This window comes from Pimephales promelas, chromosome 5 (genome assembly GCF_988280905.1).
Source record: "Pimephales promelas chromosome 5, fPimPro1.hap1.1, whole genome shotgun sequence".
NCBI classification, from domain to species: domain Eukaryota; kingdom Metazoa; phylum Chordata; class Actinopteri; order Cypriniformes; family Leuciscidae; genus Pimephales; species Pimephales promelas.
Genome location: NC_142773.1, coordinates 19682317 through 20259032, shown reverse-complemented (window position 1 = coordinate 20259032; position 576716 = coordinate 19682317). Strand labels below are relative to the sequence as shown.

At 37.8% G+C, this 576716-nt stretch overlaps 24 protein-coding genes, 4 long non-coding RNA genes and 3 other non-coding genes across 53 annotated transcripts; 14 read left to right on the top strand and 17 right to left on the bottom strand.

The window, feature by feature from the left end:
* Window positions 1-64782: 64782 nt before the first annotated feature.
* Window positions 64783-113623, bottom strand: kirrel1b (kirre like nephrin family adhesion molecule 1b). Of its 4 annotated transcripts, none has more exons than XM_039694837.2 (15): window positions 113352-113623; window positions 87731-87883; window positions 85640-85789; window positions 84312-84469; window positions 83890-84040; window positions 83689-83794; window positions 82486-82634; window positions 81947-82074; window positions 81672-81798; window positions 81351-81451; window positions 78793-79009; window positions 70573-70680; window positions 69340-69464; window positions 67710-67826; window positions 64783-67195 (listed from the first exon to the last, which is right to left on the bottom strand). In XM_039694837.2, exons 1-15 carry the CDS (start codon window positions 113407-113409, stop codon window positions 66650-66652), a joined length of 2394 nt encoding a protein of 797 aa, XP_039550771.2. In that variant the 5' UTR covers window positions 113410-113623; the 3' UTR covers window positions 64783-66649. The 4 variants fall into 4 exon arrangements, with proteins under 4 accessions (XP_039550771.2, XP_039550774.2, XP_039550772.2 ...); XM_039694840.2 differs by having other exon boundaries at window positions 67710-67790; XM_039694838.2 differs by having other exon boundaries at window positions 69358-69464.
* Window positions 113624-115112: 1489 nt separating this feature from the next.
* Window positions 115113-181049, bottom strand: cadm3 (cell adhesion molecule 3). Of its 4 annotated transcripts, XM_089131094.1 has the most exons (12): window positions 180837-181049; window positions 179389-179585; window positions 143411-143560; window positions 139623-139775; window positions 138201-138338; window positions 137912-138082; window positions 136402-136492; window positions 133926-134098; window positions 133308-133667; window positions 130020-130040; window positions 125368-125493; window positions 115113-118242 (listed from the first exon to the last, which is right to left on the bottom strand). In XM_089131094.1, exons 2-12 carry the CDS (start codon window positions 179507-179509, stop codon window positions 118124-118126), a joined length of 1623 nt encoding a protein of 540 aa, XP_088987220.1. In that variant the 5' UTR covers window positions 179510-179585; window positions 180837-181049; the 3' UTR covers window positions 115113-118123. The 4 variants fall into 4 exon arrangements, with proteins under 4 accessions (XP_088987220.1, XP_088987217.1, XP_088987218.1 ...); XM_089131091.1 differs by lacking the exon at window positions 133308-133667 and having other exon boundaries at window positions 180837-181044; XM_089131092.1 differs by lacking the exons at window positions 133308-133667; window positions 180837-181049 and adding an exon at window positions 179669-179871.
* A 2823-nt stretch (window positions 181050-183872) lies between these two features.
* Window positions 183873-183946, bottom strand: trnar-ucu (transfer RNA arginine (anticodon UCU)). The gene has a single exon. It is a non-coding gene; the product is annotated as a tRNA-Arg (tRNA).
* Window positions 183947-186019: 2073 nt separating this feature from the next.
* sdhc (succinate dehydrogenase complex, subunit C, integral membrane protein) lies at window positions 186020-191117 on the bottom strand. The gene is made up of 6 exons (XM_039695058.2): window positions 190993-191117; window positions 189577-189636; window positions 188821-188922; window positions 188607-188668; window positions 187069-187232; window positions 186020-186260 (listed from the first exon to the last, which is right to left on the bottom strand). Exons 1-6 carry the CDS (start codon window positions 191082-191084, stop codon window positions 186156-186158), a joined length of 585 nt encoding a protein of 194 aa, XP_039550992.2. The 5' UTR covers window positions 191085-191117; the 3' UTR covers window positions 186020-186155.
* A 2015-nt stretch (window positions 191118-193132) lies between these two features.
* Window positions 193133-212156, bottom strand: atp1a2a (ATPase Na+/K+ transporting subunit alpha 2a). The gene is made up of 23 exons (XM_039694727.2): window positions 212051-212156; window positions 211831-211890; window positions 209810-210013; window positions 208584-208697; window positions 206165-206299; window positions 205913-206030; window positions 205555-205823; window positions 204278-204476; window positions 203009-203118; window positions 202718-202852; window positions 202356-202435; window positions 200452-200561; window positions 200084-200259; window positions 199866-200002; window positions 199557-199707; window positions 197562-197730; window positions 197277-197431; window positions 196990-197113; window positions 195989-196134; window positions 194733-194863; window positions 194534-194635; window positions 194325-194416; window positions 193133-193999 (listed from the first exon to the last, which is right to left on the bottom strand). The coding sequence occupies exons 1-23, from the start codon at window positions 212093-212095 to the stop codon at window positions 193971-193973; spliced, it is 2991 nt and encodes a 996-aa protein (XP_039550661.2). The 5' UTR covers window positions 212096-212156; the 3' UTR covers window positions 193133-193970.
* Window positions 212157-218885: 6729 nt separating this feature from the next.
* mpz (myelin protein zero) lies at window positions 218886-231229 on the bottom strand. 4 transcript variants are annotated; one of them, XM_039694731.2, is made up of 6 exons: window positions 231044-231227; window positions 230150-230313; window positions 229168-229381; window positions 228390-228519; window positions 227924-227972; window positions 218886-220545 (listed from the first exon to the last, which is right to left on the bottom strand). In XM_039694731.2, exons 1-6 carry the CDS (start codon window positions 231087-231089, stop codon window positions 220537-220539), a joined length of 612 nt encoding a protein of 203 aa, XP_039550665.2. In that variant the 5' UTR covers window positions 231090-231227; the 3' UTR covers window positions 218886-220536. The 4 variants fall into 4 exon arrangements, with proteins under 4 accessions (XP_039550665.2, XP_039550664.2, XP_039550662.2 ...); XM_039694730.2 differs by having other exon boundaries at window positions 218886-220439; window positions 231044-231226; XM_039694728.2 differs by lacking the exon at window positions 218886-220545 and adding an exon at window positions 220757-221848 and having other exon boundaries at window positions 231044-231229.
* A 230-nt stretch (window positions 231230-231459) lies between these two features.
* LOC148981421 (uncharacterized) lies at window positions 231460-233631 on the bottom strand. Its single transcript, XR_016168521.1, has 3 exons — window positions 233415-233631; window positions 233224-233295; window positions 231460-231659 (listed from the first exon to the last, which is right to left on the bottom strand). It is a non-coding gene; the product is annotated as an uncharacterized LOC148981421 (long non-coding RNA).
* Window positions 233632-239794: 6163 nt separating this feature from the next.
* On the bottom strand, window positions 239795-261517 carry lig1 (ligase I, DNA, ATP-dependent). Its single transcript, XM_039694815.2, has 27 exons — window positions 261362-261517; window positions 261099-261161; window positions 260742-260913; window positions 259363-259534; window positions 258296-258439; window positions 255760-256116; window positions 255485-255590; window positions 255284-255379; window positions 254459-254515; window positions 254277-254335; window positions 253957-254070; window positions 253707-253873; window positions 252876-252952; window positions 252538-252629; window positions 252236-252335; window positions 251206-251291; window positions 251000-251115; window positions 250772-250867; window positions 248117-248227; window positions 247727-247798; window positions 244545-244689; window positions 244185-244267; window positions 241937-242089; window positions 241337-241390; window positions 241111-241254; window positions 240860-240952; window positions 239795-240064 (listed from the first exon to the last, which is right to left on the bottom strand). The coding sequence occupies exons 1-27, from the start codon at window positions 261376-261378 to the stop codon at window positions 239990-239992; spliced, it is 3021 nt and encodes a 1006-aa protein (XP_039550749.2). The 5' UTR covers window positions 261379-261517; the 3' UTR covers window positions 239795-239989.
* A 2381-nt stretch (window positions 261518-263898) lies between these two features.
* On the top strand, window positions 263899-268455 carry LOC120495319 (prolyl 4-hydroxylase subunit alpha-2-like). Its single transcript, XM_039694820.2, has 14 exons — window positions 263899-263990; window positions 264408-264504; window positions 264744-264901; window positions 265054-265173; window positions 265258-265479; window positions 265566-265711; window positions 265799-265975; window positions 266127-266179; window positions 266339-266432; window positions 266777-266827; window positions 267349-267390; window positions 267515-267583; window positions 267660-267756; window positions 267891-268455. Exons 1-14 carry the CDS (start codon window positions 263909-263911, stop codon window positions 267950-267952), a joined length of 1470 nt encoding a protein of 489 aa, XP_039550754.2. The 5' UTR covers window positions 263899-263908; the 3' UTR covers window positions 267953-268455.
* Window positions 268456-269714: 1259 nt separating this feature from the next.
* On the top strand, window positions 269715-275926 carry LOC120495318 (prolyl 4-hydroxylase subunit alpha-1-like). Of its 2 annotated transcripts, none has more exons than XM_089131089.1 (13): window positions 269715-269857; window positions 270209-270299; window positions 270402-270670; window positions 270766-270969; window positions 271085-271215; window positions 271312-271488; window positions 272233-272288; window positions 272448-272541; window positions 274300-274350; window positions 274587-274625; window positions 274750-274818; window positions 274908-275004; window positions 275393-275926. In XM_089131089.1, exons 1-13 carry the CDS (start codon window positions 269779-269781, stop codon window positions 275461-275463), a joined length of 1428 nt encoding a protein of 475 aa, XP_088987215.1. In that variant the 5' UTR covers window positions 269715-269778; the 3' UTR covers window positions 275464-275926. The 2 variants fall into 2 exon arrangements, with proteins under 2 accessions (XP_088987215.1, XP_039550752.1); XM_039694818.2 differs by having other exon boundaries at window positions 270748-270969; window positions 275393-275923.
* A 2765-nt stretch (window positions 275927-278691) lies between these two features.
* Window positions 278692-283620, top strand: LOC120495317 (prolyl 4-hydroxylase subunit alpha-1). Its single transcript, XM_039694816.2, has 13 exons — window positions 278692-278841; window positions 279199-279289; window positions 279487-279758; window positions 279842-280063; window positions 280179-280309; window positions 280406-280582; window positions 280863-280927; window positions 281046-281139; window positions 281321-281371; window positions 282332-282370; window positions 282493-282561; window positions 282658-282754; window positions 282888-283620. Exons 1-13 carry the CDS (start codon window positions 278757-278759, stop codon window positions 282956-282958), a joined length of 1464 nt encoding a protein of 487 aa, XP_039550750.2. The 5' UTR covers window positions 278692-278756; the 3' UTR covers window positions 282959-283620.
* A 245-nt stretch (window positions 283621-283865) lies between these two features.
* LOC120495501 (ETS translocation variant 3) lies at window positions 283866-287109 on the bottom strand. The gene is made up of 5 exons (XM_039695124.2): window positions 287003-287109; window positions 285584-285815; window positions 285017-285131; window positions 284856-284925; window positions 283866-284719 (listed from the first exon to the last, which is right to left on the bottom strand). The coding sequence occupies exons 1-5, from the start codon at window positions 287073-287075 to the stop codon at window positions 284406-284408; spliced, it is 804 nt and encodes a 267-aa protein (XP_039551058.2). The 5' UTR covers window positions 287076-287109; the 3' UTR covers window positions 283866-284405.
* Window positions 287110-292124: 5015 nt separating this feature from the next.
* Window positions 292125-299992, bottom strand: pip4p1a (phosphatidylinositol-4,5-bisphosphate 4-phosphatase 1a). Its single transcript, XM_039694977.2, has 7 exons — window positions 299766-299992; window positions 298178-298371; window positions 296495-296601; window positions 296267-296372; window positions 296024-296076; window positions 295466-295556; window positions 292125-293689 (listed from the first exon to the last, which is right to left on the bottom strand). Exons 1-7 carry the CDS (start codon window positions 299881-299883, stop codon window positions 293546-293548), a joined length of 813 nt encoding a protein of 270 aa, XP_039550911.1. The 5' UTR covers window positions 299884-299992; the 3' UTR covers window positions 292125-293545.
* Window positions 299993-301094: 1102 nt separating this feature from the next.
* Window positions 301095-304878, bottom strand: dnaaf6 (dynein axonemal assembly factor 6). The gene is made up of 6 exons (XM_039695110.2): window positions 304656-304878; window positions 304498-304576; window positions 303394-303499; window positions 303217-303313; window positions 301531-301616; window positions 301095-301446 (listed from the first exon to the last, which is right to left on the bottom strand). Exons 1-6 carry the CDS (start codon window positions 304740-304742, stop codon window positions 301317-301319), a joined length of 585 nt encoding a protein of 194 aa, XP_039551044.2. The 5' UTR covers window positions 304743-304878; the 3' UTR covers window positions 301095-301316.
* Window positions 304879-307274: 2396 nt separating this feature from the next.
* kcnab1b (potassium voltage-gated channel subfamily A regulatory beta subunit 1b) lies at window positions 307275-358286 on the top strand. 2 transcript variants are annotated; one of them, XM_039695107.2, is made up of 14 exons: window positions 307275-307543; window positions 325422-325465; window positions 331438-331475; window positions 334901-334980; window positions 335858-335902; window positions 336028-336072; window positions 336304-336347; window positions 339006-339092; window positions 352857-352942; window positions 354491-354611; window positions 354696-354790; window positions 355222-355342; window positions 356230-356318; window positions 357201-358286. In XM_039695107.2, the coding sequence occupies exons 1-14, from the start codon at window positions 307290-307292 to the stop codon at window positions 357288-357290; spliced, it is 1239 nt and encodes a 412-aa protein (XP_039551041.2). In that variant the 5' UTR covers window positions 307275-307289; the 3' UTR covers window positions 357291-358286. The 2 variants fall into 2 exon arrangements, with proteins under 2 accessions (XP_039551041.2, XP_039551040.1); XM_039695106.2 differs by lacking the exon at window positions 307275-307543 and adding an exon at window positions 314097-315097 and having other exon boundaries at window positions 357201-358285.
* On the top strand, window positions 343308-348183 carry LOC148981420 (uncharacterized). Of its 2 annotated transcripts, none has more exons than XR_016168519.1 (5): window positions 343308-343579; window positions 346808-346926; window positions 347034-347189; window positions 347537-347636; window positions 347820-348183. It is a non-coding gene; the product is annotated as an uncharacterized LOC148981420 (long non-coding RNA). The 2 variants fall into 2 exon arrangements; XR_016168520.1 differs by lacking the exon at window positions 343308-343579 and adding an exon at window positions 346420-346497.
* A 317-nt stretch (window positions 358287-358603) lies between the features above and the next one.
* Window positions 358604-374865, top strand: pask (PAS domain containing serine/threonine kinase). 4 transcript variants are annotated; one of them, XM_039695103.2, is made up of 20 exons: window positions 358604-358854; window positions 358981-359168; window positions 359672-359796; window positions 359966-360133; window positions 362325-362459; window positions 363118-363252; window positions 363717-363897; window positions 364276-364460; window positions 365379-365490; window positions 365578-365646; window positions 367303-367477; window positions 368323-369263; window positions 370930-371105; window positions 371185-371340; window positions 371573-371698; window positions 372263-372397; window positions 372525-372724; window positions 373564-373697; window positions 373784-373927; window positions 374055-374865. In XM_039695103.2, the coding sequence occupies exons 2-20, from the start codon at window positions 358991-358993 to the stop codon at window positions 374237-374239; spliced, it is 3660 nt and encodes a 1219-aa protein (XP_039551037.2). In that variant the 5' UTR covers window positions 358604-358854; window positions 358981-358990; the 3' UTR covers window positions 374240-374865. The 4 variants fall into 4 exon arrangements, with proteins under 4 accessions (XP_039551037.2, XP_088987213.1, XP_039551036.2 ...); XM_089131087.1 differs by having other exon boundaries at window positions 358935-359168; window positions 359579-359796; XM_039695101.2 differs by having other exon boundaries at window positions 358605-358854; window positions 359579-359796.
* A 26-nt stretch (window positions 374866-374891) lies between these two features.
* Window positions 374892-378198, top strand: mterf4 (mitochondrial transcription termination factor 4). The gene is made up of 4 exons (XM_039695108.2): window positions 374892-374976; window positions 375687-376065; window positions 376589-376773; window positions 376926-378198. Exons 1-4 carry the CDS (start codon window positions 374950-374952, stop codon window positions 377325-377327), a joined length of 993 nt encoding a protein of 330 aa, XP_039551042.2. The 5' UTR covers window positions 374892-374949; the 3' UTR covers window positions 377328-378198.
* LOC120495488 (putative G protein-coupled receptor 148) lies at window positions 376653-382721 on the top strand. 2 transcript variants are annotated; one of them, XM_089131086.1, is made up of 2 exons: window positions 376653-376773; window positions 379772-382721. In XM_089131086.1, exon 2 carries the CDS (start codon window positions 379870-379872, stop codon window positions 380818-380820), a length of 951 nt encoding a protein of 316 aa, XP_088987212.1. In that variant the 5' UTR covers window positions 376653-376773; window positions 379772-379869; the 3' UTR covers window positions 380821-382721. The 2 variants fall into 2 exon arrangements, with proteins under 2 accessions (XP_088987212.1, XP_039551043.1); XM_039695109.2 differs by lacking the exon at window positions 376653-376773 and adding an exon at window positions 377720-377855 and having other exon boundaries at window positions 379772-381234.
* A 15-nt stretch (window positions 382722-382736) lies between these two features.
* Window positions 382737-384121, top strand: LOC148981419 (putative G protein-coupled receptor 148). The gene has a single exon (XM_089131085.1). It carries the CDS (start codon window positions 382744-382746, stop codon window positions 383854-383856), a length of 1113 nt encoding a protein of 370 aa, XP_088987211.1. The 5' UTR covers window positions 382737-382743; the 3' UTR covers window positions 383857-384121.
* Window positions 384122-385407: 1286 nt separating this feature from the next.
* klhl24a (kelch-like family member 24a) lies at window positions 385408-412024 on the top strand. The gene is made up of 8 exons (XM_039695104.2): window positions 385408-385635; window positions 390166-391015; window positions 391933-392048; window positions 393880-394064; window positions 401947-402065; window positions 406823-407011; window positions 409600-409788; window positions 409887-412024. The coding sequence occupies exons 2-8, from the start codon at window positions 390215-390217 to the stop codon at window positions 410085-410087; spliced, it is 1800 nt and encodes a 599-aa protein (XP_039551038.1). The 5' UTR covers window positions 385408-385635; window positions 390166-390214; the 3' UTR covers window positions 410088-412024.
* Window positions 412025-412633: 609 nt separating this feature from the next.
* Window positions 412634-458507, top strand: yeats2 (YEATS domain containing 2). Of its 5 annotated transcripts, none has more exons than XM_089131083.1 (32): window positions 412634-412792; window positions 412983-413118; window positions 417420-417537; window positions 417639-417736; window positions 418472-418564; window positions 420210-420437; window positions 421557-421669; window positions 423151-423312; window positions 423684-423795; window positions 424300-424344; window positions 425235-425436; window positions 425732-425956; window positions 426955-427116; window positions 430192-430286; window positions 431949-432134; window positions 433644-433884; window positions 435254-435415; window positions 435589-435707; window positions 435904-436041; window positions 438394-438576; window positions 438780-439116; window positions 439780-439914; window positions 442453-442536; window positions 442665-442836; window positions 443329-443405; window positions 443872-443951; window positions 444045-444246; window positions 446418-446656; window positions 446743-446817; window positions 447022-447095; window positions 447658-447735; window positions 448091-449372. In XM_089131083.1, exons 3-32 carry the CDS (start codon window positions 417438-417440, stop codon window positions 448131-448133), a joined length of 4260 nt encoding a protein of 1419 aa, XP_088987209.1. In that variant the 5' UTR covers window positions 412634-412792; window positions 412983-413118; window positions 417420-417437; the 3' UTR covers window positions 448134-449372. The 5 variants fall into 5 exon arrangements, with proteins under 5 accessions (XP_088987209.1, XP_039550857.2, XP_039550855.2 ...); XM_039694923.2 differs by lacking the exons at window positions 412634-412792; window positions 412983-413118 and adding exons at window positions 416864-416996; window positions 456190-458507 and having other exon boundaries at window positions 448091-448168; XM_039694921.2 differs by lacking the exons at window positions 412634-412792; window positions 412983-413118 and adding an exon at window positions 416864-416996.
* map6d1 (MAP6 domain containing 1) lies at window positions 450126-459034 on the bottom strand. The gene is made up of 3 exons (XM_039694931.2): window positions 458321-459034; window positions 456139-456361; window positions 450126-450844 (listed from the first exon to the last, which is right to left on the bottom strand). The coding sequence occupies exons 1-3, from the start codon at window positions 458785-458787 to the stop codon at window positions 450773-450775; spliced, it is 762 nt and encodes a 253-aa protein (XP_039550865.1). The 5' UTR covers window positions 458788-459034; the 3' UTR covers window positions 450126-450772.
* A 1968-nt stretch (window positions 459035-461002) lies between these two features.
* acsm3 (acyl-CoA synthetase medium chain family member 3) lies at window positions 461003-469209 on the bottom strand. The gene is made up of 13 exons (XM_039694927.2): window positions 468978-469209; window positions 465767-465977; window positions 465136-465343; window positions 464834-464977; window positions 463790-463946; window positions 463217-463296; window positions 462829-462952; window positions 462567-462647; window positions 461931-462032; window positions 461721-461848; window positions 461542-461641; window positions 461216-461335; window positions 461003-461104 (listed from the first exon to the last, which is right to left on the bottom strand). Exons 1-13 carry the CDS (start codon window positions 469203-469205, stop codon window positions 461009-461011), a joined length of 1779 nt encoding a protein of 592 aa, XP_039550861.2. The 5' UTR covers window positions 469206-469209; the 3' UTR covers window positions 461003-461008.
* Window positions 461624-465873, top strand: LOC120495385 (uncharacterized). The gene is made up of 7 exons (XR_005626041.2): window positions 461624-461764; window positions 462348-462404; window positions 462537-462707; window positions 462857-463051; window positions 464782-465000; window positions 465144-465360; window positions 465751-465873. It is a non-coding gene; the product is annotated as an uncharacterized LOC120495385 (long non-coding RNA).
* On the top strand, window positions 466264-477635 carry LOC148981418 (uncharacterized). The gene is made up of 3 exons (XR_016168518.1): window positions 466264-467405; window positions 467664-473332; window positions 473726-477635. It is a non-coding gene; the product is annotated as an uncharacterized LOC148981418 (long non-coding RNA).
* ncapd2 (non-SMC condensin I complex, subunit D2) lies at window positions 469226-481324 on the bottom strand. Of its 2 annotated transcripts, none has more exons than XM_039694924.2 (32): window positions 481206-481324; window positions 480716-480844; window positions 480536-480611; window positions 479769-479827; window positions 479497-479672; window positions 478833-478978; window positions 478608-478735; window positions 478380-478503; window positions 478019-478166; window positions 477307-477504; window positions 477083-477217; window positions 476702-476789; window positions 476393-476600; window positions 476192-476310; window positions 475819-476025; window positions 475477-475651; window positions 475305-475389; window positions 475081-475217; window positions 474497-474629; window positions 474147-474222; window positions 473714-473917; window positions 473124-473278; window positions 472909-473017; window positions 472650-472773; window positions 472249-472404; window positions 471253-471430; window positions 471063-471157; window positions 470901-470981; window positions 470601-470784; window positions 470341-470497; window positions 470006-470110; window positions 469226-469916 (listed from the first exon to the last, which is right to left on the bottom strand). In XM_039694924.2, the coding sequence occupies exons 2-32, from the start codon at window positions 480831-480833 to the stop codon at window positions 469837-469839; spliced, it is 4164 nt and encodes a 1387-aa protein (XP_039550858.2). In that variant the 5' UTR covers window positions 480834-480844; window positions 481206-481324; the 3' UTR covers window positions 469226-469836. The 2 variants fall into 2 exon arrangements, with proteins under 2 accessions (XP_039550858.2, XP_039550859.2); XM_039694925.2 differs by having other exon boundaries at window positions 481257-481275.
* Window positions 474716-475010, bottom strand: LOC120495502 (small nucleolar RNA U85). The gene has a single exon (XR_005626063.2). It is a non-coding gene; the product is annotated as a small nucleolar RNA U85 (small nucleolar RNA).
* Window positions 477671-477969, bottom strand: LOC120495503 (small nucleolar RNA U85). Its single transcript, XR_005626064.1, has one exon. It is a non-coding gene; the product is annotated as a small nucleolar RNA U85 (small nucleolar RNA).
* Window positions 481325-482166: 842 nt separating the features above from the next.
* On the top strand, window positions 482167-554442 carry ece2a (endothelin converting enzyme 2a). Of its 2 annotated transcripts, XM_039695067.2 has the most exons (4): window positions 482168-482300; window positions 482542-482705; window positions 508130-508413; window positions 553575-554442. In XM_039695067.2, exons 2-4 carry the CDS (start codon window positions 482546-482548, stop codon window positions 553860-553862), a joined length of 732 nt encoding a protein of 243 aa, XP_039551001.1. In that variant the 5' UTR covers window positions 482168-482300; window positions 482542-482545; the 3' UTR covers window positions 553863-554442. The 2 variants fall into 2 exon arrangements, with proteins under 2 accessions (XP_039551000.1, XP_039551001.1); XM_039695066.2 differs by having other exon boundaries at window positions 482167-482705; window positions 553575-554441.
* A 9685-nt stretch (window positions 554443-564127) lies between these two features.
* On the bottom strand, window positions 564128-565382 carry camk2n2a (calcium/calmodulin dependent protein kinase II inhibitor 2a). The gene is made up of 2 exons (XM_039695073.2): window positions 564898-565382; window positions 564128-564359 (listed from the first exon to the last, which is right to left on the bottom strand). Exons 1-2 carry the CDS (start codon window positions 565064-565066, stop codon window positions 564289-564291), a joined length of 240 nt encoding a protein of 79 aa, XP_039551007.2. The 5' UTR covers window positions 565067-565382; the 3' UTR covers window positions 564128-564288.
* Window positions 565383-576716: the final 11334 nt, after the last annotated feature.

The window sequence follows — 576716 nt, the reverse complement described above, 5'->3', positions numbered from 1 at the left end:
TTTTTTTGGGCGAAAAATTAAGTTTCTCCAATCTTCCCAAAACTCTGGTTTCTGATAGAGGGCCATGAGACTTAGACCTGAGTGCAAAAATGGAGGCTCTAGCCCCTTCCATAGCTGAGATATCGAAACTCAAAAATTCGGCCCGAAAAAAAAACGACAGTGGTACCCCTTATGTTTTTTTTTGGGGGCGAAAAATTAAGTTTCTCCAATCTTCCCAAAACTATGGATTCTGATAGAGGGCCATGAGACTTAGACCTGAGTGCAAAAATGGAGGCTCTAGCTCCTTCCAGAGCTGAGATATCGAAACTCAAAAATTCGGCCCAAAAAAAAAACGACAGTGATACCCCTTATGTTTTTTTTTTTTGGGCGAAAAATTAAGTTTCTCCAATCTTCCCAAAACTCTGTATTCTGATAGAGGGCCATGAGACTTAGACCTGAGTGCAAAAATGGAGGCTCTAGCCCCTTCCAGAGCTGAGATATCGAAACTCAAAAATTCGGCCCAAAAAAAAAAAAAACGACAGTGGTACCCCTTATGTTTTTTTTTTTTGGGCGAAAAATTAAGTTTCTCCAATCTTCTCAAAACTCTGGATTCTTTTAGAGGGCCATGAGACTTAGACCTGAGTGCAAAAATGGAGGCTCTAGCTCCTTCCAGAGCTGAGATATCGAAACTCAAAAATTCGGCCCGAAAAAAAAAACGACAGTGATACCCCTTACGTTTTTTTTTTTGGGCGAAAAATTAAGTTTTTGCAATCTTCCCAAAACTCTGGATTCTGATAGAGGGCCATGAGACTTAGACCTGAGTGCAAAAATGGAGGCTCTAGCCCCTTCCAGAGCTGAGATATCGAAACTCAAAAATTCGGCCCGAAAAAAAAACGACAGTGGTACCCCTTATGTTTTTTTTTTTTGGGCGAAAAATTAAGTTTCTCCAATCTTCCCAAAACTCTGGATTCTGATAGAGGGCCATGAGACTTAGACCTGAGTGCAAAAATGGAGGCTCTAGCCCCTTCCAGAGCTGAGATATCGAAACTCAAAAATTCGGCCCGAAAAAAAAACGACAGTGGTACCCCTTATGTTTTTTTTTTTTGGGCGAAAAATTAAGTTTCTCCAATCTTCCCAAAACTCTGGTTTCTGATAGAGGGCCATGAGACTTAGACCTGAGTGCAAAAATGGAGGCTCTAGCCCCTTCCATAGCTGAGATATCGAAACTCAAAAATTCGGCCCGAAAAAAAAACGACAGTGGTACCCCTTATGTTTTTTTTTTGGGGCGAAAAATTAAGTTTCTCCAATCTTCCCAAAACTCTGGATTCTGATAGAGGGCCATGAGACTTAGACCTGAGTGCAAAAATGGAGGCTCTAGCTCCTTCCAGAGCTGAGATATCGAAACTCAAAAATTCGGCCCAAAAAAAAAACGACAGTGATACCCCTTATGTTTTTTTTTTTTGGGCGAAAAATTAAGTTTCTCCAATCTTCTCAAAACTCTGGATTCTTATAGAGGGCCATGAGACTTAGACCTGAGTGCAAAAATGGAGGCTCTAGTTCCTTCCAGAGCTGAGATATCGAAACTCAAAAATTCGGCCCGAAAAAAAAACGACAGTGGTACCCCTTACGTTTTTTTTTTTGGGCGAAAAATTAAGTTTCTGCAATCTTCCCAAAACTCTGGATTCTGATAGAGGGCCATGAGACTTAGACCTGAGTGCAAAAATGGAGGCTCTAGCCCCTTCCAGAGCTGAGATATCGAAACTCAAAAATTCGGCCCGAAAAAAAAAACGACAGTGGTACCCCTTATGTTTTTTTTTTTGGGCGAAAAATTAAGTTTCTCCAATCTTCCCAAAACTCTGGATTCTGATAGAGGGCCATGAGACTTAGACCTGAGTGCAAAAATGGAAGCTCTAGCCCCTTCCAGAGCTGAGATATCGAAACTCAAAAATTCGGCCCGAAAAAAAAAAACGACAGTGGTACCCCTTATGTTTTTTTTTTTTGGGCGAAAAATTAAGTTTCTCCAATCTTCCCAAAACTCTGGATTCTGATAGAGGGCCATGAGACTTAGACCTGAGTGCAAAAATGGAGGCTGTAGCCCCTTCCAGAGATGAGATATCGAAACTCAAAAATTCGGCCCGAAAAAAAAAACGACAGTGGTACCCCTTATGTTTTTTTTTTTTGGGCGAAAAATTAAGTTTCTCCAATCTTCCCAAAACTCTGTATTCTGATAGAGGGCCATGAGACTTAGACCTGAGTGCAAAAATGGAGGCTCTAGCCCCTTCCATAGTTGAGATATCGAAACTCAAAAATTCGGCCCGAAAAAAAAAACGACAGTGGTACCCCTTATGTTTTTTTTTGGGGCGAAAAATTAAGTTTCTCCAATCTTCCCAAAACTCTGTATTCTGATAGAGGGCCATGAGACTTAGACCTGAGTGCAAAAATGGAGGCTCTAGCCCCTTCCAGAGCTGAGATATCGAAACTCAAAAATTCGGCCCAAAAAAAAAAAAACGACAGTGGTACCCCTTATGTTTTTTTTTTTTGGGCGAAAAATTAAGTTTCTCCAATCTTCTCAAAACTCTGGATTCTTATAGAGGGCCATGAGACTTAGACCTGAGTGCAAAAATGGAGGCTCTAGCTCCTTCCAGAGCTGAGATATCGAAACTCAAAAATTCGGCCCGAAAAAAAAACGACAGTGGTACCCCTTACGTTTTTTTTTTTTGGGCGAAAAATTAAGTTTTTGCAATCTTCCCAAAACTCTGGATTCTGATAGAGGGCCATGAGACTTAGACCTGAGTGCAAAAATGGAGGCTCTTGCCCCTTCCAGAGCTGAGATATCGAAACTCAAAAATTCGGCCCGAAAAAAAAAACGACAGTGGTACCCCTTATGTTTTTTTTTTTTTGGGCGAAAAATTAAGTTTCTCCAATCTTCCCAAAACTCTGGATTCTGATAGAGGGCCATGAGACTTAGACCTGAGTGCAAAAATGGAGGCTCTAGCCCCTTCCAGAGCTGAGATATCGAAACTCAAAAATTCGGCCCGAAAAAAAAAACGACAGTGGTACCCCTTATGTTTTTTTTTTTTGGGCGAAAAATTAAGTTTCTCCAATCTTCCCAAAACTCTGGATTCTGATAGAGGGCCATGAGACTTAGACCTGAGTGCAAAAATGGAGGCTGTAGCCCCTTCCAGAGATGAGATATCGAAACTCAAAAATTCGGCCCGAAAAAAAAAAACGACAGTGGTACCCCTTAGGTTTTTTTTTTTGGGCAAAAATTTAAGTTTATCCAATCTTCCCAAAACTCTGGATTCTGATAGAGGGCCATGAGACTTAGACCTGAGTGCAAAAATGGAGGCTCTAGCCCCTTCCAGAGCTGAAATATCGAAACTCAAAAATTCGGCCCGAAAAAAAAAAAACGACAGTGGTACCCCTTATGTTTTTTTTTTTTGGGCGAAAAATTAAGTTTCTCCAATCTTCCCAAAACTCTGTATTCTGATAGAGGGCCATGAGACTTAGACCTGAGTGCAAAAATGGAGGCTCTAGCCCCTTCCATAGCTGAGATATCGAAACTCAAAAATTCGGCCCGAAAAAAAAAACGACAGTGGTACCCCTTATGTTTTTTTTTTGGGGCGAAAAATTAAGTTTCTCCAATCTTCCCAAAACTCTGGATTCTGATAGAGGGCCATGAGACTTAGACCTGAGTGCAAAAATGGAGGCTCTAGCTCCTTCCAGAGCTGAGATATCGAAACTCAAAAATTCGGCCCAAAAAAAAAACGACAGTGATATCCCTTATGTTTTTTTTTTTTTGGGCGAAAAATTAAGTTTCTCCAATCTTCTCAAAACTCTGGATTCTTATAGAGGGCCATGAGACTTAGACCTGAGTGCAAAAATGGAGGCTCTAGCTCCTTCCAGAGCTGAGATATCGAAACTCAAAAATTCGGCCCGAAAAAAAAAACGACAGTGGTACCCCTTACGTTTTTTTTTTTGGGCGAAAAATTAAGTTTCTGCAATCTTCCCAAAACTCTGGATTCTGATAGAGGGCCATGAGACTTAGACCTGAGTGCAAAAATGGAGGCTCTAGCCCCTTCCAGAGCTGAGATATCGAAACTCAAAAATTCGGCCCGAAAAAAAAAACGACAGTGGTACCCCTTATGTTTTTTTTTTTGGGCGAAAAATTAAGTTTCTCCAATCTTCCCAAAACTCTGGATTCTGATAGAGGGCCATGAGACTTAGACCTGAGTGCAAAAATGGAGGCTCCAGCCCCTTCCAGAGCTGAGATATCGAAACTCAAAAATTCGGCCCGAAAAAAAAAAACGACAGTGGTACCCCTTATGTTTTGTTTTTTTGGGCGAAAAATTAAGTTTCTCCAATTTTCCCAAAACTCTGGATTCTGATAGAGGGCCATGAGACTTAGACCTGAGTGCAAAAATGGAGGCTGTAGCCCCTTCCAGAGATGAGATATCGAAACTCAAAAATTCGGCCCGAAAAAAAAAAACGACAGTGGTACCCCTTAGGTTTTTTTTTTTGGGCGAAAATTTAAGTTTATCCAATCTTCCCAAAACTCTGGATTCTGATAGAGGGCCATGAGACTTAGACCTGAGTGCAAAAATGGAGGCTCTAGCCCCTTCCAGAGCTGAGATATCGAAACTCAAAAATTCGGCCCGAAAAAAAAAACGACAGTGGTACCCCTTATGTTTTTTTTTTTTGGGCGAAAAATTAAGTTTCTCCAATCTTCCCAAAACTCTGTATTCTGACAGAGGGCCATGAGACTTAGACCTGAGTGCAAAAATGGAGGCTCTAGCCCCTTCCATAGCTGAGATATCGAAACTCAAAAATTCGGCCCGAAAAAAAAACGACAGTGGTACCCCTTATGTTTTTTTTTTGGGGCGAAAAATTAAGCTTCTCCAATCTTCCCAAAACTCTGGATTCTGATAGAGGGCCATGAGACTTAGACCTGAGTGCAAAAATGGAGGCTCTAGCTCCTTCCAGAGCTGAGATATCGAAACTCAAAAATTCGGCCCAAAAAAAAAACGACAGTGATACCCCTTATGTTTTTTTTTTTTTGGCCGAAAAATTTAGTTTCTCCAATCTTCTCAAAACTCTGGATTCTTATAGAGGGCCATGAGACTTAGACCTGAGTGCAAAAATGGAGGCTCTAGCTCCTTCCAGAGCTGAGATATCGAAACTCAAAAATTCGGCCCGAAAAAAAAACGACAGTGGTACCCCTTACGTTTTTTTTTTTTGGGCGAAAAATTAAGTTTCTGCAATCTTCCCAAAACTCTGGATTCTGATAGAGGGCCATGAGACTTAGACCTGAGTGCAAAAATGGAGGCTCTAGCCCCTTCCAGAGCTGAGATATCGAAACTCAAAAATTCGGCCCGAAAAAAAAAACGACAGTCGTACCCCTTATGTTTTTTTTTTTTGGGCGAAAAATTAAGTTTCTCCAATCTTCCCAAAACTCTGGATTCTGATAGAGGGCCATGAGACTTAGACCTGAGTGCAAAAATGGAGGCTCTAGCCCCTTCCAGAGCTGAGATATCGAAACTCAAAAATTCGGCCCGAAAAAAAAAAACGACAGTGGTACCCCTTATGTTTTTTTTTTGGGCGAAAAATTAAGTTTCTCCAATCTTCCCAAAACTCTGGATTCTGATAGAGGGCCATGAGACTTAGACCTGAGTGCAAAAATGGAGGCTGTAGCCCCTTCCAGAGCTGAGATATCGAAACTCAAAAATTCGGCCCGAAAAAAAAAACGACAGTGGTACCCCTTACGTTTTTTTTTTGGGCGAAAATTTAAGTTTCTCCAATCTTCCCAAAACTCTGGATTCTGATAGAGGGCCATGAGACTTAGACCTGAGTGCAAAAATGGAGGCTCTAGCCCCTTTCAGAGCTGAGATATCGAAACTCAAAAATTCGGCCTAAAAAAAAAACCACAGTGGTACCCCTTATGTTTTTTTTTTGGGCGAAAAATTAAGTTTCTCCAATCTTCCCAAAACTCTGGATTCTGATAGAGGGCCATGAGACTTAGACCTGAGTGCAAAAATGGAGGCTCTAGCCCCTTCCAGAGATGAGATATCGAACCATGGCAATAACTTAAGAATTAAATTCTCAGATGGTACATTAATGGAGAATGTTGAGGAATTGAAATACTTGGGCCTCTGGCTTGACTCCAGCCTCTCCTTTAGGCCTCATATCGATTCTATAGTGAAAAGAGTAAATTATAATTTAAGATTATTATATCGTTCAATTAATTGCTTTACACAATTGATTAGATTAAGAATTGTAACTCAGCTTTTATTTCCTATTATTGATTATGCTGACTTTGTCTATATGAGTACAACAGAATCACACCTTAAACCCATAAATATTGTTTATAACAGTCTCTGTCGATTTGTGTTGAGATGTCCGTTTCAAACCCATCATTGTCATATGTACCAACAATTGAATCTTTTATCACCAAAGGCTAGACGTCAGCTACACTGGTTTCAATTTGTTTATAAATGTATATTTTTTAATTATCCTTTTTATTTGAAGCAACATTTAGTTCTATATAGGTCAACTTATGGTCTGAGACACCTTGATCATCTCTTTTTTTCTGTCCCAAATATATCTAAAGAAATTGGAAGACGTTCTTTCAAATTCAAAGCCCCCTCTGATTGGAACAGCTTACCTTGTTCCTTAAGGTCCATCTCTTCCTTTCCACTCTTTAAGTCAGCCCTTTTAACTTACTTGCAATCTTGTGACCAATGTATATGTTTTCCTAGTATATGAGTTGTGTTTTAATTTGCTTTATTTATTTATTTATTTATTTATTTTGTTTGTTTTTTGTTTTTTCCTTCACTAATGTGAAGAAAAGAGCATGTGTGCGGGGATGTGTACATGTGTATGTATGTATGTGGTATGTATGTAGGCAGTGCATGCATGCATGCATGTTTGTGTGCATATGTGTATATAGGTATGTATTTTTGTATTTGTATGTATATGTAGGTTATATTTGTTTGTTTTTGTGGTTTCGTCAATTATGGTTTTCTCCTGTAATATAGGCTATCCTAATGTCATAGTATATTGTTTATGTGATATGCTTTGGACAGAGTTGGGACAGTTTGGGGTGTTGGTTGTGTGGAAGAGCTTTAGTATGTCTGTAAGTGTTTGGTGTTATCTTGAGGACCCCCTCGAAAATGAGATGTTCCATCTCAAGGGGTTATCCTTCTCCAATAAAATGAAATAAAAAAAAAAAAAAAAAAAAAATGAAACTCAAAAATTCGGCCCGAAAAAAAAAACGACAGTGGTACCCCTTATGTTTTTTTTTTTGGGCGAAAAATTAAGTTTCTCCAATCTTCCCAAAACTCTGGATTCTGATAGAGGGCCATGAGACTTAGACCTGAGTGCAAAAATGGAGGCTGTAGCCCCTTCCAGAGATGAGATATCGAAACTCAAAAATTCGGCCCGAAAAAAAAAACGACAGTGGTACCCCTTACGTTTTTTTTTTTTGGCGGAAAATTTAAGTTTCTCCAATCTTCCCAAAAGTCTGGATTCTGATAGAGGGCCATGAGACTTAGACCTGAGTGCAAAAATGGAGGCTCTAGCCCCTTCCAGAGCTGAGATATCGAAACTCAAAAATTCGGCCCGAAAAAAAAACGACAGTGGTACCCCTTATGTTTTTTTTTTTTGGGCGAAAAATTAAGTTTCTCCAATCTTCCCAAAACTCTGGTTTCTGATAGAGGGCCATGAGACTTAGACCTGAGTGCAAAAATGGAGGCTCTAGCCCCTTCCATAGCTGAGATATCGAAACTCAAAAATTCGGCCCGAAAAAAAAACGACAGTGGTACCCCTTATGTTTTTTTTTTGGGGCGAAAAATTAAGTTTCTCCAATCTTCCCAAAACTCTGGATTCTGATAGAGGGCCATGAGACTTAGACCTGAGTGCAAAAATGGAGGCTCTAGCTCCTTCCAGAGCTGAGATATCGAAACTCAAAAATTCGGCCCAAAAAAAAAACGACAGTGATACCCCTTATGTTTTTTTTTTTTGGGCGAAAAATTAAGTTTCTCCAATCTTCCCAAAACTCTGTATTCTGATAGAGGGCCATGAGACTTAGACCTGAGTGCAAAAATGGAGGCTCTAGCCCCTTCCAGAGCTGAGATATCGAAACTCAAAAATTCGGCCCAAAAAAAAAAAAAACGACAGTGGTACCCCTTATGTTTTTTTTTTTTGGGCGAAAAATTAAGTTTCTCCAATCTTCTCAAAACTCTGGATTCTTATAGAGGGCCATGAGACTTAGACCTGAGTGCAAAAATGGAGGCTCTAGCTCCTTCCAGAGCTGAGATATCGAAACTCAAAAATTCGGCCCGAAAAAAAAAACGACAGTGATACCCCTTACGTTTTTTTTTTTGGGCGAAAAATTAAGTTTTTGCAATCTTCCCAAAACTCTGGATTCTGATAGAGGGCCATGAGACTTAGACCTGAGTGCAAAAATGGAGGCTCTAGCCCCTTCCAGAGCTGAGATATCGAAACTCAAAAATTCGGCCCGAAAAAAAAACGACAGTGGTACCCCTTATGTTTTTTTTTTTTGGGCGAAAAATTAAGTTTCTCCAATCTTCCCAAAACTCTGGATTCTGATAGAGGGCCATGAGACTTAGACCTGAGTGCAAAAATGGAGGCTCTAGCCCCTTCCAGAGCTGAGATATCGAAACTCAAAAATTCGGCCCGAAAAAAAAAACGACAGTGGTACCCCTTATGTTTTTTTTTTTTGGGCGAAAAATTAAGTTTCTCCAATCTTCCCAAAACTCTGGTTTCTGATAGAGGGCCATGAGACTTAGACCTGAGTGCAAAAATGGAGGCTCTAGCCCCTTCCATAGCTGAGATATCGAAACTCAAAAATTCGGCCCGAAAAAAAAACGACAGTGGTACCCCTTATGTTTTTTTTTTGGGGCGAAAAATTAAGTTTCTCCAATCTTCCCAAAACTCTGGATTCTGATAGAGGGCCATGAGACTTAGACCTGAGTGCAAAAATGGAGGCTCTAGCTCCTTCCAGAGCTGAGATATCGAAACTCAAAAATTCGGCCCAAAAAAAAAACGACAGTGATACCCCTTATGTTTTTTTTTTTTGGGCGAAAAATTAAGTTTCTCCAATCTTCTCAAAACTCTGGATTCTTATAGAGGGCCATGAGACTTAGACCTGAGTGCAAAAATGGAGGCTCTAGCTCCTTCCAGAGCTGAGATATCGAAACTCAAAAATTCGGCCCGAAAAAAAAACGACAGTGGTACCCCTTACGTTTTTTTTTTTGGGCGAAAAATTAAGTTTCTGCAATCTTCCCAAAACTCTGGATTCTGATAGAGGGCCATGAGACTTAGACCTGAGTGCAAAAATGGAGGCTCTAGCCCCTTCCAGAGCTGAGATATCGAAACTCAAAAATTCGGCCCGAAAAAAAAAACGACAGTGGTACCCCTTATGTTTTTTTTTTTGGGCGAAAAATTAAGTTTCTCCAATCTTCCCAAAACTCTGGATTCTGATAGAGGGCCATGAGACTTAGACCTGAGTGCAAAAATGGAGGCTCTAGCCCCTTCCAGAGCTGAGATATCGAAACTCAAAAATTCGGCCCGAAAAAAAAAAACGACAGTGGTACCCCTTATGTTTTTTTTTTTTTGGGCGAAAAATTAAGTTTCTCCAATCTTCCCAAAACTCTGGATTCTGATAGAGGGCCATGAGACTTAGACCTGAGTGCAAAAATGGAGGCTGTAGCCCCTTCCAGAGATGAGATATCGAAACTCAAAAATTCGGCCCGAAAAAAAAAAACGACAGTGGTACCCCTTAGGTTTTTTTTTTTGGGCGAAAATTTAAGTTTATCCAATCTTCCCAAAACTCTGGATTCTGATAGAGGGCCATGAGACTTAGACCTGAGTGCAAAAATGGAGGCTCTAGCCCCTTCCAGAGCTGAGATATCGAAACTCAAAAATTCGGCCCGAAAAAAAAAAACGACAGTGGTACCCCTTATGTTTTTTTTTTTTGGGCGAAAAATTAAGTTTCTCCAATCTTCCCAAAACTCTGTATTCTGATAGAGGGCCATGAGACTTAGACCTGAGTGCAAAAATGGAGGCTCTAGCCCCTTCCATAGCTGAGATATCGAAACTCAAAAATTCGGCCCGAAAAAAAAAACGACATTGGTACCCCTTATGTTTTTTTTTTGGGGCGAAAAATTAAGTTTCTCCAATCTTCCCAAAACTCTGGATTCTGATAGAGGGCCATGAGACTTAGACCTGAGTGCAAAAATGGAGGCTCTAGCTCCTTCCAGAGCTGAGATATCGAAACTCAAAAATTCGGCCCAAAAAAAAAACGACAGTGATACCCCTTATGTTTTTTTTTTTTTGGGCGAAAAATTAAGTTTCTCCAATCTTCTCAAAACTCTGGATTCTTATAGAGGGCCATGAGACTTAGACCTGAGTGCAAAAATGGAGGCTCTAGCTCCTTCCAGAGCTGAGATATCGAAACTCAAAAATTCGGCCCGAAAAAAAAACGACAGTGGTACCCCTTACGTTTTTTTTTTTTGGGCGAAAAATTAAGTTTCTGCAATCTTCCCAAAACTCTGGATTCTGATAGAGGGCCATGAGACTTAGACCTGAGTGCAAAAATGGAGGCTCTAGCCCCTTTCAGAGCTGAGATATCGAAACTCAAAAATTCGGCCCGAAAAAAAAAACGACAGTGGTACCCCTTATGTTTTTTTTTTTGGGCGAAAAATTAAGTTTCTCCAATCTTCCCAAAACTCTGGATTCTGATAGAGGGCCATGAGACTTAGACCTGAGTGCAAAAATGGAGGCTGTAGCCCCTTCCAGAGATGAGATATCGAAACTCAAAAATTCGGCCCGAAAAAAAAAAACGACAGTGGTACCCCTTACGTTTTTTTTTTTGGCGGAAAATTTAAGTTTCTCCAATCTTCCCAAAACTCTGGATTCTGATAGAGGGCCATGAGACTTAGACCTGAGTGCAAAAATGGAGGCTCTAGCTCCTTCCAGAGCTGAAAAATCGAAACTCAAAAATTCGGCCCGAAAAAAAAAACGACAGTGGTACCCCTTACATTTTTTTTTTTGGGGCGAAAAATTACGTTTCTCCAATCTTCCCAAAACTCTGGAATCTAATAGAGGGCCACAAAACTTAGACCTGAGTGCAAAAATGGAGGCTCTAGCCCCTTCCAGAGCTGAGATATCGAAACTCAAAAATTCGGCCCAAAAAAAAAAAACGACAGTGGTACCCCTTATGTTTTTTTTTTTGGGGCGAAAAATTAAGTTTCTCCAATCTTCCCAAAACTCTGGATTCTGATAGAGGGCCATGAGACTTAGACCTGAGTGCAAAAATGGAGGCTGTAGCCCCTTCCAGAGATGAGATATCGAAACTCAAAAATTCGGCCCGAAAAAAAAAAACGACAGTGGTACCCCTTATGTTTTTTTTTTTTGGGCGAAAAATTACGTTTCTCCAATCTTCCCAAAACTCTGTATTCTGATAGAGGGCCATGAGACTTAGACCTGAGTGCAAAAATGGAGGCTCTAGCCCCTTCCATAGTTGAGATATCGAAACTCAAAAATTCGGCCCGAAAAAAAAAACGACAGTGGTACCCCTTATGTTTTTTTTTGGGGCGAAAAATTAAGTTTCTCCAATCTTCCCAAAACTCTGTATTCTGATAGAGGGCCATGAGACTTAGACCTGAGTGCAAAAATGGAGGCTCTAGCCCCTTCCAGAGCTGAGATATCGAAACTCAAAAATTCGGCCCAAAAAAAAAAAACGACAGTGGTACCCCTTATGTTTTTTTTTTTTGGGCGAAAAATTAAGTTTCTCCAATCTTCTCAAAACTCTGGATTCTTATAGAGGGCCAGGAGACTTAGACCTGAGTGCAAAAATGGAGGCTCTAGCTCCTTCCAGAGCTGAGATATCGAAACTCAAAAATTCGGCCCGAAAAAAAAACGACAGTGGTACCCCTTACGTTTTTTTTTTTTTGGGCGAAAAATTAAGTTTTTGCAATCTTCCCAAAACTCTGGATTCTGATAGAGGGCCATGAGACTTAGACCTGAGTGCAAAAATGGAGGCTCTAGCCCCTTCCAGAGCTGAGATATCGAAACTCAAAAATTCGGCCCGAAAAAAAAAACGACAGTGGTACCCCTTATGTTTTTTTTTTTTTGGGCGAAAAATTAAGTTTCTCCAATCTTCCCAAAACTCTGGATTCTGATAGAGGGCCATGAGACTTAGACCTGAGTGCAAAAATGGAGGCTCTAGCCCCTTCCAGAGCTGAGATATCGAAACTCAAAAATTCGGCCCGAAAAAAAAAACGACAGTGGTACCCCTTATGTTTTTTTTTTGGGGCGAAAAATTAAGTTTCTCCAATCTTCCCAAAACTCTGGATTCTGATAGAGGGCCATGAGACTTAGACCTGAGTGCAAAAATGGAGGCTGTAGCCCCTTCCAGAGATGAGATATCGAAACTCAAAAATTCGGCCCGAAAAAAAAAAACGACAGTGGTACCCCTTAGGTTTTTTTTTTTGGGCGAAAATTTAAGTTTATCCAATCTTCCCAAAACTCTGGATTCTGATAGAGGGCCATGAGACTTAGACCTGAGTGCAAAAATGGAGGCTCTAGCCCCTTCCAGAGCTGAGATATCGAAACTCAAAAATTCGGCCCGAAAAAAAAAAACGACAGTGGTACCCCTTATGTTTTTTTTTTTTGGGCGAAAAATTAAGTTTCTCCAATCTTCCCAAAACTCTGTATTCTGATAGAGGGCCATGAGACTTAGACCTGAGTGCAAAAATGGAGGCTCTAGCTCCTTCCAGAGCTGAGATATCGAAACTCAAAAATTCGGCCCAAAAAAAAAACGACAGTGATATCCCTTATGTTTTTTTTTTTTTGGGCGAAAAATTAAGTTTCTCCAATCTTCTCAAAACTCTGGATTCTTATAGAGGGCCATGAGACTTAGACCTGAGTGCAAAAATGGAGGCTCTAGCTCCTTCCAGAGCTGAGATATCGAAACTCAAAAATTCGGCCCGAAAAAAAAAACGACAGTGGTACCCCTTACGTTTTTTTTTTTGGGCGAAAAATTAAGTTTCTGCAATCTTCCCAAAACTCTGGATTCTGATAGAGGGCCATGAGACTTAGACCTGAGTGCAAAAATGGAGGCTCTAGCCCCTTCCAGAGCTGAGATATCGAAACTCAAAAATTCGGCCCGAAAAAAAAACGACAGTGGTACCCCTTATGTTTTTTTTTTTGGGCGAAAAATTAAGTTTCTCCAATCTTCCCAAAACTCTGGATTCTGATAGAGGGCCATGAGACTTAGACCTGAGTGCAAAAATGGAGGCTGTAGCCCCTTCCAGAGATGAGATATCGAAACTCAAAAATTCGGCCCGAAAAAAAAAAACGACAGTGGTACCCCTTACGTTTTTTTTTTTGGCGGAAAATTTAAGTTTCTCCAATCTTCCCAAAACTCTGGATTCTGATAGAGGGCCATGAGACTTAGACCTGAGTGCAAAAATGGAGGCTCTAGCTCCTTCCAGAGCTGAAAAATCGAAACTCAAAAATTCGGCCCGAAAAAAAAAACGACAGTGGTACCCCTTACATTTTTTTTTTTGGGGCGAAAAATTACGTTTCTCCAATCTTCCCAAAACTCTGGAATCTAATAGAGGGCCACAAAACTTAGACCTGAGTGCAAAAATGGAGGCTCTAGCCCCTTCCAGAGCTGAGATATCGAAACTCAAAAATTCGGCCCAAAAAAAAAAAACGACAGTGGTACCCCTTATGTTTTTTTTTTTGGGGCGAAAAATTAAGTTTCTCCAATCTTCCCAAAACTCTGGATTCTGATAGAGGGCCATGAGACTTAGACCTGAGTGCAAAAATGGAGGCTGTAGCCCCTTCCAGAGATGAGATATCGAAACTCAAAAATTCGGCCCGAAAAAAAAAAACGACAGTGGTACCCCTTATGTTTTTTTTTTTTGGGCGAAAAATTACGTTTCTCCAATCTTCCCAAAACTCTGTATTCTGATAGAGGGCCATGAGACTTAGACCTGAGTGCAAAAATGGAGGCTCTAGCCCCTTCCATAGTTGAGATATCGAAACTCAAAAATTCGGCCCGAAAAAAAAAACGACAGTGGTACCCCTTATGTTTTTTTTTGGGGCGAAAAATTAAGTTTCTCCAATCTTCCCAAAACTCTGTATTCTGATAGAGGGCCATGAGACTTAGACCTGAGTGCAAAAATGGAGGCTCTAGCCCCTTCCAGAGCTGAGATATCGAAACTCAAAAATTCGGCCCAAAAAAAAAAAACGACAGTGGTACCCCTTATGTTTTTTTTTTTTGGGCGAAAAATTAAGTTTCTCCAATCTTCTCAAAACTCTGGATTCTTATAGAGGGCCAGGAGACTTAGACCTGAGTGCAAAAATGGAGGCTCTAGCTCCTTCCAGAGCTGAGATATCGAAACTCAAAAATTCGGCCCGAAAAAAAAACGACAGTGGTACCCCTTACGTTTTTTTTTTTTTGGGCGAAAAATTAAGTTTTTGCAATCTTCCCAAAACTCTGGATTCTGATAGAGGGCCATGAGACTTAGACCTGAGTGCAAAAATGGAGGCTCTAGCCCCTTCCAGAGCTGAGATATCGAAACTCAAAAATTCGGCCCGAAAAAAAAAACGACAGTGGTACCCCTTATGTTTTTTTTTTTTTGGGCGAAAAATTAAGTTTCTCCAATCTTCCCAAAACTCTGGATTCTGATAGAGGGCCATGAGACTTAGACCTGAGTGCAAAAATGGAGGCTCTAGCCCCTTCCAGAGCTGAGATATCGAAACTCAAAAATTCGGCCCGAAAAAAAAAACGACAGTGGTACCCCTTATGTTTTTTTTTTGGGGCGAAAAATTAAGTTTCTCCAATCTTCCCAAAACTCTGGATTCTGATAGAGGGCCATGAGACTTAGACCTGAGTGCAAAAATGGAGGCTGTAGCCCCTTCCAGAGATGAGATATCGAAACTCAAAAATTCGGCCCGAAAAAAAAAAACGACAGTGGTACCCCTTAGGTTTTTTTTTTTGGGCGAAAATTTAAGTTTATCCAATCTTCCCAAAACTCTGGATTCTGATAGAGGGCCATGAGACTTAGACCTGAGTGCAAAAATGGAGGCTCTAGCCCCTTCCAGAGCTGAGATATCGAAACTCAAAAATTCGGCCCGAAAAAAAAAAACGACAGTGGTACCCCTTATGTTTTTTTTTTTTGGGCGAAAAATTAAGTTTCTCCAATCTTCCCAAAACTCTGTATTCTGATAGAGGGCCATGAGACTTAGACCTGAGTGCAAAAATGGAGGCTCTAGCTCCTTCCAGAGCTGAGATATCGAAACTCAAAAATTCGGCCCAAAAAAAAAACGACAGTGATATCCCTTATGTTTTTTTTTTTTTGGGCGAAAAATTAAGTTTCTCCAATCTTCTCAAAACTCTGGATTCTTATAGAGGGCCATGAGACTTAGACCTGAGTGCAAAAATGGAGGCTCTAGCTCCTTCCAGAGCTGAGATATCGAAACTCAAAAATTCGGCCCGAAAAAAAAAACGACAGTGGTACCCCTTACGTTTTTTTTTTTGGGCGAAAAATTAAGTTTCTGCAATCTTCCCAAAACTCTGGATTCTGATAGAGGGCCATGAGACTTAGACCTGAGTGCAAAAATGGAGGCTCTAGCCCCTTCCAGAGCTGAGATATCGAAACTCAAAAATTCGGCCCGAAAAAAAAACGACAGTGGTACCCCTTATGTTTTTTTTTTTGGGCGAAAAATTAAGTTTCTCCAATCTTCCCAAAACTCTGGATTCTGATAGAGGGCCATGAGACTTAGACCTGAGTGCAAAAATGGAGGCTCCAGCCCCTTCCAGAGCTGAGATATCGAAACTCAAAAATTCGGCCCGAAAAAAAAAAACGACAGTGGTACCCCTTATGTTTTTTTTTTTTGGGCGAAAAATTAAGTTTCTCCAATTTTCCCAAAACTCTGGATTCTGATAGAGGGCCATGAGACTTAGACCTGAGTGCAAAAATGGAGGCTCTAGCCCCTTCCAGAGCTGAGATATCGATACTCAAAAATTCGGCCCGAAAAAAAAACGACAGTGGTACCCCTTATGTTTTTTTTTTTGGGCGAAAAATTAAGTTTCTCCAATCTTCCCAAAACTCTGGATTCTGATAGAGGGCCATGAGACTTAGACCTGAGTGCAAAAATGGAGGCTCCAGCCCCTTCCAGAGCTGAGATATCGAAACTCAAAAATTCGGCCCGAAAAAAAAAAACGACAGTGGTACCCCTTATGTTTTTTTTTTTGGGCGAAAAATTAAGTTTCTCCAATTTTCCCAAAACTCTGGATTCTGATAGAGGGCCATGAGACTTAGACCTGAGTGCAAAAATGGAGGCTGTAGCCCCTTCCAGAGATGAGATATCGAAACTCAAAAATTCAGCCCGAAAAAAAAAAACGACAGTGGTACCCCTTAGGTTTTTTTTTTTGGGCGAAAATTTAAGTTTATCCAATCTTCCCAAAACTCTGGATTCTGATAGAGGGCCATGAGACTTAGACCTGAGTGCAAAAATGGAGGCTCTAGCCCCTTCCAGAGCTGAGATATCGAAACTCAAAAATTCGGCCCGAAAAAAAAAAACGACAGTGGTACCCCTTATGTTTTTTTTTTTGGGCGAAAAATTAAGTTTCTCCAATCTTCCCAAAACTCTGTATTCTGACAGAGGGCCATGAGACTTAGACCTGAGTGCAAAAATGGAGGCTCTAGCCCCTTCCATAGCTGAGATATCGAAACTCAAAAATTCGGCCCGAAAAAAAAACGACAGTGGTACCCCTTATGTTTTTTTTTTGGGGCGAAAAATTAAGTTTCTCCAATCTTCCCAAAACTCTGGATTCTGATAGAGGGCCATGAGACTTAGACCTGAGTGCAAAAATGGAGGCTCTAGCTCCTTCCAGAGCTGAGATATCGAAACTCAAAAATTCGGCCCAAAAAAAAAACGACAGTGATACCCCTTATGTTTTTTTTTTTTGGGCGAAAAATTAAGTTTCTCCAATCTTCTCAAAACTCTGGATTCTTATAGAGGGCCATGAGACTTAGACCTGAGTGCAAAAATGGAGGCTCTAGCTCCTTCCAGAGCTGAGATATCGAAACTCAAAAATTCGGCCCGAAAAAAAAACGACAGTGGTACCCCTTACGTTTTTTTTTTTTGGGCGAAAAATTAAGTTTCTGCAATCTTCCCAAAACTCTGGATTCTGATAGAGGGCCATGAGACTTAGGCCTGAGTGCAAAAATGGAGGCTCTAGCCCCTTCCAGAGCTGAGATATCGAAACTCAAAAATTCGTCCCGAAAAAAAAAAACGACAGTGGTACCCCTTATGTTTTTTTTTTTTTTGGGCGAAAAATTAAGTTTCTCCAATCTTCCCAAAACTCTGGATTCTGATAGAGGGCCATGAGACTTAGACCTGAGTGCAAAAATGGAGGCTCTAGCCCCTTCCAGAGCTGAGATATCGAAACTCAAAAATTCGGCCCGAAAAAAAAACGACAGTGGTACCCCTTATGTTTTTTTTTTGGGCGAAAAATTAAGTTTCTCCAATCTTCCCAAAACTCTGGATTCTGATAGAGGGCCATGAGACTTAGACCTGAGTGCAAAAATGGAGGCTGTAGCCCCTTCCAGAGCTGAGATATCGAAACTCAAACATTCGGCCCGAAAAAAAAAAACGACAGTGGTACCCCTTACGTTTTTTTTTTTGGGCGAAAATTTAAGTTTCTCCAATCTTCCCAAAACTCTGGATTCTGATAGAGGGCCATGAGACTTAGACCTGAGTGCAAAAATGGAGGCTCTAGCCCCTTTCAGAGCTGAGATATCAAAACTCAAAAATTCGGCCCGAAAAAAAAACGACAGTGGTACCCCTTATGTTTTTTTTTTTGGGCGAAAAATTAAGTTTCTCCAATCTTCCCAAAACTCTGGATTCTGATAGAGGGCCATGAGACTTAGACCTGAGTGCAAAAATGGAGGCTCTAGCCCCTTCCAGAGCTGAGATATCGAAACTCAAAAATTCGGCCCGAAAAAAAAAACGACAGTGGTACCCCTTATGTTTTTTTTTTTTGGGCGAAAAATTAAGTTTCTCCAATCTTCCCAAAACTCTGGATTCTGATAGAGGGCCATGAGACTTAGACCTGAGTGCAAAAATGGAGGCTGTAGCCCCTTCCAGAGATGAGATATCAAAACTCAAAAATTCGGCCCGAAAAAAAAAACGACAGTGGTACCCCTTATGTTTTTTTTTTTTGGGCGAAAAATTAAGTTTCTCCAATCTTCCCAAAACTCTGTATTCTGATAGAGGGCCATGAGACTTAGACCTGAGTGCAAAAATGGAGGCTCTAGCCCCTTCCATAGTTGAGATATCGAAACTCAAAAATTCGGCCCGAAAAAAAAAACGACAGTGGTACCCCTTATGTTTTTTTTTTTGGGCGAAAAATTAAGTTTCTCCAATCTTCCCAAAACTCTGTATTCTGATAGAGGGCCATGAGACTTAGACCTGAGTGCAAAAATGGAGGCTCTAGCCCCTTCCAGAGCTGAGATATCGAAACTCAAAAATTCGGCCCAAAAAAAAAAAAACGACAGTGGTACCCCTTATGTTTTTTTTTTTTGGGCGAAAAATTAAGTTTCTCCAATCTTCTCAAAACTCTGGATTCTTATAGAGGGCCATGAGACTTAGACCTGAGTGCAAAAATGGAGGCTCTAGCTCCTTCCAGAGCTGAGATATCGAAACTCAAAAATTCGGCCCGAAAAAAAAAACGACAGTGATACCCCTTACGTTTTTTTTTTTGGGCGAAAAATTAAGTTTTTGCAATCTTCCCAAAACTCTGGATTCTGATAGAGGGCCATGAGACTTAGACCTGAGTGCAAAAATGGAGGCTCTAGCCCCTTCCAGAGCTGAGATATCGAAACTCAAAAATTCGGCCCGAAAAAAAAACGACAGTGGTACCCCTTATGTTTTTTTTTTTTGGGCGAAAAATTAAGTTTCTCCAATCTTCCCAAAACTCTGGATTCTGATAGAGGGCCATGAGACTTAGACCTGAGTGCAAAAATGGAGGCTCTAGCCCCTTCCAGAGCTGAGATATCGAAACTCAAAAATTCGGCCCGAAAAAAAAACGACAGTGGTACCCCTTATGTTTTTTTTTTTTGGGCGAAAAATTAAGTTTCTCCAATCTTCCCAAAACTCTGGTTTCTGATAGAGGGCCATGAGACTTAGACCTGAGTGCAAAAATGGAGGCTCTAGCCCCTTCCATAGCTGAGATATCGAAACTCAAAAATTCGGCCCGAAAAAAAAACGACAGTGGTACCCCTTATGTTTTTTTTTTGGGGCGAAAAATTAAGTTTCTCCAATCTTCCCAAAACTCTGGATTCTGATAGAGGGCCATGAGACTTAGACCTGAGTGCAAAAATGGAGGCTCTAGCTCCTTCCAGAGCTGAGATATCGAAACTCAAAAATTCGGCCCAAAAAAAAAACGACAGTGATACCCCTTATGTTTTTTTTTTTTGGGCGAAAAATTAAGTTTCTCCAATCTTCCCAAAACTCTGTATTCTGATAGAGGGCCATGAGACTTAGACCTGAGTGCAAAAATGGAGGCTCTAGCCCCTTCCAGAGCTGAGATATCGAAACTCAAAAATTCGGCCCAAAAAAAAAAAAAACGACAGTGGTACCCCTTATGTTTTTTTTTTTTGGGCGAAAAATTAAGTTTCTCCAATCTTCTCAAAACTCTGGATTCTTTTAGAGGGCCATGAGACTTAGACCTGAGTGCAAAAATGGAGGCTCTAGCTCCTTCCAGAGCTGAGATATCGAAACTCAAAAATTCGGCCCGAAAAAAAAAACGACAGTGATACCCCTTACGTTTTTTTTTTTGGGCGAAAAATTAAGTTTTTGCAATCTTCCCAAAACTCTGGATTCTGATAGAGGGCCATGAGACTTAGACCTGAGTGCAAAAATGGAGGCTCTAGCCCCTTCCAGAGCTGAGATATCGAAACTCAAAAATTCGGCCCGAAAAAAAAACGACAGTGGTACCCCTTATGTTTTTTTTTTTTGGGCGAAAAATTAAGTTTCTCCAATCTTCCCAAAACTCTGGATTCTGATAGAGGGCCATGAGACTTAGACCTGAGTGCAAAAATGGAGGCTCTAGCCCCTTCCAGAGCTGAGATATCGAAACTCAAAAATTCGGCCCGAAAAAAAAACGACAGTGGTACCCCTTATGTTTTTTTTTTTTGGGCGAAAAATTAAGTTTCTCCAATCTTCCCAAAACTCTGGTTTCTGATAGAGGGCCATGAGACTTAGACCTGAGTGCAAAAATGGAGGCTCTAGCCCCTTCCATAGCTGAGATATCGAAACTCAAAAATTCGGCCCGAAAAAAAAACGACAGTGGTACCCCTTATGTTTTTTTTTTGGGGCGAAAAATTAAGTTTCTCCAATCTTCCCAAAACTCTGGATTCTGATAGAGGGCCATGAGACTTAGACCTGAGTGCAAAAATGGAGGCTCTAGCTCCTTCCAGAGCTGAGATATCGAAACTCAAAAATTCGGCCCAAAAAAAAAACGACAGTGATACCCCTTATGTTTTTTTTTTTTGGGCGAAAAATTAAGTTTCTCCAATCTTCTCAAAACTCTGGATTCTTATAGAGGGCCATGAGACTTAGACCTGAGTGCAAAAATGGAGGCTCTAGCTCCTTCCAGAGCTGAGATATCGAAACTCAAAAATTCGGCCCGAAAAAAAAACGACAGTGGTACCCCTTACGTTTTTTTTTTTGGGCGAAAAATTAAGTTTCTGCAATCTTCCCAAAACTCTGGATTCTGATAGAGGGCCATGAGACTTAGACCTGAGTGCAAAAATGGAGGCTCTAGCCCCTTCCAGAGCTGAGATATCGAAACTCAAAAATTCGGCCCGAAAAAAAAAACGACAGTGGTACCCCTTATGTTTTTTTTTTTGGGCGAAAAATTAAGTTTCTCCAATCTTCCCAAAACTCTGGATTCTGATAGAGGGCCATGAGACTTAGACCTGAGTGCAAAAATGGAGGCTCTAGCCCCTTCCAGAGCTGAGATATCGAAACTCAAAAATTCGGCCCGAAAAAAAAAAACGACAGTGGTACCCCTTATGTTTTTTTTTTTTTGGGCGAAAAATTAAGTTTCTCCAATCTTCCCAAAACTCTGGATTCTGATAGAGGGCCATGAGACTTAGACCTGAGTGCAAAAATGGAGGCTGTAGCCCCTTCCAGAGATGAGATATCGAAACTCAAAAATTCGGCCCGAAAAAAAAAAACGACAGTGGTACCCCTTAGGTTTTTTTTTTTGGGCGAAAATTTAAGTTTATCCAATCTTCCCAAAACTCTGGATTCTGATAGAGGGCCATGAGACTTAGACCTGAGTGCAAAAATGGAGGCTCTAGCCCCTTCCAGAGCTGAGATATCGAAACTCAAAAATTCGGCCCGAAAAAAAAAAACGACAGTGGTACCCCTTATGTTTTTTTTTTTTGGGCGAAAAATTAAGTTTCTCCAATCTTCCCAAAACTCTGTATTCTGATAGAGGGCCATGAGACTTAGACCTGAGTGCAAAAATGGAGGCTCTAGCCCCTTCCATAGCTGAGATATCGAAACTCAAAAATTCGGCCCGAAAAAAAAAACGACATTGGTACCCCTTATGTTTTTTTTTTGGGGCGAAAAATTAAGTTTCTCCAATCTTCCCAAAACTCTGGATTCTGATAGAGGGCCATGAGACTTAGACCTGAGTGCAAAAATGGAGGCTCTAGCTCCTTCCAGAGCTGAGATATCGAAACTCAAAAATTCGGCCCAAAAAAAAAACGACAGTGATACCCCTTATGTTTTTTTTTTTTGGGCGAAAAATTAAGTTTCTCCAATCTTCTCAAAACTCTGGATTCTTATAGAGGGCCATGAGACTTAGACCTGAGTGCAAAAATGGAGGCTCTAGCTCCTTCCAGAGCTGAGATATCGAAACTCAAAAATTCGGCCCGAAAAAAAAACGACAGTGGTACCCCTTACGTTTTTTTTTTTTGGGCGAAAAATTAAGTTTCTGCAATCTTCCCAAAACTCTGGATTCTGATAGAGGGCCATGAGACTTAGACCTGAGTGCAAAAATGGAGGCTCTAGCCCCTTTCAGAGCTGAGATATCGAAACTCAAAAATTCGGCCCGAAAAAAAAAACGACAGTGGTACCCCTTATGTTTTTTTTTTTGGGCGAAAAATTAAGTTTCTCCAATCTTCCCAAAACTCTGGATTCTGATAGAGGGCCATGAGACTTAGACCTGAGTGCAAAAATGGAGGCTGTAGCCCCTTCCAGAGATGAGATATCGAAACTCAAAAATTCGGCCCGAAAAAAAAAAACGACAGTGGTACCCCTTACGTTTTTTTTTTTGGCGGAAAATTTAAGTTTCTCCAATCTTCCCAAAACTCTGGATTCTGATAGAGGGCCATGAGACTTAGACCTGAGTGCAAAAATGGAGGCTCTAGCTCCTTCCAGAGCTGAAAAATCGAAACTCAAAAATTCGGCCCGAAAAAAAAAACGACAGTGGTACCCCTTACGTTTTTTTTTTTTGGGCGAAAAATTAAGTTTCTCCAATCTTCCCAAAACTCTGGATTCTGATAGAGGGCCATGAGACTTATACCTGAGTGCAAAAATGGAGGCTCTAGCTCCTTCCAGAGCTGAGATATCGAAACTCAAAAATTCGGCCCGAAAAAAAAAACGACAGTGGTACCCCTTACATTTTTTTTTTTGGGGCGAAAAATTACGTTTCTCCAATCTTCCCAAAACTCTGGAATCTAATAGAGGGCCACAAAACTTAGACCTGAGTGCAAAAATGGAGGCTCTAGCCCCTTCCAGAGCTGAGATATCGAAACTCAAAAATTCGGCCCAAAAAAAAAAAACGACAGTGGTACCCCTTATGTTTTTTTTTTTGGGGCGAAAAATTAAGTTTCTCCAATCTTCCCAAAACTCTGGATTCTGATAGAGGGCCATGAGACTTAGACCTGAGTGCAAAAATGGAGGCTGTAGCCCCTTCCAGAGATGAGATATCGAAACTCAAAAATTCGGCCCGAAAAAAAAAACGACAGTGGTACCCCTTATGTTTTTTTTTTTGGGCGAAAAATTACGTTTCTCCAATCTTCCCAAAACTCTGTATTCTGATAGAGGGCCATGAGACTTAGACCTGAGTGCAAAAATGGAGGCTCTAGCCCCTTCCATAGTTGAGATATCGAAACTCAAAAATTCGGCCCGAAAAAAAAAACGACAGTGGTACCCCTTATGTTTTTTTTTTTTGGGCGAAAAATTAAGTTTCTCCAATCTTCTCAAAACTCTGGATTCTTATAGAGGGCCAGGAGACTTAGACCTGAGTGCAAAAATGGAGGCTCTAGCCCCTTCCAGAGCTGAGATATCGAAACTCAAAAATTCGGCCCAAAAAAAAAAAACGACAGTGGTACCCCTTATGTTTTTTTTTTTTGGGCGAAAAATTAAGTTTCTCCAATCTTCTCAAAACTCTGGATTCTTATAGAGGGCCAGGAGACTTAGACCTGAGTGCAAAAATGGAGGCTCTAGCTCCTTCCAGAGCTGAGATATCGAAACTCAAAAATTCGGCCCGAAAAAAAAACGACAGTGGTACCCCTTACGTTTTTTTTTTTTGGGCGAAAAATTAAGTTTTTGCAATCTTCCCAAAACTCTGGATTCTGATAGAGGGCCATGAGACTTAGACCTGAGTGCAAAAATGGAGGCTCTAGCCCCTTCCAGAGCTGAGATATCGAAACTCAAAAATTCGGCCCGAAAAAAAAAACGACAGTGGTACCCCTTATGTTTTTTTTTTTTTGGGCGAAAAATTAAGTTTCTCCAATCTTCCCAAAACTCTGGATTCTGATAGAGGGCCATGAGACTTAGACCTGAGTGCAAAAATGGAGGCTCTAGCCCCTTCCAGAGCTGAGATATCGAAACTCAAAAATTCGGCCCGAAAAAAAAAACGACAGTGGTACCCCTTATGTTTTTTTTTTGGGGCGAAAAATTAAGTTTCTCCAATCTTCCCAAAACTCTGGATTCTGATAGAGGGCCATGAGACTTAGACCTGAGTGCAAAAATGGAGGCTGTAGCCCCTTCCAGAGATGAGATATCGAAACTCAAAAATTCGGCCCGAAAAAAAAAAACGACAGTGGTACCCCTTAGGTTTTTTTTTTTGGGCGAAAATTTAAGTTTATCCAATCTTCCCAAAACTCTGGATTCTGATAGAGGGCCATGAGACTTAGACCTGAGTGCAAAAATGGAGGCTCTAGCCCCTTCCAGAGCTGAGATATCGAAACTCAAAAATTCGGCCCGAAAAAAAAAAACGACAGTGGTACCCCTTATGTTTTTTTTTTTTGGGCGAAAAATTAAGTTTCTCCAATCTTCCCAAAACTCTGTATTCTGATAGAGGGCCATGAGACTTAGACCTGAGTGCAAAAATGGAGGCTCTAGCTCCTTCCAGAGCTGAGATATCGAAACTCAAAAATTCGGCCCAAAAAAAAAACGACAGTGATATCCCTTATGTTTTTTTTTTTTTGGGCGAAAAATTAAGTTTCTCCAATCTTCTCAAAACTCTGGATTCTTATAGAGGGCCATGAGACTTAGACCTGAGTGCAAAAATGGAGGCTCTAGCTCCTTCCAGAGCTGAGATATCGAAACTCAAAAATTCGGCCCGAAAAAAAAAACGACAGTGGTACCCCTTACGTTTTTTTTTTTGGGCGAAAAATTAAGTTTCTGCAATCTTCCCAAAACTCTGGATTCTGATAGAGGGCCATGAGACTTAGACCTGAGTGCAAAAATGGAGGCTCTAGCCCCTTCCAGAGCTGAGATATCGAAACTCAAAAATTCGGCCCGAAAAAAAAACGACAGTGGTACCCCTTATGTTTTTTTTTTTGGGCGAAAAATTAAGTTTCTCCAATCTTCCCAAAACTCTGGATTCTGATAGAGGGCCATGAGACTTAGACCTGAGTGCAAAAATGGAGGCTCCAGCCCCTTCCAGAGCTGAGATATCGAAACTCAAAAATTCGGCCCGAAAAAAAAAAACGACAGTGGTACCCCTTATGTTTTTTTTTTTTGGGCGAAAAATTAAGTTTCTCCAATTTTCCCAAAACTCTGGATTCTGATAGAGGGCCATGAGACTTAGACCTGAGTGCAAAAATGGAGGCTCAGCCCCTTCCAGAGCTGAGATATCGATACTCAAAAATTCGGCCCGAAAAAAAAACGACAGTGGTACCCCTTATGTTTTTTTTTTTGGGCGAAAAATTAAGTTTCTCCAATCTTCCCAAAACTCTGGATTCTGATAGAGGGCCATGAGACTTAGACCTGAGTGCAAAAATGGAGGCTCCAGCCCCTTCCAGAGCTGAGATATCGAAACTCAAAAATTCGGCCCGAAAAAAAAAAACGACAGTGGTACCCCTTATGTTTTTTTTTTTGGGCGAAAAATTAAGTTTCTCCAATTTTCCCAAAACTCTGGATTCTGATAGAGGGCCATGAGACTTAGACCTGAGTGCAAAAATGGAGGCTGTAGCCCCTTCCAGAGATGAGATATCGAAACTCAAAAATTCGGCCCGAAAAAAAAAAACGACAGTGGTACCCCTTAGGTTTTTTTTTTTGGGCGAAAATTTAAGTTTATCCAATCTTCCCAAAACTCTGGATTCTGATAGAGGGCCATGAGACTTAGACCTGAGTGCAAAAATGGAGGCTCTAGCCCCTTCCAGAGCTGAGATATCGAAACTCAAAAATTCGGCCCGAAAAAAAAAAACGACAGTGGTACCCCTTATGTTTTTTTTTTTGGGCGAAAAATTAAGTTTCTCCAATCTTCCCAAAACTCTGTATTCTGACAGAGGGCCATGAGACTTAGACCTGAGTGCAAAAATGGAGGCTCTAGCCCCTTCCATAGCTGAGATATCGAAACTCAAAAATTCGGCCCGAAAAAAAAACGACAGTGGTACCCCTTATGTTTTTTTTTTGGGGCGAAAAATTAAGTTTCTCCAATCTTCCCAAAACTCTGGATTCTGATAGAGGGCCATGAGACTTAGACCTGAGTGCAAAAATGGAGGCTCTAGCTCCTTCCAGAGCTGAGATATCGAAACTCAAAAATTCGGCCCAAAAAAAAAACGACAGTGATACCCCTTATGTTTTTTTTTTTTGGGCGAAAAATTAAGTTTCTCCAATCTTCTCAAAACTCTGGATTCTTATAGAGGGCCATGAGACTTAGACCTGAGTGCAAAAATGGAGGCTCTAGTTCCTTCCAGAGCTGAGATATCGAAACTCAAAAATTCGGCCCGAAAAAAAAACGACAGTGGTACCCCTTACGTTTTTTTTTTTGGGCGAAAAATTAAGTTTCTGCAATCTTCCCAAAACTCTGGATTCTGATAGAGGGCCATGAGACTTAGACCTGAGTGCAAAAATGGAGGCTCTAGCCCCTTCCAGAGCTGAGATATCGAAACTCAAAAATTCGGCCCGAAAAAAAAAACGACAGTGGTACCCCTTATGTTTTTTTTTTTGGGCGAAAAATTAAGTTTCTCCAATCTTCCCAAAACTCTGGATTCTGATAGAGGGCCATGAGACTTAGACCTGAGTGCAAAAATGGAAGCTCTAGCCCCTTCCAGAGCTGAGATATCGAAACTCAAAAATTCGGCCCGAAAAAAAAAAACGACAGTGGTACCCCTTATGTTTTTTTTTTTTGGGCGAAAAATTAAGTTTCTCCAATCTTCCCAAAACTCTGGATTCTGATAGAGGGCCATGAGACTTAGACCTGAGTGCAAAAATGGAGGCTGTAGCCCCTTCCAGAGATGAGATATCGAAACTCAAAAATTCGGCCCGAAAAAAAAAACGACAGTGGTACCCCTTATGTTTTTTTTTTTTGGGCGAAAAATTAAGTTTCTCCAATCTTCCCAAAACTCTGTATTCTGATAGAGGGCCATGAGACTTAGACCTGAGTGCAAAAATGGAGGCTCTAGCCCCTTCCATAGTTGAGATATCGAAACTCAAAAATTCGGCCCGAAAAAAAAACGACAGTGGTACCCCTTACGTTTTTTTTTTTTGGGCGAAAAATTAAGTTTTTGCAATCTTCCCAAAACTCTGGATTCTGATAGAGGGCCATGAGACTTAGACCTGAGTGCAAAAATGGAGGCTCTTGCCCCTTCCAGAGCTGAGATATCGAAACTCAAAAATTCGGCCCGAAAAAAAAAACGACAGTGGTACCCCTTATGTTTTTTTTTTTTTGGGCGAAAAATTAAGTTTCTCCAATCTTCCCAAAACTCTGGATTCTGATAGAGGGCCATGAGACTTAGACCTGAGTGCAAAAATGGAGGCTCTAGCCCCTTCCAGAGCTGAGATATCGAAACTCAAAAATTCGGCCCGAAAAAAAAAACGACAGTGGTACCCCTTATGTTTTTTTTTTTTGGGCGAAAAATTAAGTTTCTCCAATCTTCCCAAAACTCTGGATTCTGATAGAGGGCCATGAGACTTAGACCTGAGTGCAAAAATGGAGGCTGTAGCCCCTTCCAGAGATGAGATATCGAAACTCAAAAATTCGGCCCGAAAAAAAAAAACGACAGTGGTACCCCTTAGGTTTTTTTTTTTGGGCAAAAATTTAAGTTTATCCAATCTTCCCAAAACTCTGGATTCTGATAGAGGGCCATGAGACTTAGACCTGAGTGCAAAAATGGAGGCTCTAGCCCCTTCCAGAGCTGAAATATCGAAACTCAAAAATTCGGCCCGAAAAAAAAAAAACGACAGTGGTACCCCTTATGTTTTTTTTTTTTTGGGCGAAAAATTAAGTTTCTCCAATCTTCCCAAAACTCTGTATTCTGATAGAGGGCCATGAGACTTAGACCTGAGTGCAAAAATGGAGGCTCTAGCCCCTTCCATAGCTGAGATATCGAAACTCAAAAATTCGGCCCGAAAAAAAAAACGACAGTGGTACCCCTTATGTTTTTTTTTTGGGGCGAAAAATTAAGTTTCTCCAATCTTCCCAAAACTCTGGATTCTGATAGAGGGCCATGAGACTTAGACCTGAGTGCAAAAATGGAGGCTCTAGCTCCTTCCAGAGCTGAGATATCGAAACTCAAAAATTCGGCCCAAAAAAAAAAACGACAGTGATATCCCTTATGTTTTTTTTTTTTTGGGCGAAAAATTAAGTTTCTCCAATCTTCTCAAAACTCTGGATTCTTATAGAGGGCCATGAGACTTAGACCTGAGTGCAAAAATGGAGGCTCTAGCTCCTTCCAGAGCTGAGATATCGAAACTCAAAAATTCGGCCCGAAAAAAAAAACGACAGTGGTACCCCTTACGTTTTTTTTTTTGGGCGAAAAATTAAGTTTCTGCAATCTTCCCAAAACTCTGGATTCTGATAGAGGGCCATGAGACTTAGACCTGAGTGCAAAAATGGAGGCTCTAGCCCCTTCCAGAGCTGAGATATCGAAACTCAAAAATTCGGCCCGAAAAAAAAAACGACAGTGGTACCCCTTATGTTTTTTTTTTTGGGCGAAAAATTAAGTTTCTCCAATCTTCCCAAAACTCTGGATTCTGATAGAGGGCCATGAGACTTAGACCTGAGTGCAAAAATGGAGGCTCCAGCCCCTTCCAGAGCTGAGATATCGAAACTCAAAAATTCGGCCCGAAAAAAAAAAACGACAGTGGTACCCCTTATGTTTTGTTTTTTTGGGCGAAAAATTAAGTTTCTCCAATTTTCCCAAAACTCTGGATTCTGATAGAGGGCCATGAGACTTAGACCTGAGTGCAAAAATGGAGGCTGTAGCCCCTTCCAGAGATGAGATATCGAAACTCAAAAATTCGGCCCGAAAAAAAAAAACGACAGTGGTACCCCTTAGGTTTTTTTTTTTGGGCGAAAATTTAAGTTTATCCAATCTTCCCAAAACTCTGGATTCTGATAGAGGGCCATGAGACTTAGACCTGAGTGCAAAAATGGAGGCTCTAGCCCCTTCCAGAGCTGAGATATCGAAACTCAAAAATTCGGCCCGAAAAAAAAAACGACAGTGGTACCCCTTATGTTTTTTTTTTTTGGGCGAAAAATTAAGTTTCTCCAATCTTCCCAAAACTCTGTATTCTGACAGAGGGCCATGAGACTTAGACCTGAGTGCAAAAATGGAGGCTCTAGCCCCTTCCATAGCTGAGATATCGAAACTCAAAAATTCGGCCCGAAAAAAAAACGACAGTGGTACCCCTTATGTTTTTTTTTTGGGGCGAAAAATTAAGCTTCTCCAATCTTCCCAAAACTCTGGATTCTGATAGAGGGCCATGAGACTTAGACCTGAGTGCAAAAATGGAGGCTCTAGCTCCTTCCAGAGCTGAGATATCGAAACTCAAAAATTCGGCCCAAAAAAAAAACGACAGTGATACCCCTTATGTTTTTTTTTTTTTGGCCGAAAAATTTAGTTTCTCCAATCTTCTCAAAACTCTGGATTCTTATAGAGGGCCATGAGACTTAGACCTGAGTGCAAAAATGGAGGCTCTAGCTCCTTCCAGAGCTGAGATATCGAAACTCAAAAATTCGGCCCGAAAAAAAAACGACAGTGGTACCCCTTACGTTTTTTTTTTTTGGGCGAAAAATTAAGTTTCTGCAATCTTCCCAAAACTCTGGATTCTGATAGAGGGCCATGAGACTTAGACCTGAGTGCAAAAATGGAGGCTCTAGCCCCTTCCAGAGCTGAGATATCGAAACTCAAAAATTCGGCCCGAAAAAAAAAACGACAGTCGTACCCCTTATGTTTTTTTTTTTTGGGCGAAAAATTAAGTTTCTCCAATCTTCCCAAAACTCTGGATTCTGATAGAGGGCCATGAGACTTAGACCTGAGTGCAAAAATGGAGGCTCTAGCCCCTTCCAGAGCTGAGATATCGAAACTCAAAAATTCGGCCCGAAAAAAAAAAACGACAGTGGTACCCCTTATGTTTTTTTTTTGGGCGAAAAATTAAGTTTCTCCAATCTTCCCAAAACTCTGGATTCTGATAGAGGGCCATGAGACTTAGACCTGAGTGCAAAAATGGAGGCTGTAGCCCCTTCCAGAGCTGAGATATCGAAACTCAAAAATTCGGCCCGAAAAAAAAAACGACAGTGGTACCCCTTACGTTTTTTTTTTGGGCGAAAATTTAAGTTTCTCCAATCTTCCCAAAACTCTGGATTCTGATAGAGGGCCATGAGACTTAGACCTGAGTGCAAAAATGGAGGCTCTAGCCCCTTTCAGAGCTGAGATATCGAAACTCAAAAATTCGGCCTAAAAAAAAAACCACAGTGGTACCCCTTATGTTTTTTTTTTGGGCGAAAAATTAAGTTTCTCCAATCTTCCCAAAACTCTGGATTCTGATAGAGGGCCATGAGACTTAGACCTGAGTGCAAAAATGGAGGCTCTAGCCCCTTCCAGAGATGAGATATCGAACCATGGCAATAACTTAAGAATTAAATTCTCAGATGGTACATTAATGGAGAATGTTGAGGAATTGAAATACTTGGGCCTCTGGCTTGACTCCAGCCTCTCCTTTAGGCCTCATATCGATTCTATAGTGAAAAGAGTAAATTATAATTTAAGATTATTATATCGTTCAATTAATTGCTTTACACAATTGATTAGATTAAGAATTGTAACTCAGCTTTTATTTCCTATTATTGATTATGCTGACTTTGTCTATATGAGTACAACAGAATCACACCTTAAACCCATAAATATTGTTTATAACAGTCTCTGTCGATTTGTGTTGAGATGTCCGTTTCAAACCCATCATTGTCATATGTACCAACAATTGAATCTTTTATCACCAAAGGCTAGACGTCAGCTACACTGGTTTCAATTTGTTTATAAATGTATATTTTTTAATTATCCTTTTTATTTGAAGCAACATTTAGTTCTATATAGGTCAACTTATGGTCTGAGACACCTTGATCATCTCTTTTTTTCTGTCCCAAATATATCTAAAGAAATTGGAAGACGTTCTTTCAAATTCAAAGCCCCCTCTGATTGGAACAGCTTACCTTGTTCCTTAAGGTCCATCTCTTCCTTTCCACTCTTTAAGTCAGCCCTTTTAACTTACTTGCAATCTTGTGACCAATGTATATGTTTTCCTAGTATATGAGTTGTGTTTTAATTTGCTTTATTTATTTATTTATTTATTTATTTTGTTTGTTTTTTGTTTTTTCCTTCACTAATGTGAAGAAAAGAGCATGTGTGCGGGGATGTGTACATGTGTATGTATGTATGTGGTATGTATGTAGGCAGTGCATGCATGCATGCATGTTTGTGTGCATATGTGTATATAGGTATGTATTTTTGTATTTGTATGTATATGTAGGTTATATTTGTTTGTTTTTGTGGTTTCGTCAATTATGGTTTTCTCCTGTAATATAGGCTATCCTAATGTCATAGTATATTGTTTATGTGATATGCTTTGGACAGAGTTGGGACAGTTTGGGGTGTTGGTTGTGTGGAAGAGCTTTAGTATGTCTGTAAGTGTTTGGTGTTATCTTGAGGACCCCCTCGAAAATGAGATGTTCCATCTCAAGGGGTTATCCTTCTCCAATAAAATGAAAAAAAAAAAAAAAAAAAAAAAATGAAACTCAAAAATTCGGCCCGAAAAAAAAAACGACAGTGGTACCCCTTATGTTTTTTTTTTTGGGCGAAAAATTAAGTTTCTCCAATCTTCCCAAAACTCTGGATTCTGATAGAGGGCCATGAGACTTAGACCTGAGTGCAAAAATGGAGGCTGTAGCCCCTTCCAGAGATGAGATATCGAAACTCAAAAATTCGGCCCGAAAAAAAAAACGACAGTGGTACCCCTTACGTTTTTTTTTTTTGGCGGAAAATTTAAGTTTCTCCAATCTTCCCAAAAGTCTGGATTCTGATAGAGGGCCATGAGACTTAGACCTGAGTGCAAAAATGGAGGCTGTAGCCCCTTCCAGAGATGAGATATCGAAACTCAAAAATTCGGCCCGAAAATAGAGGGCCATGAGACTTAGACCTGAGTGCAAAAATGGAGGCTCTAGCCCCTTTCAGAGCTGAGATATCGAAACTCAAAAATTCGGCCCAAAAAAAAAACGACAGTGGTACCCCTTACGTTTTTTTTTTTTTGGGCGAAAAATTAAGTTTCTGCAATCTTCCCAAAACTCTGGATTCTGATAGAGGGCCATGAGACTTAGACCTGAGTGCAAAAATGGAGGCTCTAGCCCCTTCCAGAGCTGAGATATCGAAACTCAAAAATTCGGCCCGAAAAAAAACGACAGTGGTACCCCTTATGTTTTTTTTTTTTTGGGCGAAAAATTAAGTTTCTCCAATCTTCGCAAAACTCTGGATTCTGATAGAGGGCCATGAGACTTAGACCTGAGTGCAAAAATGGAGGCTCTAGCCCCTTCCAGAGCTGAGATATCGAAACTCAAAAATTCGGCCCGAAAAAAAAAACGACAGTGGTACCCCTTATGTTTTTTTTTTTGGGCGAAAATTTAAGTTTCTCCAATCTTCCCAAAACTCTGGATTCTGATAGAGGGCCATGAGACTTAGACCTGAGTGCAAAAATGGAGGCTCTAGCCCCTTCCAGAGCTGAGATATCGAAACTCAAAAATTCGGCCCGAAAAAAAAACGACAGTGGTACCCCTTATGTTTTTTTTTTTTGGGCGAAAAATTAAGTTTCTCCAATCTTCCCAAAACTCTGGATTCTGATAGAGGGCCATGAGACTTAGACCTGAGTGCAAAAATGGAGGCTCTAGCCCCTTCCAGAGCTGAGATATCGAAACTCAAAAATTCGGCCCAAAAAAAAAACGACAGTGGTACCCCTTACGGTTTTTTTTTTTTGGGCGAAAAATTAAGTTTCTGCAATCTTCCCAAAACTCTGGATTCTGATAGAGAGCCATGAGACTTAGACCTGAGTGCAAAAATGGAGGCTCTAGCCCCTTCCAGAGCTGAGATATCGAAACTCAAAAATTCGGCCCGAAAAAAAAAAACGACAGTGGTACCCCTTATGTTTTTTTTTTGGGCGAAAATTTAAGTTTCTCCAATCTTCCCAAAACTCTGGATTCTGATAGAGGGCCATGAGACTTAGACCTGAGTGCAAAAATGGAGGCTCTAGCCCCTTCCAGAGCTGAGATATCGAAACTCAAAAATTCGGCCCGAAAAAAAAACGACAGTGGTACCCCTTATGTTTTTTTTTTTTGGGCGAAAAATTAAGTTTCTCCAATCTTCCCAAAACTCTGGATTCTGATAGAGGGCCATGAGACTTAGACCTGAGTGCAAAAATGGAGGCTCTAGCCCCTTCCAGAGCTGAGATATCGAAACTCAAAAATTCGGCCCGAAAAAAAACGACAGTGGTACCCCTTATGTTTTTTTTTTTGGGCGAAAAATTAAGTTTCTCCAATCTTCCCAAAACTCTGGATTCTGATAGAGGGCCATGAGACTTAGACCTGAGTGCAAAAATGGAGGCTGTAGCCCCTTCCAGAGATGAGATATCGAAACTCAAAAATTCGGCCCGAAAAAAAAAACGACAGTGGTACCCCTTATGTTTTTTTTTTTTTGGGCGAAAAATTAAGTTTCTCCAATCTTCCCAAAACTCTGTATTCTGATAGAGGGCCATGAGACTTAGACCTGAGTGCAAAAATGGAGGCTCTAGCTCCTTCCAGAGCTGAAAAATCGAAACTCAAAAATTCGGCCCGAAAAAAAAAACGACTGTGGTACCCCTTACGTTTTTTTTTTTTGGGCGAAAAATTAAGTTTCTCCAATCTTCCCAAAACTCTGGATAATGATACAGGGCCATGAGACTTAGACCTGAGTGCAAAAATGGAGGCTCTAGCACCTTCCAGAGCTGAGATATCGAAACTCAAAAATTCGGCCCGAAAAAAAAAACGACAGTGGTACCCCTTACGTTTTTTTTTTGGGCGAAAATTTAAGTTTCTCCAATCTTCCCAAAACTCTGGATTCTGATAGAGGGCCATGAGACTTAGACCTGAGTGCAAAAATTGATGCTCTAGACCCTTCCAGAGATGAGATATCGAAAATCAAAAATTCGGCCCGAAAAAAAAAACGACAGTGGTACCCCTTTCGTTTTTTTTTTGGGGCGAAAATTTCAGTTTCTCCAATCTTCCCAAAACTCTGGATTCTGATAGAGGGCAATGAGACTTAGACCTGAGTGCAAAAATGGAGGCTCTAGCCCCTTCCAGAGCTGAGATATCGAAACGCAAAAATTCGGCCCAAAAAAAAAAAAAAACGACAGTGGTACCCCTTACGTTTTTTTTTTTTGGGCGAAAAATTAAGTTTCTCCAATCTTCCCAAAACTCTGGATTCTGATAGAGGGCCATGAGACTTAGACCTGAGTGCAAAAATGGAGGCTCTAGCCCCTCCCAGAGCTGAGATATCGAAACTCAAAAATTTGGGCCGAAAAAAAAAAAACGACAGTGGTACCCCTTATGTTTTTTTTTTTTTTTTTGGGCGAAAAATTTAGTTTTTCCAATATTCTCAAAACTCTGGATTCTGATACAGGGCCATGAGACTTAGACCTGAGTGCAAAAATGGAGGCTCTAGCCCCTCCCAGAGCTGAGATATCGAAACTCAAAAATTTGGCCCGAAAAAAAAAAAAAACGACAGTGGTACCCCTTACGTTTTTTTTTTTTTGGGCGAAAAATTAAGTTTCTCCAATCTTCCCAAAACTCTGGATTCTGATAGAGGGCCATGAGACTTAGACCTGAGTGCAAAAATGGAGGCTCTAGCCCCTCCCAGAGCTGAGATATCGAAACTCAAAAATTTGGCCCGAAAAAAAAAAAACGACAGTGGTACCCCTTATGTTTTTGTTTTTTTTTTGGGCGAAAAATTAAGTTTTTCCAATATTCTCAAAACTCTGGATTCTGATACAGGGCCATGAGACTTAGACCTGAGTGCAAAAATGGAGGCTCTAGCTCCTTCCAGAGCTGAGATATCGAAACTCAAAAATTCGGCCCGAAAAAAAAAACGACAGTGGTACCCCTTACATTTTTTTTTTTGGGGCGAAAAATTACGTTTCTCCAATCTTCCCAAAACTCTGGAATCTAATAGAGGGCCACAAAACTTAGACCTGAGTGCAAAAATGGAGGCTCTAGCCCCTTCCAGAGCTGAGATATCGAAACTCAAAAATTCGGCCCAAAAAAAAAAAACGACAGTGGTACCCCTTATGTTTTTTTTTTTGGGGCGAAAAATTAAGTTTCTCCAATCTTCCCAAAACTCTGGATTCTGATAGAGGGCCATGAGACTTAGACCTGAGTGCAAAAATGGAGGCTGTAGCCCCTTCCAGAGATGAGATATCGAAACTCAAAAATTCGGCCCGAAAAAAAAAACGACAGTGGTACCCCTTATGTTTTTTTTTTTTGGGCGAAAAATTACGTTTCTCCAATCTTCCCAAAACTCTGTATTCTGATAGAGGGCCATGAGACTTAGACCTGAGTGCAAAAATGGAGGCTCTAGCCCCTTCCATAGTTGAGATATCGAAACTCAAAAATTCGGCCCGAAAAAAAAAACGACAGTGGTACCCCTTATGTTTTTTTTTGGGGCGAAAAATTAAGTTTCTCCAATCTTCCCAAAACTCTGTATTCTGATAGAGGGCCATGAGACTTAGACCTGAGTGCAAAAATGGAGGCTCTAGCCCCTTCCAGAGCTGAGATATCGAAACTCAAAAATTCGGCCCAAAAAAAAAAAACGACAGTGGTACCCCTTATGTTTTTTTTTTTTGGGCGAAAAATTAAGTTTCTCCAATCTTCTCAAAACTCTGGATTCTTATAGAGGGCCAGGAGACTTAGACCTGAGTGCAAAAATGGAGGCTCTAGCTCCTTCCAGAGCTGAGATATCGAAACTCAAAAATTCGGCCCGAAAAAAAAAACGACAGTGGTACCCCTTACGTTTTTTTTTTTGGGCGAAAAATTAAGTTTCTGCAATCTTCCCAAAACTCTGGATTCTGATAGAGGGCCATGAGACTTAGACCTGAGTGCAAAAATGGAGGCTCTAGCCCCTTCCAGAGCTGAGATATCGAAACTCAAAAATTCGGCCCGAAAAAAAAAACGACAGTGGTACCCCTTATGTTTTTTTTTTTGGGCGAAAAATTAAGTTTCTCCAATCTTCCCAAAACTCTGGATTCTGATAGAGGGCCATGAGACTTAGACCTGAGTGCAAAAATGGAGGCTCCAGCCCCTTCCAGAGCTGAGATATCGAAACTCAAAAATTCGGCCCGAAAAAAAAAAACGACAGTGGTACCCCTTATGTTTTTTTTTTTTGGGCGAAAAATTAAGTTTCTCCAATTTTCCCAAAACTCTGGATTCTGATAGAGGGCCATGAGACTTAGACCTGAGTGCAAAAATGGAGGCTGTAGCCCCTTCCAGAGATGAGATATCGAAACTCAAAAATTCGGCCCGAAAAAAAAAAACGACAGTGGTACCCCTTAGGTTTTTTTTTTTGGGCGAAAATTTAAGTTTATCCAATCTTCCCAAAACTCTGGATTCTGATAGAGGGCCATGAGACTTAGACCTGAGTGCAAAAATGGAGGCTCTAGCCCCTTCCAGAGCTGAGATATCGAAACTCAAAAATTCGGCCCGAAAAAAAAAACGACAGTGGTACCCCTTATGTTTTTTTTTTTTGGGCGAAAAATTAAGTTTCTCCAATCTTCCCAAAACTCTGTATTCTGACAGAGGGCCATGAGACTTAGACCTGAGTGCAAAAATGGAGGCTCTAGCCCCTTCCATAGCTGAGATATCGAAACTCAAAAATTCGGCCCGAAAAAAAAAACGACAGTGGTACCCCTTATGTTTTTTTTTTGGGGCGAAAAATTAAGCTTCTCCAATCTTCCCAAAACTCTGGATTCTGATAGAGGGCCATGAGACTTAGACCTGAGTGCAAAAATGGAGGCTCTAGCTCCTTCCAGAGCTGAGATATCGAAACTCAAAAATTCGGCCCAAAAAAAAAACGACAGTGATACCCCTTATGTTTTTTTTTTTTTGGCCGAAAAATTAAGTTTCTCCAATCTTCTCAAAACTCTGGATTCTTATCGAGGGCCATGAGACTTAGACCTGAGTGCAAAAATGGAGGCTCTAGCTCCTTCCAGAGCTGAGATATCGAAACTCAAAAATTCGGCCCGAAAAAAAAAACGACAGTGGTACCCCTTACGTTTTTTTTTTTTGGGCGAAAAATTAAGTTTCTGCAATCTTCCCAAAACTCTGGATTCTGATAGAGGGCCATGAGACTTAGACCTGAGTGCAAAAATGGAGGCTCTAGCCCCTTCCAGAGCTGAGATATCGAAACTCAAAAATTCGGCCCGAAAAAAAAAACGACAGTCGTACCCCTTATGTTTTTTTTTTTGGGGCGAAAAATTAAGTTTCTCCAATCTTCCCAAAACTCTGGATTCTGATAGAGGGCCATGAGACTTAGACCTGAGTGCAAAAATGGAGGCTCTAGCCCCTTCCAGAGCTGAGATATCGAAACTCAAAAATTCGGCCCGAAAAAAAAAAACGACAGTGGTACCCCTTATGTTTTTTTTTTGGGCGAAAAATTAAGTTTCTCCAATCTTCCCAAAACTCTGGATTCTGATAGAGGGCCATGAGACTTAGACCTGAGTGCAAAAATGGAGGCTGTAGCCCCTTCCAGAGCTGAGATATCGAAACTCAAAAATTCGGCCCGAAAAAAAAAACGACAGTGGTACCCCTTACGTTTTTTTTTTGGGCGAAAATTTAAGTTTCTCCAATCTTCCCAAAACTCTGGATTCTGATAGAGGGCCATGAGACTTAGACCTGAGTGCAAAAATGGAGGCTCTAGCCCCTTTCAGAGCTGAGATATCGAAACTCAAAAATTCGGCCTAAAAAAAAAACCACAGTGGTACCCCTTATGTTTTTTTTTGGGGCGAAAAATTAAGTTTCTCCAATCTTCCCAAAACTCTGGATTCTGATAGAGGGCCATGAGACTTAGACCTGAGTGCAAAAATGGAGGCTCTAGCCCCTTCCAGAGATGAGATATCGAACCATGGCAATAACTTAAGAATTAAATTCTCAGATGGTACATTAATGGAGAATGTTGAGGAATTGAAATACTTGGGCCTCTGGCTTGACTCCAGCCTCTCCTTTAGGCCTCATATCGATTCTATAGTGAAAAGAGTAAATTATAATTTAAGATTATTATATCGTTCAATTAATTGCTTTACACAATTGATTAGATTAAGAATTGTAACTCAGCTTTTATTTCCTATTATTGATTATGCTGACTTTGTCTATATGAGTACAACAGAATCACACCTTAAACCCATAAATATTGTTTATAACAGTCTCTGTCGATTTGTGTTGAGATGTCCGTTTCAAACCCATCATTGTCATATGTACCAACAATTGAATCTTTTATCACCAAAGGCTAGACGTCAGCTACACTGGTTTCAATTTGTTTATAAATGTATATTTTTTAATTATCCTTTTTATTTGAAGCAACATTTAGTTCTATATAGGTCAACTTATGGTCTGAGACACCTTGATCATCTCTTTTTTTCTGTCCCAAATATATCTAAAGAAATTGGAAGACGTTCTTTCAAATTCAAAGCCCCCTCTGATTGGAACAGCTTACCTTGTTCCTTAAGGTCCATCTCTTCCTTTCCACTCTTTAAGTCAGCCCTTTTAACTTACTTGCAATCTTGTGACCAATGTATATGTTTTCCTAGTATATGAGTTGTGTTTTAATTTGCTTTATTTATTTATTTATTTATTTTGTTTGTTTTTTGTTTTTTCCTTCACTAATGTGAAGAAAAGAGCATGTGTGCGGGGATGTGTACATGTGTATGTATGTATGTGGTATGTATGTAGGCAGTGCATGCATGCATGCATGTTTGTGTGCATATGTGTATATGGGTATGTATTTTTGTATTTGTATGTATATGTAGGTTATATTTGTTTGTTTTTGTGGTTTCGTCAATTATGGTTTTCTCCTGTAATATAGGCTATCCTAATGTCATAGTATATTGTTTATGTGATATGCTTTGGACAGAGTTGGGACAGTTTGGGGTGTTGGTTGTGTGGAAGAGCTTTAGTATGTCTGTAAGTGTTTGGTGTTATCTTGAGGACCCCCTCGAAAATGAGATGTTCCATCTCAAGGGGTTATCCTTCTCCAATAAAATGAAATAAAAAAAAAAAAAAAAAAAAAATGAAACTCAAAAATTCGGCCCGAAAAAAAAAACGACAGTGGTACCCCTTATGTTTTTTTTTTTGGGCGAAAAATTAAGTTTCTCCAATCTTCCCAAAACTCTGGATTCTGATAGAGGGCCATGAGACTTAGACCTGAGTGCAAAAATGGAGGCTGTAGCCCCTTCCAGAGATGAGATATCGAAACTCAAAAATTCGGCCCGAAAAAAAAAACGACAGTGGTACCCCTTACGTTTTTTTTTTTTGGCGGAAAATTTAAGTTTCTCCAATCTTCCCAAAAGTCTGGATTCTGATAGAGGGCCATGAGACTTAGACCTGAGTGCAAAAATGGAGGCTGTAGCCCCTTCCAGAGATGAGATATCGAAACTCAAAAATTCGGCCCGAAAATAGAGGGCCATGAGACTTAGACCTGAGTGCAAAAATGGAGGCTCTAGCCCCTTTCAGAGCTGAGATATCGAAACTCAAAAATTCGGCCCAAAAAAAAAACGACAGTGGTACCCCTTACGTTTTTTTTTTTTGGGCGAAAAATTAAGTTTCTGCAATCTTCCCAAAACTCTGGATTCTGATAGAGGGCCATGAGACTTAGACCTGAGTGCAAAAATGGAGGCTCTAGCCCCTTCCAGAGCTGAGATATCGAAACTCAAAAATTCGGCCCGAAAAAAAACGACAGTGGTACCCCTTATGTTTTTTTTTTTTTGGGCGAAAAATTAAGTTTCTCCAATCTTCGCAAAACTCTGGATTCTGATAGAGGGCCATGAGACTTAGACCTGAGTGCAAAAATGGAGGCTCTAGCCCCTTCCAGAGCTGAGATATCGAAACTCAAAAATTCGGCCCGAAAAAAAAAACGACAGTGGTACCCCTTATGTTTTTTTTTTTGGGCGAAAATTTAAGTTTCTCCAATCTTCCCAAAACTCTGGATTCTGATAGAGGGCCATGAGACTTAGACCTGAGTGCAAAAATGGAGGCTCTAGCCCCTTCCAGAGCTGAGATATCGAAACTCAAAAATTCGGCCCGAAAAAAAAACGACAGTGGTACCCCTTATGTTTTTTTTTTTTGGGCGAAAAATTAAGTTTCTCCAATCTTCCCAAAACTCTGGATTCTGATAGAGGGCCATGAGACTTAGACCTGAGTGCAAAAATGGAGGCTCTAGCCCCTTCCAGAGCTGAGATATCGAAACTCAAAAATTCGGCCCAAAAAAAAAACGACAGTGGTACCCCTTACGGTTTTTTTTTTTTGGGCGAAAAATTAAGTTTCTGCAATCTTCCCAAAACTCTGGATTCTGATAGAGAGCCATGAGACTTAGACCTGAGTGCAAAAATGGAGGCTCTAGCCCCTTCCAGAGCTGAGATATCGAAACTCAAAAATTCGGCCCGAAAAAAAAAACGACAGTGGTACCCCTTATGTTTTTTTTTTGGGCGAAAATTTAAGTTTCTCCAATCTTCCCAAAACTCTGGATTCTGATAGAGGGCCATGAGACTTAGACCTGAGTGCAAAAATGGAGGCTCTAGCCCCTTCCAGAGCTGAGATATCGAAACTCAAAAATTCGGCCCGAAAAAAAAACGACAGTGGTACCCCTTATGTTTTTTTTTTTTGGGCGAAAAATTAAGTTTCTCCAATCTTCCCAAAACTCTGGATTCTGATAGAGGGCCATGAGACTTAGACCTGAGTGCAAAAATGGAGGCTCTAGCCCCTTCCAGAGCTGAGATATCGAAACTCAAAAATTCGGCCCGAAAAAAAACGACAGTGGTACCCCTTATGTTTTTTTTTTTGGGCGAAAAATTAAGTTTCTCCAATCTTCCCAAAACTCTGGATTCTGATAGAGGGCCATGAGACTTAGACCTGAGTGCAAAAATGGAGGCTGTAGCCCCTTCCAGAGATGAGATATCGAAACTCAAAAATTCGGCCCGAAAAAAAAAACGACAGTGGTACCCCTTATGTTTTTTTTTTTTTTTGGGCGAAAAATTAAGTTTCTCCAATCTTCCCAAAACTCTGTATTCTGATAGAGGGCCATGAGACTTAGACCTGAGTGCAAAAATGGAGGCTCTAGCTCCTTCCAGAGCTGAAAAATCGAAACTCAAAAATTCGGCCCGAAAAAAAAAACGACTGTGGTACCCCTTACGTTTTTTTTTTTTGGGCGAAAAATTAAGTTTCTCCAATCTTCCCAAAACTCTGGATAATGATACAGGGCCATGAGACTTAGACCTGAGTGCAAAAATGGAGGCTCTAGCACCTTCCAGAGCTGAGATATCGAAACTCAAAAATTCGGCCCGAAAAAAAAAACGACAGTGGTACCCCTTACGTTTTTTTTTTGGGCGAAAATTTAAGTTTCTCCAATCTTCCCAAAACTCTGGATTCTGATAGAGGGCCATGAGACTTAGACCTGAGTGCAAAAATTGATGCTCTAGACCCTTCCAGAGATGAGATATCGAAAATCAAAAATTCGGCCCGAAAAAAAAAACGACAGTGGTACCCCTTTCGTTTTTTTTTTGGGGCGAAAATTTCAGTTTCTCCAATCTTCCCAAAACTCTGGATTCTGATAGAGGGCCATGAGACTTAGACCTGAGTGCAAAAATGGAGGCTCTAGCCCCTTCCAGAGCTGAGATATCGAAACGCAAAAATTCGGCCCAAAAAAAAAAAAAAACGACAGTGGTACCCCTTACGTTTTTTTTTTTTGGGCGAAAAATTAAGTTTCTCCAATCTTCCCAAAACTCTGGATTCTGATAGAGGGCCATGAGACTTAGACCTGAGTGCAAAAATGGAGGCTCTAGCCCCTCCCAGAGCTGAGATATCGAAACTCAAAAATTTGGGCCGAAAAAAAAAAAACGACAGTGGTACCCCTTATGTTTTTTTTTTTTTTTTTGGGCGAAAAATTTAGTTTTTCCAATATTCTCAAAACTCTGGATTCTGATACAGGGCCATGAGACTTAGACCTGAGTGCAAAAATGGAGGCTCTAGCCCCTCCCAGAGCTGAGATATCGAAACTCAAAAATTTGGCCCGAAAAAAAAAAAACGACAGTGGTACCCCTTACGTTTTTTTTTTTTGGGCGAAAAATTAAGTTTCTCCAATCTTCCCAAAACTCTGGATTCTGATAGAGGGCCATGAGACTTAGACCTGAGTGCAAAAATGGAGGCTCTAGCCCCTCCCAGAGCTGAGATATCGAAACTCAAAAATTTGGCCCGAAAAAAAAAAAACGACAGTGGTACCCCTTATGTTTTTGTTTTTTTTTTGGGCGAAAAATTAAGTTTTTCCAATATTCTCAAAACTCTGGATTCTGATACAGGGCCATGAGACTTAGACCTGAGTGCAAAAATGGAGGCTCTAGCCAATTCCAGGGCTGAGATATCGAAACTCAAAAATTCGGCCCGAAAAAAAAAACGACAGTGGTACCCCTTACGTTTTTTTTTTTGGGGCGAAAATTTAAGTTTCTCCAATGTCCCCAAAACTCTGGATTCTGATAGAGGGCCATGAGACTTAGACCTGAGTGCAAAAATGGAGGCTCTAGCCCCTTCCAGAGCTGAGATATCGAAACTCAAAAATTCGGCCCGAAAAAAAAAAACGACAGTGGTACCCCTTATGTTTTTTTTTTTGGGCGAAAAATTAAGTTTCTCCAATCTTCCCAAAACTCTGTATTCTGATAGAGGGCCATGAGACTTAGACCTGAGTGCAAAAATGGAGGCTCTAGCCCCTTCCATAGCTGAGATATCGAAACTCAAAAATTCGGCCCGAAAAAAAAAACGACAGTGGTACCCCTTATGTTTTTTTTTTGGGGCGAAAAATTAAGTTTCTCCAATCTTCCCAAAACTCTGGATTCTGATAGAGGGCCATGAGACTTAGACCTGAGTGCAAAAATGGAGGCTCTAGCTCCTTCCAGAGCTGAGATATCGAAACTCAAAAATTCGGCCCAAAAAAAAAACGACAGTGATATCCCTTATGTTTTTTTTTTTTGGGCGAAAAATTAAGTTTCTCCAATCTTCTCAAAACTCTGGATTCTTATAGAGGGCCATGAGACTTAGACCTGAGTGCAAAAATGGAGGCTCTAGCTCCTTCCAGAGCTGAGATATCGAAACTCAAAAATTCGGCCCGAAAAAAAAAACGACAGTGGTACCCCTTACGTTTTTTTTTTTTGGGCGAAAAATTAAGTTTCTGCAATCTTCCCAAAACTCTGGATTCTGATAGAGGGCCATGAGACTTAGACCTGAGTGCAAAAATGGAGGCTCTAGCCCCTTCCAGAGCTGAGATATCGAAACTCAAAAATTCGGCCCGAAAAAAAAAACGACAGTGGTACCCCTTATGTTTTTTTTTTTGGGCGAAAAATTAAGTTTCTCCAATCTTCCCAAAACTCTGGATTCTGATAGAGGGCCATGAGACTTAGACCTGAGTGCAAAAATGGAGGCTCCAGCCCCTTCCAGAGCTGAGATATCGAAACTCAAAAATTCGGCCCGAAAAAAAAAAACGACAGTGGTACCCCTTATGTTTTTTTTTTTTGGGCGAAAAATTAAGTTTCTCCAATTTTCCCAAAACTCTGGATTCTGATAGAGGGCCATGAGACTTAGACCTGAGTGCAAAAATGGAGGCTGTAGCCCCTTCCAGAGATGAGATATCGAAACTCAAAAATTCGGCCCGAAAAAAAAAAACGACAGTGGTACCCCTTAGGTTTTTTTTTTTGGGCGAAAATTTAAGTTTATCCAATCTTCCCAAAACTCTGGATTCTGATAGAGGGCCATGAGACTTAGACCTGAGTGCAAAAATGGAGGCTCTAGCCCCTTCCAGAGCTGAGATATCGAAACTCAAAAATTCGGCCCGAAAAAAAAAACGACAGTGGTACCCCTTATGTTTTTTTTTTTTGGGCGAAAAATTAAGTTTCTCCAATCTTCCCAAAACTCTGTATTCTGACAGAGGGCCATGAGACTTAGACCTGAGTGCAAAAATGGAGGCTCTAGCCCCTTCCATAGCTGAGATATCGAAACTCAAAAATTCGGCCCGAAAAAAAAACGACAGTGGTACCCCTTATGTTTTTTTTTTGGGGCGAAAAATTAAGTTTCTCCAATCTTCCCAAAACTCTGGATTCTGATAGAGGGCCATGAGACTTAGACCTGAGTGCAAAAATGGAGGCTCTAGCTCCTTCCAGAGCTGAGATATCGAAACTCAAAAATTCGGCCCAAAAAAAAAACGACAGTGATACCCCTTATGTTTTTTTTTTTTGGCCGAAAAATTAAGTTTCTCCAATCTTCTCAAAACTCTGGATTCTTATAGAGGGCCATGAGACTTAGACCTGAGTGCAAAAATGGAGGCTCTAGCTCCTTCCAGAGCTGAGATATCGAAACTCAAAAATTCGGCCCGAAAAAAAAACGACAGTGGTACCCCTTACGTTTTTTTTTTTGGGCGAAAAATTAAGTTTCTGCAATCTTCCCAAAACTCTGGATTCTGATAGAGGGCCATGAGACTTAGACCTGAGTGCAAAAATGGAGGCTCTAGCCCCTTCCAGAGCTGAGATATCGAAACTCAAAAATTCGGCCCGAAAAAAAAAACGACAGTCGTACCCCTTATGTTTTTTTTTTTTGGGCGAAAAATTAAGTTTCTCCAATCTTCCCAAAACTCTGGATTCTGATAGAGGGCCATGAGACTTAGACCTGAGTGCAAAAATGGAGGCTCTAGCCCCTTCCAGAGCTGAGATATCGAAACTCAAAAATTCGGCCCGAAAAAAAAAACGACAGTGGTACCCCTTATGTTTTTTTTTTGGGCGAAAAATTAAGTTTCTCCAATCTTCCCAAAACTCTGGATTCTGATAGAGGGCCATGAGACTTAGACCTGAGTGCAAAAATGGAGGCTGTAGCCCCTTCCAGAGCTGAGATATCGAAACTCAAAAATTCGGCCCGAAAAAAAAAACGACAGTGGTACCCCTTACGTTTTTTTTTTGGGCGAAAATTTAAGTTTCTCCAATCTTCCCAAAACTCTGGATTCTGATAGAGGGCCATGAGACTTAGACCTGAGTGCAAAAATGGAGGCTCTAGCCCCTTTCAGAGCTGAGATATCGAAACTCAAAAATTCGGCCTAAAAAAAAAACCACAGTGGTACCCCTTATGTTTTTTTTTTGGGCGAAAAATTAAGTTTCTCCAATCTTCCCAAAACTCTGGATTCTGATAGAGGGCCATGAGACTTAGACCTGAGTGCAAAAATGGAGGCTCTAGCCCCTTCCAGAGATGAGATATCGAAACTCAAAAATTCGGCCCGAAAAAAAAAACGACAGTGGTACCCCTTATGTTTTTTTTTTTGGGCGAAAAATTAAGTTTCTCCAATCTTCCCAAAACTCTGGATTCTGATAGAGGGCCATGAGACTTAGACCTGAGTGCAAAAATGGAGGCTGTAGCCCCTTCCAGAGATGAGATATCGAAACTCAAAAATTCGGCCCGAAAAAAAAAAACGACAGTGGTACCCCTTATGTTTTTTTTTTTTGGCGGAAAATTTAAGTTTCTCCAATCTTCCCAAAAGTCTGGATTCTGATAGAGGGCCATGAGACTTAGACCTGAGTGCAAAAATGGAGGCTGTAGCCCCTTCCAGAGATGAGATATCGAAACTCAAAAATTCGGCCCGAAAAAAACGACAGTGGTACCCCTTAGGTTTTTTTTTTTGGGCGAAAATTTAAGTTTCTCCAATCTTCCCCAAACTCTGGATTCTGATAGAGGGCCATGAGACTTAGACCTGAGTGCAAAAATGGAGGCTCTAGCCCCTTCCAGAGTTGAGATATCGAAACTCAAAAATTCGGCCCGAAAAAAAAAACGACAGTGGTACCCCTTATGTTTTTTTTTTTTTGGGCGAAAAATTAAGTTTCTCCAATCTTCCCAAAACTCTGTATTCTGATAGAGGGCCATGAGACTTAGACCTGAGTGCAAAAATGGAGGCTCTAGCCCCTTCCATAGCTGAGATATCGAAACTAAAAAATTCGGCCCGAAAAAAAAACGACAGTGGTACCCCTTATGTTTTTTTTTTTGGGCGAAAAATTAAGTTTCTCCAATCTTTCCAAAACTCTGGATTCTGATAGAGGGCCATGAGACTTAGACCTGAGTGCAAAAATGGAGGCTCTAGCCCCTTCCAGAGCTGAGATATCGAAACTCAAAAATTCGGCCCAAAAAAAAAACGACAGTGGTACCCCTTACGTTTTTTTTTTTTGGGCGAAAAATTAAGTTTCTGCAATCTTCCCAAAACTCTGGATTCTGATAGAGGGCCATGAGACTTAGACCTGAGTGCAAAAATGGAGGCTCTAGCCCCTTCCAGAGCTGAGATATCGAAACTCAAAAATTCGGCCCGAAAAAAAACGACAGTGGTACCCCTTATGTTTTTTTTTTTTTGGGCGAAAAATTAAGTTTCTCCAATCTTCGCAAAACTCTGGATTCTGATAGAGGGCCATGAGACTTAGACCTGAGTGCAAAAATGGAGGCTCTAGCCCCTTCCAGAGCTGAGATATCGAAACTCAAAAATTCGGCCCGAAAAAAAAAACGACAGTGGTACCCCTTATGTTTTTTTTTTTGGGCGAAAATTTAAGTTTCTCCAATCTTCCCAAAACTCTGGATTCTGATAGAGGGCCATGAGACTTAGACCTGAGTGCAAAAATGGAGGCTCTAGCCCCTTCCAGAGCTGAGATATCGAAACTCAAAAATTCGGCCCGAAAAAAAAACGACAGTGGTACCCCTTATGTTTTTTTTTTTTGGGCGAAAAATTAAGTTTCTCCAATCTTCCCAAAACTCTGGATTCTGATAGAGGGCCATGAGACTTAGACCTGAGTGCAAAAATGGAGGCTCTAGCCCCTTCCAGAGCTGAGATATCGAAACTCAAAAATTCGGCCCAAAAAAAAAACGACAGTGGTACCCCTTACGGTTTTTTTTTTTTGGGCGAAAAATTAAGTTTGTGCAATCTTCCCAAAACTCTGGATTCTGATAGAGAGCCATGAGACTTAGACCTGAGTGCAAAAATGGAGGCTCTAGCCCCTTCCAGAGCTGAGATATCGAAACTCAAAAATTCGGCCCGAAAAAAAAAACGACAGTGGTACCCCTTATGTTTTTTTTTTGGGCGAAAATTTAAGTTTCTCCAATCTTCCCAAAACTCTGGATTCTGATAGAGGGCCATGAGACTTAGACCTGAGTGCAAAAATGGAGGCTCTAGCCCCTTCCAGAGCTGAGATATCGAAACTCAAAAATTCGGCCCGAAAAAAAAACGACAGTGGTACCCCTTATGTTTTTTTTTTTTGGGCGAAAAATTAAGTTTCTCCAATCTTCCCAAAACTCTGGATTCTGATAGAGGGCCATGAGACTTAGACCTGAGTGCAAAAATGGAGGCTCTAGCCCCTTCCAGAGCTGAGATATCGAAACTCAAAAATTCGGCCCGAAAAAAAACGACAGTGGTACCCCTTATGTTTTTTTTTTGGGCGAAAAATTAAGTTTCTCCAATCTTCCCAAAACTCTGGATTCTGATAGAGGGCCATGAGACTTAGACCTGAGTGCAAAAATGGAGGCTGTAGCCCCTTCCAGAGATGAGATATCGAAACTCAAAAATTCGGCCCGAAAAAAAAAACGACAGTGGTACCCCTTATGTTTTTTTTTTTTTGGGCGAAAAATTAAGTTTCTCCAATCTTCCCAAAACTCTGTATTCTGATAGAGGGCCATGAGACTTAGACCTGAGTGCAAAAATGGAGGCTCTAGCTCCTTCCAGAGCTGAAAAATCGAAACTCAAAAATTCGGCCCGAAAAAAAAAACGACTGTGGTACCCCTTACGTTTTTTTTTTTTGGGCGAAAAATTAAGTTTCTCCAATCTTCCCAAAACTCTGGATAATGATACAGGGCCATGAGACTTAGACCTGAGTGCAAAAATGGAGGCTCTAGCACCTTCCAGAGCTGAGATATCGAAACTCAAAAATTCGGCCCGAAAAAAAAAACGACAGTGGTACCCCTTACGTTTTTTTTTTGGGCGAAAATTTAAGTTTCTCCAATCTTCCCAAAACTCTGGATTCTGATAGAGGGCCATGAGACTTAGACCTGAGTGCAAAAATTGATGCTCTAGACCCTTCCAGAGATGAGATATCGAAAATCAAAAATTCGGCCCGAAAAAAAAAACGACAGTGGTACCCCTTTCGTTTTTTTTTGGGGGCGAAAATTTCAGTTTCTCCAATCTTCCCAAAACTCTGGATTCTGATAGAGGGCCATGAGACTTAGACCTGAGTGCAAAAATGGAGGCTCTAGCCCCTTCCAGAGCTGAGATATCGAAACGCAAAAATTCGGCCCAAAAAAAAAAAAAAACGACAGTGGTACCCCTTACGTTTTTTTTTTTTGGGCGAAAAATTAAGTTTCTCCAATCTTCCCAAAACTCTGGATTCTGATAGAGGGCCATGAGACTTAGACCTGAGTGCAAAAATGGAGGCTCTAGCCCCTCCCAGAGCTGAGATATCGAAACTCAAAAATTTGGGCCGAAAAAAAAAAACGACAGTGGTACCCCTTATGTTTTTTTTTTTTTTTTTGGGCGAAAAATTTAGTTTTTCCAATATTCTCAAAACTCTGGATTCTGATACAGGGCCATGAGACTTAGACCTGAGTGCAAAAATGGAGGCTCTAGCCCCTCCCAGAGCTGAGATATCGAAACTCAAAAATTTGGCCCGAAAAAAAAAAAACGACAGTGGTACCCCTTACGTTTTTTTTTTTTGGGCGAAAAATTAAGTTTCTCCAATCTTCCCAAAACTCTGGATTCTGATAGAGGGCCATGAGACTTAGACCTGAGTGCAAAAATGGAGGCTCTAGCCCCTCCCAGAGCTGAGATATCGAAACTCAAAAATTTGGCCCGAAAAAAAAAAAAACGACAGTGGTACCCCTTATGTTTTTGTTTTTTTTTTGGGCGAAAAATTAAGTTTTTCCAATATTCTCAAAACTCTGGATTCTGATACAGGGCCATGAGACTTAGACCTGAGTGCAAAAATGGAGGCTCTAGCCAATTCCAGGGCTGAGATATCGAAACTCAAAAATTCGGCCCGAAAAAAAAAACGACAGTGGTACCCCTTACGTTTTTTTTTTTGGGGCGAAAATTTAAGTTTCTCCAATGTCCCCAAAACTCTGGATTCTGATAGAGGGCCATGAGACTTAGACCTGAGTGCAAAAATGGAGGCTCTAGCACCTTCCAGAGCTGAGATATCGAAACTCAAAAATTCGGCCCGAAAAAAAAAACGACAGTGGTACCCCTTATGTTTTTTTTTTTTGGGCGAAAAATTAAGTTTCTCCAATCTTCCCAAAACTCTGTATTCTGATAGAGGGCCATGAGACTTAGACCTGAGTGCAAAAATGGAGGCTCTAGCTCCTTCCAGAGCTGAAAAATCGAAACTCAAAAATTCGGCCCGAAAAAAAAAACGACTGTGGTACCCCTTACGTTTTTTTTTTTGGGCGAAAAATTAAGTTTCTCCAATCTTCCCAAAACTCTGGATAATGATACAGGGCCATGAGACTTAGACCTGAGTGCAAAAATGGAGGCTCTAGCACCTTCCAGAGCTGAGATATCGAAACTCAAAAATTCGGCCCGAAAAAAAAAACGACAGTGGTACCCCTTACGTTTTTTTTTTGGGCGAAAATTTAAGTTTCTCCAATCTTCCCAAAACTCTGGATTCTGATAGAGGGCCATGAGACTTAGACCTGAGTGCAAAAATTGATGCTCTAGACCCTTCCAGAGATGAGATATCGAAAATCAAAAATTCGGCCCGAAAAAAAAAACGACAGTGGTACCCCTTTCGTTTTTTTTTTGGGGCGAAAATTTCAGTTTCTCCAATCTTCCCAAAACTCTGGATTCTGATAGAGGGCCATGAGACTTAGACCTGAGTGCAAAAATGGAGGCTCTAGCCCCTTCCAGAGCTGAGATATCGAAACGCAAAAATTCGGCCCAAAAAAAAAAAAAAAACGACAGTGGTACCCCTTACGTTTTTTTTTTTTGGGCGAAAAATTAAGTTTCTCCAATCTTCCCAAAACTCTGGATTCTGATAGAGGGCCATGAGACTTAGACCTGAGTGCAAAAATGGAGGCTCTAGCCCCTCCCAGAGCTGAGATATCGAAACTCAAAAATTTGGGCCGGAAAAAAAAAAACGACAGTGGTACCCCTTATGTTTTTTTTTTTTTTTTTTGGGCGAAAAATTAAGTTTTTCCAATATTCTCAAAACTCTGGATTCTGATACAGGGCCATGAGACTTAGACCTGAGTGCAAAAATGGAGGCTCTAGCCCCTCCCAGAGCTGAGATATCGAAACTCAAAAATTTGGCCCGAAAAAAAAAAAACGACAGTGGTACCCCTTACGTTTTTTTTTTTTGGGCGAAAAATTAAGTTTCTCCAATCTTCCCAAAACTCTGGATTCTGATAGAGGGCCATGAGACTTAGACCTGAGTGCAAAAATGGAGGCTCTAGCCCCTCCCAGAGCTGAGATATCGAAACTCAAAAATTTGGCCCGAAAAAAAAAAAACGACAGTGGTACCCCTTATGTTTTTGTTTTTTTTTTGGGCGAAAAATTAAGTTTTTCCAATATTCTCAAAACTCTGGATTCTGATACAGGGCCATGAGACTTAGACCTGAGTGCAAAAATGGAGGCTCTAGCCAATTCCAGGGCTGAGATATCGAAACTCAAAAATTCGGCCCGAAAAAAAAAACGACAGTGGTACCCCTTACGTTTTTTTTTTTGGGGCGAAAATTTAAGTTTCTCCAATGTCCCCAAAACTCTGGATTCTGATAGAGGGCCATGAGACTTAGACCTGAGTGCAAAAATGGAGGCTCTAGCACCTTCCAGAGCTGAGATATCGAAACTCAAAAATTCGGCCCGAAAAAAAAACGACAGTGGTACCCCTCACGTTTTTTTTTTTTGGGCGAAAATTTAAGTTTCTCCAATCTTCCCAAAACTCTGGATTCTGATACAGGGCCATGAGACTTAGACCTGAGTGCAAAAATGGAGGCTCTAGCCCCTTCCAGAGCTGAGATATCGAAACTCAAAAATTCGGCCCGAAAAAAAAACGACAGTGGTACCCCTTATGTTTTTTTTTTTGGGGCGAAAAATTAAGTTTCTCCAATCTTCCCAAAACTCTGGATTCTGATAGAGGGCCATGAGACTTAGACCTGAGTGCAAAAATTGATGCTCTAGACCCTTCCAGAGATGAGATATCGAAAATCAAAAATTCGGCCCGAAAAAAAAAACGACAGTGGTACCCCTTTCGTTTTTTTTGGGGGGCGAAAATTTCAGTTTCTCCAATCTTCCCAAAACTCTGGATTCTGATAGAGGGCCATGAGACTTAGACCTGAGTGCAAAAATGGAGGCTCTAGCCCCTTCCAGAGCTGAGATATCGAAACTCAAAAATTCGGCCCAAAAAAAAAAAACGACAGTGGTACCCCTTACGTTTTTTTTTTTTTGGGCGAAAAATTAAGTTTCTCCAATCTTCCCAAAACTCTGGATTCTGATAGAGGGCCATGAGACTTAGACCTGAGTGCAAAAATGGAGGCTCTAGCCCCTCCCAGAGCTGAGATATCGAAACTCAAAAATTCGGCCCAAAAAAAAAACGACAGTGGTACCCCTTACGGTTTTTTTTTTTTGGGCGAAAAATTAAGTTTGTGCAATCTTCCCAAAACTCTGGATTCTGATAGAGAGCCATGAGACTTAGACCTGAGTGCAAAAATGGAGGCTCTAGCCCCTTCCAGAGCTGAGATATCGAAACTCAAAAATTCGGCCCGAAAAAAAAAACGACAGTGGTACCCCTTATGTTTTTTTTTTGGGCGAAAATTTAAGTTTCTCCAATCTTCCCAAAACTCTGGATTCTGATAGAGGGCCATGAGACTTAGACCTGAGTGCAAAAATGGAGGCTCTAGCCCCTTCCAGAGCTGAGATATCGAAACTCAAAAATTCGGCCCGAAAAAAAAACGACAGTGGTACCCCTTATGTTTTTTTTTTTTGGGCGAAAAATTAAGTTTCTCCAATCTTCCCAAAACTCTGGATTCTGATAGAGGGCCATGAGACTTAGACCTGAGTGCAAAAATGGAGGCTCTAGCCCCTTCCAGAGCTGAGATATCGAAACTCAAAAATTCGGCCCGAAAAAAAACGACAGTGGTACCCCTTATGTTTTTTTTTTGGGCGAAAAATTAAGTTTCTCCAATCTTCCCAAAACTCTGGATTCTGATAGAGGGCCATGAGACTTAGACCTGAGTGCAAAAATGGAGGCTGTAGCCCCTTCCAGAGATGAGATATCGAAACTCAAAAATTCGGCCCGAAAAAAAAAACGACAGTGGTACCCCTTATGTTTTTTTTTTTTTGGGCGAAAAATTAAGTTTCTCCAATCTTCCCAAAACTCTGTATTCTGATAGAGGGCCATGAGACTTAGACCTGAGTGCAAAAATGGAGGCTCTAGCTCCTTCCAGAGCTGAAAAATCGAAACTCAAAAATTCGGCCCGAAAAAAAAAACGACTGTGGTACCCCTTACGTTTTTTTTTTTTGGGCGAAAAATTAAGTTTCTCCAATCTTCCCAAAACTCTGGATAATGATACAGGGCCATGAGACTTAGACCTGAGTGCAAAAATGGAGGCTCTAGCACCTTCCAGAGCTGAGATATCGAAACTCAAAAATTCGGCCCGAAAAAAAAAACGACAGTGGTACCCCTTACGTTTTTTTTTTGGGCGAAAATTTAAGTTTCTCCAATCTTCCCAAAACTCTGGATTCTGATAGAGGGCCATGAGACTTAGACCTGAGTGCAAAAATTGATGCTCTAGACCCTTCCAGAGATGAGATATCGAAAATCAAAAATTCGGCCCGAAAAAAAAAACGACAGTGGTACCCCTTTCGTTTTTTTTTTGGGGCGAAAATTTCAGTTTCTCCAATCTTCCCAAAACTCTGGATTCTGATAGAGGGCCATGAGACTTAGACCTGAGTGCAAAAATGGAGGCTCTAGCCCCTTCCAGAGCTGAGATATCGAAACGCAAAAATTCGGCCCAAAAAAAAAAAAAAAACGACAGTGGTACCCCTTACGTTTTTTTTTTTTGGGCGAAAAATTAAGTTTCTCCAATCTTCCCAAAACTCTGGATTCTGATAGAGGGCCATGAGACTTAGACCTGAGTGCAAAAATGGAGGCTCTAGCCCCTCCCAGAGCTGAGATATCGAAACTCAAAAATTTGGGCCGAAAAAAAAAAACGACAGTGGTACCCCTTATGTTTTTTTTTTTTTTTTTGGGCGAAAAATTTAGTTTTTCCAATATTCTCAAAACTCTGGATTCTGATACAGGGCCATGAGACTTAGACCTGAGTGCAAAAATGGAGGCTCTAGCCCCTCCCAGAGCTGAGATATCGAAACTCAAAAATTTGGCCCGAAAAAAAAAAAACGACAGTGGTACCCCTTACGTTTTTTTTTTTTGGGCGAAAAATTAAGTTTCTCCAATCTTCCCAAAACTCTGGATTCTGATAGAGGGCCATGAGACTTAGACCTGAGTGCAAAAATGGAGGCTCTAGCCCCTCCCAGAGCTGAGATATCGAAACTCAAAAATTTGGCCCGAAAAAAAAAAAACGACAGTGGTACCCCTTATGTTTTTGTTTTTTTTTTGGGCGAAAAATTAAGTTTTTCCAATATTCTCAAAACTCTGGATTCTGATACAGGGCCATGAGACTTAGACCTGAGTGCAAAAATGGAGGCTCTAGCCAATTCCAGGGCTGAGATATCGAAACTCAAAAATTCGGCCCGAAAAAAAAAACGACAGTGGTACCCCTTACGTTTTTTTTTTTGGGGCGAAAATTTAAGTTTCTCCAATGTCCCCAAAACTCTGGATTCTGATAGAGGGCCATGAGACTTAGACCTGAGTGCAAAAATGGAGGCTCTAGCACCTTCCAGAGCTGAGATATCGAAACTCAAAAATTCGGCCCGAAAAAAAAAACGACAGTGGTACCCCTTATGTTTTTTTTTTTTTGGGCGAAAAATTAAGTTTCTCCAATCTTCCCAAAACTCTGTATTCTGATAGAGGGCCATGAGACTTAGACCTGAGTGCAAAAATGGAGGCTCTAGCTCCTTCCAGAGCTGAAAAATCGAAACTCAAAAATTCGGCCCGAAAAAAAAAACGACTGTGGTACCCCTTACGTTTTTTTTTTTTGGGCGAAAAATTAAGTTTCTCCAATCTTCCCAAAACTCTGGATAATGATACAGGGCCATGAGACTTAGACCTGAGTGCAAAAATGGAGGCTCTAGCACCTTCCAGAGCTGAGATATCGAAACTCAAAAATTCGGCCCGAAAAAAAAAACGACAGTGGTACCCCTTACGTTTTTTTTTTGGGCGAAAATTTAAGTTTCTCCAATCTTCCCAAAACTCTGGATTCTGATAGAGGGCCATGAGACTTAGACCTGAGTGCAAAAATTGATGCTCTAGACCCTTCCAGAGATGAGATATCGAAAATCAAAAATTCGGCCCGAAAAAAAAAACGACAGTGGTACCCCTTTCGTTTTTTTTTTGGGGCGAAAATTTCAGTTTCTCCAATCTTCCCAAAACTCTGGATTCTGATAGAGGGCCATGAGACTTAGACCTGAGTGCAAAAATGGAGGCTCTAGCCCCTTCCAGAGCTGAGATATCGAAACGCAAAAATTCGGCCCAAAAAAAAAAAAAAACGACAGTGGTACCCCTTACGTTTTTTTTTTTTGGGCGAAAAATTAAGTTTCTCCAATCTTCCCAAAACTCTGGATTCTGATAGAGGGCCATGAGACTTAGACCTGAGTGCAAAAATGGAGGCTCTAGCCCCTCCCAGAGCTGAGATATCGAAACTCAAAAATTTGGGCCGAAAAAAAAAAACGACAGTGGTACCCCTTATGTTTTTTTTTTTTTTTTTTGGGCGAAAAATTAAGTTTTTCCAATATTCTCAAAACTCTGGATTCTGATACAGGGCCATGAGACTTAGACCTGAGTGCAAAAATGGAGGCTCTAGCCCCTCCCAGAGCTGAGATATCGAAACTCAAAAATTTGGCCCGAAAAAAAAAAAACGACAGTGGTACCCCTTACGTTTTTTTTTTTTGGGCGAAAAATTAAGTTTCTCCAATCTTCCCAAAACTCTGGATTCTGATAGAGGGCCATGAGACTTAGACCTGAGTGCAAAAATGGAGGCTCTAGCCCCTCCCAGAGCTGAGATATCGAAACTCAAAAATTTGGCCCGAAAAAAAAAAAACGACAGTGGTACCCCTTATGTTTTTGTTTTTTTTTTGGGCGAAAAATTAAGTTTTTCCAATATTCTCAAAACTCTGGATTCTGATACAGGGCCATGAGACTTAGACCTGAGTGCAAAAATGGAGGCTCTAGCCAATTCCAGGGCTGAGATATCGAAACTCAAAAATTCGGCCCGAAAAAAAAAACGACAGTGGTACCCCTTACGTTTTTTTTTTTGGGGCGAAAATTTAAGTTTCTCCAATGTCCCCAAAACTCTGGATTCTGATAGAGGGCCATGAGACTTAGACCTGAGTGCAAAAATGGAGGCTCTAGCACCTTCCAGAGCTGAGATATCGAAACTCAAAAATTCGGCCCGAAAAAAAAACGACAGTGGTACCCCTCACGTTTTTTTTTTTGGGCGAAAATTTAAGTTTCTCCAATCTTCCCAAAACTCTGGATTCTGATACAGGGCCATGAGACTTAGACCTGAGTGCAAAAATGGAGGCTCTAGCCCCTTCCAGAGCTGAGATATCGAAACTCAAAAATTCGGCCCGAAAAAAAAACGACAGTGGTACCCCTTATGTTTTTTTTTTTGGGGCGAAAAATTAAGTTTCTCCAATCTTCCCAAAACTCTGGATTCTGATAGAGGGCCATGAGACTTAGACCTGAGTGCAAAAATTGATGCTCTAGACCCTTCCAGAGATGAGATATCGAAAATCAAAAATTCGGCCCGAAAAAAAAAACGACAGTGGTACCCCTTTCGTTTTTTTTGGGGGGCGAAAATTTCAGTTTCTCCAATCTTCCCAAAACTCTGGATTCTGATAGAGGGCCATGAGACTTAGACCTGAGTGCAAAAATGGAGGCTCTAGCCCCTTCCAGAGCTGAGATATCGAAACTCAAAAATTCGGCCCAAAAAAAAAAAACGACAGTGGTACCCCTTACGTTTTTTTTTTTTTGGGCGAAAAATTAAGTTTCTCCAATCTTCCCAAAACTCTGGATTCTGATAGAGGGCCATGAGACTTAGACCTGAGTGCAAAAATGGAGGCTCTAGCCCCTCCCAGAGCTGAGATATCGAAACTCAAAAATTTGGCCCGAAAAAAAAAAAAACGACAGTGGTACCCCTTATGTTTTTTTTTTTTTGGGCGAAAAATTAAGTTTTTCCAATATTCTCAAAACTCTGGATTCTGATACAGGGCCATGAGACTTAGACCTGAGTGCAAAAATGGAGGCTCTAGCCCCTTCCAGAGCTGAGATATCGAAACTCAAAAATTCGGCCCGAAAAAAAAACGACAGTGGTACCCCTTACGTTTTTTTTTTTGGGCGAAAATTTAAGTTTCTCCAATCTTCCCAAAACTCTGGATTCTGATACAGGGCCATGAGACTTAGACCTGAGTGCAAAAATGGAGGCTCTAGCCCCTTCCAGAGCTGAGATATCGAAACTCAAAAATTCGGCCCGAAAAAAAAAACGACAGTGGTACCCCTTATGTTTTTTTTTTTGGGCGAAAAATTAAGTTTCTCCAATCTTCCCAAAACTCTGGATTCTGATAGAGGGCCATGAGACTTAGACCTGAGTGCAAAAAATGATGCTCTAGACCCTTCCAGAGCTGAGATATCGAAAATCAAAAATTCGGCCCGAAAAAAAAAACGACAGTGGTACCCCTTTCGGTTTTTTTTTTGGGCGAAAATTTAAGTTTCTCCAATCTTCCCAAAACTCTGGATTCTGATAGAGGGCCATGAGACTTAGACCTGAGTGCAAAAATGGAGGCTGTAGCCCCTTCCACAGCTGAGATATCGAAACTCAAAAATTCGGCCCGAAAAAAAAAACGACAGAGGTACCCCTTATGTTTTTTTTTTGTGGGCGAAAAATTAAGTTTCTCCAATCTTCCCAAAACTCTGGATTCTGATAGAGGGCCTTGAGACTTAGACCTGAGTGCAAAAATTTATGCTCTAGACCCTTCCAGAGCTGAGATATCGAAACTCAAAAATTTGACCCAAAAAAAAAACGACAGTGGTACCCCTTACTTTTTTTTTTTTTTTGGGCGAAAAATTAAGTTTCTCCAATCTCCCCAAAACTCTGGATTCTGATAGAGGGCCATGAGACTTAGACCTGAGTGCAAAAATGAAGGCTCTAGCCCCTTCCAGAGCTGAGATATCGAAACTCAAAAATTCGACCCCCCCAAAAAAACGACAGTGGTACCCCTTTCGTTTTTTTTTTTCGAGCGAAAAATTAAGTTTCTCCAATCTTCTCAAAACTCTGGATTCTGATAGAGGGCCATGAGACTTAGACCTGAGTGCAAAACTGGAGGCTCTAGCCCCTCCCAGAGCTGAGATATCGAAACTCAAAAATTTGGCCCGAAAAAAAAAAACGACAGTGGTACCCCTTATGTTTTTTTGTTTTTTTTTGGCCGAAAAATTAAGTTTTTCCAATATTCTCAAAACTCTGGATTCTGATACAGGGCCATGAGACTTAGACCTGAGTGCAAAAATGGAGGCTCTAGCCCCTCCCAGAGCTGAGATATCGAAACTCAAAAATTTGGCCCGAAAAAAAAAAAAAAACGACAGTGGTACCCCTTACGTTTTTTTTTTTTTGGGCGAAAAATTAAGTTTCTCCAATCTTCCCAAAACTCTGGATTCTGATAGAGGGCCATGAGACTTAGACCTGAGTGCAAAAATGGAGGCTCTAGCCCCTCCCAGAGCTGAGATATCGAAACTCAAAAATTTGGCCCGAAAAAAAAAAACGACAGTGGTACCCCTTATGTTTTTTTTTTTTTTTGGGCGAAAAATTAAGTTTTTCCAATATTCTCAAAACTCTGGATTCTGATACAGGGCCATGAGACTTAGACCTGAGTGCAAAAATGGAGGCTCTAGCCCCTTCCAGGGCTGAGATATCGAAACTCAAAAATTCGGCCCGAAAAAAAAAAACGACAGTGGTACCCCTTACGTTTTTTTTGGGGGGGCGAAAATTTAAGTTTCTCCAATGTCCCCAAAACTCTGGATTCTGATACAGGGCCATGAGACTTAGACCTGAGTGCAAAAATGGAGGCTCTAGCCCCTTCCAGAGCTGAGATATCGAAACTCAAAAATTCGGCCCGAAAAAAAAAACGACAGTGGTACCCCTTATGTTTTTTTTTTTGGGCGAAAAATTAAGTTTCTCCAATCTTCCCAAAACTCTGGATTCTGATAGAGGGCCATGAGACTTAGACCTGAGTGCAAAAATTGATGCTCTAGACCCTTCCAGAGCTGAGATATCGAAAATCAAAAATTCGGCCCGAAAAAAAAAACGACAGTGGTACCCCTTTCGGTTTTTTTTTTGGGCGAAAATTTAAGTTTCTCCAATCTTCCCAAAACTCTGGATTCTGATAGAGGGTCATGAGACTTAGACCTGAGTGCAAAAATGGAGGCTGTAGCCCCTTCCACAGCTGAGATATCGAAACTCAAAAATTCGGCCCGAAAAAAAAAACGACAGAGGTACCCCTTATGTTTTTTTTTGTGGGCGAAAAATTAAGTTTCTCCAATCTTCCCAAAACTCTGGATTCTGATAGAGGGCCTTGAGACTTAGACCTGAGTGCAAAAATTTATGCTCTAGACCCTTCCAGAGCTGAGATATCGAAACTCAAAAATTTGACCCAAAAAAAAAACGACAGTGGTACCCCTTACTTTTTTTTTTTTTTTTGGGCGAAAAATTAAGTTTCTCCAATCTCCCCAAAACTCTGGATTCTGATAGAGGGCCATGAGACTTAGACCTGAGTGCAAAAATGAAGGCTCTAGCCCCTTCCAGAGCTGAGATATCGAAACTCAAAAATTCGACCCCCCCAAAAAAACGACAGTGGTACCCCTTTCGTTTTTTTTTTCGAGCGAAAAATTAAGTTTCTCCAATCTTCTCAAAACTCTGGATTCTGATAGAGGGCCATGAGACTTAGACCTGAGTGCAAAACTGGAGGCTCTAGCCCCTCCCAGAGCTGAGATATCGAAACTCAAAAATTTGGCCCGAAAAAAAAAAAACGACAGTGGTACCCCTTATGTTTTTTTTTTTTTTTGGGCGAAAAATTAAGTTTTTCCAATATTCTCAAAACTCTGGATTCTGATACAGGGCCATGAGACTTAGACCTGAGTGCAAAAATGGAGGCTCTAGCCCCTCCCAGAGCTGAGATATCGAAACTCAAAAATTTGGCCCGAAAAAAAAAAAAACGACAGTGGTACCCCTTACGTTTTGTTTTTTTGGGCGAAAAATTAAGTTTCTCCAATCTTCCCAAAACTCTGGATTCTGATAGAGGGCCATGAGACTTAGACCTGAGTGCAAAAATGGAGGCTCTAGCCCCTCCCAGAGCTGAGATATCGAAACTCAAAAATTTGGCCCGAAAAAAAAAAAACGACAGTGGTACCCCTTATGTTTTTTTTTTTTTTTTTTGGGCGAAAAATTAAGTTTTTCCAATATTCTCAAAACTCTGGATTCTGATACAGGGCCATGAGACTTAGACCTGAGTGCAAAAATGGAGGCTCTAGCCCCTTCCAGGGCTGAGATATCGAAACTCAAAAATTCGGCCCGAAAAAAAAAAACGACAGTGGTACCCCTTACGTTTTTTTTTTTGGGGGCGAAAATTTAAGTTTCTCCAATGTCCCCAAAACTCTGGATTCTGATAGAGGGCCATGAGACTTAGACCTGAGTGCAAAAATGGAGGCTCTAGCACCTTCCAGAGCTGAGATATCGAAACTCAAAAATTCGGCCCGAAAAAAAAAACGACAGTGGTACCCCTTACGTTTTTTTTTTTGGGCGAAAATTTAAGTTTCTCCAATCTTCCCAAAACTCTGGATTCTGATACAGGGCCATGAGACTTAGACCTGAGTGCAAAAATGGAGGCTCTAGCCCCTTCCAGAGCTGAGATATCGAAACTCAAAAATTCGGCCCGAAAAAAAACCGACAGTGGTACCCCTTATGTTTTTTTTTTTGGGGCGAAAAATTAAGTTTCTCCAATCTTCCCAAAACTCTGGATTCTGATAGAGGGCCATGAGACTTAGACCTGAGTGCAAAAATTGATGCTCTAGACCCTTCCAGAGATGAGATATCGAAAATCAAAAATTCGGCCCGAAAAAAAAAACGACAGTGGTACCCCTTTCGTTTTTTTTGGGGGCGAAAATTTCAGTTTCTCCAATCTTCCCAAAACTCTGGATTCTGATAGAGGGCCATGAGACTTAGACCTGAGTGCAAAAATGGAGGCTCTAGCCCCTTCCAGAGCTGAGATATCGAAACTCAAAAATTTGGCCCGAAAAAAAAAAAACGACAGTGGTACCCCTTATGTTTTTTTTTTTTTTTGGGCGAAAAATTAAGTTTTTCCAATATTCTCAAAACTCTGGATTCTGATACAGGGCCATGAGACTTAGACCTGAGTGCAAAAATGGAGGCTCTAGCCCCTTCCAGGGCTGAGATATCGAAACTCAAAAATTCGGCCCGAAAAAAAAAACGACAGTGGTACCCCTTACGTTTTTTTTTTTGGGGCGAAAATTTAAGTTTCTCCAATGTCCCCAAAACTCTGGATTCTGATAGAGGGCCATGAGACTTAGACCTGAGTGCAAAAATGGAGGCTCTAGCACCTTCCAGAGCTGAGATATCGAAACTCAAAAATTCGGCCCGAAAAAAAAAACGACAGTGGTACCCCTTACGTTTTTTTTTTTTGGGCGAAAATTTAAGTTTCTCCAATCTTCCCAAAACTCTGGATTCTGATACAGGGCCATGAGACTTAGACCTGAGTGCAAAAATGGAGGCTCTAGCCCCTTCCAGAGCTGAGATATCGAAACTCAAAAATTCGGCCCGAAAAAAAAACGACAGTGGTACCCCTTATGTTTTTTTTTTGGGGCGAAAAATTAAGTTTCTCCAATCTTCCCAAAACTCTGGATTCTGATAGAGGGCCATGAGACTTAGACCTGAGTGCAAAAATTGATGCTCTAGACCCTTCCAGAGATGAGATATCGAAAATCAAAAATTCGGCCCGAAAAAAAAAAACGACAGTGGTACCCCTTTCGTTTTTTTTTGGGGCGAAAATTTCAGTTTCTCCAATCTTCCCAAAACTCTGGATTCTGATAGAGGGCCATGAGACTTAGACCTGAGTGCAAAAATGGAGGCTCTAGCCCCTTCCAGAGCTGAGATATCGAAACTCAAAAATTCGGCCCAAAAAAAAAAAACGACAGTGGTACCCCTTACGTTTTTTTTTTTTTGGGCGAAAAATTAAGTTTCTCCAATCTTCCCAAAACTCTGGATTCTGATAGAGGGCCATGAGACTTAGACCTGAGTGCAAAAATGGAGGCTCTAGCCCCTCCCAGAGCTGAGATATCGAAACTCAAAAATTTGGCCCGAAAAAAAAAAAACGACAGTGGTACCCCTTATGTTTTTTTTTTTTTGGGCGAAAAATTAAGTTTTTCCGATATTCTCAAAACTCTGGATTCTGATACAGGGCCATGAGACTTAGACCTGAGTGCAAAAATGGAGGCTCTAGCCCCTTCCAGAGCTGAGATATCGAAACTCAAAAATTCGGCCCGAAAAAAAAAACAACAGTGGTACCCCTTACGTTTTTTTTTTTGGGCGAAAATTTAAGTTTCTCCAATCTTCCCAAAACTCTGGATTCTGATACAGGGCCATGAGACTTAGACCTGAGTGCAAAAATGGAGGCTCTAGCCCCTTCCAGAGCTGAGATATCGAAACTCAAAAATTCGGCCCGAAAAAAAAACGACAGTGGTACCCCTTATGTTTTTTTTTTTGGGCGAAAAATTAAGTTTCTCCAATCTTCCCAAAACTCTGGATTCTGATAGAGGGCCATGAGACTTAGACCTGAGTGCAAAAATTGATGCTCTAGACCCTTCCAGAGCTGAGATATCGAAAATCAAAAATTCGGCCCGAAAAAAAAAACGACAGTGGTACCCCTTTCGTTTTTTTTTTTGGGCGAAAATTTAAGTTTCTCCAATCTTCCCAAAACTCTGGATTCTGATAGAGGGCCATGAGACTTAGACCTGAGTGCAAAAATGGAGGCTGTAGCCCCTTCCACAGCTGAGATATCGAAACTCAAAAATTCGGCCCGACAAAAAAAACGACAGAGGTACCCCTTATGTTTTTTTTTTGTGGGCGAAAAATTAAGTTTCTCCAATCTTCCCAAAACTCTGGATTCTGATAGAGGGCCATGAGACTTAGACCTGAGTGCAAAAATTTATGCTCTAGACCCTTCCAGAGCTGAGATATCGAAACTCAAAAATTTGACCCAAAAAAAAAACGACAGTGGTACCCCTTACGTTTTTTTTTTTTTTGGGCGAAAATTTAAGTTTCTCCAATGTCCCCAAAACTCTGGATTCTGATAGAGGGCCATGAGACTTAGACCTGAGTGCAAAAATGAAGGCTCTAGCCCCTTCCAGAGCTAAGATATCGAAACTCAAAAATTCGACCCCCCCAAAAAAACGACAGTGGTACCCCTTTCGTTTTTTTTTTTCGAGCGAAAAATTAAGTTTCTCCAATCTTCTCAAAACTCTGGATTCTGATAGAGGGCCATGAGACTTAGACCTGAGTGCAAAACTGGAGGCTCTAGACCCTTCCAGAGCTGAGATATCGAAACTCAAAAATTCGACCCAAAAAAAAACGACCCCTTTCGTTTTTTTTTCGGGCGAAAAATTAAGTTTCTCCAATGTTCTCAAAACTCTGGGCCATGAGACTTAAACCTGAGTGCAAAAATTGAGGCTCCTAGATAGATCAACACGGTCACACTAAATGCGTCTCGCATGCAGTGCGTTTATAGTGCAATTTATATGCGAAAATTAGTTTGTACATGCATTGGAAACACACCGTGTGTAATATACGTTTGTTTAGGATTATGGCAAGCCAAGAGGTTCAGAATTACACCATAAATTAATCGCGTTTACTGCCATAGTTATTAACATATAAGGATTAGCGTGATGTGTATATTGCCTAATTGCAAGCTTGTTTCAGAAATGGTGACATTTTTTTTCCATCATTATTGAACATCATTATAGGAGTATTAGGTTGAATGAGTTAGAATTAAATGTTTTATTAATCATTATACCATGGTCTGGGTGAATACTCGATTCTGATTGGCTGCAGGGTGTCCGTTAAAAAGTGATAGAGGACACCTAGTAAAGTAGTTCTGGTGAAACTGCCTGTTTACCATTCGAAATGAATAAATAAATGCGCTGCCCACAACGGCTGTGAGTAACCATAGCAACAGGCAGTCACATGCTCTAGCTCTATCATCTAACGTTAGATATTATAGCCTAATACAACAATGAGCGACTTCGTGCTATTTCTTTTAACATTTATGGAGAATATGGCAACTTTGACGACTGGTATGCTGCTGAAGAAAGAAAAAATGTAAATAAAACGGAGGAAATTACACCGCTGCTGCGCTGCTCCATTGAACTCTATTGGTAAAGACGTAACTTGCGACCATAGTTGGATAACGATGCTTTCGGGAAACGCACCCCTGAATGAGACCCTGTGGGAGTTTTACGCAGCTGTCCAGACAACCAAGGCAGGAGAAGGCTGAACGTTACAGCGTTTCAAGCCTAAGGAGCCTGAGGCAAATGACCCTCTCTTTGATCTGATTAATTTATTGCCCTCTATAACGTTAAGCGCAAATCGCTGGAGCTCAGAGCTAATTGTTTTTTTATTGTTGTTTGATTAATTGTTTTATGTGTAATAAAAAAAAAACTATGCCTACCTTTTGTGTTTCATGAAAAAAAAAATACATTTGTGAACCTGAAGGGATACGAGCTAAGCGGACTATAAATATCTCCGGTTGCTAAATAAACAGTCAGGCAAGGCAAGTTATTATTTGTAAAAACTAGATTTAGCCTAATTAAAATATAAACTAATGTTTTAAAAATGTTTTATTTGGCAAGTGACCATGGTATAAGCGGGTTAATGCCCTCCGAGGTGTCCATTGTCAGGTTTTAATGGACTTCGGCGGAGGCAACCGTCCTCCGCTGCGCGTCGGCCGGTTTACGCCTCGCCGTCGTCCATTAAAACCTGACAATGGACACCTCGTCGGGCATTAACCCTTACTTAGAAAATAGACATTAAGAAAATAAATTATGCAAGTACTTTTACTTTTAATACTTAAAGTACATTTAAAATCAGGTACTCTTTACTTTTTACTTAAGTATGGTTGTCATTGTGTTACTTCTACTTTTACTAAAGTAAATATTTATCTGGTTATTTGTACTGGTCATGTTGTAACATTTTCTGTTGCTCAAATTTTAAACTCTATCCAGATTGAAATTAGATTGTAATGCCCTTTTTTTTCCTCCACTGCATTTATGCATGTTGATTGTGTTGATGTAATACACTTGTTTTACTTTACTTTACTTATCATTTTGAGCTATGTTTGATGCCGTTACTGTATGACAACATGTTACTACGAAATGTGTTTTTTATTTAATATTACTGTGGAAAAATAACCACATTCAATCATAAAAAACATTGTGTAAAAGATGCTGTGGGAAACGTATGGGTCATATTTTTTATTTTACATTTTAAAAGATGAATAAAACAAAAATGAAAAATAGTTAATAAACAATATGAAGTACAGTTTTTTTTTTTACAGGAGTGTGAGGAAATGGATCTCAAGAGTCACACTAAAACATGCTCTCACATTCACACACTTTAAACAGTATTGCACATTCATTCCCTTTCCATCATCAATTTGAACCTCAAATTCATCATCTCCTCATACAGAAAGGTGCCAAAAAAGTCTCAAAATAACCAAGAGACCTAACATGGTTAATGTAAACCCATTTCATAACTGTGTTCACTGTAAAATTTATACTTTATTTCTGTCAAAACTGATTAGTTTCTAATTTGTTGAACAAAACTGTATTGATCATTGCATATTTTGAACGTTAAAGTTTTTTGTTTTTTTTCATACAGACCAAGGGTCAAGTCCTGTAAATTTCATTAGAGTAAGCCTAAATCAAGCCAGATTTAAACTCAACAGCAGAAACACATTCTGGACAATCAGCCTTTCTGCAGAGCAAAGGTTGCCAAGGTTTTTGAGCTCACACAACAAAAGCCCTTTATTTTGCATAAAAGAGATTTTACAGAAACTCAGGATTTGAATGACAAAATTTCTTTTAATTTTAGTATTTCAACTTTGCTCTGATGATCTGATTCAACATCCCTTTCCAGAATTTAGACAAATATACAAATCATGATCATAATTATTTCTAAACAATTTTCTCCTTTACATTGCTCTGACCCCTTGCCACCACCTTAAAAAATACTATAAAAGCGCTTTCAAATGCAATTTAGTTCAGATACAAATATGAAAAAGCACTCTACTCTACTTTGAAAGTGTGAAGGACAAATACACAGACACTTCTTAGAAAGAGATTCATCACATTCAGTTTTTCCTTCTCATCACACGAGCAAACACTCTCTCTCACACACATAGAAACACAAAGCGTCAAACACTCGTGAGGTTTTCTTGGAAGGAGGCAGAGCGTGTGTTCAGAGAAGAGTCTGTAAGCTCACTTTGACACTCTGTGAGTAGCATCCATTTGTTTAAAAAATCCTAAAATGTTACATAAACTCCAGCTTTCAGAGTTAAAAGCACTGGTGGCGTTTACCCAGATACTCACGTCTCCGTCCAATCAGAAGAGTTCAAACTGGCAGCGGACAGCTATTCCTACGAGGAGCTCGGGCAGTGTGAGCAGTGGTGAGTTTTTACACAAGCGATTGTCGACACCTGCGGAATTCTTTAACTGAGTGACTTGTTCTGCGATATCACATTGTGGATTTTACAATCAGTCAATCCCATAATTTATTTCACATCATATTTTATTAAGTTGAGTGATGGGACAGATCAAAACGGGTCTAGTGTCAACTACAATGCATAGCGATCAGGCTTTCACTGGGCTTTACACCCAATAGTTGATGGCTTCTGGGGCCCTCCAGCCTTTTATTGGCTATTCTTTTTTTTAAAAAAAAAACAGCCTTCAACTAATTCACATGGAAAAAAACGTCCAGTAGCTGCTTCGCAGTGTCTGAGATTTTAAAGGTTTGGTTTTGCCACATAAACCCCTCTTGTTCAAAGAAATTTTGGAAAGAAGAGGGAAAGATGATATAGTTGCTTTCTCTCCGCTCAATACTGTGATCTCTTGTGTGTTCCTCTTATACTGCAGTCATTTTGGCACTTTTTTCTCTCCATCATGTTGTTGTAAAGGTAGAAAACGCAGTGTGTGTGTGTGTGTGTGTGTTTGCATATAGTTATACTGGAGAGAGGGTTTTGGACTGTAATACTGCGTAAAAATGAAAGTGTGTACCATGTATTTGCGTCAAAGGAAGTGTTTTTTTGTAGGGAAAAGCGTGTTTGTTTCACACATGAGTCTGCATTCTTTGCGTGTGTCTCTGAGAGTATTCTGTGGGCGGGGTTGAATGTGGAAATTGGGCGGAGCTGGGGTATTTTCCCATGTTAGCGTCTTGGCTTGTCCCTGCCCCCGGTCCCGTAGGATACATTTCATAGGCTGGTCCTCCCTCCAAAGGCGGAGCAAAGCCTAACCTGTATTGAGGTGTCGTAGAATAAGCGTAGCTGTCAAAAGCCAGCGGATTGGTTGATTCCAGCAGGCCACGGTCTCCAGAATAGTCTGTGGTCTTGGAGACTAAGTTGGGCGGGGCTTGGATTTGTGACGCCCTGGCGATGGTGTTAAAATGGACGTATGTGTTGTGAGCCATTCGGGAAGCAGGGCGGGGCTCGTAACGGCCAGGGGGCGCGGGGTGAATGTTGGCCACTGGGCCGGCGGCTGCTGCCGAAACTGAAGCGGGATTCGGTGGCCGGAATTCCTGGTACAGCAGGGAACGGGTAGAGGAACGGACCTCATCATGTGTTGTGGCTCGAACATTGTAATAGCCATTAGTGGGATCCTGAAATGACAAACATATAATATTTCACTGTGATGCACTATGTGTCTGGTTTATATCTTATTAACACCAAACCTTTGAGCAGTAGTGTATCCCTTTGGAATATAATACTTAAAATGACAAGAAAAACAAATGAAAACTGACTAACTGCAATGCGTTTCAATGGACGTGGAAGCAGAGAATGTCCGAGTGTATTGGATTAGCTGCGCACTGTGATTGGCTCATCGTGTTTGAGGGCGTGGCTTAGCCATAGGTCAATTGGGAAAATAACGACACCTTTCAAGAAAACTCACCTCATTTGCTATTGGACAGGCAAAAAGATAGCCCTGCCTTAATCTCACAGTATTGGTTGAGCCAATGTTGCTGTGTTGGGCTGCTTTGAGAGCTTTGATAGCGCCACAGTATTTACCATTTTCACATTTTCTTTGCATATTAAACAATAAACTGGAATTAAAAAAATATATTGCACACTTCAAGTGTAGCATTTTTGTCCATATGCACCTGCTCTGTTTCTTACCTTGGGTTCATACTCCTCCACCTTGGCTTCCTGCGTGTCACTCTGGAGGTCTTGCTTCAGGTCCATGTCATCTTTGAAGGGCTGGGTGGAGGGAGAGAGGGAGACAGAGGGAAGAAACTAAACCATCAAACGACAAAACACACACACGGAGAGAGGGAGGAAGAGAAGGACAGAGAGAGGGAGGAAAACAAGATATCAGCTTTATCAGAGTTGGTGAAGAACAGATGTTCTTTAGTTTGTGATGGCAAGAAAGTCTTTTACCATCAGTCATTTTCTCTTTTACAGTTGTGGATACCGGACACTTTACAAAACTTTAAAAGTGGCTTTCGTTACTCTATGGGATTTCCCTATAGCGCTTCCTAAACTCGCTAGTACATTTATATGCACTTTAATAGTTGGATTTCAGTCGGACTGAAAGGTCATCTAAAAAATTGTACCAGACCAGTTTTTGCCACAGCCTGGCTAAAACATTTGATTGTAGAGATTTTGTAGTGACAGTTACACCATATTCTAATAAACACTGGAAGCTTCCAGTAACTGTAATTTTTACACAGGTAAGTCCACACTGAAAGCAAAAATGCTGCATGAAGGAATATAATCATAAAAATAGCAACATATTTCATATGCTGCTACCATTCAAAAGTTTGAGGTCAGTATGATTTTTTTATTGAATAAAAATTAAGCAAAAAGCAAAAATGCATTAAATTGATACATTTATAGATTTATTATAAAACACTTAAGATTTATATTTCAAATACATGCTGTTCTTTTGATAAACGTTCTATTAATCAAAGAATTCCTGACTAAATGTATCAGTTTCCAGAAAAATATTAAGCCACTCAACCATTTTCAACATTAATAATAATAATACATTTTGAGTCAGCATATTAGAATGATTTCTGAAGGATCATGTGACACTGAAGACTGGATTAATGATGCTGGAAATGTAGCTTTGGCATCACAGGAATAAATTACGTCCTAAAATATATATTCAAATAGAATACGGTTCATTTAAATTGTAAAAAAACTAGGGCTGTGCAAAGATTAATTGCGATTAATCGCATTCAAAATAAAAGTTTGTGTTTACATAATATATGTGTGTGTTCTGTATAATTATTTTGCATATATAAATACATATGCATGCATGTATATATTTAAGAATTATTTGTATGTAAATACTGTATATATATATATATATATATATATATATATATATATACATAATCTATATTATATATAAATATTTTATATAGGAATAAAACATTTTCTTGAATATATACATGCATGTGAGTGTATTTAGAAATACAAAATAATTATACACAACACATATATTATGTAAACATAAACTTTTATTTTAGATGCGATTAATCGCAATTAATCTTTGCATAGCCCTAAAAAAAAAAAAAAAAAAACACACACACACACAAACTTTTTTACCATAACGCCCTCAATTTCTTTTCGCCCTCAAAGTCTTTATTTGATTATATTTTATAGTCAGTAGTCACACAATAGTACGAGACTTTGGTATCTAATAGTAGACTAATAGTATACTCTAGACTAATAGTATCTAGTCTAAACGATGTTAAATCAGACAGCCTGATCTACTCTAGTTTATGCTATAGATACTCACAGAATACATAGCCTTTACCATTCGAGTGGCTGTGGAAGCGCTGGCGGCCTCTTCCTCAAGACTGTGCGTCTCCTTGTTGACCGTTTCCACCTTAATGTCTGGCTTCAGCGTGACTCCACGACGACCTGGAAACATACAGTAACAGATCACTGACACATGCTTCACATGTTTTATCAATGCACTTCCATTAAATCACAGCAGTTAATAGGCATTGGTCTGAAAGCAAGATTATTATCTGTCATTTTATTGTTACCTCAAACTGAACCTACTGCAACCTTTGTGTTAGCAGGCTGTTCTATAAAAGGTAGGGCACATAAATCTTTATCACGTCTCATTAAAAAAAATATTTTGTAAATAATCATTTATTGAAGGAGTTTCACCGCACTCACGCAAAAAATAAATAAACTGTTTGCACATTTAAAACCTTAAAGCAAATTTAATCACCAAGCTTTCGGTCAAAAGACCATCCCCCTTGATGCCCTGAGGATGGTCCTTTGACCGAAAGCTTGGTGATTAAATTTGCTTTAAGGATTTAAGTGTGCGGACAGTTTATTTATTTTTTGGTATATCACAATTTATTAAAAAAAACAAAATGCATAAACCATTTTTAAATATATGATGAATCTATTTAAGCCTGTCAAAAAGTTTCACTTTTATCAGTCAATACTGAAATGTAGATAAATGTCTAGATGTTTGACTTTTAAGTTTATGATTCTCATTGATGATGTTAAAAGAAGTTTATCAACTATGTTCATAAATATAAATGCATACGAATATAAATACTTCCCACATCAAATATCTCACTTTATCTCATTGCATACAACTGTGAGGGAAGTGAGGGAAGCATTATTTAATTGTCATGGCAATAGTTTATAATAAAAATAAATAAAAAATACTTATTTTTGAAAATTATAAATAAATTTAACGTATATATTACTATATTATTTAAATATATAATGTATCATATTTTCCTCTTGATTTCAGGATGAAATATCATGTTCTTGACTGGCTTGGCTTTATTCTTTTTCTGTCTTCTAGCCACACGGGGCGTCAAACTATAATCAAGCGTCATCCACTGAATTGAATTACAGAGCATTGCCTTTAAATGCATAAGTAGATTTATTTTCTTGAAATCTGAAGCCCAGTGATATATTAGACAACTTCATCACAAACAAATGAACAAGAAACACAGATGCACACACAGAGCCACATACATATACACAGTGTACTCACTGCCTTTGCGTTGTCGATACAGATAGAATATCAGAGCAAACAGGAGGAGCAGAAGCAAAATGGAAGATCCAACAGATCCACCTGCTATCACACCTACAGGCACTATATCTGAGAGAGAGAGAGACGGGTATAAACATACAGACACTATACATGAGAGATACATGAGACAGGTATTAAAAACGGACACTTATATAGATACTATACAGATGCAAAGACAGATATTATATCTACTGCCACTGTTTCTGTGAGAGAGAGACAGGAATTATACAACAGATGATATACAATTGAGAAAGAGGGGCGTAATACCTACAGGCACTATGTCTGAGAAAAAGACCAAAAGATGTTGTGAGAGAAAGACTGGAAAATACCCATGAGAAAGAGACAGACATACTATTTCCCTACACTGCCCTGCAGAGTTTCTATCAAACCTGCTTTAGTCTGTGATTTTCAAGTGATCCTGAAGAGCTTGACTAGCTGGTTGACTAGCTGACTCTGCAGGACAGTGGGCCTCCAGCAGTGTTGAAGTCCTATGCTCTACGTGATATGCAGTGATGGAGGAAGTACTGAATCTCAGTACTTAAGTAAAAGTACAAATAACCAGATAAATATTTACTTTAGTAAAAGTAGAAGTAACACAATGACAACCATACTTAAGTAAAAAGTAAAAAGTACCTGATTTTAAATGTACTTTAAGTATTAAAAGTAAAAGTACTTGCATAATTTATTTTCTTAATGTCTATTTTCTAATGATTAATAAAACATTTAATTCTAACTCATTCAACCTAATACTCCTATAATGATGTTCAATAATGATGGAAAAAAAAGTCACCATTTCTGAAACAAGCTTGCAATTAGGCAAAATACACATCATGCTTATCCTTACTATATGTTAATAACTATGGCAGTAAACGCGATTAATTTATGGTGTAATTCTGAACCTCTTGACTTGCCATAATCCTAACCAAACGTATATTACACACGGTGCATTTCCTATGCACGTAAAAACTAATTTTCGCGTATAAATTGCACTATAAACGCACTGCGTGCGAGACGCATTTGGTGTGACCGGGTTGATATACCTAGAGCCTCCATTTTTGCACTCAGGTTTAAGTCTCATGGCCCTCTATCAGAATCCAGAGTTTCAAGAAGATCAGAGAAACTCAAAATTTCGACCCCCTCCCTCAAAAAAAAAAAAAGACAGTGTTACCCCTGTTGTTGTTGTTTTTGTTTTTTTTTTGTGCGAAAAAATATGTTTCTCCAATCTTCTTGAAACTCTGGATTCTGATAGAGGGCCATGAGACTTTTATAATGAGATATTTATAATGGCATAAATGCTACGTGGTATCTCAATATCTCAGCTCTGGAAGGGTCTAGAGCCTCCATTTTTGCATTTAGGTCTAAGTCTCATGGCCCTCTATCAGAATCCAGAGTTTCAAGAAGATTGGAGAAACTCGACCCCCCCCCCCCAAAAAAAAAAAACGACAGTGTTACAGGTGTTGTATATCCGAGAGAGAGAGGTATTGTATCTACAGGTGTTATATATCTGAAAGAGAGACAGGTATTATATCTGCAGGTCTATATCTATATCTCCGAGAGAGACAGGTATTATATCTACAGGTCTATATCTATATCTCAGAGAGAGACAGGTATTGTATCTACAGGTGTTGTATATCTGAGAGAGAGACAGGTATTGTATCTATGTTCTTTTATATCTATTGTATCTATGGTATTGTTCAGGTCTTGGAGCTAGTGTAGTTGACTGCGCCATCACTGACATGGACCCATCCTCCTTCAATGCATTCACTGTCAAACAGCAAACTCCGCTTTCTGACCATAACCAAACTAACATTTATATCAAAACGCGTCACACACCAGAACAAAACAGACTGGAAACCTGCCGAATGTATCAGGTCCAGCAGAGATACAAATGGGCTCTAGACAGCGCAGACAAGTTTGTCCAAGCCCTCAGTTCTGAAGAACTAAAAAAAAAAAATCAAATAAATACATTTATTACTAAGAAATTTGAAACAACTAAAGATGGTCTTAATTCGGCTACAAATGAAATCAATAACATATTTAATAAAGCAGCACAGAAAATTGAATTGAAAAAGAAAGGCAAAAAATACACAAAAAATACTCCAAAAGATGAAAAATGGTTTGACTCAGACTGCAAAACATTGAAAAAAACAACTTAGAAAGTTATCAAATCTGAAACATAAAGAACTGAATACTTTTTAAAACTAAAAATATATAAAGACACAATTAGAGTGAAGAAGCAACACCATCTGACTAAAAGTATAGAAGAACTAGAACACTCAATAAATCAGAATCAGTTCTGGGATATGTGGAATAATCTGAGCACCGCTAAACCACAAGACCTACCAATACAAGATGGAGAAATTTGGACAAATCATTTTGAAAACTTATACAAAGAAATCCCATCAAAACAACTAAATGACAATTATAATCGGATCACACAAAATCTACAAACTGATGAAGAGACAATTAAAAATAATCAAAATCCACTTGACTTCCCAATTACACATGAAGAATTGGCAAACAAACTCAAAAGCCTAAAAGGAAATAAATCTTGTGGTCCTGACAGCATTCTAGGTGTGATGCTGAAACACAGCACACCGGAGCTGCAGGTGGCGCTGCTCAAACTGTTCAACATCGTACTCCGTTCAGGCTGTTTTCCTGACATCTGGAGCCAAGGACTTATTACCCCAATTCACAAGAGTGGAAATAAATTAGACCCTAATAATTTCAGAGGCATTTGTGTGAGCAGTAATCTGGGGAAGTTATTTAGCAGTATTTTAAACAATAGAATTGTAAACTTCCTGAATGTCCTGAGCTCGAGTCAGATTGGCTTCATTCCAAAACACAGAACTACTGACCACATTTACACCCTACACACCCTAATCAATAAACACGTAAAACAGACCAAAAACGGAAAAAATATTTTTCAAAAAAGCATTTGATTCTATTTGGCACAACGGATTATATTACAAACTTTTACAAAGTGGTGTAGGGAGTCAAGTCTATGACATTATAAAATCAATGTATTCGAACAACAAATGTGCAATACGAATTGGCAACAAACATACAAAATTCTTTACCCAAAAGAGAGGAGTGCGGCAGGGCTGTAACCTGAGTCCAACGCTGTTCAACATCTACATTAATGAACTAGCGGTGCAGTTGGAGCAGTCTACAGGCCCTGGACTCACCCTACAGGACAGGAGCATTAAGCTCTTGCTGTACGTAGACGACCTGGTGCTGCTGTCACCCAGTGCACAGGGACTACAGCAGCACCTGGACCTGCTGCACAACTACTGCTAGAACTGGGCCCTGGCAGTCAACCTCACAAAGACCAACATTATGGTCTTTCAGAAGAAGCCCAGATGTCAGGAACACAGATACCAGTTCAGTCTAGGCAGCACCGGCCTAGAGCACACGATGCAGTACACTTACCTCGGCCTGGTCAACACTGCATCGGGGAGTTTCAGTCTGGCAGTGAATGCTCTTAAAGATAAAGCTCGCAGAGCTCTATACGCCATTAAGAAGAAATTCCAAAACTCTGAATTACCGATTCCAATCTGGTGTAAAATCTTTGATAGTGTGATTCAGCCCATTGCGCTGTATGGAAGTGAGGTGTGGGGTCCACTCAGTGATCAGAGCTACACTAGATGGGACAGACATCCAACAGAAGCCCTACACACAGAATTCTGCAAAATGATACTAAAACTGCAAAGGAAAACACCCAATAATGCGTGTAGGGCAGAATTAGGCCGATTCCCATTGATTATTAATATGCAAAAAAGATCCCTCAAATTCTGGATGCATCTAATATCAAGTCCCACAGAATCGCTACATTTTAAAGCACTACAGACCCAAGAACTGAACCCCGAAAAGAGTCTCCTCAGTCAGCTGGTCCTGAGACTCACTAACCCGACTAACCCTACTAACACTCACCAGTCTCAGACCAGCACTGCTCCTCACACACACACACACACACACACATCAGAATAAACCAAATTACTAAACAGTCTAAAAATACATATCTGGAACATTGGGATCAGGAAACCAAAACACAAAGTAAACTACAATTCTATCGAAATCTGAAATCAAATTATGAAATGGAGGAATATCTCCAGAGTGTGCGAGACACAAAGCAGAGACAGATCCTGAGCAAGTACAGGCTGAGTGAACACAGTCTAGCCATCGAGACCGGCAGACACAGAAAGAGCTGGGTACCCCGAGAGCAAAGGGTGTGTGTTCAGTGTAGGACAGGAGAGATCGAGAGAGAGACACACTTCCTCCTCCACTGCCACAAATACAGCTCGATCAGAGACCTCTACTTCAATAAACTTAATAACTTAATACACAACTTTACAACCATGACTGAAGTAGAGCAGATAAAGATAATACTAGGAGAGGGACAGACCGCAGCACTGACTGCCAGATACGTGTGTGCGAGCCACAGCCTGAGAGACAGTAGGTGAATGTGTGTGTGTGTGACCTCAGTGTGTTTCCCTAATGTCCATCACAGTGACCCTTAGTAATGTGTCTATGCGTGTATATATATATATATATATATATATATATATATATATATATATATATATATATATATATATATATATATGTTAAAACACTGTGGTATCAAACGTTCATAGAATTTATAATCTGTTACACAGTTATTTTTTGCAATTAATTTAATTTGTACATTTCTATTTAAGTTGTTAAAATACTTTGTTTTTATTGATGTCTTCACTATACTATGTGTTACAAGCTTTGGCAATATTGTAATATGTACAGTCATGCCAATAAAGCAATTTGAATTGAATTGAATTGAGAAAGAGACAGGTATTGTATCTACAGGTGTTATATATCTCAGAGAGAGACAGGTATTATATCTACAGGTGTTATATATCTCAGAGAGAGACACGGTAGATACGTGAAGTCCTGTCACGAAGAAAGAGCCTCCAGCAGGATAGAGACTACAAACTACACACCTAGAGACACTGTGTAAATATTAGTAGATTGAACTTTTTATTGCAATGTTTATCTCCACGAAGAAAAAAAAAAAAAAACTTTACTTTATTTTTATTATTTTTTATTTAACTATTTACTTATTTATATTCTATAGTGTTCTGAATGCTTTGGCAATGTAAAGATTTCTTTAACCATGCCAATAAAGCTATTTGAATCTTGAATCTTGAATCTTGAGAGACAGGTATTATATCTACAGGTGTTGTATATCTGAGAGAGAGACAGGTATTATATCTACAGGTGTTATATATCTGAGAGATAGACAGGTATTATATCTACAGGTGTTATATATCTGAGAGAGAGACAGGTATTATATCTACAGGTGTTATATATCTGAGAGATAGACAGGTATTATATCCACAGGTGTTATATATCTGAGAGATAGACAGGTATTATATCTACAGGTGTTATATATCTGAGAGAGAGACAGGTATTATATCTACAGGTGTTATATATCTGAGAGAGAGACAGGTATTATATCTACAGGTGTTATATATCTGAGAGAGAGACAGGTATTATATCTACAGATGTTGTATATCTGAGAGAGAGAGAGAGACAGGTATTGTATCTACAGGTGTTATATATCTGAGAGAGAGACAGGTTTTAAATCTACAGGTGTTGTATATCTGAGAGAGAGAGAGAGAGAGAGAGAGAGAGAGAGAGAGAGAGAGAGAGAGAGAGAGAGAGAGAGAGAGAGAGAGAGAAGCAGCTGTCTAGGCAAATTATTCTGCAGCATTCTCAATAAAAGAATGCTAGATTTCATTGAGGAACACTCCATCTTAAGTAAAAGCCAGATTGGTTTCCTCCCAAAACACTGCACCACTGATCATATACAGTATATACACCTTACACACATTAATTAATAAACATGTACACCAAACTAAAAATGGTAAAATATTCTCGTGTTCCATTGATTTCAGAAAAGCTTTTGATTCTATTTGGCATGAAGGTCTCTTTTACAGACTTCTACAATGTGGTATAGGGGGCAAAATTTATGATCTAGTTAAATCTATGTATTTAGAAAATATGTGTGCTGTTAAAATTGGCAACGAACAAACTGATTTCTTCACCCAAAGACGAGGTGTTCGGCAGGGTTGCAATTTAAGTCCAACATTATTTAATATATACATCAATGAGCTTGCTGTTGAGTTAGATCAATGTGCTGCTCCTGGCCTCTCCCTTCTAGATCGAGAGGTGAAGTCCCTGTTTTATGCTGACGATCTTGTTCTACTGTCTCCTACTAAACAAGGATTACAGCAACAGCTAGACATCGTAGAAAAGTACTGTCAGAACTGGGCTTTGGCTGTAAATATGAAGAAAACCAATAACATGATCTTCCAAAAACGCCCAAAATGTCAGGAGAACAAACATCAATTCACCATCAATAATGATGTCATTGAACACAGCATGAGCTATACCTACCTTGGTATAACCATATCAGCATCAGGGAGTTTCAACATGGCAGTGAATGAACTAAAAGAAAAAGCTCGAAGAGCTATACATGCAATTAAGAGAAAATTCTATAACTTCCAAATTCCAATTAAAATCTGGCTTAAAATATTTGACAGTGTCATCCAGCCCATTGCGCTATATGGTAGTGAAATAAGGGGTCCACTCAGTCATCAGAGCTATACCCGTTGGGACAAACACCCAACAGAATCTCTTCATGCAGAATTTTGCAGATACATTCTACACGTACACAGAAACACACCAACAAATGCATGCAGAGCAGAATTAGGCAGATACCCCCTGATAATTAACATCCAAAAGAGATCACTCAACTTTTTTAACCACCTGAAATCCAGCCCCCAAAACACACTTCACTCCAAGGCCCTCCGAACCCAGGAGCTGAGCCCAGAAAAGAGTCCCCTATGTCAACTGGTACTAAGACACACTGACCCACATCAGAGACAGTCTGAGCAGCCTCAGAACAACACTGCCTTCCACACACCAATCAGAGTCAAGCAAATTATAGCACAATGCAAAGAAACCTATCTGGAACATTGGAAAGAAGAAACTAAAAGCCAAAGTAGACTAGAATGTTATCTGACCCTAAAAAAAGAATGTAAATTAGCAGAATATCTCTCCACTGTCAGAGATAGAAAGCAGAGACAGATCCTAACCAGCTACAGGCTCAGTGATCACAAACTGGCAATTGAAACAGGAAGACACAAAAAATTGTGGCAACCAAAAGAAAATAGAACGTGTGATCACTGTTTGACAGGTGAGGTTGAGACGGAGATGCACTTTCTCCTAAAATGTGAAGCGTTCAAAGACACAAGGAACCTTTACTTTAACAAATTTAACTATATAATCCCAAATTTCAAAGACCTGGGTGACATTTCTAAATTAATCTTTCTCCTAACAAAACTTATCTTGCTGCCCAATATATACAAACATGCCACAACCTGAGGGGCAGTGAGTGAGTGATCGACACACACACAGATATATCCAGATATTGTGTTAAATGTTTGTGTATATGTGTGTGTGTGTATGTATGTGTGTATATATATATATATGTATATATGTGTATGTATATATATGTATATACTGTATATATATATATATATATATATATATATATATATAGTATTTATACATTTTGTATATGCTTTGGCAACATTGTTTGAAAAACTTTCATGCCAATAAAGCCCCTTTGAATTTGAATTTGAGAGAGAGAGAGAGAGAGAGAGAGAGAGAGAGAGAGAGACAGGTATTGTATCTACAGGTGTTATATATCTGAGAGAGAGACAGGTATTGTAAATACAGGTGTTACACTCTATATCTGAAATACACCTACACACACTATGTCTTAGAGAGAGAAACAGGTAATATGTCTACTAGACCATATACTCTATATCTGAGAGAAAGACACTTACAGTGACTTTATCTGACAAAAACAGGTATTATATCTACAACCGTTCTGTATTTGAGAGAAAGACCCCTTTCAGACACTAGATCTAAAAAAAGTGACCGGTATTATATGACTTGTATAACTGAAAGAAAGATACCAACAGACTATATATATCTCCTTGCTTGTGTGTGGATGCTAGAGATAGAAAGATAGATAGATATTATACCTACAGACAATGTATCTGACACAGAAAGAGAATGACACAGGTCAGTAACATTAGACTGCATCAGTGTTTTTTTTTTCTTTTCTCTGACCTGTCTCCTCCAAGGTGATGATCATGGTTCCTGGTCCAAAGGCGTTCCATGCCGTGCAGTTGTAAGTGGACTGAAAGTCGGACTCCATGACATTATTGATGGTGAGCGTGGACAGAACGGCGCCCCCTTGTGATGCAGGTCTGCTCTGCTCCACTGTGTACCTCTCCAACAGCGTCCCTCTCTCTTTTTCCCACACATTCTCCTTCCAGGCCCAAACCTGCAGAAAAAACATTAATGCATTAACACACACATATACACTTTAGTAAACAGCGACATGGGAATGTCATACAATTTTTTAAAATGCATTAAAAAAATGCATACACAGGCAGGTGTTTACATCTTTTAGTATTTTGCTCTGAACTGTGGGAGAGCAGATAGTTCATACAAAATGAACAACACTCCATAAAATATTCACAGCGCTAATGTCCCTCTCAAACTGACAGCAGAGGGAGCGAGATCGGGGGGAGCAAAAGGAAGGACGAGAAGATGAGGAACAAAAGCATATGGCCTGCTCGCCTTTCCTCTCCTCGCACCTTCTTTCCTCATTCATTCCATTATTCATTATTTCATAAGTACAGTCTTCACATTAAGGCCAGTCCTGGTGTGTCATGTCTCATTTTCCAGAGAGCGTTCAGAGAGCGTACACAGAGAGAGAGAGAGATGACTGAAGTCATTAAACTTAAGCACAGCAGAACTCTTATGGGCAAATATATTTTTCATTTCATTGTTATCTCCTTTAATAGCTTGCTTGACTTTTGTTTCATTTTATTTTATTTGTCATACTTATAAACCATCCCTTGTTTATTTTTTTAATACTTGAATTTGTTTCCCCTATTTTCACTTTATTTTACTTTTTTGGCAAAATAAAACATTTAAGTTGTATTATTTGTTAATATTTGTTTTTATTTATTTACTTTTTTTTTTTTTTTTTACTTTTTCTTATCTTTATTTAAAAAAAAATATATATATATATATATATATATACATACTTTTTTAAATATTTTTTTTGATTTGCTAATTCTACTTGTTTACTGCTTTTACACTATTTGGCACACACAGCAGTATTTATTGTACCAACAAAGCATGTTAAAATAGAGAAAGGAAAAAGAGTGACTCGAAAATTAAAAAGAGGAGGAGGGCAACTAGAGGACAGGTGGAAGGCAAAGAGAGAGAGAAAGAGAGCGAGAGAGAGAGAGAAGGAAAGAGGAAAAGAGGCAGAGCGCTGAGTAAAGTGCTGAGATTGTTAAAAGCTCACTCATTTGTCTGTCATGTCGCGTCGCCTTCCGGTGATAATCGACACTGAAAGGTACAGGACTTTGTTCAGCGCCGTCACTCTTTTTCTTCCCCTTCCCCGTCAGCTCACCTCATCTTTCATGTCTCAGTTGATATCTTCTTGACCTCTATTTTGTACGCTTCCTTTGTTATTGCTCTCTTTCTCTCTCCAGTATTCAAGTATGGTGTAAAGATGATAAAAGAAGGATGACTAAAACAAGTACAGTAAGAGACACATTAAGAGGGACAGTATATATACTTAAAGCTACTGTATGTCCTCTCTGTGCCATTAGTGCCAAGAAACAACATTGAAAGCCCAGAGAAATTATTTCAGTGATGCATAACCAGAATTTCCTACACCTAACAAAGGAAGAATTAGCCCCACATCAACTTTAAAGCTCCTTTAAGAAAAATGTTATTATTTTATTTCACATGCATTTTTGCAGTGTCTGATGGATGCATGAAATTGTCTGCTGTAAATCAAAGCATGCCTCGTGTGCTCTCTTTAGACAGTCAGGAATTTGTTGGATCTGCATGCTAGCACAGGTTAAAATCACACGCTTTAATAAACATGATAAAAAAGGCTGTGTGACTATGAGGAATGATTACCAGAAACTGAAATGTTGCGGCCGACTAGTCTACTAGTACACTGACAACTATACATATTCTCTTCATTAGGATGTGGATATAGCAACTGTTCAAGTGTCAAGTAATTTTCATTCATAATGTTTCTCCTTAAACCCGATATAAAATGTCATACTGTAATGTATTGGCGCTCATAACCGGTAGTGTATAACACTTAAGCAAGCTTAAGTGTTAAATACCCGTTTGGCATGACATAGAAGAAAGCGGAAAGCTTTGTGTAACGATAGGCTTTTAAAATACTCCCTAACCTTGCTCATCTTTCTCTGAACCCGCCGCAAGCACCACAGAGAAAACCAACACGAGCCAAAATCTGATGTAAAACTAAACGTTAATATACATTTTTTTTATTATTATTTTTAAATAATTATTTTAAATTATAATTATTTTTAATGTTGCACACATTAAATATGCAAAAAATGTAGACCTAAACGACTAGTATTTCCAAGTCGACTAGCAGCAGCAGTTTTGTTTTATCGACTAGTCGAATAGTCTCGCAAATCCCTACCGTACGCAAGTTTGAGGGACTTTTTTTATTTTTAATTAAATTCTCTTTAGCTCTTGTTGATTATCCCTCTGCATGCCGACCCCTGCTGTAATAAAAGCTGTGAGGATGTACAGTATAGAGTGGGATTTCAACTCACGATTTTGTCCGGCGGAGGGGTGCTTGCTATGTAGCACTTTATTTCCCCCTTCTCTCCTCTTACGGCATACTGGACTGGCTCACTCGAGATGATTGGAGGACCTGAACAGCCAATCACATCACAGGAGAGTCATCTCATGATTTTAGCACTCTTGTGCAAGCATAGTTTTAAAAATGATGTCATCTTGTATAATAAACAAAGTCAATAAGACTTGCGTTATGTGAGTAGATGATGATGCACTTTTCAACTGTGGAAAAGTTTTTGAATTGCAGGTTCACTCATGTGAATTTTTGCAATGAAGTACTTTTGTGTGTTACTGACCATTGACTGTAAGAGTGACCTCTGTCTCGCCGACGCCGATTCTGGGGACGATGGCTTTACACACATACTGTCCTGCATCTGTTTGACTCACAGACTTCAGAAATAACTGATTACTATTGCTGAGAACCTAAACAACAATGGAATAAAGAAAAATAGACAATGTTAAAAGTGGTCCATGCAACACTTTTGTACTTGTGTAACAGACAGTGTATGTTAAGCCCCCACAATTTTTTTTTAAAGGTGAGTGCACCCGGTAGAACCCTGTGTGGACTAACCATACTGGAGCCCTTCTTGGTCCATGTGAGGGTGAGTGGGGGATTTCCTGACCATTTACAGTTGAGTGAGACATCAGAGTCGACGTCCACTGCTATAGGCCTTGGCTCCACCACCAAAATTGGACCAACTACAGGAGAGAAAATGTTGTTAACAACAACAATTCAGAAGATGATTTTAAGTTAAAATAACTATATATTTATGGACCACTAAAACAGACAAAAAAAATCTAACTTGAACTGAAAAACAAAACCATGAAATAAAAGTTGCTAAAATTTAATTGAAATTTTGCACAATGGCATCAGAATAAGTTCAATCTGCTTTTTAAGAAACACATTTACCGATGTGTGGATGTGGAAATGGTGTTTTATATATAGATATGTCAAATCAGAGCACACTGAAAAATACGACTTTATTTTTTTTTTAAATCATATTGAAATAAAAACATAATTTGCACAGTTACACTGCTACAGTAAGCACTGGCAAACACATACAGTCTAACATAAACCCATAAATAGACATGTGGTGGATAGATACTCACAGTGAACGTCCACCAATATACTGACGTTAGTGCTGCCCACTGCATTAAAGACCAGGCAGGACACGGGCTCGGTGAAGAACGAGTGATCAGCTGTCGTCTCAAACACACTTTCTCTTGCTCCGTCCAAAATCACGCCCCCTTTAGCCCACCTACAACACACCAGGGTTATTATAGTTAACTAAACCTAAAATGTAAAATGTAAATTTGAATTATTTGAAATAAATTCAATATTTAAAAAAAAATTAAAAAAATTTAAATATTGCAAATACTAATATAAAAATAACAAACACACAACAAAATTACTAAAACATTACAGTAACTACAATTAAACTAAACCTGAAAATATCTTTTTTATTTTTTTTATAAAAAAATCATTAATAAAATATTCTCTTAACATTCTTAGCCTAAAATTAACTTTTTGCTACATGATTTATTATATTTATATAAATATTTTTTTTTTACCAGAAATAAAACTGTTTATGCAAAAACAGGTATGACACCAAAGTTAAAGATACCAGTGAAAATTCACAATTACAAAGTAATCAAATGTAAAATAGCAACTGCATAGTCTTCACTGTATAAATGAAATAAAAAAATTATATTCAGCCAAGAGCAGTGAGTGATTTTTCTTTCTTTTATTGTTTGATTAACATTAAGGACACTTACAGCAGCAGGTATATATTAGGCTGTGACTTTAAAAGCTACACAGATCAAATATACTGATACACATGCATTTTCTTTACATTTACATTTATTCATTTAGCTGACACTTTTATCCAAAGCGACTTACAATTGCTATATGTCAGAGGTTGCACGCCTCAATTTTCTTTATTTTCTTTATCAACTGTTTACTTAAGACATAACTGACTACGTTTACGAGGAGACTCTGCAATAAGCGCATTTTCAAGCGCAAGCAGACTGAGTTTCCTTTCACATCTTCTTGCGCTCTAATATTTCAACTGTCCAGAGCGTCGTTCACGTTCGTTCATGTTCATCTTTTCTTACAGTAACATTGCATTGCCAGATGTCATAAAAATATTACCGGCCAACTGGCGATTAACACCGCTTTATATACTCACCAACACAGATTTTCGCATTTGGTGCTCGGTGAGTGTCAATTTAAGGCCTTGACTCCATCACACATATAAACAAGTAGAGCACATCACTGAGATCAGCACACACACCCACACTACACACACTAACCTATAGCCCATAATGGGAGGGTTGGCAGTGGCCTGGCAGGTAAATGTAACTCGCTCTCCTTCTAGAACCGATCGAGGCTCTATTGACAGAATGACTGTAGGAGGATCTGGAGAGAGAGAGTGAGAGGTCATCAGGGTTCTTTCTGTGGATATACACTATGCTAGTACAGCCATATAGATATATGCAAGCACAAACACTTACGGTGGACATTGAGAGTGATAGTGGCTCTCTTCCCCAGGGGGGCGGCAAGATTTGAGGCCACACAGGTGAAATTTCGTCCTGTGTCTGTGTCCACTGGCTGGATCTCCAGATAACTCTTTGTGGTCACCCTCTTCCTGTCAGATAACACCTCCTGATAGATAGATAGATAGATAGAGATAGATAGATAGATAGATAGATAGATAGATAGATAGATAGATAGATAGATAGATAGATAGATAGATAGATAGATAGATAGATAGATAGATAGATAGATAGATAGATAGATAGATAGATAGATAGATAGATAGATAGATAGATAGATAGATAGATAGATAGATAGATAGATAGATAGATAGATAGATAGATGACTATGTTCTCATGCATCTGATCATCGTGCCATATTTGCTTGTGTCTTCACTCACAGTGCTGGTATGGGCTCCCTCCACTATGATCCCATCTTTGAACCATTCTATCGTTGACAGTGGCTTTGCTCCTCGAGACACACAGGTGAGGTTATATGAGCTTCCTGCCGTCAGCAGGATCTCTGGAGAGCCCTCGATAACAGGACCTTCAGGGGGGACTACACAGACACACAGATAATATACTGAAAGTGACACACTGAGCACACAGATAACATTTATAAATACTGATGTATATAATATTCCAATTGGATAAAATGTATTTTGTTCTCTGCGAATAATGTGTTTTATACACTGCCATCCAAAGGTTTGGGGATCAATATAATTTATTTTATATGTACTTTTATTCAGAAAGGATGCATTAAATTGAACAAAAGTGATAGTATAAATAAATAAATGCTGTTCTTTTGAACTTTCGATTCATCAAAGAATCCTAAAAAAATTATCACAATTAAGCAGCATATTATAATATTTTACATTTTTATATTTTGCATATTATTTTTATTAAACATTTTATTCATAAACATCAAAAGAAACTTCCTTCAAAAATATTTAAAAATCTTACCGGCCCCAAACCTTTGAATGGAGGTGAATGTGTGGAACGTTTAAGTACTGCATTGTTTCACTCGTGTTGGTAGTAATGTAACTAAAGTGATTAGATTTTTCAATAATGTCTGTGTAATGGCAATGTACACCTATTGTATATCATGGCAGAAAAGCTTCACATGAATAAAAAGAGACATAGAGAGAGGGAGAAAGTAGATAATTAAATTGCTCCGAGGCAATAGAGCAGCATCTCTTGAGCTGCTATTAGTGTCTCTACAAAAGCTAAATAAAGAAAACCGAATGCATTCTTTAGAAAGAGACTTCCTGTATCGGTGGCTCGGACTGGAATACTAGTGTATAATTCACTGTGCATTCATGCATACTTTTTTAAAATGAAAAATTACATGTATGTAACAATGAAGAATTTAAACAGTAGAACAGTAAACAGTATTACAAAGTTGTCACATGACCTCATTAAATTTCTGCAGAAATCTCATAAATAAAAATGACTTTGACTTTTGCATACAATTTTGTATAAAAGCGCAATTCGACCAAATAATGCTTGACAAAAGAGATTTAGGTTTATTCATCAAACTGAAAATGGAAAGTCATGTTGGATGCATTGCATTGTGGGGTAGAGTATTCCACACAGTGTGTTGGTGTATACTGAAATGCACAGGAATTTCAAATAAAGAAAGGTGCATACATCTCATATTATATACATTGTAAAAAAAGAAGCTAAAAATGTTAGTATGCTATTCTGAACATATTCCATGTGTACTCACTCAGAACAGTGAGTTTAGCTCTTCTGGACCTCAGAGCGGCTTCAGTGGCCTGACACTCGTACAGCGAGTCATCGGTCAGGTCTGCTGACGTGATCTCCAGATTATACTGCCCAACATCCAGGATGCGTAAAACACGGTACCGCGGCCATGCTGAAAAACACACCATTACACTTTAACACAATAAACTGCCAAATATTTGTTTTATACATTTATCATTTTAGATGCAGATGTAACTGTGCTGCAAATGTCCCAGCATAGTTTATACAATCCGATATGGGTATATTTATATACGGTCTGTATGTCTTGAGAGCATGAATGTCCCTATTTCATGTATTTCCCCCCATAATAATTATTAATCTCAAACAACTCTACATATTCTTTGTAAATACATTAAAAGAATTTGAATTTTAAAACAAATATTATAAAGTCAGACCAGTTTAGCCAATCGATGTGATTATATGTTGGCTTGTAGGACGTGTGTTTGTCACCAGAGGGCAGCACTCCAACACATTGGCATTCTAACTGCACACTCTCTCTGGCACACACATTATGACATCATCGATCTGGATACCAGGAGGACAAAAGTATTGGCAACGATTACATCATCCTTTAGCTCAACCAATCAGCAAGCAGACACTTAACCTGTGCGCGTGTTTGCACATCTATATGTGTATGTGTCTGTGATTAGAGCGCGGACAAAAGATCAACATGTCCAAAAAAAAGGGAAAGGGAGCAAGGCGAGACAGAGGACAAAGAAACAAAATGGCAATGTCTGGACAATAAAAGAAAAAATATGTCTCTTGCTTTTATGCAATACTTGTGTGGTCCTGTATGTTGCAAATATGTTGTATGGACAGGGGTTAGTGTCAGAACTGAAGCATGTCCATTCAAAGAGCGGGGAACATGCCTTGTCAAGTGGATTTTAAATGCAATTTCCAAAAAAAAAAAAAAATTATCTTTGAAGATTAGGGTTGCACAATTCATGTAGGCAAAAAGGGTGTTTGTCTGAAACACTGCAGCCGAAATGTGGCGGCTTGTCAGAGGAGGCACAGCCTACCCAAAATTATGAGGTGGAAACGATTTAATGTTAATACAATTCTCAGTTATTTATTTCATGTCTGAGAATGTGAATTTATTCTTGATGGTAATTTCACCATTGTAACAGCATAGAATATCACTGAAGTCAGAACAATCGCTGCTCTTCCCCGAATCTATCGGAAAACTGTGCTAAGGCGAGTCTGAGGGGATAGAGAAGGGAGGGGGAGGCAAATCCATAGAAAGAGACTTTTGTCATCCATTGGTAAAAAAAAATTGAGAATTTGACTTTCATCAATCAATCATCGCAGAGATATAAATTATGTGAGTTTGAACTGCTCCCACTGATAATATAGCAACTACCTTAATAATGGATAGATATATTGAATACTTGATCAACAAAGTAACAACAAATTTACCAAGGTACCATTTGAGAGCAGCAGCTACAAATTTAAAATGAAGCAAGACCCCACACAGAAGTTATATAGGTTTCAGCCTCACTAAACAGCCAAACATGCTCTTTTAACACAGACATTTAAAAGGACAGAAGAATGGATTTTTGTCACGTGTCATTTTCTTTTATGTTTAAAAGTAACCCCAACATTTTCTTAAAGCAGTAAAAAGACTGCTATATAATTAGTGTGCCTCCTCTATTTTAAAATCCACAAGCTGCCATTGGCATTCACGTCTAATTTTGATCAGTCATTTGCTTTATATTGAAAATCTTGTCATCGCTTGTGTCGCTCCAAACAAGTATGACCTTTTTTTGTGGAACCTCTTTTACATACAACTAAAATGAATAGCGATCAATAGCTGTCAGATAGCTTGGTTTATTAATCTGAACCCATTGCCCCTTGCTCAACCAAAACTGTATCACTAAACTATCCCGTCTTACACTAAAAGTACCTTTTTACTGCCATTCGGTCTCATCTTATCTCACCTAGAGCTCATACTGCTACTCATTCCCCTTCAAAAAAAAAAAAAGATGCATGATGGCTTTGGTTAGAGTAATCTGGTGTGTGTATGTGTGTGTGTGTGTATGTAGTATGTTTTCACCCCTCAGATCTTCTCCGATGCCAAGAGCGAGCCCGTCTTTTGTCCACTGTACAATGCCGGTGTAGTTAAACACCACGCAGGAGAGAACCACTCTCTCCCCGACCACCACAGACTGATCCGCCGGCTCCTGAGAAAACCGCGGGCCGCTGAACACTGACAGACAAAGAGAGACACAGAAATTAGTTTCTATGTTACTGAATATATATTGCATCGTCAGAAAGAAAGAAAAAAATAAGGGGCACTGTATATATATATATAATTTTGGAATGCCATACATTGTTGAATAACCAATACTAAACCAAGCCTAGACATTTACAAATTTGATTTTTTCAGTTTTTTTTTTTCAGGATTCTTTGGTGAATAGAAAATTCAAAAGAACAGCATTTATTTAAAATAGAAATACTTGCTGTCTCTTTTAAACTAAATTAATCTTTCTTGCAACAAAAACGAATAAACTTACAGACCCCAAACTTTTGAAAAGTAGTGTACATTAAAATGATGACAGATTAAAACAATTTGAGGAGTTTTCAAGACAAGAGCATTTCCCCATGCATTTTAAATATCAGGAACATTTTTGCCGCAAACCCTGATGAATTTCTGACTCTGATAAATTGCATTAATGAATGTCTTTTTGTAATATTTCAAAGTGCAACTTGATTAAAATATTTTTTTTACAAACATAATCCCAAAAATTCCCATCGCAAAGAAATAATTCTCCAAAATTCCATCACTCTCTTTCTTCCTGCCTCTTTTTCTCCTCAGGTGCACGCCACTCCTCCAGGATTATTGGTAACAGTCCAATTTGCTAATTAAGGCAAACCTCGTTAATAAGGGGGGGGGGGGGGGGATGCACCTCCAGAGGATTACAATTACAGCCGTAAAACAAAACTCTTCATCACACATAAAGACATAGGTCACACCAAAATGGATATTCTGTCATCATTTCCTCATCCTGATGTTGCTCAAAACCTGACTGACTTTTTTCTGTGGAACACAATAGGACAAATACCCAGACATAATGTCGGCCCACATCTGGTACGTGTGGAATCCATGTACGGTGTACCAGATGTGGGCCGTATCTGGGCTGACATTATGTTGCTGTCTGGGTAATGAAGAATGTAGTGGTTGCTCTTTTTTTTATTCAATTGACTTTGGTGAAAAAAAAAGTACTATGGAAAGTCAAGGTCTCTGGATGTCGAGTTTCTGTCATAAAGCCAGCCTTCCCTCTTGGTAACTGTCTGTGCATTGTGATTGGACAGCAGGAGACATGACGTCATGTCTTTGCGGCACAGCTGCTTATGACATCGCTTAATGATACTGGCCTGTGTATCAGAACCCTGAAAGCAGCTTCACTGGGTTAACTAGTCATTAGTGATGCAAAATTGCCCTCAGAACAAAGACACAACATCTGATCTCTGATTCATAGACTGATTCGTCACTCTCTCTCTCTCTCTCTCTGTGTGTGTGTGTGTATCTTTGAAAACTCTGAAGTATTTCCAGATGCTACCGTATGAGAAAAACATCCCTGAAGTGGTGCTGCCAAATTTTAAGCATTTACAAAAGCAGCAGAGCCAAATACAAAATGTCATAGAGAGAGAGAGAGAGAGAGAGAGAGAGAGAGAGAGAGAGAGAGAGAGAGAGAGATAAACAGAGAATGACAATAATGTACCCTGTAGCTCTCACACAGAAACAGCCTTTTAATTATGTGCTGAGAGAGGTAAGCAAGAATACATGACTTTTAGTCAAATGGTCAGAGTCTTCATTCATCTGTCCACATCTTTCCTCGGGGCTTGCTCTAATTTTACAGACAAATAAAAACTGTATTTTGTGTGGGTGTGTGTATAGTGTCATGTCCATGAGCATTTGTGTGTGAGGACTAATGTCTAGGTCGGACTCAGGTACCACAACATTTACATCATTCACTCTTAGGAATAGTTACTTCAAAATGAAAATCTGTCATCATTTACTCGCCCTCAAGTTGTTTCAAACCTGTATGAATTTCTTTCTTCTGCTGAACACAAAAGAAGATATTTTGAAGAACGCCGGTAACCAGACAGTTAATGGACCCCATTGACTTCCATAGCCTAGTATTTTTTTCCTACTACGGAAGCTTAGACTGTATAGAATCAATCAACTGTCTGGTTACTGACATTCTTCAAAATATCTTTCTTTGTGTTCAGCAGAAGAAAGAAATTTATAGAGGTCCGAAACAACTTGAGGGCGAGTAAATGAAGTCGACTTTGACTTCAAAACTGAATTCCAGACATTTTAAGTCAGCATACCACAAGATCTTAAACAGTGTAAACTATAAATTACACTTTTTATATTGACAATCTAACCTTTCCTGTTTTCTTTAATACATACAAGTAAATATGCATTGTAAGTCACTATACATAAGCACACACAACTTATCTTCAAAGTCACTGCGTTGCCTGCCAACTGAGGCGGAAGCGTAATAAAGTTTGTTTTTGTTTTTTAATGAATGATAAACTGACTTCAACTCCTTCATTTCCGTTAATTGTGCTCTTGTGTTACCTCTTCAGTCAAAGACAAGAGTTCGCCCCCTGGATCTCATGTACTGCAATGAGGTTCTACTGCTCTTCTGTTAGTGGAAACATTTTGAGGTTAAGTTTTGGAGTTGACTTCAAGTTGAAAAATTGACCAACTTTGGAGTTGAAAATGGATTCCCACTCTAAATTTTCTGTAATCAGTTTCTTTACCCTCTTCCCCACAGATAAAAACAGCCTGACTTTGTTTGCTGCCTGAAGATCAGTGTTTTTATAGGCCCATTCTCGATGATGTGGTGTCCCTCTACTTTGCAGCAACAAAAATAAACTTTACTAAGAAATCATATTGTTGATTTTTGACAAGTGTTTGCATTTGTATGTAGGATGAAAACAATCTGTAAATTGTTAAAAGTTAAACCTTTGTATAAAATACACATACTGACAATATATATCCTGGAATGCACTTGAAACAATACAACACAATATAACAAATAAAGTGGTTATATTGTGAATAAATATGTTCCTTAACATGCACACTTCATGTATTTAAAAAAATGTTCTGTTATTTAATATGTGTACTTTAATTATTTATTACAAAAAAAAACAAGTTTCATTATAAAAAAGAAGAAGAAGAAGAAGAAAAAGGTTTATTTGTCCCATGATCTTGAAACTATCATTACGGCATTTTAGAAAAGTGTGGATTTGTGCTAATTTGTCTGGTGTTACGGTCTTTCTTGGCAGTAAAAGCCTATGGTAACACTACAGTAACACAGTAACACCTCATAAGCATAAGCACTAGTATTTGACTAAAATTAATTAAAACCATAAACTGCTCTATATATGAAACTTAAATATTCAATAAAATTAATTAAAAAAAATTGTTCCCATTTTATCTCAGTATTAGGCATATTTCATTTCCTGGTATGTTTGTTTGTTGTTTTTTAATCTCTTTAGGAAACAAGTGAATAAAGGTCTCCAATTTTCCTTTATCCCAATTTATCTCTATCCAATTTCCTGAGGGAAATTTAAGTGGAACAAATGAGAGAAGCAAACAGATGAAACAAGATACATTTGAGTTTTTCCACCTATTTTCAATCCTTCTCACCTTCTGATTTCATCCCACTCAAATATCATATTTTTTTCACCTGACTCCTCTTTTGCTCGTCCTTCCTTTTCTTGCTTTGCATTTATTTGGATTATTCCTCCTCTATCTCCATCATTCACTTTTATATGTTTTTCCTTAAATCCCAGTCTACATTTCATACACTCTAAAAAATGCTGGGTTGTTTTAACCCAACTTTGGGTCAAATATGGACTAACCCAGCCGTTGGGTTAAATTTTTACATTACATTTTTAACCCAACATTTCGGGTTTGTCCATATTTGACCCAAAATTGGGTTAAAACAACCCAGCATTTTTTAGAGTGTAGTCATCCGTCTTCCCCAATCTCTATTTTTCCACCATATGCAGCCAGCATTCTCTTTTTTTTTTTGAAGTGGAAGAATAATTTTAATGTATAGGTCTACTTAAATAGTTCTACACATATTTGGTTAATTAATTTGCAGTGGTGGAAAGAGTACTGAAAAAAACATACTCAAGTAAAAGTACCATTACATTCCAAAAAATGTAGTGTGAGTAGAGTAAAAAGTACTTGTCCAAAAAACTACTTGAGTAAGAGTAAAAAGTAGCTTATTTAAGAGTACTCATGAGTAGTGAGTAGTGAGTACTGAGGTGCGGATTCTACCCCTTATAAAAAACATTGTGCACTACAATTTATAAATTAAAAAAAAAATTGCACATACTGCAATTCACATTATATTTTATTCTTTGTAAGAAAGATTGAAGAATATCTATCATCCATCTTTTTAAAATGCATCAAATCAGCACACTCACATTAAATCATATTATTTGGGGGGGGGGGGGGAAGCATTTAAAATTAGGCGAAAAGCCACATGCTATTGTTGCACATAACATATCAATATTCATAAGTGTGCAAAGAATTCAAAAACCTTTAGAAACTCATATGATAGTTCAGCATCACACACCAAGAGATGGGTTAAATAGAGAGATTAAAAATACCCAATTTCTCTCCAAAACGGTACCAATGTTAGTGTTTTGATAAATGATAATCTAATATTATCAGATTACCTCAAATAATGCACTGAAAAAGGCTAAGATAGTGAGCTAACAATTACACACTTTAATTCCATGCTATTAAATATGTTACAACTTACAATTTAAACGTAAATGCACATTGATCTTAGCCTGGCTGCGCCCTCCTACGCACTTCCGCTCAATTTCATGAAATGAAATGAACTAGTCTGGTTGAACCAGGCTACATTGTTCTAGAAGGGTGGCATCATCCCTTACATTTTACACGGCTACATTTACTCACATTGTGCAGATAATATAATTTGAAAGGAAAATTGTGCAGGGATGTTATATCCAGGAAACTTTTACAAAAGAAACAAACAAACACACTTTGTCTCTTTGTCTTTGAAGTCTCGGCGAAGCTGTTTTATCAGCAGCATCCACAAACAAAAAAACAAAAGTTCAACAAGAAAAATGTTTTTGCGCAAGTGCACTTGCCAAATGAAGACGGATCGTATAATGGATCAATCAAAAAACGCTGTTTATTAACAAGCTGTGCTAATTTCTTATTAAGAAATGCAGTTCAAGTAAACGACATGATGCACTGATTCTGAATCTGGCGGCATTTTGAGCGCGAGACGCGGCAGTGCACAGATCGTGACGCGCGACTCTCTATATTGTGATTGTGAAGTAAATGGGAGCGGGAATTCACCGCATTGTGAACTCGTCACGCAATACCCCCAACCTCAGACCAAATGTTAGGCCCTGTAGACAGGCCAGCCTATATAAATATCATATTAAGCAGAAATGTGAAATGTACCGTAGCATATTACGTAGAGGAAGACGCTGCATCTGGATTGAATTGATGCGTGATGAATGCACTTCCACAGCAGTCACGAGTAACAGCAGGAATAGGCGGTTAAAGTTTTCTATGCTTAATTTGATTTGATGACAGTCACGAGACCGATTACTTGATCCAATCACGTTGGATAAAAATAAAATAGGATTAAAACAAGCATGTAACGAGTAACGACCACAAACAGAAGGAAAATTACCAATACACCAATACGGAGAAAAAGTAGGCTACCAATACATCACTTAAAATCCTACTCAAGTAGAAGTAAATTACACAATTTTAAACTTACTCAAAAAAGTACAATTTCTGGAGAAAAAAAAACTTAATTACAGTAACGTGAGTATTTGTAATTCGTTACACCCCTTTGTACTCTGGATATTTCGCAGATTTCTGCTGGTTCGTTTCGCCAGTAGGTGGCGACAAGTGACTGTGTTTATGAATGAGTCATTTGCTGCAAATATTCATTCAGGAACGAAAGATACTTGCTGCGTACCAATTTATACTAACCGTCCCAAATAGTAGGTTATTAGAAAATAGAATTAGTGTGATATTAAAGGTAGTGCTCTTTGCACTATACTGTACCAAATAATGAAAAATCTGAACTGAAATCCAACCAAAAACAACCATCCCCAGTACACAAACACACTCCACAAAATGTTCTTCTGTAAACAGCAGCATGTTGAGTAGAGGGGTAACATGCTTCGGGACATTCAGCAAAACCACTCAAATGTCACTCAGTGTACTACGGGGCCTCAGGGGGATCTGGTGACCCTCGACATTAGCAGTGGCACAGAAACAGGACGGCGTAAAAGATTCGCCAAACGCCCTTCATTTCATTAATATTTCATTTCACACATCCCTCCCGTCCCAAGAATCTCAAGTAAACTGATGCTCAGAGGAGCGGATGAGAGAGAGATTTAACCCCAGAGAAATGCTGCTGAAACATCTACATCTCCACTCAGATATGTGTGTACATACCACTAATGAAGGCAGACATTTAAAAACTAAAATTATGATGAAATTATGCTGTTACTCCACTTTGAGCTGTTGCAGTGCAGAAGAGCGAGTGCGAGGAGTATAATGAGGGCTGAGAAGCAACAGAGAAGTGAGAGAGTATGGTAAGAACGTCATAATGCATTTCCGTCAGGACCCCTATCGTCAAAAAACGATTGACAGTTAGCATTTATTTTGGATTGGCGGCATGGTTCTGTTCTGGGCGAGAAATCCCTGAGCATCCATGCAGCCTAACATGGGTCAACGCATTCTCACCCCAAGGCGTCACCTTTGACCATGCTTCAATATTTGACGTTTTAGGCGCGCGATCCTACGGCGTCATCTAACTGACGCTAAAGGAAAGCGTCAGTTAGAGGACGCGGTTAGGTTTAGGTGTGGGGTGGGGGTAGGGTACACGCGATCCTAGGGCGTCATCTAACTGACGCTAAAGGCCGCCTGAAGCGTCAGATATTGAAGCATGTCCAAATTCTTCCCAAGGCGTCAGTTAGGTGACGCCTTGGGAGTGAGAATGGGCTGCATGGGTAAGAGCAACGATAACCCCTCCTTAGGGTGAACAGAACAGAACCAACATGAATGTATTGCAGATTTCAGAAGAATTTATTCTGATTTAAGGGAAATCAGAATACCAAACCCTGACTGGGCGAGAGGAGGAGCTGGGGATGGAGGAGGGCAGTCAGCTCCTGAGGAACGCGATACTGCTGATAATACTGAAGGAGCTTATATATCTATACACTATACAGTGATATATTCCTATAGGTAGATGTGGTTGAGTCACTGATGCGAGCTTGACTAACGTGACCTGCCAGAACTGACGCTATACGCTTGATGTTTGTTTAGTTTCTTGAGGCCTCGACATACTGACCTCTTTGTGTCAACAGGCTGTTCGAAAGGTCAAAGTTCATCTCCATAGGGTGCAGGATACATGAGCGCACCCCATCTATCATATTTACTTTTCGTTCTTTTCCTTCCCTGCATGGTTCCTCTGCTCCTATTTTCCACAGGCATCTTTCTTTCTGGTACTGTGTGAACTTTCTTCCTTTTTTTATCTCTCCTCTCAGTTTCCAGCTCATCCAAACTGTCCATTTCCTTTTTCCATTCGATCATCTCACTCAGACACACACTTTCTCTTTCTCGGCACTGAAAGAATGTGAAGCATTTCCTTTACCGCCCCTCTCTCTCTTCTCTTTCTCAGTTTCCATCTCACCTCGTGCCTCTCAACTCATTCTCCTCCCCTCTTTTTTGGGTTAAAAATAAAATGTTCTTAATTAATAATGTGAGAAAATCAGTATCAGTCACCTAGGTGCAACGAAAACATTAAAAGGGAATAATTTATGCACTGTATACTGTCATGCCATTTCTCATTTAGACTACTTCTCTCACTCATTTTTTTTTTCGGCCTCACATTCTCAGATTTGATCAAGTTGAAAGGGAATCTTTGCTGTTTCACCTTAAGGTTTGATGGTGAAAATGATAATAACTGATATTGCATCCAAAATGACACACTTCACTTATAGTAAGCAAAAAACTGAATGTGACAAAAAGAAGTATGACTGAATTCACAGTAAAAGAGTAGACAAAAAGTACGGACGATCTACTTCTTCTGGTGAGATTCTTTACTATTCCATGAGGCCACGGGAGAGGATTTATGAATGGCAGTCATAGACATATACACTAGACCTCACCTGGGGGTTCTAAGCATGCGTCAAAACCGCCGCCATCTTGGAACAGGGGTCTTGTCATAGGAAGTAGCTAGGTAAAGCTGCTATCTCTGCCTTTACTTCAAATTCATTGATGGTGGCGGACTTTTGTGCAGCGTATGATGTTCACGGATTAAATCTGATCTAGGAAGAATGTTTAAAAAAAAAAAAAAAATTCTTTCTGGAATTAATGATAAATACATGTCTGACCGTTGGAGCAAACCAAAAATACAAGAAAAATCGCATTCATGATGATTTATGGTGATTTTATTTGCGCTAGACCTGTGTCTAGCGCAAATATGCTGATGCATTAAAGTGGAGGGGCTCCCCTGTTTCAAGATGGCGGCTCTATTGACGCATTCGTTCCAATGAACTGCCGTATCCAAGGTGAGGTCTATGTCTATGAATGGCAGTGAAGCGATGTAACTTCACTGTAATTTCTCTGGCATTGTATTACACCCTATATCTGTTATAATATCACCGCTATGTACAGTAAGATTGCCAGATCGGGTCACGTATAGTTCTAATGAGACATAAGAAAACTACAAATTTGACTTGCTTTACGTCAAGTGTTACAATCGTCATTATATTATTTTTCTTCATTTCTGATGTTGCAATAGGCTACATCATGCTATCATGAAAGTATGCAACATACTCTACCTTGTATGTGGACGATTCATTCCTAAACTGGATTATCAACGAGTGTGTGTGTGACAGTAGGTAAAATTATTTATGACAGCAGTAAATTCTGCTTCCAACCTGTAAGGCGTCCGCAGAGGAAAAGTTACTTGGCGTTGCTTTAAAGTTTTGATTGTGCCAGGGGGGTTCAACTACACCTTTAGGGGAGATTAACCCATGAACTGCATACAAATAGCAGTCAATGAATAATAAACTGGGTTAAGAGAATCTATTTTATGATTTAAAAAAAAAATCTTACATATTTCACCTGAGAACTGTGCTTATACTCATTACACTCTAAAAAATGCTGGGTTGATTTAACCCAATTTTGGGAAAAATATGGACAAACCCAGCCATTGGGTTACATTTTTAAATTACATTTTTTAACCCAATGGCTGGGTATGTCCATATTTTACCCAAAATTGGGTTAAAACAACCCAGCATTTTTTAGAGTGTAAAGACTTATAAACTAAAACAAATAAAGTAATAAAATACATATAACTATAAATAAGGAGGCCATATTGAACAGAATAGAGCAGAGATTCACAAACTTTGTAGTCAACTGAACCTCCTAAACCTAAAATATTTACTTGAAGTTAATATATAAGTTAATATACAACACATCCACAGTGCTGTAATATAAGTTAATGGCCATGTGGCATGCAGGTAAACAAATAAAATATTAGCATTAACATAAAATATACATAAAAAATAACATAAAAAGGTGTTTTATTTTAATTGTTTTAATTTAAAAAAATATTATGTATTTTTTTATGTACATTCGGTTTAAAAAAATAACAACTCACAAACCCCAATTTGGGGATGTTCTTTTTTTACTTGGACCAGTAAGTAACCATAGCATCTTAAAAAAACACCCAAAACACCTTAGCAAATAGAGAGCAACACCCTGGCAACCACCCTATCACCACGGCGGCTTATCCAGTACATGCAATGACCACTAATATTTAAAACTTTAGTGTTTTTTTGGACACACTCAAGATTATTTTCCCCCTCCCCCAACAAATTTAAATTCAAATGGACATATTCAGATGACAAAGAGAGCATCTGCAGTGTAACATATTCGGTTCGCCAGCGCACCTCCGAAAAACTAGAACATGCAGAGGGTCGTCTCCCGAAAATCCAGCACGCCCTCCTCTCTCTCTCTCTCCATACATCCAGTTATCTCTTACACTGTTTCCAACCATTCTCCCACATTCTTCCCTCTACCGCTTCCATCCAAATCCTAAAGTTCTGTCGCCATAGCAACAACTATCGTCTGCAAAAATTACCCCCAAAAATGCTCTCTTTATATGCGTGCTGGTTGCTGCCCACCCTCTGCAGACTGTCTCCAGTGATGGTGTTTAAAGAGAATCAGCGATGTTGAGAGTCAGGAAATTAATTCAAAGAGACACACGAATGACAAACCATTAAAAGTAAAGCAACACACAGATGGATGGATGCATCCTCTCAGAATAAAGCAGAAAATACAAAGAGATTCTGAAAGCAAAGAAAGAATGAACAGGTATCATTATGGGGAGAGCCATCGCCATGGTAACAGAGAAACGAGTGAGCGCGAAAGCGGGGTAAGGAGGTAGACAGACAGAAGTGGGGGGGGGGGGGAGCATGCCGTCACCATGGTAACTAAAGAAGAGGGTATCCTGAGAGAGACAGACAGGCTAAAAAACACAAAAGACACATTAAGGAAGAGGGAAATCACATCTCTCGTTATCTTCTCTCTCTTTCTCCCGTTCCCTTCCTCTCGGTTCTCCACTACACCCACTCATTCAAGCAGAGCTGCTTCCATTTGCAAATCTAATGTGTGTGTATGTGTATGTGTGTGCATAAGAAAGAGCAAGTGATTGAGTGCATGTGCATGTGTGTGTGCTGCATGTGAACTTGTGAAACTGCAGAGGGACAGAACATGTGTGTGTGTGTGTATCTGAACAAAAAGGAATTTATCAAAAATCTATTTCTGCTGATTAGATAAAATCAAATTTCATCCCTAGTAAAAAATAAAATATACCAAAATGTATTTGAAATACGTTAATTTTATACTAGTTATACCACAAAATACATTTACATATTTATGTACTTAACATAAATATACCCTGCAATTGTACTTTTGGTATACTAAATTGATATACTTTTTATACAATTTTGTACTTAAAGGGATAGTTCACCCACGTTTGAGCTTCTGCAGGAACCAATGAGATTAATTCTCATGCGTCAAGCACGCACAGTAGAACTTCTGTTTATGATCGAAATTTGGACTAACCACTCAATTCAAGTGGATACGTTTTACAAACTCTTTATGAACTTTTTGAAGCATCAAATTGGTAGTTGCTTAGACTGTCAATAGAGGGACATAAATATCTCAGATTTCTTTAAAAATACCTTCATTTGTGTTCCGAAGAAGAAGGAAATTATTACAGGTTTAGAACGACACAAGGGTGAGTAATTAATGAAAGAATTGTCATTTTTAATGTGAACTACTGCTTTAAAACACTTTAGCGCTTTTTAGCACTGAGGTCCAACTAAAATATATATTTACATATAAATTGGGACTATTGCAAGAATACTTTTGGTACACTTTAAATATTTAGCATTAAAAGACATATAGAGATATTATACAGTGTTCATGCTATCCTTACTGATATTAAATAATTTTAGTCTTAAAGTGCCCCTATTATGCTATTTTTAAGTTTCCTGGTGTTGTTTTGGAGTTTCCTCCAACATGTTTACATGCATCAAAGGTAAAAAAAAAAAAAAAAAAAAAACTGTTTCATTTTCTCATAATATACATTTTCACATCACCACATTTAAACGATTCGTCAGATGAATCAATCTCTCAAAATCCCTCATTTCCGCAAACTACTCTGCTCTGATTGGCCTATGCATTTTCCCCATAGACTTTTGGGAAATCGTAAAAAATAAGATCTTTGTTTAACTAAGAGTTGTGACGCTTACACGTTTTGTCTAGGAAGATAATCTTTACAAGTTAATCCAAAATTTATACATTTTGAAGCCTATACAAAGTTTTTTAAAAACACAAGCAGACACAATAAAGTTTAAAAAAACCACAAGCAGGTTACAACCTCTGTGTTCTATATCATAGATCAAAGTGTGAAAATGAAGAGTTCAGATGCAAAAGCCTCTAAGTGCCATTTGAAATTATCTTCTAAAATGACCATTTTTATCAAGCTTGTATATTTAAGTTCAGTAATTTCACTTAAATGGCAATGAAGATTACCTATTAATTGTCATTTAAGTGAAATTACTGAACTTAAATATACAAGCTTGATAAAAATGGTCATTTTAGAAGAAAATTTCAAATGGCATTTAGAGGCTTTTGCATCTGAACTCTTCAAATATTTATAGGCTTTGTTCACCACAGACCTTATTTCAGGCGATTTAGCCAAAACCCATTCAAAAATCCCATAGAATTTAGAGCGAGGGAACCGGTAGTGCTAAAAAGCTAACTCACTTCACTATTGCCTTTACAGTCAGCTCTGCTTGTCCTGAGGGTCATACACCATAAACTACACACAGTAATGAACAATGATGTCCATTTTACCATATCAATTTGTTCGCGAATCCGATGATGAAACACTGGAAGAACCCGAACCTCCATCGCAAGGCCGACGTTTCTCGACGTTTCCGAGAAACTCCTACTCAGTTTGAGGTAGGAGATGTTGCAACTGTAATTCCTCATGTCCATAAAAAGGAGTTTTTTTTTGTAATTTATTGCGATGAACATGTGGAAACTGTACCAATAACAGTGCATACATTAGCCGAGCTCTAGTGTGAATGACTGATGTAAAATAAACATTGGTAAAACAAATCTTGCTCCATGCTTAATCTTTACTTAAAGTAGCGAGAACGACAGAAAATCTGCATTAATAGACACAGTTTTAGGTAATAGTGCCCCACAACTGATTATTTCACCAAGACAGTGATAACATAAGTTAGCAGGAGACCTACACAATATAAAACTCAATCTCAAAGGTTTTTGAAACCCATCTTTCAAGAGCAAGCGGTTGGCGAATCCAACACTATCTCACGACCAATTCGTACGAATTCGACGCATGATTAAAAATTGGCTAATTCGTACTAATTCGTACGACCTCACTCGTACTAATTCGTACGATTTGTCTAAACCCACGTGATGGTTAAGTTTAGGGGCGGGGTAAGGGGTAGGTCATTCGTACGAATTCATACGAATTGGCCAATTCGTAAAATATGTACGATTTAGCAAAATCGTATTAATTCGTACGAGTGAGGTCGTATGAATTGTTACGAATTAGCCACTTTTTAATCATTCGTCGAATTTGTACGACTTGGTCGTGAGATCGGGTTGGGGAATCCTATACTAAACTCCGATATTTGAGAAGAAGTCGTCAGTAAAATAAAGGGTCACAGCAAAAGTTTAGGATTATAGCCTACTGCTGTGATATCATGGTAAGGATGAATTTTAACCACTGATTCTTCACATGCTCGTCCTTGGGCAGTGAAAAAAACTGGCTTTACCCTCACATTATAGAGCACAGCTTCTTCTCGACATGATTCTGTTCAGCATCCACAGGAATCAGCTGCCAGGGGGGGTTCAAGTTTTCCCTGTCTGCGCGCAATAAGTGGGCGGGCAATATGCTAATGTTTCGCCTTGACGTCACAACGTATGACTCTTACTTTTGAAAGACATTAACTGTATACAGTACGGTGCACTCTCAGATTTAAAACTTTGCAGGATGTCATTCTTTTAGAGCTACTGTATGTTACTTACGCACTACATGAAAGGTCATTTTCAAAAAGCCATGATAGGGGCACTCTAATATTAAGAAATGTGCAATAAAGATGTACTCCAAATAAAGTCTAAAGATGTTAATAGATTTGCACTATATTTAGTATGAAGTGTAGGTTTAATTTATAATAATAATAATAATAATAATAAAAATGCAAACACCATATAAAAGTGAATTTTGCAACCAATGACCCCTTTAAGAACATTTAGCATCCATGGAACCGTTCCATTCCACAAAAGTATCTTTATAGTGGAAAAAGGTTCTTTCGGTTTTTTTAGAAATGTTCTTCACACTAATAAAGAAATGGTCATTTTAAGAACCATTCAGTGTGAAAGGTTCTTTGGGGAACCAAAAATAGCTCTTCTATGGCATTGATGAACCCCCCCTTTTGGAACCTAACAAAATCTATAAAACATGTTTAATAATATAAATGTTACAATATTTAAATAAAGGGTAACGATGTAAATTGTCCGAGACTGGACATCACTTTTGGCCACTACTATATAAAAGTGATAAAAGTGTCTGCCAAACAAATATACATTTACTAACAATGCCAGTTATTAAAAGAACAGTGGAGGAGATTTCGGCACCATCAGAAATCACTCCCAAAACCAAATTGTTGACTTCGTAAGCACAAAACCCTTGTCTTCCCATAATTGCGCAGCTGTTGTGAAAACAATGGACTGATTTTATAACTTTAGCCTGTGTATTCATTCTCTGTCATTTGAAGAATTCTGAGAATCCTTCAGCCTAATGCCAATGGATCTGGACCTCTGCCCTAAAGGTGGCAAGTTCAGTTACAAATAGAGATCACCCAAACACTGAGACATGATTACAGTAATTAATCCTGCTCTATCAATTCTGCCCTTGAGATACACACTTAACTCCGAGCTGCTGTGGGAGGAACTGTCCCTGCAATATATTTTCTGCAAATTACTTTAGATGACTAACTAACCAATAGACTGTCTTCTAGATGCAAAAATAAATGCCATCCAATGCTGACATCTCAAACCAATTGGATATAATGAATTGGATATAATTTGGGAATAAAAAATAATAAAAGAACATTGTTTATTACACAGTTACACAATTAGAAGACAACTCTTTTATATTATAAATATGTAAACAAATATTAAACTTATTCAAGCAAACCTCTGTATTCTTGCTCAGATTGAGTAATGAAATTTAAAGGGGTTGTGTAATCCCCTTTTCACAAGATCTAAAATAAGTCTTTGATGTCCCCAGTGTGTGTGTGTGTGTGTGTGTGTGTGTGAAGTTTTAGCTCAAAATACCACACATATATTTTAATACAGCAAGTTAAAATTGCCACTTTGAGGGTGAGCAAAAAAAAAAAAAAAAACACAAAAAAAAAAAAACGCACCGTTTTGTGTCTGTTCCTTTAAATGCAAATGAGCTGCTGCTCCCGCACAGGGGGTGGAGCTTCAAGAGCTTGTACTGGCACAGACATGCACTGAAAATTTCAACAAGTTTTAGCCTTTTATGTTCAAACCGGAGTCAGACAATGATGGAGAGACTCAAGAAGAAATGACAACATGTAGAAGCAACAGGAAATTTTTGAATGGTTAGCTGATGAATTTATGTAGCTAATGTGTAGTTATCTTCTAGTTATTGATTAGCATATTCTGTCTTGATAATCTATAAATTGTGTTCCCGAGGGTGAGGTTTATGTAAATTGTAGGGTTGGTGATGTCCCTAACCCGGGAGAAATGTCATCCCTACTAGCCGTTTGTTGTAGTCCTTAAAAACCAATTTTTGTTTATATCTCCCTTTGCTTGAACTTTGAGCGTTGTAACTTTGCAGATGTTGTTTATGCAAAAACAAAAACATTACACACTAACGTGAAATCATAACCACCCCTTTAAAGAATTTATGCATCTGCTTTATACATCAAGCAATGTGTGAAAGGATTAATGTGTTAAAGGATATATTTCAGACTCTGTGATGCCAATGTCTCACGTAAAGGCCCTGAACCGCAATGTAAAAAAAAAAAAAAGTCGAAACATTTCGAGAGTACGAGAATACAGTCTTCCGTAGAAGTTGCGTGTGTGCTTGCCATTGTTTCACATTGCCGCACACACACAAGTGTTTCACACTGTGAAGTAAATTCAACAGGTGCCAATCTACCCACATTAGGCTACCGTTATAGGATGTAATAAAGTATACTGCGCCGGAATAGACAGGAAAACCAACCCGGAAAACACTTTTCAGACTGGATGAAGATGAATGAATGATTGTATGAGGCATTTGTATAGCGCTTTCATATGTCTAGGTCTACACTCATAGCGCTTTACACAATCATATCAGAGAATCTCTCCTCAACCACCATTAGTGGATATTAAATCCAAATCAGCCAAATGATTGATACAGAATGATGCACTTAAAATGTATCCGGAACGTATTTACGGTGAAGAGGGAGACAGAACGGATACTGTTGTGTTCTTGACCCAGATAGTGTTGCCTAGTAGATGCCTACTCCTGCGGAGTCTGTGCGCTCGTCTATAGGCAACGCCATGGTAATTCTTGTTGGTAGATTAGCAACTGTGTAGAATTTAGTTGAAAGCAGATAAAAGTAAAAAGCTACTATTTTGTGTTGATCCATGGCAGTTCAAGTTCACAAGTGCATTTCTTTACACACACACACACACGCACACACACACTCTGAGCCAGTGGACACGCACTGTTATGAATTCACACACTTCTATGGAAGACTGTACTATCATAATGTTTTGACTTTATTCTCAAAATGTTTCGACTTTAATCTCGAAATTTTTCGACTTTAAACTCGAAATGCTAGATTTTTTATTTTATTTTTTATAGATTTTTTTTTTTAACGTTGCAGTTTTAGGGCTTCCGTACTTAGCAGCTAGATAAAAAAAAAGTTATATATATATATATATATATATATACATATATTTAGATAACCGTAGAGCCACAAAATAAAGTGAGAATATCGTTTCGATAAAGTGACAATCACTTTGTTTGTCTTTCAAACAGAGATCAAACAGAGATCGCGATTCTCCCACGATTATGAACAGACAACTAAAATAAAATAACGTAATTTGCTAAAGGTTCTGAAAAAATGTTAATTGCTGCAGTCTATTTAAAATGTTTCATTTGATTGCTATGGTTTAAATGTTTTTTAATTGATTTAAAATATAAATGAATGATTCAATGACTCACTCATTTAATTACTGGATGAACCAGTGTTTTTCAAAAAATATCATGAATGAAAGATTCAATGACAAAAACATGTTTTAACAATCACTTCTCCACCTACTGTAATGTAATCGATACAATTGTAATTTGAAGCGTCATGTTTGTTTGGATCGCTTCCATAGACAGTGTTCATATCCAAACTATAAACCTTTATCCCAGTACTACTGTGATAATATGAATATTTGTAACACAGAAATAACTGTGTGTGGTTGAAAAGAATGTTTGTGAAGCTGTTTCTACACAACTGCTCTCTATGGCGGTGTGATTTTGCGAGACAGGCGAATCATTGTCATTTAGAATGGGTGTTTGAACCCACATCCCAGATTTTTATGTTTAATTGTGCAGCTCTAGATAACAGTGTAAAACTAAATTAGTGAAAATAAAGAATGATTGTTTTACAGGGTTGTTTTACGAAGGCCTACATTTGTCCTCAGCATGGTCCACATTATCATACATTTAAAAGAACAATGAGCAGAACTAGAACAAAGGAAGCACATGTTGGCTTGATATTTCATGTAGAACTGGATTGACAGGACCCATTTAAACATGTCAATGTCAAATGCATGAAACCACGTCAAGGATCACCTTAGGGCGAGCAGTAAACCTACTGCAAGCAAAACCTAAAAACGGCTGTTTTATAAACACTATATAAGTTTTGTCCGAGCATAAAAATATATTTCATTTATTTCTTCCCTCATTGCCTTATGTCTAATAATTGAATATTTGTGTTAAGTTAAAGCATGTGCATGTGAAGTGAGCACATTTATACTGCTTCTTATTACTACTTCATTCATTTTTGGTGAGCATTGCTGTTTCTGCAAAATCCTATGTACATTCATTCTCTGTGTGTCATGTTTTACTACGGTCCGCAGTCTTGTGCATGAAAGGTGCTTTGTGTTCCAGCGGCTCTCTGATTGGGCAATGGTGACGAGGGTGAGTCTCTGATTGGCTGAGGTACTTTGTTCCGTCCATTTAGCTCTTGTCCCTCCCTGAGATCGTTCTCACCTCGTTTGCTCTCTTTTTTCTCTTCCTCTCCTTCCCAACCTATAACATCTCATATATTTCTGTAAGTTTCTGCCATTCCCTTTGTGAGTTGCTATGGTTACCAGGTCTCTCGCACTCCCCCAGTTCACCCCTTCTCCCTCCCTCTCTGCCTCTGCTTCTAGGGTTGCTATAGTAACAGATTTACTTAAAAAAGAGACAGCGCAAAAAAAATAATTCCCCCTTCATGCCTCCCGCTCTTCCTCGCTGATAACTGCAGTGCTCTCGCACATACATTCACATTTACTAACAATGCATCAGTAATGACATCATCAGTATATTACACAGAGCACACCAGACAAAGTAATACAATGAATATTCATAGAAACCAATGAATACTCAGTCCATCTCTCAGATCTAGCACAAACATTGTTTGCATTCTCATTCAGTTAAGTTTATGCACATCTATAATATCAATTAAGACCAATTAGCTGTTAAGGCCGAGACACACCAAGCTGACGGGCCATTTATGATTGTCGGTCGTCTTAGTTTTTGGCTCTAGTCGGACGCCATCATGGTTTTTTGGGCCGATTTAGTATGTTAAATTGCCATCGGGCCTTCAGTGTGAGAGAGAACTCTGATTGGCTGATATTTTCGTAATAATATGAGCCGACTGGATCAGCATGGTTGATTGATAAGCAAGTGTTTCATTGTTTGTATATCTGTAGTCCAGTCCTAGGTTCAGTTTCCATTTTTGAGTGACGAAACCAGACTATTGATACTGCTGATATGGACAGTTATTTACTTACACGCTGGCACAGAACGCACATGCTAGTTGACAGCCTCCTGTAGTCCCTTTGGTGTGTTCAAGCACAGATTTTTGTTAGAAAAAAAAAACGCTGTTATAAAAAAAAACAGTGATAATACCATGGATAATCCCGACGCTACCTCGCTTGTCCATTGACAGACCGACAGTTTCTGTGCTTTCTATGTCAACAATATGGCCGCCGCAAACATTGATGGCGCAGATCGAATAAGGTCTGTATGACGCCTTGGGATGAGAATGCGTTGCAACATAGGCTTGGTGTTGGTGTGTCCCGGGCTTTAGAGGCCACTGTTGGGATTCTGGATCATGAAGGCACCAACACAGTCTCATCCCAAAAAGTCATATAACAGACGTTTTGGGACGTCTTTTGACCATACGTCAATATCCGCCTTTTTAGGGCCCCCTTAAACGTCGGTAGATGGCGATCCCGGGCCGTCATACAACTGACGCTTTACCTTTAACGTCAGTTAGGTGACGGGTTAGGTTTAGGGTTAGGTTTAGGTCTGGGGTAGGATCCCATAACCTCATCTACCAACGTTTAAGGGGGCCCTAAAAAGGCGAATATTGACGTATGGTCAAAAGACGTCCCAAAATGTCAGTTATATGACGTCTTGGGATAAGGCCGGGTTGAAGGCACACACTGAGAGCAGAGCACATGCTCTCAAAATCAATCTCAAAGTTACAGAATCTTTCGCTTTTATTGAAGTATTTTTTTATACAAGAGAAACCAGGGCAAGCTGTCACTCTTTCTACTCAGTGAATATTTATTAAATTAATTTGGTTTTGAAAGTCTCACATTTACCCTTTTGTGACCCATGTTTTCAAAATGGGAACCAATTTGTATTTAAAATGTATCTAATGGTTTTACAGCAATAATGTAAGCCATTAAACAATTATGAATAAAAATAAAATTATATTCATGAAACTGCATGAATAGAATATCAAAATTGATCAATATACTGTATTACACATTATGTTGTACTACCAAAATTAAACCACACTTATTTTAGTATTGTTACAATATTACATAGGCCTAGTTTTTATTCTATTATATTCTATTATATTAATTATATTATTATAGTTTTAAAAATAATTTAATTAGTTTGACTTTTTTTCTTTTTATATAAATTTCATGAAAAAATGATATTTTTTTGTAATTTCTATTAGTTATTATTTTTATCAATTTTATTCATCTTTATCTTAGTACATCAAGTGAAATTAAAATAAGAAAAAAACCTAAATAAATCGAAATCATTTTTATTTTATTAAGTTCTTATTTTTCAGTTAATGTGTATTTTATTTCAAATCAAGTGTTTATTTTTTCAAGGGTTAGATCACCTAAAAATGAAAAATCTGTCAGTACTCGCCCTCATTTTGTTCCAAACCTGTAAGACTTCGTTCATCTTTGGAACACAAAAGGTCTTTTTAATGAACGACAGCACCACGACGTATGCGTGTTCACATAATTTCCCACTTACTTTACAAAATATTAATCATTGACGCGTGGGTTAAATATCCCTTTAACTATCCCTACTACAGCAATAGCCAAGCTTTAAGGTGTAAACCTTATAGTTCCTTGTGACAACTCGCTCTAGTCTTTATAAATACAATTCTTTGAAGCTATCACTGTGTATCACAAAACCCCTTAGAATAATACCACTAGATGTTCACATGGTTACAGTTTAAAAATAGCTGGACAAATGTGTGTTCATGTGTGCCTTTGAGTATGTATGCATGTACACCTGTATTCACAGTCTCCTCCTGTATCCACAAAATCTCATTCTTGTCCAAACGTGCACGTATGTCTTCACACCTGTGCCCCAGTTATTCATCTAACAAAATTACTGCTGCCTACCAGTAACCCACTGGAGAGATCTCCAGCCCAGACAGATCTGGGACTGATATTTCTACACAAGCATTTAAATGAGATGTTTCCTGATGATCATCTCTGCACTGAAATTAACGACTGCCTGGTCTTGTATTAGACACATATACTGTATACTGTACCAGTCCCTGCACAAATGACTATATATAAACAACTATTGCAAGTGTGTCAAGCAACATGGTGCACACTAATAATAATATACTATGCAAAGCAATCAGCTCTTTATAAATAGTATTCCAGGCATTTGGAGACGACATTCCATCAGTGTAGTTGTTATTAAACATTGCTTGGTCCACCTGCCAACTAAATGCAATGCTCACTAGTTTCGCAAGTAATTAAATAGACTTGCTAAAAATATCAACTGCAATGCATCAATGTTTCTCTTTCTGTCTCACATTGGTGTAAGTGTCATCTAAAACAAATGTTCATCTATGGCTTTATTAATAATTGCATGGAAACATTCACACACTGGAATACCACTGGTGCATGAATAAAAAAAAAACTGTACATGTACAAGGTATGATGAAATAACCAGTAAATAACTTCTACAGCAAATGTTAAAAACCTTTATCATATTGTTTGAAAATTTACATCAGTCATATTAAACATTTATGTCTCAGCACAATTCACACAGTGCATACAAGAGCAAGGTAACATTGGTGCTGCTGTTTCCACCTGGTATTAGATGCGTTTTTGCCAATCTGATCCGAAGGAAGCTTGCGGTTTTGGACATTTTTTATACTACAAGGTATTCTGTGTTCTATACATTTCCACTCTCCACTTTCCAACAGGTTTTATTGTAGTTTTTGTACCAAGTCAAGTGCTATCACAGAAACCTAAAATTCTCGGGACAGGAGCATTTGTCCAAATTTCAATCTTCATTTTATTTAATCAGAAATCATCTTAAAACAAGGCTTTAGTGTAAAATACCGAACTAACCCTTTAAGCACTGCAATTTAAAATGGATAAATAAAACAACTCATTTAAAATGTTGATTACATGAAAACAATATATTTATTTATTTATTTATTTATTTTTTGCAAAATATGCATATATATTCAAATATTTAAGTATTTGGAGAGCTTGATTTGCAGGGCGGAGCTAACGAGATCTTTTGGCCCATAGTCTGGTGGAATTTTCTGTACAGCATCATGGGTAATGTCGTTTTTTTAATGTTGGGCCTGATAAACCCTAAATTATGGGGATTATTGGTTCGCCACAAAGATGCCAATATCCAAAATCCCTTACGATTGGTCGCCAATTATTTGGTCATTTTCCAGTAGCACTTCATTGCAGTACATTACATTAAGGGGGCGGAGTTGGATCTAGATCTAAGGGGTGGAGATGGGTTGGGTTTGGGATCAGGGGGTGGAGATGGGTAGGATTAGGGGTGGGGTTAGGGATCAGGGGGTGGAGATGGGTTGGATTAGGGGGTTGGGTTTGGGATCAGGGGGTGGAGATGGGTCGGATTAGGGGTGGGGTTAGGGATCAGGGGGTGGAGATGGGTCGGATTAGGTGGTGGGGTTAGGGATCAGGGGGTGGAGATGGGTCGGATTAGGTGGTGGGGTTAGGGATCAGGGGGTGGAGATGGGTCGGATTAGGGGTGGGGTTAGGGATCAGGGGGCGGAGATGGGTTGGATTAGGGGGTTGGGTTTGGGATCAGGGGGTGGAGATGGGTCGGGTTAGGTGGTGGGGTTAGGGATCAGGGGGTGGAGATGGGTCGGATTAGGTGGTGGGGTTAGGGATCAGGGGGTGGAGATGGGTCGGGTTAGGTGGTGGGGTTAGGGATCAGGGGGTGGAGATGGGTCGGATTAGGGGTGGGGTTAGGGATCAGGGGGCGGAGATGGGTTGGATTAGGGGGTTGGGTTTGGGATCAGGGGGTGGAGATGGGTCGGGTTAGGTGGTGGGGTTAGGGATCAGGGGGTGGAGATGGGTCGGATTAGGTGGTGGGGTTAGGGATCAGGGGGTGGAGATGGGTCGGGTTAGGTGGTGGGGTTAGGGATCAGGGGGTGGAGATGGGTCGGATTAGGGGTGGGGTTAGGGATCAGGGGGCGGATATGGGTTGGATTAGGGGTGGGGTTAGGGATCAGGGGGCGGAGATGGGTCGGATTAGGGGTGGGGTTAGGGATCAAGGGGGCAGAGATGGGTAGGTTTAGGGGTGGGGTTAGGAATCAGGGGGCAGAGATGGGTCGGAATAGGGGTGGGGTTAGGGATCAGGGGGCAGAGATGGGTCGGATTAGGTGGTGGGGTTAGGGATCAGGGGGTGGAGATGGGTAGGTTTAGGGGTGGGGTTAGGGATCAGGGGGTGGAGATGGGTCGGAATAGGGGTGGGGTTAGGGATCAGGGGGCAGAGATGGGTTGGATTAGGGGTGGGGTTAGGGATCAGGGGGCGGCGATGGGTAGGTTTAGGGGTGGGGTTAGGGATCAGTGGGCGGAGAATATACAGTTTGTACCGTATACAAATCATTATGTCTATGGAAAGTTTAATAATAAAACATGAAAACCCATCATGATCATTCTTATGGAATTTTTTTTTTTTACATTAAATTCAAAGGGACAGTGTATGAAAAAAAATGTATTCACAAGCAAACATAGGCACGACCTATGTACGATCGCTTCCAGGTTTGTCTCCCTCACTTCCGGTGTGTAATATAATATAATACTTAAATTATAAATCACTGTGTGAATGTTATTAAAGTTTTGCCGCTAGTATACTTCTTCATATAAAACGCTCTATGTGGAAGTAAAGACGCTGGCTGAGATTACCGGAAATACATCAGCAGCATTTGTGCTGTCTATTCATTCTGCTCTTATTTCTGGATTGTTTTGAAAATAAGGAAAGCTGGAAAGAAGATCAAAACCAACAATAATGTCAAAGATCTAAAAAGGTCAGCATTTTTCTTCTGTACAGTCTGGTCACATGATCACAGTACGTTTACACAAGGGCTTTTGAGATCACACCAGGAATGTTAAACGATAATGCTGCAGACTAATTAAAGAATAACATAATTTTCCTCTTCTGTCCTCCCTCCGACTTTTCTTTCCCTCCCTTTGCATTCCTTTCCTTGACAGATTGAGTCGGGCCTGTCTCCTTATCTCTCCATCACGCTATCCCTCCATCACAACATGTCTGTGTCACTTGGTGCTCTCACTCGAAATCAATCCATCACTCTCTCTCTCTCTCTTTCTCTCTTCTGAATCCCTCCATCAGAGAAAGTTGCTGACACTTCCTGCAAACAGGTCTCACCTCCCTCAATCTCTTTCTTTCATCACCTCTCTGTCTCTTTCTATACCACCATCTTCACATGAAAATCTGCTAACAAGTAGAGATCTGAGAGAACACACTCTCTGATCTTCACCTACACACCTACAAATATTTGCAGACACACCGGTTGAAAGAACAAGCACAGAATGGCTGTGTTATAATGTTCTGTTGAGGTTGAATCTGCTGTCTTATCATTTGGAGGTCATGGGACCCCAATGATGTGAGTCTAATAGCAGTTTCCCTTCAGTTCTTCTATTCTTCTGATAATATATATATTTTTTAATAATAATAAATAATGGTAACACTTTGCAATAAGGTTTCTTTTGTTAACATCAACTTTATTAGAGTGAATGTGAACTATCAATGAAATATAGTTCTGAAGAATTTATAGTAATTTAAGGTGATAGTTACACGTTACTATGTACTTACTATAGTAATAACAGTTAATTATGCATAAACCAAACCCTAACCATAACTCTATGGTAAGTACATTAGGCCTACAATGTAACTACGTCACCTTAAAATAAAGTGTAACTGAATTTATTAATTTGACCAAATTCTAACATTTACTAATACAATATCAAAGTCAAAAGTTGTATCTGGTAATATTATTGGTCCTCAGCTAAACTGAACTTATAATAAAAAGTTGTATTTTTATTATCCTTAACAAAGATGTAACAAATGTATTGTTCAATGTTAGTTAATAATGCATTAACTAACGTTAACAAATATTTTTTATTAGACTATTATTACTTTTTAAATAAAATCAAAACAAAAGTGCTCATTGAGGGAATTTCGGGACTGCCCCTTTCTCCATAAACTATTAAACAATTATTTTTATTTATTTTTTACTAAAAAATATTATAAAAATAATTAATAATAGTTTACTGAAGAAACACTAAATATTTTAAGGTAGCCTAGTTCATAATATTTTTTTATTATTTCTAATACCACGTTTTTAAAAATGTTGTTATTAGATGCATATCTTACATTATGTCTTACATATTTGGATGCATGTAATACATCGCATTATTTTAAGATATAGCCTAACTTACAGTAAACCAATAAATTGATATTAATATATATATAATATATAAGCAATTATATATAGCTATACAGGCTATATATTTTTTTTTCTTTTTTTTTTCTTTGTCCATTCATTCTTGGTTCAAAGCTAAGCCCATTTTTTTAATTCTCATTGACTTTACTTCACACAGTCACTGCTACACTTTACACTACAGTCACGTTCGTCCGCGGACCTCATCTATATAGCCACTGAAATTCGCGCACACTCCGTGTTTTCTTCCCAGTGAAATATCCCGTCAGCGGTGATGCGTCCCACGGTTTTCTACTGCACAGTCACGCGCACGCGAGCAAGACGGGAGGCACGAGACCCTGCACTAGCTACTGTAGCGCGAGATGCACGGCAGAGGTGTTACAAACATGATCCTGCAAGGCAAGCTATCATTAACACGCAATAAAAAAGGAAATATGACTACTGAGCCTATAAAATTGAGATTTCTCTTAAAAACACAACTGTGCTCATTCAAAATTGAAATAATTTTACACACACAGAAGGTCACCGGTGGGTGATACCGTTTAAAATCTATTCAAAAGCCTTGACACGAGACCATACAACAAAGCGCTATTTAACCTACAGTGTTACCATAGTAACAAAGTTAAAACACCTTCAGCAGCGCGCGAGCGTGTGACAGAGCAAGAGAGATGGATACATTGAATGGAATTTGAGTTATTTGGTCCCTTGTAAAGGTACTCGTGTCTTACCTCTGTGAACACTGATGGCCAAAGTTAAAATCCAGAGGCAAGTCATGCTGAAGCCCATCTGCGCCTCTGTCACTCAGAAAACACACCATCAATTCATCTTCTTCACACCGGACTCTGAAATCTCGCGAAGCGCTGCTGACAATGTCATTCGCGTGCAGACGGTCTGCGTTCATTCAACGCGCGTCTCTTTCCTCCTCAGCAGAAGCGAGTGAGATGTGTGGATGAGTCCACTGGAAAATCTCTTTCTTTCAGCAAATCTCAGTTTTTGATTGTTAAGGCTCGGTACTGCTCTCTCTCTCTCTCTCTCTCTCTCTCTCTCTCTCTCTCTCTCTCTCTCTCTCTCTCTCTCTCTCTCTCTCTCTCTCTCTCTCTCTCTCTCTCTCTCTCTCTCTCTCTCTCTCTCTCTCATTGCGTTTGTCGTCCTACACGCTGCTCAATGTCACAGCTCGACAGATCATATCCTACCATGCGGATATAAACTTTCATATTTTTATATTTATTACCTTTTAAGATCTGCCAGCTGTTCTATCTGACGACCAAGGTTATTCAGTAAGGAGCAATTTGACTCAGGATGAGACTGAACAGCCCCTGTCTTCCTAAATATACAGCGTGGGGATAGACCGGGGCTAGTTGTCACATGGGGCAACTTGTCACTATGGCTATGTCGTCCAATTGCAAAAGTATTTGATTTCTCAAGCATAAATAAAAAAAAGACATGGTTCACAGCTTTCATTAATTCAGATTTTTGTGTGAATTTTCTTCTCGGAATTAAAATGATTAATTCCATGCTAGCAATTGGGTTAACAAAGGAAAAATAATACCATATTATGGAAGTACATTTTACTAATATAGGCGAACTGTGCTCTCAACACATCAAATCATTTTTTCACAGTGGTTTCACTTAAATGGCAATGAAGATTACCTATTAATTGTCATTTAAGTGAAATTACTCAACTTAAATATACAAGCTTGATAAAAATGGTCATTTTAGAAGAAAATTGCATTTAGAGGTTTTTGCATCTGAACTCTTCATATATATATATATATATATACATATATATATATATATATATATATATATATATATATATATATATATATATATATATATATATATAATAGATCTAATATTTCAGCCATCAAACAACAACATAGGCTTACCCCATGGTGTGACAACAATAGTAACAATGAAAATATTTTTTAGAGCTTTTTTAGACTTTTAAATATAGGTTACCAATTATATACTGATACAAAAATTTACTTAAAAAAAAGTTAAATTTGTCCTTTGAAATAGTTAAAATTTTGTCATCATTTACATTGTTTCAAACCTGTATACATTTATTTTTTTCTATTGAACACAAAAGAATAAAGTTGATTGGACCCCATTGACTTCCATTGTAGGGAAAAAATACTATGGAAGTCAGTGGGGTCCATCAACTGTCTCAGTACCGATATTCGTCAAAATATCTTATTTTGTGTTCAACAGAAGAAAGAAATTCATACAGGGTTGAAACAATTTGAGGGTGAGTAAATGATGACAGAATTTTCATTTTTAAGTCAACTATTCCTTTAAGGGTGCTGCACCAATGACAAGCTGCTGTACCTATAAAGGTACAAATGTTGCATGTTTTTTGATATAGAAACCCTAACAGTTGCACATATCCACGTTTAAATAATATGAACTAATAACAATAGCATTATTTTTTAATCATTCTTGAGTGATAAAATATATTTAAATAATAATAATAATAGGCACTGAAATAGGTTAACCCAAATGTATTTATTTTGAAGTTAACAAGGGATCTCTTTTGTAACAAAAAGCAAATACTGTCTAAACAGACATCAAACAAACGGAACCCACAATGATGATGACCTCAGAGTTTAGTCCCGTTCAGATGACATCATCGGCCATAATACAAATCAACATACATGACAGAATAGCTCCACATGATATGATAATTATTCAAAAGGAAGACTTATCATTAAAAACCAAAAAGAATCTAACAGAATACTGTAATAATACTTTTAGTGTTTCCTGCATTTTTTGGTGGTCCAGTGTGAAAATCTCCCACGCACATAAACACAGACACATATCTGTGCTCACTTGAGTGTGTGTAGACTGTTCAAGGCAACACTAATCACATGAAATCATAAAAACATGGCAGATTATCAAACAAAACAAAAGTCATGAAACTATCTACACCTTCCAGTCTAAGACATTTAGTTGTCATAAAAAATGATAAAAAATGGAACATAAAATTACAAACAACAATATGCACATCTACAGCAGAATAAAAGTAAACAACATAATTTAAAAATTAAGCACTGAGCTGATTGATCACTAACTGGAAGTTCTACTGCTTGTACAGGACAGAGAGAGAGAGAGAGAGAGAGAGAGAGGGAGCGAGATAAAGACGTGTGGGGGAACGAAATACATTGTCGCCATCTTGCGGCGGTCGAGTGTAATTGCTCATCTCAGAAACTCACTTATGAGGTATGTGAGGGAGTATGAAGGTGTAGCATGGGTTTTGTTGGTAATTGGTCAGTTGCCACTTAGTTGTGACCTACATGTCCGTTAAACAAATGACTCTGTCATCCCACACAAACAAAAACATGCATAAACGTCAGAACTTTCATATACTGTATGTGGCAGATTAGAGTGATTTAATCTAAGTTTCCCTGTTCATTTGCGCCAATTTACATCATATCATTAAAACGTGCATTTTCCGTAAAGCTCCATTCAAATGATCTGAAAAGTACTATACAAATAAAGGTGAGTTGAAAATGAAACAAGCATGTTTTATTCTGAAATGTGATGGTTTTCCCCCTTCCAGTAAATTACCACACCCGCCTCTTGGTCCCATTTTCTCAAGTTTAAAGAGAAATTTGTGTTCTTAGCCTAAAGATTATTTTATTTTAGACCATTTGCCATGTTCAGGACAACAAATGTTGGGAAGAGTTCAGGGGAATGGAATTAAAAAATGCTCAACTCCCAAGTCACAGTTAAATAACTATTGAAAAGAAATAGGCCTCGCGGACACCGAAATTACAAATCCGTTACCAGATCAGAACCGTTTTGGGAAAAATTAGCTGGATACATAGTCATTCACAAATTTAAGCACGATACACTTAAAAGCACAGTGTGTAATTTCTGCGCCACTAAACTGAATCAGACTGCACGCCATTGGTTGAGCCAAAGTTATATGTCTCCGGTCGGGATGCTCAAACAAACAGAGCAATGTTTTGCATCACAGTGAATCAACCTATGATTGGCTTACTTGCAGTCTATTCATATTAAGATTAGATAGAATTAAGGATTCGACATGCAGAATAATCACCTATAATTAGCCAGATTTTAATTAAACAATTAAACAGTTTTTATTTTTTATTATTAAATAGAAATGCCTCCGTTTATTGCATGATGTAACTGACTAAAACCCCAAACTCCCTCCAAAAGTCACTCATAGTTCGCGGTTGACTATGATGGAATAAGTCTATATATAATCCAGATCTATGACAGTAAATGGAAGGGAAGACAAAGGCCAGAACAGACAACAACAACAACAAAAAGGGTTGTGGATAGGAAGAGAGTGGGAATGTGATGATTCAGAGAGAAAGAGATAGAGAAAGAGAGCAGTAGTTTGTTACCCTGCTTTTTCTGAAGAACAGATGAGATTGATTCCTGAAGGTGGCGTGAGTGAGCTAATCACTGGGCCTGAATCACACAATGACACATCAGTGCACAAATAATAACCTCATAATAATAATAATAATGATAATAATAATCTTCCCAGGTTGTTGAAATGACACTAGACTGTTGCAACAACAGTAAACACCAGAAATCAAACTTGAAGAGAACGTAATTCATACAAATATTACTGAAGTTTCATAACACCATGGGTTTTTTTTCTATAGTCCAGATATTTTTTATCAACTCTGCATTTCCACGCATGTAAGAAAACCAGGCAGGCTCAGAGAGTATATACTGCAATATCAGACAGTGAGGTGAGAGAGAGAGAGAGAGAAAGAAAGAAAGAGAGAGAGAGAGAGAGAGAGGGGATATATTTACAGCACACTGCGAGTAAAAATGATGCTATATAATCATATATATATGTATTTATAAATTGATATCAGGGGTCCCATACAATGATTGCATGGGCTGCTGTTTTTGCCTGGTTATTCTGCCTGTGTGTGTGTGTGTGATGTAGGGTGATGAATATCATTGTGTGTGTCTGTCAGTGATATTGCAGTGTTTCTTGGTTTGTTAAAATTTTGTCTTTAGTTTATAACCTTTTTGTTTGATGTGTATTTGCATGCGTGCCGGTTACCAGTCTGTGTCTTTCAATGGTTTTGGGAGCAGACCGTGTGTCCTGGAAGTTCATGCATGCACATGTCACTGTGCAACATATCTGGACCGTTTGAAAGGAATCATGGGAGACGAGGGAAGTGTGGTCACTGTCATATTGCCTTTGTGCATCTCTTTTTATCGTTTACGTCTCACTATGTGTGTTTGCTCATGTGTCATTATGGTAATGAAGATACTGAAGTGTGTGTGTGTGTGTGTGGAAATGAGCACACGCGCCAGTGCATAACTCTCACTTTCCTGTCCTGTGTGTCGAAGCTTATTTGAGGTCCTTCAGTTCCAACAAGTCAACACCTTTTGTTTTGTTTTTTTTTTCTTCACATAATTCCTATCTCTTCTGCCATCGCCCATTTTTCCCATCAGGCTGAGTGAACTGAAGCGTGTGAAGGAAGAGGGTATGGATGGATCTCTAGATGAAGTACTCTTTCTTGTCATCCACCCCAGAGTGGCCCCCCTCAGCGTTAATGATGGCCGTGTCTGCATCAGGAGCATCGTCAGAACCTTTCGCCTCATGAGTCAGGTACGTTCCTGAGACACAGAGAGAGGGAGACAGCAATTGCAACTGCAACTGTTTTCTTTGTTTTTTGCCATTTGTATATCAACATTAATAGTATTTCTTCAATAATTAGTTTATTTCATTTTACTGTTTTTTTTTTCATTGTTTCATTATATAATATTATATGTAAAAAATGTTGACAGTTTTTTGTGTAAATTGATAGTTGAATATGAACATACACTACTATTGAAAGGTTTGTGGCTCAGTAATAAATAAATAAAATACATGTATTCAGCGAGAAACATGCATTAAGTTGCTCAAAAATCAAGTGTAGCATCAGTTCTGGCAGGTCAAAAACAAATGAACCCTTTTCTTTTCTTCATAACTTCCAAAGGATAGCTGATGCATGACTGCACGATCTCACTAATCCAGCAATACATGAACATCCGACAGTTTCTATCACCCCGACTGCTGCAGAATAACCCAAGCAATATAGCCCTTTGACTCCTGTCTACCTCTGCTTTCAAAGATGCATAGTCTATATATTTCTCAGGCCTGTGAAGCAAGTAGGCTACATTATACGCCGAGTTTCGGTTCACTGATGAGACCAGAGTCAAGGTTGCGCGCCGGTGTTGTGCCGAATTTCGACTCCCTGCCAAATGATTACCCCCCCCTAAGTGAAGTCAGTACCTGATTGCCTAATCCCAACTCCACCCCTAATCCTAACCCCTCCCCCACAACTAATCCTAAACCTACCAATAATAGTAATAATTTGGCGGGGGTCAGAATTCAGCACAACACCGGCGCCTGAGTCATGATGATCTATTTTCTACTATTTTTACTTCTTATTTATTAAACCTAGGACATTGGTTGATGAAACATTGATTGAAATTAAGATAAAAAAACGAAATTCACTTTAAAGAAAGGCTTTGTGGTTTCGCTTTAAGATCCCTGCGAAAGTTTTAAAGTCGCTTTCAGAGCGGTCATGTCCGTAATGGGGAACTCCATAACATTGTTTTTTTTTTTCTCATAAATGCGGAAGAATATTTTATGTTCTGTGGAGGCCGACCCTGCGCAGTGTAATTCATAGAATTACTAAAAACTATTTTGCCACCTAAAAGTTAAAGATTTGTTGTGTTAAGCCCAGAACACACCGGTCCGACGCCGACGAACTAGCGCTGAGGAAAGCCGACTGTGTTGTCGCCTTGCGTTGCGCCTGCATGTAATTAGCCAACTGTCTATTTCTGCAGATATATTAGTCTATATTCGTCATTCAAAAAGGAAAACCGACGCTGCTGGCTGCAGATAGACACTGTAAACAAAGCAGCGCGTGCTTACCGTTTTAAATATCAATCCTGCTGAACGCTTTCTTTATTTCACTCCGCTCATGTTAATATTGAAATATTCGCCAAGGAACACTCAGGTAAGAGGACGTAACATAAGAACAGCCTTCTATCTTTACCGTTTTGACTTCTTTGCTCGCTGTTTTGCTTTTATTCTCGTGCACTGACTCTTTCACTAAGCTGACAGCCCATTCTCACCCTTAAGGCGTCACTTAACTGACGCCTTGGGAAGCATTTGGACATGCTTCAATATCTGACGCTTTAGGCGCCCTTTAGCGTCAGCAAGATGACGCCCTAGGATCGCGTGTACCCTACCCCCACCCCACACCTAAACCTAACCGCGTCCTCTAACAGACGCTTTCCTTTAGCGTCAGTTAGATGACGCCGTAGGATCGCGTCATGTAAGTGACGCTAAAGGGCGCCTAAAACGTCAAATATTGAAGCATGGTCAAAGGTGACGCCTTGGGGTGAGAATGTGTTGAAGCTGAACAGCCAATCAGATTTCTCTCTTTCCCAGACGGCCTGACGCCGAATCAACACGTCGAATCGAGCGAAACAAAGCCGACGAGGACTATTTTTAGCCGACGGCACTGAACTGTGCGTATCACACCGAGGAAACTTAGTTTGCCGATGCACAAAAACTGCCCGACGGCCGACCGTCAGCTTGGTGTGTTCCGGGCTTTATGTGTATTTCGCTCATATTAAATATAAAACGCATGTGTAGACTGATGTTTTCTAATGTCTGGAATACAGTGCTAGCATTCTATGAAAACAAATCCTTCAACTGGAAGTAGAAAACCGTTTTAACGACAGTGGTCCCGACAGAAATGACAGTAAAGCATGTTCTCATCTGCATATATGTTCCCAAAATGTACCCATGTAGGCGGTCAATATTTTGAGATTAAAGTCGAAATATTTTGAGATTAAAGTCAAAACATTTCGAGATTTAAGTTGAAACATTTCGAGAGTTCGAGAATACAGTCTTCCGTAGAAGTTGTGTGTGTGCTTGCCATTGTTTCACATTGCCGCAAAGACAGGCCTTCATAATGGTACATAGCGAGTGTTTCACACTGTGAAGTAAATTCAACAAGTGCCAATCTACCCGCATTAGGCTACCATTATAGGATGTTATAAAATATACTGCGCCGGAATAGACTTTAGCCTATAGGAAAACCAACCCGGAAAACACTTTTCAGACTGGATGGAGCTTTAAGAATGAATAAATTATTGAATGGGGCATTTATATAGCGCTTTCATATGTCTATAGGCCTACACTCAAAGCGCTTTACAATCATATCAGAAAAACTCTCCTCCACCATTAGTGGTTATTAAATCTGAGGAAATCACGGGATCCGGCAAAATGATTTGATACAGAATGATGCACTTTAAATGTTTCCAGAACATATTTACGATAAAAAGGGAGACAGAGCGTTTACTGTTGTGTTCTCGCCCATATAGTGTTGCCTAGACAAGCATGAAAAAACCTCAAAAACACTGCCACATAAAGCTTGCCTTGGACCAGATTGTGATGCCTACTGCAGCGGAGTCTGTGCGATCGTCTATAGGCAACGCCATGGTAATTCTTGTTGGTAGATTAGCAACTGTGTAGAATTTAGTTGAAAGCCAAGATAAAAGTTAAAAAAAACTACTACTACTATTTTGTGTTGATCCATGGCAGTTCAAGTTTACAAGTGCATTTCTGTACACACACACACACACGCCCTGAGTCAGTGGACACGCACTGTTATGAATGGAAGACTGTATTATCATAATGTTTTGACTTTATTCTCGGAACGTTTCAACTTTAATCTCGAAACTTTTCTAATTTAATCTCAAAACGTTTCGACTTTAATCACGAAACGTTTTGACTTTAATCTCGAAACGTTTCCACTTTAATCTTGAATTATTTCGACTTTAATCTCAAAACGTTTTGACTTTAATCTCGAAACGTTTCCACTTTAATCTTGAATTATTTCGACTTTAGTCTCGAAACGTTTTGACTTTAATCTCGAAACGTTTCCACTTTAATCTTGAATTATTTCGACTTTAATGTCGAAACTTTTAGACTTAAATCTCAAAACTTTTCGACTTTAATCTTAAAACGTTTCCACTTTAATCTTGAATTATTTCGACTTTAATCTCGAAACATTTCGACTTTAATCTCAAAACTTTTCGACTTTAATCTTAAAACGTTTCGACTTTAATCTCGAAACGTTTTGACTTTAATCTCGAAACGTTTCCACTTTAATCTTGAATTATTTCGACTTTAATCTCGAAACATTTCGACTTTAATCTCGAAACATTTCGACTTTAATCTCGAAACATTTCGACTTTAATCTCGAAATGCTAGATTTTTTTTTTTTTTTACGTTGCAGTTCAGGACTTCCGTAGTTTTGTTCTCCCCTAATATTTAATATATTTAAAACACATAAAATATTTCCCTTATATTTTGATGGTTTAATCGAACTTGTAGGGTCAACAAATATCCCCTCTGGACATCTTTCAGCCACTATTGTATATACTGTAAGTGATTTCTTAGTCTCATCTGTTTACATTCACTTAAGACACAACCAAATGTTCCTACATTAACACCTCACCCAAGTGTACATATGATCTTTCAATGCACGGCTGCATTTAATCCTTGTTCAGCATTTTTTTCTTGGCTCTGAAACAAGGCTGTTTTCCCCAGATGTATAGTTTGACAGCTTTTCTAGATATACAGAGGGAAAGCAGCAGCACAGCTGTGCTGATCTGTTTACAGTGTCTCTCTGTGCACACACACTCACACAGTCTGTCAGCCTTTGTCAGTTGCTTCTTGCACTCTGCAAAATAGCTGTTTCTAAGAAGACAAGACAGAACAGAATTTTTCTTGCTATTTTGAAATAAAAGAAACCAACGTACTATGCAGACACCGAACTATCAGGACTCTTTCCCCAGCACCTTAAACACTAGACTATAAAAATAGTGAATCTATCAGTTTTAAATGCCAGAGCTACCAGAGTTAAGCCTTGTTCACACTACCAGCAACACGCAGCGACAAAGCCACACAATCCCATTCATTTCAAAGCAGAGCTGGCAATTTCCAGACACAGGATGTAGGCATGCCTGGCGCCATAAAAAAGTTGAGATATGTTTCGAGAGCGACAATCAATTGGAGTGAAGTACGTGATCAGCTGCTATATTTTTAAAATTAAATTAATGCATTCAACTTTGTTGTTACAATGAAAACCAACACCTCTCTTGTTTTTTTTTTGTTTTTTTGTAGACTGGGAACAAGAATAAACATAAAAGGTGACATTTTGTCAACAATGTAATATTTTAACATGCAATACTTGTATACTGCTGTATTCAATTCCTGTGTTCAATTTTCAATGCAGAAGTACCTACAGTAATGTGTTACTTTTAAAAGTAACATTCTTCAACACTTTATCAGCACATTAAAATACTTACACCTACACAGACCTAAAGGTCATTAAAATAAAGGTCAAATACAATTTGACCAGAGAGAGGAAAACGATTAAGTAATAGCGTCAAGAAACCTCAAACCTTGACTATAATAAATAATACTTTATATGAACATTATGTAACTTTTATTATTCAAAATTTTAATGTAAATAAGTAAATACATCATCGATCTTTCTTGCAAAATGTGTTTTTTTTTCTTACGCTGATTCATTATGGTAAGTCTATTTTAATTGTTTATATTTTAGATCTTTGACGAATTAGCGACATACGTCACTTGATATGGCAAGCCCTTTTAACTTTCATTCATTTCCAGGATATGAATTCTTGATACCAACAATTCAATTGTTGATATCAACAATTACATTTTTTGATATCAAGAATTGAATTGTTGATATCAAGAATTTAATTCGGTAACGCTTCCTTTTACAGTACTTACAGTGTACTTACCTAGAAAGTACTGGCTAATATAAGGTAAGTACATGGAACTGGGGTAGGTTTAGGGGTAGGTTCAGGGTTAGTACTAGTTATTACCCAGTAATTGTAGTTACTAAAATAAGTACATAGTATTTACATGGGTAAATGGACTGTAAAAGGAAGCGTCACCTTTAATTTTTGATATAAAAAAAATGTAATTGTTGGTATCAACAATTTAATTGCTGATATCTTGTATTTTCACTAGTGAAATGTCACCATAGGCTGCCATTCAAAATCAATTGTTGATATCAAGAATTGTTTTTTAGTAGTAGAAATATCATTTTTTATATCAATAATTACATAATTGCTAGTAAAAATGTGAATTCCTGATTTCAAGAATTAAATTGTTACTAGTTGAAATGTCTATTCTTGATATCAACAATTCAATTGCTACTAGTTGAAATGTCTATTCTTGATATCAACAATTCAATTGCTACTAGTAACAATGTTAATTTTTGATTTCAAAAATATTTTTTTTACTAGTGACAATGTTAATTTCTGATATCATGAATGTGATTGTTACTAGTAAATAAGCTAGTTTAGATATCTGAAATAATATTGATATCAGAAATACATTTTCAGATATCAAAAATGAACAATGTTACTAGTAGCAATTCAATTGAATTGAATTGTTTACTAGTTGCAATTGAATCAAGAATAGACATTTCAACTAGTGACAATTTAATTATTGATATCAGGAATTCAAAATTTTACTCAATGTAATTATTGATATCAAAAATGATATTACTACTAGTAAATCTCAATTCTTGATATCAACAATAGATTTTGAATGGCAGCCTATGGTGACATTTCACTAGTGAAAATACAATTACAGATATCAGCAATTCAATTCTTGATATCAACAATTCAATTGATATTTGTTGATATCAAGAATTTATATCTTGTAAATGAATAAAAGTTAAAACGGCTTGCCATACACTCGCTCGTGTGTGTGTGTCTCGCTCTCAGAGAAAAGTTGTCCCGGCTACTTTGACGTGTGTATGGTGTGGGAGTGGCAGAGGTTAATTGTCACAATGAGTGAGAAAGGTTGACATGGAGAGCACAAAATCGCAAACCTCCGGGGAATCACCTGTTTTTAAAAAACACTGAAAAGAGGAGCGTCTGCTGGCAAAAAGAGAACTAAATTGCCATTTGTAGCTCTCTGATAGAGTTCTTTGTAAAGCATTATCTGTTGTGAGGGAAGGGTCTTTTTTAATCCAGTCACACAGACCCGAAGCACAACCAAATCAATGATCTCCCACAAAATACATGCAGTTTTATTTTTTTTTTCTAAGCTTTTATTTTTTAGTTTTTAGAGGACTAAAAGATACATAGTGTACCATTAAGAAAAAAAAATACAAAACAGTAGTGTCATGATCTCTTGAATATAAAAAATATATTTGAATTGCGGCTAAATATTGATATTGAATATACATTGAACAATTTATATGCATTTATAATAGCAAGCACATGCAACCAAGTATGTGCCCATACTTTGTTAGCTTATTCTAAAACCATACACTCAGAAGCTGTTAAATTAATTTTCATTTTTTTTTCTAGGTGCGCCATTGCAGTGAGACATTTGGTTCATTTACAAGTATAATATCCCAGTTAACAATGAGATCTTGGGTCAAGTGTCTAGATGCTTAAATTCAAGACAAAATCTATAAAAAAAGCTGCTGATGGGGCAGGACGCTGCAAAGCCCTCCGTCAGGGATTTGACCACAGTTCCTGAAGGTTATAATCCCTTCAGACGCTCTAGGTGTGTGTGTGTGTGCGTGCGATCTCTTTGTGTCTGATTAGATCTGTGCATGTGTGTGAAAGAGAGCGAGGGATTTCTTTGTCTGATTAGGTAGGTGTGTGAGTGTGCAGTACCTTTGTGTCTGATGAGGTATCTGCCGAGGACGATGAGGAGACAAAGCATGATGAAGACAATGACAGCAACCACTCCACCAATCACAGCGTGGTCTACTCCTGAAGAGGTGGACATCGCTGTGGGGTCTGAGATACGAACAGAGACAAGTAGTTAGTCAAACCCGTGCAGAGAGGACAATCAGAATGACATCAGATGTCTTAATAGTAATACAGACCAGGCGAAATCAGAGAAGAGTTTGTGAGAGACTCAACAGACTGAGAACACACTTACTCTACACACTTACATTTGATTCAGTCACAATGCGATTACAAAACGGTCCTCTAAGCAATGGCATAAAGCTGCACATATTTTGAAATATAACAAAAAGCCAAATGATTCTCTTCATCGTTTTTTGAAGTACAGAGGCTGTACAATGGATGAAAATATGCAATATGAATTCGAAAGGTTATGTTCTTAGAATACTTTAATTTAAATGCAACAAAAAGACTCGAATTACTGGTGGAAATTTGTGCTAAAACTATTCATGTTGATGCAAATTTTCATCTGGTTTTGAGAAAAGTTTGCATATTTGAAAGTGAAGCCAGATTATTCACGACAACCCCACTGTCAAAAATACAACCCCTCAGATAATACAGCACATCATTTTTGAAATGATATTACTATATATTTAAAACATTTTTTTTCAACTGCAGATTTTCTCTGAGAAAGAGTCAAAATGCGTCTGTGAATTTTTTTCTACCAGCTCTAATAACATTTATCTTAGAGAAACGATTTCAAGCAATTTTTCCTCTTTAGTAGAGCCCTTGACATTTTCAAGCAATCTGAACTTAAATATGGTCCGAAATGAAAAATACTGCATTACTATTTTAATATACTTTAAAACGTAAAACGTATTCCTGTGATGACAAAGCTGCTGATTTGCTGCTCAATTAATTATTATAACCAATGTTGAAACAGTTGTGCTGCTTCATATTTTAGTGGAAAGTGTGATCATTTTTTTCAGGATTCATTCAATTCATTAAAAAAATTATTTGAAATGTATTTTTTTTTTTTGTTACTTTTGATCAATTTAATGCCCTTGTTGAATAGCATTTCTTTTAAAAAAAATGACTGATCCCTAACTTTTAAATGATAATTTATGAAAAAATGTGCGATATAATCTGTAGAGTATAATGGGCTGTCAAGTTACAACAGTGTTATTTTCCATCTAACGTGAAGCCCCACGAGTCACTGACCTCTGTTTGAAAGGAAACACATGAATAATCAAAAGCAAGATTTCAGTAAAGAGTCTATCATAAGCTTCAGTGATTTTGCCTGGACTCAGAGAGCGTGAACGACATCCATCACTCGCACCCACGGCACGATCTCTGTCTCCTTCTCAAACAATACTCCATCAAAACAAGACAAGTTAACAGTCACCCTGACGCTTCCACGCTTTAGGTAAAGAAAAAAAGCAGGACGATAGATGAGAGCAGAGAGGATGGAGGACGAACTGAGTGAGTACTGAGTGACACAAAAAGAAGCCCTGAGAGCGAAAGAGAGAGAAAAAAGAAACAGATAGAAACCAAAGAGGAAGAGAGAAAGAGAAAATAGGGGGGAAAACACAGAAAACACTGAAGAGATAATGTCTTTTATCGAGGTCATCCCTGGAGTTAAATAGTTGTGCTTAATATTATGAATTAGGGATGCACTGATTATATGAAAATACTATTAAGATATACATTATATACATTAAAATAATTAAAAATAACACATTAAAAACTAAAATCAATCATTTTCGATGCTACAAGTGAATTTAGGCATCACAATATTAAAATGTGCAGTATAAAAATGGATATTCATTTGGAAATTTGGTCAAGATTACATTTACCAGATTGCAGAGGTAATCTAAATGTAAATATACAGGACATAAAATCAGTACACGGTGGCTTAAATTTGTGCATCCAAACACACTGACAAACATCGCAAGTCACGTCTTTTTAAACGTTTTTCAGGTCTTTATAGCTATTTAAAGGCATTTTCATATTAGAGCTTTTGGTGAGGAGGATCACCACCATCAGAGTTCAGTTAATTTCATTAGTGTTTTTCTGAACTCGAGTGTACGCCAAACAATCAAGGCTCTTTGAAATGGGGGTCCAGATACGGTTCACTGATCTGCTGTTGATGATGATTTGCTTCTTAGTTGTTATACTTATTTCTGTTTATCTGAGTAAAAAAAACTGACTTCAACGAGCATCTAGCATTCTTTGCATCTTTTGCGAAACTCGAATTCTAATTTAGACAGTAATGTTTATTAAAAATTGGGTAACACTTTATTTCGACGGTTCATTTTAGATGTTCTTCGAACTATAAGTAACTTTGCAACTGCATGTCAGCTAACTAGCTCATTAGACTATTAGTGAACATCTGCTTAATATCTGCAAATACTTCATTGTGATGATCCCCCAACAGACATTCTACTGACTATAAGTAACTTTGTTCGCAACTACATGTCTTCTTATTACCCAAACACCTTATCTTAACCGAAGGCTCTACTACTGTCTACAAATTCTCTAATGGGACATAGTAGTTGCAAAGTTACGTGGACCATCGAAATAAAGTGTAACCAAAAACAATATGTGGCGCCTTCTCGTCCCAAGTCGTTATCTAGCTATAATGCTGTTGCTAATGCTGTTAACCTCTTATGGCACTTTCCACTGCATAGTACATCTTTACAGCTTGACTCGCCTTTCCACTGCAGTTTAGTACCGCTTACACTCTAAAAAATGCTGGGTTGTTTTAACCCAATTTTGGGTAAAATATGGACAAACCCAGCCATTGGGTTAAAAATGTAATTTAAAAATGTAACACAATGGCTGGGTTTGTCCATATTTTACCCAAAATTGGGTTAAAACAACCCAGCATTTTTTAGAGTGTAAAAGTGGGTGGGATTATAGACTGATCGTTATAGTAGCTCCGCCTCTACTGCCGTGACATCATTGTAAAAAAACAAACTCTCAACACAGGAACAACGGAGCGCATCGATGGAATTGATGTTCTTGATTCTCGGCATCGGAAAGTGGATATTTTTCACTGCAAGACGAAGAAGTGTTTGTATTTGTATTTTCCCATTTTTGTATTGGTACGGCTCGCTTTGAACCTCAACCGAGGTGGTACTAAATAAAGTACCAGGTACTAGGTACCGTACACATTGGAAAACCCCCAAAAGTGAGCCGTACCGAGCCGTACCAGGCAGTGGAAAAGCTACATTAGTCTGGGGTAAAAAAAGTCAATTTGGATCATATCCATCTTGTAAGTTAATCATGATGGGGGTATTTTAAGTTGGCAAAATTAATATATAATGCTTCAAATGAAACCCCTTTTTTCATGGCAAACTCCAAATATAGCTTTTTGCTAACTCTAATGGCCAACATGTTGAAGATTAGCAGCAAGGCAATCAATTTATTATGTGATAAACAGTTTGATTCGACACAAAAATAGCTTATTCAGGGCATTAAGGCATCTCCTTTGATATCCATACAAATAGATCAGTCTCTGGCCCCCCGTTGGGTTCCCACGGTGTTGCACATTTTTCAATAGAGATTGTAGTTCCCCCCTGGAGGAGGGTCTCTGCGTGATGCAATGATGTGGATGATGCAAATGTACTACGGTTTAAATTAGCTCAAAGTGGGGCGGAATTGAACTTGCAGCATGCAAATTGACATAAATCTGCATTCCTTATCAGTCAGGGTCTGAAAATGTCCAGATTGATGACATGGGAAGATGCATGCAGGTTCAACTGATTTACTGCTTATGCTTTAAAGTCCCCGTGAAATCAAAATTGAACCTATTTACTTTGTTAGCGCATATTACTAGTCTTGTGGTGAACAATTAATCCGTGCAAGTAAAAATATATTTAAAAAATGTTTTACCTTGGTAATCTTTAATCAAAATCTGAAAAGTTACTTCCGGTCTGGAACGGTTTCTTTTTCTGATGACGTAGGTTTCACGGTTTGGGTGGGGAAACGCTTAACCACTCCCCTCAAACCGTTAGTTTGCTATAAACGAGAGATGGAGAGGAGGAGCGCTAGAGTAAAACCCTGCCCTCTGTTCAATATTCCGTTTCACTTGGAAATACGTCACAGCACTGGAGAAAAATCGTTTGTAACTTCCGGTTCACGGGGACTTTAACTTCATTTGGCTTCTTCCACCCAGGTACATATGGCTGGAACTCCCTGTAGCAAAAACTGAATTGCATCAATAATAAATCTCATTCATTTTTCTAGGCGAGATTGTTTTCAAATTGGCTGAAAATGCAGTTTTTAGCATCAACCTAATTCAGTATTAAGCTTTCAATGAACCAACAAATTTGCACTGATATTAATAGTTTTCCATGTAATATCAAATGTTTTGCTTTCATGAACAACGTTCCTGCTCCATTAACTATGTTCATAATGACAGAGCAATTCAACAGAGAGTTGTAGCTAAAAAAACACCCAAATCCATCATAAATTGAGACAGGCTGATGAAAGAGAGATAGAGGAGAAAAATAGGAACACAGAGATTCACTCAAAGATAAAAAAAAATAAATAAATAGACAGGACAATATTGAAAGAAAAAAAAGAGGGAAATGAAGAAAAAGACAGAAAGTTAGAGAGAGAGGTGACAATACCTGCAGCGTTTACTCCAGCTTCTTCTCAAGAGGGTGAAGGGATGAATGGATGGGTGGATGGATGAGTGGATGATGGATGGATGGATGGATGGATGAGGACCACATGTGTGGAGGCACGAGATGTGATGCAAGAGAAGGAACAAAGAGAAACGATCAAGAAAAACTGTGTGAGCGTGCGTGCGTGTGCGTCTGTGTGAGCTCACTGAACACTATCAAAAAAATAAGTATCTCGGAAGAGAATTAAAGGGGATTTCACGTAGCGAAATAATAAAATAATTGTAGCAAATGTTTGCTAGAGGGAAGGTATGGTGTCAGATTGTGTTTCTGGATAATCAGAGGCTTTGCCGTGAGATGTGCCTGGTTAAATCTGCATTACAGTCAAAGCTGACAGCAGATGCTGCTCAACATGCTTCTGTGATACTGCACTGGAGATCTCAGTATACATCTCTTTCTTTTTCACACGCACAAACACAACCTGCTCGATTATAAAGTGACACATTCAAGCTGTTCCACCCATACACCCGGGCATTTTTGGTCATTTTGTCTACACATGTACGTGAAAGATGAATCAAGCGTGGACTGTGAATCAAGTGTTTGTGTCCGGGGGGTTGCTTCTTTTTTTTTTATTTTTTTTATTGTTAATCCATAAACATGTACATGCATTAGAAGGAACAGTTCACCTATAATGGAAATTCTGTCATAATTTTCTCATCCTCAGGTTGTTCTAAACCTGTATGATTTTCTTCTGTGGAACAATAAAACGTACACAAATAATATTTTGAAGAATACATTTTAAAGGATATCCTATATGTAAATGAGAACTGGGGCTGTCAAGCTTTGAAAAACACACACACAAAAAAAGCATTATAAAAGTCGATCGATATGTCTTTCAAAAGTCATTCAAAAGTTGTATGTGTGGAACAGACCTACTAAATAGCTTCCATTAAATCCAGAGTCAGAACTTGAGAACCGAATAACTCTATATTATAAACCAATCTTTTAGAAAACTTTTGTAAACTAACTCAAATTAAATTTAAATTAAAAAAAAAAGTCAAAAGAATTTGAGTAGATTGACTAGATGAGTAAATCATCTAAATCAAAAGAATGATTCATTCACAAATTGAAAGTTATCTCGCATGAAAAAATGTTACATTGTATTTTTGATGATTAATCTATGACACACTTTTATGCTACTCTCATGATGTTTTTTGTCATTAATGAAGCTTGACAGCCAGAGTTCTCATTAACATTAATTATATTCACTTATAAAAACATTTACCTTTTGTTCCATGCATGAAAGAAATATGTCATATGGGTTTGAATCAACATGAGCATGAGTAAATGAAAAAAATAAATACATTTTTGGTGGACTACAACTTTCAGTGGACACACTCAATCATTTTCCTTAACTTTCCTTAAGTGATAACCATTTTATATACAATGTTGGCAAAAAAAAAAAAAAAGTGGGTCGAAAAATTTCTTACAGTTGTACTGCTTAATATTTTTGTGGAACGCCGAACGCGTGATCCATTAAATTCAGGATTGTTTTGGTGAATAGACAATGAAAAGGTAAAAGTCTTTTACCAATTTATTGTGGACTTGCTGATTAAAAGTATTCGTTTATTATTTACAGACCCCAAACTGAAAAATAAAGTATGCAAAAATTACGTTAAATATTATTATTAATATATGAATTAATATATAATTATATATATACAGTATATATATACAGTATACACTCCCCGGCCACTTTATTAGGTACACCTGTCCAACTGCTCGTTAACACTTAATTTCTAAGCAGCCAATCACATGGCGGCAACTCAGTGCATTTAGGCATGTAGACATGGTCAAGACAATCTCCTGCAGTTCAAACCGAGCATCAGTATGGGGAAGAAAGGTGATTTGAGTGACTTTGAACGTGGCATGATTGTTGGTGCCAGAAGGGCTGGTCTGAGTATTTCAGAAACTGCTAATCGACTGGGTTTTTCACGCACAACCATCTCTAGGGTTTACAGAGAATGGTCCGAAAAAGAAAAAACATCCAGTGAGCGGCAGTTCTGTGGGCGGAAATGCCTTGTTGATGCCAGAGGTCAGAGGAGAATGGCCAGACTGGTTCGAGCTGATAGAAGGGCAACAGTGACTCAAATAACCACCCGTTACAACCAAGGTGGGCAGAAGAGCATCTCTGAACGCACAGTACGTCGAACTTTGAGGCAGATGGGCTACAACAGCAGAAGACCACACCGGGTGCCACTCCTTTCAGCTAAGAACAGGAAACTGAGGCTACAATTTGCACAAGCTCATCGAAATTGGACAATAGAAGATTGGAAAAACGTTGCCTGGTCTGATGAGTCTCGATTTCTGCTGCGACATTCGGATGGTAGGGTCAGAATTTGGCGTCTACAACATGAAAGCATGGTCCATCCTGCCTTGTATCAACGGTTCAGGCTGGTGGTGGTGGTGTCATGGTGTGGGGAATATTTTCTTGGCACTCTTTGGGCCCCTTGGTACCAATTGAGCATCGTTGCAACGCCACAGCCTACCTGAGTATTGTTGCTGACCATGTCCATCCCTTTATGACCACAATGTACCCAACTTCTGATGGCTACTTTCAGCAGGATAATGCGCCATGTCATAAAGCTGGAATCATCTTAGACTGGTTTCTTGAACATGACAATGAGTTCGCTGTACTCAAATGGCCTCCACAGTCACCAGATCTCAATCCAATAGAGCATCTTTGGGATGTGGTGGAACGGGAGATTCGCATCATGGATGTGCAGCCGACAAATCTGCGGCAACTGTGTGATGCCATTATGTCAATATGGACCAAACTCCCTGAGGAATGCTTCCAGCACCTTGTTGAATCTATGCCACGAAGAATTGAGGCAGTTCTGAAGGCAAAAGGGGGTCCAACCCGTTACTAGCATGGGGTACCTAATAAAGTGGCCGGTGAGTGTATATATATATATATATATATATATATATATATATATATATATATATATTAATAATAATTATTATTAATATATTAGGTATATTGGGTAAAATAAAAATAAATAAGCCCCTTTTAGCACACATGTGGATAGATTTTGACTGGTGTAAAATGTTTTGATCGATCATTGCTGTCTCTTCTCAGTTCACTCAGGTAATCATGCCTGTCCCAATCCGCTCCCTCCCACACACACACACACACACACACACAGATAGAGAAACTGGCAACTGTGATCAGTGGCACTGCAGAGGAATGTTAAAATGTGGTTAGGTTTGAGTGTGTGTACACTGGATTACCTGTAAAGGTGTGCACTCCATTCAGCCGAGAAACAGATGATGGAGTGGCAGGAGGGGAGGAGGAGGGGGAGGGAGGGGTACGAGTAGATGGAAGAGTGAGATCTGGGAAGAGAGCATTGGAAAGAGAGGTGGTGGGAACTTCAGGAGAGGGAGGGAGGGTGGGAGGAGCAGAAGGAGGGCGAGTGGAGGAGATTGGAAGAGTGGATGTTGGGACGGTAGTGGAAGACGACGAAGAGGAGGGAGGAGGAAGAGTTTCGCCTTCAGTACGGGGTGAAAGGGAAGTTTGAGGAGGAGATGTGGGAGAAACAGAGGATGAAAGGAGAGTAAAGGTGGGAATAAGGAAGTCTGAATCTCCCTGGTCTTGGAAGATGAAGGAAAATAAGAAAAAAAATGACAACAGAAAACAATGGATGGAGAAAGGGATGGTGGATGAGAGGGAAAATGGAAGAGGAAATAAAAGAGTGTGTCATACAAAAAGAGAAACAAAAGAAAGGAAAGTAAATTCAGAAAAAAAGAGACGTGAACGTAAATGTAAAACAGCAGAAAAAATAAATGATGACGAAAACCACTCTCCTTTCCATTCCTCCCTTCTCGTCGTTCGTCTCTCTCATTAATTACCTTGCACCAGGAGAGTGTGCGATACGTCCCCCATGCCGATCCCGTTATCAGCCTGGCACTCATAAATGCCATTATCCGTTTTGTTGAGTGATTCGAAGCGCAGGAACGCACCATCCACCTTCGCCAGCGGGGGGAGCTCTCCATCTTTCCTCCGCCACACAAATGCAGTCGGCCTGAGAGAGAGAGAGAGGGGGAGAGAGAGAGAGATTACATTACAAAACAGACCACATAAACAGTGTTTTGAAATTTCACATCAAAAGAAAAGCAGAAAGAGTCGTTTAATTGAGCAGATTGAAGGGTTTTGCAATTTGGCACACTATCAAACGAGCTGAGGAGCAAAGAGGGATGCTCTGGAAAGAGTCCCGAACACAGCGAAGCGCAGTCACATGTCAAGTGAAATGAACCAGTTAATCAGAGGGGAAAGAAAACCATGGGTGCTTCTGCATCCTCGTGTTTTAGCTCCACCCCTTTAGGCTGCAAGGGTTAGGGTTGTTTCCACTCCCAGAAACAGCTGCTATCGTTTAACTCAGTCAGGATTATAAGTGAATTTATGAGTGGGATTTGGGACAGGGCCAATGTTTGTGTTCAAATAAATCTCCTGAATACTCTCCCTGTCTGTCTTCAATTGGTTAACCAAACAGATAGCCCCACCCCAGTAGTTGAGCCAAGTAGTTGCTGTGTTGTGCTGGTCTGGTTGGTACTCAAAAGAACCGAGAAATGTTTTGAATGCGCCACACAGCCACATTGTTCACACTTCCTGGGGAAGTCAACTTACTGCTGGGATAAAAGAAAGAATTTTAGCATCAAAAAATTACACGCTTCACCTCTAAAATCCCCTCATATGCCAAACCAACTGTGGCTTTTTTTTTCTGAGAGTCCAAATAAGCGTGACTGTGTGTGTTACAGGGATTTAGAGAATTAAGATGAGGACACGGGCACAACATTATTTGAGCGCATGAATAAATCAAATAATATCATTTTGATTGATGTTGATATGGTGCTGTAATGACTAAACGAATACATTAGTCTACTCTTTCTCTAGCTCTGTCATGAGATGTATTACTTGCAATAGAGTAAGACAACAAAACAAGCAAGGATATGTTAGGCTATATCAGAGAAAGTGTTTCACAGAAACTGGATAATATATGATAGTGAGTGACATAAGCACTACTGTTTAAAAGTTTAGGGTCAGTTCTGCTCACCAAGGATTGATAAAAAAATAAAATAAACAGTATTATTGTGAAATTTCATTACAATTTAAAAGTTAACTGAAGTGAAGGCCAAGTATGGCAAGCTATGCTTGGAATGTCTTTACTGTCTCTTTTGAAAAATGTAATACATCCTTGCTGAATAAAAGCATTCATTTATTTTTAAAACTTCTTACTGACCCCAAATGTCTGTGTAGTGTGTACACAGTACATACTGTACGTCTGTGTGTGTTTTCCTGGTAAACCCAAGGCTTCTGTGATGGGTAGGTTCAGGGTATCGGATAGAATATACAAAACAGTTTGTACAGTATAAAAATAATTTTGTCAATAGAGAGTCCCCATAAAACACGGAAATCCAACATATGTGTGTGTGTGTTCAGCAAAAAGATCATTACAGACCCTGTAAGTGCCACCTCTGACACTACAGTCTCTTCTTCAGATACAACCCCCTATTTGTGCTCCCATTCCAGTAAGGAAGAGATAGAGGGTAAAAGCAAATGGGAAAATGCGACAGAAAAACACTATGGGATGTCTAAATGTGGTTGAATAGCTCTCAGTGTGGTACTAATGGATGTCAGAAGCCATAATGATATGTAATGCGATCCTGTACCAGTAGAGGGTGATCTTCAATTACATTAACTTCAATTTCCAGGGAGAAATATTTATTTGATATAACCAGGTTTAAGTAGCTAAAAATGTAATAAATATATCTGAAATAATAATGTTTCATCCGTTAGCTCACAAAAGGGAGTAGTTGAACTGACTGAGATCTTCATCTTCATCTGCATTTAAAACTACCCTACACTCTTAGAAGAAATGGTTCTATTTAGAACCAGAAATGGTTCCATCCCCCGCTTCATATATGGAACTCCAAAATGGTTCTATATAGAACCATTGTTTTGGTAAAAGGTTCTATTGGCCAAGTACGGAACCCCAGGGTTCTATATAGAACCCAGAGGAACCATTTTTTAAAAGTGTATAGAACCTTTTAGGGGTTCCAAATACGTAGCGCTGATAGAACCAGAACCTTTTCTTCTAAGAGTGTACCGTATGTAAGGATCTCTCTGATCCCCTTTTCTGTCTTCTATCTTTATCTGATATAACATCAAGGAAAATATCTCTGTAATACTGTCAAACAGAACTCTGTGTGTTTGTGTGAGTGTTAGAGAGAAAGAAGATCAATAGGCTGACCATTTTTAGCTTCATACATAAAACATGAATGTCAAGGATGGAAATGAGAGAGTGCATTGTGTGTGTGTGTGTCTTACTCTGGATTTCCGTTCGCCACGCACTGCAGGTAAAACTTCTCTCCTTCTCTGGGCAGGTCACTCTCAGGCTGAATTGACACGCTGGGAGAAACTGAGAAAAAGCACAAACACATTTCTGAATAATGAGCCAGACAACAACACCAAAACAGCTGTTTCAGATTTTTTTTAGCAGATTTAATTTTTTTTTAAAATTTATTGAAGAAATATAATAAAAAAGTGATATATTATAACACGTTTCTGAGGCTCAAACAAGTAGATGATGCCAGCAATGCCAAGGTCATGTGGGTTTGATCACAGGGAATGCATGAACTGATCAAATGAATGCAATGTCAGTATACACTCGGGTTGTACATAAAGGGTTCTATCGGGCGCTTCAGATTTGGAACTCCTAAAAGGTAACATATAGAACCCTTTTAAAGGCTTCAATCAAAAGAAACATTAAGGGTTCTTTGTAGCCAGGAAAAGGATCTATATAGAAATAAGTAATGGTGAAAAACAGTTGTGATGTGTGAACGCACATCGGTTTATTTTTATTACAAAGCCGGCCCGAAGTCTGGCATTCTGGCACTCTATTTTATTGTTATTTCATCTGACTCCATAAATGAAAAGGTTGTTAATGATATGTGCATCATTAAATATAAGCGAATGTTTGAATATTCCTTTAACTCAGTTAAAATAATCAAAATGTAAGAATTTATCATGTCAGGTCAACTTATCATTCCAATTTCATAATCAGTTCAAAGATAATCAATACAAAACATCAAATGCTCTGAAATAAAGAGAAGAAATGCAAACCCGACAAATAAGAAATACATGAAGCTGAGAGACTCTCATCTGAAGTACAGAAAAGCGCCCAGAGCTTCCTGCTACATTTCATTATATAGACAGACCCCATTTATGTAAACATAAATTCACAGCCGAAATTCATCTTAATCACGATCCCAGACTTACTGGGGGCAGAAGTTGATTTACATCGAACCATTTGCTAACAGTGAGAATTTGCACTTTGTCAACATCCTCCTTTGTGTATGTTATCTCTAAACTCTTAAAAAATGTATGCATCATATCATAAATTCTCCAATTAAAATCAAACAGTCTATGCTGAAAGCACCTGTCTGATATGTATATATCATCTGCGATATAAACTTTATTAGCAGAACTTCTGCTGACTGACATTTCTACAATCACACATTAGTATAGCGTCATACCATTCAGCTCTACACAACATCTACATTTTTAGAAGAAAAGGTTCTATATAGAAACTTAAAAGGTTCTATCAGCGCCACGTACACTATTTGGAACCCCTAAAAGGTTCTATACACTCTTAAAAAAAGGGTTCCTCTGGGTTCTATATAGAACCCTGGGGTTCCATACTTGGCCAATAGAACCTTTTACCAAAAAAATGGTTCTATATAGAACCATTTTGGAATTCCATATAGGGAACCATTTCTGGTTCTAAATAGAACCATTTCTTCTAAGAAGCCTTCTGGCTTTTGTATGTGTGTCTTACACAAGACGCTGAGGGGTTGTTCTGTCTTCTTGTCTCCATTGGCAATGGACGCGTGATCCACCTCACAGGCGACCAGAGCGTTGTTATCATTCCTTGTGACAGTGAAGATGAGCTCGCTGGTTACTGTGTAGGTTGGTTCTTCGGGGTTGGACTCCACAACATCAGGACGCCCTACACATACACAAACACAAATTAAACACTGTAATTACTGAACTACAACCGTTTGAGTTCAAAGTGGATTTTTGACCTGACTGTGTGTGTGTGTGTGTGTGTGTGTGTGTGTGTTTACCCGGTTTCTCCTCTTGATTAAGGTACCAGCGTAGTTTAGCAGGAGGTTTGCTGCCTGAACTCGTGCAGGTAAGAGTAACCGTGCTGCCCTCCTGAACAGCATCTTCAAAACCTGTTATCACCGGCTTGCCTGGAACACCTGTGAGAGATAAACAGAGATGTGAAGTAAATACATTGAATTTCTAGGTGCAATTTGAAGAAACTAAGGGGCTAGATTCTGGCTAGATAAGGGGCTAAATTATGGTTAAAATGTAAATAAAATGAAAACTGGTCTGCACCCTAAGTAGCGGCTCACTATCAACAACATCTAGCTGCTTGTATCAGACCTTCATGGAATTTGCACCAAATTAATTCTGCTCAGATGAATTCAAATGTCCATCATTCAAAAAAAAGGTCAACCGTGCAACATTATTGCTACAAAACGTTAAGTTGTCTCATGGGAATAAACGCAAAAACAAACATACATCATGACCAGGGCAGACTGACTCATGAAAAAAATGACTCTTCTTTTCATGAATCTTTCATTCTCAGTTTTAATAGTTCTGACAAATGTTGTACTATATGAACTCATTGAATGCGCAAGTTACAGCAGTTATCGAATTGACATCTGACACACTTACTGACCTCTAAATTACCCATGGATGGATGGGTGGAGTTGTCTGTGTTGGATTGAATTACAACAATTTTTTTTTTTTAATTTTGTAATGGTGTCAGTTGCATCACCATTTCAATGGTTGTCCATTTGTGGCTAAGATCACTTTGAGAGCTCTTTTAATCATCTAATAGAAAAGCCATGCTTTCAGAAGCGACAAAAATACATTAATTGAAAGGCCATCGTCCATTAAACAAACCGATATTTTCCTCATGCTAAAGATACCCATGATTATAGTCTCAGACTTGTTGTGGGAATTTTACTCATTAGTGAAGATTACTAGGTAGTCTGAGCCATGTGTTTGCATTGAACCTATTCCATGAGTAAAATATAGTTGTCTACGTGGTTGTGGGTGACGTTTCGGGAACATATGGGGCAGGACTTCTGACCTTAGGGACGGTTTATTTCAGTAGCAGTTTGTGTCCTTAAGTAGAGACTAAACAGCAGTAACGGCCATCTGGGTGGGTGAAAGGTACAGCGGGTGAAGAGGAACCTTCAAAAGACTATACGAGCTGTCTCATGTCCACAGTGTAACTGCTGGGTTGACTGGGCCTATTCTTGCAAGAATAAAAACGTATCTTTCTTTATTAATTTGACTCTGAGTGGTTAACGCAGTGATGATGTTTGACAGGATTTTTGCCATAACAGACTTTTAGCGAAATACATGAAGAGCGATGGGGTATATGCTACATATATCAATAATTCTACTGATTCATACCACCTTGACAGAAAAAAAACCCCACATATACACACACACTCACACACACTTACCAAGTACAGTAACTGTGGCTCGTGCTGTCCGTACAGGCATGGTGAAAATGGAACAGGTGTACTCTCCATCATCTGACAGCTGAACTTCTGCGATGGTGATTATCAGCTCTGTAGCCGTGGACTTTACCAACTGGATACGGTTATCTCTCAGTGCTGAGAAAGACAGAGCAGATAAGCGAAACACATACACTACATAGGTGCCAAATACTAGAATTTTTAGCATTTTATTTCCTCCCTGAAAACCATTGTGATTTAGATTTATGTGATTGCTTTCGACCATTTCTCTAACTCTTCCATGTTCTACTTTATCAGACTCAAACTTGTTAAATTTGTTTGTACTGTAGTTCGAAAAAAAAGCCCCATGCAATCTTATGTGTACATTTCTGATCCATACTACATTCATATGACTTTGAAATCCATTTATAATAAGATTTCTTTTAGTATGTCTAAGAGTGTCTTGAGATGTGTATGTAACATTATACTGAGTGCGCAATTTTGTCTGATCTGAATACGCCTCATTTTCGCCTACTCTTTACTCAACTAGCGAACCATGTGACGTTCCCTATGTAGTGAACAGTGAACGAGTCAGCAGTTTTGGATACAGTATGCATGAATGCATAAACGCCTATGTTCTCTTACAGATCTTGTGAGATCAGCACCACAGCGAGATGACAGGCATGAGTACAGGCAAAGTTTCCAGTTTTCTGTTCTCTCTTTCCACTGACAGCTACTCTCTGTTGTTGTTTGAGAAAGTCTCTAGGCATCATGCTGATGCTGGCATTACTACTATCACAAACCATGAAGATACTTTGGATATTGACAACAGAGATTTCACCATGCAAAATGACAGTGCAGACCGTCCTCAGATTATATCTGTGAGCAAGCAAGTCTAGGAAATAAACAAGTTGTACATTTAGGAATTCCATATGAAAAATGTTACAGTTGGCTAGCACTGTTCATCAGAGTAAGCCAAGTGGCGAAATACTGGATATTTATATTTATGTGTTCATGTTGCAATGTCATATTCATGATTTCGACATTGATTTACACTTGTCTTTCTCTTTTATGCAATGATTAAGATATATATATATATATATATATATATATATATATATATATATATATATATATATATTGAATTAGCATCAGTTTTTAATTTTAATAATAAAATATTATTTTATTTTGACTTATTTAGGGTTAGCTTTATTTAGCTTTATTTTTTTATTTAATATTATTTAGTAATCATATAATATACATTTTTTAATATTACATATAATATTTACTATTATTTAGTAAACTTATTTTATTTCAACGTTTCTAATTTTCATTTAAGTTTTTTTATGTTTAAGTTTGTCACCTAATATTTCAGCCCGTTCTCATCCCAAGGCGTGATACATGACGCTTTTACCACAGCGTAGACATCCAACGCACATGGCACCCTTTAGCGTCAATATGAGACGCAGATATATATGGGTCAGGCGAATCCTAGTGGTCTATATATATATATATATATATGTATAAGACGCCTCCTAGTGGTCTAACCCTAACCCTACCCCAGACCTAAACGTACTCATACTCTGTGCGTGTTATATTGACGCTAAAGTGTGCCATGTACATTGGATGTCTACGCTTTGGCAAAAGCGTCGTATATGACGCCTTGGGATGAGAATGCGTTGAATATTTAATTTTTTTTTTCTGTTTCAGTTTTATTTAAATCATAAAAATAATTAAGTTTTAGCTGTGGTAACACTGTTCTCTTCTGGGATAATGGAGCAAAAATGCAGATGACTCATCCTGCACTTTAGTATTAGTATTTTTGCCCAATCAAGTGTTCTGTAGAATGAAAAAACAGGCTGGCAATGATCGAGAAAACATGTTTAAGAAGTTATTATTTTTGCTAATGGTGCAGAAATTACATACTTCACCTTTGAACAAAAGGAGAACTTGTGTCTACCGCAGATTTACAGTAAATGTGTGTGTGCGCTTCATGGTTTATCAGTAAGTGAAGGGCACTTAATTTGTCTTCATCAGCTGACGGTCTTCTGTCCTCCATCCTGCTCTTTCATGCACACACTCCTCCTTTGTCATTACTCCCTTTATCTCACTTCGCTCATCCACCCATCCATCGTTCCTCCACACTAATCTATTCATCTCTTCACACTTGTGCGCATGCGCGTCACCTGTTCTTCTTTTACTGGTGATCTCTCTCTCTCTTTTCTACACTGCAAAAAAATCTGTATTTTTGTCTTGTTTTCCAAATATCTAAACATCCTTCAATTAAGATTGTGTAAAATTGTGTAAGATAATGAGATTTGGTAAACACTTTAGTTTTAATTGTCACTAGGCACATTAGGATATAGTGAGAATTTGACCCTAAACAAAAGTGTAACAGAGATTAGTTTTGAGAGAATATCTTGATTCGAGTAGTTTTCAAACTAAATTTAATTGGATTTATACTTAATTCAATAGAAAAATAAACTTAATTGGAATTTGAAAACTCTTATGGAAACTCTTATTAGCAAAATTTTGCTAAAATGTATTTATTATCCTAATTTTGAATACTTTAGTTAAGGGTCCAATTCTAACAAATAACTTGTTGCTTATTAGCATGTATATTACTAGGATATTGGCTGTTTATTAGTATTTATAAAGCATATATTATTGCTTTATTCTGCAAGACCTTATATCCCTACCCAATACAACTTAACAACTAACTTACTAACTATTAATATGCAGTAATTATGAGTTTACTGAGGCAAAAGTCGAAGTTAATAGTTAATTAATAGTGAGAATTGGACCCTAATCTAAAGTGTGACCATACATTTATATAGTTTTAAATATTTATGAAAACAAGATGAAATACAACAAAATGTATTTCTTTTCTCCCTTCTTTCAACGATCCCTCCTTCCTTCTCATTCAATAGACTGTTTTCTATTTCTGCTTTTTCATGGTGCTCTCTTGTCGCCTTCTTTTGTTTTCCACTTTAATCAGGTCATTCCTCTATTCTCTCTCAGTCTTTCTCTCTCCATCACCTCGCTTTTCGTTATCACAGAGCCACCTGTTTGTTTTTAGGGTGATATTAATGTTTTAGGAAGGTGTCTCACGCATTCTTTTTGTGTTCGATGTTGGGGGACTAAGAGCTCTGTGGAAATCTCTACGGAAGGGTCCAACAAAAATCTATTTTCTGTTCAGACCAAAGTGGCGAGTAATTGCAGTCACAGACCACAGTCTTAAAAGCGATCGCGTAAAAGAGAGGTCATGAAATGTCTGGTGTGAATTGCCATTTACAACCAGTTTTATCTGTAATTTGACACCTTTTGTGAGAAATAGGATATTACTTAATAAATAAATAAATATAAAATTACTCAACGATTAAAAATGTACAACAAGATTTCATTTCATTCATCAGGAATTGATTGAATTATGAGCCATACTGCAGCCAGACTGAATGAAAGTTTGCTTAAATAAAGTAATGTAAACTTTAGACGGGAAAATATTCAAGAAATAATTTCTTATGAGCCCCCTTTTCACATATATGCTTCTGAAGACTTGAAATATATAACCTAAATCATACAGAATAATTTTGCTATACTTTTGTAGTACTGTTTTTTGTTTTTTTTTTGGTAATTTGTGGCAACAGTACCCATTCACTTTAATTATATGTAAAACAGCAGAGACAGACATTGTGCAAAACATCTGCTTTTGTTCTCCACAGAAGAACGAAAGTCATACAGATTTGGAAGAACATGAGCATCATCATTTTCATTTTAAAATCGATGGCACTCACCTCTCTTCTCTCCAAAGTACAAGGTCTGCTGGGCCGTGTTAGACCACTGGAGGGAGGAGTTATCGTTTTCCTTCACACTGCATGTCAGGGTCACCACCCCGCCCACTGCCACCGTCTCATCTTGGGTCACTGGCTGGAAGGGGTCTTCATCTGGGCAACAAGACAGCGATAAATGAGAAGTTATTAGAGCCAAAAAAGAGAGAAAAACAAGATGGCATTATGAAATGAGATATAGTTAGAGACAGAGAGAGGACGAGACAGTGAGAAAATGAGAGTGAGACTTAGGTGAAAATTAGATGTTTTGTCCCCATCATCATGATCTTTGAGAGCAGTGCAGTGTATTTCTTGCTAAAAAAAGAGAAAGAAATGGAAAAGGAAAAGGAAATGGCATCGTTAAGTTGCCTGCACCTCACGCTGCGGGGGTTGCTAGAGAAGGAAACTGAAGACTACGATTAGCATGAAAAGAGATAGGAAGGAAATTGAACAGGTATGGTAATAATTAAAATGACGACTGAGGTCTCCGAGATTCTGAAGAAAAACAATATATCTTAAAGGGGGCATATAATGCCATTTTCATACAAGTTAATTTGATTCTTTAGGGTCTAAATGAAAAGTTTGTAATATACTTTAATTCAAAATTCTCATTAGTATTGTAAGAAAACACTCATTTAACCTGGTCAAAAACAGCTCTGTTTTCAGCACACCGTTTCAGTGCATATGCCTTTAAATGATAATGATAACATAGATATCAATTTGAACGAGAGTCGGACACGGAACAAGATAACGGCCGCAAAGTAGTTTGACAATTAAGGCTGGAACAGGATGTTTCTGAATGGTTGGTTAACATAATGTCACTTTGATCTATCTTTGTATGTACTGGCAGGGTAAAATTAGAGTAACTATGTGTTTACTGATGTATGTATAACATTACTCAGTTTGTAATAACACAATAACCATAATGCGTTTTTCATTATAAATGTCAGATTATGAATTATATTGAGAACGTTGTACATAGAAAACTTGCCGTAATGTACCCTAACCATAGCCGAATTCATTGTGAAGCGTGCAAGTGATTTGCAAAGATTAACGTTAATATAAAGGTTAACAAAATTTTACACTCACTTCTTCTGGAGGTGCAACAGGGACATGAATAGTTGGAACCGATTATTTTCTCAGGAGCAGCTTCTTAGCAAAACCAGCTTTATTCTGATCCTCATTTATAAAGCAGTCTGATGAGAAAAGATTTGCGAACTGCGCAAATATGAAAGCATTGGCATTGCTCATGGGGAATTTTCCCTTCGAAAACAAAACTCAGTCACTGTGTCTTCAGCGGTTTGGATTTGGGAACATCAAAATGACTGCTGTGTTCGTCATTACATCCACGAACAGAACACCACAATTGCTAGACGCTATTCTGCTCCAGCGTATCAACAATGGCGGACTATGATGACAGTTCACTCGGGGTGGGTCTGGGTGGAAACACTCCAATGCTTCAAACCTTACCTCTCAAGTAGATCCTTCAGGGTGGTGTGGAGAGGATAGGTGTTTAAGTTGCAACATCTAGCTACTGGGGTGCTTCAGGGCTCAGTGCTTGGACCACTTCTCTTCTACATGTACAAGTCATCACTAGGATCTGTCATTCAGAAACGTGTTCTTTCCCATCACTGTTATATGACACAACTCTACCTCTCATTCTATACATCTCAATCTGTCAATTCTTGCTGGATGAAGGGCAACCACCTTCAACTAAACCGTGCAAAGATAGAGCTATTTGTGGTCCCGGCCAACCCAAAACTCCATCACAACTTCTCCATTCAGCTAGCTTCTTCAACAATAACTCCACAGACCACATTGCTAGAGCTGCCCAGTTCTGGAGATTTGCCTTATACAACATTAGGCCTATCGGAGCATGCTACACAACTTCTTGTTCAAGCACTTGTTCTATCCAGACTGGACTCAGTGGACTATTGTAATGCTCTCTTGGCAGGCTTTCCAGTATACCGTCAAAACTCTGCAACTGATCCAGAGTGCTGCAGCAAGAGTGGTCTTTAACGAGCCGAAGAGAGCGCACGTCACACCTCTCCTCATAAAATTGCACTGATTGCCAATTGCCGCCCGCATCAAATTCAAGGCACTGGTGCTTGCCAACAGAACAACCACTGGCTCTGCTCCCTTTTACCTAAACTCATAACTTCAGACTTACGTGCCATGATCAAGAAGCTTGCATTCTGCAAGTGAACGGCGCCTTGTGGTTCCATCTCAAAGCGGCACGATATCACTTTCACAGACCTTCACCTGGACTGTTCCCAGCTGGTGGAATGACCTGCCTAACTCAACCCGAGCTCCTGAGTCTTTAGCCATTTTCAAGAAACGGCTAAAGGTGCATCTTTTTCGGCAACACTTGATCCATTAACACTAAAACTTTCTTTTCTTGTCTCTTCTAATCTATATCTATTTAATAAAAAATAAATATGCAGTCTAAATTGGGAAAGGTCACTTTCATATTGTTGTCCTTTTGCTAGCTTAATTGCTTCTATTGCTCTCCTCATTTGTAAGTTGCTTTAGATAAAACCGTCTGCTAAATGGTTAAATGGAAGAGTAAAATTTTTGTGGTTTTATATTGGTTCCTTAGTGTTTGTAGGGATTGGGGTTTGAGGCTAACACATGTACAGCCCTTCAGGCATCTAACAGATGATGAATTTACTCAAATGTGTCTGTGTGAGTGCGAGTATAAAGGCCAGATGTAATGCCAATGTGAGTCTAGCTGTATGATAATTCCGCCCTGGGCGGCCCATGCTCCACTTTACCCAATAATTACCACTTAGGTTATAATCGATGACCTTTTTAATGCTGACCGCTGCAGGATCAACTCTGGGCGAAACGCTGTCTGAATGTTAGGCTAATGGCAGCTTGAATGGAGCAACGCGTTAATGTTTAGTGAATGCTGGGCAAATGCTAGCTTGATGCTGGCCAAGCTCTGGACTCAAAGAGATTAAACAGGGGGCAAAACTTGGCTGAATGTTGGCCGTATGCTGGCTGAATGAAGGGGCAAATATTGCTAATTGCAAGGCTAACATTGTTTGTTTGAATGCTGGCTTAATCTTGGCCCGATTTCAAATTTTCCAATTTCAAACTGGCCTTATGATACTGCTTTTGTCGGACTCAATCTTGAATTGATTCAGGCTAAACGCTGGCTTAATTCTAGCCTGATGTTTTTCTAGAGGTGGGATTAATCTACTCAATCGCAGGCCAAATGCCGGATTTCCAAGGGCAAATATGTGGGACAAACGCAGGTGCGCTAGGCGAGTGTGAAGCTGGGACGAACTCAGCCTGATTAGCTTAAAAGGCTTTAACAAGATGCTTTTATAAATAGAGTTAGAACAGAAGGGATGAGAAAAGACTAAGTCTCAGCATCTACATCACAGAACATCTGGCTAAGCATTCATGGGCATGTGAAAACCTCATGTGTGCTCAAAACTGACAGTGGTAGAATTAGAGTTTGCCCTCTAATCCCAATGAACCTATGCCAAAAGATAATAGGCTAAAATTAGCCTTTAGCTTTAGCGCACACAGTACAGGCTACTTATCGGCAACCAATTAGAGCAGTGTTAGCAGTTAATAAGCGATTAGTGGGTCACATACACGCTCTCAGTGCAGTGGACAACTGCTGCAGGGGGCACTTACTGAGACTCTCAAAATGGCATCTGATCCATTTAACTGGTTATGTCAGGACACTGACTCGACTCTAATCACTGAGTGGATGGAGTGAAGTGGAAATGCAGAGAGACAATCTGGGTGGTTTTTTTTTTCAATTTCAAAGAGAACGCCACTATGTCCTACTCACTCTAAAGGGCAGAACACTTAAAGTGAGTACTCTGAAGGGTGCAGGGCTTCACTGTCTCACATCTGCATGATTGGGACACACTACACAAATATATGTCTCTGCCACTTTATTTTGAATCGTAAAATTGGCTTGATAACGTACGCAGTAAAATTCATGGGAAATTTTTCATTCTGACATTATTTACTCATCGTGTAATTTCAAACCTGCCTGGAACACGAAAGAAGACATTACTTTTCAACTGCGTTTGTCCAAACAACCAAAGTCATTGGTGTCCAGCCAAAACAACACTATACCCCCACTGACTTTCATGATAAATTGTAAAATAAACAAAAAAAGAACAACAGATATTATTTGTTCCATAAATACAAGTTTGGTATAACAGATGGACAAGAAGTAGAGACAAAAAATGCCTTTAAATTTACATTTAGCAGATGAAACTTCTAAAAGAGGAACAAAGAAGTGCATTAGGAAGCAAGCTAGAGGAAAAGAATTATGCTGAGTAGAGTGTTTTGTGTGTTAAAAAGCCTATAAATCGGCCAAAATATGTCTTTATTTAAATCTAGTGTTTTGCACATTTCTGTGATGGGGTAGGTGATAGAAAATATGTTAATAACCTGATGTAAAATCATTGGAAATCTATGCAATGTTCTCACTATAGTTTTGCACCTTAAACTTCACAACAGTCACAACTGGGAGGCAGCGGAGTGAAATCAGGAGGAGTGTGACGTTGGGTGTAAAAAGAAAATGTTTAAGATAGTGTAAAGATATTTTTTAAAGAATATTATTTTCACCAAAAATTTTTCATTGACAATTATTATTTTTTATGGAATATTGAAATGTTTATTGAATGATTTATCCATGCATATTATCTAGGCCTATGTTTAATCAAAAACAACATGATTTACAGGTTTTACAATTTTGAATTGGCTTGAATTGCAAATTGAGAATGATTCATTTTGAGTTTAATTTGATTAGTGATTCATTTCTCAATTTTAAAATGCATTTTGGTTCAAACCATGTTTATTCTCAATGCAAATGAACCCACATTTAATGTAGTCTGGGTCGTATTTACATTTACCTTGTTTAATCTTCTACAAAGCAACAAATGAATTTGTGCCAAAATTAAGCAGAGTTTTCTGGACAAAATTCTTTATATGTCAACAACAAAAGACATGGAAAGCACTTTCTCCTTCCTCTGAGGAGCAGATAAGCCTATTTATTTATCTATGCATTATCATATATGGTTACCGGTAGTTAGAATTTACTATTCACATTTCGCATCGTTCCTCTTCTCAGCCCTACAACCCATTTTTGGGTCACGAGTCACGAGTCACGACCCATCAGATGAAAAGCACTGCCTGAGTATTCACACACACCGTTGATTTAAAAACACCCCGACAGTGTCATTCTCCATCCCATCTTGCTCTCTCTCTCTCTGCCTTTTTCTAAGTGTCTCTCGCTCACACATACGAGGGTGTAGAAAGCACACAGTCTATATTTAAAGCAACATCGTTTACACCCTCCTCACATAGACAAGAGAGAGCAGAGAGGACGGCAGCTGAAAGAGACAAAAGAGAAAGATTACAGATAAACAGATGAATACAGCTAAAGACTGACGAAGAAAGCCAAAAGGAGAGACAGAGAGAAATAAACGAGAGAGAGAGAGGGAGGGAGAAGATGAGTGTTTGTATGTGAGTGATAACACGGGTTGAAGTGTAATAAATACAGTCCAAAACAGACAGTGAAAAATAACCCCTTCATCTCTCCATTTCCCTCTTTCTCCTTCCTCATCTCTCTCCATCTGTGCTTCACTTCTTCTTTCCTTTTCCTCCTCCTTCCATCTGTCTCTTTCTGTCTCTCCATATTTTCCCTCTGGTGTTCTCTCACCTCTCCACCCTCTCCTCTATCCCTCTGCCTCTATTACGGTCTCTGTGTTTCCTCCACTGCATATGTAGATGTCTATTTTTTAGCCTGATTAATGTTTGATGGCCATTAAACATCCTTTTGGTTCCTCTCTGATGTCCAACTGTTTCTGTGTGTGTGTGCTGTTGAACTAGATGAAGTCGTTATTGTCGTATTAATTGGTCAGACTATACGCACATTTATAAGATTTGATTTGATTGATCTTCGAACTGCTGGGACATACTGTATTTGCTTAATCATAATTTGGAAATGTGTGTGTGGCACCAAATATTGGTTAATGAAGCTTAATGGAGATTGCAAGAACTCATTTGGATCAGACGAAGATCTATGGATATAACACATAACGCCTACCCATTCGCCAAGAGATTTGTAAGAGGTAATGGGTCAACATACAGTCACTTAGTGACGGCCCTATTGATAAACAGAATGGACAACAACATTTTTGACATTTTATGTAAAAAATATCACATTTACAGTAATATAAATACATGATGAAAAAATGTATATTTTAGATGTCTTTTATAAAAATAATTTTCTTACTGTAATTAGCATTGATTTTTTTTTTTCATTGATCTATTACTGTAAGATAAATAGATTTGGTTTATTATCTTACAACGATTTTTTACAAAGAGAAATAAATTATTAAATTATGGAGGTTAATTTGTCCTACAGAATCTTTGCAGCGTAAATCACCTTTTTTGCTTAAAAATTATGGAAAAGCAGTAGATAGATAGATAGATAGATAGATAGATAGATAGATAGATAGATAGATAGATAGATAGATAGATAGATAGATAGATAGATAGATAGATAGATAGATAGATAGATAGATAGATAGATAGATAGATAGATAGATAGATAGATAGATAGATAGATAGATAGATAGATAGATAGATAGATAGATAGATAGAGCACTTGTGTAGAGCTATATGCAGTACATTAGTAGGTCATTCGGAAGGTTTTTTTCAACATGACCCTTTCCAACCCCCCACTCAATGCCAGCTGTTGCCCTATAACTGCCCCACCCCAAGCACTCTCACACACACACAGGCTTTTCTGCCCGAGAACTGCCCCCCTGGGTGTGTACGCCCTTATCCTTATGTCATTTTCCCCTTTTTTCATCCTTCTCTCTTCTTTTTTTCATTTTCACACAATTTATGTTTCAATTTGAAGAGAAGTTCCATATAAAAATGAAATGTAATTTTCATGTCAAAACAAACAGTCCTGACGACCACATTTCACATGAACAGATTTAATATGAATGATGTTGGAACAATATTGTTACAGCTTGAAAATTTTTTATATTGAGCACACAAAGATTGTTTCTTGCTTGCTTGAGGATCAAGCTGAAATTAATACTAGAAATCCTAGAAAATATGATTCAATATAAAATATTTACAATATATTTACTGTTAGAGAACATACACAACATTCAAACACACTGCAGTGGACAAGGTCTCATTAAATGACTGTAAAACATACATTTTTAAAAAATGTATTCTCTTTTGTTTCTCTTTCCCGCTCTTTTTCACAGTCGTTGTGCATGTAAAACATTACATTGCGCCTGTCAAACATTGTTAGTGCACTGTCTCACCCCCCAGAGAGAGAGACTGAGCAGGGGGCAAGAAAGGACAGAATGACCCAGAGAAAGAGAAAGAGGGAGAGAAAGAAAGACAGAGAACGGCTAAGTCTCAAAACCTAGTGAGCTGAATCTATAGGTTCCTTTTGAATGGTCTATCATCCCCAAAGGTAACACGCTCACTATGTTTTATTCAATCGTTTGAACTTGACATGATAGCCAAAAGTGCCGTCTAGGAAGACAACTCAATAGATTTGTTTCAAGTGTTTGAACATGACAATGATACCCAAAAGTGCAAACATGCATTTGATGCCCAAAAATGCTGCCTACACTGAAAAGAAAATCACAAATTGCTAGTACATTTCACAAATAAATGACAAGTCACATTAATATAGAATTAAACATGAAATTCGGAAGTAAACACTGAAACAGTAGTTTCTCATAAAATGTAATACAATTACCTGTTTTATTTAAATCTTATAAAACAGTTTAGGTATAGGCAGCTCAATAAGGCCAAAAATACTGTCTACAGTACACACTAGTAGGATGCCCAAGAATAGAATCTAGGCAGGCCGCTCATATGCTTTCATATTTATAGGTTCAGTTTAAAACACACCTATGATGCTCAAAAGTGTAGCTCACTAGGTTAAAGTCAAACATTCAGACATGCTCCACATTTGAACAAGCCTATATGTGATTCCCAAAAACGCTGTCTAGGCAGCTCACTAAATTTTGAGATGCAGCCAATGAAAAAGAGCACTTAGTGCTTTGGCAGGTATTGAGGGAACTGCAGCCAATAAAGCACTTTGAGAAATAAGAGGTCAATTACAAGGAGGTGGAGATATGGTATCTCTTTATCAAGCAAACAGACACATGGTGACCTCAGCCACCACAACGCCACCATAAACATACTCGCACAACTAACAACCATGGCAGTGTAGACTCAACTTCGAGCACTTTCTCACTCGCTATCGGTCCATCTCTCATATACACACACACTTACGCCGACAGACGCCAGGAGCCTCGGAGAGTCTTGTGATGGATAGAAGCAAAGAGAGGAGAGAACAGGGTCCTGAGGGAGAGAGAGAGAGATATAGAGACAGATAGAGGGAGTGACAGTAAGAGGTGAAAGAAGAAAGAAGGGGGGTGACGAAGATAAACCATAAATTAAATCATTTTAGAACAAAGGAGGAAGGTTGCTACGCAACCAGACAGGGAGGTTACCAGGGGCAACCACTATGACCTGAAGCTTGACCCTCAAGACGAAGCGACCTCAACCCACATGCACGCAAAACAACCCATTTTCCCTTGATTTGTTTTGCTTTCCTTGGTTTTAAAGAAACAAAAGAACTGAGGAAAGAGTATAAAACAGCACATCAAAATGAAGAAAACATCAGTTGGAGATTGCAATGTACATACACAGTATGTTGTGTGTGTGAATGTGTGTTTACTTAGCTATACTTCAAAACAAAATTATGCATACATAAGCTAAACCTGAACCAGGATGTCTTCAAAGGTGAGAATTAATAATAAATCATGTTTGTTGTCCTTTCAAATATAAAAAAATATCGCATTAAGGGTAGATGGGCTTCAAAATAAACACTATCAAGTGCCAAATGTGAGTAAAAACTGGCTTTGGCAACAAAACACCTTAAAAAAAGTAGTCTGACCCTCACTGATGTAAGTGCAGTAGTCTTATCTACTCGATTAGACATCCGTTGCATTTCCTGACATTCTTATACTTATTTATATATTATATAAAAATATATAATATGGAACATATTATATTTATATAAATAAATGTTATATATATATATATATATATATATATATATATATATATATATATATATATATATAATTATTTTATTATTATCTATTTGTGTTTCTAATTAAAACAATACATTTATATATACTATAGTTTCTATGACAAATTGGCTCATCCAAACATACTTATGTAATACCATTTGAGTATTTTGTTGTTACATAATAGAAATCAGTTTCTGTACTGATGCCAGACTTGAATAATCTGATCTTTTGGTTTGAGCCCATTAAGTTACACACACAAAAAAAACACAGCATAATAAAATGAGATGAAGTCCCTAAGTCACTATCTTATTAAAAACAGACATTGTTGTGTAATAAATACAACTTTTTGTAATTGAATTTCCAGCAAAAACAACTAGATTGTGATATATATAACATTACTGTAAAATCACTCATGTGATATTAGATTGCATGCCGCCTCCACCAATCAGTATTAAATAAAACAACAGACGTCTATATGTCCTCATTTATCTTGATAATAGTGTGTGTGTGTGTGTGTGTGTGTGTGTGTGCGCGTGTGTGTGTGTTCCAAAGTTTGCTGATGATAGAAAAGTTGGAAGATGAGAAATAACATCAATACTCTCTCTCTCTCTCTCTCTCTCTCTCTCTCTCTCTCTCTCTCTCTCTCTCTCTCTCTCTCTCTCTCTCTCTCTCTCTCTCTCTCTCTCTCTCTCTCTCTCTCTCTCTCTCTCTCTCTCTCTCTCTCTCTATCTTTTTAGTTAGAATCAGAGTTATTTTGTTCTCTGAGAACTGAAGTATGATGGGAATTATTTCGGACGGCAGCACAAAGACTCCCTCTGCTCTCAACCGAACACACACACACACACACGCACACACACACACACACACGCACACACACACACACACACACACACTCGCACACACAATAGACCAAAGCAGCATTCAGCCCCTCTCATAATTGCCAAACACACACACACACACACACTCCACATAAAAGACTCAAATGTAGGGTGCACAACAACACACACCGTCCCATGCCACATACTGTAACAGCACATTTGCACAGACACACAACGCATTTTTGGACAGTAGGTTCCCCGTATTCATTCATAAATCATAGCATTTATGCACACACATACAGAACGGAAACCTACACTCAAGCTAGTATGAAATATTAAGTTCACTGCATTGTGAAGTCCACACTTCACTGTGATCAGACTTTAAATGGAGGGATACACTGCTCTCCTCAGCAACACCCTCTCTCTCTCTCTCGCAGCCGCTTCTTTTTAAACAGCTCTCTACTGTTTGTCCCCTTCAGTTCTTCACTTTAGTCTTTCATGCACTGTGCAGGCAACTCGGCCTCTCTTGCTCTCTCCATCCCTCAGTTCTGTCACTATACATCCTTTCTTCTCCACGATCTCCCTCCCATTTCTCTCCTTCGTTCTTTTGCTCTTTCATTCCCCAGAGTCCGACAGCAGGAGACTATTACACTCACAGACGGAATCTCTCTCCTCCAATTTCTCTCTGTCTGTCTGCCGTCTTCCCTCTCTCTCACTCGTTCTCCCTCCTGTGCATTCGCTGTCCCATTCCCTCCCACTCATTCTGCCCCATCTCTCCTTCTCTTTCGCTCTGTCTTTTCCTGAGTGGATGTAATTGGTATCTATAGGACACTCCCTGAGAGAGAAAGAGAGAGAAAACTGACATACACTGCAGAATGAAAAACAGCCAGCACAATACACCAGAGCAAACAGACCACGCTACACCAGAGCAATCAAGACCAACACAACAGGTCAGAGCCATCAACAACACAACACAACTGAGAGAACAAACACGGCACGATTGACATCACACTGGAGCAAACAAGTACAAAACAATACATGCAAGCAAACAAACAACACATCCGAGCAAACAAAAAACAAAACAGAGTGAACAAGAACGTCACAACAGATTAGATGTCTCAGCAATACAACAGCGCAAACAAACGCCCAGGTGCTCAGTGGTTATTAAAAAAAAAAAAAAAAAAAATATTTATGGGATAAACCTCTTCAAGGGGGTCCCAACATATCATAATCATTACATCACAACAAAAATATGCACTGGCAGTCAAAATTTAAAATAATTTGAAAGATTTTTTATAATGTTTCTGAAAGAAGTCTCTAATGCTCACCAAGACAGCATTTATATATAAATATAAAAAAAACAGTAATATTGCAGAAATAATTAAAATTTAAAGTTTAATGTTTTAAAATGTAATTTATTCCTGTGATGGCAAAGCTGAATTTTAAGCATCATTACTCCAGTCTTTAGTGTCACATCAGAACTTATTCTAATATGCTTATTTGTTGCTCCGGAAACATTTATTATTATCAAAGTTGAAAACAGTTCTGCTTAGTTAATATTTTAGTGAACGCTGTGATACACTACCATTTAAGTAGACTAAGTAAGTTCTTTTTTTTTAAAAAAAAATAGATATTAATGTTTTTATCAATTTTTAAGATATTTATAAAAGATTTATATTCAAAATAACTGCTGTTATTTTGAACTTTCTCTTAACCCAAGAATCAGTAAAATATATATATCACAGTTTATACAAAAATATCAAGCAGCATAAACTGTTTTTAACATTGATTGTAATAAGAACCATTATTGAGCAGTATTTTAGAATGATTTCTGAAAGGATCAACATTTTACAATGTTACTGTTTTTACTGTATTTTTAATCAAATAAATGCAGCCTTTAAAAAGACTTAAAGGGGTGATGAACTGAGAAATCAAATTTTCCTTGAGCTTTTGACATCTAAGAGGTCATCATATAAGAATATCCTGTAAGTTTCAGAACTGAAAACGTCCTTGTTAGTCTAATAAAAGTTTTTATTGACACCAGCCTCAGTAAACGACTCATTTTTCAAAGTGGGGGAACTATGACGTGACGTTAAAGAGGATAAAACACCACCTCTGCAGGAGAAGATCAACGCCTTCAACACGGCCGGTTTAGCCCCGCCCACCGATTCGCGCATTACACGCAATTCTGCATAGCTAAAAAACATAGATGGCTACCTTGTGATGACAATCCGGATCGATCTACCGAGCAATACAAACTGCATAAGCTTCCTCTGGATTCCAATAGGACTGCATGGATAAACTTTATTTTTAATGACGTTCCAGCTGATGAGGGTAATACATCGTCCGTCTGTTCGCTTCATTTTACTGAGGATTGTTTTGTAAACAAGACTGGATTTGCAGACCGATTAAGAGTAAAGAACGGTGCGGTATCGTCTATATTGGATCCGACAGGAATGGTGCAACACACGGACTCTGGGTCGAATATGTATGGGCGAATCATTCCAAAATTGCCATTTTACAACATTGGACATTTTCAAAACAATTTCCCCCAAGTGCATCGACGGGTGAGTTGAAACTCATTATAATATGGAAAACTGTTCTCCACTCACAGCAGTGGGCGTTTACTTCCAAGTCTTCAGTGCGAGACGCCCATAAAAACCCAGCGTTTTTCAGGTAAGCTCAAAACTTGGGTACAAAATAGCCTATTACTTATTCATTATGATGTTTTTGAATGCAAAAACCAAGCGAACATCATAAGTTGACCTCAGACAACAATATAATAAAATCACAACCCCTTTAAGTTATATATAACTTTTGACCACCAGTGTATAATTGTCAATAAAGACAACAAAAAACACAACCATTCATTAAAAAAAAAAAAATGTAGCCTACATTAAAAATGCCAATGTGTCAAGATATAAACAAACTGTTAAATGTTACATTAATTTAATTTCCCATCCCATGTATTCAAGAAAATAACTTTTAAGGCCTCTGGAACTTTTCAAACAGAACGGGACATGCGAAACGAGATAACACGCCAGAAGAAACCTTTTTGAATTAGTCTGCTCAGTGCCCAATACTGCAGTAAAAGCCAAAAGAAATCGATTCATGCAAACCTGAGAGACGTTATTCAATGTCCAAAACAGAACACAGCAATCAAGAGTGGAATACCACTAAAACAGACCTGAACCATCTATTGTGGAGCACCACAAATTAGACCTGGGAAAAGTGCCGTGGAATAAAGTGAGCAATCTGCTGCAGAGTCAGGCCACGCCAATCTACTGAAGCACACCACAAATTGGGACTTAAGAATATTGGACTGCTAGATATTTTGAGAGAGAGAGAGAGAACAGTTTAATGGTTTAATGTCAAGAGCTCTGAATAACAAACTATTCGTATTATTTCTATAGTAAATGTGTTAATGCTGTCATTGGTATTGTTACCTTTTTAGAATGTAGGTATCGACTTATTTTGACAACACTTGAAGTACACTCGTCACAGTATTTCAGTTTGGGTGTGCATGGATTACATGTGTAAAAGACGCCAGCTAATGAGAGCTGTGTGAGTAAGGCCAAGGAAAATTTACATCTTCATCCTTTATTTAAGCATTATTTTAAAAAATGTGTAAAAATTTTTGTATTCATGTCACATAGCTATGTTTGGAGGCAATTGTTTTATTTATGATAACACAATGAAACATGCCAAATTGTGCAGACATACTTTTTGGCCATGGCAACTGTTTTATATATATATATATATATATATATATATATTTATATATACGTATAACCTGTAGTTGTCAGATAAATACCTAAATCAAGTTCAAATGGCAATGAAGATTAAATGGCATTTAGAGGCTTTTGCATCTGAACTCTTCATATATAAAATATTTAGATATTTAGATAATTTAATCATTAAACATTAAAGGATAACTCTGGCACAAAATGAACCTTTGGTCTAAATACACATTGGTATATGAAGAGTTCAGATGCAAAAGCCTCTAAATGCCATTTGAAATTTTCTTCTTTAATGATGATTTTTATCAAACTTGTATATTTAAGTTGAGTAATTTCACTTAAATAACATTTAATAGGTAATTATCATTGCCATTTAAGTAAAATCACTGAACTTAAATATACAAGCTTGATAAAAATGATCATTCTAGAAGAAAATTTCAAATGCCACTTAGAGGCTTTTGCATCTGAACTCTATAGTCAACTGTTCTCTGAGATTTGTTTTCATGATTATCAAATGTAAAGTTTTATCTCTAAAAACTATTTATATGGGGCACATGAGTAATGAAAATAAAAACTGCTAGTTTATACCACTAACAAGGCTCAAAATAGCCCCACAGTAACACTGTAGCATAATGAGGGTCCATACATGCAAAACGAAGCATTGAGAACTTTGTAAGTGAACAGTCCATTTAATAAGAAGATATTTTATAAAGACAGTCCACTTCGCAAAAACAGGCAGGAGCCATCTTTGGAAAAGTCGAACCACGAACGCCGAGCCAAGTGCGCTGGTGAGTTGTGAACGAGCCAGAAACAAATACCCCCTCCAGACATCAAGATATCGTCATCATTTTTAAGATATCGCCACTCACAGAATTAAATTATGGCATGTACTAAAATCCAATGAGGTACTATGGCAAGAGTAGAAACAATATTGTACAGTTTAAAAAGTATATTGCAGCATAAAATGCAATTGTCCTTTTAAAAATATAATAGGCAATAACCACTGTACACTGCATAGAGGCTATGATATTCTTAGTATTCTTATAGATATTCTTAGTGTCAGTGTGCTTGGCCATCATGAATATGCATGTGTGCATTTCTGAGGGCATGTGTTACGAGTTCTGGATATGAAATAAATAATCACAACAGCATAAGATGTTCAGTGTCTTTACTGTTTTGTTCAATAAACCTCAAGAAAAAATGCGGACTAAGCTGAAGTGTGGGTGGAGGTCTCTTCAAAACATCTTCCTTAGAGAGTATTGAGTCCAAAAGTATTCAATTTAACCCCGAAACTGTAAAACTTTCCATCTAAATTACATATTGACCACAAAGACAATACATCAAGCATTTCCATTTCAAGATACACCATTAAAAAATAATGTTATTATCAGGTTTCACATAACAAATAAATGAACACTTCAATCATGAATAGGTTTACATTAATCCAGCAATTCTGTTTAGATCATTGTTCTAATTAATCCCCTGATCGGGTTTAATATAATAAAAATATGAATCCCATGATGATGTTAAGCAGAATATTATACATTAATCCCCTGATCTGGTTTTGAGTAATGAGAGGTACACTTGACTGAGCAAAATAAAACGCAGCAGAGACAAAATGTGCGTGTCATAGTTACTGAGATGGAAACATGTAGAGACCTGAAGAGGAGATGTTGGAATTACATACATTAACACGAGAGACAGAATCAATCAGTGTCATGTCATGTTCAGTGATCAATTCCACATTTCACATTTCAATGATTCATTTTTAAACCATATCCATGCAGACGAAGAGAAAAGAAAAAAATACAATTCTGAGAAAGGGGGAGGGAGGAGATGGAGGTATGCTTCAAACAGCTACAGTTGGAAAACGTTTAGCTTATGCTCTCTGTAGGAACAGTCAGACATCTATTTGAGAATTTGACTCATTTCTCCATCCAACAGCGCTGATGCGTCTTATCCAATACGGCTTGACTGCTATTGTTCAAGGTGAAGTTTGAAATTAATCCCAGGAAAAGAGTTTACAATTAGACCCTGGTAAAGAGCTTAGCATGATGACGCTAATGAGCACAAGTCCCTCCCCATGACAGATTTGAAAAATGGAGCTAATTTTACTTCCTGGTTTATTTGGCATACTATAAATGGAGGGTCTTAAGTAAACTGCTTATAACATGTATTTAAGATTGCAACATGACTGTCATGTCATCTTGTAATTAAAATAATTTATTAATCTGTTTTTCACCATAAAAGTTCCATGGTTTAGTGCCTGAAGGCAATATATATTAAGATATTAGTATTGTATTTTTTTTATTTATTTATAAAAATGATTGCACAATAAATTAAATAAAACAAAAAACGCTTTAATATATTATGTGCTTTATTAGACAGGTGAGCAACTGTTTGGTTGCTTCCCTTCATCGACAGAAAACTAATCGTTGTTAACAACAACATGGTTAATCTTAATTCTGTATATGGCCGAGCCCTTTTTTGCATATTCAGAGGGAGTGGTTGATGTAAATTTATGGGTTAGTTGTGTATAAAACCCATTGTAGTCCCATTCGAGTCGTTTTTGTAGGCATTAAACTTCCTGATTTTTAAAAGACGAGATCTCTGCTTAAGTTTAACTTTCAGCGCTGCAACTTTGCAGATACTGTTCATGCACCAACAGCAACATTACACACTATTTAAAATGAAAAAAGTGAAATCGCAATCAACCACCCTTTAAGAATGCAACATGACTGTCATGTCATCATGTATTTCACCATAAAAGCTCCATGGTTTAATGACTGAAGGCAAATATATATTAAGACACCCATGAATATTAATTGTACTTTTTTTTTAAATAAAATGTATTATTATTATAATTATTATTATTAAATACCATTTTAATTTGACAGTACAACAGTATTCCTACTTAAGTAGTGTATTTCTTACTTTTAATAACTGAATAATATTATTTATAATAATAATAATAATAACGCTTTATATTATGTGCTTTATTAGACAGGTGAGCAGCTGTTTGGTTGCTTCCCTTTATCGACAGAAAACTAATCATCTTAATTCTGTAATCTTAAATCTGTGACAAATTTCAAGTTCAGGGAAGAAGGTGGATGTTTAACATAACTTTAATAGTAAAATAAACATAAAAAAAAAAAAAAAAAAAAAAAAAACGTAAGGAGCCACAGCGTCCGGCATATAGGCATAATTAAAACAGCAACATAAAATGTCCCAAGCCTGTCGGTCTACCCAGCTTCATAACACAGTAACATTAATTAAACTTTAATGCATTAGCTCATCTATGCCACCATCGGATTGCTTTCCATCAGCTGTGGAGGTGAAGATGACAACTCCCTTGATACTACGCTCATTCACGGGATCATCAAACTACTCCTTTGTTATTGTTTTGAATGTCCAACCTCTAGCGGTGAAACTTATAATCTGCCTTTAAATAATACATTTGGTTTATTGGAAGGTGCTCTATTGTCACGACTCACAATTCTGTCATAAGCTCTGTTTTTCATATACTTGTAACATTAATGTGCCACAAAATAACAAGAAACAAAACGAACTCAAATTGTTGACTGCTCTTTCATTCAATTCAATTATTCAAACTATGGAAGGTAAGCTCTATTGTCACGACTCACAATATGTTTTTTTTTTTAATTCTGTCATAAGCTCTGTTTTTCATGTCTACTCATTAATGTGCCACAAAATAGCAAAAAAAAAAAAAAATCCTTTATTCAGTTCAATTATTCAAATTAGGAGCACAAATGCTCGAGCAAACTCTAAGTGTAGAGGCCTGCAGTATACTGTGTGTTGGCAAATGTAGTATAGATATTCCATGCAATTTGCATACCGTGCACTCATACTGTGCATTCATACAAAAAAAAAAAAAATAGTCTGTTATTATGATATCCGGAAAAAAAGACTGAATGTCACATTCTGATCCTATAGTCTGCATGAGATTTGCAACATTCACTGAGCCGTGACTGCTAGCGCATCAATCACAAGCAAACACACATTTAGCATGGTCAATTCACCGATTTCATGCTCAAATATAACATGTGAAGCATGTGACATGTTAATTGTGTGAGGACAGAGCCCCTACTCTGATGTGTTAAAGTTCAGATAGACGTGTGCAGTACGCTATGAAAGACAGTACAGAAGCATGTGTTAGGTATGTGAAGTACTTCATGACAGGTTGTACTTCATTCAGAGCTTGATAATTAATTCTAACGAGTATATAATTAGATCTCTCACCTGCTTGGGCAAGACAGAGTGAGAAAGATTTGATGTGTGTGTGCCTGTGTGTGTGTGTGGTACGCTTCCAGTAATCGCTGGTATGGTGCCCAAATGTAAAAGGAATGTAATGTGAACTATCCAAGCTTATGTCATGTGATTGGTTTAAAGCGATAGAGTGAAGATTGTTAATGTGTGTGTGTGTATATACGATTATGCTGCATGATACGATATGACACAGCGTGAAAGCTCTTCATCGCTCTTCTCTATCCTCTCCTCGTCTCTTATTTCCACTTTCTTGGCTTCCATTCATCTTTCTCTCTTCCATCCATCCATCCATCCATCCCTTGTTCGCTCTAGTGCCACCTCTGCTTGCCTTATTTCCTCTCTCTTTCTCTCCAGCCTGTTTATTCTGTACAACTGATGTGGTCCCTTTTTGTGTATCATTCATTCACTACTCAGATTAGAAACGCTTATTACCGCTCTTTTGTCTCAGCCCACAGAGACGCGGCTGAATCAGACTCGCACGCACACAAACCCAGACAAACGCACATGCAGGTTCATTGACAGGTTGTCATGTTATTTTCTAGCTCATAGCATGCAAAAACCGCAGATTTTATCTCAAGTCTTGTGTTAATGACTCTCCGGTGAATTAAACAACACAGCGCACTTCTCACCGCTGACAAACCTGGTGAATAAAACCACACTGTAGAGCAGCTGAGACGAGCCACACAGCGGAGCTTTCAGTGCGAAATTGCTGAATAAAACAACACGGGTCTTTCATCCTCAGCCAAACTGATGAGTGACTCCACAATGTGCTGCTTTCATCACAAGCACGTTGAGTGTACATCTGAGGAGCTCACATATACACACAAACACGTATATGCACACACACAGCTGTTTCTTCACAACACTGATAATTTGAACCTTCAGACAGACACCTCTCTCTATTTATAAAAACTTTCTCTCTTTCTCGTTCACGTACACACTTGAAAGAACTCAACATGGTCCATAATTGGTTCTTAACAATCTAGCAGAAGCGAGAGTGAGAATGAACCAAACTGGGCTAAAGGTTAACAACATTCATCATTATAAAAACGCACGCACGCGTGGCTCTCTGGCCGATAGCTGCTGTTCAACAGACTCACACTGATCCCGCCTGATCTCGCCTCTCCCCACTTATAGACAGTTTAATCAAACACACGGCGCTTCGTGAGAGCTCTGCCGTCCTGTTAGATCACAGGAAAGGCTCTGGAATGGGACTGGCTACAGCTAGGAGATCAGAAGTGAGAGTTTCTGGATGTGGTTAATTTGCTGTTGCAATCGAGTTTCTGAGAGCAGCTGGTTTGGTATGTTGGAACCAAAGGAAATTATTTTATTTTTTATTTTTTTTGCAACATGTAATAAAAAAAAAAACAGGAACTGTTCAGTTCTCCATACTATGAATGGTATTAAACATAATTTTATTTCTAACCACTTACAATTTGGAAAGAAGGCAGTAAAAAGCTGGAATGCAAAAATGCTTCTGCTCTGAACGAAGCTAAATTAAACGTTTGGCTAGGTCTGAGATTGGTGCAATCAATCCTTGTGGCCAACATTTTAGTAATTCCCTGCCACAAATATGGAAAAAGCAATATAGCAATTAACAAAGGGAAGGGGGGGGGGGGATACGTGTAAATACACACAGACACACCCACAGAAACACACACGCTATGTTAGAAATTGTTGTTTTTACAGAGTCTGAAGGTTGGCAGTTATTTGGGGCTTTTTGCTGTGTCCTTGGTCTTAAGTGAAACGTTGCACTGATTTAGACTTGGGCTAGCTTGAGAGAAGCTGACGCAATCAGTTAAAGTCTGAACAAAGCTGATAATATCAGAGAGACAGACATAGAGAATCTTCAAAACCGATCTCACACTGGCTGCCAATTCCAGAAGAAATCACAAGACAGAATGTACACCTCGAGCAAGGGGTGAAACTGCTTCTGACAGTTTAATCAACGTGATGTTCGGTGCGCTTTATATTAAACTTCAACTTGCAACTCATTTATATGACATTAAACAAAAAAATTAAGAAAAGATAAGTACTTTTTGACCCATTCAGTATAAATATGTAGAAAAAAAAATTATAAAATAAAGTTCCTAATCATTATTGCATCTAATTTTCTGATTTATTAAGATATTGTACAAAGTAAAAATAATCAAACAATATAAAAGTACACATTAAAATGTACTTATATAACATATAATATCTTCTACACCTTCAAACGTTTGGGATTGGTAAAATATACTTTATTGTAAAGCCCGGCTAGATCGGCCCAAAGCCATCCGATCAGCTTTTGATTAAATTAAATACATTTTTCATATGTATTTTCTCATTATTTCATCTCACTCCATAAATGAAAAAGTTGTTAATGATACATGTGCATCATAAAATATAAGCGAATGTTTAAACATTCCTTTTGACTCCAATGAAATAATGTCAAGTCAGTTAAAATGTGAAAAATGTGATGTCAGGTAAATGTATAATCAGTTCAAAGATAATCAATACAAAATATCAAATGTTCTGGAATAAAGAGAAGACGAACCCAACAACATTAAAGAAATACATGAAGCTGAGAGACTCGGCCTCTCCCAGCCTCACGGGCTCATCTGAAGTACAGAAAAGGGCCCAGATCTCTAGTTGCATTTCATTATAAAGACAAACCTCATTTCATATGTAAACTAGTCCTCAGTGGAAATTCACCTTAATCACCAACCCAGATTTACTGGGGGCAGAAGTTGATTTACATGAAACCATTTGCAAGCAGTGGGAATTTGCATTGAGCCAACAGCTTCTGAGAGCATGGGGCAGTACCTGGAAGACACAGCCTCCTATGTGTGTGAATTATTTCTACACTATTAAAAACCTCATTACCTTTTGTTTTACTTATTTGGAAATGAGACGTTTGTGCCAGTTGCACTGAGCCATTTCAAATGATACTAAACATGTATAATACTCGATGATAATCATTCACATTAAACCATTTAGATTCTTGTGTGACGAGGGGGAGAAATGTAGATTTTGATGAGGGAGGTGAGACCTTCGTCTCAATAGTGCACGAGGGAGACATCCAAATGATGTTAATTTGATTGTTCTCTCAGAGAGTTGCGCTATCTTCCAGTAAGGATGCATTAAATTGATCAAAAGTGACAGTAAAGATATTTATAATGTTACAAAGATTTTTATTTAAAATAAATGCTATTGTTCAAACTTTCAAAAACACTTCCAAACTTGAATCAAGCAGGACGCCCATTTTACACTGATAACAAGTAGAAATGTTTCTTGAGCACCAAATCAGCATATTACAGTCAATACATCATAACTCCTTCTTCCAAAACGTTTTTGTTTTACCCTGATTCACTTTGGTAAGCCTAGTACAAGTGTTAATATTTTAGACTGATGCTTTCGCAGGAAATTGCATACATATGGCACTCGCCCATGTGTTTCATCATTGTTCTAAATAGTTTGTGTGTTGTCACGACGAGCAAGAAATATTGACACGGAGAGCGCTATATCTCGAAAACACAGAACAGGAGAGTCTGCTGGCGAAAAGAAACTGTCACGATTCCTGTCTTGTGTTTTCCTTGTCTTGTGTGGACTTTAGTTATTTCCTGTTTCATTAAGTATAAACGAGTTATCATCACACCTGTTATGATGAGGGAAGGATGAAGCGGAGAGGGAATCCAAACGCAAGCACTTCAATAATCCACCAAACAAATAAAACAGGATAAACTCAGAACAGGGAACAGAAACCAGGGAACTCAAAACAGCATAACATTAACCAACGACCAACACCCAACAACTGAAGCACAGAGGTTTAAATACACAGACAAACAAGGCGTGGCAAATCAGAAACACCTGGGGGAACTAATCAACAAGAAAAACTACAAAGGACTACAAAACATGGCACGGAACAGGAAATAACTAAAGACAAGGAAAACACAAGACAGGAATCGTGACAGAGACAAAGCTCGTAATAAAACAAGAGTCAACATCAGCTTGGCTTTTCAGAGATGGCAAGAACTGAGTGATTTGAAATGTTGTAAAAGCAATACAGAGATGGCATTTTTATTACTTAACAGGAGAGTGAGGTATTTTATTGAACAGATAAATTGCCATATGTAGCTCTCTAACAGAGTTCATTGTAAAGCATTATCTGTTGTGAAGGCTCATTCATTGTTGTAGTGCTGTGTTGAGATTTATTTTCAAGGATGTATCGTCAATGGGTTTATCTGCTGTAATTTCTTCAGCTAGTCAGCTTGAGATCCTTTCCATCTAAAGTGGTTAGGCTATATCTTTTAAGTCTATTAGTGAATGTTTTACGAGCAGTAGGATAACCATCATCATCCGCACAGTCACTCAGAGCTGAAACACATCCAAAACAATGTTCTTCCACAAAATGCATGTGGTTTCAAATGACAGCACTGCACTCAAAAAGAACTGTTGAAACAAAACAAAAATTGTCGTAACACATATCATAAGCAAAGGTTAATCCATTAAATATGCTCGGAAATCATCCAAAGAACTTCTAATAGCTTTTCTAATGGGAGATAATAGGAGAGAAACAGAAGTATGGCTTGGTAATGGAGGAGAGGGCACAACCTCTGCTGTCTAAAGGTATTCCTTCCCACACGCCGCACATTGAGGAAATACAGCCAAGATCCTTACCTATTTTTAAAAAAATTAAATTTCACTTTAAAAAGGAGCAGAACGTGAGGTGCTTGTTGAAGTGATGAAAAGTTCATTAAAATGGAAGCAGAGAATAGGCTGATTGTTACAGCAAACACTCAGTAGATCCCTTTAATGATATCTTCACTAATCATAGTCATCACAGCAGAACAGTGGGCCGCAAGATCATCGACGGCATAAACAAATTTACCAGCTCATCTGTGGTTTGTCGACAGATCATATTATCAATGATTGTGGATCATTTCCTAGGGGAGAATGACCCCTGCTTAAGAGCCTATGATGCATCTAACTGTCAGAGAAGCTGGAAAGCATTTCCTGAAAACATGATTCATAAGATAACAGCCTATGGAACTGACAGGGTTCCCTGCCTCTTCTTAACACCAGTTTCTCTCTCTCTCTCTCTCTCTCTCTCTCTCTCTCTCTCTCTGGGTTTTTTCCCATGTCTTCTACTCCACAGACTTACATTTCAACAGAAAGATGCTGGCAACAAAAAGAGAGAGAGAGAGAGGGAGAGAAAATGTACTACAAATACCCAGAGGGTGTGTGAGAGAGCGAGAGAAAGAGAGCGCAAGAAAGAATCAGCGGCATTAGAAAAGGTGCCAGCAACAAATCTGTCCTCTGAGTTAAGTGAGCCACTGGCACTTACACGCAGCTCTCCCGCCTCTAAATCTCATCCACATTAATGATTGGCCAGCATTACCGCCCATTGCTTAATCTCTCATCATTATTGGCCACATCTGGAGGAGCCAAGCCGCTCAATCAAGCCACAGCCGCATGTTACGCTGAGGTAAGGAAGCAAACACACCAGCACTTTCAAACAGATCGCATTTCCCAGGGAGCTTCGCAGTGGTAAACACAGCCCCAGGGCACTCCTGAAAGCCGGAAGTGTGATCCAACTGCCAACTGGCTAATTGGAAATGCTTTCCTCCGTTCGAATGGACACAGCTCTCATTCCTGTGGACCCGAGCACGGTCCCGCTGAACCTTTGAAGCCCGCTATGGGGCCCCTTTAGCTTGCTGCACAATTTTGACATGGTGCAGACTGGAGAGAACCAGTCCATGTTTTTATTCATGAAAAATATATCACAGGCAATGTCGGCTGGATAAAAATACCCACATAAAGTGGGCCAAACTGCTTTGAGTAGAGCATTGTGATGTTTATCTGGGAATGTTATGATCTCATCATAGATAGATACGGTCTTCCTTGTTTTTGAATTTGATTAGCAAAGCATTCTCATCCTAGGGCTTCATCTAACTGACGCCTGTGACCATGCATCTAAATCCGACGCACATGGCAACCTTTAGCGTCAGTTAGATGACACTCATCCTAGGGCGTCATCTAACGGACGCTTTTGACCATGCGTCTAAATCCGACGCACATGGCAACCTTTAGCGTCAGTTAGATGACACTCATCCTAGGACGTCATCTAACTGACGCTTTTGACCATGCGTCTAAATCCAACGCACATGGCAACCTTTAGCGTCAGTTAGATGACGTTCATCCTAGGGCATCATCTAACTGACACTTTTGACCATGCGTCTAAATCAGGTGTGTTTGATAAGGGAGACAAAGAATACACGCAGTGTTGGTGTGCCGCCAGGAACAGGGTTGGGAAACACTGAGTTAGATGACGCCCTAGGATGAGCATCATTTAACTGACGCTGAAGGTTGCCATGTGCATCGGTTTTAGACGCATGGTCAAAAGTGTCAGTTAGATGACGCCCTAGGATGAACGTCATCTAACTGACGCTAAAGGTTGCCATGTGCGTCGGTTTTAGACGCATGGTCAAAAGCGTCAGTTAGATGACGCCCTAGGATGAACGTCATCTAACTGACGCTAAAGGTTGCCATGTGCGTCGGTTTTAGACGCATGGTCAAAAGTGTCAGTTAGATGATGCCCTAGGATGAACGTCATCTAACTGACGCTAAAGGTTGCCATGTGCGTCGGATTTAGACGCATGGTCAAAAGCGTCAGTTAGATGACGTCCTAGGATGAGTGTCATCTAACTGACGCTAAAGGTTGCCATGTGCGTCGGATTTAGACATGGTCAAAAGTGTCAGTTAGATGAAGCCCTAGGATGAACGTCATCTAACTGACGCTAAAGGTTGCCATGTGCGTCGGATTTAGACGCATGGTCAAAAGCGTCAGTTAGATGACGCCCTAGGATGAACGTCATCTAACTGACGCTAAAGGTTGCCATGTGCGTCGGTGTTAGACGTATGGTCAAAAGTGTCAGTTAGATGATGCCCTAGGATGAACGTCATCTAACTGACGCTAAAGGTTGCCATGTGCGTCCGATTTAGACATGGTCAAAAGTGTCAGTTAGATCAGTGTTTCCCAACCCTGTTCCTGGCGGCACACCAACACTGCGTGTTTTCTTTGTCTCCCTAATCAAACACACCCGATTCAACCCATCAGCTCAATAACCCACCTGATTCAACCCATCAGCTCATAATCAGGTGGGTTAATGAGCTGATGGGTTGAATCGGGTGTGTTCGATTAGGGAGACAAAGAAAACACGCAGTGTTGGTGACCATGCGGTAGGTTTAGGTCTGGGAGGCGCGTCTCATACTGACGCTAAAGGGTGCCATGTGCGTCGGATGTTGACGCATGGACAAAAGCGTCAGTTAGATGACGCCTTGGGATGTAAACGCTTGCTGATAGTGGTTTCCTGAAATACTGTACATGTGTTACACTGGTATCTCTTTGATCGGATAGTTCTCTGACTCTTGATTTGCTTTTAGATATTTTTAGAAAATGTGAATCCATTTAAACTTCACTTAAAAGTCATTGTGAATCTCTGTTTCAGTAAATCCATAACAATCATTCCATTCATTAACAGCTGTAAGAATGGAAATGTGATGCAATTTTATAGAATCCTTGGAATGCATTTCATTTTTCCCTCTCCCAGATGTGTGTTTTCTCAAGCAATGAACTGGTGGTTGAGGACAGGCTATTGCATTTTGCAAAACAAGTACGCCACAGGGCGATTCATGGTTTGGCATTACTTTATTCCCAAGAAATCAGCTCTCATCCTACAGCCCTGTAATGCAGATAGCATCTGTTTTAAGAGCTTTGGAGCTCAGCCTCATGTCAGAGTAAACATATTGTATGCTGATGAATCTAGGGCTCCACAGCATCAGCTTACAGTTATTACAGTTTAGATGGAAGATAATAAATTAGCAATAAGGAATTATGCACCGACTGTGCATGCATATTATGTACAATTCAAACCCCTCTGCAGAACACATGTTTACGGCTTCAGTTTTGACATTGAGCTTCAAATCCAAAACAGCAAAAATCCAAGGACAATCTTTCTGAATCATGTGACTTCTTTGGTTTTGGCTGCATCCCATATTGCATACTTCTCTACAAAATTGAAGAGGTTGCCTAGCCTTTCAATCCATGAGTTGGAACTGGCCACACTCCACAGGAAGGCGAATTGTAAATCTGAATTCTTTAAAATTCTTTGTAAATCTGAAATCTTAAGAAATTGCACAGATAATGCATTCTTTGAAATTAAGTGTTCTTCAACCCCAGTCCACAAAAGTTGATTCAATCAATATAATGAAATATTCATAACTTCATACAAAATTCAATATATCTATCAAATCTATACATCCATCCATCCATCCATCCTTCAAAACATTCACTTCCAGAGTATTTTATTTTTTAATTTTTAAGATTAAGATTTATCATTCAAAATAACAAATGTTGCAACTTAGTACTTTTAACAATCAATTCATTTCATAGCAAAGAATGCAAGATAAATGTTTCAAATCACCCTTGTTGCTGAAATAATTACAGTAACAAAGACAACATATGCCACATTAGAAATTACACTTACGTAACATAAAATCCATAATGTTTGTATCTATTCAGTGTGTTATCAAAAGGTGTGATAAAGTAATGACACGGCCATGAGGTTTTGTGCTAAAACAGAGTTTGCTGTCAATACAACAAATGTTCTCACTGAGGCATATGACCGAATCTATACTGTAATAGACCTTACAGTAATGTGGTACTATCTACCATGGCAATCTGTTTACAGTATCCCTTTATAAAATGCTGCATTTGATGCCATCTGTCTCCCTTCTTCTGTCTCCCATCTCTCTGATGCATCTCAACATAGTGGTTATAATCTGATATAAATTGCTTATAATGTAAAAAGAATTGATTACATTTGGTTATCCGTATCAGAAATTGCAAACAAAGTAGAAACATTATCTATTGGATCTGTATCTATATAAATCTATAGGCATATCAAAAGATTTATTGACTAACCATTAAGATCAGTTGAATTAATAATAGACAAATATACAAAGATTGTGGCCAAAACTGGTACTGCAATCACTTTCAAATTACTGTAGAGTGGCTACCCGAATGCCGCAACACTACTGACTCCGTGATTGGTTGATCGGTGGAGGGTGGCGCATCAGAACAAAACACCAAATGACAACATCAACATCAGTCGACGCCTGCAAATTAACTTTTTAAATGACAATTTCCTGGCTGGACTACTGTTGTCAGTGATACAAGTATTTGAACATGATTTCTTAATGTCTAGTGACATATCAGGGAAAATCTATGATTAATTAAAAAAAATTCTTGCATACGGCTCCTTTAAACTGAACGAAAAAGAGATGCAAATCAAAAGATTGGTCGATCAATTCAAATTCAATTCAAATCCAGGACGTAAACTGGAATTTAAAAAACATTCTGAATTCAGTTTTGAATGGTGCACAACCCTGGCTTTTAGGAGCTAAAATTGCATTGTTTTAAGATTCAAAGCAAGGCTATATTTCTAAGCTTGTTGCATCATCTCATGAATATGCATGTCTGAATATTCCTGAAAAACGCTCATGTCCTGATTAATGACAGACGATCTTTATCTATCCCTGCTTACACAGGAAACATAAGAAGACAGAGTGCATTTAATCCAATCAGATAGCCACTCTTACATCTCTAGATACAACCATTTTGAACTCACAGAAGTCTCAACACTTAACCTTAATCTAATAGGTCAAGTTTCTCTTGCTTGTACACAATCCCTGCACAAACCCCTTGACACGAGATGACTTTCTAGAGTGCACAAAAAGGTTCCTGTATAGCCAGCAAAAGAGAGAGAAAACACACCCTCAGCACCCACTTCAGTTTTTTGGAGTACACTCTCAATTGTATCACTTTCTAACTTACAGATAAGCTCTCGTACCAGAGAGAATTATTTTTTTTTTTTCAATCTTTGGGAAACTACATTTCCCAGGAGTCAGTGGAGGGTTTTAGTGATCGTAGACAGGAAATATTGTCCTTTCTCTGACTTTGTGCGCCTCACTCAGGGGTTCCGTTATGCAAACAACGCCAAGACAAGGGTGACTTTCATTTCCCTCTCTCTCCTCCTGTTTGCAGGTGTATTTCACATCCAGAGCCACACATAATCTCAACACACCTGCAGATCTCACGCATGTCTATAAAAACCCAGAGCAGCTGTATACTGATTACACCGATCTTTATCCAAGTCTACATTGAAACAGGACAGCCACTCTGGTGCTGGGCCAGGAGAGCCAATTCACATTCATTACGTACCTCAGAGCAGAGCTGCCGTCTCTAGATTCGTTTTTTTCGGTTTTCGCATGCAACGGCTTTGATTGGAAAGGACTAAAGGGACTCAGTGATTCTGTTCTGAGAATCTTAGCAAATATTGGACTAAAACAACATTATATCATCTTTCTCTCAACTAATTTGACATTATGGTCATTAAGTCAGCCACCACATCCAAACATATGAATTTGTTTTCTTCTGCTCATTATCTATTCATCTTTAACACCAGCCTACTAAACGATCAGCAGGGGGAATGTGGCAAAAAAATGCTAATGGCCACATGATTGAAAAACAAGAAAACACTTTTTGTGCATTAGTCTACTGTAAAACCCATCACACAGTCAAACACATTTGTGTCCTCATTCCACTATATTACACGTATATTCTCCCATTAACATTTACATTTGCACATTTGGCAGACATTTTGATACAAATAAACACACTGCATTCAAGGCATACATTCCCTGGGATTTAAAGAGCACCTATCATGGATTTTTGAAAATGACTGTTCATGTAGTGTGGAATATAGCTCTAAGGGAATGAAAACATCCTGCAAAGATTTATATCTGAAAGTGCACCGTATATAAAGTTATTGTCTTTCAAAAGTGAGAGTCGACTCTGAGTCTATGAAATGAATGTTTTTGAAACGAGTCATTAGCTGTTTGGTCATGACGTAGATAGGTCAACGTAGATTGGCCGCTCCCAACAATTGCGCGCAGAGTCGCAGACTTGAAGTGACGTCTAGAACACATTCAAATACTTCAGCTGAATCGCATCATGTCGAGAAGACGCTGTGTTCTACATTGCAAAGACAGTTCAGCCACTTGTTTCTATTGTCCAGGTACAAGCATGTGAAGAATCAGTGATCAGAGTTCGAGTAATATTTGCAATCCAGTGTATATGGATCAGGTTCGTCCTCCTCCGAATCACAATCTGTAAGTAATATTAATAATGTTTGCTGTTATGTTTTCTGTAGCATGCACAATATAGTTATATTGTGTTGTGTGTGTTGTGTACACTCCGCGCAGCTTCTAAGCGGGGAAAAGTTAGCTTTGTTTTTGATATTCACCAGACATTCATTGAAAAATGGCAATTACCTCCTAAACGACTTAGCCAAATATGACTTCGCTCTATGTAATAAGCACTGTCACTCAAAAGTCGCCGCAATGTGAGTTTTGCCGGGAAAGCTTGCTCTTGACGGAGACGTGAGTAAGGGACCGCGTGGAAAGTGCACTTTTTCTGACACGTTTGTTCAAACACTATATACAATTTTCAACACTTGACAAGCTATAATCCTGGTAATGGGCGTTCCGTTGCCGACAGTCTCTGCCTACGGTTTACCAATAACAACTGACTGGGTCATTTGACCAATCGCCGCAGATTCGCGTCACTCAAAGGAGGTGTTTGGGAAAATGAATCGTCGAACGAATCATTTGGGAGTCGTTGAGCAAATCGGGTAAAAATAAATGCATATTATAAGACAAATAAAGTGTTTTTCATCCTTGCATGCACGTTTTAAACTGTTTTTGGGAACTCCTAAAACAAAAAGGAACATTTCAAATGCTATGATAGGGGCTCTTTAAACCCATGATCTTGCCGTTTCTCTACTTTTTGAGCTATGTGAACTCATATAAAAACTTATACAATGTTTACAAGCAATACAAATATGATATCATTTTGACCTTGCAGACATAAATAGATCTAAAGAATCACAAGTGTTTGCTGTAATTGCTGAGCTTCAATGGAATTAAAAACGGAATTAAAAAAATGGAATTAAAAGTGCTCCCAGGAATTGCGTAAAGCTATAGTCAAATTGGAGCATGATGTATTTAAAGTCTTGCCATTTTGTGCAATACGCTGCAGATGGTCAGTGAGCGGCTATAGGTATGTAGTCTGTCCATATGTTGAATAACATGGCTTTTGCTGAGCTGCCAACCGAGAACACATTTTATGTGAAAGCTTTTCGACATCTGTGATGCCTCGTTGCCCTCTAAGATACCTAATTTTGGCCAAATTCAATAATTCCATGAATCTTTCTCAGAGAAGAATGCAGTTTCTTTTGAGTTGAGATACTACATTTAGAGACGGAAGGAATAAAACTGCATAAGGTCTTGGAACAAAGCTTAAACAGACAAAGCACTTTAATGAACATTTTAAATCAATATATAATCTTTACATTTAAAAGGCGCTGTTCTCTAAAATCAGTTTGTTTTAATGCTACAGTGTGTTCATCGTAATGGAACATTGTTTAAGAATAATCACTTTGGCACATCTAGCTGTCTCAACAGCCCTCTTATACAGGGACCTTTGCAATAGTAGGATACCGTATATTTGTCTCTACAAATGGAAACACAAGAGAACAATAACAGCCACAGCGGCCAAGATAGAAAGAACAATCGGCCTCTCTTTGAAATTAAACAAGTAAATCAAGTGAGAAAAAAAAATCACTTTTGAGTAATTAAAAAACGTTTTGTTTTTAAAAAAAAATCCCAAAATTATGACTTATAAAATGTGTACTTTCTCCACGTGCAGGGCTCTCTGGTGTGTTCTTGTGTTGTGAGAGAAGAGCCATCAGGGGTTAAGATGTGCAAAGTGTGCAAATAATTTGTGGCCTGTCGTCTGACTAATCAGTTTTTTAGTGATCCATTACTCTGCATTATTTATGCAAAGTAGCTATTCTGTTCAGGACCATTTATATTGAACATTACTCTAAAGATCTCTAAGAGGAATTCGATTACACAACACACACACACATAATACCACTTTAATCCTGACATGCTTTCACAAACATGCACATATGTCAGCATCACTGAGGTTTTCCACTGCAAGACTGCATAAATCACTCAGCCCAAATGTGCACTAGAAACACAAATAGCCATCAAAATGTCTCAGGTCAGTGGAGGGACACAACAACATGCTTCAACACACCGCCAGCAGCCATGCAACAAACAAACAAAAAAAAAAGGCTCATTTCCCCTTGCAGTGTCTCTTTTGATGAATCTGTGATGCACAGTTGTTAAGCCCAATGAAATGAGCCCCAGAGCTGTGCTGTCCTCTTTAAAATGACCTTTCAGAATTGATCAAGCAGGTTATAGAGGATATCCAGATGCTTCCACCACATGTTGAGCTGCTCGCAAACATGTCACAGAGGATGTAGCACACATATCGGAGGCTACGGGTGATCTGTCCTACAAGTCACACACGCACATCAGAGACCACATAAGCAACACAAGCACACACACTCACACAGACATCAGAGACCAGAGATTAAAACTCCACGAACACATGCGATGAACTGGATATATCCCTCACACACATAGAGACCAACCTGAAAAGTTGTCTTTCTCACACACACAGCCAAATTCAAATATGTAGCCAATACATCAGAGAACGTGACTAGACTGATCTGAACACTCTTTCACACACACTTACAGCCTAATCAAGAAGCTATGAGTGAAGACCTGATAAAATTATAGCCTAAACTATATCATGATAACCATGCTAATCTTGTTTCAAAAACACCAGTCTCATCCTACAAAAGGGACAGACGCACATTTCATAGGCAGCCATTGTAAGTCCACGAGACCTCAGTTGTGAATGTGGGTTTGCAGACTGTATTGAATGAGGTGTAACAGTGTATCGTGAAAAAAAACACAGCATGTTAAGTGTAGGCCTATGCAGATTCGACCCTTTTCAGTGACTGAATCAAAATTAGGCAGCATGACCAGTTTAGGCCCTGTCCCAAATGCCACACTTCTTGGGGTCTTGTGGACCAATACACTGTACGATCTGTATTAGTCCTTTACGGCTGTTAGACACATAAACATGATCCCCGCTGTAAGCCATGTCACACTGTAGGATCTCAGTTGTCTTTAATGTCAGACTTGTACAGCAGTCAAGACACATTAAAAACGGACACACTCAAGAAGACTCATCTGGAGTTACACCATCAACCCATGACACATTCAGTGATGAGCCGCATTTACATGCGGGATTGAAATGATGTCTAGCAAACAAAAACAATCTCTAGCGTTAATTTTGATAGTGGCTTTTCTCGAAAAAAAACAAAACAAAGACGTGTGTGTGTCTGGAGCGATAGCACGGATCCATATAAATGTCATTTATTTAGATCAGTGAGCAAGTAGTGGTTTGTCGTTGTCTAACTAACTGCATCATCAGGTTCTGCTCTACTATTGGTTTTTGATTTGGGGGTTGTCGAAGGAGAAGTCCCACTGCAGGACGGCGCCTCAAAACTTCTGACACTGCCAGAATTTCGTCAAAGGTAAAAATTGATCAAAATAGTCATTACGTCATGAAACCCGGTGAACCGAATTTTAATGCTATACAAGTTTTATAGTCCCCCTGTAGGCAATAATTGTATCCCTTAAAACCTCATCTTTGATCACCAAAATGACATAATTAAACGTTTAATCCTTGAAACAAAATTCTTCACGCCTTAAAATGAATGCAACTCCACACCCTTGCCTCATTTAGTATATATGGATCTATAAAAATGCAAATTAGCCCCACCTCCACTCATTTACGCCAGCTCAGAGATTCTCTCATTGACGATCACACATTGTTTGAGATTCACTAATTGATGATCACACTTTGTTTGTGACGCCAGAAACACCAGCGATTTCAAACCACATTTTTGAGACTGTCTTTGGACTGCAGTTTTAAAGAGAAAATACTCAGCATTTGAACATGGTCTGTCTTAAGGCACATTAAAAAACACCACATAGACATAAACAACATTAAAAACTTGATTTTTACCACAGGGGGACTTCATTGTTACGCCAACGCAGATTTGAATGTTTGCTGTGATCGTACTTGTAAAAGGATTGATAGACATAGCAGAACCATTGTCATTTAGGAATAAGATTACGTGGGTGATGTCTGAATCATCTGTCTCATTGTTTCCAAAACTTTAAAATAAATAAATATGTGTTTTAAGAGATACTTGGAATATGTGCAAAAGAATTTTGGGTGATTGAAGGACGTGAAGGATACACTTGATGCTTCCTTCAAAACAGGCCAAATGAAGGACATGAAACGAAGGCTGCCTTCAAAAAATCAAGACGTCCTTTGACAGAGATTGAAGGCGTGGCAGCTGAGATACGCGACCTAACAGGACACAGTCAAAAAGCTTGCAGCTTTTGCGGTTGATATGCGTCCTCGATCCGCACTTTTGCCGAGCCCTCAAGCCCATGAGCTCTGCAGGAAACTTCTACCCAACATTCAGGTCTTATGAGCCAGAGCTCGTTTCAGTAAATCAAAATTAGACATCACATGCAGTATCATTAAAGCTACACAATTAATCATTAAAAGATTGGGATCTTGATTTAAACACCCACATAATCCTATTCCTAAATGACAACAATTTGGTTAACAATGCCTGGCACTGTTACTGACCCAGAGAGAGCAGTTGTTATGTATAGTATAGGTAAGAAACAGCTTTACTAAAGGGCTTTTCAACCACAAAGTATCATTTCTGTCTTAATTCAAATTATCACTGAAGTTCTGATTAAAAAATTAGAAACACTTCTTATTATATGGTGTTTTATTAACAAAGCTCGGGAGGAGCATATTCAGTTAATTAACACGAGCAATTAATGATAAGAGGTGTATATTCAGCAATCTCACCTCACTCATTGATAGCTTAGCAGCATCCCCCCACTGCCCCTTCTCCACACTTCTAGTCCTAAACACTTACATAGGGGGGAGTACTTTGGGTTTGGGCCAAACTCTGAGCTCGGAGCCCTCCCCCCGGACAGCACGCCAAATACGCATTAAACCTTATCCACTCTAATTGTATGTACGTGTGAACTCGTGAATATCAATGTTGAGAACAGTTGTGTGCTGCGTACTAGTTCAAAAGAACAGAAATTTGAAATAAAAGGTGGGTGGACGACTTTGCACAACACTGATTGGTTATGTAAGCGGAGGAAAGGTTTCCAAAAGCCAGTGGAACAGGCATCACATGTAATTTAATGTAACTCTTACAGTCACAGACCACACCATACAGAACACACAAACTTGCAAAACATATAGTTTCCCACTTCACAGCCAACATTCCACATGCACCAATATATGCAACCCATAGATCCTCTCAAACAACCCGCTCCATTACGGCACATAAACCAAAGTATATATGCAAAAAGCCTGCACACACTCATACGCTCACATCTGCATTAAGGATGCATAAGGTTAGTGGATATGCAAAAGCACAAAAAAACACAATAATGAATAATGCAGTGAGCAGCAAAAACAGCTGACAAGAGTTTAAGGGTTTGTCTGTGTGTGAGAAAGAAAGGATAAGATCAGGATCAATAGAAAGAAAGAAAGAAAGAAAGAAAGAAAGAAAGAAAGAAAGAAAGAAAGAAAGAAAGAAAGAAAGAGAGAAAGAAAGAAAGAAAGAAAGAAAGAAAGAAAGAAAGAAAGAAAGAAAGAAAGAAAGAAAGAAAGAAAGAAAGAAAGAAAGAAAGAAAGAAAGAAAGAAAGAAAGAAAGAAAGAAAATGACACCACATCTCACATCTCAACACAAATCTCCGGTTCACACTTTATGATGAAAAGTAAAACTCTATCACTTCACAATCATCATTCATGAATAGTCATCCATATTTTCAATCCGACTTGATAAAGATCTGTTCAGAGAGTACTCTAGAGAGTAACAATACACCTACACAAGCCTGTAGACTAATTCCGTACAACTCATTGTGGTTGTGTAATGTACACTTATGCACCCTAACTAAAAATTAAAAGCAGTTATGATCTCCACTCATCAGTCTGCTGAAACACTGAAAATGAGGCAGACATTTCAACTAAAGCTGCATTCCTTACTAAACCTTATAATGAAAAAGGATTTTATAATGAAAAGGTTTGATAAAAATGCTGTTTAGTCCTAAACTCCATATGACTAATGTAATAGCCACACACACCTACACAAGCCAGAAGACTGATTCAGTCCAGCTCAGTAAGTTGTGTAATGTGTTGCACATGTGCTTGAGGATAGATAGATCTGTCCTATATTTGTGGTGTATTCATATTAAAAGCATCAAACATTTCCAACTGCAATCCTTCCAGGTTCATTAAAACACTTTATAATGAAAATATTTTATAATAAAAAGAAGATCCAACTTCATTGAAATTGTCTGCTAGCATTGTGTAATGTGTATACGCTCTATATGCTAACAATAGAGGTTCTTTATTGGCATCTATTGGTAAAGTGGAAAAAAGTTTCTTTAGATTTTTGGTTTAGAAAATGGTCCTTAATCTCTGAAAGGTTCTTTGAGGAGACAAATATGGTTCTCCTATATGGCATTGCTGCAAAAGCACAGTTTTTGAACCTTCGAGATAGATAGATAGATAGATAGATAGATAGATAGATAGATAGATAGATAGATAGATAGATAGATAGATAGATAGATAGATAGATAGATAGATAGATAGATAGATAGATAGATAGATAGATAGATAGATAGATAGATAGATAGATAGATAGATAGATAGATGGTATGTGCGCTATTGTTCCCAAAATAACAGGACACAGCAAAAAATTCCGTTGGAGCTGAGAGGAGGGGGAGGAGGTTCCTCTTTGCCCCACGAGCTTATTAACGGCTCTGTGATTCCCAGAAACAGAAAACGTTGAAAACAAGAGGGAGGAGCAGAGTGCGTGTAGAGAGGGGGGTTTCTTACCAAAAACGTAGTTGCTCCGAACGGAGGTCGCGAGAATCATCGTCAAGGCCGCGAGAGCCCTAAGAGCGGCTCGCTGGAATGACGGGAATGTCATACTCTGACGCACGCGCATCCCGCTCATCAGTCCAGTACGTTAAACTCAATAGTCCTCTCTCTCTCGAGACCAGGAGAAGCGGAGAAGCTCACCGAAGCGCTGACTGGAAGAAAGGACAACACACATACACACTCATTAACAGACAGAGCTGGTCGCATAGATGCTGAGCACACACACTTCACTCACGCGCTGCCCCAGTGCTTTCATTAATCGTCTCGTGTCCATTCGCTGTGTGTGATGTGACGCAGTGATCGAAAACATTCCCTTCGCCTCTCAGTAACCCAGAAAACGACTCTGAATCGGCAATTGCTACGTAAAAGTGCGAGTGCATGCCTGACAAGAATTAAGATTTGTAGAGTGTTGCCCCTGAAATCCTCCCAGTAGCCTTCAACACCGCTCTCATTATTCTCCTACTCTGACTGCTGCTGCGCGCGAGAGGAAGGTGCACCTGTCGCCCGTTGAGAATTAAGCGCGAGCGTGGCCACAACCGCGCGCGCGCGCGCACTCACACAATAGTCCAGGTCGTTTGGTTGCCTATTGCTCTCCCCTTTAGTGAGCTTTTGTAAACTGTGCAAGTCATAGCGTTGCCTGAGGATCGGGTAGAGATGCTCTGTTTTGTTGAGCAACTATAGAGGGAGGCTTGGACGGACGGTGGCTGTCAAACTGTGTGTGTGGTGGGGGATGTTCAGCGCAAGTAGCGAAATCTCGCCTCATCGCGACTGGATGAGGTGATGATACCTGCTGCAATTCCAGGGCACCCGACCCGAAAAGGAGCCACCCTACGCCGCCTCTCTCACTCATCGGTTCTTTTCTCGCACTTCTCTTTATTTCTCTCTCTCTCTCTCTCTCTCTCTCTCTCTCTCTCTCTCTCTCTCTCTCTCTCTCTCTCTCTCTCTCTCTCTCAGTCCCCCCCGCTGAGAACCAGTCCCGCTCTCATCTGCGCAACCGGGACGCCCCACCGAACCACGGAAAACAGTAGCAGGTGCACACAGTCCGAGCTGAATGCAGAAGGAGCGGCAGGGATGCTGCTAAAGCAGCCCGTGATTGGGAGGGGAAACGCAAGGGGGCAAAGCAACCATCGGCGCATTTACAGTAAGCCTGAGCACGCTTTAACATCGGCCCCCTTCCCTTTGCTCATAGTTTAACACCTCCGAGCTCTTTGAATGGTATTCTGCCCGGTGCGCCCGTCAGAAGAGACGCGCGCGGATGCAGGCGCATTCCAGAGCACAAGCGTTCCCCTATTTACAAACCTGACAGGTGTCTCCCCCCCATCTCTACAAGCGCCAGGACGCCAACGGCAATAATACCCCTGCGTGTCTGTGAGCTCAAAAGGAGGGCAGATTATAATACGCACCGATATAAGCGCTCCTCGTGATGCCTGTTGGCTCCGTTGGTTCTGGAGTGTTGGACCCTTCTATGTCTGCTGGCGCTCACGCTAAGGTCCCAGTGGATCTGTCTGTCTTGGTTCTCGTTCCGCCCTCCGCTGTCTTCTTGTTTTTCTTGCCTTTTCCTCTCTCCACGGCTACCGTTCACTGCAGCAAAACAGTCTGTCTGAAAGAACGGAGAAAGGGAGGGAGAGAGAAGGAGGGAGGCGCGGGGGGTGGAGGGGGAGGGGGAGGGGTGGGTATTTTAATACGATTTGGCCGTACCATTTGGATAACAGGGCTAGACCATACTGACTGAGATAGATTATTATTATTCTTACTGCTGTTATTGATGTATGTCAGAAGTAAAAAGATTGTTTGTTTTACTGAACATTAGACTAAAACAATAAATACCGATATTGAGTAGCCTATACATTAATAATAATTAGCCTAAAAATGATTGTTGGTTTATCTTAAAAAAGTAAGTATGTTGCATTACAATTTTGAGTTCATTGTACTTAAATTTGAGTTGATGTTTAATCAACAGAAACTCAAAATATGATGTTATCTGAACCACATTAATTATCCCAGTTGATTTGAGAAAAGAACAAAGTTATGATAGCCTTACAAATCATGAAAATATTTTACAGTGCAGCCGATCATGTAGGCCCATGCAAATTTGTTTGTGATCTAAATAGTCACAATTTTTTTTTACATATTTAGTGTCTTTAGTATAAAATGTGAATTGTAAACATATTAGAAATTATTTGTAGATATGCAAACAATGCATTAAAAAGGTAGCTTTTTGATGAAAAAAAATACGGAGTCTATTTGAACAACAGCGTTGTTGGCTAGTCCTCAGAAAGCGCACTATAGCCTAATAGGCTACAACCAGAAAATGAATGAATGAATGAATGAATGAATGAATGAATGGCTGTCCCAAATAGTTAACTCTATAGCTAATCAAAAGAAAGTAGCTATGTCTGATTTATTGGATGATTACAAAAACAACTGTAACAACTACAGTTAAAATAATGTCACAATATATTTGTGTGTGTGTGTGTGTGTGTGTGTGTGTGTGTGTGTGTGTGTTTGTCTTTTATTTCGGGGTGGAATGTTTTCGTGAGGATGTTTCCCCTAGTCTAGTGGCGGCGCGAGGTGTGGTCTTGTGAATAGAGTCCTCGCGCGCGCGAGCCGGGCTCTGGAGACCCCGCCGGCTGCTCGGGAGGCCCGCGCGAGAGGAGAGGATGGGAGGAGGAGGGGAGGGCGTTGCGACTCGCGAGAGGATTTAAGGATTAGTTCTGCACGCGGATTACTCGCTGTGCGGTGTGGGGGACGCACGGGGTTAAACATGGACGACTGCACGAGAGGCAGATACCCCGAGAGAGCAACGACTCGGTCACCGTGGCGGCGGTGGCTCGAGCAGCCAACCGGAGCCTCGGGGCGGGACACTTCCGGCCCAAATAACTATACTTGTGTTTAATGTCATCACAAGCCCACAGTCTGTCGGCCTTTATTCATTTCACGGAGTGAATAAAGCATGACACAGATTTGACAGTGGAAAGGTAATCTCTTTATGCGGTAAATACAAGATACAGTGTATGTTTGTAGTGTTATCACCATCCCAGTTTGTGCACGGACGTCAACACAGTCTTCATCACTGATAGGGATGAGACAGTAGTTACATCTACCGGTCAGGAGACTGTACTGCGAGCATTTCGGCACAACGATTCCCAGAAAGCGCAAGTTACATCATCCCACAATGAATTAGTTCAGGCTATCGGATTGTGGAGATATTTACACAACAATATTTCAGTCTGTGCAGTGCCATACGGCGCACCTTCAGTTTCTAGTGTTTGGAAACAGAGCTCATGCCCATTTCATCATTTTATAGAGATGCTGACGTCATTCTCCGCAGAGCTGTGACAGTCCACGCGGTCGAGCGCGCTCGCCCGTGACCTGCGCAATCCTTTTTCTTCGACGTGCGACTGTCCAGAAGCACAGAAACCAACACCCTAGTTTCCGACCGACCCGGGAGTGCGAGGAAGACAGCCAGGAAGACAGGGATCATATGAGCAGAACGTCTCAATTATCAGTTTAATGACTTGCTGAGCATCTAAAATCAAATAGCTACTGCATTAAAATGAGCCCTCGTCGTCGCTCCCCCTCACTTTCTCAGATGAATTGCCTGTGGTGGAGAGAAGAAAGAAAAAAGGTGTACAAGGCAGTATGGGCCGAAATCACACATGAATTGCAAAATTGCGGAAAGAGTTTCAGCGCAGGGTGATGCTGGTGAAATTGAATCACATGAGAGGATGAAAATGAGCTCAAAGTAGATATAAATGAATGACTGGGAAACTATTGAACATTCACACCTTCCATTCAAATAAATGCATGACATAGTGAAGGAGGGTTTACTGAAAGAGGGTTTCCTGTAGTGTTTGATCAGGCAGTACAGAAGTGAGTACCTCTCTATTTCTATCCCATAATGACCAGGAAGAGCCAATCACACAGTTCGCTGGAAAATCAATAGGACACTGATGTCTCTCTCCATCTCTCTGGCAGGCTCTCATTCTCTCTCCACCTTTCTCTCTTTCTCTCCCCAGTGCAATGCAGGATAATTCTCTTCACGTTATGAGACTTTATTGCCTAGACCAAATACAAGTATATTACAGCTGAACTGATTTGAGAGGGCAAAGGGGACATGAATGCATTACAAATGAAAAATTGAGAATTTTACTGTATTAGAAATGTAGGATAAACGCTGACTGTAGTTACCAAACAGTATCTCTCTCCTTCGTAAAACGTTTTTCTTTTAAATGGAAATAGGCCAAAGAAAGGCTTTTAAAATTGTAATTGTTGGAATGTGTATCATAACAAAAAATACGTGTTATTGCGTCGCATATAAATAAGTCGGTTCATTCACAAAAATGTAACATGCATTGCTTCCTTTGCGATGAAGTGACGGATGAGCATCACTTATACCTATTTATGCATTAAAAAAAGCCATCATCCACTGATGGCGTCATCTCTGCCGGGACTCGAACCCGGAGCCTCTGGATTAGAAGTCCAGCGCGCTATTCCATTGCGCCACAGAGACTGAGCCACATGATGCAGCGTAAAGTGAGGTCATATTCTGCATCAGTACGGTATCCTGCAGCATCAGGACCAGTTATGTGCTCGTTCTGTAATTTCGTCAAGTCCCGCTAGGGGGCGCGCGCTCCTCTCTCGTCTTGACGTCGTGCGTCTGTAGCGGACATCCGCCCTCAGCCTACAAAACCAAAATAATCATGGTTTATTTTTAAATAGTTCTTACAAAAGCAACGTTCAATAAAAATCCATATGGCCACTAGCCTATGTCTTTCAGAATAGGCTACTACCACAGCTCAAACACTAATCTTTCACGAGCTAGCCTAACAGCCTGGAACAACAGAATAAACGGAATTCATAAGAGAAATTAATAACATAGGCTAAGCTAAGCATACACGAAAAGCGTCGTTTTGTGCACCCTGTCTACATGTATCATTATGTTTAAATAGTAGGCTGATATTTGTTTGTTGCAAAATTAGCCAAATGAAATCGCGTGGGCATCACTTTATATAAGGTGTTTTCAAGCTTTGTTTCGTCAATAACAATGAAAAATATGAAATATGAAAGATATGATATATATATATATATATATATATATATATATATATATATATAAAAGACGATATTATGAAGAATTGGGCTGTATAGGCTAGCCTACTGTGGTAAAAGGAAAACAATTGTTAAATTAAACATCTCGTCTTTCCACCGAGTAGTTGAATCTGAACATTCTCCAGAAGAGATACATTTTCAATTCAATTTGGTACTTCTCAAAGTAAATATTGTTGCAAAGGCACTTAGCAGAGAATATTGCTACCCAACCCACTGGAGATAAAGGCAACAGTCAGTGTAAAGGAAAAGATCTGTAAGATACAATGATTACTGCCAAAAGTTGAAATGTAAGAGAAATGATCAATTACATTTTTCCGCACATAAAAAAAAAAAAAATAGAATGAGAGAGCAAGAATGCATATTTCTTTATTTATATTGTTAAAACCTATAGCAATATTTTTAAGAAGTCACAATCACTATCAAGATTTCTTACCAGTTTTTATAAATCAAATTTAATATGAAATTTGGTAAAAGTGTTAAAATTCCTGTCAAACATTTAGCTAATATTTTATGGTAACATGATAACAGACCGTCCTAAAAATTCATTAAATTTTCAGAGGACCCCAGGGGTCCATAGACCACAGTCTGAAAAGACCAAATAAACCGACCTGATGCAATGCTGAAACTGAACACAACTTGTCTACTCTTGACCACAAGTTAAAGGACATGCCTTCTAATTTCAGAAACAGATAAATAACTCTCCAGATTTAGTGTTTTAGAAGGAAATGGAAACGATGAGGATGAGTGAACATGTACTTTAGGACTACAGGGTGGAGTTTTTCAATAAACATTCAGTGTAGTGATTGCATGTAGCCTGTAATCCAAACCAATCCTTTTTACGACATTACCATTTAAATGAAAAAGCCCACAGCCATCCTTGACATTATCATTCAGGTGAACAAGATTCGAGGAGAATAATTTACCCTGTGCAGCCAGCAACATTTGGGTTTATTTAAATTATTAACAAGATTCTAATCACGCTCTCTTATTATTGGTTACCATGAAACATTATAATTACCATCATCATGACACAAGAAGGCAGCGCATATAAATGTTTAATATGCATTATCCTAAAACATAGTATCATTACAGATGCAAATGCTAATGGAGAGAAACTTTATGGTGCTTCGTACGAGTCACAATGGGAGAAAATCACATAAATGCATAAGAATCTAGAACTGCTAGGAGCTTCGATTGTCCTGAGTCTAGAGGTTTCATTTGTTAAGGGCCTTTGTTACCCAAAGTGGTTTCTTTATCCCAAAACTGAAGTGAAATCAAGCCCAGGTCAACATTTCTGGAAGTGGAAATACTTCAGTGACACAGTTAAACGAGGCAAATGGTTTAGGAAATGCTAAGATCATTCCTGAATATTTTCATACGATTGCTGAAAAGGTTCATTGCAAATGCCAAGTTCCATGTGTCACGCCTTCAGCTGCAAGGGATTCAACATGAAGAAAAAAACAACACTGAGGATATTTTTTTGTCTGTATATATATATATTTTATATTAATGAATTTGGTCCTTGCAGACCACGTTTAGGACAGATAAACAAAATAACACCACTTTCTCTACTTCCACGTCCTCTTCATTTGTGTCTCATGACGACGGATTTACATGGCAGCAAGACCAATTGACGCAAGAACAGTCAGAGCAATGACAACATATCCAGAACGATAGACTTCAGGAAGCTTAAAACCCTTCCCAACATCCCAGATCTGAAAGAAATAGACAGAAAAAATATGAATCAAAACATGATTGATACATTAGGACTTGTGAAAAAAGAATGAATTGCATAATTGTCTGAAAAAGAAATTACTTAATATTGGTTGAGAACAGTCTCCAAAAAGAATGTAATTATTCTAGTAATGAGTAAATCATTGAATAGACATTAAAACAATAAAAAAAAGTCTATTACGCTCACCAATGCTGCATTTATTTGATCAAAAATATAGAAAAAACAATAATACTATGAAATATTATTACAATTTAAAATATTTTTTTTCTATTTGAATACATCTTTAAATGTAATTTATTCCTGTGATGACAAATAATTTTCTCCATCATTACTCCAGTCTTCAGTGTCACCTGATCCTTCAGAAATCATTCTAATATGCTGATTTAGTGTTCAAAAACACATTTCTTATAATTATCAATGTTGAAAACAACTGTGCTGCTTATTACAGAAACCGTGACATTTTTTGCAGGATTTTTTGATGAATAGAACATTAAATTTTGACATCATTTATTTGCAAAAGCAAAATCACTTGTACGATTATAAATGTCTTTACTGTCACTTTTGATCAATTCAATGCATCCTTGCTGAATGAAAGTATTAATTTCTTTCAAAGAAAATTCTCACTGACCCCAAACTTAAAGTCTTAATTTCACACTTGATCACATATTTGGTCACATACACTGGTTACGCTGTCATGAATCATTATCAGAGCCAGATCACTCTCATTATCAGAGAGAGTCTGTATACTTCCTTCATTTATGTGTGTATGTGTGTGTGTGTGTGTATACCAGATGACGGACGCCATTGAAGGTGTGGAAAGCCACTGGGAAAGCCAGAGCAAATTTGGTGAAAGCAAGGAACTGGGGCCCAAAGGACATGGAGTGAATCAGATCAAGGTAATACGGGTAACTCTCTGGTAAAACCAATGCGGCAAGTGCAAACGCAGAGATTCCTGAGACAAAAAGATCAACAACATTATTTAATATCAATATGCAATCATTTAGTCATGATGCAAAATGATTCTTTAAAAGTCAGCAAGAACGATAATTATATTTGGCAGTGTATGATACGTTCAGTCATTCGTATCTGGAGCTCTTTAATGTTGGGTGGATTCTGATTGGCTGTCATGTTGCTATCGTTCACTAGCTTCTGAAAGTGATTCCATCTATTTTGTTTCTCTGTGTCTTTATCATTATAGCTACGATGTGGACCTAGAATTAAAGGTCGTTCGCACCAAAGATGATAACTATAATCATAACATTTTAATACTTGTTCTGATTCTTTGAGAATAGGGAATTCCACACCATAGCTATAATAACGACACAGAGGAACATGATATGGTCGGAATCACTTTTAGAGGGATTTTTTTTTTCCCAGCTGATGAGCGATTAAAAAATTAACAACAGCCAATCAAAATCCACCCAACCTTAAAGAGCTCAAGCATTTAAAACATCAGAGGACATAACAACAATGTTATCGCTAATACAGTTGTGTGAAAGAAAGTGAAAGTGAGGGTGGGCGATATGAGCAAAAAGTCTTATCACAATATTTTTCACTGTCCGGACAATATCGATATTATATTGCAATATAAGAAAAAAACTTTCAATCACATTATAGTACACCTTAGTTAAATTACAGGCAAAATATGTATTTAACCCTATAACTAGAAAAAACGTGAGGGATTTGATTGGACATAGACCTGAAAAATCTGTTTTTTCTCAAAAAGTGCGGGGGTCAAATAATTCCTTCATTAATAATTCGAACGAATAAACTGCGTGTTTTAAATAGCGTAAAATAAAATAATAATAACGCATTATGTGGAGGCCGCTGGATTCTGTGGAGCACCGCCACGAATTAGTCTGTGTGTGGTGGCAAACAATGTTACCATGCTCAGTGTTTGATTATTAATGCCTGGGCATCACGCGAGTTGGACACAAGAGGAAAAGGTTAAGTTCAGCCTCGATTTTGTATCGTCATTATAGTAGTGTTAAAAGTTGTAAAGAGTACTAAATTTAACAAAACAATATAACTGCAAAATCAGAATTTATGAATATCTAACGGTATTCTCGGTATCGCAAAAGTATCGCATATCATGGTACAACATAATACTGGTAGTCACTTTCACACTGGTATAACGCCCAACCCTAAAGTATGGTAACCCATACTCGGAAACCGTGGACATTTTCTATTGAGAATCAAACCCACAACCTTTGGGTTACCAGTCTGACTCTCTAACCATTAAGCCACGACTGCCCCTATAATAGTTATTGTTCTCTGAATGGTCTCTTCGAGGCATCATCAAAAGCCAAGAATATATTCAAGCTACCTGAACTTAGTCCCACGCCTGTTCCTCTGTGTGAGATTGACAACAACATGGGGACAGACCACCTGTGAACAACAAATCCATTAAAAATATCATCTTTTTAAGGACAGTTAGTTCATTTCATTCATTACTCATCACCACATTCTTTAAAACCAAAATCCTCAAACAAACAATCCAGTGAATTGTATGATCCACAAGCAGATGTGGTAACACTCACCGGTAGATGCTTATATGTGGTGAAACAGGTCGGTTGAGTCGAGTGTTTTTTGTCCAAAACTTGTTCATTTCCTCTTTAGCTGTGGTTCCCATTGGAACAGCACTGGAAAACATAGTAGAAGGGAGATTTACAGCTAAAAGGAGCATTCTGGCGCAAAACGAACCTAGGGGTTAATAACACATAACGAGTCGATTGTTCTCTGGGATGTGTTTTCATGCTAATCGAATGTACCCAGTTTTAGCTCGAACCACTGATTAAACTTATAACGCTAGGACATAGAGTATGTAAAAACTAAAGACAACACTAACAAGGCTCAAAATAGCCCCACACTAACACTAATGAGGGTCCCTACATTCAAAACGAAGCATTGAGAACTTTGTAAGTGTCCAGACAGTTTAATAAGAAGATACTTAAAAAAAATAGACAGTACACTTCAGGTTTACAGGCAGAAGCCCTCTTTGGAAAACAGTCTCGACCAGTCGAACCACGAAGACCGTGCTAAGTGAGCTGGTCGATAGGATTACGTTTGTGAAATCTAATGAAAATGCATGAATTATATCTGTTTACTAAAATATAATGGTGACTAACTACAAGGGAAGAAGGGCCCCATACTTTCAATATTTTTACCAAAAACCTAGCTCAAGCACTTCATTCCTTCATATTCGTCGGGTGAATAATTCGCCATCTATTTAGAGTATATCTTATGGAAGAAGTAAGTTTTTAAAACAAATTATAGGAAAACACAAAAATACTCACTGTCTGTAGAGAATGCCAAACTGTGACCGTGACGAACACAGACCCTGCCGGGCCACCGTCCTTAAAAATAGACAACCCCCATAAATTTCAGGCACAAGCATAAAACCATTTTAAGTACAAACACACATTTGCATACAGTTAAAGCGGCTGGGTATTCTGTACATTATAAAACAGGGGCTGCAATCAAAAACATGTTGGTAACTGTAATGCTGTAAACTCAACAACAGCACAGACCTGGCATATGGTTATACAATTCACCTAGGCATAATAATGAACAACTAATTAGGTTAATCTGATCAAACTCAGTAATCTACTAATGAAAAGCATGTCACAATGTCTGATCCAATGCAGAATGATGGGACAGAACTGGAGATATGAACATATGAACATGACAAAGAATGTGGCACACAATGCACTACTCAAAGTTAAAAGGGATATCCATAAATGAAAATTCAGTCATCATTTACTCACTCTCAGGTTGTTCCAAACCTGTATGAATTTCTTTTTGGGTGAACTATACTTTTAATGTTTAATTATCATACATGATTTGATGTACAGGACTGGTGGCAAGGACCTTGCAGACAGTAAGAACAAAACCATCGGAATAAATGATTGCTATTGTTATTATTATTAAAGTAACTAGAGGCTGAAAGAAAAGCACACGGACTGAGAATTAAAAAAAAAACACACACACACAAAACTGTATAGGGTGCATAGGGTTCCCAGGACATGTCCTGTCCTGGCTGTTTTTTGTAAAGTGATGAAAATGTCATGGTTTTCAAAAAACTGCTGGGAAAGATCAGCTCTACAGCAAAATATAGATGGGCAAACAAACGAGGATGAGAAAGAAAAACAGGATAAGGAGGAACTTGAAAACTAAAGATATAAATATAAGTAAGTTTGTGAGCTATTTTTGTTCAATTTGGAGGTATCCATTTATAGATTTATTACCCAATACTGAAGAGACATTATTTCTATTATTATTTTTGAAAACTGTCATAATAAAACACGTTGAGTAACCTCTGAGAAGCCTATCTGAATGTGTGTTTTGTAATATAACCATTTTCTATCCATATAAAACAGAGGAGGCATAGCCTACTTTAAATGTATTGAAATTAATAAGGCCTCTTTGAGTATCTGTTTGCCAGGCCGAGTGTCCTGGTTTTCGGTAATCAAAATATGGTCACCCTACTGTAGCATATGCATGGCTATAAAGATTATATCAGAGCAAAGGACAGACAACCCAGTGTTGTTACATGTAAAATACGTAAACATCAGCAAACCCTCAATATCCGGACTGTCAAACTGCCAGCCGATATGACCAGCAAAATGACCATCACAACAATTAATTTAATCTTAAAACAAATGATAAAGCAAAATCGTCACAAGTTTTAAAAATAACATGTTCGTACTGACCTTAGAAGCAACGCCATGTTTTTGAGCTTGAGCGTTCGGAGTCGGATGTGACGCAGACGGATGTTGCAGACGATGTCACAAGCCACCGCCATTTTGGTAAGGTCAATGCAAACCTTATGCACTGTCTATCTATGGTACAAACCCCTATGTACAAACCATATGCAAGGTCAATGCGGTAACATTGCAGAGTCAGTTGGTTAGCCTATGTAAAATTGTATTCTCGTTTATATGTACAGTCACAGTCAGTTTAAATAACAATAGCCGAGAGTAAAAAATGTTCTTTTTTATTATTATGTCATGGTGGGTGATTCTCCACAATGGTACTTTTTAGACCTGGACATTTTCAGAAAATGAAACATTTTTAATTAAAATATTACTGGCATAATTTGTTCCCCCAGTGTAGTTACCTGCCCTGAAGTTGGTTGTGCTGATTTTTATGAAATAATATGTTTTTTTTGTTTTGTTTTTTTTTGTTTTTTTAGTTTTTCAGACATCGCAAAATAAATTGTCATTTCCACAACCGAACAAAAACATGTGTTTTCAACCAAATATGTTGAAATATTTGTAGTTATAAATATATTGGGTCACACATCACACTTGCATGTTTCCAAATTGTAAATTCATTTATTTCTCTGAAATGCAACGGTTAAGATTTTACAAAGTTAACACCAAAAAAAAAAAAAAAAAAAAACGCTGAACACTAAGTCACTGAAACCTTTCATTCATATTTCTGAATTTTATGATATTTTCAAATCTGATATTTTTCAACTCATACATATACTTTACCCTTAACTGCTAAATTATCAACACGACCATCATCATTACCTTAATTTTTTTTTTTTTTATGTTTTACCAAAAAAATATTTGTGGTTGTGGAAATGACAAGGGAAAGGCGGGTTATGGTGAAAATAACATTTCAGATATAGAACCTGTAGTAGAATCATAAATGCATTATGGAAATGCAAAAGTGAGTCATGAACTCAATGTGTACAAAATGAATCTCAAATTCAAGTTTGAAGTTTATTCTTATTTTAATTTCAAACAGGGATGGTGTATTGATGAACAACTGGCCTAACAGCACTTAATAAAAAAGATAACTCATTCCATGTGTGACAAATTATTTGAAACAAAAACAATATCATAAACACAATCATTTTCCTTGTGTTTTCATAAAAAAATCCAAATGAAAATTTCTGTGAAAAATGTGACATGTTTCACCACTCCCTGAACCAGAGCAGAGGTTCACTCACAGATGAACAAGTGAACATGTTCAACATGTTTAAAATATGCCAAATTGAAAAGAAATACAAGAAACTATATTAGATTTGATTGATTTGGGCTATTATTCATTCTTTCTGTTTGAATTTAAAATCACCAATTTTGTATCCAAATTCACTCGCAGTCAATATCGGTGAGTACTGCTTCCTCCCACACTAATGGATCCAACATCATGTGGTGTTTCGTACAACAATAAAATATCTCAATTTAAAACATTCTCATGACATTATATGTAATTTTTGTGTTTATACACTCTATTTTTAGCGCTATAGGCAAACTACTTTGCTTTTAAAGCACATACAATGTCCTTGACAAGCCAACTGTCTTTATCACTTCCATGGAGACAGATGTGGAAAAGACGGTTGTGGAATTGACATTTTGCAAATTGCATTTAATGCAGAGGTGTGGAAATGACAGTGAACCCAAGGGACAAGTGTTCAACAAGTTTAAAATATGTCAAATTGAAAATAAATATATATGAAAAATATTAGATTTGAATGAATTTGGTTATAATGCATACCTTCTGTTTGAATTTAAAATGATATCAGTATTAGATTTTAAGTGAGATAAGGTTGAAGACCCAAAGTCTGGCCTAGGGACAGAGGCAAAAAACGCAAAATGCCTCCTATTTTATATAAAACAACAAAATTGAACAATGGTTTATATATATATATATATATATATATATATATATATACTGTATATATATATATAGGTTCCCTTACACATTTAGTAAGTGTGAAAAAAAAGTGGAAATGTTTTTTAGTTTTTTTTAATATCTGTCAAGGACAGAAAAAGTACCATAGTTGTTCACGTTGCACAGTGAATTGAGTTAGAAAACAAAAGTCAAACATCAGAGATCCATCTTTTGTTGAATTTTATTTTTATGCTATATTTCTTACAAGTATTTAAATAGAAACATAGAGATAGTAATTTTACAATACAGTTCTAATACATTTGCATTGCATTGGCACCAATGAGCTTTTTCATGAATTTCGTAGCCTACATTAAAATGTGAATTATTTCAATCATGTGTGAAGCCTACTATATTTCACATGTTCTTCAAGTGAAAACTTAAAGAAAATGAACTCTTAAAAAAAGCTCATAATCAGCCTAAAAGTTATAAATTCACAGCAAAACATCAATTCGAGCCCGTTCTCATCCCAAAGCGCCATATAGGACGCTTTTGCAAAAGCGTAAATATCCAACGCACATGGCACCCTTTAACGTGAAATGGGACGCAGATATATTTGGGCAGAAGGCGCCCCCTAGTGGTCTAACCCTTACCCTACACCTTACCTAAACTTAACCATAACCGAAGCGTCTCATTAGACGTTAAAGGGTGCCATGTGCGTTGGATATTTACGCTTTTGCAAAAGCGTCCTATATGGCGCTTTGGGATGAGAACGCGTTGTCAATTCAGTAGAAATGCAATGATCTTGAACCCTAGCTGGCTATTAAATCATCAAATTATTGAGGTTAATGATACTGTATTCAGGATACATCATGTAAACAGATTATGCGAGTGCATGCACACACCCACATATGCACATACAGACACACACATTCAGTCTTACATGATAAATGCCACATGGTTGTCTGATTCTTCATTTGTCTCATTAACTTTCCTCATATCTTTTACCAGGACAGATACACACAGAGAGAGAGAGACAGTCATGCAAAAAGATAGCATATTCCTGTTAATAGTAGGTCTCTTTTTCCACCCAGCCTGCAAATGAGAGACAGAGAGAGCAAAATTAATTAAATTAATAATAAAAAAGCAATGTATACTGCTGTATTGTTTCTTGAACCTTGAATTTAAATAGTAATATTGGCAACATTATCTGTGCCATTTTTGATAGTCATCAGTTTAAGTGCTAAGAACTAGTACTAAAAAAAAGTACTAAAAAAAATCTAGTTTTTACATTTGCCAATACCTCAGAATGCATAATTTAAACAGGGAGACGACAGTATACATGGTCGTTTCACTTGAGAACAAATGTGGGCTATTATGAAAGTTCTCAGAAATGTTCTTTGTAAACATCTGTGCTCACCTCCCGGATTCCTGCGCAAGATTAATTTACGGATCTCATCATACACAAAGATTAGCAGACTGTATGGGAAAGCACAGAACCACCACATAATCCTGCAAAAGAAATAGGAAAAAGAGAAAAGAAAATGTGAGGAAAGGAGCAAAAAACAAACAAACAAAAAAACAAGCTGTTCTATGGAGCTGAAGAGTGTGTGTGTGTTTGTCCCTTACTTGAGTGGGTACATCCTTAGGGCAATGTCCATACCGGGGCAGTAGGACAGGAAGGCTGCCAGAGCCGTCTCGGCAAACATTCCAAAAATGAGAATCCTATTGCTATAAGAGCACAGGTCGGAGAATAGCATTTAACAGAGATGTATGCAAATATCACACTCCTCAATGCAATCCCTTACAAACACACACACACACTGACTTCATGCCCTGTTGGAAAACAGAGTTCCTGCGTGTCTTGCAGATGACGAGGTCGGCCCACTGCACCACGACTATGCTGACGAAGAACGAAGTGTGACAGGTGAACTCAATAACCTTACGCTGCTCGTAAGTCTGAAACATATATATTTAAATAGACATAATGAAATACACACATTTGATAACATTTGGAAACATTCTTCACATATCTGATCAATCAGGCTCTTTAATTGTAATAAATTATATATATATATATATATATATATATATATATATATATATATATATATATATATATATATACGTATATATATATATATATATATATATATATATATATATATATATATATATGAAGAGTTCAGATGCAAAGCCTCTAAGTGCCATTTGAAATTTTCTTCTTTAATGATGATTTTTATCAAGCTTGTATATTTAAGTTTAGAGATTTCACTTAAATGGCAATGATAATTACCTATTAATTGTTATTTAAGTGAAATTACTGAACTTAAATATACAAGTTTGATAAAAAATTATCATTAAAGAAGAAAATTTCAAATGGCATTTAGAGGCTTTTGCATCTGAACTCTTCATATATATATATATATATATATAATTAGAATAATTTAGGGCTGTTAAATGATAAAAACTATATGGCTTACATATTATTATACTATTCATATTAAAAATAATCTTCCTTTATGTTGATTTTACATAAATTTAGGAATTGATGTGTAAATCTATTTTATACAAATGCATAAAAATTAATCGCATGATTAATTGAATCACATGAACCTGTGTGATTAATTGATTTAAGTTTTTTTATTGTATATTTTTAAGAAATTCGTATTTTTAATATATATCTATCTATATATATATTTTTTTTTTTCAGCAAGGGTGCGTTAGATTGATTAAGTGATAGAGATAGTCTTGTACATTGTTACAAAAAATAAATACGGTTCTATTTAATATTCCTGAAAAAACATGGTTTCCACAAAAATGTTAAGTAGTACAAAGGTTTTTACATTTCAAAATAATAAGAAATGTTTCTTGAGCAGCATTAACATTAGAATGATTTAGGATTGTGTGACAATACGTAATGATGCTGAAAATACAGCTTTGCATCATTTAAATATATTAAATTAGAAAACAGTTATTTGAAAGTGTAACAATATTTCAACAATTTGTATCAATTTGATTTGAATTTTGCCAAGACTTCTTTAAAAAAAAAAAAAAAAAAAAAATCGGTGTGTGTGAATTCACCCATTGCTGTCCATAGGTGTCCTCCAGGTCATTAACTACACGATCATCCCAATCCAGTCGGATACCCAGCAGTGTATACGGCAGAAAACCATTCTCAGCCAGGATCACAAAATAGGTGAAGAATCCTCCCAGCGCCTGGATCATACCTAAAGATAAATGAGTACACAAACACATGTAATTACTTTTATCCCAGCAGAGCATGAAAAGGTATTTTATTCACAATATTAATCAGAAACATGAGGTCTATTCACCCCCCTCAGATTTTCAAAGTGTTTTTTTTTTAATGACACTTATTATGCGAAAAACTATTTTGTCCGGTTTCACAAACAAGGCTTAAGCTTAGTGTTTGAGTTGTCTGAACAGAAAGCAACTTGGACTGACATATCTTAAAATAAGTCAGTGCCATTGTTTTTTCTCAAGATGCACACCAGTAATGTTTTATTTTCCCCCTTTAGTTTATAAATGTTTATAAAAGCTACTTAATTTGAACTAAGGCCTAATCCTGACTTAATCTAAGCCCTGGCTGTGAAACCAGGCCTTTATTTCTATGTTTTTTGCACTTATTGCAGAAAAAACTATTCTCTCCCACCCATATTACACATATAAAATTAATATTAGTAATGTTTGCTTTGGTCATGTCTTGCTTAGGGTGCCAAGTGAGCCCAGTGACCCATTAAAAATAGGTTGACGATGCCTCTATTGAAATATAAATTCTTCATGGACTACAAAGTTAACAATCTGTATCTGTATTCTTTGGCTTTTTAGTACAGTAGTACATGGATGTTTTCTTTGTTTTCTTTTCACTTTGTCAGTATGTCTGCTGGTACTTTTATTGTAATGTAATCACTTGATTGTAATTGTAATAATCACTTTGGAACAACAGTGGTAGTCAGTAAGTTGCTATACAAAAGAATAAACGAAACGAAACGACAAGAATGAAGTTGTAAAGGCCATGTGTGTGTGTTCGCTGATATCTGTGTGCAAGGGCACTTGAGGCTAACCAATTTGTCCGTAAGCCATGCTGATGAGCCTCTCATTCACCAGCTTGTCAGTTTTGGGGTTTCGGGGCTGACGCTTCATAATGTCACTCTCTGCCGACTCATACGCTAGAGAGATTGCAGGGACCTGAGAGAGAGAGAAAATGATGACAGTGATGACAAAGATGTTCATATGTATGTGTGTGTTTGTGTGTTTGAGATGGTCCGGTGCCCGAGGTTAGTATGACACTTGACAGGAATTGGAAGTAAGACTGAATGAATGCACACATGTGTGAGTGTGCACATCTCACCATGTCAGTGCCAAGGTCAATGCAGAGGATGGTGACTGTGCCCAGGGGCAGTGGCACACTGGCGATGATGAAAAGCAGGAAGGGTGTGATCTCTGGGATGTTACTGGTCAGCGTGTACGCAATTGACTTCTTCAGGTTATCAAAGATCAGACGACCTTAATTGAATTGAAATTATTTCTGTATTAATGATTGTGTAAAACAGTCAGGCCAATATAGCACTTCTGAAATTTGTTATCTCTAAAAAATGAAGAGATACTTATTCTTAATATTCCATCTCTCTCTTACCCTCTTCCACTCCTGTAACAATTGAGGCAAAGTTGTCGTCCAGCAGGATCATGTCAGCAGCTTGCTTGGAAACGTCTGAGCCCGAGATTCCCATGGCAACGCCGATGTCAGCCTTCTTCAGAGCAGGAGAGTCATTCACCCCATCACCTGTCACTGCCACTATAGCACCCTGCAGCCGGAGTCAGCCAATCAGAATCAGAGAAAAAGACCAGTCAGCTAATTAGAAACAAAAAAGAGCTTTCAGCCAATCAAGTCAATAAGCCAGACTAAATGAAGATATAAAGTGTACACTGATGTTGGTATGATTTTTAATGTTTTTATTTATTTATTAAGAAGTGCTTATGCTCACCAAGGCTGCATATTTGATCAGTTTTCTATTTTAATGCATTTTAAATGTAATTTATTCCAGTGATGTCAGTCAACGCTGAATTTTCAGCATCATTACTTCAGTCTTCAGTGTTACACGGCCCTTCAGAATTCAGTATGTCTTTACTGTCACTTTAAATCAATGTAAAGCATCCTTGCTGAATAAAACTGTCAATTTCTAACAAAAATAAAGGCATTATGCTGTGTTTGGTCAGCTCAGTGTCAGCTCCACAGACCAATAGCGTACTTGTAGTACGTTATGAACGGAATGAGTATTTAATAATTTGATGTTGAGTTAGTTTATGTGTGTAATATGTGATAATGTGATGTTTGTTTCAAACAGAACGAAGACAAATAATCATTTTGGTTTTGTTAGCTAGTTCTGATGCAGAAAAGCACCTCTAGACGGGATCACTGTAATGCATTACTAGCTGGTTGTCCTTCATCCTCAATAAACAAGCTGCAGCTGCTAGAGTTCATACCAGGTCAAAAATATGATCATATAACACAAATTTTATCATCTCCACAGTGGTTTCATATTAGGTATCAATTACAAAGTATTGCTACTGACCGCTGAACGCTTTAGCTCCTGTGTATTTAACTGATCTTATATTGCCCTACTATCCACCACGCTCTTTTAGGTCTCTGGGCTTCTGGTAGTACCATAGGATATTGAAATCCACTAAAGGATGGACAGCGTTTTCACATTTGGCTCCTAAACTTCCTGATGATGTTCAGGGCTCAGTTTAAACTTAAAGACACATCTCTTTAGCCAAGCATTCACATACTACACCTCATAATCCCATTATATCAGATCAAATGCACGATTATCTTTGTTTGAGAAGTTATGAATAGCAGCTACGCTAATTACTTTCCATCTGCTTTTTTGTTAAATCACAGGATGTCCATCCCTAGGTAACTAACTACGCCAACTCCAGTTTGGATCCAGCCTCTTATGAAGACTTCAGATGACTCAACACCTGTGAAGAGACGGTGCCAACTCTTGCAAGGATTTCAGATGAGGTAAACTCTGAATCAACATGCACCAATAAATGCTCTATATATTGCAATTTTGTACAAAACTTGTAATAATTACTTCAACAAGTACATTTTTACGTGATTTGTACATAACTTGGACTCAGTCACCTCTGTTAAACAGATTATTTGTAATGTAGAAGCACGCATTTTCCGTAAAGCTGCTTTGAAAAAATATGCATTGTGGAATAAAAAGCTATACTAACTGTGAATTGAATTAAATGTGCACTTTTCCACATTAAAAAATAAATAGTGCGATTGAAAATACACTCTAAAAAATGCTGGGTTCAAATTTGGGTCAAATATGGACAAACTCAAATGTTGGGTTAAAAATGTAATATAAACATTTAACCCAATGGCTGAGTTTGTCCATATTTGACCCAAAGATGGGTTAAAACAAACCCGCATTTTTTAGAGTGTTTGTTGAAAGTTCGAAATGACAGTCGCATCAGTTCGTTCTTCTATTTCGCTTGAAGTATATCAGGGCCATTAATGTAAACAGAAAGATCTGATATTTCAATACAACTTGCATTTGGTGAGATTTGCCATGCAAGACCTCCAGTGTGTGATGTTTTAAAATTCACACACACACACCTGTCTCTGGCAGCCCTCCACGATGATGAGTTTTTGTTGAGGTGAAGTGCGAGCAAACACAATCTCTGTGTGGTACCTCAGAATATCGTCCAGATACTCTGAGCTCATGTCCTTCAAGTCTGAACCATGAACCACACAGGCCTTAGCATCTCTGAAACGCACACACACACACAGAACAGTGCCCATTTTCATTATCTGTGGAGAAGCAATAAAAGCGGATAAAACCCATTCAGATTTAGTTTACACGCACAGAGTAACCCAGACTTTCAAACAAACATTCAATAGAGACAGATTCACACACACACAGACCGTGGATTGACTTGGCTCAGTGGTATATTAAGTCTCTCAGCGATATCCTCCACAGTCTCGTTGCCCTCAGAGATGATGCCGACACCTTTAGCAATAGCTTTGGCAGTTATAGGATGATCTCCCGTTACCATGATAACCTGTAAAAATGGATAACGGTCACCTTTGACACAAAACACTGTCAATGAATGGATGGATGGATGGAACCTATAAATGGATACCTTAATGCCAGCTGAGCGGCATTTGCCCACAGCATCTGGCACTGCGGCTCGGGGCGGATCGATCATGGAAATTAAGCCGAGGAAACAGAGCTGGTTGACCGGGAAATTCAGCTCGTCACAATCAAACGCAAATCCCCTCGGAAACTGAGAGGGAGAGAGGAACAGGTGGCAGAATCCTAAAGGAGAGAGAGAGAGAGAGTAGAATTCAAATATGAAGGAAAGAAGGAAGGAAGGATGGATGGAAAGAAAGAAAGAAAGAAAGAAAGAAAGAAAGAAAGAAAGAAAGAAAGAAAGAAAGAAAGAAAGAAAGAAAGAAAGAAAGAAAGAAAGAAAGGAAGAAAGAAAGAAAGAAAGAAAGAAAGACTTACCCAGAACCCTCTCGCCCAGTCCGCCCAGCTCCATATACGCTCCCTGAAATGCATCTTTCCAGTCATCGTCCATTGGGAGTTCCTGTCCATTGATCATTATGGAACTGCACCTGTATGAGCAATCACCAATAAATCACAGCTATTGAATTACTGTCAGTAATAACAGATATTAATCACAGCTATGGAATTTTGATGGATCAACAATACTTAGAGCAGTAATCAGAAATAAGTTTTATGATGTATCATCATCAATAATTAGTTATTGATTAACGTTGTAGTTATCCAGTTTATTAATTATCCATTATCCCGTGCTATTTTAGGATAATATATTATTATAGTATTTATTAATATTTTGAATTAGCCTTTACTTTTAGATTTTCATTTTACAAACACACACACATACTCGGGAAAACTATTTTTTTTCCACCTTTAATCTGACCCTCTGTCTGAAATGACAGCTACTTAAAGAAATACTCCACCGTTTTTTTAATAATATATTATGTTATTCACTTAACTAAGAGGACTTGATACATACCTCTCTCGTCAATCGTTCTGGCGCGCGAGACACTTTGATCGCACTTAACTAGCCCAGTTCATTCAATATGGGCCAAGCAGAGAAGCGACCAAACACCTCCACGTTTTCGTCGTATTCCGCCATACATTATAGTTATCCACTTTACACGCTTAGAAAAGTGCAACGTTTTATTTTGTGTCACCATTCTTGGTAGAGTTACACCACTCATGTAACTGTATTTAAATAGGGAAAACGTGGAGGTGTTTGGTCGGTTCTCTGCTTACCCCATGTTGAATGAACTGGGCTAGTTAAGTGCTATCAAAGTGTCTCATGCGCCAGAGCGATTGAGCGTACACACTGAGATGAGAGAGGTACGCATCAACTCGTGTTAGTTAAGGGAATAACATAATTTAATATGAAAAAATAGTTGAGTATCCCTTTAAGGATTGTCAGTAAATGGCCAATGCTACTTCATTTTTAAAGCTACACTGTGTGATTTTTACCCCCATCTAGCGGTGAAAAGGTATATGACCATCCAGTGAATATTAGTTTGTGTTCCTCTCAATTCCGATTTCGTTTTTACTCCTACGGTGGCCAATGTAGTCCAAGATAAACATGGCTTCCAGTTCGACCTCGTCCATGAGTGTTAACTCAAACGTAAACGCGAAAGGCGAAGCTTGAATTAATGGGTATGTCCCTCTTTGGCTAATGTACTTTCAAGATGGAGGGGCAACATGGCGACCGACATTAGAACCCCTTACCCGTATGTATTTTCAATGGCATATTATACACTCACGAGAATACTTTATTACTTGTGCGAAGTAAATATACATTAACGAGCACATATATTTTTGAAAGAACTAAGTGTTTTTAGCTAAGAATAAACTAAAAGAGTTACACAGTGTAGCTTTAACAAAAGTTTCTTTGCAAACTCTCCAGTAGACTGTGACGCCTGCATCTGGAGTAGGCAAATTTTAGCCGTTAAGCCACTGAGAGGCAGTGGGCGGAGCCTATGGTGCGATAATGAATAACTATTCATTGATGTCTTGCTCTGGAGGAAGTCAAATGTAAATGTATTTTGCCCGTGTGATGTCACAAATCCCACAATATCCAAACGAGACATTTTTGGAGCTTGGTTAAATAAATGCTTTGTTTATAATGAAAAAGCCGTTTAAAGTAGGCTATACATGACCTCTTACATGTCAAAAGATTAAGGCAAATTTGATTTCTCAAATTTGATATTAATCGCAACTATGGATTCATGATGAATAGTTAAAGCTATTATTAATCAATAAAAATGATGTTGTCTAATCAATAACCACAGCTACTGATTCTTTTTATTTATGTTTATGTATATGGATTCACTGTATTGTGGTCTGGTATTAATTACCTTTCCAGAATCCTCTCTGGAGCTCCTTTCATCACCAGCAGGTGTCCAGTGGGACTCTCCTCTATCACGTGAACAGACAGCTGAGAGAGAGAGAGAGAGAGAGAGAGTTGTTCTATTATTTTTATATAATATGTTGATGCTTTGGCAACATTGTGTTACACAGTCATGCTAATAAAGCTATATTGAATTGAATTGAAATTGAGAGAGAGAGAGAGAGAGAGAGAGAGAGAGAGAGAGAGAGAGAGAGAGAGAAAGAGAGAGAGAGATGGGGATTATTTATTACTCAAGTCAATATCTGTATGACATCGAGATATTTCTATAAGATCTTTGCAGCTTTGGGTGTGTGTTTCCTGTAGGTGAACCTGGTATTTGTTAGTTGAGTTGAATGGGATTTCTGCCACTTTAGGGTTGTTCTCTCTGAGAATCTGAACATTCCCGGATGAGAGCTCAACGCACTTTAACAGAGCGGACTCTGACGCGTCACCTGCTGTGTCCCTCTGTGAACACACAGTGTCACAAATCAAACAATAGAACACAACCCCTTATCTTATTTATGATTAATATTTGTGTATAAGTATTGCACACATATGTAGTCGATGTACACTACTTTTCAAATGTCTGGTGTCGGTAATTGTGTATGTGGTGTGTATTACCTTGCGCACAGGAATTTCCTCTTGTCCCGGTAAGAAGACAGCACGGTTACAAATCCCTGCGACTCGAGACAGAGAGAACCAAGTGGGAGAGCTTTTATCAAAGCAAGAACCTACACACACACACACACACACACACACACACAGGAGAAAGAATAGATTTGGTAAAGTGCGCTCAAACAGAGATATGGACTATAGAAGAATTCTCCCTCTAAATGTTCAAAAGGTAGCAAAAGCACTAAAGGTATATTTAGCAGAACTTTTCATCTAAAGCGACCTAACTTATATGCTAATTACAGGGACGTTATCCCTAAAGTATAATGAATATTTACACTGTGTCCTACACTCAGTCAAGTTTTCATCAAAAACGATTTTTTCTATCCACAATGAAAGTGAATATATTGTATACTGTAGACAACCAGTCAAATCATATTTGCAATTGATCTATGTGAAGATGTGAATAGATCTATCTTCCTCTTTAATGAGCTGATAACCACTTCAACTGGATTGATTTGAGGAGTTGATCGCCAGAACCAAATTCAGTCCAAAATTCATGAACGGATCATTCACATTGAGCTAAATGAACTGATTCACGGACAAGATCCGACTCAAAAGAATAATTTGTTCACAAATTGGTCATCACTACACTCATTAAAAACGCTTATAAAAGCTAGGGCAGAAGTTTTTTAGTCAACAATGACTTTAGAAATACTTTTGTGGCGTTTTTTTTTTTTTTTTTGTCGTTTTGGAACATTATTTAAGGCACAAAGACCCTCATTTATCATTCTTGCGTAGATGGCCGGATATGTTGGCGTAAGATTATGCTTACACTGCTCTCACCGCCTGATTATTATTATTATTTAAAAGAAGATGAATGTCATTTTTATTATTTTGTCAGTCTGAATTATTTTTTGGTCATTGAAAGCATTTCATTACCGAAACCAATCTGTATGCACCTGCCGGGCCTAACCCTGAAACGTCAGGTAAAGCTCACAGGCTCGCAAATGAAGACATCATTTAGTTTGTCAGTGCGTTTTGTGGTGTTAGGAATTGTTTTTCTGTGCACTCAAACTCAAAACGTGCATATACCACCTCCTGAGCTGGCGTAGGATTTGAGCGTGCCGTACGCCAACGTCCATATTGATAAATCTCAAAGTCACCGTAGTTTTGGGTGTACGCTAGAAATTTGGTGTATGCACTTTTGATAAATGAGGCCCAATGTGACCTAACAATGTTCACATGTTTGGTCTGTGGACCTGAAAGCATTCTAACCTGATTGGTCCTCGGTGGTGTCGGCCTCGTGGATCTGATTGTCAAACCACATGTGAGCTACAGTCATCCGGTTTTGAGTGAGGGTTCCAGTTTTATCCGAGCAGATGGTGGATGTGGAGCCCAGAGTCTCCACGGCTTCTAGATTCTTCACCAGACAGTTTTTGCGAGCCATACGCTTAGCAGTCAGAGTCAAACATACCTGAGAGAGATTGGATGGAGTTAAAATAGAAGTTCTAAAAGACGATAATGTTTTATGGTCTTTGTGCCTTTTGAAAAGTGTTTTTGAGGGTTTATTGAAATAATGGCGAAAGAAGTCATACAAAGAGAGAAGGATGAAAGACTCAAAAGAATGCACAGAACGAGAAAAAATCTTAAGTATGTAAGTTTATAGAATACCATTGAAAAGTTTGGGCTTGTTAAGACCCAGCAAACAAATGTAGGTTCTGGGAATGTTAGCTTTTGGTTCCCAGAACGTTAGTTTTTGGTTCCCTTAAGGTTAAGGGAACGTACCCGGAATATTCTCGGTAACGCTTCCTTTTACACTCCAGTTACTCATGTAAATACTATGTACTTGTTTTAGTAACTACAATTACTGGGTAATAACTAGTACTAACCCTGAACCTACCCCTAAACCTACCCCTGTTCCATGTACTTACCTTATAGCCAGTACTTTCTAGGTAAGTACACTGTAATTACACTGTAAGTACTGTATTGTAAAAGGAAGCGGTACCACATTCTCCTTACGTTATAAAAATGGAACCTAAAAATAACCTACATGGAACGTTCCTATAACGTTCTTGTTTGGTTCCCAAAAAAATAACCTCATGGGACTATTCGGGAACGTTAGGCGAACGTTCGGTGTTTGCTGGGGATAAGTCTCTAATGCTTACGAAGGCTGTATTCATTTGATCAATCAACACATTAAAATTGTGAAATATTACATCTAAATATCTAATACTACTAAAATAACTGTTTTCTATTTAAATGTATTTAAAATGTAACTTAGCATCATTACTCCAGTCTTCAGTGTCATGCTGATCTTCTGCTCAAGAAACATTTCTTGTTATTATCAATGTTGAAAAAGGTTGTGCTGCTTAATATTTTTGTGGAAACTGTGATGCATTTTTCCAGGATTCTTTGATGAACAGAAAGATCAAAAGAACAGCATTTATTTGACATAAAAAACAAATTTTGTAACATTTAAATGTCTGAACCCAAACTTTTGAATGGTAGTGCATATGAATATTATAATATGTATATGTTTGTATTTGTCTCACCGTGACAGTAGCCAGCAGTCCCTCAGGGACATTGGCAACAATGATGCCGATGAGGAAGATGACGGCCTCCAACCAGGAGTAGCCCAGAATAAGGGACAGGATGAAGAAAGACACGCCCAGAAAGATGGCCACGCCTGTGATGATTTGAATGAAGTGCTCGATCTCCCTATTGATGGGTGTCTGACCCACCTCCAGACCGGACGCCAGAGTCGCAATGCGGCCCATCACTGTACGGTCACCTGTGTTGATCACTATGCCGTGGGCTGTGCCTGCACACACAAAAATTAACCAATAAATATGAATGAATGAATGAATGAATAAATGAATGAATGAATGTATGAATGAATGAAGATCTGACCTTCCACACAGTTGGTGGAGAAGAAGCTGATGTTTCTGGTCTCCAGGGGATTTTCATGAGTGAACTCTGGAGAACGTGTCTGAGGTTCTGACTCTCCAGTTAGAGACGAGTTATCCACCTGAGAAAGGCAAAATAGATGTTCTCATTCTGATCTCAGGCTTATCACTAAGACTACAGGCTGGTAAACAAAGCTGATCCCAGATCTGAGATCTTTCCCTTAATATCTGTCAGCATCACTTGCCCTCTCTCTACCTTGCAGCCACTGGAAGAGACGATCCGAAGGTCTGCTGGGATTCTGTCTCCACCCTTGATCTCCACCAGGTCTCCCTGAACCACTTCCTCTGCATTAATCTGAAACGTCTCCCCTTCACGGATCACCAGAGCTTGCTGAAAGAAAAAGTCAATAGTAAAGTTCCTCAAACATGATGATGCAGAAAAACTATTTATTTAGGGAGAGGCCTACAGCAACGAATAGCCTATATCAAAACAGAGTTTGCAATACTGTAAGCAACCTACACTATCAATTATAGACATTGTGTGTGTGTGTGTATTTATAGACTTTATAACTTTTGGGGTCACCTACAGTATGTGTGGTTTTCTACCATACTGACTTTTTAAATTACCATTTAGTCTATTTATTGTGCTTTCTTTTATTTTACACCGTTAATAATAATAAATCCTTGATTCTGATTGGTCAATAGCTGTGCTTTGTTCATGACAAATGTTCATGTTCTATTTATCGCTGCGCAACACTCCAGTTCCTGTGTTGATTTTATTTGAGCTTTCATGCATAGGCTTTTACCAGTGTTGGGAGTAACGCATTACAAAAGTAATACATTACAGTAACATATTACTTTTTGCTGTAACGCAGTAGTGTAAGGCATTACTAATCAATTTTCAGTAATATTTTACTCGTTACATGTTCAGTGAGGCTTGTATTACAGTTGTATTACAGTGTATTGTCTGCTTTTACTTCTTAGGCAACAGACTATGTGAAAGTTTTAAAGCAGTCTTTTAATGCCAGTTCAGAGCGGTCGCGTCTGTAACATTGTTTTTTCCTCATAAATGCGAACACGAAAACTAAAATAAAATGAATATTTTAAGTTCTATGGAGACTGGAGAGCCAACCCTTCCTCATCCGATTTGCGCAGTGTAATTAACAGAATTACAAAAAATATATTTTGCCTCCTATTTTTTTTTTGTCACACATGAATGTGTGTCTTTTCCCTAATATTAAAAATAAAACATAGACTGATATTTGTCTAATGTCTGGAGTCCTTTAAGGAAGTAGCCTATATACGTTTCAATACATGTATTTTCTGAGAATTTTTATTTCAAGTTTTGAGTGCAAATGTCATGTCCATAATGCTGGACCCAATTTTAAATAATTTATCCTCAACTAGTTTTGTGGTGTAGGTCTACGTATTTTATAATGTTAACTTCAAATAATACTAATAGCCTAATTTAAAGATAAGGCAGCATTGGATCTGGACGGTAAGGAGAATTAACGCTGGGAGTTGGAAGAGGTGTGTCGCGATTCTGTTCGTGGATCTGAGTTGTGTGGCGAATCGCGATTTCGGTTTCATATTGCATATCGTTACAGCCCCAAAGTTGTTCTACTTAGTTATTTTGGTGAAAGTAACTCAAAAGTAATACATGAGTAATGTAACGCATTACAATTCTGGGACAGTAATATTGTAAGGTAATGAATTACTTTTAAATAACAGTAACAAGTAATACCTAATGTATTACAGTTTGGAAGTAACTTCCACAACACTGGCTATTACACATTGAAATGTTGTTGCTGTTTCACGGTCAGGGACTATATTTTTCTAGTGGAAAGAAGGATTTTTGTGATTTTACTTCATGAAAGTTGCACTAATACATATTTTTGCACTTTAATATTTTTATTGTGTTAACCGTTTTAGAAAAGCAATAAAGTACTCGAGGCAACTGCTGTATCGTAAATAAGTAACGGCTGAAGGGCGTTGCGAGCAAATAATTTTAGGTTCTGGAAACGTTAGTTTTTGGTTCCTAGAACGTTCCCTATTGGTTCCCAGGAAAGTTTTCTTAACGTAAATAGAACGTTCCCCTAAGGTTAGGGGAATGTTCTGGGAACGTTCCTTTTAGGAGAACCTAAAAATAACCTACAGGAAACGTTCCCAGAACGTTCTTATTTGGTTCCCAAAAACATAACCAAATAGGAACCATACGGGAACGTTAGGGGCCGCGAATTAGCACAGCCTCTCGTACCTTATTTCCTATAAAAAAAACAATAAAGTTTCAAACTTTTGTGAAAGTAAGAAATAAATAAGATTTTTTATTCCCATCTTTGCCTTTATAAATAAGATATAGTATATTTCTTTACTTCTTGCACCACATTTGTTTTCTGTAGTGTATTTCAATATTGTAACCAATATTCCAACAAAGCTAAATCTGAAAGAGGGGGTGGTGGCATTGGCATGTGGTTCCTTTCATAAGTTAAGAAGGATTTACATTCATTTATATAAATCATACATTGGGCTTTTAAATGTTGAAAGGGATTTACATGGATTTATGTAAATCATAGAAAATATTGCTCATAATGGTTTCCGTTTGGGATTTGGTATCATTTACATGCATTCATTTTGCATCCAAAGCAATATGCTACTGCTGTCACAGTCACACTGACCTGAGGCACCATGTTTCTGAAAGAGTCCATGATCCGGGAACTTTTGGCTTCTTGATAATATGAGAAGCAGCCGGTTATGATGACCACAGCAGCTAAAACCACACCCAGATACAGCTGCAGTAAAGCGGAGAGAGGGAAACACAAGTCAAGGGTCAGGGGGTTCAATACTACAACCCATAAGGTTTAAGCCAAGACTCTATCACTATTTTTCCATCTGTAAATATGCTAAAAAACAGGCTTATGAAGAGTTATTGACAGCTTACAGTTTGTTTAATTTATGCAATTCCTGGGGTCTTTACCCTGAAATGCACTGGAAACTCTAGTGACCAATGTATGAAAAGTTTTACCATCTCAGGGAGTTTCAGTTTAGAAATATATGCCCACCAGTCACAATTAGTCACAATAGTCACAGTCACAATATTTTAACCATCTTTACATGAACAATAGACTCATACATTGCAAAAGAACAGCAAAGCCAGACCATTTTAAACACATGCTCACCTTATCATCATAACCCTTAAACAAAACATTTTAGAACAGTAAATGTGCAGAAATCATGATGTAAAAGAGCAAACACAGTTAAACGATCCTTAACTTCACATTTTCAGTTATCACTGACCCTAAACTGTCCCACAAGCAGCTGGGAGCTCAGTCTACAAACTTGGACTCATTTATCATACTGTAAATGGGACACCAGAGCTAAAAGCAATGCATCCACCTCAGTAGCCCAAAATTTTAACTGTGGGTTTTAATTCCCCTCTATTGGAGTGAGGCCAATTGAACACATTTTTGAGATTTAATCGGCTTAAATACGGATTTTTAGAAAACTTAGAGATTTGTACAAAGGAACTTGCACAGGAATTAGAGATAAACATTGGTACTTTCATTATTTATTGTGAATTATATTATTTTGAAAATTGTATTAGGTGTCAACACCATCTCCTCATAATGAGGCTTCTTTCGGATTTGTGCAATATATTAAAAATATTAATTCTTTCCCAAACTAGTTGAAGAATTGTTTTTAAATGCACAAAGCTACACTATGGGACGTGTCATGCGCAACAAGCTTTAAATAACATTTAGAAAGATTTTCCTACAGGACCGGGACTCAATGTCACCCAGATTTAAACCCGTGGCTCTTACAGGAACACAAGTCACTGTGTCGCAAGGCCACAGCTCACAACATTCTCACAATCTCTCATTGGCTGGAGGGTAAGTGCACTCACATTGTCATTGACAGGCTCATCCTCAGTGGCCGCCTGAATACTGTAGGCAAGAAAGCAGAGGAGAGCACCGATCCAGAGCAGGATGGAGAATCCTCCGAACAGCTGCTTACAGAACTTCACCCATTCTGGTGTGGTGGGTGGCGGGGTCAGTGCATTTGGACCGTCACGGAGCAGAATTTCTTTAGCTCTCTTATGGGTCAGACCCTGGGTGGGATGGAGACAAAGTAACTCAAGATTCCCTGCAGACAATTTAGCAACCAGCAAATTTAGAAGGGGTTTGGACACATGTCAGCAGGTCAAGATTAGAGACCCAGGCAGCTTTTCGCAAGAGCATTGTACATCCAAGTCAATTGTAAAGAGTTGGTTTATATGACCTACTTGTGCTTATAACGCTTTTGGGAATTGCAGTCTGGGTTATAATATAATATAATATAATATAATATAATATAATATAATATAATATAATATAATATAATATAATATAATATAATATAATATAATATAATATAATATAATATAATATAATATAATATAATATAATATAATACTTTTAGGTTACGCTTTATTTTACAGTACGTGTTACCCAAGAAAATGCTGGTAATATGATGTAACTACATGGGTTAGGTTGGGTTTAGGGATAGTATTCCTGTCATTTTAAGCCAAAATGGGGGTCAACCTTGAACAAATTGCAACAGAAGCAAAGTCAACTGATTTTGGATCCTCAATATGTCCTGAGTAAGGCAAAAAAAAAGCCCAGAAAAATCCCATTAGACTAACGTTTCGAAAAAGACCCAAGTACATCCCATTCATTCACATATTCATTCCTTTTCTCACGTGAAAAGGGTAAAATTTTTAACCTTTAGAAATCATCATGAAAATCACTGAGTTGATTACTTACATCAAGACAAACAAAATATGTATTATACGTTTTTTGAAATTGTTTGTTTACATGGACAAACGGTGCATAATATAATTACGTATTAGCTAATTTGCATAAATACCCAAACAGATCGAAACATTGGGTATACAGCAGGTGAAAATGTTTTTTTTAATCTTGTTGACATATAACAGTGAACTATTTAATATTAAGGTCTGAATGGAACCCATTTAGGCTACCCATGAACATTAATGCAGGAAGAAGTACTTTAGAAACCAGCCTTTATTAATTATTATGGCAGAAATGGGCTTTGTGCATTGAGTGCATTGTGTACGTAATTAGATTTTTTTGAACCAGACACTTTTTATTTTACCTACTTTTTGTCTTCTGCATTCTCCTTACCCATGTCTCCTGTTCTTCCCTCATCCCCTAGAAACAGTCCCACTGACCCAGCCGCAAACCCCATCTCTGTCATAATAATTAATTATTTAGATTTGTTTGGGTATTTATGAAAATTAGCACATATGTAATTAGATTATGCACCCTTTACATGTTAACAAACGATTGCAAAAAACTTGTAATAGATTTTTTGTTTGTCTTGATGTAAGTAATCAACTCAGTGATTTTCATGATGATATATAAAGGTTTACATTTTTACCCTTTTCACGTGAGAAAAAGAACGAATAGGCGAATAAATGGGATATATTTGGGTCTTTTTCTTACTCAGGACATATTGAGGATACAAAATCAGTTGAGTTTGCTTTTGTTGCAATTTGTTCAACCTTTTTCATAAAATGAATGGACTAGGTTCAGGGCCAGTATAAACCCAGTTATTGTGATTGCTTGTTTGTATTTTTTTTAACAAGGGTTCAAGCTCCAGAAATAGGATACAGGATAAATGCTCTATCAAAAAATATCAGAAAATGGTTTCAAATTTTATATTTATTTAACTAAAGCCGTTTTTCCCAATTGATATCACTAAATAATATCTCGCTATATCTTCAAGGCCTTGTTTATTTGGTTGTAAGTCTAGGCCTACTCTGTATGCTGCTTGAATGTGCCGGTGAGTAAAATGTCATTGCGATCGGAAAAAATATCCGATTCCTTAATGTAAATGTCGAAGGTGAAAGTTAAGATGACTCACTTTGGCAAGGTCAACTCCATAACGAGTGCTGAGCTCATCTAGAGACAGCTTATGATCATCCTGTAGTAGAAACACACACAAGAGCATCAGACAACATTGACAATTATGAACCGTCTAGATGTTTCACATTTACAAACGATTTCATTGTTTGATTTGTAATTATGATCTCCTATACTCGCTCACATGCTTGCTGCTCACACATGAAATAATAACTTCTTACCAGTGACACCTCTTTCTTCAGCTCATCTAAAGCTTGATCTTTCATCTTTCTCTTTCCTACCGCTGGAGCAACCTCAGGGCTGCTTTCATGTCCGTACTGAGACAGAGACAGAGACAGAGGAAGAGAATAATACCCAGAGAATACAATTATATTACTCAGAGATTGCGCTTTCGCAGATTATGAGATTTCTCAGTTGTTTCCTTCATGTTTCATTCCTTCCAAGTAAAAATAGAAAAAACTGATCATGTGACACTGAAGACTGGCGTAATGGTGCTGAAAATTCAGCTGAATAAAATACATTTTTAAATATATTAACATAGAAAATAGGTCAATTAAATTGTAATAATATTTTACATTATTACTGTTTTTACTGTATTTTTGATCAAATAAGTACAGCTTTGTTCAGCACTAAACTTCAAAATCTTACAAATCCCACACATTTGGATGGTATATACATGCACACACATTTGTTAATCGCATCACACTGGCACCTAATTGTTAATTAGTCAGCTGAATATTCATGAATTAATCATATTTTTTACCATAATGTTGCTTTGTACTTTACAGCTCAGTAGTTATGTCTTTAAAACGACATACAACAAACTATGACAGGCCTTTGACAGTGTTATCAAACACGTGAGTGTGCTTGAGCATGACGGACCATCTAATGTGCTCGTCTTTGGCAGGAAATGTGTGCTGTGTGCTGACACATAGGAACAGGGTGTCATGGAAATCACCTGGTCCTGTCACTCTCCCTCAGCTGTGTCTGTATGTGTGTGTGTCTCTGTGTGTGCGCACGTGTACAGCATGTGGAACAGATAGAAGATCCTTCATTACACCTTTAATCTGACCTCTTCTCTGAATTAATTCATATTAATACCAATCAAATGTAAGCCAGCATAATCCATCACACCTCCCACCCTCATTATGAGCAAAAACAGGGCATCACATCAGTAAAATCATTTTCAGATAATCACACATGTCAGACCTTCAGCGAATCTCAAGAGAACTGTCAAGAAATGTTCAGGTCATATTTTCTTGATATATGAAAACAAACCTATTTTTAGGACAATTAACATTTTTGCATTGTGACATTTGTATGACTCTAATAAGCTCATTCTCCTTCCTCAATTAGCTTTCATTCTTACTACAGCAATGTGAAAAACATGTTTTATTGTATGCTACTTTAATATTTTAGCATTATTTATTAAATTGTAATAAAAATATTAATTATTATTTTTCTTTTTTTGGGGGGAAGTATTAAAAAAAGCCCCCTTTATTATTAAAAGTACATTTGAAGAAGATAATGGTGGCATTTGTTTTATGGAATTTGGAATTTAAGATTTTAACTTTTTTTTAAAACAATTTCTTTTTTTGTCTAGTACTACAGTAAAAAATGTGTCTTTTTTGCATTACAGTAATACGAATTTAGGGGAAAAAAATTGCGATGTGAATAATTCCATAATGTGAATAATCCTAATGGCTTTAAAACAGGATTTATTTTCTTAATGCAAATTATAATTGTATTTTTTTCTTTCAATTATCTTGTGACGCATCACCCCAACATTTCTTTGTGAGATTCACACATCTCCTTTTCAAAGTCACACAAAAACATATTCCCACATAATCCTGATGTGTCCATAAGAAATGCATGTGATACTGAACCAATACATTATTTAAGGGTGCATGACACATACGGGAAAAAAAAAAAAAAAAAAAACAGTGAGAGAAAAGGACAGACAGAATAATTGAAGCACCACAGAAAGACACACTCACCCCTTTTCCCATGTTCGTTGATAATGAACTGATGCCCAGATTTCTCCCACTCTCGCCTCACACGTGTGGAAGACACTGGTGGCTTTTTTTGGAGGTAACAAACCCTCCTTCTCAACCTGATAACACACACACACACACACACACACACAAAACTTGTTCTCTCCCCACATTTGTGCCTCAGGGTAACCCGAAGCTCACTCCCCACCCCCTTATAAATACACACACACACACTCACACGACACAACCTTCATGCCCGTGGCTGTATACCTGCACCTGCTACCACTTTCCTCTTCTTTCTGTCTGACACACTTATATTATCACTATTTATTTTATGCTTGTTAGCAGGGCAGAAGAAGCGAGACAGGTTGAATTCAGGCTTGAGGATTTTTTCCCCCCCAACTAAATCAAGCCTTGAGACTGTGGGAACTACAACTGTCGTCAATGCCTCTGCCAGTTCCATTAAGACCAGGACTGGAGAGAGCAGCTGCTCTCCTGACCCTGCCGTGCCCGAGAGCGATACTTGGCTGACGCAAAAATCAGTGATAAATCACATGAACTTCACGTGCTACACTATTTATTGTCTCTGTGGAGGACATATTATACTTTTTTTTTTTCACAGGCTGACGATATATAGTTTAAAATGTGTCCTGTGCTCTGGTTATAGTGTTACATATTATTATGTTGTTGATGATGTAGTTTACTGTTTACTGTATTTCTTCTCTTGAACACTTGACAGAGATGGATAAATATCCAAAAAACACTTGCACAGTGTAATATATGTCTTTCAATTGTGTACTTACATCATCCTAAATGTTTCCAAGAATTTGTAAATTCAGAGAAATTCACAATTTTAAACAGCGCACGTCCCTTGTCAATGATGTAATACCCGTATTATCCCTGGTTTTCACTTGTCCTGCTATGGTAACCATGACGACAGATGCGGACAACCGTGTAATGTTTAGCGGCATGCTGTTGTTGTTTTGTTCAAACATTATGGATCATGGCAACCAGACTTTGGGACAAAAGGAATAGAAATAAACAGCCCATTCTCACCCCCAAGGCTCACCTGACACCTTGGGAAGCATTTTGACTATGCTTCAATATCTGACGCTTTAGGCGCCCTTTAGCATCAGTTAGATGACGCCCTAGGATCGCGTGATCGCGCGACCTAAACCATCTAACGGACATCTAAAGTCATCTAACTAACGCTAAAGTAAAGCGTCAGTTAGATGACGCCGTAGGATCGCGTCATGTAACTGACGCTAAAGGAAAACGTCAAATATGCATGGTCAAAGGTGACGCCTTGGGGTGAGAATGCGTTGAAATAAAACGAGGATCAATATTGGCAAGGCGTTTTCAAGCATCATACCACAGTCATGTTAAAAAACATGAATGTTTTCACTCATCCACAAGCATTATTTGATTCATCAGCATGACAGCAAGTTCTATGATTCCACTTATTCATTGCATCATCAATCTACGCCTTTGTTATTGTAAGAGGTTAGCGACCCCTGCTAGCGGTGAAAAAAAATTACATATTGTAGGTTTAACACCACTGTGGCCAGCAACACTAGTCTTAAAAGTTAGAAATCTAAGTCAGTTACATAAAAAGGTAGAGGGAAAAGTAATCTGAGGAGTATCAGAATTATACAAATTGAAAATTAAGACTGATTACCTCTTATATTAACACAGTCTCATCCCAAGTCGTCATATGACTGACGTCTTTTGACCATACGTCAACATCCACCTTACCCTTAAATGACGGTTAGTTGACGATCCCGGGCCTATCTGACTGCTAGTTGGCCAAAATTGTGCTTAAAGTCATATTCACCCAAAAATGAAAAATATTTCATTAATTACTCAGCCTCGTGTCATTCCAAATCAGTAAGACTTTCGTTCATCTGATGTTTCCCACGATAATCTTTCTATACTCAGGGCTTCAGATTTTGAATCACCATGGTTTTTGAATCAATCCCTCCTCTCTTCCTTCTCTGCTAATGTCTCTGTAATGTCTTGACTAACTTACTACCACAACAAAATGAACAATTCTTCTGCCTCTCACATGCTTTTCAAAACCTTCTCTCTTCTAAACCCTCATTCCCCTTCATCAACCCTAACAGCTAATGACTTTGCCACATTCTTCATAAATAAAATAAACACATTAGCAGCCAATTTTCCACACCACAATTTGACACAGACATCTTAACAGCTAACACACATCAGGGAGAAGTCTCGAAACCCATCCTTTCCAATCAACCTTCTGTCCACTTGATCCTGTTTCTTCCTCGGTTAACACTACTCTTCATACTGGTACCTTCCCAACAGCATTTAACCCTTTCACGCGTACGATCACACCGGTGTGATCAGTCTTGGCTGGTCCCTGGAGCGTACGATCACACCGGTGTGATTAGAACGTGCAGTGCACACGTCAGCAACTGCTAAATTCAAACTTGCTCTCGCGCGTTGGCTGGCGCTCAGCCAGAGACAGACGCACTCAGTGCTGTCATATATCACACAACTATTGAGTGTTTTCAACCACATAATGTTTATTTTAGGTTTCAGACATTTAAATACACATATGTACTAGCAAAACAATGATTTTGAGTTTGTAAAATACACACAGATGTCTATGGAAGCGGCAATAATAATCCTTTCAATTATAATAAGATGACACTTCATATCAGATAGCCTACACATTGTGTAAGTAGCTTAACATTTGATCCTATTCTTCTCCCAGTTCACCAGCCACTTACTATCATCTATTTCGTGAGAAGTGGATGAATTGACGTTATAAATCCAACAGATCCGATTCTCTGAACTGAAAACGAAACTAAAATGGCGCCGCCCGTTGTGCATACAGCTCAACTAACGCGATCGTTATAAAGATGTCTAAACAACAAAACCCATCCACTTGCACATATTTGACAATCGGAATATCAGTGTTTCATGATATAGCTAATACATTTTTTAATATTTTTAATAAAAAAGGAAAAATGACATAAAAGCAGATCATCACTCATTCTGCGCTCTGTTCTGGTTGTGCTGTGTCACGTGACAAGCAATGACGCGTCACCATGGAAACATTAAAGTGGCAAGTTCTAAATAACGGTCGCCTTGAAAAACTCACGCTGGGGGGTCAGTTAGAATATTTTAAACTTACGTGTGAAAGGGTTTTAAGCAGGCTCGGGTAACCCCACTGCATAAGAAACCCACTCAAAAATACTAGACACATCTAGAAAATTACAGACCGTTATCCCTTTTTCCATTCTAATACACTTGAATGAGACCAGTCTCTACCTTTCTTGCACAGAATAACCTCCTGGACAACAACCAGTCTGGTTTCAAAAGTGGCCACTCAACTGAGACTGCCCTGCTCTCAGTTACTGAAGCTCTGAGGCATGAGCAGCTTCCAAATCCTCAATACTCATCCTGCTGGGTCTGCTGCTTTTAACACCATTAAACACCAGATCCTCCTGTTAATCCTCAAGACGAAGGGCATCTCAGGAAATGCACTCCAATGGTTCAAGTCTTACCTCTCAAGTCGATCCTTCAGGGTGTCATGGAGAGGATAGGTGTTTAGTCGCAACAGCTACTGGGGTGCTTCAGGGCTCAGTGCTTGGACCACTTCTCTTCTCCATCAAAATGTCATCACCACTGATCTGTCATCCAGAAACATGTTGTTTCTTATCACTGCTATGCTGATGACACACAACTCTACCTCTCATTCCATACATCTCATGATCTGAAGGCAGCTGCTCGCATCTCAGTCTGCTTGACAGACAATTCTTGCTGGATTGGCCGCCACCTTCAACTGAACCGTGTGAAGACAGAGCTGCTTGTTGTCCCTGCCACCCCAACACTACACCACAACTTCTCCATTCAGCTAGCTTCGTCAACAATAACTCTATCCAGGACTGGATTGTCAATTGTTGCTTGCATAAAATGCAAGGCCCGACACCCATACCTAAACTCATAAAGACCTATGTTCCATCTAGAAGCCTGCGTTCTGCAAGTGAACAGCAACTTGTGGTGCCATCTCAAAAAGCACAAAAACCTTCATCTAGACTCTTCCCTGCTGGTGGAATGACATGCCGAGCTCTATCCTTTAGCCATTTTTCAGCAATTTGAACCATTAATACTAAAACGTACTATTCTATTTCTATTTTAAAAACAACAACAACCTTGCTATGTGTACTGTGCTGGACTAACTTGCGATGATCACGGCACTTGCATATTGTTGTCCTATAGTTTGATTGCTTGCTCTCTTCATTTGTAAATTGCAAAAAAGTTGCTAAATGATTAAATGTAAATCTTTGGAACACAACCCAGATATTTTTTTATGTAATCTGAGATAGAGCTGTGAAACAATTATTCGCATCCAAAATATAAGTTTGTGTTTACATAATATATGTGGTGTATAATTATTTTATATATATATATATATATATATATATATATATACACACACACACATGCATGTATATATTTAAGAACAATTTGTTATATATATATATATATATATATATATATATATATAAATAACATTTCTATCTATAATATAAATTATAAATATACATGCACGTGTGTGTATTTATATATACAAATTAATTATACACTGTTCACACATACTTTTAAACACATACTTTTATTTTGGATGCGATAAATCCCGATTAATCATTTCACAGCCCAAATCTGAGAGCTTTTTGTCCCTCCATTGACAGCTACACAACTATCAATATGTCCCTTCAAAAAGTCAATAAAGAGATCATAAAACCAATCCATATTGGATTGACATATGCACAAGATATTGGTGAGCAACCTTGTTGCCACATGCTATTCTCTTTACAAAAAAAAAAAAAAAAAAAAAAAAAAAACTCATCCAGGGAACTGTTATGTTTACTGGGTGAAATCACGCAATACACATAATACTGTCATTATTTATCGGTTTGTGACATTTACTGCCGATGTCTCCAAAATTACATTAAATTTCTCTTTTACTCTAAACTCATCTGCGGGTTATTTAGACCATTCTATCAAAACACACACACACACACACACACAAGGGATCTGATTTTTTTTATTGATGTTTTTCTGAAATTATTTGAATTTGACATTTTTCTTTTTACAAGACATTTTACAGAAAATCAAAGTTAGCTTGGTTAAAGTCAAAATAAAAGTAAAAAATAATTAGACGTTTTAAATGGAGTTTGGAGAGAAAACGGTTAAATAGACCTGTACCAATACATACAACATGGGAAATCCCCGATATTTAAACAGTTTAATGGCAGGTACCATGTGGCTGCTCGACATTTACTCTGAGATGCATAAAAAGCATCTGACTGTACTCTACAACTTTTCCCAGCATTCCCGATGTGAGCCCCTGTCTGGCTCAAGGTTGACATCCATGAAGACTTGAAGAGAAAAAACACATCCTGCGAGATTGAGATGTTTATCGGACTTTGGCTTGACTTTTCACCTGAATATGAATTCATTCCAAGTCCACATCTCAGTATTTAATAATTTATATCACTCTCCCTAATGCATCACTTCCTGTGACCTTAGCATGCCAACACCATGATGGAAAACACTTTTATGAAGAAACAACCACATAAATTCTGCCATGTCAGTCAAATGAAAGTGCAGAAATATTATTAAACATCATTAAACTATTACATTTCTGCTTCCGACACACAAACAGTCCCAGGGTGCTGCTGCACAGCTTGTCATTACTAACGACGACATGACAAATATTGCTACAATGTTGTTTTTACGTTGTTTTTTCCCCCTAACATGTTGACAGGTTACAGACATGTCATCAGACTACAAACATACACACATCTATCATGGTCAGCAGAGAGCTAGATAAATTAACTTTTTTTTTTTTTTTTGCAAAGTCTTTGACAATGTGGCCAAATGAAAAATGTTCTCATGTGGGCAGCAGGGGGCAGGAGAGAGTGCTGGGGTTTTCTTACCAGCAGAAACAGGGAATGAGAAGTGGAGGTGGTGGATGAGTGTTTGGGATAGTTATAGGAGGATTAGAGAGAGGTGAAGTAAATCTAGGACTCAGGATGAGTGATGGCCCTGACTAATGATATGTTTTGAGGGGGGTTCCACCATAAGAGCCGGCCCTCATTGGACAGTTGTTTAAAAAGGGACAGAAGGGATTCAGAGACCGTTTTCCAGTTAAAAGTGAGTGTTAAAATTGTCAGACAACAGCTTATGGAGACAGGCGTGAGAATCTGGCTTAGAGTATCAAGTAACTCTCTCTCACAGTGTGTGTGTTTGAGTGTCTCTGCCAACAGTATCGACGTCATTTTGGGTTTTCAGTCACTGTGGTCGGAGTAAAAACAAAGTACAACTCTTAGTCAAACTTGTAAATGGAATGGCTGTAAACTACGTAAAAAAAAACGTTTTGGGAAGGCACTTAAAACTGTATGATGGGATGCATGAGATGACGCTATGAGTGTTAGCGTGTGTTTGAGAAAGTATGGACACATTTTAATTGTGAGAAAGTGCATGTGTGTAATTCTATGGAAAAAAAAAAGAATACTAGTGCTATATTTAGCTCTCAGTAAATGAAGGGCGGGGAGGGAGGCTACTTTAGGGGGCCGGCCTACAGGAAGTGATGTAATAGCACCAGTATATCAGATGAAGAGAAAGGTAAATTTATAGATGGAAATGTAAAAAAAAAAAAAAGAAGACAAAGAGTGTCAGAAATGCTATACAGAAGAGAGATTAGAGGATAGGAAGACCAAAGACAGAGAAAAACAGAGTGATAGGCAGTAAAACAGAGAAAAACAGAAAGAGAGGGAGGGAACAAGAAAAAGACAGTTAAAATAAAGTTTCCAAAATAACTGTTCAGCAAGAATACAAAGTGTGAAAAGTGTGCAGCTAGGATTGTGTATAAGACTGCATGTGTGTAAAGACAGAGAGAGAGAGAGAGAGAGAGAGAGAGAGAGAGAGAGAGAGAGAGAGAGAGAGAGAGAGAGAGAGAGAGAGAGAGAGAGAGATATTGATGGCTGAGCGGTCTGTCACTCAACAAGAGGAAATCTTCACCTTTCTGCCACCATTACAGCTCTCAAAATCACAAGTGTCAGTGTGTGTGCAATGGGCGGCTCTCAGCTCTGGGTTTTTGTTGTGAATGTGTGATGTTGTTGAAGTGATGTTATTTTTAAGACCGTTCAAACCAGGTGCAATGCAAAAACTTTCAGGCAGTAAGTAATTTGTCTGTACTCCCTGAAAACACAAACTTTAAGATTTAAAAGTGGGGCTCAAAGGTCCACACTTGAAATCTAGAATTTAAAATCTAATTTATTTCTAGATTCTAACAGAGTTATGCAGATTAATATATTTTTTTTTAAATCTCGTCACAGCTGCGCAATATATTTTTTCTCCAAAATAGAGACAAAGCAAACATTAGACGAGAATCTAAAAATTAACTTTTTAATCACCTCTTCACCCTTAAATGATGCTGATAATATAATCATGATGGATTTTTTTTTTCATTAAAGAAGAAAAACAAGAAGCTTTTCAGATTTTTGTGCTTAATTGTGTTGCACCTGGATTGGACACAGATTCGTTTTTTCTTTGAGATGTGTTTTTTGGGAAAGTTTGGGATTATAATGAGAAAAACTTCACCCCTCTCCTGTCCTCCTGTATTTAAGGATTCATATTTCACTCCTCTCCTCCAAAACTCTCCACCACCCCCTCTTTTCATACCCGTCTCTCTTACTTGAGAGCGAATTTGTGAGCGAGTTGAGAAAAGAACGCTGCGGGACTTGTTTTAGTTTGCCCTTTCTCTCTCTCCTGTTTAGTGAGCTCTAGCTCAATGGTCATAAGAACCCTGTCCTGCCTGCCCAACTCTGCTGCCTCGTCCTGGGCTTGAGCCTGGGTCGAGGCCGCCCCACTCAGGGGCTCTAGCTCTCTGCTCCACAATCCCTATTTCTTCTCCCTGCGAGACTCCTGTTTCTTCTTCTCTGATGCTGCTGCCTTCAGCTTGGCCGGATCCATCACAGCTGAAGCCTGGAAAAGAGAGGGAGTGTGGAGAGGGGAGGAGTGAGTCTCTATGGGAGGAGAGCAAGAGAGAGAGAGAGGTATAGAAAGAAAGCAAGAAGCAAAGAGAGAAAGGAAGAAGAAGGGCATGTGGGTTAGGTGGGAATGGAGTTTATCGGATATGAGGAACCAGAATAAGGGAGGTAGTTTCATTACAGAAGAGAAGTAGAAGAAGAAAAGAGAGAGTGAAATGCTAAACAAGTGGTTAGAAGGAGATGAACACCAGGGGAACTTTCGGTTTCTGGAAAGGGAGGACAAAACAGGAAGTGGCCAGTTAGGGAGTGACAGCGTGACATCACAGCACCTAAATAAAAGAACTCATACAGCTGACCATTGACTCCTTCACCCTCGGGATGCTGGAACACGTTTGATTATCTTTTGATTCACTGTCTGTCAGAAATGTAAAAGTCAAGGTCAAACTCAATTAAAGGTGAAATGAATCATTTTTCCAAGTAAAACGTTGTACTCCCTGAACAGAGTCCTGTTTGTTAAAACAACGAAAGGGTGGGTTTTTGGAAAGACATTGGCCCTCATTTATCAATCTTGCGTAGAAACGGGTGTATGTGTTGGCGTAAGATTATGCTTACACTCCTCTCACCGCCTGATTTATGAAGCTGTGCATACATTTGAAATCCAGGTGTACGCAATGCCTGCCCTTGATAAATCCCGCGGCCGAAAACGATCATCATTAGAACGACACGCCCCTAAATATTTAAGTCTCCGCTCCCCCCACGCCCTCATTTTACTCCATGGACACACGGAAGACGGAAAAGAAGAGAAACTTCTCTGACGTGGAGCCGAAATGACCTATCACAATGCATTATTTTACAGCACGTCTTTTGAAATTAGCATTCAATTTCGAATCACGTCACAAATTATAGTGAATATGATGATGATGATGATGTGTTGAGAAGTACCATTCATTCACATTAATAATTGCATGACAATTTGTATAGGATTCTTCTTATTATTATGATTTGTATTAATGATGCTTATTGTTATTTAGAAGAAGGATGTCGTTATTATTATTTGTATTATTATTATCATTTAAAAGAAGAAGAACGTATTTTTTATTATTTTGTCAGTCATTGAAAGCCTTTCATTAGGCTACCGAACCCAGTCCGTGCGCACCTGCCGGGGATAATCCTGAAACGTCAGGGTAAAAAGCGGGCTCGCAACTGAAATATGCTTACAAATCAAATGCTTTGGTAAAGTCACACAAATTAAACATTGAAGTCCACGTTACACAAAAATAAACACTGAAGTTTATAATTACTATGTTGTTTTTTTTGTTTGTTTGTTTGTTTTACAGTGGGTCATAATATACATCTTTTAGTTTGTCAGTGCGTTTTGTGGTGTTAGGAATTTTTCTGCGCATTTCCTCACTAACTCAAAACGTGCGTACACCACCTCCTGAGCTGGCGTAGGATTCGAGCGTGCCGTACGCCAACGTCCATATTGATAAAGAGTGTACGCAAGGTGTACGCTGGAAATTTGGTGTACGCACTTTTGATAAATGAGGGCCATTGTTATTATTTTTTCCAGTTCTGTTTGATAACTGCTAGTAGTGCAGAAATTATACACTTCACCTTTAAATTTTAATATTCCAGAATATAAACAATTTAAGCTCTCATTCAAAATTGATTTCTTTCGACAGAACTTGTTTATAACCAAATAAATATTCCTTTAAAGTTCTTTGTGATGTCAAATCTATAAATAAGTTCAAGAAAGGCTTACAATAACTGTACATTTGACATTTTTAAGCAGCAAGTTTCCACAAAGGAAACTCCTGAGATCTTAGTTCTAGTCTTTAGCACTCAACCTGCATTCAGTTGAATGGATATTGTAGGGTGGACTGGGACTGGTTTACACTGACAGAACCAGGAAAATAAAGAAATGAAAGAGAAAGAGAGAAGCTGACAGGAAACACATACAGTGGAGTACAAATACAGGAATGTATACTGAAACAGATGACTGAAAGAAAGAAGAAAGGCAATAAAAAGAGAAAGAACATAAATAATACAAGATGGGACATCTGCTAGTTTGATCCTGTAAGAGATGAGATGTGTGTGTAAGGAAGGAAGAGGCTTGATTGTACAAGATAGTGTTTGTCATGATGTAATAGATGATAAAAGCACATACATGATTCAGTGCGACAGCATTTCACTGTTCACCTGCGGAGAGAACGGCGGCCAGCGGAAAAGAGAGGGGGCGAGACTGCTAGAGGAGAAAAATCAGTGATATGGAGGATGTGAAGGATAATTGTGTGGAAAAATAAAGAAAAATAAAAAATTAAGGTGGTATATAAATGAATGGCATGTTAGCACAGTAAAAGATGTATGAGCTCCAGTTGGCTGCCAGCTCAATAACATTGATGTGGTGGTCCCCAAGTCCACAGGATTATAGAGAAGAGCCGGAAGTATTCTTAAATCTCCCACAAATTATACTGTTATAGCGTAGCCTAATATTTAATTATCCTCATGGGTTATTGAACATGCAATTGTAGTCTACGGTATGTGATGGCAACAAACAAGCCTGTGTGCTCGCATCCTTCAAAGCATGTAGTTGACACCATTCCTACATCCCAAATGTCCCCTGCTTCTATTTTTGATGAGGTACAGCTACTCAAGACTAAACATGCACTGTATTACAAATATGTTTTCATGCATTGCAAATGAGGCTTCATAAACTGGCATGCAGACAGGAGCACAAACACTGAGGTAGATGTACTGTAGCTTTACCTGGAGTTTCGCCTGCCATTGGCCAATTGACATTTCTCTATAGTGCTTATTTTTATTGTTATATTTTTGTCTTTATTAGGCCTACACACACACACATAGAGTACATTACTTGTCAATTTTTTTGCTTTTTATTTACATTCTTTTGTTTTTGGAAATAAGTCTCTTATGCTCAACCAAGGCTGCATTTATTTGCTCAAAAATATAGTAAAACAGTAAAATTGTGAAATATTATTACAATTTAAAATCAGTATATAATTCTTTCTAAAGAATTGTGTGACACCGAAGACTGCTAAAAATTCAGCTTTGTAATAACTGGAATAAATTTAAAAATATATTAAACTGAAAACAGTTCTTTAAATTATTGATGGGGAAGCTCAGTCCTAGAGGCGTTTAGCTCCAAGACTAATCTAACCACATGAACCAGAAAATCAATGGACGCATCCGAAATCGCATATTGTCAGAGTAGGGACTACATTTGAATTTGAAATTACTTCATGTTAAACAATCTGCTCCATGAATATGGGTAGCATGAAGAAAATTCTTCCATGTTGTTACTGTCACATGACCTACCAGCGTCAGTTGCGTCACATCACTGCCATTCATAAATCCTCTCCCTTGGCCTCATGGGATAGTTAAGTGTCCAATCTGGGTGGAAGCAGTGGGTCACTCGGTACATTTCGGCTACTGTTTTTCGAATACTATGTATTCGGGCATACTATACGGTTGTTTTTTCACATACTATATAGTAAGGAAGCATTTGATTTCTGAAGCAGCGAATGTCTATCTATACTAAAGGATTACTAGAAGGCTACTTGCAGTGCTGGGTAGATTTGTGAGTTGTAGTTAGTAAAAAAAAAAAAACATAACACACTTATGGTAACAAAATCTGACTACTTTTTGATCACTTTTAGATTACATTTGACCTAACCTGTTTATCACATTGATTTGAATAGGATAATCTTGTTAAAATTGATTAAAAAATACAAAGAGATAAATATATATTCCCTTTGTTATCAACAACATAAAGCGCATTAAATATTACATTACTTTAGGGTTTCCCAGACTGGGGTTTGTGAGTTTAATTAAAAGCCATTAACAAATCACTTTATATTAAAAGAACATCAAAATAAAACACTTCAGATAAAAATATATATATATATTATTTGTTCATCTCCTTGTAGTATGGAGAATCAATTAATTAGGAATAATTTACTGCCATTGTGAGATTAAAATGTAAAATAATGTAAATGTAATATAATCTTATTACAAGTGCTTCATTTTTGGAATCTGATTATGTTATATATGTTATGCAGATGACATGTAATCACTTACTATCCAGCACTGGCTGCAGGCAGGCGAGTTTTATCAGGGTTGGGGAAAGAATTTGCTTATCGTGGTTTTAAATTGTAATAATATTTTACAATATTACAGTATTATATTTGATTGTATTTTGGATTAAAGACCCCTGTGGTGCAAATAAAGTTTTTAAAGTTGTTTATATGTCTATGTGGTGTTTTTAAGATGCTTCAAGACAAACCATGTGTAAATTCATCAGTCAACACAATTGCTGAGTATTGAACCAAAGACAGTCTCAAAAACGCTGTTTGAAATTGCTGTTGTTTCTTACGTCACAAACTATCTTGTAACCAATCACGTCAATGTGTGGGCGGGCTTTAGCTTATCACTAACTATGAGCGCTCTCAGTCTCAAGAGAAGTCAGGTTATCGCGCTATATTTTTCTGTTGATATGAAAAACCGGGTACATTTAGCAATAAAGCGGGTGAATTATGTATATGATATTACGATGTTATAATGAACTATAATGCCTCTCACTGACATTTTCAATGGTTCAAAGCATTTCTAAGGACACTGATTTTTCGAAGGCAGCGGTCTAACTCTGAGATGGCGGATGGGAACATGGTTTATGTAACATTAGCAACACATTATTAGCTGTTTGAGAATGTAGTCAAGCAAAAGCTAATCATATTAAAGGAGAACTCCGGCGCAAAATGAACCTTTGATCTAAAAACACATTGGTACATAGTCAATCGTTCTCTGAGATTTGTTTTCATGATAATCAAATGTAAAGAGTTTTATCTCTAAAAACTGTTTAGTGTATAACGCTACTATATGGGGGCATATAATAAGTAAAAATAAATCGCTAGTTAATACCACTAACAAGGCTCAAAATATCCCCACACTAACACAGTAACATAATGAGGGTCCATACATGGAAAACGAAGCATTGAGAACTTTGTAAGTGTACAGACCGATTAATAAGAAGATACTTTATAAAGACAGTTCACTTCGTGTATACAGACAGGAGCCATCTTAGAAAATAGTCTTGATAAGTCGATCCCCGAACGCTTTTCATACAGTTCAGCTCACTTGGCAAGTCGTTCGTGGTTCGACTTATCGAGACTGTTTTCCAAAGATGGCTCCTGTCTGTATACACGAAGTGAACTGTCTTTATAACGTATCTTCTTATTAATCGGTCTGTACACTTACAAAGTTCTCAATACTTCGTTTTGCATGTATGGACCCTCATTATGTTACCATGTTAGTGTGGGGCTATTTTGAGCCTTGTTAGTGGTATAAACTAGCGATTTCTTTTTACTTATTAAATGCCCCCATATACTAGCATTATACAGTTTAAAAACAGTTCACAGAGATTAAACTCAGTTTTTAGAGATTAAACTCTTTACATTTGATTATCATGAAAACAAATCTCAGAGAACGGTAGACTAGGTACCAAAGTTTTATTAGACCAAATGTTCATTTTGCGCTGCAGTTCTCCTTTAATTACCGTTATGTGACCGACAATACATTAAAGAGCAATACCATTAGAAGTGTTTACTACAGTAAATTTGACAGAGTGAATCTCTGAGCCGAATGAGTAAAGGCTCATTTGCATATTCATGGATCTGCATATATTAAATGAAGCAAGGGTGTAGTTATGTTCAAGCTATTTTAAGGCATGAAGATTTTTGTTTATATTTGTCACTTTGGTAATCAAAGATGAGTTTTAAGGGATTCAATTATGGGGACTTTAAATAAATGCAGCCTTGGTGAGCATAAGAGACTGCTTTCAAAAACAAAAGAAATAATTATTCTCAAGTTCTAAACTAAATCGCCTGACTTGTTTTAAAAAGTACTTTAAACGCAATTAACCACAAACAAAAAAGGGGAGAGAGGATTGGAGGACAGGAGGTCTTTAACAAAGCACAAGTGAAAGAAACTAGCAAGCATGTTTGTTTGTGTGCGTTTGTATGCATTTTTAGGGTGGAGGCATGTGAACACTTGCCTGTTTTTGCTGTGATCCTTCTTTTCCTTTGCCTTTCTTGCCATGTTTGCTAAGGGGAACAAAAATACAAAAATTGCATAAACAATGTGGCCATCTGGTGGATGGAGAACTAAAACGAACTGCTTGTTTGCTACAGTACTTGTCCTAAAGTCTCATCCTCATGTATGCCTACAGACCTCCCACAACCTATTTAAGAAAATAGCACATAAAAACAAAATGTAAACCTAAATGTGTGGTTCTGCATTGTGCATATGGCTATGCAAGACTGGTTGGCTTACTACTCCCTAGTTTGGTTGGGGGTTCCATCGATGTATCGCTTATGACGTGTGTGTTTTTGTGTGAGTGTGTGACTAGTGGGGATCTAGGCTGTGTCTTGGTAAGAGTGTGCGTGTGAATAGGAGCGTGTGTGTCAAGGCCAGGCAGAGGGTCGAGTTTGGCTTGAGGGAGCAGATGCTCCCAGACTGACCTCATGCTCAAGCTGAACACTCTTCTGGCGACCAGGAAACGCATCAGATAGTAAATTGCCACAATGAGGATCAGCAGCCCCAACACTACACCAATGATGGCCCCTGTTATCACACCAGCCTGGACTGGAACTAAGAAAAAAAGAGAGAATATAAAGAGAGTTTAGGTCTGCAGATTAAAGGCCTTTTACAGTACTGATTTATTAGTTGCGCTGTCCCTCCCTTAATGCACCTGTATAGTTTCTCACAGGCACAACTATATTACTGCAAACATCATCAATCAATGTCCACCCGGAAAGGTGCTCATATTCCCCTTCCAAACAAGCCGGCTTAACCCACAAATATTGTCCTCAGAAGTTAAACCTATTGTTTAAAAGGGAAACAAGGTGGGAAATCAAAAGCACCTGTGCAAAAAAGCATTAATTTGATGAATAAGGCTCCGTGTGAGTCATTTGGATCCAACAATGGCTATTTTTCACAGAAATGGCACTCTCTGAAAAAAACTAAAAATACTTAACTACACAAGGAAACCACTCAGGTCTCTGCTTTACTGTTATTTTGCTCTTCCATTAGCAGTAAACTTTCATCTCCTGCCATAAGATCTCAAAGATTTTGTATGCCACCCTGGAATAAAATGAGCCTAAAGGCAAAAATCAGCCTTAGCAACTGCAGCATGAGGAGAAAGCAAATGAGGAATCCAAATGGTTTTCTTGTATAACGTGTTCCTTAGTTTTTTTTAATTAGTGGATGAAGACAAAAATGTTCATAGTGATCGGTTACCCTTCTCAAACACCAGCAGCCGAACGGTGGAGGGGTGGCCGGCAATGTCAGGTGGGTTCTTGGCGTCACAGGTGAAGGTTCCATTGTCGTCGAAGTTGACATTCTTGATCAGGATGGAACCGTCACGGCGATTGGGGTTCCCCACAAACTCCAGGCGGTCCCGGAACGGGCCTTTGCTACCCTGGTAGGGAGCTCCGCCTGCGTAGTGGAAAATCTAAACAAGGAAAGAATGCTTATTTTATGATCACATATCTCATCCTAAAATTGAATATATCAGACATGATTATATCAAAGTGAGGAGTGAGTCTTAACAGCAAAACAGCCTATACAGTGTAAAATGTAAACTAATTTACGATCAAATGAAGTCATGCTATTCAAACCACTCTATTGCATTGCATGATGAATAAAATTTGATTTTGCCGGTATAAAGAAGCATCCACAAATGATTGAAGCTGGTCGGCCAACTCAAAGAATCGCACAGCGTAATACAATTTGGAAAGCAGCAGAACTACTCCCACAAGGGCCTAATATTTCTATTTGCATGGCAATTATCTCTACACATGGATACATGGATATTATTCCCAAGGGGTGAGCATGTTTTCATACAGATTTGTGTTACTGTACATTACCAGTGCACACTCTCCTTTTAACAGGTTTAGTAAAATGCAATCACACTATGCATAATAATTGGCTTCATGCTGTAATTGCATATTAAAATAATTATTGCTGCTCTCATGGACTGCCTTTTTAATTGTATTTTTAATTGTATTTTCAGATATTTTGAAATTTAGACCAACATTAAGGTATCCAGTTTAAAAGTTTTATGTGAAAATGTCCATTATTTGTTGTGGTCAGTTGGCTTGTCTGCTGAAAAATACCTGACGATTAGATTATTGCAACGTTTAACAAATAAATGAACTAAAATGCAGGAGTGTGTTAAATTAGCGGGTTTCTGTGTGTATGTGTGCATGTTTCTACGCACTGCGATGCCCTCTTTAGCCCCATCTGCACGGTAATGCCATGAAAAGGTCACGTCTGGAGAGGTCCACTGCCAGGAGAAGAAAGAGCAGGAGAGTCTGACATCTGTTCCCACCAAAGCATGTTTCTCCCAGCTTGTGTACACAACTATAGCCGTGGTCTGAGAGGCTTAAAACATACAAAAACAGAGCGAGGAATATTAGCATACATGGGGACACAAAAGAAATTTAAAAATAAAACCACAATGGTAGAAATGTGAAATTCAAACATACAAAATAAAATCTGTTTGATAAAAAGTCTGAAATGTTGCACTAAAGGATCATTTTAAATGATGCCCATGTATATAACATTTTCCCAAATGAATATAATAATTATTGTTAATCAAATTATATCTAAGGATATAAATAATTGAATCGTAAAGGTAACCTTGATTTCCTGGATGCAAAAAAATTCATAAAACAATTTTTAATTTCTATTTTTTTAAAACTGAGGGAAAATAAATACACATATGATCATATAAAAAAGTAATATTTGTATTTTGAAGATACTCTGCTAAGAAGCTTTGCGAGTATTCCAGGTTGGCTACACATTAGAAAGTATTCAAAAAAGTTAAAATTCATCAAATTGAGAGCTAACACAAAAAGAAATGGAAAGATTCTCTCTATTCTGACTGTGATAGTCATTTCTGATCTACCTCATCTCTCAAACCTGGACAGTCTTGAACAGGTAGGCATCAGGTGCACAAAACACAGGTGAGTCTGAACGCACAATAATACTGGCATGTTGTACAGAAGCTAAAGTGAAGGACTTCTAGATGTCTTCTGGTTAGTTCGCTTCAAAGTTTATTTGCTTTGTTGTTACAAAGTAATGAAATGCAAGATGGATGAAATGTATTTACCTATGCCCAAGAGCACCACGGACGTCAGTGCCAGTACAGACAGCATGATCTCCCTCCGATCTCCCCGCAGGTCAATATGTAAAGGGGTTCCGAGAGAGCGAGGGATGGAGAAAGGAGAAGAGATGGAGGGAAGAAGGGAATGAGACCAGAGGGCATCAAGATGAGACTATTCAGTCCTGGACTTTAAACCCAACCACACCCCAAACTTAAGCCCCGCCCTCACCACCTCATTATCTCTTGCCTTGTCTTTGGCGCCGTCCCTGATAGGACAGTCTCTCTGGCTCTCTCTCTTTGTCTCCTTCTAAAAGACTGTCTGTGTACAACCACATAGAAAAGGCGAGTGATACAATAACCTGAGAATGAATCCTCTCTCTCGTTCCCCAGCAAGTTAATAAAAGCATCACAGCATATGTTTAACAAGGAAAGTTCAAATTTGAAGGACAAAGACACTGCAGCAATAAAGAATCTCTAAGTGAGTCAGATTATATTTGTAGTTCAGTGTATGTGTGTGTGTGTATCTGTGGCTTAATAGTCTGATACCTCCTTTCTCCTTATCCTGTCATGGTTGAGTGCTGTTTGTCTGTAATCCTTCCACTCTTATGCAGATGATTCGGCTCTATAAACAAAACACACCCGGAGAAGCTGTCGGTCTGAAAACACAATGAGCTGTGGGTCTTTTCCATCTCACCTGTCCTGACCTGGTCGCCATCTGCCTGCCACTCACATTCACATTACAGAAAAGAAGATGGACTTAAAGGTGAAGTGTGTAATGTAAGCATCACCATAATGGAAAAAGAGGAATAATACTTTCAAAAACGTTTCCAGACCATTCCCCTTGTCTGCCATTATTCGGTCAAAACAGGTTTTCACGACCCAAATTCAAGCCAATGTTTACAAAGCAAAGTTTAGATTTAGACTTCCGGAAGAATCAACCTACCTTAATTTGCATATTAAACTGGACCATAACTTCATCTTTAACCCTATAAACCCCACATACACTACCGGTCAAAAGATTTAGATCAGAAAGATTTTTTATGTTTTTAAATGAAGTCTCTTCTGCTCACCAAGGCTGCTTTATTTGATGAAAAAAAATGACAAACAGTAATATTATGACAATTTAAAATGACTGTTTTCTATTTTAATGTATTTTAAAATGTAATTTGAAAGCTGAATTTTCAACATCATTAGTGTTACTGATTACACATCAGTTTTCAGTGTCACATGATCCTTCAGAAATCATTTTAATATGCTGATGTAATGCTCAAAAAACATAAATTATTATTTTCGATGTTGAAAACAGTTGTGTACCATTTCCCCCCCATAATGAATAAAGTTGTATAATGAATAGAAAGGTCAAAAGAACAGCATTTATTTAAAATATAATCTTTTCTAACATTATAATTGTCTTTACTGTAACTTTTGATCAATTTAACTCATCCTTGATGAATAAAAGTATTTTCTAATTTCTTTCCCTCAAAAATAAAAAATAAATTCTTACTGACCCCAAACTTTTGAATGGTAGTGATTAATGTTACAAAAGCTTTCCATTTCAGATCAATTCTGTTCTTTTGAACTTTCTATTCATCAAAGAATCCTGAAATAAAAATGTAAAAAAAAAAAACTGTTTTCAACATAATACTCATAAATGTTTCTTGAGCATCATATTCAGCTTTGATCACAGGAATAAAATTACACTTCACTATATATTCACATAGAAAACTGCTGTTTTAAATTGTAATAATATTTCACAATATTACTGTTTTTTTTTTTTTTGTATTTTTGGTAATGCTTCCTTTTACAGTACAGTACTTACAGGGTACTTACAGTGTACTTACCTAGAAAGTACTGGCTAAGATAAGGTAAGTACATGGAACAGGGGTAGGTTCAGGGTTAGTACTAATTAATTGTAGTTACTAAAATAAGTACATAGTATTTACATGGGTAACTGGACTGTAAAAGAAAGCGTTACCGTATTTTTAATTTTTTTATCAAATAATTGCAGTCTTGGTGAGCAGAAGAGCCTTCTTTTAAAAAGATTTAAAAAATCTTACCGATACACGTATGTATTTCTTAAGGTCTATAATGAAAAACCTGTTTACACAATCTACAATGCTTTGATCCAATGCTACAATGATTTGATAGTTGACCCAAAAATACAAATACAAAGCTTCATTCTGTACCTTTATAGCTTGCTTTCTTCTGCAGAAGATAAAAGACGACATTGCTGAATGCTGGTAACACTGACTTCCATTCTATGGACAAAAAACACAGACATTTCTCAAAATATCTTTTGTTTTCCCGAGTCACCCGTTTGGTACGACATGACTGAGTAAATGACAGATTTTTTTTTAATGTTTACATCTTGCAGTACTTTGTATTCAGAGCATCCATCTTTTCAGTTCATGCATCCCCTGGTAACTGAACCCATGACCAAGGCATTGTTGGATTTATGCTCTACTTGTTGAGCTACAAGAACTAACCCTCTTACAACTACATCTTTAACAACAAACAAGTTAAATGAATGCGTGGTGATGATAATATGACATCAAGGAGAAAAGCAAGGCGGTGGCAAGAGAGAAAGACAGGGAGAAAGAGAAAGTCACCTCCTGACCCTGTTTCTCTCCTCTCGCTGCCCTTTCACCAGGACACGTTTAAGAGATGAGACAAAGACATCTCTTTCTCCATCTCTCCAGATTCCTCTCCTCTGCTGACGTCTTCCAGACACAACAATACAGAAAGAGAGACAGACAGAATGACATGGGGTGAGCGGGCGGGTCTAATTTAGAGCTGCTTTCTTTCTCTTCCACCATCTGTAGACAAAGGTTTGCATTCTTTCCTCCTCCAGTCTCCCACCCACTCCACTTATTCCAGTAAGACGACAGTAAAACGGACAGAACATATTAGACACGGAAGATATAAACACATGGGTTGATATAAGGACACTGGCATAACAATATGACTGGCAAACTGGATAAAGGAAAATAGGGCACCGTTGTATTTTGGTCCCCTGTAAGATGCTTTAACAAATTTGTGAGCGTATCTTTACTACTTAAAGTCGCCAATGATATCAAAACTGACAATTCTTGTTTTGTATGGAATATTGCAGTATCTGTGGTGCACATCTTCACTGGCCCTAATAATCTTTACAGGAGTAGTTCACTTTAAAAAAAAAAAAAAAAACTTTTGCTGATAATTTACTCACCCCCACGTCACCCAAGATGTCCATGACTTTCTTTCTTCAATCGAAAAGAAATTCAGGTTTTTGATGAAAACATTCCAGGATTTTCTCCATATAATGGACTTCATTGGGAACCAAATGGTTCAAGGTCCAAATGAGAGTTTCAGTGCAGCTTCAAAGGGTTTTAAACGACACCAGACGATGAATAAGGGTCTTATCTAGGACCCTTCGAATCATGACTCGAAAAAAGATTTGTTCATTTTGATGAACGAGTTCGAACAGGAGAGTCACGAACGCTCATCACAGAACAGAGCAAGGTGAGCATTTGAGCTTATGAAACTTAAACTTTATTTATTTTTTAAATGAGTGATCGTTTTGCTAGATAAGACCCTTATTCATCGTCTGCTGTCGTTTAAAGCCCCTTGAAGCTGCACTGAAACTCTCATTTTGACCTTGAACCGTTTGGTTCCCATTGAAGTCCATTATATGGAGAAAATCTTGGAATGTTTTCATCAAAAATCTTAATTTCTTTTCGACTGAAGAAAGAAAGACATGGACATCTTGATGGGATGACATAGGGGTGAGTAAATTATCAGCAAAAGACAAGTGAACTACTCCTTTAACAAGGGTGCAACAACATGTCACTCGCATGACATCACAATAGCAAACCAAAACCATACAAAACAATTCCCAGTGGATAAAATCTAGTCTGTCCTACATTTTTTTTTCTTGTTCGAGAAGCCATTTCACTGGGATATATGTCACAATGTAGGGAAGAAAAGACAACTTCTGTATCAACAAAAAGTTAAACTAGATTAACTGGTGAAAATGTTTAAAATGTCAATGTAATGCCATGAATGGCACAGTACATTTTGTATTAGTTTATAGGGGAATGACTAGGTTTTACCATTTACTGCAAAGCAAGTAAGTAAACAAGTTAAAAATGCAATGACAGTTTACTCAACAGGAGAAATGTAATGAAACACAATGGTCAATGGCTAACAAAAGCAGAGGAATATGTCATTTCTCCTGGTTTCCAAGGTTACAGGTCCCTTCTTTTTCCAGTTCAGATCTACAGGGATTGTGAGCCTTATTAGACATTTCTGCAAATATGCCAGTTTAGGCATTTTTGGGCAATTTACTGTAATCTCAGAGGGCATACAGCTAAAATCAAAGGAACAAAGAAGAATAAACAAGTCAAAGATGAGAAGGCATTAAAACAAGGCGATGCAATCGAAGTAACGCTAATGCGAGTATATTAGACAATGCTTGTTTGTTGCATACGGATGGAAATCAAAGAGCATGACCAAAGTGTTGACATTGGGTTTGACTTTGACAGCAGGACCAATCAAAATGCACCATCAGCTGAATCCCAAATGAGAGCTATTGGAACACACACTCTTGACTGACAGCTGTAGAATGAACGAAGGGAAAGAAAGACAGGCTGGAGAAAAACCTGCAAAAGAGAGAAAATTGAGAGTAGATAAGAGACGACTGTGAATGTGTGTGACGCACAGGCGCAAAAAAAAAAAAACAGTATACATGAGGAAAACCGCTGAAGTGTAGACTAATGTGAAATGATTGCATATCTGCTTTATAAACTGCTGAAGAAACCTTTACAAATAACTAAAAATATGCAAAACTACCACACAGATTTGCCTGGAAGCTTTGAAGGAAAGTCATTTTGTGTCAACCATACTGAAACATTATCACTGTTTTATATACATGTAGGTGTTTTACTGGAATTCAAATACACATGCTGCGCTTATCACGTCTGTGGCTTAACCACACTTAAAAATCAAGGCTTCATAGGGGGTTTTGTAGCTATTGCAAAAGGAGAGCCATTTTGGGTTTCCTAAACATTAAACAGCCTTACTTACGTTTCTTAAAAAGAACCATTTGTAATCAAATTTAGCTAGATCTTTTCTAGATTTTAACTTTATTATTATATTTTATTTTTTCAATAGCTTTCTAGACCCAATGTGATTTTTGAACATGTTCCACTAACATTTCACAACATAAAAATGTTGCAATACTTTTAACATAGTTATTATTTTAACCCAAACAAACTATTAATTCTACTATTATTATATAATGCGTATGCGTGGTTAAACCAAATACTTTTTGAGGCCTTCCAGTGTACATTATATCTGATGACATTAAGCCTATAGGTCACCGAACAGAATACACACACTCTTTAGCCTTAAAACCGTCTGACATCATCAAACTAAAACCACGGACTGTTGCAGAAACACACACACGCACTCCTAATGGCAACAGAGCTGACATTCAGCTGGGTCACGTCGGGACAAAGCAGCGATCTGTCTTTTCTTCCTCCCTCCATTCTACCCTCGGCTCTTGTTCTCACATGGCAGGGATGTCACAGGGAGCACCAAAACAAGGGATGCAGGGAGAGAGATGAAGGGATGCAGAGGAGGGGCACAAAATGGAGAACAAAAGCATTGTTTGGACTCAAAGATGAGTTATTGTGTTGCGGAACCGTGTGCTGGAGTAGGAGTGAAGAATTGGACGGAGAGAGAGAAATTTGGGGCCATTGTGGCGTTAGACTTTCTCTCTGCCCCCTGTCAAAGGAGGACAGAGAACGGGTCTCGTTTGACACATTCCACCGGTTTTCTTGACCTGAAACACTCTCAGGGAGTGTTTGAAACCGTTTGCTGATAAGTTAGTGTGACACACGCGGTCCTCTGAGTGGGGAGCGGTTTATTTACCCTGAGGAAACAGATTCTGGCAGCGAGACATTGGAGTTCTTTCATACTCAGAGAATACAAGCTTAGATCAGTCAAGAAAGAAAATCGTCATTTACTCACCCTCATGTCATTCCAAAGTCGTACATCCCTAGTTGGATGATAAAAGGAAAAATTATGAAGATTATGTTAGTCGCTCTCCTCCATACAAAACAAGAACTGAAGCTTTCATGTTTCAATAAGAACACTCAAAATAATCATATAAGTGGTCCATATGACTCACATGCTCTATTCCTTTCACAAGTCATGATTATGTGCATAATGTACAAATGTGTGAGCAAGACTAAAATTTAAAAAGGACAGTTAAAAAAAAAAAACATTTACTCACCATCATGTCACCCCAAACCTGTCAAGACTATTTCTTCTGCAAAACAGATATTTTCAAAAACATTTGGATGACTGCTCAAACAAGTAAAAAAGGCCTTCAATAGTTGATTACTCCTCAAAAACATTTCAAAAATGTTTGGGTGACTGTTCAAACAAGTAAAAAAAGGCCTTCAATAGTTGATTACTCCTCAAAAATATTTCAAAAATGTTTGGGTGACTGCTCGAACAAGTAAAAAAAAGGCCTTCAATAGTTGATTACTCCTCAAAAACATTTCAAAAATGTTTGGGTGACTACTCGGACAAGTAAAAAAGGCCTTCAATAGTTGATTACTCCTCAAAAACACTCAATTTAAGGCTATGCTTAGAATGAAATATTAGCAATTTTTAAAAGTAGTATGTGAAAGTACCCAATAATAAGTAATAACATTACATTGTCAAGTTTTTATGAACACCTCGTCCTTCCTGTTGGCATGTCAAGCAGAAATAGGAAATTAGAAATAGGAGATCAAGTCAAGCACATTGGATTATGGGATACACTTCCACACAAAATGCAGCAGGTCATTCATTTCAGGTACTCTCAGCAAAAATAAAATGCACATATGACTCTCCAGTTTTGGGTAAACTATTAAAGCAACCCCATGGAACCTTTCCTCATCGGTTGCCCTACTGTTTGGAAACGAAATTGTCCATTACCGCTGTCGTAAATAATTTAGCCAACCGTCGCATACGTGCGTTTTTTTATCCAGCACCGGCTTTAGAATGAACAATGTCCACAGACAATGTAGAGTATGTTACATGATTTCATGAAAGGATGATGTATTGTGTCATCAGAAACGAAATAATGACTATTGTAGCGTTTGACGTAAAGCAGTCGAATTTTGTAGTTCTTTTGTAGTTCCAAGCGGCAACAATCTAATCTGAAAAATGAAGCCTACCCGGAAGTGCGAAAATACATCTAAAATCCGCTAGAGGGGGGTCCCAAAAGGGAGCAAAATGTCCATAGACCCCATGTTAAAACGTCCGTTTTCACAGCATAAATTCATGTTTTTACAGGTTGGTCCCATGGACTTTTATTGTATTTTTGGATAGGTTCCGCATGCCTGACAACTGTGAGGCATGAACTCAATAGTTTAGATCATATTAGATCATATTTAGATATAAAATGTATGACAAATAAGGGCGGTTAACTTTGATTGACAGCAGATCATGAATTTGACGTCTCGGCCATGATCTGACACAACACATACCATCTCTGTATCCTTTCTGAACATTTGTATTTCGTATTTCCCATACCCCCCATAAACAGCCTCAAAACTGTTCTTCAGAAATCTATGGGTGACGTCAGACGCTTTGTCCATATTTTTTACAGTCTATGGTTACTACCCGAACCCCGGAGTTCCATAGTGCCAGTAAAAGCGATACAGACCCAGAAGTGCCTTTCACCCTGTTACGACTTGATGAAGCACTGGTAAGATTTTGGAAACATTATTATAAGGTAAAAAAAAAGTCACATAGTGTTGCTTTAAAAAATCTTATAATGCTGAAATAAACAAAATATAAATATTAGATGAAAAACTGCCACCTAAGTGAAATAAAATGGGTTTAAGTTGAAGAACTAAAATGACTACATCTATAATATAAATTAAAGCAAATGTTATGATACTAGAACTGTAATTATAGATAAATAACTCTCAGTAAACATGCTGCATAGTAAAGGTAGTAAGCCATTCTGAGCCCAGCCTGTAGCATAACTAGATCAGTTCTTAAGATTCCAGTTAATAAAAAATCATGCAGAGTTACTACACGGCCCCTTACTAATAAACAGCAAAGTCATTTAGCCAAATGCTTCAAGGCTCTTAAAAATCAATGTTCTTATCTGCAATCCAAACCAAGCAAGTACATTCAGCTCATGGGCTATTTTAATGAGCACGAACGGTTGAATTATTAATACTGTATTAATTTCACATTAATTAAACTCGTATTAATTCATTGTAATTCCTCTCTAAAAGACTTAAACAGATGGATGGAGCCTCTCCCATGCACACTCGCTATTACAAAAGTGTCAAAGCGACATTTTAAAATTCTCTTTACAGTCTTAACTCAGACAGAAGCGGTGTCAAACCCTGCCAGGCTCATTTCAGAGGGGGTGAGCAAATAGTGAGGAAAAGAAAGGGAATTCTTTGAAGGAAGCGATAGAGAATACAAAAGCGAGTGATGGAACGAAAGAGCTGGATAATTTAATTTTCCATCTTCGGTCACTGACAATAGAACTTTTGACCAATTCATTGAAAACCCACTATGCTAAAGACCCACTTCAACGATAAAGCACTTGCATGATCATCTGTTTAGACACACTATTAAACTGCCATCCGTAAAAATGAGCGAAACCAGACCACGAACAGAGAAAAACATGTGGGATAGCATGTAAAGAACACAAAACAGACAAAAACCGTGGTGACAAATACCCAAGGCAAACAATAGTGAAAAGCAAGTGTTTATTTTCGCTCTATATAGTTGAAAGGCTATTTACATGTTCATTTCCATTTTTCATTAAGTCTCACAATATCACGCATTAAAATTCAGCATGTTAATATGCAACAATTTATATTGAAAAATCCTCCATCGACCAATTGGAATGAGAGTAGCTGACAATGGAAGCGAATCAGAAAGCAGAGATCAATAGTAGTCCTCCAGATCTGGTTTGTCACCCTGATTTTGAATCTGCTGCTGTTTGTTGTAGAGTCCAGCAATCTAAGAGAGAGAGAGTGATGTGGGAGATCAGAACAGTTCATTTTGAAAGGGTGTGTTTGTGTGAGCCTGTGTGTTTCCAACTGTCGGGAGACAGGAATAAAAGAAAACCGAAATAAATGAACTGTGAAAATGAGGGGGGAAAGGAAAGAAAGACAGTGTGCCACGTAAAAAGATGGATTTCCTTTTACGGATCCACTTCACTTGCTGCACTAAATCACAATGTCACGACGCTCCGAACTATGCCAATGTCATCACGTTTGACTTTCAAGATGAAAAACTTTCAAATCTCACACTTCCCATCCTATTTGCCATGGAAGTACAACACACACAAGTATGGAGTCATATCCTGAGTTTTCCATGCATTATGCATTCATGACATTTGCCTTTGAAAGAAATGTCTCATGTGGGGTAATTACTGTTGACTCTTACATTTGTGAATGACAGACTGATTACATAAGTGAAACTGCTATTGGGCTTTTTCTACTTTAATACCTATTCTAAATTACAAACAATATAGATTTATTTATAGCTTAGTTAATTAAGTATATATATATATATATATATATATACACACATATATATCATGTATATAAATGACGTGTATTTATAAACTATTCTTATGTTAAACAGTCATCTTTGTTTTACATTTTTTGCAATATTTTGAACCCTAATGTCTTCCATGTGCCTTAATCTGTGCTTCCGAATCATTTCCTCCGCAGCACTGTGAATTTACTAGATGTGTAAAGTTTCCACTTATGCGTCTTCCTCCAAGTTTTTCTGTATTTCGGCTGTTACCTGTGACCCTGTGGTGGCATCCTCTGCTTTTTTGTCATCTCTAATCCTCAGGAATCTTGGGAAACGGAGTGAAATGCCTTTCTCTGGGTCCACCTGATGGCCAAGGAGAGAATCACACCATAAAGACCCAAACTTCAGCACAATAAACTAAAATCTGGCACCAAGATCTGAACAATGAAAACATCAGTCACAAAAAAAATAAACAAATCACTGATTCAGCATCATGATTCACATGTGTATGGTGTACTGACCAATCCCATCGCTGCTTTATAGACTGGAGACAGTGAAAGATCAGCGCATTTCACCTCCCACACTTGCACTGCATCTAGCCAGACATCCGGCTCTGCTGATTGGTCCACGCGGTAATACGGCCGTGGTTTAGGTAAAATGTGCTCCTGAGGTGGATCGCATACAAAAAGATTTTATGCAGCAAAGTACTCACAAATACATGGAAACAAAGTGTAAACATTGATGTACCTTTAAGAAATTGTAATGCTGCTCCAGATCTTCATCTTTGAAGCCTGTTCCAATCTGACAAAGGCACAACACATATAATATTTATTTGTAATGTCTATTTAATGGTGTCTGACTAACTCAATTTTTGAACTAGAGTTCACAAGTTTGAGGCCGTTGAATTTTTGTATATATTTATGTAGCAAGGGGACACTAAATTGATCAAAAGTGATGTCAAATATATTTTAAATGTTACAAAATTTATTTTTCAAATATATGCAATAAACATAGTTTCCACAAAAACAATTTTTAAAATCGATAATAATAATTTTCTTGAGCACCAGCATGATTTCTGAAGGATCATGTGACAGAAAATTCTACAGGAATAAATTACATTTTAAAATATATAGAAATCGTTATATATTTCACAATATTACTGTTTATACCATATGTTTCAGCAAATATATAATTAATCATCATTCATTTCTTACAAAATCTGCCTCAAGTTAATTAAATCTGCATATGATGCAATTACTTAAATTAAAATCTTGAAAAGATTTATGGTCCTAGTTTTTCATGGTCTCTCTCAGACTAATGCACACACACACACACACACACACACACCTTGCAGACAGACTGGAACTCCTCATTCTCCTCATCGTAACAGGCTAGTAGAAATCCTCCATAGCTGCCTGTTCTCTTCCCTTTCCCCAGATAAGCACCAATCACACACAGATCCAATGTGTCTCCAACACCCTCCAGATAGTCCTTCTTCAGCTGCATAAACAGACCATTAGAAACAATATAACAGACAAGCAAATGACAGATCTGACAGTAGTATAAATATGAATAAATTGAATAAATAAACTCTAAGGAAACATTTTTTTTTTTTGTATCTGTATCTTTTTTCTTGTACTGGAGTACAAAAACTAAACAAATCATTAAAACATGGTAAATGTACCCAAGAGGCAAAATGGCTCAAAATTGTCATCACTCTTCATTGTCATTTCAAACCTTTACATTTTCATTCTTCTATGGAAGTTGAAAGGAGATTTTTGGCAGATTGACAGCCTCAGTCATCATTCACTTTCACCACACTGTTTTTGTACAATAAAATGGAATGGTGACTTAGGCTGTCGTTCTGCCAAACATTTTATGTTCTACTGAAGAAAGTAAGCCACACAAGTTTTTGAAACATAAGGACCATCAAACCTCCCCTCCCCCCCGAGATTTAAGAAACTAAAACATGGGTTAATAAATTGCTGTGAGAATTGGAGGTGTTAGAGGGGAAGGTTCATTATTCATTAAGGATGAATTAAATACTCAATTTGAATTAATGGCGAATTAATTGATGCATGATCAAAGAATCATGAAAAAAATGGCTGCTGATAATTCAGCTTTGCCATCACAGCAATACATCACTGTTTTCAGCCTTGGTGAGCATAAGCAAAAGTAATTTGTAATTTGATATAGGGACACTTCATATACTTTTGTAGGAAATTCAAGCCACAAATGTTTTATTTTACAAAACCATGAAGTAGTATCTTTTTAATAATCCAATGAATGAAATACTTTACAAATTAAAGGTACTTCATCTCATTTGATTTTCCTTTTGATTAGGATTTTGATGGATGCAGACCAAAAGTCTGAAAAAAACTAAATCACTCCCATTATAATCCACTAACTAAACAAATGTAAACTGAACACAGTTGCTGGTGTAGTAGACAACACATTTCTGCTTTTTTAATCTTTAAACCTCAACACAGATATGTCACATAACATAAGGTATAGCAGAATCTCTAGTGGCCGTCTCGTTTAGTATATATTCCATCATACCACTCAGGCTTAATGTCAGGATACGGACACAGAACAAGAGAAAAGCCTAATGGAGTGGAAATTACACTTTAATGACTTGCACCTTCCTTCTGACTTTGAATACTTGTCTGGGTTTCATTTTTTTTAAACAAGTCTTGATGTGCGTGTGTCTGAGAGAAAGAGAGAAATAAAATCACTAGGACTGTCACGATAACCACAATATTGTAGTATCACGGTACTGACAAGCCAAAGCGCAGAGGAATGCAAGTAACCGCACCAACTGCGATATTCGCATTTCTTTTCACAAGGTTATACCCTTCTTGTTCTGAACTTCGTGCATGTGTATTGAATGTTAAGTTAATAATGATAACTACACTGTTTATCATGGTGATTTGTACAGAGGCTTCGGGGATTTGGATCAGGCTATTGAGCCATTTAAAATTACCGCGAGGGAAATTCCTTCAAAGCGACAGTCCTGAAAATCACCTTTTTATTCCTGCAATCTGACTTTATAAAAGTAAACTTTTCTGAAAGTCTACTTGTAACTACATAGTGGGTGTAGTGGACCTATTATGCTTTTTACAGTTTTAATTTTCTTTAGAGTGCAATATCGCTGTTTGAGCATGAAAAAGTTCTGCAAAATTACAAAGCAAAAAAGATGTTTCTGAACTCTCTGAAATGCCTCGATTGTGGTCTTAAGTATTCTTCCGAGAATGTGGAAGCGAAGCAAAGAAAAGGACCAATCACAACACATTAGTCCAGCCAATCAAAGCACATTGTGCTTTTCGAAAGGAGAGTCTGGAACTAAACAGAACATTACTGACAGACTGGGAGAGGAGGGGTGCAGCAACAATGTAAAATATGTGGAAAAAATGTTTTTTTAAAAAAAAAAAAACAACCTATTCAAACCTATGAAAACCTATTCAAATAGACCTTTAAACAAAATCAAGACTGTAGAAGTGCATAATATGGCCTCTTTAAAACATGAACATGATACAAGTTAAAAGTTTATTTAAAAAAAAAAAGTACAAATTTCTGAAAATATGGTGTGCAATACCTTGAGCCAGTTGTGTGAGCGTTTGGCAATTTCATAAGTTGCATGTTTGTCCAATGTTTTCACCATTAGACCCTCACAAGAATCTGCAAAACATTTAAACCATTAAAAAAAATAGACAATTATAAATGAAAAATTACTATTATTAAGAATAGAAGAATAGATTAGAAATGTCAGTTATTAGGTGGTTTGGCTTCAGAAACCACATTTCAAATTGGCAACCCCAAACAATCCCAAAATTGTTTAAGGTATAAAACTACAAATACAATATGTCCCAAAAATAAATGTAATAATATCTACACATTAAAATGCATAAATATTATCATGAACCGCACAGGTTCAACAATAGGCGAGTTCACGCACCTCGTACAGACTGCTCCAAGAACTCAGCGATGGTTTCCGTGTCGTCAGCATCCAGGGATCGAGCAAAAACAAACTCTCCTTCTTTCTCCTCAAAACTCTCCCGTAAAAGAGCCCTGCGTTTGCTTAGAGGCTCTCGTACCAGAGACTGCAAGACAGACACATTATTCAAATGTAAACAGTGAAAATTCAGAAACATGCAAAATTATTCAAATTAGAGATGCACCGTATCGGCCAACAATCGGTATCGGCTGATAAAAGCTATTATTTCCACTATCGGCCAAAGGTTTAAAAACAGCCCGTGATCAGTGTCGATTATATCCTGTCAATCAAAAGGGTGCGGTAACACATGACCGACTGCAACTCACACTGTATGTGAAAAAAATCTCTCGTGTTGAGTTAGTTAGGGCAAGTTAATGTGACGCATTAACAGATAAAAACAGCTACATAAATGCAGGCTCTATTTGACCCTATGAATCAGCAATAGTTCAAGCCAGGGTTGCCAGATCTACAGTTTTCTTTTCCCCTATACTAAACATTAATTGTAGCACGGCTCTTATCCAATAATCGCACATGGCTTTGTGCTTTGTTATTTCAAAATAGAAACAAAATGGACAGAATTTGAAAGATTACACTTTATCGTGAAATTCAAACAATTAAAGACATTTTGACCCTGTGACGTTACAGTTCACTGCATCACCTCAATTCAAGCGGCAGCGTGGAGTACGAGTCATCTTTCACTTGAATAAAAATTATATCTATAAAAACATGCGTGAATATCAGAAGGCAACTTACCGAAATCGGTCTCATGTAATCACTCAGATTTTTTAACCATGTAAATGTGTCAATAAAACAGTATGTGAACAATATCACTTAAAGGGGCTATATGTATTTTTTAGCGGCCTCTATCTGTGATGTTTCAGATTGCAACCAATTTTTACAAGGGCGCTCGTGCTCTGGCGCGTGCTTGAACACAAGAGCGAGCACTCATAGTACACGGCCACACTGAGACTATCAACACACTGGAGAAAGCATCACAAAACATGCTGGAAACTCACGTAAACTCCCACTGCAACGTTACAAAAATAGGATACTTTTATCAGTTGGACGTTGAACTAATGCTCCATGCTCGTACCATGATAACGTTACATTTTGAGGTGTTATCTAGCATAAGGCATTTCACTAACTATTCGTGCATCTTTCACAATCAACAATGTCAGCATAGGTGAATGTATAATCTGATAACGAAAACAGTTAGTGAACTAGACTAAACAATTTCAGTGTAACAGTAAGATTGTAGTAAGTAACAGTACTGTACTGAACGTGTCTGGCAATGTGTATTATAAATAATATGATACTAGTGGGATTAATGACATTAGACAGTAGATCTAGTACATAAAATAAAAGTTACATCCTAAAGCACCTACCATTATTTTAGCATATCTGAAAACTTTCTGTCGATGTTGATCCGTGTTTACGTCCTAAGTCGTCCTAACAGATAAAATTTTGTTTTGTTTTTTATATTTATGTGGAGTTTGTGTTGAAGTGTGTGTTGTGCTGGAGGCAGGAGTTTGTTGGTGTTATCAGACTCCATGTCGTTCGCTGCAGTGCTGTCGCATAGACTGTATATAAAATGGAGAGAGGCTCGGGAGCGCGCATGGAACGTCACATCACATCTGATGGATTTCGCAAAAAATCCAACCCGGAGACTTCACATAGAAATATGAATACTGGCCTTCAGAGGTAATAGTAAAACCCAACAAGTGGATCCTTTTAATGTGTGATTACAACCCCCTCACACACAGGCAATATTTTTAGGCATTCGTTTTAGAAGAAAAGTTACATACAGCACCTTTAAGGTTGCATTTACCCAAAGGAAAGTCATTTGTTAGTTAGCTTTAAAAAAAAAACTAGTTTACCCTTATTTACTGTTAATTATACATGTATGTTTGAATAAATTTGCCATGAAGACAAGTGTTAATGAAAACTACTCTATATGTGTAACAGTTGTATACAAACATTTAAGCTTTTATTTGAGTGTAAATATTATATCTGGAAATAAATATAATAGCCCTGCTGTTCATTTTAACCTTGAGTGCTTGATCAGCACTCAACATTTGTTTGTTGTTGTTCATTTAACCGACGCGCAGAGACCGTGAGGGTGAGAGAGAGAGAGTGCCTGAACGAGTCCAGGGCGAGACAGAGTGAGCTCTGCGGTCTTGGCCATTAGTTGATTTACTTGCTTTTTAATACGTTGTCAAATATGTTTAAACTCAAATAAATCTAATACTAGTAGTTATGTCTCTTTGTATTAATGTGTCCTGTTATTGACATAATGCGACAAATAACAGGTCAATAACAAAACGCGCAACGGGATGTTCGAATATGTTTTTTTTTAGAGGGAATATGCAAACGGCATTTGAGCAATTTTGACAGCCCTAGTATGCATACGGGTGCTGTAACGAACACTGGTCATAGGATTAAGTAATGCCAACGTTGTTCTGTGCTTTTTGTGGGAGATTTATTCAGCGCTCACCTGGCTGAGGTTTGGACGCGTGTGGTGTGTGTCTCTCTCGCCATCGCAGTGATATTACAGACTAGACATGCTCATTTTATTTTATGTAGAAAAATTGAAACCATGCAGTACATAGTTCGTTTCTTTTAAAATGAAGTACAGTGTGCACTGTGCACTTTATTATGCTGGTTGCTGATGTGCAATAGTGTAATTATTTAATTTATGCTTAAATATTTATTTTCAGCACTGAACTTTTTTTGTTCTACTTTATGTTTTTAATATTTGTTAAAAAATTGTTTATCTACTTGTTCTTGTTCTACCTCACATGTTTTTACTATTTGTTAAATATTAATTTTTGAAGTTAGTTAAATGTTACTTTTATTAAATTGAGACCTGTAACATTTGTTAACATCATGTCATTTTTATGATGTAAATTGAGGGAGCAAAATGTATCGGCTCCAAATATCGGCGCAAGAAAATCGGCAGCCCGTATCGGTCATCGGCTAAGGCTGATGGGAAAAAAATCGGTATCGGCACTAAAAAATCCATATCGGTCGATCCCTACTATCGGCATCAGCCGATATCATTCTGAATAACTGACTACTGGTATTGGCTGAGAAATTACATATCGCTGCATCTCTAATTCTATTAGCTGTTATCATGGACTTACCTCTCCGTTGAGGTACAGAAGGTCAAAGGCGTAGACACACACTTGAACCTTGATCTCAGATGCATCAACATCCTGAAATACACAGAAAACGTTTTTAACATTTGGATTTGGACTGTTAATCATCCTCATCAAAGATTTTTGACTTTCTTTTAATTTATTTTCTATATAAGGTCATAAATGCATAATAATCATAAAACAATTAGCAAAATGCAATTTAAAATTATTTAAGATGCAACATACAATGCATCTCACACTGCAGGGCGTCAACTTCCCAAAAGCTACCAGAATTTGTCTGTCCATATATTCGTTCACAATCAGTCTCAGTACTTTATTTAACCATTAAGTTTTGCATCTTCAATATTCAGCTGTTTCTGTTTTCAAATATCTCACCTTCCTCTTCCTCGTGGTGAGGACCTGAAACGGCTGAATCTGTTTCTTTTCTCTGTCCCAGGCCACCGCCTCTGAATCCAAAACACAGGACCGTACATTCTCTTTTTTCACCTGAGAGAGAGTTGATGAGGACATTTATTAAATCTACCATCAATACATGAATAAACTGGATCATCAACGCAGAGCACACCCTCACCCCGCAGCCATAACATCTTAAAATTACTTCTTTATAAGGTCACCTGAGTTTTAAACACTACCACTTCACAAACGAACAACACATCGAGCCCCCAGGCTGTGTGACATTTATAGTTCAATAGATGTTACAAGTGCATATTGAGTTTGTGAGAGCTGTAGAGCTGTTTGTAATCTTTTCACACAATTGACTGCATTCATAGTCAGTGTTTTGTGACAGACTATCTAAATGTAACAGGTGTGACTGCTCATACAACAGCAGCTTGAATACAGTCTGTATGAATGAAGCCAGCTTTCTATTCAGCCATGATTAGAACATGTAACCATAATTCAATTTTGTGGTAATCAACATTTCACAACAAATGCTTAACTGATTAAGCTTAACTTGTACCGAAATCTGAATATTCTTTCTTTAATAAACTTTATTATTATAATTACTTGTTCAATCAAGTGCTAGTTTGTACATATAAAATGTTTGTCGCTATTTCATAACCAAGAAATATAACCACATGTCTAAAACATGTCTGACAACTGTATTCTGCTGATGAGTGAGCATTAATTTCCCACAAGATATCTTGTTTGACTCAGACTTATGACAGTTCTGATTCTTGTACAATAATGAGATTTTGCACTGAATATCATACAACTGAGAAAAGCGAAGGCAGAGAGAGATATGGACACTGATAAGCAAAACAACAGCGTTTTCATTGATTTATCTGCGCACGAGCTTGTGTCATTCATCAAATGCTTTCTTTGCTTTAGGGCTGAAATCCATTATTGCTTTCTTGTGAGGAGAACAGAGCAGGATGACAGAGGACAAATATGGCCTTTGCAAAAGAGAGAGAAAAAGACAGATACAAAGAGAAAGAGAGAGTCTGTGAGAAAGACTCTTACACCGTGTCCAAACCAGGTCTCATCTTAACCATGTTAGTCTGAGTTTCTGCACACATTTCGTCAGTTCCTTGCTTTTCTATTTTGATCGTGTCATGTTGGGTACCTCAACCCACAGTGAAATCTCAATTGATGAAAATTTCGAAACTGCTGCATATTCAACATCATATGTCCTGTCTGGCAGTGGTTTTCTCTTTCTAAAGGCTGGAACACACTACAAGATTTTTTTTCCCAAAAATTTGTATGCCGATTTGCAGTCTGGTGGAGTAGTCATTAGTTGCCAAAAGTCAAAGCCAGTCTGCAAACATTGAGGAGTCGAAGTTGACAGTTTCTGCAGAAAATCGCGTGAACATATTGCTTTAATTTGCCATGTGTCTCCTAATAACGAGCCAAATGTTTCTGCTTGAGTTTGTGTTTGGAACAACTTGAAAGTCATTTAGGTGTTTTCCTCTTTTACTTTTAATTAACATCAGCAAGAGAATGATACCTAGTATTATAAAATCTGTTCAGAATTTTAAAAGGTCAATTGATGCTTGCCCGACTGTACCAATTGACCTCAGTAATATATTGCGTAAAAGCCCAGGCAGACTGTGCAAAATTAAATGTTTTGACAGTATAAGGTACATCTAAGATTTTAGTTATAAATGACAGAGTTGACTAGACACTTGCCCCCGGTATCACAGACCAGGCTTAAACCTAGTCTCAGACTAAAATGCATTGAGCTGTTTTAACTGAAAGCAACTTGCACTGGCATAACTTAAAATATGTCAGTGCTATTGATTTGTCTCAAGATGAAGACCAGTAATGTATTTTCTAAGGCAAGCTACTTAAGTGTCCTAATTGAACTAAGGCCTAATCCTGGCCTTGAAGTCACTAGAAGACTGTTAGTTCTGAAATACACAATTTTATTTTTTTCAGATTTCCTTTATTCAATATTTGTATGATTTAATATTTTCCATTTTCATTTTATTTTTAGTTTAAGTTTCAGGAACTTTATGTGCTTTGTCATTTTTGGTAGTTTTATGTTGTCTATTTCTTAATATTTCTAATTCATTTATTTAATTATTGGAATCATTAATGTATATAATTAATTTGCTGTAGAAATTTTAGTACTTTTAAGTTTGTTTCCAAGGCAACATTTATAATTTGGTGTAATAATATATATATATATATATATATATATATATATATATATATATATATATATATATATATATATTAATAATCCAAAAACGATTTTGATAGTTTTAGTTAAACAACACTGATTTATTTTAAGCTTCAATGTTTTATATAATATATAAACATAACCATCATAACAACTCTGCCAGAGCCTCTAAGGCAAAGATTTCTTTGCAGAAGCAATTAATTGGGCATCAGTGAGCATGTCACACTGAGGGGCTTAGGCGATCCAAGACTGCCAGTTTCACCCTATGATGGAATCTTTTATTATCCCTGAAATTAGACTGCAAATGTGGCACGAATCGCACTGTGTTCACCCAGCTTTTGACCATTAGACTCTCTTGTGCATCCATCTAAATTTTATTTCTATCCTGCTGGTTGCATATGTGTTACCTGAGGGATTCTTGAGATAATATCAGGGTATTTGCTTGTGTTGTCCTCTTGGTTTCGGCTAAAAATGCGCACATCTCCATTCTCAAGAATATGGATCTATTTGATGCAAAGCAAAAAAAAAAAAACAAAAAAAACAATTAACAATTCAATCAATGATATTGCTATGGAAACAAAGTCATTTCTATGGCAGAGGCTCCACCTTGTGGAAAAAGATAAAATAACACACACCTGTGCCCTCTCTCCATCGTATTTATATTCGCAGGTGAAAGATGCCTCATCAAAACGTTTCATTACCTCACCGACCCCTTTAGTTGGGTGAGCTAACATGGGTCGCAGGGGCACACCTGTAAAAAAAAACACTGTTTAATCTCATTTTAAAACTACATTTTCAACTAGATGGTGGGAGAACTGAGCCAACTGTGATTGGTCAGTACCTGGGGTGAGCTTGCAGTGATTGGGCAGTTCATCTATGCCATCCTTCAGCAATACAGGAATGATTGCATCATAATTGGGCATCTCACTGGAAAGAAAAATATAAGCGAAAGCAATGAAAATATTATTTGTATTCATTGGTGATATGTAGTGACTGCAACAATTGGGAAAATATCTGACTTCCTGTAGGGTACACATTATGCTAATTCTCATTAAACAGGCACTTGTTATGCAGCGGACACCTGTAAGTCGTAATTGAAATATTGTTTGTAGTATACGGATAATTATCCCTCACAGCACCGGTTGGTGTTTGACAATCAGGTTGTGCTCATTCTGTGTATATTTCCACTCATACTAGAAACAGCTAATAGGGATAAAAAAAATCTTGATATTTTCAGGCTTTTGACAGTATCCATCCAGTATAAAAATATTAATACAAATTACAAACAATGAAATGTGTGCATATCAATATTCTATTTAGTTACCCAAACATTTTCACAAAAATGAACCGGACTTCCTAAATCTTTTGCTAATGAAACCTAATTAAAATATCTTACAGCTTTCATTGAGACAAGGAGCCTGAAACCAGACTACTGACAAGGTATTAATTAGCCAAATAAAAAAAGAATTAATACCACATGAATAAAAAAATCTCTTGACATTATTCAGCTTTTGGGGGGTATTCGATACATCTCATGCTTTTTACCGTTTTCTCCCAATTAGGGGAACCAAAATATATTTTATTGTGTGGAAACAGAGATACTGCAGTAAACATTTATGCAATGGTTGCATTTATCAAATACAGTAAAAACTATACAATTGTGAAAAATTATTGCATCATTCATTCATTCATGGATATTTTAAAATCTAGTTTATTTTTGTGTTGGCAAAGCAAACTTTAACTTGTTATAACTTTTAAATGCATTTACTGTCACTTATGAACTATTTTGATCAGGGTCTTGCTGAATAAAAGCATTAATTTATTTTTAAATAAATAAATAATAATAATTATTATAATATATACAGTCTCACCAGTATGTCTGTTTCAGGATCAGTGCTTTTTCCTCCAGCCACACTTTCTTGTTTTCTGAACTCTTTCCTTTCCCTGCATCCAGCACAGCTGGTGGGAACTCTAAATCAACACAAGAAAAACAAATTAACAGCATTCTAAACCAAATGGACACCTAATTAATATTAACATGTTTAAGTGTTATTCATTTTTTATTCATCACGACAGAGAGTAAAGTAATTGCAAATGCCAGATGCCTGGAGGTTCTATCAATGCTCTGATTATGATGTGTGTTAATGCCAATTTCATTAGGATCATTTCAAACCTTGGCCCGGGGGCGTCAGACACACAGCCTGACTGAGAGCAGCGAGAACACTCTGCTCAGCCAATCCGATCCGCAGCTTCCCCGCCAATGACCTGTCAATCACACAAGCAACCAATCAAACTAACATATTTCATTTCAGCATTATTATTCATATAAATCTGTCAGCATACAGCAGTTTAATCAAGGCCAGCGGCGCATCATTTAGAATTAGGAAAAATCAACTGTCATAAATAAATTAAATTCATTATTGTGTGTATTTCCAGAATGTACTCAACATTTCTGCATGGTTGGTCAGATGTGAAATTTAAATAGTTATAAGTCAAAGGTTTATTACGTACCGCACAATGTATCGGGCCTCGGAAAACCGACACGCCACAAACAACCCTTTAATAATGTCAATCTTCTTATTCATTACCTGACAGAGAGAGGAAGTTGATTTTCTTTGAGAACAGAAGATAAACAGATATGCGGCACATGGCCAAAACTGAAACATCGTGGGTGAATGTTTTTATTTTAAGAAATTAATACTTTTACTCAGCAAGTACACATTAAAATGATTAAAGCGACAGTAAAATTTCCATTTCAAATTAATGCTTTTCTTTAGTTTTCTAATCAAAGAATCATGAACAAAATGCATCATAATTTCCACACAACTTTCTTTTAGCATTTATAATATTAAGATATGTTTCTTGAAACCAAATCAGCATATGAGAATGATTTCTGAATGATCATGTGACAATGAAGAAGACTGGAGTAATGATGCTGAAAATTCAGCTTTGCATCACAGAAATATATTAGGCTACATCTTAAAATATATTCAAATAGAAAATAGCTATTTTAAATTATAATGACATATTTTTTAACATTACTATTTGTACTTTGTTTCTATCAAACAGCTTTGGTAAGCATGAACCCAGTCCATTTATATTGTTTATATATGGCATATAGTGCATGTTTCCTGAAGCGCAAATAAAGCATGATGCTATCAACACCAAGCCTGTGTTTTCCATTTTTACCTTTATAAAGCCATTAAAAAATATATATATATAATAATTATATGCATATTATTGCAGATGATAGACATCACACACCCCTATACATGTACTCATAAAATATACCTTGAATACATTTTAAGTGACAAGGTGTACTTTATTCTCATCTGTACTTACAGAGTTTCCACTCATGTTAGCAATCTCTTTCAGTTTGTTGAAAACACCCACTGCGGTCAGAATGGACGGTTTAAACATCATTCTCTGATTGCTGCGGGAACTCTCAGCAACCAATCCCAGGTCACCTTTCTCCTGAGCCTCCGCCTTGATTTTGTCCAACTGTCGGCCTGGTAACAGAAGTCAACAGTACAGGGGTCAGGCAAAGAGAATGGTGAATGGCATTAGGGAAAGGGAACACGCATATATTTACCGGTTGCTTGAGCGACGGCTTTCATCAGGACAGTTTCCCCGATGCCCAGCTCCAGACCCTGATACGCAGGGCCGAGCTGGTTCAGACACAGGTATACACAACATAACAGGTCATCTAAACAAACAACAGAGTAATGAACAGATGGAAACAGTGAAGCTTGGACATTTCAAATGTATACTACATTTTCTTCAATCTGTCTCCCTAACAAGAGCAATTATCTATTCATCTATTCATTACTTGGACAAAAAGGAAGAAAAACAATCTCTGTCTAGCATAATTAACAACCTATTTAAACCCCATGAATCAATTAACACACTCACCTGGAGTAAGAAGAATTACAGAGCGCAAAAAGTTGGAAAGAGTTTCAATGTTTTTCAGCCTAAAAAAAGAAAAGATTGAAATTTGATGGCAGCATACTCGTTTTCAGAATGAAATAGATGCAAGAGAAAAACACAGAATAATATAAAACAGTATATATTCAGAATAATTTAACACTTCATACCTTCCCGAATCATCTTCAATCTTTTCAAATGTGCGAGCAACAGCCAAATATGGCACTCTGAGAAAGGGATAGAGAAATTAACAATGAACTTTCATAGAAAACGTGTCATACTTTATTGCTTTTGAATTAAGGTCTTTGTTAATAGAAACAACAAAGACTATAACTTTAGATGAATAATTCATTTCACTTTCTCGATCTTTTAATGATCGAACAAGAGCGCTGACATTTTTGTAAGACAATCCGAGCTTGACCCTAACAATTCTAACACATTTCGTTCATCAATATAATCTTCACAAATTAAGTATTAATGAATTTAGTTTAAATACAATCAACATAAGTAAAACGTTAGTTAGACACTGTCCTAAATAGCACACGTCATATGTACTTTGTGCTATGTCTTAGAATAGCGACGGTGTGCATGCAATCGTAAAGTCCACAAGACCATTGGGTGTCCCGTTTGTAATTTTAGGATCCACAAGCGCGCTCACGAGTAGTGATGTCCATCCATCACAACTAATTAAATTAACGTTTAATTGGAAATTTTGAAACAACTTGTTGACTACTCTTACCCCTTGCCGGGGGTAAACTCAACGAGACTAGTGAGTAGAGGAATTTTCCAGTTCCGCGTGACGTTTAATGTCCCTGACAACATCTGCAGTCCCATTTAACCACTTATTAGCCACTCATTTTAAGACAAGTTAAAGCAATAAAAAGCACCTTATTTCACTGACTTTGGGACGATGAAAGCGAATCTGCAAAAATGCTACTGTAACTACAGGACTCATTTGGCACTCTGTTATATAGCTAATAAAAGGCAGTTTTTACTTTTGGCCCCTGCTCCAGCAGGCATGTTCAATGGGATGGTACGGTGCTCTGGAGGGATCATACTGGCTCTCCATGGAAGACTCCACCCCCTTTTCACTGTCCAAAAAATAAAGCTCATTCAAATGGGGTCCTTCCAAAACAAACAATTATCTTTTACAAGCAAAGTATTCTAAGTCGTTTTGAATATTTTTGGTTTTGAACCTTTTATTCCCTTTCTGTTCAGCGACGTCAGGGATTTCTCCATTCTTCTTTTTCTCTCCCACATTGCGCTCCTCCTTTTCCAGTTTTACAGCTGCCTTTCTGGGTGCTACAAAAAGATTGAAATTTAAATAAATATGTAAAGTAAAAAATGAAAATTGCCCCCATTTAATTTCCCTTAAATATCATACAGGTTTGGGACATCATGTGGGTGAGTAAATGATGACAATTTCAATTTTGGGGTGAGCAGAAAAAAAAGAATAGGAAAAAAGGCTTACCAAAAAAGCTGCTGATGGGTTTCTTTTTGGCCGATCCCCCCTCGTCTTCTGCGTCTCTCTCTTTTTTCTCTAATCGTTCAGGACTGCTATCTTCCTTCTCTTTCTTGTCTTCTAATTTTTCTTTCTTCTTATTCTCTTCATTTATCTTTTTCTCCTGCTCATCATTTTTATCATTCTCTTTTTTCTTATTCTCTTCATTTATCTTTTTCTTCTGCTTATCATCTTTATCATTCTCTTTCATCTCATTGTTTGCATTGTCCACAACTTTACTCGTCTTTACTTCATCCTCATCTTTTCGTTCCTCCACTACTGTCTTTCCATCCGCACTCTTCTCTTCCACCTCCATCATCTCATTCTCTAAGTTGAAGAGAGAAAGAGAAAATCAATGAGGAACATACTAAGACTGTGGAAAGGATTAGGGCTGCAACTATCGATTATTTAAGTAATCGAGTATTCTACAGATTATTTCATCCATTAATCGGATTAAAAAATTGTGGTAAATAAATAAAAGTTAACAACACCCTTCAAAATTACTTAATAAATGCAATCTGTAATTTCTTGAACAAGAACATGTACAGATCAAACCATGCAAAGTCAGAGCGAGAGTTAAAACTTTTATTTTGAAAACACGATGAACAACTCAGATGATTAAAAACGTGTTTTCAGTGCTAGCGTAGATTTCCATACGAGTTGCGTAACAAATCTTGTGAAATGGCACACACTGCATTCCCAGATGAATGTTATAACTAAGCAACCCAAACTCACAGCATGCAGAGAAGAGTTTGAAACCTGAGACGTTCCACACATATAACAGTGCAACTCTAAAACACAAACGTTCCCAAATGCACGTTATAGGAAACCTAAACAAACTGCACATGCAGAGAGAGTTTGTGTGGAGCAGCGTTCACTGTGAACGGAGATGGGGTGATATTAAGTGGGGGTGTGCACGAATATCCGAATTTTTGAATATTCGATCTGATCACATATTTGATCACATAATGTTGTCGTCTGCATCGCAAAGTTTGGAATTACTTGAAAATGATCTTACTAAATGGATTAACTTTTGATCAAATTAATTAATTTGAGTTTGTAATATTATCACCACAATGAAAAATCACATGAAATCCAAACAGTCGAATGAGGAAAGACAGCTGTCCATTACAGCTGATTAATGATTTTGAGACATATACTTCATTTAAGTTTCGTTGAGGGAGACAGGTTTAAGAACAGAAAAGGCAAATTTAGAACACCGTTATCTTGTGTCTCTGAAGCGTCTTTTCTCACTTGAGGATAAATTGCAGGGGGCGCCCCAGGATGTGGATTACTGTTTTTCTCAATATAAACGTGAAAACAATATAAACATTATAGGGATGCACCGATATGAAAATTTTGGCCGATACCGATAACCGATAGATAATTCTTTTTATTTGACAGTCGATAACCGATATATTGGCCGATATATTGAAATCCAAATTTTTGAACAATTTTGAGAGCCTGATTACAAAAACAAAAGTCTCACAATTAAACCCATGTCCCAAGCGCACGATTATAATGATGTTCTCATTATAGTGTTATGTAGCCGATATGACAGATTTGCGCTGCACATGTTGCAACGAACCGTATTTTCATTTTTTGAAGAGATTTCAATCATATTTCAAGAAATTCAAAAACATAAACAGTACTCAACATGTGTCTCAGCTGAAGGGAATACTACATTATTTATCGACTTTAATATATCGACCATATTTTCCAACCAGGCCGATAACGATAACATTAAAAATGAACATATATCGGCTGTGATATATTGTGCATCCCTAAAACATGATAATCATATGCTGACTCCAGTGTTTGTGTATGTTCTGTACCTTATCTGGCGCAATCTGCTTTATTAGGCGTTTTTTTTTTCCGTTCGCGCTGCTTGAGCATGCTTTTATTAATGCTTTTGTTTTTTATATTTTTTGTTTACACATAGGCATACTGTTTAATGTTTTTAACTAAAAGAAAATTATATTAACATATATTGTAAGCTTGTTGTGTATATTGCCTAATTGTAAGCTTGTTCAGAAATAAACCGAAAAATATTAAAAAGTATTTTTCGTTAAACGTCATTTAAATAAACGAATATTTGAATATTCTATTTTTATGAGCCCGAATATTCTAATGTAATATTTTTGAAAAATGCCCATCCCTACATGTAATCTGCACACATGTAAATAATTAAAGCATCGTGCTTCTGTGTGGATACAAAACAACAGCGCAAATATTTATTTAACTGAATCGCAGCCATTGTGATTTCACAATAGCACTATGCTATATTATGATTGTAAATGGTTTTAAATATATTGTGTAGCCTTAGAAAACAAGTGTAATGCGGTTAATGGATTCTCTTCTGTAGATCCCTCCACTTCCGTTATTTTGCCAGTTACTCGACACGGGTAAATTGCAATTGAGTTTGTTTTTTTAAATCGAGAACTCGACTTGAATCGTTCCAGCCCTAGAAAGGATATACTCATGCACAGAGATCAGCTAATCTCACCTGTCTGCTCAGGTGATTCCTCCACTCGCGGTCTCTTACTCTCCTGGCCTCCAACTTCCTCTTTCTCCTCCTCCTCCTCCTCCTCTTTTGACCCCTCTCCATCGCTCCTGCTTTCCAGCTTCCTTTTGGGGAACTGCTTACGGGCTAGACAAAGCGATAAGGACTTTAAAATTTAAAAAGCCTACCGTCTCATATTTGATATATGAATTTCTAAGGCCGGAAAATGATAAACACGATCAATTTAAAAAAGGCCTTTTAGTGTAATTCTAAAAATATTCAATTTTCAGGTCATGGTACACATTTCTTTTTACAGTGAAATCTTTAATCATTTTTTTCCATATTCTCCCCATTTCTTTTAATTCACTATAATGGCCATAAAAGCCTTTAAGTTTCAAAAACAGAACAATACAAAGCCCGTATGCAACTTTGTTTTTAAGATTTTCTTTAACATTTTATGTAAAGGTTCAATAAACTGTTCCATTTCAAAATATTAGATTTTTCTGAAAATTGACATAAAAAAACTACTGGAGCTGTTTGGGAGTATTTCGAAGAATTAAATTGAGAATAAGTGATCAGTATTACAAGAAGGAACGTGAGAAGAGGAGACTAAGGCCCCGTCCACACTACTGCGTTTTCGTTTAAAAACGGAGAATTAAAACGAAAACGATCTCCGTCCACACTAGCGTTTTACCTGCGTATTAGAATTTATCTCCGTCCACATTAAAACGACTGAAAACGTGGATCACGTGACCATTCACCAACACTGGGCATGCGCGCGCCGGTGTAAACAGTGGTTGGCGAATCAGGGAAAGATACGTCATGACTGATGACACCCAATCATAGAGCCGAGCGTGAGCCTCTGCATCATCGTTTGTAAACTCCGCCGTTTTGTCTCGTCCACACTAAAACGCCCTCCGGAGATTCAAAACGCAGCTGCAGCGTTTCTTAACTTCTCCGTTTTAGGTCTTTGTTTTTCCCGTTTTAGTGTGGACGGGAGGTGCAAACGTAGCAAAAGGTCTCCGTTTTTAAACGAAAACACAGTAGTGTGGACGGGGCCTAACACAGACCTGTTTTCCGTTTGGGAATGCCTGATGGTGATGTTGATGTTGGAGTTGCTGGAGTGCCTGAGGAAGCAGGGGTTACGACAGCAACAGAGGCACTGGAAGTGACCGGAGTTGTTGGGGTTTTGGGAGTTTTTGGAGTAACAGGAGTGGAAGAAGCCGTTGTAACATCAGAAATCTGTGGGTTTGGAGTAGGAACACATTGAAACAGAATTGTCAACAACAATCCTGACATGTTCTCATGGTTGATGGTAGTGTTGTCAAAAAACTCGGTACTTCGGTACCAAGTCGGTACTAAAAAAAAAAAAAGTTACGGTACCAGCTTTTCTAGGTACCGAGTACCAGGTTAATCCAGTTCTAGACGCGCTGTCTGAAAGGTGCACAGTTGCGTCCTCTTCATAACGCTGATATGTCTCTCTCTCTCTGAATCCACTTGTTGACACGAAAGGAGGAAAGAGCCACATATGGAAATATTTTGGATTAGGCTAATGTCACGTTGCCATAAGAGGCCGATTACATGCAAATTCGCAATTTCAAATATAGGCGCGAGGCAAGCGCGCTCAATAAAAACTCGTTGCATAGCAACGACAGACGCCGCGTGAGAGCAAGCGCTTTGGAAAGAATAAGCACGCACAAAAATATAATAAAAAAACACGCGCGATATGTGAACGGCCTCTAAAGTGCTTTCGGGGTAGTTTTAGGAGTACATGAGCACAGTAGTATCCAACCGACACCAGGGTATTACTGGTATTAGTATCGATGCATCCCTATTTATGTCATTTAATGTCAGTGCCAGTTCTAGGCGTATTCTTGCCTTTATAACTCAGCAGGTTTAAAAAGGCTTTTTAAAATTAAATATAAATGCAATTTTAGATTAAATAAAAGTACAGTCAAGTCAAATAAAACATGTTTTATCTCCTGTATAGTTTGGTAATGCTACAATAAGATAGCTACTATTCATCAACAGCTACTTAATTCACATCAACACATTGAGTGAACAATATATTTTTACAACATTAATTAATGTTTGTAAATGTTATTTAATACAAACACTTGGTTGTTCATGTTTGTTTACCTCATTCATTGTGCATTAAATAAATGTTAACGGATTAAAACTTTACAAACAACTTTAAAAATGTGTTAGTGCATACTATTGTTTATTTTAGGTCATTTTATTTAATCTTTTTCTAAAGTGTTTATAATGCAAATGTACAGTTTCCATACTTGTAACCGTGATAAACACTTAAATATATGTAAATTTAAACTAAGCTTTGGTACCGAAATTGGTACCGAGAACCGTGAATTTTTACTGGTATTGGTACCGAATACTGAAATTTTGGTACCGTGACAACACTAGTTGATGGTCATGATGACTCAATTCTTACCTTCTCTGGTTTTACTGTTTGAACTTCACTCTGTTTTGGCACTTGTTCTTTAACCAGCGGCTCATCTTCATCATCACTGTCTATGATTGCTCGACTACGTTTATGAACCTTCTTTACGGGTGAATCACTTTCCTGCACGCCATTCTGAATTTTGAGGGGACTTTTAACAGGTCTGAGCAGAAAGAGAAGAAAAAAACATTATTATGTACCATTATAACATTACCTATTTGTTTTCAGATAATCCATAAACCATGTTTGCAATGTAAACAACTTTTTCAGCGTCGGCTATAATTGCTACACTGTTAAATTAGAAATAAAATAAACTTAAGCATGTTTAATTTGGAAAATGTCACTTACTCAGCCTTTACTTTGACCTGTCCATCACTCTTATCCTTGCCTTTCATTGGCTGAAAGAATGACCTGTGGGCGGGAAACAGAGATCACGTACGAAAGACAAAGTTGATACTGTAAGTAAGTAGTAACATCTTTTAAACATTTAAAGAAATAAAGCTTAAAGGAAACCCTTAAAGTCACAGGTAGAGTGAAAACACGGTCTCTGTGCGCCAGAATTAGACAGTGGACTTCATCATCAACACACAAAAAGAGCAGGACACACTCACGCTATGCTTCGCTGCATTGTTGATGTCTTGCACTGCTGATATTGAGTAAATCCAGAATGTTTTGATGTATATTCGTGTTATTAAAATTTCTGAAGCATCGATGTTTTTTCCGCGCGCTTAACTCTGTCTGATTCGGCGCCAAAGTGACGTCGTTCCCGCGGACAACAGAAAAACAACGGAGTTTATTTCCTACAAAATCATTCTAGTGCCCCCTGTTGGATTGGAGTTATTGGATGCCACCATAGACGGATGCCACCGTGTTACGTATGGAAAATCTACTAATAGTGTTGTTCACTCAAATTCGTTTTATCCATATACTGATATTGCCACTGAAATAATCTATGGGTTTAGTCTGCTTCTAGTTCATTGTCTCCCAGCCTTTTTTTTCCTATGTTCCCATATAGCCTCATCAGTAAGAAACCTCCTAATCATCAACAAACTAGAAATGTGCTAAAAAAAAAAAAAAAAGAAAAAAAAAAAACTAGAAATGTGCTCCTGTTAATAACTTGACAGGCTATTAATATTGTTTTACAACAATATTTTTACAGAAATTATTCTAAATTTGTAAGGGGGAATTTTGCCCACAGGTTTATGCATACCATTCTGGAAAAAAAGCAATTTGCCTTATAAATACATTTCAAGAAACTTCGAGAAAATAACAGGCTAGAGAAATATGAATATTTATTAATGAAACATGCTGAAAATCAGCCTACTTTAAAAAAAAAAATATTGTTAGCTGATGCTTACTGTCTAGCTAACTAGCTAGCTGATGCTATTTTGTGGTAATTTCTAAATATAAAGTCCAAATATTTTTATTTAACCACCTAGTTAGATTACATTTGGTTTTCCCCCACTCAACCCTATTGAATTAATCAATTCTTGCTTTCCCGGGAATCAAACCCATGCCATTGACATTTCTAATGCCACGCTGTTTGAGATACAGGAAGGCAGAAATTCCTTACATTTATATATATATATATATATTTTTTATGAATTGTCTATGAATCTTGTGTGTGTTCGTAGTTTGTATAAATGGTTAAAAATCTCAATTACACACACACACACACACACACACACACAGACACACACACACACACGCACACACACACACACACACACACACATATATATATATATATATATACAATGGGGATTTTCAGCCATTTCTGATAAACTATTTATTTAATGTTTCACTTATGATCACTTATCAAAATAATATGTTGATATTCTTTTCAATAAGCTAGCATTCTTTTCAGAGTTCAGGAGTGCTGGAATCAGTATGATTTAACATGAATGTTTTTGTTGAGTTACTGTTAGAATTTTGTAGTGTTTGTATTTATTGTGGTATAATACATGATCTGTCTCCCTCCTCTTGGTTTTTAGGTAAATTCAAGGAGCAAACAAGGCTGTCAAGTGTCATCATGCTTCAGCGTCATCATTACACAATATACACACGTGCACACATGTGTGTGTGATTCTGATCCACTTCAGTGATCATACAATCACTAGATTTTCTCAGGACAAACATAACAGAGATTGTGTTTAGTCACATCTAAAATAAATACTGAACATAATCATAATGAGCACAAACAAACACAGTATATTAAGAGAATAATTAATGTACTTTTAGTTTCTGTTTAGTTTCTAGTTTCTTAGTTTTCTGTGTACATTAGTCACACTCATACATGTGATGTAGAAGTGGTTGCCAATGCAACATTCTTGTGAAAATATTTTGTTGATATGTCAACCTCACAAACCATGAGATGATGTGGGGGATGTTTTTTGTGAAACCATTGCAGCTTTTAAAGGACTGGTCAGACTAGTTAAGAGATTTTTCAGAAAGCAACTCATTTAAAATAAGTCTAAAATGACTGCACAAAAAACACACAAAGGATTGTATCAGACAAATAAATGTAATTCATATTTATTTGTATAGCACTTTTTTCACAATTAGATATTCATGCAGTTTCAAAACTACGTTTCAAAGCAGATTTACAGAACATATAGAAAGCATGTTTCTATATTACTTTTAAGAGTAATCTGTTATCAGAGATGACTTTGTCAGAGCAATGTATGGCAGAAATATACAGTTCTATAATACAAATTATGCAATTAGTGAATTATCATTCACATACTATAACTAACAAAATTCTATAGGCTATGCCAATGAAGTGTTAAATTAAAACATGTTTTTAAGGACACATTAATGTTTTTCCAGCTATTAGGGGACATCAGAGAAGGCCCAGGACATGAAAAATAATTAGGATGCATTTCCACTTCTATAATTACCCTTTGCCATTTTATACCTTGTTGTGAATGTATCTAATTTACGTACAACATACAAAACACTTGGAGCATCATGACTGTCACAAATGTTGTTTCGCTTTCGTTTTTTGGTCTCCGATTGCAGTACTGGGAAATTGCAAAATGAGGGCAGGTGATGTAATACAGGTGTGTTTTCAAAGGGAAGCACAGTCTGTATTTAAGCTCCGCTAGTTCACTTCAAGATACAAGTTTTTTGTGTTTTGAGGAACTGAAGGTCTCATCATGACCATAAAGAAACTGACAGTATTTGTGGTGTTAACAGGGATTTTCTGCACTGCTGGGCATGAATTCTTTTCATCAACAGGTATTATTAATTATATGTGAATTCAGTTTAATTTCAATTCATTTATGAGTTTATTCCTTTTTTAGCCATTATTTTAGTGTTTTGTTTATTTTTTATAATATCGTTATTTCTCTTCTTCTTTTATTCTGTTTCAGTCTTGTGCTGATTTTATTTATTCATTTTATTTGTGAGACACTTCTCATAATACTTTTCATACATAATTAAATCTTCATTTATTTACTCACATATTTTGAGATTTACAATCAAATATTCACTTTTTTAGCTATCGATTTCATTAATGACTAAACAATTCTTAACTTTCTCTTTGGTTATGTACTAAAGATATTTCATTATGGATGGAAAATACAATAGAAATACCTGTTTACATTTTTTATATAATCATATACAAAAATTAAGTGCAAATATAATTATTTATAGATAAAGTTGCAGAGCTTTTGAAGGAGAAGGAAGACCTTCTGCAAAGCTTCAGTCTTTACATCGATGCAGAGGAAAAGAATTTAGAGAAAATGAAGAGGTGAAAACACTTTGTTCCCTAAAGCATCAAAGCATTTTTATGTAATTCAATTTATTGAATTACATAAAAATAAATAAATAAAAAAGTTTATTTTTATAAATAAAATTGTATTTATTAATTCAATTTGCAATAACCTGGTGAAACCAGCTGTGAACATTTAGCAATCTTGCAGGCATGTGTTTTTAGATCAAGAAACATGTTATTACATTATTTTTAACTTTTGATGAACTTCAATCCAGTGTTCTTCTGGTTCTTCAACTATTCACATACCTTGACCCTGAGATTGAGAACCCAGAGAAAGTCATGAGAGACCCTGTGGCAGCTTACAAACTCCTCAGACGAGTGAAAATTGATTGGTTGACTATTGTCAAATACACTCAAATGAGTCATTATGAAGGTGAGAGCTTTTTAACTAAAACATGTAATCATTTATTATTATTAGAAATACTACAAATCTAGAGATTAAGGTGAATGATGATGAAACCGTTCAAGCTATTTTATTAAACGTTTCAGTTGTTTGGATCTGTTCTTGTTTTTGAAAATCTTTAGAGTATCAGACACTGCTGGATTATTCAATGATCCCAGAGCTGGAGGACGTGCATAATGCCGCTTCAGAACTGATCCGACTGCAAGAATTTTACAAACTCTACCCGCACAACATCACAAGGGGTGAAAAATCTGCACCAATGCAGTTTCACTTTTTTAGTTTTTAAAGTTCCAATCTGATTGATGCTTTCATTTCACATTTCTCAGAAACGTCTCTAAATGCAGATGAAGCCTATCATATGGGGTTGGTCGCTTACAATGAGGACAAATTCCAGCATGCATTCCTCTGGTTTCTTTACGGTCTGGACAGATTAACAGAAACCTCAACCACTACTGAGAAAAAGTTGCTACATTTCCTTAGTGACTCCGCCTATCATTTTGGCAGCCTACCAGTGGCAATCTATTTCGGCCAACGGCTTCTAACTCTGGGTGAGGTCATGGTGACAAAGTTTAATAGAAATATTTTATATGTTAGGTTGCATGGACTATGGAAGTCATGAGCTTCTTTTCCTCAGATCCAACCAATGACGAAGTCAAAGTAGAGTTGAGCCTTTACAAACACCTTCGCTTCAAGAGAAATTCAAATCCTGACATATTTACGTTGAACACAAAGTCAAATAACTCCTACGAGGCTCTGTGCAGAGGAGAGGTTGACGAGAGGGCAAGTACAGTGTTTGCAATTTAATTAATCATTTAACATGAAACAGTCAATGTGAATCTTTGAGTCTATTATATTTTTTCATATCAGACCTCTAAGAGGCAGAGGGCGCTGTCCTGCAGGTACAGCACGGGTGGAGGAAACCCCAGACTGATGTACGCACCAGTGAAAGAGGAAGTGGAGTGGGACGAGCCTCGCATCATCAGATATCATGACATCATATCAGACAGAGAGATGGAGATCCTAAAGAATATCTCCAGACCTCAAGTGAATATCTAAAATACACACACACACACACACATCAAAAAAACATTTAACTATTTACTTGTCACTATTCGAATCTTTTTAGAATCCCTTAAAATTTGGCTTGGCAACTTATTTCTATTGAAGACAATCTATATTTGATGTTCTACTTTAGCTTTCTAGGTCGAAGACTAAACAGGGAGTCACAAACATCCGTACTTCTCAAAGGTGATAATCTCCTAAAATTAAAATTAAGCATTAATGTTATTTGAAATTTCTTATTTTAGTAACTAATTAACAATTTCAGTCTCACACTTGTTTTGGGAAGAGAAATGGCAAAACGTTTACAATATGGTTCAAATGTTGCTGAAATCATTCCCCTGTCAGTGTTTTCCTAGAGGAAGACAACACTGTTGCTCGTATCAATCAGAATATTGCAGACATCACAGGACTCTCCGTGGAATCAGCTGAAAATCTACATGTACGGTCACAGTAAGAAAGAAATCACCTGTTCATGCATAGGCAGCATATTTTTAAATAGAGAACTCTTTAATAACGATTTGCACTCTAAATATACAGATCACTAACCATTTCAGATTTCAAGGCAACATTGGTTTAGTCTAATTTTTGTAGCATGCAGAGGCCATAAGCTCTTTGAGGGCTGATATTAGGCTACATTTTTAAACAACCACTTTATATTCAGATTTCAATGGATATCAAGGTCTCTTCAATGGATTAACATTTATTTCTCCTGTGATGTATTACCTGTGAAGGTGTTGTTTTACCTGAAATTTTAATTTCAATAGTGGTGCAATCATTTTCCAGGTTCAGAACTATGGGATTGGTGGCAGATATGAACCGCATTTTGATGCATGGGTAAGATATCTTTGTTTAAATAAATATATTAAATAAATGTGTTGGCCAACCCTGTATTTGGATTCCCTCTGGAGTTAAATAAGGTCTGTGGTCTCTTTGTTTGCTTTTGGCATCTAGTGTGTTTGGATGTGACAAGTTATGTTAGACTTCTTGTTGTTCTTTTTTAAGTCCACCTGTACCGGAGTATTAAACCCTGCCAGGGCATAATGGATGATTGCACTTATAATAAACAGAAATAATAAAGCTGTATATATATATATATATATATATATATATACTATATTATAAACCATTATAAAGCTTGGAGGAGCCAGGACATTTTTTAATATAACTCCTATTAGTCTGAAAGAAGAATGTCATATTGGCCTACACCTAGACTTTAACTAACCCTTTAACCCAGAGAGAACCCATTGCTCGAAAATGCTCATTTGCTCTTAGAACTTCAAAGTCTTCTGTCAATGAGAGCTTGATTACATATTGACCAATTAAATCATAAGATAACTTAATGTTTGATCTCACAGGATGGTAGTACGAATGGAAGGATTGCTACGTTCCTAATTTATGTAAGTCTTGGCTTCTGTTTAATTATTAAACATTAGGGGTTTACAAGGCTTAAAAGTTACTTTATTTTCATATTACCTGTTTTATTCAGTCATTATGAACAATAATTTATGTGCTCTGCTGTAGATGAGTGATGTGGAGATAGGGGGCGCCACCGTGTTTCCTAAAGTTGGAGTTGCATTGAAGCCAAAAAAGGTAAACCTGATCTATGTGGTAAAGTATGTTAGAATAATTTAAGTAAAATGAATTCATCCATCCCCTGCTTTTAAAGGGTTCTGCTGTGTTTTGGTACAACCTCCACAAGAATGGCAGTTTGGATTTGGATACAGAGCATGCTGGATGCCCTGTGTTAGTGGGTAATAAATGGGGTAGGTTTTTATTTAATTCTTACTGGCTTTGATTACTCTTATAATGTATCTATTTACCATAACAAATATGTTAATTATACTAAATTTCATTCAATTTCATGACATTGAGCAATATTTTTTTGGTCTCTTTTCAGTGGCTAATAAATGGATCCATGAGTTTGGACAGGAGTTCAGAAGACCCTGTTCTTGGGAGTGAAAGACATTGTGATGTAAAATCATATTAAGTTTATTCTGTACTATTGACATATCTGTTCTCTATCTTTTATCTTTATTATGTATAAGTATTATATATTTATTCAAATATGTATGCATTGTATAATGTCTGTAATATAGAGTATTGTAATAACTTTTACTGTGATTTACTGTCTAAGTGGCAGTAATGTTAAAAAAAAAACCTGTCCAATAAAACAAAACAAGTGCAATAGAGTAAAATGAAGTTTCAGCAAGATGTCAGTTTTACGAGTTTTGTGGCATGTGTACTTGTGAATGTTGTACTAGAAGGAAGTATGTTTATGGTTAGCATGTCTGTAAAGTTACAATCTCACACGCAGAGAACAGGACTGTCTGTCTATACCAACTCTCACAGCAACACACACAATATACCAACAATCAAAATTTTGCAAGATTTTAAAGACAGTATCAATTATGAATAAATGAATACTATTTGCATCTACAATAACTTAACACAAACATGCATGCAAAGTCATACGGATTCCAGCACTTATAGATATAAATGTTTGCTAAACTGAATCTGTGAATTCTGTAACATCATTTCTAATGCAGGCCGGCGCAGAGTCTACTGCTTTTTCTCACACAGACGCAAATCTTATACAAGACCAAAGGGAAACATTTCGATAGGCTAAGTTTAACTTCAGCAATCTAGTCTTAGTGAATTACATGTCAACAGACAGAAAAGATTTTATTGCAAAGCTGAACATACTTGTGCATATTATATTTCAAACATTATTGTGGTGTGATCATTATTATCCTTACGCTCAGTAACGTAATCATTCATTTAACTTTTAGTTTCAGAATTAGTCAGATTGTGATGCAGGAGTGGTTATAATTGCATGCAGCATTCATCAAAAAATACAATAAAAAGTACACTATGCCAGTTGGCCTTGATAATACAGTAGGCCTAGCCTATACTTTGCTGTCTCCAATCATGCAACATGAAAGTTTCAAAGTATATTTGTAGCAAGTAGCTACAAGAAACAAAAGTCAATATTGTGTGATGTGCCATGACTGTCATGTTGTTTTGTTTTGTGTGGTTTTATATTGATTTCTGCTTTGGTCCCTGTCCTCTGATTATTTCCTGTTTGGTTGTATTATGTCCCTGTTATTTAAACAAATATATGAAAAACATTGCATATTTTCTCCATATATAGATTTCATTGGGAACCAAACGGTTCGAGGTCCAAATGAGAGTTTCAGTGCAGCTTCAAGGGCTTTAAACGAAACTAGACGATGAATAAGGGTCTTATCTAGCGAAATGATCTGTTAATTAACTGATCTGTTAATGATCTGTTTACTTTAAACTCGCTATGTGTTGCTTACAACTTAGCACATATTCATTGATATTGGCATGCAGTCAGGAATGTTATGTTATTAATTATGTTTCCTGTTTATAAGCGATTCGACGTCGGGGTGTGCAAATATGCCTGTGAATGCTAAATATAAATAGCCTTTGGTTAATCCGGGTTAATTATAGGTAATCATCGTGTTTGTTTAAAAACATAAATGTTTAATTTCGGCAGCCTGTAAAAATATACCACCTCAGATATATTGCCAAATCTATTTTAAATCTTTTTTTTTTTAAATCTATTCACGGTGACGACACTCTTGCACATTGGCCGCTGAATGTATCAGACACCAGCTGCGCAATGTAGGCTTAACGATGTAAGGACCATGGTAAGGACCTATCAGCCTGCGCCATCTAGAGTTTTATGAGAGAACTCGGTATTTAAGCTCAATTACAAACACACGTTGCGGTTTGAATATTGAAGGTCTGATAAAGTGATAATGGCAGTGAAGGAACTGTTTATGGTGTGTTTTTGGATTGTCTGTGCTGATGCTGGACATGAGTTCTTCTCATCAACAGGTTATTGTTTCAGTTCAATATCTAGGCTATTCTTTATGTTTTGTTTAGTTTTTTCATCATTGTTTGGTCGTTATTTCTCAATGTTTTTACATTGTTGTTACAAGGTGATCGTAAGCCTTTGTTTTCATGTCTTTTTATCAAAAATGAACAATAGCCTATACCACATTCTTTGCCACAATTTTAACACATGAACTCATAACGTTATAGTTACTCTTACACTTTTAATTGACTAAACAATCTCAACCCTCTCTTTGGTTTCTAATAAACTTCATAATACCTCTTAATGATGTAAAACTTAAATTATACATAAATCAAATGCCTTTTGACAATAAAGTGCAGATTTTTTTATAGATCAAATTGCACAACTATATGGGAAGACGAAAGACCTTCTGAAGGTGTTCAGTCAGTGTGTTGATGCTGAGAATGTAGAGACAACGAAGAGGTGAAGACACTTATTTTGATGTTTAACAATCTTGTATGTATGTTTTAGATTATGTTATTAAATAAATTTTCTAACTTTTGAGGAACCCCTGTCTTCATTCAGCGTTCTTCCAAATCTTCTGCTTTCATACTCCAACTCTGAGAACCCAGAGGAAGCTGTGAGAGACCCTGTGGCAGCTTACAGACTCCTCAGACAAATGAGAAATGATTTGATGTATATTACAAAACACATTCAGCCGAATCTTACTCAGTGTGAAGAAAATCAAGAGTTGGACTCAATGATCCCACCGCTGGAGGACTTGGATGGTGCAGCTTCAGGACTGATCAGACTGCAAGAGATCTACAAACTCCACCCAGAAGACATCACAAAGGGTAAAAGTTTTGCACCAATGCAGTTTCACTGAAGATTTCATTTTTTTCCGATCTGATTTATGCCTTTTCTGTAACAGAAACGTCTCTAAATGCAGATGAGGCTTTCAATGTAGGGTTGGTCGCTTATGACGAGGACAAATTCCAGCACGCATTCCTCTGGTTTCTGTACAGTCTGGACCGATTAACAGAAAACTCAACCACCACTGAGGAAGAGTTACTCCGTTTCCTTAGTTCCTCAGTCTATCATTTTGGCAGCCTGTCTGTGGCAATCTACTTCAGCCAACGGCTTCTAACTCTGGGTGAGGTCATTCTGTCCTGCATTTAATAGCATTTCATTTAATATTTTTATATTTGAGTTTGGCAGACAATTTTGCTAAATTGTTGTGATTCACGTCTTAACCATCATTTCCTCAGATCCGAGTAATGATGAAGCCAGAGTTCAGCTGAACAGACTCCTTCACTTACAGAGCAACCCTGACATATTTCCACTGAACACAGAGTCAAGTAACTATGAGGCTCTGTGCAGAGGAGACGTTGATGAGACGGCAAGTGACAAAATTTAAATCCTCATTTGACATGACATTACATAGTTGTTTTGAAGCTTTGTGTGTTTGGAAGTTTATTATATTTTATCAAATCAGATCTCCAAGAGGCAGAGGGCGCTGTCCTGTAGGTACAGCACAGGTGGAGGAAACCCCAGACTGATGTACGCACCAGTGAAAGAGGAAGTGGAGTGGGACGAGCCTCGCATCATCAGATATCATGACATCATATCAGACAGGGAGATGGAGATCCTAAAGAATATCTCCAGACCTCAAGTTAACACACACACACAACACAAATATTTTGTTGTTGACCGTATATTTCGAATGTTATTTCTTGTTAAAGTGTTGATGGTGTACTATTATTATACTATTCAATGGGCAAATGTAAGTGGACATCGATTTCAAATGAACATGTTTGCTTGGCCACTTAATTCCAGGGAAGACTAGTCTTAATGCTATGACATAATTCGATTCTAGATTGGTGGGTTTCAAATTTTTGTAAAAATATGAACAATTTGCTATGGACCCTTCTCCTAAAATATAGTGCCAGCTATTTATTTTCATTGTTTTAATTTGCACACATTTCTATAGTTTTTTTTTTTTATTTGACAATATGTCTATATCTTTTGATTCGTAAACCTTGAGAAAAATCTAAAACTGAAAATCAATCTTATTTCTGACCAGTCTTGAATGAAAGTCAAATTTCGTACAATTAAGCTTAAAAAATGTACTAATTTAAACCTTGGTTGTAGAGATTTGTGTGCTTCATGTAAAGTCCATCTCGAAAATGATTCATTGAGGTCTGTGTGAAGAACTTGGCTGATCTTTAGAAAGCCCAGATTTGAATCCCTCTGAACACATTTGAGATACATTGGAGCCGGCACACAGGCCTCATCCAAAATCAGAGCCAATGATTTTGAAACTAAATGCTCAGAAAGCAAACCAAATTGTGATGTTCACTTACTTTTAGCCAGATATACTTGACAGTTCATTCCTGTTTTTTTTTTTTGCCCACAGCTTTCTAGATCGGAAGTTAATCGAGATGGAATCTCAAAACTACGCGTTTCTCAAAGGTTTAATTCTGGTTTTAATAAAACTTAAAACTACATGATGCGTGGTTAAAAAGTTTAATACAAAAAAACACTATAAGAGTTAGCAAGTGTGTGCCTAAAACGGTTTAATATTATGTAAAAATACTGCTATGCAAAGAATAATCATCACTGTATTTTCAGTGTTTTTCTAAGCGTTGACCCTGTGGAAGCTGGTGTCAGTCAAATGATTGGAGATGCCACGGGACTATCCATGGAAACAGCTGAACCACTGCTTGTACGTCACAGTAAGAAAGAAAGCAGACAGCTTATGTTTTCTTTTGTCAGCTATGCCTGCGTAGCATGCCTAAGACTTTTGCACAGTACTGTATGCAAGCTTAGAGTTGTGCATGTAAACTTCACTTTTCTAGTGTCTGATGCTAGAGACCTACATCCTTGTTAGCGTGCCTGCCTTCAGTGCTTGAGACCCTGGTTCAAATCCTTCTCAGAGTGTTTTCCTCCTAATTAATACTTCCCCATTATATTAATATGTCATCTCACTCTGATCACAACGTATCGATTTCATAACTGAGCCACCTATTTGTCAAAAGTGATAAGATATTAAATCATCTTAAAAGCTAATGTTTTTTTTAGCCATTTGCCCAAAGTTCTCTTAAAATGCCTTTAATTGCTCCTTGCTGCAGTTGGTCTGCCACTCCTAGCCATTTTGGTAAATGTTGCTGCTTCTTGCGCTTGGCCCCGGTAATGGCTGCTTGCATCTATATTTATTGTTCTTCTTTGTTCTTCCGACTGGGCGTCTATGGCAGCCCATAGATCCGTTTGCGGGAAAGTTGATTTTTTTTTTTTTTTTTTTTTTTTGGGGATTCTGATAGAGGACAGTCCCAACATTAAATACACCAATTTTGGTGTCTCTAACTCATTCCCTCTAGCGCCACCAACTGTCCAAAGTTTCACTTTTATTATGCTAATAACTTTTGAACCGTATAAGGCCTATCAACAAAATTCTTTTTTTCCTCTTGTTATCCTGAGGAATTGTCCATTTTTTCTGCTGCCATACAATAAGATTCCATGTTTTATAGGCAACCTAGGTCATGTTAATTCAGATTAGCACAGCTGGTTTTAAATTAATCTTGTTTATTTTAGATCAGGACTCTACGGATGCGTATTGCATTCACTTGAAGAAAAAAAAATCTACTCTGTTTTTCTGAATTAACGAGTTAATTTTTCATGAGAAAAAAATGTTTTGCTCTGTTTTTCTGAATGAATGAGTTAATTTTTCATGAGGAAAAAAATTTTTTTGCTCTGTTTTTCTGAATTAACGAGTTAATTTTTCATGAGAATTTTTTTTTGCTGTTTTTCTGAATTAATGAGTTAATTTTTAATGGATTTTTTTTTTTGCTCTGTTTTTCTGAATTAATGAGTTAATTTAGAAAAACAGCAAAAATTTTCTCATGAAAAATTAACTCATTAATTCAGAAAAACAGAGCAAAAACTTTTTTTCTCATGAAAAATTAACTCATTAATTCAGAAAAACAGAGAAATTTTTTTTCTCATGAAAAATTAACTCATTAATTCAGAAAAACAGAGCAAATTTTTTTTTCTCATGAAAAATTAACTCGTTAATTCAGAAAAACAGAGCAATTTTTTTTTTCTCATGAAAAATTAACTCGTTAATTCAGAAAAACAGAGTAGATTTTTTTTTTTTCTTCAAGTGAATGCAATACGCCTCCGTAGGACTCCGTGATCCTGGTGTTAATAATCTGTTTCAGAAAGCCTTTTTTTAAAAGACATGATTAACTACTTAACTCTTTGCAGTGAACATTGGTTTGCTTTGTTTTTCTAATATCTCTTGCCAAGGAGTGGCTTACAATATAAGCTTTGGGAGCTGAAAGTATTTATAATTAATTTTTATTCACCTGATTTATCACTCTTGAATTCGTAAGTGGAGATAAACATGCATTTTCCATGTGAAACATTGGAGTGTTAACAGTTTCTCTTTCAATAGTGATTCATGAGTGATGCAATCATTTTCCAGGTTCAGAATTATGGGATTGGTGGAAGATATGAACCGCATCTTGATGCATTCGTAAGTGCACTACAAACATTGCATCAATTTTGCATCAGCATTGGTTCATGAGTAATCATTTAATTATCCACTTTGAAAATAAATTAAAATGCCTGCACAAACCACTGTCCAGTTTGAAAAGTAAATACTACTACTACTACTACCACCCACTTTCTTGAGTCAACAGGCTTTTTACTAGATTACATGATGATCATTCAAATCATGACAAACTAACTGAAGAATGTTTGACCTCACAGGGGATAGAGAATGACAGGATTGCTACATTTCTCATTTATGTAAGTTGACCGTGTAAGTGCAGCTGTCAGAAAAACAATTTGCCTTAATGACATTAAACAGTATTTCTATTACAGCTATTAATATTACATATGTGTAACTATCCATATAAATGTTTTCCTGTAGTTGAGTGATGTGGAGATAGGGGGCGCCACTGTCTTCCCTAAAGTTGGAGTTGCAGTCCAGCCAAAAAAGGTAAACCCCTCATTTCTGTGATTTATAAAAGGATAATTGAAGTACTAATTAAATAGAATAATTTCAGCATCCTCTCTCTGTTCTTGCAGGGTTCAGCCGTGTTTTGGTACAATCTCCACAGAAATGGCGAAAGGAATTGGAATACGTTGCACGCTGGATGCCCTGTGCTAATGGGTAACAAATGGGGTAGGTTTTTAAATAAATTAGGTTGATAAATCTAAAATATATTTGGCTGATTTGATGACATTATTTTGAAACTTTTGATGTGTATTTTCAATGTATAAATGTACATTAATGTATCTAAATTTTATATTCATAAGACATTGCATATACTGTATGTAGATTTATCAAAATACAAATTAATTTAATCTAAGCATCTTATTTGTGAATGTACTTTATAAGATAAATATATTACTGCCCTTTTTTCTATTGTATGGTATTCTTGAACCAAAGAATCATACTGTGAACAGCTTTTTTTATAACAGTTGTTGTCTTTGAGGAGAAAATCAATTCAGTCATGAATCATTTGAAAAGAAAAGCGGATGAAGCTTTTTGTTTGTTTGTTTTTTTTCAGTGGCTAATAAATGGATAAGTGGGTTTGGACAGGAATTCAGGAGCCCCTGTTCTTTGTCAGACTGGGAGTGAAGGACTCTACAAGGCCTGCAATCATAAGATATTTGTATCTATAAATGTTTTAACACACCTACAGAGAAAGTGGTACTCTATCTGTATCATGTTATATTTATTATGTATCAGTAATGTAGGCAGGATCTGGAACAGATGTGTCATATCAACTTTTGCTGTTTGTAACCGTATATTTCACTGTCACTATTACTGCCTCAGATCACAGTTGAGTTTTTTATATCTTGCCCTTCTCTCGATGCAGCTGAGCCAATTTCTCTGGATCTCAGAACACAGTCAAGTCCATGTGATCTCTTCACCGGCAGAACCCTTTAGCTCACATGCACTGCAGAAAGGTGCTGTGCTTTCGTGTCTGTCAAAGCTCAGTAAGGGTATAGGGTTCCGATTGGTTTTGCAATGTTATTATATTTAGAGTCTGTATTGGTCAAATCTTTCATTAAAAAAATAAAAATAAACTTCAGAATACAGAATTTGGTTGTTCAGATATTAAAATATGTAACTCTTGTGTGACACATTTGAGTGTTGGACTCTGATGTCAGATCAGTTAAAAGCCTCTAATTTTATTTCATAGATTTGATTTACAACATATTTTTCCTCTTGTAAAATGGTGGCCTCAACTAGCTGATTAAACACAAAATAATTTGTAACCTGACTGCCTTAAAGTTGTAGGTATACTAAGAAACTTCAGTTGTTTGCACATATATTGGAGTTCCTTAAACTTAGAATTAATATTGGAGTACAAAGGTGAAGCTGACCAATAGTTTAATCAACTTCATACTTTATTACTCTCCTTGTGTCTGAATTACACATTCTTCCCTCACGAGTCATGACCCGAAGCTTTAATTAAGCTTCATTGTTTTTGTCCAAAGAGCTTATATCATTCATTCTATTTTTAATTAAAACATTTTTTTTACTGTTTTTTATAGATCTCTAAACTTACATATTTTAAAAAGCATGTTCTTCACATTCTTTAAAAACAAAATAACTGCAGTATATGCTAAATTCAGTTTAAAAAGTCATGCGTTGGCTGTCTCTGCTGACCCCATGTGGGAAAAAATATAACATGGCTAAACTGGCACTGGCACCATTATTTTAATGAGCATTTCTATGGAAGCCTTTTTTTTTGTTGTTGAGAAAGCTTATATCGTTACATTTAATTTTTTTCCCCATTATTTATTTTGAGATCTAAATTACTATATTTTAACAATAATGAAAATTTAAAGGTGCAGTGTGTGCTTTTTAGCGACATCTAGTGGTTCGGTTGCGAGTTTGCACTAAGAGCTCAACCCACTGCTCAGCCCTCCCTTTCGAAGAAGCTACGGTTGCTAAAACGGGACAAACATCGTCATCTGAGACAGCAGAGAATAGCCAGAGTAAGCCAAGAGTGTGTAACATTGTCACTGTTTCTGTACCACAGTCCATTATAAACCACATCATGGATACAGATTACAAAGCCATAGTCAGGTGAGGATCAAGGGTTTTAATATATAATTTAATATAATAATAGTAATCAGCTGATTGTCTCACAAACGTAACCAGCAGCACATTTCTCCCCACATAGCAAACCTATAATACAGCGAGGGAGAAGAACAACATGAAACTATGCAGCTATTATTTTTTCTAACAGGGTAGTAAAAGTTTAGCTGGCTAATATGAGCTGTTACTATGGCTGAACTGTTTAAGCATAAAGCCTTGTTTATACTCGCCCCATCCGCATGAGCCCAAAGGTGCGTGCAGCAAAAAAGACATGATTGTAACAGCGTGCGCACCTCCGCATCCCATAGACACCAAACACACAATAGGGGTTTTTCTCTAATTTAGAAAACTCTTCGCGATCGACTTAGATCTACAAGATCGACGGGTTAGTGATTCCTGTAACACACTGTTTTATGGTCAATGACATGAGTACTAATCAGCTGTCTCACGAACGTAAAAGCACATTTATCCCCACATAACAAACCCATAACACAGCGAGGGAGAACTAAGTTACATGAAACAATCCCAAACACATATTTTACACCACTCACAAGGGAAAAGTCAGTACTCACGGTGTTTATGGCTTGCTTCTAGCTTACTGCTGCTTCTCTTTCAAGGTAGTGACGAAAAGCGTTCTGTAGCGCTGTGTGTTCGCGTTCAGCTACGGTAGAAACATGACGTCACAATATGTCGACCTTCACAGAAGGGGTGCCCACGGTTATGGAGATATAAATGTCTCATTCTAATAATAAAAAAACATTACGGTGTATTAAGTAAGTTCTTTATACACTACTGAAAACATTGTTATGGATCACATATTGCATTTCTGTTAATAGATACTCAACATTTGTACACATTGCACCTTTAACAAGCACATTCTTCAAATGGTCAAATTGGCCTGCGAGGGAAGGGTTTGTTACTATTTTTGTTACAACCACAATCACATTTTTACGTGAGAAAAATCTGACAAGGTCTACCACTCCAATGAACACTCAATTTTTAAAAATGAATTTTGTGTCAAAATGACCCGAGGAGAGACGTATAGTGTCAAATTTATAAAGTGCTTTGCTCTCAACCATTTATTGAGAATGTATCAACTTAAAATAAAAAAGAGAGATGATTATGATAAAAGATGATGAGCATAGACCAGAAACTAACCGGAAGTTGGCAACCGGAGTCGTCGTCATGGTAGCGCGCATTGTTTAGAGCAGAATAAGGTGGATAATGTGTGAATAAATCCACGCATGCAATCTACTCTCTATCAATGTAAAGCCGCCTTTCCACTGCACACACGACATTCGCATACGATTGTCGCATTTCGCCCCCTAGTGTCAGTCGCACGGAACTAACCATACACTCGGATATTCACAACGGTAAATTAAATGAATGTAATACATACATGAATATCTACACAAAACAAATGACCCTCAATATATCTCAAATAAAAAAACATAGTAGATTTTATAGAGCTAATCAATATAAATATAAATATTGATTTAATAATTATAAAATATTTTTCTGCCATAGTTAATAATAACCGACATACAGAAAGAGCGTTTACAGAAAAACAACTTTGCTGAAATCGCACAGTTTGCTTTAATAGCAATGCTATGCCCAGTTAATCACACATTTTTTTAAACGTTGAGCCGCAACCCATTGGCCGCTGATGCAACAGAAACCAATCAGATAACGATGTGATAACTAACTAATTAAGTGAAGGACCTATCAGCATGCGCCATCTAGAGTTGCTTTGGTATTTAAGATCAATTTCACAGCTAGACAAAATACAATTTGCGTTTTGAGATGTTGAAGGTCTGATAATGGCTGTAAGGGAACTGTCGATGTTTATGGTGTGTTTTTGGATTGTCTGTGCTAATGCTGGACATGAGATCTTCTCATCAACAGGTTATTTCTGTTCAAGATCAAATCATTATATTATAATATATTGTTTTTTATTCGTAATGTTCGTTTAATGATTTACGTGTCTTGTCCATATTTCTCCAACTGTTTTTTTTATACGGTTTTCATGATAAGGTGATTGTATGCTTTGTCAGAATTTTGACCTGTAGGCCTAGTAACCTTCCTTGTCATAATTTCAACTGATTATACTATTTCACTTTAACAACAATTGTTTTTAACACCAATTTGTACACTAACTCCCGCTTTGGTTTCTTACCCAATAACCTTTTTCATTTTAACTGTAATGTAACTTAATAAATGAATAAAATCCCTTTTGACAATAAAATGCAGATTGTTTTATAGATCAAATTGCACAACTTTATGGGAAGACGAAAGACCTTCTGAAGGTGTTCAGTCAGTGTGTTGATGCTGAGAATGTAGAGACAACGAAGAGGTGAAAACACTTTCATTATTCCTAATATAACATTAAACCGCAAGATTACTGTTTTTTTATTCACTTATTTTTTTATTTATCATTATTAAAAAACATTAAATTGTGGAATGGTTCTTTAACAATTACATGATTTTATATTAAGTGTTTTGTTAATAAATGCATCTAACACAACTTTTGATGAACCCGTCTTCATCCAGTGTTCTTCTGAATCATCATCTTTCATACTCTTACTCTGAGAACCCTGAAGAAGCTGTGAGAGACCCTGTGGCAGCTTACAGACTCCTCAGAAGAATGAGAAGTGATTTTATGTATATTGTAAAACGTATTCAGCCGAATCTTACTCAGTGTGAAGAGTATCAGAATGAGTTGGACTCAAAGATCCCACAGCGGAAGGACTTGGATGGCGCAGCTTCAGGACTGATCAGACTACAAGAGATCTACAAACTCCACCCAGAAGACATCACAAAGGGTAAACCGTCCTGCAGTTTTGCACACCAATGCAATTTCACTGAGAGTTTCACTTTTCAATATGGATTGTTTTTAATTTTACAGAAACGTCTCTAAATGCAGATGAGGCTTTCAATGTAGGGTTGGTCGCTTATGATGAGGACAAATTCCAGCACGCATTCCTCTGGTTTCTGTACAGTCTGGACCGATTAACAGAAAACTCAACCACTACTGAGGAAGAGTTACTCCGTTTCCTTAGTTCCTCAGTCTATCATTTTGGCAGCCTGTCTGTGGCAATCTACTTCAGCCAACGGCTTCTAACTCTGGGTGAGGTCATTCTGTCCTGCATTTAATAGCATTTCATTTAATATTTTTATATTTGAGTTTGGCAAACAATATTGCTAAATTGTTGTAATTCACGTCTTAAACATCTTTTCCTCAGATCCGAGTAATGATGAAGCCAGAGTTCAGCTGAACAGACTCCTTCACTTACAGAGCAACCCTGACATATTTCCACTGAACACAGAGTCAAGTAACTATGAGGCTCTGTGCAGAGGAGACGTTGATGAGACGGCAAGTGGCAAAATTTAAATCCTCATTTGACATGAAATTACATAGTAGTTCTGAAGCTTTGTGTGTTTGGAAGTTTATTATATTTTATCAAATCAGATCTCCAAGAGGCAGAGGGCGCTGTCCTGTAGGTACAGCACGGGTGGAGGAAACCCCAGACTGATGTACGCACCAGTGAAAGAGGAAGTGGAGTGGGACGAGCCTCGCATCATCAGATATCATGACATCATATCAGACAGAGAGATGGAGATCCTAAAGAATATCTCCAGACCTCAAGTGAATATCAAACACGCACACACGTTTGATTTCCATGTTTTCCGTTATTTTCTATAGACATGATTTGTTTATACTGCACAAATGATCTATCCTTATCCTTGTGGAAGACATTGGCTGATCTATAGAAAGCCCAGATTTGAATCCCACTGACTGAACACATTTGAGATAAATTGGAGTCATTACTGCCAGCATACAGGAAGGCTTCATCCAAAATCAGAGCAAAACAAGTGTGCCAAAACCATATACGTAAATGTATACCTTCCGATTTGTTCCTATACAGCTTTCTAGATCGCAAGTTTATCGTGCTGGAATCACAGAACCCTTAAAACTACGTGTTTCTCAAAGGTTAATATGTATTTTTATTCTCTCAAAAAAAATTTAATTCTCTCATAGTCTTTCATGATATTTGCTTTTTAATACAAAAACGGTTACTTGAACATAAGAGTCATCACTATATTTTCAGTGTTTTTCTAAGCAATGACCCTGTGGAAGCTGGTGTCAGTCAGAGGATTGCAGATGTTACGGGACTCTCCATGGAAACCGCTGAATCACTGCTTGTACGTCACAGTAAGAAAGCATGCATTAGATCATTATAGTATATAATTAATTTATATTCACCTGATTTATCACTCTTGAATTCTTAAATGGAGATAAACATGCATTTTTACTTGTGAAACATTGACGTGTTCACCGTTTCTATTTAAATAGTGATTCATAAATGATGCTATCATTTTCCAGGTTCAGAATTATGGGGTTGGTGGTGCATTTGAACAGCATATTGATGCATTAGTAAGTTCACCGTACAAACATCACATCAATTTTGTAAACCAACACAGAATTTGCCATTGGTTCTCAGGAATTTCTAATGGGCTTTGGCAGTTTTGGATTTATGAGTAATTAAATAAATGAAGCAATGATTCAATTTGAAAATGAATTAAAATGCCAGCATGAACCTCCTGGAAAATTAAATGCTGATAATAATAAATAAATAGAAATCACTCTGCGATGGTTCACTTTCTAGAGTTAACAGGCTGAGATACCAGAGTCTATACACTGGAGGATATAGAGAGCAGGCATGTTTTTAAATTTTTTTATTTGTAGTGTTCTTATTTAAAGGGGTGATGAACTGAGAAATCAAATTTTATTTACAAGCATAGCTAAATATGATGACAAACCGGATCGAGAGTGAAACTCATAATAATATGCAAAACTGTTATTCACTCACAGCAGTGGGTGTTTACTTCCAAGTCTTCAGTGCGAGAAGAGACGCTTATAAACCCAGCGTTTTTGAGCTGGGCTCAACTAGGATAGAAAATAGCCTATTACTTATTCATTTGGAGGTTTTTTTTTTTATGTAAAAACAAAGCGAATGTCATAAGTTGACCTGACAACAATATAAATTTTTTTTAAAAAGCTCTCATCATGCTAGCTGGCATTCACATCATTTTACGACGCCGCCAAACTAAAACACTGCATGCACTGAGACAAATACATTTGCCCACCTATCTAAATGTATGAAAGACTGTGAATAAGCCCTATTTCCCAAAAAAAAAATGAATTGCTCCACTAAACGGTTGATGCGTGTATCTAAATCCAGTTACTCACTTTCAATTGTTTTAAACTTTTGTTACTTTTGTATTTTAATTAAATGCTTTTTTTCACTGCAGTATTTTGTATTCTATTTTAAACGTATTCGAGTAATTTTTGTAATTGTATACTTTATGTATTTGTGCCCATCTCTGCTCGCAGGAGATAGAGAATGACAGGATTGCTACATTCCTAATTTATGTAAGTTGACAGAATAAGTGCAGCTGTCAGAAAAACAATTTGCCTTAATGACATTAAACAGTATTTCTATTATAGCTATTAATATTACATGTGTAACTATCCACATAAATGTTTTCCTGTAGTTGAGTGATGTGGAGATAGGGGGCGCCACTGTCTTCCCTAAAGTTGGAGTTTCAGTGTCTCCTAAAAAGGTAACCCCTCAATTGTTTTTTTTTTTTTTTTTTTAAAGGATAATTTAAGTACTAATTAAATAGAATAATTTCAGCATCCTCTCTCTGTTCTTGCAGGGTTCAGCCGTGCTTTGGTACAATCTCCACAGAAATGGTGAAGTGAATTGGAATACGGAGCACGCTGGATGCCCTGTGTTGATGGGTAACAAATGGGGTAGGTTGTAGATAAATCTAAAATATAATTGGCTGATTTGAATTTGCCTTTTTTCCCCTCTATTCTATGGTGTTCTTGAACCAAACAATCGTGTGTGTTTTTTTTTTTTTTTTTTTTTTTTTTTCTTCCTCAGTGGCTAACAAATGGATCCGTGAGTTTGGACAGGAATTCAGGAGCCCTTGTTCTTTGTCAGACTGGGAGTGAAAGACTCTACAAGGCCTGAAATCATAAGATATTTGTATCTATAAATGTTAACATACTTATAGAGAAAGTTGTACTCTGTCTCTATATATGTATCAGTGATGTAAGGAGGATCTTCTGGAACATGTGTTATATCAACATTTGCTGTTTGTAACAGTATATTTCATTGTCACTATTACTGCCTCAGATCACAGTTGAGTTTTTTTTTTATATCTTGCCCTTCTCTCGATGCAGCTGAGCCAATTTCTCTGGATCTCAGAACACAAAGTCTAGCCCATGTGATCTCTCTCTCTCTCCACTGGCAGAACCCTTTAGCTCTTACATGCACTGCAGAAAGGTGCTGTGCAATTAGTTTTGCAATGTGTTAATATGAGTATTTAGAGTTTGCCTTGGTCAAATCTTTGATACAAAATAAATAAACTTCAGAATGCACAATTTGGTTCAGATATTCCAATATATAACTCTTATGTGACACATATCAGGGTTGGGCTCTGCCTCTGACACTAGATTAGTTAAAATATTCAACACAAAATAATTTGTAACCTGGCTCCCTGAAATGTTGTTGGGTATAGTAAGAAATTTCAGTTGTTGGCACATTGGATTTCCTTAAACCTAGAAATAATATTGAAGAAATAAATGTGATGCTGACAAATAGTTTAATTATCTTACATTGTTCAACTTGTTCTGCTCTCTTCGTATCTGAATTACACATTCTTCCCTCACAAGTTAAAATTACTCAAAGCATTAAAATTACACTTCATTGTTTTTGTCCTGAAAGCTTATCATTCCATTCTATCTTTAAGATTTCTTTTATTAATCTCTAAATTACTGTATTTTAACAACAATGACATTAACAATAAGCATGTTCTTCGCATTCTTTAAATACAAAATAACTGCAGTACAAAAAAAAAAAAACCATTGGGTGTCTCTGCTGACCTCATGTGGAAAAAAACATGGCATTTATTAAATATTGCTACTCGTTTGTGAGTAAGTGAACGGTCACCATTATTTTAATGGGCATTTCTAGGTTTGTGGATCATTTTTTTATGTGAGTGGGATTCTTGAAGGCCTTTATTTTGCGTGTGTGTGTTCTGGGTTGTGCACTTTTTATTATTTTTTTTTTCTTTCTGACATACAAAAAACGTCCCCTCTATAGTGATCAAATTGACCTGCAAGGGAAGGATTAGTTACTTTTTTTTAATGATTATTACAACCACAAAAACTCTGTGTGTGTGTTTTCCAGTTTCAAGTGTGACAAAACTAATAAGGTCTTTATACCACTCCGAAGAACACTCATTTTAAAATGATTTGCGGGTCAAAATGACCCGAGGAAAGGATTAAGGTACATTGACAAATTTATAAAGTGCTTTGCTCTAAACCAATCCAGTGAGAATGTATAAACTTAAAAAAATAAGTATGACAAAACCAGTAAAACCTCTAATGCATAGTTTCAGGATTTTCTTTTGTTTTCTTCATCATTGTTATGTTTTTTGTCTTCTGCTCCACTTTTAATCCTCTCTTGTAATCCCATGACTCGGTTGAAAGGCCACTCTGTGCTGCTTTTGACTGGCCAGTTTAAAGTTTGGGTGAACTGCAGTTTGGAGTTGACCGGTGATTGGCAGGAGAGCTCTGATAGGTTAGTCACTGAAGAAGGCGGTCCAGAAAAGAGGGGAAATTGCCTTTGGATTGGATGTGCCTGGGGAAAGGGGAGGGGTTTGGGGAAGCTGTATGGCAGCAGGAGGGGATGAGAAATCGACTGCACAGCTGTCCACAAACAAACATGCACACAGAGAAAAAAATGTCAATGTTTAAAACTAAATCAAATATACATTGCTATTTGCTTAAAATAGTGAAGACTTCTCAAATAAGCAATATTTGACTGTTAAAATAACACTCTTACCCCTGTCAATAGAAGGGTTGTAGAAGGAAAGATGAGAAGGAAAGGCAGAGAAAGGTACAGATGCTGTATTCTGAAAACGAATGATGAAAAATAGCAGTTATAATATTCATAAGTCAAATTTGTCACTATATGCAACAAAACCCATAAAAACACTCACGCACCTGTGGATAGGTTGGAAAACTTGGGTAATTCACTAAGACTAGTTTGCTGAAATTAAACTTGTAGGTGAAACGTTTCCCTTTGGTCTTGTGCAAAATTCGCTTATTATAATAATACCTGATTTGAAGGGGGAAAAACAGAATTGTCACAAAATGGATTTCTCTTCATAAAATGTTAAGAAATCATTTTTTATGAAAAAATAATATAGCCTAGTTGTGAATATAGCTATTATACTAACATATAGCCTACTTTAATAGGACTATAGCCTATATATATTTGAGGTTGGATATGAAGAGTTCAGATGCAAAAGCGCCATTTGAAATTTTCTTCTAGAATGATCATTTTTATCAAGCTTGTATATTTAAGTTCAGTGATTTCACTTAAATGGCAATGATACCTATTAATTGTTATTTAAGTGAAATTACTGAACTTATATACAAGTTTGATAAAAATCATCATTAAAGAAGAAAATTTCAAATGGCATTTAGAGGCTTTTGCATCTGAACTCTTCATATATGTTATAATTTATCCATTGTATGTATGAATGTGTATGGATTGGAGTCATGTACCTTAAAGCTCTGCTGAGTTTGTCATAATTCATGTGTGGCTTGCCCTTCCTCTCCCCCCACAGTTTAGCCAATCTCTCTGGGTCTCTGATTACAAACTCTCCCCATTCGCTGCCCCACGTGATAGCTCCGCCTTCGCCACGCCCCAACAGCTCCAACAGGAAGTGCCACAACTGCACCTGCCGCGAGCCTGGAGAGCACGCTGGTTTATACGCCCAATCAGGGAAAAGCACTGCTGAGGAAAAGAAGAATGAAAAGTTATGCTTGCAAGAAAGAAAGAGTAATTAGAAACAATTCAGTTTGTACAATTTACTGCATGAAACACCAAGTTTACAATCCAATTATGATTGCATCTCACTAATAGGCCTCTCTTTTCCCCGTACAGCTGCCATAATAAACAATTCAGATTTATCGTATCTGTTCACATTTAAAGGAGCATTTCACCCATTTCAACATTAATCTTTATTGAATGTGGATCATATATGTAGTCGAAATCTAAAAGAATTTTTGAATTTGGTGACCTCTTGGCCGAGAAAAGACAGAAAATACCCGAGGGGTGCATTTGTATGTAAGACAACAACTCCCACAATGCACCACATTGCACAGCTCCGCAAGCAAGCCACACCCACTAATCCGGAACTGCGTACACATCAGAGAATTCACTCTTCCGTCTACAAGGCTAACGTTAACTATCAGCAGAGTTTGAAATTTATTTCACACAAAATTTCTAGTTAGTTGGCTGTGGCGAGCAGGACGATCGAGGACGAGGGATGTAAGAGGACGGCGCGAGGCCGGTGGCGTGAATGATAATGAAAAGTCACCTGTGAGGCGCGCGCCGGTCTCGTGTCACTCGCGGAGGAGCGAAAGCATAAAATGAGGAGCGACGATGGCAGATCGAGAGAGAAACAGGCCTGATTTTATGATGTGTTGTGTGTAACGTTACAGCAGTCGTCAATGAGGGGCTGCTGGCTTATACTTTCGTTTTGTATTTGTTCATTTTACAATTAAAATGTTTAAATGTTCCCGCCTCCTTCTTCCCACAACAACAAACCCCGTTAACGTTACATTGGCAAATTCATTAGTGAATTACTCCTCTTTGTATTTATTTCTATATGGTGAATTACTGCATGAAACTTATTTCAGATGATGGAACTGTGCACTTCAGTCCACACTGTTTTTTTAAGACCATGGTTTAGACTGAAAAAGGTGGTACACCTTTGATAATACTGTAATACAATAATAAATATTTTCGGTGCATCAAAAAGCGTGCTCTTTAAGCAGACAAGCTAATCTAGCACAATAGTGCATAAAATTCACCAAAATCAGATTTTTTGGTCTACTTTTGAAAAAAAAAAAAAGGACTCCCCTTTCACTAGGCAGTCTATGCTTGACAGACACACACACACACACACAATCACTTACTTCTGCTCCAGTAAGTCGAGGAAAAAGGACCCAGAGAGGAATTACAATTACACTCCATCTGTAAAATATTCATATCTTCATCATCATCTTCATAATCAGCATCAACTTTATTCACTGAGCTCAATTAAATCAGTGAGTAAAAAATAAGAAGCGATTGTTTGGAATCCCAATTACTTCAAGTAGACTTTCAGATCTTTATGTCACTGCTGGACTGTTTTCACGGGTTTGAATAAATGCAGAAAACAGATTAGGCTATAGACCAGATCATTTTCAGTGTCATTCGATCTAATGTTATTTTAGCTACATATAGACTTGTTAAGCTGCCGATGATGTCGGAAGTTTTAAGATACCAAAATCTCAAACAAAAACAAAAAAACTTTTTTTTAAATCAAATGATTAATTATTTTGATTTAAACATTGAAAGTTCTTTCTTTAAAACATAATACTACTATAAATCCCAAACCATGATAGAAAATCACTAAATAAGAATATATAAATATTTAAATCTTAAATGTTCAACACTTTAAATTTGATTAAATAATCAACAAAGGCCTGTCAAAATTCATGATCGCAATGAACAAGTAATGCACTAAAACTCAAATAGTAAAGTGTGAAATGAACTACTACAGGCCTAATATGAATAATTTTTCTCTTTTGAATTTATAAAACAACACAAGTATAATTTCTATAAGACTCTCTTTAAGAGAGATGTTGTTACCTGTTCAGTGGAGATGCTCTTTTCTGGAGGAATGAAGAAAAGATACCGGTAACAATTCCCTCACTATTTATCTTCATCCCTGTCCCTCTCTCTTATTTACTGTACAACTATTAACTTCATCCCTGATCTCTCTCTCTCTCTCTCTCTCTCTCTCTCTCTCTCTCTCTCTCTCTCTCTCTCTCTGTCTCTCTCTCTCTCTCTCTCTCTCTCTCTTTCTTTCTCTCTCTCTCTCTCTCTCTCTCTCTCTCTCTCTCTCTCTCTCTCTCTCTCTCTCTCTCTCTCTCTCTCTCTCTCTCCACCAATCCCAACTGACATAGGTGATACCCAAGCTTTCCGTTTTTAGGAGGATGTTTTGTATTGGATGTGGATTTGCCTGGTTTAACACACAAAGAGAGAGAGAGAGATAACATTTAGAAATAAATTATTTTAGTTGATTTAACAAAAGAAAAAATGTTGTGATAACAAATCTTGAAAATATTTTTTTTTACTTTTTAATAAATTACTTGTTTTAGAATGTTTAGTGACATTTAAAAGTAACATTCCCACAATGTTTGCAAAATGATAAAACAATGTTCCCTTAACGTTCACATAATTTATTTATTTATTTGTATTTTTTTCAGTAAAACATTTACAAACTGGAAGCTTTGAACATTCAGAGAGCATTCAGAAATAACATTTTCGTGACTTAATGGGGACTTGTTTTAAAATATATTTTTCTTAGCTGGGCTACAGTGGGCGACATTATAACCAATATAAAAATAGATGTATGTAAAAATATTATTAAAATGAATGTATTATTTTTGTATTACTTTGTATTGTTAAATTAAACGTTCACAAAAAATAATAGTATTAAATAATAAAGAAATTAATTAATAAAATGAATAAATTAATACAAATACAACATAACATATATAGCTTTGGAAAGTCCCTAAATGTTTCTTTAATCGAAACAAAATCTTAAAATTATTACCTATGCAAATTGTCCTTATGTGTCTCTGAATATGTCAAATCATGAATCTTAAACTAAAGGAGCATATTGTCTGAAGGTGAAAATCTGTACTGTAAATCAACAGATGAAAGAGATTTTATCTCTCTCTTTGCCTGCACACACACACACACACACACACACACACACACACTGCTGTGTGACAGGTGACACCGGAGGCTTTTAATTCCAGTGTACACACAAATTCTGGTCCAGACAGACATCAATAATTCAGGCTGTTAATTGAGTTGAACGTTATGCTTTTAGCAGTAGGACTGTAGGTCAGACAGTCAGACCTCTAACATTTTGGTTACACGCAATACATTTATAGCAATACACACAAATTCACAAAGTGAATGCACTATTTCTTTGCACCATACATCATATTAATCAACATCTGATGATTCCTCACATCTGAACTGTGCGTGTGTGGTCCCTACATTATGGGGACCAAATGTCCCCACAAATATAGCAATACCATGTACATTTTGACCTTGGGGACATTTTTTGATATCACTGTAAAAAAAAATTTCACCTGTATATTTACAGTAAAGAACTGGCAGCTGTGGTTCCAACCCTTTACCGTAATTTTACAGTTTCAACAATGCAGTAATTTTACAGTAAAGAACTTGCAGCTGTGGTTCCAGCCCTTTACCATAATTTTTACAGTTTTTAATTTTAAGGCTGTGCAGTAATTTCACAAACTATACTGGCAGCAATGGTTCCAGCTATAATTCTACAATATAAAGTTAAAATATAAATACTGTTTTTTATTTACTCTATTGTCTGATATCTATTAACATCCCTATGTGTAGCATAATGTATACAGACATTCCAAACAGACTTTTTATACCCATGAGGAATCTTTTGAATTCTTTTGAAAATCAAAAATAGCAGAAAGTTTTATGTGATGGGTATGGTTCTAGCAGTAGGGTTAGTATCAGGGGACATAATATACAGTTTGTACAGTATAAAAACCATTACCTCTATGGAATATCCCCATAAAACATGGGAGCAACATGTGTGTGTGTGTGTGTGTGTGTGTGTGTGTGTGTGTGTGTGTGTGTGTGCGTGCGTGCGTGCGTGCGTGCGTGCGTGCGTGCGTGCGTGTGTGCGTGTGTGTGTGTGTGTGTGTGTGTGTGTGTGTGTGTGTGTGTGTGTGTGTGTGAGTGCGTGCGTGAGTGCGTGCGTGCGTGCGTGCGTGCGTGCGTGTGTGCGTGTGTGTGTGTGTGTGTGTGTGTGTGTGTGCGTGCGTGCGTGCGTGTGTGTGTGTGTGTGTGTGTGTGTATGGATTAGATGGTCTAAATGAAATGTTTGTTTTAAAGTGGACAGTGGCAAAGCTCTTTATACCCCTTCCTCATCAGTTCAACTTATCCTTTCATTCTCATCTCCTCTCCCTTCTCATCCTTTCTTCCCAGATCTCCCTCTCTATCCTTCTTACTGCTGCTTATTCCTGTTCACGCTGAGAGCAGAGAGGAGGAGATTTGCAGCTCTGATAGTGTGAGTGTATGTGCTTAACAGGCGTGACATAGAGAGACTGTGTGTGTTTGTGTATAAGGTCACAGGGCTCATCTTTAAGGATGAATCCTGTTATACGTTAGGAGGATAAAAGGCTCTGGTGTGTTTGTGCAAACTCAGTAATCTCAGATCGGATTGATTCCATTGGGAAGTTACTCTCTCCCCTGAGACACAACAGAGAAAGAGAGGCAGAGTTTCTGCACTGAACACATATTTGCTTGTTCAGCTTTATTTACATTTATTCATTTGGCTGACGCTATTAAAAAGTTTTACTTTATTTTGTTCAGCTCATTGTTTCTGCTTTAAATTATTACATTTCAACTGTGACTTTGTATGTAGGCTACATTTCTGAAATACAGTTATCTCTGATAACAGAACACTCTAGTGTAATAAGACTCATGCACTTTCTGTAAAGCTGCTTTGAAATGATGCGTATTGTGAAAAGCGCTATACAAGTAACCGTTAATTGAATGTATGCTATGATGACTTTTTTTTAACTGGCTGGCTAAATTTTGTTATATTGTTGTCTGAGGTCAACTTATGACGTTTGTTTGGTTTTTACATTCAAAAACCTCAAAATTAAAAAGTAATTGGCATTTTTTACCCTAGTTTTGAACTCAGCTCAAAAACCCTCTGGGCGTCTGCATTGAAGACTTGGAAGTAAACGCCCACTGCTGTGAGTGGAGAACAGTTTTCAATATTATTAAGAGTTTTACTCTTGACCTGGTTTGTGATCAAAGGCAGGCATCTATGTTATTTAGCTATGCGTGTAATGCGCGAATCGGTGGGCGGGGCTAAGTAGGCATTGATCTTCTCCCGCAGGAGTGGGGTTTTATCCTCTTTGACGTCATAGTTTCCCACTTTGAAAAACGAGTCGTTTACTGAGGCTGGTGTCAATAAAAGCTTTTATTGGACTAACAAGGACGTTTTCAGTTCTGAAACTTACAGGATATTCTTATAATATGATGACCTCTTAGATGTCAAAGGCTCAAGGAAAATTTGATTTCTCGGTTCATCACCCCTTTAATACATAACAATTAATTAATTAACTACATGAACTTACTATACGGTTAGGACTAGGTTAGTTCTATGTAATTAAACAAAAGGTATAGCCTAGTAATTGCTATACTAACTACACAAGCACATCCTAATTACTTTCTTTTTTAATGAATGTTAATTCCTCAATATATTTTGAGAATATTTGTCAGTTGCTATTTACTCGGATAGCTCTGCGGAATAATTTGAGATATTTATTAATTTGTTAAAATGTACTTGGATCATTTTTATAATGAAATAATGAAGTTATATAATGAAAAACGTGGTCCCATTATAAAGTGAAAAAGTAGCCCAAATGATGTCAACAGGTAATATTTTAACAAATAAATAAGAATATAAAACAGCTAATTAAATAAAAATACACACCTGAGCTGCACACTATTTGTCAATGTGAAAAGTTTTTTCTCTCTCTCTTTGTCATGGCAATAAAAAGTGTATTAGATTTGAGAGTGAGAGATGGGACAGACTGTGTGTGCGTGTGTGTATTATGAATCAGATCCGTTCCACAGAGGTCTCATTCTCTGGTCTCTGCTTGCAGACTTTTTTGTGGTCAATCGCCTCCAGAAGACTGAAACCTCTCTCTATCTGTGCGTGTCCCCAGATCTCTGCAGTTTCTCTTCCATTAATGCTGACAAATCTCTCTCTCTGCCCAGCTCAGGGGAGTTGTGGTTTCTAAAAGGTTTCTGTATGTTTCCCATGCCTCTATCAGTCTATGTCGAGGAAAATAATATATCCGCCCGAAACAAGAGACAAATAGCCAAAGACATTGAGAGAAAAAGTGCCAAAACAATTGCTGCAAGTGAAGCACACACAGACCTTTATAAAAATGAGACAGGACCCAAGTGTATTCACCGTTTTATACCTTCATCATCTTTTTAATCATGTGTAATCTTAATCTCATGTGTAAACGAATTCAGAGGAGACCTCCATCATTGGCCTTCTGCTCTTTATAAATAACATCCTGACCTCTTGTTTGGGATTCCAGATGTCCAGACCTCACATTTTTCTCTCATGGACAGAATACAGAATCTGAATTCCACATCTGCAGTGAGGACCATATTTTGATGTACTTTAGTATATTTATAAGGAATATAATGCAAGAACATTGGTGACCAGCAACAAGAATTCAATGCTCTGAACATCTCAATTGTGTTCTTACCCAGACTCTGAATTATGACAAAGAGGGAAAAAAAGATCTGGCGGTCTAGAATCCAAATCTAGTGGCTGATTAATCTCATTAGTATCATTTAATCATGGTTCAAACATAATCAAACTTACAGTACCTGAACATGACGATTAACTTCACATGAACATGAGAAGAAAGGTGAATGACCCTTTTGATAGCAAACTCCATGAAGCACAGCTGACCTTCAACAGAAGATATGATTTTTTTTTCTGCTTCCCAAAGGTGTGTGTGGCTGTACATCGGTTATCTCATTATTTGTTCCAGTGATTTTTTTTCCCTCAGTAGTGATTTTGCAAATTAAATAAAAACATAAAGGAATCACAGCGTGTTAGAGCTACAGTGCAACTGCTCATTCATGAAATAAACAACAAATATTTACAAACAAAATTCACAATTATAAAAAATACTGTTTTTAACATTCACAACTAAAGATAAAGAGATGTGTTTGAACGCATTTACACTTTAAGTGTAAATGAAAAATCAGTTACAGAAATGTTCTGCGCATTTGTTAATCGTGTCACCCAAATGATTGTATTTGAACAGAGATTTAGGCAATGTGACAAAACACCAGTGTTTATGTGGTTTTGGAACACCATCTAGTGGAGATGAACCTGTACTTCCTCTCTTTATAAGGCTTCAGAGCTTATTTGGACACTAGAGACAGATAATTGTTTGAATTGGTGTAGTTTGTGTATTGTAGCGTAGTTAATTTAAGATGTACATAGAGAATTGTGTGTGTGTTTCAGAGTGTGTAACATATTCTTTACATGAGTGTAATGGGTTAAAACTGAAGGAGCATTTGGAATCATAACTGCATGAATCATAACAAGTCCGTTCATATTCACGGATGAAAACACATCCAGAGAAAGCTTCCGAATAAAAATTACTTTAAAACACTAATCTTCTTTGCCATAGCATATGTGTTTCTCAAGCCTGGATTTTACTTTGACCCTTCATTACAGCCATCACATTCAAGCTTTTAGAGTTAACCATGATTCTCTCTAGCTCTTTTCCTGTGGACTTTATTTTTTCCCACCACCCTTAAATCGCAGCCTCCTCTCTTGCTGTCTTTCTCTCTCTCTATGTGAGGTTGTGGAGAGGTTGGCTGACCCTCATGCAGCTCCAGTAAAGTGCTCTGGCCAGCGTCAACACCACCAGCAACAACGCCGCTGCCCAGGACGCATAAATACCCCCATATACACGCGCCTGGGACCACGTCCCTGCCTGGAGACAAACATAAACAATTACAGAGTACGGTGATGCAGTTTGATGTTATTTTGACAAGTCTCACAATTGCTAACACTTTACAATAAGACTCAAAATGTAACATGTTGATTTACATACACTGTTGTTCAAAAGTTAGTTTTTTTTTTTTTTATATAAATACCTTTATTCACTATGATTTCAATTTCAAGTAAATCCTGTAATTTTGAACTTTGCAAGTTACCACAAAGTTATGAAGCAGTCAAACTGGTTTCAACATTGATGATATTAAGTAGGGTTTCTTGCAAATCAGAATATTTGAATGATTTCTGAAGGATCATGTGAAACTGAATACGGGAGTAATGATGCCGAAAATTCAGCTTTGCCATCACAGGAAACTAGGTTTAACTAAAATAGAATTTTATTTTAAATTTTAATCATATTTCACAATATTACTGTATTTTTTTTGGTCAAATAAATGCAGCCTTGGTGAGCATAAAAAAGTTACACTTTATATGGTCATGAACTAACACTGTTTTTAGCATTTATTAGACTAAATGTCAACATTTACTAATATATTTTTGAGGATTAAAAGTTGTGTTTGTTAACATAAGTGAATGGAACATTAACAAGTATATGTATTAACTAACATTTACAAAGATTATTAAACATTGCAAACTATACATTGCTCAGTTCATATTCGTTAATAATACATGAATGTTAACAAATGAGTTTTTGTACTTTTAATGTTACCAATTTTAACTTATATTTATATTTAATATGACAACTGATGCTAATTCATAAATGTGTGACTCGGCTTGGAAATAGTAATACATTAAATAAATAGTTCACAATGAGTGATATGATAATTAACCAGTCGGCAGGCTATTTAAACTTAAAGGAGTAGTTCACTTTTGAAAAAACTTTTGTTGATAATTTACTCACCCCCATGTCATCCGAGATGTCCATGTCATTCTTTCTTCAGTCGAAAAGAAATTAAGGTTTTTGATGAAAACATTCCAGGATTTTTCTCCATATAATGCACTTTACTGGTAACCAAACGGTTCAAGGTCCAAAAGACACTTTTGGACAAACTGCAAACTGTTCAAAGGGCTTTAAACGATTCCAGACGATGAATAAGGTTCTTATTAAGCGAAACTATCGCTCATTTAATAAATAAATAACAAAGTTTAAGTTTTATAAGCTCAAATGCTCGCCTTGCTCTGTTCTGTGATGCACGATTGTGACTCTCCTGTTCGAACTCGTTCAAAAAAACGTACAAATCCTTTTCTGAGTCATTTGGTTCATTCAAACGAACTAAATGAACGAATTGACTTGGAAAAAGATTTGTTCATTTTGATGTGTGTCACAGAACAGAGCAAGGTGAGCATTTGAGCTTATAAAACTTCAACTTTTTTATTTATTTTGTTAAATGAGCAATCGTTTCGCTTGATAAGACCCTTATTCATCGTCTGGAATCGTTTAAAGCCCTTTGAACAGTTTGCAGTTTGCACTGAAACAGTCTTTTGGACCTTGAACCGTTTGGTTCCCAATGAAGTCCATTATATGGAGAAAAATCCTGGAATGTTTTCATAAAAAACCTTAATTTCTTTTCAACTGAAGAAAGAATGACATGGACAACTTGGATGACATGGGGGTGAGTAAATTAGCAGCAATTTTTTTTTAAGTTTTAAGTTTACCTTTAAGTTTAAGTTTGCCTTTAAGTTTAAATAGACACTCTGAAAAAGAAAATACAAAATATGGTCCATAATTAATTACATCACAAAGCACACTCACAATCAGACCAGCAGCTGAGATGCTAAATAGCAAGCACAGCAGGTAACACCACAGACTCCGCCTCCTCGGATATCGCTGGCCAATCGAAGATCTGATGAAGATGAGGAAGAGACCAATGAGCAGAACATCAAGGGGTAATGGAATGGAACATGCAAAACTATGAAAAGGCAAAGTGTATAATTTATCAGTACACCGAATTCCCAAAATAATGCTTCTAACAGAACAGTTTTCCTAAACATCTGTCATTATTCAAGACAAACAGTTAGTCCCACCCCAAACTCATACCATTGGCTAAGCAAATGTTGTTGTTTCTGTGTGCTCGAACAAACAGTACTGTTTTAATAAATCTACAGACAATAAATAGCTTACTTATAGTTGTCTAAAGACAGGATGTTAAAATTTTATGGGACATTTGAAAAAATGACAGCCAGTTAATGGCAGTAATGCTTTTCAGAAGCTAAAGCTGTGTACTGGGACAGACAGACTTTATTTATGATAAGAACAGATTTATTTGGCATGTGCAAATTGTTTTGTGAATGTCGCCTGGGAAATACTCACACTTTTCTGCAATGGGGGCATCGAGCCAGTGTCCTGTCAGTAAACTCGGTCCACTGAAATGTTGAGAAAGTTGTTGAGAAGCTACTGTGAGGCAATTGCATAAATAAAACACGAATAAACAGCCATCTGATCTTCCACTTTAACTTGACTCTGAAGCTGAGCCGAGTGATTCGGTCATGATGTCAGTGATAATGATACACTGTGCGTCCGTATGATGTTGCTGTATTGTGCGTGTGTATGTACCAGGAAAGTGTTGCTGCAGTGTCCGCAGGAAACTCTAGCTCCAGCAGGTTGTGGTTCTGGACTGGCTGGGCCTGGATGGACTGGCCCCAAATTTATGATCCTCTTACTAGTCCCAGACAAGGAGACAAAAACATTTCATTTTTCTCCACATACACAATCCAGATCGAGGCAAGAAGTTTATTAGTGTCAAACGTTTCACTTGTTTTAAATTTAACTTTGTCTCCTTACCAATAAGGCCGAGGGCAGGCGATCCTTTGGGATGTGACCTTGCAGATGAGAAGACAGTTACAAGGACACCGCACATATTTCTTCCCTGCAGGGGCATTCTTTATGGGCTGGAGAGAATGAAGGATAATGAAAAGAATAGAAAGGAAGAGAGCGACAGAAAAGAGAATTAGTTTTGGTTACCCAAAGATGGTCACATGCTTTTTAAAGGTACACTTTAAGCAATTTTCGGAGCGGCTACCAATAGCGGTGAAAGCATAAGATCCTCCAGAACACGAGCGCGTACAGCAGGGAGCAAACAAAAGCTTCATGAGAGACGGCAATAAACTACCTCAAATCTCAAAGCACAAACGTAAACAAATTACCGAGCTCTTATGTGTAACACCTGGCGTTGATAGTGTAACCATTGAAACGCATAAATTCAAGTCACAAACCAATCTAGTTTATAACATCACAGGTTTCCATCTGTTCTAAATGACAGTAGCTATGGCGTGAACATAGCATAAGGTTGTTGTTTTGGTTCAGGAGGAACTGAAAATGTGGCCGCTGTTTCGGTGCTGTTCACTTCTGCCTAAGATACGTGATGTCTGTGTGTGATAGGCAGGTAGGACATCATATCATTGCAAGTGGTCCGAAATTAATGATTGGATGAACATTTTTATGGCGCTACGCCTTCCACAGATGATGCATATAAATAAATTTAGACTACTTAAAATATTGTTTCTGGAACAAACCACCAACCCTGCCTTTAACAAACAAAACTCTATGCGTCTTGGAGGCAAAAACTGAAGCCGGAGCTACTTCTCTCGGTTTATGTATATGAGTCAAGCATAATACTGGGTTACTCCGCAGCCGCTCGGACTAAAACAGTCCAAATATAAACACTTATTATAGGTGTACCGTAGTGAATCAGGAGGATGAGACAAATACATGATTTGGAAGGTGGATTAATGATGTACTCGCTCATTCAAATTTTAAACAAAAACATTAGATAGCGCACCTTTAAGTTTTGGGGCTGTCAATAGAACATATTTTTAAAATTCATTACATGTAATGCTGAATAATTCATTGCATATGAACTGCCGTGTGTAAGTTTCGGGTCAGTAAGATTTTAAGAAATGTATACTTTTATTCAGAAAATCCGCATAAAATTGATCAAAAGTGATAAAGACTTTTACATTTTTACAAAAAATAAAATACATTTCAAATAAATGCTGTTCTTTATATTCATCAAATAATCCTAAAATAGAAAACAGTTATTTTGAATTGTAATAATATTTCACATTATGGTGTTTTCTGTATTTTGATCAAATAAATGTAGCCTAGGTGAGCAGAAGAGATTTAAAAACATTAAAAAAAAAATCCTAAATCTTACTAACCCCAAACTTTTGAATGGTAGTGTATCAATATTTACTGACAGAAGCCCCAAAACCATCAGACCTATCACATTAGTCTATTAATCAACTACTCGATCTGAACATAGTATTGGCTCTAACAAAACTGTATTGTTTACAGTCATGACAATAACGGAATTTTGAATTGACTCAATAACTGTAGGATGTAAACAACCAATAAACACATTTTGAGGCAAAACCTCAGAATTGTGCAAAAAGTTGATGATATTTATGCCTAATAAATCAATTTTAAAGCATGTTTTAAGTGTGAAAGTGCTCTATCCCAACTCACAGTAGCTTCATTGCAGACTCCACACTTGACCACATGTTGGTGGATTTTGCCCTCAACGCTGATGAGCGACTGGCACACCCTACAGCTGATGACTGGGGCACTGCCACTTTCTGGAGACGTCAAGGGGGAATACGGTGGAGGGTTCTCGCCCAACAACATGGGTGGCTGAGTCGAGCTCGGAAACGGAGGAAAACCTAACAAGGGAGAGATTGTCATTCCAGTCTGCACATTCATTAGACTTGAATGTGTCACAATACGGAAGAAAATATCTGTCACTACTTCAGTTTCATTGAGATTTAATGTTTGAAATGTTTCATTCATACAGTGTTATTAGTTCAATGTAGATACTGAAAATATTGCCTCATGAAATTGAGTAAAAGACTAAAGTTTCATTTACCTCACAAAGTTTAAACCAAACACTGAAACTTCCGCTTTGGGAAAGTGAAACAGTTATTTGTCGCCCAAGCCATAAGGATTAACAAGAAAATCAGATTTGGCCTCGAGATCTGCTGAAAGGAGCTTTGTATAAAGAGACTGCTGGAATGTGGCTCATTACTAACTTGTAGCCTACATATTTGCCTATCCTTGTGAGGGATAAATCAAAAAAAACAACAACAACAACTCAGAAATACAATGAAAAGTGGTAAAAACCCATTTATGAGCATATTTAGGAGCTCTTAATCTTTGAAATACTCCCAAAATCAAAAGTCATCTGCCTATATGGCCAAAAGTTATATAGTGAAACAACCGTTTGTGATAAAATATGTATTGTTTTCATTGGAACAATTCCAGTTTTTTTGACAATTTTTATTGTTTCCAGTATCACCATATCAACACACCATCATCATCATCATCATCCTTTAGTAACTTTCTATTGGTACCGCCCACTCTGTGCAATGATTGGTTTGGGTCTCCTCAGCTAATATTTTCAGGCTTTCTGAATGGCCCAAAGTTATGCCAATCATGTGTGTTTGGGTGTAGCTGGAGTTCGCGGATACAACAGATTACTGTAAATGTATAATGTAGAGACGCCGACTCGCCGGTAAATGTGGATAATGATAACCTTTGTACAGCCGTCCCCAGGCATTTGTCTAGTTTTAGACAATAGCCTATTATCTTATTATATTTCTTCTCGGAAAAGCCAATACCAGAACAGTAAACAGACCCGAACAAGCCAACAGTAATGTTCATTCATTAGAGGCTTATCAGCCTCCGCGATGGACGCCAAAAGTGTGCAAGGATCAATTCAACATAGATTTGTTTGACAAAATAATACCATCCACCCAACGCAGGTGTATCAGTTGCAACTGCATTATATGCTAAGCAGCAGCATGTATCAGCAATAGTAACGTTATCCGCGCGCGAGCACGTATGTTACGCGCACACAATTCACCTCTCCACTGTGATCCGCCAGAAAATCATCCGTTCGGGTACTGCCTCCATGCCACCAACGTACAAAGACAAGAATAACAACACATAACCTGCACCTAACCTAAATCGTAGTAAATGCACATGTGTGTGTGTGTGTGTGTGTGTGTGTACGCGCGGGCCCGTGACAGCGCAGAAACGCGCCGCGCTCGCTACTCACTCTGCGGTTTGTTCGGAGCACCATGTGGAGCTGCTCCGGGAGACACCCCGCCGTTCCCACTGCCGAGAGCTCCATCACCGAGATCCGAGAGCAACGGGGACCGCTCGCCGTCCGCCATACCGAGAGCGAGGCGTAAAGAGGGGGAGCGGCGAAAGCTTGTATTGTTGTGCTACCGGAGAGTGTGTGTGTGTGTGGACGGAGCCCGCCTGCGTCACACGGGTACGTCCGCTGCTGTGGCAACGCTTGTGCGCATCCGTGCGCTCGGGGGGTGTATTGCAAGATACCCCTGAGCAATCGCGGGCGACATGCTGTTACTCCTGTCACTTACAACCATTTCAAGGATCACTAGATTACACAAGAGAGGTGTCTTCTCAAAAATGCATGCATGCAAAAATGAAGATAAATAAATAAAATAAATAGGAAAGCAATCATATATATATATATATATATATATATATATATATATATATATATATATATTAGGCTGAGTAGTTTTACAAGAATATGATCGAATAAAGCAGGTGTGCAGTACTGCATATCTGTGTAAGAAATTATAGTCTGCTCTGATCTAACTTCCACTCCAATAGGCTATATATAAGAAAATGTTCCTTCACTAAAAGAGCTTATTTATCAAAGAGACAAATCATTCCAATCTCAGTAATATCACCTATAGCATGGGAGTGACAGCAGGCAATCAAGAACCATCTTGATTACAGGGAATTCAAATAAATGTTATCACCTTAACATTTGACCGTTCTACATTAAAGTGATGTACATTGTGTTTTACACTTTGGAGTTGTGATGATGATGATGTCACCTGTTAAGCACGAGAGGTCTGCCAGTCCTGTTCTCTCTATTTTAAGTTAAATGAATCAGTTTGGCTGATTGGATTATGATCAAGGTGTGAATGAGACTGTTATGCTGATTAGATTAGGATTGGGGAAATGGGCTGACTCCTGTACTTCAATTACATGCTGAGGGGGAAGACGAACGGAATACGGTATAAAATATTTGAGCTGAGATTATTTCGGGGTTCATTCAGACGCCGGTGAACCCAAGGTACTTCGTGTGCCTCGCCACTGCTATACTGTAAACTTCATTTTTGAGATCTTCAACGTCCACTTAATTTTTTCTTACACCTGTAAGGACATTAGTTGAGATTTTTAGGAGACACCTCTTATTATTTAGTCAGCGCTGCTTTCATGTATAATTCATACAATTTATTTGAACAAAATATTATTTCAAATTAAGAAATTTTGATATTTATGATCATAAAAAGGGACTTCTTAAACAGACACCTGCTCCTTTCCACTTTATCTAAGGTTTGGAAAATTTTAAACAGAATGTTTATTTCCTTGTTCTAAAGCTATAAACCTGCTGATAAGTGAATTGGGTTATGGGAAGCCATTGACCGAAGAGAATTGGATTAATGGGACATATTCATAGGTTATGTTTCCGGTTTGGATCCAAGACTGTCAATGAAAGGCTGTAGAATGGTGTCTGTATGTTGTCAACACTGCCGAAGTGGTTCAGTTACTCTCTCTGTCTCTCTCAGGTCAGGTTGATGCAGTCCATTGGTCTGTTCATGGGCAGTATGATCTCCAGTTCTTCCCTTTCCATGATGAATCTGGCAGTCCCCTCATGTTTGTGGACTGGGTGAGGCAGGTGAAGGCCCAATTTACTGAAACAAGGGATTTGCACATATATCGAATGAGTACTACAGTTGATGGAAAAAGTAAAATATTTTAGTTCATAGTTTACTCACTACTTTGGAGTTCTGAGGTCAAGAAACGTCTCCCTCACATCCAGCACCAAATCAGACGCGTTTGTATCTGGCAGTTTAACTCTCACCTTGCATGATAGAGAGAGAGAGACATTTTGTGAGATTACATTGATAATACAATTTTCTAAATAAAGAGAAACAGCTCAGTTATTTGAGGACTGACAAATGTTTTCACTCCAATGTCCAATCAGCCTTTGCTATCTACTTTTAATGCACCATCAAAGCCAACTCTATCTTACAGGGAGGAGAAAGGATGTTTCAAACCCCAGTCTTTTTTCTTTATGGTAAATCAAACTACTGAATTTTAAGCTTTTGGTCTTTGAAACTTTAAATGAGATTAAAAAGTGTGGAACTTATAGCAATGTTTTGTTCAATATTTCTAAACAGCAATGGTAATTTGCAGACGTGCCGAGTAACACGAGAATGAACCTCATTAGTTCTTGCGGAAGCTCAAATGTGCAGCGTAACACAAGAATGAACCTCATTGGTTCTCACACGTCAAGCGTACATGCTAGAGCTTCTGTTTATCACAACTGATGTGCGAGTTTGATCAATGTTTATACGTGAATAAAGGCCTACGTAGATTCAGTCTGTTTGTCATTTAAAGAGATTGTCTCTTCTGAAAATGTGGTCTAAACCACTCAATTTTTACGAATTATTTTGGATAATGGATCTCTTTATGAACTTTTTGAAGTTAAAATATAGTTAAAAGTTAAAAGTGCAGTTGCATAACGGTTTATGGAGGAACTGAAAGCTCTCCAATTTCACCAAAAGATCTTCATTTAAGTTCCGAAGATGAACAAAGTAATTATCGACAGAATTTAAATTGTTGGGTTAACTATCCCTTTATCATGTATTTAATGACCCCAGTAAATACGCTGTTAAAGGGATAGTTTACTTTGAAATTAATTTTTGGTATGTTTTAGCTTACCCCAAGGACATCCAAGATGTAGGTGTCTTTGTTTCCACAGTATTTTCAATTTTGATATTTTAGGTCTAACCGTTCGTGTCTGTCAGTCATATAATGGAGGTTTATGGTCTCCTCCTCAAAGAGCATGCACAGAGAAGTCCAAATTAAACATGATTTAATGACTCGTAAATGTAAGTACACATTGATGGCCTAAGACACAATGTCCAAGTGATCTGAGGAAGCGCCGGAAGTGATCTTTTGCGCGTGTACGTCATTCATTGTTTACACAGAGATTTCAGAAGTGTAACCCTTCACTGTGAAGATCTAAACATATTTAGATATACAGGAGATCGCAATGGAAGATGATTTCGATATATCAACAGACAATGTTGAATTTTTTCGCAACCGCACAAGAGATCACTTGCGGCGCTTGCGCAGACCAAGGTAAAAACGACATAAATACGTTTCGTGTCTTAGGCCATCAATGTGTACTTACATTTATGAGTCATTAAATCATGTTTAATTTGGACTTCTCTGTGCATGCTCTTTGAGGTGGACCCCATAAACCTCCATTATATGACTGACAGACAAGAACGGTTTGACCTAAAAATATCAAAATTGAAACTGTGGAAACAAAGACACCTACATCTTGGACGCCCTTGAGGTAAGCCAAAACATATCAAAAATGTATTTCAAAGTGAACTATCCCTTTAAGATTTGTGAATTTCATATTTATGTTTAAGAGGATTGAGGAGTACCAGCATGCTGTCACAACACATGGATGAGGGGTCCTTTCTGCTCAAGCCAAGAAACAAATCTTCAGTCCCAACAGACTGTTTTAGCACAATCTCGTACCTAAACATACAAACACACATCCACAGTGAGAGACCAGCTCACTTACAGCTCAATTTTGACATGCATGTATTTTCTCTTACTCTGGCTGTGGCCGTGGATCGGTGAGGTCATCAAAATGCGCCCCCTCGGTCACTTCATCCTCATCCCAGATGCCTTTGCTGTTCTTCTTCACATAGGCAGTGCTACCTAGAGGGAAGAGAGAAGGAACCATATAGAAGGATGCTTTCGTCTTCTCACAAGTGAACCCATAAGCAGCATGAAAATAGCAAAACATGACAAAGTTCAACAATTTCAAATTAGTTAATTATTTATTATTATAAAAGTATATTATTTAAAAATATATATGTTCATGTGTGTATATACAGTAGGCTACCGGAACCAAAAGTTTGGAAATTAATATTCATATTTTTTTCATGTTTTTTGAAAGTCTCTATTGCTCATCAAGCCTGCATCTGTTTGAACAAAAATACAGAAAAACTACATCAGCCATTACTCCAGTCTTCAATGTCACATGATCCTTTAGAAAACGAATATGCTGATTTGATACTCAGTTATTATCAATGTTGAAAACAGTTTTTATTTTGCCACCTGTGATACTTTTTTCAGGATTCATTGATGAATAAAAAGTTCAAAAGAACTTCATTTATTCAAAATAGAAATGTTTTCTAACAATATATTTTATGTATATTCATTTAACACATCCTTGCTGAATAAAAGTATTTATTTTCTAAAATAAAAAAATAAAAACATACTGAACACAAACTTTTGAATAGTAGTGTATATTGTACAACTTTTTATTAATCAAAGAATCCTGAAAAACATCACAGGTTATAATAAAAATATTAAGCATCAAAAAGGTTTCCAACATTGATAATAAATCAGCATATTAGAATGATTTCTGAAGGATCATGTCACACTGAGGAAAAAGCAGCTTTGCATCACAGAAATAAATTATGTTTTAAATTATAATAAAATATTAGATTATTTAAAATTGTAATAATATTTCACAATACTGTTTTTTTCTGTATTTTTAATCAAATAAATGCAGGCTTGAAGAGTATAAGAGACTTAAATCAAACTTAAAATATAAATCAATCAATAAATATATATATATATATATATATACCATTTTAAAATAATAAGAATAATAGCCTAATATTAGCTACACATAACGTTAGGCATACCCTCTTTGTGTTTATCCCCCGAAGGTGCAGCAGGATAACCGATATGTCCCGGGCCCAGCTTTGCTATGGGATTCACTTTCTGGAAGAAAAAAAAAAAAAATATCCGACTTATCCTTAACACAAGCCGACAATGTAAAACTGGATTTGTATGAAGCGACCTGGAAATCTTCTTCCTCATCTTCATTGTTTGGAGAGAGCAGGGCGGACAGCGCTTGGAGATGATGCACGGACGCAAGACCCTCCATCTTTATTATTCGCTTTTGCAGTTTTGACGAGAAGGTAAAGTATTTTGTACAGTTTTCTATTTAGTTTTTTTGTTAGGCGTCGCTGTGCTGCTCTTCCGGGTGGCTGGAGTTTAGCATTTCCATGGAGACTGCACGCGGATTCTTGTAGCAACTGCGTCTTTGTTTTTTTTCTATGAAAATAGTATGCCATAAAATTTACAAAACTATCATCGATCGATGTAAATCATTATGTCAATAGTAAGTTTACAGTTGACAATTGAAGTCTTACCGAGGTTGTGTTTTAGAACACATTTTCAAATTATCTAACAATTTAAGGAACTTAAAACAATAGCTACAATAAAACAACTTTATTTAATAACTAAGAGAATTTGCCTAAAATAATTTTGTAGCGAGTGCGATAAACTTTACACTTTCAAATAGAGCTTTACTCCGTATTTATTAGGCTATTGTTGGTCCGAAGTTTATGGTATTAATTAAACATAGGCCTAATTAAGATCAGGTAATTAAGAAACTGGCTATGTTTCCTAGTGTTAGATAAGTCTGTACCTGTTCTATAAATTAAATATGGATTAATCTGTGATGTATTAATCTCTTTTTAACAACAAGAAGGTTATACATGTGAATGAACGTTTACACCTGTAAATTAAGTAAAACCACTAGAGGGCGTGTTTGGTTTACTTTATCAAAATTATTGCAGGCCTGAAGCCGAGTAACGTTAGTTTGTGATCAGTAGAGTTGTGTTGGATTAATGCCCTTTATGAATGTCAAGGAGAAACAGGCGGCTCAGTTGTTCAGAATTATTTATATCTCTTTGAAATATCGCTTTTATTTAACGATAACGTCATTTTTCTTCTCACTGTATGCGGCCATGCAGGTTAATGTCAGAAACTTTATCAAGTCAATTGACCTGAGCATTGAGTATTTTCAGGGACCCACTTTTCAATATTTTTCTGAGAAATTTGGTTCATCACTGTCCCTCGCAGCCTCTCAAATCACTTTATTTCCCATGGATACAGAAACCTAGTAGCATCAACACATGACTTGCCTTGTTTAAAGATTATTAAAGTTTAATGAAATTAATTTTCTCTCAAAATTTATCTTTCAGAGCCATGTCTATTAATTTAGCCTGCTTCAGTCAGGGAAACTGACTGTGTATGTGACAGTAAGTATATGGAGCTTTAAGTCATTGCCACAGCTGAATGTGTTTTGCCTGCAGCCGTGATAGGCGAATCTGTCTAGCTAGTGATCAGTATTCCTTTCATGTAGTTTCTCTCTCTGCAGCATTCTTTTTTCACATATCTCTTTTTCCCACATATTTTTCACAAAAACAATGTTCAGAGACACTGAATCCGTCACTCTCTTATTCTTCCATTCTCAGCATTCCTGAATTGAAGTAGCCTGTTATGTGAGTCTTAATTGAGAACGGATTTGTCTGAATTTGAACTACATCCATTTGAGTCTGAATTTGACAACAAATTTGCGCATTTAAATATACAAACAAATTATTTTGAGAGCAGCCATTTTGGAAAATGTCTTGATGTGTGTCTTGAGTTTGAGGCTGTTTAAATAAATCTGATTTTGTGTTCAAATCTGTTAAACTGGGTCTGAACTTCAAGGCAAATCTGAATAAGCAAAAAAAAAAACAAAAAAAACAGAACAAATCAACTGAACTGAGAACAAATCTCAGCAAGTATGAATTTAGAACAAATCTATTTTTGGGAAATAAAATAGTATTGGTAACAAATTAATGCAGGCGAGTCTGAATTGAGAACAAATCTATGTAAGCGAGTGTAAATTGAGAATAAATTTAGGCGAGTCTGAATTGAGATCAAATTTATGTAGGCGAGTCTGAATCGAGAACAAATCTTGTTAAATTAGTCAGTATAACAAGTCAGCATTTTTGAGCATCATAGAAAGATTAGCAGCTGGTAGAACAAAAACTCTGTAAAACAGGACACAGGATCATTCAATGGATAATTCTGTAAGTAAACAGAGGTTACAGGAGCCATGCTACACCATATGTGTTCTGGCTGAAATCCTCTGCATACCATTCAACTGATCTGACCTGATGTTATAAATATGGCCAAGCTTTTCCCAGCTTAAACCAAAGGAGGAGCTGGCAGTCGGCACTGATGCCATGCAAGAGCTGATTTTTTGATCTAATTAACAAATTAACTAGAATAATACAATGTCATAAACCGATGGGTTTAGATTTTTTAATTTATGGAATTAGGGAAACAATGGAATTGTAGGTACAGCTGTTGCTCAGAGATTTGGATTTTCTGACTACAGTCGCACAGGGAACATGAGGATTTTAGATGACTTACAAATCTATCTCCTATTGTTCACTGGAATGCCTTGAGGTCAGAAAAGCCACAAGTGGATGGTACTAAAGGATTACAATTCCACGGGTGATGTCCTGTATTTGGATTGGCCTCAGTTGGCCGCAGTTGTTTATCCAAGCTAAAAGCTCTGTGTGCTAATATAAAAACTGCCCTCACATCACAAGTTCTCACATCTTTATGACAGCACAGCATTTCCAGCAAAATGTACCTGCACAAGGCAGCTTGCAGTGACATTCCTTTCCCCAGGCAGAGATTTTCTCAGCGCTCTGAGAGAACCACAGGCCACTTCCACCTGAGACAGCAGGCAGGATTGAGCTCAGACCACACCGCAGGTTGTCCTCACTGGAAAGGTAGATCCAGCTCTGCCATTGAGCTTCAGCAGCTGGCCTGTTTTATGCAGATCCATGGGTACTCCTTAAAGGACTCAGTGAGCACCAACACCAAAATGATCTACAGGTACATATCACTCGTTTTTTACACGACATTTAAAAGTTTTTTTTATACAACATTACTGTGTCATAACTGGCTCAATGTGACAAAATTTACTGCACACAAATGAACACGTGCAAAGTTGCTGATTTTATCATATCAGCAATGTATATTCTTAGCATATTCTTTGCAAAATGTCTCTCTTTATTGCTTTTTTTATTATTCAGTTATTGAAAGAAGTCTCTGTTGCTTCATTTATTTTATTAAAACATATGGTAACCCAAAAAAATAAATAAATTGTCTGCACACTTGAGTCCTTAAAGCAAAATTTAATGCCAAGCTTTCGGTAATACAACCATCCTCAGGGCATCATGGTTTAAGCCATGCCCTGAGGATGGTTGTATTACCGAAAGCTTGGCATTAAATTTTGCTTTAAGGACTCAAGTGTGCAGACAATTTATTTATTTTTGGGGTTGTCAAGTGGTATCTGTCTGGCACCTTGTTTGCCGTGAGTGCGGTGAAACTCTTTCAAATTAAAACATATGGTAAAAACAGTAATATTGTGAAATATTATTTCAATTTAAAATAAATGTTTTTTCTAAGCTGAATTACCAGCATCATTACTCCAGTCTTCAGTTTCACATGATCCTTGATTTGGTTTGATGATGATTTGGTTCAAGAAACATTAATATTTTTGTAGAAACTGTGATACTTTTTTCAGGTTTATTTGATAAATAGAATGTTTAATGCATCCTTGCTAAATAAAAATATTGATTATTTCTTTTTAAAAATACTAAATCTTACCAACCCCAAAGTTTTGACTGTTGCTGTATGTCCTGAAACCTGTTCTGAATTTGTTAAACTCAGCAGTCGTTTATACATTTCCAATACCGTTTGACTTGGATTTCAAACTAAAACACAGTAGGCCTACATTTATTTCTTTTGGTTTGTTAGCTCAGCAAGGTGACATTTGTGATTTGGAAATTCCCATAACCTTCTTACTTCTGTTGAACAGAAAAGATTATGTTTTTAAGAACTTTGGGATCCAAACAACTTTCAACCCCACAGACTTTTCTTTTTTGTTTGTTTATTTTTTTTTTTCAAAATATCTTCTTTTGTGTTCAAGAAAGGAAGTCATAACATGATATAACATGACAGTGAGTAAATTATGGATGAATTTTTATGTTTGGGTGAACTGTCCCTTTAAAAAAAGTGTGAGAGAGAGAGAGAGAGAGAGAGAGAGAGAGAGAGAGAGAGAGAGAGAGAGCGAGAGAGAGAGAGAGAGAGAGAGAGAGAGAGAGAGAGAGAGAGAGAGAGAGAGAGAGAGAGAGAGAGAGAGAGAGAATTTTTTTTTGAGAATTCACAAAGCTTTTATTTACAAAAAAATCATCGTTACAATTATATAACCATAAATTGAAACTAAAAAAAAAACAACGAAAACAAATCAATAAAGTGTGAAAATTAAATCTTCTTCAAAAACAGCACATAGAGCATCATTACAGCTCCAAATATTTTCAAAGGAAAACAAATCACCAATACATTTATAATAATAAAAATCAATTAAGATTCTAGATTGTACTAAGTTAAAAAACAATACAACAATGTTTTGTACTACATCCTGTTCAATTTTTTTTTCCTGCTTAAATAGATAGCCATTTTTGCTTGTCCCACCACAAAATTAAGCAGTTGACACACAAACTTTTTCTTTAAGACATATTTACATCCTAAAATGAAAATCTCTTGTGAGAATACCTCATTGCATTTTTTAAATACATCCTTTATAACGGAAAACAATGGTTTGAGTCTATAACAGTTTAACAGAGAGAGAGAGAGAGAGAGAGAGAGAGAGGGAGAGAGAGAGAGAGAGAGAGAGGGAGAGAGAGGTAAAATTCCTCCGGTAGCCTAAATCCCTGATTTTATAAAGGGTGGTTAATTTTTCAGCATGGTTAATTTTGCAGTCATGTTTTTGCAGTTATCAGCTGTGTATTGTAATATTAATTTACTTGCACATTTATTAATTACACAAAATAAATAGCATGACCTGTAACGGCTTACGCAAGAAAATTGGCAGATTAAATGAGCCGTGGATTCAGTTTCTGTTTGAGCTAAGCAGTTGGGATTTACAGTAATAGACTTTACAAACCAAGAAAAAAAATCAGGCCAAAGTGTTCAAAGTGTAACCGTGATTCAAAAAATGTACAGCAGGTTTTCCAAAGCACGTTTGCTGCTTTTCAGTTACATTTTGACATGTTTGTTATATATGTAGACACTTTACATTTTTAGAGAATGTCTTTAGAAGGTTTATATCCATACTGTATAATAAGTGCATGAAAGCATGTGTCAAAGATCAAAGGTTTTGTTTATGAGGTGAAACACCAGTATGAGTCAGAGGTGTTATTCTAGCCGTGGAAGGAGGGCCACCGCTGGGTAAAATAAAGCTATTAGCTCTGATTAGCAGCCAGCTTGATCTGCTTTGACTCACACTGATTCTTTATGCTAATGACTTGCAATACAACTAATCCCATATGACAAGGAGAGGGAGATGAGGCTTAGGTACATACTGTAGTGCAGAAGGAAAAGGTTATGCTGACAAAATGTAAATCTGTTCTTACACAATCCATATTTGATGTAGAGTCACAAAGCATATATTATCAATTATAGGGGTTCTGTACAGCTAATGTTCACAGCCAGTGTCCGGTAGATTCATTCTGTGCACGTACCTGAGGCCAGTGGTTATGAGGATTATGTTGACCGGGATGACACAGCCCATGCATACTGTACATCCACCAGTCTAAGATAAGATTGTTTTTTTTCATTTTGTTTTTCTGCTTTATGACATCATTTTAACAAGGTAACCTTCCTGAACAGGCCAGTTAGGCCCTATGTGAACAAATGAATATGCATATCTTTATATTCAACTCTGACGTTCATAATTACGGTTGCCTACCTTTTTCACCTTATTCCAGTGTACAATAGCGATATTAAAAAGACTATTTTTTTGTTTCAATTAAAAATGACTCACCTTCATATCATTCCAAACCCATAAGACTACCAGCTACTTTCAAGCCCCAGAAAGATATTAAAGACATCATTAAAGTAATCGGTATACTATATATACTTTACAATAAGGTTCATTAGTTAACTACCTAAGTTAACATGAACTAAGAATGAAAAATCAACATGTATTAATTTTAGTTAATATTAATTTAAACATACTAATACATTATTAAAATCAAAGGTTGTATTTAGTTAATGTGAACTATGAACAAACAATGAACAGCTCTATTTTTATTAATTAACAATAAATACTGTAACAAATGTATTGCTCATTGTTACATTAATTATAATGTAACATTAACTAATGAATTGTAACTAGCTCATTGTAACATCAACTAATAGAGCCCGTTCACATCCCAAAGCGCCATATAGGACACTTTTGCAAAAGCGTAAATATCCAACGCACATGGCACCCTTTAACGTGAAATGAGACGCAGATATATTTGGGCAGAAGGCGCCCCCGAGTGGTCTAACCCTTACCCTACACCATACCTTAACTTAACCATTAACCGAAGCGTCTCATTAGACGTTAAAGGGTGCCATGTGCGTTGGATATTTACGCTTTTGCAAAAGCGTCCTATATGGCGCTTTGGGATGAGAACGCGTTGACTAATAACCTTATTGTAAAGTGTTTCCAAGTAATTCGTGTTACTCCAGTGGTTTAACCTCAGTTATATGAAGTGACGCAAGTGCTTTGCACACAAAAAAATATCTGCCTTGCGTCAATAGAACACACATGCGTCGTGGTGCTCTCGTAAACGTGCGTTAGAAATTAACATTTTAATATTTAAAAAATAATATAACACTCTTGTCACTTCATAACTGAGGTTAAACCACTAGATTACTTCATGATGTCTTTACTACCTTTCTGGGGCTTGAAATGTGTAGTGTAGACTCCCAATGGAGGGACAGAAAGCTCTCAGATTTCATTAAAAATATGATGAATATAAATCTTACGGGTTTGGAACAAGTGTGAGTAATTAATGACAGAATTTTCTTTTTTGAGCGAACTATCCCTTTAATGTGGGGTTAAAAAATGTCATTTTCCCATTAAAAAATAGCAAGTTATAGTCAATAGCTTTAAAAAACAGATAATAGATTTACTCATTTTAATATCAGCCAACTAAATTCAGTTTAGTAGGGCTAAATGGGCCCCAGCTTCAGCACCGATGGGGGTATCCATTACACTTGATCATATAGCACTGCCAAACATTCACATTTAATTGTGTTTCTAAAACGGTGTCTTTCTTAGCTGTTCCTACAGGGGGGAAACTTCTTATATGATAATGTATATGGATAAACGAAGACATTAAAATGAGCTGTGTCCTCAGAGGGCTCTTGCAAAAGCATGTTTGACTAAACTAATTTCCTGTTAGAAATCTTTATTTGGAAGAGAGTGTAATAAAGTGGGTGATCTCTGACTGAGTCTCATTATCAGGGGGACGTTTAGAGAGATCTTTTCTCAGGGTGCCAGAATAGTTTTTCCATCAGGGGACGCCAAAGTGTGACAGTTTCAGATTAAGCTCACTTTAATGACACACTTACACTCAGTTAAGACTGTCAGGCAGAGCAGGGCTATTCAGCTACAGTCCTGGAGGGCCACTGTACTGCGGAGTTTACAGATCCAATACCTTTATGGGACTTTAGTTCATGTCTGTCTGCTTTGAGGTCATCTATGTGTACCTCTAAAGTAGAGCATTTTAAATGCAAAACTCTCTTTTTTGGAAATTGGACCAATAATAACATTATATGCATAATCTTAATATGATTTTACTCAACAATAAACAAGAAGTAATATTTTAGACACAATATTGTCAGTTACTTGTTTCTTTGCTAAATTAATCTGTCTTCTTGAATGAATCGTTTGAGTGAATGATTTAACGACTCACTAACAAGGACAGTCACTTGTTTGGTTATTTTAATATGATTTATATACCATTATTTTATTTATTTATATTTTGAGTATTTATATTTGTCAAATTTTTATTTTGTTTTGTGCTTTTGTCATTATTTAAAAAAATGTTTATATAGTTTTTCCATTTATGATATTGGGTTTCTGTTTTTGTAATTCTGTAATTCCTAAAAATCTTATTTTGGGTCTGTGTGGTCGGGTCTACTCGCTACACTAGAGAAGAAATAAAAACATTTTCGTTTCGGACAGGTTTAGTCTTTAAAGGTTAGTTCACCCAAAAATGAAAATTCTGTCAGTATTTACTCACCCTCATGTTGTTCCAAACCCCTTAAGACCTTCGTTCATCTTCGGAACACGAATTAAGATATTTTCGATGAAATCTGAGAGCTGGATCACTCCTCCATACTAGTCCATAGGCTTCTTGAGGAATTGAAACTTGCTGGCCTTGAAAAGTTATTAAAGACATCGTTAAAATAGTCCAAGTGACTACAGTGACTCAATCGTAACTTTATCAAGTGACGAGAACACTTTTTGTGCGCAAAAACAAACTAAAATAAGGACTTTATTTCAACTATTCAATTCCTTCTCTATGCGCCTCTAGTCAGTTAACGTAGTGTGATAGCGTAGAGCTACGTCACACGTAGGCTCACTATTGGCCGACACTGGTCATGTGTGTGATGCGTGTGACGTACAATAACAGATGCTTAGTTATTAACTAGTTATTATGTTATTAAACTTTTGTCGTTTTTTATGCGCAAAAAGTTTTCTCGTCGTTTGATAAACTTAAGATTGAGCCACTGTAGTCACTTGGACTATTTTAACGATGTCTTTAATAATTTTCGAGTCCGGCAAGTTTTAATTCCTCAAGAAGCCTATGGACTAGTAAGGAGGAGTGATCCAGCTCCTGCGTCAAATTTAATCAAAAATATCTTAATTTGTGTTCCAAAGGTGAACGAAGGTCTTACGGGATTGGAACAACATGAGGGTGAGTAAATACTGACAGAATTTTCATTTTTGGGTGAACTATCCCTTTAATATCCGAGTGCACCAGTCAGTTTGGGCTTTAACTTAGTGTCTAGTTCTGAGCTCCTTCACTGAATGGCACGTTTTGTTCAGTCATTGTCATAATCCCACTGCAGCACAAGGAAGTTTCGGGGAAAGCAGTGGCACACACGTGCCAAATGCATTGTGAGACATTGTGTGACCTGACAAGAGCATTGCTTACTGCTTTTAGGATGGTCAAGCTCTGCTTTCACATTAATGCGTTTCATATGACAACCAGATGTCAGTAACATTACTCAGTAACATCTTTCAGGGGTTTAATACAGGCTAAAGATGTCAAATCAATGATTAGCTGTTCCATCACACCCTTTCTTCAAGCTTTTACATGTGACACACTGCAAAATAAGAATGACATCTGCATTATAAACGTATCCGAATGTATCACACTCGCACATTCAGGCATAGTCCCATCCAGATGGATTGTCTTCACTCTCAGCGCTGAGCCGCTGGTGAGAGACTGCAGTTATTTCAGTCTCATTGCAGTCTCTCTCTCTCTCCCACTCTCTCTATCCTCTCTTCTTATATCGTCTCTGATTAAGCATCATTCTCACACGCTAGGCTTTCATGCATCCTCTTTCACACTCACTCTCTCTCTCTCTCTCCGTCTCTGTTAGCTTCTCTTTCACTTATAGCCCCAGTGATCATGCCGCATCCCTCTCTCTCTCTCTGTCCTCTCCTCCGCCTGTCTGCTTTTGTTTACATATATCTTCATTAAACTGACTGTTTTGTGTGTGTGTGTGTGTGTGTGTGTGCCAGCTGAACTGCATTGGTAAGAGGACATTTAGATGTGGGACGCAGTGTGTTTTTCATTTTGCAGCTCACTCATCTCGACGGCTTTTGGGAAGGGGTCCTGTTCAGACTTTCAGGAATACATCGATCATCCGGTTTGCTGCCCGCCGAGTGTTTTCCCATGAGTCCCGGAGTCTGTTGCATAGCTGTGCATCTCCTGCGGTGCACTCGGACTGCTCTTATAGTCTCGGTGAAGAGCGTGGGCTGAAGAAAACCCCCCTCTGCCCGTCATCAGCCTGAGGAGAAACACCGTTGAGGGTCAGCTAAGAACAGTGAAGAGGAAAGAGGCAAAACGAGACAAGAGTGAAGGGCAAAGCAGCACCGCACAGGTTAAGAAGAGCATCAGACGGGATCAGCTCCTGTTGGGAAAGAGAGCGAGAGTTTAAGAAAGAGAGAGGCAGCAGCACTTTGAATTTCTGAACTCTGAAATAGGGACTCTTCAGCTTTTGAGATCCAACTCAAAATTGCATTCCGATTCTCTTGGACTTCCAGGACAAGCCTTGTCAGTTTCCCCTGCTCAAGATCCTTTGCAGCTAACTAAAAGTCATGCAGGTGTCCTTCGCATGTACGGATCATGGGTTGAAAGCCCCGCGTACCAGTGAGCCGAACAAGCAGAACACGTCGAGTCCGAACACGGCCAGCGCGGCACGGGCACGGTTCCGAACGGTGGCTCTGATTGCTCGTAGCCTGGGCTCCTTCACGCACAGGCACCACATTTCCCTGAAGGAGTCCACTGGAAAACTCACCGGCATGAAGTACAGGTATGGGAAACTTCCGGCAACCACAGAAAACTTGTTTTGAGATATCAGTTCTGACACCATTTTTTTTTTTTTTTTTTTTTTGGTATCTTTTTACACTGACAGCTATAGTTTTGATAACGCTCATCTTTGTTTTTAAATTTTTATTCTCAATGGTAAAGGTTTCTATAAAAAATAGCAGTTTACTCTGTGAATGAACAAACTCATTGTAGTAGATTCTGTCATCATACTGAAATCTTAAAGGAATAGTTCACTTAAAAAAAGGACATTCTGTCATAGTTTACTCAACCTCATGTTGTTCCAAACTAGGGTGACTTTTTTTCCTTTTGTGAAGCACAAAATATTTTGAAAGTCATTGGGGTCCAAAACAACACTGGACCTGACTTAAAAAAAAAAACTATATATATATATATATATATATTTTAAAGTCATTTATATATATATATATATATATATATATATATATGTGTGTGTGTGTGTGTGTTCAAAAGAAGAAAGTAAGTCATGCAGGTTTGGAACGATGATCACAGAATTATTTTGGCTGAACTATACTTTTAGTTCATATGGTAACAGTCTTAAAGTGATTGTTTGGTGGAGTGAATGATGAAGTGAAAAGTAAATTGTGTTTGGTTACATTTTTTAACAACTTTTTTTTCATTCACTGACAACGAACAGTTGATTATTTTCTTGTGTGTGAAATTGTGAATTAGATTAAAGGATGGAGAGCTGAAAACACTCGTGTGTTTGTGTGTGAGAGAGAATATGAGGGGGAGGTGTGAACTAATGGTTTTTGTGCTGGAAATAATTAATTGCATCTGAGATACAAGTAAACCACAAGCATGCAACAGTTATGGCATATCTGCTAGTTTCCATAACGACAGAGAACTGGCAGTTTGCCTGCGCTTTACTCTAATTGGACACATTAGCTGTTGGGCAGGGGTCATAATTGGGCAGCAGGGTAAACCTTAACACCCTCGGCTGATGTCCAGCTTCATGCACTCATGTTTGACATTGATTACTTTTCGACACTTTCAATGAATTCATTGCATGATTAAAAGGGCAATTTCATGAGGAAATTACTTTGTCCTAATCTTTTGAAATAAGAGTAATTTATTTATTGTTGACAAGATCTGGGTCATATTAGTCTTTAGTCATATTAGTCATTAGTCTGGGTTTGTGTTGCACATTTCTAGATTGTTTTGTGAACTTGTCACAAGGTACAGAGAGTTAATTATTGAAATTTGGAGCAGTGTTAATAGAGAGCAAACCCATCTTGTTCATTTACATTTGTTCAAGGTGAAATAAATATATGTACACTCTAAAAAATGCTGAGTTGTTTTAACTCAATTTTGGGTCAAATATGGACAAACCCAATTGTTGGATTATAAATTGCATTTTTAAAATTTAGCCAAATAGCTGGGTTTGTCCATATTTGACCCAAAATTGGGTTAAAATAACCCAGCATTTGTTTTTTGAGAGTATATAGTGGCAAAAAGTGATGTCTGGCCTAGCAAAATTGACATCTTCATCCTTTATTAAATCTCCACAATTAATTTAAACTTATTAAAGATTATATAAGCATACTGCAGTTGAGCTTGGAATCAATTGTCAAAACAATAAAACATGCAAAAATAACTGATTATGTTGTAGCCGATGCTTTTACTGAGTTTTTTTTTTTTTTTTTTTTGCAAAATTATTTTGCCCAATAAGGACCATAAAGTTTAGTGTTTTTTTTCTTCCCTATATTTATTTTCTCATATTTTGGTGGTTTAATCTAACTTGTAGGGTCATTAAAAACAAATATCCCCTCTACTGTATGTACTGTATGTATGTATGTATATATATATATATATATATATATATATATATATATATATACAATACATACACAGTGAAAAATAAATATACAGAAATGTAATACATTAATTTTATGCTAAGTAGACTAGAAATTTTGCATATTTAAAATAATATAAATACCCTGCAATTGTCTTGGATTGTCTTAGCTGATGAGCTATTAAATGATATTGGATATTACATATTCAAATCACATAACAAAAAACTGTCAAGAGGCAAACAACACACTGCTTGCAGGGCACAACCTGCCTCTTGCAGAGAATTTTTAGACTGTTTTCATAAGGCAAAGTTAACCATGAGTAATGACTTTTTCGACACCTGAGAAGTGCTACAGACTTAGCGCTGCATGCTACTAAGGCTACAGCACAGGCCATGGAAAGGAACATGGCGAGCTTGGTCGTGCTCGAGCGCCATCTTTGGCTCAACCTTACCGAGATCAAAGAAGCCGACAGAACTAGATTTCTCAACGCACCGGTTTCTAGCTCCAGTCTCTTTGGCCCAGTTGTGAAGGGATTCTCGGAAAGGTACACAGAGGCACAGAAAGCATCCCAGGCTTAGCGACACTTCTTGCTGAAATGCTCGAGCTTCACCTCATCGAGCCAAACAGGTGAAGCAGGCCTCTCAGTCCCGCTCTGTGGCTGCTGATAGCCACCACTAGTCAAGGCCCGCGCAGCAATACCCACTCCCCCGGCGTCAAGGCCAATGATCGACCAGGTACCTCCGAAGATGAATGAAGAAGGATCTCCTCACACAGGCCAACGGAACAATTTGGCATCCCGACCCGATTTATGGGGTCTCCATGTGTGGCCCCTACACGGGTACACCGGGACCTTCCTGAAAGGGTCTTAAGCACTATCTGAAGCATGGGCCCTGTCTTCTCTGCGCCTTTATGCTTTGAAGTGGTCAGGTTTTTCGAGCTGATGCTCGAAAAATCGAGTTGACCCAAAGTCATGTGAGGTGTCTGTGGTACTCTTCTTCCTACAGAAGCTACTGGACACAGGCAGCACCCCATTCACGCTCAAAGTTTACGTGGCAGCCATCGCAGCTACATCATGCTTTGGTGGCTGGCCAATCACTGGGAAGCAATGAACTGGTGGTAAGTTTTCTGAAGACGCTAGGAGGATTAACCCCTCCAGGCCCCTTTCGGTGCCGCCTTGGGACCTCTCCACGGTCCTTAGGGCCCTGAGGGGACCGCCATTTGAGCCGCTCCAGTTGGTTGACCTAAAACCACTCTCGCTAAAGTCTGCTCTCCTGTTAGCATTGGCATCTATCAAGCGAGTGGGGGATCTGCAGGCTCTCTCTGTGAGTCCTGCATGTTTGCGAAACCCAAGCATGGTTACGTACCCAAGGTGCTCTCATTGCCATTTAGAGTACAAGTTATTACGCTATTAGCCCTTACCCCTTCTGCCGAGGATGGGGAGGTTAATCTTTTCTGCCCTGTCAGGGTGGAGTGAATCTATCTGGAGTGTTCTGCGTCTTTTAGGCAGTCAGAACAGCTGTTTGTTTGCTTTAGTGGCAGATCTAAGGGTGATCCACTCACTAAGCAAAGACTGTCTAGATGGAAAGTGGATGCCATTTCTATGGCCTATTCCTCAGTGGGTCAGGTTTGCCCTATAGGTGTCAAGGCCCATGTGCTTGGTCATCTGGTTTTCCATTCAAGATATTTGTGATGCGGCCGGCTGGTCCTCGCCTTCCACATTTATGAAGTTCTATAATATGGAGGTGCCTTCCCTGCAGGCAAAGGTAGGCTACTTTCGGTATGATGAAGACCCGACGTTGTCTGGTCTTGTCTACAAAAATTACTGTGCATAATCACATACATATATATATATAACTTCGGCCGGATATAAAATTGTACTAAAAATCCTGACAGTGTCTGGTTTAGTTAGTTGTTACTGATATATATTATTCAGGCCTGACAGTGTCTGGTCTGTTATATAAATATGCAACCAGTTTCTTAAGGTGCGGCGTTTCGCATGACGTCCCCACTGCGTATAGCTATGCAATACGAACTAGTGACCATTTGAAAGGGAACTACAATCGTAACCTCAGTTCCCTGAGAGAGGAAACAAGTACTGCGTAGCCGGCCGCACCATAATTGGTGAAGTTGTTGCTTCAGTCGTATTAACCTGCTATAATGGCGAATTCGGGGGTCTATATAGGCTAGGCCACGCCCCCTAGGTGTGCTCTGATGTTGGGCTAGCTATTTGGTTGCACGTCAGAGTCGCTCGCGCCATTGGATGTGAAGTTGCTGCAGCACAACCTGAGCATGCCAGACGCTCAGTGTTCTAGCTGTGCAGCTGCAAATGCGTTTTACATATAGGCTTCAGTAAATCGAGGAAAAGGAGTTTCTCCCATTGCGTATACCTCCGCCATATTCGTTCCCTCTCATCATATCAAGGGATTAAGCATTAGCATTGTGTCTCTGTATTTGTATCTCTCTCTCTCTTTTATTTGTTCAAATCATAGACGTTAAATTTTGCCTGGTATTTCTGAATTCATAGCAGTAAAGCAAACAGTTGCAGTGTTTCATGGTTCACTGGCCGGTGATGCACAGTCCAGATGGGCAGTCGTGCTGTGTGTGTGTGTGTGTGTCTGTGTGTGTACACGCATTCATCCTTGTCATTGCTTCTGTTTTCTTGGCCATTGGCCTATTAGAAGTCAATCAGTGTATGTGTTAGTTTTATTTGTCTTGTAAGACCATAATGGTCCGTTGTGCTAATGTGTGTGTGAGTAACACAGCAGCATGAGTGTCACTGTGTTCCAGAATCTTCAGACGCACATGCAGGATAACGAAACCTAACAAACAGCCTATAGGGCACAGGAATATTTCATTTTTTTATTTTCTGGGTTTGTTGGAAGAGACATTTGTGATTATGCATATTTGGTGGTATCTATATTTAGTTAGGTAGGCAAGGAAAATATATGGTTTGAGCAACATTTTCTATTATTAATCAAAATTATCACTATTTGAATTTGTCTGACTGCCTATTTACTGTAGGTTAGTTATAGTTATCTAATCTATAGTTAGTTATCTTATCTTATTGTTAGTTGGCGCAGGCTCCTTAACTCAATCTGCTTGCAATCATGTCATTTTCTAGGCAGCTGATTGGTTCCTGCTGTATCAGTAGCCAATGAGCTTATGTGCTAAGTCTTCAAATACTGGTCAGCTTTCAGAAGCTTTCCACCGTCCCCAGCTCCGCCTGATAGATCTGCTATGTGTAATTTGTGTATGCTGTATCGTACAACAGCAGCATGTCTTACTTTCTCACAGGAAGTAATTAGTTATCACACTGACTCCGCAGGTCTGAACTCGTTATCAATTCTGTTTTACGACTATACACTATCACAAGAGACAGTAATGAGGCCTCACACACTATCATAAGCTCACACTCTTACTGAAACACTTTTAACAGTCATACTGAAAAATATTTAAATGCTTGTCTTCAGTCTCTCTGGTCTTCCAAATGCTGCATGTTGTTAGTTTATTATCAAAACCCAGACAAAAAACTATTGTGACTGTATCACATCATATCATCATAGTACTTTAGTATGGCATTGTATTTTTCTTACATGGTACATTAATTTTTTTTAGGACATGGTACCATGGTAATATTATGGATCAAAAGTTATTATCTAAAGAAATGAACACTTGCATTCAGCATGGACTCATTAAATTGTTCAAAAGTGACAATGTTTCAAAAAGATTTCTATTTCAAATGAATGCTCTTCTTTGGAATTTTCTGTTTGAGTCCCCTAAAATATAAATCATAGTTTCCACAAAAATATTAAGCACTAAACACCACTTTTTGAAAATTTGATAATAATGTTTCTTGAACAGCAAATCAACATATTAGAATGATTTCTGAAGGATCATGTGACCAAATACTATGGCTGCTGAAAATTCAGCTTTACCATCATAGGAATAAAGTAATGTTCAAATGTATTCAATATATTTTGTACTATGGTAGTTTGGAACATGCAATGAAACTGAAATTCATGTTTAATGGTTCTTATATGGTTTACTACCAAAAAATACTGCGCTACTACTATGGTAAATGTCCGAAAAACTTCCACCGCTATGGTACTTTTTGAGTGTTTTGCATCAAATATGATATAACAATGGCACATGGTACACTTACACTATGGTAGTGTCTAAACTGTGGTACCAGCTATAGTTATAATGGAGGCATTCTGAGGAAAAATGTCATTTTTACCATATACAGACATATGGTGATGATACCATGTTTTGTAACTAGTGATTCTGTATTTTTATTTTTTTGTGTTGTGTGTGTTTTGAGCATCGAGTCAAAGAAGGAAAAAAACCTGTTGTGTTCCTACACGCAGTCATGTACATGTACACATAAATGAGACCTCCTTTCCTGTCATGACACACACACACCTTCCTCTGAACAATGTCAGTGAGAAGATACCGTTTCCATTGGCTTGTGGAGGTATTTCTGAGCTCTTCTGTCACGCAGTCTCTCAGTTCTTCTTCAGCTCTCTGACTCAGCTCGCTGTGATGAGGAAGGATCCCTTGAAAACTAACAGCATGTGTGTCAGCTACCCGGAAAAAAGACGCACACCCCCATCACACAAAGAAAAGGGAGTTTTAAATTATATATGTCTGCAGCTGAGAATGTGCTATGGTTGTAATGTCACACAAACTAATAAGGGCTCGGAGAAAAAATGTAGAGATGATGTTTTGGCGACATGCATCAGCTGCATCGGTGTGAAGGATGAAGCCATCTTTTATAAAGATAACAGATTTATCTTATTTTAAAAGGCAATAATCTTTAAAAAAGTGTGACCTGACCTGCTGGAACAAGACAGAGAGATAATCATTATCTTTTAATTTGGTTTCATTCTTACTCAGATTGCTTAAGGAAGTTTGATACGCAAAAATTTGAAGACAGATTCGTTTGGAAGGGAAATGTAAACTCTAATCGTAAACTGATTTTTTTCTTCCACAAGCCAAAATTAATGTTCTTGGTTTCCCACCAAATGCATGCTAACTCGCTTCCTGTGAGGCAATGCACAGCTTCACAAATACACAGAAATATTCAGGTACCATGTCTGGTTGTTCCTCCTAAAATAATACCACAAAATGAAGAAAATCCATCTTGATGGTCTTATTATGATGCAAAATCAGGTTTTGAGGCTGGCAGGGTTAGATCCAAACATCAGGTGCTGTTGCTGGTATTTTTAACTAAAAAGGAAAATGTGAGTGGTGTTGCTCGTTCAAAACCCACCATCACCAAGGTGTTGTGGGTGGTTGTCAGGATGTTTGCTAAGGCGTTCTGAGTGGTTTTTAGTGTTTTGTTGTGTGGTTGCTTGGATTTTCTGGGTGTCTCTATCTATGTTATTGCGGTCAATAACTATGATTCAGGTCTATGCAAGTTCATGGGATTTTTCATCTACCGGTTGAAAATTGTAAGTTCAATCACATAGAAAAGCAATATCACACCTCTTCTCAGCAATCCACATTATTTGAAGTGTCATTTAGTTCTGTATAGCAAAAATACATTACATCAAAGTTCTTTCAGTGTTTATCACTTCAGTGTTTGCCGATGGATGGATGGATGGATGGATGGATGGAACGATGGATGGATGGATAATGAGATGGATGGGTGGATGGATGGATAATGAGATGGATGGATGGATAATGAGATGGATGGCTGGATGGATGGATAATGAGATGGATGGATGGATAATGAGATGGATGGCTGGATGGATGGATAATGAGATGGATGGATGGAATGATGGATGGATCGATAATGAGATAGATGGATAATGAGATGGATGGGTGGATGGATGGATAATGAGATGGATGGATGGATTGATGGATGGATGGAATGATAGATAATGAGATGGATGGATGGAATGATGGATGGATGGATAATGAGATGGATGGATAATGAGATGGATGGATGGATTGATGGATGGATGGAATGATAGATAATGAGATGGATGGATGGATGGATGGATGGATAATGAGATGGATGGATGGAATGATGGATGGATCGATAATGAGATAGATGGATAATGAGATGGATGGGTGGATGGATGGATAATGAGATGGATGGATGGATTGATGGATGGATGGAATGATAGATAATGAGATGGATGGATGGAATGATGGATGGATGGATAATGAGATGGATGGATAATGAGATGGATGGATGGATTGATGGATGGATGGAATGATAGATAATGAGATGGATGGATGGATGGATGGATGGATGGATAATGAGATGGATGGATGGAACGTTGGATGGATTGATGGATGGATGGAATGATAGATAATGAGATGGATGGATGGATGGATGGATAATGAGTTGAATGGATGGATGGATGGATAATGAGATGGATGGATGATGAGATGGATGGATGGAGCGATGGATGGATGGAATGATAGATAATGAGATGGATGGATGGATGGATGGATAATGAGATGGATGGATGAATAATGAGATGGATGGGTGGATGGAACGATGGATGGATAATGAGATGGATGGAACGATGGATGGATGGATGGATGGATGGATAATGAGATGGATGGAACGATGGATGGATGGGTGGATGGATGGATGGATGGATGGATGGATGGATAATGAGATGGATGGAACGATGGATGGATGGGTGGATGGATGGATGGGTGGGTGGATGGATGGATGGATGGATAAAGAGATCGATGGATGGATAGAATGACAGATGGATGGATGGATGGATGGATAATGAGATAGATGTATGGATAGATATGTGGATAATGGGATGGATGGATGGATGGATGGATGGATTGATTGATTGATTGATAATTGGATAAATGGATGGATGGATGGATGAGATAGATAGACAGATAGATAGATAGATAGATAGATAGATAGATAGATAGATAGATAGATAGATAGATAGATAGATACGATAGATAGATAGATAGATAGATAGATAGATAGATAGATAGATAGATAGATAGATAGATAGATAGATAGATAGATACGATAGATAGATAGATAGATACGATAGATAGATAGATAGATAGATAGATAGATGGCTGGATGGATGAGGAATCTTTTTACAAAAAGTCAAAGAAACTACACTTAGTCTACATGTTTATCATAATCACAGGATAAAAAACAAATGGTTAAGCAATCTGAGGACCGTAACAGTAACAGTGAACCAGAGCAAATTGATGATATTTCATCTGTGACTCAGTCAGGCATTAAAAGGACTCCACATTTCAGAGTAGAGGCAATGTTAATGATAGAGGAGTGGAAATGGATTACTGAGGTATTACTGTAGATTGAAACCAAGACTGCTGTTAAAGTCACATTCACACCCCGATGAATAGAGCTGTAGCTAATGTATTTTATATTGTAGCCAAGAAGATGATCTAAATGGGCGGCTCAAGCCATAAAAAGTGTAGATCCAAGAGTTTGGGTCATAAATACCAGCCAGCCATTTTGTACGTGTGCATTCACGTGTACTTTTTCAAAGCTATTAAAGAGTTTTTGTTCTCTGGTAATAGCTATCTTAAATCAGTGAAGTGCTGTAAGAGTCACAGCGGTCTCTGGATTAAACATTCAGTTGTCATCTGCACTGCGAGAAAATTAAAATGGTTTTCTCTGGGTCCGAAAAGGAGGTCCATTATTTACATGCACTGCATTCCCAGTGTGGGAGGTCATTAATGTGTGTGTTTTTTTTTGTTTGTTTTTTGAAAACCAAATACCAGAAAAATGTTCGAACAGTTAGGACCTTAGAGGCTTTTTAATGGTTTATTTTCCTTTAACCTTTCAAAAAAAAGTGTTCAGTGTACTATAAATATATCTGTACAGAACATTTCAATGTGTATTTATTTATGTAAATGCCACAGTTCAATGCTATTGAAGGATGTGTCTGCACTCAAAACTCTACTGGAAGTTTTTAAGGTTTAAAAACATAATTAAATTATATATAATTATAAATAAATTATAATATTTCAATTAAATACCAATTTTGAATTATTTTTTTTACTGTTATTCTAACTTTTTTAACTTATTGTGGGTGTGGCCAATTCAAATTCACACTCATGAATGGAGCCAAATTTTTAATTTTTAGAATTTTGCCCATCCCTTTATTGCAATAGTAATTATATACATATACATATATATAGGCCTATAGTATTCTTTTCAGAAAGGAAAGGAGATATTCAGGGGATTTATACTATTCACCAATCAACATCTAAATCAGTAAATTCTGAATGCAATGAGCTTTCCTACGCCTTATCCAGAAGTTTTTGGTGTTTATAAGAAGATGTCACATTAATTTAGCACATTTATTTTAAGGAGACACACCCAAAATAAAATAAAACAAAAAATAAAAAATAAAATAACAAAATAGAATAAAATAAAATTAAAATAAAAAACAGGGATTTCTGAAGTGAAGACATTTGAATGTTATGTCCTTGGTAACAAATTTCTAACTTTCTCCACAGGAATCTTGGGAAGTCAGGACTGCGGGTGTCATGCCTTGGACTTGGTGAGCATTTTTTTCTTATTTATAAACCAGCAGCTATAAACCATAAACACCCAAAAGGTCACACTGACAATAATCATAGATCTGTGATGCGTTCACACAATATGTTTCAATGATGTGCAGGCAACAGTCTGTGTTTGAAGTCACGTGATCTTGGAAATGTTATCCTCCCTCCATTCATAATTGAAACACACGCTCACTAATTGCCTCACACAGCGGGAGAGTGATGGGTTGACGCTTAATTTATTCTCTTTTCCCTTTTAGTTTCCGATTGGATGTTTTCATTAACAAGACCTGTGAATGGAAACATAATGACTGTATAAATCAGTTTTGAGATAAAAACACGCAGTGGCTTATATAGCAGGCATTTCTATTGCTGCGGGGTTCCTGGAAAACCATGCAGGAGATCACGCAGTTTATTCCAATCTGGCCGTTCTATATTTAGCACTTCAACAACTAATTCAAGATATGCAAAAAAATTACAGCAGTGTCAGTTCTGGTGTGATGTTCTGCTCTTATTTCATAAAAATGCAAGAATTCGAATGGTGTTTTTGAAAATGGTTTCGTATCCAAGAGCAAACTTATTTTTCTCGCATGAAAACCACGGGGCATTGAAAACTGAATTGGTTTGGTGTGGACTGAACTAGGATAAGTAAGACGGATTTTATTGTTGTCACACTAAAGGCTTTCAGAAAGAGCACTGAGGAACAAACAGCTGCTATTCACCATAAAAAAGCCCTAGGCTTATCTCCACAATCCATTTCCATATGGTGTCTCTCTTATCTTAGGTAAGAATCTTCCTCTGTACGAGTCTTTCCTCCTGCATCCAAATACACACTGCCCTTCAAAACATTTTAAAAAAAAGTTTACTATGCTCACCAAAGCTGCAAATATTTAATCAATGACATAGAAAAACAGTCATATTGCGAAATTTTATTACAATTTCAAAAATGCAATATATTTTAAAAATGTACAATGTTTTTCTGTGATCACAAAGCTGAATTTTCAGCATCATTACTCTGGTCTTCAGTGTCATTATCCTATTCAGAAATTGTGCTAATCTTATGTAATATTCAGATGTGCTGCTCAAGAAATATATCTGATTATTATAATGCATCTTAGATGAAAGGGGAAAAAAGGGAAAAAAGTTAACTGTCACTGTTGCTAAATTTAATGCATCCTTGGTGATAATGTATTATTTTTTATTATTTTTTTTTTTAAATCGTACTGACCCCTAACTCTTGAACGGGAATGTACAGAAAGAAATAATAATTAAAAATAAGTTACTTGAAAAAAAAAATGTCCTTGTTGTAAAATTGTACTTATTTAACAACATCCAAATGTATTATTACTATATGAATTGTTGACTTTCACTATTATTAGCTAACAGACCAAGTTAACATCAAAATGTTGAACTCATTGATGTTGCATTGATGTTGCTGTCAGTGTCACGAGAAAATAAACAACTTTTAATGAAAAGTGAATAAAATGGATTTGAGTGGCGTTTGGTGTTATTTAACTTCCGGCAAATTTAGATTTGCTCTGAAAGTTAGTCTGGCAAAGAGCTCATTCAAGCCCATTTCCAATCCGCCGAAATCGCGGCACCAATCAGAAACGTTGATGGGGCTTTACACAATGACGACAGCGCTGGGATTTTGAAGCAGATTTTGTAGCCTACATTACAAAGATGGATGCCACCGTCGAACATAACTTGTTCGAATCAGCTATCCCGTCTGTTTTAAGCGGTTTGAACGTTTCCTTTTTGTTAAAAACCGAAGAAAAAAAGAACAACACTCGGAGATGTTTCTCCGCCGGCCGCCCATAGACATTAAAAGAAATGGACAGGGCGACCCCATTGATTTCAACGGAGAAGACTGAAGCCCAATTTTTGCACTTCCTGTCTGATGTCTGAGCCACTGCGCAGACTCAAACTGAGCGTGACGACAGTCTAACAGTTGTAAATCTTCTAGTAGCTGTGCCAAGACTCTCTATCTATGGGCTTCTCCCATTGACAGTAAAAGGCTTCTCCCTCGACTTTATGCCTCCATGTCCCCCCGATTGCCTCATAGACAGTAAAAGATTGCCTGCAAGCTTCTCCTTCTGTCTATACGGTAATGTCTCTATTGTGCGGCAGAAAGTTGCGTGATGACGCAATCGTTAGCCTATTTTTCACAAAAACGACATCTACAGGGGCGTAACGTAAGATACAAAGTAATGGAGCGTTTTATACATTGTCATGTTTCTTTAGAAATAAATAATGGACAAATTAAGTCTTTGGATGCCTCAGATGTAAAGTTATTCGCTGTCAAAGTGACGCCAAAATGAATGGGATGCTAACAGTGAAGTTCTGCTACAATGGCGGCTCCCGCGAGGCTTCATCTTCCGGCTGATGGATTACACCCTTGATTACCCCCTTGCGGCCGCCGCTCTGCATATGATCGCTCTGATTGGTTTTAGGTCTACCCGCGACGTCCGTTGATGACGCCCCTCTAGAAATGATTTGTCTATGACGCTTTGTCAGACCATAACTCAGTTACAACTGAGAATGGTCTGGTTTTAACCAGGCTAGTTTTTTACATGCACTTTCTGTATTATTTAGTACCTGAGTATACAAATCAGCAAACATGCTCACACAAGCTGTGCTGAATGAAACTTGCAACTTGTTTTGTGAATAAGGCTTAAACTACTAAAAGCTATTATAGCTTAATTTCACGCCTGCTTATTCACTGATGGTTAGTGATTGAAATGCAGGTTTTAGTGCTGAAATACTTTGCAACTGACTTTCATTGCTTGTAGCTTCTATTATTCTGAGACGTCAGAGGTCATTGCTTCAGGTCGGACATCGCAAACATTAGCCACTTGACCAACCACTGCAGGCTGATAAGATTTCAGTGTTTCAGACATGCACTTTACTGAATACATGAGGACAGCTTTCAGTGGAAACCACCAAAGCAGCAGTAATTTTTTATATAGGCTTGTGTGCATATGTGCATGTATAAATGTATGTTCATTCATGCGAGTCAGTGGTGTTTGTTTAAAGACTGATTGAAACACAACGGTGACAAATGGTTTATTTTTGTGCAAAAATCTAAAATAGGTATAACTAGTAAATATCACTCTAGGTACACTTCAATATTTTAGTGAATAAATGTGTAAAATATAACAGCATCAGGTCTTATATTAATTTCCTAATTTAAATTGTATATATATATATATATATATACTAATGTAAATTTAAAAACTCAGTAAGATATATATGTGAGGAGATCCTGGATTATAGGCTTAAAGATCCTGCGTTCCCTTTGTCCCTAGTTTGTCTCAGTTGATGAGCTGCTGAAGACCCTGGTGGACACTGTTGCTCACAATAGCTGTACGCATAAAGTTATCTGGCAGGATGAGGACTGTTACGTCATGTACCAAACACAAGAAATGCGCCAAATGCTTCTTATCGCTGCACAGGTGTCACCAAGGGAACGTAACACTTGCAAACGCCCACACCATTTCCTCTTTTATCTGGCAACCCATGGGCGCTTGATCACCATGGGAACAGCTGATCAGCCCCGACGGGTTCCCTCACCCTGAAACACAGTCGGGTGTTTCTTCGAATGCCAACTGATCCCATATATTGAAGCCTAGGACACCAATGCTTGCTGGAGAGATGCTCATCCCGCAGCGGGGGTGAGTTTTAGGGTGATAGTAGGTGATTCTGACAGGGATGTGGGGCAGTGACTACAGAGTCTTACCCTGACAGCAATGAATCATGGGTGCTTTAGACTGCCAGCAGTGTGAGTCAGGCCAAGAATAACAGAGGCCTCGGGAAATCCTGGGACAGATTTTCCCAAGAATCAACCTCATTTTTATCTCTTTAGCAATATGCTGAACTAAAGTATTGAAGCATTTATTTGTTTATGTATATTATATATATATATATATATATATATATATATATATATAAACACAGTGGGGCCAAAAAGTATTTAGTCAGCCACTGATTGTGCAAGTTCTCCTACTTAGAATGATAAGAGAGGTCTGTAATTTTCATCATAGGTACACTTCAATTATGAGAGACAAAATGAGGGAAAAAAAAATCCAGGAAATCACATTGTAGGATTTTAAAAGAATCTATTTGTAAATTATGGTGGAAAATAAGTATTTGGTCACCCACAAACCAGCAAGATTTCTGGCTCTCACAGACCTGTAGCTTCTTCTATAAGAAGCTCTTCTGTCCTCCACTCGTTACCTGTATTACTGGCACCTGTTTGAACCCGTTATCTGTATAAAAGACACCTGTCCACAGCCTCAAACAGTCACACTCCAAACTCAACCATGGCCAAGACCAAAGAGCTGTCGAATGACACCAGGAAGAAAATTGTAGACCTGCACCAGGCTGGGAAGAGGGAATCTACAATAGGCAAGCAGCTTGGTGTAAAACAAATCAACTGTGGGAGTAATTGTAAGAAAATGGAAGACATAACAAGACATCTGATAATCTCCCTCGATCTGGGGCTCCACGCAAGATCTCATCCCGTGGGGTCAAAATGATCATGAGAACGGTGAGCAAAAAATCCCAGAACTACATGGAGGGACCTGATGAATGACCTGGAGAGAGCTGGACCAAAGTAACAGAGGCTACCATCAGTAACACACTACACCGAGAGGGACTCTAATCCTGCAGTGCCAGGCGTGTCCCCCTGCTTAAGCCAATACATGTCCAGGCCCGTCTGAAGTTTGCCAGAGGGCATATGGATGATCCGGAAGAGGATTGGGAGAATATCATGTGGTCAAAATAGACATTTTTGGTAAACACTCAACTCTTCGTGTTTGGAGGAAGAAGAATGCAGAGTTGCGTCCCAAGAACACCATAACTACTGTAAAAAAAAAGGGGGTGGAAACATCCTGCTTTTGGGGCTGTTTTTCTGCAAAGGGGACAGGAAAACTGATCCGTGTTGAGGGAAGAATGAACGGGGCCATGTATCGTGAGATTTTAAGCCAAAACATCCTTCCATAAGTGAGAGCCTTGAAGATTAAACGTGGCTGGATCTTCCAGCATGAATGATCCCAAACACACCGCCTGGGCAACGAAGGAGTGGCTCAGTAAAAAGCATTTACAACACCATTATTATGTCATATTGAATGAAATCAATAGGGAAATGTTGATTTGTTTACATCAATAGGCAAGTGAAATGTATAACCTTCATCAAGTCCACTGAACAACAATGAAGTTTTCTTAAGTTCTTCTTTAACTTGTATTATTACTGTAAAATATTCAGATTCAGGTCTGTGTTTCCTTCTAATGTGTTTGAAGGTTTCAGTGGCAGGCGCCAGACCAAATGAATTAAACTCTGATTGGAATACATTTACATTTATTCATTTTGCAGACGCTTTTATACAATAGCGACTTATAAATGAGGAATGCAGCAAGCGATTCATCATGAAAAGGCAAACAAGAAGAAGAGTAGAGAAGACGTGCTTAAAGGGGTGGTTTACTGCTTTTTTTCTTTTCATGACTGTGTTTATGGGGTGAAAAAATGAAAAAAGTGAAATCGCAATCAACCACCCCTTTAAAATACAAAGTTTCAGACATTGCTTAGACTAGCATTAAAGGAAGGGATTAAAGGAAAGTGAAAGATAGTTTTTTTTATGATGAGCTTAAGTGCTCACAGAAAAGATGCTGAGTTTGCCGCTGTCTTTTGAATGTTGTCAGGGACTCTGCATTGCGGATGAAGGTGGGGAGATCATTCCACCAGCAAGGAACACCAAATTTGTGAAAGAAACAGTGAGAGTGATTTTGTGTCTCTCTGTGATGGTACCACACGAGCCATGGCTCATTTACCGATTGTAGGCCCTCTGGTAAGGATGTGGATGAGCGACGGCATCACAGAGAGGCACAAAATCACTATAATAATAAACAAACTCTGATAACTCTGACTCACACTCCCTCCCTCTCTTTCTTTCAATTTCTTTCTCTCTATCAGGCACGTGGGTGACATTCGGGGGGCAGATTACAGATGAGGTGAGTATTTCAAAATGTTTATATTCATAACCAGAAAGTAAACCTAATTCTTTACGATACATTTTCAACAGAAATGAATCCATAGATTAAACAATTTTTTTAAAACACACACACATATATATATATATGTATAATGTATATATATAGTACATAATCTGTTTTGACCCATAATTCCCATTTCTAAATCCACTTTAGCCATAAGCACAAATTAAAGCCTAGTTCACACTACATGATTTTAAGACCGATTTGCAAATCGTTGAGCTCGCCGGCAAGTCAGGGTGTTATAGCGTGCAAATTGCGGGGGAATAGCGGGCGATGAACGCTCCTCAATCTGTTATTATGAAAGAGCCAACAACACATCAAAGACGCTCACAGATGCCTCGCAGACATGTCGTCTAGCCCAGAAAAATATCTAGCATGCTAGATATCCAGAGAGCTGTCGCACGACTCAACCTCACATGATGCCATGAGCTACAGCCAATCAGAGCAAGGCATGGGTTAAGGTCACAGAGTAAATCTTATTTTTTATTTTTTTTGCATTTTTTGAGCAAATCATCGTGCAAACAGTTTGCAGCACTAGTTTCTGTCTGAAGTCCATATTCGTGTGTTGTCTTCTTCGCTGGGTATTGGCACGTATGCTGTTTCGCGCAATTTCCAGTAAATTTTTTTGACAAAACGTGGTTTGTAGATGTTGTGGCAGATTTCCACTCTCAATTCAAATAATCAAAGTCTGGTTCAGTTCGTGAAGAAAATTGCTCAGAGTCGAGGTTTTGGGTCTCAGAAAAGCAACTTTATTGAGCGGCTCAACAAAGTGAGATGTCGGCCAGTCATCTGATCTTACAATGGTCTGCACTCGTTTCTTATACCTTTTTCTTATCTTGTGGTACCCAACTAGCGCCTAACTCGTTATCTTTTCTCTCTTTGCTCCTCCTTATTACTCCTCCCAGATTAAACACACCTGCATCATTATTTTATTTTTAATTGGGGCAACCTTCTTTGCGCATGCGTATCTTTTTAAAAATGGCTTTATGCATGATTTTCAGGTACTTTTCCATGCCCTTTCACCCAGTTTCTTCTCCTGTCCTCACTTGACTTGCCTTTTGGCCTAGTTTTTTCTGTTTGGCACAGACTTACATGCACGCTTCTTTCATATGTACATAGGACAAGCAGAATTCTCCAACATAGACAAGATAGAATCGTTGTTGTCAACTCGTGTAGTGCATTATCTCTTGTTGCGGATCAATCACGTTGTGTCGTGTGGTGTGAAAAGCTCAACAACTTGAACACTCCTGATTTCACAGAGAGCAAGTCATGTAGTGTGAACCGCACAGTTCAGCACAACGTTTTAAAATCATGCAATGTGAACTAGGCTTTAGCCAAGATAAGCATGTTCTGTGTTAACAGTCTTGGCAGAGAGGAAGGCTCGTAGACACATTGTGCTGTGGTCTTCCTCATTATTCAAATAATAACATCATTCTGCCAGTGTCCCTTTCTGACACTCACCCAAGGCAAATGCACATAAATACTAGCAGTTCTTGCATAATAAAAGTCCCTGTGGCAACAACTTTCACGACAAGCCTGTCTCTCCCCAGAGGCGGAGTCTCCTCTTTTGTCCAGTCATCCCTCTTGTCCAATCAAATTAAGCGAGATGCGAACGTCCCAGTTCGGTCCCCTTCTCCACATGTCATAAGTCATCTCATCAACAGTTGAACAGACGGTTTTGCCTTATCGGCCTGCTAATATACAACTACGCCGACAGAACGAATCACTGTCACTCATGCTGGCTGACAGATCTCCATCAAATACAGAAAGAGAGAGAGAGAGACTGATGGATTGTAGAGATTGCAGAGGTTTTAACCACCATTTCAACGGTTCTTTCATCAGAAGATAAAACTCTGATCGATATGTCATTGCATGCATGACCACTGGCTGTATGAAAAAGGACCCATATTTTTGCAGTAAAGTCAAGTAGATTGTATGTTTTTACATTTTGATTGTATTACTTTTTGTTATGTTGAATTCCTGTTTATGAAAAAAGATGCTGCAGAGTGTGACGTCGTTTCACGACAGTGTCCATTGAAATTCCTCAGATCATTATTGTACGTGTACATAAAGAAAGGGTGGAATCCGACTTGTCCTGTTTTCCGCTTGCAAATTCCACCATGCAAATAGTAATCCGCCATGGCGTGAGCACAACTGCCTTTAAAGGGAATGGAAGATGAGACTCTGATTGTTTTTTTGTTTTGTTTTTTGATTTTTAGTTTTTTTTGCCATGCGCAAGACGCTGCAAAAGACACGTCCATCTAGAAACTGTTTACAAAGAACAACAATGAAAAAACTGTGCAATGGATCGCAAAATCACAATCGTTTCAAATTAGTAATGATGACTTGTGTGTTTAATAGCTTGTGCTCTGAAATATTGAAGATATTTGAAGAGTTCAGATGCAAAAGCCTCTAAATGCCATTTGAAATTTTCTTCTTTAATGATGATTTTTATCAAACGTTTACATTTAAGTTCAGTAATTTCACTTAAATAACAATTAATAGGTAATTATCATCGCAATTTAAGTGAAATCACTGAACTTAAATATACAAGCTTGATAAAAATCATCATTAAAGAAGAAAATTTCAAATGGCATTTAGAGGCTTTTGCATCTGAACTCTTCATTTGTGACATTGCAATGCAGTTTAATTTATCACCCTACCTCAGGACTGTTAGTATTTATAAAATGATGAGCACAATTTTTAAAGGATATATTAACCAAGCATCCATTGCATAATAATAATCTTGTGTTAATATGCACATGAGTGCCACTCTGTTCATCTGCCTGAAAATCTATCCGTAAAGACATGTATTATTTTTTCAGAATTATGAGACAAACAATGTGTGGTGAACAGAATGAACTGTCAGATGCTGTTATTCCTATACATAGTGACAAGCAGCATTAAATGCCAGGATAGAGGCGAGTGCTTGGAAGGGAGGGGTTAAAGAATAACAGTGCTCGGTGAAATCAGCTGAAGAGGAAAATCTTTCAGGGACAGAGCAAGCTATTGCATTTTGATGAAAGATTACAAAGATAAATGGCTCCTTTAGAATACAGTAACATACATTTTGTGATCCTGTTCTGCTCCTCTCTCTCCATGATTGCCTATCCTAACTGCACTGTTAATATGAATAAAAGTGGCAAAGATATTCTAGGTTTAACACAATATGTAAAAAAAACAACAACAACAACAACAAAAATAAATCAACTCAGCCCTGAATTCGGTTAAGTGCAAGGGGCATGAACGTTATAAAAGTGCTTCACATGGCAGTGAGTCATGTGAAGAGGATTCTAAGCTCTCTTCATTGATGATTGAGTGCAGCTGAGAGCTTGATGGGGATTGTGTGTGTGTGTGCGTGCATGTGTGTGTGTGTTTTGCAGGTAGCAGAGCAGCTGATGACTATAGCCTATGAAAACGGGGTCAACCTCTTTGACACTGCAGAGGTCTACTCAGCTGGGAAGTGAGTTTGGCCTTTGACTTACAGCAAAATTAATGGCTGAATTCATCTGGACACCTTTATTACCGTTTCATACCATCTAACTATTCTAAATATTGCATACTACATAACCTATTTAATGGATAGTATGGGAATTGGGATTCAGCACATAGTCCAGCCTGTAAAGTTCATATCCAAACTTCTATCTTGCCGGCTGTTTATCTAAACCTGTTAGGAGATGCAGAAGGGAATTCTCTATGATTGAAATTCGCCCACTGATAGCATCATTTCTGTACATATTTTCTGCATTAATGCTTTGATGCATCAAATTCACTAAAGGAATTATGCATTCAGGGTGTGATGCAAACTGCCACAAATTTAGTATTGAATGCAATTTACATGGGGCAATTTTGCAGGCCTGTTAAGCAGTGCAGGATGCAACAAACTATGAACAATATGTATCTGTACACCTTTAAAATGGCAAAAGTCTGGATATGTGCCTGATAGTAATGCTTTTGAGCATCATTTGATAAATGACTGTTGCCATAATCACTATAAAAGTACACTTACATTCATTTCGAATAAGCTTTAAATTTCCTACGGATTTCCCCGGACAGTAACCATAACTCAACATTATCTGTGTTGAGGCAAATAGCGCTGACGTTTGTGATAGTTGCAAATTCGGTAATGAAACTGCCAACGCGTTCTCATCCCAAAGCGCCATATAGGACGCTTTTGCAAAAGCGTAAATATCCAACGCACATGGCACCCTTTAACGTCTAATGAGACGCTTCGGTTAATGGTTAAGTATACAAAGGAGGTGTGTTTGCCCTGAAACGAATGACAGTAACTTTCTTTGAAATATTATTGCAAAGTACTCAAAATGTGTCTTTCTTCACAGGGCTGAAATCATCCTAGGAAACATTATCAAGAAGAAGTGTTGGAGGTATTTATCTTAGTTTTCTATAAATATATTTATTTAAAGGAGATCCCCACTGATCAATTTAGTTGAGAAATGTATAAAACATAATCACTTTACACATAATCCATAATCTGTCTGTGTGTGTACAGGAGATCCAGTCTGGTCATCACTACTAAACTGTACTGGGGAGGAAAGTAAGTATTATTGTAGTGGATCCATCCATCTATAGTCCGTCCGTCCGTCTACTCTATTCATTTTATTAGTAGTAACTATACTCTTATTTTCTCCTTAAAATTTAGGCATTTTTCTGTCTTTCTTTCTTTCTTTCTTTCTTTCTTTCTTTCTTTCTTTCTTTCTTTCTTTCTTTCTCTCTCTCTCTCTCTCTCTCTCTCTCTCTCTCTCTCTCTCTCTCTCTCTCTCTCTAGGGCAGAGACAGAGCGTGGGCTCTCGAGGAAGCACATTATTGAAGGTAGATATTCTTCTTTCTTCTAATCCCCCTGTTGTTTGTAATTGACCTGAACCTTTTTTCTTCTTTTCTTTTTCATTGCCTCCTCCTTTATTGATTTTTTTCTCCTTCGCTGCAGTGTGTGGTGTTGTTCCTAATAAAAGCTCAGCACCCACACTAACATTCATTCTTAAACAGTGTGAGATTCTCTCTCTCTCTCTCTCTCTCTCTATATATATATATATATATATATATATATATATATATATATATATTATCTCTCTCTCTCTGTCTCTCGATAAATGTAGATTTGATTTAATACAGAGAGCACATGCAAACCAATGGAATGATTTAAACACAGTATGTATAGAAACCATTCACGTACACTTTCAAATATAATTTTTATAATCATATGATTGTCTTGTTTTCCAGTAAAATGCCTAAACTGTAATCTTTAAAACAAGATACATTTAAATTAGAAGAGTAAGACTTATTTATTTGTTTCTTTGTTTATGTTTTTCTTACTCCCGTGATCACATACAGATTTAGCTGCAGTTTGTCACCTTTAAAAGCTTTTCATTTATTTCGTAATTTAATTTTAATTTTACCATAGGCCTTATGTGGTATTCTCATAATCGACAGCATGTAATTATGGGAAGTGTTTGAGATTGTAAGCTTTATTTGAGTGCCTGATTAAGAGTGCAAATCTACATGGAATAATATTCTCATTTATCTCTGCTCTATTACTGTATTACTATGAGACGGATGCAGACCACTGATTTTATAGTTTAATATCTATAATGTCATTTCTGTATCACTTTCTGATTGCGAAACCTCACAGTTTGTATTTCATGAAACTAATTGAATCATTTGCATAGAGTTTACCACTCTAGCTTGTGTGTAGTTTTCCTTTCTGGCTCGTCTCTCTCTCTCTCTCTCTCTCTCTCTCTCTCTCTCTCTCTCTCTCTCTCTCTCTCTCTCTCTCTCTCTCTCTCTCTCTCTCTCTCTCTCTCTCTCTCTCTCTCTCTCTCTCTCTCTCTCTCTCTCTCTCTCTCTCTCTCTCTCTCTCTCTCTCTCTCTCTCTCTCTCTCTCTCTCTCTTGTCCTTGTTAGCTCGTGTTTGTATGACATTGTTTGTGGGCTAAAAAGGACCGTCTGTTTATCCTTTAAAAAGCTTGCTGCTAAGAATATCTCATCCACAAACCCAGAAAATTGTGACTGATGATAGCCGTGGCGGATGCGAGGGCGCACTCGGTGAGCAAGGGGCAGATTCATGATTCTGAGATTGGCTGGTACAGTGTTTTTGTGATGAATTAGTGTGCAGTTTATCTGTCAGATTAATTTCAGTATGGCAGAGTAATCACGTCGGCGTCTGATCACCTGAAAGCTCTCTGACTTTGTTTCAGCACACCTGGTGTTTGCTCTCTCTCTTTCTCTCTCAGCCAAGATTTATTGGCATGACTGTAAAGCATCATAGTTTTGCCAATGCTTCACTTTCACAGTACTTACACATACGTAGGTGTATAAAATAATACAATTATATTTAAAAGAAAAGCTCAAATGGAACGAAGGATAAATGTGTTCGGAGATAGAGTGACCCCAATAAGTATTTGGACACTTAAACAGCCCTCAGAAAAGCTTGTCATTGCATTAAATGTCAAACCAAGTTGCATTTATTTAAAGAAAAACAGGTCAAGAACACTTTTCATGCAAAACATTTGACAGAACAGATGTTTGTGAGGTTCTAAATGCAAAGGCAAGAGATAAGATGTTTCTTTTTTAAGAAATTTATAAAATGATCAAAAGTGACAATAAGGACATTTATAAATACAACAGATTTCTACCTCAAATAAACACTGTTCCATTTGACTCTATATTCATTAAGTATCCGAAAAGAAAAAAAAAATCCCGGTAGAATATTTTTAAACCAAAAAATGTTGTAGTAATGATGCTGAAAAATAATAAATGGCATTTTAATATAATACATTAGAAAATAAAACAGTTATTTTAAATTGTAATACTAATTCATAATATTGTTGAGTTTATTAATAAATGCAGCCTAAGTAAGCATCAAAAACATAAGGAAATCTTACTGACCTCAAACCTTTGGTAATAGTAATGTATTGTTTATGGTGTTGTGTAACATTAATTTTAAGTGTGCCTGATGTGTTCTATTAGGGCCACTGGTCTGTAAATAAGAATGAAACGATATATTCTGGTCGATATGATTGACTTATGATTATTATTTTTGTGTTCCTGAATTTTATACCAATAAATATGCAATATTTTTATGACTGATAACTAATATAATGCTCAATATTATACATCTGTTAGGGTTGTGTTCAAAATAGTGTTCAAAGTTATATAATAATCTGGATCATTTTAAACCTAATATTGGACGATACCAAAATGGTCACTGATCTAACCCTAGTCTATAAATATACGTACACAAACAAACATTGATGTGCTTTATAGATGTGGTCCATAAAACTAAGGCATTATCCCAAATGATCTGAAGCCATACAATAGTTTTGTGTGTAATTTTTTGATGAATGTCTTTCTGATCGAACACTGATCATTCCCCAGGACATTGTATAATGATTTCGGGTGCAGTTTGGTTTCACAAATCAATCTCTCACTTCAACAAAGCATTGAAATTCTCTTACGCGTTCTCTCTCTCTAGGTCTGAGGGGTTCTTTGCAGAGGTTACAGCTGGAATATGTGGATGTGGTTTTCGCCAATCGCCCTGACAGCAACACACCTATGGAGGGTAAGTGAGGCTTGGGCCTCTAAGTCCCTACACAGATAGTTTTGCTAGCTCACTTTTGAGCATCATTGCATTCTGAAATATGTTTGAAGTAATTCATAAAGCAATGTATTTGGCATTGTCGCAAGAGCAGCTATGGTGGGCTTAGGCAGGTTTTCTCTTTACTGTCATGGTGGAGTAACAGTCTTGGTGAGAAAATTAGTTAAAGTTGATTTTTTTTTAAATATCACATAGTTACCTGAATAAAAATACGGCATAGACTTTTGAAGATAACTCTAGCGCCCCCTTGAGGTTTTGCTAGGACACTGTTTTAAGGTGCAGTAAGTAATTTCTGAGAAACATTTAAAAATATTTAAAATCAACCCAAAAACAAACAGACCCCTCGCTTCATTGATCCGCCCTCAAAATGAACGTGGATGTCTTTACCATAGCTGAAGCGAAGCAAAATAATGCTTCGTGAAAAATAAAGCGAAGATGAACGACAAGGAAAAACAAAAAAAATGTACTTACAGTACACTATACAAGCAAGAGTCGGTTGTTAGTCACCAACAGCACAGCTGTTTCCAAACAAACAATGACACTCAAAACTGTCCGGTTACCATAGCTAACATTACACGCAGCCGCCTGCGTGAAATCATGAAATCATGATGTCTCTCAGCCTTCTCTCTTTCATCCTCACTCTCTCTCCTCCCCCATCAGGAGTGGACACGCCCCTTACTTATGATTGGTTACAAGTGTGTTGTGCTCAGAAATTGCTTACCGCACCTTTAAGTGCACACTACTATTCAATAGTTTGGAGTCAGAAAAGAAGTCTCTTATTCTCACCAAGGCTACATTTATTTAATCAAAAATACAGTAAAAACAGTAGGACAATATTGTGAAATATAACAATTGTTATCTATGTATTTTATTATTGTGATGGCAAAGCTGAATCATTCTTGGTGGGAATCGGCCTACTTAGTGTGTTTGTGTGTGTGCTTGTTTATATGATTTATGAGGACTAAAATATGTATGATATCATAATAATGTAATAGCATATTACACTGGTATTACAGTTTTCTGTGATGGGTAGACTTAGAGGTAGGGTTAGAGTAAGGAAATAGAAAATACAGTTTGTACAGTATAAAAACCATTTCGCCCATGGATGACCTCATGAAAGGTGCACCAAGTGTGAGTGTGTGTGTGTAAAACAGTATGTAAGCTATTTCCATACATCTCGAGGCCATTTTTTCCCCCATATGTTATCATAATCCCAATCTAACCAATCTCTCACTCTCTTTCAATTTCTGTGGCACTGCAGTGCTTAGGAAGTCTGATTCTTACACACTCAAGTCTGTCTTTCTCTCTTTGACTCTCTCTCTCTCTCTAGGGGGATTATACACTGAGTTGCCCATGGGGTAGATAGTGTATTTTTAAACTGCTCTTTCCCTACTGTGTCTCCAAACTCTAAACTTTTCTTCTGACATTTGTACACATACAAGCACATACTCATGTTTACTTGCAATCTAATGAGAACATACCTCTTTGGATTGCTTTTGTGTGAGGCTTTTACATTTTTAGAAATAAAAAATCTTATTTTATTTAGTCAGATTTAGCTAACTTAGACAAATTTGTTAGTAAACCAACTGATTTCTGCCGTTGGACTGCTTTAGGATTTTTGTCTGCATGAGCGAGTCTTATCAACACGTAAACACATTTTACATCAGGGTTACAAGCCAGAAAGCACTGCATAGATTTCCTACAGTGTGAGGATAATCTCAAGAGGACTCTATATCAGAGCTTTAAGAGGCACTGCTGCAGTTTACGGTGAGGAATAGAGGAAGATCTATCAAAGTAAAACGTTTAATCATCATTTTACCATCAAGTCTGGAATGCTTTTAATCCAAATTGATGTGCAGTCTGTTCTTGGCACATACAGTTGAATCCTCGTGGGAAGAAAATGGGGTATTTTAATAAAAGAACATTTTGGAACTGAACTGAGAACACATACTATCCGTGGTCTCCCTGGAGAGTTGTTTAAGTTTTTGGCACATGTTGTTACTAAAGATCATCAATGTGATGCTAGAGCAGATATATTGTTATTCTGTACGTATATGGGCTTCAAGGAATGTTAAAACACACACACACACACACACACACACATAGGCCAACATATATACATGCATGCACAAAGATGAGGTCATCAAGATTTAATTTGGTGCTCAGACTTTAGTTTTCAATGCATTAGTTTAAATGGGATTTTTGTTTGCTTTTTACAAACTAGGGGAAACAATTGAAAAGTTCAGATGCAAAAGCCTCTAAGTGCCATTTGAAATTTTCTGTAATAATTAGAAAATATGTAATATACTGTTAGAGCATAAATTATTAAAGCACTATTGGATACCACACATAGTCCTCTGTCATTTAATGAACAGCATTACTCAATAATGCACTCACGATCTGTAATATTTGTTGCCTTTTTTATAAACACCAAACACACATCTGTGTTTATTAGTGTTCATCTGATATTGTGACTAGCACCAACTGACATGTTTCTACAAACCTCAAATGACCTGTTTGTGCTTGAATCGTCCACATAGAGATATTAATGCCACAAATCAAAATCATACACCACTACCACTGTCTTTCTGTGTCACACACACACACACACACACACACAGATTTTTAGCTGAATTTCTGGGGATCTCAGCATGAAAGAGTGACAAGATGGGGAAGGGAGAGAATTGTAAATTGGGAGGTGATCAACTCAAGTCATCTCTCGAATGGGGATTTAGTTCAGATGTTAGTTTCCTTTGTTTTCGTAGAGTTGCCCTTTCTTCCAGTTTCTTAATCTCAACATTTACTAATACATTATTAAAATCAAAAGTTGTATTTGTTAACATTAGTTAATAAACTGAGCTAACATGACCAACGCCATTTTTTTAAGTATCAAAGATGAACAAATACAGTAATAAACGTATTGCTTATTGTTAGTTCATGTTAGTTACATTAATGATACTTTATTGTAATTGTAAAGTGTAACCCATATTTCAAATTGTAAAAACTATTTAAAAATCGTATAAACTTTTGAATGGTGGTGTATGTTTTAAACCTGAACTAATACTGTTTTTTTGTTTTGTTTTTTATATTAACCAAGCTGTGTGAGTGAGCTTGAAAGGCTGTGATGTATTTTTGTTACATTCAAACTGACTAAATGAATGTAAAAGGACCCCCCCCCCCCCCCTACATTTTCTTTTCCCTAACAAGCACTCAACAGCATGATTTATTGGGAAAAATTGCAATCAAAATCCACTTGCCTCAAAAATCGGATGGGACACTTGTGCATGACGCATCTACACATGCACACTTCAGCCTACGCACTGCACAAACCCCAGACATTCACATGAGATTAATGCTTCAAGGCTCTAATGTTGGGATGTTCTATGAGATCCAGCAGAATTGACCAAGAGTTCACAGTCTCTAGTTAGAAGAAGCTGTTTTCTGAAGAACCATTCATTTTTGTTCTCACTGGCATGTGCCTCTGGTTTCCTTGTTTTTGTCTTGCTCTCTCTTTTCTTGAGCACATGTATTATTGTGCTTAGCTGACGTTCACTTCGCTTTTTCTCCTCCATTCTCACCCACACACATTTCTTTTCACTCGTGCAGAGTTCGTAATGAGCGAGTGGGTGTGGGCTTTCATTTTCATCTTATAGGCTACTGAGGTAAATTTGGCTTCTCCTGTTTTTTTGTTTTGTTTTTTGAATCTTTTTTTCACCTTCTCTTGCCTTATTTTCCTTCTCATAAGTTCTTTTGTTTCTCACATTTGTGCATAGAGTGCCAAAGTGATGACATCACTTTGTAGGACAACTCGGAAGCTAGCGGCATTGCATAGCGGATATGCATTTTCCCCATAGACTTTTGGAAAATCGCAAAAAATTAGATCTGTGTTTAACAAAGAGTTGTGACCCTTACGCGTTTTGTCTATCAAGATAATCTTTACAAGTTAATCCAATACATTTTGAAGCCTATATAAAGTTTTTTTAAAAACACAATATGGTTATAACTGTGTGTGTCATAGATCAAAATGTGAAAATCTTTAGAGGCTTTGTTCACCACAGACCTTATTTCAGGCGATTCAGCAAAAACCCATTTAAAAATCCCATAGACTTAAAGGGATACTCCACTTTTTTTGGAAATAGGCTCATTTTACCACTCCCCCACACTGAAAAAAGTGATTTTGTCGAGTGGTAAATATAATCTGTGGAAACCATATAAAATGTACATGATTATTGCAGGCAGCCAACGAATCCTAAAGTAATGGGTAAATTCTACATATGCTACCCATTCATCAACAGTAAGAATCATCACATAGAAAAATGGAGTAAAATATACCCCCAAAACGTGAGTTTTTTGCTTTAAATTGCGCATGCGTAGGCCCGCGGTTTCTTTTTGAGTGAGTGTGGGCGACGCTGGATCCTCTCTCTGGCTGCCATCGAACAGCAGAAGTGAAGGTAAGCTATTAACATAGGAGTGCATATATATATTTTTAATTATGAGACATTACACTTCGCTTTTATTGGGCTTTCGTTTGTTTAACATGTCATTACTTGAAATTAAAGTTTGAATCTGTCGATGGCGTCACCATGGCGGAACACATCAAGCCGACGGTTATGGCAAGCCGTTTTAGCTTTTATTCATTTCTAGGATATGAATTCTTGATATCAAGAATTCAATTGTTGATATCAACAATTACATTTTTTGATATCAAGAATTTAATTGTTGATATCAACAATTAAATTATTGATATCAACAATTATGTTCTTGATATCAACAATTACATTCTTGATATCAACAATTACATTCTTGATATCAACAAATACATTTCTGATATCAAGAATTCAATTGTTGATATCAACAATTACATTTTTGATATCAACAATTGTATTTTCACTAGTGAAATGTCCCCATAGGCTGCCATTCAAAACCAATTGTTGATATCAAGAATTGATTTCTTACTAGTTGAAATTCCAGTTTCACATATCAGAAATACAATTATTACTAGTAAAAAACTTTATTTTTGATATCAAGAATTAAATTGTTACTAGTTGAAATGTTATTCCTGATATCAACAATTGAATTGCTACTAGTAACAATGTTCATTTTTGATATCAATAATTCAATTTTCACTAGTGATAGTGTTAATTTCTGATATCATGAATGTGATTGTTACTAGTAAGAAAGCCATTTTAGATATCTGAAATAATATTGATATCAGAAATATATTTTCAGATATCAAAAATGGTAATTTTTACTAGTAACAATTGAATTGTTGATATCAAGAATAAACATTTCAACTAGTGACAATTTAATTATTGATATCAGGAATTCACATTTTTACTAGTAACAATGTAATTATTGATATAAAAAATGATATTTCTACTAGTAAAAAATCAATTCTTGATATCAACAATTCATTTTGAATGGCAGCCTATGCCGTTTTAGCTTTTATTCATTTCCAGGATATGAATTCTTGATATCAACAATGCCAATTTTTGATATCAAGAATTTAATTGTTGATATCAAAAATTGAATTCTTGATATGAACAATTGAATTCTTGATATCAACAATTCAAATCTTGATATCAACAATTGAATTGTTGATATCAACAATTGAATTGCTGATATCTGTAATTGTATTTTCACTAGTGAAATGTCACCATAGGCTGCCATTCAAAATGAATTGTTGATATCAAGAATTCTTTTTTAACTAGTAGAAATATCATTTTTGATATCAATAATTACATTGTTACTAGTAAAAATGTGAATTCCTGATATCAATAATTAAATTGTCACTAGTTGAAATGTCTATTCTTGATATCAACAATTCAATTGTTACTAGTAAAATTGTTACTTTTTGATATCTGAAAATTTATTTCTGATATCAATATTATTTCAGATATCTAAAATGGCTTTCTTACTAGTAACAATCACATTCATGATATCAGAAATTAACACTATCACTAGTGAAAATTGAATTATTGATATCAAAAATGAAAATTTTTACTAGTAGCAATTCAATTGTTGATATCAAGAATAACATTTCAACTAGTAACAATTGAATTATTGATATCATAAATAAAGGTTGTTACTAGTAATAATTGTATTTCTGATATGTGAAATTGGAATTTCAACTAGTAAGAAATCAATTCTTGATATCAACAATTGGTTTTGAATGGCAGCCTATGGGGACATTTCACTAGTGAAAATACAATTGTTGATATCAAGAATTCAATTGTTGATATCAAGAATTACATTTTTGATATCAAAAATGTAATTCTTGATATCAACAATTGAATTCTTGATATCAAAAATGTAATTGTTGATATCACGAATTGAATTGATGATATCAATAATTTAATTGTTGATATCAAAAATGTAATTCTTGATATCAAAAAATGTATTTGTTGACATCAAGAATGTAATTGTTGATATCAAGAATTCATATCCTGGAAATGAATAAAAGCTAAAACGGCTTGCCAGCCTATGGTGACATTTCACTAGTGAAAATACAATTACAGATATCAGCAATTAAATTATTGATATCAACAATTCAATTCTTGATATCAACAATGCCATTTTTTGATATCAAGAATTTAATTGTTGATATCAAGAATTTAATTGTTGATATCAACAATTAAATTCTTGACATCAAAAAATGGCATTGTTGATATCAAGAATTCATATCCTGCGGATGATTAAAAGTTAAAACGGCTTGCCATAGACGGTCGGCCGTTGGGCACAGATTTCAAAGTTACTATCAGATTTAATGTGATTACCTTGACAAATTATACATTATTAAACATATATAAGACTCAGGTTTCAGTATTTGACCACTGTTTCTGAGAAACTTATAGTGACCATATTAATTAATTTCAGGAGTATGCAATAAAAAACAGTCGATGGCGTTTTTAATATGAATTATGTGCGTCATTCATCCGCTCCCATTCATAAATACCTCTGTCGTCGTCATGACAGAGCTCGACCAAACAAGTGCTTTCAGCTCAAAAATATGCAGATTCTGAGAAATATTTATTGATTATCATAGGTTTCTGTCAGATTTCTGTATAACGTTAGAGGAATTATATTTATTGAATACACCAAAATGGGCCGATGTAATCATAGCGCTGGATACTCCTCGGATGTAGTGTGTTTTCAATACACACTGGCAGCCGGCGGGCGTCGTGTGCACATAATTAACGCTACTACATAATACATCACGAAGAAGAGCCACATGACCTGTGACACCTGAAACCACAACAAAGTTTCCAAAGATCGCTGAATACTTGCAGATAACATGATTGCAACGATGACGCATTATTTGTGTTCTTCAAGCCATGCAGATAACTTCATAATATATTACATTTATAATGTAAGTTAATGTTAATCGATATAATCTTGATAGTCCAGAATACTATAAAATACAATATTTTATGTCCGTTTTTTTTATCCGAAGCCAAGTCAGATCACAGAAGGTTATTTAAAGCAATCGACATGCATTATAAAGTAATTTTGGAGCAAAAACATGGTTTTATAATCTCATAAATTGTAGTGTATTGATGTGTGCTAAGCTAACATGCTACCTAACCCTCAGAATGCACCTGCCATATATAGCTGTTAGATTTATGTTTTTTTTTTTTAATAGGATGTTTCCTGAAATGTTTCTTTTTTTTAATTTACAGTTGATAGCCTACAGTGTCAACAGAAGTGAAAACGGATCAAAGAAATTGAAGTGGTCAGCCTCAGCCCCTCTGTGGGTGTGTTTATTCTAAAGTGGCCAGCATTATTCACTGAAGCTCAGGTGAGAATTTCTTGTAATTTTTACTTACCACTAGTATACATTCATGTGAATACTATGAGAGCTGGTCTTTAATTTAAAATGTAAATTTTGGTCATTTAACTTCCTAGATCAAGGAGGAGTTTAGACGCATCACAACATATTCCTTGGAGGAGACATTCACACGGAAGCTTGATGAGTACTCACGAGGTCTTTTGCGGCTAATGCGCGCCAAAGGAGAAGTAGCTGGTTGCAAGATGTGTCCTCTGCTGGACACTTTAAATGACGTATGTAATTTTATTTTTTCACAAATATGTAATTATTGATATGAGTGAATTAAAACTAAAGTAATTTGTAAACAATTGATTTGTTGTGCACAAAGTTGAGCTCCTTACCAACTTAAACCTTTTAACATCAATGTGTGAATTCGGTCTTATCCATCTATTTTCTTTACTGCTTTGTCCGTTCGGGTCACAAGATTTTTGAGCCAACCCAGCATTTATCAGGTGAAGGGGCAGTGTTCATTCTGGATAGGTCGCCAGTCTGTTGCAGGGCCGTAATTCGGTCTTAGTATATGTAAATCACTCCCCACTTCGCTAACATTCTAACATCACTAAATTGTATCTCCCTACAGACACAGAACATTGAGAAACATGAGATGCTGTTGTCTGCTGCCTCATTAAAGACAAGACTACCTTGGTGAAAATCAAGAAGATCTTTTCCATTACTACCAGGTATGTCATATTCATAACAGATTTTTGATTAACTCAAAGGATCCTCCTCTCTTCTTGTATCCACCTTCTCCTTTTGCCTTCCACTCCCCCTCTGCTCTCCTTTTAGATAAACTGAAATATATTGAAACAGCATCTTACATTAAATAAAAATGTGCATGCTTTTTGTTTGTTTTTTACATGTAGGAATGTGAGGACTACACAGACAAATACATGAAGGTGATTGTGAAGCACAATGTCATGGCTGAGGAGGATCCAGATTTGTCTATTGTGATCGAGGGAAACCAAGTAATGGAATCACAGAGTTTAGATACAACAAAATGTGATTGGACTTCTTCCAGTACTGCTCTGATCTCCTCGCTTCTAGTTTCATTTTCTACTCTCTCCTCCTCCTAAAACAGCAATGTTTTATTATCCAACATTATTGAAACAACATTTGATAGTCCAGTGAGTTAACATGTTCATTACTTGAAATGTTGTGTAAAGTTATTGTGCTGCACTGTATTTTGAGTGTTTCATATGAATTTTTGGATTAAAAACATTGATCTGATGAACCATGTGAATGTCTTTATTGTGGGGGGTACATTTTACCTTCTCTGAATAAGTAATTAGCTTTGATTTGAATAGATAATTTTTACCTAATTTTAACGAGTAAGTAGCTGTTGATAAATGGAGGTAATTGTTACCCAATTTATGCAAGTATTTAATAGCTTTTTACTTCAGATAGTTTATACTCACTAATATGGATTAAATGTACCCCACCAAAGTCGATGCAAATTGTTACCTCACATTTTTTGGGTAAATTCTATAGATTAGTTTTTACAGTGCAGAGTTAAACTGTTGAGTTTTACCGTTTTCGAATCCATTCAGCCGATTTTCTGATATTTAGAAGAATGCCAGTAACCAGAAAGTTTCTGGTCTCATTGACTTCCATAGTATATATTTTTTCCTATATGGAAGTCAATGAGACCAGAAACTGTCTGGTTACTGATATTCTTCTAAATATCAGAATATCGGCCAAATGCATTTGAAAACGGTGAAACTCAACTGTTTAACTCTGGGGGAGTGGTAACATGAGCCTATTTCCCAAAAAAGTGGAGTATCCCTTTAAGTTTAGAGCGATGGAACCGGTAGTGCTAAAATGCTAACTCACTTCCACGTTTTGGCCTACAGAGTGACGTCGTAACTTGGGCACTCTATAGAGCATCACAGTCCCACCCACAGCCGGTGTCGGAAGTAAAAATTCAATACAATTTCTCCATTGACATTTGAGATATAAGCCATAAAAACGTAACCATGCATGGTAGACTTAAAACCAGCTACGGCTGTACTAAGTGATTGTATAAACGCCAGAAGTTCATGGGGCACTAACCTTGTTTTAAGATAAATGCCTTTCATTCGCGATGTATTGGATAAGTACTTCATTACCCACAATCCTGAACAATCCCATTCCCACAATCCCACAGTGATGCATCTGATTGGTGGAAGTCGTGTCACGTGTCTGAAACCCCGCGAAGTTACGTGAAGACTGAAGATCGTGTAATGACGTAGGGCTAGTTCATTGGTCGCACCTCAGGTCGCACCGGGGCGTCCGCGCCATTTGATGTGCAGTTGCCACAGCCGACTTTTCAGTCGACTTTAGTGACTGGAGGAGTTCCTTTGCTCGGAAATGAAAAGAAGTATACAGGCTTGTAGCCTACCCTTTTTTGGATTTTCTCTTCGTTTTTTCACTCGAAATGATACGTTGTGCTTATGAGTTCAGCCGTAGCTGGTTATCCTCAGACATGCTCTAATACTCCTTAGATATGGATTTTACAAAATGTCAATGGGAGAAATGAATGGGAAATTTACTTCCGGCACCAACGCTCTCTCGGGCTGTGGGCGGGACTGTGATGCTCTATTTAGCTGCCCTGGTCTTACAGGATTGGTCCACATTGGACTATGACCTGCCCACTTAGACAAGAAAAGCATTGAGCGACCAGCGTCGATTAAGCGAAGCTAACAGTACTTTCACACCAAGCGCAAAACGATTGTTCGCCTTTGGCTAATTCACTCCAGTACACTAGGTGGCGCAACCCACTATTGATCGTCTTTGACCACTGAGAAGAAGAATGTTGCATAGCACCAGAAGACACACAAACTGTTATAAACTGTGTAAAATAAAGAAAATGGGTTTCTCTACCAGCAGCAAAAAGATGGTGTACGCTGTTAGCGCCACCAATCACCTATATAGTATATATACTAGGTGGACTGATTAATGCCAGCCAATCAGATTAGAGCCTGCCAGATTTAACAAGCGTGTTCCAATTTTTCTGCAGAACTTCTGACAGTCAGTGAACAAAATGTTGGTCCTCAGGCGTGGCATTTGATGAGACTAGGGCAGCCCTGGTACACAGACAAAGAGCTCCCCACAGACATCATTCGCTGGTGGCATGTGAAGATGAAACGCAGACTCAGAGGACGCAGAGTAATGGCCACAGCGAAGCGCCTTGAGTCAAAACACTGATGAGACAGAGAAAAGCAGCTCTTTGCATATGAAAATCTGAAAGATGAAGCGATAAAGCAGCTTTATTGACTCAATGACGGAGGTTTTTGAGCAATTCTTGTACTCGCTGTTCTTGTCCAAAAGCTATAAAGCACCGCTGAAGAGTAAAAGGGCTCCGCTGGTAATGGCGTAGAACGGGATAGTGCCTTGAGGATTTCAGGGCAAATGGTGTTCCTGTTAGCTGCAGAGTGACGCTCTGTCAAATATAATCAAAAACACTGATGCCTGATGAAGACCTGAGGGTCGAAACGTTGTGCTATTAATAAATGAATTTGGAGCAGCTATTTTTAATGTGCGAACTTCACGCTTCTTTTTTTGCTCTGTCATACACACTGAAATCGTTTCCAATGACGAAAAACAAAGACTGTGGGTATTATACATGATATTTCTATTTAACATTATATATGATCTCACTACAAATTGTATATTTGATCATAACGTGTGGTTGTAATATTTTTGGGGAAACCGTGGCATATTTTTCAGGAAAGTTTTAAGAACAGCATTAATTTGAAATATACATTTTTGTAACATAAAAATCTACAGTATACATTTCTGCATTGATCCCATTTATTTCTTACCTGACCTCAAACTTTGGAAAAGTATCGTACATTTTCACATGTTGACACTGAAGTGTATGTAGTTCATTATCAAATTTATGTATGAACAACTTGATGTTTACATAAATTTTTGTTATATTTACAATAAGCCTATTGAATTCATAGATTAATTAAAAACATTAAAAACCATCACATTTATTTAACACCTACCTAATTTCACATTCATTTGGTATGATGAACATTTTCATTATCCTGTGCGATTTCTTGTGTGGAATTGAACTCATTTAAAAAAATGTACATCATTTTATCTAAATTTAAAATAAATGAATAAGATTCAGTCAATAATAGTAAATATACCTATTAAAATGTATTTATTATGAAAATTTTACACTTCTAAATTGTGCATGTGTAAATTTTAGATGTTGTCAATACATGCTTCTCCGCAATTATCAAAATGTAGGCCTACAAAAATCTTATGTTACATATGAACAAAAACTTAGGCTACACATATAGGAAGCCTCAGAAAAACATCAAAAACCGAATGAATTATTTGGCAGAATATGGGAAGTTTGATTCCAAAGGGTTCAGCAGAGTTGCGAGGAGTGATGAATCACAATGAAACAACAAGAGTTGCATGGTGATACTCTAGAGCGGTGTCTTCGAAAATCTGGTGAGAAATATAACAATAAATTCCTCTCTGCTACAGTGAAGCATTGAGGAGCGGAGTCATTTTATCTCCTGGTATTGGTGAGCTGCTTCCCTGCGAAAGTCTTACAAAATATTACAAAATGGCTTGCTTCCCACAAATGAAATGTTGTCATCTAAAGAGGAATGATCAGATGTTATTTTCCAACAATGCTCCTACCCAAACTACAAAGACAGCCAAGAAGTGGCTTGAGAACAAATCATGTTTCTGGTCAGAGTCCAGATTCGAACCATATAGTGAATTTTTGCTCTTACTTTAAATTCTACGAACAACTGGGAGACATTTTTTAGCTACTCATGAACTGTTTGAAGCCATCAACATTGGAACAACACTCACTCTTCTTTCTGTAAAAAGCTGTCTGCAAGTTTACCCATGGCTTAAACATTTATAGGAGACAAAGGGGATAATCCATGCAATCTACAGTGTTTGTGCAATTCTTGCTAATTTCCTTGTTTTCCAGTGATTTGTGATTAAAATAGATAAAGACCATTATAAGACCACTAAATATTTTGCCATTTATGGCTTGGCCTATTTAGTTGTTGTTGTTTTTTTAGTGTAAGCTATAAAAAAGGAATGATGGTCTGCACACAGACGGATAGTTAAGTTCCTCTTTATTTAGCTCCAGATGATATAAAACACAAATGTGCTAACACTGAGCCTTCCTTAGTGTGTTAAAAGTTCAATATGCCCCATCTCCTCTTAAAGACCATCATGCGGACCAAAATCCTTATTAACTCATCCAGTAAAATGGATAAAAAAGTACTATGAGATGTGAGTATTTTGATGCCCATTTGTGATTCTCTGATGGTGGTCTATTACCATATGCGTTTAGGACCCAGTTCACTTAAGGAATAAATCAGACAATAATGCGTACACAGCAAAGAAAGTAGCGCTGAAAGCAATTTGAACTGGACTTTTCTGAATTTTAGGATGCTATGCTATACTTTAGGACTGTTAGGACTGGCAGGACTGTACTAAGAGTACAATAAATTGTATTGTGCAATTCAGGGTCCCCTTAATGTAAACATAATAGATATTATCTATAATGCTGCAGAATAATTTTCATTAAATAAAAATGTGTGGTGTCCTTTTCAGTTCCTAATGTACCACCATTATATCCTTTGTAGTGTTCTGGGCATTTGTGTAACAATGCAAAGTATCCTTTTACTAAACATAATTCAAATAATACACATTTACACCTGGACCTGTAAATCAATTATTAAAACATAAGTGCAATCATGCATCCTGGGAATTCCCATATAGTTTTAAATGACATTATGAAAAAATAAACCCAGTTACTGCACAAGGAGAGGATGTATAGCGCTATCTAATGGTGAGCAGACAAATGATTTCTCTGGATCTAGAGCAAACTATTTCAAAAGCTTGGCTGATATTTTTGTCATGTGTGTTTTCAGAGATAGTGAGAGCCATGACGCATGTTATTAACCACGGTATGTCCATGTACTGGGGCACATCACGCTGGTCAGCTATGGAAATCATGGTGAGTGGAGAGGACAAACTTCGGTGCACTCTTTCCTTAATGCTTCCTCCGCATATTTAAAGCTGCAGTCTGTTACTTTTGGCGCTCTACAGCGACTTGCGGAAGAACACTGTGGCCGGAGCTACTTCTCCTGTTAGAGTCACACAGGTACTGGGATGCTCCACAGCGGTGCCGACCTTCTGCCGCTGACCTTCAATGATCTAACTCAACCATAATAAGCAAATATGACTTTAGATTAGATTTAGATATAAGAGTGTTGAACTCCCTCGTCTCCTTTTGTTCTTTAATTCAGAACAGCAGCTGCTGAAAGGTTTGTTTGAGTGGCGCCCTCTACTGTACAGTAGTAAATATGCATTTCCTTTAGCCTGAGGCTTATTCATTTCACTTTTTATGTGATAGCCGCCTTAACATTTGGCAAAAATAGCATTTTTTAGCATTTTTTTTTTTAGCAATGATGAGAAAAAGTAATGCAAAAGTAATGTAATGCATTGCTTTTCATAAAAAGTTACTAAGTAATGCAATTAGTTACTTTTTTTGGCGAGTTACGTAATATTGTAATCCATTACTTTTAAAAGTAACTTTCCCGAACACGGATTATAGGTGTACAGTAGTGATTGATAAGACGAAAACACAGGGGTTTTTTTTCATTATGTACTCACTCATAAAAAAGTTACGGACTGCATCTTTAAGTCAATACTGATTATGAAATTATTTTATATTGTCATATTTTATAAATATTATCTCTCATCAAGAATGTTTTTTTTTTTGTTGTTGCTCTGTTTATTTTTTGATTTTCTATGACAGTGTGGGCACTGTTTGGGTGTTTTAAGTGAGGGACTTTTTTGGAATATTTAATAAGAGTGACATCCCACAATAAAAACAAAATAATGTTCAATATCGCAAACACCATTTCTTCGTTTTTGCGTAAAAAATTAGCACAAACAAATTGCACAGTTTTTGGGATTCTTTTTGTTTTATTTTATGGGGTGCCAACTTCACGGAGGTAACAGTAAGCACTGTTTCTATAGGCCTACTCTGTGAAATGCCTCAAATGTAGTCTTCAGTTTTCTTCCGGGAACGTACACTTCACAAAATTCCTCATTTAAATAATTCCCAACCATGGCATTTTCAAAAAAGGGGCGAGGCCTGGTTGAGTTGCATTTGTAGTGTGTTGAAACTCTATAGTTGAAACTTGTGATTATGGTAAGGGACATGACGTTTCGCTAAACACACTCAAAGCGGTTGACCAATCACAACACACTGGTCCAGCCAATCAGAGCACATTACGCTTTTCGGAAGGAGGGGCTTCATAGAGACCGGAACTAAAAGCGTTACTGATAGACTGGGAGGAGAAGTGCTGCAACAGTGTAAAATATGTCAAAAAGTAATGTGTTTTTTGAACATTTAAGCATAAAAATACTATTCTAGTAGACCCAAAATCAAAATTGGGGCTTAATAGGTTCCCTTTAGTAGGGCATAATATGTCCCCTTTAAACAGTATTAACATCATTGTCTTTTATTTTTTGTCACATCTTTCTCTCCATGTAGGAGGCGTATTCTGTAGCGAGGCAGTTTAATCTGATTCCACCTGTGTGTGAACAGGCCGAGTATCATTTATTTCAGAGGGATAAAGTGGAGATGCAACTGCCAGAGCTTTACCATAAGATTGGTAAAAATAAACGCATATTATACATAAATACTTACACATAAACACCCATCAAAATGGCCTTAAAATTGTAGTCTTGTTCCGCAGGTGTTGGAGTAGTGTCCTGGTCTCCCCTGGCCTGTGGCATCATCACAGGAAAATATGAAAATGGCATCCCAGAATCTTCCAGAGCCTCTTTGAAGGTACTTTAATCAGTTGAACAGGACAGTCTGCCAGATGAAGTGATTTAGGAGTGATTCTTTAGAAATTTGTCTTGTCTCTGAATATTTCTATGGCATCGCTGTTGCTGATAAAGTGGATTGACTTATTTTAGAGTTAATGAAAGTTATCATGAGCATTGTAATATTTATAAAGTCGATGTCATTCCAAATGTCAGTAGACCGGGAAAATTTTAAAACGAGCAGCTCATTAATAAATCCGTAAGATCTTACCTCATGCTGTGGAAATACAAACTGGAAGACAGAACTCAAAAAGCTCAGTGCTGAAAAGGGGCGTGGCTACATAAGGTCTATAGTTAATAAATTACACCTTCAGTTTGTAGGCTATCCAGCGGTGAGGGTGGTAGGTCTGTCAGGGAAGGTTTGCTTGTCTCACTTCCTCTCTCTCCGTGCAGCCGTATCAGTGGCTGAAGGAGAAGATTCTGAGTGAGGATGGCAGAAAGCAGCAGGCGAAGCTTAAGGAATTGACCCACATTGCTGAGAGGCTCAGCTGTACCCTGACACAACTTGCCATCGGTTGGTCTGAAGAACTTCACTCATTTTCACTTCAACTGTCACAGTGTGCCACATATTATCAATGCCAGAGTGACTCAGACTGTACTGTCATATGCAGTACAGATATGAGTAAAAGGCTGAATTTTCTTTTATGCACATAACCCACATGGCCTTAAAATCACCAAGACTTTGGGTTGTTTCCGAATTATTTTTTTTTTGTTTTTGTTATATGGTGGTTTAGTTAAAATTGCAGAACATAGCGAGTGTTTGGCCTCTGTAATATTACTTTTGTCAAAAATAGAGGATGCCAAACTCTCGAGATGCCAGAACTGTCAATCATCGCAATTTCGGGAGTGAGACGTGTTCCGTTCCCACACACACGAAACAACAATTCAGGGGATTCAATCCCGTACTCAAATGTGGTTGTCACTCCTAACACTTTACAGTACATGGCTGTAATCTACTAAAATGACATACCTTAAAAAAAAAAATAAATAAATAAATAAAATAACAAAAAACACACAATCTTGGCTTGCTTTGGTCCATTTTGGAAGCCTCTGGAGGGTAAAATTCTTAATTCTAATTCTTCAATTGATTTAATTGGTGAAATGTTAATTATTATTTTAATTTTGTTATATTTTTTATTGAGTAATATATATCTTTTCAAAAAAATTGTTTGTATTAATTGTTTTAAATTTAATTTTATTGTGTATTTTTATTAATATTTTAATTTAAAAAAAAAGTTTGTTATAAAAGTAGGCTACTGTTGAAAAGTCCTGTATGAACACACCTTTGGCTGCAGCACCCGGTCAAGATTCCACTTATTCACTGGCTTGAAACTTTCATACATATACTGCATGACCAAACCACAGTTCCCTCATACATCTATTTTCTGTGTTCCTCTATAGCCTGGTGCCTCCGTAATGAAGGAGTGAGTTCGGTTCTCCTGGGTACCTCCAACCCTGCACAGCTCACTGAAAACCTGGGGGCGATACAGGCAAGAAATTTATGATTTCTCAAAACATGTCAAATACACTGTCACACATAAGCTTCTACAGCTCTCATTTACATTTAAAACATCAAAAACAGGATATTGCTTGATGCTATTTTTATTTGCAATGGCAAACTTTCACACAGCAATGAAAGATCCAAAGCCTCAGACAAAAGATGGTTTTACGTGGTTTCTAGCTTGGCGAAACTATTTAGACCAATGGTTTTCAATTAGCGAACATCAAACTTCCAAGGGGGGCTCAATATGATTTAAAATGAAAACAAAACAAGTATTAAACAATTAATCATCATGACCTGAAAAGGAAAATCTTAAAATTATTAGGTAGAATTTTTTTTTTTTTAATTCTTAAGTAGTAAATCAGAAACAACTAGAAAACATTTTGTTGTGGACAATGGGTAATGAAATCAAAACGGTTGAGAACCACAAATTGAGACTACTTGGAATAATTGGAATAATTCAAAACACTTTTGCTGATAATTTACTCACCCCCATGTCATCCAAGATATCCATGTCATTCTTTCTTCAGTCGAAAAGAAATTAAGGTTTTTGATGAAAGCATTCCAGTTTTTTTCTCCATATAATGGACTTCAATGGGAACCAAACGGTTCAAGGTTCAAAAGACAGTTTCAGTGCAAACTGGAAAGGGCTTTTAACGATTTCAGACGATGAATAAGGGTCTTATCAAGCGAAACGATCGCTCATTAAAAAAAAACAAAAAAAAAACAAGGTTTAAGTTTTATAAGCTCAAATGGTTGCCTTATAATTAATGATGAAATAATTTTAATTTAAAGTGAATAATGACATTGAACTTTTGACTCTGTTGCCTGCATTTTTAATAGTTAGCCTACAACACATTCTCATTGACAGGTTCTTGCAAAGATCACTACTCAAGTGGCCTCGGACATCGACAAAGTCCTGGGTAACCGTCCACACAGTAAGAAGGACTACCATCATTAGGCCTTTCTGTGAACCTGTAAGCCTTGAGACTCAGGATCCCGTGCCAGCCCTATTGTGTCGGCGGGTGTCCACAGTGTGTGATTCGATTCCCACCATTGTGTGTGTCTATGTCAACCTCTTCTGCAGAGAGCCATTGTTACCATTACAGTAGAAATGCTAAAGTGTTATGCATGCTTCTGTTCGACCTAAACCTGAGCTCAACCTTGCATTAAAATCTCTGTGGAGAGACACCTGCCTGTGAAGCACAGAAGCTCCTGGACTTCCTCATCCATGGGGTTTTGCATACAGCTGTCCATCGCCCATATGTGCCAAAGTGAACCTGGTCTTGACCCTTGACCTCTGGATATTCATTCTGAAAAGGGACGAATGACAGGCCCTGCTTACTGTCTATTTAAAAAAAAAGTAAAGAAAATGCACTGCATATCGCACTGAGAATGTAATGGCAAAGAACTGTGATGTATGGCAGAGCAGCATGTGGAGTTAAACTGTGTAAGATGTGTGCATTAGTAAAAATGTGTTGGATTAAAAAGCCATCAACAGCAAAGTGGACTGTTATGATGTTTAAATGTTCTCCAAAATGTTCATCCATCCATCGTTGTTAGACTGTTTGTGTATGTTCCCTCTGTAATACCTACAATTTGTGTCATGTCTAATCTGTTCAATAATTTCTTATTTCTCCATTTTAAATGAACATTATAAAAGAAACTAGTTTGTTTAAATGCTTTTCCAGTGACAAAGTTGATGAACGCTTGTTAAAGACAAATGCTTGCTGCTGTTTTTGGTAAGTTTTGAACTGCTAAGCAGTACATAGGCTACTTGAAGCCGGAGAGATAAACTGCACAACAACTGTAAGCAACTAGTTAATGTCCAAGGAGTGATGAAATGAGTCAAACTGTTTACAAACATGGAAATGATGAAGCTGTTAATGAATGAGCTGTGCAGAGTGCTTTTAACATCAAAATAAAAATGTGCATCTCCAGGTTGTGTTTAATATATAATAATATTCAATATAATAATGAATGTTTGAAGTAATGAAGTTGTGTAACCAAATGGGAAGTTATATTGCTGGTTTATGAACATTACTACAAAACGTTGACTGAAATCTAAACAACATGGTTGAAAAGTGTGGGCTACAGAACAAGGCATAACTGAACGGAGGAAATAGGTCACAAGAAAATACTGAACAACATAAACATTACCCTTTGATATCCATAGAAACCCCGTCCCTCCCTCAATGCAACAAGCTCCTCCCACTGATGTTTTCTATTCGATAAACTCCCTGTCAGTTTCAAAATCCGCTTTTTTCATTTGCTCTCCCTCGTCTTTCGTCACCTTAATTCGAATTCATACCCGCCAAGCATTCTAGGCCGCGATATACTTCACTCAAACAAACACTTCGAAACTACACTGTTTATGGCAGTTGAGAACTTTATTTTTTAAGCAAGTGTTTGTTTTGTTATTTATTATTCAATTAAGTCGTGTAAAAGGAAAGAAGGAAACCTCCCTCTCGCTGTCTCCAAGGCTGCAGGCTGTAAACTGAAAGCACAGCTCAGCAGTGCGGTGGGTGAGTCGCGCTCCCTACAATCATGATGTATTTGTTTATTATGCGATATATGTGATTAAACATATCTCGAAAACAACAAGGTCGCTGGTTAGAATCGTGTTTTGGACTATCCACTTTCATTTGAAGCTCATTGGGAATGTTGATGCACGGCCGGAGGAGCAGCCCGAGGGGCGACAATGTTTGTGTTGCTGCTGCTGCCGATGATGATGAAGATGGCAGTAAAATCAGCAGTATGATGAAGAGTGACTCATTCTGCATGAACCAGTCCTTTCCCTCCGCACGCAACTGCACTCTCACCCGCATGGACGCATCAGGTGGGCCACGCAGCTTCCACACCTGTGCCACAATGTGTGGACTTATATAAAATAATATAAATATATAAAATAATAACATTAAACTATCAAAATCAGAGAGTTCATAAGAATAGCATTTTTGTCCATAGAAACATTAATGTCATTAATCTCACTTCTTAATGCGTTTTAACTCTCAAATGAATGCATCCTTTGTTGAATAAAAGTATTAAGTTCTTAAAAAGTACTAACCCCAACTTAGAATGGTTGTGTAATATGTAATTAAAGTGAACGGTCCCTGAAGCTGTCATTCTGCCGAACATCTCCCTTTGTGTTCCAGTTGCACTGAAGAAGAAATTTAAATGGGTTTGGAAAGTTGAGTAAATAATGAAAGAATATAATTTTTTTTACCTGACTTGTTTCCTTTCCAAAAGGTGATTCTCATGTTGGTTCATCTGTGGCGATGAGGAATATTCAGATTTCTGATCTGCATTGCTTCCAACCTGTTTCTCCGTCATCAAATCAAGGGTCTCCTGTGTTGGAGAACTCTCTGCTCAGACAGCTCATCTGTATCGCTCCAGAGAAGAGAGGCACATCTCTCACCATCAACCCGAATAAAGCTGTCCTGTCCATTAACTGCACCACATCACAGGTATCAGACGGTTGTGCTCATCATAGGCCTTTTTCTGATTAAATAAAGGCCTCCATTACATTATATTGGTAATGGGAATACTTAACTTTGTCTTTTTGCTGCACTATTATTCATAAAATTCTCAATTTCAATGATGTCTTTCTCTCTTTTTTTTTTTTTTTTTTGCAAGGTTTTGGATGCAAATGAACATGCTTGTAAGCTGTTTGATTGTGCATACAGTGATTTGATTGGAAGGAAGCTGACCTCTCTACTAAGAGCCAATCAGACGCTAGTAGAAGTCCTGAAGGAGGAAACTCTGGATTCTGATGGGAACCTAGTTGCTATTTCTGCAAAAGTGGTATAAAACACTGCATTTAATTTCAGTGGGGCCAAAAAGTATTTAGTCAGCCACTGATTGTGCAAGTTCTCCTACTTAGAATAATGAGAGAGGTCTGTAATTTTTTTTTATCATAGGTACACTTCAATTATGAGAGACAAAATGAGAAAAAAAAATCACATTGTAGGATTTTAAAAGAATCTATTTGTAAATTATGGTGGAAAATAAGTATTTGGTCACCCACAAACCAGCAAGATTTCTGGCTCTCACAGACCTGTAGCTTCTTCTATAAGAAGCTCTTCTGTCCTCCACTCGTTACCTGTATTATTGGCACCTGTTTGAAGCCGTTATCTGTATAAAAGACACCTGTCCACAGCCTCAAACAGTCACACTCCAAACTCAACCATGGCCAAGACCAAAGAGCTGTCGAATGACACCAGGAAGAAAATTGTAGACCTGCACCAGTCTGGGAAGAGTGAATCTACAATAGGCAAGCAGCTTGGTGTAAAAAAAATCAGCTGTGGGAGCAATTGTAAGAAAATGGAAGACATAACAAGACATCTGATAATCTCCCTCGATCTGGGGCTCCACGCAAGATCTCATCCCGTGGGGTCAAAATGATTATGAGAACGGGGAGCAAAAATCCCAGAACTACATGGAGGGACCTGATGAATGACCTGGAGAGAGCTGGACCAAAGTAACAGAGGCTACCATCAGTAACACACACCGAGAGGGACTCTAATCCTGCAGTGCCAGGCGTGTCCCCCTGCTTAAGCCAATACATGTCCAGGCCCGTCTGAAGTTTGCCAGAGAGCATATGGATGATCCAGAAGAGGATTGGGACAATATCATGTGGTCAAAATAGACATTTTTGGTAAAAACTCAACTCGTCGTGTTTGTAGAAAGAAAAATATAGAGTTGCGTCCCAAGAACACCATAACTACTGTGAAGCATGGGGAGGAAACATCAAGCTTTGGGGCTGTTTTTCTGCAAAGGGGACAGGAAAACTGATGCGTGTTGAGGGAAGAATGAACGTGGCCATCAATCGTGAGATTTTAAGCCAAAACCTCCTTCCATCAGTGAGAGCCTTGAAGATGAAACGTGGCTGGATCTTCCAGCATAAATGATCTCAAACACACCGCCTGGGCAACGAAGGAGTGGCTCCGTAAAAAGCATTTCAAGGTCCTGGAGTGGCCTAGCCAGTCTCCAGACCTCAACCCCATAGAAAATTTGTGGAGTCTGTGTTGCCCAGCGAGAGCCCCGAAACATCACTGCTCTAGAGGAGATCTGCATGGAGGAATGGGCCAAAATACCAGCTACAGTGTGTGCAAACCTGGTGAAGACTTACAGGAAACGTTTGACCTTTGTCATTGCCAACAAAGGTTATGTTACAAAGAATTGAGTTGAACTTTTGTTATTGACCAAATACTTATTTTCCACCATAATTTACAAATAAATTCTTTAAAAATCCTACAATGTGATTTCCTAGATTTTTTTTCATTTTGTCTCTCATAGTTGAAGTGTACCTCATGATGAAAATTACAGACCTCTCTCATTATTCTAAGTGGGAGAACTTGCACAATCAGTGGCTGACTAAATACTTTTTGGCCCTACTGTAAACAATTTACTTAGCTGTCGCTCAACTTATTTGAGTCATCACGAATTTATAATTTCTTCCATGCTGTACGTTTTGTCTTTAGCCGCTTTTCCATCGTCGAGCCGAGCGGTTCCAGTTGTATTTCCAGTTTAGCCTGGTATGGTACAGCTTGTTTACAAACGGTTCTCGGCCTTGAATTCTCAATGAATGGTGTCATCACCATTCAGGATTGATCACTTGTTGTCTGCTGCCTGGCTACCAGTTTCTCTGTGGCTGACTAAGTGTGCTATTTGAGCAGCGTAAACACAAATTAATATTAAATTAAAAGCATTGATGCATCTATTTACATCACATATCGTCTGTAAACTCTCGTGTTAGCAAGGCAACTACTGATAATTTATTTAATTCCAAAAAGCTCTGTTATTATCAGTCCCACTGCCACGGTGGAAAATGAAACCATAGCCATACCGACTGGACCGTATCCGCACGGAATGGAGTGATTAAGCAAAGAGAACGTTTTGCCCCGATGGTGGAAAAGTGTCTTTTGGCTCTGATCTCTGCTTTCATGTGCTGGATGTGAGCGTCACGCACGGCTCTGACTCATTCTCTCCACAGGTGACTGCAGTGAGTTTGACAGGAGCTGAGTTTCCTGTGTCTGTGTGGCTTCAGATATCGGAGCAGCAGCAGATCTCAGAGCTCCTGCTGGAGCGAGTGGAGAGAATCACGGCACACGTGACTTTCACTCAAAATGTGAGATTCATTCCCTTGTGAACTGAAAGGTTTACTTACAAAGTTAAGCTTTTGTAAGCATGATGTTGATCATTAGTGTTATTTTCAAAAGAGCATACACTACCGTTCAAAAGTTGTGGGGTTAGTAAGATATTTAAATAAAATATTTAAGATATTTAAGCAAAAGTGACTTGCACCGTGTCTAGACCAGAAGCAAGCGACGCCATTAAAGCTAATAGAACCCATTATAATCAGTAATGCTGTCAACACTGGATGCGGTAAACGGTAAATTGATTCCCTATTCTATTTCTGATGTAGCACGACTGTTTTCAACATTGTTAATAAGAAATGTTTGTTGAGCAGCAAATTAGCATATTAGAATGATTTCTGAAGGCTGTAAATAATGATGCTGAAAATTCAGCTTTGCCATCACAGAAATATATTAATATAGAAAGATTTTTAAAAATGTTGATAAATATTTCTCAATATTATTTTTTTAATTGTATTTTGTTTAATCAAATTCAGCCTTTTGTCATCTTAAGAGATTTCTATCAAAAAATTCCTACCGATCCAAAGCTTTTGGGGTGGGTTAGTGTAGTGTGCCATTGACGGAAATTGTATTGTAAAGCTGCTGCTCAGTGGACCAGAAAAGTTCCAGCTCCTTTTACTGTTTCCTCAGGGTGGAGTCCTCAGTTGTGATGCCACTTTTGCCCATCTCTATGGTTACCACGCTGCTGAGGAGATGACTGGACTTTCAATCATGTCTCTTATGCCATCTTTACAGATTCCCTTCCACTGCAGGACAACTCCCAAGGTCATGATTGTCATGATGCTAGAGACAACAAAAATAACAGTCTGAATCAGAACTTAATGATTGGTTCTGTCAAACCAGCATTGTGCTACAGTGTTATATTTGTATTATTTATATACTTATATAGTTTTTATTAATATTTTGAATTGCCTTTTTTTGTTCTCATTTAAATTTGTTACATTTTTAGTAATATTGGGCTTTTTATTTTTATTTTTTTATATATATTACTATTTAGGTTTTATTTATCTATTTAGTTTTTGTCTCTTTGTTTTTTAGTAATTGTAGTGCTTCAAGATATTTTACTTGTTTGCCAAGGCAAAATTTGCATTTTATTTATTTTATTTTTTTGCATCCAATATTTATATATAATTAATTAATATATACAAGTGTTTTTAATCATTTTGATTTGGGTTCATTTTCAAAAACAATCCTATTGTGCACCTTTGTTTCTTTGCTCTTTCTCTCAGGTGTTGCGTATGCAGAGATTGTTTGTGAAAGCCAGGACTGGTTTGGTGGTTCCAGCATGTGTCCGCCTGCAGGCCGCTGTGTCCTGTGGAAGATCACTGCTCCAGATGAATGGATCACCACATCCAGAACCTTCTGATGCTTCACTCCTAAGCTCTCGATGGCCCAACCGACATCCTTCAGGTCCGTCCTCTCGTTCACTGCAGTGCATGCAGAGTTATAGAACTGTTTTTTTTTATTAAGTCACAAACACAGTCAATCTTAAGTATGTGTTGTGTCTCGTACTTTCACATCGAAAATATAAATATGCAGATTTCTTAACTGTGAATCAGATTTCTCTGTATGTGGGGATTTATTTATAATAACCCAAGGTTGCTAGTTATAGTGCATTTCCAATATTTTGTCTGACTTGAAAATTTATACTATTGTTTCTTGTTGGTGTTTGTCCAATCTAATTAAGAAAGTTGCTGATAAATGTAATTATATCAAATACATTTCAATTAAATTTCAAATTGCTATTGATTTTCAGTATGATCAACACAGTGCACTCTTGTCCTGCAGGTGGTAAATCGTGTACGAGTGGTGTCCTGTCCCCTAGCACTGGTGTGCTGTACTCTGGGTCAGTGTGTGTGTTTGCTCCCAGTAGCTGTCTCCTGACGCTCCTGCCCAACGGCACCATTCACAGTCTCAACAACCCCTTCAGCTCTATGCTGTTCGGATACAGCAGCAGTCAACTACATGGAAAGGTAGCGATGCTATGAAACATTCCCTTTTATTTGTCCCGTGTTGCTGGGATTTACTTTTTAGGGTCTGTAGAACCTTTTTAATAAAGATATGCTTAGGGATGGTTCACCCAAAAGTGAAAATTGTCATCATTTACTCACCCTCAGGTTGTTCCAAACTTGTATGAGTTTCTTTCTTCTGTTGAACACAAAAGAAGATATTTTAAAGAATGTTGGTGACCAGACATGTGACTGTAGCCATTGCCTTCCATAGTATTCATAGAAGGTAATGGCCACTGTGACCAACTAGGCCAACTTGGTAAACTAGTCATAGGTTTTTGGCCCGATCAAAACCAAACCAGTGCAGAAATATTCTCTGGAGTCTGAATATCAACAATTGTAAAAAAAAAAAAAAAAAAAAAAGATGAAATTGATTCATGGTGGCTAAGGGGGTAAAAATAACCGTAGTGATTGGACACTTGGTGCCACTACAACAGGGGGGGAAACATGAAAATGGCTATAACCCCCCCAACCTTTAGTCTGATTGACTTAAAAATTGGTGTGCAGTGTCTTTGTCCCGGGTGCCATGATAGTCTACTCTATGAGGACATTTGCATATCTAACATGGCCACCATTAGCCAATGAAATCTGAGCACCTATTAGACGAGGTTAACAGGGCCCAATCAGAATGAAACTCGGTGGGCATGTTCGACTCATGGCCCTAGTGGTCTATAATAATTTTGAAAGAAATCAGCTAATGAGTTTTACAGCTCTGTAATCACATGGTGTTTCACACATCCACACAATATGCATTTTATAAAGGTAATGCCCTCGGGGGAAATAACACAAATATGTAAATTTAAATGTGAAAGCTGATCCAACCTGTAAGCGATGTGTCGAAGCTAGTTTATATGCTAACAGCATTTCTTTGCACCTGTGTAGAACATCACATACCTGATACCAGCATTTTATGAGCGAGTTCATGCTGCGGAACGAAGCGACCAGCCTGCATCTCATCCACGAGATGCATGCGTCCCCTCTGACAGCCACACAGGTAAAGAGACATGTGCTGTAAGGACACACACTTGAGCTTGGGATGCTGTTCTAAAATCCATTCTCATCCTGTCTGCCTACTTCTCAGACGCTTGTAGATGTTCTGCCCTCACTACTGACATGCTCTCAACTAAGGATGACCAACAGGAGACATGTAGTGAGTTCTTACTGTGATTTGCTCAATACACACTTAAATTTGAATTGCTGTCGCTTAAAGGGGTCATAGAATGAGAATTCAAATGTTCCTTGATCCTTTGTCATGTTCGTTGTAGCCTACTATAAAAATACCCTGTAAGTTTCAAAACTTTTGTTATTCCAAAAACTGCTTTTATTGAAACCAAGGCCAGCAAACAACAGGATCTAAAATGTGGAGACTCATTTGTTTGTATTCGGTGTATTTCAATGCAGACTATTTGGTAAATTTTGGTGCAGGCTTTGCAAACAGACTTTTATGATATGGATCTGCCAGCAACGCCACAAACTTGTAAGTACGGTAGTCATGTTTATTCTAATGCCTGATCTGTGATCAATGATTTCTGATATAATTATTTAAGTTCAGACAGATTATCTCTCAAAATATCGTTCAATACTGTTTATGCTTCAGCAAAACCAGTGACTAAACAATCAATTTCACATTGTTTCTCTTAGAAGGATGAAAATAATCCTATTTAAACTGTGAACTGAACGCATCCTTTCCAATTGCCCAAGCTGTCAATCAAACAGTGTGTTTATCTGGACACTTGCCAAAATTCATTAAAAATCAATCACAAAATCAATGTACAGTACAACAAAGCTCTTACTGTGCTTGCATTGTTATTTGGTGAAAGACGGGCGTTATTTCATAGGCGATCAACAGATTGTCATCTGCTCAATACTCTTCACTGCGACCTTTCATGTGATGATCAAGACTTTTCACGATTCATTAATCTTGATCGCTGTAATAGTCAAAACGTAGTAAAACTTTTAGAGAGTTCCACATGTAATGCTAGCTTTTTCATATGCAAATGTGTCGGCCAATCACAGCAGTGGGCGTTTACACTGAAGTGTCACAGCAGTCGTGACCCAAGTAACTTTTCCTCTGCGGACGCCCTACAGGTTGGAAGCGGAATTGTCCATTACCGCTGTCGTAAATAATTTAGCCTACCACAGCCTATCGTCGCTCGCAAGCTCGTCGAATATCCAGCTTAGGAATGAACGATGTTCACATACAAGGTAAAGTATTTTGAATGATTTCATGAAAGTATGATGTATTGAAAAACAAAATAATGACTTTTGTAAGGCTTGACGTAAAGCAGGTGAAATTTGTAGTTTTCTTAGGTCTCATTAGAACTACAGAAACGCAACGCGATCTGGCAATCTTGCATAGTGTGGTTATAGCAGATATAGGACCGCAAAGCGAATCCAGAAGTGCCTTTCACCCTGTTATGACTTAATGAACCACTGAAATGATTTTGGAAAGTTATAAGATAATTATATTAGTTATAAGATTAATTATAAGATAAAAAATCTTACTTTTTGTTGCTTTAAAACAGCGTTGAAATCGGAGGCTAAAATCAGGCATGGAAAAATGCCTTTTTTTTTTATAAATTATGACCATTTTTGATGTTAATATCATACTAGCAATAGATGGGCACCCCAGGAAACATTAAAATAATCCAGGCTATGACCCCTTTAAATTATTTTTATTTTACTTTTGTTTTGTTTTTCCTGTACTGATTTGAATGAGAGATTTTTGCTGTAACTTCAATGTTGAATAAATGATTTCTGTTTTCATTATGTATTAACCACTGTTTTGTCTCTGGATGATGTGTAGATCTAAACACAGTGCTTGCTGGTGACAGTGTGATGGTGCATCTAGCCATGCGTAGGAGAGCGGGTCTTGGGAAAGGAAAGAGAATCTTTACTGGGACCATCGCTAAACTGGAGAAGGAGAGCAATGTCCCACCAACCATGACCTCACCTGCTGTCACCGCCACACCACTGAATGGGTTAGATACTTCACTAAATCCTACCATTTAGCTTTTGTTGATGTGCACAGATTTATAGTGAATTTCTCAAAGTCTGTCAGAAACATGTCCAGGTCATATTGTACCTGGGGAAAAAAGTACTTATAGTAAAAGTACTAAAGGAAGTGAAACCCATTATTATTATATTACATTTTTGCAGATTGTCATTGCAGAATTTGTTGCTTGTAATATTTTTGCGATTTAAATAAACAAATAAATTGAAATGTTATTTTTCTATTATATGTAGTGTACCATTTATTATTGTCTTAATTATGAAAATTTCACTTTGTATTTTTCAATTTTCCTAATTGGCTTTCAAAAATAAGCTGCTTTCTGAAGAATCGATTATATTTTGATTTTGTGATGAAATATGAACTGGGCGTGTCTTTGTGTGATTCCCACTTAAACTTAAAATATGTATCGTCTTTCTGTTCATGTCATAAAATAAGCACTCTTTAGACCTTTTTCACAGCAGCGCCATCTTCCCATTTTTAACGGGAATGAAAGCGAGTCTGTGAGGGACATGCATCTCTTCAGTGGGTGGTACTTTTTATTTTAAGGTGTTTTTTGGATTGTTCTCCTGAGGAAACTCTACAAAAACATCTTTCCAAAAAATATCAGTAGACAAATTCCAGACAGCATGAGCTGTGGAAAATAAGTGATCTAGGAGCTTTTTATAGCGGATGTCATTGGGAACACAGCAATTTTACCGCCTCGCTTTCATACCTGTCATGGTGCAGCTCTGAATAAGCTCTATAGATCAGAAAAGACGACAATGACTAGTGCAGATTTCCATGATTTGACATCGTTCTCTCTGTTTATCTCAGGTTGGATGACACTACAGAGCTTTGCGAGAAGATTGTGGATGTGACCACTCAAGAGTCTGACTCTGCCAACTCTACCGCCGCTCTGCTACAGACCTTTGCTTTGGTGGAGTCCCTGGAGGTCCACAGGACCTGCCCTTCAGCTATGGTTCCCGCTCAATGTGGCCCATTTGGGCGCCTCTTCACTGGGCGAAATTCTTCCAAGGCAGGCCAAAACTCGGATCGTAAAGAAGCTCCGGTAAAGTCCTGTGACCCTGTACCACATCCTGAACCTCACACACAGGCCTGTCGGTGTTCAGAGCAGGCCCAGCTTCAGGACTCCAGCTTTGAGGTGATTTCCCTAGGCAGTGGTTCATCATCTGGGTTCTGTGAGCGGCTTGTGGGCGGTTCTGGTCCGGAAAAGATAGATGAGTCTCAGCAGGGATGTCTGCAAGTGGAATCTGGCAGCACTTTTCTGGATTTGAACTCCAACGGAGATGTCATTGTTCATGCCATGTCAGAGATGGACCTGAACGACAGCGTTGAGATCCCAAATGCACCTGTAGATCTTAACCATTCACTCACCTCATGTGACACTGCTGAGCTCCTGCGTACTCCTTCACCCTTCATTGTAGAGTCAGACACTGAAGCAGAAGCAGATGTCAGCTCTAGGCAAGAAGAAACACAAGGAACTGCCCCATCACCTAAAGAAAGGCAGGCAAGCCCTCAGGTAAAGACCCTGGAGCAACTGCCAAAAAATCATCTTACCAAAGTTCGGGAACAGTGGAATTCCTTTTCGGAAAATGACATTGGCCGAGCTCTGGATCTCCGGAGGGGGAGGGGTGGAATGCTGTTGCCAGGCGACAACCCTGCCACCTCCACTCCTAAGAAAGTCAAGGTGAACTCTTCCATTCCAGAGGGCAGGATTCATGTGACGTGCTACAACAGAGACGGAACGCCAATCGGTATGTCAACCTCTACCTCACCTGTTTTAATAATATAGGGACACACAATGACCCTATTGAGTAGAACTTTTTATATATATATATATATATTTTTTTTTTTTTTTGTTACTTGCCATTACGCTGCATTGAGTGGCAAAAAAATTCTATAATGACTGTTAAACTGTCTATAGCATCGGTGCTACTTTCATAAATAGTATCACTCTTTCTGTGGCTAATTAGTGCTGTAAATTGAATAGCTTTTCTTTTTCCCCCTCTCAATACTAGTTTTATGGTGAGCATAAACTTTTTGTTTGTAAATCATCATATACAGTAGATGGCTAGAAACTCAGCTAAAGCAAGAAAACATTGACTGAATATTTTGGGAACTATACAACATTGGAGCCCACTGACTTCCATTCTATGCAAAATATACTCTTTTATTACCTTTAACAGTTTGTTTGGTGATTAAATGTTGACATGATGTTTTATTTTATGAACTATCCCTGGTAAGTTCCTGGTACACATTGTTCGATTTTGAGCTGTCCCAGACAAAAGTATGACCAATTGTGGCGATTTCTGTGGTTGTGGTTCCTAAACAGTGGTCCAACATCATACAGTGAGATTCAAAGACAGCTGACACCGACTTGGGACCAAAGATAGCCTGCAATAGTTTTCTAACAGTGTCAGAAATTTAGCACGGTCATGATTCATCTCAGTGTTTTTATATGACCTATGTCTATTGACTAATAATAATTTATGGCTTAACTGACCGATGAAAACGCAGCAGGAAATGCCGTATTGATCGACAGCACGTGGTGCTAAAACTTCACCACTTAAACATTATTTTGCGATGTTTACCAACATATATAAGCTGTTTAATTGGTTATAGTCTACCCAAGGAGCTCTACCGGTGATTGATTGCATTTGTGTCCAAGACTCCTTGTCTATGTCTATGGAAACCAATTTGTGTCAGACAAAAATGCAATCATTACATAAGAACAATGATACATAAGAACGATGATTTAACCAGTCCTGTTTTTGAGATGCAGTCACATGTCTAATGTCCCACATCAGTTTTAAAGTAGCCTATTACATGCTGGCTATACACAGTTGCAATTTGCATGTTAAGTGATTTCTCTCTAGATTTGAAGCTGGATTTTATTTATTTTTTGCAACCCCGATAAAATCGCTGGGTCTTAACTGGCCAACCCTGGATAATGACGTTTTATTATTCTATGCAAACTTGGGTCGTACAGTCTACATACGTGGCGTTCCAAAGTGATCTTGATCATGATCTTATAGGATTTGTCCTATATTCAGTTTGAAACCCCACAGTTACAGTCTTCAACATGCTGTGACATGTAAACCACAAGTGAGATGATAAAATAATATAAACTCCAATCAACATTTCTTATCCATTTATTTATTTGGCAAGTAGTCATGTAATAAGATGGATATTGTAGTCATTATTGCAAAAATAAAGCCCTTCAGGGTGAACCTTGCCTGGGCTTATTCTGTGATAATGACTGTACGTTATCTCTTACTGTACTTAATTTTTCCATTTCACACTGTGTACTCTTTCTGTATGCCATGTGCACCATCCATGTTTTCTCCAGTAGATTTATGATGTTTCAGTGCATGAGTCCTTCAGGTAATTTTCCGCATCTTTTTTTTTCACTCTGTGTAGAGGTGCAGTGTGATGTGCGATGGGTGTCCCTGTCCAGCGGCAGCTCTCTGGTCTGTCTCTGGCTGAGTGGGAGTCATCTCTTGCTCCACCACCCGGAGGCGCTACAGAGCACAATGTCTCCCACAGTGAGGACAGGAGCCCCAGAGCAGGAGGCCTTTGCCTGCAGCCTTGCTGAGGTGATCTGCATGACTACTTAATCTAGAAGACGGGCTTTAAAAAGCTCATTTCTTAAGCAACTACTTTTTTCTCCTTCAGGCAATTCGTTCAGATCCTTTACATTCTTCTGTGGACCTGGAGCAGTCCGGAGCATGTGAGGGTTATTTTGAGGAAAACTACCGCCCACTGCGCTCTATTGGAAAGGGAGCCTTCGGCTTTGTCTGGCTCGCTTCAAGACGGATATGTGGACAGGAAGTCAGTGACACTCTTTCTGCGCTCACTGCTGTCCATGCACTCGTATTTATCCGGTTGAGAGATAATAACCTGATAATGTTGATGTCAGTTGTTCAAACCTTAGACAGGGTTCTTAAAAGAGGATGTTTACACACTGAGTTAGTGTCAGTGCTGTAGGGTCCATTCAATCATTTATGGACAATTATATGAGCTGCTGAAGAGATGAATTTATTATCACTCACTTCAATTTCAGGTGGTTGTGAAATTCATTAGGAAAAGTGCGGTGGTGAGTGAATGCTGGGTGGATGATCCTGATCTGGGCCGGATCAGTCAGGAAGTGGCCATACTGGTTCGTTTGCAACATCCCAATATTGTGAAGGTACACTCGGAGAACTCTTTGACTATATGTTAAATATTTAAAATATATATTGTTTTTGCCAAAATAAAATGATCAAACATGGCTCCTGCTTAAATAAATTGGCCATTAAAGTGTTATGAAACCCCCGTGTTTGGAACAGGAGACTGAGAAATATGTCTGTAAAAACTTGAAACACTCTTGTTCTAGTCCGGATATGAACTGTGATCTGCGTTGCCAATGTTGCAGTGTGTTCCTCACAGAAACTTCTCATCCGTGCTCCGCAAGCCAATCACTACTCCGAAATAATGCATATACCTTACTTTTCGTGATGTTGGGTCAACTTTGTTTTTTAAACCGGAAGAACAAAATGGCCAAAAAAAACACCTTTCCCTTTAAGGTCCCATGACATGAAATTTTCACTTTCTAATGTTTTTTTTTTTTTAATAATGACATTTATAATGTTACAAAAGATTTCTATTTTACATAAATGAACATTCAATTCATCAAAGAATCCTGAGAAAATGCAATCGTTATTATAGCATGTTCACTGTGGTTGACGTTTAGTGCCCTAAATTTTTGCTGCAGGTGCTGGAGGTGTTTGAGAATGAGGGATTCTTCCAAATGGTTATGCAGAAACACGGGGACGGACTAGACCTGTTTGAGTTTATCGACATGCAGCCTAGACTGGACGAGCCTCTTGCCAGCTACATCTTCAGACAGGTGAGGAACAGGCTATGAGAACTAGCATGTGTCGGTAGTCAGTGGTCCTATAATATTCTGATGTGAGCTCTGGAGTAAAGTTTTATTGAATATTTCTTTCACTGTTTCTCTATGTGTCTGTACGCAGTTGGTAGACGCAGTGAGTTACCTGCGGGGCAAAGGAGTCCTTCACAGGGACATAAAGGATGAAAATATCATCATAAACTCCAACTTTCATATCCAGCTGATCGACTTTGGCTCAGCTGCCCTGCTGGAACCCGGAAAGCTTTTCTACGTCTTCTGTGGCACTCTGGAGTACTGCTCACCAGAGGTGCTTCAGGGAAACCCGTACGTACTGAAACAACACACACCCGTCTCAGTTCCATCTGTGTGTCTTAGCTTGATAAGGATAGGATAGAATAGAGGATAGGATCAGGTAACACGTGGGTTATTTATTCATGTCTATAAAAAGAGCCACACATTCACAGGATAACTGATATCACTACAATGCCCTTAAAGGGGAACTTGGCAACTATTTCAACTTAAAGGAGAACTCCGGCAAACAATGAACCTTTGGTCTAATAAAACATCGGTACCTAGTCAATCGTTCTCTGAGATGTTGTCATGATAATCGAATGTAAAGAGTTTTATCTCTAAAAGCTGTTTAGCGTATAATGCTAGTAAATGTGGGCATTGACTAAGTAAAAAGAAATCGCTAGTTTATACCACTAACAAGGCTCAAAATAGCCCCACACTAACACAGTAACATAATGAGGGTCCATACATGCAAAACGAAGCATTGAGAACTTTATAAGTGTACAGACCGTTTAATAAGAAGATACTTTATAAAGACAGTTCACTTCGCGTATACAGACAGGAGCCATCTTAAAAAATAGTCTCAATAAGTCGATCCCCGAACGCCGTTCATACAGTTCAGAAGTTCGCTGAACTTCATACAGTTCAGATCACTCAACACGACGCTCTTGGTTTGACTTATCGAGACTATTTTTAAGATGGCTCCTGTCTGTATGTGACTTAAAGTGAAAACTGGATGAGAATTTTAACTAAAATTATGAGAATGGAATTTTGCACAAATGTGTATGTCCACTCATCTGTGCTTGCATTTAAAGATGAAATATTAGACTGCAAGTTCCATATTTCATTGTGGTGTTTTTTGATGTATTTAGATATGAGGGTCCAGAGCTGGAAATGTGGTCTCTAGGAGTGCTCTTATACACCTTACTGTTCAGTGAAAACCCATTCTGCAGTGTGGAAGAAACCCTGCAGGCCCGACTCCACCCTCCATGCCAGATTTCTACAGGTTTGAAGATCTGCTTCATCACAGCAATAAGAATCGAGTTGAGACGTGACATTACTGTACAACCTGTTGCTTTGTTCTTGTTTTAGAGTTGCATGCACTGTTGGCTGGTCTTTTGCACCCAGTCGTCGATCAGAGAATGAATCTAGAGGAGCTCTTGGAATCACAGTGGATACAGCAACCCATAAATCTAGCAGAGTACTCGTGGGGAGAGGTCTTTCCCTCCAGCAACGGTATTGGTTTTAGTTTTTTAATTTTATGGCCTTTTATGCTACCAAAAGATAATATTCAGCTCAGTCAAACATATTTTACTTGAAATCCAATGCTGAAGGTTTCATACAAAATACGATTTTGTCTCAGAATCCACAGAGCATGTGGACTCCAACTCGTCATGTGTGCACCGAGCAGACATCCTCTACCTGGACCCCGAAAACGATCTTGATGACACTCCTTTAGAAGATGAAGATGAGGAGGAGGATGAGGAGCAGAGGAGAACTATGGCGGCTCTGCAGTCCGAGCTGCTGAAATACCTCACAGACGAGTGAGGAACTGTTGTGAAAGAAACACTAATGCATTCTGGCCAACTAATTATGACATTACATCTAATGTCACCATGAACACTAATGCACAATCTCTGCAGAACTCTCCATCCACCTGCTGCTGTCCTTTTTGATGATGCTAGTCCGTCCAAAGAGCAAAAGGAAAGTGTGACTGGGAATGGAAGCAATCTGTGTTGCTAAGATACAGTTTTATGTCTGTGTTTGGTGAAGGAATAGGAGTGTATTTATCAAACGTGTTGTGTATTTCACCTTTCATAGAAGTTTAAAACATGGTATTCTGCGATGTAGAAAGTTCTTGCTGTTTGTTGTAAAGGTGTTGAGCACAAGGATTGTCCGAGCACAAAGATTGCTCGGGTTACCCGAGCTTTAAGATGTGCGTTATTAGGCCTTCAGAGTTTTTAAAATATTTTTAGGTTGATTTTTTTAACCTTTTAAATAATGAACATATTAATTAATTTTAACATTGCAATATTTATCTTGTGAATAAATTATTGGCATAATTTCTGTTTGCTTTGGCTTGTTTTATTTCAAATTGCTCACAGGCTTTGTAAAGCCTCTAGAAAATGTTACTGTCACAGGAATTCTTAAATAAAAATGATTACAGTTTATAATAACGTCTTCTGTTGAAATAATATCCGGAACTCTTGAGCTCTGGCTGTTGTTGCAGCGCGGGTGTATTTTGACGCGGCACAGATATGGGGACGCATGTTTGCAGAAAACAGGTGAGGACGAAATGCTTAAAGACATTTTCCAAATTATGGAATTAGACACATTTGATTGACTGTTCAACAGCTGTAAGAAAATGTCGCGAATCTCGCGGTGCAGCCAACTTTATCTTTGTATCATAGAGAGTCCGAGAACCAGAGTAACAATTGTGATGAATCTGATTATACAAATGGTTTAATTGCGTATTTAATATTATAACCGTTCATGTGATTGCTAGAAAATCTGTGTATTAACAACGTTACAAACCCCCCCCCCCCCCCCCCCCCCTGAAAAATAGTTTAGCAAGTAACGTCTGCTTTGATGATTAGAAGTGCAAGGTCACAATCATTCATACATCTAAAACTTTTCCATTCGTTTAGCTAAATCTGGTTAAAAATAATATATAGCCCCTCAACAGTTACATCTCAACAAACACACATAAGTGTGTTTACACATGTGTTAACACACATAAGTGGCTGCTAAAGTAACGTTAATTGCATGTTTGAGCTGTTTTACCTGAAAGCAATTTCTGTTTGGTCTCAAGATCTACACCAGTAATAATTTTTTTCTAAGGAATGTTTATAAAAGCTTCTTAAATGTCCTAATTTTAAAAAAGGTTCAATCCTGGTTTAATCTAAGCCCTGTCTGTGAAACCAGGCCTCAGATTTATTGTCCAAACACTATTTAATGTATTGAACAGCATTTGCTTCCTCTCTCTGTGTTCTAGATGGTGCAATGGATGTGGAGATGGCGTGTTTGTCCTGTGGCTGCGAGCAGAGGTCATATGCCGTTCTGCACCACACAAGAGCCCCTTCATGTGAATCCATCCCGCACCGGTCAGGTCACCCACAGTCCTGTGACCCAGCTCACTCTGTCCTCTTTGCTTGAAATGGGCTTCTCAGAAACTCAAGCCGAGGAGATGCATGAAGGTGCAACGAAGAGCCGTGGGAAACATGTTCCGTCTGTTCTGACTGCACTGTTGCTCCTGGGATTAAATCCCTCCAGTATCCTGAAAATAATGCAAAAGTGTCCAGAGGTATATTCACTTAAAGGTGCAGACCTACAGCAGCGCATCAATCATCTGAGGAAGATGGGATTGTTAGAAGGTGATGTATCTTTTCTGGTAGGAAAATTACACTTCCGTTCAAAGGTTTGGGGTCAGAAATATATATATATATATTATATATATTAATACTTTTGTTCAGCATTATATTGATAAATAATGACAGTAAAGACCTTTATAAAATTACTTTTTATTTAGAATAAATGCTCAATAAAACACTATTAAAATTCTACTGACCCCAAAGTTTAGAATGGTGGTGTAAATGTGTGAAAACATTATTTGGAAAATGTTTACTTTGTATCAAGTAATATTTTACCTTATTCAAATAAAAGATAAACTTGATTAATAAATTCAACTTTATTTGTGGGGAGGGGGGGTCCACGAGCCTAAACTCAAACTGGAGTCGCCCGCGTTTCAGAGTTCTGCCCACAAGACTATTGTCTCTGACTGTTTTTTTGTTTTGTTTTTCCTCATTGTTAAAAATACATTTTGTAAAAATAAAAAAATGAATGGACTACTCCATAGACCCCAGTTTGAATGCCAGTCAAGTTGAAATCTGTCCACAGGGAGTCTGCAGAGGATGATCAGTCACTACCCCAAGATCATGGTCCTGCCTATCAAGAGGGTAAACATGGTGTCCCGATTGCTCAAAGAAAAATGCCTCTTCACCGTCCAACAGGTCACAGACATCCTCAGAGACTCACCTGAGGTTTTAGAGGAGGATTTGGTCCAGCTGGAGTACAAATTTCAGGTACGAATTGTCCCTTGCTCTAATTACATAGTACTTAATAGCAGAATTGTGATTTTATAGTAAACTATCCTTGTGAATGGCTTTCTCGTGAGTTGGCATTCACAGGGCAGTGTTTAGTTGCAAACTGACTCAAACCTCGCCTCCCCCCCTAGTATGCATATTTCCGTATGGGTGTGCGGCAAGCAGAGATGTTGAAGGCGAAGTTGTTCCGGATGTCTCCGTCTGAGCTTCGGTGTCGTCACTGTTTTCTGGAGCGGAGGGGACTGTACCAGACGCCAGACAAGAAGGGCCAAACACTCATCGTCAACCCCCCGCTCAACGACGTCCTCTGCGTCTCAGAGGAAACCTACCTGACGCAGGTCGCCATGGCAACTGTAGAGGAGTTCCATGTTTTTCGTAAACTGATGACGAGAGAGCAGGAGGAAGAAGGGAGGGAGGACGAGTACAGCAGTGATGAGGACGAGGAGTTAGGGGAGGATAAAGATGATGATGATGACGGACAGCACAGGAGGAAGCATCACTGGAACACTGGTTACAAGAAGGACAGGAGATGAGGCGTTTTGTATAAAAATCAATCAAAATGAATAAACCTTTTCATTCAGCAAAATTCACCAATGTTTTTTTTTTTTCTTTTTGAGTAATACATGATAGTATCAGTTTTGCATAAACAATGCAAATACAAACATAATTTGTTTATGGACTGGTGGTCATGCCAACATTTTTTGTCAATTATTTGTTTGTTTAAACTTCCTCATCTCATTTATTGCTTTATAAGCTTTTAGCTCCGGATATGAGGTGCATAGTAGTGTCGTGGGACATTGAGGTAATAACGGTGTTAGTGTTAGTTTATCTGAACGGCCTGTCATGGGGAGGGTCAGCACAATTTACACCAAATGCTGAGTAACCATAGAGAGCTTAAAGAGCGTTAGTGCCGTGCGATGGTTTACGGATCTGTGCGCATCAGTGGAACGCCTGCTCTCTGATAACAAGGACAGAGTCGGGAGGTATTGATCTGGGGCGACATTAGTCTAATGGAGGTCTGGATGGAAGCAGAGGTTACTTCACGTGGATGAGTGGAACAGGTACGCGAGTCATTTTAACAGTTAATCGATTGTTAGTCGATACAACCATATTTCATTCTTCCTCTGTGAACTGTTTGTCTAACGAACAGAAGTGTTTTTGTGGATCAGGAATAGTACTGGAACTCGGCCATGTCACAATGTTTGGTGTGTTATTAGAGATAAGAGCTTCTAGCACAAAATCAACACATTTGCATAGATTTGGTTTGCTTAACTCGTTTGAACATTTTGGCACTGTGACTGACAATTTCAGATGAAACTGTAATTAGGTTAATAAGGCTGATTCAGTTTCACTCAAAAGTATGTTTGTATACATTAAATTGGTGTCTTAATGTTTTCATGAAAAGATGGACTCACCCATTTTGTGCATTTCTTTCTCTTTTTTTAAAAAAAATGCAGTGTTATCAGGAATTTGCAAGAAAATCGAATTAACTTTTTCTAATTAGAGGTATATTGTTTGGACTATTTGTTTTTATTCTCTGTTCATCATTCAGGTCCATTTACTAGAGACTGGAATGAGATGCTTAGAAATTCATAGACATTACAATGATTTACAAAAAAACAACAACTTGTGTTTATCAAATTTTGTGTTGAGAGAATGGAGAAAATGGTTCGATTTTAGTTTTTTATGATTAATGTAACATTTATCCATAATTTTTTGGAGAAACTACAAACTGGAAGATTAATTCAGGCTATATTAACCATTTAAAGGAAAGTTGACTCAAACCTGAAAATTCAGTCACCATTTACTCACCCTCATGTTATTCCAAACTTTATGCATTTCTTTCTCCCATGAAATACAAGCAAAGATATTTTAAAGAATGTAGGTACCTACTTTTGGGTGACCATTGAGTTTTTTTCATTGTAATGTAAATATATATATATATATATATATATATATATATATATATATATGAAGAGTTCAGATGCATAAGCCTCTAAGTGCCATTTGAAATTTTCTTCTAAAATGATCATTTTTATCAAGCTTATATATTTAAGTGCAGTAATTTCACTTAAATGGCAATGAAGATTACCTATTAATTGTCATTTAAGTGAAATTACTGAACTTAAATATACAAGCTTGATAAAAATGGTCATTTTAGAAGAAAATTTCAAATGGCATTTAGAGGCTTTTGCATCTGAACTCTTCATATATACACAGTACTGTGCGTCTTAGGCACACTAGTATTTTCGCCTCAAAGAAATGGTTTTAAGCCAGTTATTTATATAGTTATTTATAAGCCAGTTCTTCTGGTCTTAGTCTTTTCTGTTTCTTCATATAATTTCAGATGCACTCGAGGATGGTGAGATCCGACCTCCGTGTGGAGCATTGGCTGTTGTCAGAATCCTTGTGCATTCAAACATTTCACTGGATTATTACAATTAATGGCACAATTAATGTCTGGAAATGTAAACTGATATTTCCTACTGAGACACTACAACAAAATATATAAATAACTGGCTTAAAACCATTTCTTTGAGGCGAAAATACTAGTGTGCCTAAGACTTCTGCACAGTACTGTATACTATATATATATATATATAAAATAGCTTTTTTATGTTCCACTGAAGAAAGAAGTCACTCATGTTTGGAACAACATGAGGAGTAAAAGAGTTTTCACTCTTGGGTCGAGAAGACAGTTCTGATAAGATTAAGATAAATTGCCTGTAATATTAGGATAGACTTTCTTATTCTATAGAGCTTTTGATTGGACAGTGTATTTGCAGGATGCGTCTTGAATATTTCTTGTATTGTCTTTACTTCTGGTCCTGGTTTACAAAAAAAAAAAAATGAAACTGAATTTGCATTTGTTTGAAGAACGTTCAATATTTTTGCAGCCTCATCCTACGTTTACAGGTGTGTATGGTGATGTACATATTTCTGTACTCATGTTTTTTTTTTTTTCTGTTTTCTGTAGGTAGAGAAGCTGTATGTGCTCCAGTCTCAGCATACCGTGGAGCAATTGTTCTTCACCCCAAAAGCTTTCTCTGAGTAACGCGTCATTGGACTTCAAATATGACTTTCATTGTTAACATCTCTGTGGAGTGGTACAGAATAATGGACACCAGACATATGAATCTGTTCCTCATCCCCACGGTTCTGCTAACCTCGGTCACAATGCTGGTCAACCCCATTCTGTCCATCTGCATACTGTGCTATCCTTCGCTACGCCAAGAGAACCGCTACCTGCTCCTTGCAAACATGCTCTTCGCCGACATGCTTTTCCTCACCATAAACCTTGCGATGGTCTCCTGCAACTCTGTAGGCCTGCACATGCCCTACTCGCTGTGTGAGTTTATGATGGTGAGCATGGTAATGACGTACAGCTGCTCTGTGATCACGGTCACACTGATGGTTGTCGACACGTATGTGGCTGTGCGTTGGCCATTACGTTACAAAGAGATTCTCCCGCCATCTCGGGCCAAGAAGATAATCATGTGCGTATGGGTGATGGTCGCAGTGTGTCCGGTCTCCTTGTTAGTGCTGTTTGAGATGGAGATGGGCAGTAACCATCAGAGGCGTCCAGTGTGTTTGATGCTGATTGCGTTGCACTCGTTGGAGCAAGAAATGAGCGTTGGGGTTCATTTGTATTTCATCATCGCCATCAGCCTCTGCACTGCTCTCATTGTGTACTGTTACATACATCTCTACGTCATCACCAAGACTTCTGGGATATGGCGTAGTCGCTATTCCCGGGCGCGTATGACGCTTTTGGCACACGCTCTGTTGCTCATAATGTATTTTGTACCGGCATTGGTTTTTGCAATCGAGCTGGCTCTTTTAAAGCAAGAAGCAAAGGATAATGTGGTGGGAGTGTTGATTAACTTGGTGAATATGTGCGTACTGATGTTGTTGCCACGCTGTTGCACTCCTTACCTGTACATATTGCGCTATCGCGAGATTTACGAGACTGTCCAGCAGGTGTTGTGGAAGAAGAGACATCAGAGTCAGGGAAGTGCAGCCTAGAAGAGTGGACTTGAAGCTAAAGCAGAGTCACCCTGCAAAATAACAAGTTTTGGAGGATTAATTTGCAGAAGAGTGAATTTAAATAACTCCTGAGCCAAAAAGAGATCTCAAAGGAAACATTTAATGTTTTTCGTTTTAATATTATATTAAAGCATTTTAACTGTTAACATGAAATATCACATATTTAAATCTTTTTCTATTTTCATTTGTAAACTAAACATTGAATGCTGTTAAATGCGCGAATCCCGTTATTCATTATAATAAAACTATATCAAGTGCAACTGGGTGAATCTCAATATCTCAAAATGTCCAGGTCAGATTTTACACCAAAATAAAAAGGTAAAAAAACAACAACTAATATTTCTATAAATAATTTGAATATATATATATATATATATTCTAATATTACCCTAATATTTAGCAATATGACATTATACTTGAGCACAATTTCCCCAAATTCTCATCATCATCATGTGGAAACAAAACTCATTATAAAAACTAATATTTCTATATATATATTCTAATATTACCCTAATATTTAGAAATATTACATTATATTTGAGCACGATTTCCCATCGGCATCATGTGGAAACAAAACTCAGTATGTATATGTGGGTGTGTGTACAGGATAATCATCATAATGACAAAATATCTTTTTTTTTTTTAAGGACATCTCTTGACAGTTTTTTGTGAGATTCTCCCAGCAATATACTGTATGTTATTATTTATGACCACAATATTATTATCAATAACTCCTGAGCCAAAAAGAGATCTCAAAAGAAACATTTAATGTTTCGTATTAATATTATATTAAAGCATTTTAACTGTTAACATGAAATATCACATATTTAAATCTTTTTCTATTTACATTTGTAAACTAAACATTGAATGCTGTTAAATGCGCGAATCCCGTTATTCATTATAATAAAACTATATCAAGTGCAACTGGGTGAATCTCAATATCTCAAAATGTCCAGGTCAGATTTTACACCAAAATAAAAAGGTAAAAAAAAAAACAACAACTAATATTTCTATATATAATTTTAATATATATATATATTCTAATATCACCCTAATATTTAGCAGTATGACATTATATTTCAGCACAATTTCCCCAAATTCTCATCGTCATCATGTGGAAACAAAACTCAGAATAAAAACTAATATTTCTATATATAATTTTAATATACATATTCTAATATTACCCTAATATTTAGCAATATGACATTACATTTGAGCACAATTTCCCCAAATTCTCATCGTCTTCATGTGGAAACAAAACTCAGTATGTATATATGTGTGGGTGTGTGTACAGGATAATCATCATAATGACAATAAGATTGTTTTGCATGCCATTCTCATATGTAAACAAAACAGGCTTAGATGTTTTCATGCAAAATATCGTTCTTTTTTTAAGGACATCTCTTGACAGTTTTTTGTGAGATTCTCCCAGCAATATACTGTATGTTATTATTCATGACCACAATATTGATTCAAACTCTTGTAAGTACTGGTCGATAGTGCTGTTTTGTTCTCTTAAGATAAATAAATTTACATTACAGGATTTTTACATGATTGTGTCTTCCTATATGCATTCAATGTTTAACCTGAGGCACTTAGTCCTCCAAGTTAAACAATCAGTCCAAAAATAACAGTGTAAATGTTACGCAATAGTCCTGATTCTAGGAAGACATATCAATATTTATGCCTTGGTGCAAAATCCCAGTCTCATTCTCATCCTTTTAGCTGTGAAGTGATATTTACCCGTTTCTCCGTCTCCACGGAAACCATCTACAAGCCTGTCTGTGACAGACCTGTCCCCTAAATCACTTACACAGTCAGCGAGAAGAGAGGAGGAGAGACCAATTTACCTGTCCGTCGCTCTTTTTGCCTTGGATTGGACGTGCAAACACGTGCCAAGAGATGGAAACTCTGATGGAGGGAAAGTCTAAGCTTTTCTACCTAGCTGAGGAAGACCTTTTTATATCTCTGCTTTGTTCATTTGGCAATTGGTACAACAGGTCTGGTCGAGCTGAGCTTCACAGACGTTCCTCGAATGATTCCAACTCTTCTGAGAGCCAAGCGGAGATGTTTGCGCACGAGTGGCATGGATTCATCCCTCCCTACCACATGAAAGTGCTTGAGATGTGCCCCATTTTGGCCTTCCTGGCCATTCTGCTGACCACTCCGGTTCTTCTAATACGCATCCTGTCCCGCGTTGACTTGCGGCAGCAGACGCGTTTCCTCCTCCTGGCCAATCTTCTTTTCAGCGACCTGCTCTTTGTTTGCATGAATATTCTTAGTGGCTGCATCAACTTATCTGGTGTGTTGATGACAGAGTGGCCGTGTGCCATGTTGCTCTTCCTATCCGCGGTATTGTACAGTTCTGGTGTACTTAGTATCACAGCAATGGTGATGGATACCTGCTTTGCTGTAATAGCACCCCTTCGCTACCTGGCAGTGTGGCCCGTGTCGCGAACCTACGGAGCAGTTGCTGCCATCTGGGTCGTCTCAGTCTTTTTCCCTGCGGCAGCTGTTGGCATGTTTTTGTGGTACCATAGTACGGCCCCCTGCGCCCTCCACATCTGCTCCCTGCCTTTGCTGATGGTTTTGACTGTTAGCCACTTTCACCCACTCCATGTCTCAATGTTGCTGACAGTCACCGGTATCATTTTCATCCTCCTCCTGGTGTTGTCTGGTTACCTCATCCTCTACTTTTATACACGTAATTCAGGTGTGTGGAAGGGCCAAGCCTCGTCCCGTGCTAAAGGAACATTTCTCATCCATTATCTCCACCTGTTCCTGGCTTTCTGTCCCCTGCTGGTTTTGGAGATCGAGCTGATGCTTTTCCACAATAGTGCGACTCTGGACCTCAGAGCAAACCTGTGGATGTCCCTGGTTGTGTGTAACGTCTTACTCATCCTACCCAAAGCCTTAGCTCCGTACCTGTATGGGCTTCGCTACAGAGAACTGTGCGGCGTGCTGTTCCAGTTCTTTCGGCTGAATAGGCCAAGAACTATCACACCTGTGCTATAAAGATGCTTATTTTACCTGAGAAAAAGACATTTGAAAGCGTGTTGTTGAGCTTTTAATCAACACATTCAGTTAACCTTACATTTGATAGCTCTAACGATCCTCAACTGTGGTTTTGTTCACAAGAGGAAAGTAATATGTAATGCATGAGAATGTGTGTGAATATTCAAAAAGTTGTAGTTTATTTTGGTGTTGTTATATTACTGATGGTATTTACACAATGCATTTTGTTACTAAAACGTTTTATTTCTAGACCCGCATCAATAAAAAAAAAATACTAAGTCATTTCCCAGCCTTCATATGCTTTGTTCAGAGTCTTGCACATCAGATTTAGCCTAGTAATTCATAGTAGCCTGTGACATCGCCTGTTGGGAAAAAAAAAAAAAAACCCTATAGTGGATACACGAAGACTAAGGTTTTGAAAATCGCTAATTTTATTTTATTTTTGAATCCAAGTTGCTATATTTTATTACAGTGACTGTGTAATAGTTCGACTGAAAGGCTGTAAACCATTGTAACTATAAGGGCGACCAGAGCCATATTGAGACTAACCGGGCACCTATAGGCTTAAGTTAAAATGGTTATTATACGTCTGATTTTTTGAAAGCTACTGAAAATGAATAAATAACACTTACCTAAGAAGTTTAAGTGGTAACATTGCGCGCTTTCTCTCTCTCCCGTGTTCGCCTGAAAATGAACTTTGATGAACTTCACAAATGTCAACTGCTGCAAAATTCAATTCATATGGTTCTAATGGAAATTAATCCAATACATATTAATCCATATTATTGCGATAAGTATAATACATTTTTGTAATATACAGTTTGACTGTACTGTTATCGTCGAACATAAAACCATAAAACACAACAATAAATAAAACAACCACAAGATGGCGGTATATTAATACAGTTTTTTAAAGGTGATTTCTACTTGTTATACTGGCGAATTTTTGTCTATATAATTATTACACTAAATAAAATGTTTTTTTAAACTAATATTGCTATACTTATTTGCATAGATCGCAATTCGTACCATTCACATTACATTCCTATTATTATTTGCATACATATCATCGAAATTTAGATCAAGTTTAGTCACGCGTGACGGTGTTTTCCCGTTTCTGTAGTTTTTTTTTTTTTTTTTTTTTTTTTATCAAGTCGGCTTTCTACAGTTACAGAAAGAAACGAGCGCAATATCAACATCAGCCTTTTAATACAAAACAATGTAATATATACACAAAGGATTACAATGTAAGGGAGACATGACTAAATAACTAAATCTTAGTAATTGTAGTACACAGTAATATGTATAATAACGTCAAACAACATTGGCTACACTTGAAAAGGCAGTTTTATTTTGCCGTGACAACAACATGACACATATACTGTCTATCACGTTTTTGTTTGCAAACAACGGCCAGCCACATGGAAATTCTCCCGCAAGGAATTCTGGGATATGATGTTATTTTGCTGGTTTGAAGAACTGGTGATATGATGGTGATACGCCACCAGAACTACATTTCCCCATAAACACCCTGCAGAACAGCTGACACAACAGAAGACTATAAGCTGTGTGTACTTTCTTTGTGCCAGAATACGCAGAGAGCTATTATGAGACGGACGTTAACAAAGAAATCTTCGCAGTGACAGTACAAGTGCTTATGCTTATGGAGCTATTTTTCAGAAACAAACCGGATTTGTTTGATCGCATTTACTTTTAAGGACCTCTTCTCTTTGCTATTGTTTTTGATGTTTTCCAGAAAGTTGGTCTCCTGGGGATAAGGTGAGAAAAATATTCCTGAATAACTTTTCTGAACAACTTTAATGATTGAGAGATTATGTCGATATAATACGAAATAAGGCACTCAATATAATGCGATTTGATAAATGCATTAACGTGCTTTTAAAGATGGATTCTGTGTCATGGTTGTTTATGGCGAGTTAACAAACAAGGATTTATTCAGGATATATTATCTATAGGTACTTATTCAGAATCTGCATGAAAATGTTGAAAGCCCTGGTCGACTATCTTGGACCAGCAAAAAAAAAAAAGAAAAGAAAAAATGGTTATTTGGAACAGGATGGTTATTTGGAACATAATATCTGGTCGACTTGCTTCTACCCTGCCTTTCTAGCCTTTTATAGAGTAGAATCACACATTATGGATCTCATTTCTATGAGGTCATCATTTCAGTCCACATGGGGCATGTTTAGCTGTAGGGAAAATATTCAAGTGGTCCTCGATGCAGAGCCAAATGGGAGGAGCTGGAGCTCAAGCTCCTCCCCTCGCTGGAGCTCCAGTTCCTCCCCTCGCTGGAGCTCCAGCTTCACCGCGCACGCGCAGGTTAACTTCCGAGCACTCGGCATGATTTCAAAAGCAACATATTTCAGCGCCAGCTTGATTTTTATTGAACACACACACAAAAAAAATACTCTGTTAGTTAGCAAGAGTTGGCTCTGCATCGAGCACCATCTCATTTTATGTGGCGTGAGAGTCACACACCACCTGAAATCCGATCGTTCAGACTGAGACATATGTCCCGGTATTTGAATAGGATTTTAAACCACATATGGATGTAGCTTGCCTTGAAACGGATTTCATGTGCTTTTCTGGGCTGACAATCTGAACGTATGTCGGGATAAGAAATAGAAGGAAGAATTGCAGTATGGGCTAGCTCTCTTAATTTTTTTTATTTTTGTAGTTCTTTAAAGCACTTAGTCAGAGGCAGTTATAAAATGTGCTGTATAAATAAAATCAACTTGAACTTGAATCTTATCTACCAGTGGGAGTACTATGTAAAAAAAAAATTGGTTGAGTTCTGTGAAGAGAAATGTTATGTGTTATATGAAGTGTGTACTTCAATGTACTTCTTATTATAGGCTACCATTAAAATGTGAAGCGGGTGCATAATCTCAGCACATTTGTTATCTTGTTTTTCCTCTAGACTAGTGTGGGAAGTCACACAGCTGGTTTTAGAGTACTGGACTGCTTGTTTCCATTTCATTAAAATAGCTTAACCCGTTTAATCCCACCGGTCACAATTGTGACCGCAGCTTTTTTCTTATTTCTGGAAGCTCTAAAAATGTTGTTATTGACTTTGGGCAAGAAATTCAACTTTTAAATGACAAAATAGACTGTCTTGATTAAAATGAATTAATGTCATGTGACTAGTGTGAAAGGTCACATGACCAGATCAGGTCACTTCCTGCTTGCACATCTAGAAGAAGATTTCTTCCTCAGACTACTAAAATAAGTAGTATATAAAACATCTTAATTTACAGATAGAACTATCAAATTTTATATGTTCTTTAAAGGGTCTACTACTGATATATTTTGAGAATTATACTCCTGCATTTATATTTTGCTCGTAAGACTTGTAAATTTGTTTACGGTCACAATTGTGACCGGTATAACAGTATAGCAGTGCTTCAATTGAAAACACAGGTATAGGCAGATATTGGCGGGTATTGGCAATCCTACACTGAATATGCCACATCTGTGATGAGGATGGATGATCACGGCGAAGGAGAAGTGCTCACTAACACAGATTTAGACAGCTTTGTGAACAATATTTGATAGAAATAGGCCTTTTGTGTACATAGAAATGGTCTAGATCTTTGAGTTCAGCTCATGAAAAATGGGGGCAAAAACAAAAGTGTTGCATTTATAATTTTGTTTAGTGCAGTTATCAGTATCCCAGAAACGTTCAATGTGTTGGACCTTCTGGACGTGCATGACCCCCTTCCCCCCACCCCAAATTGAAAGTGACTGTAATAGTGATGGCTCAGATAGGGAGTCCCAGGGTGGAACGGCCCATTTGCCAGGTAGACTATTGAATGGCGATGCAGATGTGATCTGGAGGATTGTGCAGATGTTCATGAGAACCAAATGGTGTGCCTCACAAATGACCACAAACAACCCTTTCTACAACATTCGGCCCATCTTCAGTGCACTGAAAGAGTGCACACACATCTACCTGAAACTGGCCTAGGACAGGGCCCAAGTGTAGACATGGTCTAGCCCATAGGGGTCTAGACGAACAAGCAGAAGTTCCTCCAGGGTGTAACTTTGTTCATGACAACCTTTTCACCTCACTAAGCCTTCTTCACGAAATGACAAAACGAGATATTGGATGTCTTGTAATGAATTGTGTCAATAGGTCAAATTGAAGAATTTGAATGAATTCTGACTTTTCCCACCGGTCACTATTGTGACCGAGTATAAAACCTAATATTTCACTAACTTAACCAACATAAAATCAAAAAAGGCATATTGTTTGAGTGTTAGGGAGGTCTAAGGAGTAAAATGCATGTACTCAAGTTGCAAGAAAAAATTTGGGATTAAACGGGTTAATGCATAGCCTATAACATGAAGGTTGAGTCTATCCAATACAGTCAATTGTACACTTTAATTTACAATATATATATAAAAAATACAACTGGCCTATTGGAGTAGCTTATGCTTTTACATTAACGTACAAAAAGGGCAGATTAGGTAACCTGGTCTTATTTTTTATTTAATGAATTAATCAGATGATTTATTTACACAATCTTTTTTTAGATTAATTTACAACAAATAACTCGCGTTACTGCGGTGCACAAAATAAACGTGCACACATTGCCTTTGTCTAGTAATTTACATAATCATATAGCAGACGCTTTTGTCCAAAGCGGCTTTAAAAGTGAGGAAAACAACGAAACTGTTCATCGTAATTAAGAGAAAAGAATACATAGATACAAAGTTTTCAACAGTTTTTAGACGCACAGATAGTGTGAGCAATGTTCTAAGTGTTTACGCGTTTGTCACAGAAACGATAAATCATTGTAATTTATCATAATCATGACAAATCTTAGAGTAAAATATAATATTATGTTTGCCAGCACCTTGCGCATCAAAACAAACTTGTCCTTTCATCACGGGTGAAACTCGCACTAACATTAACAGGCTTGATAGCGCGTTATGTTCTGTCCACTAGTTCCAGCGAGGGTGAGCTAGAGCTCTAGCTCTTCCCATTGGAAGCTGCAGCGAAGCCCCGCCCACTAAATTTAGCGAGGTGGAGCTGGAGCTCCAGAAAAGGGGGAGCTTGAGCTCTAGCTCCTCCCATTTGGCTCTGCATCGAGCACCATCTCAAAATATTGAGCAACCGTCCATGTTCTTTTACTTCTACTTCCACAACAAAACAAAACAAACCTGAGTGACTTGAAAAATAAAAAGATTGCGCAAACTCACTCACACACGTGCTCGCTCACGTTATCTCAGCACAACAAAGAATCAGTTTTCCCTTTATATCAGTATATTGCCTTGAGGAATATTTGTTTAGTTTTTACTGCTCACCTGACAAATTTGTGCTCTAATAGTGTGCTCAGTGTGCTCTAGTAACATTCAAAGATATTTATGAACTCAATCACTTTGTGCAATAGTTTGCTGTACACATTTGTAGTTTTTTTTTAAAATGTTGCTGGTTGTCATCATGACCCTGTGCCAGATTATAACACCTATAATACCATTGTAATTATAATAACACTTATGTTAACATTTTACTTTAATAATAACGCTGATTTAATAATTAATAACTTGGTTTGGCAACAAAAATATATGAAAATATATGCGCGGTTTCACAGACAAGGCTTAGATTATGCGAAAATGTGGCCTTAGTTCAATAAGGACATTTAAAGTAGTAGCTTTTATAAACATGCACTCATGGTAAACAAGGTGCCAGACAGACACAACTCGACAACTCAAAAAATAAATAAACTGTAAGCAAATTTAATAGCCAAGCTTTCGGTCACAAAACTATCCTCAGGGCATGACATGAAACATGCCTTAGAAAAATACATTACTGGTGTACATCTTGAGACCAAACAATGGCACTGACATATTTTAAGTTGTTAAAACAGCTCAATGCATTTTAGTGTAGGACTAGGCTTAAAAGTCTTGTCTGTGATACCGGGGGTTATGGCTAATATTAACAAATAATGAAAGATTTGCAAAATAATTCTCTTGAGTATGAACTTGTCCTTTAGCCTCAGCATCAGGGTCAAAAAGACACTTTGAAAGTGTGAGTCTGGCCATATCCTGTATGAAATAAATAATGCAAGAGGTCAGTAGTTTCTTTCTCAGTAAGTGACAACAACAAACACATTTGAACCAGGTCTGTGGATTTACTTTAAAATTACAGACTGTTATGATGTAGCAGGGGTACCATTCTCAAGAAGTTGGCCCTCAGTAGGACTGAATACCACTTATAGTGTTTGTTGATTGTAACTGTTGTTTCTCTACAGGTGTTAATGGTTTCTGATTCTTTTCCTGCAGGCATTGATAGTGATTGTTAGTTGGTGAAGGGCTCCTGTCGGATACAATCATGGTGCTCATTTTGAGTCGGCGTCTGAATCATGGGAACTCTGGTGGCGTGCCTGAATCGCCAGCAATAAAGTGCAAAATCTTTGAGATGGAGTCTAAGACTCTGAGTGACGTTTTCAACTTCTCTTCCGGTTCCTCGCACTCTGAGAGCGTCCTCCAGGTCTTCAACGAATTCCGCGACAGCCGCCTCTTCACGGACGTGATCATCAGTGTCCAGGGGCGCCAGTTCCCCTGTCACCGCGCCGTGCTGTCGGCCTGCAGCAGCTACTTCCGTGCCATGTTCTGCAACGACCACAAAGAGAGCCACGAGATGCTGGTGGAGATCAACGGCATCCAGGCGGACGCTATGGACACGTTTCTGCATTACGTTTACACCGGACATGCCTGCATCACCACAAACAACGTCCAGTTCCTCTTCGAGACCTCCAGCCTCTTCCAGATCACCACTCTGCGGGATGCTTGCGCAAAATTCCTGGAGGAGCAGCTGGACCCCTGCAACTGCCTCGGTATCCAGCGCTTCGCAGATGCCCACTCTCTCAAACAGCTGGCCAGTCGTTGCCGTGCTTTCGCCTTGCTGAATTTTCCAGAGGTGGCTCAGCATGAGGAGTTTCTAGACCTCCACAAGGATGAGCTGGAGGAATACTTGGCCAGCGACGAACTGTCCATTGGCAAGGAGGAGTTGGTGTTTGAGGCGGTGATGCATTGGGTCTACCACGCCGTGGAGTATCGCAGGCCCATGCTGAAAGATCTGCTGCAACATGTCCGACTGCCTCTGCTTCACCCCAACTATTTTGTCCAGACGGTGAGTGGCACATTCAAATTCATTTGGACAGGTGGAAATTATTATTTTTTGTTGTTGTTGTTGTTAGTTCAACAAATCCAGACATGCTCTACTTGGAGGTTTATAGAGTGCTACAGTGTTGTATTTTATTATAGGCCAACCTGGAAGCTACATCAGCCTGGTTCACTTGACAAAAACCCAGTAGGATTGTTTTTAATGTCCCAAGCCACCTCTGTAGTCCAACATTTTTCAAGACAAGTAAAATAAATGTGAAAATACCTTGAACTTGTGTTAACCACAGACCTTATTTGAGGCATTTACCAAAAACAAACAAAAAAACATTGACTTCAGGATGATTGAACCATAACTTATTTCAGGGTTTTGACCTTCCAAAAAAAATTCTTTGGGTATTGAGAATGAGGAGTTGACGTCATTTTACAGTGCCCCTCCCCTTTCCGCCATGTTGGTAGGATTCCCACGACAAAACAGTATTGATTACGTGTGTTTTTAGCTCTGTAGTAGAGGAGTTTCTCGCAATACCGCACTGTTTTACCATGCCTGAAAGTAACTGCTTCGTTAAAAACCGATAAAAACCCTGGTAACCGATAGCGTCACCTACCATCATGGCCGACCGGCTCAGACCCCGCCCAAATAGGCACGTGACTCCTCATTCTCAATTGTATATGGTCCCAAAAGTACGAAACTAGATAAAGCAAGGACTTAAGATTTGGCTATTTGCTGAGTTTTGCTCCAATTCAAAAACACTCTCAGCTAATCAAGATCCTGGAGTTCGCTAGAAAATTATCGGCAGGTGTGTTGAACTAGTCAGTTCAGCTTTCTTTATTGTCATAATGGAACGAGATTAGCTGGACTCTGTAGGAAAGCAGATATGAGGAAACGGGTTTGAAGTCAAGCAATAAGTAATTTCTCTGCTGCAGGTGGAAGGTGATAAACTGATCCAGAATGCTCCAGAATGTTATCAACTGCTGCATGAAGCACGTCGCTACCATGTACTTGGCAATGAGATGATGTCACCACGTACAAGACCCCGCAGGTACAATGTAGTTTCTGATAAAAAAAATTGGTCAATGTCAGATCACATTGACAGCATTGCTTTTTAGTTTTTTCTTCATGTGAAGGACTAAAATAACATGCATTTTACAGAGAAAATGAAACGCCTGAACACTGAAACCACTGTCCTTGAATTTTACTCCGCTCAATGACATTGCCAAATAAAAATGCACTCATGTTGACTCAGTTCACGTTTTACTGGAAAATCCACTACAGCTGAAAAAATTGAAGGAACATGATTCTGTTTGAAATAGGAAGTTATTATAAACGTTGACTGTTTAGTTATATTTTTTTTCTTTATCAGTATTGCTTATTCTTTTTGATTTTGAACGACCCCCTTAAACCCAAAGTATACTTCAGTTTGATGCGCTTTTCGCTTTTTGAAACAATGCGCTGATTTCACGCTGCCGCCATTTTGAAATCGGTGGGAAGAAAACCGGAAGTGTCGCCTTTAATCATAGGAGAGTCGCGAATGCGATGGCATATTGTTGGGATTAATATAGAAATTAGTTATTCTAAAAATGTACACACATTTCTTTCATACTTTAGACTTTATACAGTGAAATTCATTTATAAATACAATTATGTTTTTATGTATAATTCAGAACGTAAAAAAAAGAAGCAGGAACGAACTATATACATATCCTATATTGGATATTAACATCTAATAGTTTTAAACGCAGCAGCAGATTCAGGTTGGTATTCCATCTGTACTTCCACGATTCTTCCCACCGGAGCCTCGCTTTCCATTTCATAAATGGATGGCTGCGTGAAATCAGCGTATTTGCCTGGGCCAGTGTTGCCATTTAATAAGTAAAAAAAAATGATTGGACCTAAAAAAAACAAACCCCATTGACTTACTTTGCAGGAGAGACATCATATCTAGGAATCACACTTCAACCACTCAAAACACACTGTGTCTGTGACTTTTGCATGGCCGGCACCACTCACGGTTTTCTTTAAGAGAGCAAATGTAATCCATTTCAACATACTCACTCATTAATCATGAGTTACGAGGACATTAGGTACTTTTGTTTAGAGAAAGAATCCATTTAAAAGAGGGCTCGGCATTAATTTAAAAAAAGTCTTTGTTTAGTGGCAGCATGTCTTATTTTGGAGGGAGTATTTATTTAGGGAAATATCTGTGTTTGGAGGAAATATCTGTATTTTTAGATGACTATATTTATAGCAGTCAGATGTGGGGAGCTGTAATCTGTACTGGAAGGCAGTATCTTAATATGGACTTTCTGTATTTAGATCCAATATCCTAATATGGGGTCTGTATCTGTATTTAGAAGCCGTATCTGTGTTTTGGTTGTGTTATCTGTGTTTGGAGTTAGGATCTTGCACTGGGTGCTGAAAAATGTATTAGCTTGTTTTCAGACATTCCACTCTGCCATAAAACCTCTGTCAAAATCATATTTCAAAATGATTTGGTGGTTTAAAAACGCACACATTCAGACTAGAGAAACCACAAATGCAAAACATTCACTGTACAGGACGTAAGTTATTGTCTGCACTAAACGCACATAAAAGAGCCGTGATGGCATTCTGTTAACGTTGTCGCATAGTGTAGGCTATTTCAGTGCCTGTTCAGGTCAGAATCCTCAAGCACAACATTGAATGTTATTTTAAAAGAAAAACACACTTGAAAGTGTCTAGGAAGAGTATTATTTTTCCAATGAATCACTGCAGAAGCTCATTGTACCTTAAGCATTGAATGAAGCTTAACCACATCCTGATGCTGTCATCTCTTTATTTATCCACTTCAAAGCTTATGTTTATCTAAAGATATTGTTTCTTTCTATCTGCAGGTCCACTGGTTTCTCTGAGGTCATTGTGGTGGTGGGTGGCTGTGAGCGAGTAGGGGGGTTCAATCTGCCATACACAGAATGTTACGACCCTGTGACGGGAGAGTGGACATCTCTTGCTAAACACCCCGAGTACACCAAGTCTGAGTATGCTGTATGCGCCCTCCGCAACGACATTATCGTGTCAGGTGAGACCCTCATATTCTCGCCTCACAAATCATACATTGAAAAATATTGTTTTCTGTTTTCGGGTTGCCCCATCAACAGTAAATCCTCTTTGATTTAAAACCCTTGTCATAGCTGTATATGAAACACCCGGCCTATATGATCTAAATGGTTGTGATTGTGAACATGGTGATATTTGCTGTACTGTTAGTACTGTGTGTCCTGTACTTGGTCACAGTGACTGATCCGCAAGAAGCTAGTTCTGCAGAACCCCAAAACACTCTCTCTCTCTGTTGGCACAGGCATGTAGAACTTCCTATAAAAGTAGATTTACATGTTAGAGAGGAGGAACATAAATGACATCTAACCAGCAGGAATGCAAAAATATTTAGACTCAATAGATTTTTGCTGTTTGAAACAAAAAAAAAAAAAAACATTTAAAGTGCCCAAATTCTGAAGTCTATCACTGTGTGATTTGTGTGAATTTTTTTTTTGATCCCATAATTTACTCATCCTCAAGCCATCCCATAGTTTTGTAATGGCATTGAATCGAGCCCATGTTTTTTTTTTAAAGCTCCTAAAAACGCATCCATTCATCATAGAAGTAATCAAGACTCCAGGGGGATAATAAATGCCTTCTGAAGTGATGCGTTTTTGTAAGAAAAACACCCATACTTAAAACCTTATAAAGTAATCACTAGTATCTGGGAACGACTGTACGCGTGTTCTCAAGAGAGTCGAGTTTTGGCAGAAGGGTGACCTGATCCGAGGCAAGATGTAGCTCCTCTTCTCTTATATCGATATCCTCCAACATTTTTCTTTAAAATTTAACTTAATTGTGATCGGGGTTTTGTTTGGCTCTATCCTCTGCGATAGAGGATTCTGCATTAATTCTCATCTAAGCTTATGCTCAGTGGGACCAAAAATGGTCACAATGTCTTGTAGGCCCCCTCTTAGGCAGGCCAAATGTATATTTTGTCCAAGGACATTTTAATATGGCATTTACAGTTTTACTGTCTTTAAAGGAACTTCGTTTTACTATGCTGGAGTTTTGAATTTTGTACATTTTAAGGTTAAAAGCATCAATCTCGTGCTCTTTGAGAGATCAAAATTAAGAGCTTCAACCCATGAACTGCTTGTTGAACAAACAAAAGCATTTATTTGTACCAGGACAATAAAGAGGGCTCAAACATCTTTTTAGTTATGAGTATCTCAGTCTACATTACATTATCAATGGTGTTTTAGGATACCAAACAATTATTATAATAATGTAATAATGATTTATATGATTATTCCTATGACGTAAAATCCATATAGCCTATTAATGTACTATATAAATGAAAATGAATATTTCAAAAGACTATTTTAGCCTATACATTTCACTATAATATAGGAAAATTAAAATACTTTTGTCCTAATTTCTTCACTTGCAAGAAATAAACCCTTGAGCTTTTATTTAGGAGAAAACACCAGATAACCATGCTGATTGCATGAGCAAAGTGCACACTTTTCTTTAAATCACGCAGCACAAACAGGATGCCTATTCTTAAAGTCTCGTGCTGTTTTATAAAGTCACAAAGCCATATCATGGTTTCGATTTTAGATTGTTGGCAAAATAAAACGTTAGAGACCTTTATGTCAGGTTATACATTTTACATCCTGTATCATATGTGTTGGGAAAAGGGAGACGAGAGAGTTCGGCAAAAGGCGGATTCGAACTCGGGTCGAGCGCATCAAAAGCTGCTTTCAAGCACTTCACGCCCTACGACCTACACCACTGTAGTTATTTCGTGACGGGCGTCTTTTTGCTAAAAAGAAAGGCACTTCGTTCAAAACTGCAAAAATACGCTCCGTTATCGAATGTAAAAAAAAAACAAAAAACATTTCTTCCCCTCGCTTGGACACCAAGTGCGCATGGCGAAGCGAACTTGCAATGAATACATTTTATCAGACCGGCCCTCACGGCCTCGAAACACTACCGGCCCACAGGGGAAACTCCCGACTCTTCCGATTGCCACTCCGCCCCTGCATCCTGACTGGCACCATCCTGGCATGAGCAAGCACCACTCACAGACATTCCCAGAGAATGAGCTTTTATGGTATCATGCTAGTAAGCAACCATTCAGAACACTGTAGCAAGTCCCTAAAATCCGCATAGTAACATGTTTTATACCACTTTAGTAACTCCATAGCAACACCCTTTCAACCATACACACCTTCCTGGCGTTGTGACAGTGCCTTGTGCATTAGCAAACACCACTCTCATTTTCTTCAAACAATGTAACCCTCTACTTTTAAATGCATTGTTCAGTTGAGCTTCATTTGAACATTCTGTTAGGGATGGGTTGGGCAAATTAGTCCTGGGCTTTCTGTGGTGAGTTCAGGGCTTTTAGCAAATGCCTTGTTTGTGAGGACATTTCTAGAACAGCTGTTTATGATTCGATGAAAATCGGAAACAACAGCTGCCTCTGTGTCCTAGTGTGTCAAGGGCTGTTCTCACTGGCAAACTCTAGCGTTCTATTGGCTGAGATCTTGGGACATTTTAAACTCTAACTGGCATAGGCAAGCAGCTCCTTAAGGGAGTATTTTTGCCAAAAGTTTCAGAATAGTTCCAAGAATGATCTGCAGTGTTTGGCTGCAGGTGTTGAAGTTATTGCATCACGTCATCCAGTGCGCAAAGGTTATGTCTATGTATACAGGTCATGCACTCAAGGAATTTCTTTAACACTGACGTTTATACATTTCAACTTGATCTAAACTTTTAGTTCATGTGCGTGTTTTTGTTTACACAAGCTAGATGTAATAACCAGGGACTCTGAATTCTTATCATTCTCCTTCTAGAGCTATTATTTAGTGCGCTAAAAACAAAAAGTAGTAAGGAGTGAGAATGATTTCCATGAATAGAGCTGTGTTTTTGAGCTCAGAATCTCACGTGTCAGGATTGCCCTTCTCTCTCACACACACATACACGCTACTTATTGCTGTTCTCGTGTGCACGTGCAGTTGGCCCGCCTCCAGTATTAGGTTCAGAGGCCCTTTACTAAATCTGTCCCTCTCCTCTGTCAGAAGTCATATCCTACAGGCTTGGTGGTTCAGCTGTCTTTTATAAACTTTACTCTTGCAGAACCGGTAATAATTTTACAGAAGCTTTTGCTTTCGGTTTATTTCACACAAATACAGTCAAAGTGTGTACAAGTAAAAAAAAAAAAAATGCACTAAAGTAACCTGCAATTTGGGCAGTTTCTATGGAATTAACGTATTAAATTACTTGCCAAGTAATCTGTCATTGGAAGCCTTTATTTGCATCTTCTTCAGAAGAGCCTAAACAAATTACTATCATTCTCACCCTCATGTTATTCCAAACCTGTATGACTTTCTTTCTTCTACTAAACTACTGTATCTTTTTTTTTCAATACCATATTTTGTGTTTCAAGGTTTGCAATGGTATAATAATGAGTAAATAAAGATATGCTTTACTTGACGTTTGACTTTGTCATACCTTGACATATGCCATATGCCAATGACTTTATGCCATTGCGTAATGCAAGTGTACTTATTATATACATGTGTAACCAACTCAAATAAAAGATTCCTTTTTTCAGGATTATTGATAAGGGTTAATCCCTGATGTGTTGTCCATTGTTAGGTAGTCAGGTTAGGTAAATCCATTAATAACCAGACAGACACCTCGAAGGGCATTAACCCCCTTTATACCATGGTCACTTGCCAAATAACACATTTTTAAAACATTAGTTTATATTTTGATTAGCTGGACAATAACAAACAATAACATGGTTTCTCTGGTAATGCCTTACGGTTTATTTAGCAACCCGAGATATTTATAATCCACTCTGCTTGTAGAAATCTTCAGTTTAGCTAACTTACGAGCCAGAAAGGTTTTATTTATTTATTTTTTTTTCATGCAAGTTAGGCTTGTCTAGCCATGAGCATTACACTTTCATTTTTTTTTAAACCTAAAATTAAAATTAGTACACTTAGTATAGGCATGGTATAATAACGCCTAAATAGATATTTGTTTTAATACAATAAGTTGTAAATGGATATTTTGACTTCCTGTTGCTATGGTTACTCACAGCTGATGTAGCCAGCGCATTTATTTATTAAAGGGTTAGTTCACCCCAAAAATGAAAATTCTGCCAATAATTACTCTGTCAGTAATAACTAAAGTTATGAAAGACATCTTTAAAATAGTCCGAGTGACTACATGGGACTCAATCTTAAGTTTATCAAGCGACGAGAATGCTTTTTATGTGCAAAAAAACAAATAAAAATAACTTTATTCAACTATTCATTTCTGGGGCCGAGAGATTTTACGTAGTGAAACTACGCAAAGCTTCTAGGTTGTACGGAAATTAATAGTTTAAAGTTGAGCTACTGTAGTCACTTGGACTATTTGAACAATGTCTTTAACTTTTCTGGGCCGGCCAGTTTAAATTCCTTAAGAAGCCTATGGAGGAGTGAGACCGCTCTTAGATTTAATCAAAAATATCTTAATTTGTGTTCCGAAGATATGTTCCGCAATATGGATCTTAATGGGAGTTGTAAGTGTAATAGCATGATATTCAAATGAGATGTAATTGCATAGAGAAGGGAGGGTTGAGTATTTCCAATTGTAGAAATGGGATGACCAGTACCCCCACCCCTCCCCAACTGGCGAGAGAAGCATGTAAAGCATGTCTAGCAATGTCTCACTCTGCTAATGAGTAGCTTTACTGTTCACGTGTAGGTTTTGCATCCTACTTTAAGCAATCTCCGTGACAACGTCAAGTATCGGCAGGAGACTGTCTCTATCTTAAATGCTGGTTTGTCCGGTCTTCAGTCTGAATGATGAATGAATGTCACAAAGGCCTGATGTTTTTTTGTTTTTTTTTTGTCAGGGGATATTTATGACAGAAGAGCAAACTAAAAGGACTGGATCCAGGCTTTATTATATTTACTCATGCAGTAATAGAGGAAATGGCAAACACATCCTCATTAATTAGACAGAGATTTTGACTCTTCCTTTGTTTACCAGACAGCTGCTCAGCTAGTCCGTTAATGGAGTTTGTGAGCACTGTAGTTCTTACTGTGGTGCTCGTACTTCCTCAAAAACCCCTGCCTTTTCCTTTTTTGAGCTTCCCCTTTCTCCTTTTTTTCAGTATGTTTACTCTTAAATGTATGTGCGTTCAATTATATAAGCTAAAATGGCAAAGTCTTATGATAACAGTGTTTCCTGCACCGAAAATAGTTGAATAAATTTGTTGCTGAGATGCGCAGCTACTGCACCAACTTATCTTGAAGGGACTCTGAGAGGGAAGAAAGGGCCTCATGTGCTATTTGAGAAATTCTGACACCTACATTATCTAAGTCTATGAACAGAATTTAAGTGGAACGGCCTGCTGCCAGGTCTTTAGCGTGTGTGTGGGAGAGAAGGACTGTCAGAGCTTGGCTCAGACATGCTATTTGGATAACCAGCCATTTGGGTCAGATGTGAAGTGGCACAGAATAGAACAGCCCTCAGCAGGTTTAGATAAACATAGATGACAACAAGAAAGGATGTTCAGATCAAAGGGAGCATTTCTGTTAAGCGGGAACCCTGGTGAAGCACTGTGGTTTGTATAATTACAGACATTGTGTTGTCTCAAACTGAGAGCTAATAACATGTTTGTGGGTTTGCAAAGTTGAAATTCTTGACCACAAAAGTGCTTGATAACTAAACAGTGGCCCCATAAAGTATTTGGATACATTGCATGGATACATTTGGAGGTGCATTGCGCAAGTCTTTTGCAGAACAATGCCCCCTCTGGTGACAAGCAAAACTGCAACCAGAGGTGTGCACACATGGACCACGCACATGCTTTCACGAGCTGTTCATAACTAGAGCCCGACCGATAAAGGAATTTGAAGGCCGATACCGATACAAATATTTGAAGGTTTTAAAATCCGGTATTTTTATTTCAGAAACGCGCAACAAAACATTAACGGATTTCTCTAACATTAGTTATTTCTGAGTTTTAACTAAAATAATATGATAATTCATTTTAAAAAGAAACTAGTTTCTTTTATTGTCGCAACAGAACAGACTGATGATAGTGGCATTAGCTAGCTTTGTGGTTAGCTAGTCTGATGAGCCATAATTTAGCAATGTATAATGTCATACTGCAAATTGTAAAATATACATTTTCAATATAACAGGCCAAGGAGAGATTATTCGTCTCATTGCTATAACTGTCACGCACTATTAAAGAAATACTTCAGTCACATTGTCAAAAGTTAAAAGGACAGTCAGTCAACTACACTGTAACAACGTAACGCAACTATTACTAGCTAATTCACTCTCGGCTTATTTAAATGCAGCAAAACACTCATGACATGGTTGAAGCGTGTTTCGTCCGTTTTTATTTTATTTTTGAAATATTCATTTATCGGCCATCATAACTGCCGATATCGATAGTTTGGAAAATGCCTAATATCGGCCTGCCGATATATCGGTCTGGCTCTATTCATAACCAAAGGAGAATCAGCCGCACAAATCATTTGTTACAGTCATCATGTCTTCAGAGGTAATAAAGTTATAAATCTGCAAGTCATTTTAAATATATGAAAGGGAAGGCATTTGAGTAAATTACACACTTATGTGTAAGGGGAAAACGGGGGTAGTAGAAAACTTCGGTTTTTGTTTCCATCTATCTCCATGCTGAACTGTTTTATGTGATTACTGTATCCACTTATGATTGAATTATTATGGAAACACTTTCATGAACAATACAAGTTATTACTTTGTAGGATCCTGTTTGAGCCCTAGAGCAGACCGGAGATCTCTCCATTTGTTGAAAGCTTCCCGATGTTGACTCTCGTCTTATTCCGACGCCTGGCACTAGACAAACGTTTTATTGTCTTTGTCTTACGTGGAGTTTGCGTTGGGGTTTGGAATGAACTACAAGCTGAATGAACTCTTTGAATCCGTCTTCTACTTTTGTCGAGTTGTCTTTGCTGATAGGACAATGGTGGCAAATACACAAACCTGCCAGACATAGCCAGGTGAGCGTGAACGCGCATGACGTCACACCACACCGTCTCAAATTCCCTCTTATTTATTTTGCTGTACAGGATTATAGAGGCAATCGCAGTGATCAGAGAAGGGCTCATTCAGCCCCTCGGGCAATTGTTTAATCATGAAAAATGGGTATTTTAAACATGAAATGGTGCGCAATGCTCCTTTAAAGGAATAGTTCACCCAAAAATGAAAGTATTCTCATCATTACTCATTCATACCATCCCTGATGTATATGAGTTTCTTTCTTCAGATAAACGCAAATGAATATTTTTAGGAAAATACTCCATCTCTGTGAGTACATATAATGGCATTGAATGGGTGCTGCTTGTTTGACTCTTGGAAAAACCCATATTATAGCATTGTGAAGTTCACACGAGAAATGGTGGTCCTTTGTGTTTCCGTGTTACTTCTCTGTGTTACTTTCACACACATACACATACCTATTGTTTTCTTTCAGAAGACATTGATTCTTCCACTGGGGTCCTATGGATTGCCATCACGATTGTTGTTTGTGGGGTTTTGTGTGCTCTGCATTTCACCCATCCAAGTGCGCACACACACATACACACACGGAGCAGTGGGCAGCCATTTTACTGCGACATCTGGGGAGTGATTGGGGGTTAGGTGCCTTGCTCAAGGGGAAGAGAGCACTGTTCATTCACTCCCCTCACCTTAATTTCCTGCCAGTACTGAGACTCGAAACACGTGACGGGTTACAAGTCAGACTTTCTAATTATTAGGCCACAACTGCCTGGTCCAGTTTTTGTGCTCAAAATAAGGTTAAGTTGGTGTACAAAGACAAAGAGCCTGCTCTTGCTGCTCGTTAATGTTTTGGTTATTATTTACAGGCGGACGCATCAACAGCAGTTACGTGTGGATGTATAACTCCCAGCTCAACGTCTGGATTAGAGTGGCCTCTCTTAACAAGGGACGCTGGAGACACAAGATGACCGTCCTATTGGGGAAGGTAAGAGAGAGAGAGAGAGAGTGTGTGTGGTGTGCGTGTGTGAGTGTTTCCAATCCCTGTGTTCCATTTCCTAAATCAGAGGAACACATCCTTTAGAGCAGTCTAACGGTTTGGAGAAAATTATGCAGGATTTGTACCTGTGCGTTACACGGGTTACACATCTAATGTACTAAAATATTTGTGACATTTGTGCTTGGACATTTTTTTTAATTGGTTCAAATACATGGCTACTTTTTAGACATTTGTTTAGACACCCCCACCCTTCCTTTGTTTTTCCTTATCATAATTAGCCCTGTAATGTAATTCCTCTGAATTCTTCTTATCATAATTAGTCCTGTAATGTAATTCTCTTGAATTCTTCTTATCTTTCTTCTCCACAATCTTAAAAAGCCTTTATGTATAAGGCATTGCATGTACATGCATTATATTGTTTCATAAATAATTGTAACCAAAGTTAAAAATGCATTATTATATGCACAGATTCCTTGTTAAATACTGCATTATACTTTCTAAAGGTATATTATAACTGTGGTTACAATTATTAAAAGAAATTAGTAGAAATTAGCTGTCCCTGTATTGTATGTTTTATTTGTCTTATGCCGAATCAAGATCCTCTTTCTGTAATTACTCATAAAAAGTGTTTTGTTGGTTTCTTGATACTGTATTAAATTTGTATTTTATTTTGGGTGTTTGTAAATGTTTGCGACATATGCATTTTCATTACACATGCGGGGGTATAACATTCTGCCTGCTTGGATGTAATAGATTTCTTCTGTTCCTACACCCAGAGAGGCATAGACATGCACATACAGATCTCTTGGGAATCTGTTTTCCTTGGAAAACCATTCCATTCCTTGCTAATTCTCTCTCTTCCTCTGTGTGTGTTCATCTGTCCGCCCAGTGCCTGTCCTCCTCTTTGGTTTACAGGATGATTTTCAGGATGTTTGTTGTTGCTTTAAAATGTAAACTCATTTGAAATCCTCCTCTTTTTAAAAAAAAAAGTAGTTCACCCAAAAATAGAAATTTTGTTCACATTTAAGGCCCCGATATACTCACAGCAATATCCTTATAGTTCTTTGCTTAGGGGTAAAACGGGTAAAACAAAGTTCTAAATATGTTTGCAGCGATATACTTTTAGCAAACATCTGACGCCACCCACACTGCTGAGAGCAACGGGTAGATGAATATGTATTATGTGCTGTGCGCTTAATATGTGCTGTGCGCACAACAAAATTGAGAAAACAGCAAGCATTTTAGTGTAGCACAAGAAAAGCATCTTATCATAGCAACGTGAATATGTTTGCACAAGCTCTGCAATTCGACACTTCTAGTAAAGTCAGATTTATACATATGAAGAGTTCAGATGCAAAAGCCTCTAAATGCCATTTGAAATTTTCTTCTAAAATGACCATTTTTATCAACCTTGTATATTTAAGTTCAGTAATTTCACTTAAATGACAATTAATAGGTCATCTTCATTGCCATTTAAGTGAAATTACTGAACTTAAATATACAAGCTTGATAAAAATTATTGTTCTAGAAGAAAATTTCAAATGGCACTTAGAGGCTTTTGCATCTGAACTCTTCATATATATATATATATATATATATATATATATAAAACACTATTCAATAGATTGCCTAAAATCAAGCAACTTTACTGTATTTAAACATGAAAAACATTTTATCAGAGGTATAACTTTATTTTCTACTATAAAGCAGCTCTCCAGTGTGTTCATGTTGTTCCTCAAGGATGTCTGACCACGACGGTCTGCATAAATGAACTGGTAAAGATTTCGACATGAAAGAAGGTGGGAGCCTCAGCTTACACCTACCTATTACGTTATCGCAATGGACCTATGGCAATACAAAGGTGTTTACCAGCCGTAGCAAACTTTTCCGGAGAGTTAGCTCTGGCAAGCTGTTTCAAACTCCCAGAATGAACTTAATTTTGGCCGAAATCGTTCGAATATTGTTCGAAATGATGTCACATCAGTTCGTGTTTCGATTCCGCTTGAAGTGTATCTGAGCCTGTACTCGCTCTCATGTTGTTCCAAACCCGTATGACTTTTTCTTCAGTTGTTTCTCATACATAATGAGTATTACAAAGAAGTTTGTTGATTGTCAGTGACGTAGCAGGCTCACTGTGACACCATTTTGACGCATTGCGGGTTTGAGCCAGTATACACCACTGTCTTTGTGCAGACAAACTATCCCTCACATATTTAATTAATTCCATCTTCCATTAGATTTTTTTTTCCTTTAGGTTTTCTTTTAAATGAATAGCTCACCCAGAAATGAAAATTGTCATTTACTCACCCAAACCTGTTTGGATTTCTATCTATTGATGAACACCGCTGAAAAGAAGATATTTTGAAGAATGTCAGTAATCAAACAGTCGAGGGGCGTCATTGACTTCCATAGTATTATTTTTTTCTGTACTATGGAAATCAATGGGCCCCATCAACTCCCATATTCCTCAAAATATCTTTGTGTTCAGCAGAAGAATCAAATTCATACAGGTTTGAATCATTTTTTGGTGATTTAATTTTGTGTTCTATGTTTGTGTGCTTGTTGTATATGTCCACATTTGTACAGCAGATGTATTTTTTGGTTCTTGTATGGTGGTGGTGACACTGTAAAGACTCTCCTAATTTCCGAAGAACCTCTTTATTGTTTTGCTGAAACCTGCACTTACAGGGATAGATTTTGACTTGTAAAGGCCCTGGGGCCAGGTATCTCCAAAGGCCCCCGCAATCCCCAAAGCCCCCTCCCCCCCATATAATACACGGTGTTGAGTGTTGACGCTGCCAAATCTCGTGCATCGTGTAGACATTGTTCTCCGTTCTTTCCACGCAATGAAAAAATCCTGAGGCAAAGAGGACACTGACCGATAAGACAAGGCAGGTTACTTATTTTAACTCTCAGCTTTCAAATTACGTCACTTTTATTACGAAATTCAAACAATAAATACTGTTTTGGCACTCTTTATGACATGCCAGATCAGTACTTCACTGCTGTGAACTGATCTAAATATAGTGAGGCGGTACAGTAGCAAAGGGAAACAAAAGGGTGATTTACCACAGTCTTAACAAATAGATGACAATGTGCGATCGACTACGAAACCCCAGACAACTTGGGAAATAAAAGCCCTAAGGGCACACAGGTTGGTCTTGAACGAGAAGGTGAAGAGACATGAGTCATATAGAAATAGAAAAGTTTATTATGTTTGTCGATATTGACTAATAAATAGGTAAAACTTCAAGATGACGAAAACTCTTACATTAAAGGAACAACATCAATCTGCAGCTACACATACACACTATAGATAAACTCCAATTAAAGGAAACAAATTGACCAACAGGAAGAGGTATCTGTAGAACGAACCCCGCCACGATAATCAACTACGAATGCCCAAACACAAACGTGAAGGTTAAACGACAGAAGACGAGACGCACGGCACTAAAATGTGAACACACCACACAAATGGCGGCCTCGCCTTCACCCTCCAGAAACCCCCAGCTCCTGTAACAAGAAAGTAAAAACAACACAAAACAGTTAAATACAATCCAACAGAAACTCAAAGAAAATACCAAACAAATATTTAGAAGGTACAATACCCCCAATTAAATTGAAAAGAAAACGACATTTTCACAAGATAAATAATTGAAGTTGAACCACTTAGCACAAACGTAATGCTCACAATATAACTAAAACAGGTTAACCGTTTGAAATAACCCAAGTTCACTCGGATTTGCTGTGTTCAGAGATGAGACACAGAATAAACAAACAAAAGAAACCCAAATCAAATATGACCACAATACACATAAGATGCTGATTTCAAATTTAGATCGATGGAATCCAATAGGCGGCGGCCTGAGGAGACGGTCAGCCTGCCCGCAAAGCTATGCACAATGCTCCATCAAAAACACAATAGCCTAGTTGCTATCGTGATGAAGGTTGAGGCAAAAACGGCGACAGCGCAGTCAGTTCTGACACTCAAGCCATAGGCCCGATCAGTAATCCATCCCTGTGCACTTACAGGATAACAACTACAAATCAAAGAATGAGTTGGCCATCTAACATGATTTCATCTACCTTTATATCCATCCATCATTATCTTATCTTGTTTGTGCCTTCATGTATAAAATGATTTGTTATTAGCGTGCAAAGATAGTGGGGTTCAAATTCTTATCCTATTTATTTATTATTTTTTACCAAGGAAAATTGATATGAATGCCATTTGTCACTGAGGACAGGGTGTGACAGAGTTTAAATCATTAGAGTGTGAATGAGGGAACTTTACTCTCCTAGGTCAGAGGTCATCTGTCTGTATGTGTGTTTGCACATGAATTTAGGCCTCAGGAAGAACAGGTTTCCCGTTTAACAGCTTTAATGTAGGTTGGCGTCATTAATTGTTATCGTTGCTCCTCCACATTTCCTCTGCGGTGTCAGTTTGAGGATAAAGAGGTTTGTGGAGCGGATTTGAGGAGTGTTTGTTTTTGATTGGCTACAGAGACCATTTTATATTGTCCTTGAAAACATCACCCATGAGCTATGGAAAAGATAGTGTTGATTTATTTTACATCTCTGTGATGGATTACATGACAAATAAATAATTGAATACACCAATATATAAGCCTATATATATATATATATATGTGTGTATATATGTGTGTATATGTGTATGTGTATAAATGTATATATATATATATATATAATATTTCTTATTTCTCATCTGTGTATGTATCCTGCAGGTGTATGCAGTTGGAGGTTATGATGGACAGTGTTGTCTCAGTAACGTGGAGGTGTATGACTCCTTCTCCAACCGCTGGACCGAGGTGGCCCCTATGAAAGAAGCCGTCTACTCTCCGGCGGTCACCAGCTGTGCGGGAAAACTCTTCGTCATCGGGGGACAAGCTGATGAAAACAGCTGCTCCAATAAGGTAACTGAGAAACAGCACTAAAGAAACACAATATAAAATCAAAACAAATATATTTGCTTAAGCACTGATTATGCAGTCATTATGCCCAGTGACTCAAGTGTTGGCAGATCTGTCCAATGAGTGCTCCTGACTAGGTGGATTAAATATAAAAAAAAAGTGACAATTGACTTAGATGATGCCTTTTATCAAATAAAAACAGCTTTTCTGCCTTGCCTTGCCTTTCCTTTCCGCAAACCTGTCATCTGTTCCCTGGAATAAACCACATTCCAACTAACTCCACGAGTTTGCTCATTCCAACTTGAAACGATTAGTCACATCTAAATGATACTGTCATGTTTTTTTTTTCCTCCTTGATGCAATACCTTTATGAAGCAAATAGACCATAACCAGAGCAAGAGAGTTTAACCAACCTGTAATTCACACCTTGTTTACGCCTGGTATTAAAGGAGAACTCCGGTGCAAAATGAACCTTTGGTCTAATAAAACATCGGTACATAGTCGACCGTTCTCTGAGATTTGTTTTCATGATAATCGAATGTAAAGAGTTTTATCTCTAAAAACTGTTTAGCGTATAATGCTAGTACTGGGGGCATTGACTAAGTAAAAAGAAATCGCTAGTTTATACCAGTAACAAGGCTCAAAATAGCCCCACACTAACACAGTAACATAATGAGGGTCCATAGAACTTTGTAAGTGTACAGACCGATTAATAAGAAGATACTTTATAAAGACAGTTCACTTCGTGTATACAGACAGAAGCCATCTTAGAAAACAGACTCGACAAGTCAAACTTCTGAACTGTATGAACGGCGTTCGGGGCTCGACTTATCGAGACCATTTTCTAAGATGGCTCCTGTCTGTATACGCGAAGTGAACTGTCTTTATAAAGTATCTTCTTATTAAACGCTCTGTACACTTACAAAGTTCTCAATGCTTCGTTCTGCATGTATGGACCCTCATTATGTTACTGTGTTAGTGTGGGGCTATTTTGAGCCTTGTTAGTGGTATAAACTAGCGATTTCTTTTTACTTAGTAAATGCCCCCACTAGCGTTATACGCTAAACAGTTTTTAGAGATAAAACTCTTTACATTCGATTATCATGAAAACATCTCAGAGAACGGTTGACTAGGTACCAACTAGGTTAGACCAAAGATTTTTTATTAGACCAAAGGTTCATTTTGTGCTGGAGTTCTCCTTTAAGATGTGTTTAGACGATCGGATCACAAGTAGACGGGGGACACATACCTGTTTGAGATCTTTTGATCTAATGGACAAAATATGCTCTCTCAGTTTCCCTTTACCTCTGGGAAAGGTTAAATATATTTTAAAATGTAATTTATTCCTGACTAATAATTTTCAGTGCCATTACTCGAGTCTTCGGTGTCACATGATCGTTCAGAAATCAATCTAATATACTGATTTGTTGCTCAAGAAACATTCTTAATCTTATCAATGATGAAAACAGTTGCTTAGCATTTTTGTGGGGGGAAAAAAGTGATAACCCCAGATTTTTGGGTATGAGAAGGGTCCTGCTAAGCTCTTCTTTATTTTGTGCCTCGCAACCCCTCGAATGTGGGCATCTTTCTGAACAGAAGGGCTGCTAATGGCAGGGCAGATGGGGAGTGAATGTGGGTGTGTGTGCAGGTGGTCTGTAAACGAGTGAACAGGTGGACCTCCGTCGTGAGCTTATTGTCCTCAGACACTGGTGCCATCTCGGATAACAACATAGGTTTCTCATTGATTTTTCCAGTGCTCAGATTACTGCATTTCCTTTACTTGCCATCTGGAACAGAAAGAGAAGGAGCTTATATAGTTTACTACAAAGCTCTCTTCCACAAAATGCTAAATGTTCCTCAATGCAATTGCTACGTCTGTCACCTGAGAGTTTCAAATGGCGTCTGTTCGACAAAACATCTTTACTGTATACAGAGTGCGTGTCTTCGGTGACAATGCCATGCTTTTTTAAATCTATACATCAGCTAGCACAGAGAAACATTGCTTGCACTGAAGAATGCATATATTAAATACTAGCTAGCTCTGTTTCCTCACCCTCAGGGCCTGTTGTCTGGTTTCAGCTGAATATATTTGGCATTACGCTCATGGCAACGAGGAAGTTATTAATATGGTAGTTGTTCACTGTTATAACACCTTGATATTCATGTTAAAAAAATAGGAACAAGTAAAAATGTTCATATGCTGAAAAGTAGAGTTGCCAAGTCACCTTTATTTACGTTACTGATTGTTTAAAAGCAGCTTAAAAATAATTGTTTAATAAGCAGCTTTTACAGTGATGACTCGAAAAATATTAATTGAAGTAAAGCTGAAATAAAAATATTACTGTAGATGGAAAAAAAGTTGCCTAGTTAACTGTAATAAATCACTAAAACTGAAAATTAAAAATATGACATTTTTAAAACTAATAATAATGACATGTAACACATTTACTAAAACTAATGTTAAAATGATAACGATAAAAAGATTACTATTGTATATAAATAATATTATAATAACGCTAATAAATGAAGTCGTTTGTTTAGAATTTGGATCCTTTTATAACGCATGCTTTTTCTGTTCTTTTTACACAAAGGTCCAGTGTTATGACCCGGAGACAGACAGCTGGCAGTTGAGGGCGAGCATTCCCTTCACCAAACCCAATATTTCAGCCGTTTCTCTCAATAACGTCATCTACGTGTGCGGGGGCCTCACCAAGTCCATCTACTGCTACGATCCTTCACAGGACCACTGGATGCATGTGGGCCACTCCTTCAGCAGACAGGTACCTGAAGCACAGCTGCTAACACACCAAAAAGTCAAACGTTCCTGTCATTTTGTCCCACATACTGATTTTATTATTGTACGTCTGTGTGTTTTTAGGAGAGTTGCGGGATATCGATTTGTAACGGAAAGATCTACATCCTGGGTGGACGGGGAGAAAATGGGGACGCATCTGACAACATTGTGTGCTATGACCCGGCCTCTGGCATCATCACATCCACGACTGCTATGCCTCGTCCTATCTCCTACCATGGCTGTGTGACCATACACCGTTTCAGTGAGAAACAACGCAAAGCCTGATGGCATCCACTAACGCACATGCAAACTCCCAAACATGGCCTTGTCTGAACATGCATAACCAGATGTGTTCTTTTCATCATGCCAAAGCTGTTTAGATTATCTGGGTGGATTATCTAGTTTCCTGCATTCGTTTCTCTGGAAGACGGCATTCCTCATAGCTGAAATACATTTAGAAAAACTATGAGAAGTGTCCATTTACAGAAACATTTTTCACATTTCTCAGTTCTCGGGCGTGCAAGTCATCAAAGTGGTAAAGGGGAGATGACAGGAAGTATAATTTATGTATTCCTGTATGCTCCAATAACAAAATAAAAAACTCTGTGATGGCGCTTCCACGACTTTCCAAAAGAGGGAAAAAATATAGAGCGACTATATGAGTAAAGCAGTCAGAAAATAGACTGATTTTTGCCGTTAATTTCTTTGCCGTTGTATGATAAACACCCTTGCAAATGTGTTGATTCATTTTTTTATTTACTGCCGATGTAATGTATAACAAATTATAGCATTATATATTTAAAAAAAAATGAAACTATGAAAAACTTTACTAGATTTGTGATACAGTGGAAACTCGTCATCACAGTCTGTGAAAAGGGTCCATTGAAATAAATCTGAAATAAAATAAAATGAAAATATTAGTTGAAACTAAAACTAAAATAATAAAATGATTAAACCTGAATTGCAATAAAGAAATCACAAAATCACTAAAGCTCATAATGAAATTCTTAAACATTAAACTAAAATGAACATAAAAGCTAAATATTGATACCTAAAATAACAGATTCAGAGAATGTCAAATCTGATGAAGTAATCGCATAGATGCTGTGATGCTTTCTTTTTTATTTGTAAATGTACATTTGTTTATGCCTTAATCCTTTTTTTATTTCTGTTATCATTACTGTTTTCTATCATTACTCCTAAATTTTGACAATGATTTCTTGACATGGAGAAGTAGTCTGCAGACCGAAATAGTTTTTAGGTTCAATCTTGGGAGTTGATTTTAATGCGCTATTTACTCTTTCTACGTCATATTAAACTTCTGAACTTATTAAATAAAAAAAAGCACTTAAATAATACATCGAACATGCTGTATGAGGTTTTTTTGTGTTCTAAGCACTTGAAAACCTAGGGCTCGTTGCAGGAGCTCAGTGATGGACAGCTCTGATTTAGGTCAATGAAATGTCACGTCTGGTTCTTTTAGGTTCTTTATGAACCGTACAGCTGTGAATTATTGTATTTTTTTTTCCTTTTTGTATCGTATCTGTATTTAAGCATCTCATCATCTTTGTGACACCAGGACGTGCCTTTTTGAGCTTTTTTTATTTTTAAGCAGAGCCCCAATCATGCACTTGTGTGTACTAGTGTTAGTAATATATCTCAGTGTAAATAAATTTTTCTCTTTTGTTATGTTTTTAATGTTATCTGTTATTATTTTATGTCGTGTTTAGTGAATAATGCTCATAGCTGTAGATTACATTTAATTTCTTTAGAGTTTGACTGCTGGAAAAATTCTTGCATGTTTGCGTGAATGTGCATGTTCAAATAAGACTACCTTGGAACTGTTTTTATGTTTTTGCAGTCTCTACTCTAGTGCTTGTCAGTACTGGAATCATACATTTACTTACTTTACATTAGATGCATAGTATTGGTTTCATTTTCTGCAATACATCTGAACGGGTCAGGCAGGATGCTGGCAGCTAGTTTACTCAAAGCACTGCATCGTCATCTCTGCCTGCAATGATAAAAGATATAAGTGTGTCTGTATATATATATATGTATTTATATTTTCATATACATATGTGATTTGTTCATTTTTTTGTTTTCCTCCCATTTAATCATTTGAATTATTACCAGCTTTACTGTTCTAAGGTTTTTGTAAATGTTATTGTACCATTATGTGTACTTTTACACTTCTTTTTAAATAAATATAATAAACCAGCTTTGTATTGTGTTTTTTTTTTTTTCTGAGTTAGATGGTGGTGTTTTTGTCACTGTTGTAATATACACACACTCTCAGAAAAAAGGTACAAAAGCTGTAACTGGGGCTGTACCTTTTCAAAAGGTAAACTTTCGTCAATTTCACGAGCTAATGAGTACATTTTAGGTGTTAATATGTACATTTTAGGTGCTAATATGTACATTTTAAGTGTTCATTTGTACATTTTAGGTGCTAATAAGTCCATTTCAGGAGATAATATGTCCATTTTAGGTGGTAATATGTCAATTTCATGAGCTAATATGTACATTTTAGGTGGTAATATGTACATTTTCGGTGCTAATACGTCAATTTCAGATCTAGTCTGCCAAGACCAAAAACATTCACCTTACCATACCATACCAGGGGTGGTAAAATGCCATTTTCACAAGATGTAAAAGACATTTCTGATGTCCCTAGAGAGTGTGTGTGTGTGTGAGAAGTTTTAGCACAAAATACCCCACAGATATTTTTTATATAGCATGTTAAAGTTGTCACTTTTTTAGGGTATGCAAAAACACACCGTTTTGTGTCTGGCCCTTTAAATGCAAATGAGCTGCTGCAAAGAGCGGGGTTTCAAGAGCTCGTATGAGTTAGCAGCAGCTGCGATTACCTCACATACACTGACTAAAATAACAGAAACTGTTCTGCCTTTAATGTTAAAAAAGAGTCAAGATGGAGAGACTCAAGAAGAAGTGACAACATGTAGAATGCAACAAGACGTCTCTGAATGGTTAGTTGACGAATTTATGTTGTTGATGTGAAGTTAGCTATCTTCAGTTAGCATATTTTGTCATGATAATCTGCACACAGAGTGACTTTCTATCCATCTGAAAAGATGGATGCTAAAGTTTGAGTTGATTTTTCCTCTTCTCACCATGGACTGTTGGTGCGTTCTATTATTCATCCTGTCCGTCTCGGAGATCCGAATCGGACGACAGACGTTGCCTAGCAACACGCCCCCTTTCCTCGGATTTCTCCTCTCGGACGTCGGACAACCGTGAGGACACCGAGCAAGAATTCCGTTTCGGAATTCAAGATGGCTGCGCCCTGTGACTTGTAAGAATGAATTGTTTTCATTGTTTTTGAACCGCTTTGGTATTTTAAATGACGGTTTTAATCACTCGTATTACTGCGTCCCCTGGAATCGGTTGTTGTGAGTGCAATTACTGACGTTGCTAGCGTTGCTAACAGAAGATTAACATGAAAAACATTAATAAAGTGAACATTTGCAAGTTCAAATGGCTGCGTTTTAATAAGGTGTAGTCATAATATATATATTTTTTAATGTAAGTGCCTGGTACTCGGCCAGTGCTACCATAATAACAGCTTTCCGGGTGGCGTCCATTTTTTTCTCCGACTCGGACGCGCAAAACAAATAGAACCCTTGAAGTGTGGACGTGACGTCAAATCCGAGGTCCGAGTCGGTTCGTTGGCCATAATAGAACGCACCATGTGTGTTCCCGGGGGCGGGGTTTATGTACATTTTAGGGTTGGTGATGTCACTAACCCGGGAGGAAGCTTGTGTAGTCCCTACCAGCCGTTTGTTGTAGTCCTTAAAACGATTTCTTTAAAAACAAATATCTTCCTTTGCTTTGAACTTTGAGTATTGTAACTTTTTTAATGTTGCTTATGTTCAAACAGCAACATTTCACACTAACTAAAGTTAGACAAGTGTAATCATACTTTACCACCCCTTTAACCCTGTAAGACCCGTGGTAGTAAAATTACAACATCACTTTTAGCTCTTCTAAAAAACACATCTGCAAATTAGTTTTTTTTTAAAGACCACATTTACATAGCTAATGGGTCCTTTTGTTTAGTCTTGGATAGTAAATGTGAATATACGTAGGTCTTGGCATAAGGTCATGAACTCTTTACTGGAAGCACATCTCCTTGTTTCATTGGACTGGATATCTCAACACTGAAGTAAGTAAAATCCCAAAAATATATATATTTTTTTCATGGTTAAAATATCTAGCTTATGTAAATACTTGGTTATTGTGGAATGCATTCATCAAATTAGATTTTTAGCTTATGTCTTTGTTGTAATTTTACAACGTTGGGATAGAATGGTAGTCAATATAGCATGTGCACTTTGCACATTACATGCAGGCATTGCACTTCTCAAATGTTCACATACAGGAGAAATACTTACAGAAATATAATGTATATATTCACAATATCTAAATGTGTTATTTGTTATATTTTTTTGTTTAGATCAGATTTGAATAATTTTAAATTAATAAATTATTGCTTGAAATGGTTCCTGTATAACTCTTTTTATAACTATTATCTTCATTTCAGAATGAGAGGGTGCTGCAGACACTACAGAAACGGATATTTGAATACGCTCTGCAAGAAGTGCAATCTCCGTCTCTGCTTTTCAGAGGAAAGGACTACCATTTCAAGTGAACATGCACTGGACACTGTTTATTTGACAGATTTCAATCTTTTTTGTATTTAACATTTATATTTTATGTTTACATTTTCCAAATAAATTGTAAAACTGCATAAGTGCTTTAGGCACCATATTTGCTGTATGTTGTCATTATATTTTCATAATTATATCTTAAGCATGAAGAACGTTTGGAGTGCTCTGTGTTTGTACTACTCATTCATTCTTCAGGCATGAGGAAAGGAAACACATATATTTGCAATCTTCAGGATTCTATGGAAATTCCTATGAAAGGATTTCTAAGTTATATGTGCCATATTCCTCATACTCAAGGCAAGTCAGGTTCAAAGATCTAATTAAACTACTAAAACATTTGTTAATTGAAAGCTGATGAAGCTGATAAATAATTAACATGAAAACTAAAAATAGCCTATAAAAATGAAGTTCAGGGATTTATTTGTTACTCTATAACCAGTGAGCTTACAGTTTTCTTACCTAATACCTGGCATTTGTTAAATTCGGTAGCATATGGACAGTCGCCCACATGACAAACTTTACAGCTGGTCAACACTCCAAACAGTTTGCCCTGTACATGTCTCAGCTCATGCCTAGGTCCAGACATTTTTTGCATTTTCTGTGCTAATTTTGAGAGGAAATACACAGAATGTATTTAAATATTGTAAAAAGTGGAGAGTACTGGTATTTAAAAATAAACAATTATAACATATTTTCATATTTTCAGCACTGAGACAGCTCTCCTTATTGAAGTTGACCTCTAAAACCTTATTATTTTATTGTCAGCGAAAGGGCAGAACAGAAAGAAAGACTTTCCTTTGAGCACTGATTCCTCTCAAGGTCTCTTCTTTATTTTTTCTTGACACTGTTGATTTTTAGCTTTCTGATTGTTTTGCTATATGTGCCCTGAGACAATTGCCATTGTTAAAAGTCTCCCTTTGTTAAATCTAAATAAACTTAAATGAAATTGACTTTGTTTGCTCTGGTGTGATGAATGAAACTTGCCAACAAGTTGTTGTTTGTGAAAGGAAATGAGAAGACATTAAGGATCACATTCCTGGCAACAAGCACGCGACTTCAAAACCTGTGCAATGTTCAGGTCTTCATTTTTCTGTCAATGTAAAGGCCCTCAGGGGATGAATGGCCCCCAGTGATGATGTGTTAATGTAATGTTTGGAACGGATGACTGACTCAGGTGTAAGAAACAGGGAAAAGGGCTTGAATGTGAAAATGCAAATAAGTGGACATGACATGGTATGATAAATATGAAAAATGTGATATTTTTAACATGTAAGCTGGAAGTATAATGCGGACATGCATGAGAAGTTACAAAAAAATGAAAATGCATTTCATAAGATCTGTGGTTTTTGCTGTTTAAAACATGCATTGGCGGATCCCATTATTAAAGAGATACTTTGAAATTATTTTTTGGTATGTTTTAGCTTACCTCAAGCGCATCCAAGATGTAAGTGTATTTGTTTCCGCAGTAGTTTCAATTTTGATATTTTTAGGTCAAACCGTTCTTGTCTGTCAGTCATATAATGAAGGTCTATGGTCACCACCTCAAAGAGCATGCACAGAGAAGTCCATAGGCCATAGGTGGTCACCATAGACCTCCATTATATGACTGTTTAGTTTTAACTAAAAATATCAAAATTGAAACTACTGCAGAAAGAAAGACACATACAGCTTGGATGCCCTTGAGGTAAGCTAAAACATACCAAAAATTAATTTAAAAGTAAACTATCCCTTTAACTCTTGGTGAGATGTTGATGCAAATGTGGTTTTCAGCGCCACCCTTTGGTCAGGCTCGGGTATAGCATGGCCTTACTCTTCTTGAATGTATTAGGGGCATCCACCACCAACAAAAAAATAAATCTATTTTCTGGCACAAACACTAATCTGGGGCTAAAGTCTAAATGTAGGATGTTAAGTTGTAGTCAGTGTGTAAAGCTATTGTTGCTGTTTTAACTCTAATTGTTAATGCAGAGTTAAAAAATATATACATATTGGGGGATTTTAGTTCTTTGCGCAGGTACAGGTTCAATACAATAATGCTTAGGGATTTTCAACCTTTTAGATGTTTCGTACACCCAGATATTATTATAGCCTACTCATGCAAGGGTCCCTTACCCTGAAACTTAAAGGCCATCTAAATAGTTTCTTGTAGAAAGACTCAATTTTTATTGTTAAAAATTTATAGTAGCCTATATGTAAACATACTATTTGCAAAATATTTAGTTTGTTTCAATTTACATTTGTTTCCTATTAACATGTTATTGAAGGCATTATTTATGTATTTATTTATTTTACAGTTTTTCTCTAAACAAGGACCTCCAAGCACTCCTTGCTTTCGACCCTTTTTGAAAACATCTGCAGGCCGCGCGCTCGCTACGCTCTTTCCTGAACGTGAACGCGCCCTGCACGAGCTCGTGTGTCCGCGCGAGATTTTATTGTGCGCGAGACCAAGAGAAGCTAACGGCTAAACACATCACCTTTAAAACATCTCACCATCACATTCAGCGTAGGTTTAACGTGTAATTAAACACACCTACAACTTTTGTGCGTGTTTACGTCACATTTTGCTCAGTTTAGTAAAGTGTCAGTGATGAGAGTTTTGCCATAACTGCTTAAAAAGCTGTTGTTTTATTTAGCTTAGTGTGTGTGTGTCAGATTAGCTGCGTTTTCTTTCAGTTTATCGTATTCTTAAACCTCAGCAACAACTAATAGCAGTTTGTCAAGGAAATATAATGACACTTGTATCATGCTTAGATACTAGGTCTGTGTCTCAAAACCTAGTAAGTTGCCTACCCAGGACGCATTTTTGGGAATCACAAGAAATCAAGTACGTTAGGCAGCTAACGTTAAGTTTTGAGACACAACCCCTGTGTGTCTGTAGAATAAGTTAGTTTTTGTTTATTTGTCTTCTTGTATACTTTTTCTGCAGTCCAGCCAATGAGTGATCATGTCTGGGGTGAAAAGGAAAATAGAGGACAAAGATCCTGACTATGAGGACATCACTCAAGTGCAGGAGAACAAGAGGAGCAAAGTGGTGGAGCAGAATGGTAAGTCTAGTTTCCTAACAGTGATGTAAAGTATAACACAGTGGTTTACTTAATAGTGAACTAAGTTTTTTTTTATCTGCTTGTTTGACTTTTTTTCAAAGCCCGTGATGCTGCTGTGCTGAAGATTGATGCCATCATCAAGGATCAGTTTTCTCTTGAGATGAAGAATAAAGAGCATGAGATCGAGGTCATCGGGCAGGTAATCGTCTGTCCAACACTCACTTGTTCTTTACAGTATGTCTCAAAATTATGTGGACTGGATTTCAGGACAGAATTTTATCTTATTTCTAAGCTAGCAGTACTTTGTTAGGCCAAATGTACTTTTTAATGAGGGGTGTAAAAAGTACTGAGAAACTACATTCACTTATGGGTATGTTTATGTGAATAACTACGTCACTACGTCAATATTTTTTTTAAGTCTATATAAATACTTGGAGTACACTGCACAACTTTTAAAACTGGAAAAAACTAATTTTAAAACACTAGCCATTATACAATTGCATGCTCTGACATTCAGCAACTGGTGTCTGTAATCTTCCCGACTGCAAGTCTGGACAAAAATCTTGGAAAAAGTTGTGTAATGTATTCCAGATTTTAGTATTTAAATATAAACTTTTGCAGGCTTCAAAGAAAGGACTGAAGTTCACACATTAGCTGTGATTGTTAGTAAAACGTGTTAGTTAAAGCAGCTGCTTTAGGTCAAAAGAGTCTAAAAGTGATGTGATGACTCCTCATAAGGTTATGAAATATATTTTGTTTGTGGTTGAAATAAGTGTTTAGTGAGATGATTTGCTTGTATGGACAAAAATATATTTTAATAAGAATATAAAATTGTAATAAATATATAAATCCCCATAAATAAATCAGAAAAAAAATTTACTTTGATGTTACCATTAATAATGTTATTATTTTCATCTGTTTTTTTCTTCTTCAGAGGCTGAATGAGGCCAGGAGAATGATGGACAAGCTCAGAGCTTGCATTGTTGCAAACTATTATGCAAATGCTGGCCAACCTAAAGTCCCTGAGGTAATGTGTGGATACATTTTGTCTATAGACCTTAAGTAGCCCCGCCCCTTTTCAGTGCTGCGCTCATTGTATTTTGACTTCCGGTCTGTATTTTCACAGCGATCTTGCATAGGAATGAATGAACTGCTTGTAAAAAAATTCCTGTTCGACATTTGTTAAGACATCTGCTTTATAATGCTTATGATAAACATTACAATGCTCATGATAACTTTTCTTAACTCTACAATAAGTAAATCCACTTCAGCTAATTACTCAACGACAGCGATGCCATAGAAATATACAGAGCGACCACAAAAAAGGAAGTTCAAAGACAATATTCTAAAGATGACAGCGCCCACATTTCTCTGGTGCATAAGGTTTATAGATTGAAACAAAGTAAAAATCCCATTTATTTTTTTCATAAGGGAATTGATTTTGAACAATAATTTTTAAACATTTAAAGACCGACCTATTATGAGTGATGAGGTTGTTATTCGATGATGCATGCTTTTGTTAAATCAGCCTGAAGTAATTCTACAGTGGAATTCCTGTTGGAAAAACGTACCCATGATTCTGTAAAACTCTGCCAAAAAAAAAAAAAACCTCAATCGCTGTGGTTCGTGAGACACTTTGATAGCCCAGTTCATTCATTAGGATCCAAGCAGAGAAGCGACCAAACACCTCCATGTTTTCCCTATTTAAATACAGTTACACGAATAGTGTAACTTGACCAAGAATGGTGATACAAAATTAAACATTGTGCTTTTCTAAGCGTGTAAAGTGGATAACTATAATGTATGGCGGAATGCCATATCAAGTGCTTCGGCGCATATGTCGCCGCAGTAATATCATTGCTCTGGAGAGGGAGCGAGGGCTGGTGAGAGGATTTTTCACTAGTTTTAGTATATTAGTATATTACTTTAGTATATATACTTTAGTACTAGTATATTACTGCGCCAAGTCGAAGTGCCCCCAAGTATTTGCTGTGGTATTAACTCGTCTTAGTTAAGGGAATAAGATAGTTTAAAATGAAAAGACAGTTGAGTAAAAGTCTTGACCCTTTAAGTCTGACATCACGCAGACTGTTTCCGGGTCCAAATGCTCTATCAGATGTCAAAAGCAAACAACAAACGGTGCTGATAAATACACTCTGCGTTCTCTAATACTTCCGAAAAATCATGATCCTAACTTTTAGGTCCATACTGAAATCTCATATGGCCAGACAGTGATTCATCTTTTATTAATCTTTAAAATATTGGTGTGGGACTCTGTGAGCGTAGAGCCTAAATGAACATTGTGTGTTTTTAAAAGCTTAGCTTTAATGTGTGATATGAATAAACAGTGCTCATAAAGGGATGCTGAGATAGTATTCTCAATTGAAATGAGTAGAAACTCGTACTTTACTTGATGAACAAGCAGGCAGTTTTATATATATATATATATTTATATATATATATATATATATTTTTTTTTTCCATCATTGTAAATTTGATTAAATACTGCTGGAACTAAAGCCACAAAAAGTTTGCTCTGTTAATGTGAAAAAACATAACAGAAAATGTCTGTTTTTTCTCATTCTACATGAATAAACATCCGGTTTTGTTGATCCTTTGTTGAAAGCTCCTTTAAGCCCAAACAGTTGATCACTGATTTCATTTGCTTCCAGGCCACTAAGAGTGACCCATCTGTTCTTAACCACCCTGCCATAAAGCGCTTCCTGGATTCCCCCTCCCGCTCCTCGTCTCCACTGAACCAGAATTCAGAGACGCCATCACAGGTCCAGTCTGAGACCGAGTCCCTCAGCCAGCATGGGGAAGCTGGGGAGAGAGAGACAGACAGCGGGAGAGAGGACGGGGCTCCACGTGAACGACGACCCGGCAGAAACACAGGAAAGGTTAGTGGCCCACACACTATTAGAACATAAGGCTTTAATAGGTTTTCAGAATGTAGTAATAATGCTGCAAACCCCCATTTTATTAGAAGTAAAATACAGTGTTTCCTCTAGGATTTTTTCCAGCTGTGGTGGCAGGCCTATTTCCACAGGGGAGGCCATGGGTGATTCCCATTGAACCTTACCCAAATGTATCATAGACCTAATTCAATTCAAAATGTATGTTAGATAATACATTGTATATTTTCAAAATGAATTAGCCAGAGTTAAAACGCATTATTTTGTTACATTTTTCTAACGTCCTTGTTACATCTGAAGTTGGCACAGTTTGGCAAAGTTTTTAATGCATTATATTTTCTAAATAATATTCATGAGACCATAACAGGGCTCCAGACTGTGACCGTTTTTCCTGCCGGTGCGACTAATTTTGTTAGAGACCGCACCGCACTGGTGCGACCACCATGTTGCCCAACTGATAAGACCTCCCATTTATGTTGCAAATGAGAAATATCAAACAAAACGAAATGAAATGCTACTCGTTTGAGCTGCGCCAATCGTGGGCCGATCTTTGATCATGCAACACCTTTACAGCACAGCACTGGCAGATCCAGTGAAAAATTGAATTCATTGCAGAATTTTCTGTTATATGCCATATCAGATCAAACAGGGCTGAAGTGGAAACCATGCTTTCCAGTCCACAAATCACTAACATTCACCATGGATTTAATGTAGTAACGATAACTGTAACCATGGTATTGTGGCAGAAATATTCGAATGTTTTTACATTATTAATTTCAGGGCTTGTTCAACCTTTTAGAGAGTGAAATTCACTGACTTTCAAGCACTTTAAAGCTCTAAATGTGAATAACTGCATTGCAGGTCGATTTAAGGTGTGCCCCTAATTTTTCAGTTCGTGCTCCTAAAATTTTTTAGTGAGGGGCTATAGTGTTGCTAGTAAAAAAAAGTATGGTTGGCAAAGTTACAAGCAAGGCATAATTAATGCATTAAAAACTTTTAGAATGTATTCTGCATAAAGACTTTAAGTAAAGTGTTACTAAAACTTTTTAATACATGTCTGTATTACTTGACAGTAACAATTTTTTATTACTTGCCCATGTGTAGGACACATTTGGTGTGCCATTATCCTTAGAGCAGCATGTGACTTACCATACTACAGGAGAGGAGGCTTCTCGACTCTACATGAAGAAAACCATTGTTGTGGGCAACGTATCCAAGTATGTAGCTTTTATTTGTCTCCTTGCCCTTATTTCATGGATAGATCAGAGTGCTTCATATTACCAATTTTGATTTTACTAGATTAGCTTGATGTCTTTCGCACTAGTGTGAACCCTGTATGATTAAAAAAAAATCATTTGTAGTGTAGATCATCTTTATCCCAACAACCAGAGGGCTAAAGGCCTAAAACTTTGTTATTGCACTTGTGCACTAGAGAGTTTTGATTTAGCACCTCTGGGATGTTCACTGATGTTTCTGCTCTTTCTCTGAACAATTCTGGTGTGCCCTTGAGTAGGACGCTTTATTCTCGGCTCTGCAGTGCAACCTTAAAGGGATAGTTCACCCAAAAAGGAACATTCCGTAATCATTATATTTTCATATCATGTTTGAATATGAATGTCTTTCTTTCTTCTTTGGAATAAAAAAGGAGAAATATCTAAAGTGTCTTAATCATACCAAGGCAAAATACGCCTGTAAAAAATGGTGTTTGTTTAAAAAATCCCTTTATGGCTTCGGAAGACTTTGAATGTTTATCACTACATCTGTAGTGAGAAGCTACAGTCTTAATTCATTGAGATCTCATGGAAAAGAGTGATTGATAAATTAAGAAGAATGTCATGTGTTTTTTCAAACCATCCTTTTCTTGTTCCTCTGTCAAAAAAGAAAAAAGAAAAAAAAAAGGTCCTGAATGAATGCTAGCCATTGATTATGTGGATAAATACTTTAATGAGAAACAATGTTTATTTATCTGAGCTTGTATTCATTTTTAAATGCATAACTTTCTCTGGAAAATCTCAGTATTATTTTTCCGGAACCCAATAATCATCTATGTGGCAAAAAGCAAAGCTTTCCCTAGGCAGCGATCTAACCTAATTTATTCTGCATTATCACACAGTCCTCGTCTACCTCGTTTACCTCATAAAATTCATTCAGAGCACGTGAGAGAGACACAAGTGTGTGTGTCTGCATATGAGCAAGGATATAAGCTCATTTTTCTTCTGCCTGCAGAGCTACTAAAGATCTTTATGAGACTGTTTACTTCAGGGCCAGTGTGCTGAAAACACTCCGTCTCAAGCTGTTCATCTCTCTAAACAGCTCTACAGTCTACATTTATGTGTTTAGCAGATGCGTTCTTTTCTGAGTAACGTAAAATGAAGTGTACAAATCACAGGCAGGTTTCTGAAATTACACAATGCATGCTGAGCTGAAAATAAAAAAAAATTAATTGACTTTTTATCATTCCTGCTACTGAATAAATACATGGCAAAACTTCTACCTAATGAAGCTCGAAGGAAAGTGTTAAGTATTTTAAAATATTCAAAATGTTTGACTATAGTTGCTGAGAAGTTCATACTGTTTTTTTTCTTCTTCTTTTCTAATTCATTGATGTGAACAACCCTGATCCAAACAATAAGTGAAAGCTTGTATGTATGCTACTTTTTGAGTTTAATTTTTAGACTACTGATGTTTTCTTTCTCAGGTATATTGCTCCTGATAAACGTGAGGAGAACGATCAGTCCACACATAAATGGATGGTATATGTTCGAGGTTCTCGTAAAGAGCCTAGTATTGATCATTTCGTGAAGAAGGTCTGGTTCTTCCTGCACCCCAGCTACAAGCCCAATGATCTTGTGGAAGTCAGGTGTGTTAACTTGCCTCTCCAAATTATTGTTTTGCTTTGTTTCTAAATTTTTTGAGGAAACTCATCTTTTTTTTTTAGGATTCTTCGATGAATAAAAAGTTGAAAAGAACGTTTATTTGAAATAGATTTTTTTGTAACATTATAAATCAGTCACTTTTGATCAATGGATTCTTGCTGAACAAAAGTATTAATTTCTTAAAAAAAAAAAAAAAAAAAACTATTAACGATGATTCATTTTGCTCATTTTTTTTTTTTTGCTTCAAGTAATATCAACACAGAAGAACAGGCAATGCCCTCTAGTGGAGGAGACTATATGCATCCCTGTGGTGCTTTTATTTCTCTCAGATTTTTTAAAAACTGTGTGTGTTTAGTGAGCCACCGTTCCACTTGACACGTCGAGGTTGGGGAGAGTTTCCTGTCCGCGTGCAGATTCACTTTAAAGATCAACGGAACAAGCGTATCGACATCATCCACCACTTAAAGGTCAGACGCTTACTGACCGCTTGCATACACCCTCTCTTTGAACCCTTTGTTGCCCTTTTCATGTTTTCTATTCTCTCTCTTTATCTTTATTTGTACTTTTTTACGTGGGACATTCAAAAAGTAGAGGACATCCCCCTCTATGTCTTTGAAATTCCATTTTTGTTTTGTTTATGTGTGTGCAAATTGCACATAATAGAATATGCCTGTATGAATCCATCACTTTATCCTGCATTCTCTGAGTCTAGTGAAAGAGGTGAGGTGAAATGGTCGATTTTAAAAAGCATTTCCTTTCTCCTTTATCTCTTGTCACAACAATCCATTTTGTTATACGTAGGTTAAAATACAAATAAAAAATAGAGGGAGATGAATCGAGATGCAAGACGAAGGGAAAGTTTGTGGATTAAAGTACTTTCCTTAACCCACCATCCTTAGATTCTTGACAGCAAAGACTGTTGAATGTTCTTTAATGTCTCTGTTATTTATCTTCTATTTGTTTTCCCTCAGCTTGACCGAACTTACACAGGTTTACAGACGTTGGGAGCTGAAACGGTAAGACGCACAGAATTTACCAGAAACTACAGCTATGCATATAGATATACATAATGCTTTTTAATATTATTTTAAAATGAGAGAGAGCTTAAAATTGAGTTTTCTTTTTATCACGTACTACCCTGCAATAGCACAACTATCACAAAAGGCTACAAACATACATTAATGCTCAAGGAAGCACCACACAATATTAAGAACCAGTATATAAAGTTTTTAACAGGATGAATAAATTCAGTTATTGTCATGTGGAATATGTAAATATCTGTTATGTTAAATAGTTTCATCATGACACTACTAAATAAAACAAACTACTTTACATTTTTATTGTTTAAAAAACGAAGTGAAGGGACTGTAAGGCGCTCAGAGTGAGAACATTGTGTATTAGTGACTGCAAATTATAACAGAAAATGATCAACTTAAATAAGCAGCACACTTATCTAAATGGGCTAAGAAGAGGTCTCAATTGGGAATATAGTGATGAAAATGTTATTGTCTCCAAGATGATGGAAAGCACAAAACTGGAACTGGAGTTCTGGTTAGTGTGGGAATGCAAGTAGTATGGATGAATGTGTCCAATGAAGATTTATTGTTGTTGTCACTTGTAACAAAGGAAGAAATGATGCTACAGTGTAGTTAAATGCTAAACTGTGTAAATGATTTTCCAGAGTATGTGCTGTGTAGAAGGTCATTTTTTTTTTACTCTAAGGAAAGAATGAAATGATGAAAGAAGTAGGTTTTTTTTAGCTACAGACCTCAGAGAGCATAAAATTACTTTTCAATCTGGACACAGTAAGAGTGCAGGGGTTTTATAGTTTTAAAATGATTTTGCGATGACAATGTTTATTGCATTTATCCTTAAAATGCCAGTTTCTCTGTCTCATTTCCTAAAGGTGGTGGACGTTGAGCTCCATAGAAACTCACTGGGCGATGACTTCTTCCCTTTTGCCCCTTCATCTTCTTCATCATCATCCTCCTCTCATCTGCCGTTTGTGGGCGGATCTGGTGGCTCCTCCTCCACAGCTGCCCTGGGCTCTCGGCGACACTCCTCTCCCTCTCAGCACCCTCATGATGATCAACCTAGCTTAGAAAGAGGTAGACAAAAATACACAAATGCTTGTCCATCTCACAGGATCCCACACAATTAAGAGGATTAGTAGGATGTTTGCACTTTATTGCTGTGTCAAACACGTATTTTTCCAAGACTACATATTCATTATACAGCCATTGCCCAAGTCACTTGTGTGAAAATGCATGTTGTGTTTGTGGGAACAGCTTAAGCTGTTTCTTAATGATACTTCTGGAAGTTATCTGTGTGCAAATGACTTCTTGATTAAATCTGTTGATTAGAATCTTAAAAGTCCCTTCTATTTTCTCGTGTCCCCCTCAGTTCCAGGTGTCACTGTCAAGACTGAGTCGATGCGTTCTTCATGTTCTGAACGAACTTCGCAGTCAAATAGGTCTGAGAAAATCACCCTCGGTTCCCACGGAAACTCTGCCTTTCAGCCAATCACGGCCAGCTGTAAGATCATTCCACAAGGGCAAGTGCCCAGTCCCGCTGAATCACCCGGGAAATCATTCCAGCCTATCACGATGAGCTGCAAGATTGTGTCTGGTGAGTCTCACAGGAGCACAAAGGAGGTGGAGAAGAGCAGAGTTGAAGTGCAAGCAGTAAAATCCTCTATATAAAGTCTCTTTCATGTTGCTCTGGCTTTTTTTCAGCTTTAGAATGCTAGATTTTCTTGAGAAAAGGAGACTGTCAGAAAGTTAATGTAATGCATTATAGATTTGCTGTCAGTGTGTGACAGCAGATCTAAGAGGAACTTAGTCTGATCTTGCTTTACACATTACATCTTATTCTTGCCAAGAACCACCCACTTATGCCGCATTTCCGCTATCTCCTGCATTTGCATACAATTGTCGTGTTTTGCTATCTAGTGGAACCAAATTAAACATTCAAATGGAGACAGACATTCATCCACGTATTCAACATTGTGAAAATAATGAATAATGAATCTTTGAATATATCCACATGAAAGAAATGTCTGCCAATGTGTATAAAAAAACAGGTTTTCAAGGGATAATCAATTTAAATAATCATAAAATAATAACTTAGGACATAATTATTCAAAACCACCCATTTTACTGCTAACTTGTTTAAGGAATAACATTTTAGTAGAAATATTGTTAATTCTCACCTCATGCTCATAGGTTTAAAGAGAATATCACTTGGTTGTGTGGAGATGATCGAAAGGCAGCTTTAGACAGTTGATTAGCATGCAAAATGACTAAACTACCAATTGTATCTCTTACAACTAAGAACTTTAAAAAAATTGATTTTGTGAAACCCATAATCTTTGACAATTCTTGGCAGATATTTGACTTTTAGCAGCCTGGGAACTTGCTAACATGACTGTGTTTCCCATTGAAAGTTGTATAGTCTGAAATTGTGTAAAGCCAGCCAATCAGTTTTGATTTTGCCATTTCGAGAAGACTGAAACTGTTCTGTAATGCATTATGGATTTGCAGTCTGTGTAACTCTGAAACACAGTGAGAAATTTATAAGGGTCACACTGTAAATCTAATTACAGAAACAGAATTTTTGTGTTCCAGGCTCTCCTATCTCCACCCCTAGTCACTCTCCACTTCCCCGGACGTCGTCATCCACACCAGTTCACATGAAGTCAAGCCCCTCAGTCATAAATAACCCCTATATTATAGTGGACAAACCAGGACAAGTCATTAATATGGCAGCATCATCATCTGGAGCTACAGGTACATACATTGCATCTCCTCTATGGGGATTTTATTGGTTTTATTCCCTTATGTTCATCATCACAGAAGTTCGGCTTGGCTGTTATTTTTGTTGCTTTGCAGCAATGTTCTGGGTGTAGCAAGCACAGTGTAATTATTTTTTGCATCGTGCATGAGGAGGACACTTAGGCTCTTTACAACAGGCCACTTCATGCATTTTCTGTGATCGGATAGAAGGTCTCTCACACGTGTTCTGTCTCTTTTCATGGCAAAGCATTTGTATTGTATTTAATTAAATGCAATACATTTTATCTTATGTATGAACTTGTTTCATCTGACTCCATAAAATGAAAAGGTTTTTCACTGATTTCTGTGCATGACTATTCCTTTTAACTCTAATGAAAATAAAGTCAAAGTCTGTTAGAATAATCAAATATAACAATTTATCATGTCAGGTAAATGTATTATTACAATTCCATAATCAATTCAAAGATAATCAATGAAACCATCAAATGTTCTAAAACAAAGAACTTTACCCGACATTATATAAGAGTCGCGAGACCCTCAACCACACGGGCTAATCTGAATACAGGAAAGAGCCCTTAACTCTCGTTGCATTTTCCTTATATATCGCTATATATTTTGCCATATATATATTCCTTATATATGGCTTATAGGCTATTTGTCATTTTGTCAGATATGACGGCGCTACTGCAACACACATCACCTCAGATGAGCAGATGAGTGTCTATTCATCAAGCCAATGCGCTGCAAATTATCTCAAATCAAAGTGAAAGTGAGTCGCAGACGCTTAACACACAATCATCTTCATTAAAAGTAAAGAAACTAAATGATCTTACCAGTTCTTTTAACGCTCTCATATTGCTGTATTTGATTTTGAAATTAGCTGATGATCAATAAAATGCAGCAATATCTGTTGCTTTCGGTGACGTGCACTCCATTAAATCTGCAGCGGGAATTGAAGATGGGATTTATATCCATTTTACAAAAACACATTTATGTGACATGGGGTAAATAGAATGGTTTTGATGAATCAGATCTGAGAAAACGCATGAAGTGGCCAGGTGTAAACAGCCCCTTAGTGAGTGTCAGGTGTGAATAATGAAGACAAATCACAAAGTACAAGTTCCCCCTTCAGGTCTTTTTCTTTATCCTTCTTGCACTCTGTCTTTCACAAACACTTTCTGTGCTTCACTCTTTCCCATAACTCATGCTGTGGGTTTGCAGGCCATCCAAGTTGCCATAGCGACCACATCACTGAGAGTTTAGGAGTGTGTGGAGTATGGAGTTGATGTAACATTGCTGTGTGTGTAATGTGTGTCTCACACACACACAAACCTCCACACAAACACACCTACATGCTCTTAGGGATAATGTTTGTGTGGGTGGTCGGAGCTCTGTGCTGTGGGTTTAAAGCAACTAAGTGACCATTAGAGAAGGGCAAATCAAGAACAAACATAGAAAATACTAATCTAAACTCAATACTATTTACCACCTCATGACTGTAGCAAATCATAGTTGTCATTTTTCTCATGTACAGTAGACACTTGGATATAAGAATTGAGTGCATCTTTGATTGGTTTCTTTGACTAGGTTTAAAAACACAGCCAATCTCTTATGACTTTATTCTGATATGGGCTCTGCAGAATTCATACAACAGCATACAAAATGAGGTGTTAATGAAGTCTGAATATATTAAGAAACAGCTAAAACATCAACATGTAAAATATTCCGCTACATGCTTTTATGAATAATTAAGGTATTGCCAAGAGATAAGAAATCCCTACCATGAAAATGTATCTATTACATGAGGATGAGTAAAGCTGTTCTACTGCCCTGATTCATTCAGTTGTTTGTGGGAACTTGTTTAAAAATGAAAATTAAATTGCAGTATGACAACTGCTGCCATTTATGTTGCTTTTCCTTATTAAATGGGAAAGAATTTGACAGCTTCACAAATTCACCGCATGCATGTCTTGAGCTGTGTCTTTTTGTTACTGGAGAACATAGCTTGTGAAAATCAGGCTGTGAATCTGGAGAAAGCAGCAGCATGCTAACCATCCTGGGAGATGGATGATGCATTATGAGATTTGGAGTAAATAAGCTGCTTTGTTTTTTTGGTTTGCAAAGACATACTGGAGAAATTGAGCAGAGAAGAGCAGAGCTGCAGTCTTAACACATTTAGGTTAAACATTGAGCTGCAGAGTAACTCACAATTTCATTGTGCACAAAGATGCAGACAAAAAAAGCTGTATGTGCCAATGTTTTTTTCAACCTCTGGGAAAACGTTTTAAAAGACACTGACGCATGGTATATATTCACACATAAAAATGGTTTGTTGTAGGGCAAATTTGTGAGCTTGTGGAAGAGATCCATAAAGATGCTTTGTTTCATGTGTTGTTGTGCTGAAAAAATTGTTTGGTTTTAAACGGCCTTCATATTCAAATTAATTGAAAATTTTCTTATTTGCTTAATGCATTTTATTGATCCTAAGGTGAATGATTTATCTATGAATGTAATTTTTTTTTTTGTGCCTTTTTCATCAAAATGTCATAACCTGATTTTACGATTGATTTCGCTCTGGTGACATATGTCGGACATCTCCAGTCATTTCATCTGCAAAAAAATTCCTTACTAGACCTCACTTTAACAGGTGGGTCAACCTGTCACTCACATGACATCTCAGCAATAGCAAACCACAACAATCTAATCAATTCCGATGGACAAAATCAAGTCCTATCCTACATTTTTTTTTCTTGTAAAGCTGTGTACATTCGGATATACATCACAATAGTGAAGAAAAGACTATCTCATCTTTTGTGTCATGTCTACTTTAAGCTTTTGCTTCCATCCAATCAACAACCAATGAATTGATCAAGTGGCTGCCCTAAAAAAATATATTTTGTAAATCCATTTTACTCAGATGTACGTCACAATACAGAAGAAAAGATTGTTACTTCTGCTACTTCTGATATATTGTGACTTCAACATATACTTCCATTAGGCATGGGTTGTTTATCAGATGAAGTGTCATGTCTATTTGTAATATCTGCTGTATCCATATGTTTATCCTAGGCAGTCCATCAGCCAAGCAGAGCAGCACAGCCTATGGTGCTCGATCACCTGCTCCTAAAGTTCACACCAGCAGCTTCCTGTCCTCTGGCGTCAAGGTGAGACTGAAAGTATATGTGTTTCTCTCATAGTGTATGGATTTATTCATTGCATTCAATGATAGGACTCTGAGGGTATTTTGCTTCCCTTTAGCAGTCTTTTTTTCATTATTTGGAAGTGACTTGATTTATTACCGTGCATAGTGGTGAGCTTCTCTCTCTTGCTTCCACAAGGCAACTGTAGTGAAGGGTGTGTGGATGAGAATAGATTATGAGAAGAAATGATGTGGGTATTGTGATACAGATGTAGGCATTTGAAAACAACGTGACACAATCAGTTCCCCTTTAGGCAGATTGACAGGATGAATCAGTCCATTTGTGTTCAGAGAGATCTGTAATGGAGCTTGTAAGAGGAAGGCACTCCTAAATAGGACATCATTTGTCTGTCATTGTGCTTTAGAGCTATATTAATATGGGCTCTGCATATATTCACAAACTGAAAAGATAGTGTTTGACTGAATCATACTGACACTTAATGCTTTATTAGGTTGTTTGTCCTTCTGTTGAACTTATGTGAAACACACTGAAATTAGGTAATGATCTTTCTTTCTCTCTCTATTTGGGTTATTCTCTGAGGCTGTTTCAGTGTTTTCTTGACACTGCAGGCTAAATTAACACCAGTAGTTATTAATAGGTACTGCCAGGCAGTGCAGTAAGCGGTCTGCAGCAGCTGTGTGTGTGTGTGTGTGTGTGAGAGGGTTTAAAATGGGACATCTATCTGTGGTGTGATGCTGCTGCTTCTGCACAAGCTGTGCAGAGGACTGGAGTATTCCCTGAACTCACTCACTCACTTTGGCACTTTCTTTATGAGCATTTTTGATCAATTTAAAGCCTCCTTGCTGAATAAAAAAGTATTAATTTCTTAAAAAAAACAAAAAACAAAAAAAAACATCTTATAGACACCAAACCTTGGAACAATAGTGTACGTACTTGACTGAATTTATTTATGTCTAAAAATTGTCTTAAAAATTGTCAGAAGCTTAAATGCTTGAAAAAAGGATAAATTGTGCTTATGAAATTCTTTTTCTTTTTTTTTCTTTTTCTATTTTTTTCTTCTCTGACAACGTGAAGGAATAAAACTATCAAATGTCCATGATGCATATGAATTCCTTTAAAAGTGTTAAAAAAGCATCCCAGCATACCCTTCATCTTTTTGTTAAGATAATGATCTGTGTACATGGCTGGAATCTAGTCAGAGGGTGACTAAAAAGATAAAAAAATAAGAGAGGTTTGATTTGCTTAACATTTTGATCACTATATAATTCCCATATTTCCATTTATGTTATTTCATAGTCTTAGGAATTAGTCTTAAGTGATATATAAGAGCAATATGACAGTGATGTGTGTTTTGTGTGATGGAGCTTTTGTAAGTGTGTGTTTTGCTGTGTGCTACTGGCAGGAGAGGGGAATCTTGGACAAGTTCACCGAGTTCATCTCTATGTTCAGTCTCTCCCTCAGAGAAGTGTGTGTTTATCTTACCTAAGGGAATGTGAGATTCACTAAATGAACTTTGGATTTGATCTCACATCCAATATCTCTGAAAATATCTTGGTTCAAATTGAACCGTGAATCAAATTGATGGTTTTTCAGTGCACACCTCGCTGTAATATGACACGCACGGAGTAATAAAATTTCTCTGTCTGACTGTCTGTTTGTCTTAAGGTTATAATCAAGCAAGAACCAGGAGAGGTGCCCACCCAGCCGTCACCACAGCAACAGGTGATCTCCTCCACGGCAACATCCCAGCAGCAACAACAGTATGTGACTGTGAAGGGCGGTCAGATGATAGCCATGTCGCCGCAGAAACAGAGCGGGGCGGGGGCTGGAGGAGCGGCCACACCCAGCAAGGTTTCTATGTATACTTTTTGTTTTGTGTTTGCCATTGTTACTGTTCATTTAGCTTATTTATGTTTCATAGTTGTTTGACTCTTCAGTCACAAAACCAATATCAAATCTTTCAGTTCTTTGGCTGTATTTAGCGGCTGAAAACATTTGAGCATCAAAGCTGAACAATTGTTCCGATCCACACATATAATATCCAAAATTGATTTCTTGCTTGTTCCATGTGTTTCTATATTCCCATCCCCTGTTCAATGCTGGCCCTCCTGTCTGAGAGAGTTTTTTTTTGAAAGTGGAGTGCGCTCTGGTCATATCATGCGGTCTAAACATATCTCAGGTCATTGTGTCCCTGTGGATGTCCTACTTGTCTCTTTACTGCAGCTTTTTTTTAGCACTTGAGTCAAAATCATTTGTACATCCTGTTCAGAGACTGTCAATGTACAAACGCCACTCTGCTCTGACTCTACAGTAGAGGCTTAAGCTTTTTTTATTTCTCTATTCCATATTTTTTATATTATTCCACTGATCTCAAGGTTTGACGTCAAGCCATTTTCTATATAATCTTTATAAACAGTATAATTTGTTAAAGATGCATTTCCTTGATTTGGCCCATTTAAGGGTGTGCTCACACATGGCATGTTTGGTTTGATTAAAACGAACCGCGGTGTGATGGCTCTGTTAGTGCTGCTCATTTTATTAAGAGTGAACGTTGCCATCTGAACCCAAAAAAGCGGACTGAGACTGCTGAAATGATCAGTCTTGGTCCACTTCCAAACGAACTCTGGTGCGGTTAGAATGAAATATAAACGCAACATGGACCAAAGACATGTAAACGAACCAAAAACAGGACATGATGTCACAAGATGTGACCCTAAAAAAGACATACCTGTTTTTATTTCCCCGTCATAGTCACAATGTTGCCCATCACAGTTTAGTACAGGCATCAGAACTGTGTCTCCTTGCAGCAGATCTTTATTTGTGTAGTTGATGGAGGGATTCCTGGCGCTGTTTTGACACCTTTACACATTTTATAAGCTCTCAGCTGGTCAAAATACATCAATGCAAAATATGTAGGCTATGTGCACAAAAAGACTGCATTTAGCTCAGCACACAGCATTGTATTGGATGTTCGGCAAGTTATGTCACTAAATATTTGTATTAAGCTGACCAATCAGGTTGTGAACATATCCCAATGCCTTTAGGTTAGGTGTTAAAATGCCAATGTGAACGCTAAGCAGAACAGAATTTTTTTAATTAAATAAATTGTGTTCTTTAATATTTCACAATGTTACTCTTTTTCTGTATTTTTGATCCAATAAATGCAGCCTTGATGACCATAAGAGACATCTTTCAAGAATATAAAAATGAAAAATCTTACTGAACCCAAAATTTTAAACATTAGTATACTTTGTTTTGTACCAAAAGGAGACCAAAAGTCTTACTTTTATTGTAAGTTAAGCTTTGAGTAATAGCACATTTTAAAAACTTTGTTTACTGTGTGTGTGTTTGCTTGTGTAGGTGTTGGGAATTCCACTGGGCTCTGCCGTCAAACAGGTCTCCATGAGCAGTGGGCAGATCTTGGTTGCTAAGTCCAGCCCCTCTGTGTCCAAGGTGGTGGGCCAAAAGCAAGTGGTAGCACAGGGTGTTGCTAAGGCAATCGTCAGTGGAGGAGGCAGCGGTGCAAGCGGCATTGTGGGACAGCAGGTGCATGCTGGTACCAAGGCTGCAAGTGGGTCTGGAGGAAGTGGCAAAAGTGGAGGTCAGAGTTCATACACTTTGTTGACCCTCATCATGCCATAAACTAACCTTTATAGGTCAACAACTGGTCTCTACTATGCTATGTCTTTCTTTTAAACAGTTCAAAATAAATGAATGAACTAATCTTAACCAGGGGTGATGTGACAAGTTGTCATTAGGTTGACAACTTGTAAAACAACATTAGGTTGTTTTTTTTGTACTTTTTTTGTATTCATTAAAAATGATACACTGCACAAAGCTTTAATCTCAACAAATCAGTTGCTGATTTGAACTTCAGATGTATGAATCCATGTCTGAATGGTAAAATATACAATTTGTGTTACATATAGTGATTTTTAGAAGGTAAATTGCGTATATGTGTGCAAAATTTAGAAAGCATTTGTCTTGCCAGGGTTGCTAATTAAGATTTTCTGAATAGTAGTGTGTGTGTGAAAGCATCTGTTTTTGTGTTTGGGGAAATGTTTATTTGGCTGATTAGCAGATGTTGTCCTGAAAGGGGAATATCAGCAGAGCTGACTAAACCATTAGGAATCGCCGTTACTCTGTCAGACACTCGTATCTCTCTGCTGCCACAGGATTTAGTTTAATGATTAATTTTAAAAACACCCAATATTTTGTTGTGTATTGAAAGCTTGTTTTTAGTGGTATATGAAATAGTCTTTAAGCCTTGTCTCTATATATTATGTCTAGGTTCTGTACTTTTTGTCTTATGAGTCCACTTATAATGTTAATAGAAGCTGCACCAAAATTAGTTTCACTATTCTGACTCTTAAAGGCACAGTTTAGCAATAAAAATAAATAAATAAATAATGATAATATTAAATGATATACAGTATAATGATATTAAATTATATAATATTATAATGATAATATAATTAATTTACTCGTCTCTTATGTTGTGCCAAACTTGAATGGCTTTTTTCTTTTATGATGCTCAAAAGAGTTAAAATAATTAAGTATACTACAATTATTATCTGTTATTCTCACCAGTGGTGCATTTATTCAATCAAAAATACAGTTAAAATTGTAGTATTGTGAAATATTACAATTTAAAATAACTATTTTCTACTTCAATATATTTATAAATATACTGTCACTTTTGATCAATTGAATGCATCCTTGCTGAATAAAAGTATTAATTTCTTTCCAAAGAAAATCTGACCCCAAACTTTTGAACTGTAGTTCATGCTGCTTTTCCCATACAGTGGAAAACATATAGCCTCCATGTGCTTTCATGGACAAAAACACCATGAAAATAGATAAAATACTTGGTTGATACGGTTTAGAGCCATACAGTTGCTTTCAGTCAGCAAAAGGTCATGTTGATATTCACTGAAACTTTTGATGATTTGATTATTTTTATTTTTCAGTAATGGCTACCCTCCAGCTGCCAGCAAATAACTTGGCAAACCTGGCCAATCTGCCACCAGGCACCAAACTCTACCTGACCACCAACAGCAAGAACCCATCGGGCAAAGGCAAACTGCTACTGATCCCACAGGGAGCCATTCTGAGAGCCTCACACAGCGCAGGTCAGACATACACTGACATGCTACATGTCATAGGATTTAGGAACTATCATTGTCTCTCTAGACCTGTTTACATCTGTTATTAAGATGTATTTTGATTGATCAGATCACAAGTAGACGAGGGAGACGCATTGATTCCTGTTTACAACTGGTGTGTTCAATCCATCTGTCTGTAGGCCAGCAGTCTCAGAGTTCTGGTTCTGGAGGGTCACAGTCCTCCAGTGGTTCCTCAGGGACTGGCAGCCTGCCTTCTAATTTATCCTACACTTCTTACATCCTTAAACAGACTCCGCAGGTAATAGTCCTTGTTGTAAACTGTTTAAAATAAAGATTTTTACACACTAAGTCTGTGGAATGGATCTTGATATACTCAAACAACTGTATATATACATATATATATATTGGGTGCTCTTGTTGTCCAAAACAGTGCCTAGTCAGCCTTTCCCTGTCAGTTTGTGTTATGTTGACGAAGCCACTATTGATCTTTCCAGGGCACGTTTTTGGTTGGCCAGCCAGGGGGCTCTGGGAAACAGAGCTCTGGTGGTGGTCATGTGGCGTCGAGTCCTGCTTCCAGTACTCAGCAGGCCATTCGGGTCACAGCAGGACAGAAGGCAGCCATTTTGGCTCAGGTGTGTAACAAAGGAAGGATTTAATAACATAAAATTTCCCATTCTACTTTATATAGTAGTTTTTATTATATTATATATAATTCCATTTATTTATTATATAGATGGAGCATATTGGATTGGAATAGACAGGTGTTTAGGCTATGCTGTAGGTTTGTTTTTACATGCAAGATAATGCAGTTGAAAGAGGTTTTGTCCTTTTTTCGCAGTACCTGACCCCATTTCACTTTTAATTAGATTCAACATGCAAGCTCCCAATTCCTGGGAAACATAATTTCTTTTTGGTGTGGTTCTGTAGATAGCGATGCAGAAAATACTGAGATTCAACAGCACATCAATTTCCCTTGCTAAAACAGTCATAGTTCGCTTCAATAAAATAAAGAAATAATATGTTAAAACACACCCTCACAGTTACTCAGAAGGAGTGGGATCAGCAGTTTAGCTACTGTATAAAAGCAAAAGTGTTCAGGGGTTTGCCATTATTTCCTCCCTCTCCATCATTGCTTTCTTGCTCTCTCTCTCCATCTCATTGATCTTTCTTTATCTCTTTTCTTTTTTTCACTTGCTGCACTTTCATTGGTGTTACACAACGCCTCTTTTGAAACGCTCACACTCTCTAGAGCCCTTCCTATGTGTGTGTGTGTGTCCTGATTATCAGATAGAGGCTAATGAGTATGCCTGCAGCTGACATTTGAGCTGTAATTCAACCTGTGAACACACGCTCATGCACATCTCCTCCTTCCTTCCTTCTCTTACTTCCTTTCTTCTTGTTAATTATCCATTAAAATCATACCCTCATTATTCTCATCATAAAGTGCAGCACACAGGGCACCATGAAATCTGCTCATAATTTTTTTTATTAGAATTCTCGTTATCTCTTTCAGCACAGGTGAGGCTAAATCCTTTTCCTCTGGTCTGTTAGACCTGCTTAAATTTGTTTGTGTACAGTAAAATGGTCATATATCAATAAGCACCTGTCATACTTAAATACCCTGAAGGTGGTGGTGGAGTGTTTGTGTTTGAAGAGTATTTGCTGTGTGCTTGAGAGAGAAGAAATATTAGAGGGAAAGAGATGGGCCTTAGGAACTAACCATGCAAAAATGAGTGTGAGAAACAAGTTAAAGTCTTCTTGCTATATAATTCCATTTGCTTTATGTAAAAAAGATATCCGCAGTCTTTTTCTCGCCCTCTTTTTAAGTCCAGTGAATATATTGGTATGAATATTAAAGTATATAATTGGCAAAGTGGTGTAGGACAACATTTCGGTTTATATAGAATGTATGAATAGATGCATTCTATATATACTGCACTTTTAAATCTAATTTAAAAAATAGTACTAAAAATTAGTGCTGTCAACTGATTAAAATATTTAATCACGATTAATCGCATTAATGGCATAGTTAACTCGCAGTTAATCGCAATTAATCACACATTTATCTATTCTAAATGTCTTTTTGTCCCATTATTTTTTCTAATTTTAATGCTCTTATCAACATGAAAAAGTGGATCGGCTTGCTTTGTGCAAATATTTTTTATTGAAAACAACATTGACAATACTGTGTTTAATTTCACACTAAAACATTCTCACTTAGAGCAAATAATCTCTCACACAATGCATCAATAAAAGGGTGAAAGAAATACTGACGAGGTCCTGATATTGACGAGGGGGCGGAGAATTCGCATCAGCTGTGTGTGTGTGCTTGGCCATCAATGACAGCTCAGTTCACAACGTCAAAAAAAAAAATCATTTGGCAACTTTTTACAAGTACACTTTCTATTCAGAATTTTATAGTATCCATTTCGGCGTCTCGCGCTCGTCCACTCTAACGTAACATTAACCTACTATTTGGCCGGCACGCAACAAGTGTGTTTCCGATCTAGCTACTGTAGATCCGGTGCTTTCAGACAGGTCGCGGAATGCGCGGCACTACACCAGTTTTCAAAACTTTTTGGATGCCAAAAAGTTTCTATTGGGCACGCTGGTAATCGTCACAGCGGCAAAAGTTGAACGATTTTGAAATTTGACAGCGGTGTGCGGTTTAGTCATTGAAATTAATGGGTTTCACAGCGCCGCGCATGCCGCGTCCTTTTGCCATTACAATGTAAAATAACTACGAAGTTTGCTAGGCCAAAAAGACTGCTAATCTTGCGCTAAAAAAATGAATCGCGTAGAAATGGGTTTGCGTTAATGCCGTTAATAACACATTTAACTGACAGTCATGTTTAAAGTTAAACAAGAAACATCTTAGCTTAGACTAGTTTTTAATGAACTAAAAGCATTAAAAGTAATTGCATTAGATATGTTTTTTTTTCAACTTTTTTCTTTTTTTCTTTCTCTTAATGTTTGATTGACAGGTGGTGGGGGGGTCTCAAGGTTCTCAGGTGAAGTTGTCAGACGGCTCAGTGAAGATGGTAACAGCTGCCGCAGCAAGTCACCTAAACAAACCTGGCACAACAACCCTGAGAATGACGGGAGGCGTCATTACAGCCACAAGCTCTACCCCAACAACACCCAGTTCCACGCCAACCTCTCAACAGGTAAGAAATGTTTCTTTTTTTTCTACATTGTCTGACAAGGCTTGACACATTCACTCGATAATTGACGTACATATTAGGTAGCTTGGTCATTATCATCATTCTGTTTCTTTGACATGATAGAAACTTGTGTTGTGAATGGGTCACAAAGTTAATATCTCAAGTTATTTTGAGCTACAGCCCCTCTAATGTTTTTCCCTGTACAGTCAGCAGAAGCCACTGGAGCATCCTCCTCTCAGCCATTACCTCAGACAGCTAAAGCACCACCACAGCACCCTGTGCTTGTAGCTGCCAATCAAGCTGCCGTGATCAGTGCGGCTAAGAGTGCTAGCGCTGCCGCCAATACAGCAAAGAGTTCTACCTCTGGCACTGGGGCCGTAGTCACAGTTGCCAAGACCGTCAACATGCCTCTGATCAGTCTGTCAAAAGGTGCTGGGTCGTCTGTAGTGGGCGGGTCCAAAAGCTCTAGCCCTTCGTTGGTTACTGCAGCGTCACTGATTGGGGGAGGAACTTTCAGCGGGAAAACTGCTACCACCATCTCAGGTAACTAGTCATCTGCTGTCCAGAGTTGTCAAATATTTTGTCCTTAAGCTGCTGTCACAATTACCATTGTTCAGGAATCCAAATAATCTGGAATTTTGCATGAGGACGAAAGATTTCCCCACGCAGATTTAGTTATGGGTTGAAGTTGGTGATGCGAATTTGCAACATTGACCTACAGAAAGCTGCTTGGTTTGCAACTGACGTCTTTGTGAGCTGTGCCTCATACATCACTGCGTTATTGACAATAGACAATGGACCTCTTTTGCCCACAGAATTTCGCTAATATGATCAACACCTTTAGAATGGCAAACTGCTAAAGCTCCCACGGACTACTCTCACAGATCACAAATGTAATTATATGAAATGTAATCTGATGACTGAATGGCCTGACCATTAGCTTCAGGAGTGAAATAAATCTTCATCAACACTGAATTAGGGGTGGGGGGTGTCAAAGTCTTGTAACTTTATCATGATTCATGAATGGAAAAATTAAAATTTGTTGACATATTAAAAAAAACCTTTTTATATATATATAATTCAAGCTGTCTCCACCCCCTTCTGAATTAATTGCCGTAAAGTTCATTAATCCATTGATTGGAATGCTTTATTTGTTTAATTTTTTGGTCACTGTTTTGTGTTCACCATTATTCTTTTCATGTGCAGGAATGTTGAAGTTGCACCCAGCTCAGTCCAGTTCCCAGCAAACGGTTCTCACCATCCCAGCCAATCAGCTGAAGCAGCTCAGTGGGGGCAGTGGGTCCTCTGCGCTGCAGACCATCTTGATGCCTGTTGGCAAAGGTAACAGCACTCTGTTCCTCTTATACCCACACAGCCTTACTCGCACTCCTGATCTCTACTGTCCAGAAGGCTGTGAGTCTGTGTAATATTGTAAAGTTAGATTATTTCTTTTCAACTTCATGCTCTAATTAACTGCTTTGACACATAAGCTCTTTTCCCAATGCTGGCAACCCAAAGATTGAAGGTTCAATTCATGATTCATCACAATTGTGATCTTAAGCAAGGCGCTCTTGCATATTGTGATGGGCCGTTTCAGGTTGTGGTGTTATAATTCTCTCAGCCTTCATGAACTGATGTTTTTTGTACGCTGTGTTAAGCCTGCAAGATTGTATGTATCAGACATATTTGTTTTTGTTTAGCATTCATCAGCGATGACAGTAATAGGTGAACAGAGCTCCAGAGATGCTCTCCTGTCAGATATGTCAGTTTTCATTTTTTCATTTTGTGCTCTCTTTTTCTGGTTGCTTTGTTTTAGATTGATCTGTGAGGCACCATGCCTCAGTTTAGTTTATTTTGCATTGAATAAATACAGTACATTAGAGCAGGAAGGACATGCCATTTCCTGTAACAATATGCAAGCTGTTGTCATAGTGATAGAGAGCATTAACATAAAACAGATCATAAAAAAACACTTTAATGCTAGCTTAGGCCATGTGTCCACCAAAGCGTTTTTAGTCAGCTGAAAACGCTAGACTCTCTGCTGAAAACGTCTAGCTGTGGGCGCTTGAGAGCTGTGGGCGCTTCGTTGCTATGATACTGAATATCCGCAGCAGTTTACTTTACTGATTATAATTTATTTCATGCTACAAATTTCTTTTTCATCCATTTTGTCCGGTTAGCTTTTGATCGGTGTGGTATTTGTCCCGCCCCTTCTCCACTGTGATTGGATGGCTGGGTAAAAAGTGACTGTGAGGAGCGCTGCATTTTACCCAAAGTTGAACATTTTTCAACTCTCGGCGACCTGTGAAAAAAAAAAAAAAAAAGCTCAGCGCCTCGTTACACTCATGGCGGTTTAAAAACGGGGTGCTCCCTTTGAAAACAATTGAAAAAAATACGCCTGCTGTGTGAAAAAAATGCTTTGGAGGACACACGGCCGTAGTCATGTCGATTTGATGGTTTTCTAACGATACCCTCTTGTCACGATTCGATACATATCACAATACTGAACTCACGAATCACGATACAATATTATTGCGATACTCCAAGACATATGGTGAAAGATTAGCAAAAAAATTTACTGTTGATTAAAATGATAAATTTGATATAAAAACACAATAAACCGAAGATATAAATGAAATAAGCATGGTAAAGGAGTTGTATTTAAGATGTTTCAAGTAAGAAATAGTACCAAAAATTGAATAATGTAATGTAAAAATAAAACATTCTTCACTGTATGAATTAAATCTACATTAATTCGGCACTTTATATTTCTGCACTGAGGATATATTACATACCATGATATAGCAAAATCTCTATTGATAGACATGCAACAGATTTAGTTTAATAGTTCTTAATATAGTCCACCCAATCTAGTTACTAAAGTACCCCTGTGGTCACTAATTATAACCCTTAAAACTCAACTTTGATCACCAAAATGGTGTATTTGCTTCATGTAGTATATGTGGATCCATGTTCCGTGAATATGCAACGAGCCCCTGCACTCACTCATACAGGCTTGTCTAAAATGGTAATGCGAAATCAGAATGGTAATGCGTTTTATGTATCACTCACTTAAACATCGGACATATAACTGTTATTAATGTGATTAGCTTTTGCTTGACTACATTCTCAAACAGCTAATAATGTGTAGCTAATGTTTCATAAACCATGTTCCCATTCGCCATCTCGGAGTCAGACCGCTCTCTTCTAAAAATCAGAAAATTAGACCGTCAACATAAACCATAATCAGAAATTAGAAATGCTTTGAACAATTCAGAATGTCAGTGGAGAAAGGCATATAGTTCATCATAATATTGTAATATACATCATATACATAATTCACCCGCTATATTGCTAAATGTACCCGGGTTTATCATATCAACAGAAAAAATATACCGGGATATATAGTGTGATATGCTAAAGCCCGCCCACACATTGATGTGATTGGTTACAAGGTATTTTGTGACGTGAGAAACACCGGTGATTTCAAAAACAGCTTTTGTGAGCTGTAAATATCTTTGGTTCACTGCGGTTTTAAGGAGAAAATACTCAGCAATCGTGTTGACTGATGAATTTCTTAAAGCATTTTAAAATTTTGAACTTTGGGATCAGATCGGTTTTGAAAAAGCAGTATCGTTGCATGCTTAATTTGTAATTTATTTGATCTTTTTCAGTGTTCTTTGATGAATAGAAAGTTCAAAAGAACAGCATTTATTAAAAATAGAAATCTTTTGAAACATTATAAATGTCTTTACTGTCACTTTTGATAAATGTAATGCATCCTTGCTGAGTAAAAGCATTCATTTCTTTAAAAAAAATAAAATAAAATTAACTGATTCCAAACTTGTGAACGGTAAAATAAACCTGTGTGTGTTTCAGTTGTGCAGTCTGGTGCTAAAGCATCTAGCAGCAACACAACCACAAGTGGAACTGCTTCTTCAGCACCCACACCTGTAGCTCAAGGTAAGACATATGCACTCACACACATTCATACAGTGGAAATAACATCAAGGAGTTATATGTGTATAGCTATTCAATCCACTGAGTTCAAACTTTTTGTTTACCTCGGTTGTGCTTACCTCGTTACACAGTTAAAACTGAACCTGGTTTGGTTGGCCTCACTTGTACGACTCCAGTTCCCCAACAATCTGCCCCAGCCACTTCAACACCAACCCCTGCTTCATTGCCGACAACCCCTGTATCCACTGACACAGCTGCTATTAAAGAAGAACAGGGCATGGAATCAACACATGAACTCATCAAGTAAGAAGCGCACACACAATTGTGTGTCGCCCTGATGTGTCTGAATATCTGTGATTCACTAAGGTTTCTGTTTCTGCATAGGGGCATTGACACCCATAGACTTGCACTTTCACTAATTTTTTAATTGTACATTGTCATAGCAACAACCAGTCAGGAATAATAATAATGCAGTTCTTGACATTTTCTGAAGTAACTACAATTTTATTAAGTACTCTATTCTAAGTTACCATGCAATTTTTCTGACCAATTCACAATCTAGTAACACTATTGAGTAAAATGCAATAGACAGATATTAATAGTCTTTTTTTATTTTGCAGTGCCTAGTCTTCAGTCTAGGTCTTCAAACTCACAATTAAAATAATAATCAAAAACACATGGGGCACCAGTGCTGCTCAATATCAGTGCAGGAAACTCTTATTTAAAAGTTTTGTAATGTTGAAAGCTTGTAATATTTGTGAACATGTTTGTTGAAAAATTGTCAATCTCTCTCAGCACGGAACACATCGAAAACATGACACAACTTCTGACAGTCATAGTGAAGAAATTTCCTCTGATTATCCCTGAGAAAAGTAAGTTTAATTTCACATATTTCAGCCTCTCCTTCAGCATATTTCACCTTAGTGAATTTCTAATTGCATGTTATTCATCCATTCATATACTGGTGTTCAAAAGTTTGGGTTTGGTTACATTTTAAAAAGTATTTTTAATAAATCTCTCACCAAGAGACATTTAAATATGCTCACCAAGCATTTATTTGATCAGTAAATACAGTCAATACAGTGAAAACATTATGTTTCTGTGATTCGTTTGATGCTTTGAAAGTTAAAAAGAGCGGCATTCATTTGAAATAGAATTTGATCTTCTTTTTTTTTTTTTTTTACAGTATAATAATCTTTACTTTTAAGTGTTCCTTTTTTCATAACCCTTCCAGTGAAATGACAGGTGTTTACCACCTTGCTTCAATCATTTAGTGCACTTAAATAATGTAAATGTACCTAAGCCAGACCAACAGAGATGTGTGTGTGTGCTTTACAGATGAGGACTCTCATCCGTTCTGCGCCACCTCTGTGGATCTGTACTACTCATGGAACATTGGCAAACGCAGAGCTGCAGAGGTACAGGAGTATTTGTGTTTGTATCTGGTCTGGGTGCTTCTGTAAGCTCTGTTGGATTTTGTTCATTTACTTTGTTTCTTTCTCTCTGTGTAGTTGCAGCGAGCAGTGGCTGTGCGCCGTGTGTGTGCTGATCTGTTAGAAAGAACACCTCGTCTTCAGGCCCTCACCCCACCCAGAACTAAAGAGGTGCTCCGCTGGTGCCGTCTCCGGGGTTACACACCCCCTGACCCTGAACCCCAGCACACAGAGGAGGACTCCATTGAGGACATACTCACACAGATCGACAGTGAACCGGGTGAGTGTGTAGCTTATATAACGTGTGTGTGTGTGTTTGAACCTGTGATTGAGGTTAATTCATCATGGCCTGTGTCTCTCTCAGCTATCCAGAGCTTTGACTTACACAAGACTTGGCACAGACAATGCAGCAGTGTTCTCTCTCTCTTTATTTTCCAGTGATGGCGCGTTAGCCTGTATAATGATGTCAGTATTCAGAGATGGGCATTAATTCAACTCTCAGAATTTATAGTTCAGACATAAGCAGCTGAAATTCAGCATCAGCTCTGCTTCAATCCCTACTGAGCTTCCTACATAGACAGCATTTTAAGGCAGTTTCTATATGCTCCAGATGCTGTTACACAGTTTGCTGCCCCATAATAATAAGATATCAAAATGGCGCTGCTTTATCGCCCTTTTTCCTAACGAGCCTACTGAGTTTTAGATTATGGGAGGAACTTCCGGTTTGGGTTTAAAGCTACACTGTGTAACTCTATTAGTTTATTCTTAGGTAAAAACACTTCTTTCAAAAATAAATGTGCTCATTAATGTATATTTACTTCGTACAAGTAATAAAGTATTCTAGTGAGTGTATAATATGCCATTGAAAATACATACGGGTAAGGGGTTCTAATGTCTGTCGCCATGTTGCCCCTCCATCTTCAAAAGTACATTAGCCAAAGAGGGACATACCCATTAATTCAAGCTTCGCCTTTCGCGTTTACGTTTGAGTTAACACTCATGGACGAGGTCGAACTGGAAGCCATGTTAATCTTGGACTACATTGGCCACCGTAGGAGTAAAAACGAAATTGGAATTGAGAGGAACAGAAACTAATATTCACTGGATGGTCATATACCTTTTCACCGCTAGATGGGGGTAAAAATCACACAGTGTAGCTTTAATTTGCTATATATGATCATATATCCCATGAATAATTCACTGGAATGGACTTGGAATCCCTTATTTTTCTCCCTAAATCTTACGTTTCTTTCCAGGTTTGCTATCACACAGATGCTTTAAAATGTAATTGTCTCCCCTTTTCACTTCTAATCCCCATTAGCAATGTTTACTGGAATGTTTCTAAAGCAGGTAAATATAGTATTAAGGAATATTATCACTCAATGTTCCAGTTAATGAACATTTTAGATTAAGGCAACGTGTCATATATTATTACGGTGATATTGAGGATGTCCGTAATATTGCTGCAGAAATAAGCAATGAAAAGCTTTTGGGGCTATTCATTGTCCGTTGTAGTAGTTTGTTAATGCTTTGTTAAATTTCCTTTTAATATTCAATGAAATAATGTCATCTCATTGTACCCAGTTTATGAAAACACTTATTGTTGAGACATTTTTGCTGATTGATGGGGCGTAGGAAAAATTTGGATAGTGAAGCTTATTTTAGCCAAAATTATATTCAGCGTTTCATGCAACTTTTGCACATAAAGCTTTTGCATTGCAATAAACTGATGGTGAATCCAAGAAGGAAAGTGTTGATTATGAATATATTTTATTTGGTACTGAAAATTGTCACCCAAATGTTGTTTTGTTTGTTTTTCTAATAGAGGTTTGAGTCATTAGCTTAGCTATGTGCTGACATCATCATACTCTATTGGGATCGAGTGTGAGCCATAATGCGCATCACGAGCGCTGTTTGTTTGAACAGAGTGACCACTAATGGAGATGGTGTCCATAAGGAGTGTTTTTAAATTAGTCACTAATGTGGTTTATTTTCAGTTAGCATGCTGCCTTAGAAAATATCCTGTGTAGACAGTAGATAGGCGAGGACTCACAAAGGAGTCTTGTTTGTTGGAGGCATGTGCTTTCTTCATTCATGTACTTTCTTAGGTTGCTTTTTTGGAGTTGTTGTACTACAGAGTAAAACATCCTTGGGTTTGTAAAAGCACTATACAAACTATTAATAATACATTCATATAATAAACAAGATTATATACAAACTATTATTATTACTAATAATTATTACTAATAATATGTTAATTTCAATTATTAGGCAAAATACAAAAGATTATTATTGATTGCGAATAAATAAATAGTAATATTGTTTGGAACCGAGCCATAATATAGATCTAGAGTATTGTTTGTTTTTGTTGTGTTTGCGTAGCTCTACTAGCTGCTTGTGTTGTGTGCTGTTTTACACTAACACGTTTGTGTGTTTGTGTGTGCTTGTTAGAGTGTAGCTCGACTTTGACGGGCTGTGAGGAGTTGTCTCAACGTCTGGAGCAACTTCAGAAGATTCTGAAGGCTGAACCTGACGAGGAAGATAATGAGCCTCTTGACATCATCAGTGTGAAAGATATAGACGCTGCCAAGGTCAAAGTCAAACTGGAACAGGAAGAGGCCGAACAGGAACCCAAGTTTTTCTTGGGACGCTGCCCATCGACCCAGTTCGTCAGAGACACAGCGGAGCAGGTGAGCGACATTGAAATTTTCTTTGACTTGTCTCTTGTGTGTTTGACTTTCAGACATGTAATGATGTGTGTGTGTGTGTGTGTTAGATCGGCGTCACGCTGCAGCAGGTGGAGGTGGAGAAGAACGTTTTTGCTCCTGTCGTGGAGACCATGGTTCTTAAGGTAAATAGTCTGAGATTGAGTAATTTGTTTTTATTTTATATAGAGAAGCATACACTATGTACTTTTTGTTATTCTGTTTTTGTAAACCTGTTTTTTTTTTTTTTGCTCATTCTGTTTTTGTTTGTCTTATTTATATTTCCTGTTATAATTTGATGATGCATTTTTAACATGTCATTGCTGAATGTTGTGTAAATCTCTTCATAGGCTGTGGAGCAGTTTGCCAATGAAATCCTCAGGGAGTCTTTAGCAAATGCCCATGGGAAATCCCAGCAAAACAGGTCAGTGTGTCCGCCCGTATGCCAGTACAAGATTAATCAGGACAGATGGGTAAACCAGCAGGATTCCGAGTAAAAGTAGTTTTGTTCTTTTCAGATGGAGCTTGTAGCATTATTTCTTGGTCAATTTTGATGAACTCTGAGCATTGAACTTCATCTAATGTGATTCTATCACGATTGTGGGAAAGTGTTTTATGATAATGTGTAATTATCAGAGCACTGAGAATAGCTCATTAAAATCTGATTTATTTGAGTTGTAGAGCAGTTAAGCCCAGCCCTGAGAGAGAAGAGATCAGCTCTGTGCTGCTCTACTTACTCAGCACATCTGCTTTCGTACACACACTCACACACACACACAGGCTTTTATACATTCTTCTGTAACTGCCTTTTATAGTGTTGATCAGTCAAGCAGGAACTGGTCAATGTCTCATACATTAACAATACCCTGAGACCACTCATTTAATGCTCAAAGTTCAATAGCCCATTATACCAAGATAGCAAATGTTCCGTGAGTTTTCTCTATCTTACCCATCCTTGTTTCATCCCTCTCTTCTCGTCTCCACAGAACTCCGAGAGAGATATCGGCTATGGATGTGCATCAGGCCATTAGCTCTATTCCCACCTGTGATTTCCTGACTAATAGGTAATTTTGCTCTCATTATAGACTTCTCTATATTTTCTTTTTTCTCGACTATCATCAGCGTCTATCATCAGTGTTCCCATGGTCTGGAACAAGCTGGAAACGTGAGGGCATTCTTTTTGCAGCTTTATTTATTAATTTTTAAATCTCTAGTACATTATACTAGTGGCACAGTGGATAAGACACGTCATGGCTTTGGTGTGAGAGACCCGGGTTCGAATCCACTGAGAGACACCAATGTGTCCCTGACCAAGACACTTAACCCCTAGTTGCTCCAGAGCCGTGCAACCTCTGACATATATATCAATTGTAAGTCGCTTTGAATAAAAGTGAATGTAATTATCTCTCTCTCTGATAGGTACATGGGCATCATGGTGAAGGATGAAAGCCACGCTGACTGACTTCACCTCTTGGCATCTGACCACAGACGACACAGGTGGAATGTCACACACTATCTCATTCCCCTCACATTGTGTAAAGATGGAGAATGTGCAAGGGCTGATTAATTACAGGCGCAAATATCCTCTGACTTGCCCGTGTCGTAATTTATTACGATGACAGCTGCGTCATACACAAGAGTACTGAGCTCAAGGGAAAGATCGCCAAATGGATAGTAATGTAATCTTGACACGCTGCCTGAACAGCATTTGTTTCGTATGGCTACATCACTCTATTTATATTTATTTTTCATGCTTTTTTCATGAATTCTGGTATTTATGAACTAGGGTCCTGTATATTAATGTAACCATCAGTACAATAACTACAGTACAGTTATCTCTTCAGAAATGAGCAGGTACAGTAGATGCTTCGTGCAGCAAATCTATTAACCGCTCTTCCGTGATTCTGCTTACATTGAGACCCTCAAAACTCATGATCACATGACCTTGCTCTGCCGTTGACACAGAACTGTTTAGCTTATGTTAGTATTAAAGGAATGGTTCACCCAAAAACGACTATTCTGAAATGAGTCACTCATCCTCGTGTATTTCCAAACGTTTTGGGTATTTCTTAAACCAGAAATGGAGACATTAAACGAGCCATTGAACAATCCAGAAAACTGTACTTTATCGAGCAGGATTTATTTGGAGAAGGTAATTACTTTTTGTTGTGTAGCTTACAGTATGTGAAATCATCCTTGTTCGTTGTCTTTTTTTATTGGGTCTTAAATGATCTTCTCATGTGGTTTTAAGAACTTTGGGTGGAGTTTAAATGTCCTTTTTTAGTCACACGTCTTCACCGGTTTTACCACACTAGGACCAAGAATGTCTAAGAAAAGTCTTAATCATCCCGGTTTCATATGAATCTTTTTGTACACTAGGATTAATGAAGGATTGAACATCAGTGAGGGTGGAAGCTTTTGTTTGCAGATATATAGGAGGCATTTGTGTCATTGCTAAATCTGTTTGGTCGGGTTTGTTTATTGTCGTGTCATACAACTAGCCTCAGTTTCTGTGCGTGTGCTTAAAACACATCAAGAATTGATTTGGTGCGTTTGTGTGGATGAGAGAGAATGTATTCTGTGTGTTTATTCAGTGTTAAAGTCAGTCGTGACTTGTCTAACCGAACTCCTGGGTGTTTTACCTTTACATTGTGTATCAGAAAATGACTATTCTTGTATTAAAAACTAAGATGGATCCATCTGTCCTGATTTCTTCAATTCTTTTTCCAACTGCCAGTACAAATGAAAGTTCACGTAGCAAAACGGTGACCTTCAGTGAGACGCATGTGTAAGCGGATTTAGTCACTTTTTCAAGGGTTCTACAGAAATTGTAAAAAATCGCATTGATTTGTAATTGCTTTTTGTCACACTTTAGTTTAGGGTTTAATTCTCACTATTAACTATGACTTTTGCCTCAGTAAACTCCTAATTACTGCTCATTAATAGTTAGGAAGGTAGAAGTAGTATGCCTGCTAATAAGCAACTATTTAATAGTATAGAATAGGGCCCTAAACTTAGTGTTACCTTTTTTTGTGCTGACTTAGAGAGAGTTTAAGTCTATGTAATGGACATGTAAATAGTTATGCTCAGGACTTAAATATTTCATTGACTCTAAATTACCATTAAGTAATGCAATTTCTATAAATAAAATAAATTATAAACACATTGAACTGCCCCTTGTAAATAGTCATGCTCAGCACTTTCCTTTTGCTCTGAATTTCTCATTGCAGTTTTTTTATTGGCATAAAAGTGTTAGTTACAAGAACATGCGACTATGTGATCATTTGACTAATAGTAAATAGTACTAACCCGGTTTTTATATCAAATATTTGTAAGATGTGAATTAGCCAAATATGAAAGGAATTTTAAGAATGTAATTTTTATTTAAACAGATGTGCCTTATTTTCCCCATTTATCTCTCAACCAAATTTACAAAAACAAACAAACAAACTCAAATGTGTTAGAGTCTTTATGTGCGTTTCATAAAGGGTTAGTGAGTCTGAAGCAGGAAAGGGGTGACTGGAAGTACTAGGCGTCATCAGGCAGACATTAACAGATCGATAAAGGCAGACCAACATCATCACTATATACAAATATAATGCTATTAACAAGGCTTGTACAGGATACACACACACGCGCGCACACTCAGACATAGAGTTACTAGATTACATTTTTCTTTTAAAACATTGCTAATTGTGCATATTCAATCGCTTCATAAAACGAAACATGCAGATACTCATTCAGCGGGGACAGGGTGAGCTCAGCAGAATATGAGGCCTTAAAACTCTCTCACACTCTCTCTCTCTCTTAAACCTGATCCGTCTTACAAACTTATCATTCAAGTAGATGGTTGACATTTGAAGCATATATTTCACATTGTGTAAATTTCCAGCAAAAATCCTCTAGTTGTGTAATTTCGTGGAATGATTTAGTTTTACTGATTTCGCTCTTGCATTAAAACCATCTCTATTCATCCTTGGGCATTTTCTTCCTCTGATTATCCAAGTCTCTTAGAATAACATTCAGTGGTCTCTCTAGACATTCCTTTTTCAAAATGGTCTCTTCTCTTCTCTTCTCTTCGAGTGTGGTGAGCTTGATGGATCATATGTTGAAGATTCTGGATTTGCTTTGAAAGACGGCAGATGGATTTGGTGACAGTTTAGTCTTCGGCTCCTGTTACACAAAAACATTTTTTGTTAAAAAAAAAAAGTCAAAATCTGTAAAAAAAATAAAATAAAAAGCTGTCATTAATTACTCTCCATATGAATTGAGTGGTTTAGTCCAAAATTTCTGAAGAGACACGATCAAATTTAGGCTTTTATTGACATGAGCTCAACTGAACTTGCTTGATGTGCAAGAACAAACCTCATTGGTCCTTGCGGACGCTTAAACTGCGTAACATGAGAATGAACCTCATTGGTTCTCGCACGCCAAGCGAACATATTTGAGCTTCCGTTTACCACAACTGATGTGCGAGTTGATGAATCTTTATATATGAATAGAAGCCTAAATTCAATCTGTTGACCATATACAGCGATCGAGTCTTTGGAAAACTTGGACTAAACCACTCAATTTATATGGATTAGTTTTAAGATCTCTGTCTTTATGAACTTTTGAAATGTCAAAGTGGTAGATGAAAGGTCTCAGATTTCATAAAATTTGTTCCGAAGATGAACAAAAGACTTCCTGGTTTGGAACGACACGAGGGTAAGTAATTAACGCTTTCTTATGCTCATTGCTCATCAAACCAGCAATTATGTGATCAAACATACATTAAAAACAGTAAAATTGCTTAAGTATTATTACCATTTAAAATAACCATTTTCTGTTTTTAAATATTTTAAACTAATTTATTGGTGTGATAAAAGAGTTGAATTTTCTGCAACCTTAATTTTTCACATGATCCTTCAAATTATCAGTGTTTAAGAAACATTACTTATCAATGTCGGTATATTTTATATTGACTTTTTCCATATTGCTGCTGTGCAATTTTCATCTAAAATGCAAGTAGTTGGAAAATAACCATAAGGTCATGGAATACTCCCCTCCTCTCCTGCAGCAAGGTGTTGTGGGACATATTAGCCTAAACTGTATGCACACTTCAAAAATAAAAAACTAAAAATAGAGCACAATTTGGCCAGCTTTAGCATACTATTACCTATAATTTGTGATGTGATCGTCCAAGTCCCATATTATAGTATATAATCTCCCTCCACCCTGCCTCCATGATCTATTTTTTGTTCTTTGCCTTGTTCTCTCTCTCTCTCTCTCTCTGACATCTAAGACGAGTTTGCTATATGAGAAGCCAAGCAGTGAGGTGAAAATTAGATTTATCATCTACTAAACTTGTTCTCTTTCACACACACACTCTCACACTGTTTAGCGTTTCTAGAATAAGAACTCGACACGCTCAGCCACACAGACTTGCTTAAAGCAGCAGGCACTGTTCATGGTTCAGGTCTTCAGAATGGCATACTACCTATTACAGATGGAAATGCTTTATGAATGAATTATGCTGCGTTCACCATAAATGCCACTTCAAGTCGAACACATCTTAAATCTGCAGTGGTCAGGTGGTACAATTTACTATTTTTACACATCTTCAACAAGCACATAAAGGCTTTTAGTTTTTACAGTTCATAATCGTTACGGTAATTATGAAATGGCTTGAGCGCACCTTAATATTGGGCACAGTATGCTAATTTGGCCATTGAAACAAACAAACGTAAAAAATAATTTCTGAAATGATATTAGGGCTTGTTTTCAATTTTTTTTTATTATTATTTATTCAGAAAATACTTTAAATTGATCAGAAGTGACATTTATAAAGACATTTAAAATTGCTATTTCGAATAAATGCTGTTCTTTTGATGTATCCATTCAAAGAATTTTAAAAAGCATCACGGTTTCAGCATTGATAAATGTTTTATGAGCAGAAAATCAGCATATTGGAATGATTTCTGAAGGATCATGTGACACTGAAGTAATGATGCTGAAAATTCAGCTTTGCCATCATGGGAATAAATTATTTAAAATATAGTATGCAGTATACAGTACAGTAATATTCTACTTTGAACATGGTCCATATCTATCTGTCATCTGACATAGGCTGCTGACCATCCGGGACAGAGTGCTGTCGTATGGGAAACTGATGTCAACTTAAAAGCTTATATAATCTGTTTAACTGTCATTTTAAGGATACATGACAAGTTATGAAACCCTGGGATTTATTCACTGTGAAACCTGTGTAGGTTTGATCTCTACAACAGTGTTTCTCCAAATCTTGCTCTTTGAACCCTGCAGATTTTGAATCGTTTTATCCAACACAGCTGATCCAACTCAACAATTCATCAGCGGAGTGATCCATGACCTCATTTAGGCTGTTTACACGGAAACGATTCTGAAGAGAAAATGCAAAAGTGGCGTTGCGTTATCACTTTTTTCTGCGTTTAGACGACCGTTTTGTGTGGGAAATCCGCGTGCATATGGTGATGCAGAAGTGTGTGAAATTCAATGTAGTATGCACTCCAGGCGGCTAGGTGGCGATGTGAAGCACTGCCACACAACACCAAGTCCGCACGCCTGCGTACAACCTTCACTGTCAAGCAGACTTTTGCGTTTTTACCTTTACACGGGAATGCGGCGGTGGAGCGTTTTTAAGATTTCCACTCTGGAGGGTGGTTTCACTTTTTTGCGTTTTTAAGCCTCCAAAACGCCGTCGCCGTGTAAACGAAAGGCACATCCGATAAAATATTTTTACGTTTTCAGGGGGAATAACGAAACAAAAAAAAAAACACGGTTTATTTTGCTGGTAGGCCAAATATGTTTATATGCGCATGACGTCAATTTTTTTTTTTTTTTTACAAATTCACATTTTTGTAGTTTACATTGGATACAATAACTCTATCGTTTTCAAAAACCTGCACTTTGAAACCTGTTTACAAACCTGTTTGTGTTTTCGGGCCCCCAAAACAAGGGGGGTCTATGGGATTGACTCTCTTTTGGAGCCTGTCTCTAGCGGCCAGTTGATGAACTGCAGTTTAAGTCACTTCCATGTTGGATTCAAGAGAGACCAGAAGGTGCCGGTTGGTTTTGCAGCTGTCGTGTAAACAAATGGTCAAAATGCATAAAAAGTTTTCAGTTTTTTAGTTAAACGCGGTATCGTGTAAAAAAGTTGATTGCGACTTTTTTCCTCACAATTTTGAGTTTATATATCCCAAATTCTGACTTTAAATCTCATAATTCTGAGAGAAAAGTCATAATTGTGAGATGATTAACTCCAAATTCTGACTTTTTTTCTCACAATTGCAAATTTATATCCTGCTATTCTGACTTTTTTTTCTCAGAACTGAGATATAAACTTGCAATTGCAGAAAAAAAAGTCAGAATTGTGGGAGAAAAAGTCGGCAGAAATTAGCTTCCGTAACAAACTGATGGTCTTACAGAAAACAATAATGAATAGATTAAAGAATGATCATCTGGTTTTGTCTCTCCATTAGGAACAGTGGAGGGTCAGTCTGCCTTTTACAATTAAATTAGATGCATCATCTGGAGGGAGATTGGGAGGGCAGGACGAGCTGTGTGTGAGTTAAAGCCTTGGGACGGCTTAAATAATGCCAGCTGGCTTAGTCACGCAACTCCCCAGTGTACTAGACTCTATCAGTACACATAACCCACACATTGTAAGCAAACAAATCAGCCTCACAAACATAAAAATTAAAAAAAATTATAACAATAATGAAGTAGAAAGAATGGTCCCTCTGATATTTGAAAGAGAGCACGTCTACTTCTCTACTGCAGAGTATGATGCAGTAGCCGTATGTTCAACATTATAAGTGTTCTCACAATTGTGTGTTAAAATCTCTCGTATAGAGATCCAACTACTCCCATAGAGGGATATCAGACCCGTACAACCTTCATAAAAAAAAAAACAAGTCAGACTAGTGGATCTATATGACAGCTTGACAAATGGAGAGTGCCGAGTTACAACTCAATCACAGAGACATTAAACCAGGAGAACAAATGCTTCACAAATTCTCATTGATCTGCCTCTCAGACTCCTGGCATTGTGTGTTTCTTTCCTCACTGGTCATGCGTGAGGTACAGCATGCATGGGTTACCCAGGGAGTAATTAGGACTAAATGATGAACCCTAATTAGTGCATACTTTACTGCAGGTCTCAATCCTGCTTTTTTGTTGGACAGTAAGCAGGGTTAAAGCTGACCTCTTCAGCTGTTTCAGTTAGTTTGGATCATTATTGACGGGTAGCGCTCAGACTAGATTCACATAACAGGACACAGGAGCGGGTCACCGATGACATAATCCCAATGAATCAGCGCTTTTACCAGATCAGCCCTAAAGACTGACCGAAAACTCTCATTTGTCCCAGAAAGGGATCAGTGTTAATAATATATATATATATATATATATATAATAATTTAATTTCATATTAGGCTTGATTTAGCAGATTAACCTAAAAGGTTACCCAAATCAATATCTCTGCTTACATAATTATGGGTTTAGGTTTAAATATGATGATTACCACAGAAAGTCATTATGATTTGTCACAATGTTACAGTTATAAATGACATCGGTTATTGCGACAAGTTCATTTACCTTGAAAAGTAAACCCACTTCAAAAGGATGATGTGTCAACTTTACAGCTCAAATATTAAACGTGAATAATTCATGCAAATGCTTTCACAACTATAACATTTGCATATTTCTGCTAAAACCATCCCAATACCTGTTTACTTCCATTTAATTTGATCCTGTGATGCAAAGCTGAATTTTCAGCATCATTGCTCCAGTCTTCAGTGTCACATGATACATTCTAATATGCTTATTTGGTGCTCAAGAAAAATTTCGTGTTATCAGTGTTGATAACATTGTGCTTCTTCATATTTTTGTGATAAATATTTTTATATATATTTTTATTTTGTGATAAACACTGATATTTTTATCCAGGATTCTTTGATAAACAGAAAGTTCAAACCAACATTTATTAAAAGTTTTGTTTGTTAGTAATTTAAATCTATATTGTCACTTGTTATCGATTTAATATGTACTTGCTGAATTATTAATTTCTTTAAATAAATTATATATATATATATATATATATATATATAATTTATTTAAAGAAATTAATAATTCAGCAAGTACATATTAAATCGATATATATATATATATATATATATATATATTATTAAGTGGTTATTCAACTTGTTAGGCTGCCATTGTAAATAAGAACTTGTTCTTAATGATTTGCCTGTAAACATAAAGAATATATATATATATATATTTGAACTTGGTTTCACACATTGATCTGCTGCTGATTATATCACAGTGGAAGCAGTTCATGCTCATTCAGCTGAGTATGGTTTGAAAGTTTCTGTCACATCAGCGGCTGTCAGATTTAAACTCCTCCTCTTCTCCCCACGTCTCCTCTGATCCGTCCTCACACTCACCTCTGGTTTCATGCTGATCTCTGTCCTGTGTGTGTGTGCTCTCTCTGACAGGCCGCGTGTGCTGGTCTCCTGTACCCCGTCCGTGTGTCTGTGTGTGTCCGTGCTGAAGGCGGCCTGGTAGCTGGTCTCCGGCGGGGGCTTGTCAGCACCTGTACCCAGGAAAGTGGGCCGTTTGTGGCCAGGCTTTGGCGGCCGGGCTCCAGACCAGGGCTGGTGCTCCTGTCTGATTCCAGAGAAAGATTAAATGTATCAGACAGGGACAGAAAAAGACAGACAGGCAAAAACAGAGAGGGAGCCCTGAGGATCTGCAGTGAAGAGCAGCAGATGTCGGGCTGAGTTAAAGTCAGGCTGCAAAATGAGAGCAACAGGTGCCCAACGTCAGTGTTGGGAGTAGCGCATTACAAGTAACGCAATTTATGTTATCAGATTACTTTTCTCAGTAACTAGTTAAAGGAGTAGTTCACTTTTAAAAAAAATCCAGGATTTTCTCCATATAATGGACTTCAATGGGAACCAAATGGTTCAAGGTCCAAATGAGAGTTTCATTGCAGCTTCAATGGGCTTTAAACGGCACCAGACGATGAATAAGGGTCTTATCAAGCGAAACGATCGCTCATTTAAAAAATAAATAAAAAAAGTTTTAAGTTTTATAAGCACAAATGCTCTCATTGCTCTGTTCTGTGATGAGCGTTCGTGACTCTCCTGTTCAAACTCGTTCAACAAAATGAACAAATCTTTTTTCGAGTCATGACTCAAAGGGACCTAGTTAAGACCCCTATTCATCATCTGGAATCGTTTAAAGCCCTTTGAAGCTGCAATGAAACTTTCATTTGGACCTTGAAGCGTTTGGTTCCCAATGAAGTCCATTATATATAGAAAATCCTGGAATGTTTTCATCAAAAACCTTAATTTCTTTTCGACTGAAGAAAGAAAGGCATGGACATCTTGGAAAACATGGGGGTGAGTAAATTATCAGCAAACGTTTTTTTAAAAGTGAACTACTCCTTTAAGTAACGCATTATTATTACATTTACAACTAAATGTCTGAATATCTTTTTCTTTTTTTGGCTGAAGGGTTTTAAACTTTATTCTCCTGCGTCCGAGAATGGTGGCACAGCTGAAATGTTTATTTGACCTGCGCTTTCTACTGGCGTGAATTTGCATTTCCTTCAATCTGAGGCTTATTTATTTCACTTTTGGTGTGAAAGCGCCATTAAATTAGCCAAAAATAGAACTTTTTTGTATTAAAAAAAACAAGCAAGCCTAGTCCAGATGAGAAAAAAGTAACAACAAATTACTAACATAATAAGTAACTCAGACATGCAAGTTACTTTTTTAGGGAGTAATGCAATACTTTAATGCATTACTTTTTAAAAGCAACTTTCCCCACCATAGATTTACTTTAGCATAACCTGTATGAAAAATGATGCTCACTATCCGTACTCTACATTCCTGTTCAGGAATTTAGAAGTGAAACTAAAGTTAGAGAATCTATGAAATGTTCGGGTCAATAATGTTGGAAGTGTAGGTTTTATATGATGACAGCATCCACTGATCACTTCCTTTAGAAACCAAAGGCTGATGAACACAGAGAGGACTGTTCATAATTCATTGTGTTCTAATTAAATAACTGTTTTATGTGATTATTTTAGTGTCATTATGGTCTTTCATGATCCATCAGATGAAATATGCATGACAGTGATCACACTATCTGAAAATCACTGCAATGCACAACCATGTCCCGTTACAGCACCACAGCAAACTATCTTCAAAGAAAGGGCACTTTGAAAGCTATCAAATGTATTCCCCATCGATTGATTTTTGAACATTATAGTGGACATATCTCAGAGACACCACATTTTATCTGTCATACAAAATAAATATGAGTGTGTTATTATTATACTTAAAAGGAGTATTTGGTGCATACAAAATAGAGAAAAAAAATTGTCTTTAGATTTATTTTTACTCAGTACATCTAGCTAGGCTAAATAAAATAAAAATATTATTATGGAATTTTTTATCTAGCCTATGTAATGTGTATACTTACTAAAATAAACTCCCATACCAATCTTTGCTGGATCAGTAAAACCTATTTACCCATGATTCTGATAATAACTATTCTGTTGAGTAGTGAGAGTGTGTTGCAGTGACTGAGATGTGCTGAAGAACAGCAGGAACGTACCTGTATGAGCTGATCTGATCTCCTGCTCTCTGCCGGCCGCCACGCTCCTGTCTCTCCGCCCCGTCAGGGTACCCGTTCACCGGGCTGTCCGTCAAAGTGCCGCCTTTCCCTCCGTTACTAATCCAGGGAAAGTTATCCTTCTTCGGGATGGGCCAGGGTTTGTAATCCTGTTTATACTGGGTGATGCTCGGGAAAGGCACACCCGAGGGATGGTAGTCCTCGCGGGGTTTATAACTCGGTTCGGTCCGTCCCCGCTGAGGCCGCCGGACTCCAGCAGCGTGATCCGGCGTAACGAAGTCGACCCTCGGTGCCTGCTCCGTGGAAACGAGTTTGGTGACAGATCGCACCTCATGCTCCGCGATGTCCGAGTAGTTCTGAATCGTTAGCGGAACCGACAAATCCGATTTATCGAACTGGTTCCAGAAGCGAGCCAAGCAACAGACTCTGCTGATACACGGCCAAGCCATTGCTGGGAAATAACCCAAACCAAAAAGCAAAATAAAAAGAAAGAAAAAAAAAAAACAGTAAAAAAAAAATACGATGAAGTGCTAGATTACATGAAGGTGTGTGAGCGCGTGTCCGTTCCTCGAGAACTGCGTGAGACCGTTCGGTGTCGGGACACTGTCATTGCACATTCATCTCACGTGATTTGCAGTTGTTGATGCAGAGAAAAATAATAATCCATAAAGATCCGAGTCGGTGACCCGTGCGCACCTCACTGCTGTTTTTTCCCTGACAAAGCTCAAGTTAATGCCCTAAAACCCTCTTTTAATCAAAACCAGTAGTGCGCTTCTTTCTACCTAAACAGCTTTCCTGGGCATCATCGGCGCGTGCAGCTGACTCTGATAGCAACTCATGTACAAAAACGCTGGCTCGACACTGACTGACTACAAGTAGGTTACTACCATTTTCTCTAGTTATATATATAACTATAATAGTATTAATGGTAATATTACCATGGTAACTTTCTCTGAAGTAGGCCTAAACGTGTAGTCGACATGAAATGCTTGACCACGTTGACTTTGTAATATGCTGTACTCCGTCTAAAACTATTTTAAACAGCATTGCTAATTCTTTAAAAGTCAATATGACCTCAAATTAGACACTTTATGGAGTATTTCTAGTTTTGACAAATAACTTGTCACACCGCAGGACTGGTGGCAAAAAGAGGATTAAAACGGTGATAGTCTTAGACCACAGGCCTATATAGCTGAATTTAAATTCTAACTAAGACAACTAAAAATGATAATGACAGACCAAATTGGACATTCTGAAGTCCAAGTTTTCTATCCAAATGATAACACTTTATTTTACAGTGCCTTTGTCATTACATGTAGCAGTTAGGCCTACTAATAACAACAAATTATGCATAATTACACGCAATTAATCTTAAACCTAACCCTATACATGTAATTCATATATATATATATATATATATATATATAGATATATATACACACACACACACACATTTTTTTCCCCTTCATTAGAGTTCTCAAACCTGTATCAAACCACTGCATACCAACATACATATTACCATCTGGTACCATTGAAGGTACAGCCATAGTACTTTTTGTTTTGTAAGGACAGGTAGGCCTACGCGGCTCACGGGTTTTGACATCGAGTTTGCAGTTTGAGCAATTCAAATCAGTTGCTGCAAACCAAATCCGACAGATTCATCTGCAAATGCTCTGAGATACACATACGACATCCTTCAGGCTGTCAAAACAAACATCCAAAGTCAGATTTAATGACATACACCAGGCATGATTTCTGGTTATTTTGGCTTGATATTTCAGTAATAAAATCTATGGCTCTGTTTTTCCACCTGATAAGCATAAGCCCCATTAACAGGTCAATTACACAAGCACCTGTGTGTCTTTACTGCTGCGCCATCACATTTCTCACTCTGTGCTCTTTGAATAACCAGTGTGGGCAATTCACAGCTCGGCTAGTTTAGGTTTGAGCAGCTTGAAAAATGTTGAAAATATTTTTCATAAATTGTGGGTGTTATTTTATTTATTTATTTATTGAAAAGCTAAAGTCATCTGTCTGCTGTAGCAGTGATGCTGTGGTCAAAACTAGTTTACCAACAGAGTTGCCATATGATAAGTCACTGCATTCCTCTGTAGGGTAAAATGTAATCAAATTCAGAAATCTTCATAACCGTAAAATAGTCTTATCATTCTGCAAAGATCAGATTTGTGTCTGTCACCGGTCATCAATCACATGACATCATGGACTAATATTGAGGAATAAAGGCGCGCTCTGTGTTTGGAAGAAACATGGTTTATCAAACAAAGTCACCCAAAAACTATTTTATTTATTCATTCAAAAGGGGCTTTTAATTATATAAATGCTTTGCTTACTATTATGCAAAACATATACATTTTTGCATATGCAGAATATAGTCTACAATTTAAGATTAAAATAACAAAAGATATATTTTTGAATGGCAAAGCTTATACATTTTTTGTTACTTTAACGTGAGGTAGAATCATTAAAACCTATTAAATTGTATTTGGCATGAAATTAGAAATGAGTTTTGCAACTTGATTGTAATGAAATGCTGCTATCTGCAGGCGTGCCGAAGGACTACAGGTTTATAGATCAATTTATGAGACTGAACTATCTGACATAAAGTTAGGAATGCGATTTGAACAGAAACCTGTTTTCTCATATCCAGTTTTAGCTTTTAGTTTCCTGTCCCCATTCCTTTTTTCTTAACTCCACTCGTCTTATTTTCCCGCTTATTGTCTTGGGCAGATGATCCACAAACTCAATCTGACAAAAAAAAAAAAAAAAAAAAGGTTTAAACATTTGAATGTTGGAACAAAATATACCTTTAAAATTGACTAAATTGAAAGAATTAATTTAGCTCTATTTGTAAGTTACCTTGCGTGGATATTTATAAGGAGCAGTGACAGTCTTCACATGAGTTTGCAGTTCCTGGATCAGTTCCTTATGGTCCCTAAATTTAAAATCTGCTGTCAGCACTACAAAAGCCTTCACCACCTGAAACATGAAGTCAATGCAATTTACATGTTGTATTCCATGCGTGTAAAAATTATGGTTACAATTTTACTTAAACTAAATAGAAGATTAATTGAGCTGCCTACTTAGACAGCATTTTTTAAAGTTTTGTACATTTTTGTCCAATTCTAAGGTCACACTGCATGTACCCTTTACTGAGAAGGAAATCCCAGAATGCATTGCACTACCTCTCCACGAACCGGATCAGGGCTGCTGACCACAGCAGATTCTGCTACAGCTGGATGCTCTATCAGAGCGTTTTCCACCTCAAACGGACCAATGCGGTACCTAAAACGCACACTCCATAGATGTCAGATTACAAAACCTGACATCATCATCATCATCATAACCAAAGCAGAATTCATACCCTGCGGACAGGATGACATCATCAGCTCTGCCAATGAACCACAGGTATCCTTCTTCATCCATCATTCCCCTGTCACCCGTCAGGTAGAAATCACCACGGAAACATTCGGCCGTGCGCTCCGGCTCCCCCTACAGGATGAATTTAGATCAATCAACTCCAGCTCAACAGCTTTATTGTTAGTAGTACAGAGCTGAGAAAATGAAAACGTACCGTATACTCTGTAAAAAGAGAGAAGGGTCTGTCTGGTTTCACTCTGATGCCGAGGTCTCCCTCTTGTCCTTGTGGCACAACAGAACCATCTTCATCTAGCACCTTAAACCAAAGCAGTCCACAATTACTAAAACACCTCACAGAAAATCAGTGAAAAGCTCCTGTTTAAAAAAAAAAACACCTGTTATCTCAGTTGTTTGCGTCCAAACCGCAAAATTACACACTAAAGAGTTGTAAAAAGTAAAAAAAAGCAGCTTTAAAGTCAGCATGAAACAAGTCTTCATCACTTTTATGATGTATATTTGAGTGAAACGGCTTCTCAAACAAAAAAAAAGTTGGGCAGGGCTTGATTTTGTCCATCAGGAATAGATTTGATGGTTGTGATTTGTTATTGCTGTGATGTCATGTGAGTGACAGGTTGCCCCGCCCTCAAACCAGTAAACATCTCAGAGAAGAGAAGAGGCGCTGCAAGAGGTAGGGAAAGTTATTTTAATGTAACATCAATAATGTAATATTCCATAAAAAAATAGGAATGGTCCATTTTGATTTCATAGTAAATTAAATATGAAGCCAGTAAGTATACAACTTAACCACTATTATTCCCAGTTTAAACCCTGGACAGACTTGTCACTGCACCTGAACATCATATCCTGGAGAAGCCTTTCCAAAAGATCCTGGTTTGATCTTCATGCCTTTGAATGTGCCAGCTATTAAAACCTGGGAGAAAAAAAAAACAGAGGAATGACTATATTGTGTGTGACAGCACACAAGGCTAAGGTTAGATTTACTTTACTCTCGTTCTGTTCATTATGAATTTTGTTAATGAATCAATGACTATATAATATGAATGAAAACAGATGCAGGACCCATTTTCAGCCCTGTCTATATTGATCCTTACAGTCTCAGTCTGTCCATATCCTTCATAGATGTCCAGTCCAGTGAGTTCTTTCCATTTCCACATCACCTCTGGGTTAATGGGCTCTCCTGCACACAGACAGTGCTCAAGAGCAGGGAACTTATACCTGCCAGAAACCACAGGCAAAGATGAGGATTACACCTGGACCAGACATATTCATCTGGATTCCAAGTCCGGGATAAGGCCTCAGTCATTTACTAGCCAGGTCAGTTAAACATTTTGCAACTTATATGCTATTCAATTCAACAAAATTAACTTTTACAGACACTATATACAAACGCAATCATAAAACCAACAAATGAAGTCTATAAAGAACTTGTAACTTTAGATAATTCGTTTGAATTCAAATATATCATAGGACAGTCAGTACCTGGATATGTCGTCCTGTACAAGCATTCGATAGGCTGTTGGTGCCGTGCAGAAGGTGGTGATGGGATAGCTGCTCAAAGTCTGTTAGGAGAAAACATGAGTGTTACCAGAAAGCTTTCATTGAATGTGTTCTAGTAAAATAAGTCAATAAATAATAAATGCGCTACTGTTCAAAGGTCACTAAGAAATTCATACTTTTATTTAGCAAGGATTTATAGCATTACAAAAGATTCCCATTTTAAATAAATTATGTTCTTTTGAACTTTCTATTAATCAAAGTAAATTATATACTTATATATTAAAATATATTCAAATTGTTATTTAAAATTCGAATAATATTTCACAATATTACATTTTACTGTGTTTTTGATCAAATAAATGCAGTCTTGGTGAGCAGAAGAAATTCTTACCAACTCCAAAGCTACTGTCTATTTGCAATGTCTCTTTAAAGTAGGATTAAGTGTTGTGATTTCGTTTTCCATAAAACATTTTCATACAACACGATTGATCCTTTTGATCCTTAACTTCCAAGCAGAACATTCTTGTCAAGAATGGACCTGTGATCTTCCTGTACCTTGAGAACTGTACTTGTCTCAAAGCGTGGCATGTGGTGAACAAACACACATGCTCCCTGGATCCACGGAGCAAACACGCTGCTCCACGCCGACTTGGCCCAACCCGTGTCTGACGTGTTCCAAAACACATCCTGCTCAGTCAGATCCAGCCAATACCTGCAGAAGTCACACAATTTATATACATTTAGATTTCATTATACACTTCTGTTTAAATTTGATTTGATGCTGAATTAACAATTTTTAATTAATATCAATGTTGAAAACAGTTCTGCTGCTTAATATTCGAAATGCATTTTGTCAAGATTCTTTGGTAAACAGAAAGTTCAAAAGAACAACATTTAATTAATATAAACCTTTTTTTTTAACTTTATAAATGTCTTTAAAGCTACACTGTGTAACTCTTTTAGTTTATTCTTAGCTAAAACACTTAGTTCTTTCAAAAATATATGTGCTTATTAATGTATATTTACTTCGTTCAAGTAATAAAGTATTCTTGTGAGTGTATAATATGCCGCTGAAAATACATACGGTTAAGGGGTTCTAATGTCTGTCGTCATGTTGCCCCTCCATCTTGAAAGTACATTAGCCAAAGAGGGACATACCCATTAATTCAAGCTTCGCCTTTCGCGTTTACGTTTGAGTTAACACTCATGGACGAGGTCGAACTGGAAGCCATGTTAATCTTGGACTACATTGGCCACCGTAGGAGTTAAAACGATATTCCCTGGATGTTCATATACCTTTTCACCACTAGATGGGGGTAAAAATCACACAGTGTAGCTTTAAAGTCACTTTTTAAGTTATCAATTTAATGTTGTTCTTGCAAAATAAATGCTTTCAGGGCAAAAGAATCTGACACAAAACTTTGGAACAGTAGTGTACAATTATAATATATATATATATATATATATATATATATATATATATATATATATAAACTTGAAATGTATCCTTAGCTACTGTATATGTTTTTTTTAACTTCTCAATGCAGTGCTGATCAGTCATAAATTCAGCCCACTGACCCTTGGAATGATGTCACAAACCTGCCGTTCACCGTGAGTCCAAGACCGTAACTACAGTGGCTTTGTTGGGTCATTTTTGGAGAGCCGGTTGTGCCACTAGTGAAGAAGATAGTCATGGCCTCCTCACTCCTGGTGTCCACGCAAACATGATCATCTGACACTCTTCTACAACGCAAACAAAACATCTGGTAATAACATTAAAAATGTCTCTATAAAGGTCTCACTACTTTATAATTTTTCACCCGTTTAATGTATGCACTCAGCCATTTCTTCACTAATTTAAAGTGTCCCCTGTACATTCATATGCCTTGTTCTCCACTGACCCCATGAGTTCTGTCAGGTTGCCCCAGCCATGCATGGCCCTGCGGGATAGCAGAAGCTTGGTGGAGATGGAAGGGCATTCTGAGGCTACTGTGTCCAAGAGTGGGGCCAAAGTTTCATCTGTGATTACACACTTGGCCCCAGACGACTGCAGCCGGTGGCGGATATCTCGAGCCGTGAGCTGAGAGGTGCCGGGGATCAGAACCGTACCTGTGTGAGGAAATGGGGTAAGGATGAAAGGTGTTTAAAGGACAAGCGAGAAGAGGTTAAGTAGTGAACTGCCTACTCATAGTACTGTAGGGTAAATTGGGACATTTTTTAAAAATAAACTAAAAAATGTTTCAGTTATCCTGAATTAACCCTATATTACAATATTCTGATGGCTACATTTAACTTCAGCATTTAGAAAAACATGTTCAACATTTATTTTAGGCAAAATAGTGAGGAATTTAAATGTCTGCAGCTTATCCATTAGTGGATAGGTTTTTATTTTATTTTAACCATATTAAAATGACACAATTCAACTTTAAGCTGGTCCAAACCAGCATATTTCCCCAGCAGTGTGAAGCAATAAAAGTAGATTACAGTTTAACCCCAACAACGATCTATTTCAGCAGGTCTGTAAGACTGTACCTGTTCTGAGACATGCTACATTAACCAGCCACCACTCAGGGACTCGGGTTAAAATGAGGAACACACGATCCCCTCTTTCCAAACTGCACACCTGATGCAGAACATTTGCAAGTTTTCTTGAGTGGAATCCCAACTCCTCAAAACTCCATCTGACCTCTTCTCCGCTGTCATTCACCCACCACAGAGCTGGAAGAGACGACCTCTGTCCGTTCTGTAATATACAGCAACAGTACATCAAACTTTCTCACAAGCATCTGCATTGTACATTTTTAGTTTTTACAAATTAAAAGACATTAAAATTGAGCTTGGATAATACTATACAGTATTTTTTTTATTAAAGGATTAGTTCACTTTTAAAAAAAACTGATAATTGCTGATAATTTACTCACCCCCATGTCATCCAAGATATCCATGACTTTCTTTCTTCAGTCAAAAAGACATTCCAGGATTTTCTCCATATAGTGGACTTCAATGGGAACCAAACGGTTCAAGGTCCAAACAAGAGTTCCAGTGCAGCTTCAAAGGGCTTTAAACAATTTCAGACGATGAATAAGGGTCTTATCAAGCGAAACGATTGCTCATTTAAAGGGGGGTTGATTGCGATTTCAATTTTTTCATTTTAAATACTGTGTGTAATGTTGCTGTTGGTGCATGAACAGTATCTGCAAAGTTGCAGCGCTGAAAGTTCAGTGTAAGCAGAGATATCTGCTGTGTCCGAAATCACCCATTACTCACTATATAGTGGACTATATAGTGAGCTCACCATTTTGTAGTGCTGTCCGAATGTATAGTGATGATTATTATACCCTATATAGTCCACTCAATATATCCCAGAATGCATTTTGAAAAGTAGTGTACAACCGATGGTCACTAACCTAAGCCCTACATACCATCATGCATTGCACTGATCGTAAAAGTACGTTAATCATGTGTGGAGTAGCTCATTATAACAAAAACAGTCAGAAATCACTTTTAGTTTTCAAATTTTGGAGAAATAAGCTCAATAAAATGTTATGTATTTATTTTTAAAAATCTATTTAGCCCAGAGGCGGCTCGGCACCAGCTGACAGATGATGTAATCAACGGCGCCGAGAGACGATCGAGTAGTGTCCGAAAGTGGTGTTTCTATTATGCTGGTGAGCTCACTATATAGTGCTCTGCTCTATACCCCCAACATAGGGGGTAGGGAGTAGTGCTTTGAGTGGAGATTTCGGACACAGCAATCGTCTTTTAAAAATCAGGAAGTACATTGCCTACAAAAACGACTCGATTGGGACTACAGCTGGGTTTTAGACGTCACTAACCCACACATTTGCATCAACCCCTCCCTCCGGAAAATGCAAAAAAGGGCATGCGCATATTACTGCAGCTGGTCAAGTGTGTTGTTCACGCAGATGTCAGGTCTTCTGTGTTCGAGCTTCCCACGGATGCTGTACTTCGTCAATAATGGATACAATTTATCTTTGATTATGTTCCTGAAAATGACGATCGTAATCTAGCTCTCTGTGCTGCGCATTTTATGGAAGACAGCTTCCAGAATCTCCATGAATTCAATGCCAGATTCAACAAGAAACTGTTACTAAAACATGAAGCAGTTCCAACTTTAAAACCAGAGGCAGCAGTTGTTGGGACACAACCTGTAAGTACGCTAAGACTTAATCATTTTAAATGTAGTACGTATAATTCCAGACGGAGCCTTGTGTTTTATTTTTTTTCAAATGCCAGCGCTGGCTTTATAGCCACCACTAGGCTACTAGTTATGCTATTTTGTGTCTACGACAAACGCGTACAAACATTATGGACCTGAATTTTGTATAAGTATGTTGTAAATGTATTTTTCATGTATATATGCTTCATGACTTTCTCGGTCTGATTCTGCCTCAAACTGATACTGTAGTATCGACGACATGAATGGACCGGAGCGCAGGCACGTTTCGCCCGTGAAGGTAATGTCAATCACCACACACCAGCCCAAACTAACCAATCTGAGCCCACTGCCTGTTTCTGAGGAAGTGGTTTCATAGAATCAGGAAGTCAACCGCTCGTTCGAGGACAGAGGAGAGCGCGGCTACAATAAAGGTGAAGTTTATGAAAAATAAGATTTAAAAAAAAAGAAAAACCACGAATACATGTTATATTGCACCCCATAAAACAATCATGCAAAGAAAAAAAGCAGTCAATCCCCCCTTTAAAGCTGCACTGAAACTCTCATTTGGACCATGAACTGTTTGGTTCGCAATGAAGTCCATTTTATGGAGAAAATCCTGGAATGTTTTCATCAAAAACCTTTTCAAAATTTCTATTCGAAAGAAAGAAAGACATGGACATCTTGGATGACATGGGGGTGAGTAAATTATCAGAATAAGTTTTTTTTTTTTTTAAAGTTAACTACTGCTTTAAGTCACCACAGACATTGTTACATTATATATCTCTATGTGCACGAGTTTCTGATCAAAAACCTTTTCAAAATTTCTATTAGAAAGAAAGAAAGACATGGACATCTTGGAAGACATGGGGGTGAGTAAATTATCAGAATAAGTTTTTTTTTTTTTTTAAAGTTAACTACTGCTTTAAGTCACCACAGACATTGTTACATTATATATCTCTATGTGCATGAGTTTCTGTTGCACTAGTCACCAAAAAACAAAAACCCACAAAATTATAATTCCTACCTAATTACCTGCTAATAGCTCCTTTTGTGTTAGTTAAATCAATTAATATGGAACAACTGGAGGTTTAGTAAATTATGAAATTTTGTTTTTAAACGAACTAATAAAACCAAGCTCCATAACTGACCATTTTGGAGTGAAAAAAATACAACTTAGAGCTTCAATTATTATTAGTAACTGACCTGATGACTTTAGTCACGTTTTGTGGTATTTCACTTTTAGTCCCACCATACATTTTATAACAATTTTAAAAGACAGAAAGCAGACACTCATTAAATCGTAATCTCAATTAAGTCCTTATTTCCACTTTATTCATTTGAATAATTTACACGCTAGCAAATTCAAAAAGTACCGCATGACGGAATGACAAAACAAACAGGTTTCCTCGACAACTTCGAATTTGATCTGTCTTTTTTTCTCTCTCTCGTGTATTTTCAATGTCCTGAAATGTTTAGTACTACACAATTTCTTTAATATTATTAAAAAATATCCCGCTTCAAATAAAAACGCCAGAAGCAGAATTAATACACTTCTTAAATTACCTTTTCTTTTGTTTCCCACTGCTCGAGCACATCTTTTGCAAAGTTAAACTGCAGAGGAATTTGTATGTTGTAATCCCGTCTCATGCTCTCATAATCGCAGAAGTTTTTTGGTACAGATGTTTTGAATGTGCACATTTGTCGCCAATAACCTCGCTCATACGTTTCATTGTTGTTGGCGTATTTCAGACAGCGTATAAAAAGGGTTTTGCGAAGCACAAACAAACTCATTATGAGCCTTTAACTGTGGACTCGACTTTACAAAATTAGCGCTTTGAGGTCGTTTCTACCACCCGACATTACTCAAACAGCTGGAACTTTTACACGGTCCATTATCTTATTTTAGTTTCCTTTAAAGTTTTTACCGTTCTTTGCAACAAACTTAAAAATGAAAGTGCGTCCTATAAAACTAGAAAAGACAAATGGAAGCATTGGAGAACCAAGAAAAGCTGTCCAGACATAGTTCAGCTCCGTGAAATCAGACACTAAATCTCTTCAGATTAGTAGAAATGACCGCCTACAAAACTAAAGTCCCACTTGTAAAGCCTTAAAACAAAGAAAAACTGGATGTAAATGTGACAGACTACATGCTAATTTATGAACTAGTTAGTGCAACCCTTCAACAGGTGTGAAAAATAACATTTTAAAAGCATTTACATAAAAAAGACTATGCAACAGCAAACATTCAGAGCTATTTTTGTGTTTTAAAAACGTTTAATTAAAAAAAATAAAAAAAATCCAGAGATTATAGCATACTGGAGACAACTAAAATACTAAACATTTAAAAAGTCACAGACATAATGTTTAAAATAAGATGAAATAGTATTAAAAAAAAAAAAAAAAAAAAAAAATCAAAGCATGCTCAGTGTCTGAGACGAGTGCGTCGTGTGCGGGCGATGGGTGTCGTCACTTTAGGAGTCTCACTCTCAGCCATGACAGCATCTGCAAAAAAATAAAAAATAAATAAAAAATCAGAATTAATAAGAGCTCTGCAAAACAAATCAAGAGATAAAAATATGAAAGTAACTGACCCTCTTCCTCTTCATCACTGGTGAAAGTGATGGCAGGTTTGGGACGAGAACGAGATATTCTTGGGGTTACAAGATCACTGTCATCCAATTTTGGTTTACCACGGCCTGAAGGAGAGGGAGATGCACAATAAGATTCATTTTATCATAGTTCTGCTCCGTGAAATCAGACACCAAATCTCTTTGGATTAGTAGAAATGACCATCTACAAATACTACTATAGTCTCACTTGTAAAGCCAAACAAATCTATTTTTCAAATCTATAACAAAGAATAACCGGATGTAAATATGACAGACAGTACATGCTAATTCATGAACTATTCAGCTTGAACCTTCACCTCGTGTGGATTTGCGCACACTCTTCAGTGGCTGTGGCGTATGCAAGTTTTGGCTCTGTGCGTCTCCTGTCTGCTGTTCTCTCTCCTCGCTCTCCACATTCTCCAGCCCTTTAGTGTGAACAGCCGTCAAACGCTTCTCATAGTCTTCAACCTGTGCCTAAACAAACAGCTACTTTCAGCATACTAGAACAAACAGCAACCGGTCATGATAAATGCCCTGTGCGGATACCCTTCCCACCACACATTTGCAATTGTAGTACCTTAAACTGTGGTTTTGCTCTTCTACGGAGCTTTGCCGCAATGGACAGGAGAGGCTGATAGACTCCAGACTCGGTGAGTTTATCACTGTAACAGTCCCAGCACTCCTGCAGCTTCTTGAAACCTCGCTCGCACACAGACAACAGGGAAAGAGACACGGCCAGATCTGCCCACTGACGCTCGGTCCTGCAGACAGAACAGGACAGATGACCATGTCATGAAGCAGCACAATCTTACAACACAAATGCTGCTCTATTAAGGTTAGGCAGATAGACGAATTGCACATTGTGTCCGATACTCACTTTGCAGTTCTGAATCGTTGGCAGAGCTTCTCCACTAAACTCTCTGTCTGTCTCTCTTTAGTGATGTAGGAAAAGAGTTGTCTGAGAGAGAGAAGGATAAATCAAAGTGATTTGTCATGCAGAATAAATGAAACTGCCATAGCAGCATTAACAATATCTCACTTCATGATGGTGTTGAAATCCTCCTCCTTCATTCCACGCTCAGGATCAGATAATCGGCTGATGATGTCTGGAAGCAGGTTGTAAATGGCGTTGTCCTGAAGATATAAGCAGAGTATTATAATTGGGACTTCTCGTTTTCAGAGTTATGAGGGGGATATGAGAGACAGCAGAGCTGCAACCGAAATGCTACCTTTGCAGAGAGCTCGTTGAAGAAGTTGAGAGCGAGGCTGGCAATGTGCGACTCAGGGTCTAGCAGCAGCACTGCCACCTCACTAACCTGACCTTTGACCTTCATCACATCCTTAAGCACCAGCTGCGTCAACACCATGATGGCGGTCAGACGCACAGACGAGTTCTCATCACTCAACCTTAAGACAAACCAGTTACAATACTGATCACCATCGTAATAAACATTTCAACTATAGCACCGATACTAAATACTCAGAGGGTCTGATAGCTGATTATTCCGAATGATATTTGCAGATGCTTTATAATGTTAGAGGTTAAAGTTAACAGAGCAATTATATTCAACTCATACAGTAGTTTTCATAAACACTTCATGACAAATTTATTCAAGCATACATATAAGCTCCTCTCTAGTGTTTTTAAGCCAACTAATAAATTGACAACACGGTTCACAAGCTGTTTTACTGACGTGTTTCCAGTTGAAACACTGATTAGGCGACGACAACATGAGACATGGTTCATTTCAGTAAGCTGTAATGTATCTTTCAACATATATTCTGATGTTCATGTATGTTTTTTGTGCTATAATTTGTATTAGAGTGGAAGAGATAACTCATGTTCTGCACTGCCGCTTGAACAGAAGCACTACAGTGATCGGTCATGCCACATTTAAGAGTCAAAACACCATTGTTTGAATTGTGATAAAATGGACAGACTTTGAAAGCCTTTGTTCTATACTGATCATTGGCCAATACATCAGGGGGATCTCTAAATTCAACTTAGCCCTCTGCAAACCAAATTGTGAAATTACAACTCTGCCACCGTTTGAAAGTTCTGATTCATTTCAATATAGGGCACTTTACTAATTTAAACAAAGTAATACGTTTAGTAAGGTGGAAAGAACGATTTCTTTCCGGAACAACAACTATACAAAATATCCCAAAACCAGTAGTTGTTTATCAGACAGAAATTAATGAAAGACCTTTTGGCTCGGAACTACCTGGCATAAAGGTTGGGCGTCCAGGGTTCCAGGATGTTGGGAAAGCGGACTGTTAGGTCACCAAGAGCAACAATTGTGTTGGCTCTAACAACAGGAAGTGGGGATTTCTCCAGCACCGTGAACAGCAGCCTGATATTGTCTTTACAAACAGGAGGACTAGAGAAAGACAGATTAAAATTGGTTGACTGAAGCAGCAAATATTATACAATATAACAAGTTCAAAAATGTTGGCAGTAAAGACAATGTTACAAAAGATTTTTATTTCCAATAAATGCTGTTATTTTGAAGCTTCAATTCAAGGAATTCTTAAAATAAATGTATTAATGCTGCTTTTTTTTTTTTTTAGCCATTTCAAAAATTGACAAACGTTTACATTTTAGTGTAAAATATAATATAAATACCTGATCATCATATACTGTGACAGAGCCAGGCAGGCAGCAGTGGTGAGTTGAGGGTGGGAATATTTGCCTGGAGAACTGCAAACTTTCACCAGCAGAGGCAGAAATGCACTCAACATGTTCCCTTCTGCAAAGTGCAACATGGATCAGTGCTTTAGTGCTTTGTCAAGCAGGTAAATCCTTCTATAAACAATGAGGACTTGATTTTTTTGCATTCCAAGCCAAAACATCAAGTCAAATTTGTTTTATTAGATGGGCTCACCAGCTAATAATTCAGTCTCACAGATCTTGCGGATAAACTCCGCTTCAGTGTCCTCAGCTGAAGCACCAACTAGCCCGAGCTCCTCCTCCACACAACTGTCATTAGCCGCCTAGCAAAAGAGGCACAAATCAGTTAGCAGCATTATAATAGATCAACACTTCAATGTGAAGTGCAGAAAACAGGTAATGACCAAACAGGGGCCCGTCTTTGTTAACCTTTTTGTTGGCAGGTGCATTCTCTTTCTCCTCTTCTTCCTTTTGTCCTCTCCTCCGCCGTAGCTCAGAGCTGACACTCCTCTCAAGGTGAGATACCTGCCAGAAGGCCACAGCTCCACACAGTGACAGCACCTGGGCCAAGCTCACACAATTCACTGGAAAACGAATGAGAAAATCTTACGGACCACAAACGTTTGCGTTCAGAAATGGTAATATTCTGAAATTTTATTACATTTTCAATTTTAATACATTTTAAAATGCAACATTAATTTGATGGCAAAGCAGAATTGTTAACATCCTTAGTCTAGTCTTCAGCATCACATGAACCTTCAGAAATCATTCGAACATGTTGGTGCTTAAGAAAAATCTCTTATTAGCCTAATCAATGTTGAAACAGTTATGGTACTTGATATTTTTGTGAAATCTATGTTTGAATAGAAATAAAATTCTTTGATTGCTTTTTGTAACAATGTAACGTCAGTTGAAAGCCTCATTGCTGAGTAAAAGCAAGATTTTCTTTTGAAAACTTAATGACCCTAAACATTTTCTAAAACTATGCAAAAAAAAGTTACATCTCATGTCCACATTACCTTGTTCCTCAGAGCCCTGGGACGCACCTTCCTGCAGTGGTGTTTGGGTGGACTCTCTGCCTTCTGTGATTTGTTCCAATAGGAGACGAGCAGAGCGTTGGAGGAGATGGGAGCATAGCTGGTCAGGTGACTCTGCTAAGAAGTAGATGAGACGGACAGCCTGTTCCATGAAGGTCTGCCAATGGGGGTCAGACTGGACTACTCCTGTTCAAATGAAGAATGGCGTTACCAAACACAAGATATGTATGAAAGAGAAATCAGATGAGAAAGAGGGAAATGAGAGAGAGACCATGTTACATCCTGCAGCAACAGATTGGGTGATTGTGGCAAAGCAAGAGGTTTAACCAACTCTTACGATCAGATCACCCAAGACAAAAGCTAATATGAGGTGTAAACAAACACACACAAAAAAAAAAAAACTAACAGAACACACCATCAGCAATGGCCTGGGACAGACAGCTGAAGAGATGGTGGTCCATTGGAAGCCTGAAGGGGACACCCTTGGATTGCTTTAACACACAAGAACATACATATCAGCATATTACAATCATGTGACACTGAAGCATGCAGTAATTGCTTCTGTAAATTTAGCTTGGCCATCACAGGAAGAAATCACACTTTAAAATATCTTTAAACCATGATTTTAAATTGTAATATTTAACAATACTAATTTGTACTGTACATTTAAGCTTCCTCTGTGATCATAAGAGACTTTTCAAAAACAAAAAAAAGTATTGCGACCCTTCCGAACCTTTTCAAGGGTAGTATATAGAGTACACATACCCTCACATGGTCTGTTATATTAACGATGGTGATGAGTGTGTCTCGAGCCAGCAGATAATCTTCAGCAACCTTCTCACCCAGAGCGACAGAGCAGAGTGTGTCCAAATTACTCAGAACCACCTCCCTCTCAGCACTAAACACGTACAAAAAAAAGTCAGACAAGTAGTTCACCATGCCTCAAAATACCACATTTCTTAAGCAGCATCTCAAAGACAACAATGCCCTCAGATTTCTAAAGAACCAGCTCATAGCTCAATGGACATTAGAGAGAACAGAGCTTCAACCCATGTCCCCCCAGACACACACAAACACACACACTGATTACCCTTCCCATCCCTCTCCTGCATTTCTCTGAAGAAGAGCTTGAGGGGAAGAACTAACTTAATGTAGGCAGGCCCTTACAGCAAAGCAACAAATCTCCGCTGCCCAGCCAAGATTACCAGCCAACAGGAACACAGGAGAGCTCTGACCCTTACCCACTGAGCTCACATTCGCCTTGGTCTCATCATTGGGCAACAGTTTTATTATGCTGTGACATTAAATATCAACACATCCAGGAAGTAAAAAGAGCTTGAAGGTCTCACCGTGCTGCCATACCCAGCAGTAGCACTGCAGCTCTCCTATGAAGTGCCTTAGTCTCTCGTTTACCAGAGAACCGCTCCCACAAAACCTGTACCACTGAAGTCTGCAGGGCACTTTCATTGCTGAAAAACTCCTGAACCTGCATCAAGAAAAAAACACCAACAACAACTGTCAAAAGAATCAAGTGTGGGAGTGACTGCTCAAATGAGGGGCTTAAGGCACTCACAATCTCCTCCAGACACTGGACTGTCCCCAATGAAGCGTCGACCATCAGCTCTGACAGATTGTCCACTAAAGTCTGAGCCTTCGCTCTGATGGACAAACACAAAAAGCCATTTGAGCTACAGTACATTAAATTGTACTCTTCAAGCCTTGAGCAAATAAAAACGTTTGCATACCTGGTGTTATCCCCATGAGGGTTGAGGTACAGCCGCCTGTAGGCCTGGATAATGGCGTCCTTGATCGTAACATCAGTGGACCAGACCAGAGGCAGCATCTTTCTGACTCCACACACAGAGTCAGCCACACTAAACTCAAATGCTGTGACACAGAACTGCACCGCCTCCTGCACAACTGGGACAAGGACACAGGTCAGAGAAAACTAAACATTTTATTTATATAAAATGTCTCGAATCAGAAGTAGCAACAGATCTTTTCTTCTGTGCTATGATGTGTATTTGAGGAATTATTGAAAAAAAAAAAAAATGAAGTAATTTATGAAATTACTTCATTGTAATTACCTGTAGTAGTTTTCCAGTACAGCATGTTGTTAATGACAGCAATGGCTCTTTCCACTTGTAGAGCAAAGCTCTCTGTGTCTTTCAAGTACTGAACCAACATCTCCTGCTTCTTGAGTTCACTCTCTCTCCCTTCATTACCTCCATCCTCTTTCTGTGGGCTGAGTGGAGCGTCACTCGTCGCAGCCTCAGGTGTCTCTTGCTCTGGGCCTGAGGAGAGAGATGCACATGTTTTTAGTTGGACTAGGAACCCCGTCATCTTATCTAGGGAGGTGAGACGATGCACAAGTTTCTGTCTGACACTATCGTGCTCCTCAGAATGATGCTTAAAAATGGAAGTTATTTAGAAGACCATTCAAAGTAGCAGAAAACATACCCTTGAAAAGTGTTGCGAGTGTGTTGATCAGCTTTTCTGCATTCAAGTCAGCCAGATCTGAGAAGAATGATGACTCTGGGAACATGGAGTGTGCCCTCATACACAGACCAACTGCCTTCCTACACACAATTAAACATCACACATTGCATGTCTGTGTGCTGAAATAAGGGTATGAGTGAATGTTAGTTAGTTCACATGTACCTGTATTTACTTTCCCGGAGAAGCTGTGCAATTTGGATTGCAGTGTCCCGGTCGCTTCTTTCACCCTCTCCCCCAGTATCGTCGTCATCCTTCTCCACCTCCTCTTCTTCCTCCTCCTCCTCACTTCCAGGCTCAAGCTGTGCTTTCACAGTCATCTCCACCTCAGGCTTCATTGCATCCCAAAGATCAGCTGCTGTGATGACTGCAACTACAAACACAAAGCTATAATCTTACAGCTGGACACAAATTGATAGTAATAGTGACCAGCTAATGACTGCAAGGAACAATTCAATTATAAAAGCAACATACCAGGCACTTGCTCTTTCTGGTTCTCTCTCATCTCTTTTAATTTGGCCATCTCCTTATCCAGGGGCTTTTTTAGATCTACACTGCTCAACTTAACACAAAAATAACAAACACAGGTATCTTTTATTTCTGTAATTGGATTAAGTGTGCTCAAAAGTTTGAGATAAGATTAAGGAAGTCTCTCATGCTCAAAGCTTTTTTGTTTATCAATACAGTAAAAAATAATGTAGTAAAATATAATAAAATAGCTTTTCTATTTTAATACATTTTAAAATTAATTCCTGTGACGGCAGAGCTGAATTTTCAGCATCATTACTCCAGTCAAAAAATATATATATAAAATGAACTGACAGTACCAGATGTTTTAACAGAGCATGTTTATACCTTGCAGCTGTAAGGGTTATGAGCAATGAAGGCAGCCAGCAGCTGGATGGCACTCTTACACACATGGACAGACTTGTCACCGAGACGCCCGACAGTCAGCTCCATAACTTCAGTGTACCTGCACAGCGGCAAGGCCTGTCAGAGGAAGAAAAGGAATAATATCAAGTAAAAACACCTTGTTTTCTGTTATCATGAAGGGGGGGGAAGCCCCACAAGCCACTCACCTTACTGTTGACAATTCGTGCATAGACTTGCAGCACACGTGCTCGGACATGCGAGTGGGCATCATGGATGTGCTCCTGCAGTGTGTCCAAAAAGCGATCTCGGCTGGCACGAGCAGAATCATCCAGCTTATCACCAGACAGAACCCGGACCAGAACCTCCCCGAGAACCTCACACACAGCCACTCGCAGACTCGGACTCTGTCCAAACACAAACGCAAAAGATGCATTGTATTGTGCAAACATTGCTGGCTCTGTGACAAACAGCTCATGCTCGACAATTGTAAGTTGCTTTGGATAAAAGCAGCTGCTAAATGCATTAATATAAATAATGGTCCAAAAAATAAATAAATAAAACTTTAAAGGTTGCCCTCAGATTACCAAAGAGAGAGCTCAACGCCAACAGAATTATTCCAGAGAACTGAGACTCAACCTGTGACCCTCATATGCACACAAAAACAACAAATGTAAGCCCCCTTCTTTCTCCTCCCCTATATCTTCAAAGGATAGGATTTTAAGAGGAAGAGGCTTGTTGAATGTAGGCAGGCCCTTACAGCAAGACAGCAAACCTTCACTGCCCAGCCAAGATTACCAGCCAATAGGAACACAGGAGAGCTCAGACTCAAACTCAGTGGGCTCATATTCGCCTTGGTCTCATCACCGGGCAAAAATCCAATGACAGAGGCGATGCAATAGAGAAAATACCCGACTGTACCTCTCCTTCAAGGTGAGCCAGGAGAACGCTGATGTTGGGGATCATGGTTTCAGGTACCAGAGTACTGAGTTCAGACAGAAAGCTGGAGAAAGCCTTCACACCCGAAGCTTCTCTAGCTAGTTCCTCACTCGACTTTTGACCGATCTCTCTGAAATACATACACATATCAGGTTAAATAGAAGGATTTTCCAATATTGAGGTCATGGAGTCAAAAAGGTAGAGAACTATTGCTATCGACTAAACTTATCAATCTTATTTCTATTTGTAACCAAATACTGGTCGAATCACACTGTAAAGCAGTCTATATACCCAGGAATGCCATTCAAGCAGAAGAAGAAAACTAAAAAGACTTCAATTTCACCTCATGACCTCTCCAACGATGGCCTTGACCCCATACTCTGTGCTCCAGGCGGCCACAGCTTGTGCACAGACTGATGCCAGCTGCTCAAAGTGCTGCAGAAGCTGGATCACCTTCACACATGCTCCTGTACAAGACAGAGAGAGCATATTCAGGACAACACACTCAGCATCTCAACATCTACAACATTGCAAACCCACTCATGGGTGTGTGACGTGCATATAAACCCACCCAACATGTGGTTGTATTTCTTCACCATGATTCCGAGCACATGAATGATGGCGTCTCTGGTGGACTTGCTCTTCATGTGGCTTATGGTGGGGTTTTCCAGGAGTTTATAGCAACAGCATGTCACACAGCTACATAAACCGACATTTGAGATTAATGAAGACAGAGAAAGTTTAAAAAGATTAAACAAAGCCAAGGTGAGTGACTGTTTAAGAGGAAAACATTTACCTGACAAACTCCTCCTCCACTAGAGACAGACTCCACAGAGTACGAATGTCCAGCTGCAGCAGTTGAGTCAAACACTGAAGAACTGTCTCTCTCTCACCGTCCCACTGCAGGAGACCTTTTCCGGCACCTTTATCCTTCTTACGACCCTGAAAGAAACACAGTGTCAGTGACGTTTAATATTTTATACAGATAAGATCCACAAACTCCGAAGCAACACTTGTTGCCCTCAGATTACCAAAGAAAACATTCACAGCTGGTTGGCGTATTAGGAGATGTGACTCTGCTAACCGACACATTTACACACACACACACACACACACACACACACACACACACACACACACACACACACACACACACACACACACACACACACACACACACACACACACAATCAGGGACATACTCAAACACACACACTGTAAGCTGTCAAATCAGTGACAAATGCCCATTTCTAAAGGAGAATTGTATCATGAGTGACAGCTGACATCAATATGGGTGGGCCCTTACAGCAGCGCAGCAAATCTCCACTGCTCTGCCAAGATTACCCACCAATCAGATAGCAAGAGAGCACAAGATCCCAGCCAATAAGCTCATATTTGCCTAGTTCTCATCATGGGGCATAGATTAAACTAATGAACAACTTAATAACATTCAGCTGTACCTTGCTGGGCGCTGTGACGATAGTCTCCCTGTATGAGTCACTCTCAAGTGTTTCTGTGAGTTTGCATAGCAGAAAAACACTCATTTTCACAGCGTTGAGTTGCTGTTTGCGGTCCACAGCTGACAGAGAGCCCGACAGGAGGAGAGTCGGCAGGGAAACCGACAGGCCCCTGACCACTGAGAAAAACAGCATTGTGATACAATGTTGGAAATGTATATTTGATACTTTGAACGTAACTAGAATTATTTAATTTGATTATGAGAGATACCAACCTTGTATCAGCAACTCCAGCATGTCTTCTTTCACTGCCACATCCACTGTGCGACAATGTCTAAATGCAATAAGGAAATTATTCTTAGCCAAATCGTGAGGTTAAAGCGATAGATGACTCAAATGAAAATTGTCATCAATACACACTCTTATTTCGTTCCAAACTTGTAGAACTTTCAGTAATCATTGCAACACAAATGAAGATATTTATGAAATCTGAGAGCTTTCTGTCCCTTCACTGACAGCAACGGGCAACTTTGACGCTTTAAAAAGTTCATAAAGAGATCATAAAACTAATCCATAAGAATTGCAGAGTTTAGTCCAAAATTTCTGGAGACACACATTACAAATATATGATAAACAGATTTAATTTAAACGTATTCACAAACATTTGATTTAATCAACACACACATCAGTTATGGTAAACAAAAGCTCAAGCATGTTCGGTTGATGTGCAAAAACCAATGAGGTTCAATTTCGTGTGTGATTGGACATGTTTGAGCGTTTGCAAGAACCAAAAGCTGCCTGCTTTATGAACTTTTGAAGCATCAAAGTGGTAGTTGCATAGCTACCGATGGATATGAATATACATATTGTCACCATTCACATTGTTGCATTTTTGTAATGCAATATATTGTGGCATGATATATAAGTACACCCCTAATTAATACTAATTTGGCCAAGAAAAATGTTCACAGGTTTAATTGCTGCCAAAAAATTAACAAAACTTTAATCAATTTTACACTAATTTATCTAAAAAATAACTTACTGCAAAACACTGTATGCGGTGTCAAAATGCTCCAGGATGCACAGGGACCCTTGACTTCTCAGTGCTGCTTTAAAGCCTTCGTGAGAAACAGAAAAAAGTAGCAATTATTCCACAGTTCCACTACAGAGCAGAAAGTGAAATGTATAGCACTACAGATTAGAAGAGCCCAGCAGCACTTACTGTTGATGTGAGAGGGGAGCTGTTTAACAGACAGCACATCCTGGACCACATACTGGTTAACAGCACCAGACTTCACGAGATCATCCAAACAAACCGGCACGATAAAATCCCACGACATTTTCTGCACGCCTAAACAACACGCAGTGAATATAACAATGTTCATCTGTAGGAACCAAAGTCACTGCATGACATGTTTACATATGTAACTGTTATACGTCTTACAAAAGGTCATACATTTTAAATTAATTTATTAACGTTACCTTGTTTACCGTAATCGCAAAAAAAAAGAAAAAGAAATTAACGCGTTTTATTTGATAAAACTGAAGCAAAACGTCTGTTTTGTTTGACAGGGTAACGTTAAGCTAACATGCTAAGCTAACTCGCAGTATAATAAACAGACAAAACTCGCTTTTTTTCTTAGTAAACGACACTTATCAATTTAAAAAAATATATCACACATCAAAAAATATCACATATCAGAAAAACCAACCGTGCAACAGGACCGATTTATTCCGACCAACAGCTAATCAGATGAACTAACCCGAAGAAAGAAAGTTGACTGGATTACAGAACGGTTTGAGTTGCAGCTTTGAATTTCACACTGCGCGCCAAAGGAAGTTCGTCATCATCACTGACTCCGCCCACTCATAAGTGCTCAAGCCATCAGTAGAGGGCGCCACACTACTGTGCGATAATGGAGTGATTTCGCGATTTTTAAAGAATTAAAGAAAGAAACAATTTTGCAAAAACAAACAAACAAATATTTTGATATAAATATCAAATATAATATAATTATTAAATATAAAAATCAAAAATATATTTTTTAAAGTATATATTTATGGAATAAGAATGTTTTATAAGTAAAAAGTAGCCTAGATACATTTCCAAAAATCTGTTCTGCTAAATCATCTCACTTATGTTGGAGTGCTTGTCAGCATTGATTAGTTCATGTTTATAGCATTATTTCATGTTTGTTCTAGTTGTTTTTGTTTTATTTTATTCTTGAACATTTTAATTATTTTAGTCCACCTGTCTAGTTTTTGAAACGTTTTTGGGGCGATTTAAATCAAGATATCAAGGATTTACCAAGTCTCTTAGCTTTCATGAGTTTTCTTCACAGGACCATCATCATCATCAATGACCATCAGAATAACAATGACTGCAAATAAAACCGTGACAAGCTGCGAACAGTGCAGATGAATCCTTCTAAATAGAGACGATCATTGAAAGGTTGATAATGGACTTCATGGGCAGTTTGGAAAAATGATGATAGTGTCGATTGATTGTGATTGGAAGCACCTACAACGAAACGCTACATTAAAGCAGTGGTAAATTGTGTACATAAAATACATAAAACCTACATAAAATAGTTATTCCCAATAGCAACCTCTTGCATTTAGTTAAACTTTTATTTTGACACCATTGCGTTAATTTCCCACACGTGACGTCACGGGGTTAGAGTGCATGAAAAAAAGAAACACACGTGGGTTGTCTTCTCAGACAATTTTTTTTCGCCCATTCTTTTATTCATGTTTTAGACGCACATGTTTTAATTCATATTGAAACTTATACACATATTGAGCTGGTAAGAGCCCCTGAATACCGATGTTTATTTTATAGTTTGCCAGCTGAACTCGTTCTAACCGCATTGAACTATCAGTGTTTATAAACCAACAGTGTTTATGCAAAATATTTACAGAGATAAGATAAAACAGATAACGTTATACAAACCGTCACACTAGTTGAGATGACAGTCAGCAACGACTATTTTAATAACATTCCCGCAGTCGTTTAATAATAGTAGGACTTTCGTTTATATTTTAAAGAAGTATGGAACATTTGCCAGACTCTAATGCCAGATATAAAGATGTGGATTACTGGAATGAGCGGTACAGGACGGAGGAAAGCTTCGAGTGGTTCGGAGACTTCACTAAATTTGGACATCTGCTCAAACAGCATGTGGGATCTGACGAAAACATTTTGATGCTGGGTAAGTTAGACAGTCTAAAAACTACATTTTCAATACGAGTAATATTTTATATTGTGTAATACATATAATCAGTAGGGGGCGCTAGTGCACTTTGTGTTTTTTGTTTTGTTTTTTGCGCACCAAGCTATTTTTTTGTGGCCAATTTTACCTTTTGGAAATGTCGGTTAACTGGAAAGATTTTAAAGCGAGCTGTTCATTCATAAATCCGTAAGATCTTACCTCCATGCTGTCGAAATACAAACCAGAAGCTATTGCAACTTCTGTTTTATTCTTCTATTCTAATTCTCCTAATATCAGTTATTCTAGTATTGCAGACGCTTGACAGTACAGATCCTTCAGGGATGTCCCCCTTTGGGTATAATGGGATCATGTTACTTGTTGGCATGTTGGACATTCAGGAACTCCTTACAGGGTTTGAACCTTCGAGGCTTCGACCTTCCTTGCCGTCCAGCTTTTTAAAAGCATGTAACCCCAGCAACCTAGCAAATACTCACAACTACGTATCACAAAGAGAAGCTCAAGAATGGTCTCCTATCATCTGGTTGGCCTAGACAAGGAACATTGGTTTCTTGATACTTGTTCAACATTTTGTAGTCCCAGATTTGTTATTTAAAAAAAATCATGTCAGGCAGACAAACAATGAGCTGAAGGGGGCAATGTTGCTCAACTCACTCACAATATGGATTATATTCAGCTGGTGCTGAATTGGAAATGAGTGTGGACCTCTGACATGCTCTCTGAGCTCCAGATCTGTTCTTCAATGCACTGACACACGCTCCCATCCCTCAGGGGCTGGTTCAGCTATATCTCAATCCAATTACCAACACTTAAAGTGGCATAATAAAAGCGCATTGGTTTAGGGGCTAGTGTGGGTCAATTTGATCTTTATTTCACGCAGCTTTAAAGAGCTGGATCAATGAATTTTGTGTTCCTAACCTAACGTTTGAAGACCAGTGGTTTACATTGGAATTGTATGCCCAGTTTCACCGACAAGGCTTAAGCCTAGTCTCAGACTAAATGCATGTTTGAGGTATTTTAACTGATAGCAACATAATGTCAGTGCCATTGTTTTGTTTCAAGATGCATACTAGTAATGTTTTTTTTTTCCAAGGTATGTTTATAAACGCTACTTAATGTCCTAATTGAACTAAGACCTAATCCTGGCTTCAACTAAACCCAGTCTGTAAAACCAGGCAGTAGTGTTGTTTTTTTAGTCTGATGTGGGTAGATTCTGGTTACTTTGATTAGAGATTTTCAATCTTTTAGATGCCACAGATTTTGGCGATCATGATCTTCTTTGTGTGCGAAGGAGTATAATATATAAAGATCAAATTAATACTGTGAAAATTAGTATTATAAATGTGTATAATATTATTTGGAAAATATTTTACATTCTATTATGTTGCATCACTACATTATTTTATTTACATTCATTTGTATTTATTTTAATATTTTTTTATTGGTGATAAAAAAATGACATTTATTTAAATCATGTTTAATTTATTTAGCTTAAATATTTATATTAGTTTTAATCTAATTTTAGTATTTAGATTTGTTTTTCTCTAAACTTTTCTTCGGACCCCCATTTTTACTGGTTCCCTTGAAAATCCCTGAGTTCGATTTTGCTAATTAATTTAAAAGTGTTTGAGTAATGTTTAAATGTTGTAATATATATATATATATATATATATATATATATATATATATAGTTAAACATGTATTCCTGAAGTCAGTGAGCAGATATATCTATATATTACTGAAATAAGTATATTTCAGTAATATATAGATATATCTGCTCACTGACTTCAGGAATACATGTTTAACAAAAAAATAGGATTTGATTTTATCAGATCAGTGAGGAAACGCCTTTCTTCTTTTCTATCTCCTCTTCTGTTTCTCTCTTTTTCATTCTGTCTATCCCCACACAGACATCATGCATTCCCTCCACAGTTCACAACATGACCTTTCTCAAGCGGGGAACAGGGCGAGGAGTTCTTCCGCACACCCTCTCTCATGTGCTTCACTTGTGACCTCTGACACAATTAATGTAATGTCTTTTATTTATCTAATGCATTACCCCTTTACCTCGTATTGATGCTGAATAGAACATTCTCTGTCGCTTCTTTGTTCATCTTATAGTTATAAAATATTTGTTATCCCTCCAGCTCTTTTTTCTTTCTCTAAATTGCTGCGGAATTGCTTGGGATTGTGTTGTTGTGTTATCTTTGGTTATGTAATGTTCTCTTTCTCTCCATCCATCTCTTTCTCAGTTCTCGTCTTGTGTGTGTGTGCGCGCGTATAACAAATGTCTAGTGGATCAGGGTTTATTTAATTGTTCCATGCTCAAGGATACTTCAGAACTGCAACATTTGTGTCCACCCTTACCCAGAATGCACTAGCTCAGGGCAGATTCCTGAGCAGGCTGCATGTGTCTCAGGTTTCTGTGGTTGTGTAATGGTTTGTTGCATGAGGAGAAGTGGTTTTCCCTCAGTTAGCATTAGCTGATTCTGTTACAAGCAGGCAGTTCATATCCCAGCATGCCTTTCATAAGTGTACATGAAACGTAGAATATGGGAAGCGAGATCTTATTTGATCTGTTAAAATAAGAGATACATAGATATACATTTTCTTCCTAGTCCACAGAGACAAAAATGTCTCAGAATCGTAAATGGTCATGGCTATGATGACACAACCATCACCATTTGCATATCAATGTCTATTCAGCAATTTGTCTCACCCTGATGAACGACGTGTAAACTGTGCTAGCATGTGGAGGTTATGTGATCATGATGGATGTCATTTACATATAGTGGTTTTAAAGGTAGCAAAAACTGTGTTTAGTTCTATGTGGGGGTGTGGAAATGATCACAAAAAATATATATTATGCCTTTTTTTTGGTACAAGAAACCTTAATTCTTGGCCTGATAAAAGTATATGCAAGAATGGGCACTGTGTATGTTAAAGTGATCAAGAAATCGTGTTGTACCGTATTTTGGAAGAAATCCAAAATCCTCGTATGCTCATCACCAAGGCTTTAATATTATATGACAATTTAAAATGACTGTTTTCTTTTAAAATATATTTTATAAAGTAATTTATTCCTTTGATGGCAAAGCTGAATTTTCAGCATCGTTACTCCAATCTTCAGTGTCACATGAACCTTCAGAAATCATTCTATGCTGTTTTGCTGCTTAAGAAACATTTCTTATTAGTCATCCTTGAAAACAGTTGTGCTGCTTCATATTTTTCTAAGAAACTTTCATGCAATTATTTTTACAGGATTCATTGATGAATAGGAAGTTCAAAATAACATCATTTATATGAAATATATACTTTTATTGTAACATAAATGTGTAATTTTTGATAAATTTAATGGATCTTTGCTGAATCAAAGTATTTCTTTCTTTCAAAAATTACTGACCTCAAATTTTGAATGTTAGCCTAAGTGTTTTTGCGAGTACATCCATCAGGAAATAACTGGATTTTGAGAAGCGGTCTTCATGACAAATCGTGTTTGCCTCAATTACCCATTCATTTCTACCTATACATTCAGAAAATGGCACATTCCGCAGTTTAAAGTGATAGTTCACCCCAAAATGAAAACTCATAATTTACTTACTCTAATGTCTTTTTCTGCAAAAATTGCAAATTGCCATTTTCATTTTTTTGAAAAATGTCTTAGTGATTTTTATTTTTTATTTTTTTGCATTTATAAATGGGGTCCATCGCTGTTTTGGATGAAAACAGTTCTTTAAAAAAATATCAGTAACGCTTCCTTTTACAGTACAGTACTTAAAGTGTACTTAGTGTACTTACCTATAAAGTACTGGCTAATATAAGGTAAGAACATGGAACAGGGGTATGTTTTGGGGTTAGTACTAGTTATTACCCAGTAATTGTAGTTACTAAAATAAGTACATATTATTAACATGCGTAACTAGACTGTAAAAAGAAGCGTTACCACAATATCATATTTTGTGTTCTGCAGTAGAAGAGTGAAAGTCAAGCAGGAACTATCTTTTTAAAACCATTAGTTAGGCCTTTGAAATTCAAGGGAAGAGTAGATATCATTTTCTGTGGTATTTGACAGTATGCTGTTGATGGATTTGTATTAAACCTGGAGCATTCCTTCAATGTTGTTACCCATGTGTATTCCTAGTACGTCTTCTCAAGTGTTTTTTTTTTCCACTCAGTCAGTGGGCAAAATCACATTCATTAGAGTCACTGCTGACTGAATGGAAAGAGCAAAGATAGAGGAGGGAGGCGATAGGGTGGTCTTTGAAGTGCCATGGCAGCTCGTTCCAGCAGGGTCCCCCCATGCACACTCCTCTCTCGGTTGCTATTGGTTTCACTGCAGTGAACAATCTAACAAAGGAGAGATGCGTTCTTCAAGTGTCCTTTTGTAGTGCGTCAGAACAATCACATTTCATATTCAGTGAAATCCTGAAGAGTTTGAGGGAATTGAGTTTTGAATGAACCATCTTGAATAGAGAAATGAGTCACTATCGGTCAGAATGAGTGTGAGTCAACGTGCTCGCATCTCTTTTCTCTCACTCTCGGCATTCATTACCCCCAGAGACACGTCACACGTTCTGAACCCTGAAGTCCTGCAGGCTAGATCTGCTGCGGTTGAGTTAAAGATATACTTCACTTTATGAATGATTGAATGAATCGGTGAAGGGATGAATGAAAGAAAGCGAGCGAATGAATGAAGTGTGGGGGAGGGGAAGGCTGCGGTGTTATGCGGTATATACTTGGCCCCGCCAATGCTTTTTTTGTGTTTCCTTCTTGTCTTCCTGCCGTCTGATTGGCTGAGGGGAATCAATGCTGCTGGAAAGTACTGCAGTCATGTGGGGGTTACCCCCTCCCTCCCTTCTTACCACAACCTCTGCAGTTTATGAATGAAAGTTGGGAAAATTGAATGAAGAAATGGGTTGCATGTGAGCGAATTGTGTGTGCTCACCCACTGTTGTGCTCAAGTGGGAATATCGGTCTTGACTTGTTTTGCCTATTTTAATGTATTTTCAACGTATACTGTATATTCATTAGAATATAGTGTGTTTTACTATAATTTTGTGCGTGATATTAAGATTGTTTTTTTGTGTTTAATACATATTTTGCATTCATACTGTTTAAGCATATGACAACCGCTGGCTGAGGATCGGTATGAGTTCTACTGTCAACACAGACATGAAATGTGTTTCGTGTGTATTGCTGGATGTGATCTTGAAAAAATTTGCAAAATATTTGTATAGTTTTATATGGGTGTTCCTGCATAACTTTTGTCGTGTTTGGACCTTGTTTTTTATGTATATGTCTTTATGTTTCACTGTTTTAATCATGTAAAAATGTGCGTATTTGCTTTATACACTATACCAGCTTATTTAAAAAAAAAAAAAAAAATATATATATATATATATATATATATATATATATATATATATAATTTTTATTTCTTTGGCTCATTTATTTGATCAAAAATGCAGTAATATTGTGGAATATTATTAAAAATTAAAATAATATATATATATATATATATACTGTATATATATATATATATATATATATATATATATATATATATATATATATATATATATATATATATATATATATATGAAGAGTTCAGATGCAAAAGCCTCTAAGTGCCATTTGAAATTTTCTTCTAGAATGATCATTTTTATCAAGCTTGTATATTTAAGTTCAGTAATTTCACTTAAATTGCAATGAGGATTACCTATTAATTGTCATTTAAGTGAAATTACTGAACTTGAATATATAAGCTTGATAAAAATGATAATTTTAGAAGAAAATTTCAAATGGCACTTAGAGGCTTTTGCATCTGAACTATATATACAGTGTGTGTGTGTGTGTGTGTGTGTGTATATATATATTGAATAAGTTGAATATTCAGCAGCCATTAATCCAGTCTTCAGTGTCACATGATCCTTCAGAAAGTCTAATATGCTTGATTTTTTTATTATTATTATTTTTTTTTTGTTCTGCTTCTGCTTAGTTGAAAAATTTAATTCAATTTGCATGGTTATGATTTTCTATAAAAATATATATATATAAAGAGTGTGCATTGTGTATCTGATATATAATATTAATGTTTGTGTTTTTTTGTGTAGGTTATATTTAGCCTATGTATTTTGTATTATGCATGACCTTGTATAATACACATGTATTTTGTATTATGCATGACCTTGTATAATACACATATGCATTATGTGACCATGTGAAAATCTGGCTTTGTGTGTTGCTTATTTGTTTGCAGATCAGGGAGAATTCCTCCCATTCTCTCTCTCTCTCTTTATTTCTCTCTCTGTGGCTCGTGTCTGGATTGTTAACTGGGTTACCCGGGCAACAGGGCTTGGATGATAGATGGGCTCTCCTCCGATAAATGGGGCAGCGGATGCACATGAAAGAAAACCGTTTGGTTATGTGTGATTTATGAAAGGCGTTGAGTTTAACCCTGTACCTGATAACTGTACACTAGATCAACTAAGAAATCCGCTGTTAAACATAAATCATCCAAACCTCCCCCATCCGATTGTCATTTTACAATTATTCTAATAATCAGTGTGAAGCATAATGATATGGAGCAAATTACACTGAAGAAGGCTGCTTTTAAGTGAAAATGTATATATTATAAAGTAAAATTTCTTCTTTGGCAAAATTGCATTTCCTTAATTGCCTAAACACAGGTTTTACTCCCTTCAAACTTAAATTGGAACTGCAACTTCCCAGTGGAATATATAGGCTTTATTAGTTTATTGTCATATGTACAGTGCTTCATAGCCGTTATATCACACTTGATTCGTCCTGGTTAACTACTTCACTAAAATGCTCACATACGGTACTTCTTCTTCTCTCTTTCCTCTTGTTTTGTTTTTCTCCTTTTTCTCCTTTTTGAAATTTCTCTTGAAAATTTTCTATGAAGAATTTTGGCAGATAGCAATAACCGATAATTCTTTATGTTTGAAAGCCGATATATTGGCTAATAGATCTAAATTTTTGGAGAGCCTTATTTAAAAATCAAAAGTCTCACCATTAATGTCCCGAGCATTTCAAATAAATCAAACATGTACAGTACAGTAGTCAGTAGTTTGAACTAGTATGAGTTTTAAAATAATTTAACACTCCTATGGTCATCTTTTTATATAAAAAAAACTATTGCCTTACAAATAGAAAAATGCCTAAATAATGCAAACAAGTCATTGGAGAGCATTACTTGAGTAGATATTTAGAAATTGATATTTATACAAAATTAATACAATATTTATTGTATAAACAGACAACTTATATTGTTGGTAGATCTAAAACCATAAAACAATATCCACACAAAATGCACAAGTGAACTTGAGGTGTGCATCTTTGACACTACACTCAGTGCGAGTAAAATACTTAAGTGCTCTTAAAATCAGATACTCTAAGACTTTTACTCAAGTGGTATTGGAATTAGTGACTTGTAACTTGTAATGGAGTCAAGTTCACTGTAAGGTATCTTTACCTTTACTTGATGGTTTTCAGGTTGTCTTTACACCTCCGCAGATATAACCGTGATCTGCGCATCACTACCACACACTTGTATCTTATTTCCATAAGGATCCAACTAACCAACTCTGACTCACATTCACATATATTTCTCTCTTGGGTTCATTTTTATTAACACTTTGTGTATTGTTGATCCCTCAACCTGTGAGTCTGGCATTAGTTCTTCTCTGAATGTGTTTGTGGTTTGTCAGACTGCTGGATTTGCATAAGTTGTCTCTGCTGAGAGAAGTTTGTCATTGGCTCAGATTTTATATTGGCTTCAGATTGTGTTAAAGATTGATGGGGAACTGATTTTGGGTCATTACTAGTTTTACTTCCACTTCATTGTACTGGACCAGGCCAGAGCCTGAATTCTGACTCTGAGTGGTGCATTGTGAATCGTAACTATGGAAACCAGGGATTCTGCAGTGAAGTTTCTCATCTCTGAAATACTTTTCCCACCTACATTATACTGGTCGGTGCCAGGGCACAATCTGAATCCATTCCATGTGTTTTCCAATTTCCACCATTCTGTAATGGAAAATTTGACATTTGCCCTGTTTACTTGATGGTCTTATACAAAGAACCACTAAACACCACTGGCAAGAGGGAAGGATGATGTTGTCACCAAGGGAAGTTTTCAAAACACCAGCAGCTTAGTTCATTTGACTGTCACTCCATTCCTATTTTTCAGCCTTTTACTTTCCAGACAAATTGTTGAAATCTTCTTTTTATATGCACAGTTTAGCAGCCATTACTCCAGTCTTCTGTGTCAGATAATCATGATCCTTTAGAAATATTAAAGGATCTGAAAAAACATTTCTTATTATTACCGGGATTTCTTATTATAACTATTTGTTTTTTTACAGTCATTTAAAAAAAAAAATTCATGCATTTTTACTCAATAAATATAAACAGATATTTTTATATAATATCATGTAATCTTTTATAAAATATATTTCTTTAATGTACTCAAAAAAGATGAAAAAATCATTTTTGATTTATTCATAATCAAATCTGCATTGATTGTGAGCAGTTAACAGTAATATAGTCAGTAGTATCATTAATTAAACTGGAAACATTGCACAATATTCATTCCCTGAAGTGTGTGACTGTACAAGGACTGGAAGTTCTCTGGAGGGGTGTTTGAGGGCCAGATGGCGTTTGTCCACAGGAAGTGAGTTGTGTCTGTCGACTCCTGACAGATCTCGGGTCTGACTAACAGACAAGACAAACTCTCAACAGCAGCAGTACTGATATGTGTGGGAATTAGTGTTATGTATCCCATCTCACACTTCACTTTGTGTTAATCTAGATGTGAACGGGTGTGTGAAACCTCAAGTGTCACGACTGACTCGTCTTGTGACTGTTTGGCGTATTAGCTGGGTGTGATTTTGAGACGAAAATTCCTCCTGCACCATTTTGCAAAAGAGAATTACTATGTTTTTTTTTTGTATACATCTGCAACAAGTACTAAATTATGGTTTGTTTATACTCATAAATAGATATTTTTGATTAAAACACTGACTACCACCTACCAGCATCAGAACACACCGCTCATATGATGGTTCAGTGTCCCATGACTTCCTCGTAAGCTCCTTTCCTCGGAGTACCTTACCTCATGTATGCTCATATCAGCTGTTTACTTGTCAGTGTACCAACACAGAGAAACAGTTTGTTCCTTTGACCATCTGTATCTGGAAAACACGTGTATCCACGTGAGTGTGTGTACATACTCATTAGAGGTTAGTTGGAGGACATTATTACAGAGAGGCTTATTGCTGGTGTTGCCTTTTGTGAAACAGCAAGCAATTTCTGGTAAAAACTGTTGATTTTTGAAATCACCGTAACAAACTTAATTCCTCCGGAATCTGCGGTGCCTCCACCTGAGGGTATAAGCAAAGTCTGTCTATTGCTAGGCAACATGGCAACATGACTTTGCATAAACATACACACCAATTTCAAGTCAAGTGGCGTGTTATCTATACGCAATTTGAGCTATCCGCGTATATGTCCACACCGAAACGAATCGTCATCTTTTGCGTGTATGTCTCTGCCGTTAAATGTCAGAGTGATTCCGCATATATTTACATGCCAATGATGCCATTAAATGTCCGAGCGAAACGAAGCAAAATGTAGATCTATCTGGGGAGGGATATTTCTTTTAGGGTTGTAGGGGAAGACTCATAAATGTTATTAACCCCAGTGACGGGTAGGTTTAGGGATGGGGTTGGGGTAGGTCGTATATTTATATATACGGTAATGTAACGTTAAGTCAACGGCGTTGATAAACACGCTGAAAAGCGATTATGCGTGTTGATAGCATGGCAAAAATGGAAATATGAATTGGCGTGTCATACATACGCCATTTCATGAATCAGTCTGGGTTCCCAATCCCATACAAAGTTGCGAATTTAACTTGTGCTCAAATTTGGAATATCGCATAAAACCTTTGCGAATAAAATTACTTGTGCAACTTTGTTTTTTAAGAGGCATGAATTGTTTTATACGCATCTTGCCATTTCTATACAGCAGTCTTTTATGCAATAAACTAAAATTCACATAAAGATGGATGGATGGAAACATAATTCAGGTCAAATTTCGAATTGTTTTTTAGCTCCTCCACTCCCTTGATGGCAAATTCATTCCTTCCATCCCCAAAATCAAACAGTTTCCATGAACAGAGCAAGATTAACGGGTTATAGCGATCACTTAAAGGGAACCAAAAGGAAAAATAGTTATTTTCTTTTCTCCCTTTTCGGACACACTTTGGGAGCTGAGCAGTGGAGGGGTTTAGACATTTGAAGCTAATAATGTAAATGAATAAACAAGCGAAGATGACACGAGTATATTCTAGAAAACGACAGCATATCTTCGTTCTGTGAAACACACAAAACCAACATTATTCGTGTATCGAGAAGAAATTTCAGCCGTATATCTCGCCGTCCATTTTCAGGCCTTCCCGCCCTTAATGTCCTCCGGCAATGGAAAGCTTCTTCAATATTAACGCGGGTTCAACCCTCTTGCCTGATCGTAACCTTTCTTTTTAAGTGCCCGCCCCTCACTGCTGATTGGCTACAAGTGTGTTTTGGTGCTCAGTTCAATCCACTTTTCAACAGCAATTTTCAAAAAATACTTCCACCAGACGATTTGATTTGTATTGTCTGTCTTTTAATCTATCGTTCTATAGATATATCCGTCTTTCATATAGTTTTGTCAATCTGTCTATGAATGTAAATAAATATATTAATGTATTTTTACTAGCATACACTGTATATGCTACCGTAGCAAGCTAATTAGTGTCATCTATGAATAGAAAGGGCTTTTTATTTTTTCAAAACTTTTAAACAAGGTCGATCCATCTATCCATCTCCCATTCCTGGGAGTTATTCAATCTACCTGTTTGTATCTATTCTATTCTTTTTCTTTTGTCTGTCTGTCCATCCATCCATCCATCCATCCATCTTGAAAAGTGATGAATTCACAAGAATCAATTAATTTACTTGTTTTTCTGTCTGTTTGACTGTCTGTCTTCTCCTTTCTCTTAGACCTGCTGCAGTGGTCTTAAAGCGTTTGTTCTCTGCACATGTAATCCGATTTTAATGACAATGAGAGAGAGGAGGAGGACCCCTGCTGCCGTTATGTAATCCTGTTCAGCATGCACCTTTGTCTGCCAGCAACTTTCCGTCACCTTCTAACAAATGATGCAGTCTCTTTGCCACTCTCGCTTTCTTTTATAAAGGCTATATATGATAGCCCCTCTTTAACAATACAGTTAATTAGCAAAGCAGCAGCTGCCTTCCCTAATAAGATATACTTTGCATATACACACAAACATGTGTGGCCAATATGTGGGCATGGCATGCTTTCATATGCATGTGAATGTGTCTGTGTGCTCACACGCAGAGCTTTGTCTGTCTTGAGTGGATCGGGCATGGGATAAACTGTTTCTAAGCAACAGTCGCATCTGTAGAGTTTTGGTTCCTTTGCCCCACTTTATACCACTGCAACCTCTCCAGCAGGTTCATATTGATCCCAGATCTCTCCGCACTAACACTTTCAAACATTCGTACATTTTAATGAAGTCTAAAACAGTGCTTGTTACTTCATTAGCAGGTTTGGAATCAAATTCTTCTCCCACTCGACAGATGGCTGATTTTACAGGTTTAACGGTAGACTTGAGCTGAAGTTAGTAAATGCTGTTTGTTACCTTTAGATTTAGCTCAGGTGTCATATCACAGCTGCAAAAAGATTTGGACTCCATCATAAAGCAGATGTCATGTAGGAATGTGTTTGTTTGTTTGTTCCCCAAACCATTTCCGTGCAAATTCTGCCCCTCAGCTGATTCAAGTCAAACCACGAACGTCGTGCTGAGTGAGCTGAACTGTTTGAAGTTCAGCGCATTCGGGGATTGACTTATTGAGGCTGTTTTCTAAGATGGCTCCTGTCTGTATACACGAAGTGAACTGTCTTTATAAAGTATCTTCTTATTAAACGGTCTGTACACTTACAAAGTTCTCAATGCTTCGTTTTGCATGTATGGAGCCTCATTATGTTACTGCATTAGTGTGGGGCTATTTTGAGCCTTGTTAGTGGTATAAACTAGTGATTTCTTTTTACTTTGTAAATGCCCCCATTATTAGCGTTATACGCTAAACAGCTTTAAGAGATAAAACTCTTTACATTCGATTATCATGAAAACAAATCTCAGAGAACGGTTGACTAGGTACCGATGTTTTATTCGACCAAAGGTTCATTTTGCGCCGGAGTTCTCCTTTAAACAAACACTAAACCCAATGACCGCCAGAACCCATGTGTGGTACCCAGGGCCATTGCTTGAAATTATGGGGTCCTGGGTAAACCGCACAAAATATTTAGAAAATATATTTATTTTTCCAACTGATTTTTTATACCATACTTTTTAAAACGCGTACTGCTTCATTGATGTCTCTTTGACCTCCCTCAGGTAATGGATCCATCCTGCCCTGTGAAAAGTGTTTACAGTTTGTGGTTGAATTAAAATGCTGGATATTCATGACAGTCAGCTCAAATAGACGTGCTGACTCAGTAAGTCGTTCTGCTGAGATATCAGGTGCAGAAGAGGTCATTGTCTTTGACCTTTGCCCAGTTTTCAGTCACAAACAAAGAACTGGATTTGGAAGCATTGAGGAAGAGAATTACAAGCAGAGATAAAGCTTTGAGCCTCAGGACTAACTCTCAACTACTGTGTGATTCTGGCTGCTGGTGTCATGCCAAATCCAAGTACCCATTAAAAATGGAACCCTCTTGGACCTCTAAACAAGAGGGATGGTGGGCGGTCCGGTTACGATATTCTGTTTGGTTTTTGATTAGAAATCCTTAAATGGATTCTTCTTAACCATCAAAATATGTAAATTTATGCGTTTTAAATAGAGCATCATAATATTACCAAAGCTACAAAAAAGTAAAATGAAATATTTTGGGATTGAAAAAAAAATACAACAACTTAGATTTAGCTAAGTAACTAATTAGGTTAACAAATGCTTGTAACCACAGAAACAAATCAAATTAATAATAATAATAATAATAATAATAATAATATATACAGTATATATATATATATATATGTATATATATATAAATTTAGTACTGTCCTAAAGAAGTAACATACGATATTTTCATGTTTCCCAGAAGACAAAACAATTTACCCCGATCATTCTCAAAGTGTACATCCTCTCTCAATGCATGTGAACTTCATCAAACAATCATTGCATAAATCCATTATAATAAATGTCACATGTTGCTGCTGCGCCTATATAGTGTTGTATATTGTTTAGTGGTGTTTCTGTCTCTGTCAATATCAGCTCTCTGTGAATAGATGTCAGTTCATGTTTTCCCCACAAAGTTTATTTTTTTGCATTATTTTTCATTGTTAGAAAATAGACAGTTAAAATATTTATATAAATATTTTTCTATTAGGATCAATCATTTCGATATGTAACATCAGTATTGCAAGTATTTACACTTATTTTTGCACTTACTTTAACACTAACCAAAAGAATTAAAAAAAAAAACTAACTGTGCTGTTAAATATTTTTAGTGCGTTAAACAGAAAATATTCATAGCAGAAATTAAAGCGTTTTTTTGACAGCCATATTATATTATACGCTATACGCATTGCTGTTATGATAATATTTTTGTAATCAGGTAACTATCAGATTTTTGACCTGGCATTATACACTCCTGTCCATTGAGGTCCAGACGGGTTGAATGGGGTCTTGGATTTGGCAAGACACACACTAATTTGTCTGTTATGCCAGTATGTCAGTTCATCCCAGTATGTTTTGATAATTCAGGAAGGCAGATTTCTACTGACTTTGCAGAAGATTTGGGGTTTATACCAAAAACCTATCTTTTTTTGTGTTGGAGTGAAACTTTCTGGAGTTCGGGCTCCATCTCTCGTGGGTGTACAGTGTTGAAGTGTGTGGGGTGTTAGACAGCGGAGTGTTCTTGTGGTAGATTTGATGTCTGTTGAGTTCAGAATAAAAGTAACTCTGTAGAAATGCTTTCCTGTGGGAGTTCAGAGGCTGCCAGAGTCCTCTGCCCTTTTCAAAAAAGACAAGCACAGAAAAAAAAAAAAAAAAACATTGTCGTTCCCCCTCTCGCCCACACGCAGGTATCTTGTCTTATACCCTATCTTTTGCTTCGAAATCCAACAGATGGACAGAGATGAGCCTTTCATTTCCAAATCCTCCGCAATTCTTCTGCATACATGCAACATGGTAATCAACTCTAAAACATTCTCTCGCTCTCTGTTGCTCTATCACGTCGTCCTCCGCTCACCTTTAGCTCCGGTCAGCTCAGGCTTGTTTTGTTTCTTCAATATTTGCAGAGAATGAAGGTGTTTGGCAGCTCTGACCCCACACTGGCTTCATAGTTTACATACACACACACACTAATTAGATAATTAGAGAATCATTTTTAACAAAATAAATGAAAATAAAATGAAAATGAAAGCATGTTGGTACTGCTGTAATTGGTGTCCATCGACTATCTCTTTCCATTTTAGTGGAGTATGATTTATTTGCATGAGAATAGCTGTACAGTGTAAATTAAGGAAATTAGAATTATTGACAAATCAAATAATGTCTTATCTCTCTCCCTTACTCACACAAACTCATCCACAGAGATTACTTGGGAAAAGATTAATAAAGTCAAATCCTTTTGCCTGGAAGACTGCCACAGACTGACTTAAGATCATGATTAAACATATAAAGAAAATATTGTCTTGTCCTTCCATATGTAGCCCTTCAGTCCCAGCTGAGATGGTTAAGACATAACTTGTAAACTTTACTTTAAACAAGCAAATAGGGTTATGTTTGAATGGTTTAAATTTGACTAACGAAGACCATTTTAAAAACAGAAACATTAAACTTGTGAAGGACACAAAAACGGTAAACAAGTGGGTGTTGAGGTTTCAGCACTAAAATTAGCATATAATCTTGCTTCGTAAAAATGTTAAATTATACTGTAAGCAAGCAGTTTTATAAGTGAAATGTGAAATTTTACAGTAAACTTTCGATAAAGGGCACTAAAAGAGTAAACAAGCCAGTAGGTTTGAGGTTTTAGCAATACAATTTTAAACTTATTGCAAACTAGCATATAAGCTTCTTAAAACTGCACTGCAGTGCAAACAAGCCAATACAAAATGTTACAGTAAACTTGCTACAAAGGGCACTAAAACTGTAAACAAACCAGTAGATTTGAAGTTTTAGCACTAAAATAATCAAAAGAGTCAATGTTTAAAGACTAAAACTAAAAATTATATTTACAAATTTGTGGTTTTCACATTTGAAATTGTAAGCTTTACTTTAGGAAAAATTCAAGGTTGAATTTTAAAACCTAAAACAGTAAATATGCTAATTTAATTTAAAAAAAAACATCTTTATGATGGCACAGACACAAACATAGGCTGATAAGCTGTTGGCTGTGGGTCATTTACTCTGTGTTCTCTGATATTAGTAGTAACTTCTGTTGTGAGGTTAGAGAAATACCGTCTTTCTCATCGTCTCTCGCTTAATTCACTATCTTCTACTCTTGTTTCTTGTGTGTCACACGCACGTGTGTGTGTGTGTCTGGGGCAGAGACAAAGCATTACATCATCATATCAGGGCATTACATCATCATATCAGGTCAAGAGAGATGCTGTACTGAGTGACACACAGTCCAGCTGCTCTCTCGCTTTCTCTCTCCCGCTTTCTTTTCCTCTTTTTCCAGTTTTGGTTCCTTGCTACTGTCGCCTTGCTTTTGCCTTGCTTTTGGCTTGCTTATTCAGGGTTATTTAATATTTAATATTTAACAATATTATTGATCTGTGTTGTACTACTTTCATGTTATCACTGTGAAGCTGCTTTGATACAATCTGTATTGTGAAAAGCGCTATATAAATAAATGTGACTTGACTTGACTTGACTTTTTCTCGCTAGTTTTATGTTCAAAAATCCTTGCAAACTTTTTGAGGGAAAGGAGTAAAGGTATTGCTTTTGTTAGACTCACAAGTTTGCTTGTTTATTAATGAAAAGGCCATAAAATCTTCTGGTTTAATAATAAAGGATGGACCTGAGCTATAATGTCTAATGATGTTGAAAAAGAACTACCTGTGATCTTTGGTTAAATTAACTTCTTTGCACACGTCACATTTTAGACCATTCTTACTCAACCAATCAACTGTTGCCGTGTGCATAAACTGCTAAGTCTTACAAGTTAGTCATCTAATTTTTTTCTTCAAAACTTTTTTTAAGCTAACCTATAGTTGAATAAAAAAGTAGATTGGTTTATCCACCTGGCCCCCTGAATCAGTAGTTAGGCCACCAAAGAGTGTGCATTCTGTTACATAATCAGCATCGCAGTCGTTGTCAGAGCAGAGAGCATTCTGGGAGAGTCCCTGTGGCAGGTCACATGCTGAATTCAGAACTGCATACTAGTATATAATACTCGTATTACTTTTACCACATCTTTCTATGGCAGAAAATAGTAGTTTGCTAGTATGCAAATGTTGCCATGGGTTTCAAACTCAGCAACAGTCTCACTAACAACAAAGGTAAAGGGCAGAGGATTTGTAACTTTATCGACACATGTTCGTGAAATGACAAAGTTGGCATAAATGTTTATAAACTTCCTCACAATAAGGTCACAATGACGTTAAAGAGGTCTGAGATGTCCTTTACACCTTCTTTTCATCCTTTCATCCCTCTATCCCCTCTATCGTTCTCTCTCTCTGTGTACAGATTGTGGTGAGTAAGCTCTTTAATCTCTCCGTCCTGCTCTCATTTTCTCTTGCCGTGAGTCGACTGCTAACATCCCCTCCAGCTAAACTGTGTGTGTGTGTGTGTGTATGTTTGGAAAAGCTCCTTGAGTCTCATCAGGAATTCACCTAGAGTTATCTCTGCACCAAACACACACTTTCTCTCAACACTTTGGGGCACACAATTGGGGACATCCTCTCCCTTACAAACAGTCACACACACATACTATGCGGCGATCCCCGCTCAAGAGAAAAAAGATATTAATACGCACTTGAAAATACACTTAAATGCTCCCTTGTGTTCTTGTAAAAGCTAGTATGTGAGAAGAGTGTGTGTGTGTGTGTGTGTGTGAGAGAGAGAGAGAGAGAGAGAGCAGACTGCAGCCTGGCAGGAGGGTGATTGGAAATGTCGCTTTGGCCGCTACACCTTTGTTCCCTTTTTCTTTGGGTGAATTCGAACATTGCTATGCCCTACTCACTTTATTTTGGGTCATTTTTGTACCTTAAGCACTGAAATGCAGGTTTATGGTTCTTAAGGTTGTTTTATTAAATGAAACCTTTGCGTCAGATAGCTTCTATTTGTCTTGAGTTCAAGTTTATTTCAATTTGTGTCTTTCATTGTAACTCTTTGTAAAACAAACAAACCGGTAAGTTTTGAGGATCATGTGATCCCATGTAACAATGTGACATTACCTCAGATTTCAAATGCACCACCCAGGATCACATGATCAAATATAATTTATTCCTGTAGCTAAATTTTTCAGTGCCCATTACTCCAGTCTTCAGTGTCACATGATTCTTCGTAAATCATTCAAATATGCTGATTGGTTGCTCAAGAAACATTTATTATATATAATGACATCACATAGTAAATACATCTAGACATTTTTAGGGAGTTGGTCCCCTCTTTGTTTGCAGCTATAACAGCTTCCAATCTTCTGGGAAGTCTTTTCACAAGATTTTGGAGTGTTTCTGTGGGATTCTTTTCCAATTCATCCAGTAGAGCATTTGTGAGGTCAGGCATGTCTCAGTTCATCCCAAAGGTGTTTGATGGGCTTGAGGTCAGGGCTCTGTGCGTGCCTGTCAAGTTCTTCCACACCAAGCTCATCTAACCATGTCTTTCTTGACCTTTGTGCACTGGGGCACAGTCATGCTGGAATAGAAAAGGGCCTTCCCCAAACTGTTCCCACAAAGTTGGAAGCATAGCATAGTCCAAAATGTCTTGGTAAGCTGACGCATTATGTTTTCCCTCCATTGGAAATAAGGGTCCAAGTCCAACCCCTGAAAAACAGCCCCATACCATTATACTTTACAGTTGACAGTGCACAATGCAGTCTGGCAGGGAACGTTCTCCTGGCATTCGCCAAACCCAGACTTGTGAAGAAGAGAAGTGTGATTTGTCACGCTACAGAACACGTTTCCATTTCTCTAGAGTCCAATGGAGGTGTGCTTTACACCACTTCATCTGATGCTTGGCATTGTAATTGGTGATGTGAGGTTTGCTTGGCCATGGAGAGCCATTCCATGAGGCTCCCACTGCATAGTTTTTGCTGCTGTTTTTAAACTTTTCCAGTTTCCAATAATAACACTTACAATTGACTCTGGAACATTTAGCAGGTATGAAATTTACTTATTGCAAAAGTAACATCCACAATACCACACTTGAATTCTCTGAGCTCTTCAGAATGTTTTTGACCATATCTCAATCCCAAAATAAACACATTAAACATGAAATTCTCCTGAAATCTTAAAAACAAATCCTTCAATAAAACAAAAAGTAAATCCCAATTTAATACATTCTATAAAACAATGAAAAACCGTTTCTCTGGCTCCACAAAATGCTCATTTGTCAACAACATCTGAGTTTATAACAGAAACAAAAGCATTGCTATAGCCCCATGCAATATACGCTACTGCAAATGGTTGTTCAATGGTGGTTTGTATATCACCCTCCAAACTGGCTTATCTTCTTCTTGTAACCCAAACTTTTCTCACCACACAGTGTCTTTCTTCTAATTTAATGGGACTTTATTTAAGACTTTAACAAAACTCCTATACAACAATTTTCCTGCAACCAAACCCTAGTCAAAATCATGCAACCCTTTTAAATCCAGCAGAATACCAGACACACCCTTTAAATCTGGTGAAATGACAATTTTCAGAAAGAGATCTCTCATATTTGGAAAAAGGCTTCCATTACATTTTGCAACAGGATTAATTCTTCCTCTGTTAATGTCAAATACGGTTCTGTTCTGGGTGAGAACTCCCTGCGCTTTCATGCAGACTAGCATGGATAAGAGCAAATAATATGTATTGCAAATATTATTAATTCAAGGTTTTAAAGTACAACATCATTCGTACATAATTTTATATGTACATAATATGTACAGAATAAACATAATTTATTCTGATTTAAGGGAAATCAGAATGCCAAATCCTGACTGGACGAGAGGAGGAACTGGGGATGGAGGAGGACAATCAGCTCCCGAGGAACACGATAGCTGCTGATAATACTGAAAGAGCTTATATATGTATAAAATGATAAGAGTCATGACCATTTTGCAAGATGTAAACAACACTGGTCCAGAAGCACTTCCTGTTTCAGTTTTTTTAACACATACATAAAAGCTGGGATAAAATACAACCAACAGAACATATAAAACTGAATCAAAAAGTTAAACAAGCATCTTTAAGATGTTTTCTTACATGTGAAATAAAGAAAACCGTTACAAACTGAAACAGGAAGTGTTTCTGGACCAGTGTTGTTTACATCTTGCAAAATGGTCTATAGGTAGACGTGGATCAGCTAAGAGTCACTGATGCGAGCTTGACTAGCGTGACCTGCCAGAACTGACGCTATGCTTGATTTAAGTCAGGTCCTACCACATCAATTAAATCTTTTAGTTTTACCATACCAGAGCCAGATAGCCTTAGCGTAAGACCTGGGAAACAGTCATTTGATAAATCAAAACGAGCTCCTTTGACTAAACGCCTCCATATATCACACAATTTATGAGTCTCAATCAATGTTCGTATACCAAGGCTTGAGGCTTCATGAGGTTCTGCATGATTCCGATCCAATACATAATTCTCTGTACAGTTGAAATAACCACCTAAAAACTAATTAAACTAATCTGCCAAATTCCATTGAGATTATTCAACAAACAAACTCTCTCAGTGCCATTAGTGTGGGCATATACCTTAATAAACACATTGAAATTTTCAAATTGTGCATGTATAGCAATAAGTCTACATTTCTTGCTTCATCTCAAAAGTGGCAAGAGTAAAATGTTTAGCAGATAATACAGCCACCCCTCCTCTAGAACTCATTTGAGAGGACAGTACCACTTCTTCCCATTCTTTTCTCCTGTCAATTTCATTTAGACCGTCACTGTGAATGAATGAACACAACATCTATTTGCTTTTGTTTTATTAATTCAAATTACAGTGCTCTTTTATACGCATCTCGTGCCCCATTCATATTAAGAGTGCCTAACTACACTCATTGAAAATTATGAGAGAAATATTAAAATCACGACAAGATGTAGGAGCAAAATAGACAAACATCGCCATCGAACCCAAGTTCTCAATTTTGCAACAATTTTCTTTAATCTATAGATTTCTTGAACAGTAAACTGTTCTTTAGCCTCGCCTCGTATTAACATCCCCACAGAGTCACCAAACATTTTGCTGTCTGAAAGAAATCTGTAACCTGGGCATTTTTCACATTTTGTTGTTTTGTTTTAGTTTTTTTGTAAAAATTACCTAACTTTTCCAAAAGAGCAAGCACTACGCCTACTCCTTTTGTCCTAAGTATCACTATCAAAGTCTACAGCAGTATTCCTTTCATCATCCTTGCATGCATCAAGTTGTATTTCTGGCAGTTGTTTTGGCTTTGCATCCCTTTTTTTCATTTTGTTTCTTTTCCTCTCAACAGAGGGCGCTTTAAAAAGTGCACCATCATTGGGTTCATCTTCCATTACCAGATCACCTGTTTTGTCAATAACATTTGATGTTTCCCCCTTTTACCATTCCCGAACCTCCCATCCTAGCCTCTGCTTTATCACTCACACATTCAGCTCGTTCGCACTCGACTGCTGTGACAGCATCATTCTCCACAGCTGCTGCCTTAGCCACTGCACTAGTGTCCTCAGTCTGTTCTGGACACAAACTTCCACTTTTCATCATCTTAGAACAAACACAACATAATCAAAGCCATCAGATCTAAATGGCACATTTCCTCAATTCCGCTTTTTAGTACCATGTAAACTTGCCGTCTAAATGAGACTGTTTGAGTAAAGGGGATTTACAGCCCAATGGAACTTTTTTCATTTTGTGACGCAATTTCTCCATGTCTGGACAACTCCGTGATCAGCAACTTATCTTGGGGGAACATTGGTACAAAATTATCTTTTTTTTTCCTGTTGAACTAAAGGCATTACTGGGGTAAAAGTCTCCTGTATGATAATTCTGTTTTTCACCACGCCGTTCACTTTCAGGGTTATCTAAAAAAATCACCACAGCGCTATTCATACGAGACGCTGACATTATCCTGTCGTGACTACACTCTTCCACTGAACACTTCATTGCAGGTGCAATCTTGATGCCATGACTGCCTGAGAGTTCAGAGGATGTGATAACAAACATGATGTCAGCTTAACTTGAACTGCAGCTTTGATCTCTGACCTCCGTCTCAATGATTTGAAACATTTCACACTGAGAGTTGCATCGATAGTCTTGTTGTCAAATAATATATCAGTCATGTTCAATATTGGTGTCTGTGTAACAGTGAAAGTTACATCTGAGTTCATTAGGGATGAGTTTAGTTTGGTTGAACGCTTCATTGGAGAATCTATCAGATAGCGTGTGTGTAGCGATCTCAGTGTGTGTGTGACAGAGATAAACAGACACATCACTGCTTGTAGTGGAAAGAACATGTTCATAGCCGTAAACAGTGAAACATATGCTCACTGCTTTTCTCGTCCTATGCGTTTGCACTCTCGTGACCTAATTACGGCGCTGCTGACGATGGTTATTTTCTCTCTCTCTCTGTTCCTCCTGTGTGTTCTTGTGTATCTGCTATTCCCAGCATGCTTTGGGAGGCTGGTAAACAAAGCCCTGTGGGAGTCTGCCTATATGCGCTCTATCTCACATCACCAAGGCAACAGAGCCGCTCCCTCCGTGAAGATGACATTTCCGGGAACTATATGAGAGTTTGTGTGCGCACGGAATTGTCTTTATGGGTTTAACATCAAGGGCAATGTTAATACTATATAGAGGAAAAGGTGTGGAGGTTTTTCAGGGAAGAACATGCGTGTTCAGAGAAAACGTGTATGAGAAGTAGTCACAAATTCCGGGGAAGTGATGATTATTTATCTTAGAAAATGTTTGTCCTCTCATTCAGATGGTGATCTGTATCTCTTCATGCATTTCTTTCTCAAACATGCATTACAGACATGCAGAGCAACTGCTTTGTTGTGTCTCTTGTGAACAACTTCAATAGTCTAGATTTGTGGTTCTCTAAAGGTTTTGCTTCAGGAGTCATGTTTTACATTGGATATCCAGTGGCAATCCAACATGGTACTATTGTTTATCATCAAAAAGCAGGCTTTGAAATTACATTTTACAATTTTTAAGTTTATAGTATGGTTATGGTTATTGTTGAGCAGGCCTTAACTATCCATTGATTCCCAGTAGGTTTCACTTTTAATAATCGGCCAATCAGCCAATGGAATTGTCAAGTTAAAACAAAATGGCCCTAAAAAGTCTAACTGACTGTGACATCACTATTTTATTTTCAGAGGCCTAGTCATGTCTTTATTCTGCTAGTGTTGCGTAATTCATTGAAATGTCATGCTCCACTTGGTATGACTTCATGGTGCTAAATCATTTACGCTACACTGCAGCATTTGTGCATTATGGGAAATCATGGATGAGCCACTTTCGTCGTCTAAAACATCAACTTATCCTCAGTTACGCTATGGACATTTTAAACATTCAGTTTCTGAAAGAGAGAGGTTTTGTGAAATTGCATCCTGATTAGGAAAGAGTTTATACAGTGAATCCTATTGCTTTCTATTCCAGAGACTGTGTATGGCACGTTCTTGAGTCTCTGGGTCTTGTGATGTTTGTTCGACACGTCTCGTGACTGTCTGAGATGTGGAAACATTTTTTCCGTCTCCCTATGTGGAGAAGGAGAGAGTGAGAGAGCAGTGAATGAAGGAATGCTACGCGTGATATGCTAGACTAACCTTAGCGTCCTGTCCTGTTAGTGTGTCCGCTCTGGAAATTCCCAGGTCCTCGATTCTCTGAAAGCTCTGAGGAGGGAGATCCAGACACAGGCAGTGCTAGAAAAGGTCAGGGGCCATGTGTAGCTGGTGATGTCATGGAGAGAGCGGAAACAAGGACTGTTTATGAGTGGAGTGGTTTACTTGACAGCTTAGGAATACTCTCTCTCTCTCTCTTCTCTTCTCTTCTCTTTCTCTGCATACACACATTTAGGTACGCTGATGTAGTGACCTTATAAACCATCAACACCTGTGAGGCTGTATTAATATCAGCATAAACATGTCTCATGTTCAAGTTTTTTGGGACACGATAGTCATTTAAATATACATTTAAGTGTGTCGGTTTTGTCTTTCTAGTGGCACGAAACAGAATTGGTGAAATAACGACTTTTCAAGTCAGGTTTCCTAAATAGAAAGCCGTGTCTGCCATTGGTCAAAAAAATCTGTCTAAAAACAATGTCTGTGGTGTGGGTAAGTTAGTTATGTCAAAAAATATATAATATTGCAATTCCATTTGTTACCAGTAGTGGTGCAGAAATTACACATTTCACCTTTGAGATTGAATAGGATAAATTATTATTTTATTTTTTTGCCAAAATACCATAATTAGGCCATATTTACTTCTACTATAAATTTAAAACAAGTTAACATTGGATTCAGGATTGTTAACTAAAAGTATTACAAATTATTTTGGGTAATTGAAACAAAGCTGAAATAAAATACAAATATTAGATGTAAAACTATGGCAACTAATTGAAATCCATTTTATTTGAAGTAAGAAAAATACTAAGCTAAAACGGAAATAAAAATAGTTAAATAAAATATAAAAATGACAAAAGCAATTAACAAAAAATACTAATAATAAAACGAAAACTGAATGTAACAATAAAAAGCTTATTCAAAATATGAATAAATACTATACCAATTATAATTAATACTGAACTTCCTCCTTTGCGTAAAGAGATTTTTAAATCTCTGTCGGGTTGTTTAATTTATTTAGGTTTATTGTAGTGAGAAGAATAATATCTATATTAAGTATGTTAAGGGAAATTAAGGGTTGTTTTACTGAAGTGAACTTGTTAGGTTTTGATATGCTAAAAAAGAAAAAAAAAAGCATTGTTTTTTTCCCACTGGCACACTTGAACTGAATGGTTTTGTAATGAGATCTGGGAGAAGAGTGGCAGCATGAGCGAGATAAACTCTATAAAGAGCTATAAATCGAATTTGGGACACTTTGATTTAAACATACCATTAGGTGCCTCCAGGGAAACGCCTTTTGTCCAGCCGAGATGACAGCACGCAAGCTTCTAGATAACACTAATAGTGCACCAACTTTCCTGTGAAAAATGACTTCATGACTTTATCTTTACATTCAGCGTTAAGTGAGAAGAGAGAAGTGTTGACTACAGACTGAGAAAATGCCTTTGATTAAACGCCCTCTGTAAGATTGCTTGTTAAGCAACCTTTAATTAGACTAACGAAGAAGGCGATAATTAAAGTTGCTCTCGCCTCAGGAGCTGAGACGTACAACCCCGCGCCACAACATGTGACTTCCTGTCACTCACACCTCTGGTTAGACTGGTGATTTTGAATCACCTGACAACTTTTTATACAAAAAGTCACACGGGTGGCACATTTTAAAATTAGAAGGTTTTGATTATGAGAAAGTTATCACTTTTATGCTGCTGTGTGCTAACTTACACAAGAATGCAGTAAGTCGAGAGTGACTATATTTATTTGTGAAAACGACTACTATATTTTCACTCCAAGTCTTTACTCCCAGAATTGAGATGGGAAACATAGTGGTATCCATTGCAATGCAGCAAGCAACATGTTTAGAAACACAATATTAGCAACACAGCAAACATATTTTCTGTATAAAACTGCTTTTATATATTCTCTGCACCGTAATGTGTGTAGAACCTATGGTGGAAAGATTTTTTTTTGATAAAGGGTGGTTGTTGACACACTGCTGACACACATTTATGTTTAATCACAAAGTAAAAGTGAATTTTGTGTAATAGGTCCCGTTTAACAAAACAATAACTTTTGAATGGTAGTGTAGAAAACTTATATCAACAGTGAACCATATACATGAGAGTTTGAAATCTTTAAAGTTTGGTTTTGACATTAATAACTAAACAGACATGCACATTGAATAAGCTGACAGAAGGCCTGTGTAAAGGTATTTATATGCAGTGAAAATCATACTATGTATGTGGCCTCTGATATCTCCTGTTCATCAAAGAATTTTATAAATGTACAGGAACAGAAATCTCAAACTGTTTTTCACTTGACTCTTTCTCTCTGTCTCTCAGGTTGTGGTAACAGTGCTCTGAGCTATGATATGTACCAGGCCGGCTACACCTCCATCACTAATGTGGATTACTCCAGTGTTTGTGTGGAGAGCATGGCGGAGAGGCACAAGGACTGCGCTCAGCTCAGCTGGTTGTGCATGGACGCCCGTCGACTGGCCTTCTCTGACGGTGTGTTTGATGTGGTTTTGGAGAAGGGAACTCTGGACGCCATGCTGGTGGACGAGACCGACCCGTGGAAGGTCTCCGAGAAGGCGGCCCGACTGCTGCACCAGGTTCTCTTAGAGGTGAGGAACGACAGTGTAACATTTTGACTTTGAGGGGCTTTAGCTGTCTGAATTCTGGAGACTATTGGGTTCTAGATGGATAAAGGTGAAGAATGCAATTTCTTCATTGCTAGTGGCAGAAAAATACAATTGTTCTTCCAAACTGGTGGTCCTTCCCCAAACTAACACCATTGGATGAGCCAAGAGTTCCTGTTCCCCTCAAGCAAAAAAGATTAAGCACAATCCATGCTTTACCTTTTTACAGGCTTAAGTTTGCTTATGTTTAAAGGGTTAGTTCACCCAAAAATGAAAACTATGTCATTAATGGCTCTCCCTCATGTGGTTCCAAGCCCGTAAGACCTCCAGTCATCTTCGGAACACAGTTTAAGATATTTTAGATTTAGTCAGAGAGTTTTCTGTCCCTCCATTGAAAATTGTATACTTCCTGCTCGAGAAAGGAAATACAGACATCATTTCACATATGCTGAGGAGAAGCATTTCACGTATGCTGTATGAGTACATTTTTACCTCTTAGGTAGAAATTAATTCCACTCTTCGAAATTTGAAGAACTTCCACATCTGTCACATCCCTTAATGAAGATTAGAGGAAAGGAAAATCACAGTACAGATGCCATGCTGACTCATGCTCAGTGACATAAGGGGCCACAGATGTAATGTGTTTTTCCCTTTTATCCTTAAATGATTGATTTAAACCTTGTGTTATTAAACTCACAGGTGCTAAGTGGCTTTCACTCAATCCCACAGTGCACTACTACAAGAATTATTCATCAGATGTCTCAGTGAGTGCCACGCAGCATAAGAGCAACCCTGTGTTTTTTTATTTATTTTTTTTTTTTTGCGTGTTAAAGGTCTACTAATAGATGTTTTGACTCATAGGAAATATTTCCGTACAATCTAGCCTTTCATCACAGCAGAAATCACAGTGCCATTTATATTTAATCTCTTTCTCTCATGTTAATAGTGTAACAGTCAGTTCAGTTTCCTCTCCTCATAGTTTATTCATCAGTATGTCAGAGCAGCACAGATTAGGCTGGCAGTCTGATGTGTGTGTGTGTGTGTGTGTGTGGTCTGGTAAACCCTATATTATCGGGACGAAATGTCCCCACAAAAATGGCAATATCCTTGTCCTTGTCCTTGTGGTGACATTTTTGGGCACAAGTTATAAATCATATTAAGTGATGATTTTTAACAATGTAAAAATTCAGAAAGTTTTCTGTGATGGTTAGGGTATAGAATATACAGTTTGTACAGTATAAAAGCATTATGTCTATGGAAAGTCCCAAACATGAAAGCTGTTTTATGTTGCCAGTTATGAAGGAACAATGTCCTCTCTTCCTCTATTCTAGTGTTTGTGGTAATTTGCAGCTTTAGGTATTAACTCGGAGTGGATATCAGTGTGGATGAGTCCAGATGTGGAAAGGAAAATAAGTTACATATTCTGTTATGTTTTCAAACAAATTGTTAATCTGATTGTGCCACTCTCCAATCATTGATGTGTGTTTTTAGGTTAGCCTTTGCACATTTAAGCTGGGAAAAGTGAAAGTAATAATAATATTACACACTTTACATTTAGAAATGCCATTATTATCAGATTACTGGTAGAACAAAATAATATATTTGGGCTTTTTTTTAAAGCTTTATAAAGGCTCCACTTCAGCTTCATGCACAAGATTAAAAATAAATTAAAACCTAAACTCTGAGCTGAGCCTCGCAATAGTATTATTGCCTGGCCAATATTAGTCATTGATTAAAGTTTAAAGTATATTAAATCCACTGACAGGTGAAAAATATCAAGTCTGAATCTGATATCACTACTTATGATTTGTGCTCATAATAAAAGTTTTAAAAAGTTAAAATGAGAAAGGAAAAGGAAGTAGTTTGAGTTAGATCTAGTTTTACAACAGGACGATTCATAAACTGGAGATCTTCTATATATATACTGTGTTACTGTAACCACTGTGTCTATGAGCATGCTGACATACTAAATGTCACACAATAAATATATAATAAATATGTATGTATCTATATATATAATAAATATGTATCTATCTATCTATCTATCTATCTATCTATCTATCTATCTATCTATCTATCTATCTATCTATCTATCTATCTATCTATCTATCTATCTATCTATCTATCTATCTATCTATCTATCTATCTATCTATCTATCTATCTATCTATCTATCTATCTATCTATCTATATATATATAATTTTATACTATAAATATTATATTACATACACTAATATATTAAATTCTATATAATGTAGAAATTGTATTGTATTTTAATTGTATATAATACATGTATTTTACATTTATAAGAAAAATGATACTACTATGTTATTATTACTATTGTATTGTGTATATAATATTATATTTTAAATATTAAGATTTTATTTTGTATATCATTTATATTTATAAATTGTATATAATAGATAATCATTTTTAAATATATACTGCTCTGAAAAAAAATGCATTTAAAAATAATTCACTAATTCACAATTCAAATTTGTGTACATTTCACAAATAATTACAAAGAAGTACAAATAAGTCACACTATTAAATCAAACGTTAGATTTGGAACTAGAAAGATTGAAGTTGTATTTTCTTGTAAAATGTACTACAATAATCTTTGGCTTTTTTTACAACTTTTTGAAAGACAATTTAGAAAAAGCATTAGTAAAATAACGTGCTGTTGATGTATTTGAAGAGCCTTTAATGAATATTGGCACAAAATCAGAACTGTCCTTATGACACACACAGACAAACACACGCACACACACATTCTTAACAATCTGACGCATCAAAACACTCTTAAACACTTGAAAACATGAAAACATCATAATCTCTGTCTCTCTCACACACACATGTAGGTGTGAAATTTATTTTTCAGCCTGACACGCTCCATGAATCACCTACACCCGTTTCCATAGAAACGCTGTCCGCACACACAGGACTCCCTCCTCAAACATGCGCACACAGACACAGAGATTGCTTCGGTGAGTGTCACACTCGCCTGTGGTGAAGAAGTGAGATATTTGTCTGATATTGTGTAGATTCACTCTGCTGACCCTTACAGAGTAAACAAGTCTTCAGTCCATCTGTCTCGCATGTTGACTGGCTATCTAGTTATCTGAACAAGGACTCACTTGTTTAGATTTATTTGTTTTTATATAAAGCTAATTATATTTACTATAGACAAACCTACACCATAGAATCTTGTATTTTTACACCAGACAGTCTTTACAGGACCCACCTGAGTTTGCTCGTGTGTGTGAAGTTGACTGGAATCTAGTCTTGTACTTTCTGATGTTTTGGCACATGAACGCACAGGTTTGCATTCATATATCTATATAAAGTATGGAAGCGTAACTCCGACACAATTATGATTTATTGCTGTATTGGTTCTTCTGTCGCCATTTTTCAAACAACACCTTATGTAATATTTTGGGGTCATTTGCAAAACTCATTTGCTTTGCCCTGATGATAATATATTTTTAAATATTACAATTCAAATGTAACCTTGCATTTTGTTCATTAAAATGTTTATTTATATTATACAATACAGTACAATTTACTGTTATTATGTGTCATCCTTTCATAATGTCAAAGAAAGGCATCTGTGTTTTATTATTGTTATTATTTTATCCATCCACACGCATAGCACTCAGGAAAATAGTCTGGGCTCTGGAGTGAAATAGAGTGCAACAGTGAGATTTCGGAAGAAAAAACGTGTGAAAACTGAGTTTTAATAATAACTTATAAACCTTTAAAGACCGCTTTACTGAGAGCTACGAGGTTGTAAATTGATAGTATTTGCCTCTGTCAACCTTCATTATTTCAACTTAGCATTAAAATAATCGTTTAAAGGCGGAATTCGTGGTGAAAACTACATTACCCCTGATGCTGTACTGAAAATTTAACCAATCAGTGAGTCGAAACTAGCAAAGCTTATTGCCAAAAGATCTATTTAGTCCGCCCTTTCCCATGAAGCACCACAAATGACAATCAAGCCAGTTTCCCTCTCTCAAAATACTTAAATATTTGAATATGTATTTAATTTGAATGTATATTTAAATCGATCATGCTGTTTGCAGTGCTTCATGGGATTGTAGTTCTTTCCCTCACTAAAGCCATTAAGAACACCGTCTTGTAGCTTTGTGTTTTTGTCCAGTTTTTAAATACTTTTTTTTGCTTCAAATCAAAGTTTGTAATGTTTTCATTCACCTTTGCTGGTTGACTTTGTTCATGGTTTATAACTCTTTAACTAAGACTTTTTGAAATCCTTATGGGATAAATGAATGGAACAAATACTTCCAGAAGCAGCGCTGCTGAAAAGTGGGCTGGCACTGATGCACACTGTAGAATAGAATACAATAGAATGGAATAGCATTCCAATTAAGTGAAGAAAACACTTTCCATGAAAGGATCGGATGCACAATCAAACTATAACTTTAATGTATCAGATATATACCATTAGTTTTTCCTGTGATTTGCATGAGACACACTCAGGGGTCAGGAGTAGTCCAGAAGTTCAGTGCTATCTTGAAGAAAGTCTCAGACACATCTGACTGGTCAAAAAACCTCCTCTCTAAGGGCTCAACCTTTATATGTGGAAGTGGAGAAAGATGCCCACACACACTCAGTCTCTTACATTACTTTTGTTCTCGTCTTTGGTCTTAGCTAATACCTAAAGCTTCCTAATTACAATGCCTAAGGCCAGGTTACATAATATTTCAACAGAGAGAGAGAGACAGAGAGAGAGATGGAAGCAGCTGAGGAGGGAGACTGCGGATTGGATGGTTAAATTGCACATCAACTCTCATTTTCTGTCTGCTTGTTTTCTTCATTTTCCCTATCCTTTCTTTGCCCTCCGGCTCTTACGCTCATTGGAAAAAGGAAACGAAAGAAAGAGTAGAAAGCCAGGATCAAGAGGATGAGAGTCTTATCAGATTTCTTCACTTTAAATGACTGTGTTCCTGCAGTCAGTTGATTATAATTTTTAATCAAATGAATTACGTGATATGCAGATAATTGCAATTTATTGCATATGTCAATATTAAAAGAAAAAAAGTACTATACTTGTGGGAAAAAGTTCCAAAAAAGAATACAAATAATTTTAATTGACAAAGATAAAGTCATTATGGTAGATGAAAATGTGATTTTTAAAAATCAATTGAATGCGTGTAAGTGTGTTTTTTAAAAGCATGCAGTTAGATATTGTGTATTGAATAGAAAAATACAGGGAAAGAAAGAGAGATGAGATTTCTATGCTTCCGTCTATGTGGGTGAGCTCATTTATCTGTCAGCTCATCAAAGTCTTGATAGCTCCCTTGTTATCATCATACATACACAGCAGTGTGCAAACTAGAGCCAGAGTTATGTAATACTGCAGTCATGATTCCTTAGACTCAGACAGTCAGATTTGTGCTCATATCCTTCAGATGTTGCAAAATGAAATTTGGGATGTGATCATCTCTGTGTGTGGGATAAAGTGTGTGAGGTATTAGCCACTTGTGAGGTGTGAAGTGTAGTTTGAGGGTGCGGTAAACCGTGTTTGTCATCTAACAGTAGTTTTTTGAGTGTTCAGGAACAGGATTGTACACTCTTCAGAATTGAATTGAGAATGTCTTTTAAATGCCAACTTGATTCTGTAATTTGAATTGCATTTGATTTCTGCAAATAGGATGTAGATTTGCAATTTGAATTCAAGGTAGTAGAATTAAATCTATTGAAATTCAAAATAACTCGCATAACATTGTTTGTCACAACACATTTTGAATGATGACTTGACAAAGCCTTGTTTGAAAGTTTACAAAAAAGTATAAAAAGCTTTGAAGTTTGGCAGTTTATGGGCCTTACAGACTGATTGGATGGAAGGAAGGAAGGAAGGAAGGAAGGAAGGAAGGAAGGAAGGAAGGAAGGAAGGAAAGAAAGAAAGAAAGAAAGAAAGAAAGAAAGAAAGAAAGAAAGAAAGAAAGAAAGAAAGAAAGAAAGAAAGAAAGAAAGAAAGAAAGAATTCATCATAATTAATAAATGAATTGGACTAGGGTGGAAAAACACTTCCCATAATACATTACCTGTGTTAAATTTTTTTGAATGGTAATTTAGTAAACTCCAATTGATCTTCCTGTGGTTTTTGGCCAATTCAATTCAAATTCACACATCAAATACATACTCAACTAAAGGATGATTAGGAACACCTGTTCAATTTCTCATTAATGCAATTATCTAATCAACCAATCACATTGCTTCAATGCATTTAGGAGTGTGGTGCTGGTCAAGACCATCTCCTGAACTCCAAACTGATGAATGGAAAATAAATGTGATTTAAGTAATTTTGAGCATGTCATGGTTAATGGTGCCAGACGGGCCGGTCTGAGTATTTCACAATCTGCTCAGCTACTGGGATTTTCACGAACAACCATTTCTAGGGTTTACAAAGAATGGTGTGAAAAGGGAAAACATCCGTAATGTGGCAGTCCTGTGGGCTAAAATGCCTTGTTGATGCTAGAGGTCAGAGGAGAATGGGCCGACAGTTTAAGCTGATAGAAGAGCAACTTTGACTGAAATAACCACTCGTTACAACCGAGGTATGCAGCAAAGCATTTGTGAAGCATTTAGAAATTTGTGAAAGCATTTTTACAAGCACAACCTTGAGGCGGATGGGCTACAACAGCAGAAGACCCCACCGGGTACCACTCATCTCCACTACAAATAGGAAAAAAGAGGCTACAATTTGCAAGAGCTCATCAAAATTGGACAGTTGAAGATTGGAAAAATGTTGCCAGGTCTGATGAGTCTTGATTTCTGTTGAGACATTCAGATGGTAGAGTCAGAATTTGGCGTAAACAGAATGAGATCATGGATCCATCATGCCTTGTTACCACTGTGCAGGCTGGTGGTGGTGGTGTAATGCTGTGGGGGATGTTTTCTTGGCACACTTTAGGCCCCTTAGTGCCAATTGGGCGTTGTTTAAATGCCATTTAACTGACCATGCATTGTTTCTGACCATGTCCATCCCTTTATTGCCACCATGTGCCCATCCTCTGATGGCTACTTCCAGCAGGATAATGCACCATGTCATGAAGCTCAAATAATTTCAAATTGGTTTCTTGAACATGCCAATGAGTTCACTGTACTAAAATGGCCCCCACAGTCACCAGATCTCAACCCAATAGAGCATCTTTGGGATTTGGAGGAATGGGAGCTTCGTGCCCTGGATGAGACCGCCCTTGTTTGTGATTTCTTGTGTGTGTGTGTGTGTGTGTTTTCATGTGTGAATGCATACAAGTACCTGTGTGTGTTAGAGAGAATTGCAGCTGGGAGATTTGGAGAGATGATTCTGGGACCTGTGTATTTTGTCTTATTAAAGATTTAGGAACTCAGCTGACTGCCTGCAGGCTTTACATAAACACTGACCTGACTGGCAGAGAACTGCTGTTACATACAGATTAAAATTTCATCATCTGACACCAACACCCTGGCAGCAAATGTGAATGGTTTTGTAGGACGCTGTATACATACAGCTTAAAATGAATTTATTCAAGTCTTGAGAAATTTTCCAGAAACTTCCTCACAGCAACCAGCCCACATCACACTCTTCCTGCCCCTGCTGTAGTGCAAGAAATCCTTGAAGGCAGATTGATCCTGAAGACATTATGGAGATAGATACAGTAGATTGATGGATAGTAGATGGATGGATGTTCTTGGGAGCCAATAATTCACTGCCTTTGTTCTCGACACATTTCATTGTTGTGTGAAGTTGAACTGGATGATCTTTGTTGTATTTTCTTTTACCTTTCATAGTTTTGTTCAAGTAAGGAATGCTGCCAACCTGTCCATATTGTCTTATTTGGCAAATTTGCACTAAAATACTGTAAAATTAAATGTGACCTCAACAACTAAAAAAAGTTTATATATATATATTGTTCCCCTCATTATGCACAATTATATAGGTAAGCAATAAAGTACGAGAGGTTGCTGTATGACTTGAGAATGAGGAGTCACGTGCTGATTTGGGCGGGGTCTGAGCCGGTCGGCTATGATGGTAGGAGATGCTATCGGTTACCAGCGGCAACGCTTTTAGAACATCACAGAGACGCGACTAAACATTCCAGAGCTCTTTAATTTTCGCGCACTTATTATTTTGGCAGGACAGAGACGGATCTAAGAATACGAGAAAAAAACAGAAGAAAGTAAAGCAATGCAAAAAGATAAGGCGAAAGAAAAGGGACCTTAAAGGAACAAACTCACACAAAGCGCAAAACGACTGTATTTGGAGACGCACCATCAATATATTTGTTTTTTTGCACTAATAACAGTATTATTATTTTATTATTATTACTTATGTTGTCCATGAAACTTATGTTGTCCAAAAAAATATATATATTTATATATTTATGTATATTTCAGTTCTTAATAAATATTAAGCCATATCAAGTTGTTTCAAACATTTATTTCAGGAAATAAAAAAAGTAATGAACAAGGCACTCAAACAACACTTTTGCGTATGTTCGTTAAGGCACAGCAAACAGTGAACATCGTATATTGAAGGCATCAGCCAACCAAGCAATCCGGTGTCTCCTCGTCAGGTCAGAGACTCTCCCTGATGCTGTGTCCATTTCAGTAACCTAAAAAACTGTATCCCATTGTTCCTATGTTTTCCATATGTATCGTGTGAGGTACTGGAGCATTTTTCAACGCAGCAGTGACTTCCAGACATGGTAAAACAGTGCGGTATTGCGAGAACTTTCTCTACTACAGAGTTATGAAAATCGTAAACAATCATGTTTTGCCGTGGGAATCCAACCAACATGGCGGAGAGGGGAGGGGCTCTGTACAATGACGACAACTCCTCATTCTCAATAAGCACAATGCGAAGCGGAGTATTCACGATACAACTTGTCTTGAGTACCTTATTGCTTTTATAAAACGGTTACCACACAATAAAAATATTCAAGTAAAAAAAAATCTATTAGTGCAACTTTCATGAAGTAAAGTCACTAAAAGCCTTCTTTCCACTAGAAAAAAAAATAGTCCCTGACCATGAACAGCAACAATGTTCCAATGTGTAATAATATGCATAAAAGCTCACCTAAAAACAACATAGGAACCAGTGATACATAGAGACCGTTGGGTGACGCGGTCATAGTGTTCTATCATGTGTGTTCTATCATGAATAAAGCGCAGCTATTGACTCAATCAAGGATTGGAACTAACCGTTTTATAATTAGTTGCATTTCATTTTCATGCATTGATTTTTACCTTAATTATAACAGATATGTGACACTTTTTTGGGTCATGAACCACCAGTTGTAAACCACTTTTTTAGGCTGTCTATATATTGCACTAAACTTAAAAAGTATCATATCACTCCCTTTGGAGCTGTCTTAGGACCGTTTCACGCAGAACATATTTTTTTTTCATTCCACTGCTGTACTTTCAATTGTTTTCCAATGTAAACGTGCTAGACGGACGTTTGACTGTTGCGTTTGCGTCTTGCATTTTAAAAATGTGGCACTCAAGTTAAACTAAGTTTAAAAAACTGTCTAGACCATGCACATTTTGGCCCCTTACTGATGCACTTCAATGTAGAGGAGTACAGCGTGTAGTCTGACTGAAAAAAGAAGTGAAATAAAGCAGATGGAGAAAATACAAAATGAAAGCATTATTAGAGGCAGAGCAAAGAAACAGAAAGCTATTTAGTGGAAAAGAGAGGCATATGGACAGTAGGACAGAGAAACACTATTTCCCTCTCTCTCTCTGTGTGTGTGTGTGTGTGTGTGCGCCTGAGGCTGATTAAACAAGCTGTGTTTCTCTCCTCATACTTTCACCTCTCATCCTGAACGCAGATGGTTGACAGTATGTCCACTCGGTCACACACACACACACACACACACACACACACACACACACACACACACACACACACAGCATTTAACATGTATCTGCAATTAAATTGTTATGTTTCTGCTTCCAGTTATTGATCAGAGAAGCGAGATGCGATGCATCCCTCATGGTTTGTGCGTCTTGATCTTCAAACTCCCCGAGAAAAATGTGTTTGCTCAGAGATTGCTCTTTCATGGCTGATGGTTTAAGAATTCTCTCAAATTGTTGCGTTTAAGTAAATGAGCTCAGATAATTCAGATAATCCTTGAATAAAAAAAAAAAGGTTTGTTGGCACGCATACATACAGCTGTAAAATTCATGACAGCTTGGATAATTTGGACTTTTCAGATCTGTAAGATTGTGATGAGAAATCATTAAGTTCATAATGAAATTTATTTTGATTGCACACTTCAATATATCGACAAATCTGAGCACAATTTGAGACAATGAGCGCAGTTGACATTTAATATCAATAATCAGTCGTTCTCAACTGGATTTGTTTCAGGAACCAGATTTTTATTATTGGCTTTTAGTGGTGACCCAAAATGATTGTTACCGTAATGTTTCCAACATTTTAATAAGTTACCTAAATTATTAAACAGAAATAAAGAAATAAAAGTAAGCATTACTAATGTTAACCTGTATGGGCCCAACAATATGTGACATTTTTGGCATGACATAGGATGAATGGAAGTTACTCATTAAGTTTTGCTCTTTGGTCTTAAATGTTTTATTTCTGAATTTCTCCTGAATAACAGCACTCGATTTGTTTAGAGATGGAACTGGCATGATCACATGCAGGCATTATTCAGACCCGAATGTATGCGAATGTATACGCGTTAAAAGAAGAATCCAGGCCTGAGAAAAACAATTCTGCTTTGAGTTCTGAGCCCATAGACCATGGCATTTTAACTTCAGCGTTTCAATAACATTTCACTTCAGTCCTACAATTAGCACTAGACTCATTTTAGATGCTGCTTTTGGTTGAAGACTTCAAGGACAAACACAAGAAGGCAAAATAAAATAGAGATTTTTTTTATTAATTTAGGTCTCTGAATTTTAGGTTTATGAATTAGGTCTCACACAATGGTTCAACCATGGAAAGACGTCAGTAAAACAGCTTGTAAACAATGTCACTTAAAGGGATAGTTCACTTTGAAATTATTTTTTGATATGTTTTAGCTTACCTCAAGGGCATCCAAGATGTCATTGTCTTTGTTTCCGTAGTATTTTCAATTTTGATATTTTTAGGTCAAAGCGTTCTTGTCTGTCAGTCATATAATGGAGGTTTATGGGGTCCATCTCAAAGAGCATGCACAGAGAATAATGACTCGTAAATGTAAGTACACATTGATGATCTAAGACACGAAACGAGCGGTTTGTGTGAGAAAACGAACAGTATTTATATCGTTTTTACCTCTTGTAATCACAGCCACGTCCACGTACAGTCACGTCCACACGCAAGGAAGTGATGTCTCGTGCGAGTAGGTCACTCATTGTTTATACAGAGATTTTAGAAGTGTTATCCTTCACTGTGAAGATCTAAACATATTTAGATATACAGGAAATTGCAATGGAAGACGATTTCGATATATCAACAGATATCGAAATAAATTTTTTTTTTTTTGGAACCGCACAAGAGATCACTTCCGGTGCTTTCCGGCGCTTGCGCAGACCGAAGCGCCCTCGCCCGAGTACTTGGACGTGGCTGTGGTTACAAGAGGTAAAACCGCTATAAATACTGTTCGTTTACTCACACAAACCGCTTGTTTTGTGTCTTAGGCCATCAATGTGTACATTTATTACGAGTCATTAAATCATGTTTAATTTGGACTTCTCTGTGCATGCTCTTTGAGGTGAACCCCATATACCTCCATTATATGACTGACAGACAACAACGGTTTGACCTAAAAATATCAAAATTGAAAATACTGTGGAAACAAAGACACCTACATCTTGGATGCCCTTGAGGTAAGCTAAAACATATCAAAAATTAATTTCTTTAATTAATTAATTTAACTATCCCTTTAATGTTACATTCACCTCAGAAATGTCCATAGCTCATGAGTTATCTAAAAAAAGGACTAGTTTTGTTAAATGTTATATATCGTCATTATTCTATGTATGTTTGAATAAATTGTATGTTAGAATAAATATGTTTGAATAAATTGAATAAAAGTTATTATTTAAGTGTTTGTATATATGATACTAATGATGCAGTGAAATAATAAATATGTTATGCATTAAGAACAGCTTTATACACACACACACACACACACACACACACACACGTTTTTTGTTTCCGGGCTAGTTTGATGGTCATTTCCAGGTCCTTGTGTTTTGATTGGTGATTAGCCCATAAGATGGCTTTAGTGCTCATTATATTTCTAGATCACACACACACACACACACACACGCACACACACACACACACATGCACGCACACACACACACACGCACACATTCTCATTTATCTCATCACTCTGATTTCCTCTCTTGTCCTCTCTCTGTCTCTCTCCATCTTCTCTGTCTCTCCTTTTTCTTTTCCTACTTAGGCAGGGCATTACTCCTTTAATCCTTCATTCAGGATTTATCTTCACTCATGAAAGGACAAAATCCCTCGTTTCTTTTCTCTTGTTTTTCCTCATGTGATCCCTTCAGCACCTGGTTAAGAGGACTTGGCATGTCAGCTCATTTGTTTTCTGTTCATTGTTACTTTTTCTTTCTGTGTGATTGGAAATAACTCGCGTATATTATATACAGTGTATCTAGACTGGTTTAGATTTGCTTTGTATGTTTCCTATAATGAATAGGAGAATAAAATCACAATAAATCTTGGAAACTCTTTACTTATAGCCCTATGAATAATTTATCATAAAGGTGTTCATAATGTACGTTATAAAGCATTATGTCTTGTAATAAAGAATTGTAACCAGTTAAAAATTAAAAAGTTAAAATTCATTGCAGATTCCTTGTTACATCTGAAGTTGGTTGTTTGTCATGTATTTTTAAATGGATACTTTCTAAAGGTGTGACAATGAATAGACGAGTATTAGAATGTGTTATAACTGGGGTTGCAGTTATTCGTGAGACCATGCAAAGCATAATTAAAGTTATATTTAAAGTGTTACTGAATTCTCTCTTATAATGTTCATTATTAATTAATAATGAGTTTTTGTTTAGATTTCAGTTTTGATCCTTGACCTTTTTTCAACATTTTATTGACAGAATGGAATAAAATGGCACTTCCACTGTTTTTACTTGGTATATTTCATTGTAATACCATGGTACCAGCTTATAGTTGGATAGTTACTGATTATGCCTAGGCGTACGAGTTTTGTTCTAATGAAAAAAGTTGAAATAAGTCTCTTGGCATCTCCAACTGTGTCAGCAGCATGTACGATACACATGTGGGTTTGTGTCTGTAATCCTGCAACTTGTCAAAGTTGTCAAGAGGTCTTGTCATGGAGCGTTTTAGCTGCTTCGTGGATGTTTGTTTGCGTGGATGTTTGTGCACATGCAGCACGTCCCCCACACACTGCAGCCCAAAATCACAGAGACAGAACCTCTCGCATCCCAACTCAGTTACCACGGAGACGAGAGGCTAGTATCGACTGCAGAGCAGCGTTGCTATGGAAACGTTGGATGCCTACTGGGAGAGGGGCCACCATTAATTAGAGCCAACGAGAGACAGATAGACAAGACGAGAGACAGAGAGAAGACGACAGTTCGAGCTCGGCACAGTGTGTACAGTCAGAGCAGGTTCAGTCCAGTTTTCAGGGAGGCGCTGCCTTCGTTTCGGCATGGATGGATTATAGCCGCATCTCTTTTTCTCTCTTACAGCTCTTTATTGTTGCCATTATATGTTGGTTTATACTCTTTATTAAGCTTTATTTATTTCTGCTTGGATGAATTTGTCTAATTCCCATAGAAAAACGACCATGGGATTATTATATTAGTAAATTAGTATAGCTGTTCGTGTTCGTATAGTATAATCCTGAAAAAAGAAAAGTATTAAGAAGTGCAACTGTTTTGATAATCATGAGTAATATAAAATAAGCATGTGAAAATGATTGCTGAAAGATCATGTGACAATTAAGAGTAATAGCTGCTGAAAATTAAGAATTGCCATCACAGGAATAAATTGCATTTTAAAATGTATTAAAATACAAAACAGTTATTTTAAATTGTTATAATAGTTCAAAATATTACTGTTTGTATTGTGTTTTTGATCGAATAAATGCAGCCTTGGTGAGCATTAGAGACTTCTTACTGACCCACAATCTTAAATCTTACCGACCAGCGACCACAAATGTTTGAATGGTAATCTGTATATTTTTGGACACAATTCCAGGTTAATTTAATGGTTTTTGGACCCTATTATGAAGTTAATATCAGGTATTCTTTGAAGTACCTTGGAATTGCCTTATTTTATGAATACGGCAATCATACAAAACCACCATGGTATCCTCAGAAGTACCTTGGAGTGCCATAAACTCCATGGTGAAATTTTAGTACCATGGTTCACTATACATCAGAGTACAATAATATTACTATGTTACTGCCAGGGTACTGTATTGTGAAGCATGGTACTCCAAGGAACTTCCTAGAATACCATGGTTATTTTAATAAGTATGATATGCCATATTCATATATACTATGTCAGTCACACTTTAGATTAAAGGGATACTCCACTTTTTTGGAAATAGGCTCAGTTTACAACTCCCCCAGAGTTAAACAGTTGAGTTTTACCGTTTTTGAATCCATTCAGCCGATTTTCTGATATTTAGAAGAATATCAGTAAGCAGACAGTTTCTGGTCTCATTGACTTCCATAGTAGGGAAAGTCAATGAGACCAGAAACTGTCTGGTTACTGATATTTTTTATCAGAAAATAGGCTGAATGTATTTGAAAACGGTTAAACATAACTATTTAACTCTGGGGGAGTTGCAAAATGAGCCTATTTCCAAAAAAGTGGAGTATCCCTTTAAGGTCCAATTCTCACTATTATTAACTAACTATTAACTATGACTTTTGTCTTAATAAACTCCTACTTGCTTCTTATTAATAGTTATTAATAGTGGTAGTTATTACATTTAGGTTTTGGGTAGGATTAGGAATATAAAATATGGTCACGCAGAATAAGGTAATATGTGCTTTATAAGTACTAATAAACCAATGTCCTAATCATATGCGCATAATTGCTAATAAGCAACTAGGTATTATTGAATAGAGAAATAAACTAAACTGTTACCAATTTGTAATTTCCAAGGTACTTCCAAGAATACCATGATACACACATACATACCAGAGGTGCCATATAAGGACCATGGGTTTTTAAACTCATTTTTTTTTTTTTTTAATAAACCATGGTATTACTATGGTAGTCTTGGAAGTACCACAGGGTACCTTATATAAGCTAATGTACATACATTTCTTTACTATGTTGTATTTTTGTTTAAATCCTTGGTTTTGTCATCTGTGCTTTATTGGTTTTGTAAATACCATAGTACATGAACTCCAATATTTTGAGATATATCAAACTACCACGTCCAGAGAAAATCATAAAAATACAATTGTGTACTGTTTGTCTCTTTGGCATCAGTAATCTTGTCTAGCAATATAATTTCTACATGTAATTAGTTTTAAGTATGATGTAATTGTTGTCCCTTTAGTGATGCCAAGCCTGTCCAGCCAATCGGAGAATACCACCTTATGTCCGTGTGAGTAAACAAAGCAGGTTGCATCAAATTATGAGACAAATTGATGTCTATGACAGAAGCTTGGGATTGCAGTGAGGGATATAGATGTGAGCGTGTCTGATGAGTGATCTCATTTAGTAGTTCATTAAGGTTTTCTGATGCGATCATTAGTTTTTATGGACTGTTTGTGTAAACATTGTGAGTCAGAGCTGAATATTAGCGCACAGATGAACTTTCCTGATATTGCGTCAGCAGCAGCACTGCAGTAGAGCGTTGCTGCGTTTCATACAGTGAAAGAAACACAAAACAGTCTTTCTATCTTATAGGGAAGATGCTTTACTTGAACACCAATGTTTCTCTTTTCAGTCATGATGGGTTTTAGGACTACAAACTTTGATCAATGAAGCTAAAAAGAAAAGTGTCAGCAGCAAACATAGTCATCAAGCTTGTGTGTGTGTGTGTGTTTTCCAATTGCTCATCAACTTTTGTAGATGCGTGTCATCAAAATAGTCCCATGATCATCTCTCTTTTCTCTCTGCATAGGGGTTGCTGAGTATGCAGAGCAGATTAGATTTGAATGCTAAGCAGAGAAGTACGCAGGTGCCCTCATCCATGTCTGATGAAAGAGTAAGAGTGTAATAACCATCATATCGCTTCATCCCACAAAAGAACTAGATAGATAGAAAGTTATGAAGTGTCATATTTTGTCCATAGAAAGTCTTTAATACCTTGAGAAAGTTCATTAGCATTCCTGTTCATTTGGAAATAAGTTTCTCGGCCCGCTGCACTTGATACTTGTTGATTTTGAGGCAATCAGCTGAGCGGTAAATGTCACGACAGCTCGTTCTGGAGCCGTTCGGAAATTACAACATCAGTCCCTAAACCTTCATTTGCAACTACTCTGAGCTGAACGGCAACAGACAGGGAGTGATGTCTGCTAAAGTTTATTTCACAGTTTTAACAAGATGAAGTATCTACTAATATTGAATATGAAATAATTATAATGATTATGATTGGTTCACACACACTTCCTGTTTTAAATTAGTGTTTTTTAAAGTCTATTATTATCCTATTATATTTTTTAATAATAATTAGAATTAGTTTACATTTTTATATAACATTTTTGTTTTAGTTTTGTTTTAATAATTTTATGCAGTTTTATTTTTTTATTGAAATAGATTAGAATTATTTTTGCAGTCGTGTTTGTTACCACCATAGACTGTAAAAAATGATGGACGACGCTCTTTTTCTCTCTTCCATTTGGCGAGAACTGAAGTCGGCAGTGTCCCGATATGGTGCTGACGTCTTGGGACTTGAGTCTGCGTAGTAGCGGTCTCGGGACCAGACCTGTGCAGTAGTGAGCAGGAAGTAAAGCCGCGAAACCAAGGCTCCGCCCTCACTCTCGGAGAATGCTCTCTCCCTGCACGTTTTTTAAGTGGCCTGGTCTGCTCCGTTCCTCCGTTCTGCTCAAAATTTGATGTCCGACAAGAATAAAGTAAATACAATCTCCTCAGTCCTCTTAGGCACCCACAGACTTTTTTTTCGGGATCTTCGATGACAGAGAATCTGTCAATCACAGCTGTCAATCATGACGTTACACCACTGTTTTTATAACATCACGTAACTAACTAAAATGCAAACTTATTTTAAAAACAGACACTTGAACTTACATCGGGGTGATAAAAACGGCAGCAAATGACAGAAACCGCCTTTGAAAAAAAAGATATTTGAAGTGTAATTTAATTGTTTAGTCGGTCTCACGTCCTGTTGAATAACACGGGGAGGTGGGATTTATGGCCTATACTAGGACCAGCCACTAGGGGGCGATCAAGACGTTTTGGCTTCACTTTTCATGGCTTGTGCGGCACGCTTGGTTGCCACTAGTGGTGCAAAAAATTGCACACTGCACCTTTAAACATTTCACTAGACTTTCCCAGAGGACATCCTCTCTTTTTGTGTTTGTGTTAGTTTGTGTGTGTGTGTCTGTGTGTGTCAAAGTACACATCCCCACACTTGTGTCTGACATTAAAACTGGTTTGACACCCCCCCTCCCAAACCAAACCACTCCACTGCGGGGTCCAATACTCCAAGTCGTTGAGTGGAATATAAAAAAAGGTTTACAGCACTGTCCTCCCTCACAAACACACACACAAATACAGAGATAGCTCACTGATCTCTGTTCCACATGCTTAGTGACCTTAGCCAACAACAGTCGTCTATATTATTATGGAAAAATAGCTTATCTGTCTCTCACATATCTCACACACACACACACACACACACACATTTGACTATCTCCTCATCAGATTCATGCTGACAGAGTGTAATGCAGTTTAGAGACTGCTGAGTGTGGAGTAGAAACAGATTTTCTGGACTTTTCCATCTCATTAAAGGCCTGACCAAGGTCACCATCCCCTCTCGCTCTCTTTCTCTCTCTCACGCTCTCTTGTTCCTCCTCTCAGGGGAACGCTGCGGTGCATGCTGAGTGGGTTGTGTGTATATGCTTGCTAATAAGTGTGTGCATTTTCTCTGTAGACTTGCAAATGATGCAGCAGAAATAAAAAAACATTCCATGCTGTGTCTTAGATCGGAGGTTTAACTTTCCACTGCCGTCCTGAGACCCAGGTGACTGCTTATGGGGCTGAACCAGTCATTCGTGACCTCTGCTCATTCACCTTGGCTGTTCCCATGGCAATGTGTAGCCTGCGGGATGCAGGTGAATGGGAGGAGGCCTGACAAGCATTGCTAGTGCTCTGATCGATGAGAGAACACAGGAGCGAGCCTAAAATGATGTATTTAAAAGATACTCCCATGGGATTTTGAGCCTACACGTTATTGTGGGGATTGTGTTGGTGCATTTTGTTGATCTCTAGGTGAAAAATAAGGAAAATATACACTTTTGTAGCTTGTTGCTGTGAGCTTTTTCTTCATCAGTATCAACATTTGGGTTAATAAATACACCACCTTTTTTATTTTTTTGAAAGTCGTCTCTTACAGTGATGTGATCAAGTTTGGACACCCATGCTAAAGTTGCCTAAAAAGAGGAATAAAAAATCACCTTTTGGATATTGATCTTAATGGCTTAATTAAAAAAATGAGGAAAACTCCAACCTTTAAGGACACACATTTTCTTTGTGAATGAATAATGTATCATAAATAAATAAATGTTTTTCCTTAAAATACATGGTGCTTAAGTCAGGGCACTCCTATGTTAAATTCCCATAGAGTCAGGCAGATTTTTATTTTTAAAAGCCAGTTATTTCATGGATCCAGGATAATATGCATCCTGATAAAGTTCCCTTGGCCTTTGGAATTAAAATAGACCCACATCATCACACACCATTCACCATGCCTAGAGATTGGCATGGTTTTACTTCAGATAGCCTAATAGCTGGTTTGATTTGCAATCCCATGCCAATCTCTAGGTGTGGTGGAAGGTGTGTGATGATGTGGGGATATTTTAATTCCAAAGGCCAAGGGAACTTTATCAGGATGCATATTATCCTGGATCCATGAAATAACTGGCTTTTAAAAATAAAAATCTGCCTGACTCTCTCCTTCCCTCTGAGAAACAGTCCTTACTTTTCTCTATTTTGTACTTGTAGCAGGATCCACTCTGTTTTGGAGCCACTAATCTCTTGAGCTGACATTGTCAACTCTGTCCAAAAGGACCTGAGCATGTCTAAGTTGTTATGTCAAGAGACCAATATCATCGGCAAAACGTAAGTTGTTAAGTGTTCTGCCATTTACACATGATCCGTGGCTCTCCAGACCGTCAGGTGCCTCTTGCGTAATGTGCTCCAGATAGATGTTGAAGAGACCTGGAGACAAAACGCAGCCTTGTCGGACACCGAATGTTTGCAGGAACCTGTCATGTTGTTCCCGGCTCTTATAACACTTTGCAATTTCTGATACAGATTCTCAATCAGATTGATTCCATAGTGGTGTATTACTTTCCAAAGGCCTTGATGCCACACTCAATCAAAGGCTTTCTTGAAATCAATAAAGATTTGTCTTGCAGTCTGAGATACTTCTCTACTATCAATCTGAGTGATACAATCAGTTCGATAGTGCCTCTACCTGGTCTGAATCCGGCTTGTTCCTCCCACATTTGTAATTCAATATCGTTCTTCATCTGGCTCCTGGTAAGCTTACTTGAGTTTCAGATGAGGCTAATTGTAAAGTGATTTTCACATTTGGTTGTATCCCCTTTCTTTGGGTTGGTAACCACTAGGGACTTTGTCCACAGCATAGGAAACTCACCAGTGGTCCAAATTTTACTCCAAATTTTATGCATGATATGGGCTATGGCCTAACCGCCGGCTTTGATTGGCTCTCCTTCGATGCCATTGATTCCAGGAGCCTTTCAATTATTTTGACTCCTTTCTTGAGCGTTTTGACCTTTTTTAAAAAAAAAGAGTGTGAATGTCGTTCTTTCGGCTTGCTTATGCTTCGCAACACTGTTTGTTGAACCAGTCGTTGTGGCTTTTCTCAACCTTGTTGTCTATGTCGGTGTTCAGCCGAGAGTATCCTTGTTTTAAATTTACATAATCTGGGCTGTAGTTGTTCTTTTTGCTGACATCTCAGTGTTCATCACCTTGCACGAGGAGTGTTTTTATGTCTTCTAAACATCTAAAGCCGAGCTGTTTTCTTTATCGTGCCATTGATAATGTTGAGTGCATCATCCAAGCTGAATTCTTCTATCGTGTTGCCAGCCAAGCACCTCAAAACTGTTCTTGAGCCCGATCTCATAGCGCATTTTGACTGTTTTGAATTTCTTGTTGTTTGTCCTCTTTTTAAGCTTAAACCACATCCTAAATTTGCCCATTGCCTAGCTTCTTCTTCTCTGATCGATCAAGTCTCTTTGTCTCGGCCTAGGAGTCTCTTTGTATGACGGTTTGTGTCTGAATCGAGTGTTAACAATGTTTAGCTTGTTGAGCCTACAAAACGTTGCTCCCCTCAATCAGGCATTGATCCATATCCAAAGTTCCCCAAACACTTTTCCATGTAACGTTGTCTGTGTAAACCTGTGCATTGAAGTACCCCATTAAGATCTTAATGTTCCTATTTGGCACGTTATCGATGGCGTGTTGTAACGTCTTATAAAAGTCGTCCACAGTGTCGTTACTATGGCTAGTAGTTGGCTAGGTGCATATGCTCGGATAATAGTGTTGCCAATGAATCTTGCATGATTGATTAAACTTGAAGACACCGGGTTTCAATCAATTAAACTCTTGGATTGCCTTCTTTGAAAAAAGCAGACTCTGTGTCTTTTCATCACCCAAATACAAGAGCTTATGTCCAGCTTTTTCTACTATGCCTTGTTCCGTTTTTACACACCTCAGGCAGACCAATGGCGTCCCATTTGAATCACTTGTTAAGTTGGCCGACAAGTAATTCGAGGCTTCCATCCTTCCAAAGTGTCCTTACGTTCCATGTGCCGATTTGCGCCCTTGACCTACGACAGGGCTCTTATTTGTCCAGCTGGCATTTTTCTCTATTTAGTCGTCTACTCATGATTGTTTCTTGTGGGTTGTTTCACAAGTCGGTTCCATGCTACCTCTCCTCACTAGCTAGTACTTTAGCATTGGTAACACTGTTGACGTCATTGTGAGGCCTGCCATTTTAAATAGCTTTAAACTCTCAATGGTATTATCACACCCTACTATTCACGACTTGTGAACTACACCAGTTACTTAACCGTCACTCGCCGTTCAGGCTCGGTTTAACGTCATGAGCTGGATATGTGTTGAATAGTATATGTAATATATAAGGGAAAGTGCATATCTTTGGTCCTGTAAGTAGTCAACATTGTTTTTGTTTAGCCCTTTTTTTATAAACTTTTGACCTTTTAATAATTCATTTTAAATGGTCCATAAAACATTTTTTATTTGGTAAAATTATATCTCAATAAATAGAGTAATAAAATCTGCATAATAATTCTAAATAAGTATTGCAGTAATGCAGAAAAATGCAGTAAAAGACTAAACTAGTTTTTGAACATATAAGAACATATAATGAAGAAAGATAGACTTTGTCCTCTCACTACCTCGGTCTACCTCACACCCACTCCCACTTACCAAACAGTACTCGCTCACTTCCCACCTGCCCACTCTCTAATACCTCCACAGACAGACAGAGAGACAGAGTCACAGTTGATGAGTATGGGTATCTGAGTTTATGTAAGTGCCTCAGCCGGTCCATCTCAGCGCAGAGGTGGGGGTTTGAGGGCAGATGAAGCTGTATTATTTTCTAGTTACGTAATATTTAGTGTATAAAGAGCTGGCAGCATTGACCAGAATTTCAATGAGATTTTTTTTTTCTTGCTCCATTTTTAAGGACACCACACACACACTCAAACAAGAGCACACATGTACACATCATGCTGTTTGAATCCTCTCAAAGCCTCTGTGCTTTTCTCCAGAGGATTTAATGTCAAATAAGGTTGACTGAGCTTCACTTTCATTGCATGAGGTGAAGACGGCAGGACAGTGATTTGATCTCTGGCTCTCTACAGGCAGCTGATATACGTGTGCTTTTTACATTAGAGCTGCACTCTTGTGGGGTCCTGGATTTCATTTCAGGCCATTTCCGAACAATTAAATGTTATCATTTTTCTACAATATTTGAAAAAGGTACTTGTACAAGAATGCCAGGACTTCCATAAATGGTGTAAATTCCTGTAAAATGGCAGTACTATGGGAAATCAATAAGTGCTATGATGAGTGCAATAAATTAATTTCAATACCATACAGTGCCATTAGAACATTTTGTGTTGGTACAATTTTATAATGTTTTTGGAAGTAATCTCTTGTGCTCGCCAAGGCTGAATTTATTTGATCAAAATACAGTCAAATATAAAAAATACGATAACAAATATTTTTTAGTTTTCTAATTTAAAGGGTTGGTTTACTGCTTTTTTTCTTTGCATGATTGTGTTTATGGGGTGCAATATATCATGTATTCGTGATTTTTCTTTTTTTTAAAAGTCTTTATTTTTCATAAATTTCACATTTATTGTAAGCCGCGCTCTTCTCTGTCATTTGAAAGACCGGTTGACTTCCTGAGTCTATGAAACCACTCTCTCCCTCAGTGTGTTGTGATTGGCTAAACTGTAGTGCACCTTGTCCGGAAACTTCACGCCCATTGCTTTTACGGGCGAAGTTACATGTTGTGTTCCTGTCAAATGTACATAATGGTGTCGATCCTGCAGTATCAGTTTGAGCCAGAATCAGACCCAGAAAGTGGCGATGAAGAGAGGCAAGCAGAACCTCACCACACACGGCTCTTACTAAACGTTTCTGAATGGTGATTTGCCTGTATTTTTTTAAATTCATACACGTTTGTTTTACACAATAGCATCGAACTAACTAGCTGGCTACTATATACACAAAGAGAGTTGGCATTAGTTTACGTTCTTGATCAAATCGAAAAATAACTTCATAAAGTGTATATATACATGAAAAATACATTTACAACATTAGTACATATGAAGAGTTCAGATGCAAAAGCCTCTAAATGCCATTTGAAATTTTCTTCTTTAATTATGATTTTTATCAAACTTGTATATTTAAGTTCAGTGATTTCACTTCAATGGCAATGATAATTACCTATTAATTGTTATTTAAGTGAAATTACTGTGAATTGTGAAACCTGTGAATTTTCAGGATCAGTCTTCAGTGTCACTTGATCTTTCAGAAATCATTCTAATATGATGATTTGACGATCAATAAACATTACTTATTATCATCAATGTTGAAAACAGTTGTGCTGCTAAATATATTAATGAAAAAAATTATGATTTTTTTTTTATTTTGTGCTGAATAGTGTAAATATGAATCTTTTGTAACAAATGTTTTACTGTCCCTTTTGATAAATGTAATGAATTCTTGCTGAATAATATATATATATATATATATATATATATATATATACAGTATATATCTTTAAATCTTACTGATCCCAAACTTTTGAAGGGCAGTGTTGGCATCTGATGCAAATGACAGTCCAATGGTTCATTTTTGAAAGGAGGTACAAAGAATAAAATAGTCCAAATAATATGGGGATGAAAATACCATAGACTTGGGGATGGTACAGTTTTTTTGGCTGGAAACGGAACATTTTGCAAGCAAATGCAAAGTTTCTCAGGGAAATGCAAACATTTTGCAAGCAAATGCAAAGTTTCTCAGGGAAACGCGAAAGCATTGGCAAATAATTTTCCCTCCAATTTAATTTTTTCCCCCTTTAGGGGCTCAGTAAAATCATGATCTCTAGTTGAAACCCCCCCAAAAATGTGATTCTTTCTTTATCCAAAATCATCCAGCTCTAGTAGAGAGTATGAAGTAGTTAATCCATAAAGTTGTGAAGCCCTCCACACTATTCATAGAAGAGGAAGCGTTATGCAGATGGCTGTTTGTTCTGACATTTCAAGCAATGAGATCTTTAGAAACGGGGCCGTCTTGATTATCTTATTAAAATCCCGTCTGATTTACCCCGGTCACCTGTGCTAGTGTTTGTGTATCCCCTTATGACTCTTGAGGAAGAGGTGTTTCCATAGCAACAGGTTTCTATAGAAACTGGATCACAGTGCCTACTGGAAGGCGAGCATGACTCATCCTGATGAGGGGGGGTTTAGCAAAGCCTTAGTGTGAAAAGCAACCAAAGTTTCACTCTGATATACTTCTGCTAGCTGCAACTGTGTTGCAGTCACTTGGGACAAAAACACATTCAAATACATGGCGAACATGCCATTACAGAAACGTTCTGTGGTGATAATCCATGAACCATGTGTTTTTTGGACATGCACCATAGCACCATTTCAGCACTATGGTAATTATCAAGGTACCATAGTATTTTCTGTTAGATTTTACAGTTGTTTTTGTTCTTGTTTGAGTCTTTGGCCTGTTATTAAGATGCGTTTTGGCCAAACGGATCACAAGTGGACGACACTAAATACAGATGTAAACGGGGTGTTAAACAATTTTGAGCTTGTCCACTTTCCACCACTTCCAAAGGTAGTCAAAAACACATTCGATTACTCAGATTACTTTCGTATTGTAAATATGTCCGAATGTGTTCAAACAGCTACAAAAGCAAACCTACTCTCCGCCTACTAATCTAATGAGTAAACGGGTATGGGAATCGCATTTGCCAGATGGGATTTAAACTTTGTCGGCTGGAGACCCAAGTTTGGTTTGAAGACGAAAAAAAGCACCAAGCACAATGTTCTCTCACCATTCCTGATTTTTAACACAAATTCACTGGGTTCGGCGTGGTCTTGCAGCTGTCATAGCAGAAACTAAACCTGATTTTGCTGTTGTCTCCACTCACATTCATGCAAATTGCACAAGCTTATTTTGTCCATTAGATCGAAAGATCTGAAAAAACCCATACATTCACCTGTCCATAGACCCTCCTATCGAAAAATATCAGGATAGAAGTGATAGAAAGTGGATAAAACAAACGGATTAAACCACAACCAAAATACAACTTAATACCAGGTGTAAACAGGGCCTTCATGTGTTGGATCATTATATGAAATGATTTTCTGTTATTTAAATCCGAGAACAGTGTGGGTTTCCTAAATTAGATTTGTGTGTTTTCTCACAGCATCTGCTGAGCTTCAGTTGCATTTTGTTGGGAGAAAGAGCTAAAGGAGAAAAAATGACTTGCTTGCTTTCAATTTTTACAGTTAGAGATGTCCAAACACAGCCAAATGTCTATTTGGGTTCCTTTCTGTTTCATACACAGCTGAGTATTGTGTGTGTGCGTGTGTGTGTGTACACAGACCGAACAGATTTTACTTTAATGTTTGGCAGCTGCCATCACAGAGCAGATCTCCCAGTCTGCTTTGATTGGTAGCAGCACCCAGATTGTGAGCGCTGGAATCTTAATTATAAGCAAAAACAAGCTTTGGCTCGTTTCATTTCTCACTTCTCAAGAGGACGCACCATCAGGAGTTCAGAGAGTCAACAACTTATACTGAACTGTTCATTTGTGTACATATTGATATTTAGGTAGATATTTATACATGTTTTTAGTTAGTATATTCAAAAACCTTGTTGGTGTGTTGTGTTGGTGTATGGTGTGTTATTTTTGGCTATTATAAGCCACCTGTCAAATAAAATGCTTAAGATATGATCGCTGTTAGGGATACTCCACTTTTTTTGGAAATACGCTCATTTTACAACTCCCCCAAAGTTAAACTGTTGTGTTTTATCTTTTTTGAATCCATTCAGCCGATCTCCGTTTCTGGCGGTACCACTTTTAGCATAGCTTAGCATACATCATTGAAGTGCACAAGACCATTAGCATTTCTCCCAAAAAAATACCTAAGTGTTTCAATATTTTTCCTATTTAAAACTTGACTCTTCTATAGCTACATCGTGCACTAAGACAGGCGGAAAATGTAAAGTTGTGATTTTCTAGGCTGATATGACTGGGATCTATACTCTCATTCCTGCGTAATAATCAGGAAACTTCACTGTCGTACCATGAGTGTAGCAGGCGTAATGATATGGCGCAGCGCCTAAAAATAGTGCCCAGCTTTCAACGTGACCGGGAGTCATCGCGCCTGCTGCACTCATTTAATCAAACATTCAAAACATACAAACATTCATGCAACATATTCAAACATACATTAAATAATTACATTAAGTGATTACATGAGACATTTGTACTGTTTCTATCACCATACCTTCTGGTGTTCATCCATGTTTATTATTTTCTATGTGCACCAAATGGACGCTGAACACATAACACTGTTTCGGTCAATTTCGATAAAATGTACACAATTTGTACAAATGCATGCATGATTCATGAATTAGGATCATATTTTGTGAAAAACTGTAGTTTTAGATCTGTATTGCACAATGTATGCGTTTATTTACAGTACAGAGGCTAACTTGGATGAGGTTTCTTTTAGTAATGTTGCATCTGAGACACTTGCCTGATTGTGACACATATAGCACTTGTTTTGTCACCCTTATTAGGCAAAGTTCAGGGAAAGTGACAGCATTGTCCTAACTGAGGTCAGGTGTCAAGAGAAGTCACTGTGCTAATTCTATTTTCAGCAGATAATGCTAAACACTCGTTTCTAGATGGTAAAAAAAATCTGAGTCAAGATCTTAAAGCATAATTCACTCCTATGGTCAATTTAACACCAACTGACCAGAGGCTTTAGGTTGCAGTCCAGATGTTTTCATTGTCTGTAAATCCTGTACCTTAGCTGGCATCATGATAATCCGATGGCCATCGTAGATTGAACCCAGCAGATGTTCAGGTCTATGTCATAGTAGCACATGACCTTTGGCTCAGATGATTTCATCCTTGGATTTTTTTATTTATTAATCCTATCTTTAAATTAGAGGATCACAGATGCAAACCGTCTATTATTTACCAAAAACCTCCGTGACCAACTTTAAGTATGATTTTTAAATGTAATTTTTTTTTATTTAAAACGTATTTATTTAAAAGTAATTTGTTTAAAAAAATTAACCTTGATGCCCCTGCTGGGTAAAAAAAAATAAAAATTATGTAATATATGCCTATTGACAGGTGAGAACCATGGCATTCAGCATCATTCTGCTGCTCTGTGTGTGTGTGCAATTTTAGATATTATTTGCAAAATATTTTATTTTGTCAACTACTTTTCAACGGCCAGCAATGACAAAAATTAAAGATGTTTGGCTGAAACCATTCCTTTAAAACAGCTGCTTTTTGAATGATTGCGAGTGCTCTATAAAATTGAATAAAACACAGCTCGGCATTAACATGGGTAGTTCAGAGGGAGATGTTAGTGTGATAATACGAGGCATCTGTGAGTCCATGTATGGAGGTCAGTGCTGTCAAAATTGTGGCTCAAGAGTTATTCCACACCCTTCCTTGCCCCTCCCTAATCTTTCTCTCTCTCCCCTTTTGTGGCTGTATTCCAGGACCATTAATTTTCCTGAGTGACTGTCACACGTCTGCCAGACTTGGTAATCCCGGGGTCACTTGACTCCTGTGTCAGCGTCGTCCAAGGACGTTCTGTCACTGAGCTTTATGTGTGTGAGCGATAGCAAGGGGGTCTGCATGACTGGGACCTGCTGGAATGGAAAATACCATCCACGTTCCATCACAGGACAACACAGGGGGAAACCCAGAAGCCCCCCTGAGACGAGCAGCCAAAAACAGAGTGTGTGTATTGGGATAGAGTGCTTGATGTTCGGAAATTCACACGGTCGCACGGCTCAGAATAGATCCCTAATCTGTTAACAGGAGTCCGGTTATAGTAAATCAGCTTTGATTAACATGGATCAGGGATATTGATACATCACGACTGATCTGCAGTCAGCCTGACACAGTTTCTGTGTTCACCTTTGAGTAACATGCACAGATATGCTGATCCCAGACCAGCGTTTCCCAGGGCAGATTACCCCAGGTGACCGAACTCCAGACAAACTGTCACATTGTTTAATTAGTTTTTATCATGACACAGCTTTGAGAAGCTCTGCTAACCACGTCGTGTTTGAAAGAGAGTCAGACCATATTCAGAGTGTTCGGCTGGATGTTTTGGGCTATATTTATTCATTGCTTCGGAGTGGAACCTTGGTTCCCAGAAAGGGTTTTCCATACACATAGAGCTTGGAGTTCACATTCTCCCTCTCTCTCTCTCTCTACGGTGGAGATAGCAAACAGGTCGTTATTAAGCATCGTCTATGTTGAGGTTTACAGATAAACAGTTTCCAGGGAGACCACCTTGTGTTCTGGCACATCTGTATCGGATCGTTTGCTGTATCTTATTTTGCCAATAAATCAATAGTCAAGCTGTTTGTCAACAAGTTGTGTAAATAGTTACTTAATGAAGTGTGTTTCCACCATGTCGGAGCTGCACCAAACAGCTGTTTCTTGGCTTTAGTATTAGAACTATTTGTTTAGTTTGTGTTTAAGTAAGCTTCATACAGAATGTCTTCGAAATATTTGTGTGTACAAGGAAAGTTTAAGATCAATTACAGCTTCCCGTCTCACTTGAAAGATGATTGACTGTTTCCCAGGATCCAACGGTCTCCACATCCTCATAACATACATTAAGTTTAAAAGTTTAGGGTCAGTAAGAATTTTTTATGTTTTTGAAAGAAGTATTTTATGTTCACCAAGGCTGAAATGAAGATTAACAAAATAATGACTATTGTAGCGCTTGACGTAAAGCAGTCGAATTTTGTAGTTCTTTTTGTGGTCGGGTTACTACCTAAACCCCGGAGTTCTGTAGTGCCAGTAAAAGCGATATAGACCCTCAGGTTATGGCAGACAGCCTGGAAAGGCTTTCAGTTTCAAATATATACAATTGTGAATCCAGGCCTGGTCAGGGACTATTCAGGACAAAAAAATAAATAAATTGAAAAGTCAATCAAGAATACTTTTATAAATGGTCATTTTTATATGAATAAATTGCATGGTATAGCGTGGAATATTGTATTGAAGGAGGTGATAATTTTAGAGACATTTATCACCAGGAATCATCATATTCTGAACACAGACCATTCACAATAATAATAAGGAAGTAAATGAGATCAGTGTTAATTTTATTTTATTTTTATTTTTTTGTCTTCTGTCATCTTCACCCTCATGTCATTTCAAACCTGCATAGGCGAAGCATGTGTGGGCACAGGTTGGAAATGAACAGGCCCATGCACAATTTAACTAAATCTAGTAAAGTAAAAATGAAATGATGTGTCGATTACAGTATTAAATTTAGATCTGCTCATACTTCTCTTTACATGTGCTTATGAATGCAATGGCCAATTCGAGGCGTTCAGATTATTGTTACGGTTTTGTTTATTGCACACGCTTGCTAAGTTATTTGAATAACTGTAGAAATGAAAGCGTTATAATTGTTAACCTACAATGTTTTTATTACATTGTGATCATATGTTCAGTCGTATTTAAAAAATATTTTATGACGACACCTATATCTGGTACTTACTTAAAAAGATGGGTTTATGATGTGTATATATATATGCGCCTTTTAGCATTTCCCTGGAGTTGGTTCACCCTCAGCCTATGCAAACCTGTATGATTTTCTCACTTTTGTGGAAAACAAAAGTTGATATTTTGAAAAAAAGTCTGTTTTCTTTGTGCATACAATGAAAGTCAATGGCATCCAAAGTTGTTTGGACCTTAGTGTTCTCGACTTCTTTTGTGTCATATTGTGGTGAGTAAATGTCGACTGTGTCATCATGGGTGAACTGTCACTTTAATGTTTCTGTAACCAGCTGTGTTGACTGTCTAACCCTATATTAACTGGTTAAATTCTTGGTGCATTCACGTGCTATGGAAAATAGGATATTTTCCACTTGTGAACTGGTATTTACCAGTGTGTTGCGTTCAAGTGCTTTTGTTGTCGTAATGTGGTAAAACATGGAGATCCAGACCTCTTATTTAGCTAAAACTATTTTAGACTGCTTAAGTCATCTGCAACAGCAAGAAAATGATTTATCAAAACTCAAAAGGTAAATAATATGCTGTAGCCTATATTTTCTAGATCATGAATAGTATATATTTTTACCATTCACGACTCTCGCGGTGCTCTTCGCCATTTTGAAAAGGTCAAAGGTTATCTCATCTCGGCAACTCGTCCATCAAAATATTCTACGAGTTGCCCAGTGGAAAATACCACATGAGGGGGTGTTCATGTGCATTTTCCACGTCGGCTTTTGGTATCTGTCCTGCATGTTGTTTGCATGTGACTCGGCACAGTCTGATGGTCAGCGGCCGGTTGCTCCAAGCGAAAGCTTGTTGCCATTGCTACGGTGGTATCCATAGTGATTGCCGTCCCATGGGCATCCTCAGGACTGCCAGGCACACTGCCCCATATACTTGGTGTTATCCACTCAAACACAGTCTCTCACTCACACACTCACTTTTGCCCTATTTACCTAGTGCCTTTAGCAGCTGTAAGTGTATTAATTCCCCCTGGGGTGTAGTAGTACAGGAGGAGCATCCTTTCTCTTTCATTTTCTTCTTTGCTTTCTCTCTCAACAGCAACCACACTTTTAAGAGATTCAGGGATAATTGTTTGGGATTATCAAATGCTGTTTGGATGTCCACATACTTTTGGACATGTACTGTAGTGTGTTTTAATCTGTTATCGTGCCATATGGGTTGGTGTATGGAGCTGCGTGCTGTGGTGAAGTGGGCGGAGCAGATATGTAGGTGGCGGCTGTTTGTTTGTCTTTTTGCTTGTTTGTGTGTTTATAGAGGGGGTGTGTATGTTGGGGTGTTAGAGGGTGCCACACTTTGCAGGTTTATAGACCAGCTCATTAATTAGAACAAACAATCTGTCTGACACCCACATTGTGTTTGTGTATTTTTAAGATGCTTCAAGTAAGAGGGAATTGGGAAAAAAGGATAGATCCGCCGTTCTTTGCAGTGAATTATACCAAATAAAAGCTTGTTGGATAAAGAAATATATGCATACTATATTACTGTAACAAAACTGTAAACAATTTCTCTTTTCCAAAACCTATTGCACTGTCTTGCTGTCTGCTACTTTATACAACAGCATCCTAACCTAAAGGAATTGTTCACCCCCAAAAAAAGAAAATTCTGTCTTCTTCATCCATATGGGACGGGTTGGTCCATAACTTTAAAATGAAAAATTTCTCTATTTTTTTTTTTTTCTTATCCATTTTTTGAAAGTAAATTGGATCCTATCCTATCCCCAGTTTTCAATTTGATATACAGTTCAAAAGTTTGGGCTCAATGTCATTGAATCTTGACTTCGTTCACCATCTATTTTTTATTTGTTTATTTTTGACAGTACCTTCTGGAATTGCCTTATTTGCAAAGTCATTCACAATGCTGCCTTATAAAAGTATCGTATAAGGCTGCATACAGTTTGCAACATGTCTGAAAATGCCATCTGGCTAGGCTGCTCAGTGATTACTGTTTTAACTCTGTTAAATCGATGTCATCATAAGAAGTATTAAATCACACATCCTAATAAGGAGAGAATGTGCTAGCGAATGCACTTTACAGTAATTTGACATTTGCAGCACATTGTGATTTTTATCATGCCTTTATTTATGCAACACTAAATATATAGGTTGCATTTTATGCACAGATGCACTTGGCTTCCAGTGATGCAAAAATGACACACAAGCATATGTTAGACGTGCACACAGTACGTGCTGCTCTTTTGTGTTACATCATGACCCAAATGATTGACTTTTTTCTTTCTTTCTTTCTTTTTTTTTTTTGCAGTGTAGAAACTTTTGTTTCCATGGCAACCCCATGTAGGAAATTGCCAGAGCCTTGGGAAAATGTTTTCAGCCAAGTAATTTGAAGAGCTCATAAAAGACAAATACTTGATGCATCCCACCAGTTGGCAGCAGAACATCCAGACACGTCTCTGATCTTAAAAACACAAATACAGACAGATTCAAGTCGTTATTGATGATCCGAAAACTGATAAATGACTTTCAAACCTGTGTGCAACTTTTATGACTCTGTTCTGGACTGAAAGCCCACTGGAACTTTTCTGTCTGGCATCCAATCAGAGAAGCCGTTCAGCTTGTGTAATTAAGATATGTTATGTAATGGCCAGGTGCTGGGAAACAGATTGAGAGAATAAATGATCTTCTCCGCTCATTCATAAGTTTGCAGGATCTGACGCAGAAGTCAAAGGTCAGTTGGGTGCATTATGTTAATTGCGGAAATCGATATCCTGGAAGAGTTTAAATCAGAATGCCTCACTCTATCTAGTGATCAATATTTACGAATCACACATAAAGGCGTTAAAGCATTAGTCCTCACCAAGCCTTCCAAACGCTATAGTATACACACACTCAGACAGATGCGCAAACACATATACATATGCATGAATGGACACAAACTAATGCACACATGCGCAAACATGCATTCTGGCACTCATAGTCAGTAGTGTGCATCTGTGATGAATGTATAATTTATGTGGTTTGGTTTCATTCAGAATGATCTAGAAATCCAATGTATTTGCTGACTAGTTATCTCCATGGAACATTGGTATTTTTGTATAGTAAACTTAGTGTATTTTAAATTTGTGATATGATAATCGCACTGTGCCAGATGGTATCTCATATGCCATATTTCTGTTTTATTGCATTTAATTGCATAGCCCTACACAGAGCACTCTCCCACAATACAATACACTTAACATGACTTTTCATTTCCAGTGTGACAAATAAACCAGCAGTTGCCTAATATTGGCTGTTATATACACTGGCATGATGGATCCATGATAAACAAGGCATGATGGATTCATGTTCTCATTCTGTTTACGCCAAATTCTGACTCTACCATCTGAATGTCTCAACAGAAATCGAGACTCATCAGACCTGGCAACATTTTTCCAGTCTTCAACTTTCAAATTTTGGTGAGCTCTTGCAAATTGTAGCCTCTTTTTCCTATTTGTAGTGGAGATGAGTGGTACCCGGTGGGGTCTTCTGCTCTTGTAGCCCATCCGCCTCAAGGCTGTGCGTGTTGTGGCTTCACAAATGCTTTGTTGCATACCTCGGTTGTAACGAGTGGTTATTTCAGTCAAAGTTGCTCTTCTATCAGCTTGAATCAGTCGGCCCATTCTCCTCTGACCTCTAGCATCAACAAGGCATTTACAGGACTGCCGCATACTGGATGTTTTTCCCTTTTCACACCATTCTTTGTAAACCCTAGAAATGGTTGCACGTGAAAATCCCAGTAGCTGAGCAGATTGTGAAATACTCAAACTGGCCCGTCTGGTACCAACAACCATGCCACGCTCAAAATTGCTTAAATCACATTTCTTTCCCATTTCTGACATCCAGTTTGGAGTTCGGGAGATTGACTTGTCCAGGACCACACCCCTAAATGCATTGAAGCAACTGCTATGTGATTGGTTGATTATATTAATTCCATTAATGAGAAATTGAACAGGTGTTCCTATTAATCCTTTAGGTGAGTGTATTTTTCAGATTATTTCTAAAAGGATAACTGTGAGGTCATGTGACAACAATATATAGTAGTATACTACTGTTGGAAAGGTTATTATTATTATTATTATTATACATATTATTTTTGTTATACATTATTGTTACAAAAACTAGGCAATATATATATATATATATATATATATATATATAGTAAGCAGTACTTTAGTACTCCATTCCCATTCTCTATTTGAGGATGTCCACAAAAGTTTAGTCTAGTTAGCTATTCGTCATTTTGTTCCTAAAGTATGCCGTCCTCAGAAACACACTTCTAGTCAGAGGCTTTCTGCCAGCAGGTAGGGCAGCTTCTCTGAAGACAGTTTGATCGACTCTCATGATTTGCTTTCTAACCGCTTTCTAACCGCGATTTATATGGTAATTCACTCTGCTAACTGCTATATTCATCAAATCAAGGCAACAACAAAAAAAACGTTAAAGGAATGTTATATTTATCCCTCCTGGGCACGAGTAGTATAAATTCTGCAATTATGCATCACAGCGCAAAAAGCATCCAAACCCCTCATTTCAAAATCCAGGCCACAGTCTCCCGGCCTGCGGACAAATCAGACGTGCTGAGTGCAGTATTATCAGAGCCGGAGCGAGTCTAGCAAACCTTTCTGATGCTGAGTCCCACAACCTGCACTGACCGATCAAGACCAAACCTGAAAGGTTCACAATAATAGAGTGCACATATTGAAGTATATACTGTATACTGCCTTGCGATTCAGTATGCAGTGCTAAATGTTTTGAGTATGCTACTTCAATGTTGCTTGTCTTCAATATGTCAATAATTCAATTTTGTGTTTAGGTCTTATTTTTTGGCCCTCTAAAATAAGTCAAACAAAAGATGTTACGAGTCAGAGTTGATATATCTTCAGTTTTATTCATCACTCTAGAAATACAAGTTAATTGCATCGTGGGATGGATAGACTATCCATTGTAATGTTCTTATGGGTATGCACAGATTACCGATTCCAAAAATTTACATGACAAAAATTGTAGTTAGTTAGAGTAAATAATAGTAATATAATCTGACTTTTGAATACTCATTTATCATATTGAATTGAATATGCACTCTAAAAAATGCTGTTGTTTTAACACAATTTTGGTTAAAAAAAATATTGGATACAAATTTGGGATAAAAATAAATGTTTAAATTACATTTTTAACTCAATGGCTGGGTTTGTCCATATTTTACCCAAAATTGGGTTAAAACAACCCAGCATTTTTTAGAGTGTGATAATGTTGCACCATATTTATATAAAAATACAGAGAGAAAGAACATATATTCCATTCTTTGTATCAATAACATGCAGGTCATTTATCATTATATTCGTCAGGGTTTCCAAAAATGGAGTTTGTGAAGGAAATGCTGGGGGTTTGTGAGTTTATTGAAAAGCTAATCATTAAATAAATCATACACATTTTAAATTTTAAAATAATAAAAAATCTAATGAAAATGTGTTGTGACAAAGAGCTTCCAAAGACTTTTCAATACAAGCGATAATGCTAATAATAATACATGTGTTTGTCAGGAGTTGATTCGATAGCAATGTTGAGAAAAGTGAAATGATTTCTGCAAATCCAGTGGTCAAATGCTTTGGGGATAATTTTCCATGTCATTTTAATAGCATCCGATTGGTGGCTGGGCTATATAAGTGATACGCTTTGATAGAAAGGAAACTTTAAAACATGAAAAAGACTAAGTAGAGAGAATCAATAAATTATGAATGGTTTATTGCCATTGTGTGAATCATGTAAACAAAAAAGTCTGATTATGGATATTTTAAAGCGCAATTAATTTTTGGAATCCAGATTACATGTCATCAGTTTCCACCCACCACTTGCATTATACATACTACATACTATAGTAGTGTCATGCAAAGTTGCTGTTGGTTGCCTTGTAATCTCCAATCCAGATGGCTTAATGTGTGATTCGGTTAAAGTGTTAATAAAGTGATAAATGTTTTTGAATCTCTTAATTAACAATGGTTGTGCGCGCTGCGATGTGAGCCAAAGACAGCAGCACCTTCTTTGCATAAAGACATGTTGTGATCTGGTTTTAACTCGAGGCGTTAGCCATAATGAGTGACTCATGGACTTCTGCTACAGCTGTGAGTTTGGTTAAGATGAGCAGTTTAGAGAAGTGAGTTTATAAAGGTGAACGAGTTCACATCATATTCGCTGAAATGCAAGAGAGGGTTGATTACATATCAGTTATTTTTAACAGGCTGTATCACATCCTTAAAGCTGAAGTGTGTGTGTTTTCATGTGCCACTAACAAACTAAACTAAATAGCAAAATTATTGTTTCCAAAGGTTTCCTGAGCACTCATTTGGTTGGACAAACTCGTAGTCTAACCCCAAACTCACATAATTGGTTATGCCAGTATTGCAGTGTCAAGGTGGGATGTTTGAACAAACAGCAATGTTTTGATGATCTAAATGACTACTTTTCAGGTTTTAATTTTAACCTTCAAATGGTCTTCGTTTCCTGTTTACACTTCTGGGCTTCGGGGTCTATACGACCCCAACAATTGATTGAGTAATTGTACAAAAAATATAAATTTTTAATCAAACAAATAATATATCATTTTTTTTGTTGTTTACTTCTCATCTATTCATTAATACTGTGTTTTTGGAGATATAAAGTACTTTTGTATCCATATACCACACAATTCCTCAACTACATCATTAGCTTTAGCATTAGCATGAAATAATATTTTTTTGTGATACAAGTACATTGCATTTATGCTCTAGCACATTTCTGTGTAATAATTTTCAGATTTATGCCAGATTTTTTTGACACATGAAGAAAATATATTTAGTTTTTTTTCACATTTCCCATTTATTTCAATGTGTGACCCCGAAGACAAGAAATGTAAACATTTTTTTTACATACCTTCAGAACAACCGAATCAAGCCCAGTTTTGTGTGTGTGTGTGTGTGTGTGTGTGTGTGTGTGTGTATAGATAGATAATGTATGAAAAGTCACAAAATCTTATTCCACTGAGATGAAGGGAACCTTTAAGTAAAAGCCGATTGTGGTCATATAGACCCTATGACCCGATTGAGGGCTAATCACAGTATTTGTCTTTTGATAAAAAAAATAAAAAAAATAAAAAAAAAACACTCTTTAAAATATATTCAGTTTTCCATGTCATAGTCCTTAATTTTAGTCAATTTCACTCTGAAATCATGTTCTTATTGTGAATGAAAACACTTAAAGGTTTTTGGCTTTTGTCTCAAGGCTGCATTTATTTGATCAAGAATACAGTAAAACAGTAGCATATCATTGTGAAATATTAGTATTTAAAATAACTTTTTTTCTGTTTTAATATATTTTAAATGTAATTTATTCTTGTTACCCAAAGGTAATTTTTTTAGCATCATTACTCCAGTCTTCAGTGTCACATGATCCTTCAGAAATCATTATAATGTGCTGATTTGCTGCTCAAGAAACATTTTTAGTGTTACTATTACAATATTTGAGTGAATGTGTATTTCTATATAGGAATCCATAGGATCCTTATGATTCTATGATGAACAGAAAGTAAAAAATAACATTTATTTGAAATAGAAACCTTTTTTTTAACATAATACTGTCATTTTTTTTAATCAAATTAATTCATCCTTGCTAAATAAAAGTATTAATTTCTTAAAAAAAATAAAAAAATCTTACCGACCCCAAACTTTTGAACGTTGGTGCATCATGCTGTATTTTTTATCTTCCTCATATTACATCAACGTTTTAATCAAAGCATTTATTTATCACCATGACGCACATTTTTGTGCATCACTCGTCTTCGTTATTACTGTCCTTTAACGAGATATAAACACGTTGAATAATTAACACACTTCACCTTTAATGGAGAAGGATGAATAAATGACCTCATCACCTGTGCGGTTTCACACACTGTTAGTTTGATAATTGCGTCTGCTGGAAAATGTGGCAGCTCTCAGTGGCCGTAAAGGATCTTGATTCCCCGAGGGCTGAGTGCTGATATGACAGCTGTTAGCACACTAGAAAGCCATCATTATAGTCTCTCCACAATGCTATGTGTTGGTTTTCTGCATACACACACATTCATGCCCTTCGCTGCTGGGCAGATGGTGGCTTTGAGCTCAGGGTCCTTGAAGGAGACATTCACGGCGGGGAAGAGAAAGAGCACCAGACAACGATATGAAGATGAGAGCATGCTGTTACTAATGCCCCTGAGGATGCTGGGAGTTGCTTTGTTAAAGGACTTTCTGGCTGCTAACAAGCAGGAGGAAGATTCTAGGTCAGAAAATTACACGTTTCTGCAACCTCACATGCCAGACTCTGTGCACGGATAGACTAAATTAAGTAGCGCTCATATAATTTGAAGCATTAATTTGGGGTGAAAAAAAGTTAAATGTGACCTATAAACAGTAATATTATCTGCCTTTTCGCCATCTTGATATTTATGGAATATTGCAGTATTTATTAAAAATGATTTATCTGTGCACATCACTTTTTTAAAATGAGATCGGCCAATAGCAAACCACAACCATCCAGTCAATTCCCCATGGACAAAATCACATTTTTCTTTGAGAAGCTTCGCATCATTTGTTGATTCATTCATCACAGCTTCAATTTCATGCTGATTTTAAAGACCCCATGAAATCAAAATTTGTGTTTTGTGGCTTTTATTAACATTACAAGGATTGCTACTTAAATTTGTTGTGTAATGACAATAAAATAATCAATTAATCAGGTGATTATTAGTATTATTTACATTCATTTAACAGAGACTTTAAGGGGAGCCAACAATATTCATATTACACAATGACAATTTTAATCCATAAGATAATCCACTATTAAACTAGGGGTAAAACTTTATTTCGATGTTCCACTTTAGACATACTGGGCCCTATTTTAACGATCTGAACATTAAAATAACAACCTCGCAAAGCGCAAGTAACTTTGTTGGTGGATCTTGGCGCTGTTGCTTTTTAACCGGCACGATAAATGATTCTTGCGCTCAACGCAAATCTAAAAGGGGTTGGTCTGAAGTAGCTTCATTATTCATAGGTGTGGTTTAGGCGTAACGGGAAACAAACCAATAAGAGTGTCATATCACATTCCCTTTAAGAGCATGATGAAGAAGGTGCGCTTGTTCCATGGCGCAATTCTATTATAACGGCTCATTTACCAGTCGCGCTTCAGAATCGGTTCACGGCTGAGGAGATCGATGTTCTCGTCAGGGCCGTTGTGCTGGGTGCAAGATAGGGCCCACTAACTCTAAGTAACTTTGCAACTACATGTCAACTAACTCGCATTAGAGTATTAGTCGACTGTCTGTTTAATATCTGCTTACACTTTATTTGATGCTCCCCCAACAGACATTCTACTGACTATAAGTAACTTTGCAAGTACATTTCTCAACTTATTCTACTAACCCAAACCTTAACAACATACCCTAACCTAACAGTTTACAGTCTAATAATACTCTAATGAGAGTTAGTCGACATGTTGTTGCAAAAGTTAGTTAGTAGAATGTCTAAAGTGGACCATCGAAATAAAGTGTAACCAAAAAAAGGCTCATTCCACTTGCTATGTGCCACACAAATCCTTTTTCAATTGGACGTTTGACAACACATGAAAATAAACTAAATTTATGGGTCTTTAATAAAATCGGTGTAAATAAAGTATCTATGTAAAAAAAAAAAAAATCATCTGTGTAAATAAAGTTGCAGTCTGCCCTCCACGCTGTGTTTCAAAATAACAAACCTTACCAAACAAACACAAATCCCCTGTCAGCCTTTCCCAATTTGCAGCCCTTTTTTTGTGCAAGTTTCCTCAGCAGTCAGCAGTTCTTCATCCAATTAAAGACAAAACAAAACACCAGAAAAAGTGCACTAGGGGAAGGACAGCATACTAAATAGCTACCATTTAGCATTCAAGATTAGGATTAGTGTGACCCCCAAATCACAGTGTACAAAATATGGAAGGTTTTATTCAACTAAGAATCCCGAAAATAAAAGAGTAATGGTGTCCACAAAAATATTAAGCAGCACAACTGTTTTAAATTTTGATTTATTAAGAAATGTTTCTCGAGCAGCAAATCAGCATATTGGAATAATTTGATAATTTTAAATAGAATGATACTGGAGTAATGGTGCTAAATTCAGTTTTGCATTACAGGAATAAATGACATTTTAAAATGTTAAAAGACAAAACAGTGTTAATATGTCACAATCTTACGGTTTTACTCTATTTTTTGTGAGCATGAGAGACTTGTTGCAAAAAAAAACTAAAACTGAATCAAATACAAATATTGCCGATCCCAAACTTTTAAACACCAGTGTACTTTCGAAGCTTTTAGCATGTTTTTCATCTCTGAAATCTCCTTTTGTACACATGAAGTGATATCAGACGTCTATAGAAGTTGTCATCAAACAACTTCTATTTAAAAACTCGTATTAATACCAATATTCATTTTAAGTCAAGGCCACAGGCCACTGGCTCTTTTTTCAGGTGGCTATAAAACTTACATTAAGTTAACAACAAATCATAGTTAATAGCACTGTGTAAATAATGATAACTCAAGACGTGATTCTCTGTAATGATGGCTTTGGACAAGAACCTTAATGCGCCATTAACCAGAGTGTTTTGAACTTCAGGTTAGGTGTAATTGTTGCAGGGCCCATAACAGCAGAAGTGTGATGCTGACATCATACAGTAAGTGGAGCAAGATAATTATTATAATGGCAACAGTAATTCTGCAGATGAGGTCTGCTTTTATTGAAGAAAACCCTCCCTGTCTTTTAACCACCACTTTCTCATTCAGATGTCATGTCTGATAGAACGCACGGCTATTCATTCATATGTCTTTTTGTGTCAAAGCAAAACAAAAAACAACAACAAACCAAAGGCACATTGACTGTGATCGCTGTAATGTGTGTGATCCAGGGTTTAGCATTCACCTTGAGACTGGTTTGGTGTCAGAGGGTCATAAATCAGAGAGAGAGATCAATAAACCTGATCATTAGTCTCATCAGCTGCTAACGGCGAGCTGAGATCATCTGTTTCACGGTAAGATCTGGCACTTCACCCAGGAGAAACTGTTTAGTGTCATGTTCACTGTTTCATACTGGACGCTACTGGCGAAGAGAAGTAACCGTGGTTTTTACTGTCTATGCTTGCTTTTACATCTATGAAACATAGGAAGAGTGATCCTACATCTTTCAGTTGTAGTTTTTTTAAAAAGGCATCTGAAATAATAAACTAATAGCAATGTAGATTTGTCAAAAATATAGATTTTTCAATACTTAACTATCTTAAACGCTTCCAATACTCTTTTTACGCATAATAGATACACTGCGCTTTCTCGCTCTCTCATCTCTCCAACAGCAAGTTGACACACAAACTTGTTTCATTTGCCCCTGATGAATATTGTTGATGTTGTTTTTCTGCATAGAATATTTTCACTCATTCCCGCGGATTTTGCTCTCAAACCCGCGCACATTAAGCCGCCTCTTAGTACCTAAGTGAGTTATTTTTCATTGCTTTTTGCACTTAAACAGTATCCTGGGTTCCCCCATGCTGCCTTGCCGCAGTACGGTTTTATTCATGCTGCTAGGCAGCCTGGACACCATGAACCAAATTTTCGCCTGAGACAGGGAACCAATCACAGAACGGGGTGGGAGCTGCAAAACGATGATGACGTACTGTATATGCGACACACCGAAGCAGTTTGTTTATATCTGTGGATCCATCTTGGCAGCGGATGCAAAGTTACCTTTTGATACAGCCTTTGTGTATACATAAATCTCCTAAATCTCTGACCAATCTAATTTTCTGTCGCTCCACATGCGTAATCTGGTATCATTGAACCGATTGGCTATGAGCTACGCACAGGCGCATTTGATAGACATTTGTAGCACCCAATAATACGACTCTGGGCATTCGTAAACCACGCCTCAAATACGAGAAAATGAACATGTGGTTTCCAGACCACGCCTCATTCTCAATGATACGTGATCTGGCGTTAGCCAGGCTACTTAAACAGTGAAAACAATGAAAATAATACACTGAAAATAATGTCAAAACGCCGATCTTGGCCAGTATTAACATAAACACTGTTAGCTGTGTTTTAAATTAACATAAACCGTTGAAAAAGAAAACGCATGTATAACAGTATAATGGATCTGTGCATCAGGTCTTAAAGTGACGGCAGCATAATAGACCTGCTGCCAAATTATGAGATATTAAAAAAATGGCCCCATGGTATCAATGTCAAGATTGTGGCTTGTAACTTTGGAAAACCACTTGCCTCAGTGACTTGTGAGCAAAAAGGTTGCGAATTTAACTTGTGCATGATACATTTGCAAATAAAGCATTCGATGCATCCGATGCATTCGAGAGAACAAAATCGTCACTTCCTGGGATATTGGCACAAAATATCTGTAATAAAAATAGTTGTTGCAATCGGGCAAGCTACTGTGGCTTTTTTTTACATCATAATGCAACGAAATGCAATATATGGAATAAATGCTGTCATGTTATCTTGCATTTGGAGGTGGATGCTTGGTGTTTGGGAATGTAGTCATGTGAGGACTCTTCTGGGAGGTCATTATACCTAATCATTCTGATTACAGACTTTGACTCAGGCATTTCAGAATGAACTTACCAACATTTGAAATGCGATAGAATGAAATTAGTCCACTTGTTTTATCTATCCAAGCACATCCTCTGGTGATGTAAAGTATTGTGTTGCCCATCGAACGATTTACTTTGGTCAATGTGTTTCCATCATAGTTTATGCGCATGCTTTCTTATCTATAAAAAAAAAGATCTGTCTCAAATGAACATACGTTTTTTCGTTATATATTTAGAATATGCTCATCTGGGCTTTCCATCCAGCGTTTTTTATTTAATATCCCAAAATTCACATACAAGCAGGTCGATGGACACATAGCCCTTGATGTCAAACGCAACACATCTTGTCTTGATTTGCCGAATTTGAATTGAATGAGATACAGCAGAAGGCAAGATTTTGAGTGAATCATGAGTCATGACACACTCTACATTTTGTATGGGCTATAATTTTATTATACTTTTTTGGAGTTCCACAGAAGAACGAGCCCTTTAAGAATCAAAACTCAATAGCACATCAGTCTAGAATTAACTGGAAAACATTTATTTATTTTAAACTGGGAGAAAGACTGTGACATTCAAGTTTTTAGTGGAAGTCTGGAAGTTTCTCTCTCTATTCTCTCTCTTTCACACTCTCAGATTCCATGTTGACATCAGAAACTGTGAATTATTCATTTCTTCAGGCAGATGAAGAATGGGTGGTAGGGGCATGTGATGCACTCACACTCATGCACACCAACCAATACACACAAACACTCCAACATGCTCATGGGCACAGATACACTGCCGTTCAAAGGTGTGAGCTCAGTATACAAAATTAATATTTGTATTTAACAAGGATACATTAAACTGGTCAAACGTGACGGCAAATACATCTATAAGGTTATAAGGATTTTTTTTTTTTCAAATAAATGCTGTTAATTTAAACTTCCTATTCATTCAAGTACCCTGAAAAATGTATCACAGTTTCCACAGAAAATATGATGCAGCACAGTAGCTTTCAACATTGATTATTATAAGAAATATTTCTTGCTCATCAAATTAGCATACTAAAATGATTTCTGAAGGATCATGTGACACTGAAGACAGGACTTCACACCATTACAGTTTTGACTGTGTTTTTAATCAAATAAATGTAGCTAAGGTGAGCATAAAAGACTTAAAAAATTAAATAAATCTTATTGACCAAAAACTTTTTATCAATAGTGTAAACAAACATACTCATAAACACACACTTTAAGTGTAAAACCACTTGGGTCATATTGTTTTTATATAAAGTTTTCTTTAAAAACTAAATACTTGCTGTAAATCTACAAGACTTTTAGCAGTTTTAGATTAAAACAATCTTATTTTTTATTTTTACTTTTGAGAATGTCCTTTGATCTCTTCAAATGGTGATTTTATCATACTTCGATAAATTGCAAGAAAATGTTTGTCTATAAAGTAAATCTACAGCTAGTAAACCCATATACACATGCACTCAAAACGTAGCTGTAAGGTACATTACTGTGCATTGCATTTTTCTTTGGCTGCATCTGTGAGAGGTTTTTTAAAGAAAAATCTGCAACTTCCGTTCCCCTGCAGAGAATAAGCATATAATTCATTAAAAATGTGATTTCAGTTGATTCAATCAAAGGTTTGGCATTAGTGGCAGTAAAGGAAATAATTTTTAACCACAATATCATATTGAAATTACACAACGAATGTATTACAATGAAAAGTTTGTCATAGTATTTTAAAGATTAGTATTCTAAAAATTAAAATTAATTCATTATTTACTTACACTGTAATTTTAATTTTGTATGCCAGGGTTCCTCAAATCTTGCCCTGGAGGGCCAATGCGAACGCATCACAGAATGATCCCAAGCGACACGTGGTGTATATTCCAAATGTTTTGGGGTTATATGATTGGGTTTGGTGAAAAACAAACTGAAATTGAATGTATTATTTAAAGAAAATCCGGTAGCACTTTACTTTCCACATGTACGTACTTATTATAGCAATTACAATAACTGGGTTATAACTCGGTACTAAACCTGAAACTATCCTTAAACCTAACCTAATCTAACCCATGTATTCATTGGGTTATAATGGTAACTTTCTTGGGTAGTAGTACACATAGGGCCTACTGTAAGATGAAGTGTAACTGAAAATCCTGACCTTGACTGTTTGTCTTCTGTGCACAGCTATGCGACGTGTGCGTTCATGAGACTATTAGCACTGCAGTTCACGTTTCTTCACTGTGTTGAACTCCAGTTGTCTGATGACAGTTTACAGATGAGAATACGATATGTTCTTTATGCGATGAACACATTGGATATTTTCACCTCAGTGAAGAAGGTACGTTGATTATAATTCATGTCTCTTTTTGATTTCTCACAAATTGTGGAGTGAACTGTGGTGCTTATAGAATTTCATGAACACTCATGTCGAAGACCAACGGCAAAGGTCAGGATTTTCTTTAAATAACACATTCAAATTCTGTTGTTTTTTTCACCAAACCCTATCGTATACCCCAGAACACAATTTTTTAAAGTTTGATGCTGATCGCTATTCGCTGCCATTATAAGGACGAGCGTGAGCAAGATTTTTTTTTTTTTAATTCTCCTTTTGTGGTGTGAAAAAGAAAGAAGTCCATATGGCATGAAAAACACCAGGGTGGGTAAATGTTGATTTAATTTTCATTTTAGTTTTAGTTAGATTTAATCAAGGGGGTGGTGATGGCACAGTGGATTAGACACATGCCTTTGGTGTGAGAGACACAGGTTTGAATCCACTGTGAGACACCAATGTGTCCCTGAGCAAGACACTTAACCCCAAGTTAGGCGTGCGAACTCTGACATATATAGCAATTGTGAGTCGCTTTGGATAAAAGCGTCAGCTAAGTGAATAAATGTAGGTGACGCTCATAATAATTATAGAAATCAGGTGATTTTTTTTTTTTTTTTTTTTTGCCCTGCAGGTCAGTCGTGTTTTGAAACCCGGAGGCCGATTCATCTCTGTTACATTTGCGCAGCCACATTTCCGTAAGAGACTCTACGCTCGAGCAAAGTACGACTGGTCTATCAAGCACTATCACTATGGCAGCAGCTTCCACTACTTCCTGTATGTTCTCACCAAAGGGGAGGAGCTTAACTCAGAGGATGCGGCACTGGAGAAGAGTCCGCTCCAGGAAACTCAGGCTTCACCCACTTATGTCACATTTCAGGAAGTGGACTCTGAGGACTTCCTAAATAACATTGGATTATAGGGACTTGTACAGCATTTGTCAAGCATCAATGTTGTTCCAAATTCATCTTTCTTTCATGGAAAAGGTTTCTTTTTTCTTTTCTTTAATATGCTTTTGTGTTCGAGGAAAGAAAGAAAATACAGATTTTTAATACAACATCCCACATTGTTCCAACACTGTTAAATCCCTTTAACAGTTCGCTGGCCTTCTTTTTTTTTAAACAGGATTGCTCTGTTTATCTGGGGACGTTAAAAAAAACGCTTTTAGATGCTGTGAACTTTTGAAATGCCATGTTTGACTTTTATGCCACACTGTATCGTTTTTGAGTTGGTTTGATACATTGATTTGAAACTACAGTAAGCTTGTAAACACATATCGTGTCTCTTTTTTAAAAGCTTTTCATACCATGCTTTTTTAGGACTCTTTCATGTGCAGTTTAAGTCTATTTTGCATTCTCTCTCTCTGGCCTATTTCTCTGTGCGATTGTGTTGATTGGAATAACATGTTGAGTGACCTGTGTAGAGACAAATCTGTCACAAATGCTTCTCAAACAACAAATAAACAGACAGAAAGTAAACAAACAACCCTGCTGTGTGCCAGAATATGACAGACGTGTATGTGTGTGTGTGTGTGCACTGCTTTGGATGAGGAATGGCTGCAGTGAATCGGAGGAGGCCATTAATAAACCAGAAATCATCTATTTTTAATTTTGCTCTGGAATGTAATTACTGTCTATTTTTAAGACTTGAGGAAGGTGCCTGAATTTCAGAACAGCTTCCTGTGTGCCAATGTGAACATAGATTGAAATGTTACACTGTGATTTTTAATAGTAAATAGAGGAAAGTTAGTCTTGAATTAAGAGAGTCCAAAGCATATTTAAACCCACTTTGTTGTGAATGTTTGCCACGGCATTACCAAGTGGTTGCTAATATGTCCCGAGTGGTTAATATGTGGTTTCTTCCAGAGCATCTCCAAGTATGATATTTTTATTCTTAGGGATGGCTTGGGTAAATCAATGGGATTTTAAAATCAAAATTTTTTAAAAAAATTACTGCCTTCTTGAGAAAATTGGAAGTTTAATCACTTTGAAAAGTATAATAGGAAGATCTTTCCTCTAAATTAACAATTTGAGGAACTATTCATGTTCGTGTGGGATGAGTTACAGTATGCACCCAAATTAATACTTAACTGATTGATTTTGAAGCCCTAACCCCGTGAAAAACTAATAAAATATACCTGTAGCAGACAGTTTCATAAACTTTTAGTTCAGAGCTGATCATGTTCAGATTGAATGTATCTCCCGTGAAAGCTGATGATGTAGTCACAGGTCTTTCCCCTTCACTGAAGCACTAAGAAATGACGTCAGACCAGGGATGGTATCAGATGGCCGCTGGTATCAGGTGAGCCGTAGGTATCTGGTGTAGATTTATTCTGTGATCGTATCCTCACACCATGCTGTGTGATGGTTCTTCAGGAACTTATCGCTGCCTAAACACCGCAAAGCTGCTGGCGAACAGGAGACCCTGATTAGTCTAATGGCTGGTTATGTTTTGTTTACAGCCTTGCAATACAAACCCACATTCAAGTTTTACTTTATTTTGACATTCTTATGATGATTTTTTTAAATATTTGATTATGAGTTATTTCAGTAGTGTACTTGTATGATATTTTCTGAGATGTTGGCTTGTATTCGAGAAGAATGAAATTAGTCCTTCTATGGTGCTCACCAAATGTAATTGGATAATTTGGCTTTTAAATGTCATAAACAGTTGTTGTACCTAACCTACAACAAAGCAAAATTTACGATGGATGGATGAGTAGATGGTTGGCCAGGCGATAGATAGATAGATGATAGATAGATAGATAGATAGATAGATAGATAGATAGATAGATAGATAGATAGATAGATAGATAGATAGATAGATAGATAGATAGATAGATAGATAGATAGATAGATAGATAGATAGATGGATAGATGATAGATGGATGGATGGATGGATGGATGGATGGATGGATGGATGGATGGATGGATGGGCAGGTGATAGGTAAATGAGTTGATATATATAATTTGTTGTTGTTTGTAATCATCACTATTATTGCACCCATAAGAAATTAATCCAAAATGATAATATGTCCCTTTAATATCATTATTGTAAGATTGGCATCTGCCTGTTCAGGCTCATGTTTCTGTAGGGACAAATGTGTGTTGTTGTTCAGCTGGGGGGAGGGGTCAGGACACACCATTACATCATCATCCAGCAGCGCAGCCGACAACAGCATAGTCCGTGGTGTTGATAGCAGACACCCAAACCCCTGCTCACAGCCGACACACTGACAACACTAGGGTAAACATTTCACTAAGCTACGTTGAGGACCGAGGTGTGCGTGTGTGTGGGTCGGGCTGGTATTGGGGGTTCTTCACTATTGCTTTTAAGGTCAAAGCAGGGGTATTTTTGGATTAGAGTGCAGCACTTCAAAACCTAATTGATTTCATTTATTTGGTAAAAACAAACTGTTTACTTAACTCTGCTATCCCTGCATCTCTCTGTTATGTGTAGGATTATGTAATGCGTTTCAGAATCTAAATTAAATTGTAATGTGTTTTTCAATGGCCCATGCTAATGTTTAGAGAGCTTGGTGAGGAATGTAAGGCTGATATAGGCTAGACATAAATGACAACATGAATGTTTACAACTTTTACATTATTTTCTCAAAATGATCTAAATTCTGCAACTGATATAAGGGTGAAATACAGCTTCTATAAATTAACAGAAATCTCAGAAATGTATCCAAATTATAAATACTGAAAAAAAAAAAACGACAACTATTCATGTATTTTAAATATTATATATCAGACTGCACTGAGACTGCAGAAGAGCTGCAGGTTCTGGAACAACATTCCTGTCATAGATCCAAGTTTCTAATCCATAAGCTGTCCCTAAAATCAAAGCAAAATGATAGGATAATCATATGAATGTTAAGTCCCAAGCCAAGCCCTGAACCTAATCCTGAAATATGATTGGATGTTGGAAATATTCCACCAGGACTGACCAGGATCCAACTGGTCTTGGATAATCACAGTAAAGTGGAGCCGCACAGTAAATGACAGTTTGAATTTGGTTTGCAATGTTTCCAAATTACATTTGACCCCTTGCTTGTCATTTCCTGTTGTCTCTCTACAATGCCTAATAAAAAGTAGATACAAATGAACAAAATAAAAAAGATTTTTTTTTTTATTTCAGTGGCACAATTTTCGGTATACCTATGGTTTATACGATCCAGTTCAAACACCTTCATTTTGACTCACATTGGTGTTAAATGAGGATACTGCAAGATTTTTTGGGAGAAGGAGATCTAAGGAAGGAGCACCAACTGAGAACAACAAGCTGGGATGAATCAAGGACAATGCTCTTAAATCAAATGTCTTTCTCACCGGCAGAGAGCTCATTCTTTGAGAATCTTAGAATGTCATCTCTCCCTCTTTCTTCCGTTATCACGCTGCCATTATCTGCCGAGGGTTGAGCTTTCCATATTGGGTCAGGCCACAGCGTGGCTCAGTCACTCCAGAGCTGCCGCGGGCCGCCTGTCTGTTCAGATAGTGTATCAGTAATCTCCAGCTCTGAGCAGCCTGTGTGAAGCGGTAAGGATTCCCCTGGGCATTGGAGCCATTCAGGAACACTGCAACAGCCATGAAGGTGTATTAATAGACTGAGATGGTGAAGCTGAGTGTCCTTGACTTCGGTTGAGTAACTGACTGATGGACTTTCTGCTGTGTGAGGACCTCGTCGAGTCTTTTCGAATAAACACGCACAGATATCAGGAGTATGTGATGACCACTGAGGTTAAACTGACATCGATTATCCAAAAAAATCGTTTGAAATTTTACTGGCCAAACTTGAGCTTGGGTCAACTGGAGAGTTATGGAATGTTATCAGGATTGGATAAGTATTGGAGTTTAAATTGATTCAGGGTAAGCCTGACTTGTTTCCAGATGGATCCTGAGCCTCATTGCACTCATCGGACGTGGCTGACACAAAGGTCAATCATGGGCGCATGACGGCATAGATCGCGGATAAAAGCGATTGATTCTCTTGCGGTTGAATCACACACATTGTATTGGGGGGTGTGTGTGAGTGTGTGTTGAAGAAAAGCATCAATATTCCTGTGAAATTTAACTGCACTAGATGTTTTAGAGCGTTCGGTGTAAACATAGATTTATCCAAGCTGTTTGGAATTAATAAATGAATAACCTCGCCAGAGAAAACCATTTTTAAATGACCAGTAACATCCTGATTGTGTTTTCAGTCTAATTACTGTTCGCCCAAAAACGAAAATTCTGTCATCATTTACTCGCTCTTATGTTGTTCCAAACCTGTATGAGTTTCTTTCTTCTGTCAATAACAAAAGAAGATTTTTTGAAGAATGTTGACCAGAAATTTAACGATAGTCATCGTAGTATTTTTTTTCCGACTATGTACTTGTAAGTCAATGGCTACCGTCAACTCTTTGAATACCAACATTCTTCAAAATATCTTCTTTTGTGTTCCATAGAAGAAGAAAAAAAACTCTTACGCCGCCTTTACACTGGCAGTAGAAATCCTTTCCGATACGACTTTGAAACGGCCGGAAGTCATTCATTTCCTATGGAGATTCGCAGACCGCATCCGAATGGGTCCAAAACGGGTCCGGCCGGGTGTGGTGCGAAGACAGTCGTGTCCGTTGGTCATCCAGATGCGATCAAAAAATTGAACTCTTGCGAAAAGCTACGGGCGGTTCCCAAACGACAATGGATTTTATGCACGCACAAGTTCCGCATTTGACGCACGAATGCTCTTCAGTTTCCGGTTGGGGAAAATAAAGTGGAGGAAAACCGAGGAAAATGTGATTATGGCAGATTCTTCAAAATTTACTGTACTTTCATACATTTAGATGTAATTTTATATATAATTATGTTTATTTAATATAATTTTAAAAAGAAGCATAAACACAACGAGGGGTGTCTGTTTTATCTGTTTTTGTGACTAACGTTTCTTTAGTATAACCATGGAGTATAAAATTCAATATAGGTTCTCGGTATTGCATTGGACTCTACGATCGGCGGAAGTTATCGAGCATCCTTACACCTTCACCAGAAATACCGCCGTGCATAGAGCCCATTCCAGCCGAAGTTGAGCGTTGCTATGGTACTGATAAACAAACCTGAATTGTTAACGTTTAATAAAATAAGTAATGATTTTATAACGAGAAGTTGTCATGTCATTTTTTTTTTTCGTGACTTTCTAACGTTATTAGGGCAGTTAATACAATTAAATTGTAGGCAGACATTGAACTATTGACCACCATATCACAGTTTTTAGTCGACCTGACATGTTAACGTCCTTGGCAACTTTCCTCACGCAGCAGCCTTCCTATTAATATCTCTATAACCCTCATCAGAGAGATCATACAGAACTGACAGAATCAACCTTTCTAATCTCTCCGCCATTTTTGTTATACCCGCGTCCGACGCTTTTCACTGTGTAGTACGACATCCGTTGGGAACGTATTGCGTATTACTGATTACTGCCAGTGTGAAGGCGGCGCTACAGGTTTGAAACAACATAAGGGTGAGTAAATTACAGACTTTTCATTCTTGGGTGAACTAACCCAAGTATTCCTGTAGTATTCCTGTAGCTCAAAGTAGAGCATGGTGCTAGCAACACCAAGGGAATGGGTTCAAATCCCAGAGGATACATGTGCTGATATGTTTACCTTGAATGCAAGGTAAAAGATAATTGATACTGGACTGACAGATGCCAACCAACAGCAACTGACATGTTCTGTAGGTTTTGTCGGATCAGTGAAGAAAGAAAGTCATACCGGTTTGGAATTACATGAGGGTGAGTAAATGACGACATGACATTTTAATTTTGGGGTGTACTATCCCTTTAAAGATTTCAAGGAAACCGTCAGATGATTTACCGTCAGTCTCCTTCATCAAGGCCTATAATCCATCTTCCAATGTCGAGGTGCAGAAGGTCCTCAAGTAAATGTAGCAGCACAGCTCAAAGCTCTCATGAGGCCTTATGCCACACGTACGGTCTCCCTGTCAGCATGACCGTGAGCTTAGCCTGAGATCAGTCTGAGCATAATTACATGGGCATCAGAACTGGTGCCAAACTTCACTATGTCCTTTAGGAAATACAGGCCTGGAACACACCAACGCTCCATATATTGAAGCATTAAAGGTAGGGTAGGCAATTTTCAGAGCTGCTAGCAATAGCAAGTTAACTTTGAAAGCATGAGATCCCACCCTTCCTTCAGAGCGTCTCCAAATTATGTTTTATTAACAAAGCTCGGGAGGAGCACGTTCAGTTAATTAACACGAGTGGAGTGCACCCAGCAATCAATGATAAGGTTTATATTGATTCAGCAATCTCACCTCACTCCATTGATAGTTTAGTTAGCAGCATCCCCCCACCGCCCCTTCTCCACAATTCTAGGCCTAAACACTTACGGTGGGGGGAATACTCTGAGTTCGGGCTAAACTCCGAGCTTGGAGCCCTCCCCCCGCATTAAACCTTATCCACTCTAATTGACCTTTCGCCGGCCCCTCCCACAAAATGGCCATTGTCCAATCACACATCATAGCAACCGTTACTGTGTGAGCTGTTCCGTCAAACAGTAAGCGGTGCGCCCATGGCGTTAGTAAATCGGACACATGATACCCCGAGAGACTGTCTGGAGAAGTTGTGTTTTTTCCGAGCGGTGCCTAAGATGTATTAAACAGTGTGGACGCCCCAATTCCAGTTAAATGTGTCGAACATGGTTAACTCGTCTCGCGTGCAGCGTGCGTGCGACTGAGATTAGTCAAAGAAGCACGGAGAAAGCAGATCAAGATCCACAAAGGACTTACTGTACATTTTCTAAAGGGTTGTTGTTAACATACCATGATATTCTCTGGGAAAATGAGCAGCAGTCAGCTAAGTTAGCAGTGCAGCACCGTAGACTACAGTTTAGAGGACGTTCGCAACGGGGAAAGCATGAAGCTTACATGACAACATCAGTTCATATATCAATATCGTAACGAATAGAAATAACCTTAAATAACGTATGGTTCTCTCTGCCTCTTTCCGTCTCTTATGCATAACGTTAGTTACTTTTTAAACACGAAAATCGCATTCAGCATGAGCATGACACGCAATCGGTTGCTGTGCTAATGAACAACCTGCTTGTTAAAGCGAACGTGTACTCCTGTATCGGAGGCAAAATGAATAAATATGCAGCGCAAGTTATATATTTCGAACTCCAAACAATTAGCCACTGAACCAGTTTATAAAATCTTCAAGGCTGTGCTGGTTGCATTTGAGGTAACTTAGCATGGTCATGGGGTTTTTCTGATTTTTCTTGAGACTGGTAAGCATTAGCATCAATAGTAGTCGTGTCTCATTCATTTCTTAATTTTATATTTGGAATAAATCCCTCCACCGCATACCGTAACCCCTTTTGCTTCGATCTTGCTTGATATCGCGGAGGTATTGCTCCAAAAAAGGTCACCGACACGCACGGGAATACCCTTTGCCGTCATGGCAATCTGTCGCGCTGCCCGTGTTTGACCATTTGTTTGACGGAGGTAGCAGCAGTAACTAAGGGGGGCGGGGCTCGGCGAAAGGCTAATTGTATGTAAGTGTGAACTTGTGAAAGCCATGCCTTCAAAACACAGGAACACACAGCAGAGTTTGAAATTGATTAAACTACCTCATATCTCAGAGCACATAACATTACAATAATAATGAACATAAACAACTTAAAGAGTGGTAACAGCTGCAGATTAATTTTGGCATTGATGATGTTGCCATTGAAACGCATAATTTCGAGTCACGAACCACTCCGAGTATAACGTCACAGGTTTCCATCTCTTCCAAATGACAGAAGTTACGATGTGAACGCAGCATATAAGCTTGTTGTTTTGGTTCAGGAGGAACTGTAGGTGGCTGCTGTTTTCGTGCTTGGTTACTAACGTCTGTCTAACTCTGCATAGCATGAAACGCACTGAAGACGTGTGATGTCTGTGTGAGCAGGGTGTGTATATAAATACATATGCATTGACAGGCAGACATCGTATCATTGCATTTGGACCAAATGCAATGATTGGACAAACATTTTATGGTCCTACACTGTCCACAGACTATATACTGTATATATATATATATATATATATATATATATATATATATATATATATATATATATATTTAAAATTAGACCACTTAGTGATTGCTATCAAGATGTGAAGAGAATTTCAACCAACATAACAAAAAAACGTTTCTGGAACAAATCACATACGCTCCCTTTAATATTTAATTAGACGAAAACAGCTTGATCTAATCATTCAAAACAGCATGTGGATCTTTTTAAGCATGTGACTAATTTTTTATCATTTTGTGGATATTTGTCTTTTATATATATATATATATATATATGAAGAGTTCAGATGCAAAAGCCTCTAAATGTCATTTGAAATTTTCTTCTTGAATGATGATTTTTCTCAAACTTGTATATTTAAGTTCAGTAATTTCACTTAAATAACAATTAATAGGTAATCTAATCATCATTGCCATTGAAGTGAAATCACTGAACTTAAATATACAAGCTTGATAAAAATGATCATTCTAGAAGAAAATTTCGAATGGCACTTAGAGGCTTTTGCATGCTGAACTCTTTATATATATATATATATACATATATATATATGCTCAGCTGAGATGCCAATATCAAGTCTTGTTTATTAGTAGGCCTGTCTCTAAATGCAGATGGGTTCACCAGCAGACTGTGCATCATGTGTAGCGGGGCCTCAAAATCAATTTGTTTACCTTGTTTACTTGTTTACCTCTTTGTCATGCAGTCAAATGACGACAAAAATCCATATATGTATGTTCTTCCACCATTTATTAGTTCACCAAATACAGTGAAAATGGTATTTTAATATGCAATGATTCATTCTTAGAATGTCATGACATTTTTTGTCGCTTTTTTGCTTAGTAAAATGATGTTCCATTATTGAAAAGTATTAAGGTTTCATGCATAACAAACCATAGTCAGTTTCCTTAGAATAATGGTACAAAACAAAGCAAAATAAATAAATAAAATAAAATCAACAAAAGAAACATAGTGTCCAAAAACCTGTCAAGTGACAAGTTATTTGAAGATATTCGTAAACAGCGCAGTATCTCTAATATCGCCATTTTTCTAACAAATTCAACAAAGCTCAAGTCACAGTTTACGATTTCCATATAACAGTAGTTCAACACAGATGTGTAGGTGTGCAAAAAACCAGAGAAACATTCATTCATCAAGTCTTTAAAAAAAACAACATCCCAACCAACCTGAATTATCCTCTCGCCCCTGTCTAAAGATTTTTTTCTCTGAAATATAAACATCCTTGTTGATGAATCTTTAAGACGACATACTAGCATATCATTTTAAATAACAAATATTTAGATATAAAAATACAAATATGACTTTTTTTTAAAAGAAGCGTGCCAGGGTATACAATTCATGGTGGCACCTCTGTTGGCACCAAAGTGAAAGTTCATGCAAAGAGATGGACACGACAAAAGAAATGAGGAGCCGATGAAGAAAACATAAAAGGGTTTGGAAGAAACCAAGATGCATTCATGTTGGTTTAATTACACGAGGTGGTAATGCACAATGTTCCTCTGTGCTGTACTGATGATGTGAATCCGTGGCGCAGGTGCGCAAATCAGCTGCAGTGAAGGGCAAAACAATAGATCAGCAAACGACGCTTACGCTTCAACACCTGTGGGCATGTGTGTGATAATATTCTCAATTTCTGAAAAAGAACATGATGCAAAATATAGTCAAAGAAAATATTCACATTGCACCATCCTTAGCCTACATATAGTTCAATTATCATAATGGGAGCTCAATATATTTGTGTGAAGTCTACATTGTCTCTAAAAGCAGCAGTCGGATTGAAGTCGACGCTCAAGGCAGATTCCTGTATGTGTGTGTGAAGGGGAAGGTCTTTGAGCAAAGATACTGTACAGCTATAGTAACAGAGTGTAAGATGCGGTTCAGTCTTCGGTTGAACTTTGTGTTGCTTACAGCGCTTTTGGAAGATGATGGTCGTGGAACAATAATGACAAGTCCATCCATCTTTATTCACAGAGCCGCAGCGCGCGCAGCCACAACAGCGCCTCCGACATCTTCCTCAAAGCTTTCATTCGGGTGTCGTTTGTATAGGAGAATTGCCAGCAAACCCCAAAGGAAATTCCTTCTCTCCCTTCTTTCATTCTCGTTTTCCCTTTTTGTTTTTAGCCTCCTCGTGGTTCGAGCGTCGTGCCACCGTCCTTCCATCTCTTTGCAATCTTCTTCACATGCACGACCGACAAGTGCTTCGAATCGGTGATAAAAAATTGAAATGTCTGCAAGGCATCGCGCGGGTTTAAACGCCTGGTGATGATTTGTCGGTCATGCCTTTCAGGACCTCGTCTATTCGGTCGTCCTCGATGACCACTGTGAAGAAGAAGATAGACAGCTGATGTCAAGACCCACAATCTTCCATCTGCGCATTTGCGCGCTTTGAAACTGCGCAACTAGACTGAACACATGCAGTACAAACGAATTCAAATGTTAAAATGCATATTAAATGCGTTTTCAAATCAACAATGTCACCTAAATTGCGGAAACTTCTCAGTCGGGTTGCATCAAATAGCCTGAGGAAGACTAATACAGATAAACATCTTTGAAATGATTTGGAGATACGTTTTAACGTCTCCAAATGTTCCAATCGTATAACATGCATTTAAATTAGAAATTCACTTTAAAAATAGAACTCTATCGTTTGATCGCCTTGATGTTGTAGCCTGTGACTTTTTGTGAACTGTTATGGACGGTCACCATTGCTTTTGCAATAAAAGTGAATGGTAACTGTCATTCTAACTAACACCATCTTTTATTTTGCACATTGAAAAGAAAGTGAGTAGCCTAAATTACAGAAGTCTCTACTCCTTTAACTTAAGTAAGTTATCTTTCATCGGCGTAACATTCTCACCTCTCTTCGCTCTGCCGATCTGTCCAAGTTTTGGAGGTCTTTTCGCTTGCGACGCTCCGAAGAACGAGTTGGTGTCCTGCAGCCCGCAGCTGAAGGACATCTGACTGACATCGTTGTCCGCTCCGTATCCGTTCATTTTCCCCTCTCCGTACGGCAGAACCTCGGACATGGCTGCTGTGAAGGACGGGCTCGCGACGCAGAAGGCGCTAAACTGAAGTAGGTAGGCAGCTACGGTGGATATGGCAACTATCCCCGCAAAACAAGTGCACTTCTTCTTATTTTTAAGTAGAGATCCCCGCGCGTAAATGTCAGACTCCTCGCACCGCCAACTTCCAAGTGACTGGAGTGCTCGGTGCAGAGTCCGTCGTGTTGGGGAGAGCGAGCGAGAGAGAGAGAGAGAGCGAGGTTGAGTGTACGGCTACACCAGCGGTCAGGTGAAGTTTGCTGTAAGATACGGGAGATCCTGCGATCATAAAGGAAACCCGGGCGGAACAGTGAAGTCATCCATCCGGGCGTGTGTGTGTTTAGGAGAGAGAGAGAGAGAGAGAGAGAGAGAGAGAGAGAGAGAGAGAGAGAGAGAGAGAGAGAGGCGCAAGGGTGGCCCCATCAGGTAACAGCTGAGAATGGCGAGAGGAAACACTGAAGTGATAAAAAGCTAAAAGATAATATCGAAATAAACAGCCGATTTATGGAGCTCAACTTTATACAACAACATTTATTATCTTATAGCCTATCTGCTGTTAAATGTGCATTGTTGTCACTGTTTTGGTGCATAGCAGGGTCATGTGTAATTTCTCAACTTTTTTTAAATAAAGTTTTATCCATGCCTTTATAATTTATTGTTGCTACTTTTCAAGCGTATTTTATATAGGCCTACTTTGTTTTGTATACTTTGAAGGCTACACTGTTTTTATAGCATATACATGACTCAGACTTTCAATCCTAAACTATGAAAACTCATCAAAACATCAATTGTTACAGTACTTTTTTGAAAGCAAAAAGTGAAATAAGCATGACTCATTTCAATTGTGTGAAAATGTCTTAGTTAGTGTATAGCCTACCAAAAGTGACAGCTCAGTGAAGAACATGCTTAATGATTGAAGAAAACAAAAGAAAACTAAGAAGGAATTTGCATTTCCAATCAATCTGTGCACAAAGCAGTTTATCAGTCTTGATGAACGTACATTTTACCGTGACAAGTTTAATACAAATTTTAATAAATAAATGTTCAAAAGAATGCTATTAAACGTGTAATTTGTCTAGGCTCTAGGCTATCTCACATTAATACGGTTTCGTTACTTAGACAAAGTAAGAAAACTGCTTTGGGTTTGTACTTTAAAAGAGAACCCATCCAAAGCAGTGTTTAGGCAACAGTTTTCTCTTCACGTTGCGAATGAACTCAAACAGTAGCCTGTTATTAGCATGTTGCCAGTGAATGGCCTTTGACTTATGGTTCAAGATAAATGAAAGTTAAGAAAATCTGAAAAATGTTTTTGTATTGTTTTAGCCCGATTACCTTATAGGCTTAGGCTGCTTTGGAAATGATCACCGTAGGCTACACGACAGTGATGCCTGCTGCTGCTGCTGCTGATGGCGTCATCAGCGCACGTCAGATACGCGTCGCATGTCCTCGGTCTCCAGATGCCGGATGTTATTCGTCATCGTGGCTCACCTGTTGCCTTTACTTCCTTTCAAGTAAACTTAGACTATATATGTCGAGTGCCGGCCCTGAGGCACATTTCAGCACCATGGATAGAGCTCACAAGGGCCAAAATATAGCCTAATGTCAATACAGGATAAATAAACCTCTAGCCTATATTTTACTTTATCCCCTGCAGGATAACAACTATAGGCTTCCCCCCCCCCCCCCCCAACTCATGCATTTGATTGTTGGCATGGCAACAGTCCTTAGAAAACTGCAGTTCTCAAAGCTCATTTTCATATCTTCACTGTCCTCCTGAGCAAAGGGATTTTCATAATCTGTGCTGCTCCACTGCTCAAGTAAATGAATGAATGACAGTAGGCCTATCCACACAGACAGGTAATTTGAAAACCAGTGGTCTGGTATCCGAAATAAAAGCTCCAGAGCTCCAGTGTTGTGCAGCAGATAGGTGAATGCCTGTTTTATTTAGACATTTCAATGTCTAACTTAACTTCTAAACCTAAGGGCTAACAGAGCCAAAGAATAAAACGAGAATCAACATTGACTTGGATTTTCGGAGATGGCAAGAACTGAGGGGTTTGAACTGTTGTAAATGCGATGCAGATGCATTCTCAGCGGTAAATGAGGTATTTTATTGAGCAGATAAACTGCCATAGCTCTCTAACAGAGTTCATTGTAAAGCATTATCTATTGTGAAGGGACATTTTCATCAGCACAGTCAAGCAAGAGCCGAAGTACATACTGTAACTATGTTCTTTCCCAGAATGCAGTTTTTTTTTTTTAACCTGCTAGAGTTGCATACTATGCTTTTAAAAAGCTTTGAAGACAGTTTAAACCATATGGTTTAAATGGCCAGTTCGCCCAAAAATGAAAATTCTGCCATCATTTATTCACCCTCATGTCATTCCAAACTTAGTTGGAATGTGGTAGTATATGAAGGGGTTGGGTCAAAAAAAACATTGATGTACAAGTTAATGAACTTTTTTTTATGTAAATAAAAGCCTAAATTAAATCTATTCATCATTTAAAGCAATCACGTCTCATCAAAAAAACAAAGATCTCTTTACAAACTTTTTGAAGTGTCAAAGTGGTAGTTGCGTAGCTGTCAATGGAGGGACAGAAAGCTCTCAGATTTTATTGATGCAGAATTTTCATTTTTGGGTCAACTATCCCTTTAAATTAGTTTGAGGCTGGATCGTCATTTTTCTATGGCCATGGAAGTGTAGAGAAATTTGTCTTCAGTTAACTCTTTGTCAACTAACTGAACTTCTTAACTTCTTTCGTCCTTGGACTACAGGTGTTGTGAGCATTGTGTTCTGAATTCACAGAAGTGGGCTGTGTGTGTATAAGTGTGCACTGAGCGAAGTGTTTGGCCTCTGCTGACTCATGCAACGTAACTGCTGACTCACTAGCAGGGGGGAAAAACACAAAATCCTGAGTCAAATGAAAAAGTGAAAGCAAAAATTAGGTTTCAAGGGATGGATGATAAAATGTACAGATGTAGTGTATATGTGAGAAGGGTAACAAAATATATGCACTTACTTTTCAGTTGCTATGGTCAGCAAGCCACTTAAGAATAATTAAATTTTTCAGTTATGGCACAATTTCCACCACAATAAATAGTTTTGCTGTGGCAAAGTTTTTCCAAAAGTTAGTTTATTAGACTTTCCCAATACAAAGAGCCTGTATTTAAGGTCCTAGCTTAGGGGCACAGAGGATTAGTCACAGACACCACAAGACACTTAGAAAAATACTGGCAGAAACGCTAACAACAAAAATATGACTAAAACTATATGTGAATCACTTATAGGAATAATGTAATCATTAAAAAGGATATATATATTTGAATTGAAAAGACAAGGGATTCTGACCCCAACCCTTCAGTCCCCCGTTTTAGACCGATGTGTGGTCCAATACCGCCACGTCTGGTCTATCAAGTGAGGTCACTATGGAAGATGGAGTGGTAACGCATGCTTCCCTGACGGGTCACCCCTTGTCTCTTCACCTCGTCACGGACATGCTGGATACTAAAAAGTCCAGTCCCCGTTAAGAGGCTCTCCCACCTTCCACTCACATCAGGGCTTCAATGTTGTCTCGATTCAGATTGTCCCCCAGGTGGGTCGTAATTTTCTGCAAGCAGTCCTGCAAAGATAGGAGAAACAAAAACAGACGTATTGGCACAACCAAATACAAACACAGAGGACCAACACCCCCACAAGGGCTCCAACAGCATACAGCACATAATGAACAAATGTCAAGAGTATATTCTCCAATCCAGCCACAAAGTCCTCCCAAGCATCCTTCACATACTCCACTACTGTTTCTGTCTTATCTGTAAATACAGTCCCTACCGAAAAAGCCAGAACGAAAGCCACAGCTATAGCAGATGTTGGTTCGCAGTCCGACACAAGAGAAGTTCCCTTTGACTTAAACCAGGCAGAACCTGCAAATGGATCGGTGATCTTTACTTGCTCAAGGAAAGCTGTGATGTACTTCTGCTGAGCTTCCTGTGCCTTTACCTGAGCCGGGAAATATTCAGTTCCTTGCTTCAATTCAGTAACTCAAAGGAAACTCTCCGCTAACCATTAACACTTTCACTCTTATCCACTGGACGCCACGTGGGACCCATGGGATGCGTCAACCTGTGTTTAGCACAGTTCTTTGGGAAAATGTTACACTCATCACTAGGATAAGGTGAAGTTTCACTGGTACCTGAAATCATGTTGGAGTCCCCTAACGCTACAATTTGACGCTTCTTCCGCTCTGCTGTACTCTCCCTTTTCATGGGTTTCAACTAATAAGCAGGCAGTGTGGTTTTCATGTGCTATGCTATCAACTCATGGAGCTAAAAGTTCATAAACACCTCCATCTCTCGCCCAACAACCTTTTTGCATAATGAGGGTATTACCGGGATAATTTGGGGAGTGACCAAGCGGTCACTGACTCATTTCCGTCCAACCGAGAGCATCTGTCGTTTACTTTCTAGTACATAATCGGAATTAAATTTAGACCCTCAGTTGAATTTAGACATGGGTATTGTACCCAGGATGGACGGTTGTTAATTTCTTCACAATCCCAGTTAGTCGCAAACGCAAGGAATCGAACGGTCCAAATGGAATCTGTATCCACGTTAGGAATGAAAATGCGATCAGAATTAAAGAGAGAGCAGGGGTACTAATCTGACAAAAGCCCGTCTCACTTTCTGTCGCTTCTCATTACGCATTTTTTCTTGAAGAATTATCACCTTCAATTCGTCGTCTGGCTCAGCCATCTGTAAATGATAAAACAGTAATGCCAGAATTTAGATAATCACCTACGACAGACATTTAAGATGTCCGAGCCGAGGTATCGTGTTGTTATGAGGTGGTAACACCTCTCGAGTGGTTTCACCTGTGACCAATGTCTACACACTGTACCCAATACACCTCTGTCAAGTAACACAGATGTATTAGTAGTCAATAGAACTTGGTAAGGTCCATCAAATTTCGGACCTAGAGGAGAAACCATCTCCCTTTGCACCATTACACTGATATCCTATTTCAGGCAACGCAGGCATGTCTTTTTGCTCAGTGTTATCTTTATCCGCTTGTCGGATACTGACACTAACCCTTGTGTCTCTTAAACAGTTATCCAAAGCCTTCAGATAATTTTGCAGAGCATCTTTCAAAGGCCCTGACGGTCCCTCATGTACTGTAGCAGAGCTCATGTAGCGACCTGTCATTATCTCAAAAGGACTGATCTGAGTAGTTTTGTTCGGGCAATCTCTCATACTTAAAAGAATGGTTGGTATAGCAGAGTGCCATCCCTTCCCCCACTCCAGCAGTCTCTTTCTCAATGAAGTTTTAATCGTCCGATTAGAAAGTTCAACAGAACCACTAGACTGAGGACGAAACGGTATGAGGAAGTGTTGTTTCACTCCCAGCAATTTCATCACATTTTTCATTACCTTCCCCGTGAAATGTGTGCCCTGATCTGAATCAATGTGTAATGGTAAACCCCATCTGGGGAAAACTTCATTCAACAGAATTTTTGCAGTGCAGTTTTTCAGAGGAAACGCCTCCACCCATCTGTAAAGCAAATCAACAATCATCAGAATGTATGAAAAACCTCCACTAGGGGGCCGGGAACCAATGAAATCAATTTGAGGGTGGGTCCACAGCCCTTGAGGTCGAGGGGCATGCTTTGAGCTTTTACAGCTTTTGCATTTAGCTTTGAGGAGGAATTCACTTTAAGGCATACTAAGCATATTTTGCAAAATTCATTGCAAGAAACTCTCAGCTTTGGCCACCACCAGGTTTTTGAAATCATTGCATGTAACTTCTCAGGACCAGCATGTGCCAACTGCTAGTCGAGCAGAAACAGGGCAAACAACGCAGAAACGGTCATTGAATTTCCACAACCCTTCTGTATTTTTCTTTGCACCTAATTTTATCCATTGCTCTATCTCTTCAGGGTCATCCTCCGCATAAAATTCAATAATGTCTCTAGAGGGTTCACTCTCCTGGGGAGCAAGAGCCATCACACTCACGCAGGCCTCTCTAGCAGCAGTGTCAGCAGCTTGATTCCCTTTGGCCTCCGGTGAACTGTCAGTGGAGTGTCCTGTGATTTTGATGACAGCCCCTGCTGCAGGGAGGTCACAGGCAGCCATCAATTCTTTAACGTGATGTTGTTGAGAGATTGGGAGACCAGCCGTGGTTAGAAATCCCCTGCGTTTCCACACAGGGCCGAAGTCATGAACCGTGCCGAAAGCATACCGACTGTCAGTGTAGATATTGATGTGTCTCCCTTTGCTGTCCTGTAATGGCCGGGTTAAAGCACCTCTGCAACTTGAGCCCCTGGAAGCAAGGAGGCAGGGTTTATAGCAGTCTCGATGTCAATTTCTATCTCCACATTTTTACTCAAAAGAGTGGCTTCTCATTTAGCTCTTCTTTGGTTAGAAATAGAGCCTAAACGAGTATTTGTTAGCAGTTTCAAAATCTGGTGTCTGGTGTGCAGAATCACCTTTTGATGTGTCACAATGTTCCCTGTAGTCTTCACTGCCCACTCGACGCTGTCACATATCATCAGACATGGATGCTGTCCTGCCATGGAATTAGGAATAGGAGCAGAATAGTATCCTGGAACCTTTTGACCCAAGGTAGCGGTGTAAGATCTGTTTCCCACCCAGGTCCACAGATGGAAAGGCCTGGTTGCGTCAGCATGACGCAGCGCTGGGGAGGAAGCAAGAGTTTCTTTAATACTCACAAAAGCCTCCTCAATCTCCTCAGTCCACTCGATCAGATCTGCTCCAGGTTTTCCTCCTTTCAGTGCCTCTGTGAGTGGTTTAGAAAGTTCAGTGTATTCAGAGACACACTGGCGGGAGTAATTCAAAAGACCCATTACTTGTCTTAGACCAGTAACAGTGTGTGGCTTTAGAAGTTCAATAGCTTTAACTCGTTCAGGGGTGATGCGTCTACCATGCACCCCAACAATCTGTCCAAGATAAGTCACTTCTGGCAAAGCTAGCTGTGCTTTCTTCAAGTTCACTTTGAATCCCTCGTTTTGGAGGGCATTCAAAACAGTTTGGACAGCAGTCAAATGTTTGAACTTAGTTGGACTAGCAATTAAGAGGTCCACATATTGCAGGACAACAGATCCGTCATTTTCAATTTGTTTTCTTATCAATGAAGGATGCTAGTACCTGATGAAACAAGGTGGGACTGTTGCAGAAGCCTTGCGGAAGCCGACTCCGGGTCCATTGGCAATTCCTGCTGGTAAAAGCAAATTTTCCTTGGTCCTCCTTGGCTAGGGGACAAGTTCAAAAACCATTAGAAAGATCAAGAGCAGAAAAATTACAATGTTCAGCTCCTATTTCATGAAGGATAGTTGCAGGGTTGGCCACCAGAGGATGCACTTTCTCAGAAACAGCATTCAAATCGGTATAATCAAATGTCAAGCGCCAACTTCCATCCGGCTTTCTGACAGGCCACATTGGAGAATTAGTGGGAGAAGAACATGGAATAATTATTCCCTGTTTACTTAACTCGCTCCTTCTCTAGCTTAATTTTTCAAAGGATATTGTCTTTGGGCTACATGCATAGGACCTGGGATGCTCAGTGGCTGGATCTGTGCAAGGCCACAATCATATTTATCTTTTGCCCATACCTCTGGGAATTTTGAAATTGTTAACGTCCACTCAGGACGAGTTTCAGTTAAACCAACAGGATCAGCCACTGCACATCTCTGCTCATGGTGGGGGCCAGAGTGAGATAAGTGAATTGCTTCATTGCAGCCAAGCACACACTTATCTTTTGAAAGCAAAACATCAGCTTCAAGTTCTTTTAGAATGTCAACACCAATTATTGTCCCTCAGTATTTTCCTCCACCCATACCTCAGTCCAGTACACTTTTTCCAAATCAGAAAGGGTCAGAGGAACAGAAATTGATTTATGATACACCTTTTTGCCATTTAGGCCTTCTATATACAAAGTTTCAGAACTGACCTCAAGATCGAGATCAGTAATCGTTACAGTAGCTCCCGTGTCAATTAAAGCAATGCACTGCCGGCCTCCTAACACAACACATTCTCATCCCAAGACGTCATCTAACTGACGCTATTGACAATACGTCAACATCCAACGTTTTAGGGTACCCTTTAACGTCAGTTAGATGACGATCCTAGGGTGTCATACAACGCCTTACCTTTACCTTTAGCGTCAGTTAGATGACGCGGGCTGGTTACGGTTAGGATTAGATTAAAGGGTACCCTAAAACGTCGGATGTTGACGTATGGTCAAAAAAGTCAGTTATATGACATCTTGGGATGAGAATGGGCTTCAACATGGCGTTTATGAATGGATGAGTGTCAGCATAATTATTAGTACCGGAAGCCGCTGACCCATAGTCCCCACCTATCAGCTGTTTCAGCTTTGCAATATCAGCTTGAGACAGAGTGATAGATTGGGAAGTTTCATTTTTGGAGTTATTGTTAGAAGCATACTTTTTGTTACCTCCCTTTCTCTAGTTTCCTTTCTTCTTGGGTCTACGGCAATATTTAGCAATGTGACCCTCCCTACCACAGTTTCTACATTTAGCAACTGACTTGGGACAGTTTCGGGAAGTATGACCTAACTCATCACAGTTATAGCATGTCACACCATTGCGGGGAGTGGTTTCCCCTTCAACTGAGACACCAGCCGCTTTCCCAGTGCTCACATTATCAGCATTGCGTATTTGCAAACAACTCCATCTTACAGCGCACCAAAAAGGAAATCTCCCCAGCACGTTTGGATATCAACAGCACTGTTCAACAGCATATCTTTGTATTGCTCATTCAGACCAACTGTGGCTGTTTCTATTACTATAGGAGAATCAAACTCTTCATCATTGTTATTAGCAGCACAGAAAGTCTCATAGGCAATACGAAACCGGTCCAGATATTCCAACGGGCTTTCACCGGGTTTCTGTTCGATCTGGGTCACACTTCACCACGGAAAATAACCCCGACCCAGCAATTCTTTTACAGCTGTTCTCACCCTAATTTGCAGGGACCCGAGGGTGAAAGTTCACACCCTGGACAGCCCTTAATTTGGAGGAAGGAATTAACCCTTCAACCAACAACTGATTTTGTTGCCTAGCAACAGCCTCTTGTTTGGGTTATACAACTTAAAAGGTTCCAACTCTGCAAGCAAACTGTTTTTCTCAGTGACTGTGAGTCTGATCCATTGACCATCCTCACACCCTGCACCCATTTCAATATTCAACCCAGCCCAATTCGTGTGTCGAATAGAGGCGGCGGATGCAGTAACATTGGGTTTAAATGCTTCCATGGAGGTCAAGTTAAGATCTTTGACCCCTGAGTTATATTCAGTTTGTTTTGCTTGCACGGCAGGAATCTCTGAACTATGGAGGGGGACTTACAACAGCCACATTCAACAGGTTGCATGCCTCAGTTTTGGTCCGCTATACTGGTTATCAGTCTGTCCGAATGAGAAGAGAAAGCGGGGGCGGAGGGAGAAAGAACTTTCTCCTTTTTTACAGCCTTTTCTGCCTTTTCACACAACGCCTCAAGCCCTTTGATCAAACTACACAGATCACTCCCTACTTCTTTCCCAATGATTTTCGCCATCCTATCACGTAGGACAATTAAACTCTTCCACACATTAATCATATTCGTTGAGGGAATTCCACCCATTTCACAAATCCATGAAAAGGCAAACACAGACAAAAACTTAACTCTGTCAACCTCTTTCCTTGTTTGCAGCCAGTCAATCTGCTGTGTGACATTCCAATCAGAGTTAAAACCCTGGCTGACCATTTTCTTAATCAGTTTTGTGTATTTTTTTTATTTGAGCGCATCAGAGCAGAGCTGTTTAACTTTACAGCATACACCCTCTTCAGCTGCATAACTTTGGTCAGAACAAATTGAGATATTTCTTTTATCTGTCATTGTTGGTCACAGTTGGAACTCACCACAGAGAATTTTTGTTTTGTTTTGTTTTGTTTTTTTAGCAGCAAAGAATTGAAAAAAACATGTTTTTAAATGACAAGTCTTGACTTCTACACAAAGAAACCACAACGTATTTTTTACTCACGACTTCCAATCACATATTCTGATCCATGCCAATTTAGGTAATAATTTTACTTGAGGGGATCGTTCCTGATGCATCCCTGGCAAACAACCGTGTTTCTATTACTATTTTTTTTACTAATTTCTCAGTCCCTAACTGCCTAATACACTAAATTCGAGGTATCCCTATCTGAGATGGAACAGATAGAGTAGGTTCGCGGTGCCTTGGACCTTAAATCCAGGGATGTATTCTGCTGGGGTGTTGCTACACCAACAATGCCCAGTGGGGGGACCCCACAAAGCACGCTTCGCTTGCGCTGTCTGCTCTCGTTTACTTTAAACCTTAAACAATGCTATCAGAGACTTCCTTTTATACTTTAAACTTTAGTATAATTAATCTTCACTCTCCTCATCAGAGTGAAGCTCTTCCACTCCAACAGCCCTAGCCTATAATATAATAAATAGTCCTACCTTTTTTGTTGGCTTGCCAGGGGTGTCACAACAGAATGATTGCCCATTGCACAGCTTTCAGACCCAGGAACAGATATGATGAAAGGAGACCAGGAGTCGTGAAGTTCAATTAAAAAAAGTTAAATTTACTGAATAGTTTGCAGTTAAATTGGTAGAGCGTAAAAAGACCACGAAGAGGTCGCAAGCTAACTCTACCTTACACAAAATCATACACCAGTTATACCATTTCCAAGGGCATACATTCCATAAACATTCACTTCTGATTGGCTAAGAGAACATAAAGTCTAAACAATTCTACACTTATGAATAGATAGAAGAGTATGTTGACATCAATTAAGATAATTGTCATCCAAGTCCATGGAAATCCGGTGATGACCTCAGAGGTCATCGTAAAGAGTCATGAGATCTGCTGCCACATATCACGAGACTTGTACAGAGCATTCAACTCATACACAAAAGCACAAGGGAATGGCTGATCGACCAAGGTTGTATAGGGCCTGAGCTCATTATCATCAGGACAGACTACCAAAAATACTGATAAACCTTCCCTCCTCTGAAAGAAGTGATGTTTACTTTATTTCTTTAGAGAAATACATATTAAAGAAGTACAATTCTGTGAACCAGATCACATAAGTTACATATAGGCTGACCCCTGTAACCTTAACTGGGTCAGCAGACATAGTCATCTGATGAGGGTCTTCTTCAGGCTTACCATCTTTTATTAGCCTTTACAAAGAGCCTGTATTTAAGGTTCTAGCTCAGGGGCACAGAAGATTAGTCACAGACACCACACGACACTTAGAAAGATACTGGCAGAAATGCTAACAACAAAAATATGACTAAAACTATATGTGAATCACTTATTAAATATAGTAATGATTATTGATTAGTGCTTGTTATATGAATAATGTAATCATTAAAAAGGATATATATCTGAATTGATGAGACAAGGGATTCTGACCCTTCAAGTGTGATCAGTAAAGAAATAAAAGATATTATTTGAAAATGTTCAAATATTGTATTTAGCATACAAAATGCTATCTATAAAATTATGAAAATAGGCTACATGTTATATTTTAACTGGTCATAAGGGGTCAGCACTATTTTCTTTTTTCCTTTTTTGTGAAAAAAAGATCA

Coding starts and splice junctions, on each gene's coding strand:
- kirrel1b (XM_039694837.2), bottom strand. CDS start 113,409: ATGGGCTTCAGCATGACTTGCCTCTGGATTTTAACTTTGGCCATCAGT. Junction 85,790..87,730: donor CATCGGAGAAGATCTGAGGG/GTGAAAACATAC, acceptor TGTGTTTTTCAG/CATGGCCGCGGTACCGTGTT. Junction 70,681..78,792: donor CATCACCTTGGAGGAGACAG/GTCAGAGAAAAG, acceptor TCTCTCTCTCAG/ATATAGTGCCTGTAGGTGTG.
- cadm3 (XM_089131094.1), bottom strand. CDS start 179,509: ATGAGCGGGATGCGCGTGCGTCAGAGTATGACATTCCCGTCATTCCAG. Junction 138,339..139,622: donor AGCCACAGTTACTGTACTTG/GTAAGTGTGTGT, acceptor TATCTCTCACAG/GTGTTCCAGGCAAGCCGGTG. Junction 118,243..125,367: donor ATACCTCATCAGACACAAAG/GTACTGCACACT, acceptor TCTGTGTCTCAG/GAACGTACCTGACTCATGAG.
- sdhc (XM_039695058.2), bottom strand. CDS start 191,084: ATGGCGGTGGCTTGTGACATCGTCTGCAACATCCGTCTGCGTCACATC. Junction 188,923..189,576: donor TTTGGCATTCTCTACAGACA/GTGAGTATTTTT, acceptor TATGTTTTCCAG/TGCTGTTCCAATGGGAACCA. Junction 187,233..188,606: donor AGGCGTGGGACTAAGTTCAG/GTAGCTTGAATA, acceptor TTTTTGTCTCAG/GAATCTCTGCGTTTGCACTT.
- atp1a2a (XM_039694727.2), bottom strand. CDS start 212,095: ATGAAAGATCAAGCTTTAGATGAGCTGAAGAAAGAGGTGTCACTG. Junction 210,014..211,830: donor ATGGAGTTGACCTTGCCAAA/GTGAGTCATCTT, acceptor CATCCCACCCAG/GGTCTGACCCATAAGAGAGC. Junction 200,260..200,451: donor ACTGGGCGAGAGGGTTCTGG/GTAAGTCTTTCT, acceptor TCTCTCCTTTAG/GATTCTGCCACCTGTTCCTC.
- mpz (XM_039694728.2), bottom strand. CDS start 231,089: ATGCTGTCTGTACTGGCACTGACGTCCGTGGTGCTCTTGGGCATAG. Junction 230,314..231,043: donor CGTGGTGCTCTTGGGCATAG/GTAAATACATTT, acceptor GTATGTTTTAAG/CCTCTCAGACCACGGCTATA. Junction 228,520..229,167: donor GCTGCTGGTGTTTGAGAAGG/GTAACCGATCAC, acceptor TTTTTTTCTTAG/TTCCAGTCCAGGCTGGTGTG.
- lig1 (XM_039694815.2), bottom strand. Junction 260,914..261,098: donor CAGGTCAAAGTAAAGGCTGA/GTAAGTGACATT, acceptor CTTTCTGCTCAG/ACCTGTTAAAAGTCCCCTCA. Junction 256,117..258,295: donor GGAATCACCTGAGCAGACAG/GTGAGATTAGCT, acceptor TCTTCAACTTAG/AGAATGAGATGATGGAGGTG.
- LOC120495319 (XM_039694820.2), top strand. CDS start 263,909: ATGACCATAAAGAAACTGACAGTATTTGTGGTGTTAACAGGGATTTTC. Junction 265,174..265,257: donor CCCGCACAACATCACAAGGG/GTGAAAAATCTG, acceptor CACATTTCTCAG/AAACGTCTCTAAATGCAGAT. Junction 265,976..266,126: donor AGAATATCTCCAGACCTCAA/GTGAATATCTAA, acceptor GTTCTACTTTAG/CTTTCTAGGTCGAAGACTAA.
- LOC120495318 (XM_039694818.2), top strand. CDS start 269,779: ATGGCAGTGAAGGAACTGTTTATGGTGTGTTTTTGGATTGTCTGTGCT. Junction 272,289..272,447: donor AAACTACGCGTTTCTCAAAG/GTTTAATTCTGG, acceptor CTGTATTTTCAG/TGTTTTTCTAAGCGTTGACC. Junction 274,819..274,907: donor TTGCAGTCCAGCCAAAAAAG/GTAAACCCCTCA, acceptor CTGTTCTTGCAG/GGTTCAGCCGTGTTTTGGTA.
- LOC120495317 (XM_039694816.2), top strand. CDS start 278,757: ATGGCTGTAAGGGAACTGTCGATGTTTATGGTGTGTTTTTGGATTGTC. Junction 282,371..282,492: donor TTGCTACATTCCTAATTTAT/GTAAGTTGACAG, acceptor GTTTTCCTGTAG/TTGAGTGATGTGGAGATAGG. Junction 282,755..282,887: donor GTTGATGGGTAACAAATGGG/GTAGGTTGTAGA, acceptor TTTCTTCCTCAG/TGGCTAACAAATGGATCCGT.
- LOC120495501 (XM_039695124.2), bottom strand. CDS start 287,075: ATGAATATTTTACAGATGGAGTGTAATTGTAATTCCTCTCTGGGTCCT. Junction 285,816..287,002: donor CTCGACTTACTGGAGCAGAA/GTAAGTGATTGT, acceptor TCTTTTCCTCAG/CAGTGCTTTTCCCTGATTGG. Junction 284,720..284,855: donor CAACCCTTCTATTGACAGGG/GTAAGAGTGTTA, acceptor GTTTGTGGACAG/CTGTGCAGTCGATTTCTCAT.
- pip4p1a (XM_039694977.2), bottom strand. CDS start 299,883: ATGGCGGACGGCGAGCGGTCCCCGTTGCTCTCGGATCTCGGTGATGGA. Junction 298,372..299,765: donor TGCTCCGAACAAACCGCAGA/GTGAGTAGCGAG, acceptor CTCCCTTGTTAG/GTTTTCCTCCGTTTCCGAGC. Junction 296,077..296,266: donor ACTGCAGCAACACTTTCCTG/GTACATACACAC, acceptor TCAACATTTCAG/TGGACCGAGTTTACTGACAG.
- dnaaf6 (XM_039695110.2), bottom strand. CDS start 304,742: ATGGAGGGTCTTGCGTCCGTGCATCATCTCCAAGCGCTGTCCGCCCTG. Junction 303,500..304,497: donor GGGGGATAAACACAAAGAGG/GTATGCCTAACG, acceptor TCTTCCCTCTAG/GTAGCACTGCCTATGTGAAG. Junction 301,617..303,216: donor TGTGTTGTGACAGCATGCTG/GTACTCCTCAAT, acceptor CTATCATGCAAG/GTGAGAGTTAAACTGCCAGA.
- kcnab1b (XM_039695107.2), top strand. CDS start 307,290: ATGTACCTGCACAAGGCAGCTTGCAGTGACATTCCTTTCCCCAGGCAG. Junction 336,348..339,005: donor GAGGAAGCACATTATTGAAG/GTAGATATTCTT, acceptor CTCTCTCTCTAG/GTCTGAGGGGTTCTTTGCAG. Junction 339,093..352,856: donor CAGCAACACACCTATGGAGG/GTAAGTGAGGCT, acceptor GTGTGTTTTCAG/AGATAGTGAGAGCCATGACG.
- pask (XM_089131087.1), top strand. CDS start 358,991: ATGTTGATGCACGGCCGGAGGAGCAGCCCGAGGGGCGACAATGTTTGT. Junction 359,797..359,965: donor TTAACTGCACCACATCACAG/GTATCAGACGGT, acceptor TTTTTTTGCAAG/GTTTTGGATGCAAATGAACA. Junction 371,106..371,184: donor TTGCCTGCAGCCTTGCTGAG/GTGATCTGCATG, acceptor TTTCTCCTTCAG/GCAATTCGTTCAGATCCTTT.
- mterf4 (XM_039695108.2), top strand. CDS start 374,950: ATGGGGACGCATGTTTGCAGAAAACAG. Junction 374,977..375,686: donor CGCATGTTTGCAGAAAACAG/GTGAGGACGAAA, acceptor TCTGTGTTCTAG/ATGGTGCAATGGATGTGGAG. Junction 376,774..376,925: donor AGCTGGAGTACAAATTTCAG/GTACGAATTGTC, acceptor CTCCCCCCCTAG/TATGCATATTTCCGTATGGG.
- LOC120495488 (XM_089131086.1), top strand. CDS start 379,870: ATGACTTTCATTGTTAACATCTCTGTGGAGTGGTACAGAATAATGGAC.
- LOC148981419 (XM_089131085.1), top strand. CDS start 382,744: ATGGAAACTCTGATGGAGGGAAAGTCTAAGCTTTTCTACCTAGCTGAG.
- klhl24a (XM_039695104.2), top strand. CDS start 390,215: ATGGTGCTCATTTTGAGTCGGCGTCTGAATCATGGGAACTCTGGTGGC. Junction 391,016..391,932: donor CCAACTATTTTGTCCAGACG/GTGAGTGGCACA, acceptor TCTCTGCTGCAG/GTGGAAGGTGATAAACTGAT. Junction 392,049..393,879: donor CCACGTACAAGACCCCGCAG/GTACAATGTAGT, acceptor TTCTATCTGCAG/GTCCACTGGTTTCTCTGAGG.
- yeats2 (XM_039694923.2), top strand. CDS start 417,438: ATGTCTGGGGTGAAAAGGAAAATAGAGGACAAAGATCCTGACTATGAG. Junction 433,885..435,253: donor AGGAAGTGGCAAAAGTGGAG/GTCAGAGTTCAT, acceptor TTTATTTTTCAG/TAATGGCTACCCTCCAGCTG. Junction 435,416..435,588: donor GAGAGCCTCACACAGCGCAG/GTCAGACATACA, acceptor ATCTGTCTGTAG/GCCAGCAGTCTCAGAGTTCT.
- map6d1 (XM_039694931.2), bottom strand. CDS start 458,787: ATGGCTTGGCCGTGTATCAGCAGAGTCTGTTGCTTGGCTCGCTTCTGG. Junction 456,362..458,320: donor GATCAGATCAGCTCATACAG/GTACGTTCCTGC, acceptor CTCTGGAATCAG/ACAGGAGCACCAGCCCTGGT. Junction 450,845..456,138: donor AGATCAGCATGAAACCAGAG/GTGAGTGTGAGG, acceptor TTTGTGTAACAG/GAGCCGAAGACTAAACTGTC.
- acsm3 (XM_039694927.2), bottom strand. CDS start 469,205: ATGAGTTTGTTTGTGCTTCGCAAAACCCTTTTTATACGCTGTCTGAAA. Junction 463,947..464,833: donor GGACTCACGGTGAACGGCAG/GTTTGTGACATC, acceptor TGACTTCTGCAG/GTATTGGCTGGATCTGACTG. Junction 462,648..462,828: donor GATATGGACAGACTGAGACT/GTAAGGATCAAT, acceptor TTTTTCTCCCAG/GTTTTAATAGCTGGCACATT.
- ncapd2 (XM_039694924.2), bottom strand. CDS start 480,833: ATGTCGTGGGATTTTATCGTGCCGGTTTGTTTGGATGATCTCGTGAAG. Junction 474,223..474,496: donor ATATAACAGACCATGTGAGG/GTATGTGTACTC, acceptor TGTGTGTTAAAG/CAATCCAAGGGTGTCCCCTT. Junction 473,018..473,123: donor ATGCACCTGCCAACAAAAAG/GTTAACAAAGAC, acceptor CTCTTTTGCTAG/GCGGCTAATGACAGTTGTGT.
- ece2a (XM_039695067.2), top strand. CDS start 482,546: ATGGAACATTTGCCAGACTCTAATGCCAGATATAAAGATGTGGATTAC. Junction 482,706..508,129: donor CGAAAACATTTTGATGCTGG/GTAAGTTAGACA, acceptor TCTGTCTCTCAG/GTTGTGGTAACAGTGCTCTG. Junction 508,414..553,574: donor TGCACCAGGTTCTCTTAGAG/GTGAGGAACGAC, acceptor TTTGCCCTGCAG/GTCAGTCGTGTTTTGAAACC.
- camk2n2a (XM_039695073.2), bottom strand. CDS start 565,066: ATGTCCGAGGTTCTGCCGTACGGAGAGGGGAAAATGAACGGATACGGA. Junction 564,360..564,897: donor GATCGGCAGAGCGAAGAGAG/GTGAGAATGTTA, acceptor TCTTCTTCACAG/TGGTCATCGAGGACGACCGA.